Raw genomic sequence first — 576,716 nt, 5'->3', positions numbered from 1 at the left:
TATTACTGCAGTATGGAGCGAATACCTTCACACGTTGATATTTTTGTGTCGCAGCATATGTGCCAATCATTTAAATTTTTTACTCCAACCGTAACATGTAATTTCAAAAATTCATCACAGAAGTTTTCAGCTTTACTAATTATCTTAATTTTCCTTTTTCTAAATTCTATGCTAAATTTCTGAATTTCCTAATTTATTTCTAAATTATTCTGAAATGAAATTGCTTTCCTCCACAAGCAATTCAGGTACCTTAAACGTCTTTGAATTCCGTTGCTCTGTTGAATCAAGTACGCTCAGTTTTTTTTATTTCTTTGAATTCTGACATAATGAATGTTTCCGGGTGCCTTTTTTCTGCAACTATCAACTGGGGATAATTGGATCTCCACGGCCACTTGCAAACTTTGGAAATATATTTCATCGGGGGCATGTTTTGGATGACACAAAAATATCTAGATTCAGAATGCAAAAACGACATTTAAAAATGGCCAATTCTGTTGGAATCGTTGTGTCTTGAATTTGATGTATCTTTCTTCTTTTCCTTTCTTTTTTTTAACGTTATAAGCCGGAAATCATATCTCAGCCCGCAACAAGCATTGCTATATACTCTTGAGTTTCCAATGGATAAAACATATTAGAAGACAAGGAGAAAAATCACCAAAGTCCAAGAACAAACCTCTATCGAAATATTTCCAGTGCAATTTTGACGAAATTTAGGTATTTTTTTCGTGGAAACCAACGTTATATGCCGAAAATCATATCACGACCTACAACCTGCTTTTCACCGTGCTCTTTGGTTCCTAATTGACAAAATATATTAGAATACAAGGGAAAAAATTGCCAAAGTCCAAGGACAGACCTGTGACGAAATATTTTCAGTACAATTTAGATGAAAAATAGGTCTTTTTTTGTGAAAACCAACGTTATAAGCCGAAAATCATAAATAATTCATAGAAATTTAAAGTAAAATCCTATAGTCAACTGAACAGAAATAAGGAACTTTTGGGAAAAAAGACGTGATATCAAACCATAAACTTCCCCTAGGAAAAATAGGTTAGGACAAGTACATTGATGGTCCCTCGTTTGCTGATAATTCCATCCATAAAACAAACTTTAAAATAAATTTTTTATAAAAAATGGACAAAAAAATTCTTTTATAAAAAAATACAGAACAATTCGAAAAAATTTCACAAATCTTGAAAAAACATTATCTTTAAAAACAACTAACCTGTATCTATTGTTTAAAGGGTTAAAAGAATCAAATAACAAGTAAAAAATAAAAACCGAAACATCGCGCTTGAAATTATATGGAAAACCGATGCCTCATTCTTCTTATTTGATTCGAAGGGCTAAATCAATTAAAAAAAATTCCATCTAATTTACGTTCAGCATGAAAATTTATTATATCAATTCGAGGCCAAGTATTTTCTAATAAATTGAAAAAAGTCACCATTTGAGTTACGTGCAGCACTAAAATTTATTATATCAATCGAAGGACAAGTAATTTATGAGTAACTCCAAATTTCAACAATATGGAATTGTTCTAAGAAGCTTTTAAATCCAAAAAAATCACGAGCAAGCTGGTAATTTCTTTTTCTATGGTGGCAGAGACTTATAAGATAATCGATTCTTCTCAGACTTTCAGGAGCTTCTGATATTATTCACAATATTCGACGTCGATTGGATCGATAGAAATTATGTTTAAATATGACTTAAAAGTACTTGTCCGGCCCATCACTTTCTATTCAAATAAAAATCAATCATAAAAAAATGAAACTGTACGGCAAAACCCGGTTAAAAATTTATTGAAATGCGATTTATTATTAGTTTAATGGTTCTTAATAAGAGTATACGTTAGTTATGCCGAATGAAATTCGTTCGCTGGAAGAAGTGAGAAGTAAAAACTGCCGTCATAGCAATACAAACTGGGGAGTTATTTTGGAAGTTTCAACATATTTAATGTGCAAAATGTATTTTATTTATCGATGCACATAAACATCCCTTGTATATGGTAGGACAATTCGTTTCCATTCTCATTATATTAGTGCAATTAAGGGAAAATTACTTGAAGATAAGTTTCTAAATTCCCTCTGCATGAATATTTGTGCTCCATCAGTTCTAAAAAAGCCCTGATTTTTATTTTAATATAATAAGTTTAATGGAAAGTGATGGGCCGGATAAGTACTTTTAACTCATATTTAAACATAATTTCTATCGATCCAATCGACCTCGAATATTGTGAATAATATCAGTAGCTCCTGAAAGTCTGAAAAGAATCGATTGTCTCTGCCACCATAGAGTAAGAAATGACTAGCTTGCATGTGATTTTTTTGGATTTAAAAGCTTCTTAAAACAATTCCATAATGTTGAAATTTGGAGTTACTCATAAATTACTTGTCCTTCGATTGATATCATAAATTTTAGTGCTGCACGTAATTCAAATGGTAACTTTTTTCAATTTATTGGAAAAAACTTGGCCTCGAATTGATATAATAAATTTTAATGCTGCACGTAAACTAGATGGAATTTTTTTTAATTGAATTAGCCCTTCGAATCAAATAAGAAGAATGAGGCATCGGTTTCCAAAATGATTTCAAGCGCGATTTTTCGGTTTTTATTTGTTACTTGTTATTTGATTCTTTTAACACTTTAAAAAATAGGTACAGGTTAGTTTTTTTTTAAGATATTGTTTTTTCAAGATTTGTAAAGATTTTTTCGAATTGCTCTGTATTTTTTTTATAAAATAATTTTTTTGCCCATTTTTTATAAAAAATTTATTTTAAAGTTTGTTTTATGGATGGAATTATCAGCAAACGAGGGACCATCAATGTACTTGTCCCAACCTTTTTTTCCTAGGGGAAGTTTATGGTTTGATATCACGTCTTTTTTCTCAAAAGTTCCTCATTTATGTTCAGTTGACTATAGGATTTTACTTTAAATTTCTATGAATTATTTATGATTTTCGGCTTATAACGTTGGTTTTCACAAAAAAAGACCTATTTTTCGTCAGAATTGTACTGGAAATATTTCGTCACAGGTCTGTTCTTCGACTTTGGCGATTTTTTTCATTGTACTCTAATATGTTTTGTCAATTAGGAACCAAAGAGCACGGTCGATAGCGGATTGGTGGCCGGAATATGATTTTCGGCTTATTACGTTAGAAAAAAGAAAGGAAAAGAGGAAAGATAGATCAAATTCACGTCACAACAAATCCAAGAGAATTGGCCATTTTTAAATGTCGTTTTTGCATTCTGAATCTAGACATTTTCGTGTCATCCAAAACGTGCCCCCGATGAAATATATTTCCAAAGTTTGCAAGTGGCCGCTGAGATCCATTTATGTACAGTTTGATAGCAGAAAAAAGGCACCCGGGAACTTTTATTATGGCAGAACTCAAAGAAGCAAAAAAAACTGAGCGCACTTAATTCAACAGAGCAACGGAATTCAAAGACGTTTAAGGTACCTGCATTGGTTTTAGAGAAAAACAATTCCAGGAGAATTTAGAAATGCATTTAGAAATTTAAAAACTCAGAATAGTATAGAAAAAGGAAAATTTCGGAATTTAGAAAAGCTGAAGACGTTCGTGATGAATTTTTGAGATTACATGTTACGGTTGGAGTAAAAAATTTAAATAACTGGCACACATGCTGCGACACAAAAATATGAAAGTTTGAAGGTATTCGCTCCATACCGCAGTAATACAAATTTCAATACTATTTGGAAAGAAACACTTTAAAACTTGCTGAACTAAGTTCCATTACATATTACCATAATCAAAGATAGGGGGTGATACTAGCACATATACTTACCCACAGAAATTTCAGAGTTCGCAGGTATCTGCTGCTATTCAATGTATCTGCGCAATTAGTTTGGAAGACAGCTATTTCAAATCCATCCATAAATGATCAACTGAAGACTTTTGTAATGAATTTTTCACTTCTTATTTATGTTACGGTGAGAGTCAAAAAGTAAAATGAATGGCACAGTATATAAATTTTATAGTTTGCAGATTTTTACTGTATTTCAATGATCCAAATTTATAGCATTATAGTGAATAGTTGTTAGAAGTCATGATGTTACATTAAAATAACATAGCGCACATAACATTCAGAAATTCTGTAGGTTTCCATGATGTTGGCAGGTATTATACTTAATCGCATCTAAAACTGAGCAACTGTAGACTTATCGTAATGAATGTTTTCAACAATAATTCCATATTTGCAGTTTGCAGAATAGGAATACTCATCATACAGATTATTTCATAAGTATTCTTGACAAAATTTGTGTTTGCCTACTGCATTGCGAAGATTCAACTTTTCATATTATCAGCAAAAAAAGCATCCAAAGACTTTTTGGAACAAGTTTCAAAATTTATTACTTGACAGACCAGGTGGAAAAAGAATAACTACACTTATATCAAGACCAAAAACTGTTTTGAGAATCTGATGTACAAAAGGTGCGATTGATGATCATAGTTGGAAACCTCTTGAATCACGTTACCACAATCAGCATGAAGAAGTAGTAGAAAATCAGAGGACACATCTTAGGCAACGAATTAATAATATGTATCGATGCGCTGCAAACCAATGGAGTCAAAACAAGGATCGGAAAGAGCCGAGCCAAACTCAATAGGAAGCAAAATATGGGAATATTCAAAAATAATGATGACACAAGAAATAAATTAGAAAACATTTATTCCATTGGAGTTTCTCACATTATATACTAACAGTTCCGTGTGTTCTTGTTTTATTAATTATCAACCATAATTCTTCAGATCGGAAAAAGAAAATTTGACGTTATAGGTTGACGAACACTTTTCCTTACAACTTCCAGACCTATTTTTGATAAACTGATTTGCCTTATTTATATTATTATTCACTAACGGGGCGAACGTTTTTGTTACATTTGTCCCGCACTTCGTAACGTCAAACCCCGGCCGGTTCGTTACGACACAGCTATCAAAGGGAACTCGTATATATAACCTACATTATTAGGCCTGCTACACACGGTCAATAATATTGCGCAATGTAGGTGATTGCACAATATTATTGAGCGTGTAGATGTAGTATTGAAACATTGGGCAATCAATCAACAGAAGTTCGAGCTATCTTAAATTTATGGCGCACTACACACCATACAAACTTATTGTGCAATATTACTGTGCAATATTATTGACCGTGTGTAGCGAGCCTAAGAGACGATAACAGACGGTATACAAGAAAATATAGAGGACTATAAGAAATTCTTTCATCGGCGATTGGTCGAGACGGATAGATTCTCAACGGTGATTTGTTGTGATGGGCATCAAGAGGCCCTTGTATGTATCGGTCTAAACCCATATACAGATGCGTCAACTCCGTAAATGTGTTGGTACTTTTGCATAATCTTGAGCCCGTGCAAAGTTTTTTCTCAGTAATTACGCCACCGATCATGCTGATTTTGGGCGTAATCGAAAGAGAATTTATTAATTGACTCAAACTTCAATTTTCAAGTAGCGAAATGACTCCTGAGTTTCATTATTCTACAAAATAACATGTCGATTTTACCCCCACTACCTCGAATCGTTTTATTCAGAGATAATATAGTCTCGGCGAGAGCCTCGGGCCAGCAGACGACAGGGCTGTCAATGTACTTGTCCCGAGACTCTACCGAGTCTCTTGATACCAGTGACTATCCCCCAGATAACGTCTATGGCATACCGCTTGTGAACAAAAAGGTCCCGGGTCTCGTGAAAGATGAGAACAATGGGGCCATAATGACTGAATTCGTGGGACTGAGATCGAAGATGTATGCGACGCGAGTTGAGGGCAAGAGCGATGTTAAGAAAGCTAAAGGAGTCAAGAGTAATGTTGTTGCGAGAACCATAACATTCGACGATTATGTGAAATGCCTCGGTGAGCAGATTGAAATGAAGCGTTGTCAATCTTCAATTCGTGCAACATTACATAATGTCTATACCATTACGGAGACAAAAATCGTCCTAAGTCCACACGATGACAAGCGCTATGTTATACCTGGAACGGTAGACACGTTGCCATGGGGCCATTACAGTATTCCCGAATTTTCAGAAGCTATGGAGGCATTGTGAATGTGTGCTTACGAGTGTTGGAGATTGAGAGTATATTGAAGGCGAAAAAAAAATTGTAAGGGTGAGGACATATATACGAAACCCTAGGGAAAAAAAGGTTGGGACAAGTACATTGATGGTCTCTTGTTTCTGGATGACATAGAAAAAAAACTCAGAACCAGGAAAAAAATTCTATAGAAATAATAAACGAAAAATTGAAAAGTTCAAAAAAATTCAACAAAAATAAAAAATAATCGAAAAAAATTCTGTAAAGAAAAATAAAAAATTTTCAAAAAAATTCATAAATATTGGACAAATTGAAAAATGTACTATCCAAGTTACATGCAGTATAAAAATGTATGATATCAATTGGAGGCCAAGTTTTTATTGATAATTTGGAATATTTATCGAACAAATCGGAATCTTTAATTGAAATTCATGATAATTATTTTCAAGAAAAAAGTTAATGAAAAAAAGTCATAACGGAAGTTACGTGCAGTTCTAAAATGTATTATATCAATTCGAGGTCAAGTATTTATCAGTTATTCGAAATATAATCTCCGGCGACCAATGAGCGTTGAGAATCCTTGTCGGGCTCACAACGTTTTATCAAAATTACTAAAAAAATAATGAAAATAAAATCATTAAAAATTCACATGAAAGTCATTCGTTACTTCAACAAGGTACACACTTTAAAGAATCGATTCCCCTCCGACTTTCACGATCTCCTGGTATTATTCACAACATTCAACTTCGATTGGATCGGTACAAATTATGTTCAAATACGTCTTAAACGTACTTGTCCGGCCCATCACTTTTTATTCAAATTGCTCATTCGAAAACAAATCAGGACTGTTCTATAATGACAAATATAATAAAATGGATAGAAATAAAAATAATATCTCCAAGTAATTTGAACTTGATTGTTCGCAAGTTCGTATAGCAATATCCACTTCTCATTTTCTTCAGTGAACACATACCATTCGGTAAGAACCAATGAAAATGAGAAATAATCAGGCACATTACTAGAAATTTTCGAACCTACTCGGCCATGAAATGTTTTTTTTTCTATAGTCACGTACACATTTTGATAAATATCACTAGTCGAGTACGACACGTAGATTCCTGGAATTTGGAGAAAAATGATTTTGTTGTGAATTATGACTCCATATAATATAAATAGATTAATCAACTTCATCTTTCATTTTCGTTTCATTTTGACAAGAGTGATTCGAAGGAAAATTATTTTCTCGGGAATTACTGTTCGTTAATATTAACACATGCATTAACTTCGTTTTTGATTTGTTTTCGAATGAGCAATTTGAATAAAAAGTGATGGGCCGGACAAGTACGTTTAAGACGTATTTGAACATAATTTGTACCGATCCAATCGAAGTTGAATGTTGTGAATAATACCAGGAGATCGTGAAAGTCGGAGGGGAATCGATTCTTTAAAGTGTGTACCTTGTTGAAGTAACGAATGACTTTCATGTGAATTTTTAATGATTTTATTTTCATTATTTTTTTAGTAATTTTGATAAAACGTTGTGAGCCCGACAAGGATTCTCAACGCTCATTGGTCGCCGGAGATTATATTTCGAATAACTGATAAATACTTGACCTCGAATTGATATAATACATTTTAGAACTGCACGTAACTTCCGTTATGACTTTTTTTCATTAACTTTTTTCTTGAAAATAATTATCATGAATTTCAATTAAAGATTCCGATTTGTTCGATAAATATTCCAAATTATCAATAAAAACTTGGCCTCCAATTGATATCATACATTTTTATACTGCATGTAACTTGGATAGTACATTTTTCAATTTGTCCAATATTTATGAATTTTTTTGAAAATTTTTTATTTTTCTTTACAGAATTTTTTTCGATTATTTTTTATTTTTGTTGAATTTTTTTGAACTTTTCAATTTTTCGTTTATTATTTCTATAGAATTTTTTTCCTGGTTCTGAGTTTTTTTTCTATGTCATCCAGAAACAAGAGACCATCAATGTACTTGTCCCAACCTTTTTTTCCCTAGGGGAAGTTTATGGTTTGATATCACGCCTTTTTTCTCAAAAGTTCCTCATTTATGTTATGACGGTTATAGGATTTTAGTATAAATTTCTATGAATTATTTGCTTAGTATATTTTTATAGATTCCATTCTCATACGAACAATTTTTATGGGATAATCTTTTTCATGAAATTATCAGCAAATAAGGGACCATAAATGTACTTTTCCCAATCTTATTTTCCCTCGGTATGATGTTCGGCTTATAAAGTTGGTTTCCACCATAGAAGACCAATTTTTCGTAAAAATTGTAGTGAAAATATTTCGTCACAAGACTGCCCTTGAACTTTGGCGATTTTTTTCCTTATACTCTAATATGTTATGCCTATTAGGAACTCAACAGCATGGAGGAATCCGGGATGATAGGCCCGGGAAATGAATTTCGGTTTATAATGTTAGTTTCCACGTAAAATACCAATTTTTCTTCAAAATTGTACTGAAAATATTTCGGCACTGGTTTGGTCTTGGACTTTGGTGATTTTTCTCCTTGTCTTCTAATATGTTTTGTCTATTGGGAACCCAAGAGCATGAAGAAATGCGTGTTGTGGGCCGTAATATGATTTTCGGCTTATAACGTTGGTTTCCACGAAATAAGATCTATTTTTCGTCAAAATTGTACTGGAAATATTTCGTCACCGGTCTGTCCTTGGCCTTTGGCGATTTTTTCCAAGTCTTCATACCAAGAAACAACTGACGTAAAGATTTCCTTAATAGAACAGATTTCATTTATCCCTTTTCTTCAAAATTCAAATGAAAGATAGATCAAATTCAAGACACGAAAAATCCAACAGATTTGCCCACTTTGAATGTCGCTTTTGCATTCTGAATCTAGAGATTGCATTTCATCCAAAACGTGCCCCCAATGAAATATATTTCCAAAGTTTGCAAGTGGCCGCTGAGATCCAATTATCCACAGTTTGATAGTTGCTGAAAAAAAGTACCCGAAAACTTCTAACATTTATTATGCCAGAACTCAAAGCAGCAAAAAAAACTAAGCGAACTTAATTCAACAGAGCAACAGAATTCAAAGACGTTTAAGGTACCTGCATTGGTTTTGGAGGAAAACCATTTCAGGACAATTCAGAAATGAATTTAGAAATTCGAAAACTCCCAATGGAGTAGAAAAAGGAAAATTGAAGTATTTAGAAAAGCGGAAGACTTTTGTGATAAATTTTCTAGATTACATGATACGGTTGGAGGAAATGATTTGAATGATTGGCACACATGCTGCAACACAGAAATATCAAAGTTTGGAAATATTCGCTGTATATCAGTCATACAAACTTCAATACTATTTGAAAAGGAACACTTAAAACCTTGCCGAACCAAGTTCCATTACATATTACCATAATCAAAGATAAGGGGTGATCCGTCGCATATATATTTATCCACAGAAATTTCAGAGTCAATGTATTCGCAATGCGCAAAGCACAATGAGCTTCGAAGACAGCAATTTCTAATCTATCCATAAATGAGCAACTGAAGACTTTTATAATCAATTTTTTACTTCATATATATGTTACAGTTAGAGTCAAAATGTAAAATGAATGGCACAGTATTTAAATTGTATAGTTTGCAGATTTTTGCAGTATTTCAATGATCCGAATTTACAGCATTATAATGAAAAGTTGTCAAAAGTCATGATGTTACATTAAAATGACATAGCGCACATTGCATTCAGCAATTCTGTAAGTTTCTGGGGATGTTGGTAGGCATTATATTTGATCGCATCCAAAACTGAGCAACAGTAGACTTATTCGAATGAATTTTTTTTATAATAATTCCATATTTGTAGTTTGCAAAGTGGAAATACTCAACATACATGTCATTCCATAAGTTTTGTTATCAAAATTTGTGTTCGCATACAGCATTCCCAAGATACGACTTTTCATATCATCAGCAAAATAAGCATCCAAAGACTTTTTGGAAGAAGTTTCAAAATTTATTACTCGACAGAACAGGTGGAAAAAGTATAACAACACTTATATCAACACCAGAAACTGTTTTAAGAATCTGATATACAAAATGTGCGATTGATGATCATAGTCGGAAACCACTTGAATCATGTTACCACAATCAGCATGAAGAAATAGTAGAAAATTATAGGACACATATTAGGCAACCAATTAATACTATGTATCGATCCGCTGCAAACCGATGGAGTCAAAACAAGGATCGGAAAGACTCAATAGGAAGCAAAATGTGGGAATATTCAAAAATACCGATGACACAAGAAAGAAATTAAAAAACATTTATTCGATTGGAGTTTCTTACATTATATATACTAACAGTTCCGTGTGTTCTTGTTTTATTAATTATCAACCATAATATTTCAGATCGCAAAAAGAAAATTTGACGTTATAGGTTGACGAACATTTTTTCTTACAACTTCCAGACCTATTTTTGATAAACTGATTTGCCTTATTTATATTATTCACTAACTATGCGAACGTTTGTTACATTTGTCCCACACTTCGTAACGTCAAACCCCGGCCGGTTCGTTACCACACAGCTATCAAAGGGAACTCGTATATATGACCTACATTATTACACATGATATGTAATCACACAACTGATGATATATTTACACTGGACAATATTCCGCGAACTCTGGTTTAATTGAAAGATTATCTCAGTTGACACTTATTTCCAATCGAAGGAAATAATGAAATCTTGAAAAGTTTCGTTGACATATATGAATCGCGCATTTTTTTATATGTTTTATTTGCACACACAGATCACAGTCTACATTTACGCGGCCGCTTTTATACCGGTTTAGTATACCACAAGTTTTAACAAAATATACATTAACCAATTTTCACTAACCATTTTCATTTATTAATTAGAGTCCGCACACAACAGCACTTTGGGGATCATAACCTCACCTGTCAAAATGACGTTCAGTACGAAAACAAGTCTCGGGTGGTTTCGGATGTGCGTATCGATGTATTGATATCATATAACCTATTTACAAATGATATATGATAAACTTATTTTCAGTCAAACGAATTAATGAAATCTTAAAAAGTTTCGTCGACATGCACCGCGTATTTTTTTATTTTATTCTTTTTCACACACAGATCACAGACTACATTTACGCGACTGCTTTTATACCGGTTTAGTTTAGCATTCCACAGGTTTTAGTACTATGCACTTCGTTAGATGACGAAAGTTTTTTTTATTTATCCCACACGCATTTCATAATGTCAAAACTCCGTTTGTTTATACGATGATCGAAAACTGACGCGTGGTTTATATATATATATATATAATATAATATCCATGGAGTCTGAGCGTGGTCGGGGTACGACTCAAAAGTTAGAAGGCCTAAAATGGTGAACAGGCATTCTGTATAACGCATATATAGATATACAGAATGCCTGTTCGCTATTTTAGGCCTTCTAACACTTGAGCCTCACCCGCGGTCGGCCTAGCAGCTGGAGGAGCCGACATCGTTGAGCCAATCAGAATGCGTAGAGGCAACAACTCTACTACCACTGACTACGTCAAAACGCGTATACGTATACGTCGAACTCGTGATGTGTCAGTAACTTTTGCATAATCTTGAGCCCGTGCAAAGTTTTTTCTCAGCAATTACGCCACCGATCGTGTTGATTTTGGGCGCAATCGAAAGAGAATTTCTTAATTAGCTGAAAGTTCAATTTTCAAAGGCTCAGATGACTCATAACTTCGGTAATTCAAAAAAATCACTTGCCAATTTTACCCCCACCACGGCGAATCGTTTTATTCAGAGAAAGTATACTCGGCGAGAGCCTCGGGCCAGCAGACGACAGGGCTGTCAATGTACTTGTCCCGAGACTCTACCGAGTCTCTTGATTCTGTAAGAGAGGAATTTTCCTCAAAAACTTGTACATTTGTAATTGATGTAAAATAAAATTTTTTGTGAATCTCTGTCATTCTTTTTCCTTCGAATCTGCTGTTCGTGGGGGAAAGGTCGTTAAAATAAACCAGACTTTGAATTTTTCATCTTTATTGTTTACAAATCATTTTGACACAAACAACTGACTGCCACGCTTCTTCAACATTTTTTCAATGAGATATATGTCGGGATTTTTTGTTCGAAGCAGCTCATGCTCGTAGAAACCACCTGCGATGGGCTCCTCTTGATAATCTTTTATATTATAAGTAACTGGATTAGTTTTTCTCACTAGATATATTGTAAAAATTTCCGTTGTCCAGTTTGGCGTATAACCTTTCTCAAATACATTCTTAAATTTACTTATGCGTACTTTATCGCCAATTTTGAATTTTGCTGGTTTCTCCCCATCCACAGTTCTATTATATACGTTATGCAATAGTTGCGCCTCATTCGCAGCGTTCACATCTTTCGGTTTCATCTTTATCGTATGATGCTGTGTAGCATTATATTTCTCAATTAAGGTTTCGAGAATATCAATCCATTTCCAGCTTCTGCGAAAACTAAATTGAATCCACATTTTATTCTTGAGTGTACGATTGAAGCGCTCACAAATTGATGCTTTCAAGTTGCTAAATGTTGAATACAAGTGTATATTATATTTTTTCATCAGGGCCTTAAAGTCCGTATTGTAAAATTCATTTCCTCGATCGATGTGCGGCCCAGGCGAATTTGGAGAATATATCGATGACGGTGAGAAGAAATTTATACTTGGAGTTGTGTTGTGCATATGCAGACATATCGACAAGATCAGCTTGCCAAGTCTCATCCAGACCGCGTATATCCACTCGTCGACGTGGATAATTTCGTCGAGCTGGCTTGTGTAGCTTCTCTACCACCGCGGCACGCTCATTCTCTCGCAACTTTTCACTTTTTAAGCTCCGCGATTGCATTTTCCAAATCCTTCATCTCCTTCAACAGGACGGTGAGATCATCTTTTATGTGCTCTGCGATTGTACTTTCCAAATTTTTCATCTCCTTGCGTAGAGTGGCGAGATCATCTTTTACACGCTTCTCTAGAGCAGCCACATTCGATTCGCACCTTTGATTCGTTATATGAGTCACACTATGAGTTATAGAATGAATGTGTTTACTTAATGCACCGAGTGTTACAACATCTCTGGCATTTATTGGGTCGCCAACGTTTTCCAATCGTTTTCGTTCCAAATCGTAATGACCGTCTGATGTAATTTAGAATCCAGCACCTGGTTTACCCGGTGGACCTGCACCACGTCTACTCAATTTTCGTCCAAACACATCGACGCTCATGTTGGGAATGTGGATGAAAGCAAGCCCTCACATGTTAATAAATGATTTCAGCTTCACGCAATTCCTCGATAATCGATATGATTTCATTCGAATGTGATGAGTTTCCAGCAGCTTGCGATCCGAGCAATAAACGAAGACGATCCACTAGTTCATTCGGATCATCCCAATAAACATAGTCGATAGAAGTATGCTTTTGTGCTACCTTGTACTGGGGCAGAGCACCACCCTTCTTATCGTTGCTACGCAGCATGTGGGATATATAATTTTTGAATTTACTATTTTTATCCTGACGTACTGCACCCGTGCGTTTATAAAATTTTTTATGAGCATTCGTTGTAATGACAATTTTCTGATATTTCTCCAAGTCATTTGGAGTTATATATTTGAGTTCAGGCTCTTTTTTAAACAACAGTTCCACCAAGCCAATACTTTTGGGATACTTTTCATCTCCAACCACTATATGATCGAGTTCGAAATGAATCGGTGAATCACCAATCATTAATCTGTTTTGAGCGAGATTTCGTACTCCATACAAGCCATCTAATCTTGTTTTGTTATTACTACGCAGTAGACCCAAATATTCACGTATCAAATTATCAACATCTTCAGATGATTCTAAGTTATCATCGTCCTCATCATCATCATTATTATCTTCATGAATATCATTATCACTATTTTTAGTTAAGGGTACACCGACATTCTCATCAGTCATTGCATCATGCCAAATATCATCTTTGAAAGAAATATCTTGCTTCATGCTATTTTCTCCAAAATTTGGAGACTCTTCCTCCTTCTCCTCCTCCTCCTCCTCTTCCTCCTTTTTAACATTTACATGTTCATTCTTAATTTTAGGTTTTTTCGTATATGAAACTAGTTCTTCTAATGGTTCAACAATCGGTTTAAACACATCTTGCATTTTCTGCTGAGCACTATCACGTTCACTTTTCAACATTCGATGTTTTCGTCTGATTGCATTACTCGCCTTGGCAAGTTCACTCAATACAGCCGTCTCCTTTAAAAGTTCTTTGCGCTTCATGTTGACACGAGTAAGTCAGACTTTAGACTGTCTTGTAAAATCCAGGGGAATAATTATTTATCATCATCATCATCATCGACAGTGAGGAAAGAATCAAATCCCCTTCTATATCTTCCAGCATTCAATTCACTGTCCTTGTCAATCGTGATGAATCCATACTTGTCCGATTTCCAACACTTGGCACACATTTTTTTGAAACTTGCATAAGTCATATCCGTATTGACATGATCATTATATGCATGCTTGAGGTTCATATCATCTTGTTTGAATAGCACTATAAAATTTGCATTGTCTCTCACGAGATGTTTCGGAATACGAGTATACGTCTGACAGAGATAAAAACTATCCACAATCTCGTGTCTTCCCATGGAAAAAAATGCTCTCACGTTGTCCTGTTTCTCACACGCTATATCGTCAAAGATAAATATGGAGTTTGGGCGAGCTTCACTAGGTGCCACAACTTGTTCATGCTCGTTAAATTGAAAAAATTCCACTCTTTCCACAGGTTTAAGCATTTGCTCGAGCAATCGGTATTTTGGCTGCTTCAACGATTTCGAGTATAGATATATATTCTCAAATCTCAAACCATTTGGATGTATTAGGAGCATGAGTAAGGCATTCGTTTTTCCACAATTCGAGGGGCCACAAAATACGGCTCGAATGCTGTTAGGTAGTAAGTTTCCATGACGCTTCTTCACACTACCCGCTCCAACAATAAATTCATCGAAATTTATTTTGGGGATTTGACCGCTCGAAACTTGTTTTTTCGACTTCATCTCGCGTGCGACTGATTGAAAAAATCATATAAATGCAACTTTATAATGTTGGAATAGTCAGTCGAGTTGTAACCACTGCAGAGTGATGATTGTACATGATAAACCTGGTAAAGGTTTGGTAAACAGTATAATCAACAATCTCCCCGTGGAACTACATCTACCGGGCTATCAATATTGTGGACCTGGTACGAAATTGATCAAACGTCTTGCTCGTGGTGATCCTGGTATAAACCCGCTGGACGCTGCATGTAAAGAACACGATATCGCATATTCGAAAAATCGTGAAAACTTGGAAGCACGACATCTGGCGGATAAAATTTTGGCTGAACAAGCCTGGCAACGTGTAACCTCGAAAGACCCAAGTCTTGGTGAAAGAGCAAGTGCTTGGGCCGTGACAAACATTGTGAAGGCGAAAAAGAAATTTGGTCTAGGTATGAAACGACTGACGAAAAAGACCAAAAAAAGTGTTTGCCTGAAAAAGATCATTAGTGCCGCAAAAAAAGCCATGATTCGTAGTGGTGACCCCCGTGAAATCGTCATGTCAGCATTGAAAGGTGCGCGTGCCAGTGTTAAAGGTGTTAAAGTACGCACGCCTCGGGTTCTACCTGTACCTCGCAAAATCGGCCGTTTATTGCCCTTCCTCGTACCCATCTTTGCCGGCCTTAGCGCCGTTGGTGCACTGTCTGGTGGAAGTGCTGCAATCGTCAAAGCTGTAAATGCTGCTCAAGCGGCTAAAAAGGAATTGGAGGAAAGTAAACGTCACAACAGAACACTCAAGGCCATCGCTTTGGGTAGAGGTTTACATCTGAAACCATACAAACAGGGTTTGGGTCTTTACCTCGGGACAAAAAACGTATAATCACGCTACCACATCAACCACTCACCGACATCGATCTGCTAAAGTATGCGAGAGCCATGAAAATTCGTAACTTTCGTGGGGTTTTCATGCGTGACACTTTACCTGAAAATGGACCACTCAAGCAAGAATCAGCAATGGTGAATTTGGATGAAAATGTGGGCCCTGGGATACACTGGGTAGCATATAAAAAGGCTGCGCAACGAATCACATACTTTGATAGATTCGGCAATCTCCCACCTCCACCCGAACTCATGGGTTACTTCAATGTTGGTAGCGTGAAATACAATTATAAAAAGTTCCAGGAATACGATACAATAATATGCGGGCATTTATGTTTGAAATTTTTGTGTGAACAACTAAATCGACGAGACAATTATGCACTATATAAATGAGCACTATGGAGCTGCGTGTTTAGTTCTAAATCTGCGAGCATCATGGATGATAGTTTGACGATCACCATTACTGGATCATCCTCCATACTCGAGGCACAATTTTTTCCACCCATCGAACTATCGCCCGACAAAAATTATACTCTTGGACTCGTCGAGCTGCTCACATTCAATTCGATTCCAAATATCGACATTGGTTGCAATGAATTTCACGTTGGAAATCATGTGGTGACCATTCCAACGGGCAGCTATGAAATTGAAGATATTGAAAAATATTTGAAAACTGAGTTGGCATCTAAAAACATACAAATTCAGCTTAAGCCGAATAATTATACGCTACGCAGTGAAATTGAGTGCTATCAATCGATTGATTTTACATCCAAAAATTCGATTGGACCTTTGCTGGGTTTTACGTCGCGTCGATTGGAGCTCAATAAAAGACATGTGTCTGATCTACCCGTGTCCATTCTCAAAGTGAACGCCATTCGAGTCGAGTGTAACATAACCACTGGTGCATACATCAACGGGCGAAAAGTTCATACAATTCACGAATTTTTCCCATCTGTACCGGCCGGCTGTAAAATCATCGAAGTACCGTCGAGCGTCATTTATCTACCAATCACAACTCCTCGCATTGACAATATACAGCTTCGTATTGTCGATCGAGACGGAGATTTGATCACTTTCCGCGGTGAAGTCATCACCATAAGACTTCATATAAAATCTCAATGGGCATAATTTACAATCATCGTATTGGCAATATTAATAAGCCAACATGGGATCGCGAAAGCAGTCGTCGATCAACGCTCAAAGAGCTAACACCTCAAAACCTTCTACTATTGAAGAGTTTAGGTCTCAAAATTCGTGGAGTTCGCGTGTGAGAAATTATCTGCTTTGCTCGTTGTGCATCTGCTGCCTGCAATGGAGGAAGAAATCGTAAACATGCAGACACCCGTCATGTTTGACGAATCCATCATACATTATGAGGTTCATGCTCATGAACCATACGCGTCGTCAACATACAACAACAGTGATGAAATACGTATTTCAATCCAGCATCAAGATTTATCAATTCTACTGAGTAAAAGTTCAATTCACATTTGCGGCAAACTGACAAAGGCGGATGGTGCAGCGTTAGCTGCAACGAGCCTCGTCAACAATGCCATTTGTCATTTATTCGAGGAGATGCGTTATGAACTTAACGCAGTTGAAATCGATCGTAATAAAAATGTGGGAATCACATCTCTCATCAAAGGATATACATCTCATTCGTCGGCGAGAAGTGCAATGCTTGAGAACACCGGTTGGCTCGATGTTGAGGAGACTAAACAAATTGTAGACGTAGCAGGCAACTTTGACGTATGCATACCACTGAGCATGCTGCTGGGATTTGCTGAAGATTATCGAAAAATGGTGGTGAATGCAAAGCACGAATCGATTTTGACTAGATCACGTTCCGATGATAATGCCATAGTTCAACCAGCCGCTGAAGATTATAAAATTACACTACGGAAAATTGAATGGCTCGTTCCATACGTCACCGTGGCGGATAAACGGAAAATTCAACTGTTGAAATTCATCGCCAAAGATACCCCAATTCCAATGAGTTTTCGTACGTGGGAATTGTATGAATATCCAATGTTACCTGCGACATCGAAACACGTGTGGTCAGTCAAGACATCAACGCAGCTGGAAAAACCTCGATATGTGATCCTGGCATTCCAAACAGAACGAAAGAATAATAAGAGGCAAAATGCGAGTAATTTTGATCATTGCAACGTTACTGATGTAAAATTATACTTGAATTCACAATGTTATCCTTATGGTAATATGAATTTGAATATAGAACAAAATCAGTATGCAGTACTGTACGATATGTATACAAACTTTCAACCGATGTACTACAATAAGGAGGCCGAACCATGGCTTACAAAAGCGGATTTTCTCAAATTTGCACCTCTCATTGTGATTGACTGCTCGAAGCAGAACAATTCTCTCAAGTCTGGACCTGTTGATGTGCGCCTCGAATTTGAAACAAGCACAAATATTCCAGCACAAACATGCGCATACTGCCTCATTCTACACGATCGCATCGTTGAATACAATCCTGTGAGTGGTGGGGTGAGAAAATTGGTATAAAACCGTACCATCAACTTCTTCGGCCAACAGTCATCATGGATTTTGTCATCGATCTACAAGGCTTCAAAGGACCCATCAATGAGTTTATACTCAAAGAAATTTCAATCATTCGTGCGGACGTGAAGAATGCTGAACCTCTCACACTTTTCTTCGCACCACCGTATGCATGGGATTCTCTGCCGAGAAAGTATAAAACGACAAACAAATGGCTGGAGCGTAATTTTCATGGATTGTCATGGGATTTTGGTGTTGTACCATACGATGCAGCAAGAGGAATAATTCAAACTATCTTACGCGGCGCTCATACCATCTTCGTAAAAGGCTGCGAAAAGTCTTTATGGTTGACGAACTTTTTGGATCTGTCAACGGAGATTGTCGATTTGGAGACTTTGGACTGCCCATCGTTGAAAAAACTGCCGAAAAGTCCATCGAATTGCGACCATCACCACCACACCAACGAATCGAAATTTAATTGTGCAACGAAGAATATAAAATCTTTGCAAAGCTGGTTATACGTATATCATGCATTATGTAATAGAGGGATCTTGGAATAAACAAAACAATTTTTTCATAAATGTGTAATTTCTTTTATACAATATTCCTCCTCCTCCTCCTCCTTCAACATACATTTCATCGATGATTCAGATATATAAATTTTTGCGTTGAGAATATTGGAAATCTCTTTGAGAAAATTCAATAGCATTCCAATCACCACCGAGATATTTCATGTATAGTTGTCCACAATGAGCCGTTTCCAGAAGTTTCTCGAATATCGCTGGATTCTGATCGAATGCCTTGACAACTCGCGGTGGCAGGAATACGGTGAATTCATTCCTGATTTCGGCGACGTATCTTTTTCCCCATTTGGTATTTGCTGTCCTCACGTCCGAGACGCGATATTCTTCGTTGACTTGAAGTTCTTTCAGCTTCTTGGTAGGAAGATACTCTGACTTTGCGATGATATTGTTGATGGCGGAAAACTCCATTATGGATATAGTTTTTTGAGATTTTCTTTAAAGAGCAAGTCTTGACTCAACTTTACGAAGACGTGAAGTGATGCTTTTTTCTTCTGGACTCTGCTATTTGTAGTTTTTCCATCTATCCCTACCCCAAAACTGGATTATCCCCTTCCACACGCTTTCAAACAGGTTCAAACGTGATCTATATTGGAATCGATGCAATCTCCTCCGGTGGTCCTTTTTTCTGTTCAGGCTCTTTGATTCCGCCGACTTTATGAACACGTGCATTCTTAACTTGTTCAAACACATTCACAGCATTTCCTACAATTTCGACGTTGCGGAGCCGGACCGTCAATATGATCGTCCATCGATGATACATTCCAATGTTCGACGCAACGACGTAAGTAGTAAGGCTACGCCGGTTCTGGCTCAAATGGCGGCGAGGGGGGAGCGGTGTGCGGGGAAGCGCCAGGGCCAGAGGGGGGCAGCGAAGGGGGAAGCCGCGCGCCGTAGGGCCGTGTGTGTGTGTCGCACACATTCTCGCGGCCCTTGAAAAAGAAGGAGAGATAGAGCCGATGGTGAGTGTGAGAGAGATGGAATGAGAAAAATCGTGTGTGACATTTAATTAATTTATGACCAGTGCGTTACGGATTTGTCTTCGCCTCGGATGCAGATAAGGGAGGGGAGGGGGGGGGCATAACGAAGGGTCTGCCGTTGGAGAGAGAGGTGTTGTGCCCGCGAAAACCGTCTCGGAGGGACGAGTGATCGTGGACGAGGTATTTAAGGTTTATTGCCAATAAATGAGTTGAACTCCAGCTCAATACTTTAAAACAAGTTAACAAAAGGTTTATTAGGTAGAGTTTTACAAAGTCGAGGTTTATTTGCCTCGAGACCAAATGATTGACGTGTTATTGGAATTAGGGCTGACTCTCGCAGACTGCCTGGTTCGGGCAGTGTCAAGTGTTTTTGTACAATCGTAGATTTCCCCTAAAATGGTATCAATTTACCCCTACTATTGATTATTCGTTCTCGATCGTTCTCGAGCGATCGGTGGCGTGATGCTCTGTCAGCATTCTTCGGGTGTGCACTTCTTGAGGTCGATAGACTCCAAGCGTGAGTTTTGAGACTCGCGGATTTGCGGTTCTGCTGAATTAGCTTAGTTGCTGAATCTTTATGTACTGCCAATTTTGGTGTTACCATGGGCACAACAATCCTCCCCCCTTAAAGAGACGAAACTGCGTATTCGGCTATTATAAAAATTGGCTATAGTTTGATATCATAATGGTCTCTTGGCTTACAATTTTGTTTACATGTGTATTTTTATTCCGAGTCCGTGTTCGTTTTCCTGGGTGTAGGTTGGTATTGGATGCTCAGTTCAGGTGTCTTTTCTCTCCGTGAAGGCTTTGGTGCCTCCGAAGGTCGTTCCACGTCATTGACCTGGGTGGTTCGTTGTAGGAGTTGGTTCAGCTTTTTTTTTTATATATGAAGTATGAGATTGTGCATAGCATTATCAGTATAATCAGAGTTATTGAACTTAGAGAGTAGTTTCCGATTATGAGATGCCGGTGAGCCCAGTTCACCTCGTTATTTTTTCCTTCATTCAATTTCTTTTTCAACACGTTTACTCTTTCGCCCAATTTATTTATCTCTAATGGGTCTAGTATCATTTTGTGTGGTATACTGTAATCGAAAGCTGGATGATTTGGTTCTATTTTTCCTAACTCGTTCGTTAGATTATACGACGGGTAGAATTTTGTAAACTTATTTTGAGTTATTTCATTTAATGTTATTAGTTGGTAATCGGCGGTGGTGACGGAACATTTTCCGTCCAAAGCCAGTATTCCGTTATCGTATATAGTTGTATATATGATGTTTTCATTTTCGCATTCTACTCTGATTTTTTCTAGTTTTGGTGCCGTGAATAACCATCTTCCTTCTTGTTCTAAGGCAATGATTAGTGTTTTTTCTAATTTTACTATCCTTTGGGTACATCCTTTTTGTGGTTCGTTTAAATATAGTTTTATTTCGCATGGTGTTGCTTCTGTGACTATCTGAATGGCTTGTTTTGGTTTGTAGTAATAAACAGAATCTACTATTTTGCTTTTGTTCAATTCTTCTTCCGTTAGTGTTAGATAGTTTCTTGTTTTTCCATTCACTATTATAAGTCTGTATTCCGTTTCTATAAATTGAAACTTGCTTGAATCGGTTCTCACAGGAAATGGGTATACTCTGTTTACTTTTAGTAAAATATTCTCGACCAACGGAAATTTGATTACTAACACCACTCGTGCCATGCTTGTATACGTGGTGATTTCCGCTGTCTTCAATAAGTTGGAGATTTCGCCGCTTTTTATGCCTGTGACGAAATTCAATCCCTCTGGTATATAGGGTGTCGCTTTTGTAAGATATTCTGATATTTGCTGTGGTGCTATTACTGTTGGGTTTATTAGTCCCTTTCTAGCCTGTATTAGAAAATTAGCTAGTTGATCTATATCTGTTATGAAATCTTCTATTATTGTGCTTATTGTGTTTATGTTCCCGTCCAAAATTTGTCTCTGTGCAACTTCCGAAAGCTCGTTCTTAAATTCATTTTGGATTTTGTTTATTGCAAATTCTAATTCGTTTATGCTAGATTCTACCTTGTTTGTTGTTTTATTATAGATGCCTATTGAGGACTCTAGAATCTGTAGGTTTTCTTTTAGTACATCTTCATTCGTTTTCTGCTTTTCTATTATTTCGTTAATTCTTTCATCTATTCTTTTTGCATCTTCTTGGTCTAAGTTTCCGGTAATCGATTTTATTATCGTTCCTAATCCGTTTATTAATCCTCGTTTCCCCCTTTTATTGTCTTTTCCTACGAAATCGTAGATTGATTGAATTTTTCCCTGTAATTTTTTCATCATGGGTTCCACAGTGTTTGCTATAGTAGAACATAGAACGTCACTAGATGTATTGTTGCATATTTCCTCTAAAGTGTTCAGGACTTTCCTGAGTGGTTTTTCCTTTTCCCTTATATCGTTGAGGTCCATGTGAATCGCTGTTTTCCAAATTCCTTTTACCAATCTCAATGATCCTATTTCTTCATAGTAGATTCCTGGTGTGTTTTTTAGTGTCTCCACGTGGAATTTTTTGTTTTCTTTTTGGCCATTTCCGTGTGCTGCTCCACCGAGGATAATGCACCTGTAATTTTTCGTCTTCTGGTAAATTTGTTTATTTGTTTGATTTATCGTTTATTCTGTGGGCTTTACTGTATTTTATTCTCGTTTTCATTTTTTTTTTCTTTTTTTTTTTTTCTCACGCGTCGTGGGCGCGTTTCGCTGATGCGTTATTTACCCGGGTGCACGATTTTTATTTTCTTTCTTTATTTTGCTTGCTTCTATTCTATATGCTATATGCTTTTTCGCTTTTGGCTTTTGATTGTTATATGTGGTTCGAGCTGTGTCTGCGCGTCTTTTCCTTTTCTTATCCCCTCTTTTGTCGCTCTATATATTCGCGTGTTCTGTGGCGTTTTTTATCATTCGACGAAAGTTTTCTGTGAAACGACGTTATTATGGCTGGACGAAAACGATCACCAGCGTTTGCTGGGTTATCCGAGGGTCTTCATTATTGGGGCGCCGGCCCTTTTATTTATATGGTAAGTTGGCTAATATACTTATATATATATATGAATAATATTTATTTATATTTTTATTTTATTTTATTTTATTTTAATTTTTTTTTTTTTTTTTTTTTCTAATTCTTTAGGTCTTTGCTTTAAATGTTGTGTCGTTTCTTTTCAGAAATTGCGGAAAGTTTATCACCGTGGACCATTCAACGAGGTCTGGAGGGTGCCTTTCGTAGCTCATGCACAGGCTGTCCGGCAGTCCCGGCAAATTTGTCGGATGGCGAGGGACCGAATGTGGCGGGAAGATCCGCTTTCCATGGAATTTGATGATTGGAGTCCCGAGGACTCTCCTGGCGATATACTAAATCTCCGACGTCTTTTTTGCATGGAGCCGTATCCAGGTCCGGTTCAGGATAAAGTTTGGGATGATATTTGGAAAATGTTCGGTCCTAAGTGGTGGCGAAGTGTCGTTTAGTGGGGATAGACATTTCCCCCTTTTTTTGTAACAATATATGTGAATTTTTGATTTAGACTTTGTTGTTAAAATTTTTTTTTTTTTTTTGTGTAATCTCCTTTCCTTCTTCCTTCGCCTCAGCTGTTCATCGTTTTCCCTTCTGTGGTCGTGGTCGAAGTCGTCGATTCCATTTCGTTTGCCAACGTTGTTTCTTTTCCACTTGTACACTTTGTACACTTTTGTTGTGGGTATTTCGTAGATTCTTTCGGTGGATTTCTTCTGCGTTCATCTAGTGGTGGGTATACTTTATTTATTTACTTCGACGAAACGTCCCTTTTTTTTTTCTTTTTTTTTTTTTTGACGTTTAAAATTTCTTTTTTGATTCTGTTCGATTCTTTTTAAATCTGATTTTATTTTCTTTTATGCCCTTTTTCACTATTAGTTGAAATACTTTTGTTTCGTTTCATATACGATATTCTTATTATTATTATATCATTATAACGATATCATTATTCGATATTCTTGGTTAGTGAGTGACGTAGAGCTTCAGGCGGTCTACGTGTACGCGTATTATGCGTCGTCCACGGCCGATGCTATAGTTCACTATCGAGTCTTGGCTCCGCACCGTGTAGGGCCCTGTCCACTTAGGGGTTAGCTTGGCCGATCTTCCTCGGCGCACGGTGGGGTCGAGCAACAAGACTTGATCACCGATGTCGTATTTAATATGGCTGGCGGCCGTGTCCCTTTCCTCTTTTATTTTTTCTTTTCCTTGGACGAGTTTTTCTCGTGCCACTTGTCGGGTGGCTCTCAATCGCTCCCTTAACTCGGCGACGTAATCGTCATAATTGTATGTTGTACGTGGGGGCTGTTTGAGCGCTGTCGGTAAGTCGGGTTTCTTTCCGTATACCAGTTGGAAAGGGGTATACCCCGTAGCTGAATGTGGGGTGGTGTTGTATGCGAACATTGCATATGGCAACCATTCGTCCCAGTCCTTTTGATCGTCCTGTACATAACTCTTGAGGTATTCGGCTAATGTACGATGTGACCTTTCAAGGGCACCATTTGATTGAGGGTGGTAGGCTGTAGTTTGAATCTTCTTTATTTGCAGTAATTTGCACATTTCTTTGAAAATATTGCTCAAGAAATTAGTTCCTTGGTCTGAAAGAATTATTTGTGGTGTTCCGTATTTGCAGATAATTTCCGTGACCAATCCTTTTGCTACTTCCTTTGCTTCTTGGTTTTTTAATGGTACGGCTGCACTGTATTTTGTTAGAGTGTCCTGGAATGTGAGAATATATTTGTTTCCTTGTTCTGTTTCTGGCAATGGTCCTACTATATCTACTGCGCACTTCTCGAATGCGTTTTCCGGTGTGTCGGTAATTACCATCGGCGCATTTTTTGTTCTCTTGACTTTATTTTTCTGGCATTTGTCGCATGATGCTACGTATTCTTTGATTTCTTTTACCATTCCGGGCCATTCGTATTTTTCTTTTATTCTTTTTGTCATTCTTTTTATGCCTGGGTGTCCGCCGAGAGGTGTGTCATGGTATTCTTTCATTATTATGTTTTTTTCTTTCTCGCTCGGACACGTTAGCTCGGAGGTAGTGTCAAGTGTCTCGTCGTCGCGCTCGCTGGCCTCTACGCTATCTCTCTCGTTTTTGTTTTCATTCTTTCTCTTTCCGACCTCTGTTTCTTTAGTGTTTTTCTTTATTGCTTTATCTTCAGTTGTTCTACTCTGATTTCCTGGTCGGCCATCATGAATGGGGCTGGACCGTTGATCCTGTGAGGCGGGGTCTGTAACGGGCAATGGAGTTTGTCTTGGTGTTGCCTTACGTGGTCTTCCCCGTCCTCCCTTTTTTTTTGAGTCGTTGCTCCTTTTCTGAGTCAGCATGACTGAGTAGATTCTGCTTAATGCGTCCGCATTTGTGTTTTTCTTACCTGCTTTGTACTCTATTTTGTAGGTGTATTCTTCTAACTTTATTCTCCACCTCATTAGTCTTGAGCCTGGGTCTTTGACATTAAAAAGCCAGGTCAGGGGTTTGTGGTCGGTTACGATTATGAATTCCGTACCGTAAATGTATGGTCGAAATTGTGTTACTGCCCACACGATCGCCAACATTTCTCTTTCTGTAGTGGAGTAGTTTGTTTCCGCTTTGTTTAGAGTTCGGCTGGCATAGCAAATAGGCAAGTCTTCGCCTATTTTTCCTTGTGATAGAATAGCTCCAATAGCTTTATCCGATGCGTCAGTCGTTATTATGAATGGCTTCGTGAAATCGGGGTATTGCAAAATTGGTGCCGTACTCAGTGTTTCTTTTAATTTTTCAAAAGCTTGTTGCGTTTGTTTTGTCCACTCGAACTTTTTCTCTTTCTTAATTAGTTCGGACAGGGGTTTAGCGAGTTTCGAAAAATTGTGAATGAACTTCCGATAATATCCGGCTAGTCCTAGAAATGATTGGATTTCTTTAACGTTTTTTGGAACAGGGAAATTTTGGACTGCTTTTATTTTTTCGGGGTCGGGTTTCACACCGATCTCCGTGATGATGTGGCCCAAATATTGGGTTTCCTTCCTAAGGAAATGACATTTTCTTGGTTGTACCTTTAGGTTTGCTTCTCTGAGTCTGTCGAAGACTTCTTTTAATCTTTCATTATGTTCTTTGAAGGATGATCCGTGCACGACGATATCATCTAGATAAACATAGCATTTCAAACCTTGCAACCCTGTTAGCACTGCGTCCATCAATCTTTGGAAGGTTGGTGGTGCGTTTTTCAGTCCGAAGGGCATTCGGTTAAATTCGTAGTGTCCCATTGGAGTTGAGAAGGCTGTTTTTTCCTTATCTTCTTCCACCATCGGAATTTGGTGGAAACCAGAAGCAAGGTCGAGGGTGGTAAAGTATTTGGCTCGTCCCAACTGGTCCAATATCTCGGTAATATTGGGCAGTGGATATGAGTCCCCTTCTGTGACTTCGTTTAATTTACGAAAGTCCACTACTACTCGTTTTCGAACGTTGCCCTCGGCATCCGCCTTTTTTGGAACGACCAGTAGCGGTGCGTTCCATGGACTTCTGCTTGGACGTATGATTCCGTCCCGCAGCATTTCCTTTGCTTGAGTCATCACCTCTGACTTGTGAGTTTCGGGCAATCTGTACGGTCTAATGTTTACCGGTGCTGCTCCTTCTTTCACGTAAATTCGATGCCTTACAAGGTCTGTTGTACCGAGTATTTCTCCCTCGAGATGAAATACGTCCGAGTATTGCTCACTGAATTCCTTAAGGAATTTTTTTTCTTCTTCGTTTAGATGAGATTGGTCTCCCATTTCTTTCCATAATTTTTCCTGTCTTTCTCCCCTTTCGAGAGTCTGTAATTCTTTTGGTATTCCATTTGGATTTTTTTTCCTGATTCGGATTCTGGAATTATTTCTTCTATTTCCACGGTCGGTCTGTTTATTTCGATTTCACTTTCTGATGTGTTTCTCATGAATACAGGACAAGCAAGTCCTTTTGATGCGACCATTCCGCAAATCGTTATTTCTGGCGATATTTTTTCTGTCACTACGCATCCTGTTTTCATTTCCTTGGCTTTCGCGTAGTAGATGCATTCGGAGCGAGGAGGTAGTTTGATTTTCCTCGACCCGTCTATCAATGGTTCAGCGTGTCCATAGATTTTGATGAATTGGCCGCCTAATATGTCGACCTTGTGCTTTTTTATGAAATCCATTCCCAGGATTCCGTCGGTATTTATTGAGATGGAATCATCCACCACGAAAAATCCGTGACGTACATTTACTGCTGGAGTCTCTAGTTCTAATTCAACTTTGCACAGTGCGTGAAAAGTTGTTCCTCCTACTCCTTTCAATTCAATAGTTTCTTCTATTGCTTCGGTATCTGGGAAAATAGCACTTTTCTTTATCAGGCAGCACTGAGCTCCCGTATCGCCTTTCAAGGTCAGGACCTTGTTCTTGGCCTGCCTCACTGTAATATAAAAATCGCATGCCGTGTCTTCGGGGTTGATGGTGTCTATTTTGGCAACATTTTTTGCCTTTTCTGCATTGTGTCTTTCGAGTGGGCCTCTTGTTTTCTTTTCTGCGATCCTACTGACTGTAGTTTTCTCTTCGACGACGATCGTGTTTAGGGTGAATGACCCCACGGTCTTCTTGTTGTCGCCTGCGTTTTTGTTTTCGCCTGTTTGTTCCTGGCTCCCGTTGTTATTATTATTTTGTCCGGTCTTCCCTTTAAAATTTCCTCGGTATCTGCCTCGATTATTATTATTATTATTTTGACGTTGTCCCGTATTGTTTTGACCGTTATTTTGTCGATTCAACCGGTTTCGGCAATCTTTCCATAGGTGCCCAGGTTTTTTGCAATAATTGCAGGTGAATGAACTGATGTTTTTTGATGGCGTCGGCAAGTTATTATGCCCTGGCGATGAGTTCGAGCTTCTACAATCTTTTGTTAAATGTCCCGAATTTTTACACTTGTAGCAATATTCACTACGCTTATCTCCCTGCGTTTGTTTAGCCACTGATTCATAGCCCTGTAAAATCGTTTCTTCGTTTTGAGCATCTTTTATTGCTGCTTTGAGCGAGGTGTACCCTCTGGCTTTCACGAGGACTTGGTACTCCCTTTTCAGTCCTCTTTGGAAATTTGCTAGAGCCATCTTCTTCACGTATCGTTCTACTGTCAATTTTTGTTCGATAGTACTCTCATCCTCCACGCTAACTTCAATTAATTCCATGGTAAGGGCTTGTATCCTTTTTCCAAAGTCCGTTACATTTTCATTATTTCGTTGCTTACACGTGTGCATTTCTACTTGGATTGCTTCTATTGTTCTCCGGATGCCATATTGTTCCATTAGGTGTTCTTTAAATTCTTCGAATGTTTCAATACATTGATATCGGACGCTTTCTCTGGCGTCGTCAGTTAGTTTGGTTGTTAATACTATTTTTAAAAGTTTGGCTTTGTCCGATGGTGGTATCATGCTATTTGCCATTTCGTAGGCATCAAGTAAACTCTTTGCTCTTCTATGATTTTCTCCATCAAAAACAGGTATTAATGTCCGTGCTTCTTTAAGGGACATAGTGTCAACTGGAGTTTGCCTTCCTGCATTTGGGGCTCCCCCATTTTCGCCATTTTCGACATTTCCGGTAGTATTGCCCGTAGTATCTAAATTTACTGTTTCTACCATGGTTGAGACTAGGGAATCAAGGGTGGACTCCGCGGTTGAAAAATCTCTATTTTCGGACGTGGATAAAGCGTCCGCAAAAACGTCGTCTGAACTGACGGTTCGATCTAGTGCATCGGAACCACTTTTCCTCCTAATTCGTGTTGGAATCGATAGTGAGCTTGTACGATTTTTTGAACTAACGTATTTTAGGTTTCTATTAAAGAAAGAATCAAGGGATCGCGAGATCGTGCGAACTCCCGGTAATTTCAAACGGTTCACGAGTTCTTCGTTGGACATAAAATCGTTTCTGGCTTTGGCGGATAAAATAATTTGTTCCGTCACTTACAGTACGATGATCCGTCGATGCATGCTGCTCGTTGCTGCGTTGATTTTCCGTCGGTTGCTTATCCCTGCTTCGTCCTTGAGAGTTGGGAATCTGCGATGCTGTTTTCTGCCCTTCAAGATGTTGTTCTGCTTCGCTTCTCTCCTTTCGGCCTTGTAGACGTGTTTCGGTTCTTGAGATGTGGCAATCCCACCGCTGCCACCAATGTTGTGCCCGCGAAAACCGTCTCGGAGGGACGAGTGATCGTGGACGAGGTATTTAAGGTTTATTGCCAATAAATGAGTTGAACTCCAGCTCAATACTTTAAAACAAGTTAACAATAGGTTTATTAGGTAGAGTTTTACAAAGTCGAGGTTTATTTGCCTCGAGACCAAATGATTGACGTGTTATTGGAATTAGGGCTGACTCTCGCAGACTGCCTGGTTCGGGCAGTGTCAAGTGTTTTTGTACAATCGTAGATTTCCCCTAAAATGGTATCAATTTACCCCTACTATTGATTATTCGTTCTCGATCGTTCTCGAGCGATCGGTGGCGTGATGCTCTGTCAGCATTCTTCGGGTGTGCACTTCTTGGGGTCGATAGACTCCAAGCGTGAGTTTTGAGACTCGCGGATTTGCGGTTCTGCTGAATTAGCTTAGTTGCTGAATCTTTATGTACTGCCAATTTTGGTGTTACCATGGGCACAACAGAGGTGTGAGAGAGATAGAATGACCGTAGAGAGCAAAAGCATGAGAGAGACGGAGTGAACGAGAAAAAATATTCTCTAAGAGTTTTGAACTCTGGGTGTATGTCGAGATGAAAACATTCAGAAGGGTCTGCAGCTCAAGAGCAAAATTATTCTACAATAATTCTATAAGAGGTCTGAAGATTTTTTCGACATTTTTCTATAAGAGGTCTGTCCGCTCAAGATTTTCAAAGTTTAGTTATTTTTTGATATCCGATAGTTGCCGAGTGTAGGAGAGAGATGGGTGGTTTCAATAGGCTGAAATAGACTTTACTCATTTAGATTGAATTTATTGTATATTTTACAGAAAAACAAATTCTATAAAAAAGTTTATGCGTTTTATTCATAATGTCTGCTTTCCGATCGATGCTGGCACTGAAACAGATCAAGGTAAAAGTTTGAATAAGAATTTTCAAATCTATGCAAAAAATTTTGCTCATCAATGATGAGGTACTTACCCCTTATTCAATCTAGATCACAGTCTGGACAGATATTCTGCGTCACCACCTGGTAGAGACGAGTCCTACAGTCCTGACAACTCGATGCAGAGGCAATATTCCAATACTCTGTTCTATGCTTTCGCACCGCTGTGAGCTTCTCGAACATTTCACCTCCAGCCCCGAGAACACAGACACCACACAATTTTTCGCCACGTTCGGTGCGGTAATATACCGAGACAATGCACACTCTCGATTTTTCACTCAAATTCAGTTTTTCTTCTTCAGTGAATGTACACCACACTTTTTCATATACATCATGTGTTGAATCACATTCACTGACTGTAGTAACCACCGATTCGTTTTGCGACATTGTTTTTTTCAAATTACCGAAGGGAGCGGAGTCTCGAACAGAAATGAAAATGTTTTGAAAAACCTCTTGTTCTAAATTTGGTGTTGCATCCCCTCTCTTCAAGTTTTTCCCCAAAAACGCACTTTTCTCAGAGATGACCCTCGAGCAGAAATAGTAAAAAAATTATCTCTACAAGCAACGTTAAAATCTACTCTCACGCTTTCTTGCAGACGAAAAAAAAGATGGCCGCGGGTACAATTTATGATCTGAGATGCTGTAGTGAACTCGAAAATTCTGAGAAATCCTTTTTCCTTCCATCATATCTCGAGGAAAAAGTCTCTCTCTCTCTCTCTCTCTCTCTCTCTCTTTCTCTCTCTCTCTCTCTCTCTCTCATATTTAAATCTAGATGAGCAAAAAACGACGACTCCCAGCGATGCTCCCGAATAGGGCTCAATCTTCAGTTTGACTATTAAGCCCGAAAGAGTAAACACGAGAGGGACTGTGTCGTAAAACTCGACCGCATCATGTCTCTCATCACCGACGTTATTGCTACGCGGAGCAATGGCTGCGTATGCAAGCGACTCTTCTTCGGACGTTGGAGCAATATTTGGTCATGTCTCTCGTCACCGACGTTGCTACGCGAAGCAATGGCTGCGTATGCAAGCGACTCTTCTTCGGACGTTGGAGCGATATTTGGTGTCATGAAAAAAGATGGCCGCGAGTCGAAACAATTTATGATCTGAGATGCTGTAGTGAACTCGAAAACTCTGAGAAATCCTTTTTCTGTCCATCATATCTCTCCCTCCCTTCCATATTTAAATCTAAATGACCAAAAGCGACTTCCGTCGATGCTTCCGAAAAGGGCTGAATCTTTGGCTTGACTAGTTAGTAAGTATCGAACCCCGAAAGAGTCAACACGACGAGATAACTTGAGAATGACTCTATCGTAAAACTCGACATCAACGCATCATGTCTCTGGTCACCGACGTTGCTACAGAGCAATTGCTGCGTATGCAAGCAACGCTTCTTCGGACGTTGGAGCAATATTTGATGTGGGAACACCAGTGTGATACACTTATCGAATCGTTAGAGGCGCAAGTTCGATTGAAGCAATCACGACTGGGATGGCACCACGCAATCACTTCGCAAATCTTACGTCTCGAATGTTTGAAGCAGGTAACACGTCAACGCTTCATACATTGGGGCGGCGGAGTATCGAATGATTGTGGATTAATATGGCGAGAAATCGAGAGCGCATTCGGAAATCGCTTGTCAACCGGGGCTGTAATTAATCGTGATCACATCGACCCACGGAAGTTCTTACTGGATGCATTTGAACTTGTTGAAAAACAAGTGAGTGCTCATATACGCAAGTATAGCAGCATTAAAGTGAACACTTCGTTCAATGGAGAGTTCAGCGTGGGTGATAAGCGGGCGAATAAAAGTATCAACACGGGAAATGTTGAACTTTTTACAACATCGGATCTGAGAGAGTGGTATCAGAAGCGAGTCGTGGAGCCAACTCTGAAATCGCTCGAGGAGTTCCAGGAGAGTGACAGTGGCTGGACCCTAACATCAATAACCAATCTAACAGTGAACATCAACAAGTACAATGCTTTGCGTGCGGGATGTCACATTCCATTGGCGAAACGCATACTCTTGAAGAAAGCAGTCGTTAATGTGAAATCACGAGATAATGCGTGTTTCGGATGGGCAATGACTGCTGCACTTCATCCAGCAGAACAAAACAGTGATCGCATATCTTCATATCCACATTATTCGACGATATTTAATCTCCAAGGCATCAACTTTCCGATGACGTTGGATCAAATTGGGAGATTTGAAAAATTAAATAATCTCTCAATCAATGTGTATAGCGAGAAGAAGGATGTGATTCTGCCAGTGCGGGTGAGCAAGGAGAAGAAAGAGCGACATGTCAACTTGCTTTACGTCGAAGACGTGTCAGAATGTGGAATTGGACACTTTGCTTACATCAAGAATTTATCTCGGCTCGTCAGCTCACAACTCAATACTAATGAGCACCGGAAATACGTTTGCGATCGGTATGTAAATTGTTATACGAGTGTAGTTCTTTTCCCCTTTATAATTGTGACAAAATATTAAAAAGAATTTGAAATTTTACAGATGCCTCCAATACTTCGCAACCATCGAAAAGCTGAAGTCACATGAGGTGGATTGCGGCGTACTCAACGATTGTGCTGTTCGACTACCGGGTGAAAACGACAAATGGCTAGAATTCACGAACGCCAATCGGAAGGAGCGTCTCCCGTTCGTGGTATACGCCGATCTCGAGTGTATCTTGGAGAAGACCAGCGCTGAAGAGAGAGAGAAAAACAAGATCCAACATCATCGCGTCTTCAGCGTTGGATATTACGTAAAGTGCTCTTACGATGATTCATTATCGGGATATCACGAGCGCCGAGGTGAGGACTGTGTGGAATGGTTCGTCGAAGAACTAAAACAATTAGCTTTGCGCGTTGAAAAAATTCTCCTAACGTACATTCCAATGAAACAATTGACTCCGCAAGAGTGGAAAAAATTTCGGGAAGACAAAGAGTGTCATATTTGCGAGAAACCTTTTGTCGAGGGTGATGAGCGTGTTCGCGATCATTGCCACCTGACAGGCCAATTCAGAGGTCCGGCTCATTCAAATTGTAATTTAAACTATCAAAATTCGTTTTTCATGCCAATAATTTTTCATAATTAATCCGGTTATGATGCGCATTTCATCATAAAAGAAGTTGCAACTGCGTTCGCGGGGAAAATCGATTTGCTTCCGATAACAAAAGAAAAGTACATCTCCTTCTCGAAAACGGTTCAAACAGGCAAAGACACGCGGAAAAATATAAAATTACGTTTCATCGACTCTTTCAGATTTCTCAATACGAGTCTCGATAAATTAGCATCTTTTTTAACTGCCGACAAACTCGTAACGTTAAAATCACAATTTCAAGATGTAGACCATTTTCATTTATTAACGCGGAAAGGTGTCTTCCCGTACGAGTATATTGATAGCCTTGAAAAGTTGAATGAAACGGAGCTTCCACCGCGGGAAGCATTTCACAGCTCTTTAACTGATTCAACAGTCTCCGAAAAGGAGTATGCACATGCGAAAAATGTATGGGAACGATTTTCAACGCGAACGCTCGATGAATACAGCGATTTATACTTAAAGACTGACGTATTACTATTAGCCGATATCTTTGAGAATTTCCGCGATACTTGTCTAAAAAGTTATGGTCTTGACCCTGCGTTTTACTACACTCTCCCCGGATATACCTGGGATGCCATGATGAAATATACCAAAGTAAAGTTTGAATTGCTCACAGACATTGATATGGTATTGTTCGTGGAGAGAGGTATTCGAGGTGGTCTTAGTCAATGCTCCAAAAGACATGCCCGTGCCAATAACAAGTACATGAACTCGTATGACCCATCTATTCCATCGTCATACGTGATGTATTTTGATGTGAACAATTTGTATGGATGGGCAATGAGTCAACCACTGCCTTATGCAGATTTCGAATGCATTGAAGACATTGCAAACTTCAACATCGAGTCTCATCCACTTGACTCTGAAATTGGTTATATACTGGAGGTTGATTTGGAATATCCAAAACACTTGCACGATGCACATAGTGATTTGCCATTTTGTCCAACGCATGATAAACCTCCGGGCACGAAGCAAGAGAAGCTTCTTGCAACGGTGAATGCGAAAAAACGATATGTCATACACTATCGTGCATTGCAGCAGTGTTTGAAACATGGTTTGAAAATCACAAAAATACACAGAGTCTTGAAGTTTAAGCAATCTTCCTGGCTCAAAACATACATTGATTTGAATACACAGTTTCGTACACGTGCGAAAAATGATTTTGAAAAAAATCTGTTCAAATTAATGAATAATGCTGTGTTTGGAAAAACCATGGAGGATGTTCGTAGTCACGTTCAAGTTAAACTTTTAACGAAATGGGCACGTCGATACGGAGCAGAAGCTATGATTGCTAAATCTAACTTTCACAGTCGAAGTATTTTTGCGGAAAATTTAATCGCTGTAGAGTTGCGAAATCTCCAAGTCATGTTTAACAAACCGATATATGTTGGCATGTCCATTTTAGATATTTCAAAAACTTGTTTATATGAATTCCATCACGAATTCATGATGCCGACGTATCAGAATAAATGTAAAGTCATGTATACAGATACTGATAGTTTAATTTACCATATTGAGTGTGAAGATGCATATGAGGACATGAAATGTAATCTCGACAAATATGATACCAGTGACTATCCCCCAGACAACGTCTATGGCATACCGCTTGTGAACAAAAAGGTCCCGGGTCTCATGAAGGATGAGAACAATGGGGCCATAATGACTGAATTCGTTGGATTGAGATCGAAAATGTATGCGACGCGAGTTGAGGGCAAGAACGATGTTAAAAAAGCTAAAGGAGTCAAGAGTAATGTTGTTGCGAGAACCATAACATTCGACGATTATGTGAAATGCCTCGGTGAGCAGATTGAAATGAAGAGTTGTCAATCTTCAATTCGCTCAACATTACATAATGTCTATACGATCACGGAGACGAAAATCGCTCTAAGTCCACACGATGACAAGCGCTATGTTATACCTGGAACGGTAGACACGTTGCCATGGGGCCATTACAGTATTCCCGAATTTTCAGAAGCTATGGAGGCATTGTGAATGTGTGCTTACGAGTGTTGGAGATTAAGAGTATATTGAAGGCGAAAAAAAAAAAAAATTGTGAGAGTGAGGACATTTATACGAAATAAGAAAATTCTGTAAGAGAGGAATTTTCCTCAAAAACTTGTACATTTGTAATTGATGTAAAATAAAATTTTTTGTGAATCTCTGTCATTCTTTTTCCTTCGAATCTGCTGTTCGTGGGGGAAAGGTCGTTAAAATAAACTAGACTTTGAATTTTTCATCTTTATTGTTCACAAATCATCCTTACTTATCCAACTATTGTGTGTATTGTCGAAACCTAGCCATTTCACAAACAACTGACTGCCACGCTTCTTCAACACTTTTTCAATTAGATACGTGTCGGGATTTTTTGTTCGAAGCAGCTCATGCTCGTAGAAACCACCTGCGATGGGCTCCTCTTGATAATCTTTTATATTATAAGTAACTGGATTAGTTTTTCTCACTCGATATATTGTAAAAATTTCCGTTGTCCAATTTGGCGTATAACCTTTCTCAAATACATTCTTAAATTTACTTATGCGTACTTTATCGCCAATTTTGAATTTTGCTGGTTTCTCCCCATCCACAGTTCTATTATATACGTTATGCAATAGTTGCGCCTCATTCGCAGCGTTCACATCTTTCGGTTTCATCTTTATCGTATGATGCTGTGTAGCATTATATTTCTCAATTAAGGTTTCGAGAATATCAATCCATTTCCAGCTTCCGCGAAAACTAAATTGCATCCACATTTTATTCTTGAGTGTACGATTGAAGCGCTCACAAATTGATGCTTTCAAGTTGCTAAATGTTGAATACAAATGTATATTATACTTTTTCATCAGGGCCTTAAAGTCCGTATTGTAAAATTCTTTTCCTCGATCGACGTGAAGATTTTTGGGTATGCGTCCTTTGCTGAGAATTGATTCCATTGCAGCGGTGACATCTTTTCCACTCTTACTCTTCAATGGTGCGGCCCAGGCGAATTTGGAGAATATATCGATGACGGTGAGGAGAAATTTATACTTGGAGTTGTGTTGTGCATATGCAGACATATCGACAAGATCAGCTTGCCAAGTCTCATCCAGACCGCGTATATCCACTCGTCGACGTGGGTAATTTCGTCGAGCTTGCTTGTGTAGCTCCTCTACCACCGCGGCACGCTCATTCTCTCGCAACTTTTCACTTTTTAAGCTCCGCGATTGCATTTTCCAAATCTTTCATCTCCTTCAACAGGATGGTAAGATCATCTTTTATTTGCTCCGCGATTGTACTTTCCAAATTTTTCATCTCCTTGCGTAGAGTGGCGAGATCATCTTTTACACGCTTCTCTAGAGCAGCCACATTCGATTCGCACCTTTGATTCGTTATATGAGTCACACTATGAGTTATAGAATGAATGTGTTTACTTAATGCACCGAGTGTTACAACATCTCTGGCATTTATTGGGTCGCTAACGTTTTCCAATCGTTTTCGTTCCAAATCGTAATGACCGTCTGATGTAATTTTGAATCCAGCACCTGGTTTACCCGGAGGACCTGTACCACCACGTCTACTCAACTTTCGTCCAAACACATCGACGCTCATGTTGGGAATGTGGATGAAAGCAAGCCCTCACATGTTAATAAATGATTTCAGCTTCACGCAATTCCTCGATAATCGATATGATTTCATTCGAATGTGATGAGTTTCCAGCAGCTTGCGATCCGAGCAATAAACGAAGACGATCCACTAGTTCATTCGGATCATCCCAATAAACATAGTCGATAGAAGTATGCTTTTGTGCTACCTTGTACTGGGGCAGAGCACCACCCTTCTTATCGTTGCTACGCAGCATGTGGGATATATAATTTTTGAATTTACTATTTTTATCCTGACGTACTGCACCCGTGCGTTTATAAAATTTTTTATGAGCATTCGTTGTAATGACAATTTTCTGATATTTCTCCAAGTCATTTGGAGTTATATATTTGAGTTCAGGCTCTTTTTTAAACAACAGTTCCACCAAGCCAATACTTTTGGGATACTTTTCATCTCCAACCACTATATGATCGAGTTCGAAATGAATCGGTGAATCACCAATCATTAATCTGTTTTGAGCGAGATTTCGTACTCCATACAAGCCATCTAATCTTGTTTTGTTATTACTACGCAGTAGACCCAAATATTCACGTATCAAATTATCAACATCTTCAGATGATTCTAAGTTATCATCGTCCTCATCATCATCATTATTATCTTCATGAATATCATTATCACTATTTTTAGTTAAGGGTACACCGACATTTTCATCAGTAATTGCATCATGCCAAATATCATCTTTGAAAGAAATATCTTGCTTCATGCTATTTTCTCCAAAATTTGGAGACTCTTCCTCCTTCTCCTCCTCCTCCTCCTCTTCCTCCTTTTTAACATTTACACGTTCATTCTTAATTTTAGGTTTTTTCGTATATGAAACTAGTTCTTCTAATGGTTCAACAATCGGTTTAAACACATCTTGCATTTTCTGCTGAGCACTATCACGTCCACTTTTCAACATTCGATGTTTTCGTCTGATTGCATCACTCACCTTGGCAAGTTCACTCAATACAGCCGTCTCCTTTAAAAGTTCTTTGCGCTTCATGTTGACACGAGTAAGTTTCGTACTCCATACACGCCATCTAATCTTGTTTTGTTATTACTACGCAGTAGACCCAAATATTCACGTATCAAATTATCAACATCTTCAGATGATTCCAAATTATCGTCATCATCATCATGATTATCATTATTTATAGTTACGGGTACATCGACATTCTCATCAGTAATTGCATCATGCCACATATCGTCTTTGAAAGGAATATCTTGCTGCATGCTATTTTCTCCGAAATTTGGAGACTCCTCCTTCTCCTCCTCCTCCTCCTCCTCCTCCTCCTCCTCCTCCTTCTTAACATTCATACGTTCACTCTTAATTTTCGGTTTTTTCGTATACGAAACTAGCTCCTCTAATGGTTCGACAATCGGTTTAAACACATCTTGCATTCTCTGCTGAGCACTATCACGTCCACTTTTCAACATTCGATGTTTCCGTCTGATTGCATCACTTGCCTTGGCAAGTTCATTCAATACAGCCTTCTCCCTTAAAAGTTCTTTGCTCTTCATGTTGACGTATGCAAGTCAGACTCTAGACTGTCTTTAAAACTGAAAGAACAATCATTTATCATCGACGGTGAGGAAGGAATCAAATCCTCTTCAATATCTTCCAGCATTCAATTCACTCTCCTTGTCAATCGTGATGAATCCATACTTGTCCGACTTCCAACACTTTATACACATGTTTTTGAAGCACGCATAAGTCATATCAGTATTCACATGGTCATTATACACATGTTTTAGATTCATATCGTCTTGCTTGAATAGTACAACAAAATTTGCATTATCTCTCACAAGATGTTTCGGGATACGGGTATACGTTTGACATAGATAAAAACTGTCCACAATCTCATGTCTCCCCATGGAAAAAAATGCTCTCACATTATCCTGCTTTTCGCATGCTATATCATCAAAGATAAATATTGAGTTTGGTCGAGCTTCACTGGGGGCCACAACTTGTTCATGCTCGTTAAATGGGAAGAATTCCACTCCTTTCACGGGTTTGAGCATTTGCTCGAGAAGTCGATATTTCGGCTGTTTCAACGATTTCGAGTAGAGATAAATGTTCTCGAATCTCAAACCGTTTGGATGTATCAGGAGCGTAAGTAGAGCATTCGTTTTTCCACAATTCGATGGTCCACAAAACACGGCACGAATGCTACTAGGTAGTATGTTCCCATGACGCTTCACTTTCTTTGCATCACCTACGAGTTCATCGAAATTTATTACGGGAAGTTGACCACCTTGTTTCTTCATCTTCATCGCGCATGCTACTGATTGAAAAAATCATATAAATGCGACTTTATAATATAATACTGATCAGTCGTGTTGCGACCACCGCGTGGTAATGATTGTGCATGGCAAAGGTCTTGTCAACAGTCTAATTAACAATCTCCCGGTGGAATTGCATCTACCAGGCTATCAATATTGTGGACCTGGCACAAAATTGGCCAAACGTCTTGCTCGTGGTGATCCAGGTATAAATCCGCTGGACGCAGCTTGCAAACAGCACGATATCGCATATTCGAAAAATCGCGACAATTTGGAAGCAAGACATTTGGCGGATAAAGTTTTGGCTGAACAAGCTTGGAAGCGTGTAACCTCGAAAGACGCGAGTCTCGGTGAAAGAGCAAGTGCTTGGGCTGTGACGAACATTATGAAGACTAAGAGGAAATTTGGATTGGGTATGAAACGCCCGAAAAGTGTTTGCCTGAAAAAGATTATCGGTGCTGCGAAGAAAGCAATTATACGTAGTGATGATTCTCGTAAAGTCGTAATGTCTGCACTGAAAGGTGCGCGAGCTGGTGTAAAGGGCGTTAAAGTACGCACGCCTAGGATTCTACCTGTTCCTCGAAAAACCGGCGGTTTATTACCCTTCCTCGTACCCATCTTTGCCGGTCTTAGCGCTGTTGGAGCATTGTCGGGTGGCAGTGCTGCAATAGTCAAAGCTGTAAATGCTGCTCAAGCGGCTAAAAAGGAATTGGACGGACGTAAGCGTCACAATCGAACACTCGAGGCCATCGCTTTGGGTAAAGGTTTACACTTGAAACCATACAAACAGGGTTTGGGTCTTTACCTCGGATCAAAAAACGTATAATCACGCTACCACATCAACCACTCACCGACATCGATCTGCCAAAGTATGCGGGAGCCATGAAAATTCGTAACTTTCGCGGTGTTTTCATGCGTGACACTTTACCTGCAGACGGACCACTCGAGCAAGAATCAGCAATCGTTAATTTGGATGATAATGTGGGACCTGGTACACACTGGGTTGCTTATAAAAAATCTGGCCGAGGAATCACATACTTTGACAGCTTTGGCAATCTTCCACCTCCACCCGAACTCATGAAATACTTTAATGTTGGTAGCGTGAAATATAATTATAAAAAATATCAAGAATATGACACGATAATATGTGGACATTTATGTTTAAAATTTTTGTGTAATCAACTGAATCGGCGAGACAATTATAAACTATATAAATAAAGATTATGGAGCTATGTGTTTAGTTCTAAAGTTGCGAGCATCATGGATGACAGTTTAACTATTACCATCACTGGCACATCCTCCATACTCGAAGCACAATTTTTTCCACCCATCGAACTATCGCCCGACAAAAATTATACTCTTGGACTCGTCGAGCTGCTCACGTTCAATTCAATTCCAAATATTGACATTGGTTGCAATGAATTTCATGTTGGAACGCAAGTGTTGACCATTCCAACGGGCAGCTATGAAATTGAAGATATTGAAAAATATTTGAAAGCTCAGTTGACAAACATACAAATTCAGCTTAAGCCGAATAATTATACGCTACGTAGTAAAATTGAGTGTAATCAATCGATTGATTTGACATCGAACAATTCTATTGGACCTCTTTTGGGTTTTACATCGCGTCGATTGGAACCCAATAAAAGACACGTGTCTGATTTGCCGGTATCCATTATCAAAGTGAACGCCATCCGAGTCGAGTGTAACATAACAACTGGTGCATACATCAACGGACGAAAAGTTCACACAATTCATGAATTTTTTCCATCTGTACCGGCTGGCTATAAAATCATCGAAGTACCATCGAGTGTCATTTATCTACCAATCACAAATCGGCGAATTGACAATATACAACTTCGTATTGTTGATCAGGACGGAGATTTGATAAATTTTCGCGGCGAAGTAATCACCATAAGACTTCATATAAAATCTCGATGGGGATAATTTACAATCACCGTATTGGCAATATTAATAAGCCAACATGGGATTACGAAACCACCAGTCGTCGAACGACGCTGAAAGCGTTAACACCTCAAAACCTTCTACTATTAAAGAGTTTGGGTCTCAACATTCGTGGAGTTGCCGTGTGAGAAATTATATGTTGTGCATTTGCTGCTTGCGATGGAGGAAGAAATCATAAACATCCAGACACCCGTCATGTTTGACGAATCCATCATACATTATGAGGTTCATGCTCATCAACCATACGCATCGTCAACATACAACAATAGTGATGAAATACGTATTTCAATCCAACATCAAGATTTATCAATTTTACCGCGCAAAAGTTCAATTCACATTTGCGGTAAACTGACAAAGGCGGATGGTACAGCGTTAGCTGCAACGAGCCTCGTCAACAATGCCATTTGTCATTTATTCGAGGAGGTGCGTTATGAACTTAACGCAGTTGAAATCGATCGTAATAAAAATGTGGGAATCACATCTCTCATCAAAGAATATACATCTCATTCGTCGGCGAGAAGTGCAATGCTTGAGAACACCGGTTGGCTCGATGTTGAGGAGACTCAACAAATTGTAGACGTAGCAGGCAACTTTGACGTATGCATACCACTGAGCATGCTGCTGGGATTTGCTGAAGATTATCGAAAAGTGGTGGTGAATGCAAAACACGAATTGATCTTGACTAGATCACGTTCCGATGATAATGCAATAGTTCAAGCAGCCGCTGAAGATTATAAAATTACACTACGAAAAATTGAATGGCTCGTTCCATACGTCACCGTGGCAGATAAACAGAAAATTCAACTGTTGAAATTCATCGCCAAAGATACTCCAATTCCAATGAGTTTTCGTACGTGGGAATTGTATGAATATCCAATGTTACCAGCGACATCGAAACACGTGTGGTCTGTCAAGACATCCACACAGCTGGAAAAACCTCGATATGTGATCCTAGCGTTCCAAACAGGACGAAAGAGCGTTAAAAGGCAAAATGCGAGCAATTTTGATCATTGCAATGTTACCGATGTAAAATTATACTTAAATTCACAATGTTATCCCTATGGTAACATGAATTTGAATATACCGCAAAATCAGTATGCAGTACTATACGATATGTATACAAACTTTCAACCGATGTACTACAATAAGGAGGCCGAACCGTGGCTTACAAAAACGGATTTTCTCAAATATGCTCCTCTCATTGTGGTTGACTGCTCGAAGCAGAACGATTCTCTCAAGTCTGGACCTGTTGATGTACGCCTTGAATTTGAAACAAGCACAAATATTCCTGCTCAAACATGCGCATACTGTCTCATTCTACACGATCGCATCGTTGAATACAATCCTGTGAGTGGTGGGGTGAAAAAATTGGTATAAAGTCATGGTGATGATTTTACTAATCGTCAGTCGAGATGGACTTTATCGTTGATCTCCAGGGTTTTAAGGGCTCACGCAATGAATTTATCCCGAAAGAAATATCAATTATTCGAGCCAACGACAAAATTTATAAACCTCTAACGCTGTTCTTCAAATCACCATTTACTTGGGACGCGCTATCCGGTCGATATAAAATAACAAACAAATGGTTGGAACGAAATGTTCACGGGATTTCATGGGACTATGAGTATCTACCATACAAAACAGCGAAAATAATCATTCAAACAATCTTACAACGAGCTCGTGCTATATACGTGAAAGGGAGCGAAAAGTCTTTGTGGCTGAAGAATTTCTTGGATCTGTCATCGGAAATTATCGATATGGAGACTCTGGACTGCCCATCGTTGCAGAAGTTGCCGAAAAGTCGCCTCGATTGTCCTCACCATCACCATAACAATCCGAAATACAATTGTGCGAATGCGAATGTGAAATCGCTCAGAAGTTGGTTATATGTATATCTAGCATTGTGTGAACGAGGGATTTTCAAATAAACAAAACATTTCTACGATGAGACTTTTTCCATATTTTTATTGCAAGCCCTCCTCCTCCTCCTCCTCCTCCAATTAGTCTACAATATTTCATATTATTATTACTATTATTAGTATGATTTTTCAATAATGATCACAATTATACATTTTTTTCTCTTCACGAAGATTTTGGAATATGTTTGAACAAAATTTTACTCCACTTGTCGGCAAACGTTTCCATGTAGAGTTCTCTCGCTTGAACCGCCTCCAACAGCTTTTTGAATTCATCCTCGTCTTGGTCGAAAGCCTCGGAAAGTCTCCCCGGTAGAAAAACCATGAATTGACCTCCGATGTTGGCGATGTATCGTTTTCCAAATTTCGTTTTCACCGATCGAATATGATGAATTGGATGATCAGTCCCGACCTCAAGTTCAATCAGCTTCTTCGTTGGTATGTTGTTTTCCAGCGTGGCAACTTTGTTCAAAGATGTAAACTCCATTTTTGAAGAGTGATTTTTTTTTTTTTTTCTCGTCTGCTCTCGAACTAATGCAGCAGCTGACTGACGACGACGTTGCTCTCGATTTCTCTTGAATTTTTAGGGTTATTCCCCCTCTACCTCATACATGTCCTCCCTCTCCCGACATTTTCTACAATTTTTCCGTAGAGGGGCCGGAGCATCAATGTGATCTTCCATCGAAGACGTATTCCAATGATCATGGCATCGACGCAACGATTGAATTTCAACGTCGGATTTGTAGTAATATGGAAAACGCTCCCACAAAACATCCGTAAAGTCACTGAAATATTTCTTGAACGTTGATGGCGATATAATGAGGAGTTCTTCCGCCGTCATTTCACGAGGGCTCCGTATACAATAAATTGCATAAATATTCACTAGTTGTTCCATGATCCAACATTTTTCACACTCTCGACGTATTGGTCCTAGAGCATCAATATGAGTCGACATCCACGGTAGATTAAAATGATCGTGACAATATTGATAAGACTGAACTTCACTATCACTCTTCAAATGTTCAGGTAATCGATCCCATAGCGATGGAATGAATTTACCATAATATTTTATGAGCAGAATCTTAGGAATTGATTCGAGTTCATTTTTAGTCAGCATCCAATGTTCTTTCAACGGATGGATCGCATACATACTCGCACATCTATCCATCTTGAGAATACTTTTCATACTGAAGTCTTGAAAAAAAAAAAAATATACAACAAAATGTCGAAAAAAAATCTTGAGACCTCTTATAGAATTATTGTAGAATAATTTTGCTGCAGACCCTTCCCTATCCGGCCCGCACATGAGCGATGACGAATCAGTGGCATTTCAAACTGAATGTTTACATCTTGACATACACCCAGAGTTCAAAACTCTTAGAGAATATTTTTTCTCGTTCACTCCGTCTCTCTCATGCTTTTGCTCTCTACGGTCATTCTATCTCTCTCACACCTCTCTCTCCAACGGCAGACCCTTCGTTATGCCCCCCCTCCCCTCCCTTATCTGCATCCGAGGCGAAGACAAATCCGTAACGCACTGGTCATAAATTAACACGATTTTTCTCATTCCATCTCTCTCACACTCACCATCGGCTCTATCTCTCCTTCTTTTTCAAGGGCCGCGAGAATGTGTGCGACACACACACACGGCCCTACGGCGCGCGGCTTCCCCCTTCGCTGCCCCCCTCTGGCCCTGGCGCTTCCCCGCACACCGCTCCCCCCTCGCCCCCATTTGAGCCAGAACCGGCGTAGCCTTACTACTGACGTAATAATGCAATCTCACTATCGGATTTGTAATATTCGGGTAAACGATCCCACAGAATATCTGTATATTCACTAAAACATTGTTTAAAGACGGTAGGAGATATAATTTGGAGCTCCTCCGATGTCATTTCACAGGGATTTTTTATGCGTAGAGTCGTATAGATATTCACAAGTCGTTCCATTATGTGACACTTTTCACAATCTCGTCGTTTAGGTCTACAAGAATCAATATGCGTATGTAGCCAGGGTTGATTAAAATGATCGTAGCACAATTGATATGATTGCACTTCACTATCACACTGCAAATACTTGGGTAAACGATTCCATAAAACAGGAATGCATGCACTATAATACTTCAAAAGCAAAGCCTTCGGTAATGATTCAAGTTCATTTGCTGTTAATGCCAATGGATGTTTCGCCGGGTGGATAGCATACATACTTGCACATCTTTCCATCTCGACCTCGACTTCAGTAATGATCCAATTTTGAAAAAAGAATTCTCGTCGAAACTTGTACCACCTCAGGAATACAAAAGATGCAACACAGGACACATAAATTTGTCGAGGGAGAGGCATTTTGAAAAAAGAAATCGCCATCTCAGGAATGTAACACAGGACACATAAATCTGTCATTGAGAGCAAATACTTCCAGTCTGATGCAAACTTTCATTTTTTCTGAGAAAAACAATATAATCCTCTAAGCAAAAATTGGGGGAGGGGCATTTTGAAAAAGAAATCTCGTCGGAACTTGCGCTACAATATAAAATACGTAACACCGGACACATAAATTTGTCATTAGTGTGACATGTAAACATCTTTGGTCACGGAGTCCGATAATTAAGATCATCTTCGGCAAGAGCACTTTAAAAAGAAAATTCCGTTCAATCCGATATACCAGAAACATAAATCAGTCATTGGAGGGTATGGTGTAAAAAAATCTTTTGTCTCTTCAAAGTGCCGCCGCACCCCCGCTGTGCGAGAACCTTCTCCTCCACATGCCGTGCAGCCTCGCAACGGTCCCCGCGCTCCCCCGTCCCCGCTCCCCCCTGAGAGCCCCATGGGTTAGAACTGGCATAGCCTTACTACTATTGCGTTCGCCGATTGTGGGAAATTTTGTAGCACTCGCCTTTATGAATTAATTGATTTTTAATTACGCGTTTTTCGCTCGTTTTCAAAATGAAAATCAGAAAAATTTCGATAATTCAAAAGTGTTTCTGAATTTTAGCAGTAAGAAAAATGATTGAATTTAATTGAAACGATATAACCTAAAATTCATACCGAGAGGGCAGGGATCAAAAAGGGAGAGATCGGCGCAATTCCGTACGGATTGCAGATTTCTAGTGTGGGCACCCATTTCTGTTCCATTATTGAGAGAGGGGACCCTGCAATTGCGTAGGGTCTGCAGATTCTCAGTATTGATCATGATATCCTATACTAAAGAGGGAGGGGATTTTGCGATTCTGTAGTATCTGCAAATTCTTGCTGTAGACCCCTGATTCAATCCCCCATAAAAAAAAGTTTCATTTAATTGTTGGAAATGAAAGATTTATTTCAAAGAAAGCCTAAGTTGTCACCGCTCCTCTTTGAAGCGGGAACTGTTTCAACCAATCAATCTGAGTTGAATTATATTGAGCCTGTTCTCGATTGTAACGTCCCTAGCGTTGAAGTGCCGAACGGCAGTAGTAAAAAGCAATATGGCGAATGAGAGAAGACGGGTAAATAAAGTCTCGTATTTTATTAGATCGAAATCCTCTTCTTACATCCCCAAATACAGCCAAAGAATATTAATTTGAAATAGTAAAGAATCACAAAACAAACCAAATTGGTTGAATTTAGAATCAAAGAATTATAAAAATCAGTAATATTTAAGAATATAGAAAAATTTTACACGAGAATAAAAATTGGACAATTTTCTTGACAAAAAGGAAAGAATTTTAAGTTTAACTATGAAAACACCGATGATTTGCGCTTTCTTTGCCTGTACATTGATATGACATCGTGAATAAACATTATAATTAATTTTGTTATATCTAAATCTTGCATTCTCGCTTCTTTTCATACCTGATCCTAAATTCTTAGTTGCTTGAATTCACGCGTAGCGCGGAGACGCCAGGGGCGTACCGTTACGATATATTTATTAAGACATCGGTGAATCAAATTGCTCAAAAACATAATTCTGAGTGCTCGCCAGAAATACTACAATATATTTTTGAAAACTCCGAACAGAATGGGAGAGCTAAAGGGTTAAACTCAGGTTGAATCGGCATGGAAAGCCCCATATAAACCGAATGGAATACTTAAATAACTTTAAAACGATACTGTTCTTGTGAATATTAATTGATGACGGGACAAGTATTTTCCATGCAAACATAAATGAAAAGCTATTGTTTCACCATTCCCATTTGATAAATTTAGTCATATGATATCGATTTCTGACTATGATTCTGGATAGAAATTGCGCTAATCTCTACACTCTAATAACACAGATATGAATTTTCAAATATGAATATCAATTGTACAAATCTATAAAAATCTATAGGAAAATATATAACGCTAAACACTAACTCACTTAATCTAAAATCTATTTCTCAATGAAGATAAGCATCGTAAAACCATTAAAGATGCTAGAATAGAAAAAAGTAAATAATAAAATTGCGTACTCTTCTTCTGGCGAGCTGCTGATCCAGCCGATGCCTGCAGCTGAGCAGGCACTCCCAAAGACCAGCTCCGGATCTTCCATTCTGATAGTGGGTTCCACCGCTTTCATTCTGATTTCGATAATCTTCTTCGGCAAATTCATAAACATCCAGCGGATGGCGGGAGCCATCGGGACTTCCGAGGAGTGCTGTCGCTGACAGCTGATGACTTCCTGAACCTCTGCATACGAAAAAACGATGTATGAATAGAATGGTTTTTGAGTCAATGTACGTTGGTATAATTTTTTATTTTCTTTTTTCATTTAGCAATTATGAATACAGAATGTAACGTAGTAAACATTTTTTGTCTGACATCAACAATTCGAAAGATATTGATTTCTTTCAAATTATAAAAGATTGAAACGAAATAATTGTCCGCCAGCGGCTTCACGGGTTTGGGGAGGCCGACTTTTATTTCTATTTGTTGTGCTGGCCATCTGATTTGGGGTTAATGACCGGCTCAGCTGTGTGGATCTTCGGACAGGCAGATAAGAAGGAGAGAGACCGAGATAGGAACACAACCTCACGAACGCGTTGGCTGCCGTGTTTACATACGGACCGCACTGGCGCACTTTTTCATCATCGGTTAGGACGAGGATGGATGTTTGGTAACCTGGAGGTGGGGGCTTGGGAATTCCCTTTATTGTGTGATAGTCAGGCGCTGTGCTGAGAGACACAACAATAAAGGAATTCTTCGAACGATTTATGTAGAGGAATAATCGAACGCAATGTCGAGAGACTTTTAACACATAATTCGGATTGAGATTTTCTGATCTATCGGGTGGCTTAGGAGTGGCGTTGGGATGATACTTAATTTAGTGTGTTCGAAATGATGAGATAGATAAGAATGGTATGGGCTATGCCGAGGACTTAGTATACTAACGAGGTATGGGCTATACCGAGAATTATAAATTACGTGGCATGAGCTTTGCCGAGAACTTATATCTTAAGAGTGGCCTGGGCTGTGCCAAGGAGTTTAGATTTCTATAGCAAGTGATAGTCGGACGCTATGCCGAGAGACACTTGTCACGGAGATCTTAGGGTGATTTCGTTCCCGAGTGATAGTCGGACGCTATGCCGAGAGACACTCATTGCCGAGATCGAGGAGAATATCGTGATAGCTGGACGCTGTGCCAGGAGACACGATATTTCGACGTAGGATGGGCTTTCCTAAGGAAGCGTGATAGCTGGACGCTATGCCAGGAGACACGCTGAGAGTATATTATAGGGTTGGAGTTTTTGGATAAAATGATAGGTAATTGGCCACTCTTAAGATATAAGTTCTCGGCAAAGCCCATGCCACGTATTATATTTTTTTTTAATTCTATTTCGTACACAAAAATTGAAATGGTTGTTGAGAACAAGAAAAAAGGTCATGTTTTAAAATAGGAGGTCCTACTTTCACTTCGATTAATTTAATTCGATATTTTCAGAAATATATTGTAAGAATGGCCTTTTTGGAAAGATCTAAAGAAAAAAAATCTCCTTTTTAACTCCCGACTGCCCGCAGGGCAAAAAGACGAGAGTTGTATATTTACAGGGTGACGACAATCACACCCTCCCACCTTACTTTCTGACCGCGTGACAACTTCCCGATAGTACATCAATGAGACAAGATAGCTAGTGTTATCCGGAATCGGAAGAAATTAATTCAAGAAAATACGAAGAAACCAGTTTAAAACAGTACTGCAATTTTTTTAGAATTTTTCCGGTGGGTAGTTTCTGAGATATCGATTATTTTCAAATTTCACATTTTTTTATCTACGTAAACCCCTCCGATTTTATTCTAATTTATACATGTTGTAATTCAATGAAATCTAAGAGATACGTATATTTTTATCAACTCATCAACGCTTTAAGGAAGTTGAGGCATTAGAATGAAAATGATGTCACCGCTTTTAAACCGATTGCATCTTATAAAGTGAAGTGTAAAAAAAAAATCAGTTAAATTTTCAGACAATTTAGGAGCGTCGTTGCTGAAAAAAATCAATAACAATTTGGGCCAAATAACATGTAATCTTATGGAAGTCAAGACACATTCAGTGATATCTCCGTTAAAAATGATGCTAAAAATATGAAATTTTTTGGGCAACATGAGCAACGCTTGCTAAATAATGTCAATTTTTTTCAGATTTATTAGGAGATTTGCTGAGATTATATTAATAATAATCTGTTTCCCGTGCAGTTTTTTGAGGCTAGGATCGTCACCGTTCGTGTTTAGGCCAGGAAACGGAGCTCTAAATTCCGCAGACTGTGATTCATTTCTAATCTGAAAGCCGTCAGTGCCATCACACGCGTAATGGTCCCCCAAACTTAACTGAATAATTGAGGACAAAAAATTATGATCCTATTATTTGTTATCAACAAATTAGTGAAAAAAACGCATTTTTTTGGTTTTTCGCTTATAAAACGAAAACCAATGGAGCTATGAGAAAGCAATCAATAGATGAAATGTAGAGAACAAAAATACGAAGAGAATGAGCCCCGAAACGACCCGATCGATTGACAATTAACGGAGAAAATTTTAAAAAACATTAAAAAGTAGCGTTTTTTCAAAAATTTCTATCGTCGCTAATCTTAAAGATGGATCATTTTTTTTGTACGATTGTAGGTTTCGATAGATACTTCCTTTGTGAAAAATCCAGGTCCTGTCGGATAATTAGTTTATTAGTTATAACACTCAGAAGTTGAGAGGGTCATTTTTTTCGGCAAGGCTGATCGCCTGGAGGTCGTCCAATTTCAATTTAGTAAACCGATTTTGAAAGAAGAAGTGTTCAGCTACCTACGTATATCTTCGTTTTTCATCCAAATGGTGAAGAAGTAGGTGAAAAACGGGTGCAAAGAGGAGCGAAAACGACCGAGCGCGTGAAAGTGGTCGAGTGGTGGGGGTTGAACAGCAGTCGCGGGGAGCGCGTATATATAGTAATAGAAGCGCGCTCGGCGCAAGCCATGTAAACTCACATTGGGTTATCTCAGCAACTATATGAGCTATTTCAACATATTTTTTTTTATTCCGGGGTAGCTGGACCTGCGGAAACTGATTCTGCACTCAGAATTCGTAGAAAATGACTGGAACAATGTTAATTTGGTAAATGAGGATAAAATTCTGTGGGAATATTACAAAAGGCAGACTGGAAATAGTATTTATTGAAGTATCTTGTCATCGAACTTTGCAAAGTCCGAGCTCGTTTATTAAGAACACATTTAACAAACTTATTTTACAGTTTTTCTACAGATAAAAGTAATCAAAACGCTCATTATTAATATTACGAAACGCAGATCGGAAACAGTAATTATTGGAGTTTTATTCTTTTAGCGGATTTTGGAACCTCCGATTCGTTGACAAATTCATTCGTACTTCCACCGGGAATGCTAGATTCAATTTCAATCAAATCATCATCCTCCATTTCGCTTTCATTGTCTGACTGTTCTTGCTGATATTGTGCCTCCAAATTGTGACATATGTCAGTCATACAGTGTGCACAGAGATTTGTGCATTGCAGACCATATTCTCTACAGCTACACGAAGCATCTATGCACCCTTTTTTACTGCAGGAACACGAAATGTGATCGAGCAACTGCTTGGGAATAGGAGGATCGGTACTCCCTATCGGTATTAATCGGTTGTCCCTCACTTTCCACCCCCAGTCTGTTGCTATCACATCTGCGTTCCCTAACCACAGCTGAAGTTGATAAAAAACTCTAAAGGCGTGCTGTTTAGCCGCTCCTTCCGTTGGCGGTAAGGTCTCAAGAGCGAATTGTTTCTTCACTCTGACTTTGCTGAAATTCAAATACCGCAAATCGTTTAACGTGAAGGAGTTAGAGTTTTCTATCAATTTCCTTTCACTGATGAATAATGCATCGAATAAAAAGTTTACAGATGTAAAATATAAGAGAAGCGATAAGGTTGTACATTTGGTGACCGCGAATTCTACGATCAAAAATGTCACTCATGAAGACGTCTATGTATCGCCGTTGCTCTTGTTCCAAAAGATATCGTTAACCATTCAAAATCAAAGTGACATGAAAGAATATTGCAGTTCTTACGAACTTTCTCCGATAGCTTTATCATTATTTGATGAAAATGGAATGCGTAAAACTACCAAATCTATATTTTACTCAAATTTCAATTCTTCCCATGAAATCTCGACAAAGGAAAATATAACGCACGTTGTTGATGGCGGATTTTTTTTACACAAAGTCGTGTGGCCAAATAATTTACAAATCGACAGAATAGTTAACGATTACGTTTCATATGCGACAAGGAATTACGCTCCGAACAGTTTTATAATTATCGACGGTTACCCCGATGACGAGGCATTGTCCATTAAATCTGTTGAGCGTTCTTGGAGACTGTCTAAGAACATTGGGCGTGAAATTGCTTTCGATAAAAACACTTTAATTACCATAAGTCAAAAGCAATTTCTCAATAACGAAAGGAACAAATCGAGAATTATAAACATGATTTGTACATGGTTGCAAGCCGCTGGTTTTCAAACGATAATTGCTCCCGAAGACGCGGATAGGCTTATAGTTGTCACTGCAGTAGAAAATGCTCATGTACATCCCGAAAGAACATTCATTATTGTAGGTGAAGATGTCGACTTGCTCGTTATCTTCTCGCAGCTGGCAAAAAATCTTAAAAATATTCATTTTTGCAAAAAAAAAATAAAGGTTCAAAACCTGATGATTTTTATAGTAGTGATAGTTTTAAGGTAAAATCCCAGTCAATGCACTATTGACTGCATAAAAAATTGTAGTCAATAGTTGCTTTTTTACATGCATTCTGCGGATGCGATACTACATCTTGTTTTTTCAAAATGGGAAAAAATAAATTAATCGATTCATTTGATCATGATAAATTAGTATCTTTAGCTGCAATTTTTTATGACAAAAACGCCAACTGCGACATGATAGCTCGCAATGCATCTGAGCTAATCCGAGGAATGTATGCGAACAAAGCTGAAAGGAAATTGATAGAAAACTCTTGTTACATCCCCGTGGAAGATTTTGAATTAGTAGGGGTATATGTAACACGGTATTGACTCTTCTTTCGGGTCAAGACACTCAAGTCCTTTACCCAGGGACGAGAGCCACGTCTATTGAATATGGAGAGTGATTAGAATCATTTCTGCGAGTTCGAATGTTGCAACCCAGATGACATGCAAGCGTACCCTCTGAGGTGTGATGATATATGTCTTTAATATTTATGCAAGTACTCACAAAGTTTCCTTTAATTGTATGCGTAGATTATTTTATTATTCGGGTTTCTTCTAGACCCTTTCTTTTCCTTTACAATGTCCGGTTTCGAAACGTCGTCGTTGGTGGAAACAGTTCGTTGTAGTTCGAGCGATTACAGAAGTTCGTTCGACGATAAGATGTAGTGTCGATTATAATATGTTCGTTTTAAAATTATTTGATTATTTCTTTGAGATTAGAGAAGATTTCGTTGGATTCTGATTTAAGACAATCGTTTTAAATTTCGCGAAAGTACTGGTTTGAGACTGGAGTTTGAATTCGCGATTACTTTTACGAAATTCTTCTAAGTCCCGATTAAGACTGGATTCGGACGAAAATTCTTCTAAGTCCTTTTTCTCAATTATTTAAAATAAACTGACGTAGTGACGGCTTCCCGAGATCGGCGAAAAAATGGCACACCGGGCTCTTTGTGACCTAGTTTAAATAGGCTTTGCCCCCATTCGGCTACTGTCCTATCGATGTATTTTTAATCGACAGTATGCGCATTTGACCTGTCCTTTGGTATTTCCGGTCTTCTCCTAAACGAGGGGGACGATCTGCACGTGCAACCGACAAGGATTTCTTTTTTCTCCTTTACGCTAATACCTATTGAGAACCATACTAATACTGTTAAAGATCTTTGAATATATACGATTGATTCGTTTGCGGCGTAGAAGCTTCGAGAATGTCATATTTCTTCTTTGAGGATTCCGCGCGCGCACACACACGTACTGCTATGTTCCGCGAATAAGATCAATCGGTGCGTTTTTTTCGGCGTGTGACCCACTCTTACTCCTCTTCCTACGTTATGGAATTCGTTATTTCGACTGTCTTACATCATACTTCGCTGAAATCTTTCTTTACAGAATCGTTTCTTATGTTCTACGGAATTCAATAGAGCTTTATTCTGTGTTCATTATTTCCCTTCTATTTCGGCTTAGCTTTCGGGTCAGAGGACATTATCAAGACGTAACACTCTAACTCCTTCACGTTAAACGATTTGCGGTATTTGAATTTCAGCAAAGTCAGAGTGAAGAAACAATTCGCTCTTGAGACCTTACCGCCAACGGAAGGAGCGGCTAAACAGCACGCCTTTAGAGTTTTTTATCAACTTCAGCTGTGGTTAGGGAACGCAGATGTGATAGCAACAGACTGGGGGTGGAAAGTGAGGGATAACCGATTAATACCGATAGGGAGTACCGATCCTCCTATTCCCAAGCAGTTGATCGATCACATTTCGTGTTCCTGCAGTAACAAACGGTGCATAGATGCTTCGTGTAGCTGTAGAAAACATGGTCTGCAATGCACAAATCTCTGTGCACACTGTATGACTGATATATGTCAAATTTGGAGGCACAATATCAGCAAGAACAGTCAGACAATGAAAGCAAAATGGAGGATGATGATTTGATTGAAATTGAATCTAGCATTCCCGGTGGAAGTACGAATGAATTTGTCAACGAATCGGAGGTTCCAAAATCCGCTAAAAGAATAAAACTCCAATAATTACTGTTTCCGATCTGCGTTTCGTAATATTAATAATGAGCGTTTTGATTACTTTTATCTGTAGAAAAACTGTAAAATAAGTTTGTTAAATGTGTTCTTAATAAACGAGCTTGGACTTTGCAAAGTTCGATGACAAGATACTTCAATAAATACTATTTCCAGTCTGCCTTTTGTAATATTTATAATAAGTGTTATTACTATTATATGTATACAAAAACTGAAAAATAAAAATTATTCATGTGTTTCTTAATAGAAAAGCTGTTCGCCTTTTGAAATTACACTTATCCCACAGAATTTTATCCTCATTTACCAAATTAACATTGTTCCAGTCATTTTCTACGAATTCTAAGTGCAGAATCAGTTTCCGCAGGTCCAGATACCCCGGAATAAAAAAAAATATGTTGAAATAGCTCATATAGTTGCTGAGATAACCCAATGTGAGTTTACATGGCTTGCGCCGAGCGCGCTTCTATTACTATATATACGCGCTCCCCGCGACTGCTGTTCAACCCCCACCACTCGACCACTTTCACGCGCTCGGTCGTTTTCACTCCTCTTTGCACCCGTTTTTCACCTACTTCTTCACCATTTGGATGAAAAACGAAGATATACGTAGGTAGCTGAACACTTCTTCTTTCAAAATCGGTTTACTAAATTGAAATTGGACGACCTCCAGGCGATCAGCCTTGCCGAAAAAAATTGACCCTCTCAACTTCTGAGTGTTATAACTAATAAACTAATTATCCGACAGGGCCTGGATTTTTCACAAAGGAAGTATCTATCGAAACCTACAATCGTACAAAAAAAATGATCCATCTTTAAGATTAGCGACGATAGAAATTTTTGAAAAAACGCTACTTTTTATTTTTTTTTTTAATTTTCTCCGTTAATTGTCAATCGATCGGGTCGTTTCGGGGCTCATTCTCTTCGTATTTTTGTTCTCTACATTTCATCTATTGATTGCTTTCTCATAGCTCCATTGGTTTTCGTTTTATAAGCGAAAAACCAAAAAAATGCGTTTTTTTCACTAATTTGTTGATAACAAATAATAGGATCATAATTTTTTGTCCTCAATTATTCAGTTAAGTTTGGGGGACCATTACGCGTGTGATGGCACTGACGGCTTTCAGATTAGAAATGAATCACAGCCAAACCCCCCGTTTCCTGGCCTAAGAGACTCGGTAGAGTCTCGGGACAAGTACATTGACAGCTCTGTCGTCTGCTGGCCTGAGGCTCTCGCCGAGTATACTTTCTCTGAATAAAACGATTCACTGTGGTGGGGGTAAAATTGGCATATCATATTGTTCAAATACGAAACTCATAAGTCATCTGAGGCTTCGAAAATTGAACTGGAGATTAATTAATAAATTCTCTTTCGATTCCGCCCAAAATAAGCATGATCGGTGGCGTAATTGTTGAGAAAAAACTTTGCACGGGCTCAAGATTATGCAAAAGTTACTGACACATTACGAGTTCGACGTATACGTATACGCGTTTTGACGTGAGTTAGTGGTAGTAGAGTTATATCTCAACGCATTCTGATTGGCTCACTCCATCTGACAGACCACGTTTAAACTCCATAAACGTATCCACGGTCACACTCCATGAACGTAACCACGCTCAGACTTCGTCAACGTATATATGTACAACCATCTGTCAGTTTTTGACAGCGTTGCCACGTTGGTACAATTGTACCATTTCTGGTACTTTTTAGGTTAAATTGGTACGCAAATACGACGCTGCAATTATTGGTACTCTTTTAAAGATTGTGGTACTTTTCGATACTCTTGTCTTTCATCTAACTTTGAATGCATTTTCCGTGTCGATAAAAATAAGTGGCTCGATTTTTTTTTGAGAAGATGAAAAATATTTACGAATTTTTGGCGCGATAGCGCTTCGACGGCTTATGCGATTTGGGCGACCTCTCGCAACTCGTAACAAAGATGTTTGGCGACTTGAGCGCCATCTGTTCATGTATATTTGCCCTTATTGCCAGTTCGTGTTCCATAATTCCGTCGCTGGCGTCGCTTCGTGTATGTATACACGAAATCCCGCCTTTTTATATCTTCCTGTCTCAACAACTCAAATCTAGCTCCACGTTATTTTTTCCAGCCTTTTGTAATTACGATTACGCAACTGAGATGAAGAGGTAAGCGATTCTCAGTTTTCAACTAAAAGTTAATTACCCAGACCCAGATACGATGCATTCAATAAAACTGGTTGCGTCAAAACAACGAAATGAAGAACTTAACCTTCATCTTCAAATCTCAATGGCTTTCTCTCATGTCACCGTAGCATTTATCCTTTTTCTTCATCCCGAGCAAATAAATATTTTTCAGTATATTACAGTACACTTCTTAGAACATGCCCCGCGTCAATCCGTCGATAGCCATGAAGGAAAAAAAAGATAGACTGGCAATATTTTCCTAATAGCATAGCAAATAGAGGTAACTAGATTTTTTTGTAGGTTTTTGATACCACAAAAAATCCCAAATATCGAGACCCAAGCTTTCAAGCCGCGTCCGAGTACGTCGGGCACGAGCACGAACGCAAAGCCTCCAGATAAAGATCCGGCAATTAATGAAAATCAGTATCAGTAAGTATATTTCAGCACAGCATGTTGTCGAATCATTTTTCCCATCATTAATATGAATATTTTGGGATTCCTTTCAAGTCGCAAAGTTCGAAAAATCATTTATTTAATGAATCATAAAAAGAAAATATTCACGAATAAATATCGTATATCAATTTAGAAAAAATTCATTCTTTACAAAAAAAAAATATCTGTTCATAACGACAAAAATGGAAACATGGAAGTCGTATTTTCATACTGCGGATATGTTTGGCATTACATCTAGAAGGATAAAAACAATTGAAAAAACAGTCTCAATATTTACATACATATTTATCGAAAAAAATCCCTTCCAGATATGTCAAGCGAAAATTCTCAAGTAGAACATCTGACTGTGTCCAAGAAGATCAAGAAACAGACAGCGAAAAAATCGACGGCGATTTGACGGAAATGTGCGAAGCTGTGTCGAGCACCGATTGTGATTCTTTGGTATCCTCGCCAAAAAAGAAAAAAATAAAAGGAAAAAAAAATACCAAAAATCATGAGAAGAAAAAAGAGAAACAGTTTGGCAACGCGATTTCCCGTGGGTAACGAATCGCAACAACAAGCCGTTCTGCACTACCTGCCAAAAGTCACTCCAAGGAGGGCAGTCACACCTCCAACGACATGAAAAAACGGATTTTCATCGAAAAACTTCTAGTATTTCGTCACACTCAGTAGCTCTCGAATTTGTTGATGAAAGAAAATCCTCGACTGAAAAAAGCAACTGAAGTAAAAAATTCGGCCTTCAAACTGGCAATGCTCGTTGCAGAGCATAATTTACCTTTTAAGCTCTTGGAACATCTAACCAAGCTTTTGCCTGCCCTTTGCCCAGATTCTGAAATTGCCAAAGAAGTATCTTGTAGTCGAACAAAAGGGCGAAAACTCATCGTGGACGTTCTGGGTCCAGAGAGTCTCGAAGAAGCGGCTTTCAAATTACGCACGGCGAAGTTTTTACTCATCATTGATGAGACGACCGATATAAGCACGAACAAATGCCTCGTCATGGTTGCCCGATACTTTGATGATGACACCAACGAAATAAGAGATCGTTGTGTGGGGCTTTTAGAAGTACCATGTTGTACCGCTGCGGCATTACACTCTGCCATAATAGAATTTTTAACTCTACATCAAATTCCTCTCACGAACATGATTGGATTTGCAGCAGATAATGCTTCCGTCACGATGGGAACTTTAAATGGAATTCAAGCGAAATTAAAAGAGGCCCTTCCACATTTGGTCGTGGTGGGTTGTCTCTGTTACTCGTTTCATCTGTGCGCTTCCGCGGCTTGTTTGCAGTTGCCGCGAACAGTTGAGGATTTGGCCCGTGATATATATTCGTACTTTTCACACAGTCCGAAACGTTTGGCACAGTTCGCCGGATGCCAAGAAATTGCTAACCTAGAACCCCATCGATTATTACGACCGAGTCAAACTCGATGGTTGTCTCATCTCCAAGCCGTGATCAATCGCATTCTCGAACAGTGGCCAGCTCTAATCAAATTTTTCGAAATTGCCGCGATCGAAGACAGTCTGCAAGCTGCAAATACGATAATGTACACGCTGAAAAATCCAATGTTCAAGCTATATTTTAGCTTTTTATCGTACGTACTCGGTTTGATAAATCGATTGAATCTCGAGTTTCAAAGTCGAGACTCACTGCTGTACTGTTTATTAGATCGAGTAACGGAGGTATACCGGACCTTGCTAAAAAATTATTTAAAAAATGAATACGTCATGAAGACGTCTACGCAGTCAATTGATCCCGGCAATGTGCGTGAGTATAAACCCATTGGAGAACTTTATCTCGGAGCTCGAGTTGAGGCAATGTTGACTGGTATACAAGGGTATGCTGACGAAATTCGAGATTTCAAGCTACGAACACTTTCATTTTACGTCGAGCTATGTCGACAAATAAAGCGTCGCATCAAATTTAATGATCCGGTCCTCTCAGCTTTATCGATATTGATTCCGAAAGTTGCTACATCTGGGAATATTGCATCGGTTATTCTATTGGCGCTACTCTTTCCAAATCTCGTCAAAGAAGAGGATATGGAGGAATTGAACTCTGAATGGAGATTACTTCCGGAGGTAGAAGAGTTGTCGAGTACGAGTGTAAACTTAAGCCTGGTTCAATTCATCAATAAGATCGGTGTGATAAAAAACCAAGCAGAAACATTAATGTTTCCGCGATTGCACTGCTTTATGAAATCTCTCGCATCTCTGCCTCACAACAGTGCCGCAGCTGAGAGAATTTTCTCACAATTAAATTTAATCAAGACCAAAGCTCGCAATAAACTTAAAGTCAGTACGAGCAATGCCTTGATTTTAACTAAAGAACTGCTCCATAAAAAAGCCTGCTATGAATGGCAACCAAATAGCAAGTTATTTGAACAAGAAAAGAAGACAAAAGAGATCGATATCGAGTCAGACAGTGATGATTCTTGATCGTGTCGGAATTCGAAATTTGGAAAGCAAAATATCGTCTCAGTCTCTACATTCTTTTTGATAATATAAAATAAATGTATGTCATCGTACTATATTGCCTAAGTTGCATATTTTTATATCATTGATTATTGCATATGTTTATATATGTTAAAACTTAATGATTTTATTCGTTGTTCTTTTCACTTTTTTTAAAATAAAATTTATTTCTGGAGAGAATAAGTGTCTTGGTACTCTTGGTGACTATATAAAAACAAGAGGTAAATAATAAAATAATATTGTCTTCAAACTCCAGCAATGTTGGTAATTTCTATGCACCACTGTAGGTAAGGTAGAAAAACTTGCAAGTGAGCAAAAAACAAGAAAGACGAGAAAGATTCCATTGACTGCCATATGAGAGAAAAATCCCGTTAGCATTATAAACAAAAAGGATAGCAAAATTCAGCCGGATAATCGTTCTGTACATTTATTTTGTGTATTTGACCATCAATTTTTTAAATATTCGTGAATATATGCTGCTAACTTCACTTTGGTACAGTTTATTCAAAAGTGGTACGTTTCTCAGAGCATCGACGTACGCTCCGAATTGACTGTGCGGCAACGCTGGTTTTTGATAGCATCATGAACAAACGTAGTTTCGACATAACAAAGTACGGTCTAAATTTAATTTTAAAAAATGTTTGTTGTTTAGTAGAGTGCATAATATTTATTATTTTAGTAAAAATAGTGATGTGGTGTCATAATATTAAGAAAACCGCTCTTTTAGTGAATTAAACCGGTATAAAAGCGGCCGCGTAAATGTAGTCTGTGATCCGTGTGTTTTTGGGTGATGCAGATTTTATCAAGAGACTCGGTAGAGTCTCGGGACAAGTACATTGACAGCCCTGTCGTCTGCTGGCCTGAGGTTCTCGCCGAGACTATCTTTTCTCTGAATAAAACGATTCGCGGTGGTGGGGGTAAAACTGGCATGTCATTTTCTGGCATTGCGGAGCTCAAGAAATGTTTTGTTAAGCGAAAATTAGTTTGGAGACTAAATTTCAAAATCTCTTTCGAATGAGCCCGAAACCAACACGATCAGTAGCGTAATTGCTGAGAAAAAACTTTGCACAGGCTCAAGATTATGCAAAAGTTACTAACACATTTAGAAATTTGACATGTCTGTATATAATACCATCAAAGGCCTCATGTCCCTCGGTCTAACTTCGCGGCGGTGTCGCGGACTGACGTCACATGCCGAGAGCTCGAAAGTCACCAGCCGAAGTTTCACGTCATGTTGACGTTTGGGGTTATGATGTTACGAAGTGCGTGCAGGATAACTAAAAATAATTTTCGTCATCTAACGAAGTGCATATTACTATTTATTTCGTTAAATTTTGTGATATACTAAACCAGTATCAAAGCGGCCGCGTAAATGTAGTCTGTGATATGTGTGCGAAAAAGGATATAAAAAATGCGCGATGCATATGTCAACGAAAACTTCAAGATTTCATGATTTTGTTCGACTGGAAATAAGCGTTAACTAAAATAATCTTTCAATTAAAACAGAGTGCGAGAAATATTGTCCAGTGTAAATATATCGTCAGTAGGCTAGGTTATATATATGAAGGCGTCAGATTATATATATGAATAAATACAACAAAAACACACAGAACTGTTAGAATGATGTTGTAAACTTTAATTGAATAAATGTTTTCTAATTTATTTCTCATGTTTCCCATATTTTGCTTCATATTCAGTTTGGCTCTGCCCTCTCCGATCCTTGTTTTCACTCCATCGGTTTGCAGCGGATCGATACGTATAATTAATTAATTGCTTAATATGTGTCCTATGATTTTCTACTATTTCTTCATGCTGATTGTAGTAACGTGATTCAAGAGGTTTCCAGCTATGATCATCAATCTCACATTTTGTACATCAGATTCTCAAAACAGTTTCTGGTCTTGATATAAGTGTAGTTATTCTTTTTCCACCTGGTCTGTCGAGTAACAAATTTTGAAACTTATTCCAAAAAGTCTTTGGATGCTTTGTTTGCTGATCATATGAAAAGTCGAATCTTTGGAATGCAGTAGGCAAACACAAATTTTGACAACAATACTTATGAAATGACATGTATGTTGAGTATTCCCACTTTGCAAACTACAAATGTGGAATTATTAGTGAAAAGATTCATTACACTAAGTCTACAGTTGCTCCGTTTTGGATGCGATCAAATATAATGCCTGCTAACATCCATGGGAACATACAGAATTTCTGAATACAATGTTCGCTATGTCATTTCAACGTAACATGATGACTTTTGCCAACTTTTCTCTATAATACTATAGATTTGGATTATTGAAATACAGCAAAAATCTGCGAATTATAAAATTGATATACTGTGCCACTCATTTTACTTTTTAAAACTAACTGTAACATATATATGAAGTAAAAAACTCATCACAGAAGTCTTTAGTTGCTCATTTATCGATAGATTTTAAATTGCTGTCTTCAAAATTTATTGCGCAGATACATTGAATCGCAGCGGAACCTGCGAACTCTAAAATTTCTGTGCATAAATATGTGTGTTAAGTATCACCCCCTATCTTTGATTATGAGAATGAGTAATAGAACTTGGTTTAGCAAGTTTTAAAGTATTTCTTTTTGAATAGTACTGAAGTTTGTATTACTGCGGTATGAAGCGAATACCTCCAAACTTTCATATTTTTGTGTCGCAGCATGTGTGCCAATCATTTAAATTTTTTACTCCAACCGTAACATGTAATCTCAAAAATTCATCACAAACGTCTTCAGCTTTTCTAAATTCCTAAATTTTCCGTTTTCTATTTTATTCTGAGTTTTTAAACTTTTAAATTCATTCCTGAATTCTCCTGAAATTGTTTTTCTCCACAACCAATGCAGATACTTTAAACGTCTTTGAATTCCGTTGCTCCTGTTGAATTAAGTACGCTCAGTTTTTTTTGCTTCTTTGAGTTCTGACATAATAAATGTTTCCGGGTGCCTTTTTTCAGCAACTATCAAACTGTAGATAATTGGATCTCAGCGGTCACTTGCAAACTTTGGAAATATATTTCATCGGGGACACGTTTTGAATGACACGAAAATGTCTAGATTCAGAATGCAAAAGCAACATTTAAAAAGGGCCAATTCCGTTGGATTTGTTGTGTCTTGAATTTGATCTATCTTTCCTCTTTTCCTTTATTTTTCCTAACGTTATCAGCCGAAAATCATATCTCGGCCCGCAACACGCATTGCTCCATGCTCTTGAGTTCCCAATGGACGAAACATACTATACTATTATTAAAAACATAAAATTAATAATGAATCGCATTTCAACAAACTTTTAACGAGATTCTGCCGTGCCATTTCGTTTTTTTATGATTGATTCTTTATTGAATGAATAGTGATGGGCCGGACAAGTACTTTTAACACATATTTAAACATAATTTGTATCGATCCAATCGACGTCGAATTTTGTGAATAATACCAGAGGATCCTGAAAGTCTGAGAAGAATCGATTTTCTTATAAGTCTCTGCCACCATAGAGTAAGAAATGACTAGCTTGCATGTGATTCTTTTGGACTTGAAAGCTTCTTAGAACAATTCAATAATGTCAAAATTTGGAGATACTAATAAAATACTTGTCCACCGATTGATATCATAAATTTTAGTGCTGCACGTAATTCAAATGGTAACTTTTTTCAATTCATTAGAAAATACTTGGCCTCGAATTAATATAATAAATTTTAATGCCGCACGTAATTTAGATGGAATTTTTTTCAGTTGATTTAGCTGTTCGAATCTCATAAGAAGAATGAGGCATCGCTTTCCAAAATGATTTCACGCGCGATTTTTCGGTTTATTATTTTTTACTTGTTATTTGATTCTTTTGACACTTTAAAAAATAGATGCAGATTAGTTTTTTTTTAACATAACGTTTTTTCAAGATTTGTAAAATTTTTTTCGAATTGTTCTGTATTTTTTTTTATGAAATAATTTTTTTTTACAATTAAAAAAAAATTTTGTTTAAAGTTTTTTTTATGGGTGGAATTATCAGCAAACGAGGGACCATCAATGTACTTGTCCCAACCTTTTTTTTCCCTAGGTTATTTCGTTCGATTGGAAATAAGTATTAATTCCTTCAATTGAACCAGTGTACGAGGGATATTGTCCAGTGTAAATATATCGTCAGTTATAGCGTGGTTATATGTCATGTGTGTAATTAGATTATGTATACGAGTTCGCTTTGATAGTTGTGTGGTAACGAATGGCGTTTGACGTTACGAAGGCGGAACAAATGTAACGAACGTTCGCATAGTTGGTAAATAATATAAACTTGATAAGTCAAATCAGTTAATCGAAAAGAGTTCTAAAAGTTCAAGGTTGTGAGGAAAAACGTGCGTCAACCTATAACGTCAAATTTTCTTTGCGCGATCTGAAATATTATGGTTGATAATTAATAAATCAAGAACACACTCAACTGGTAGTGTATAATGTGAGAAATTCCAATCGAATAAATGTTTTCTAATTTATTTCTTGTGTCATCATTATTTTTAAATATTCCCATATTTTGCTTCCTATTCAGTTTAGCTCTGCTCTTTCCGATGCTTGTTTTGACTCCATCGGTTTGCAGCGGATCGATACATATTATTAATTGGTTGCTTAATATGTGTCCTATGATTTTCTACTATTTCTTCATGCTGATTGTGGTAACGTGATTCAAGAGGTTTCCAACTATGATCATCAATCGCACATTTTGTACAACAGATTCTCAAAACAGTTTCTGGTCTGGATATAAGTGTAGTTATTCTTTTTCCACCTGGTCTGTCGAGTAATAAATTTTGAAACTTGTTCCAAAAAGTCTTTGAATGCTTTTTTTGCTGATAATATGAAAAGTTGAATCTTCGCAATGCGGTAGACAAACACAAATTTTGACAACAATACTTATGAAATGACTTGTATGTTGAATATTCCTATTCTGCAAACTGCAAATGTGGAATTATTGGTGAAAACATTCATTACGATAAGTGTACAGTTGCTCAGTTTTGGATGCGATTAAGTATAATACCTGCCAACATCATGGAAACCTACAGAATTTCTGAATGTTATATGCGCTATGTCATTTTAATGTAACATCATGACTTTTAACAACTTTTAACTATAATACTATAGATTTGGATCATTGAAATACAGCAAAAATCTGCAAACTATAAAATTTATATACTGTGCTATTCATTTTACTTTTTGACTCTCACTGTAACATAAACATAAAGTGAAAAATTCACTACAAAAGTCTTCAGTTCCTCATTTATATATGGATTTGAAATTGCTGTCTTCCAAACTCATTGCACAGATACATTGAATCACAGCAGATACGTGCGAACTTCGAAATTTCTGTGGATAAATATGTGCTAAGTATCACTCCCTATCTTTGATTATGGTAATATGTAATGGAACTTGGTTGAGCAAGTTTTAAAGTGTTTCTTTTCAAATAGTATTGAAGTTTGTATTACTGCGGTATGGAGCGAATACCTTCAAACTTTCATATTTTTGTGTCGCAGCATTTGTGCCAAACATTCAAATTATTTACTGAAATCGTAGCATGTAATCTGAAAAATTCATCACAAAGTTGTTCAGTTTTTCTGAATTTCTTAATTTTCATTTTTCTATTCTATTCTGAATTTTTACATTTCTGAATTCATTTCTAAATTCTCCTGAAATTGTTTTTCTCCAAAACCAATGAAGGTACCTTAAACGTTTTTGAATTCTGTTGCTCTGTTGAATTAAGTACGCTCAATTTTTTTTGCTTCTTTGAGTTCTGACATAATAAATGTTTCCGGGTGCCTTTTTTTGGCCACTGGCATACTTTGGAAATATATTTCATCGAGGGCACGTTGTGGATGACCCGAAAATATCTAGATTCAGAATGCAAAAGCGACATTTAAAAAAAGACAATTCTGTTGGATTTATTGTGTCTTGAATTTGATCAATCTTTCCACTTTTCTTTTCTTTTTTCTAACTTTCTAACGTTATAAGCCGAAAATCATATCTCAGCCCGCAACACGTATTTCGGCATGCTCTTGGGTTGCCAATAAGCATAACATATTAAAGTATAGGAAAGAAATCGCCAAAGTCCAAGGATAGACCTACGAAATATTTCCAGTACAATTTTGACGAAAAATAGGTCTTTTTTCGTGAAAACCAACGTTATAAGCCGAAAATCATAAATAATTTATAGAAATTGAAACTAAAATCCTATAGTCATCTGAACATAAATAAGGAACTTTCGAGAAAAAAGACGTGATATCAAACCATAAACTTCCCCTAGGAAAAAAAGGTTGGGACAAGTACATTGAAGGTCCCTCGTTTGCTGATAATTCCATCCATAAAAAAAACTTGAAAAAAAATTTTTTTTTTAATAGTAAAAAAAATTATTTTACAAAAAAAAATACAGAACAATTCGAAAAAAAATTTTCAAATCTTGAAAAAACATTGTCTTTGAAAATAATTAATCTATATCTATTATTTAAAGTGTCAAAAGAATCAAATAACAAGTCAAAAATAAAAAACCGAAAAATCATGCTTGAAATCATTTTGGAAACCGATACCTCATTCTTCTTATTTGATTCGAACAACTAAATCAATTGAAAAAATTCCATCTAATTTACGTGCAGCATTAAAATTTATGATATCAATCGGTGGACAAGTATTTTATTAGTAACTTCAAATTGTGACATTATTAAATTGTTCTAAGAAGCTTTTAAATCGAAAAAAATGACATGAAAGCTAGTCATTTGTTACTCTATGGTGACAGAGACTTATAATAAAATCGATTCTTCTCAGACTTTCAGGATCCTCTGGTATTATTCACAAAATTCGACGTCGTTTGGATCGATACAAATTATGTTTAAATATGTGTTAAAAGTACTTGTCCGGCCCATCACTTTCCGTTCAAATTGTTTATCCAAATAAAAATCAGTGCTTGTCTAGAACTGATGAGTCACAAGTATTCATGCAGAGGGAATTGAGAGAATTATCTTCAAGTAATTGTTGCTTAATTGCACTAATTTAATAAAAAACGGAAACAAATTGTTTCGCAATATACAAGGGATATTATTGTGCATCGATAAATGAAAAAAATTGTACATAATACATATGTTTTAGCTTCCAAAATAACTCTCCAGTTTATATTCAATAACGGCGATTTTTACTTTCTACTTATTCTTCCAGCGAACGAATTCCATTCGGAATAAGAACTAACTTATATTATTATTAAGAACATTAAATTAATAATGAATCGCACTTCAACAAATTTTTAACCAGATTATGCCGTACAATTTCGTTTTTGTATGATTGATTTTTTATTGAATGAATAGTGATGGGCCGGACAAGTACTTTTAATACATATTTAAACATAATTTGTATCGATCCAATCGACGTCGAATTTTATGAATAATACCAGAGGATCCTGAAAGTCTGAGAAGAATCGATTTTATTATAAGTCTCTGCCACCATAGAGTAACAAATGAAACCTGCAACACAGCACGAATGCTGTAAAAAAACTAGAGACAAGTACATTTACGCCCTCTGGGAAGTCATCTGTAAAATCATGGAAATCAATGGTCGTAAGACTTTAAATCCAAGAAACAAAACGTTGTTAAATAAATGCAGAAGTTGCCGAGTACATCGCACTACGAACAAAAGAATTACAAAAGAAGAAAAATAGGACACAACAAATTACAACCACAAAGAATACAAAGACAAAACATTACAAAAACAAATTGCGACTAAAATAAATTAAGATCATAAAAATTTTAAATAAATTACCCACGGAAAAAAATTATATACCAAAAAATTGAAACAAAAAAAATTTGGCCGTTGTACTTGGCGTTTTTTTTCTAGCTAATATTATCTAATTTACCTGTATCTTATACTCACAAATTCGAAAGTCGAGTAAAACGCCAAGTACAACGGCCAAATTTTTTTTGTTTCAATTTTTTGGTATATAATTTTTTTCCGTGGGTAATTTATTTGAAATTTTTATGATCTTAATTTATTTTAGTCGCAATTTGTTTTTGTAATGTTTTGTCTTTGTATTCTTTGTGGTTGTAATTTGTTGTGTCCTATTTTTCTTCTTTTGTAATTCTTTTGTTCGTAGTGCGATGTACTCGGCAACTTCTGCATTTATTTAACAACGTTTTGTTTCTTGGATTTAAAGTCTTACGACCATTGATTTCCATGATTTTACAGATGACTTCCCAGAGGGCATAAATGTACTTGTCTCTAGTTTTTTTACAGCATTCGTGCTGTGTTGCAGGTTTATTTGACGACTTTTTGTGTACTCGAAATCTGAAATTTTATGGGATACATTGAAAAATTGAAATAATGATCATAAAATTGAAACATCTGATCACCCAATAAAGCAGTTTATATATTCACCTATACCCATCTCTCTCTATATATTTATTTTGACATGCTGAAGCCGAATTCCAAAATACCGTGAAAATAGGTGAAAATTGCGAAAAATGGTCGTTGAGCAAAATTTTGTTGACCTAAATCTAGAATGTTTCTCGTGTTTTTCGAAAGTTCTGATAAACAAGGTTTCAGACTATATTTCGGATTTTTCGATTCTCACAAGTGACCCATGAATCTCATTGTCAGTATCCACTTATATATTTGAAGCCCCTGGCTCAAGGAATGTCTTGGTATGAATCAGTTGAGATTTCACACAATCTGGACAAGCGATGAGAATATTTATTATGAGGTCCAAAAGCTTGGAATATTTCCATGAGGCACCCGAGACTTTGTAAAACCATGTTGACCAATTGATTTTGTTCTTCCGAACAGATGTACCAATATTGCGATCGTAGAAAATCACTCCGTATCGGTTTGAAGTTAAAAGTATTATTAAGAAATTGTGCACCCTTTCCACTGCAAAATCTATCGACGTCAAAAAATCGAATTGAAACTTGAATATTACTTCAGAAATCAATTGACTGTAGAATTTTAATTAAAATTGAACATGACGCTAAACGAGTTTATCAGTTGTGCAGTTTATATTCTGTTTTAGGATGTTTTATCAAAAGGTAATGATTAAAAATGATGAATACAACGTTTTTATCACTCCTTCTTTCGGATTAACAAAATGTTTGCCGGTTCGTTTGCCTGTTTTGCTTTTGAACCAGGCAAATTTCCGGGTCCCTTCCTATTATTGTACCGCGAAACAAGACTCTGCAAGACCGGAAACGAAAAAAAAAACACGTATTAGTTTTGCTATGGCAGAATTTTCAAAAACCCAAGATTTCGCGGTGTCGAGGACGAAATGAACGGTGGTGTGAAAATAATATGTCAACTCGAGGAAAATACAAGAAATAATTCCCTGTCCGTCGAGTAAAGCTCGAATGACCGAGGAATGACCTTCCACAAGAAAAGCGAGTATAAAGTGTACGTAACAAGTTCTAATACTTTGGGAATCCATGAGCTTGGTTCGTTACGACAAAGTCTCCAAAACTTCTGTGTGAAATGAAAAATACCACCAAGCGGAACCATCTGACATTGCTCTGACTCGATAGCATACCATGAATAAATGACGAATGAGAAATAGTGAAGCTGCGACAAGCCTCTTCCACATTTATCAGCACTGGGGATCAAGGGACGCGGTAGCGGCTCGTATTGTTACAAGATTCTGCAATCGAAAACATGCAATTACTGTTTTACTTTGGAAAAACGTTTATCAGAAAATCTTTTAATCATAAATGACATTTCAAATGATTTGATTCCATCCAATAGTCGTAAGACTTTTAAAAGTTCTCTTTAAATTCAAGTCAATAATGAACATTTTTCTGCTTACTTGACAACCATAAACTACACGGCAGAACACACAGCACAGGCATTATTAACATTTTTTTATAGAAGTATCCAAAAGTCTGAGAATTTCAAAACCATTGTCACCAGCTTGTACGTATGCAATTACAATCGCAAGATCTCTATCATCATTTTCTTTTCAGACCACCAGAAATTTTCTCAATGCGTCGAGCCCTTGACTAGAATTAAACTTTCTTAGTGTTTTTCCATACAATGGGTTTGCTTCTTCGGTAGATATTTTTGTAGTCCTTGATCTTATTCGTCACTCCTATCTTGGGTTATTTTATTTATATTTTTCAATGGAATCTATCCAATTTTTGATAAAATAGCATAATGAAAATGATAATGATCATCTACAAATCTGATAATATTCAATTTTGGAGAGCTGATGAAAATTGTCGCCATGACAAAGATGCAGAGGCATGGATTTATTTATTTATTTAAATCTCCTTTAAAATGTAAAAGGATATTTAAAAACCAATTTCTCGTGAATTATTGAATAAAATGTTTTCCATATGATATAACAAATAAAACGAAAATGGAATGTGTAGGGAATTGAAATCTGAGTATATAATCAAACAAATATCGTAGACGAATATAAATTCTTCATTTGTTATTAAATAAAATGTTTTCCATGAGAATTGAATAAAGAATCAAAAATGTAATGTGTTAAATTGAATTATTGGTAAAATAGATATATTCAACAAATATACCCATCTATAATATTCAATTCAATTCTACACATTTCCGTTTGGATTCAATATTTATATCATACACAATACATTTTATTTGAAAATTTATTCCGAACTAGGGTGCATTCCGTGCGATTAAGCGTGTGAATAGTTTTCTTGTAGCGCTGCAGCGCTACTTTTATTGCAACAGCGTCTTCAAGCCCACCAATCTTGAAGCAGTTCAATAAGAATAAACAGGAGTACAAGGGGATGGCTCCATAGTTTTCGATGTCCAGGTATATTTCTCAAGAGTTTTTGATGTCTAGGTATATTTCTCTACGGCTTTCGATGGCGAGGTCAATGGCTCCATAGTTTTCGATATTTAGGTCGCTGTAGTTTATGGGGTCGAGAACAATCTCTCAATGATTACCATGTTAACACTGTTATTGTCATTGTTTTTCGATGTTTGAGAGGACGTTTCCATGTTTCATTATCTTTTTCATCTCGTATCATGTTTCATTAGGTTCCAGTATCTAGATTGACAGTTTCATGTTTATCAGTGTCCGGTGATATTTATTCACGATATTCTGGGTTCTTGAAATCTCCCCTGTTATTGAAGACCATGGAGTCTTCGATCAGGATATCGATAACCATGATGAAATATATCCAGACATCGCAAACCATTGAGTCATCGACCTCGACATCGAAAGCTACGGGGAAAATACCTAGACATCAAAAACTGTGGAGCTGTCGACCTGGACATCGAAAACTATAGAGCTATCGACCCAAACTTTGAAAACCATGGATCCATCAACCTAGACATCGCAAACCGTAGAGAAACATAGCTAGACATGGAAAATTATGGAACTGTCGACCGGGATAGCGAAAACTATGGAGAACTATACCTGGACATGAAAAACCATGGAGAAATATGCCTAGGCATCGAAAAACATGGAGAAGTATACCTAGACATTAAAAACTATAGTGCCGACGACCTGGATAACGGAAACAGTGGAAAAAAATATACCTAGACATTGAAAACCATGAAGAAATATATCTGGACATCGAAAACTATGGAGGCGCCGACTTAAATCTCGAAAACCTTGCAGTCGTCGACCTAGATATCGAAAACTATGGAGCCGTCGATCTGGACATCAAAAACCATGGAACCGTCGACCTAGACATAAAAAACCATGGAGCCTTCGACCTAGACATCGAAAACCATAGAGCTGTCGACCTAGACATCAAAAGCCGTTAAGAAATATACCTAGGGTCGAAATCTATGAAGCCGTCGATGTGAATGGCAACGACTATCATGAATCATACCTAGACATCGAAAACCATGAAGAAATATACCTAGACATCGAAAACTATGGAGAAATATACGTAGACATCGAAGACTATGGACAAATATACCTGGACATCGAAAACCATGAGGAAATATACCTAGACATCGAAATTCTTGGAGCCGTCGACCTAGACATTGAGAATCGTGGAGAAATATACTTAGACATCGAAAACCATGGAGAAATATACCTAGACTTCGAAAATCTGGGAGAAATCTATCTAGACATCGAAAACCATGGAGCTGTCGACCTAGACTTCGAAAACCTGGGAGAAATCTATCTAGACATCGAAAACCATGGAGCCGTCGACCTAGAAATCGAAAACTATCAAGCCACCTACGAGAGATGGATTTTGCTTGTGCCCTTGGTGAAAAGGGGTCGAGATCGTTTCTCTACTGCGTATGCACCGACACATCATTCTAACCTCGTACGATGACGCGCGTAATTATTTTTTTCCTGCAAGTTTTGCTCATACAAAAAATAAAGAATGTACGAATGTACATTTGGCGCATTCTTCACTTAAATTCACTCCAATGCTTATCATCAACGATAAACACGAGTAAAAAAAAGCCCAATCCAACGATTTACTCGATAGCATCATACCTACTAAAAGAACATTAAACGATAGCATCACACCGACTAAAAGAACATTAAAAAAAAGATTCGGCCACAATACGTGACTCAGATTTCTTGGTAAAACGAACATGTTGTATCCTTTAATCTCTGAATGATTCGATAACATTTCGTGAAATTGACAGCTTAAATTTTTGAATACAACGGGGAACTGTCACTTTCCAAATTTTTGAAGCATGAACAGATTCATGGAAATATATAGGTATACAATTTGTATTATGACACCAGAAAAAAATATATAGATATATAAAATGTATTATGGCACCAGATTTGTCACTAAAGAAAAAACAAATAAACATCAAAAATGTGTGCGAAAAAATGCAACATTTTTTGATGAAATTAAAAAATAAATAATTAATATCTTTTCAATGCGTTAAGCTACAGAGTTCGTAGAGGTCGCGATCGAAAGATAAAAAAAAATAAAAAATACGTCATCTTGCAGGATTCTTTGGAATACTGTAATTATTCAGTTATTAAAGAAATAAATTTTGAGTGTTATCGAAAACAGCTGAAAAACACTCTCGCTCCGGTAAAGACTCTCTGGAAGCGACTCGTCATACATAAATGTACTTGTCTCAGAGTCGCTACCGCGACTCTAGACTAGCTTTCATGTCATTTTTTTCGATTTAAAAGCTTCTTAGAACAATTTAATAATGTCAAAATTTGGAGTTACTAATAAAATACTTGTCCACCGATTGATATCATAAATTTTAATGCTGCACGTAAATTAGATGGAATTTTTTCAATTGATTTAGTTGTTCGAATCAAATAAGAAGAATGAGGCATCGGTTTCCAAAATGATTTCAAGCATGATTTTTCGGTTTTTTATTTTTGACTTGTTATTTGATTCTTTTGACACTTTAAATAATAGATATAGATTAATTATTTTCAAAGATAATGTTTTTTCAAGATTTGAAAATTTTTTTTCGAATTGTTCTGTATTTTTTTTTGTAAAATAATTTTTTTTACAATTAAAAAAAAATTTTTTTTTTCAAGTTTTTTTTTATGGATGGAATTATCAGCAAACGAGGGACCTTTAATGTACTTGTCCCAACCTTTTTTTTCCTAGGGTTGTATGTCATGCAATAATATTGAAAAAAAAAATTCGCGAAATTGGTTGTATATTAATGAAATCATTTAAATTAAAAAAAATGTTGATTACATAAAAGTGTCTAATCTAGTGCATTCTAATATTTTCTTTCATTGAGTTTGGCTGTACTCTCCACTCCCTTTTTTCTACCTTCTTAGCTTACAGAATATTCCTACCAATTTCAATTCATTATTCTCTAGATAATATGTGTGTTGTGGGTATTTCTATTTCCTCGTAATGATTTCAACAACATAATATGAAAAATATAGAACGAAGAGTCTAGTTTATACAATTTGGGCCGAGTAAATGCATAGATATTCCCTTGAGTTGCATGATGAATTTGGAAATTTATATCAAAAAGTTATTGGGTTGCTTTATTTCTCGTGATATCAAAATTTGTATTGTTGAAATGCGACGGACACCTCTAAAGTTGAAGAATGTTATGAAAGGACATATATAGAGAGTATTTCTACTTCATATTTGCAATTGGCATTATGGGTTGAAAAATTCATGTCTGTAAGTCTACGCCTGATCATTTTTGGATATGATCAGATATTTAGTCTGCGAATAGCCATGGAGACATACAAAAGTACACCATTTCGCTTGCCTCAACATGTACCATGTCTTTTACTTTTTCTCTCAAATGTGACATAATAACATTCGAGAATGTGGTTCAGGAAATTCTGAAATGTTTTTCCCCATAGTATCAAAGTTTGTATTACCAGTATGCAGCGAGTACCTGTAAACTTTGATATTTCTGTAAAGCAGCCGGTGTGGAAATCATTTCACTTTTTGGTATCGACTGTAGTATATAAACAGAGAAAGTCATCACTAAAGTCTTCAGTCGCTTATTACTGAATAGGTCTGAAATTGCTGTCTTCGAAAGCCAATGCACAGATACATCAAACAATTTCGAGCTCTGTTGGCTGTTAAGCGTACTGTCTGTATTACTTATTAGTATTGGCATAATTAAGTAACTGAATCTGTGGTCTGTAGGAAAATGAAGATAAATGAACCGCCGCGGATACTTGCAAACTTTGAAAATTCTGTGTATTAACATATGCGCCAGATATTATCGCTTCGCATTTTTGATTTTAGAATATGGACATAAATAAATAATAATAATTACAGAAGAAATATAAAATATGGATATATATAAATAATAAGTAAATAAACATAATAAAAAAATAATCATAAATGTTACAAAAAGTCAGCGGTGGCTCATTTAAGAATGGCATAACATTTTATGGTTTCAGAATGCCATGCGTAAATAAAAAAATAAGCGATTCTGTTGGTCTAGACACACTATATTGTATCTTGCTCCTATTGAAATTCGGTGGGTACATGCAGAATTTGAAAATTTTGTGCATCGACATGTGTGCATTCACTTTGCATCTCTGGATATAGTGATATGAATAAAAGTGAATTCATCGAAAGGTCATTGGAAAGCTCATTTCAAATGCAATAAAAATTTCTATCTTCAGAATGCAATATATATAATATCATAAAACTGCCAATTCTGTTGGATTTTTTTTAAATTTTATCTATCTCTCACTTGAATTTTGGAGAAAAAGGATCGAAAAAATCTGTTTTATGAAAGAAATCTTCACATCCCTCCATTCCTGGTATGAAGACTTGGGAAAAATCGCCAAAGTCTAGGGATAGATCTGTGCCGATAATTTTTTACATCAAATTTTACGAAAAATAAGTCCTTTTTCGTGGAAACCAAAGTGACAAACCGAAAATAATATCTCGGCCTCCAATGTGCATTCCTCGGAGCTCTTGGGTTCCCAATGAGCATAACATAATAGAGTACAAGGGAAAAAATCACCAAAGTCCAAGGACAAATATGTAACAAAATATTTTCAGTACATCTTTGACAAAAAGTTGGTCTTTGTTCGTGGAAACCAAAATTTTTAACCGAAAATCATACCTCGGCACCCATCCCGGATTTCTCCATGTTCTTGGGTTTCTAATGGCCATAATATATTAGAGTAAAGGGAAAAAATCGCTAAAGGCCAAGGACAGACCTGTGACGAAATATTTTCAGTATAGTTTTGACGAAAAATCGGTCTTTTTTTCTCGGAATCCGACGTTAAGAGCCGAAAATCATATTCCTGCCACCAACATGAACTTCCTCATGTTCTTGGGTTCCTAATGGACATAACGTGACGTAAAAAAAACGTAAAAAAAAAATCAGGGCTCTTCTATGATCACAATTATAATAAAATATATAGAAATAAAAATAATATCTCCAAGTAATTTGAACTTGATTGTTCTTCAAAAATTTTCAACGGGAGTTATATGAGAAAAATAAACTTTCGCTCATTATAACCTCTCAAACGATCTTTCCAAACAGAAATTTTATGTTGTGTAATTACATTATAGAAAAAATATGCGTGATTGTATGTAAATAAAAGCAAATAAATGTTGAAAAACTTCGGTCAAGTAAAAGTGTCTAATTCAATGTATTGTTGTCATATTTTCTTTCATTTCGTTTGGCTGTGTTCACCGGGCCCTTTTTCCCACCTCCTTAGCTTACAGTGTATCCATACCAATTTCTATTCATTATCTAGACAATTCGAGTGACATTCGTATTTCTATTTCCTCATATTGATGTCAATAAATTGGAAAATTCATAACAAAAAGTTTTCATGATTTCTTGTTTACAAAAACGAGTTTTAAAAAATCTTTGGGCCGTGTAAATACATAGATATTCACTTGAAGTGTTGCATGATGAATTTGGAAATTCATTTCAATAAGTCATTGGTTGCTTATTTTTCGTGATATTAAAATTTGTATCTTCCAAATGCAATGAACACATCTTAAGCTTGACAACATGATGAAGCGACACGTATATTGAGTATTTCCAGACCTTGTTTACGATTGGCATTATGGATTAAAAAATTCATGTGTGTGAGTCTACGCCTGATCATTTCTGGATGTGATCAAATATTTTGTCTGTGTATAACCATGTAGACATACTAAATTACACTATTTGATTTACTTCAACATGCAGCGTATCTGTCACTTTATTTATTGAATATGCCATAATAAGTTTCAAAAATGTGGTTCGGGTAATTTTAAAGTTTTTTGCCCCATAACACCAAAGTTTGTATTACTGGTACACAGCAAATACCTATGAACTTTGATATTCCTGCGAAGCGGTAGGTGTGCTAATCTTTTCACTTTTGGTTCCAACTGTAATATATGAATGAGATACATGAAACAATTATGCCTTCTGTTCACTTTCAAGTGCGCTGTCTTTTTTCCTTTTAGTTTTGGCATAATAAATTTTATGAATCGGTGGTAATTTTTTCTGTCTGTACCAAAATTTAGATGAATAAATCACAGCGAATACTTGCGCATTTGGAAAATTCTGTGTATTGACATGCATGCCAGGTATTAGTACTTCCTTTTTTTGATTATGGAATATGGATATCTACAAATAATAAAAATTATACATGAATTATAGGATTTGGAAATGGATTATAAATAATAATCAATAATAAAAAATAATGATGAATGATACAAAAAGTCAGCGATGGCCTGTTTATGAATGGCATAAGAAGTTATGTTTTCAAAATGCAATGCTCATATTAAAAAGTAAGCAATTCTGTTGGTCTTGAGGCACTTCATACTTTTTCTTTTGTCCGGTTGAACCTTGATGGCTACATGCAGAGTTTGAAAATTTTGTGCATCGACGTGGGTGCGTCAACTTTCTATCTCTGGGAATGATAATACGAATGGAAAAGATTGCTTCAAAAAGTCCTTGGAAGCGCGTTTTTTAATGAAATAAAAATAATTAGCATTAGAATTCAATAAACATATGTGAAAATTGCGAATTCTGGTGGACTTGGTGAACATTATATATATTTTTTTCTTTCTCCTTCTGTCAAATTTTAAGGAAAATCAATCCAAAAATTCGTTTCATTGAAAAATCTTCATGTTTTCTTTATTCACAATGATTTCATCAAATCAGATGAAAACAAAATTTATAAATGAAGGGGGAAAATTCCACAATGATACAAACATTGAAAAACCTTACGGAATATGATTTTAATCCCACAAAATTATAGACACGTTTGAAATGGTTGAAAAATTGAGGATATCACTTTTTTGACGAAAATAGGTCGTTTTTCGTGGAAATCAACGTTATAAGCAGTAAATCGTAAATAATTCATAGCAATTTAAATTAAAATTTCATATTCATCAAAACATAAATAAGAAACTTTCGAGAAAAAAGACGTGATATCAAACCATAAACTTCCCCTAGGGAAAAAAAGGTTGGGACAAGTACATTGATGGTATCGTGTTTGCTGATAATTCCATCCATAAAAAAAAAAACTTGGAAATCGATGCCTCATTCTTCTTATTTGGTTCGAACAGCTAAATCAACTGAAAAAAATTCCATCTAATTTACGTGCGGCATTAAAATTTATTATATTAATTCGAGGTCAAGTATTTTCTAATGAATTGAAAAAAGTCACCACTTGAGTTACGTGCAGCACTAAAATTTATGATATCAATCAGTGGACAAGTATTTTATTAGTAACTCCAAATTTTGACATTATTAAATTGTTCTAAGATGCTTTTAAATTAAAAAAAAATCACACGAAAGCTAGTCATTCGTTACTCTATGGTGGCAAAGACTTATAAGAAAATCGATTTTTCTCAGACTTTCAGGATCCTTTGGTATTATTCACAAAATTCAACGTCGATTGGATCGATACAAATTATGTTGAAATAAGTGTTAAAAGTACTTGTCCGGCCCATCACTATTCATTCAATAAAAAATCAATCATAAAAAAACGAAATTGTACGGCAGAATCTGGTTAAAAATTTGTTGAAATGCGATTCATTATTTATTTAATGCTTTTAATAATAGTATAGGTTAGTTCTTATTCCGTATGGAATTCGTTCGCTGGAAGAATAAGTAGAAAGTAAAAATTGACATCATTGAATATAAACTGGAGAGTTATTTTGGAAGCTTGAACATATGTATTATGTACAATTTGTTTCATTTATCGATGCAGAATAAAATCCCTTGTATATTGCGGAATAATTTGTTTCCGTTTTTTATTAAATTAGTGCAATTAAGTAAAAATTACTTGAAGATAATTCTCTCAATTCCCTCTGCATGAATACTTGTGACTTGTGAACCATCAGTTCTAGACAAGCCCTGATTTTTATTTGGATAAACAATTTAAACGGAAAGTGATCGGCCGGACAAGTACTTTTAACACTTATTTAAACATAATTTGTATCGATGCAATCGACGTTGAATTTTGTGAATAATACCGAAGGATCCTGAAAGTCTGAGAAAAATCGATTTTCTTATAAGTCTTTGCCACCATAGAGTAACGAATGACTAGCTTTCGTGTGATTTTTTTTTGAATTTTTATATCTGAGGAATTTTTTCATAACGTGAGAACGCAATGCTTAAAGATTTTTGATAAATAATTAGCAATAAGATGCAATTTCTGAACCACTGTGATTCTATCTCGGCATTTCACATGAAATTTATTAAAAAATTATTATTATTTCAGGAGATTGATATTCTGAGATAAAATTTGTAATTAAGGTGGTTCCTCCACGAGACAGTTAAATTAGGAAATTATTTGAATTTGGCATACGTATTGTTTAACATATAAAATTTTAATAAGTTTCACCATCCCGAACCCGAGATATATGTAATTGAAGTTGACTCACAAGGAAACATAGGGAGGTCGACCCCTCCGATTTTGATCTAATTTATATATGTTGTAGCACATCGAAAACTAAGAGACACGTATTTTTTTGTATCGGCCCATAAACGGTTTAACAGGGTGAAAACAACCCCCGAAGATGGGCACCTCACGGGGTGGTTTCTCAGTTTTGCATATAAGCGCTTTATGTATTCGAATGAAACCAACGCTAAAATATTTATATTGATAAATCATCGAAAACGCGCCCAAGACTTTTTAGGTGAAAGGGTTTTTAAGGGGTGAACAACCTCTAATTCGAAAATTTTATTCTGTACCATAAAAACTATTCTTCCGAATCGAACGGTACCAACTGCATTTTGTAGAGGTCGAAAAATTAGTCGATACGTGTTTCGGGGTTTTTCGGAAAAATTCGCTTTTAAGGGGGTAAATCACCCCTTTCGTCGTAATACCTAATATCATTATAAAAACATTTTTATTCTCAATTATATTGTTGTACGGTAGCACAACCACTTATATATATTATTGGAATGTCTTCAAACTCGAAAATAAGTTTACCTTTGACCATATTTCTACGCGAGATCATCCCTGTATCGATAATTTCCACATCGCCCCTTTGTGAGTTACGATTTATTTATTATGAAGAAAATAAAGCATAGATTTAAATGTGATAAGCTATAGACCATAGAATGTTGTACATTCGAAAGGAATTCCTGCCGCAGAGCCCCGTTCAGAAAAATATAGAAAATTAGATTTAATTATAAAGTTGTGACGTTGTGGCAGAGCCGCAACGCCCCGCATCGTGGTGGGATCCACCACATCGCTCACTCACTTTCGGAGCGTCAAAAATCGCTATATTTTTTCTTGTATTTTTAATTATCTGCGAACTGTATAATTTTCTTATGTAATTTCGCCTATTAATTTCCCTGCTTTACTATTGTTATTAGTCATAAGTTTCTTCGGCCGTTTTGGCACTCGCTCGCATCGTCTACAACTGAAACTCAGCGGACTACAATCCTCCTTCCCCCCGAACGAGAGTCCCCGTCGAGTCCTGCCCCCAGTAATTCCCTCCCACTGATAAAAAGCCCCTTCCCCGAATCCCAAAAGGCTAGAACATCGGATAAAGGCTATCGGAACCGAGTCATGGAACCAACCACCATCATCGAACGTATTCTCGAGGAGGAATTGTCTCCAATTCGAGAAAATCATTGAACGAGTTCCCTGGCGTCGAGGTTCCGAGCTAGGACAGAATTAACACCGGCCGCCACGCATCAGCCCAGCTGTTATCACGAGTTCGTCAACCGAAAATTCGCGCGTAAGGCCGATCTTCGTCCAGGCGGCGCCATCGATCGAGTCGACTGATAACAGCGCCGCGCCGTCAAGCCATCAATCGCCAATCGATAGCCCTCGTCGTTAGCCCTTTTCCTTCCTCACCCTCCCTCGTCACCGAATCGCTACTCCTGCGCGAGATAAAGGAGTCCGATTGGACAATCATCGGCGCGCGCAAGGATCCATAATCGATAATGTATGCGCAATGAGGAAGGACGATGAGCGAGCACGGAGATGAATCACTTCCATCACGACCCCGGCGTGCGTGCCACGGCCCAGTTCCCCCAGTTTTCACGAATAGTTTTTCGTTTTCCCCAGTGATCCCGTTTCAACGACCACCGGCTTGGTATTGAGGACCATCGGAGTAAATCTAAGAGCTAGAAATCGTACGACGCATAAAAGCGACGCCAAGTAAGTCGTTTTCACTCTCCAAACGCCGCGACGAAAAACACGTGGTCGTTCCGCCATTTTTCGTCGGGGCTCACGTCTCAATTTCGCCGGTCGATTGAACCATTGCAACTATTGCTATCGAGACTTCTCCGAGCCCTTCTGGCTCGTTATCGATTTTCTCCCTGTGCTCCGAGTAATTATCTTGGCATTATTATTTTTTTTTTGTTTTAAACGCGAGTGAGTGCTGTGGTGATAGGTTTAAGCCCCTTTTTCGCGTGATCTACCCCCCCCCCCCCTCCCTTTCGCCCCTCGCCGTTCGAGTTATTTGCTGATTTGCGCGTCGTAATTCAGTGCATTATTATTATTATTGTGTTCTATTGTAAACTCACGGGTATATGTAAGACGCCTGAGCGACAGGTGCCCGTCGACCCGAAGATAGTGAGTCTCAAAAGCGTTGAGCCATTTTTCCCCGTTTTCTTCTTCTCCCTCCGAGCTAGCCCCGTTTTGTACATTTTCCCCCGCTCTAGACGTAATTGTTGTTAACATTCGAGACCCAACGAGATTTATTTTTGTTAATTTTTATTATAAAAACTAACTGGCGCCCAAGGAGAATATCTTGTGAAATAAAGCCCATTTTCTTTTGTTATTATTTTCTTCTATGAAATTTCGGCTTATTATTTATTTAATTTTTACCCCCCTTTATTTCCAACCGTTTCAGCCACTAGTGACGAAAACCCCGTCACAAATTGGCGCCCAACGCGGGGCCCTGTCAATTCCCTTAAAATCGCGTTCCGAAACCGCACCGGCGGTTTAGTACCATACCGGTGGAAAGTTCTCGCTCTCGGTAAATTTTCTGAGAACTCTCGAGTATTTCCAGAACGCTTCGGTAATAACTCCTAAGATATTCCGGAGGTGTTTGGAAATCGATTGGACGCTTTCGGGAGCGTATTAAATCTTTGTTTTTTTTTCTTTATTGCCCTCCATAAACTAGTGCTCACCCGTGACTCCCGGTTCGACCAGCCCACCACAGCACTCCAGCGCGAAGGATTATCGTGCCTGCCCATTTTTGTTGCGTGCCAACAAAACGATTTTATTGACTCGCGAGCTTTCCTTTTTTTTTGAACTCGTTGAATTTGTTTTGCGATTTTCTTGTGTATTTTTGGAATCTCTGGTGACGCGTGGAGACTTCGCCGTACACCTGCAGTGATCACCCCTCCCGCCATAGTATTGCCCACCGCGCTGCCCTAAAGTATTTTCCGTGCCCAAAATTGTTACTTACCCCCTTTTGCTTCGCCCACCACTTTGCCCTGAATTAGTTCTTTCTCCCCAAAATTTTGATTCTTTCCTGCCCGGCCTACAGCTTGCCCCGAGCTATTTACTTTACCCCGAAATATTCATTTCTTTTGTTGCATTGCCCACTGTCTGATCCGAGTTATTCCTGTTGCCCCGGAATCTCCATTCCGTTTATATGGCCCACCGTTTTCCCTGAATTCCGTATCTTGCCCCGAAATCACTGCTTATTTTTGACCTAGAATATTTATTTCTTTCTGCCCTGAACTACTCAATTCCTTCCAGTAGAACCAAAGGAATATTTCTGGCCCAGCCCCAGTTATTTCCTTTTGTCTTGACATAATTGTTTTTTTTCTCCTGCCCCCTAAATAATTATCTATTTTGAGGCGGAATATTTATTCCTCCTTACCGTGAACTAGCTAACTTTCGTTTTTGTAGACTCGAAAGAATATTTTTGGACCCTGCCCCAGTTGTTTCCCCCTTCCCCTGACGCGATTGTCCATTTGGTCCCCCAAATATCTGCCCCTTTTACCCCCGACTATTTAATTTAACCTGAAACATCCATCCCCTTTTACATCGCCCGCTGTTCTACCCCGGGTTATTTCTCCTATGCCCCGAGATATTTACTTGTTAGTGCCTCGAATTACTCAGTCTTTTTAATAACTGGCCCATTATTTTGCCCAATCGTACTTACTTCTCCTCGCAGAAAACATTTATTGTCCCAGCCACAGTTATTTTGTTACTCAAAATATTTTTCGTCGTTTCCCCCGGATAGCTAACCGCCCCCCCCCCCCTCCCGCCCTCTGTATTATCTCGCCCCCCCTTTTTTTTTCCGGTCCCTTCTTCCCTCCACTCGCCCGCGAATATTTCCCCTCTGCCAGTCCCAAATAATTGGCTTAAGCCCCACCCTCGGATACTCTTGAGATAATTTCGCATTCCTGCAGTTGCCCCGTATGGTTTTTTTTGGGTGTCGTAGACTAAAGTGCCCGAGTCGGGCTAGTAATTTCTTACGCTTTTTTTTGGTGTCCAATAATTTTGGCAGCACCTCAACCCCCGTCCCCACAAAATTGATAGATTCATTGCAAAATCGTTGGCGCGATCGCCGACTCCCTGTTAACCCGCAAATTTTCGAGTTATTCATCCCTAGTACCCTCCTCTGATTTTCTTTTTTTTTTCTTTTTCTCGTTTTGTTGTTTTGTCGCCCCTTTCGCTTTTTACCCCTTTCCCTCCCTCCAAACCCTCCTCGAATCGAAGATACTTTCGATATAACATATTGAAATAGCCCCTGAGTTGCGTGAGTGTTCCTACTCCCAATAATTTTGAAACCCGCCGCCCATTTGAACTGCCCTCCGATACGCTATAGTTTTGGTACGCCACCCCGTGTTTGGAAGTCAGCCCCCCCGTGAAAACCTTGCAAATTATCCCCCCCCCCCCTTGTTGAACGCTGCCCGCAAGATGGCAAGCTCCTGCTGCGATACCCCCTCTCTCGATATAGCCCCCGACAGTACCCCGCACGAGATAGAGGAGAGTGACACTCTCTCCGAGCACAAAACCCCAGATGCATCCCCCAGTGAGTTAAATCTGAGTTCATCCCCCACCAGCGCCCCCCTGGTAAAAGAAAAGTATTATGAAATGCCCGCGAGTACACTCAGATTCCTGGAACGGGAATTTGGGGAGGAATCTGTAGCTGGCTTTAGAGTAAGCAATACAGCTTATAGACTCGGTACCTCGCCCCAAGAGACGCCCGATCGATCGCTTATTGATTTCGAGGACGAAATCTACCTGGACCCCCTCCCCCTTCGAGTTTCGCCCCTATGCCCTGGTTCAAAGTACCACGGTCAAAAAGGGTTTGGCCGTCGGCACCCAGTGGTATCAGAACTGATCGAGCTGAGCGAGTGCATTCTGAAGGAAGGCCCCGATGACGGGATAATCTTCTTGCGGGATGTACTCAGGACTCTGCACGTTTTCCGGAGACGTGGAGTTTCTCCGCTCGCCCCCAGCCCAGCATCAGGTAATGTATCCCCGATAACCCCCGTAGCCACCCCAGTGAATGAATTGGAGCCCCCCGAAATAGACTCCGATGAACCTTCGGAGTACGAAGTATTCGAACGACCCCAGTGCCCCTCTCCCAGTTCAAACCCCAGTTTCACCCCCTCCCCAGCACCAGAGCCGCCCCAGAGTCAAAGCGCCCCAGAATACTTTACCCCCTCAGAGTCGCGTAGAAGGCAAGAGACAAGGAGATATAGACGGAATGATCCGTTCGAGCCACGTCGCCCCCGCTCAGCCCCACCACTGAACGGAATACGTCCGTTAATGGAATATTTGATCCCTCCCCCAGCCCCGAGCCCTGTGATACCCCTGTACCGATCCTTATTCCCCAGTTGCCCTCCTCCCCTGAGCCCATACCCCCCCAGAAGTGTTTTTCCAAGTAGGACCCCCCCTCCAGCCCTGGTGGTTTCCCCCTACCCCTGCCCCTTTCGTGAAGTCACCCCGTTAGCCCCAATGATGTCAGGGCAGTACAGCCCGACGACGGCGAGTCGATGCCGTCCCCCCCCATTCCCAGAGCCTTTTTGGCAATACTATCAGAGTCGCCTGCCCCCCCGATGGAACCCGAATCGTGAGTAGTACACCCCGATGATAGCATTCAAGAGCCCCGAGCCCCTTAGCTAGATAAAGTTCTCCCTTCTCTCCCCAGTATCGTACCAAGCCCCCAGAACCCGTTGAATACAACTAGACCCTCGTGATCACTGCAGCCATCATTCCGACAGTCTCGCAGAACGCACGTCAGTAAAGTCAGAGTTGACCGCATGGCACGATGGTCAGAAATATTAGCTCGCTAGCGAATTTAAGAGCTTATAAATTCTTATACCCACCCGACCAATGGTGCGATTTTGAGACGCTAAAGTGAGTGCAAACGACGGGAACATTCCGATTAATGTGACGAAAAACCGTCCACCCGGTATTTCCGTCAAGCCGGGGGGAGTTGTGACGTTGTGGCAGAGCCGCAACGCCCCGCGTCGTGGTGGGATCCACCACATCGCTCACTCACTTTCGGAGCGTCAAAAATCGCTATATTTTTTCTTGTATTTTTAATTATCTGCGAACTGTATAATTTTCTTATGTAATTTCGCCTATTAATTTCCCTGCTTTACTATTGTTATTAGTCATAAGTTTCTTCGGCCGTTTTGGCACTCGCTCGCATCGTCTACAACTGAAACTCAGCGGACTACAATCCTCCTTCCCCCCGAACGAGAGTCCCCGTCGAGTCCTGCCCCCAGTAATTCCCTCCCACTGATAAAAAGCCCCTTCCCCGAATCCCAAAAGGCTAGAACATCGGATAAAGGCTATCGGAACCGAGTCATGGAACCAACCACCATCATCGAACGTATTCTCGAGGAGGAATTGTCTCCAATTCGAGAAAATCATTGAACGAGTTCCCTGGCGTCGAGGTTCCGAGCTAGGACAGAATTAACACCGGCCGCCACGCATCAGCCCAGCTGTTATCACGAGTTCGTCAACCGAAAATTCGCGCGTAAGGCCGATCTTCGTCCAGGCGGCGCCATCGATCGAGTCGACTGATAACAGCGCCGCGCCGTCAAGCCATCAATCGCCAATCGATAGCCCTCGTCGTTAGCCCTTTTCCTTCCTCACCCTCCCTCGTCACCGAATCGCTACTCCTGCGCGAGATAAAGGAGTCCGATTGGACAATCATCGGCGCGCGCAAGGATCCATAATCGATAATGTATGCGCAATGAGGAAGGACGATGAGCGAGCACGGAGATGAATCACTTCCATCACGACCCCGGCGTGCGTGCCACGGCCCAGTTCCCCCAGTTTTCACGAATAGTTTTTCGTTTTCCCCAGTGATCCCGTTTCAACGACCACCGGCTTGGTATTGAGGACCATCGGAGTAAATCTAAGAGCTAGAAATCGTACGACGCATAAAAGCGATGCCAAGTAAGTCGTTTTCACTCTCCAAACGCCGCGACGAAAAACACGTGGTCGTTCCGCCATTTTTCGTCGGGGCTCACGTCTCAATTTCGCCGGTCGATTGAACCATTGCAACTATTGCTATCGAGACTTCTCCGAGCCCTTCTGGCTCGTTATCGATTTTCTCCCTGTGCTCCGAGTAATTATCTTGGCATTATTATTTTTTTTTTGTTTTAAACGCGAGTGAGTGCTGTGGTGATAGGTTTAAGCCCCTTTTTCGCGTGATCTACCCCCCCCCCCTCCCTTTCGCCCCTCGCCGTTCGAGTTATTTGCTGATTTGCGCGTCGTAATTCAGTGCATTATTATTATTATTGTGTTCTATTGTAAACTCACGGGTATATGTAAGACGCCTGAGCGACAGGTGCCCGTCGACCCGAAGATAGTGAGTCTCAAAAGCGTTGAGCCATTTTTCCCCGTTTTCTTCTTCTCCCTCCGAGCTAGCCCCGTTTTGTACATTTTCCCCCGCTCTAGACGTAATTGTTGTTAACATTCGAGACCCAACGAGATTTATTTTTGTTAATTTTTATTATAAAAACTAACTGGCGCCCAAGGAGAATATCTTGTGAAATAAAGCCCATTTTCTTTTGTTATTATTTTCTTCTATGAAATTTCGGCTTATTATTTATTTAATTTTTACCCCCCTTTATTTCCAACCGTTTCAGCCACTAGTGACGAAAACCCCGTCATAGTATGTATATCCATATTAAATGATGTGAACACTCTATGCTACGCTCTGTAAATTCATATAAAGAGGATGGATCAGTCGGTATATCGCATCCGTGAGTCCGAGAGAGATAGCTGCAAATTTCGAAATCGAAATTCTTTGACCGATTAAAAAAAGGCTCTGTCAGTCGATTTTTGACATCGTTTTGCGTAGGCTGACAGAGCCTTTTTTTAATCGGTCAAACCGTGTCAGAGAATTTCAATTTCAAAAATTCCAAGTGATGTTAGTCGACTGATCCATACCCTTAAATGATACATCAGAGTACAACGGAATAAAAATATCACGGCCTTGATATCCAGCGCCGATTACCAAACTCCAAGGTGTCTTGATCGTGATTTTATCGTGATATGACTATTATTCGGAAGATAGATATGTGCGTAGTTATAGTTGTGCGTAGGTTGTAGCCTTGTGCCATCTGTCTCCTTGTTTATCTTTCTGTCAAGCGTGCTTATCTGGCTTGGGTGTTGCGTATATTTTCATATTCCTCAAAGCAATTTTTGGAGACAAATATCAGTTCGTCACGGGATATTCAAGTGAAATATACACCGCTATTGCACGCGTAATACAAAATGATTGTAAATTCATTAAATGTTATACGACTTTTATTGATCACGTTTGAAGCGATGAACATTGCTAAAAGCCCAATCAATAATGAAGAGCGGGAATTGAAAGAAAATATCGAAAAATTTTTACTGCAAAGTATGCAAGATTTTACCGGAATGGAATATATTGAAGAAAATACTTTAGATTTTCAAGAGCCTAATAAAGAGTGTGAGGCGAATCCTATAGAAAATAATGCGATGGAATGGAGTCGTGGAACACCATACGATACATGTTCGACCGACGAAGAAGATTTGAGCTATAAAAGAAGAGCAGTTGAATTTTGGAGGAGCGGAAAGAAAAAGAACTTGAGCGTAGACACTGTTAAACACCGATTCAAAAAAGTGACATCTAAAAGTTAATTAAAACGTTGGGCTCATCAATTCAACAAAGGTGGAACATACATGGAAAAACTAGCTCGCATTTCTCAATATACATTGGAAAATATGAAGAGTGCTGTTGATGCCGGCTTAATTGTTCATGATGTGGATCTTCGGAGGTGGGCCCTACAAGCAAAAGACATTCGGTTCAAGGCTTCCGATTGGTGGTTGTTGAAATTTAAAAAAGCTCACCGTATAACATCTCGAAAAATTAACAAATTTGTAACCCGAAAAACTGTAAAGGAAGGAGCAGATTTGCAAAAAGATGCAGATAACTTCGTTAATGAAATAAAATCTCTTCTTGAACAATATGGTTTACAAAACATATACAATTCAGACCAAAGTGGGTTTCAATTAGAAATGCATTCAGGACGAACATTGGCAGTAGAAGGCACAAAACAAATCGAATGCCTTGTGCAGTCAGTGTCTTCGACAACTCACAGCTATACTATACAGCCCACAATATCTGCAGAGGGAAAATTACTATCGCCACTTTTCATTGTTTTGAAAGAACCTTCCGGAACATTTGGACCAATAATTATAGAGACGACCTTATGCAAACCAAGTAATATCTTTTTGACTGCTTCCAAGTCAGGAAAATTCACTTCAGGTATTTGTATACCCTACCTTCTTTTGTATTTTCAGGTATAAGAAAAAAAATTGTTTCAAAATCTGTCAATCTTACATATGCAAAGAAAAATTAAAACAAACGTTATCTTGAATTTTGCAGATCTTGATTTAAGATGTGGCTGGAAAAGGTCTTTTTCCCTAACATCGCTTTAAAAAGCGTACTTTTGATAGATTCATGGAGTGAACATTGCACACAAGTAGTCAGGCAGGTTACACCGATTGGAAAAAGCATCAAAACAATGATCATACCAAAAGGTACAACCGGAAGGAGTCAACCACTCGATGTATATGGATTCAGAATATGGAAGAATTTTGTTCCACATTTTTCAGACGCTGTCTTGTTACTTGATTATGATCTCAAACTACCTTTAAGAAATAATATAATCAAATTGCAATCTTTATCTCATAATCAGTTATCTTCTCCAAGGTATCAAAATTTGTTTCGATATGCTTGGTACAAAAGGGGTTTACAAGCGATAAAACTGAAGAATTTGTCAACCCTGTCAAATTTTCTTTCAGACAATCATCGAGACCTCAATGTGATTTTCAAGGTTGTGAGAAATTGGCAATAATAAGATGTTCGTGATGTAAGAAATTATTTTGCTTACAACACTTTTTTGATGAATACCATTACTGCACGGACTATAAAAACTAATAATAATCTGAAAACTATATTAATGTGTTATGATGGTAGTTGAATATGTATTTTTGAGTTTGAACACATTCCAATAATATATATAAGTGGTTGTGCTACCGTACAACAATATAATTGAGAATAAAAATGTTTTTATAATGATATAAGGTATTACGATGAAAGGGGTGATTTACCCCCTTAAAAGCGAATTTTTCCGAAAAACCCCGAAACACGTATCGACTAATTTTTCGACTTCTACAAAATGCAGTTGGTACCGTTCGAATCGGAAGAATAGTTTTTATGGTACAGAATAAAATTTTCGAATTAGAGGTTGTTCACCCCTTAAAAACCCTTTCCCCTAAAAAGTCTTGGGCGCGTTTTCGATGATTTATCAATATAAATATTTTAGCGTTGGTTTCATTCGAATACATAAAGCGCTTATATGCAAAACTGAGAAACCACCCCGTGAGGTGCCCATCTTCGGGGGTTGTTTTCACCCTGTTAAACCGTTTATGGGCCGATACAAAAAAATACGTGTCTCTTAGTTTTCGATGTGCTACAACATATATAAATTAGATCAAAATCGGAGGGGTCGACCTCCCTATGTTTCCTTGTCAATTAACACGTAACATATGGACCATGCATAAGCAAACGGCACATTATTAATTCTACCGCTAGTACTAAAATTAAGAAGTTTATAAAAAACGAGGAGGAGCTAGAGCAGGATATCACAGATATTGTTAAAAAAAAATCAAGGTGATTGACCATCTAGTTTGACAGATATAGCCTCGAGAAGTACGAAGGTTTAGGCTGCATACGATATATTTTGCAAGCGAACAAGCGAATGTCGTCTGTATAGACAACCTTTTCTGTGTGTTGAAGCATAACCTGGATAGTTCCGTCAAAAAATTTACTCACGCTGTCGGATCAAAAATACTTTTAGAATAAATTTTACGAAAGCAAATGATATTTGTACTATATCTGCTGGCACCGAGTACGTATGTAGGGTCTTTACAAAGTTATTGATTACGATCCGAACGAATTATCAAGCCTTTTAATATGCAAACAGTACATAACTTTTGGTTGGGGCTGTCGCAGAGGATCAACCTTAACGTGGCTTAAGTTATGCCGAGGAAACTTATAAAATATCAGGCAGAATTCGTTCTCATCTGGCACTGTGCCAGAAGACACGATATTCGGAACGAGGTGGGCTTTTCCAAGGAAATGTGATAGCTGGACTCTATGCCCCAAAGACTATATTAGGAAGACGGATTTGAATTAAATGATAGGTGACCGGTCCGGTGGTTTTTTTTTTTAGTGTTTTGGAATCGAACCAGGGGAGTGGGGGGGGGGGGGGGGGTTATTTGAAAAAAAATTAACCCTGAATAAGGATTACCCTAATGATTATAAAAAAAAAAAAATTCAATTCTAGTATTGTGCGGTAGCACTCTACCTATCTAAAAAGACTGCAGCATCTTGACGCCAAGTACTAAAAAGAAATAGTTTGACATGGCAAATCAAAACGTGCAGCGTATCTATACTTGAAATTGACCGTTTCCACCTAACTTATAAAATTGGAGTGATCACCATTTATAGAGAATAGGTCTGCAAAAAAAAATAAAACTTTCATAACATAGTGGGATCATAAGCTCCCGATGATAATTTTTCTGTTTATAATTTACCGGACATTCTGTAAACTTGAAAATAAGTTTGGTAAATACTTACAATCGCCATATTTATCATAATATTTTCCACATAAGTCTACCCCTGAACTTGTTTTTAGGTGAGATCATCCCAAACCGATAATTTTCTACCTAGATTTATTATGAGTAACCCTAAATATACAATGATTTCGAATTTTTACATTCTTCGAAAAAAACACCTCTCCCCGAATCATGCCTTGAACACAGTCTTCAAATCCGCTAGAGAGTTTGAGATTTATCAAGAGACTCGGTAGAGTCTCGGGACAAGTACATTGACAGCCCTGTCGTCTGCTGGCCCGAGGCTCTCGCCGAGACTATACTTTCTCTGAATAAAACGATTCGCGGTGGTGGGGGTAAAATTGGCATGTGATTTTCTTTAATTGCGAAGCTCATGAGTTATGTACGGCTTTGAAAATTGAACTTTAAGCTAATTAAGAAGTTCTCTGTCGAATGAGCCCAAAATCAGCATTCTCGGTGGCGTATTTGCTGAGAAAAAACTTTGCACGGGCTCAAGATTATGCAAAAGTTACTGACACATCACGAGTTCGACGTATACGTATACGCGTTTTGACGTAGTTAGTGGTAGTAGAGTTGTGCCTCTACGCATTTTGATTGGCTCAACGATGTCGGCTCCTCCAGCTGCTAGGCCGACCGCGGGTGGGACTCAAGAGTTAGAAGGCCTAAAATAGCGAACAGGCATCAAGAGACTCGGTAGAGTCTCGGGACAAGTACATTGACAGCTCTGTCGTCTGCTGGCCTGAGGCTATCGCCGAGACTATATTTTCTCTGAATAAAACGATTCGCCGTGGTGGGGGTAAAATTGGCATGAGATTTTCTTTAATTACGAAACTCATGAGTTCTGTACGGCTTTGAAAATTGAACTTTCAGCTAATTAAGAAGTTCTCTGTCGAATGAGCCCAAAATCAGCATGATCGGTGTCGTAATTGCTGAGAAAAAACTTTGCACGGGCTTAAGATTATGTAAAAGTTACTAACACATTCGGGATTCGACGTACCTGTATACGCGTACTCTGACCGCTACAAGCATAGGCCTCTTGGCCCCCATGATCACCAATCCCCGGTGAGAATATTCTTGTTCCAACCAATGAGCAATGAAAAAAATCCTAGGCCAATTACATCAAAGTTTGAAATGGCATGCGCAAGCATATAGCATGTGCATTTCAGTACTGACTATAGGTGTGTTCCACTTATCGCCCAAAACGCCCAAAATGCCCCAATATCCTATCCCAGTAGCCGTCGTCTGGGCGTTACGGGCGATAAGTGGAACGCACCTTATGAATGTACAATATATATATGACGTCAACTTTAGAACGTAGCACACGGCGCAGCACAGCTGGTAACAGCAGTCATAAATCAATCGACATACATATATTGAAGCGAAACACCGACTCAAGAACTTTATTTTATTTCAACGACATGGCACGCACGCGTGTTTACACCGGCGGCCATGTTGAAAAACTGTCACTTTGCGAAGCGGCGCTCGGGAAGCGAGGCGCTCAGCGCTGCCAACTCAATTTCCATTCCACGAAATTCCCTAGATTCATGAAATTCTTTATTTTATTCAATTTTAATGAAACAAACCTTTTCTTGTTCGGAAAATTGACGCGGACTATTAATAAAACATATTCTGAATAAACGGGTGAAAATTTCAGAGTAAAATTATTTAAAATTTTAAGAAAACTTTTCGTTACAAGTTTGAGTGTGCACAATGCGCATGCGCGATGACCTACTTTCATAGACACGTGCAAATAGGCGCAGTCACGAGCAAATAATTAATTAAAATGAAATAAAAATGTTATTGTTTAGAAATTTGTTAGAAATCATAACAAAATAATTGAGAAAGATACGAATTGTGCATAAAAACGATAAAAATTGAGTTTATTAAATTTCATTAAATTCTCGCACATGCGCAGTGTGACTGCAGCTCAACTCAGCCAATTGGGACCCACGCGGGGGAGTTAGCGCACCAATCAGAGAATTTAGAGTGGGAGTCCCGGGTTTGAGATTAAGTCGCGCAGCAAATCAGAGAGAGGGACAAAGTCCAAAAGTATTATGATTATTATTTCCTTTGTTTGAAAGGGTATAAAAACCCGAGCACAGAAGCTCCGGTAGCTAGTCTCGTCTCGAATCTCGCCATGCTAAGAGCCAGTCACGTCTCGAATCCCTGAGAGCTCGACTCGCATGCCAAAACAAAAAGCCAGTCTTGCCTCCGGATCTCGCCGCGTGCACTCGCCTTAATTGAAGAGAATAAAGAAACATAAAAATTTTTTTCGCTCATTTAAATAGCTCTCAGAGCAAAGAGCAAGATAACATCGCTCATCACCACTCAGAATTCAAACAGAATAACACCTTTCCTCCTCACGCTAGGAGGGCCGGGTTCATTCGATTTCGTTTGAACTCAAGAATCCTAGGTGAGTTTCCGATCTATCCAGGAGGGCCGGGACAGTTCGATTCCGTTCTGTCTCAAGATTCCTGGTAGATTTCCAATCCTTTTTCTATCCAAGAGGGCCGTGGCCGTTCGATTTCGTTCGGTCACAAGATTCTTGGGTAGGACTCCTACCTTTCCACGCCAGAGGGGCCGGGACAGTTCGGGTTCGTTCTGTCTCAAGATCTCTGGGTGGATTCTTTTCCATCAAAAATCATTGTTCTCTGAGTGGCGATTTAATAGATTAAATTCATTAAAATTAATAAAACCAAGCACGTTTCTTTATTCTCCAAACGAGACATCGATTAATAGAATTTTGCGAGTCAAACAAAATATCATTTTCAAATCAAATTGAGCTTATGAAATTAATCAAAACGAATTAACTCACTGAAAACAATTTAATTGGATTGTATCGAGTCTTTAAGAGTGAAGACAAAACAATAATTCACTCGTCAAAATAAACTTGTATTTTGTATAGAATCAAAAAGTGAGTCTGTAAGAATCATAGCTCAATTGTTCAATTCCTAATTTAAAATAGCGATTGGCAAAATAAATCAGAAATTAATTATTACGAGCGAGACTATTAGTGCGAGCGTAAATTCACTGTCGAGATTATTATTGTTATCATTGCGAAAAGTATTAGAAATTTGACATTAAATAATTGCGAAAATTGTCACAAAGAAAAATACCGGAAATAAAATTTTTCATGCAATTAAAATAAAGCTAAAAACACGATTTCAAATAAAAAGCCTTTATTTTTGTAATTTGGTACAAAACGATTTAAAATTGAATAAAGCATTTGTCATTTCAATCTAATTTCATTTTACTTTTGTTTTTCCTTCATGCCCGCTCTTCTTTATTATCGAATTGCTCGAATCTTGGCGTGACGGTGTGCACAAGCACGAACGTACCGTTACAATATATATATGGGTACAAACCATGTGTCAGTTTTTGACCGTAATAATAGAGTTTCGACATTACGAAGTGCGTGCGGGATAAATAAAAAAATAATTTTTATCATCTAAAGAAGTGCAGATTACTATTTATGTTGTTATTTGTGATATATTAAACAGGTATCAAAGCGGCCGCGTAAATGTAGTCTGTGATGTGTGTGTGAAAAAGAATATAAAAAATGCGCGATGCATATGTCAACGAAACTTTTCAAGATTTCATTATTTCGTTCGATTGGAAATAATTGTTAACTGATATAATCCTTCAATTAAACCAGAGTATGAGAAATATCGTCCAGTGCGAATATATCGTCTGTGGCGTGGTTATATGTCAAGGTTATATATACGAATAAATAGAACTAAAATACACGCAACTGTTAGAATGATATTAGTAACTTTAATTGAATAAATATTTTCTAATTTATATCTTGTGTTATCATTATTTTTAAACATCCCCATATTTTGCTTGATATTCAGTTTGGCTCTGCCCTCTCCGATCCTTGTTTTCACCCCATCAGTTTGCAGCGGATCGATTCATATTATTAATTCGTTCCCTAATATGTGTCCTATGATTTTCTACTCCTTCATGATGATTGTGGTAACATGATTCAAGAGGTTTCTAACCATGATCTTGAATTGCACATTTTATAAATCAGATTTTCAAAAAAAAATCTGGTCTTGGTATAGTGTGTAGTTATTCTAATTAAAAAATTGATTATAAAAGTCTTCAGTTGCTCATTTATGGATAGATTTAAAATTGCTGTCTTCGAAGCTTATTGCGCAGATACATTGAACCGCAGCAGATACCTGCGAACTCTGAAATTTCTGTGGATAAGTATATATGCGACGGATCACCCCTTATCTTTGATTATGGTAATATATAATGGAACTTGGTTCGGCAAGCTTTTAAGTGTTCCTTTTCAAATAGTATTGAAGTTTATATGACTGATATACAGCGAATACTTCCAAACTTTGATATTTCTGCGTTGCAGCATGTGTGCTAATCATTCAAATCATTTACTCCAACCGTATCATGTAATCTAGAAAATTCATCACAAAAGTCTGCCGCTTTCCTAAATACTTCAATTTTCCTTTTTCTACTCTATTCTGAGTTTTTGAATTTCTAAATTGATTTCTGAATTGTCCTGAAATGGTTTTCCTCCAAAACCAATGCAGGTACCTTAAACGTATTTGAATTCTGTTGCTCCGCTGAATTAAGTTCGCTTAGTTTTTTTGCTGCTTTGAGTTCTGGCATAATAAATGTTAGAAGTTTTTGGGTACTTTTTTTCAGCAACTATCAAACTGTGGATAATTGGACTTCAGCGGCCACGTGCAAACTTTGGAAATATATTTCATTGGGAGCACATTTTGGATGAGATGAAATCTCTGGATTCAGAATGCGAAGGCGACATTTAAAGTGGGCAAATCTGTTGGATTTTTCGTGTTCTTTCATTTGAATTCTGAAGAAAAGGGATAAATAAAATCTGTTCTATTAAGGAAATCTCTACGTCAGTTCTTTCTCCGTTCAAAGACTTGGAAACAATTGCCAAAGGCCGAGGACAGACCGGTGACGAAATATTTCCAGTATAATTTTGACGAAAAATAGATCTTTTGTCGCGGAAACCAACGTTATGAGCCGAAAATCATATTACAGCCCACGAGACGCATTTCTTTACTCTTTTGGGTTCCTATTACACAAAACATATGAGAAGATAAGAGGGAAAATCACCAACGTGGAAGAAAAAACCAGTGCCGAAATATTTCCAGTACAATTTTGACGAAACATAAGTCCTTTTTTGTGGAAACCAACGTTATAAGCCGAAAATCATATCTCGGCCCCCAACCCGCTTTCTACCATTCTCTTGGGTTCCCAATAAGCATAGCATATTAGAGTAGAAGAAAAAAAATAGCCCAAGTCCATGGACAGACCTGTGACGGAATATTGTCTGTACAATGTTGACGAGAAATTTGTTGTTTTTCGTGGAAACCAACGTTATAGGCCGAAAATCATATTACGGCCCACAACGCGCATTTCTTCATGCTCTTGGGTTCCCAATAGACAAAACATATTAGAAGACAAGGAGAAAAATCACCAAAGTCCAAGACCAAACCAGTGCCTAAATATTTTCAGTACAATTTTGAAGAAAATATGGTCTTTTACGTGGAAACCAACATTATAAACCGAAATTCATTTCTCGGGCCTCATCCCGGAATCCTCCATGCTGTTGAGTTCCTAATAGGCATAACATATTAGAGTATAAGAGAAAAAATCGCCAAAGTTCAAGGGCAGACTTGTGACGAAATATTTTCACTACAATTTTTACGAAAAATTGGTTTTCTATGGTGGAAACCAACTTTATAAGCCGAACATCATACCCAGGGAAAATAAGGTTGTGAAAAGTACATTGATGGTCCCTTATTTGCTGATAATTTCATGAAAAAGATTATCCCATAAAAATTGTTCGTATGAGAATGGAATCTATAAAAATATACTAAGCAAATAATTCATAGAAATTTATACTAAAATCCTATAACCGTCATAACATAAATGAGGAACTTTTGAGAAAAAAGGCGTGATATCAAACCATAAACTTCCCCTAGGGAAAAAAAGGTTGGGACAAGTACATTGATGGTCTCTTGTTTCTGGATGACATAGAAAAAAGACTCAGAACCAGGAAAAAAATTCTATAGAAATAATAAACGAAAAATTGAAAAGTTCAAAAAAATTCAACAATAAAAAACAATCGAAAAAAATTCTGTAAAGAAAAATAAAATTTTTCAAAAAAATTCATAAATATTGAACAAATTGAAAAATGTACTATCCAAGTTACATGCAGTATAAAAATGTATGATATCAATTGGAGGCCAAGTTTTTATTGATAATTTGGAATATTTATTGAACAAATCGGAAACTTTAATTGAAACTCATGATAATTATTTTCAAGAAAAAAGTTAATGAAAAAAAAGACATAACGGAAGTTACGTGCAGTACTAAAATGTATTATATCAATTCGAGGTCAAGTATTTATCAGTTATTCGAAATATAATCTCCGGCGACAAATGAGCGTTGAGAATCCTTGTCGGGCTCACAACGCTTTATCAAAATTACTAAAAAATTAATGGAAATAAAATCATTAAAAATTCACATGAAAGTCATTCGTTGCTTCAACAAGATACACACTGTAAAGAATCGATTCCCCTCCGACTTTCAGGATCCCCTGGTATTATTCACAACATTCAACTTCGATTGGATCGGTACAAATTATGTTCAAATACGTCTTAAACGTACTTGTCCGGCCCATCACTTTTTATTCAAATTGCTCATTCGAAAACAAATCAAAAACGAAGTTAATGCATGTGTTAATATTAAGGAACAGTAATTCCCGAGAAAATAATTTTCCTTCGAATCGCTCTTGTCAAAATGAAACGAAAATGAAAGATGAAGTTGATTAATCTATTTATATTATATGGAGTCATAATTCACAACAAAATCATTTTTCTCCAAATTCCAGGAATCCACGTGTCGTACTCGACTAGTGGTATTTATCAAAATGTGTACGTGACTATAGAAAAAAAAACATTGCATGGCTGAGTAGGTGCAAAAATTTCTAGTAATGGGCCTGATTATTTCTCATTTTCATTGGTTCTTACCGAATGGTATGTGTTCACTGAAGAAAATGAGAAGTGGATATTGCTATACGAACTTGCGAACAATCAAGTTCAAATTACTTGAAGATATTATTTTTATTTCTATCCATTTTATTATATTTGTCATTATAGAACAGCCCTGATTTGTTTTCGAATGAGCGATTTGAATAAAAAGTGATGGACCGGACAAGTACGTTTAAGACGTATTTGAACATAATTTGTACCGATCCAATCGAAGTTGAATGTTGTGAATAATACCAGGGGATCCTGAAAGTCAGAGGGGAATCGATTCTGTAAAGTGTGTACCTTGTTGAAGTAACGAATGACTTTCATTTGAATTTTTAATGATTTTATTTCCATTAATTTTTTAGTAATTTTGATAAAACTTTGTGAGCCCGACAAGGATTCTCAACGCTCATTTGTCGCCGGAGATTATATTTCGAATAACTGATAAATACTTGACCTCGAATTGATATAATACATTTTAGTACTGCATGTAACTTCCGTTATGACTTTTTTTTCATTAACTTTTTTCGTGAAAATAATTATCATGAATTTCATTAAAGTTTTCAATTTGTTGGATAAATATTCCAAATTATCAATAAAAACTTGGCCTCCAATTGATATACATTTTTATACTACATGTAACTTGGATAGTACATTTTTCAATGTCTTCAATATTTATGAATTTTTTTGAAATTTTTTTATTTTTCTCACACAGAATTTTTTCGATTGTTTTTTATTTTTGTTGAATTTTTTTGAACTTTTCAATTTTTCGTTTATTATTTATATAGAATTTTTTTCCTGGTTCTAAATCTTTTTTCTATGCCATCCAGAAACAAGAGACCATCAATGTACTTGTCCCAACTTTTTTTCCCCTATGGGAAGTTTATGGTTTTTCTGTATATCTATATATGCGTTATACAGAATGCCTGTTTGCCATTTTAGGCCTTCTAACTTTTGAGTCTTACCCCGACCGCGCTCAGACTCCGTGAATATTATATATATATATAAACCATGTGTCAGTTTTCGATCATCGTATAAACAAACGGAGTTATGACACTATGGAATGCGTGTGGGATAAATAAAAAAAACTTTCGTCATCTAACGAAGTGCATAGTACTAAAAACTGTGGAATGCTAAACTAAACCGGTATAAAAGCAGTCGCGTAAATGTAGTCTGTGATCTGTCGTGTGTAAAAAAGAATAAAATAAAAAAATACGGGGTGCATGTCGACGAAACTTTTTAAGATTTCATTAATTCGTTTGACTGAAAATAAATTTATCATTTATATCATTTGTAAATAGGTTATATGATATCAATACATCGATACGCACATCCGAATCCACCCGAGACTTGTTTTCATACTGAACGTCATTTTGACAGGTGAGGTTATGATCCTCAACGTGCTGTTGTGTGCAGACTCTAATTAATAAATGAAAATGGTTAGTGAAAAGTGGTTAATATTTATTTTGTGAAAACTTGTGGTATACTAAACTGGTATAAAAGCGGCCGCGTAAATGTAGACTGTGATCTGTGTGTGCAAATAAAAAATATAAAAAATGCGCGATGCATATGTCAACGAAACTTTTCAAGATTTCATTATTTCATTCGATTGGAAATAAGTGTCAACTGAGATAATCTTTCAATTAAACCACAGAGTGCGCGGAATATTGTTCAGTGTAAATATATTGTCAGTTGCGTGATTATATATCATGTGTAATTATGTAGGTTATATATACGAGTTCCCTTTGATAGCTGTGTGGTAACGAACCGGCCGGGGTTTGACGTTACGAAGTGCGGGACATATGCAACAAACGTTCGCATATTTAGTGAATAATATAAATAAGGCAAATCAGTTTATGAAAAATAGGTCTGAAAGTTGTAAGAAAAAATGTTCGTCAACTTATAACGTCAAATTTTCTTTTTGCGATCTGAAATATTATGGTTGATAATTAATAAAACAAGAACACACGGAACTGTTAGTATATATAATGTGAGAAACTCCAATCGAATAAATGTTTTTTAATTTATTTTTTGTGTCATCATTATTTTTGAATATTCCCATATTTTGCTTCCTATTGAGTGTGGCTCTGCTCTTTCCGATCCTTGTTTTGACTCCATCGGTTTGCAGCGGATCGATACATATTATTAATTGGTTGCCTAATATGTGTCCTATAATTTTCTACCATTTCTTCATGCAGATTGTGGTAACCTGATTCAAGTGGTTTCCAACTATGATCATTATTCGCACATTTTGTATATCAGATTCTCAAAACAGTTTCTGGTGTTGATATACGTGTAGTTATACTTTTTCCACCTGGCCTGTCGAGTAATAAATTTTCAAACTTGTTCCGAAAAGTCTTTGGATGCTTTTTTTGCTGATAATATGAAAAGTTAAATCTTCGGAATGCGGTAGGCAAACACAAATTTTGACAACAATACTTATGAAATAACGTGTATGTTGAGTATTCCTATTCTGCAAACTGCAAATGTGGAATTATTGGTGAAAACATTCATTACGATAAGTCTACAGTTGCTCAGTTTTGGATGCGATTGAGTATAATGCCTGCCAACATCATGGAAACCTACAGAATTTCTAAATGTTATGTGCGCTATGTCATTTTAATGTAACATCATGACTTCTAACACACTTTCACTATAATACTATATATTTGGATCACTGAAATACAGCAAAAATCTGCAAACTATAAAATTTATATACTGTGCCATTCATTTTACTTTTTGACTCTCACCGTAACATAAATATGATGTGAAAAATTCATTAGAAAAGTCTTCAGTTGCTCATTTATGGATGGATTTGAAATTGCTGTCTTCCAAACTAATTGTGCAGATACATTGAATCGCAGCAGATACCTGCGAACTTTGAAATTTCTGTGGATAAGCATATGTGTTAGTATCACTCCCTATCTTTGATTATAGTAATATGGAATGGAACTTTGTTTAGTAAGTTTTAAAGTGTTTCTTTTCAAATAGTATTGAAGTTTGTATTACTGCGGTATGGAGCGAATACCTTCAAACTTTGATATTTTTGTGCCGCAGCATGTGTGCAATCATATCAATTTTTTACTCCAACCGCAATATGTAATTTCAAAAATTCATCACAAAAGTTTTCAGCTTTACTAATTATCTTAATTTTCCTTTTTCTAAATTCTATGCTAAATTTCTGAATTTCCTAATTTATTTCTAAATTATCCTGAAATGAAATTGTTTTCCTCCACAAGCAATGCAGGTACCTTAAACGTCTTTGAATTCCGTTGCTCTGTTGAATCAAGTACGCTCAGTTTTTTTTACTTCTTTGAATTCTGACATAATAAATGTTTCCGGGTGCCTTTTTTCTGTAACTATCAAACTGTAGATAATTGGATCTCCGCGGCCACTTGCAAACTTTGGAAATATATTTCATCGGGGGCATGTTTTGGATGACACGAAAATGTCTAGATTCAGAATGCAAAAACGACATTTAAAAATGGCCAATTCTGTTGTATTCGTTGTGTCTTGAATTTGAACTATCTTTTCTCTTCTCCTTTCTTTTCACTAACGTTATAAGCCGGAAATCACATCTCAGCCCGCAACACGCATTGCTACAAGCTCTTAAGTTTCCAGTGGACAAAACATATTAGAAGACAAGGAGAAAAATCAACAAAGTCCAAGAACAAACCTCTATCGAAATATTTCCAGTACAATTTTGACGAAATTTAGGTCTTTTTTCGTGGAAATCAACGTTATAAGCCGAAAATCATATCACGACCTACAACCTGCTTTTCACCGTGCTCTTTGGTTCCTAATTGACAAAACATATTAGAGTACAAGGAAAAAAATCGCCAAAGTCCAAGGAGAGACCTGTGACGATATATTTTCAGTACAATTTGGATGAAAAATAGGTCTTTTTTTGTAGAAACCAACGTTATAAGCCGAAAATCATATCTCGGCCTCCAACCCGCTTTCCATCGTGCTCTTTGATTCCTAATTGACAAAACATATTAAGGTACAAGGAAAAAAATCGCCAAAGTCCAAGAGCAGACCTGTGACGAAATATTTCCAGTTCAATTTTTACGAAAAATAGGTCTTTTTTCGTGGAAACCTACGCTATATGCCGAAAATCATATCCCGGCCTCCAACCCGCTTGCGGCCGTGCTTTTGGGTTCCTAATTGACAAAACATATTAGAATACAAGGGAAAAAATCGCCAAAGTCCGAGGACAGACCTGTGACGAAATATGTCCAGTACAATTTTGACGAAAAATAGGTCTTTTTTCGTGAAAACCAACGTTATAAGACGAAAATCATAAATAATTCATAGAAATTTAAACTAAAATCCTATAGTCAACTGAACATAAATAAGGAACTTTTGAGAAAAAAGACGTGATATCAAACCATAAACTTCCCCTAGGAAAAAAAAGGTTGGGACAAGTACATTGATGGTCCCTCGTTTGCTGATAATTCCATCCATGAAAAAAACTTTAAAAATATTTTCTTTTTAAATTGTCAAAAAAATGATTTTATAAAAAAAAATACAGAACAATTCGAAAAAATTTTCACAAATCTTGAAAAAACATTATCTGTAAAAAAAACTAATCTGTATCTATTTTTTAAAGTGTCAAAAGAATCAAATAACAAGTAAAAAATAAAAAACCGAAAAATCGCGCTTGAAATCATTTTGGAAACCGATGCCTCATTCTTCTTATTTGATTCGAACAGCTAAATCAATTGAAAAAAATTCCATCTAATTTACGTGCAGCATTAAAATTTATTATATCAATTCGAGGCCAAGTATTTTCTAATGAATTGAAAAAAGTTACCATTTGAGTTACCCGCAGCATTAAAATTTATAATATCCATCGAAGGACAAGTAATTTATGAGTAACTCCAAACTTCAACATTATGGAATTGTTCTAAGAAGCTTTTAAATCCAAAAAAATCACATGCAAGCTAGTCATTTCTTACTCTATGGTGGCAGAGCCTTATAAGACAATCGATTCTTTTCAGACTTTCAGGAGCTTCTGATATTATTCACAATATTCGACGTCGATTGGATCGATACAAATTATGTTTAAATATGAGTTAAAAGTACTTGTCCGGCCCATAACTTTCCGTTCAAATGAAAATCAATCATAAAAAAAACAAAAATGTACGGCAGAATCCAGTTAAAAATTTATTCAAATGCGATTTATTATTCGTTTAATGTTGTTAATAATAGTATAGGTTAGTTATGCCGAATCAAATTCGTTCGCTGGAAGAAGTGAGAAGTAAAAATTACCGTCAAACTGCATGGATACTTGTGATCCATCAGTTCTAGACAAGCACTGATTATTATTGGGATGAACAATTTAAACGGAAAGTGATGGGCCGGACAAGTACTTTTAACACTTATTTAAACATAATTTGTATCGATCCAATCGACGTCGAATTTTGTGAATAATACCAGAGGATCCTGAAAGTCTGAGAAGAATTGATTTTCTTATAAGTCTTTGCCACCATAGAGTAACATATGTCTAGCTTTCATGTGATTTTTTGGATTTAAAAGCTTCTTAGAAGAATTTAATAATGTCAAAATTTGGAGTTACTCATGAAATACTTGTCCACCGATTGATATCATAAATTTTAATGCTGCACGTAAGTCAAGTGGTAACTGTTTTCAATTCATTAGAAAATACTTGGCCTCGAATTAATATAATAAATTTTAATGCCGCACGTAAATTAGATGGAATTTTTTTCAGTTGATTTAGCTGTTCGAATCAAATAAGAAGAATGAGGCATCGGTTTCCAAAATGATTTCAAGATCGATTTTTCGGTTTTTTATTTTTTACTTGTTATTTGATTCTTTTGACACTTTAAAAAATAGATACAGATTAGTTTTTGGTTTAATATAATGTTTTTTCAAGATTTGTGAAATTTTTTTCGAATTGTTCTGTATTTTTTTTAGAAAATATCATATAATTTCTCTCAAAATTCAACCATCCATAGATAATAACATCAAACCCAAATATTTACATGAATAAACGACATATGCACCACACTCGAGTTGTGAATACCCCTTTAGCAAGATGTTCGATAGATAGATGGCGTCAGCCAATAGCCGGGTTCATCAACCACAGGTGAACGGCAGCGGGGGAAAAAGGTTGATCGTTATCTGATATCACGGTTTGAACAAGAGAGTACTCTGAGCCTCGATAACCGATGTGCGTATAAACAAGCGATTACCTTGTTCGTGAAATTATTATCATGAGTTGAATGAAGGAAATTGTTCTATCTTTCGTTAAATTATAAACAAAAATAAGTATCCTCATTTGATTACCCACAGGGTATTCTATCCAATCCATATAATTAATTTTGAAACTATCTTTTTTAAATGCCTTTTCCGATGTAGCGTTGTCCCTGAAATTTGCAAATTGATCGGAATAAAGGTACACCACATTGAGAAACAATTAAAACCGATTTTAAACACTAAAAATCAATGTATTTCAATTTATAAATCATTGAAAATTTTAATGAAGCTTGTTATATGCGTCGTATAAATGAAAGTGATGAATTAGCTGTTCAAGTTGAGAAAAAATTGGAATACTTTTGAATAGCCACTTGAGAGTTGATAAAATTGAACACATCTTCAAAAAAGCTGTTTGAGAAAGAACTTTCTTAACTTAAGAAGATTAAAAAACGCATGTTACAGCCGTAAAATAAGTTGAATGATCAAACACGAATGTGCGTCTGGGAAAGAAAATCTGGATATGTGCATTTGTTGACCTCCGTTTCTGAATTTTTTCTGTTTTAAGCCAACATACACTTCGAAAATCTCTGGAATGGTATATTTGAAAAAAGGAAAATGTAGATAGAATTAATCAAGAGCCTGAAAATAAACGAGGTAACAAAATTAAGGAGTTTCGGTACAGGCGATACAATGTTGCCATGCTAAACCATGCTAAAAACATAAAAAATTTCAAAAAGTTTAGAATTTTATAAAATTTGGTGAACATATTCTTTAGTACCAAATTTGAAAATACAAATTTTTTAAGATTTTTCTTCTACACAGTTATCGAGTAATTGATCACTAAAGTTTACGTGTATAAGCATAGCGTTTCCATATATATATATAGGTATACATTCCGGGCATAAGAAATCTGCTTTAATGCGTAATTACTCGATAACTAAGTGGAAGAAAATTTTGAAAAAATTTGTGTTTTCGCACTTGATGTTGAAGAACATTATCACCAAATTTGATCAATTTCTTAATATTTTGACTTTTGTACCGAAACTCCTTAAAGAATCAGAAAAAGGTTCCTTCGGGATTATCGTTTTTATCTAAAAATATTCATTCACAGATATTAAATGATAATTATGGTGGCTGCTGAAGGGGGTCATCCTTAAGTTTTTTTTATTTTTACATTTTTTAAAAAATCTTTATAATACTTTCTCTAGGGAGTTTTTATCCCATTGACGATCTATTTTATTCGATCATTTTCCACTAAATACATTTAACGCATAAAATAATGTTTTTCTCCTGTAACTAATGTAGGACACAGAGCCTCAGACCTGGAAACGATTGAGCTATCAATGCACTTGTCTCGGTATTCTACCGCCCTGAATGTTTCATTGGCATCGTCGGCTCCAATGTGGTTTACCGGAGCAAGTTATATACCCGGAAAGTAATCGATGAGTTCTACTAAAAAAATCTAGAGACATTGCCTGAGATCGAATACTCATGTCCGCCCATTTTGATGAACGTAATCTTTAATATTTTTCCACTATAGTTTGCTAAAAAAAAATCCATTAAATAGTGCTAAATAGTCCATTAAACTTCGCGCAATGTTGAATTCCCGCTGATTCATTTTTTACAACCCAATAAACAGAAATTAAGAAAAGGGTTAACTTCGTTACGGTGACAATAATTGCTCTGTATTAGTCGCAATGCGGTAAGACAAGAGTGAATCTTAATAAGAAAATTCATTTGTCCAGTGATAGGGTATGTCCACTAGGCATATCAATAAAATGTATACGTCGGAATATATTGTATTCATCTATAAGCGGCTGTGTTTACCAGAAGCCGACACAATTATCTCTCATTTTTCATCTCTTTCGCTAATCACGCCAACTAAATGTATTTTTGTATATTAACATTGTTCGCCCTTCGACAAAATAACGGAGAATTTCTCTATGTCATATAAGCGACTCTAAAACTTAAGCTCCAAAAAACCTTTGCCGAGGAGAAAAAGCAAGATAGGCAAAACTCCATTTACTAGCTCGGTTCTCCACTACGACAAGCCCCATAAAAAAAACAAATAAAATAATCTCCAAAGAATAAAATAAAACAATAAAATAATCGTAACTCCAAAGAATTTTTTTTATTGGAGGTTATGTTTTTATTTTAATTTTATTTAATTAGAGGTTAGTAGTTTTTTCTTTATATGAATGGAGGATTATTGGACTTGTTTCGAATAACAATCCACAATGTGGCTACACCGTTTATTTGGATTCAGGAATGTACTTGATAATGACTAAAAGGTGCGAACAATCTGTACATAGTGCTGGATGATATCGCTGGCTTGTGATAAACCATGACTTTATACAGTTTGGTTCCAGCGAAGAAAACATTTTCCTGTTCCCAAGACTGTGTTGGACTGGAGTCGAAGGTTGTACTAAGCCACGCGGCATTTATGATGGCTACGCTACAACTCGCAACAATGCGACTTTTAACACAGCGACGAGAATGTTTTTAGTAATAATCAGTAAATTTGACTAAATGGCAAGACATAAAAAAAAAGAAAAATATAATAATTACAATCAATTAGGTGAAATGATAATATTTATGAATTTCATGTAGCTCGTAGAATATTTTTTATTATTAACTAAATTCCTTTTTTTAAGTCGATTTTCTAGATGATTCTTTTCTGTTTTTTTTTTTGTAACAATTTTGTATAATATATATTTTCGTCAATGTAACCCAGATACTAATAATAAAAACGACAGAAAACTTTTCTGTCTGAGAGTATTTTTTGTAGATTTTTTTTTAATTCATCACATGTAAACATTCCATATGATCAAACACCACGAAGGAAGAAAAAAATCAAATCTTGAGAGAGTTCCTCGTACCAATTGAATTACTTTCTCTTTTTTCAATATGCTTTTTTGGTGTCACTTTTTTTATTTACTTTTTTCTATTTCTTCAATTGCTTCGGATCTGCGTTTTGTTTTTTTGAATATGTTTTCCAATTTAACATGTTACGCTCGCGCATTTTTTATGTTTTTTTTTTTTAAATGCTTTATTTCAGTATCGGCAAATTTACGAAAGGAGTCAAATTATTTGTCATTAGATAGAAAATCCTTTAGATATTTTTCTGCCCGTTGAATTCGAAAGAATTTCAATAGGCTCAATACCAATACATTTACAGTTTTTTTGTCTCCTATCCCAAGCACTTGTCAAGTCAATAGTGTTTTGTACTAACCCGTTGAGTACATTCGAATTTTTTCTGGTGTATTTTTTTTCAAGTATTTTTTATCGAGCTAGGACTCGCTAATACAGCTATCCATTTAGCTTATATCGGTGATAAGTTGGTCATGTCAATGTTTCAAATGGACTCACTTTAAAATATACTGTTAAACAAGAACATCTTAAGTACGAGAACGGGCCGTCCTAGGACGCTTACGCGTCACCCTACGCAATAGATATTCAATTAAACTAAAATCTCTATACTCTGTGAGCATGGATTTAAGCAGACATTATAATTACATTTTTCGCAATCATTTTGGTATTCCATAGAACTCTGTTCGAATGAAGGCTTCGTATTTTTTCGTTTATTTATGGGGCGTTCCACACCAAATCATACGGTTCAAAAAATCGGTACTTATAGTGATTACAGATTTTGTTTTTTTTTTTCAGATCTTCGAAAATCGAAACCAAAGTTGATGTGGAGGGTCTACGAATGGGACTGCTCTCGAAAGTTGTTAAAAAAATAGTAATTTAAAATAGTAAACTTTTTTTTTTTTAATCGGAAGACACACTCATTTTCAAGAACAGTATTCATTATTTCAAACTTAAAAATCTTAATCAAAAACACTTCGGTTTTCTCTATGTATTGTTTGTATTGATTCAGACTATTATCAGGAACGTTATAAACAAATGACCAATCAAGAAAGATTTTTCAAAAAATTTGATATTCTTTAAAGAAAAACTAAAAAAATTGCATAATTTAACAGAAATGGTCTTTTGAGAGATACTAAGATATATACAAAAATTAAAGAAATTGAAAATCATTTTTTTCCAAACCGTCCGATTTGACGCGAAACGCTGTTCTTAATTACCATCACATTACATAAATGTATTAGATCATCGTTTGACCTAAGTAGTAGTTCAACATGCGACAGTACGTATCATATGAAATTTGTTTATAAATGTATTATATTGATAGTCATACTGATTCATATACTCTTAGAAAAAATAGTATATTATGTTACAAGTGTGAAAAGGGGGAAATATTAATACGAGTAGGGTAATGTTTTTAGCGACATTCGTGGGTCAAGCGTAGCCGAGTGACAGACGAAGCGAGTCAAATTGAGGGAGTACGAGCCGAGCCGAAGGCGAAGCGAGTTATCGTCTTAACTCGTCTCGCGTAGCACGAGACGGAGGGAGACCTACAACTGTCACTAAAAATATTAACACATGAGTTAATATTCCCTCTTTTTTACACGTGTAACGTACATTATTTTTAACATTAATGTGTGGAAAAGTCATCTTCGGGAAAAAATTGAATAAGATACACGGGGTTTACATTCAAATATTGGAAACACATATATGAGAAATGATTATTTATTTTCATCTTACATTTTTTTTCTTTAGTATTTCAAGCGGTACAAAAAAACAAAAACATTTTTCACTAACTCTTTTTCCTCTTGATAGCGCGATGAATGATGATTACATAATGACTAAGTTTACACGCCACTCTTATTCCAGTTAAGTTATATGAATATAGATTTACAAAATACATATCTATTGATATATATTAGGGTGGTCGTGATTTGGGGTCAAAATTTATTTTACCCTTTCCGCCTCCTAAATCGGTTCGAAATGCATAAAAAGTAATGCTGTAATTTTTTCAGGTTTTTAAAACAATGCCTAACTCTCGACCACGGGGGTTGAATTTTTCCATTTGAAATACATAGAGTTTTTCTGTGATTGAGGTCACAATTTTACTATGGGCCTCAAAACGTTTGGAAAATCTTAAAATTTTTAAAAATTACTCTACAAGCATGCTGCTACACGAAAAAAATTTCTAAAACTCCTACCCCCAAAATGTTGTATAGCATCGCCATACTAATCAATTAATGCGCAAAACGACAATTATGGACACTCAATTTCAAGTACCCAGTTGTAAGGAGGGTGGCTACCGACGATACAATGTTGCCATGCTAAATCATGTTAAATACATAAAAAATTTCAAAATTATAAGAATTTAATAAAATTTGTTGAACAAATGTTCTTTAGGGCCAAATTTGACAATACAAGTTTTTAAAAATTTTTCTTTTGTACAGTTATCGAGATTACTAAAGTTCAAGTGTATAAGCATAGCGTTTCCATATATATAGGTATACATTCCGGGCATAAGAAATCTGTTTTAATGCCTAATTACTCGATAACTAAGCAGAAGAAAATTTTGAAAAAAAATGGTGTCTTCGCACTTGATGTTGAAGAACATCACCAAATGTGATCAATTTTTTGTCATTTTGACGAGTGTAGCCACCCTCCTTAACTGAGGAACAAAAGAAAAATTCTTCAAAATCTGGTATGGGAGGTTTTTGAGGGTGCTCTTTCAGAATCTGGAATTTATTTTGTAAAATTAACTCGAAATCTTTATTTTTTTATTTTATTTTTGCATTTTGAATTGAAAAGTCAAATCTTTTTGACGTTTTCTTTCCCTTCAAATCGATTTTTGTTATTGTTGCTGCACTTAAATAACCACGTTATTGCCAGTAAAGATGTTCTCAATGTTTGACCTTTCCAAAACACTGGCTATGAACTCTTCTTTCTCACTCAGTTTTTCCAAGATGGCGATTTTTGCAAAACAGCGTGATGTAAATTTCATGCAAACTCTGTGAAGTTGCATGAAACTTCACAGAGCTGGTATGAAACAGAATTTTTCTTCTTGAACGTTCTACTTAAAAAAAAAAAAGTTTCTCACTCCAAACGTATATCCGATTGAATTAGCACCCTTTTCTTAAATCACTATTATCAAGAAATTTTCCGCATTTTTCAAGTGCAGCTGTAACGATAATTTTTCACGTAGACGACTTTAACACGGCTTCAATTTTTCATCTAGGTATACTATATACAGCTACTTGATTTTTGAAAAAATGCTCTTTTCAAACAGCTGGGAATTTTTCAATTTATCGCGTGAGCAAAATGCATACAAGTATTCACTTTCACGGCGTGTTTTTTTATGGTTCTATTTTAACTTGATACAAAATTAGAGTAAATTTATTATGTGTAATTAAAAAAGTCATTGATAATGCCTTAAACGTAAAAAAAATACGGGAAACTGGAACATTTCAAAAATCCACAGCTCACTAATCAGCTAAAATCCATTGTAAAAATTCCCAGTGTTGTTTGGGTATAGAATGAGGTACATTCTCTGGAAATTTCAAGCCATTCCATTAAGGTAGAAAAAATTCCCAGCTGTTTGAAAACAGCGTTTTTTCAGAAATCAAGTAGGTTTGAGAGACTGTACAAAAAGGAACGTGGTAATATATAAATATTCGTGTATGCAGTTATAGTTATAATATATTTGAATGAAAAATTAAAATCGTATTAAAGCCGTTGACGTGAAAAATTATCGCTACGGCCGCGTTTGAAAAATGCAGAAAATTTTGTAAAAATAGTGATTTAAGAAAAGGGTGCTAATTCAACCGGATCTTCCTTTGAAGTAAAAAACTTTTTTTCTCAAAAGTAGAAGATTCAAGAAGAAAAATGCCGCTTCATACGAGTCTTTAACCCTCTCAGACCGAGACCTATTTCGCGTTGACGGAAAATGATTCCCTTCATAATTTTATCTCAAAATACTTTCTAGTTTCCGAATCCATTGTGACATTTCGGTTTTTTTGTTGGGAAATATGAATTTTTGAATGTTTGCTGCGTGCAGCAGACTTTTTAAGAATTTCAAAAAACTATACAGCGGTCAAAATTTCATGAATGGACTTCAAATTTGGAAGAAGGTCTTGTTTTATAACCTACTTTTTGGACAAAATCAGCAACCAAATCGCTGATCCAAGCGCTCAGGCTGCGGTCGAAAAGTAATGGATCTGTCCATACATCATTGAAAAAGCACCTTTACACGGTGCCTTTTTTTCTATTTATATCAATAAAGATATACAAAATACATATCTATTGATATAAAACATAGAAATAATCGATGTTTTTAGCTAGATAAGTATTGAGGAAAATAACAACATTGAATTGGCCAACACGTAACCAATACGATACTTTCAAACGGTTACGGAGAAACAAACCTCAAAGCGTAACTATAAAGTTAACTGTTGTAGGAGAAAAGAAAAGTCTGTAAACAAAAAAGAACTTTCCGTTTACAATCATAAAAGTTACGAAAACTGCCTCTTTATGCTCAATCATTCGTAACCAAAAAGCGACTTTTCCTAACACAAGTGTCAAAAAAGTTTTGCAATGTATTTGCCTGCCTGTACTGTACATATATTGTTGTAACATATATTGAAATTTTAAATTACACGCACATATAACCTCGAACTGCGACGTTGTAACATCCTTAGTGACAGTGCGAAAAGAAGCCAGTGTCACCCCTTATTTTATTTATTACTCTTTCGACAAATTTCAAGCCAGATAAATGATTGAAAGTATTTCATCTTTTTACTGCAAAATTTTTTTCCAATCTACCCATCAATAACAGAGATATGAGGGAAATGTACAACCACTCTATGATTTTTCAGACCGTGTTAACTTGGCTTGTCGAGATAAAAAATAAATATCAGTTATTTAGCGTTGCAACCCACCTCGGATCTCAAAAATTTGTACGAATGACTTTCACGTCGTAATCTAATATTTGATAAAGTTTTAGATTTTTTTACCCATTCATACTATTTCCCGCAATTGAGAAAACTATTAAATAATTACATCTAATCTCCACATATATTACAAGAGTAGAGATAGCATTTATACTTGCCTGAGGTAGTCTCTGGATGCCATAGACTCCCATGACATGGCTGACGCTCTTCTGTCGCGGTCTTTATTTCTCTCGGCGCTGGCTCGTTGATGATGATCCCCGTTAGGATCTTCGCTATCGTAGTAATCTTGAGTGCTACTGATTCCACGTCTTTCGCGTCGTTCCTCTTTCTTTGCTTCGCGGTTCGCCTCCTCGTCGTCTCCGTCTTCGGGCCTCCAACGCCAATCTCATCTTTCTCCGAATCCAGATGCACCATTATTTCGACCACCTACACCTCCGCACTTGCATACCACGCTTAAGCAGTACATAACAAATCTACGCTTTCACCGTTATCCACTCTCGTGTATCTGTTATTCTAATTTAAGATTTACGACACGAAGGGCGTAACGATTAGAATTTCATGGCTTATTTTCTTTGCTTTATTTTGAATGAGAGTCAGTCTTGATTGTTTATTTTTTTTTTACTTTTACAGCTATTCTTCCAGGGTAAATACGAATTTTCGACGATAGACCTGTATCGTTAGTCAGAAAACTTTTTATTCAATGAAACCTATTTTTCTCGATCACAATAACAACTGGAATTAAGCAATTTGTTCCTGGGTAATTCCATGGCAAATCGACCAATGGTTGGAACCAACCCATTCTGAATTAGTTGATTTTTTGTTAGAAGTTTTCTTTCATTATCAAACAAAGTCCTATCGAAAGCAAATAATTGTTTTCAAAGGTCATGCAAAATTTCGAACTTTACAATTTTTTAAATGTTTCATGATTGTTTTTCAATATCTCGAAAAGTATTTTGGTGACAAAAATAAGTTTGGATCCATTTGAACAGGGTATTTGTGGCTATAAAAAAACATATACTTTGCAAATAATTTTCAATAAATGATTAATTGGCAAAGTTTTGAAAGTTAAAAAATCGAAGTTAGAAATAGAATTTCCAAAAGGGTGTTCTTTTTTTTCAATGCACTACCGGTCAAGAGTTTCCGACCAAAAGTTCAAAAAAGTTCCCGCTCTCTTTTTCGTGCCACAACGCCAATAGTCTAGATATTTGGATGTAATAAAACTCATTTCAAAGGAGAGACATTCAGCTTCATTTTGGTTTTTTAAAAATCTCAACGACTTTTTACGGATACGACGTCATTTTTAAAATGTTCATTTTTTGGCTTTATTTTTTTCGTTTTCAACTGGACAGCGTGTTGCGATAGAATTTGTTGTCCTGAAATCTGCGAACAAATTTTTAAAGGCACAAGTCTCAGCTTTCATTTTGTTTTCGAAAAAGTTAAATACGATGTTTTTTGCACAATTATCTTGTTTTTAGCAAAAAAAGACAAACTTTAAAAATTGTCGTGGACAGCGACAACTATTACATTTCACAGAATACTTCTAAAGTGAAAAAAGTTGCATCTGCGCTTGTATCGGCCGGTGGAATATTTTTAGATTTTTTTCATCAATTTTTCAGGTTCAGTAGAACCTCAAGTACCTCAATTGTCTTAACTTGGAAATGATGAATTTTGTTGATAAATTGATCAGAGTTTTTCAAGAACTTTGAAGTCGCCACGATAAGAAACGATCATTTGAAACTTTTGTCACTCTGGGTATCCCAACACGATTCCAAACAAACTAACAAATAAAAATACATGTATACGAACCTACTAAAATATATATACAAATATACGTATTAGGGTGATGCAAAAAAAATAGATATTTTTTTTCTTGGAGCTCCAACGGAAATTGTTAATACATAAAAAAAATATTCATTTTCTCAAAATTTCAGATTAAAAAAAAATTTAGATAGTGCTCAAGCCACTTTTCGATATTTTTTTGTTTTTTCTCAAAAATCGCGAAGCAAAATTTTTTTTCTGCTCTCATAGCAGAAAGTGTTAGTGCTCCATGGAATTATAAATCTAATAAAATTTTTTCACTCTCCAAAAAAATTAAGAGGCTATCTCGCATAATTTATTTTATATTTTCTGTATGTTTAGCTATAATTTATGTGATTAAAAAACATGTGGCTACAAATACCTATTCTTGTCGTCCGTCCAAAAGAAGGGGTGAAAGTATCTTGCAAAAATATTTTTTCAAAATGTTGTCGAATTGAATTTCTTTATTTTAAAGTCTGGTATTTCACCGCAGAAGACGTTATAATTTGGGATTTTTCTAGATTTTCCATTTGTTATAAAAATTAGTAAAATATTTCGATGAATTCTGATGGAAAATAAATGTGGGTATGTATGAATGCAAAATCGCAAAAATTTTTAGTTCCTAACTGTTTGTTCACAATCAAAAACTATTTGAGTTCGTACAAGAAAGCAACTTTGTACGAAATACCCATTTCTATCTTGTTAATGTAATTTGTTTTTAAATCCGCAAAAATTACGAGACTGATTTTGGAAGTTTGATGAAGAATATTTGCGATTTTGCATACATTAGTCTCCATTTTTTTCTAACACAATTCGGTCGAATATTTTACTGATGTTTATAACGCATGAGAAAACTAGAAAATTCCCAAATTTTAACATTTTCTGTGGTGATATATCAAACTTTGAAATAAAGAATTTGAATTAAGGAAGTTGAAGCGATATATATAGGACATCATACGAAAAATACATTAGATTTTATTATTCCAAATTAATGAATTGAAAATTTACGTGAATCTTCTTGAACAGCGCTTAATTATGTCTGAAAAATTTGAAGAGGTTTCACCGCCTGGTAATCGAGATATTCATTGTTGAAAATGACAAGGTTAAACATGGGCTCTTATGGAAGCTTTCAAAAGATTGCTAACTTCAACAATAAATATCTCAATTTCACGACGGTGAATCATCGGCATATCCCGTCAGAAGCTTAACACTGTCTTAAGCTTTCTGTTTAAAAAGTTTTAATTTGCAAAGTTGGAAAATAATTTTAACATAAGATACGCTTCAACCTCCTTAAGCAAAACATAGCTTTATTTGGCACGTTGTTATTTACGTATGATGCTGTAGCAATTTTTCATGCATAAAAATGTATATCTCTATGAAAAATACTGGAAAATTGAAATCAATCACTTGAGAAAACGCAAAAATCATTGTTATAACATATAATTTTGAAAAATTATGTTTTTGCAAAGTACATTCACCTTTTCCTTTAGAAGGACGACAATACTGCCATTTGTAGACACACGTTTTTTAATCTCATAATTTATAGCTAAATATACAGAAATAAAAGAAATAAACTATGTGAGGTAGCATTAAGATTTTTTTGAGAGTGACAAAATTTTATCAATTTTATGATTCCATGAAGAACTAACACTTTCTGCTATGAGAGCAGAAAAAAAATTTTTGCTTCGCGATTTTTGAGAAAAAAACATGAAAATATCGAAAAGGGCCTTAAGTACTATCTAAAACATTTTTTCAATATGAAATTTTGGGAAAATTACTTTTTTTTTACTTCTACTAACGATTCCCATAAGAGCTCCGAGAAAAAAAAATATCGATTTTTTTTGCATCACCCTTATACATATACATACACGAAGGATAAAAAATTGCAGGATGGATGTTCTCGAGACATCTTGAGAAGTTAAACATGTTAGAAACAGTAAACATCAAATTTATAATCAGGAATTTCGAGTCTAGTAATGAAAATTCCGCACAGAGTTTTATATTTATCGGTAATCAATATTTCTATTATTCTCCATATTCCAGGGATTACAAACTTAAAGGTCATTTTAAATGATGATTATTATTCTCGTGGTTTTTCTGTTCATGGATTATATAGTGCATCGGTTTTTTTTTGTTCATGATTATTTTGTTCGTTAGTTATTATGCAAGGTTATTTTAAGCGAGGTTATTCGGACCGGACACTGTTTTTAAATCAATAATAGGATGTAAAAAAAATGAGGAAACAATTTAATACGAAACTTTGATTGTTACGATTTTCCAACTTTCAAAATTTTGCGAATTTATTATTATTTTTTTTTAACATTTTGCAAAATATATTTTTTCATAACTCCAAATGCCCTCTCCGAAATAGGCTCATACTCATTTTTCTCACTAAAATAGTATTCAAGATATTATATTTTTAAAAAATCTTGAAAAATTCGTAAAATTGTAAGATTTGGAATTTTGCAATAACCTTTGAAAAAAATTTTTCCTTTCGTAAGACTTTGTTTTATACAAAAGGAAACTTTTGAGAAAAAATCATTTAATTCCAACTATTGGTTGATTTGACATGGAATTATCACCCTATAAGAGTTAGATTTTAAATTGCTGTATATATTGACGTTTTTTCTATTTTTCGAATTTTGAAGTAATAAAAAATTACTCATAATTAGTATCGTATGACATAATTTATTCAATTAAACCTGATACACCAAACGATCATTTGGAGTTAGTTTTTTCAGGATGAGATGAATAGAAAATTGTATACACGATTTATTGTTCCGGAATTCAAGACCTTCCAAAAATTGATTTTTTCCTTAAAATATCAATAAAATCACTAATGAATATTGGATTAGACTTTGGAACTAAAGTCCGTAGCTGATCGAAAGTTATAGTTTTAAACGTGACATAACTTTCCAAGTCTCTACGACACCGCATCCATAGTGGTGCGATTCCTTCGGGGCTGCTCAACTTTCATAATCTATTCTTTCTAAACACAATGGTTCGGCTGTTCAAGGGAACAGAAACAGCTTCGATGATGTGAAAAGGCTATATTGGTCAGTTTGTGGTAATAGCGTGCTATCGATTAAAATCTCTAAACAGAATATGGTCCATCAGTGTTATGAACAGCAGACATTTGTAAAGATTGACAAAAAACACCAGTTATTGCGACAAATTTTGACAATTTTGATCAATCTCTCCTTCCGTTTGATTCATTTCTCCATAACCATATTTTCTCGATTTATATACGAGAAACGTTTAGGTATAGGCATATTGGTATATACAAAGTGCCATTAGAAACTATAACATCACGGTTTGAATTCTTACTCCAAAGGACATAAATCCTGTACTGAAATGCCTCTTAAAAAGACTTCATTTAAAACGAAAATATCAACGAAAAATATATATCAGTTTTGAAAATCACGCCCATACTAGATATCATAATGGGATTACAACGCAAAAATTACGCCACTAGATTAGCTTGAAGTATCGACAGCAACAGCGGAGCTTCCTATCACGAAAAGGCACGAAGGATCAGAGATCTGCATGACGGAAACGGTTTGGTATTCGAAGCTAGAATCATTGAAAGGCTGATAAATATTTGTTCCGCAGACTTTTCGTGATGAAACATCGTTCTCAAAACTACATTTTTCAATTTAGCGATTGTCCTTACGTCATAACTATTTGAAGATTCTTGACTAAATTTGAGACAAGAAAGCATGACATCATTAACGTGTTCAAAACCTTATCTGTCTTAAAAATTTTTCCAAACTATTTTTTAATGATATGAGATGAAAAAAAAATATCAGAAATCACAATTTCTGCCTGACAATTTTATAACTCTGGCAATTGATTTGTTCAAAAGTGCAACATATGACAGTTTTGAGAACAGTTCCATCATTTCTTTCGTCATGACGTAACATTCAGACAAAAACTTTAACCAAAAAGCAAATGTATCTCTGAAATTGTCGCGTAGTTAAAGAGTCTGTTCTAGCTTCTAAAAGCATAGATGTTAAACTATGTCAAAATATTGTTTTAAATAAAGTTATTTATATACCACTTGTGGACAGTATGAATGATTATGTTCGAATTTTACGAATTTTACTGCAATTAATTATTCCATTTCAGATATTTTATTAAATCTACATATTATGCACTTATTCGTTTTACTATGCATCACGCGTGATATGATTGAAGCATCGATTTTCTAGCTACTTATCATGAATCTTCTGATTGTGAGTAAATCCTTAGACATTTCCGTTCTATACATCATGTTCAGACCGCATTTAATCATTTCTATCGTTGGTTTTAATACGCGTATAATGTTGACTTTCACAAACCATGTGTTTCTAACCCATTATAAGCATCGTATTATCATAAATCTTCAAATTAAAAACCTCAAAGGATTTAATAACTGTAGTTACGAATGCTAAAAATCATATACAGCAAGCGAAAACACGGTATAAGGAAAATGGAGATTTTTAGGAGGACCAATTTTGCTCACGTATTTTCACATTTTCCTACCAGAAAAAAGGCTTCAAAAAATAATGGTAACATTGTATTGATTTAAGATATAATCTATGTAGTAGCAAAGTTGGGAATCACAAAAAGAAGCATTACTGGAAAAATTAAAGCTGAATTCCACAAAATGATTCCATGCAAAAAAACTTTAGAACTATTATTACTCAAATACGTCGATTGGCGAAGAATCGTTGAATTAAGTCAAAGTAGAGTTACAGTAATACAATTGAAAAAATTCCATGCAAAGGTACATATGACTTCAACTAATCTAGAAGTTTCTCCAGGAACTTATCTGTTCGTACCTTGCCAAGTACAAAAATTTTGTGTTTCATCCCAACATCCAACAATAAGTTGTTAATTGGAGTTTATTATAAAAGGCAATCTTGCAAAAATACTTTTGCTCACAATAAAGCTAGAAAAATTTGAGTTCAGTTGAAGTGAAATCGACAATTAAACCACAATTATTTAAAATTTGATCATCTTAATGATGCCCATCAAACTTAATAAATAATAAATTCTCAACTTTTCCAAAAGTTGTTAAATGGAAAAAACTTAACTTCGAAAGCAATAAAATTTAACGCCGTCAAAATATTTTAATTGCTCATGAAATAATGAATCAAAGTACTGTAGCTCAGCAGTAAGTTCTAGACAATGGGAAAGAGAGTGAAAAATAAAAATTACGCTACAAGAAGAATAATAAAAAATATTGGAAGAAAAAAATTATTTATCCCTCTTAAATATTACTGATAACATCAAATTTGACGACGACGATCTCTCTATATCTTTATATACATTCAGAACTGCTAATTCTAAAATTAGTTTAATATCGCAAAGGTGATGTTCGGAAACTTGTGCAGCAATTGCCAACGCAGTATTTTGGATAAACGTATTTGTAGAAACTCGTCTTTGAATGTCTTTATCTCGAGTCAGTACCACAACCCGAAGTATGCCACAACGGATTTTCATGTTTGGTCATTTTTTCAGTGTCCGATTTGGGACAAGTGATATATGTAGCAAACAAAGTTATTGAATTAAATTTTGTTTACGAATTTATTATTTATCAGCTAATTTTGAAAATATATAGAAATAAAATGAAGACAGATATTTTTTGAATTTTCAATTTATATCACCTGCATACATAAGAACCGACGTATACGATACAGCTCGAAGTGTGAACCTTAGCATTCGTTCATCATTGAGGAAACATTCATATTTTCATAAACATCATAAAGAAAAATATTTTATGTCTACAAATTCTAAAAATAACAATGCACTACTCTAAAAAATTTTTGAAGCGTTAATAAAAAAAAATGTTAAATGTCGGAATGAAGTTTGTTGACGTGGACGAAATATGTTGTTCCGAACGAGTTGAAAATTCGAAAATCATAAAAAATCAAGTCACTTTAGAATAATATACAATTGAGTCCTTCACATTTGAATTAGCAGTTTCTTCTTAATTTGGAAATATGTTATTCATTTGTTCCCAAATTACTACTGAGGCGTGCATTTTAACATCAAATTATACTATTTGATGCGCTTTACTCTGCCTACTTCACGGATAAAAAAAAAAAATTATTTGTACTGTTCGTAGCCTTGAGAATTTTTGTTTAAATTTGTATGAGTCCTGCTGCCTATAGCGCTCATACATTGGGAATTACTATTTCCGAAAGTGTAATCAAGGGGTTTCTGCCTATTTTATATCTGAATGTTTACTAATGATAAGTAATGACAAGTCACTTACTTAGAAGGTTTTCCACGTATTGCTTTTCGCGAATTCCACTTTCTCAAAGCTAAATAAATACGCTTCGAAGTTTCTTCTATCAAATTCGTATTAAGGTTCGATCTCATAGTTTTATCTACTATCATTACAAGATAACAAGCGTAGTTTCAGCCCACGTAGTCGTATCAACAATTGAGAATATGCTTTCGATATCTGCGAGAGGACTCATGAATTATTGAGTCCATTCATTCGTTAATGAGAACGTTGGATAAAGAAACATTCAATTTAATTAATTAAATTTTGGGTAATTATGCAGTTTGGCTACTTTTCCGAAAATCGATGGAATTTTTTTTTTCTTCTCGAAGTTGTTGATTGGACTATAGTAAGTGATATTTCGTCTGGGGAGGCTAACATTTTCCATAAAAACCATGAATTATGGGGTTTTGAAGTTGTTGGAAAAATGCGGAGATTTGGAGTATATCATATATTTAGGAGTTCACATCAGGGCAGGTACACATACACACACACACACACACACGCGCGCGCGCGCGCGCGCGTGCGCATTCAATGAGTAGTTTACACTAAGGTGTTTATAACCCGCCGATAATAGACAGTTATAAGCCTTCCAACAATCAGATACGATGGTAGTTTCCGGCAGAATACGTTCGCTTATCACAGAGACTCTTTATAGGAGCCATCACGTTTCCAATTATTTTGAAAATTTCTTTCTTTGATAAAAAATAATCACAGAAATTCAAAGAATATTGAAAGTTAACATATATTTTTTTTTTTTATATCGATTGCGACTTTTTGGAACTCTATAGCTTAATGCACTGAAATGATAATAATAATTATTCATTTTTCAAATCCATTAAAAACTGTGCATTTTTTCGTATACATTTTTAATGTTTATTTGTTTTATTTTATCTTGTAACATTAGTGATACTCTGGTTCCATACATTTTATTTAGGGTGGTCCTTATTTGAGGTTGAAATTTTTTTTTCAAGTTTTTCCCTTGGTTCGATTCCGAATCACTAAAAAAAGAACGCCGCGAAAAGCTGGGGTCAGTGGGATGATGGGAAATAGTGCCAGCAAGTATGAATGGATGGAAAAAAAGGTATTTTATATTAAAGCGATATTGTTCTGCTGTGGCCGGTCTCCTATTATTTTATTCCAATCCTTCTTTCTATTATATTTCTGCATGTGTTCCTATTATAGTCTCTGCGGCATAGAGTCCAAACTATCACACTTTCTTGGGATAGCTCACCCCGTTCCGAATATTGTCTCCTGGCACAGTATCCAGCTAATATGAAATTCTTCCTGATATTTTAAAAGTTTCCTCGGCATAATTCAAGCCACCTTAATTACAAATTTTACCTCCAAATATTAATCTTCTTAAATAACCATAATTCTTTAATAACTTTCATGTGAAATGTCAACATGGAACACCCAATGGTTCAGGAATTGCATCTTATTACGAATTATTCATCAAAAAACGTTTGGCATTCCGTTCGACTATTTTTTGATAAACAAGTTCTCAAAATAATTCTTTTATTTCGTGTCTCTCAATTAGGATCTGACTTTCACGTTATAAAAGAATTCCTCAGATATAAGAATTCACATGAAAATACCGATAAGTCGATCTCTCTTCAATCGATGGTGACAACAAAGTATGTTCAGCTCCGTATTTAAACAGAGCCAAGACGTGTTCTTGAGGTTGCTTGTTAGATATATCTCTTTCATTATTCTCGACAAGCTGACATAAACCTATATGAAACAAAATTATTTCGTTTTTTCGGCGATGAAAAAAGGCTATTATTGAGCAATGGATACTGGAAACGACAGACATATAAACTCAGTAATGGCATGTAATAGCATCGTTTTTCCTTCACGTCACGAAGAAAATATCGGAGGAAGTAATAATATATAATAAATATAAAAATTTTAGAAAATGTAATCCTCTCCACGAATAGAAAAACGATAGAAAATTTGTCTATTATCGAAATTCCGGAACAAACAATCATTTGATGATTAACTCCTGAGCATTCCAGAAAATAATGAATCACAGACAAAGACAATCATTTGAAACAATTAGAGGTAGGCTCATGATGTGTTCATTTTTTACAACCACGAAGAAAAATAAACATAAAACATTAGGAAAACAAATTGGGACGAAAATTCGGGTCATAAAAATTTGGCCGTTGAATTTATTATAACAAATTTTTAATTCTAAATCTTTAATTCTAATATTACCTTGATTTCATACTCACGAATTCGACAGGTAAAACGGACAAATTTTTATTTTTTTTTTATTTTTGTGATCCCCAACTTTTTTGGGCACAATTGGTTATGACACCGTTTTGTGTTAATATTTTTTGTGATTGTAATTTTTTGCATCCGTACTTTTTTTGAAATTCTTTTTTGTTCATGGTGTGCTTAGCTACTTACACATTTTTTCGACAACGTTTTCTTTCCTTGAATTACTTTTTATTTGTCATTGTGATTTCTGACACGATCTGGTTTTTTGGGTGGCGGATAACGTGAGCAGTTTTTTTTAAGTGTAATGATGAGATGGTTTGTTGGATAGTGTTTGGAAACGTAATTTTTTTCTTAAAATTAGAACGGTTTCTTTCTTACATTGAATCAATTTTTGATAACGACTATTGTGTAGAAAGCTATTGAAGTTGGATTTTACGGGGACGACTGCACAAAGAGCACGAACGTATTTGTCTCTGGCTTTTTTTTCACATTATCTAAACTGTATTTTAGATTTCATATTTCCTCAAATGATCACAATGCGCATGTTCTCCGACGATTCTTTTCCGGTATATCTCAATTGTACTGTGGTTTATTCTTATCGACCATCCTCATCCCAAATTATCACTCTTTATGAATGATCTTCGTGGGTTTTTCATGGTCGGGAAAAAAATCCCGATCATTTGAAAAAAATAAAAATATTTGTGAATTTTCCTGAAAGGCTACGAAATTCCTGTAGAAAAATATGTTAAAAAAATAGCTACGTCCGGCTAAAAAGTGTGGGAGTGTAAGGCAAAGGAAAATCCCCTTCCGAAAATTGAGAACATTCTTTCCCCAATGAAAATCCGCAAAATGTCGTTATTCGGCTGGGAATATGCCTCAAAAACTAAATATTAAAAAAAAGTTTTAATTGAAAATTGAATTATTTTTTTTTCAATCAATAAGTTTACCTATCAACTCAAGATAAGCCGTAAAATAGTTTTTGTCATTCAAAAAATGAATATTTCAAACATATGTGATATTTATACAATTTCATCTTGTTTACGATAACTTCATGGTACGCTTAGGAGAAAGTGGAAACCAAAAGCAATTAAGCTAGATGGATCATTTACATATGTTCTGTTAACTACTGCTATGTTCAAAATTGATTCTTTACACTTACTTCTCATATCCCGTCAAAAAAATTTATCCTCGAAAAAAAAAGTTCTTTTGACGAAATCGACCAATTTTCTTAAATGTGAGATGAAATTCAATAAAATTTGAATTTTATGAAAAAAAAAATGGGGAGAACATTTTTGTGTCTACTTTCCCTCATTTTTTTACTTGTTTTAAATTTTGTTAAAAGTTTTTGGTTTCTTGACGTTCAATTTCAACGAAACTTTATAGAAATTAAAAGAACAAAACTTATTAATTGAAGAAGAACAAACGCATTGTTTTCATCACACTCTATTTTATCTCAATCGAGAAAAATAACAATCTTATGACAAAAATAATTCAGATTCAAGTTTGAGTCAAAAACCGCGGCTGAGATCAAAATGGAACCAATTCATTCGAAAATTAGAGCGGTATTTTTAGTGTCACTAAATGACATTTTACCTATTTCAGTCGTGGGCAATGTTGGGATTCAGAAGCGATAACGTCGGGAAAAAACTGCAATTCTGACGAGTTCGCCATATCCCTATGAGTTTGCAATATATATGTATAATTATCACATATGGTGGAAATATCCACATTTTCAATGAACATAACTATTTTCAATATATACATTTTTTTTAGTATTGAGTTTTTAAATCATGGTCTCAGACGAATAACGAAATTTTTTAGATTGCTGATGGGGAAAAATGTTCTAAATTTGGGGGGGGGGGGGGTCGTTCCGCTTTCGGCTGTTCCATTTTGCTCCACTTTCCCCTGCGTTTTCTCTACAAGATTTTTTTAATCAAATCGCTAGGATAAAGACTTTTTTTATTTTTCTATCAACGCGGAAAAAAAAAATTATTCCAAGTAAACGGTGTTTGAGGTTTGACATGAGTTAAACCAAGAAGATCTTCGTAGTTAAGATCAGTGTATATTGGCTTGATGGCATTTAGTACTACTTTTGATAGTACATCTTTGTGTTCAAAATAAAGTATGACAGGGGTACGAGTTTTTTACCACTGGGCTTTTAGGATAGTTTTCGTGCATCGGTTTTCACGTTTTGTTTGAATACTTAACGTTCGAATTTTCATTACAACTTGAGATGTACATTCTTTAGGGTGTAAGCTGATGATTTTTGGAGAAAATTTTTCGATTTAATTTTACACTGTTAATACCCCTTGAAAATCCTCTATTTGGACTGAAATATTCGCGTATTCTTATACTGTATAACTGGGACAAATTGCAACTTGGAAAGAATCCTGGAACCTGGACTGTGACAGAGATAAAGAAAAGTAAATTGGTATTCTTATTGAATCGGTTTTCAAAATAACTCTTCCAATAATCTTTCATGTCTTTTTCTCAACGTAGACATTCGTTTTGTCACAAAGGCATGTCTCTACATTCTTTCGACCTAGGCTACTATGATGGCTATACATAGATATTTTTCATATATTGTATATTTCTATTGATATGTAAAGATACACACAAATTCGATTAAAACTGTTAATGAATGTCGCCAAAGCTTTTATTTCATTTGCCTCGTATATTCTACGTCAGAGTATCTTAAACGAGTTTTTTTTTTGTATCGGCCCCACCCACATAATTTCCAGCTCTCCGCTTGTACCTCTGGTTCATAAGCTTTATACGTAACACTAATTTCATCCCGATCGAAAAAAAACTGAGATTCTACTAAACCACAAAGTGTCGGTCTTTCAATCCATGTTCTAAAATGACCCCTTACCTTCAAAATGTTCAAATAGGAGTATAAAAAAGTACACACAGTTACACAAACTCTTTTCTGACGACTACGGTATTTCTAAATCGCAAATTTGAACTAGAACGAAGTTGAGATTCATTTTCACTCAATAATTTTTGAACATAAATTACGTGGAGATGAATTATTCTGGGTGCGTCGATTTCCTTTTAAATTTTCGATTAGTAGCACGTTCACTTTAATTCTTCAAGAAACCGTACCCTTATCCGTACCCGTAGCATTGCACCCTTATCGTAACTATATGCCACTATTAATCATATGTGTCCGTCAATATGTGTATATGACACATTGTTATAAGTATAATTACGCGGTATTCAAAGAGTGTCCAGATGAAAACAGCATTGAGTCATGCACATGATAATTTCCTTAGAGAGCACACATAACATTAATAAAAACGTTCCGATGCATCCATGAATTTTCACCACGAAATTGTATTCGTCATATTTTTGAATGTATCTGAAGGTAGCTCCACATTATTCTATGGAATTACAAAAAAATACTTCCCATGCTCATCTAACATAACTGAAGAAAAACTGAATATTTTGCAAAATCTAGCCTGGTTTTGGAGAGGTATTCCGTTTCAAAGTTCCTTCGCTGATCCTCGGTAAGGCAAAATTAGAGAAGGAAATATTAAAAAGAAATACCGCTGTTTCTCTCTCGACAATTTTATCCCTAGGACGGTACTGATTACTCGCCTATACGTACGATATTATATAAACAATATTTTGAATTTTCATAAAAAAAGCGCTCTGATTCCACCCCCTACCATTCACCATACCATCGAAACGAAACTTTTGCTTGCGATACTCTTCGGGTATCCTTTCCAGACACGTTAAAAGCTTTTCATGCCTCGATAGTATGAGAAAATACGCGTATATATAAAACTATTGTGAAGGGTGTAAAATAGAGCCCTACAGAAAGGCGTCAATAATAAATGTACCTTATCATACAACCTGAGCATAATTGACACACCAGTTACGTATAGCACGTTCCAAAATTTTCCAACGTTCGGGGTTTGGCTTGAATATTTCTAGACGCACTTTCATGTATTCGTTTATTTCAAGGCTCGTTCTTTCTTTCCAAATGATTTCTACATGGTTTCTGTGATTAAGCGCCAAACAATTTAAATTCTCCATTTGATATTATTTGGAAACAATCCGGGATCGATCGGAACTTTATTTAACAGGATCAAGCTGCTCGTTTTACTTTTATTCTAGTTTTTGAACGAAGGCTGTTACTATGACTGAAAAAATAAGACGACCCCAATACGTGATTTATCTCTCAACCCTTTCTGAAGGAGGCATTGATATATGAGTATACATCTGAACTCATTGTAGGGGCTGCTTTGGAAGGAGGTCTTCGTTGAGATTCTACATCGTTCACTTGTCCGCCCTTTAAATCAAGCGAAAGGACCGTGTGGCCCACAGCAACTTCCACAGTCTTGTGTATGTATATTTATATTTATATATATTAATAGGAACAGCTTGATTTACCCTTTAATATACTCTTCAGTTTTTTCCTCTCAGTTATTTGTAAGTTTTTTCGATATAAATGTTTCCAAAAAGTTGAGAATTGAACAATATTTGAATGATACGGGCCTAGCGTATTTTGTAATAAAAAACAAGACCCTATTTCGTAATGATGATTTTTACATAACGCTCGTTATTTTCACTGCTTGTTCGAACTAATGAATGTTTTATTCAAGTGTAAAGCCAAACCTGATTTACTATTATTTCATACCTATCATACATAGATATGGATGTTGGAATAAAATCAATGGAATATTCGAATATTATAAGTCACTTCACCTCCGTCGAATGGGGATTACACTGAAACCGAATAAAGCAGTTGATTGTTTTCATAATTTATTGTTTCAATCATAAAAATTGGTATTTTTTTTTGCAAAAATTAATTAAATTTCTCTAATTCTCACTTAGAAATTCTAGAACATCGCACCACATGAATGAATCTATGACGTTTATATTTGATTGTACACATATATTATTCGTGATATAATGAGTCTGCCCTGGGAAGGAATATTGATTCGCCAGAAAGATGTTAATCGGCTTATTTATTACCAAATTTTCGAACGATTCATCATTTTACCTTTTACGACCGATGAAAAATATGTCTTTATTCATTTGTCAACACGAATTAGAAAAAAACTCATAGCATGTTTTTGGAATTTACTATAGTTTTATATTGTTTCTGAAAAATAACTTTTATTTTCGAGTCTTAAGTACATGACCAAAAATTCTGCGAAAGATCAATGGATCTTCATGAATCGCTTTATTATGTGAAACTTAATTACGTTAATTTATTAATCCATGAATGCTCGCAAAAGCTATATATTTCCTCGTTGCACATTCTTATTCATTTAAATCAATTATCTCAATTATTTTGGAGATATACTGGGGAATACGTTGTTTCCAGACGCGAAAGAATTATTAGTGTATTTTCATCCAATCACGGAGAATACAGTTTTTATTCATTTAAAGATAGCGATCATCAAGCTTTTTTATCGACTTTTTTCTTTTCAAAATGCCGATTAAACCTGAATTTACAATCAGTCAATGTTTAAAAACTTTCGTTGGAAACTCGATTGTTTATCAATCAATCAATTCAACGAATTAAGCTCAGATGGAAATAAAAATTCTTGTAATGTCTGGTCCTATTGGCAATAACATCAATCCGATGGATATTTTTTTTTAAGTTTCTTACACATACTTTAATTTATATAACTCAAAATTCTCAACTCGATAAAAATTATTGTATGGGTGTGTGTCACTTTATTCCCATCTGAAATCATTTTACGAGCACCAGATTTTATAGTATGGAAGAAATATCATAAGAACAAGTTCAATTATACATAAATATGCACACATCCTATAATTGTTGTGAATATATATGGATGAGTGTATATTTTAAAATAACGAGTTTTGAGCATTAACATTTGGTAGCACGTTCATTATACGGACTGTATATTTTTAATGATTTTCATAAACTTTGGCTCCTTGTATTTTTTGCACGTTATTTTTCACAGAAATCCATCAATACTTTTTTATATACGCGGAATGTTGGGATTATACGAGATAATCAACGAGACTCAGTGGAGTGAGGAGAGGAAATGAATGTTTTCGTGTTCGCGGAGCCCGAGATTCAACCAACGATGGTCGGAGCAAAACTGTCGCGCCCGAGCCGCAGCAGTCCGCAACACACAGCCCCTTCAGATCCACCCTGTTCTCGCAATCCCTCTTGCTCTTACGCTCTTTCTCTCTATCTCTCTTTCTGTCCCTGTTTCTGCTCCACTACGTGTTAGGGGATGATGTTGGAGGAGCTGCTGCTGCTCCTGCGAACTACCCCTATGTATCCAACTATATAGGAAGAGGTGATGTGGATCTTCGCTGGTAATTTGGCACCCTTCAGTATCTCATCGCTGCGTGCTATATCTGGTTAAAAATTGGATGACGCAAAATTTACCCAGATGAAGGTTTATCAAAACGATAATTGTTTAGTATTACGTCGTTCATTGAATATTTCATGTTCATAAAAGCTCATGAAACTTCACATGAGTTGTTGGATTCTGAATTTTATGGGTTTCTATTGAAAGTAATAGCAATCGCCTACAGGTTCAGTCATGGTACGCTACAGTTCATCAAGATGCTTGCGAAGCGGTTCAGCCTTTTTGTTGTTTCTGCGGAATTATACGCTATCGTTCTATCTAAAGTCCATCTGTTTCATCCATTATTCCAATTTATTTATATATCACGAAAAATGTGAAAAAAATTCCATAAAAAAAATTATAAAACCAAGTGTAAACAATTTCAATAGAACAATTTGAAAAAAATTTCATACCGATGCCCCATTCTTTTTACTTTATTTTAAAAAGTAAATCAATTGACAAAAAATTCCATTTAAGTTACGTACAACATTAAAATTTATGATATCAATTCGAGGCCAAGTATTTAATGGTAATTCGGAATATTCATTCTTATGGGGAACCATCAGGAATTTGAGAGAATTCTAATGAATCAAAAAAGTTACCATTTGAGTTACGTGCAGCACGAAAATTTATGATGTCAATCGGAGGACAAGCGTTATACATTGACAGCCCTGTCGTCTGTCAAGAGACTCGATAGAGTCTCGGGACAAGTACATTGACAGCCCTGTCGTCTGCTGGCCTAAGGCTTTCGCCGAGACTATACTCTCTCTGAATAAAACGATTCGCGGTGGTGGGGGTAAAATTGGCATGTGATTTTCTTTAATTGCAAAGCTCATGAGTTATGTACGGCTTTGAAAATTGAACTTTTAGCTAATTAAGAAGTTCTCTGTCGAATGAGTCCAAAATCAGCACGCTCGGTGTCGTAATTTCTGAGAAAAAACTTTGCACGGGCTTAAGATTATGCAAAACTTACTAACACATTCAGGATTTGACGTATCTGTATACGCGTACTCCAACCGCTACAAACATAGGCCTCTTGGCCCCCATGATCGCCAATCCCTGGTGAGAGAAATTTTGTTGCAACCATTGAAGGGTGAGAGAATTTTTAGGCCAATGACATTAAATCAAAAGAGCAAGGAAGTGTGGCGGAAAGCTAAGGAGCTCGGGAGCTCGGAAGCACTCGAAAGTCATCAGCCGAAGTTTCACGTCATGTTGACGTTTGGGGTTATGATGTTATGAAGTGCGTGCGGGAAAATAAAAATAATTTTCGCGTCATCTAACGAAGTGCATATTAATATTTATTTTGTTAAAACTTGGGGTATACTAAACCGGTATAAAAGCGGCCGCGTAAATGTAGACTGTGATCAGTGAGTAAAAATAAAAAAATATAAAAAAATGCGCGATGCATATGTCAACGAAAATTTTCAAGATTTCATTATTTCGTTCGATTGGAAATAAGTGTCAACTGAGATAATCTTTCAATTAAACCAGAGTGCGCGGAATATTGTGCAGTGTAAATATATCATCAGTTGAGTGATTATATATCATGTGTAATAATGTAGGTTATATATATATACGAGTGCCCTTTGACAGCTGTGTGGTAATAACGAACCGGCCGGGGTTTGATGTTATGAAGTGCGGGACAAATGTAACAAACGTTCGTATAGTTAGTGAATAATATAAATAAGGCAAATCAGTTTATCAAAAATAGGTCTGGAAGTTGTAAGGAAAAATGTTCGTCAACCTATAACGTCAAATTTTCTTTGCACGATCTGAAATATTATGGTTGATAATTAATAAATCAAGAACACACTCAACTGGTAGTGTATAATGTGAGAAATTCCAATCGAATAAATGTTTTCTAATTTATTTCTTGTGTCATCATTATTTTTGAATATTCCCATATTTTGCTTGCTATTGAGTTTGGCTCTGCTCTTTCCGATCCTTGTTTTGACTCCATCGGTTTGCAGCGGATCGATACATATTATTAATTGGTTGCCTAATATGTGTCCTATGATTTTCTACTATTTCTTCATGCTGATTGTGGTAACGTGATTCAAGAGGTTTCCAACTATGATCATCAATCGCACATTTTGTATAACAGATTCTCAAAACAGTTTCTGGTCTGGATATAAGCACAAATTTTGACAACAATACTTATGAAATGATGTGTATGTTGAATATTCCTATTCTGCAAACTGCAAATGTGGAATTATTGGTGAAAACATTCATTACGATAAGTGTACAGTTGCTCAGTTTTGGATGCGATTAAGTATAATACCTGCCAACATCATGGAAACCTACAGAATTTCTGAATGTTATGTGCGCTATGTCATTTTAATGTAACATCATGACTTCTAACACCCTTTCACTATAATACTATATATTTGGATCACTGAAATACAGCAAAAATCTGCAAACTATAAAATTTATATACTGTGCCATTCATTTTACTTTTTGACTCTCACCGTAACATAAATATGAAGTGAAAAATTCATTACAAAAGTCTTCAGTTGCTCATTTATGGATGGGTTTGAAATTGCTGTCTTCCAAACTAATTGCGCAGATACATTGAATCGCAGCAGATACCTGCGAACTTTGAAATTTCTGTGGATAAGTATATGTGCTAGTATCACCACCTATCTTTGATGATGGTAATATGTAATGGAACTTGATTCAGCAAGTTTTAAAGTGTTTCTTTTCAAATAGTATTGAAGTTTGTATTACTGCGGTACGGAGCGAATACCTTCAAACTGTGATATTTTTGTGTCGCAGCATGTGTGCCAATCATTTAAATTTGTTACTCCAACCGTAACATATAATTTCAAAAATTCATCACAAAAGTTTTCAGCTTTACTAATTATCTTAATTATCCTTTTTCTAAATTCTATGCTAAATTTCTGAATTTCCTAATTTATTTCTAAATTATCCTGAAATGAAATTGTTTCCTCCACAACCAATGCAGGTACCTTAAACGTCTTTGAATTCTGTTGCTCTGTTGAATCAAGTACGCTCAGTTTTTTTTACTTCTTTGAATTCTGACATAATAAATGTTTCCGGGTGCCTTTTTTCTGCAACTATCAAACTATAGATAATTGCATATCCACGGCCACTTGCAAACTTTGGAAATATATTTCATAGGGGGCATGTTTTGGATGACACGAAAATGTCTAGATTCAGAATGCAAAAACGACATTTAAAAATGGCCAATTCTTTTGGATTCGTTGTGTCTTGAATTTGAACTATCTTTTCTCTATTCCTTTCTTTTTTCTAACGTTATAAGCCGGAAATCATATCTCAGCCCGCAACAAGCATTGCTACATGTACATGCTCTTGAGTTTCCAATGGACAAAACATATTAGAAGACAAGGAGAAAAATCACCAAAGTCCAAGAACAAACCTCTGTCGAAATATTTCCAGTGCAATTTTAACGAAATTTATGTATTTTTTCGTGGAAACCAACGTTATAAGCCGAAAATCATATCCCGGCCTTCAACCCGCTTTCGACCGTGCACTTGTGTTCCTGATTGATATAACATATTAGAGTACAAGGAAAAAAATCGCCAAAGTCCAAGATCAGACCTGTGACGAAATATTTTCAGTAGAATTTTTACGAAAAATAGATCTTTTTTCGTGAAAACCAACGTTATAATCCGAGAAAAATATCTCGGCTTCCAACCTGCTTTCCACCGTGCTCTTCGGTTCCTAATTGAAAAAACATATTAGAGTACAAGGGAAAAAATCGCCAAAGTTCGAGGACAGACCTCTGACGAAATATGTCCAGTACAATTTTGACGAAAAATAGGTCTTTTTTAATGTTATAAGCCGAAAATCATAAATAATTGAAAGAAATTTAAACTAAAATCCTATAATCAACTGAACATAAATAAGGAACTTTTGAGCAAAAGACGTGATATCAAACCATAAACTTCCCCTAGGAAAAAAAAGGTTGGGACAAGTACATTGATGGTCCCTCGTTTGCTGATAATTCCATCCATGAAAAAAACTTTAAAAATATTTTCTTTTTAAATTGTCAAAAAAATGATTTTATAAAAAAAAATACAGAACAATTCGAAAAAATTTTCACAAATTTTGAAAAAACATTATCTGTAAAAAAAACTAATCTGTATCTATTTTTTAAAGGGTCAAAAGAATCAAATAACAAGTAAAAAATAAAAAACCGAAAAATCGCGCTTGAAATCATTTTGGAAACCGATGCCTCATTCTTCTTATTTGATTCGAACAGCTAAATCAATTGAAAAAAATTCCATCTAATTTACGTGCAGCACTAAAATTTATGATATCAATCGAAGGACAAGTAATTTATGAGTATAACTCCAAATTTCAACATTATCGAATTGTGCTAAGAAGCTTTTAAATCCAAAAAAATCACATGCAAGCTAGTCATTTCTTACTCTATGGTAGTAGAGATTGAGATGATAATCGATTCCCCTCAGACTTTCAGGATCCCCTGGTATTATTGACAATATTCGACGTCTATTTTGGATCGGTACAAATTATGTTTAAATATGTGTTAAAAGTACTTATCCGACCCATCACTTTTCATTTAATTTTTCATTCGAATAAAAATCTATAATAAAATAAGGAAATTGTACGGCAGAATCCGTTTGAAAATTTACTGAAATGCGATTTATTATCCGTTTAATGTTTCCAATAAAAGTATGGCTTAGTTCTTATACAAAATAGAATTATTTCGCTGGAAGAATGGAAAAGTAAAAATTGCCGTCATTGTAATGTAGGGTTTTTATTATGATCGTGCGCATTTATAAATTCTGCATAATGCCGTAGTCGCGCTGTAAATTTTCGCGAAGCTTCTTGAGCGATCGGAGCGCCAAGTTATTAGGGAAACGTGTGGTGGAGTAATAAAAGAGTTCTGTTATAAAAAAAACAAAACGTGTAAGGATGTGCGTGAATGACGAGAAAAATAAAAAAGTTGATTGCATCTTTTCGTTTTGTTAATAAATGTTGAGTTAATCTTTTCATTCGTATCTCTCTCTATGCCTAATAAATTATAACAACATCAATAATATTACACTATAAATTTTGGGGGCTCGTCCGGGATCGAGAGAGTTCGCGAGTAAAAAACGTTAAGACGGAACACGTTGGAAAGAACAAGCGATAAGACAGAATCGTGTGTGATTTTCTTGTGTGTAATTTTGAAGTAAAGATGAATACTACGACGAGCGACTTATTATATTCCTTGACGGCAGCGCAGTTGAAGGACCTTTTGAAAAACAAAGGGCTCAGCCAGTCAGGAAATAAAGCCGAATTGATAAATAGACTCATTAATGCTGATCCGGCTGGTGAATGTCTAGCTGGAATATCCATTTCTGGCAACGACGACGAACGATGTGGAGCTGCAGCGGTGAACAAAACTGCCGAAGAAACGACGAGTGTAGTGTCGCGCGATCGAGACATCGAACGATATAGGCACGAAAAAGAGTTAGCTGAGCGAGAACTCGCTGTATTGCGTCGTGAGCTTGAGTTACTACGCGGGGCGAAAATTGACAATCAAGGTGGCAATCGATTGAGCGAAAATCGAAATAGTGGTTCTCGCGAATCGAGTGTAAACAACAGGCATGGTGGCTATGACGCTGGTGGCGTGGTAACAGCGGCTGAATTACCTTTGGTGTCGCGCCGATGACGAAAATAAACATTACGATGCTTGCTGAACTCCTTAGTGTTTCACTGGTAAAGCTGAGACCTTTGAGACTTGGGAGAGGCAAATAAAGTTTTTGAAAGAAACATATCGACTTGACGACGCGACGGTTAAAATTCTTATCGGAACGCGACTTAAGGGGAAAGCTTTAGAATGGTTTCATTCCAAGCCAGATTATATCGCACTGGACCCTGAGAGTCTTTTAGACGGATTGAAGAAGATGTTCTACCATCGCCCGAATAAAATCGGGATGCGACGAAAATTTGAAGAGCGAGTGTGGAGAAAGACAGAAACTTTCCACGATTACGCACATGAGAAGACGATTCTTGCGAATCACCTGAACATGGAAGACGAAGAAGTACTGGGCTACGTTATCGACGGTATTCCGGATCTTCAGTTACGTGATGTAGCGCGATTACAAGGATTTTCGACAATGGAAACGCTGCTGCGAGCATTTGAAGAAATATCGTTGCAAGATAGGAATTGTCTGTCAAGCGCGAAACAAGACGATAAGGCGAGCGGGGGTAAGCGTAAGGGTGACAGAATGATGAGCGGTAAGAAAGATACAAGTGAGCGAAATTCTAGCGAAAAAGGCGTGTCGAGTGAAACAAAAGGTCAGGTCGCGAAAAAAAATTGTTTTAATTGCGGTCAACGTGATCATATTAGCGCTAATTGTCCGACAAAAGAGAAAGGTACGAAATGTTTCGCGTGCGGTGAGCACGGGCATATTGCGGCGAAATGTGAGAATAGAAAGAAAGAAGTGACGAAAAGTAGTTGTGCCGTAACTCAGACGAAACAAAGCGAATATGATAAAGAAGTTTTAATAGACGGTGTTCCGATTGAAGCTTTGCTTGATAACGGAAGCGACTTGACGATTATGAGGGCAGACGAATACATTAAAATGGGCTCTCCACGTTTTGAAAATAAATCCATTCCGTTTCGCGGTGTCGGAAGAGAAAATAATGCGACGTTAGGAGAATTTCGAGCAATATTGACGGTTGACGGGAATTCTTATCCGATTCTTATTCGCGTAATTTCAGACGATTTACTGAGACACAAATTGTTAATTGGTCGGGACTTTTTGCACACAATTGATTTGACGGTAAAATGCGGTAAAGCGACGATTAGTCCTTCGATCGAAAACTCTTCTGCGTGCGACGAAAAACCTGAAATTTTTCAAGTAAACGTAGTAGAATTTCTCAATGCGAACACGATGGATTTATCTAATATTAAAGATGAAAAAACAAGGAAGCGATTCAAAATCTCGTAGACGATTACAAGCCGAAAAAAAGTCATGATGTTGGCGTGAAAATGACGATTGTATTAAAAGATGATGAACCTGTATACCAAAGAGCAAGACGTTTAGCGCCGCATGAGCGAGATTTGGTCAATTCTCAAATCAATGAGTGGATAAATGACGGGATTGTTCGAAAATCTGTATCGGATTATGCGAGCCCGGTTGTTTTAGTTGGGAAAAAAGATGGTTCAAAAAGACTTTGTGTTGATTTCCGGCTTCTCAATAAAAAAATATATACCCGTTACCGTTGATTGAGGATCAGCTGGACAGGTTGCAAGGCGCAAGGGTGTTTAGCACCTTAGATTTGAAAAATGGATTTTTCCACGTACCGGTCGATGAGTCGAGTTAAAAGTTTACAGCTTTTATAGTTCCCGATGGTCATTTTGAATTTTTGAAAGTACCATTTGGTCTGTGCAACTCGCCAGCTGTTTTTCAAAAATTCATACACGCTGTGTTTCAAGATCTTATTAGTGAAGGTGATGTATTGACGTACATGGACGATTTGATCGTGCCATCAGACGATTTCGAGAGTGGGTTAGAAAAAATCAAACGCGTGTTGAAAACGGCGAGTGAGACTGGTCTAATTATAAATTGGAAGAAATGTGCTTTTCTCCAGACGAAAATTGAGTTTTTAGGTCATGTCATTGAGGATGGCCGTGTCCAACCAAACGAAAAAAAGATCGAAGCAGTTGTGCGATTTCCAAAACCGGAAAACGTTCGACAAATTCAGAGTTTTCTCGGGTTAACCGGATACTTCCGTAAATTCGTGCCCGGATATTCTTTAATAGCGCGACCGCTATCGAATCTTTTAAAATCAAACGTAAAATTCAAGTTTGATGAGGCCGAAAACGACGCTTTCGTGCGTCTTAAAATGATTTTGACGAGTCAACCGGTTTTAAATCTGTATCGAGTAGGCGCAGATACAGAACTGCACACCGATGCGTCGAAGTATGGTTATGGTGCGATATTATTTCAAAGAAATAACGAAGACAAAGCGTTACACCCTGTGTACTACGCTAGTGGTAAAACGACAACGGCAGAAGAAAAGTACCCGAGTTATGAACTCGAGGTACTCGCGATTGTAAAAGCATTAAAGAAGTTTCGAATTTATTTGCTTGCGATACCATTTAAGATTGTAACCGACTGTCGCGCTTTCACCCTTACTATGAATAAGCGAGATCTTTGTGTACGTGTTGCTAGATGGGCGCTTCAATTAGATGAATTTGTGTATAGTATAGAGCACCGACCGGGTAAAAACATGGCACACGTTGACGCTCTTAGCCGAAATCCGTTATCCACGTGTTTACTAGTTGAAGAAGTCAACGAGGGTTTGACGCTGAGATTAAAGAAAGCTCAACAGAAAAATTCAGAGACGCGAAGGATATTCGAGTTGGCTGAAAAAAATGAGGCCCGAGGATATTGCATCCGCGGAGGCGTGTTGTACAGAGACGACGAAGGTGACCTACGATTTGTGGTTCCGAAAGGAATGCAGACACAAGTAATCAGGATGGCTCATGAACGAGGTCATTTCTCTGTGAGCAAAACAGAAGCGCTAGTGAAAAAAGATTATTGGATGCCAAATCTTCGTGCAAAAGTCGAAAAGGTGATCAGAAAATGTGTCGACTGCATTTTAGCAGAAAAGAAGCAAGGACGGCAAGAGGGATACCTAAATCCAATAGACAAGGGCGAAGTGCCCTTGGATACTTTTCATATCGACGAAGTTCACGTGGCTATATGCAACCAAATCGACAACAACGACCGAAGTACTGGATCGACTCCGGAAACAAGCTGTGACGTTCGGGAATCCAAGGAGAATCGTTTCCGATCGAGGTTCTGCCTTTACATCTAAAGATTTCGCGGAATACTGCAACGATGAAAAAATTCAACATGTGCTGATTACAACAGGAGTTCCCAGAGGGAACGGACAAGTAGAGCGGGTGAATCGTACACTTATTCCGCTGGTTACGAAGATGGCTGCGCCAAAAGAAGGAGAATGGTTAAAGTATTTAAATACAGCTCAATTGTACCTAAATACGACGCCTCACAGGAGTATTGGCATGTCGCCATTTCGACTACTTTTCGGAATTCACGCACGTATTCGAGAGGATCCAAACATTCGTGAGCTTGTCGAAAATGAGTGGATTAGTGTTTTTGACGAAAACCGTGACGAATTACGACTTCAAGCTAAAGAAAGCATAATGAAGATCCAAGAAGAAAATCGACGCGTTTTCAATAAGAAAAGGAAGGTTGCCAATGTTTATAGTCAAGGTGACTTAGTCGCAATCCGACGAACACAGCAAGGGGCAGGTCTGAAGTTTGCGTCAAAATATTTTGGACCATATGAAATAACACGAGTTTTGCGAAAAGATAGATATGCCGTTTGCAAGATTGGCGAACACGAAGGGCCTTTGCAAACTTCTACCAGTGCTGATCATATGAAGTTGTGGGCGCAAGGCGAAGACAGCAGTGACTCGGAAGATGAACAGGTTGCTGATGATCCTGAGAATTCAAATGACGAAAAAGACATTCGAGGACGAATGTCATCGCAGGAGGGTCGGATGTAGGGTTTTTATTATGATCGTGCTCATTTATAAATTCTGCATAATGCCGTAGTCGCGCTGTAAAGTTTCGAGAAGCTTCTTGAGCGATCGGAGCGCCAAGTTATTAGGGAAACGTGTGGTGGAGTAATAAAAGAGTTCTGTTATAAAAAAAACAAAACGTGTAAGGATGTGCGTGAATGACGAGAAAAAGAAAAAAGTTGATTGTATCTTTTCGTTTTGTTAATAAATGTTGAGTTAATCTTTTCATTCGTATCTCTCTCTATGCCTAATAAATTATAACATCAATAATATTACACTATAGTAATATAAACTGAGGGGTCATTCTAGAAGCTTAAACATATTTATTGTGCATAATGTTTTTCATTTATCGATGCACAGTAATACCAGAGAACATAGATTTACATGGAACAACAGGGCCCATGTTAGCTTTTGGCATGGAAACTGTAGTTTCACTCATGGGCTGTAGAGCGCGCAGCGACGTATCCATGTGTTTCACACATTCAAAGCGTCAGTTGACCGCCCCCCTCTTATATATCGCTGCTAAGGAAGCCATAGCATCCGAGAGATTACCGGTTCATATACTCATGTTGAAAGAAATTTTTTTTGCCCTAATTTTTTTTTTAATGATATTTATGAATATTTGGAAATTATATTGATAACTATAGCTCTTGCGACCACAGTTACTATTTCATAAAACTTCAACATATTAAGCGGCCCGGATAAGCCAGTAGCATTTTCTGCCGCTTATGGATCAGAAGTTTATATGGTATAGTGGTTCGATGTCGCTCTCATAAGGTTGGAGATAGTAGTTCAAATCCAGAATGGTCGTGTTTTTTTTCCATCAAAGACAGTTTTTTTTTTAATTATAGCCGAAACTAAACAAATTCAATTGATTTTGTTGAATGGTTGAATTATTGTTTTTGATTTTTTATGCAAAAAAATGACTGCAACATGTTAAATGTTTTAACAGCATTGAGACCCCAAGCGTGGGGTCCATAACTTATGGGTGCGAGCAAGAGGGCAATAGTACCCCAAGCATGGCTGAACGCTTGGGTGTGAGAAAGCGCGCGCTATGACCCCAGCGTCAGTGTATGCGTGCTCACGTATATTGAACAGCGCCACGGTGGCCGGGGTCAGTACTAAGCGGACCCCAGCCAAATGCGCCCATATGGCCTGTTGTTCCATGTAAATCTATGTTCTCTGGTAATACGTTCTATTCAGCGAAAATATAGTCTCGGCGAGAGTCTCAGGCCAGCAGACGACAGGGCTGTCAATGTACTTGTCCCGAGATTCTACCGAGTCTCTTGATCCCTTGTATATTACAGTAGAATTCAATAGCATTTATTATTAATTTAATGCAATTAAGTAAAAATTACTTGAAAATAACTTTCTCAATACCCTCTGCATGAATACTTATGGTCCATCAGTTTTAGAAGGGACCTGATTTTTATTTGAATGAAAAATTTAAATGAAAAGTAAAGTAAATGGGCCGGACAAGTACTTTTAACACATATTTAAACATAATATGTACTGATCCAAAATACACGTCGAATATTGTCAATAATACCAGGAGATCCTGAAAGAACAGATCATGAAATTGTCCCCATAGAACAATTTCATTCAAACTCGGAATCGCTAATAAAATGCTTGTCCTCCGATTGATATCATAAATTTTTCGTGCTGCACGTAACTCAAATGGTAACTTTTTTTATTCATTAGAACTCCCTGAAATTCCTGATGATTCCCCCCCATAAGAATGAATATTCCGAAGTGCCATTAAATACTTGGCCTAGAATTGAAACGGCCAAAACTCCCTTAGGGAAAAAAGATTTGGACAAGTACATTAATGTTTCCATGTTTCCTGATCATATCACGAAAAACGTAAAAAAAAAAATCCATAAAAAAAATTATGAAACCAACTGTAAATAATTTCAATAGAACAATTCGAAAAAAATTTCACAAATCCTGAAAAAACATCACGTTGAAAAAAAATACGAATCTGTAATTATTTTGTAAAGTGAAAAAAATTCAAATAAAACATGAGAAATAAAAAACCGAAATATCGCGCTTGAAAACATTTTTAAAAACGATGCCCCATTTTTCTTATCTTGTTCTAACAACTAAATCAATTTAAAAAAAAAATTCCATCTAAGTTACTCACAGCAATGAAATTAATTATATCAATTCGAGGCTAAGTATTTCAAATAAATTGAAAAGAGTTACCACTTGAGTTACGTGGAGCACTAAAATTTATTATATCAATCGGAGGACAAGTGATTTATGAGTAACTCCAAATTTCAACATTATGAAAATGTTCTAAGAAGATTTTAAATCCAAAGAAATGACATGAAAGCTAATCATTTCTTACTCTATGGTGGCAGAGACATAAGAAAATCGATTCTTTTCAGAGGTTCAGGAACTTTTGATATTATTCACAAGATTCAACGTCGATTGGATCGATACAAATTAGGTTTAAATATGAGTTAAATTGAAAAGTTCAAAAAAATTCAACAAAAATAAAAAATAATCGAAAAAAATTCTGTAAAGAAAAATAAAAAATTTTCAAAACATTCATAAATATTGGACAAATGGAAAAATGTACTATCCAAGTTACATGCAGTATAAAAATGTATGATATCAATTGGAGGCCAAGTTTTTATTGATAATTTGGAATATTTATCCAACAAATCGGAAACTTTAATTGAAATTTATGATAATTATTTTCAAGAAAAAAGTTAATGAAAAAAAGTCATAACGGAAGTTACGTGCAGTACTAAAATGTATTATATCAATTCGAGGTCAAGTATTTATCAGTTATTCGAAATATAATCTCCGGCGACAAATGAGCGTTGAGAATCCTTGTCGGGCTCACAACGTTTTATCAAAATTACTAAAAAATGAATGAAAATAAAATCATTAAAAATTCACATGAAAATCATTCGTTACTTCAATAAGGTACACACTTTAAAGAATCGATTCCCCTCCGACTTTCACGATCTCCTGGTATTATTCACAACATTCAACTTCGATTAGATCGGTACAAATTATGTTCAAATACGTCTCAAACGTACTTGTCCGGCCCATCACTTTTTATTCAAATTGCTCATTCGAAAACAATAAGGACTGTTCTATAATGACAAATATAATAAAATCGATAGAAATAAAAATAATATCTCCAAGTAATTTGAACTTGATTGTTCGCAAGTTCGTATAGCAATATCCACTTCTCATTTTCTTCAGTGAACACATACCATTCGGTAAGAACCAATGAAAATGAGAAATAATCAGGCACATTACTAGAAATTTTCGAACCTACTCAGCCATGAAATTTTTTTTTTTCTATAGTCACGTACACATTTTGATAAATATCACTAGTCGAGTACGACACGTGGATTCCTGGAATTTGGAGAAAAATGATTTTGTTGTGAATTATGACTCCATACAATATAAATAGATTAATCAACTTCATCTTTCATTTTCGTTTCATTTTGACAAGAGTGATTCGAAGGAAAATTATTTTCTCGGGAATTACTGTTCCTTAATATTGACACATGCATTAACTTCGTTTTTGATTTGTTTTCGAATGAGCAATTTGAATAAAAAGTGATGGGCCGGACAAGTACGTTTAAGACGTATTTGAACATAATTTGTACCGATCCAATCGAAGTTGAATGTTGTGAATAATACCAGGAGATCCTGAAAGTCGGAGGGGAATCGATTCTTTAAAGTGTGTACCTTATTGAAGTAACGAATGATTTTCATGTGAATTTTTAATGATTTTATTTTCATTCATTTTTTAGTAATTTTGATAAAACGTTGTGAGCCCGACAAGGATTCTCAACGCTCATTTGTCGCCGGAGATTATATTTCGAATAACTGATAAATACTTGACCTCGAATTGATATAATACATTTTAGTACTGCACGTAACTTCCGTTATGACTTTTTTTCATTAACTTTTTTCTTGAAAATAATTATCATAAATTTCAATTAAAGTTTCCGATTTGTTCAATAAATATTCCAACAAATCAATAAAAACTTGGCCTCTAATTGATATCATACATTTTTATACTGCATGTAACTTGGATAGTACATTTTTCAATTTGTTCAATATTTATGAATTTTTTTGAAAAATTTTATTTTTCTTCACAGAATTTTTTTCGATTGTTTTTTATTGTTGAATTTTTTTGAACTTTTCAATTTTTCGTTTATTATTTCTATAGAATTTTTTTCCTGGTTCTGAGTCTTTTTTCTATGTCATCCAGAAACAAGAGACCATCAATGTACTTGTCCCAACCTTTTTTTCCCTAGGGGAAGTTTACGGTTTGATATCACGCCTTTTTTCTCAAAAGTTCCTCATTTATGTTATGACGGTTATAGGATTTTAGTATAAATTTCTATGAATTATTTGCTTAGTATATTTTTATAGATTCCATTCTCATACGAACAATTTTTATGGGATAATCTTTTTCATGAAATTATCAGCAAATAAGGGACCATAAATGTACTTTTCCCAATCTTATTTTCCCTCGGCATGATGTTTGGCTTATAAAGTTGGTTTCCACCATACAAGACCAATTTCTCGTAAAAATTGTAGTGAAGATATTTCGTCACAAGACTGCCCTTGAACTTTGGCGATTTTTTTCCTTATACTCTAATATGTTATGCCTATTAGGAACTCAACAGCATGGAGGAATCCGGGATGATAGGCCCGAGAAATGAATTTCGGTTTATAATGTTGGTTTCCACGTAAAAGACCAATTTTTCTTCAAAATTGTACTGAAAATATTTCGGCACTGGTTTGGTCTTGGACTTTGGTGATTTTTCTCCTTGTCTTCTAATATGTTTTGTCTATTGGGAACCCAAGAGCATGAAGAAATGCGTGTTGTGGGCCGTAATATGATTTTCGGCTTATAACGTTGGTTTCCACGAAATAAGATCTATTTTTCGTCCAAATTGTACTGGAAATATTTCGTCACCGGTCTGTCCTTGGCCTTTGCCGATTTTTTCCAAGTCTTCATACCAAGAAACAACTGACGTAAAGATTTCCTCAATAGAACAGATTTCATTTATCCCTTTTCTTCAAAATTCAAATGAAAGATAGATCAAATTCAAGACACGAAAAATCCAACAGATTTGCCCACTTTGAATGTCGCTTTTGCATTCTGAATCTAGAGATTTCATTTCATCCAAAACGTGCCCCCAATGAAATATATTTCCAAAGTTTGCAAGTGGCCGCTGAGATCCAATTATCCACAGTTTGATAGTTGCTGAAAAAAAGTACCCGAAAACTTCTAACATTTATTATGCCAGAACTCAAAGCAGCAAAAAAAACTAAGCGAACTTAATTCAACAGAGCAACAGAATTCAAAGACGTTTAAGGTACCTGCATTGGTTTTGGAGGAAAACCATTTCAGGACAATTCAGAAATGAATTTAGAAATTCGAAAACTCACAATGGAGTAGGAAAAGGAAAATTGAAGTATTTAGAAAAGCGGAAGACTTTTGTGATAAATTTTCTAGATTACATGATATGGTTGGAGTAAATGATTTGAATGATTGGCACACATGCTGCAACACAGAAATATCAAAGTTTGGAAGTATTCGCTGTGTATCAGTCATACAAACTTCAATACTATTTGAAAAGGAACACTTAAAACCTTGCCGAACCAAGTTCCATTACATATTACCATAATCAAAGATAAGGGGTGATCCGTCGCATATATATTTATCCACAGAAATTTCAGAGTCAATGTATCTGCGCAATGAGCTTCGAAGACAGCAATTTCAAATCTATCCATAAATGAGCAACTGAAGACTTTTATAATCAATTTTTTACTTCATATATATGTTACAGTAAGAGTCAAAATGTAAAATGAATGGCACAGTATTTAAATTGTATAGTTTGCAGATTTTTGCAGTATGTCAATGATCCGAATTTACAGCATTATAATGAAAAGTTGTCAAAAGTCATGATGTTACATTAAAATGACATAGCGCACATTGCATTCAACAATTCTGTAAGTTTCTGGGGATGTTGGTTGGCATTATATTTGATCGCATCCAAAACTGAGCAACAGTAGACTTATCGGAATGAATTTTTTTTATAATAATTCCATATTTGTAGTTTGCAAAGTGGAAATACTCAACATACATGTCATTCTATAAGTTTTGTTATCAAAATTTGTGTTTGCATACAGCATTCCCAAGATACGACTTTTCATATCATCAGGAAAATAAGCTTCCAAACACTTTTCGGAAGAAGTTTCAAAATTTATTACTCGACAGACCAGGTGGAAAAAGTATAACAACACTTATATCAACACCAGAAACTGTTTTAAGAATTTGATATATAAAATGTGCGATTGATGATCATAGTCGGAAACCACATGAATCATGTTACCACAATCAGCATGAAGAAATAGTAGAAAATTATAGGACACATATTAGGCAACCATTTAATACTATGTATCGATCCGCTGCAAACCGATGGAGTCAAAACAAGGATCGGAAAGAGCAGAGCCAAACTCAATAGGAAGCAAAATGTGGGAATATTCAAAAATACCGATGACACAAGAAATAAATTAGAAAACATTTATTCGATTGGAGTTTCTTACATTATATATACTAACAGTTCCGTGTGTTCTTGTTTTATTAATTATCAACCATAATATTTCAGATCGCAAAAAGAAAATTTGACGTTATAGGTTGACGAACATTTTTTCTTACAACTTCCAGACCTATTTTTGATGAACTGATTTGCCTTATTTATATTATTCACTAACTATGCGAACGTTTGCTACATTTGTCCCACACTTCATAACGTCAAACCCCGACCGGTTCGTTACCACACAGCTATCAAAGGGAACTCGTATATATGACCTACATTATTACACATGATATGTAATCACGCAACTGATGATATATTTACACTGGACAATATTCCGCGAACTCTGGTTTAATTGAAAGATTATCTCAGTTGACACTTATTTCCAATCGAACGAAATAATGAAATCTTGAAAAGTTTCGTTGACATATATATGAATCGCGCATTTTTTTATATCTTTTATTTGCACACACAGATCACAGTCTACATTTACGCGGCCGCTTTTATACCGGTTTAGTATACCACAAGTTTTAACAAAATATACATTAACCAATTTTCACTAACCATTTTCATTTATTAATTAGAGTCCGCACACAACAGCACTTTGGGGATCATAACCTCACCTGTCAAAATGACGTTCAGTATGAAAACAAGTCTCGGGTGGTTTCGGATGTGCGTATCGATGTATTGATATCTTATAACCTATATTCACAAATGATATAAATGATAAATTTATTTTCAGTCAAACGAATTAATGAAATCTTAAAAAGTTTCGTCGACATGCACCGCGTATTTTTTTATTTTATTCTTTTTCACACACCAGACTACATTTACGCGACTGCTTTTATACCGGTTTAGTTTAGCATTCCACAGGTTTTAGTACTATGCACTTCGTTAGATGACGAAAGTTTTCTTTATTTATCCCACACGCATTCCATAATGTCAAAACTCCGTTTGTTTATACGATATTCGAAAACTGACACATGGTTTATATATATATATAATATTTACGGAGTCTGAGCGCGGTCGGGGTAAGACTCAAAAGTTAGAAGGCCTAAAATGGTGAACAGGCATTCTGTATAACGCATATATAGATATACAGAATGCCTGTTCGCTATTTTAGGCCTTCTAACACTTGAGCCTCACCCGCGGTCGGCCTAGCAGCTGGAGGAGCCGCCATCGTTGAGCCAATCAGAATGCGTAGAGGCAACAACTCTACTACCACTAACTACGAGAAAACGCGTATACGTATACGTCGAACTCGTGATGTGTCAGTAACTTTTGCATAATCTTGAGCCCGTGCAAAGTTTTTTCTCAGCAATTACGTCACCGATCGTGTTGATTTTGGGCGCAATCGAAAGAGAATTTCTTAATTAGCTGAAAGTTCAATTTTCAAAGCCTCAGATGACTCATAACTTCGGTAATTCAAAAAAATCACTTGCCAATTTTACCCCCACCACGGCGAATCGTTTTATTCAGAGAAAGTATAGCAAGAGCCTTGGGCCAGCAGACGACAGGGCTGTCAATGTACTTGTCCGGAGACTCTACCGAGTCTCTTGAACTCGGCAAGAGCCTCGGGCCAGCAGACGACAGGGCTGTCAATGTACATGTCCGGAGACTCTACCGAGTCTCTTGATACTCGGCAAGAGCCTCGGGCCAGCAGACGACAGGGCTGTCAATGTACTTGTCCGGAGACTCTACCGAGTCTCTTGATAAGTACTTGTTCCGCCCATTACTATTCATTCAAATAACAATCAATCATAAAATAACGAAATTATACGGCAGAACCCGGTTAAAAATTTATTGAAATACGTTTCATTTTTAGTTCAATGTTTTTAATAATAGTATAGGTTAGTATTTATACCGAATGGAATTGGTTCGCTGGAAGAAGTGAGAAGTAAAAATTGCCGTGATTGGATACAAACTGAAGAGTTATTTTGAAAGCTGGAACATATTTATTGTGTTCAATTTTTTCCATTTATCGATGCACAATAATATCCCTCGTATATTACACGACAACACGTTTCCATTCTTAATAAATTAGTGCAATTAAGTGAAAATTATTTGAAGATAACTTTCTAAATTCCCTCTTCATGAATATAAGTGCTCCCTCAGTTCTAAAAAAGTCCTGATTTTTATTTGAATGAATAGTGATGGGCCGGACAAGTACTTTTAACTCATATTTAAACATAATTTGTATCGATCCAATCGACGTCGAATATTGTGAATAATACCAGAAGTTCCTAAAAGTCTGAAAAGAATAGATTTTCTTATGTCTCTGCCACCATAGAGTAAGAAATGATTAACTTTCGTGTGATTTTTTTTTTTATTTAAAAGCTTCTTAGAACAATTCCATAATGTTGAAATTTGGAGTTACTCATAAATCGGGCAAAATAGCGGTCAGCCAATAACAAGGCGCGAAATATGGCAGCGAGCCAATAGAGCGGCCCGTTACAGAGGAATGCGCAGAACACGTCCGAAATAAGGAAATTCGGCGTTTGAGAGATTTTAGAGTGGGGAACGGGGTATAAGAGTCGGTGCACGGCTCATTTGAGAGGCAGTTCACCCTACCTCTAGAACCAACTCGGATCTCCTAGAAGAACTAGACCAGACTCAAATAGAAAAATACACTCTATTCTAGTACAACCTAAAAATCCTTTTTCCTACTATTCCTTCGGATGCCTGGGGTATTGGTGAGACTCGGCGACATATCGATCCCGTAGTCCAGGGTCCACTTTACTTAACCTAAAATTTCCGAATTTTCGTTGCACGGGGCATTGGTGAGACTCGGTGACGTATCGATCCCGTGGTCCGTGGACAAGAATTACCTAACCTAGTGAATGCTCAGGACATTGGCGAGACTCGGCGACGTATCGAGCCCGTGGTCTGGGGTTCACATCCTAACCTGTCTTGTGTCTTTGACCATTGGCGCCATTCGGTGACGTTTGAGGCCCGTGGTCAAGCACAAACTTTCCACCTAGCTTTTTTTTGGGTTTATTGAGAATAGAGGCGATAAATGAATGATTCATGATTTATTATTATTAAATTCAAGATTGTTGTGAAAATTATCCGATTTGGTTGGGTCAAACGAACTAATTAGAATCAGAATCAATTATTAATTGAATAATTCAATAATCAATAAATGTCTATTTGGGCCATTATACAACACCAAAGTCGAAATAAATCATCCGAACAAATTATAATAGATTATAACGAATAAAAACAAATAACAAGCGAATAAAAGCATTAATTCAAGAGGCTGCGGTAACATTAAAGTTTGTATAGCGTCAAAGCAATCATAAATTGAGAAATTATAAAAACAAAAGCGTACACTCTTGAATTACCAGGAAGCGTAAAAATTCAGGCTCAAAATTCAAGCGGTTAGGATTCTAGGACATCGGTTGTCAATCATTAATGTTGCGAATTTCATTTTTTGTCCGAAAAATCTCATGCAAAGCGTGCAGGAAAGGAAAATAGAATAAGCAGGGGGCACGATAAATCATAAAGCGTTCTTTATTGTACGAATAAGAAAAGAAAACAAATTTGAAAATTCGGTCAAAGATTTTCATACAGAAAAACGCTCCGTTTTTCCGGGTCTTTCGAGTTTTCTCTCGCCTGATTCGGTCAAACAAAGCGGATAAATCAACATTAAAATTAGAAACGCGAATCATTCTTGTAAAAACACAAAATTATTGTTTAATAAATTCATTTTGTTATTTTATCAATATAATCCTCGTCTCTCGTCTCGTTCATACCTGCTCCTTTTAAAAATAAGGTAGCTCGTGGCGGCGTTCAGGCCGGGTCGGCAAGAGCGTTACGTTACAATATGTGTAGCTTCATCATGATGTTAAACTTGAGGTGCCCATTGCATTTCCAAGGTACAAATTTTGATATCACGAGGAACAAATCACCTAATGGCTTATTGAAATAAACTTAAAAATTCATCATGTAACAACTCAAGTAAATATCTATGCATTTACTTGGCACAAAGATTTTTTTCAAACTCGGGTGTATAAACAAGCGATCAGATCGATGAACAAGAGTTATTGTCATAAATCTCAATGAGAGGGAATAGAAATACACAACATACATATAGACCAGAGAATGAACAGAAATTGGTATGGATACACTGTAAACTCAATAGGTGGAAAAAAGGGACTAGAAGGCACGGCCAATCTAAATGTAAGAGAATATGACAAAAATACATTAGACGACATTTTTATTTAATAAAAGTTTTAAAAAATTTATTGGAATTCATTTACATTCAACCAATTATTCATTCAAATAAATCTATGTTTAAAAACAATTCACGATAGGAAAGGATGACACAATTAACCGATCACCATGAATTTATTCAGCATACGATACTGTTGTGCCCGTAAATCGCACTCATTAAAACAAATTAAGCACTCTCAGCGCAAACGCAGGAATGGTGAAATATCGATGCTCCCGAACGAGCCCATCGACCCTCGATGTCAACATCGAAACTTCCAGAAGGAAATCTAGGTTATATTCGCACGAGAAGGGGAAAACCCCCAAATCTATAAAATTATCGACTAACCCAAAATTCGACAGTCTGACGAGAATTGTAACGATTGGTCTCGAGGCAATAAAACCTCAAATTTGTAACTTCTTAAATAAACTTATTGTTAACTTGTTGTAAAAGTATCGAGTTGGAGTTCAGCTCTTTTGGCCTAAATCCCTTAAATACTCGTCCTTGATAACTCGTCCCTTCGCGACGGTCTTCGCGGACACAACATTGGTGGCAGCGGTGGGATAGCCACTACTCGAGAAACCCGACACGTCTACGATAGTCAAACGGAAGGAACTCAAATTGCTGAGGAGGACCGATAATTCTAGAAAAGTCGATATATCGAACGGACGTTCGAGCACCGATCATCGCATCCAAGGCAGACCGATCTACGTCAAGATTCAACCCAAAATACGACTGGAGCTGGAGCGGAAGAAATTCAACACGACAACAAATCCGAACATCATGTTAGCGATCATCTTACTGTAAGTGACGGAACATTATTAAATAACATTGTAATCCGCCAAAGCCAGTTCGTATATAAAAATTTATATGTCAGACGACGAGTACGCTGAACGTCTCAAATTACCGGGCGTAAGCACTATTTCGCGTTCGTTCAATTCATTTTTCGACGATAAACTCGACTACAATCGCGAAAGAAAAACGAAATCACCTCGCAAAGTAGAAGGCGACGAAGTAGAGCCCAATCTTTAAATCGATCTCCGACATCGGAAGACGATTATTTAGACGCGGAAAATACGCCGGAAAATTCGGTAGTAGAAACAACAAATCCTTTAGTATCAACAATGGTTGAAACAGTAAATTTAGACACAACGGGAGATAATCAGAATTCCAGAAATCCCGGAAATAGTCGAAATAATAATCCCGGAAATCCTGGAAATAATGGCGAAAATAATAGAGGAAATAATTCTAAAAATTCCCCGCCAAATCACTCGCGAACTAACAGACTTCGAGGCTCAATGTCTCTTAAAGAAGCGCGTAGTTTAATTCCTCGATTCGATGGTTCAAAACCAGAAGAAGCGCGAGAACTTGTAGATTCTTTTGCTCACGTCAACAAACATATTTTAGAGGAGGACCAAGAGATTCTCCTGGAATCAGTGTTAACAACGAAACTAACCGGTAGAGCCCAAGCAGAAGTAAGATATAAAAATATTCCAGATTTTGAAACATTCAAATCCGTTATGTTAGAAAAATTTTGCGGTACGAGAACCGTAGGGGAGCCCTTCAAACAGAGTTGTATTCTTGCCGACAAAGATTTAATGAATCAGTAAAAGAATTCGGAAGAAGAGTAGAAGATACAATGATGGAATTAATTGATGCAAGTATAAAAAAGCACTCGACAATGATCGAACAAATGGCGGTAGAAAAGCACATACGCGAAGTAGCCCTTTCGAGTTTCGCGCAAGGTCTCAAACGCGAATACCAAACCATTATTAAAGCTAGGGCATATCCAACACTTAATGAAGCAATCACAGCCGCGATTGACGAAGAAAAGATACAACAGGGAACTCGTAGAGAACCTGGAAATACGACTATTTGCAGTAAGTGTAATAAGAAGGGTCACATTGCGCGCGACTGTAGAAGCTCAGGGAATAAAAACGGTTATAACGGTAATAATGGTAACTACAATCAGTATAACCAAAATAAAAGCATAAATTCAGTCTTCTGTAATTATTGCAAAAAACCAGGTCATGTCTATGATGACTGCTGGAACAGGAAAAATAAAAACGGCGATCAAAGAGGAAATAATCGGAATAACCAAAATAGAAATCAAGGAAACAGAGGAAATAATAATAATCAAAATAATCGCGAAAATCAAGGAAATAGGGGTAAAAACAGAGGTTATCAAAATAATAGACCAAATAACGGTCCAAATAATAATCCAAATAATCAAAATAATCAAAATCAAAATCAGGTAGGTAACGCGGAAGAAAAGAAAACGATAGGGTCGCTGAACCTCAGTCTCCTTGCACGCACGGCCGAGCGAAAGAACGCGCACGTCAGCTGTTTGGAGGCCGAGCGAGCTACAGGCTCACCCACACCTCAGGCAAACCAAACGCGAATAAAACTCGAAATAAATTCTTTCGGTTCCTGGGGAATAGCTAGCGATTTTTATATCGCGTCACCGCACGCTATAAATTCAGCTCTCCTTTTGAAAGCTGACACGGGAGCCCAATGCAGCATAATTAAAAGGGGCGCCCTAAAAGAAGATACCGAAATAATTAACGAAACCGTCGAACTGACTGGCGTCGGAGGACAAGCCTTCAACGCCCTGTGTAAAGTCATACTCGAGATCGAAACGCCCGCCGTCAACATTCTTCACGGATTTTTCGTCGTCGACAACGACGTTCCAATCAAAACAGACGGAATCCTGGGACTCGATTTCATGAAAAAACACAAGGTCGATATATTGGGTGGCCGCATAATCAAAATATATGGCCACGTCGAGCCTTTGGTGAACGGTTCGGAGAAATTAAAATTACCCCCCCGTTCCGAGAGTATTCACTACGTGAAAGCAAAGAAACTGGCAATCGGATGCGTAGCAGCCAGAGAAATTGAAAAAGGAATAAAAATAGGACAAGGGACGGTTCACGAAAAAAGTATGATTTTCCCCATCTCTTTTCTAAACACGTTAGACCAGGAAGTCTCGATCGAAAGACCGACGGTCGAAATCGAAGAAATAGGAAGCGTCCAAGAACAAAATTAAACGAAAACAGGCGAAACGGCGAGCGGTCCAGCCAAGGAAGAAATCTACGTCACCAACGCCGAAGAAAAAGGTAACAGAGTAAGTCAAATAATGATGCAAATTGGTGAACATTCGCACCTCAACAAAGAGGAAGAAAAATTTCTACAAGAATTTTGCCAGGAATTCGGAGATGTATTCCACCTGGAAGGAGAAACTCTGGGAAATACAAGCCTCGTGGAACATCGTATCTATACAAAAAAGGACACTGTACCAGTCAATATCCGACCGTACAGATTGCCCGAGAATCACAAGCAAGAAGTGACGACCCAGACGCAGGAAATGCTGAAAGCTGGAATTATTAGGCCAAGCCGAAGCCCGTGGAACGCGCCACTATTGGTCGTTCCTAAAAAAGCAGACGCTCAAGGTAACGTCAAGAAGAGAGTCGTCGTCGACTTCAGAAAATTGAACGAGGTCACCGAGGGAGATCCTTACCCTCTGCCCAATATCACAGAAATCCTGGATCAATTGGGAAAAGCAAAATACTTCACCACGCTCGACCTTGCCTCTGGATTTCATCAAATTCCGATGGCGGAAGAAGACAAACAAAAAACTGCCTTTTCAACTCCGTTGGGCCACTACGAATACAATCGAATGCCTTTCGGATTAAAAAACGCACCACCGACCTTCCAAAGATTGATGGATGCCGTTTTAGTAGGTCTTCAAGGTCTCAAATGTTATTTATATCTGGACGACATCGTAATTCATGGATCAAGCTTCAAAGAACACAACGAACGACTACGAGATGTCTTCAAACGGTTGAGAGAAGCTCAATTAAAAGTGCAACCGAAAAAATGCCAATTTCTGAGAAAAGAAACGCAGTATTTGGGTCACATCATCACAGAAGTGGGAGTGAAACCCGATCCGGAGAAAATCAAGGCCGTAAAAAATTTTCCCTCTCCAAAAAATGTTAAAGAAGTCCAATCATTCCTGGGACTCGCAGGATACTACAGAAAATTTCTTCAAGATTTTTCAAAACTCGCAAAACCATTAACAGAGCTGATAAAAAAGGACAGAAAATTCGAGTGGAACGAGCATACGCAGGCAGCGGTAGAGACGTTAAAAGAAACACTCAGCACCGCACCAATACTTCAATATTCCGACTTCACGAAGCCGTTCGTCGTCACCACCGACGCATCGGACAAGGCAATCGGAGTTATCTTATCACAGGGAAAAGTAGGGGAAGATCTACCAATTTGTTATGCGAGCAGAACGTTAAACAAAGCGGAAAGAAACTACTCAGTAACGGAAAAGGAAATGCTGGCAATAGTTTGGGCTGTAAATCAGTTTCGCCCATATATTTACGGTACGAAATTCACTATCGTTACCGACCATCAACCCCTCACCTGGTTATTCAACGTAAAAGATCCAGGCTCCAGATTAATGCGGTGGAGAATAAAATTGGAAGAATATACATACAAAATTGAATATAAAGGAGAAAAAAAGAATACAAATGCTGACGCACTGACTCGCATATACGCAATCACGCGCAGTCAAAACAAAAACACAGATCAGCTGCAAAAAGGAGGGAGATGAAGGCCGCGAAAAATCAGAGCTGACGCGACTCCATCTTCATCAACTACTCCAGCCTCTTCGGACAATCGGTCCAGCCCTAATCATAATGGCCGACTTGATAATCAGCCGAGTGTGGTTGAAGATAAAAATGGGACGCATATAGTGGACAGCGACGAAGGAGATAGCGAGAGTGAAACCGAACACCTCGACTCCGACGCGACGAACCTGTCAGAGAGAGACAGAAAAACAATACTACGAGAGTATCACGACACGCCTCTCGGAGGACACCCCGGAGTAAAAAGAATGACTCAACGAATTCAAGAAAAGTATCGTTGGCCGGGAATGAAAAAGGAAATAAAAGAATACGTAGCAAAATCCGACAAATGCCAAAAGAATAAAGTAACGAAACTAAATCGAGCACCGATGATTATCACCGATACCCCAGAAAGAGCATTTGAAAAATGCGCGATCGATATAGTAGGACCTCTACCCGAAACCGACCGGAAAAATATATATATTCTAACAGCACAATGTTTATTAACAAAATTTTCCGAAGCAATTCCACTGGAAAATCAGGAGGCACAAGAAGTAGCAAGGGCATTGACTACTCGGATCATTTGCCAGCATGGACCCCCTCAAACCATTCTCTCTGATCAGGGAACGAATTTTCTGAGCGACGTTTTTATAAGGAAACGTGCAAATTATTACGCATCAAGAAGATTCAAACAACTGCATATCATCCGCAATCAAACGGAGCATTGGAAAGATCCCATCGCACTCTGGCAGAATACCTAAAACATTTTGTTCAAGAGGATCAAAGGGATTGGGATTTATGGCTACCATACGCTATGTATACATACAATACAACACCTCACTCATCTACAGGATTCACCCCGTACGAGTTGAGGTACGGTCAAAAACCTGTTTTACCGACTGCACTCAAAGAGCCACCGAGAACCACATACTCGTACGACGACTATGCAGCCGAACTTCGAGAACGACTCCGGGTGACTTGGCAAGTCGCGAGAGAAAAATTAATGGAAAAAAAGGAGAAAATAGCGGAAAAACAATGGGAAACTGCAAAAAACACCGAATATCGCGTTGGCGATAAAGTACTGCTGCTCGACTGAACAGTTCGTCGAGGCAGATCAGCGAAATTAACGCCAAAATGGACAGGACCGTTTGAAATAAAAAGCAAGGATTCATCAGCGAACTACAGTATCGGCAGGGGACGCAAAACTGTCCGAGTACACGTGGAGCGAATCAAGCCCTACGTTACCCACTAACCGACAGTAGTAAGCCTCGCCGGTATTACAGCACACGCGAAACATAAAAGAAAAATTTACAAAAAAAAAAAAAACGCAATAAAGAATTTGAAAATCTAAAATGAAGATAAACCCGGAATGATAAAGGGAAGAAAATATAAAGGGACCAACACATCAAATACAAAAACAAACGGGTCGATTTATTAAACAAAAATATACAAAAAAAAAAACACATTTTTTAATACAGTTTAATCCGCATCATATGCGGAGGCGACGCCCAAAGGGTGGGACCAGGTCGGATGATCCCAGTCATCTTCCGGGTGTAGCTGGCCCCACCGCCCTTAAAACATCCAACGGATGAAGCCAGTGTCGAACCCCTCGGTTCCCCGGGGCCGACCGAACTCGTCGTTGGGCTCAGCCCGACAATACCGACGGTATTCGGCAAAATCCTCAATAAATTCCTGCAACAAAAAGGAAGAGGGGATTAAATAAAATAGGAAATTATACAAATAAAAATAAATAAAATAAATGAAAATAACTTACAATAAATTCCTCCCGGAAAACACGTGCCGCAAACTCCAGAGTGGTGCTACGACGCCGTTTCGGCAAAGGGGGCCCATACAAAACGCGCTGAAAAGAAAGAAAAAGAAACATGTTAAAAAAAAAAAAAAAATTAAAAACAAATTCATTATATAGATCCATATCTATACACAAGCACTTTATTCTAAACTCACCGACACTTCCTTACGGCGGGTCTCCGCTACGACGAAAAACATCGCTTCTCTTAAATTAATATGGACAATATTGGCCATTTTTCTCGCAAACGAAACGCACTCAAAGACGATAGTACACTAAGTGAATACGAGAAACATTCGCGGTAAAATGAAAGTTCAAAACGCAGATTCAGCGAATTGACAAGTAGTCGGAAAAGAAACAGAAAATAGGGTCAAAATCCTTTCAAAACAGTAACCACCCGACGCACTTACCGACATCGAGATAAGTTAATTTCTACCGTACCGACCGACTAGCGACTAACTCAAACAACCCATTACAGGTGTGCGAGCGCAATAGCAGTCGTAGGAGGGATCGAGTCATCGGTAATCAATGAATATCGAATAAAAAATTTCCAAACATCGCCAGGAATATACTTCGAGGAAATAGGATCATTATATTTGGTAAAAGGAACATGGAAATTAGTAATCCACATGGATCTACACTATATGGAAAGAAAAGCAGACGTTTTATTCAAAACACTAGAAACTTTGGAAAAATTATGCAACAAAACGACTGACGATTCACTATGTTCCACCGTAGACAGCACATTAAAACCGTTATTGAAGAAAGTCAGTTCCTCAATAACAGCGATATACAACTTCGTAGGCACAGAAGAAAGTAGAAACAAAAGAGGATTAATTAACGGTCTAGGAACAGTAATCAAAGCAATAACTGGGAATCTCGAACAAGATGACGCAGAAAAAATAGATAAAAACATTGACGACATAATAACAAGACAAAAAACTGACGAAGATATGTTAAAAGAAAATGTACAAACAAATTCTACAATCTACACTAAAACTCTACAACGAATCTACTTCCGAAATAATAGACAAAATGGACAATTTAATGCATATGATAGAAAGAATTAAAAACACGGTAGAAGTTCAATTTTCAACAATAAAAAGGAAACAAATGATAGACGAAAATATAAACATATTTACAGCGACAGTCGAAGCTTTTACAAGCGACGTAAATCAACTAGCAAACTTTTTAACAGAAATTTACAAAGGAACAATAAACCCTACGGTAATTTCACCTAAACAATTGGCCGACTATCTAATAGAAGCAACTCCCTACATTCGTAAAGGATTAAACTTTCCAACAAACGTTAAGAGTAGTGAAATGACTAACTTACTGAAAACAGCAGAAATCACTAGCTATACAGCAAAACTACGATTTGTTCTAATCATAAAATTCCCTTTAATCGAAAGTTCAATTTTGAAAGTCAACAAAGTCTACCCACTACCTACGAAAATCAGTTCCAATTCATAGAAACTACATCTAAAATAATAATCGTTGACAACTACAAAAGAATGTATATAACAATGTCTGAAGAAGATTTAAACAAAGCCAGAAAAGTCGACAATATCTATTATTACAAACCTAAACAGTCACTACAAACAATAAACGGCAATACGCCATGCGAAATAGCGATTTATTTAGGAAATAATCCCGAAAGACTATCAATTAATCAATGAATTGTAAAACTCGAGAAAACATTAATAATCGCACTGGAAAAAGAAGGTAGATGGCTATTCGTAGCCCCAAAACCCGAAAGCGTAAGAATAGATTGTAAAAATAAATCTACGACACACGAAATAATCCACAATACAGGATTACTGGCTTTGGACGGAGAATGTTCCGCCACATCGATAAATTTTCAATTGTTATCTTTAAACGAACTACGACAACACGAATTTATAACATTTATACCACTATATAATCTAACAAATGCGATTGGAATGGTAAAAGCTAATCACCCAATTTTCAATTACAGCGTACCATCAAAAATAATTACTAATCCACTGGAAACGAATAAATTAGGTGAACGAATTGAAATTCTTATGCAAAAACTAGAAGAAGAACCGAATATTTGGGCACATCCTTATCACATAATTGGAAATTACTCTCTAAGTGCCATCAGCATGACTCTGATCATCATAATAATTATCATTTTAACAATTTTTAAAGCTAACCATTGTCAAAGAGTTCGACTAATACAACAAACTAATGATATCGAACTAGCCCCGACTTTCGTGGCAAGACCAAAAATCATAGAAGAACTTGCATCTAGATCTACTGATGATAAAATTTACATAACTAAGGCACGCCCAAAAAACAAAAATAATGCCACACAAAACGCTTCATTATAACCTAAACATAATCCTACTAAAAGTGGAAAAGGAATTAAAAAAAAAAAAAAAGGAAAAACATATTTAAGCTTCACACAAATTTGTTTATTTTAATTCCGTGCGAAAAATAGCCGAAATAAATTTCGTCTCCCAAAGGGGGTAGGGATGTTGTGCCCGTACATTGCACTCATTAAAACAAATTAAGCACCCTCAGCGCAAACGCAGGAATGGTGAAATATCGATGCTCCCGAACGAGCGCATCGACCCTCGATGTCAACATCGAAACTTCCAGAAGGAAATTTAGGTTATATTCATGTTGGTTTCGGGCTCATTCGAAAGAGATTTTGAAAATTGGTCTCCAAACTACTTTTCGCTTTCCAAAACATCCTCTGAGCTCCGCAATTTTAGAAAATGACATGCCAGCTTTACCCCCACCACCGCGAATCGTTTTGTTCAAAGAAAGATAGTCTCAGCGAGAGCCTCAGGCCAGTAGACGACACGGCTGCGAATGTACTTGTCTCGAGACTCTGCCGAGTCTCTTGATGCAAAGTGGATGGTCATATGTCGATGCACAAAATTTTCAAAGTTTGCCTGTAGCCACAAAGATTCAACCGGAGAAAGAAAAAGTATAAAACGTGTCAAGACGAACATAATTGCATATTTTTCAATATATGCATTGCATTCTGAAACCATAAATTCTTATACTACTCATAAATGAACCATCGATGACATTTTGTAGCATTTTAAATTACTTTTATTATTTATTTTAATATTATTATTGGGGTGGTTCAAAAAAATCGACTATTTTTATTTCTTCAAAGCCCGGGTTTCAATTATTGCAGTGAGGTGAAAAAAGATGCCTGACAAAATTTGAGCCCTTAAAAAAATTTTTTAGAGGTCGCTCATCGCGATTTTCTATTGTCCATTTAAATAACACGGGAAAGACGTTACTAGCTGCTTTTGAATTTTATTCCTCGGCAACGGGTGAGGGTACGACAACGCCCAAGGTGGTTTTTTGTAGGGATTTGAACGCTCTATAAAAAAAAGTCTCATGGCGTTTTACGCTAAATCTACTCCTACGAAAATGATTCAACGTCAAAATTGGCTTTGAAGAAAATTTTGACATTTTTTCACTTTTCCGGCGAAACTATCGACCCTGTCACAAAACGCTGTGGAAACTTTTTCGGAAATCATGTGATTTAGTATAATATCGTGATCTTAGATTATTATAAAATTGAATAATTTATAATAATACTACATTACGAGGTTATTCTTAGAGAAAAACTGCAATTTCCGCCGAGTGAATCGTTATATTAACAAAAAAAGTTCCAAGTTCATGGAGTTAGGTAATGCTTATTGTTGATGAAAATTCCAAAATGCATCGGATTATTCCACCTTCCATTTATAATTTCTTTTGGGGCATTAATTTTTTTTTTTTAGGAATGCAATATGAATACAGATTCAAAGTTATTCGAATTAAGTATATATTGAAACGTCTAATGTAATTGCGTTGCAAAAATTGAGTGGAAATGATGTTTGGAATAATGGATCATAGCCCTACAGTAAGGGTAACCTCCTTTTCCGTTTTGCCGATATTATAGGATGTTACCCTTACTGTAGAGCTATCCATTATTCCAAACATCATTTCCACTCAATTATATTAGACGTTTCAATTTATACTTAATTCAAATAACACTAAATCTGAATTTATATTGCATTCCTCAGGAAAAAAAAAATTAATGCCCCAAAAGAAATTATAAATGGAAGGTGGAAAAATGCGATGCATTTTGGAATTTTCACTAACAATTTCTTTCTAAGGCATTATCTAATGACACAATGAAACTTGGAACTTTTTTGTTAATATAACGATTCACTCGACGGAAATTGCAGTTTCCTCTAAGAATAACGTCGTAATGTAGTATTATTATAAATTATTCAATTTTTTAATAAACTAAGAACACGATATTATACTAAATCACATGATTTCCGAACAAGTTTCCACAGCGTTTTGTGACAAGGTCAACAGTTTCGCCGGAAAAGTGAAAAAATGTCAAAATTTTCTTCAAAGCCAATTTTGACGTTGAATAACTTTCGTAGGAGTAGGTTTAGCGTAAAACGCCAAGAGACTTTTTTTATAGAGCGTTCAAATCCCTACAAAATACCACCTTGGGCGTTGTCGTACCCTCACCCGTTGCCGAGGAATAAAATTCAAAAGCAGCTAGTAACGTCTTCCCCGTGTTATTTAAATGGACAATAGGAAATCGCGATGAGCGACCTCTAAAAAATTTTTTTAAGGGCTCAAATTTTGTCTGGCATCTTTGTTCACCTCACTGCAATAGTTGAAACCCGGGCTTTGAAGAAATAAAAATAGTCGATTTTTTTTAACCACCCTAATATCCATATCCATGATCAGAAATAGGAAATGATTATATTTGACGCACATGTCAAAACGCAGGATATTCAAAGTTTGAAAGTATCCGCTGTGATTTATTCATCTTTATTTTCCTACCGCAGATTCATTAAATTAATTATGCCAAAACTTAAAGTAAAAAAAACTGCATGCTTAAAAGCAAACAAAACTCAAAATTGTTTGATGTATAGGTGCATTGGCTTTCGAAGACATCAATTTCAGACCTATCCAGAAGTAAGTAGCTGAAGACTTTAGTAATGAATTTCTCTTTTCGACACTACAGTCGAAACCAAAAAATGAAATGATCAGCATACCTGCCGCTTTAAAGAAATATCACAGTTTACAGATACTCACTGCATACCAGTAATACAAACTTTGGTTCTATAGGGAAAAACATTTCAGAATTTGGTGTAATTTTGTATGTCCCCATGGCTATACGCAGATTAAATATCTGATCACACCCAAAGATGATCAGGCGTAGACTTATAGACATGAATTTTTCAACCCATAATGCCAATTGCAAACATGAAGTAGAAATACTCACTATATATGTCCTTTCATAACGTTCTTAAACTTTAGGGGTGACCATCGCATTTTAAAAAAACAAATTTTGATATCACGAGAAAGCAACCAATGACTTTTTGATCGAAATTTCCAAATTCGTCATGCAACTCAAAGGAATATCTATGTATAAACTAGACTCTTCTATGTCGCGCCATTGTGGTATTTATTAGTTGAATGTTAAAACCTCGAAAAAAATACAGAACTTGATTCAAACTGAAGCCACGAGTTGTCAGAACGATTTCAATTTTGTCAAGAGTAAGAATATTGAATCAATTTTATGTTATAACATAAAATTAAATAAAAATACACAGGGAAGAATACAGAAAACAGCGATTTAATTTTATGTTACAACTTAATTTTAATTCATTTCTATTATGTTATAACCAAATTTGAATGCATTTTCCTTCAACTTGATAGTCATGAGTATTGAAAGACCAAAATTAAATGAGCTACATAAAAATTCAAGAAATAAATACTGTGGCACGACACTACACGCAATAACAATTCAAATATTTAGTGACTTCAAATGAAAATTAGCTAAATAAAAATTAAACTCTAGGAGCATGAATATGGAAGCGACATTGAAATCCAACTCATATTCTAATTCACTGCATTAAACAAAAATTTTAATTCCGTGGAACTTCTATTATGTCTAGAAAAAATTTTAATTCACAATTTTTATTTAGTGCATAATTTTAATTCCCGAATTAAAATTTGGAACATAATTTTAATGACCCCAAATTTTGATTCGAGAATTTAAATTTTGTACATAATTTTAATTCTCAAATGGAAATTGCGGAGAATTTAAATTTGAACGAATGAAAATTTGAACGAATTGAAAGTTGAAACATAATTTCAATCAAGTCAAATATTTATTCATGCATTAAAATATAAAAATAATTTGGATAACCCCAAATTTTAAATGCATTAAAATTTGGGGTAATTAAAATTTGGTACATAATTTTATTTCATTCACATATTAATTTCTGAAATAAAATTTGAAGTATTTAAAATTATGTACCAAATTTAAATTAGTCCAAATTTTAATTCGGGAATTAAAATTTTAATTCGGGAATTAAAATTTGACCGAATTAAAATTTGGGGTTTTAAAATTATGTACCAAATTTTAATTCCGAATTAAAATTTGGGGTCATTAAAATTATGTACCAAATTTGAATTCCCGAATTAAAATTTGGGGTCATTAAAATTATGTACCACATTTTAATTCCGAATTAAAATTTGGGGTCATTAAAATTATGTACCAAATTTTAATTTCCAGTTAAAATTTGAGGTCATTAAAATTATGTACTAAATTTTAATTCTTGAATAAAAATTTAGGGTCATTAAAATTATGTACCAAATTTTAATTCCTGAATTAAAATTTGGGGTCATTAAAATTATGTACTAAATTTCAATTCCCGAATTAAAATTTGGGGTTTTAAAATTATGTACCAAATTTTAATTCCCAAATTAAAATTTGGGATTTTAAAATTATTTACCAAATTTTAATTCTTTAGTAAAAATTTGGGGTATTAATATTATGTACCAAATTTTAATTCCGAATTAAAATTTGGGGTCATTAAAATTATGTACCAAATTTTAATTCTAAAATGGAAACCAGCACCCTAAATCCAAATTTTTGAATAAAAATTTAAGTTCATTAAAATTACACAAATTAAAATTTGGCATATAATTTCTGTTTTTCCGAAGTTTAATTCTCGAATTAAAATTCAATAATTAATTTCATTACACCAAACTTTATTTCTGAAATTAAAATTTGGTATATTATTTTAATGATCCCAAATTCTATTTCTTTCAATATTAATTCATTCGAATTTGAATTTAAGAAATTTTGTCTCGCGTACTCGTCTGATTTAAAATTATGTACATAATTTTAATGACCTCAAATTGAAATTCAAGCAGATGAAAAAATTAACTTTCGTGCGGATTTTGTATTCAATAATTTTTGGGAATTTAGAAGACTTGAAGGAAAATCGATTCTTCTCAGACTTTCAGGATTCCCTGGTATTATTCACAAGATTCGACGTAGATTTTAGATTGGTACAAATTATGTTTAAATATGTGTTAAAAGTACTTGTCCGGCCCATAGTCTCTGCCAACATAATGTAACAAATTACTATACGTTTGATGTGATTTTTTTTGGATTTAAACGCTTCTTAGAGCAATTTCATAATGTTAAAACTCGGAATTACTAATAAAACACTTGTCGTCCGATTGATATCATAAATTTAAGTGCTGCACGTAACTCAAATGGTAACTTTTTTGATTCATAAAAACTTTCTCAAGTTCCTGATGGTACCCGTAGGAATGAATATTCTGAATTATCATTAAATACTTGGCCTCGAATTGATATCATAAGTTTTAATGCTGGACGTAACTTAGATGGAAATTTTTTTCCATTTTTTTTTTTTTAATATTTTAATTTGATTTTTCGTTTTTTTATTTCTTACGTTTCATTTGATTTTTTTGACACTTAAAAAATAATTGCAGATTTGTAATTTTGTTAATGTAATGTTTTTTCAGGATTTGTGAATTTTTTTTTAATTGTTCTTTTGAAATTCTGTACAGTTGGTTTGATCATTTTTTTTATGGAATTTTTTTTCACATTTTTCGTGATATGATCAGGAAACAAGGGACCATCAATGTACTTCTCATATATAGCCTTTATTTTTCCCTTCCGGGTTACAGCTCGACTTCCTTAACATTCCATTTTTACACCTTTTTATATTTCTCGATATACATAATTTACACACAATTTACACATTTCCTTATTCTACACCCTTCTTCTCTTTAGCCTATTTGCCTTCTCGCCCTTAACCTATACACGCTCCAATTCGAGAGAGAGAGATATCATTCACACCCACACACATTCCTCACTCCTCTTACACCATTGCACGCCGCGCGCGACCTCCGTTTCCGCTGCACCTTTTTACTCCCTCCCTTCTACCCTCTCCACTCCTCAATCTTCTTCATCCACTCCTCCCCTTCACCCTCCCCTCCCAACACCTCTTCCCTCATACTTTGCCAACCCTCCTCCGCCCCCCATCCCGTACATTCCTCCATCACGTGCTCCCACGTCTCCCTACTACTCATGCACATCCTACACTCCCTCCCTTCCCTCTGCTCCCAGTACCTCCCCCCTCTCATCTCGTCCCCTAGCCTGAACCTGGCTACCCTCCCCCATCTCTCCTCCTTCCACCCCTTTTTCAAATATCCCGGGATCCCTCTCTCCTTCACAAACTTGTAATCCCTGTTACTCCTTGATTTAATTATCCTCTCCCATCTCCCCTCCTCCTGCCTTACTCTCTCCTCCCTCACTATATTCTCCCCCTTCATATCCCCACTCTCCCATCTCCTCTCCACCTCCTCCAGATCCCATCCCATCCTTAAGTAAAACTCCTTCCTTTCACTCTCCCATCCTCTTGCTTCCTGCCTTCTTCCTGCCCTTCTCTTCATCTCACCCCTACATCTTCTCGCCAATTCTCCCCCCTTCCCCGTCTCCAATCTCTTCTCGTATCCCCATGCTCTCATCCCCGCTCGCACCTCCAGCTTATCCCTTTGCAGTTCCTCCCTCACCATATACCCCGTCACCCCTCTCGACACCCCCAGCACCCATCTTAAATACCTTTCCTGCAGCCTCTCTACTATCTCCCTTCCCTTCCACCCCCAAATCTCCACTCCATATCCCACTACTGGCCACACCAACTTATCGAAAAGCCACACTCTCCTTCCCCAATCGCTACCAAACTTATTTTTTCCTATCCCCCATACCTTCCCCATTATCTTCGCCGCCTTCATCACCCTCTCCTCCACATGCTCCTCCTGACTTCCATTCGCTCTCACCACATAACCCAAGTACGTATACCTATTCACCTCTTCTATCCTTACTCCTCCCCATTGCCATACCACCTTTCTTTTTCTTCCCCCTCCCACCCTACACCTCATCACCTTCGTCTTTCCCGTATTCACCTCCAGCCCTTTCCCCTCTATGTACCTCTCCAACGTCCTCATCATCCCCTTCATCTCGTCCTCATCCTTCGCCAACAACACCACATCATCCGCATACGCCAGCGAATATACCTTCCCCCCACCCCCCAGCTTCACCCCTCCTCACCGCCCTTTTTCCAGCTCTTCATCCATGTCCGCCAGCATCAACGTGAATAGCTGCGGGCTCAGCGGACACCCCTGCCTAACCCCTTTCTCTGTCCAAAACTTCTCCCCTTTTTCCCCACCCACCTTCACCCTCGCATAAGTCTCCTTCATCACCTCCTCGCACCTCTCAATTAACCCCTCCTTTACCCCTCTCTTCCTCATACTCTCCACCAGCTTCGCCCTATCCACCGAGTCGAAGGCCGCCTTCAAATCAACAAACAACAGCACCACCTTTCCCCTCCTTTCCGTTATTTCCCTATTTATCAAATAGTTCAGTACGTATACGTTATCTATTGTTCCCATCCCTTCCCTGAATCCTGCCTGACTCCTTGGCATCATCCCCTTCCCCTCCACCTCCATCCTCAATCTTTCCGCCAATATCCCTACGTACACCTTATACGCCGTTTGCGTTAGAGTCACCCCTCTATATTCCTCTACCCTTTTCCCCTCCCCCTTCTTCACTACTGGCACCACTATCCCTTCCTTCCAACCTTCCGGCCACCCTTCCCCCTTCCACACCTTCGCGCACATCCTCTTCAGGCTATTCACTACCCTCTCCCCTCCGTACTTCCACACTTCGTTCGGAATTCCATCCTCCCCCATCGCTTTTCTGTCCTTTAACTTCCTTATAGCCTTCTTCACCTCTTCCGTTGTTATCACCGTTTCTTCTTCGTCCTCCCCTTCCCTCCTCCTTTCCCCTAGTCGCACCCTTCTTTCTGTTACCCCCCCCCCCCCCCCCCCAGCCCCTCTCTAAAGTACCTATCCCATTCTTCTCTTCTTATCTTTTTATTCACCCCCTTTCTCCTCCTCCTCCCCCTATTGACTACCTCCCATACCTGACCCTCCGTCCTTATCTCCTCTATCTCTCTTTCCCACCTTTCCCTCTCCTTCATTTTCTTTTCTTCACATATTCTCCTGAAATTCCTCTTCTCTCTCCTGTACCTTTCCTCTTCTTTTCCCTCTCTCTTCCACCTCTCCAGCTCCCTTCTCGCCTCTTCCTTTGCCCTTCTACATTCCTCATCCCACCATCCCCCACTCTGCCCCTCCGCCCGCTCTTCCTCAGTCTTTCTCATTGCCCTCTTTATTCTCCCCCTCATTTCCTCCCATCTTTCTTCTACCCCCTCTGTATCCCATTCCCATCTCCCAAATTCCTCTCGAAACTTCTCCACTCCCTTCTCTGTCCACACTCCTCTTCCCTCCTTCCTCTTCCCCACTCCCTTCTTACTCGCCCCTCTTCTTCCCCCCCTTCCCTTGAGCCACACTACCACCGGCATGTGGTCGGAGTCCACCCTACTCACCACTTCCAATTTCCTCACTCTTTCCCACACTTTCTCCCCCACTACCACGTAATCAATTACCGACTTACCCCTTCCCCCCACAAACGTCCACTCCCCCTCTCTATCCCCCTCCACACTTCCATTCACTATCCTCCATCCTCTCTCATTCACGAACTTGCACCATTCTTTTCCTTCCTTCGTCACTATCTCGTCCCTTGAACTCCTCACCGCTTCCCTCTCCCCTACCCGCCATCCATCAATGTACTTGTCCTAACCTTTTTTCCCCTAGGGGAATTTTTGAGATTTTATATCACGTCTTTTTTCTCAAAAGCTCTGCAATCTTGTTTTTCGGGTTACATCAAGCTGAGCTAACCATGCACAATCACGCTGAGTTCAAGAAGAAATGAAAACTATATACTCTATGATCAGAAAATTTAAAATTTGATTGAAGCAATCTTTTAACTTTTCACTTACATTGGCTTTTAAATGTTCACATACGAGACAAAAGTACTCGTCACATCGATATATTCATGTACCTTCTCACCTATTTGTTTTGCAAAATTGAGAAAAAAATTGGCTATTAGTAGGCAAGAGAAAGGAGTAATATTAAAAAAATTCTCTTTTATCACATGTAACTTGCTGTTGATGAACTCAAGAACAAAAATCAACAGAGTGTTGAATGCGAAATTCAAATATTGATCGATCTATCGAGTAATACTCTGTCCTATATATGCGGAAATAAATTAAATTTTCGTAAATAATCTTTTATTCATTTTTTTCAAATTATAAATCAAACGCCGTATTATGACAAATAATTATAGTCAACAATTTAAACCCTAGATGTTTGTTTTGTGTATCCAATACTTGAAATTCAATTCAAAACTCTCATTAACGTTGAAAACACCCCCATAATCGGTATATTAGTGGATTCATTCACTAATACTGCAGGGCTGTAATGTATTTGAATATTTTTCACGGTTTAAAATAATTTTCATTGCAAGATTTGAGAATTTTTGTTTACATTTTTCGAGATATAATTCGAAAACGGGCGATCATCAATGTACTTGTCCAAATTTTTTTTCTCCGAGAGAAGATTTTTGCGGCTTGATATCAAATCTTTTTTCTGCGATAGTTCTAAATTTTTAAATAAGGTTTTCGGAAGTTTTTCAATGTTTCTTTTATGACGTTTAAAAATAATTTATCCAATGATTTTCGTTAAGTTTTGTGCAATTTATAACAGTTTAATATTCTTCGAATAAAATTGACGTGATCCTCCCAATTTTTCAACGATTCCGAATGTGTCCACAAATTCGTGGGATTAAAATCATTTTCCGTAACGTTTATGAATATTTTGTATTATTGTGGAATTTTCCCCCGTCATTTATAAATTTTATTTTCAATTTTTTTGATAAAATCGTTGTGAATAAAAAAAAAAACGAAGATTTTTCAATGAAACGAATTTATTGATTGATTTTCCTTAAAATTTGACAGGAGGAAGCAGAAAAAAATATAATAATGCTCACCAAATCCACCAGAATTCGCAATTTTTAGATATGTGTATTGAATTCTAATGTCAGAAATGTTTATTTCATTAATAAATGTGCTTCCAATGACTTTTTGAAGCATTCTTTTCAATTCATATTACCATACCCAGATATATCAAGTTGATGTACACATGTCGATGTACAAAATTTTTGAACTCTGCATGTAGCCGCTGAGTTCCAATCAGAGAAAGAAAAAGTATGAAGTTTGTCTGGACCAACAGATTTGCTTGTTTTTTAATATGTATGCATTGCATTTTGAAAACATAAATTCTTATGCCAATCATAAGGAATTAGAATAAAGTCATTTTTTATAGGAGGTAGGAGTAATTGGAAACTTACAATGTCTTTGTATTCTTTATCTGGTATGTTTTCAAAAGCGGTCACTTCCTCGGGGCTTGATAACGGCAGCTAGTTGGGCTTAATCGGGAAATCCGTCATTAATTCGCGTTCGTACAAGTTTCGCATTTTTCTATAAAACGCAATGAAAAAATAACACTGCAAAAAAAATGCAATTGTAGAAAGAAATTTTTATGGAACATTTTCTGCGTACCGCATTTCAGTTTGAAAAAGATTCCGGAGCGATCTGAATAACAAAAGAAAATAAGAATGAGAATTATTTCCGTGATGAAAGACGTACAAAACCAGTCGTTAATAATAATGCAAACGTACCGTAATTCGCTGATCACGAAATCCACTGACTCTTGTGATGCATAAACAATTGGTTCATTACGATGCGGCCATGGTTCGTTTTGCCATTGTTGTTGATAAAAGCCAGGTTGCATCTGATGCTGTCCTTCGTTTTCATGCCTGTTTTCTCTAAAGACGTTCGGCGTTCTCGTAGTTTCTTGGTGATTAGGAAAATTTGGACGGTTATCCGTCTCCGAAGATGTTCGTGTCGCGGATAGGTTGCAATTGTCCTGTGGTGTTGCATTACGTTGCGATGGAATGCGATTTTGATGCCGTGTTTCGTTGTAATAAGGTGATTGATTTCGTCGTGATTCAACGTTACCTTGCATCAACGGGTTTCTATTTACTTGTGCTACATTACCTTGTATTAACGAGTTTCTATTTAATGGTGCTACGTCACCTTGCATTGACGGGTCCGCGGTATGCAGTGGAGCTATATTATCTCGCATTGTGAGGTCTCTAGTATGCAGTGATGCTACATAATCATGAACTGACGGATATCTAGTGCATGGTGGTTCTACGTTACCTTGCAATGTCGGGTTTTTGGTATACAACGGTGCTACGTAATCATGCATCGACGGGTCTTTTCTAGTGTTTAGTGGTGCTAGATTATATTGCATTGATCACTCTTCAGTATGCAATGGTGCTACGTTATCTTGTATGAACGGGTCTGGGGTATGTTGTGGTTCTGTGTTACCTAGCGCTGTCGGGTCTCTTTGCGGCGTCGTTACGTTACCTTGCATTGACGAGTCTATCAGTGATGGTGTTCCGTTACCTTGCAATGGCAAAATATGTCCTGTGCGCGATTCGCTGCGTTCCATTAATGATTCAACGCCGCGTTGCGAAATATCATTTTGTTGCGAAGACCCTGTTAGTTGTTCGTATCGTTTTGACGAAAACTACATGCGTCGGGAAAACGAATCAATTAATTTGTTCGGCTTAAACGAATAAAGCGTTCACCCATTAATAACCGTTTGATTCAGGACTTACATCAATTCGCTGATAATTTTTCACGCTATTAGGCTCACAGTTGGCTGGCAGCTCATTGAAACCTTCTAAAGTACGCCGGATTTCATCTATACCATTTAGCTGCGGATTTGAATTGGTACGACCACAATCTCTCGAAGGCTCATTGGAGTTGACGTTATTTTCATCTGACGAAGTAGTTGCAAAAGTGGAAACGTAGTCAATGAGATGAGAAGGCGGGCGAGTGGTCCGCACGGGGCGTTCTCGCTCCATAATCTGTATAAATTGAAGGAAAAAACGCGAGAACATGTACTTGGGGCTGGGGATGTTGAATCATCGATCATGAAATAATCGGAAATAAGCGAACTTGTGGCATACATTCAAAACTGTATTATTTGTGCACTTCATCCATCTCCTCGAGTAAAGACTTGCTGTTGCGATTAATTTAGCGTATAATAGCCTCCACGTCAAAAGTGGCAACAGATTTAATAAAAACTTATTGGAAGTATCGAATGGGTATGAAAAGTGGTGAAAATTAAGCACTTCACGACCGGTATGCGGAATAGATTTGGTACACCAAAAAAGGTATCCTACCCGCTTCGGGAGGAAAGGGTCGACAGTGGAAACTCAAATAAACGTTTTTCCCGGACAGGCCTGACATTTTGAAAAGATGAGGAGTTACACGTTCTTCTCCGATGATCAGAGAAAAACGTGTATCTCTTCATTTTATAGAAATACCAAGCGTGTCTAAAGAAAACGTGTATTCATTTTTCGATTATCGACCACCCCCCCCCTTCCCTCACGACTTTTGCAAACAATACATCAATTTCAGGGTTAATGTAGAATCGATAAATTTAAAGGCCATCGTTGACCAAATCGTTGGACTTTTTCTCTTAGCGACCTCTCTTCATCCTTCAATAACTCTATTTTTATCTCAGTAAGTTGAAACAACGTTCATAGCAGCCACTATGAATGTACCATCAACCAGCAATTCCCTACCATATTCGTCCACGCAACGCGGCGCCCACAAGGGCATCGCGTAACATTTTGCGAGAATATCGTTAAAAGTCACTGTGATTTTCACTTTAGAAAGCGTTTTGCACTTGAAGAATCCAATGTCGTTTGACGGAACCCCTACGTCGAAGAATGATTCTACGGATTCGAATATTCTTGCCACTAAGCAAATATTATTATTTTGATATCTTATGATATTTTCTACTCTGCAAATTCTAGAATCTTTGAGTACACAATAACGATTACGTTTTTTGATACTCAAGGAAATTTGTTTACTTTTTAACCGGCGGAATTGGACAACATCGTCCTCAATAGCATCGCGCGACAGTGGCCCGTCATGATGTCGATCGAGTGTAATCGGAGCTCCATCACAACTTCTATGAGGACGGGAACCAATTAATCTTGCACGTTCTGACCTTCTATTGGCTATTTGTTGAAGAGACAAATGTGGCTTTCTGATACATCGACGAAAATACTGCATGGCGATCTCGTACGGGTAGGCGGAGTATCCGTCTGCCGGACCAAAAATTTCAACATCGTCGACGAGATGCAATAAGCCATGAACGTTATAACTGGCAAAATTGTGGCCGTAAAGACGCACGCTTTCAGCGACAAAAAGTTTTAAAGCCATTCTTGCGTAAGTCAATTGTTGGCGTGAAGGATTGGAGGAAACTAAAATACGCGCGGCGCTGCTTAAAAGAAGAACATGATTGTACAAGTCTGTTGGCAAAATACCATAGAGTACAACCGGACCGGAATACAATAAAAATTGCCGAAACTCGGTAGCCTTCCACCGTCCATAGCGTTCCCACGAACGAGGAAAACGCACGAACTCGCTGGGACACCAATCGTACAAATATTTGAGCCTTTCAGAAATTAAAATAATGTCCCTACCGCACAGCTTGGCCGCTCTCGGAAACTTCCCCTCAATCCAAGCTATGAATAGCCGCTTCATCAAACCGAGATCTAAAAGATGCATAACATCGAACGGAACCTGCGATACGGGGCCTATTGGAAGGTGGGAAATAGGGCTCTCTGCGACATGATGATGATCATCATCATCCAATTCCAAGAAATATTCTTGACCGGTTCTGGATATATTTTCAATTTGCACATAGGAAATACGGTCGCATGAACCAGCAATTTTGCACTTAGAACAAGGATACATTGAAGTGTGACTTTTGTGACACAATATAAAAGCACGAGCAGGTGCATCAGCGATGAACGCTCGGATGACCAGAATATACTTCGACCCCTTGTAAAAAATGCCCCCTTCTGCTACAAGTCGATTCACGTCTTCAGTAAAAAGCCTGAAAAACTCCATGGCGTTTGCAGGTTTCTTGGTTCCTTTGTAAATGCCTATGAGCCCTATCGACGAGTTTTGGATGTTCGCGATCCTGCATTGAATAGGCCATATTTCGTTGTTACCCGAATTATCGAGACTGGCTCCGTCCGTGTTAAAATCTACCTCCAAGTATGAAGGAATCTCATCCCCCTCCATCGAATCAAGAATTTCAAAAAGCGCGGATTCGAATCCCAAATGAAGATATTGCCCTGGGTATACGTTTACCAAATCGACCGACCTGCGCGGAGTAGCCAAAAGTGTTTTTGTAGATTCAGGAAGCGTTGAGAAACAGGGATGTCTCCTCAGTTGTTTCAGAAGATCATCTCCAGCACGGTGGCTGATGCGGTTCTCGACTAGCCACGAGGCTAACACATTACGAAAGCTATCCCCGGGCTTCGATACCGATATTTCTGAAAATTCGGATTCTTCATTAGATTCTGTATCGAGATTCGACCACGTTTCAGGAGTTCTACTGCCATCATGTTCTTCTTTGATGGGGGACTCAGATCGTGACAAAGGCGACGCCAACGCATGGGATAAGCTGAAATTATCATTTGATACATCGAAAAAATTTTCCCTAGTCTGCTCGACTTCTAACGGAGAATTATTAACAGCTTCGATTCTCAACTGGCGGAGCCTATTGTTCCGAATTTCTCGTTGAATTGCTCGTTGCTGTCGTATCGACAGGGTTTTGAATGACTTTCGCCCACGAGACCGCTTTATGATCCGTGGCATTTTTTAAATTTCTGATGCCCAAATGAAAAAATAACTCTATGAGCAGATAAATGTACATGAAAATTAAAAGTATTACTCCCTTTCGTTCGGTGAAAGCATCGGCACGCAATAATAATTACTGCACCATGAAACTCTTTGGACTGTAGAGCACGTAATAACTGGGAGCAGTATGAGCCTTAAAGCCTCAAATGATTTGAAATCCTGAAAAAACCCTAATTCAAATTCGCCGGAAAATTCAAAGCATTACTTGAAATAAAAGAGAAATTCATTTGAACTTGATGATAAATATAAACGATAGGAAACTTTCGATCAATGAGAAAACATAGTTATTCCTCTTGTAGTCCAGTAGCAGTTTCAATATAAGTGAGAAAAATTTGTCAGGTAAATAATTAGCAAACAGTTTTAAGTCGTCTGAAAGTTGTCGTTAAGACGACTGTTTATATTTAGGGCAATCCACGAGAAATCAACGAGAAACTTTTTCATCTTCTTCTACTTGGCCAAAGAAGCTTTCAGATTTGATTAAAGGTTTTTTTGCCGGGACCCAAAAAAGTTATAAATTTTTCCAAAAAAAAAATGATTTTTTTCTCACTTTTTCGGAAAATGACTGATTGGGACGATTTAAAAAAAAATGTTTGTCTTCGAATGTACTTTCCAGAAAAGAATATCAAAAGGTTATACCAATTCATCTTTCAAAAGTTGTGTCACTGGGCAAATAAAATAACATCGTTATTTTGAAAAATTTATAAATCACTTTGGATCTCGGCTTAAAAAATTTGGAAAATTCTGAAAAAGGACTTTGGCACAGTAAAAAGGATGTAAAGTTTCTGCCAAATCAGAACGGATCGTGCTCAAAAGTAGCCAATTTTAAGTGGAATGCCCGATTTATATTTCAAATCAAAACTTAGCGGACCTTTTCAATTTATTTTGTTGTACACCTCGCATGCACCTTCGAAGATTTAAAAAAGGTCTGATTGTTTATCGATATCCGTTACGATTTTTCAGCGAACGTTGATATACAAGTTACGAAGCAGCAACAACAAATAAAGGGATAACCAACCATATTGAAAACAAATCCGATGGTATCATTATATTCGAAGATCAGCAATATTAGGTCCATTCGGTTGAAGTGCAGGGAGAGAGACGAATTACTCATCGATACTTGAATAAACATGGATGACGCGGAACTTGATCAAAATACATTTCATGTACGTTTAACTGAAAGGGTGACTATTAGAATTGGGTCGAGATAGTGCTAGATTTTCGTAATATCGTCGATGAATGAGGTTTTTTTTTAAATATACTCGATCAATAGTTCAAATATTGGCAAAAAAAAGTATATCGCGTGTATTTTAAAAATGAAGTAGAAATAACATCTTGATCATTATCGCAGGGACGTTCGTCAAATGATTTTCTTTGGCGGTCGATTTTTTGTATATTCAAGCTGTGCAAAACAATTCAGGCGCGCCATCGGCAGCGACGAGAACTGTTCTACGATGCTACCGACAGTTGAAACGTTAACGGTGAAATCATGTTTTCATTTCTTGTTGTTATTTGAATTCAGACAACCCCTCAATCAGTTGAAGTGCAAAAAAAGAGAGAATTTACGAAAAGATATCTGTTTGAATCTGAATCATGCGTAATTTGATCAAAATGTTGAAGAAATAATTTAAAAGCAAGGAGAACTGTTGGAATGAGTCGAGAAAGTTCATCGTCGAAAAGTGAGAATTAAAAAAAATATATATATTCGATAAAAAATAAAAATATTGACAGAAAACTAGTTATTTTCGAAGTATTTTCGTCGTTTCTTTTTTAAATACTCGATGGAACGTTCAAATATTGGCAGAAATCTAGTTATTTTCGAAGGATTTCAAGAAAAAAAAGTGTACTGCGCGTATTTTGAGAATGAATTTGGGAAATCGTTTTAATCATCGCGGGAACCTACATCACAAAGTTTGAACTATTCATATTCACAGGCCAACTCTTCGTAACTGTTCCTCGCGCCTCCTTGTACTTTAGTTACGTAAAAAAAAAAATGACAAGTCAAACTTTCAATTTTTCATAAAGAATAATAATTATATTAATATTAACGACCGATTAATAATATCGACATATCAAAAAAATGAGATCGAATGAAGAAGGCGCCCCCCCCCCCCCCCCACCCTTCGACGGTCACCTTTTTATCTCGAGCGAAGCCCCGCACGTGCAGGAAAACAAATTCGACCTCCATCGCATGTTACAACGTTTTACGGAATTATTGAAAACCATGCGCGCTGCGCGCTGAGCTACGAGTTTTGATCGATAATTGTTGAATTCGATCGACCACTCGTAAATGTTTTACATTTTCCGTTCGTAACTGAAAAGTTTGCCGAGAAAATTTCCTTTTCGAAACACTTAGTTGACATTTGATCTGCCTCGTTTAGCGCTTCGGTATATAACTTTTTATTTGTACAACATACAACGCTTTTACCCTGCTGCCCATTTCAACAATCTTCCAAAAAATTTTGCATTAATTGAAATATTTTTTACAGGTCTCGAAGGTAAGCAACGCTACAGGTTGCGACAATATTTCATTATTCAACCGATTAAAACTCCCCGTTATTATCGCATAAAAATCAAAGGAAAAACGAACGGAGCGTGAATTACATTGCAGCCGTAATTCGGAAAAAATCCACGGATCATCAAGAACATCTTTAACGTAAGTAGAGCAAATTTACACCTTCTTCATTCGACCTCATTTTTTTGATATGTCGATATTATTAATCGGTCGTTAATATTAATATAATTATTATTCTTTATAAAAAATTGAAAGTTTGACTTGTCATTTTTTTTTTTACGTAACTAAAGTACAAGGAGGCGCGAGGAACAGTTACGAAGAGTTGGCCGACAAAGAGAATAGTTCAAACTTTGTGATGTAGGTTCCCGCGATGATTAAAACGATTTCCCAAATTCATTCTCAAAATACGCGCAGTACACTTTTTTTTCTTGAAATCCTTCGAAAATAACTAGATTTCTGCCAATATTTGAACGTTCCATCGAGTATTTAAAAAAGAAACCACGAAAATACTTCGAAAATAACTAGTTTTCTGTCAATATTTTTATTTTTTATCGAATATATATATTTTTTTTAATTCTCACTTTTCGACGATGAACTTTCTCGACTCATTCCAACAGTTCTCCTTGCTTTTAAATTATTTCTTCAACATTTTGATCAAATTACGCATGATTCAGATTCAAACAGATATCTTTTCGTAAATTCTCTCTTTTTTTGCACTTCAACTGATTGAGGGGTTGTCTGAATTCAAATAACAACAAGAAATGAAAACATGATTTCACCGTTAACGATTCAACTGTCGGTAGCATCTTAGAACAGTTCTCGTCGCTGCCGATGGCGCGCCTGAATTGTTTTGCACAGCTTGAATTTACAAAAAATCGACCGCCAAAGAAAATCATTTGACGAACGTCCCTGCCATAATGATCAAGATGTTATTTCTACTTCATTTTTAAAATACACGCGATATACTTTTTTTTGCCAATATTTGAACTATTGATCGAGTATATTTAAAAAAAAAACCTCATTCATCGACGATATTACGAAAATCTAGCACTATCTCGACCCAATTCTAATAGTCACCCTTTCAGTTAAACGTACATGAAATGTATTTTGATCAAGTTCCGCGTCATCCATGTTTATTCAAGTATCGATGAGTAATTCGTCTCTCTCCCTGCACTTCAACCGAATGGACCTAATATTGCTGATCTTCGAATATAATGATACCATCGGATTTGTTTTCAATATGGTTGGTTATCCCTTATAGGGGCTATTTTATTATTATTATTATATTATATATATTATTATTATTATAATATTATTATCCCTAGTATTGGGGCTAGGCCGGTTCTAAGCCTTGGATCTCAGGGGGGTGCGGGAACGGGGGAGCGCGGGGTCTGCAGCGGGGGGTAGGGTCTGCAGCGGGCGAGGGGTCTGTAGAGGGGACCGTCAGGAGAGAGATGGAAGATGAATGTGAGAGAGATGGGAAAAATGATCCGCAGTGGTGGTGGCAGGGTCTGTAGTGGGGAAGTTTGTAGAGGGATCACCAAGCGGGGGTGGAGAAGAGAGATGAATGAATGGGTGTAAAAGAGAAGGAAAATGGGAGTTGGGGAAATATTGTTTTTAATATTGCATACGCTTGACAAAATTTATCAAAAACTAGAATTTTATTACAATAAATTTCCATGGAATGAACGTATGCATTAGTAAATTAATTAAATATATAGATTGAAAATATTATTTACTCTATTTTAACATTATAATACAATTTACAGATAAACATATATTTTTTTTTTTAACTCTATGTCGCTCCATTTCCTGGAACACAAAGAAAAAAACCCAAATTCTTAATTTTCTGTTTTTTTTTTCATTGCGAAAAAAAAGGGTAATGATCAAAACTACTCACCATTATTTTTTACACACTCCGCATGTATTATACGCGATGAAGAGTGTGTGCGGCCGATCACAGTTGTAACACCAGAGGTCTCCCAAGACCTCGTAGGGCCCGACGTGGTGTTCAAAGTGGGCCACAGCACGCCCATAGGTTTCCGGGTCCCGTATGAAACAATCGACACAAATGCGATTCTGCATACGGTCTGCATAATAAGATTTTATTCTGCAGACCCGGTCTGACGGTACTATGGCCAACGCCGTCGGTCGTGACAGCAGCCGTTGAGTCGATTCCCCTTTATCGACGGAGGAATCTGACTCGAAACCGTCGTCAGGTGGATTACCCTCCGCCGGCTCGATCTCGTGGAACTCCACGTCCTGACCGTAATACTGAAAGTCGCGCTCCATTTCATCGAGCATGTCGAGGACTTCATCGTCCTCAACATTGTCCTCGAGTTCAATATCATCACCACCACCACCACCATGATATGCGAAATCGTCATCCTCATCCGGCATATCGTTTATGTCGTTATTGGCAATTCCGACATCGTCGTCGTCATCGTTGGAGATGTCAATAACCATCACATCGTGTCCTTCATCACGCACATGATAATTTACAGGATTGTTGTCCTCACAAACTTCGACACTGTCTTCCGAAATGTCAACAACCATCACATCATCTACTTCACGCACTGCACTATCGTTATCCATGAGATCAACGATCTCCACAGCACTTTCGAATGATTTTGCGCTCTGAGACATTTTTTTTTCTCATGGAAAAAAAAAATGATAATTTGTAGCAATGAGACGGGTGAAGTCTTCGAAGGTTTTTCGCGGAGTGATTATTTTGCCATAAGGGAAATGCCCTTTTTAAAACGTTTACAGGAGAAAAAGGTGGGGGGGAATATTGACACAATAGGGTGAAATTTTCAAGCCTTGCCACTTCCGTAGGCTACATCTTCTAGGAGACGTGGAGCGACTTTTCCCATTGTAAAATCGTATTCGATTACGATTGAGAAAGCATTTGAAAAAAAAAAAAAAATGTCCAACTAGAAATTTTTACTCAATGAGAAGGTGCTCACCCACATCCTTTCCCTTGACCTATTATTCACGTAGACTGATGTGGCAAAAGTAAAGGCAAACTAATTTCCATTTTCACGAAATTTTCATTCTTATGCTACCATAATATGAGAATAGGTGACTACGTGAAAAGAGCGGCCACAACATTTCTTCGCAGTAACATGAAAGAAAAAAATTTGAATCAGATAATCTCAATGTCTTCTAGGAGACGTGGAGCGACTTTTCACATTGTAAAATCGTATTCGAACACAATTTGAAACATAGTGTTTGGAAAAAAGTCCAGCTAGAAATTTTTACTCAACGGGAGGGTGCTCACCCACATCCTTCCCCTTTGACTTATTGTTCATGTAGACTGGTGTAACGAAAGTATAAACCTGCTAATTTCCATTTCCATTAAATTTTCTATCTTACACTCCCACAATGCTGACTATATGAAAAAAAAGCTGTCACATTTTTTTTTCAAAACATTTTTTTTTTTCACAGTGACATAAAAGAAAAAAAATCAACAGACTTGCATTTCTAGCACCACATTTTTCTCCCCTCCGCCTTGTTAACCAAAAAAAAGAAAAAATTGTTGACTTCACGGGGGAAAAAAGCAGCAACATTTCTTCGTGATAACAAAGGAAGAAAAAAAAATTTGAAACTAATAGATTTACATCGCTATGTCTGCATCTTCCCATTCATATTTTAAACTCTCACCTTATTAAGAAAAAATGGCTTCGTGGAAAAAAAATAAAGTAGCAACATTTTCAATGTTTTTCATGCTAACATAGAAAGAAAATATTCAAATAAGTTGAAACGTGTTTTTCTTTCTCGTTCTTAAATTAATTGATTCGGGACACGATAGAGGGTGTAAATTAATGGAGACCTTGTTTGAATGTTCTGTCATGAAATCACAAGCGTTTTATTTAGATTTAATCGGCGACGTTGATTGTACAATAAAGAATTTGCCAACAAATTGTGTGTGTTGTTTTATTTAAAGGGAAGTTGAGATTTCGTATTTGTTCGTGGTATGGATTACCGGGGCTCGTTTTTACCGACACTCCGTGTATGATTCTTGGTGTTCCAACGGTTCCACAATGGATCGCGTCGATCGTCAGATTCATCGATATTGACGTGTGCTAGTTTGTGTTTCGCTCGCCTGTTTCCAGTGGCCTACCATTCGCGAGATTTCGTGACGGCTGGTCGAAGTGGGTATTTGACAATATGGCGACTTGTTGTGGTGTCACGTACATGAATATGTTCGCGTTCGATTTATCGAAATTATAAAATTTGTGATCGCGACTTTTGCAATGCTGTTTTCATTCGCGAGTGTCTTTTACACAATTATCGGTTGTGTTTTGTGTTGCTCTCTGTTTGTGTATCGTGACAGTGAGCTGTGATACCTGTACCAAATGGTTCCGTGTATACTCCCTGTGTTTTATTCCCTTGTGACTTTGATCTTCGTGAGTTTCGTGTCTGTTGATCCAGAAACTCCTTCCTAAGAATTCTGTGCGAGCGTTCGTCAGAGTTTCCTTTCCTTTTCTCCTAAACTCTTGAATTTCCTTTGAGGTTATGTGGCGCTGCCCGGTTCCCTACTTTTGAGCCAGGTCCGGGGCAGTGCTCTTGCCTCTGATTGTTAATTATTTCTCAATTTCTTAGACTAATTATTTTTGAAATCCCCTGGCAGGTATCAAGGGACTGCGGTGATTTGAGTGTCCGAGTTCTGGAGCGGTAGGCTTTCCACGAGGCTTGAGATTGTGTAAGTATCCCTGCTCACTTTTTATAAAGTAGTTGTTCTGAATGGGTGAATCGAACTCAGTCTCAGTGCAGGAGCTTCTTCGCTCTGTTCCCTAAGGATTTGGAACAGTCGTACTCTTGCAGGGCTGGCTCCGATTAACCCTTCGCTGGGTCGATCCTGGTCAGGAAACTCCGGACTCGGCCTCTTCGCTGAAGCTTTTCGCTCAGTCTCGGAGAGATCCTTGACTGTCGTGCTTCGGCGTGACCACGTCTGGTTTTTTTTTACCCTGGCTCTTGCCCTGGTGGTGAGGGGTATATTACTTGTCGACGTGACAAGTCCAGCTACTGATTTGCCTCTCGCTGTATCTTATATTTCCTTTGACAGCTTGCTCTTCTTGTGAGCAAGATTTGTTTAAATTGGCCCGCTTACAACTAATTTATTAACTAGATAAATTATTAATATCATTATTATTATTAATATTGTCTATTTTGTTCCCAGTTTTACTGGTAGATGGCGCCGGTTGGACCGATTTGGGGCTTCGGCGCTGGGTGTGCCGTTACAAAGTTTACATCAATACTCTCAGATTTTTTTCCTCCACATTCATGCACCCCACCTACCATCAAAATGTGCGTAAATATATAAGAGAGATGATCATGATTTTGTTAGCAACATTTTCAAAGTTTTCACACTTTGCGACGGATCGTCTTCGAGTCAACAACGTAGTTTATACTTTTTCGTTTTCAACAACCATGGCTCAAACCAACGGTATCGATATTGAAAGACTGTTCCATAAAGTCGGTGGAAGAATATAATTATTGGGAAAAACAATGTCTCGAATTTATTGAATCGTTGGAAGAGCAAGTTTCACCGAATAAACGCCCTCGATTGAGCACGGGACATCAGCACTCTGTAACTGCGAGAATAATACGCTTGCAAGGGTTACTGGAAGTCACACGTTCACAGTTTCAACATACCGGCGCAGGACTAAACGATCGAGGATTAGTCTGGAAAGAAATTGATTCGGCGTTCGCAAATCGCGTAGTGACTGGCGCCGTAATCAATCGAAATTACATTGTACCACACCAGTTCTTGAAGGATGCATACGAATTGGTTGAAAAGCGAGTGAAAGACTGTATAGTAAAATTTAATAGCATTAAAGTTAATACGGAGTTCAATGCCGAGTTTGCTACGGGTGATCAGCGTGCTCATAAAAGTATCAATATGGCTAATGTGGAACTTTTTCAAACGTCGAATGTAAAAGAGTGGTATGAAGAGCGAGTGATGGAGCCCACTTTGGCATCACTCGATGAGTTTCAAGAATGTGATAGTGGATGGACATTGGTTTCAATCACCAATCTCACTGTAAATATTAATAAATATAATCCAATGTGTGCGGGATGTCACATTCGATTGCCGCGAAAAATAATGTTGAAGAGAGCCGTTGTCAACGTTAAATCAAATGACAACGCATGTTTTGCATGGGCTGTGGTTGCCGCTCTCCACCCAGCTGAACAGCATGCTGATCGTCAAAGTTCGTATCCCCACTACTCGACGATTCTGAATCTTCAGGACATTGACTTTCCGATGACACTGAATCAAATTAAAAGATTTGAACAATTGAACGATGTCTCGATAAATGTGTATGGTATAACGAAAAGTGGTATTGCACCTCTTTACATTACCAAGTGGAAAAGAGGGAGACACGTCAATTTGTTGTACATTGAAAACGAGGAAGGGGACAGAATTGGCCACTTTACACTGATTAAAGATCTATCCCGCTTAGTGAACAGCCAACTGAGCAGCAAGAATCATAAAAAATATATTTGTGATCCTGTAAGTAAATTTCTATACTCATATGTGCAACATTCCCCCCCCACCCTCAAAAATATATTCATGATCATTTTACAGGTGTTTGCAGTATTTTTCAATGGAGAGCAAGCTACGAGCTCATGAGGTGGATTGTGGCAAGATGAATGATTGTGCTATACGATTACCGGCGGAAAACGATAAATGGTTGGAATTCACAAACCATAATCGGAAGGAGCGCCTACCATTCATCGTTTATGCTGACCTGGAGTGCGTATTAGAGAAGACTGGTGAGAGAGAAAGAGAGATAAATAGGCAGCACCATCATAAAGTTTTTAGTATAGGCTTTTACGTTAGCTGTTCATACGACTCATCATTATCGGGATATTATTCACGTCGTAGTGAAGATTGTATTGGGTGGTTCGTTGAACAGTTGAAAGAATTGGCACTCCGCGTGGAAAAAATTTTACTAACGAATGTCCCGATGAAGGAATTATCGCCAGCGGAATGGAAAAAATTTCAAGAGGACGTAAATTGTCATATTTGTGAAAAACCCTTTGTTGAGAAAGAACAACGTGTACGCGATCATTGCCATCTAACGGGGCAGTTTCGAGGTCCGGCTCATGGCAATTGCAATTTAAATTACAAAAATTCATTTTTCATTCCAATTGTTTTTCACAATCTATCGGGCTACGACGCGCATTTCATAATAAAGGAGGTGGCCACAGCGTTTGAGGGGAAAATCGATTTACTCCCTTTAACAAAAGGAAAATACATTTCTTTTTCAAAAACAGTTAAATAATCGTTACATGACTATAGGAAACAGATAAGACTCCGTTTCATTGATTCATTCAAATTTATGAGTTCGAGTCTTGATAAATTAGCATCGCTCCTATTGATTGACCAACTTAAAGTTTTAAAATCGCAATTTTCAAATATTTCACACGATGATTTCACTCTTTTGACGAGAAAAGGAGTCTTCCCGTATGAATACATCGACTGTTTTGAAAAATTAAATGATACAGAGCTTCCACCTCGGGATGCTTTTTACAGTTCTTTAGCAGACACAACAATTTCTGAAAGTGAATATCAACATGCACAAACAGTTTGGGAGCGATTTTCAATTCAAACGCTGGGGGAATATAGCGATCTTTATTTGAAAACCGATGTCCTTTTACTGGCAGACATTTTTGAAAATTTCCGAGTTAGATCTCAACAAAGTTATGGGCTTGACCCAGCATATTATTTCACTCTCCCGGGGTACACCTGGGATGCTATGCTTAAATTTACTGGAATAAAATTTGAACTACTCACCGACACTGATATGGTATTGTTTATTGAGAGAGGTATACGCGGGGGTTTAAGTCAATGTTCGAGGAGATATGCACGTGCAAATAACAAGTACATGGAATCTTTCGATCCATCACAAGCTTCCACATACCTTATGTACTATGATGTAAATAATCTGTATGGAAGTGCAATGAAAACGCCATTACTGTATCGAGATTTTGAGTTTCTCGAAGACATCTCGAACTTTGATATAAACTCTCCAGATCCGACAAAAGGTTATATACTTGAAGTTGATTTGGAGTATCCGGCGCACTTGCATGACAAACACAAAGACTTGCCTTTTTGTCCTGAACATGGAAAACCACCGGGTAAGAAACAAGAAAAGTTACTTGCAACCGTTTTCGATAAAGAGCGCTATGTTATCCATTACCGAACTCTACAACACTGTCTAAGTCATGGGCTCATACTCAAGAAAATACATAGGATATTGCAATTTGCTGAAGCTCCATGGCTGGCAGGCTACATTGATCTGAACACACAATTGCGAACGCGTGCAACGAATGATTTTGACAAAAATATGTATAAACTAATGAATAATGCAGTTTTCGGTAAAACGATGGAAGATGTGCGCGAACGTAAAAATGTTTCATTGTTAACAGAGTGGGATGGTAGATATGGAGCGGAAGCGATGATTGCAAAACCGAATTTCCACAGTCGCAGTATCTTTGCTGAAGACTTGATAGCCGTTGAATTGCGTAAGCTTGAGATGAAATTTGACAAACCAATATACGTAGGCATGTCAATTCTCGATATATCGAAAACATGGCTGTATACGTTTCATCATGAGTTTACGACTCCAAAGTATGGAGATAAATGTTCAGTAATGTATACAGATACAGATAGTTTGATATATGAAATTGAGTGTGATGACGTTTATCGAGATATGCAAGAAAATATCTCCAAATTTGATACGAGTGACTATCCCATTGACAATGCTTACCATATTCCGCTTGTCAATAAAAAGGTTCCGGGTCTCATGAAGGACGAGAATAATGGATCCATTATGACGGAGTTTGTGGGGCTCAGGTCAAAAATGTATGCCACGCGTGTCGAGGGTAAAAAAGATGTAAAGAAGGTTAAGGATGTGAAGAGCAATGTTGTTGCGAAAACAATAAACTTTGACGATTTTGTAAAATGTTTAAACGAAGAGACTGAAGTGACACGTTGCCAATCAGCAATTCGTTCAACATTACATCAGGTATATACCATCTCAGAAACAAAAATTGCCCTGAGCCCACATGATGACAAGCGTTATATTATACCGGGGACGGTGGAGACATTGCCGTGGGGTCACTACGAGATCCCCATGTACTCAAACATTTCCGAAGAAGAGATGCAAATTTAAGATCTGTTAAAAATTTGATATAGTTGAAATGTAAATATGTATGTAAGCGTGAGAGAGAGAGAGAGAATATTTTTGTTCAATATTGTACATTTTTGTGTCGAATAAAAAGAACCAGGTCTACAAGCCCCTTTTTTCATTCTACCTGCTTTTCTAAACTCAGACCTCTATAATATAAGGCTTGACCATACGAGTCTCGAGAATTGGAGGGGTATGCTATAGAAAGAAAAAAAAATCAGCAAGTCCTTTTTTCACATTTTTTTTATTTTTTCATTTTTACAAATCATCCTTATTTATACAACTATTGTGCGCGTCATCAAAACCTAACCATTTAAAAAGCAACTGACTACCACGTTTTTTCAATACTATTTCTACAAGATATATATAAACCATAAACTTCCCCTTGGGAAAAAAAGGTTGGGACAAGTACATTGATGGTCCCTTATTTCTGGATGACATAGAAAAAAGATTCAGAACCAGGAAAAAAATTCTATAGAAATAATAAACAAAAAATTGAAAAGTTCAAAAAAATTCAACAATAAAAAACAATCGAAAAAAATTCTGTAAAGAAAAATAAAAATTTTCAAAAAAATTCATAAATATTGAACCAATTTAAAAATGTACTATCCAAGTTACATGCAGTATAAAAATGTATGATATCAATTAGAGGCCAAGTTTTTATTGATAATTTGAAATATTTATTGAACAAATCGGAAACTTTAATTGAAGCTCATGATAATTATTTTCAAGAAAAAAGTTAATGAAAAAAAAGTCATAACGGAAGTTACGTGGAGTACTAAAATGTATTATATCAATTCGAGGTCAAGTATTTATCAGTTATTCGAAATATAATCTCCGGCGACAAATGAGCGTTGAGAATCCTCGTCGGGCTCAGAACGCTTTATCAAAATTACTAAAAAATTAATGGAAATAAAAAATTGCAGAATCTTTCTTTCGAATAATAAGAACGATCTCAAACCATTTCTTTTTAACTAGACCATATAAAAATCGTTAAAAATTCACATGAAAGTCATTCGTTACTTCAACAAGGTACAGACTTTAAAGAATCGATTCCCCTCCGACTTTCAGGATCCTCTGGTATTATTCACAACATTCAACTTCGATTGGATCGGTACAAATTATGTTCAAATACGTCTTAAACGTACTTGTCCGGACCATCACTTTTTATTCAAATTGCTCATTCGAAAACAAATCAGGGCTGCTCTAAAATGACAAATATAATAAAATCGATAGAAATCAAAATAATATCTCCAAGTAATTTGAACTTGATTGTTCGCAAGTTCGTATAGCAATATCCACTTCTCATTTTCTTCAGTGAATACATACCATTCGGTAAGAACCAATGAAAATGAGAAATAATCAGGCACATTACAAGAAATTTTCGAACCTACTCAGCCATGCAATGTTTTTTTTTCTATAGTCACGTACACATTTTGATAAATACTACTAGTCGAGTACGACACGTGGATTCCTGGAATTTGGAGAAAAATTATTTTGTTGTGAATTCTGACTTCATATGATATAAATAGATTAATCAACTTTATCTTTCATTTTCGTTTCATTTTGACAAGAGCGATTCGAAGGAAAATTATTTTCTCGGGAATTACTGTTCCTTGATATTAACACATGCATTAACTTTGTTTTTGATTTGTTTTCGAATGAGCAATTTGAATAAAAAATGATGGGCCGGACAAGTACGTTTAAGACGTATTTGAACATAATTTTTACCGATCCAATCGAAGTTGAATGTTGTGAATAATACCAGAGGATCCTGAAAGTCGGAGGGGAATCGATTCTTTAAAGTCTGTACCTTGTTGAAGTAACGAATGACTTTCATGTGAATTTTTAACGATTTTCATATGGTCTGGTTAAAAAGAAATGGTTTGACATCGTTCTTATTATTCGAAAGAAAGATTCTGCAATTTTTTATTTCCATTAATTTTTTAGTAATTTTGATAAAACGTTCTGAGCCCGACGAGGATTCTCAACGCTCATTTGTCGCCGGAGATTATATTTCAAATAACTGATAAATACTTGACCTCGAATTGATATAATACATTTTAGTACTCCACGTAACTTCCGTTATGACTTTTTTTTCATTAACTTTTTTCTTGAAAATAATTATCATGAGTTTCAATTAAAGTTTCCGATTTGTTCAATAAATATTTTAAATTATCAATAAAAACTTGGCCTCTAATTGATATCATACATTTTTATACTGCATGTAACTTGGATATTAAAACTTCAAAAAGTAAAAAAGGCACGCCAAGTATTAAAAGGTCGTGACCGTCGTTTTAAATGATTTTCTATATTCGCATTGTCAATAAATAAATTTAAAAAAATGTTTAACTGTGAAAAAATATGAGATCTATTGTAACATATACAGTGAATGAATTACGTTTCCTGTAGGAATTCTGAATTTTGGAAATAAAAAAAAATGAGATCATTTTCTAACGTAGCCAAGTACAGTGAATGAATTAAGGTTCTTGTGGAATTCATTCGTGTACACTTTTAGCCCTAATCCCTCACTTATTCAGAAAAATTTTCCAGCAAACGTCACAGAGCAACAAAGGTTTCTCGAATGATTCTGCAATTATTAAGAGATTATCATCTGTTTTTATGCTAGCTCGGGTTATAAACTTAAAACAGTTTACGCGTACAAGTGCATGCATTGTATCTATACGATGAACTGCACAAATTCATTTTCAACATTACACACAAGCTTGGCGTGCATGGTTTTCAATCGGAAGCTCGGGAAGAGACAATTGTTCAAATTTACTATGAAAACAATAATTAATTAGAATTGTATGAACGAGTGTGAAAAAAACCGATCCCCCAATAAAATAAGAGGGGCCCTGTTATATAATGATTTGGTAAACAATACAGATGGGTGAAATTTGTGGATAAAATTGAACGATTAAACGAACGGATAAAGAAATGAAATCAATCAATCCCTTTATATGCCTTTATCTTGTACGGATACATACGGCCATTCTTTCATGCCCATACGCATTTTAATTTATCCACGCGTCACTTTCACTCGTTTGTCCGTACACTCTTTTTTTTACCAAATGGGCAGATGATTGGATGAATTACACAAGTATTGAAATGGATGAACAAAGAAGTAAGCTGTGTAAACATTGATTTGAGAAAAGAAAACGCGTTGAATACGAAACATTTGGAGTAATGAATTTATCAGTCAAACTAGTCAAGAATAGATATTTTTCTTTGTGTACACAGCGTGGGATCTCACGTCGGACTACTCAATAAAATAGTTGGATGGAAAAGGGATGGCAAATTAAAAAACAATTACATGAGAGGATCATCAAGTTTTCTTCAAATATATGGACGGATGAGGCATTCCTTCGCCGAGCTTCCGATTGAAAACCATGCACGCCAAGCTTGTGTGTAATGTTGAAAATGAATTTGTGCAGTTCATCGTATAGATACAATGCATGCACTTGTACGCGTAAACTGTTTTAAGTTTATAACCCGAGCTAGCATAAAAACAGATGATAATCTCTTAATAATTGCAGAATCATTCGAGAAACCTTTGTTGCTCTGTGACGTTTGCTGGAAAATTTTTATGAATAAGTGAGGGATTAGGGCTAAAAGTGTACACGAATGAATTCCACAAGAACCTTAATTCATTCACTGTACTTGGCTACGTTAGAAAATGATCTCATTTTTTTTTATTTCCAAAATTCAGAATTCCTACAGGAAACGTAATTCATTCACTGTATATGTTACAATAGATCTCATATTTTTTCACAGTTAAACATTTTTTTAAATTTATTTATTGACAATGCGAATATAAAAATTCATTTAAAACGACGGTCACGACCTTTTAATACTTGGCGTGCCTTTTTTACTTTTTGAAGTTTTAATATTTACTGATTTCACTTCTTTTTGCGAGACGTGACAACTATATAGGAATCGTATTTCATTCACTATATTTGTCAACTTCAGAAAACGATCTCATTTTTTTTTTATATTTTGAAGTTTTTTATTGATAATGCAAATATAGAAAATTATTGGAAACTACGGTCGCGACCTTTTAATAATTGGCGTTCTTTTTTTACTTTGTCAATTATTTTTTTTTCTAACTTAGCTTATTTTTTAGAGGCGTGACAATATTTACTTAAGAAAAAAAATACATTCCTCGTCTTCGACGAAAATTTTTAAAACGATTTGTTTCAAGTTGAGTGCTTTTCTCTATGTGCCAAAAGCAATCGACACAGCCAATTTTTCTATGTAGACGGACGAAAACTGTGCAGTTATGTTCATGTGAGTTGAAACCTTTTACAAGCAATAATGGTGACGATTTTGATTATGCATTCAGCAAATCGAATTTTCCAATGAAAGATTGGGAAATTCCTATGCAATGGGATGAAATTTTCATTTTCTATTCCTTTTTTTGAAAAGCTTCACTTGTTTACTTGGAAAAATGATTTTTGAAACCATCTTCTTCTCATTCATGGATTCCATGTTGACATGGATACTGTCAATGGTTTGCAGTGTCCAAGGAGATGTTTCCATGGTATTCAATGTCTAAGACCACAGCTTTATGGTTATTGGTGTCCAGTGATATTTTTTCATGTAATCATTCTTCTGTAACGTCTGAACCTGCCTCGTCAATGTAAACTATTAAATCGCAGATCTAGATATCGATAACTATGAGGAAATATATCGTAAACCATTGCACCGTTTACCTAAATATCGGGAAATATAAAATTGTCGAATATATATTGAAAAATACGAAGGCATCCACCTAGACATCGAAAACCCTATAGTCGCCAAACTAGACATCGAAAACTATAGAGCCGACGACCTAGATATCGACAACCTTAGAAAAACTCACCACACTATCGGAAACTATGGAGCCGTTGACTTTCATATCGGGAACCATGGACAAATTCACCTTAACATCGGAAACTATGGAGCTATCGACCGGGATAGTGAAAACTATGAAGTCGTCAACCTAATCCACGAAAACAATGGGAAAACATACCTGGACATTGAAAACTACGGAGCCGTTGATCTAGACCTCGAAAAGCATGAAAAAACATACCAGGACGACGAAAGCCATGGAGAAATATACCTAGCCATCGAAAACCATGGAGCTGTCGACGTAGACATCAAAAACAATGGAACCGTCGACCTAGACCATGAAAACCATGGAGAACCATAACCAAACATCGAAAACTATGGAATTGTTGACCTAGCATCAAAAGCCATGACGGAATATACCTGGACCACGAAAACTATGAAGGAACATACGTAGACATTTAAAACTATGAAGAAATATACCTGGACATCCAAAACCATGGAGGAATATACCTAGACACTGAAAAATATGTAGACACATACCTAGACATCGAAAAGTATGAAGTCATCGACCTAGATCACGGAAATGATGAAGAAATATACCTAGAGAACAAAAACTATGGAAACTCAGACCTAGCCATCGAAAACTGTGGAACCATCAACTTAGACCACGAAAACCATGGAGAAACATACCCAGACATCGAAAACCATGGAGGAATATACCTGAACCACGAAAACCATGATGAAACATGCCTAGACATTGAAAACCATGGAGAAATATACCTGGACGACGAAAAACATGGAGGAATATACCTGGACCACGAAAACCATGTAGGAACATATCCAGAGATCGAAAACCATGAAGGAATATACCTAGACATCAAAACTCATGGAGGACTTATCCTAGACCACGAAAACCATGAAGAAACATGCCTAGACATTGAAAACCATGGAGGAACATATCCATACATCGAAAACCATGGAGGAATATACCTGGACCACGAAAACCATGAAGGAACATGTCCAGACATTCAAAAGCAAGAAGGAATATACCTAGACATCAAAACCCATGGAGGAATTATCCTAGACCACGAAAACCATGCAGAAGCATACTTGGACATCGAAAACTGTGGCGCCGTCGACCTTGACCGCGAAAACCATGATTACACATGCCTAGACATAGAAAACCATGGAGGAATATACCTAGACATCGAAACCCATGGAGGAATTATCCTCGACCATGAAAACCCGAGAGAAACATACCTGGACTTCGAAAACTGTGGAGCCGTCGACCTCGATTGCGAAAACCATGAAGAAACATATCCAGACCACGAAAGCCATAGAGGAATATACCTAGACATCGAAACCCATGGAGAAATTATCCTCGACCACGAAAACCCGAGAGAAACATACCTGGACATCGAACACTGTGGAGCCGTCGACCTCGACTGCGAAAACCATGAAGAAACATAACTAGACCACGAAAACCATGGAGAAACATATCCATACATCGAAAACCATGAAGGAATATACCTAGACATCAAAACCCATGGAGGAATTATCCTAGACCACGAAAACCATGGAGAAGCATACTTGGACATCGAAAACTATGGAGCCGTCGACCTCGACCGCGAAAACCATGAAGAAACATGCCTAGACATTGAAAACTATGGAGGAATATACCTAGACATCGAAACCCATGGAGCAATTATCCTAGACCACCAAAACCCGAGAGAAATATACCTGGACATCGAAAACTCTGGAGCCGTCGACCTCGACTGCGAAAGCCATGAAGAAACATACCTAGACCACGAAAACCATGGAGGAATCTACCTAGACCACGAAAACTATGGAGGAATGTACCTAGACCACGAAAACCATGGAGAAACATATCCATACATCGAAAACCATGGAGGAATATACCTGGACCACGAAAACCATGAAGGAACATGTCCAGACATTCAAAAGCAAGAAGGAATATACCTAGACATCAAAACCCATGGAGGAATTATCCTAGACCACGAAAACCATGCAGAAGCATACTTGGACATCGAAAACTGTGGCGCCGTCGACCTTGACCGCGAAAACCATGATTACACATGCCTAGACATAGAAAACCATGGAGGAATATACCTAGACATCGAAACCCATGGAGGAATTATCCTCGACCATGAAAACCCGAGAGAAACATACCTGGACTTCGAAAACTGTGGAGCCGTCGACCTCGATTGCGAAAACCATGAAGAAACATATCCAGACCACGAAAGCCATAGAGGAATATACCTAGACATCGAAACCCATGGAGAAATTATCCTCGACCACGAAAACCCGAGAGAAACATACCTGGACATCGAACACTGTGGAGCCGTCGACCTCGACTGCGAAAACCATGAAGAAACATAACGAGACCACGAAAACCATGGAGAAACATATCCATACATCGAAAACCATGAAGGAATATACCTAGACATCAAAACCCATGGAGGAATTATCCTAGACCACGAAAACCATGGAGAAGCATACTTGGACATCGAAAACTATGGAGCCGTCGACCTCGACCGCGAAAACCATGAAGAAACATGCCTAGACATTGAAAACTATGGAGGAATATACCTAGACATCGAAACCCATGGAGGAATTATCCTCGACCACGAAAACCCGAGAGAAACATACCTGGACATCGAAAACTGTGGAGCCGTCGACCTCGATTGCGAAAACCATGAAGAAACATATCCAGACCACGAAAGCCATAGAGGAATATACCTAGACATCGAAACCCATGGAGAAATTATCCTCGACCACGAAAACCCGAGAGAAACATACCTGGACATCGAACACTGTGGAGCCGTCGACCTCGACTGCGAAAACCATGAAGAAACATAACTAGACCACGAAAACCATGGAGAAACATATCCATACATCGAAAACCATGAAGGAATATACCTAGACATCAAAACCCATGGAGGAATTATCCTAGACCACGAAAACCATGCAGAAGCATACTTGTACATCGAAAACTGTGGCGCCGTCGACCTTGACCGCGAAAACCATGATTACACATGCCTAGACATAGAAAACCATGGAGGAATATACCTAGACATCGAAACCCATGGAGGCATTATCCTCGACCATGAAAACCCGAGAGAAACATACCTGGACTTCGAAAACTGTGGAGCCGTCGACCTCGATTGCGAAAACCATGAAGAAACATATCCAGACCACGAAAGCCATAGAGGAATATACCTAGACATCGAAACCCATGGAGAAATTATCCTCGACCACGAAAACCCGAGAGAAACATACCTGGACATCGAACACTGTGGAGCCGTCGACCTCGACTGCGAAAACCATGAAGAAACATTACTAGACCACGAAAACCATGGAGAAACATATCCATACATCGAAAACCATGAAGGAATATACCTAGACATCAAAACCCATGGAGGAATTATCCTAGACCACGAAAACCATGGAGAAGCATACTTGGACATCGACAACTATGGAGCCGTCGACCTCGACCGCGAAAACCATGAAGAAACATGCCTAGACATTGAAAACTATGGAGGAATATACCTAGACATCGAAACCCATGGAGGAATTATCCTCGACCACGAAAACCCGAGAGAAACATACCTGGACATCGAAAACTGTGGAGCCGTCGACCTCGACCGCGAAAACCATGAAGAAACATGCCTAGACATTGAAAACTATGGAGGAATATACCTAGACATCGAAACCCATGGAGGAATTATCCTCGACCACGAAAACCCGAGAGAAACATACCTGGACATCGAAAACTGTGGATCCGTCGACCTCGACTACGAACACCATGAAGAAACATACCTAGACCACGAAAACCATGGAGGAATCTACTTACACCGAGACAACCATGGAGGAATATACCTGGATGACGAAAACCATGAAGAAACATGCCTAGACATTGAAAACCATGAAGAAACGTACCTAGACCACGAAAACCATGGAGGATTGTACCTAGACCACGAAAACCATGGAGAAAAATATCCATACATCGAAAACCATGGAGGAATATACCTGGACCACGAAAACCATGAAGGAACACGTCTAGACATTGAAAACCATGAAGGAATATACCTAGACATCAAAATCCATGGAGAAATTATCCTAGACCACGAAAATCATGGAGAAACATACCTAGACATCGAAAACTGTGGAACCGTCGACCTCGACCGCGAAAACCATGAAGAGACATACTTAGACCACGAAAACCATGGCGAAATATACCTTAGACATCAAGAACTATGGAGAAATACACCTGGACATTAAAAACTATGGAGAAATACACCTGCACATCAGAAACCATAGAGGAATATACCTAGACACCGAAACCCATAGAGGAATTATCCGAGACCACGAAAACCATGGAGAAACATACCTGGACATCGAAACCTGTGGAGCCGTCAACCTCGATCGCGAAAACCATGGAGGAATATACCTAGACATCAAGAACTATAGAGAAATACACGTGGCCATGAAAAACTATGGAGAAATACACTCGCACATCAGAAACCATGGAGGAATATACCTAGACATCGAAATCCATGGAGGAATTATCCGAAACCATGAAAACCATGGAGAAACATACCTGAACATCGAAAACTAAGGAGCTGTCGACCCAGACCTCGAAAACCATGAAAAAACATACCTTGACGACGAAAGCCATGGAGGAATATATCTGGACATAAAAAACTATGGGGTCGTCCACCTAGAAATCGAAAATCGCGATAGAACGTACCTAAACCTAGTCCTCCAAAACCCATGAGCTATCGCCCTAGACATCCTCGAATAATCCAGCGGCGTCGACCAGAATTTTATATTTTTTTAGTTTTATTATTTATTATTTAATGTTATTCGTATTATTCAATTTTTTCATTTTATTGTATTATTATCATTTTATATTATAGTATAATATAATATATATATTATATTATATATTAATTATAATAAAATATTTATTATAATAATATTTTATTATTAATTAATATTAATAAATAAAATATATATTATATAATTATATACATATTTTATGCGCAAACCAGGAGCTGGTATTGCCCCCGCTGTGCGCCCATTCTCTGTCTCTCTCGCTCGGCGACGCAGAAGGTGAGGGGGTAGCCGCGTTCAGCGTAGTGCGTGACGTAGAGTGTGACAAAAGTAAGAAATCGTGCAAAGGACGTAAGTCCAAATGTAAACAAGCGTAACTTACGCCCCTCTGTCTCTAAGAAAATGAAAATCCCGAAATGATGGATTTTAAATCACTAACGTTACATATCTCAGGATCTACTGGACGGATTTACTTGCAACAAAGACCAATGGAAAGAGAAAAATCGAAAAAAAATCGTCACAAATTTTCAAGTTCTTTTATGAAATGGTTTTTTTGTGAGAGCCATTTGAAAATTCTGTGACGTCATAAAACCGGCATATTCGCGTATATAAGAGTAGCGGCAGGGCTCGCGCTGGCTTTTCTTTTGCGCTGCAGTTTTTCCTTTTAATACTTGGCGTCGAGCCGCTACCGCGTCTCTTGATAGTACATTTTTCAATTTGTTCAATATTTATGAATTTTTTTGAAAATTTTTATGTTTCTTTACAGAATTTTTTTCGATTGTTTTTTATTGTTGAATTTTTTTGAACTTTTCAATTTTTTGTTTATTATTTCTATAGAATTTTTTTCCTGGTTCTGAATCTTTTTTCTATGTCATCCAGAAACAAGGGACCATCAATGTACTTGTCCCAACCTTTTTTTCCCAAGGGGAAGTTTATGGTTTGATATCACGCCTTTTTTCTCAAAAGTTCCTCATTTATGTTATGACGGTTATAGGATTTTAGTTTAAATTTCTATGAATTATTTGCTTAGTACATTTTTATAGATTCCATTCTCATACGAACATTTTTTTATGGGATAATCTTTTTCATGAAATTATCAGCAAATAAGGGACCATCAATATACTTTTCACAACCTTATTTTCCCTAGGTATGATGTTCGGCTTATAAAGTTGGTTTCCACCATAGAAAACCAATTTTTCGTAAAAATTGTAGTGAAAATATTTCGTCACAAGTCTGCCCTTGAACTTTGGCGATTTTTTCTCTTATACTCTAATATGTTATGCCTATTAGGAACTCAACAGCATAGAGGAATCCGGGATGAGGCCCGAGAAATTAATTTCGGTTTATAATGTTGGTTTCCATGTAAAAGACCAATTTTTCTTCAAAATTGTACTGAAAATATTTAGGCACTGGTTTGGTCTTGGACTTTGGTGATTTTTCTCCTTGTCTTCTAATATGTTTTGTTTATTGGGAACCCAAGAGCATGAAGAAATGCGTGTTGTGGGCCGTAATATGATTTTCGGCCTATAACGTTGGTTTCCACGAAAAACAACAAATTTCTCGTCAACATTGTACAGAAAATATTCCGTCACAGGTCTGTCCATGGACTTGGGCTATTTTTTTTCTTCTACTCTAATATGCTATGCTTATTGGGAACCCAAGAGAATGGTAGAAAGCGGGTTGGGGGCCGAGATATGATTTTCGGCTTATAACGTTGGTTTCCACAAAAAAGGACCTATTTTTCGTCAAAATTGTACTGGAAATATTTCGGCACTGGTTTTTTCTTCCACGTTGGTGATTTTCCCCCTTATCTTCTCATATGTTTTGTGTAATAGGAACCCAAAAGAGTGAAGAAATGCGTCTCCGTGGGCTGTAATATGATTTTCGGCTCATAACGTTGGTTTCCACGAGAAAAGATCTATTTTTCGTCAAAATTGTACTGGAAATATTTCGTCACCGGTCTGTCCTTGGCCTTTGGCAATTTTTTCCAAGTCTTTGAACGAAGAAAGAACTGACGTAAAGATTTCCTTAATAGAACAGATTTTATTTATCCCTTTTCTTCAAAATTCAAATGAAAGAACACGAAAAATCCAACAGATTTGCCCCACTTTAAATGTCGCTTTTGCATTCTGAATCTAGAGATTTCATTTCATCCAAAACGTGCCCCCAATGAAATATATTTCCAAATTTTGCAAGTGGCCGCTGAGGTCCAATTATCCACAGCTTGATAGTTGCTGAAAAAAAGTACCCGAAAACTTCTAACATTTATTATGCCAGAACTCAAAGCAGCAAAAAAACTAAGCGAACTTAATTCAACGGAGCAACAGAATTCAAAGACGTTTAAGGTACCTGCATTGGTTTTGGAGGAAAACCATTTCAGGACAATTCAGAAATGAATTTAGAAATTCAAAAACTCAGAATAGAGTAGAAAAAGGAAAATTGAAGTATTTAGGAAAGCGGCAGACTTTTGTGATGAATTTTCTAGATTACATGATACGGTTGGAGTAAATGATTTGAATGATTAGCACACATGCTGCAACACAGAAATATCAAAGTTTGGAAGTATTCGCTGTATATCAGTCATATAAACTTCAATACTATTTGAAAAGGAACACTTAAAAGCTTGCCGAACCAAGTTCCATTATATATTACTATAATCAAAGATAAGGGGTGATCCGTCGCATATCAAGAGACTCGGCAGAGTCTCGGGACAAGTACATTGACAGCCCTGTCGTCCGCTGGCCCGAGGCTCTCGCCGAGACTATATTATCTCTGAATAAAACGATTCGCGGTGGTGGGGGTAAAATCGACATGTCATTTTCTTGAATTGCGAAGCTCAGGAGTTATGTCGCAATTTGAAAATTGAACTTTCAGCTAATTAAGAAATTCTCTTCCGATTGCGCCCAAAATCAGCATGATCGGTGGCGTAATTGCTGAAAAAAAACTTTGCACGGGCTCAAGATTATGCAAAAAGTACCAACACATTAACGCAGCTGACGTATCCGTATATGGGTTCAGACCGATACATACAAGGGCTTCTTGATGCCCATCATAACCAATCACCGGTGAGAATCTATCCGTCTCGACCAATCGCCGATGAGAAAGTTTCTGATAGTCCTCAATGTTTTCTTGTATACCGTCTGTTATCGTCTGTTATGTTATTATAAAGTGATTGCGATCGTAGCCCCGTGGATCAACGGTGCAAGATTTGCAAATTTCGTTTAAATAAATAAAACATTATTGGAAATAGCAGTGGATATAATCAATTTTATTTTTTTCATAAAAGAAGTTTCAATAAGTTTCGAGCCCAATTCACGACAATAATATCTATAATAAATAAAACCTCAAAAGTGGATTAATTGATCTCATACAGTGTACTGAAAGTGAGTAAAATATTGAGAAGTGAAAACGTGAATAATGTGTATCGTGAAAATTAAGAATTATCTGTTCTACTTCGATATCGTAATATATACATAGATAGCAAATTTGCGAGATTTCGCGTCATGTTGACGTTTGAGGTTATGACCGCCGGAGTGCTGTTGCGTGCAGAGTGTAGAAAAATAAAAGTGGTTATTGAAAAGTGGAAGGAATCGATATTATTAATGACGTGACTAATTAGTGTTGAATAATAATCAAGAGACGCGGTAGCGGCTCGACGCCAAGTATTAAAAGGAAAAACTGCAGGGCAAAAGAAAAGCCAGCGCGAGCCCTGCCGCTACTCTTATATACGCGAATATGCCGGTTTTATGACGTCACAGAATTTTCAAATGGCTCTCACAAATAAACCATTTCATAAAAGAACTTGAAAATTTGTGACGATTTTTTTTCGATTTTTCTCTTTCCATTGGTCTTTGTTGCAAGTAAATCCGTCCAGTAGATCCTGAGATATGTAACGTTAGTGATTTAAAATCCATCATTTCCGGATTTTCATTTTCTTAGAGACAGAGGGGCGTAAGTTACGCTTGTTTACATTTGGACTTACGTCCTTTGCACGATTTCTTACTTTTGTCACACTCTACGTCACGCACTACGCTGAACGCGGCTACCCCCTCTCCTTCTGCATCGCCGAGCGAGAGAGACAGAGAATGGGCGCACAGCGGGGGCAATACCAGCTCCTGGTTTGCGCATAAAATATGTATATAATTGTATAATATATATTTTATTTATTAATATTAATTAATAATAAAATATTATTATAATAAATATTTTATTATAATTAATATATAATATAATATATATATATTATATTATACAATATATAATATAAAATGATAATAATATAATAAAACAAAAAAATTGAATAATACGAATAACATTAAATAATAAATAATAAAAATAAAAAAATATAAAATTCTGGTCGACGCCGCTGGATTTTTCGAGGATGTCTAGAGCGATAGATCATGGGTTTTGGAGGACTAGGTTTAGGTACATTCTATCGCGAATTTCGATTTCTAGGTGGACGACCCCATAGTTTTTTATGTCCAGATATATCACTCCATGGTTATCGCGATCGAGGTTGACGGCTCCACAGGTTTTGATGTCTAGGTATATTCCTCCATGGTTTTCAATGTCTAGTCATGTTTCTTCATGGTTTTCGTGGTCCAGGTATATTCCTCCGTGGTTTTCGTGGTCCAGGTATATTCCTCCGTGGTTTTCGATGTATGGATATGTTTTTCCATGGTTTTCGTGGTCTAAGTAGATTCCTTCATGGTTTTCGCAGTCGAGGTCGACGGCTCTACAGTTTTCGATGTCCAGGTAGTTTCTCTCGGGTTTTCGTGGTCTAAGATAATTCCTCTGTGGGTTTCGATGTCTAGGTATATTTCTCTATGGTTTCTGATGTGCAGGTGTATTTCTCCATAGTTTTTAATGTCCAGGTGTATTTCTCCATAGTTCTTGATGTCTAAGGTATATTTCTCCATGGTTTTCGTGGTCTAAGTATGTCTCTTCATGGTTTTCGTGGTCTAGGTACGTTTTTTCATGGTTTTCACTGTCTAGGCATGTTCCTTCATGGTTTTCGTCATTCAGGTATATTCCTCCATGGTTGTCTCGGTGTAGGTAGATTCCTCCATGGTTTTCGTGGTCTAGGTATGTTTCTTCATGGTGTTCGTAGTCGAGGTCGACGGCTCCACAGTTTTCGATGTCCAGGTATCTTTCTGCATGGTTTTCGTGGTCTAGGATAATTCCTCCATGGGTTTTGATGTCTAGGTATATTCCTTCATGGTTTTGAATGTCTGGACATGTTCCTTCATGGTTTTCGTGGTCCAGGTATATTCCTCCATGGTTTTCGATGTATGGATATGTTTTTCTATAGTTTTCGTGGTCTACGTAGATTCTTCCATGGTTTTCGTGGTCTAGGTATGTTTCTTCATGGTTTTCGCAGTCGAGGTCGACGGCTCCACAGTTTTCAATGTCTAGGCATGTTTCATTATGGTTTTCGTGGTTCAGGTATATTCCTCCATGGTTTTCGATGTCTGGGTATGTTTCTCCATGGTTTTCGTGGTCTAAGTTGATGGTTCCACAGTTTTCGATGGCTAGGTCTGAGTTTCCATGGTTTTTGTTCTCTAGGTATATTTCTTCATCATTTCCGTGATCTAGGTCGATGACTCCATACTTTTCGATGTCTAGGTATGTGTCTACATATTTTTCAATGTCTAGGTATATTCCTCCATGGTTTTGGATGTCCAGGTATATTTCTTCATAGTTTTAAATGTCTACGTATGTTCCTTCATGGTTTTCGTGGTCCAGGTATATTCCGTCATGGCGTTTGATGCTAGGTCAACAATTCCATAGTTTTCGATGTTTGGTTATGGTTCTCCATGGTTTTCATGGTCTAGGTCGACGGTTCCATTGTTTTCGATGTCTACGTCGACAGCTCCATGGTTTTCGATGGCTAGGTATATTTATCCATGGCTTTCGTCGCCCTGGTATGTTTCTTCATGCTTTTCGAGGTCTAGATCAACGGCTCCGTAGTTTTCAATGTCCAGGTATGTTTTCCCATTATTTTCGTGGACAAGATTGACAACTTCATATTTTTCACTATCCCGGTCGATAGCTCCATAGTTTCCGATGTTAAGGTGAATTTGTCCATGGTTCCTGATATGAAAGTCAATGGCTCCATAGTTTCCGAAAACAGCATGAGTGCTGTAAAAAAATTGGAGACAAGTACATTTATGTTTTATGTAACCTCGACTGATGAGTGAAACCCGACGTGTTACTCGTGTATTCCAAAAAATAAATGCTCGATGATTTATAAGAAGTTGTTCGATCTATTCTCTGGAAACTTGCTTCAATAATGAGCAATTCATTACTAAAGGTTATAAAAAAAAACTATTTCAAACGTAATGAATAAAAAAAATGAATCTGTTAAATCTTGGTAATGTATGAAAAACATTTGGTTCAAAGGAACAAAAGGTTGTCAAATAAATGCAAAAGGGACGAGTACATCGGATGACGAATAAAGAAAATTTTTAACATAATGGTATGTAAAAAAAATTACGAAACCAACTGTGTTTGAATAAAACAATTAAGAAAAGCTTTCACAAATCATGAAAAAACATTATATTAAAAAAAAATAAAAATCTGGAATTATTTTGTAAAGGAAAAAAAAATCAAATAGAACGTGAAAAATTCATTCTTACGGGAAGTATCCGGAACTTGAGAAAGTTCTAAAACTTGCTTCAAATGAGCAATTCATTACCAAAGGTTATAAAAAAAACCATTTCAAACGTAATGAATAAAAAAAATGAATCTGCTAAATCCTGGTAATGTATGAAAAACGTTTGGTGTTCAAATGAACAAAACGTTGTCAAATAAATGCAAGTGACGAGTACATCGGATGGCGAATGAAAAAAATTAAAAACATAATGATATGTAAAAAAAATTATGAAACCAACTGTAAATAATTTCAACAACACAATTAAGAAAAGCTTTCACAAATCGTGAAAAAATATTATATTTAGAAGAAATACAAATCCGTAATTATATTGTGAAGGAAAAAAAAATTTAAATAGAACGTGAGAAATTCATTCCTACGGGAAGCATCCGGAACTTGAAAAAGTTCTAGTGAATCAAAAAGTTACCAAAAAATCGCATCAAAGGTAAAAGTCATTTGTTACTCTATGGTGACAGATACTTATTAGAAGAAAATCGATTCTTCTCAGACTTTCAGGATCCCTTGGTATTCACAATATTCGATGTCGATTTCGTGTCGGTACAAATTATGTTTAAATATGTGCTAAAAGTACTTGTCCGGCCCATCACTTTTCATTCAAATTGCTCATTCAAATAAAAATCAGGGCTCTTTTAGATCTGATGGATCATATGTATGCCTACAGAGGGAATTGAGAAAATTATCTCCAAGAGATTTTAACTTAATTGCATTCAATTTTTCTGTAATATACAATAGAACATAGAAAAAAGATTCAGAACCAGGAAAAAAATTCTATAGAAATAATAAACGAAAAATTGAAAACTTCAAAAAAATTCAACAAAAATAAAAAACAATCGAAAAAATTCTGTAAAGAAAAATAAAAAATTTTCAAAAAAATTCATAAATATTGGACAAATTGAAAAATAAACTATCCAAGTTACATGCAGTATAAAAATGTATGATATCAATTGGAGGCCAAGTTTTTATTGATAATTTGAAATATTTATCGAACAAATCGCAAACTTTAATTGAAATTCTTGATAATTATTTTCAAGAAAAAAGTTAATGAAAAAAAAGTCATAACGGAAGTTACGTGCAGTACTAAAATGAATTATATCAATTCGAGATCAAGTATTTATCAGTTATTCGAAATATAATCTCCGGCGACAAATGAGCGTTGAGAATCCTTGTCGGGCTCACAACGTTTTATCAAAATTACTAAAAAATTAATGGAAATAAAATCATTAAAAATTCACATGAAAGTCATTCGTTACTTCAACAAGATACACACTGTAAAGAATCGATTCCCCTCCGACTTTCAGGATCCCCTGGTATTATTCACAACATTCAACTTCGATTGGATCGGTACAAATTATGTTCAAATACGTCTTAAACGTACTTGTCCGGCCCATCACTTTTTATTCAAATTGCTCATTCGAAAACAAATTAGGGCTGTTCTATAATGACTAATATAATAAAATGGATAGAAATAAAAATAATATCTCCAAGTAATTTGAACTTGATTGTTCGCAAGTTCGTATAGCAATATCCACTTCTCATTTTCTTCAGTGAACACATACCATTCGGTAAGAACCAATGAAAATGAGAAATAATCAGGCGCATTACTAGAAATTTTCGAATCTACTCAGCCATGCAATGTTTTTTTTTCTATAGTCACGTACACATTTTGATAAATATCACTAGTCGAGTACGACACGTGGATTCCTGGAATTTGAAGAAAAATGATTTTGTTGTGAATTATGACTCCATATAATATAAATAGATTAATCAACTTCATCTTTCATTTTCGTTTCATTTTGACAAGAGCGATTCGAAGGAAAATTATTTTCTCGGGAATTACTGTTCCTTAATATTAACACATGCATTAACTTCGTTTTTGATTTGTTTTCGAATGAGCAATTTGAATAAAAAGTGATGGGCCGGACAAGTACGTTTAAGACGTATTTGAACATAATTTGTACCGATCCAATCGAAGTTGAATGTTGTGAATAATACCAGGGGATCCTGAAAGTCGGAGGGGAATCGATTCTTTACAGTGTGTATCTTGTTGAAGTAACGAATGACTTTCATGTGAATTTTTAATGATTTTATTTCCATTAATTTTTTAGTAATTTTGATAAAACGTTGTGAGCCCGACAAGGATTCTCAACGCTCATTTGTCGTCGGAGATTATATTTCGAATAACTGATAAATACTTGATCTCGAATTGATATAATTCATTTTAGTACTGCACGTAACTTCCGTTATGACTTTTTTTTCATTAACTTTTTTCTTGAAAATAATTATCAAGAATTTCAATTAAAGTTTGCGATTTGTTCGATAAATATTTCAAATTATCAATAAAAACTTGGCCTCCAATTGATATCATACATTTTTATACTGCATGTAACTTGGATAGTTTATTTTTCAATTTGTCCAATATTTATGAATTTTTTTGAAAATTTTTTATTTTTCTTTACAGAATTTTTTCGATTGTTTTTTATTTTTGTTGAATTTTTTTGAAGTTTTCAATTTTTCGTTTATTATTTCTATAGAATTTTTTTCCTGGTTCTGAATCTTTTTTCTATGTTCTATTGTATATTACAGAAAAATTGAATGCAATTAAGTTAAAATCTCTTGGAGATAATTTTCTCAATTCCCTCTGTAGGCATACATATGATCCATCAGATCTAAAAGAGCCCTGATTTTTATTTGAATGAGCAATTTGAATGAAAAGTGATGGGCCGGACAAGTACTTTTAGCACATATTTAAACATAATTTGTACCGACACGAAATCGACATCGAATATTGTGAATACCAAGGGATCCTGAAAGTCTGAGAAGAATCGATTTTCTTCTAATAAGTATCTGTCACCATAGAGTAACAAATGACTTTTACCTTTGATGCGATTTTTTGGTAACTTTTTGATTCACTAGAACTTTTTCAAGTTCCGGATGCTTCCCGTAGGAATGAATTTCTCACGTTCTATTTAAATTTTTTTTTCCTTCACAATATAATTACGGATTTGTATTTCTTCTAAATATAATATTTTTTCACGATTTGTGAAAGCTTTTCTTAATTGTGTTGTTGAAATTATTTACAGTTGGTTTCATAATTTTTTTTACATATCATTATGTTTTTAATTTTTTTCATTCGCCATCCGATGTACTCGTCACTTGCATTTATTTGACAACGTTTTGTTCATTTGAACACCAAACGTTTTTCATACATTACCAGGATTTAGCAGATTCATTTTTTTTATTCATTACGTTTGAAATGGTTTTTTTTATAACCTTTGGTAATGAATTGCTCATTTGAAGCAAGTTTTAGAACTTTCTCAAGTTCCGGATACTTCCCGTAAGAATGAATTTTTCACGTTCTATTTGATTTTTTTTTTCCTTTACAAAATAATTCCAGATTTTTATTTTTTTTTAATATAATGTTTTTTCATGATTTGTGAAAGCTTTTCTTAATTGTTTTATTCAAACACAGTTGGTTTCGTAATTTTTTTTACATACCATTATGTTAAAAATTTTCTTTATTCGTCATCCGATGTACTCGTCCCTTTTGCATTTATTTGACAACCTTTTGTTCCTTTGAACCAAATGTTTTTCATACATTACCAAGATTTAACAGATTCATTTTTTTTATTCATTACGTTTGAAATAGTTTTTTTTTATAATCTTTAGTAATGAATTGCTCATTATTGAAGCAAGTTTCCAGAGAATAGATCGAACAACTTCTTATAAATCATCGAGCATTTATTTTTTGGAATACACGAGTAACACGTCGGGTTTCACTCATCAGTCGAGGTTACATAAAACATAAATGTACTTGTCTCCAATTTTTTTACAGCACTCATGCTGTTTTCACGGTTTGATTTGACTACTTTTTGTGCACTGTGAACTTGAAAAAAATTCACAGGACATGTTACGACACAACTATTATCGTTAATTCATTTTTTTGTTCGTTCCAAGAAATACACATAACTATTCTTGGCGTTTCTCGGCCAACTTCTTTTTTCGACTTTAGCATCATCAGCAAAAACCCATGACGTACCAGATCTTAACATGTTCGTATAATGCCCTTCAAATACTGTTCGATCATGATGGAAAATAGCACTATTGACTTTATATTTTTCCCCGCAAACAGTAACTACAGCGGATGGAATACCTTTAATACTAAAATCAATCTTTGAAGGTTTCATAGTTTTTTCATCTATAGATAATATTAAAAGTTGAAGAATCAAAACGCCTTGAACAGTTGATAGCGAAGTTTTTGTTAAGAGTGTTCCCATTCCGCCACAAGCATTGCACTGATGACCTTCAATCGGATTCCACTGAGACAAACTATGTTCGATTAATTCCTGTAAAGTAAAAGCTTTTTTAACACGCGGAAAGCTCACAACTAGTATATTATTTGCTTGTTCATCTGTGGTCGTATATTGACAAGCTTTACATCGAACTTTAATAATCAATTTATGTTCTACAGCATTTCGAAGTAAATCAGATTTTTTGCAGATTCCCATGAAAAATTCAGAAACGTCGTGCTGTTTTTTTTGAACTCTTACAACGCATGAACTCACTGATTTATTTCTTTCCTCATAAGACCGAAGTAAAAGAGGTATAGGATTTTCTTTCTCCTCCGAAGTTCTGAAAAATTCTTCCCTAAGAGGTTTGCAATTGAAAATACATTGTATAATAGAATTAGCATAACACGAAACACCATCCGTATTGGTTAATCCGTTAATAGACCAGGAGCTCATATTTTTCCATTCACTTGCCGCTGATTGATACTCCATAACATTTTTGGATATAGCCCAAACAAAATCTGGAATTTTGGGAGCCCATTATTTGGCAAACTTTATGAGGACAAGATCTGTACGAAACTTCTGTCTGAGACGATTGTATTCCCTTATAGCTAACTCATCTGCTTTTACAGAATGGGGATCGAAATTGATTAAATGTAGTCCGTCTAAGGTAGTAACACGAGAAAGACCGACATAAGTCTGTCCACAAGTGAATATAGAATTTCCTGCATTATAATTATTACATATCAGTGTATTCGGAAAAATTTTTAATTAATAAAATAGATTTTTAGTTTCCCTACCTTGGAAATTTTTAAAAAAATTCCCTGCCTCATTGAAAGAGAAAAATATATCAAATTACGGCTAATAAAAATTCCAGATAACGCGATATTGAAAATCCAATTTACGCAGAATTAGTTTTTTTGAAAAATCATTTTATTATACATTAAAGTTGTTTTAAGTACTATACAGCCAAACAAACATGCGCGCGCATATTTTATTTCCAACTTAAATTTTACTTTGTTCGATTAAAAATCATCAATACTTTCGAATAGTCTGTTATGCGGTTACAAATTCAGCGCCATTTTCTAAATTATCAAGAATTCCATCAACGCCCTCATAAATTTCTTCTCCAACCCCATTGACTCCTGAATTAACGAGTCAGAGCAAATTTTAAAATGGACCATATTTTTTACCAAAATACATTAAGCAAACTCGTTTCTGAAAAACATGATGAACCAAGCCACAAGTCCGTAACTTCTTATCAGCAACAACGAGGAAAACTGCAAAAAACGTAAATATATATATATATATATAAGTGTTTCAAACCATGATTGCAATAATTTCCATCATCGACTAATTCGTAGCGTTAAGCTTGGATACTGACTTACCTTGAGAAACACTTGAATCAATGGTTGTGTCTTGGCAAGAGCAACACGAAAAATGACCAAGCAGTTTGGACGGAATTCTCACAGCGAAAATCCAGAAATATTTTTTTTTTTAACTGAAATAGAATACAATTAATCACATAATGATGACTTCGTTTCTCATTCAATTTGATAGAAAACTACAAAAAAATGCATATAAATATACCTGAATCGAAATTTCATTCTCTGTAGTATCGCACCTTCCAGAACTGAAAAGTTCTAACATATTCCCAACGAGTCTGAGCCAAGAATCTCATTCCCAGTATCCACTCATTTGAAGCCCTTGGCTCAAGGAATACCTCCATAACAATCACTTGAGATCACGAAATCTGGACAATCAAGACTTTGAGCCATATATTTTCATGGAACGCTTGAGACTGTAAAACCGTGTTGACCAACCAAACTGAGGTCATGGAAAAATCACACCGTGTCCATTTGAATCAAAAGAGTTTTATCAGGAAACACCGCTTCCACTGTAATAAAAAAAAATTTTTATTGCAATTTCATCTTCATGTATACTATTAAACTGAACGAGTTTATAGGGCTTGTGGTTTATATTCTGATTGAGGATCAAATTTTGATACCTTTATCTCAGATTTGCTGGTCCGTAACAAGTTCTGACACTTTAGGAACCTGTACGCTTGGACCATTGCGACAATCTTCAAAACCAAAAATGAAAAGGAACAGCAACAGACCGCTTCCACATTTCGTTAGCACTGGAGATAAAAGATTCTGTAATCAGAAAATTACTATTATATTGAAAAATTATTCTACTTACTCAAAAGCATTGTCACCGGAGCCTGCAAGTATACTCACCCGCACTTGATCTTTCTTCATTTTCTTTGCAGATCAACGTTGATCCAAACCTCAAGAAATCTCTATCCGAAAAGAACCAAAATTTTATCTCGGTCTTCTGACTGGCAGTCTTCTAGTATGAAACTTTAACGCTGTTGATTGCAATTTCATCTTCATCTCTACTATTAACTTGTGGTTTAAATTCTGATTGAGGATCAAATTTTGATACCTTTATCTCAGACAACAAAATTTTTGCTGGTCCATAACAAATTCTGACACTTTAGGAACCCGTGGACTTGGACCATTGCGACAGTCTTCACAACCAAAAATGAAAAGGAACAGCAACAGACCGCTTCTACATTTCATTAGCACTGGAGATAAAAGATTCTGTAATCAGAAAATTACTATTATATTGAAAAATTATTCTACTTACTTAAAAGCATTGTCACCAGAGCCTGCAAGTATACTCACCCGCACTCTATCTTTCTTCATTTTCTTTGCGGATCCAAAAATTTTTGTTGATCCAAAAATTCAGAATACGGACCAACTCAAGAAATCTCTATCCGGAAGGAACCAAAATTTTATTTCGGTCTTCTGACTGGCAGTCTTCTGTGTATGAAACTTTAACTGTTGAAAACACAATCTTGGATTTCGACCTCTATTTCGCTTTTTCTCATCTTTACTTTTTTCACCATTTTCACTAAACATTGTCCTGCTTTTAAATAGTCGGTGAATAGTCGGTGAAAACTGTTACATTCGGGATCTTTCTTTTACATCACGGAAATATATAGATATATACTTGTACTACGGAGAACTGTCAAACGCGATCTTTATAACCTCATTCATTTAACAACACACCATACGTCATATCACGTAATATATATAAGTATATACTTGTATTATGGCACCAGAAAAAAAATATATAGGTATATAAAATGTATTATGGCACCAGATTTGTCACTAAAAAAAAACAAATAAACATCAAAAATGTGTGCGAAAATCCGACCCATTTTTTGATGCTATTAAAAAATAAATAATTAATATCTCTTCAACGCGTTAAGCTACAGAGTTCGAAGAGGTCGCGATCGAAAGAAAAAAAAAAATAAAAAATACGTTAACTTATAATATTCTCTGGAATACTATAGTTAATTAATTATTAAAGAAACAAATTTTGAAAATTTTCGAAAACAATTGGAAACGCTATCGCTCCGGTAAAGAGTCTCTGGCAGCAACTCGTCATGTCATGTTGTTGTTATAAATGTACTTGTCTCAGAGTCGCTGCCGCGACTCTAGATACGATTCCTATATAGTTGTCACGCTTCGCAAAAAGAAGTGAAATCAGTAAATATTAAAACTTCAAAAAGTAAAAAAGGCACGCCAAGTATTAAAAGGTCGTGACCGTTGTTTTAAATGATTTTCTATATTCGCATTTTCAATAAATAAATTTAAAAAAATGTTTAACTGTGAAAAAATATGAGATCTATTGTAACATATACAGTGTATGAATTACGTTTCCTGTAGGAATTTTGAATTTTGGAAATAAAAAAAAATGAGATCATTTTTTAACGTAGCCAAGTACAGTGAATGAATTAAGGTTCTTGTGGAATTCATTCGTGTACACTTTTAGCCCTAATCCCTCACTTATTCAGAAAAATTTTCCAGCAAACGTCACAGAGCAACAAAGGTTTCTCGAATGATTCTGCAATTATTAAGAGATTATCATCTGTTTTTATGCTAGCTCGGGTTATAAACTTAAAACAGTTTACGCGTACAAGTGCATGCATTGTATCTATACGATGTACTGCACAAATTCATTTTCAACATTACACACAAGCTTGGCGTGCATGGTTTTCAATCGAAAGCTCGGCGAAGGAATGCCTCATCCATCCATATATTTGAAGAAACCTTGATGATCCTCTCATGTACTTGTTTTTTAATTTGCCATCCCTTTTCCATCCAACTATTTAATTGAGTAGTTCGACGTGAGATCCCGCGTTGTGTACACAAAGAAAAATATCCATTCTTGACTAGTTTGACTGATAAATTCATTACTCCAAATGTTTCGTATTCAACGCGTTTTCTTTTCTCAAATCAATGTTTACACAACTTACTTCTTTGTTCATCCATTTCAGTAATTGTGTAATTCATCCAATCATCCGCCCATTTGGTAAAAAAATGAGTTTACGGACAAACGAGTGAAAGTGACGCGTGGATAAATTAGAATGCGTATGGGCATGAAAGAATGGCCGTATGTATCCGTACAAGATGAAGGCATATAAAGGGATTGATTGATTTCATTTCTTTATCCGTTCGTTTAATTGTTCAATTTTATCTACAAATTTCACCCATCTGTATTGTTTACCAAATCATTATATAACACGGCCTCTCATATTTTATTGGGGGATCGGTTTTTTTCACAATCGTTCATACAATACTAATTAATTATTGTTTTCATAGTAAATTTGAACAATTGTCTCTTCCCGAGCTTCCGATTGAAAACCATGCACGCCAAGCTTGTGTGTAATGTTGAAAATGAATTTGTGCAGTACATCGTATAGATAAAATGCATGCACTTGTACGCGTAAACTGTTTTAAGTTTATAACCCGAGCTAGCATAAAAACAGATGATAATCTCTTAATAATTGCAGAATCATTCGAGAAACCTTTGTTGCTCTGTGACGTTTGCTGGAAAATTTTTCTGAATAAGTGAGGGATTAGGGCTAAAAGTGTACACGAATGAATTCCACAAGAACCTTAATTCATTCACTGTACTTGGCTACGTTAAAAAATGATCTCATTTTTTTTTATTTCCAAAATTCAAAATTCCTACAGGAAACGTAATTCATACACTGTATATGTTACACTAGATCTCATATTTTTTCACAGTTAAACATTTTTTTAAATTTATTTATTGAAAATGCGAATATAGAAAATCATTTAAAACAACGGTCACGACCTTTTAATACTTGGCGTGCCTTTTTTACTTTTTGAAGTTTTAATATTTTAATAATAACAATGAGAAAAAAAACGTTCGTTCATTATAACCTCTAAAATGTTCTTTCCAAACAGAAATTCTATATTGTGTAATTACATTAAAGAAAGAGGTGGATGGTTGTATGTAAACGAATTCAAATAAATTTTAAAAAACTTTGGTCAAGTAATTCAATGTATTGTTGTCATAATTTCTTTCATTTAGTTTGGCTGTGTTCACCGGTCCCTTTTTTCCACCTCCTTAGCTTACAGTGTATTGTCATACCAATTTCTATTTGTTCTCCAGACAATACGAGAGATATTCGTATTTCTATTTTTCTATATTCATTTCAACAAGATAATTTGAAATATTTATAGCAAAAAGCCTTCATGATTGCTTGTTCATACATCCAAGTTTTAAAAAATCTTTGGGCCATGTAAATGCATAGATATATTCACTTGAGTTGTTACATGATAAATTTGGAAATTTATTTCAATAAGTCATTGGGTGCTTAATTTTCATGATATCAAAATTTGTATCTTCAAAATGCAATGAACACCTCTAAAGTTCGACAAAGTGATGAAGTGACATGTATATTGAATATGTCCAGACCATGTTTGCGATTAGCATTGTGGGTTGAAAAATTCATATCTGCAAGTCTACACCTGATCATTTTTGGATGTGATCAAATATTTTGTCTGCGGATAACCAAGGAGACATACAAAATTACAGCATTTTGCTTGCTTCAACATGCATCGTATCTGTCACTTTTTTTTTGAATATGTCATAATAAGATTCAAAAATGTGGTTCATGTAATTTTGAAGTGTTTTTCCCTATAGCACCAAAGTCTGTATAACTGGTACGTAGCAAGTACCTATGAACTTTGATATTTCTGTGAAATAGCAGGTATGCCAATCTTTTAACTTTTTGGTTCCGACTGGAATATATTAACGAAGATATTCATTACTAAAGTCTTCACCTACTTATTTCTGAATAGATCTGAAATTACTGTCATCAGAAACTAATGCACAGATACATGAAACAATTTTGATTTCTGTTCTCTTTCAATTGCGCTGTCTTTTTTTTTTTAACTATGGCTCTGCTCTTTCCGATCCTTGTTTTGACTCCATCGGTTTGCAGTGGATCGATGCATATTATTAATTGGTTGCCTAATATGTGTCCTATGATTTTCTACTATTTCTTCATGCTGATTGTGGTAACGTGATTCAAGAGGTTTCCAATTATGATCATCAATCGCACATTTTGTACAACAGATTCTCAAAACAGTTTCTGGTCTTGATATAAGTGTAGTTATTCTTTTTCCACCTGGTCTGTCGAGTAATAAATTGTGAAACTTGTTCCAAAAAGTCTTTGCATGCTTTTTTTGCTGATAATATGAAAAGTTGAATCTTCGGAATGCGGTAGGCAAACACAAATATTGACAACAATACTTATGAAATGACGTGTATGTTGAGTATTCCTATTCTGCAAACTGCAAATGTGGAATTATTGGTGAAAACATTCATTACGATAAGTGTACAGTTGCTCAGTTTTCGATGCGATTAAGTATAATACCTGCCAACATCATGGAAACCTACAGAATTTCTGAATGTTATGTGCGCTATGTCATTTTAATGTAACATCATGACTTCTAACAACTTTGCACTCTAATACTATAGATTTGGATCATTGAAACACAGCAAAAATCTGCAAACTATAAAATTTATATACTGTGCCATTCATTTTATTTTTTGACTCGCACCGTAACATAAATATCAAGTGAAAAATTCATTACAAAAGTCTTCAGTTGCTCATTTATCGATGGATTTGAAATTGCTGTCTTCCAAACTCATTGCGCAGATACATTGAATCGCAGCAGATACCTGCGAATTTGGAAATTTCTGTGGATAAGTATACGTGCTAAGTATCACCCCCTATCTTTATGGTAATATGTAATGGAACTTTGTTTAGCAAGTTTTGAAGTATTTCTTTTCAAATAGTATTAAAGTTTGTATTACTGCGGTATGGAGCGAATACCTTCAAGCTTTGATATTTTTGTGTCGCAGCATGTGCGCCAATTATTTAAATTTTTTACTCCAACTGTAACATGTAATTTCAAAAATTCATCACAAAAGTTTTCTGCTTTACTAATTATCTTAATTTTCCTTTTTCTAAATTCTATGCTAAATTTCTGAATTTCCTAAATTATTTCTAAATTATCCTGAAATGAAATTGTTTTCCTCCACAACCAATGCAGGTACCTTGAACGTCTTTGAATTCCGTTGCTCTGTCGAATCAAGTACGCTCAGTTTTTTTTACTTCTTTGAATTCTGACATAATAAATGTTTCCGGGTGCCTTTTTTCTGCAACTATCAAACTGTAGATAATTGGATCTCCGCGGCCACTTGCAAACTTTGGAAATATATTTCATCGGGGGCATGTTTTGGATGACACGAAAATGTCTAGATTCAGAATGAAAAAACGACATTTAAAAATGGCCAATTCTGTTGGATTCGATGTGTCTTGAATTTGATCTATCTTTTCTCTTTTCCTTTCTTTTCACTAACGTTATAAGCCGGAAATCATATCTCAGCCCGCAACAAGCATTGCTACATGCTCTTGAGTTTCCAATGGACAAAACATATTAGAAGACAAGGAGAAAAATCACCAAAGTCCAAGGAGAGACCTGTGACGAAATATTTTCAGTACAATTTGGATGAAAAATAGGTCTTTTTTCGTAGAAACCAACGTTATAAGCCGAAAATCATATCTCGGCCTCCAACCCGCTTTCCATCGTGCTCTTTGGTTCCTAATTGACAAAACATATTAAGGTACAAGGAAAAAAATCGCCAAAGTCCAAGGAGAGACCTGTGACGAAATATTTTCAGTACAATTTGGATGAAAAATAGGTCTTTTTTCGTAGAAACCAACGTTATAAGCCGAAAATCATATCTCGGCCTCCAACCCGCTTTCCATCGTGCTCTTTGGTTCTTAATTGACAAAACATATTAAGGTACAAGGAAAAAAATCGCCAAAGTCCAAGAACAAACCTGTGACGAAATATTTCCAGTTCAATTTTTACGAAAAATAAGTGTTTTTTAGTGGAACCCAACGTTATAAGCCGAAAATCATATCCCGGCCTCCAACCCGCTTTCGACCGTGCTCTTGTGTTCCTGATTGACAAAACATATTAGAGTACAAGGAAAAAAATCGCCAAAGTCCAAGAACAGACCTGTAACGAAATATTTCCAGTTCAATTTTTACGAAAAATAGGTCTTTTTCCGTGGAAACCTACGCTATAAGCCGAAAATCATATCCCGGCCTCCAACTCGCTTGCGGCCGTGCTCTTGGGTTCCTAATTGACAAAACATATTAGAGTACAAGGGAAAAAATCGCCAAAGTCCGAGGACAGACCTGTGACGAAATATGTCCAGTACAATTTTGACGAAAAATAGGTCTTTTTTCGTGAAAACCAACGTTATAAGACGAAAATCAGAAATAATTCATAGAAATTTAAACTAAAATCCTATAGTCAACTGAACATAAATAAGGAACTTTTGAGAAAAAAGACGTGATATCAAACCATAAACTTCCCCTAGGAAAAAAAAGGTTGGGACAAGTACATTGATGGTCCCTCGTTTGCTGATAATTCCATCCATAAAAAAAACTTTAAAAATATTTTCTTTTTAAATTGTCAAAAAAATGATTTTATAAAAAAAATACAGAACAATTCGAAAAAATTTTCACAAATCTTGAAAAAACATTATCTGTAAAAAAAACTAATCTGTATCTATTTTTTAAAGTGTCAAAAAAATGAAATAACAAGTAAAAAATAAAAAACCGAAAAATCGCGCTTGAAATCATTTTGGAAACCGATGCCTCATTCTTCTTATTTGATTCGAACAGCCAAGTCAATTGAAAAAAATTCCATCTAATTTACGTGCACCATTAAAATTTATTATATCAATTCGAGGCCAAGTATTTTCTAATGAATTGAAAAAAGTTACCACTTGAGTTACGTGCAGCACTAAAATTTATGATATCAATCGAAGGACAAGTAATTTATGAGTAACTCCAAATTTCAACATTATGGAATTGTTCTAAGAAGCTTTTAAATCCAAAAAAAAATCACATGCAAGCTAGTCATTTCTTACTCTATGGTGGCAAAGACTTATAAGAAAATCGATTCTTTTCAGACTTTCAGGAGTTTCTGATATTATTCACAATATTCGACGTCGATTGGATCGATACAAATTATGTTTAAATATGAGTTAAAAGTACTTGTCCGGCCCATCACTATTCATTCAAATAAAAATCAGGTCTTCTCTAGAACTGATCGAGCACAAATATTCATGCAGAGCGAATTTAGAGAGATATCTTCAAGTAATATTCCCTTAATTGCACTAATTGACTAAGAATGGAAACGAATTGTCCTGTACTATACAAGGGATGTTATTGTGCATCGATAAATAAAAAACATTTTGCACATTAAATATGTTCAAGCTTCCAAAAATAACTCCCCAGTTGGTATTGGAATGACGGCAATTTTTACTTCTCACTTTTTCCAGCGAAAGAATTTCATTCGGTATAACTAACCTATACTATTATTAAGAACATTAAACTAATAATAAATCGCATGTCAATAAATTTTTAACCGGATTCTGCCGTACAATTTCGTTTTTTCATGATTGATTTTTATTTGAATGAATAGTGATGGGCCGGACAAGTACTTTTAACTCATATTTAAACATAATTTGTATCGATCCAATCGACGTCGAATATTGTGAATAATATCAGAAACTCCTGAAAGTCTGAAAAGAATCGATTTTCTTATAAGTCTTTGCCACCATAGAGTAAGAAATGACTAGCTTGCATGTGATTTTTTTTGGATTTAAAAGTTTCTTAGAACAATTCCATAATGTTGAAATTTGGAGTTACTCATAAATTACTTGTCCTTCGATTGATATCATAAATTTTCGTGCTGCACGTAACTCAAGTGGTAACTTTTTTCAATTCATTAGAAAATACTTGACCTCAAATTGATATAATAAATTTTAATGATGCACGTAAATTAGATGGAATTTTTTTCAATTGACTTAGCTGTTCGAATCAAATAAGAAGAATGAGGCATCGGTTTCCAAAATGATTTCAAGCGCGATTTTTCGGTTTTTTATTTTTTACTTGTTATTTCATTCTTTTGACACTTTAAAAAATAGATACAGATTAGTTTTTTTTACAGATAATGTTTTTTCAAGATTTGTGAAAATTTTTTCGAATTGTTCTGTATTTTTTTTATAAAATCATTTTTTTGACAATTTAAAAAGAAAATATTTTTAAAGTTTTTTATATTTATTCACAAAAATTTCAGAGTTCGCAGGTATCTGCTGTGGTTCAATGTATCTGCGCAATGAGCTTCGAAGACAGCAATTTCAAATCTATCCATAAATGAGCAACTGAAGGCTTTTATAATCAATTTTTTAATTAGAACTAGGGTATATTAGCGCGCGCTTAAGCGCGCGTATAGGGGTTTATTAGCGCTGCTGCGCCCAAGGAAAGCTTATAACCACTCGCGTATACACCACTGCCAAATTGATAGTAAACATGAAACTGACAGCAAGACTCCGAATTTGAAAGCCCCAGCGACCAATCACAGTACGAATAAAGTGACAACAATGCCCCTCGTTGGTGACCAACTTCGGACGTTACTCACCAACTTTTTAGAAGTGGAACTCGTGGACCGGTCAATGTAAGATAATTCCCACAACAGGTTTTTGTAGAAAATCGAGTGCTCTATAAAAAAGGTCTCTTGCCACTTTTTCAGCGAAACTGTTAGATTTATCACGATACGTTATAGGAACTTTTTTGAAGATCACGTCATTCTTACAAAAATTATCTCATAAAAAAATTCAGATTGTCATAAATTAATAATTTACTATTCATTGTTTGGAGGGGAATGACTTTTTTCATTGAGTGGGGTCATCTTGACAGCATGCATTATTGAAAATCTGCAAGCGTACATATAGAAATGAATAAACATAACAAACGCCCATATGAAAAAAAGAATGTTCATTTCAGATTTTTTTTTAACAATCTGGGAAACGTTGGCGGTGTTCTTGAACAACCTTCATAAAATGCTGCAATTGTTCCTCATGATTCATTAAACAATGATTATATCGTTCTATTGACGCAATACTACACTCTGCAACACCGTTCACCACCCTCAGATTTGTAAAAAAATTCCACATTCTCTTTATATCTTTGTGGTTAGACCACAGTGAAATATCGACTCCCAGGAAGTCGTGGGGTACATGAAAGTTTTGAAAAATGTCAGCGAATCTTTAGATACAAACTCACTTAAATCCTTCCTTAAACTTTTTTCTAATAAATCAGAACAAAGCAAAGTCAACCGAAGCGAACGCGTAAAGTGAAGTGGAGTGAAGTAAGCAATAAGTCTTTCCGTTCCGCCGATAACATAGGACCTACATTTACGGTGTAGCTCCAGGCGATTTTTTTAATAATAAAAAAATTATTTGACAGAGAATTAAAAAAATTCTAACGTCTTTTAGAATCTCCATCCATAGTAAACATTACAAAGTATTTCCAAATAATAAACGCCATTCGCCTTCAAACAATGAGTTCGGAAAGCAGAAAATTATTAATTTCTGACAATCTGAATTTTTTTTGAGATAATTTCGATGAGAATGACGTGATTCTTAAAAAAGTTCTTGCAATGTATTCTGATGAAACTAACAGCTTGGCTGGAAAAGTAGCAAAAGTTAAAAATCTACTATCGGTTCAACTTTGACAGTGAATAACTGTTGAAAGAGAATATTTATTACCAAATGATAAGAGATCTTTTTTATAGAGCGTTCGATTTCCTACAAAAACCTGTTTTGGGAATGATCAGACATGGACCAGTCTGCAGGTTACAAAATTCCAAAGTCGCCAGCGATGTGCTCCCCGGGTTATTTACATGGGAAACAGAGAGAATCGGGATGAGCGACCTCTAAAAAATATTTTAAAGGGCTGAAATTTGGACAGGCATCATATTTTATGACACTGGAACAATTGAAGGATGTTCTTTGAAGACAAAAAACAATTTTTTTATTGACACACCCTAATGTCTGTAAATCGACAAATATGGGGCCGTCGATCTAGACATCGAAAACCGTACAGAAATATACCTGGACATAAAAAACTATGGGGCTGCCGACCTAGACATTGAAAACCGTAGAGTTTATCTGGACATCAAAAGCTCTGGAGCCGTCAACCTAGATAGCGAAAACAATGAAGAAATATACCTGGACATCGAAAACCATAGAAAAATATTCGTACAATGGAGTTGTCGGCCTAGAGATCGAAAACCGTACAGAAATATACCTAGACATCAAAAACTATGGAGCCGTCGACCTAGACGTCGAAAACCATGAAGAAATATACCTAGACATTGAGAACTATCAAGCTGTCGACCTAGACGTCCAGAACTGTAGAGAAATGTATCTAGACATCGAGAACTATCAAGCCGTCGACCTATACCAAGAAAACCATGGAGCCATCGACCTAGACATCAAAAACTTTGCAGCCGTCGACCTGGATAACGAAAACTATGGGGAAATATACCTGGTCATCGAAAACTATGAAACCGTCGTCCTGGATAGCAGAAACTATAAACAAATATACCTCGACATCGAAACCTACGGAGCCCTTAACCTAGATAGCAAAAGATATGAAAAAATATACCTAGGCATCGAAAACTATGAAGCTGTCCACCTAGACATCGGAAACTGTAGAGAAATATACCTAGACATCGAAAGTTATGGAGCCGTTAACCTAGATAGCGAAAACTATGGGGAAATATACCTAGACATCAAAAACTATGGAGCCGTCGATCTAGACATCAAAAACTATGGAGCCGTCGACCTAGACCTCGAAAACCATGGAGCCGTCGACCTAGACATCAAAAACTTTGCCGCCGTCGACCTCGATAGCAAAAACTATGAAGAAATATATCTAGACATCAAAAACTATGAAGCCGTCGGCCTAGACATCGAAAACTATGGAAAATTATACCTGGACATCGAAAACTGTGGAGCCATCAATCTAGATAGCGAAAACTATGGGGAAATATACCTAGACATTAAAAGCTATGGAGCCGTCGACCTACACTTCGAAAACCATGGAGCCGTCGACCTAGACATCAAAAACTTTGCCGCCGTCGACCTCGATAGCAAAAACTATGAAGAAATATATCTAGACATCAAAAACTATGAAGCCGTCGGCCTAGACATCGAAATCTATGGAACCGTCGACCTCCTAGACCTCGAAAACCATGGAGCCGTCGACCTAGATATCAAAAACTTGGCCGCCGTCGACCTAGACATCGAAAACCATGAAGAAATATACCTAGGCATCGAAAACTGTGTGAAAACTGTATGAAAACATACCTAAACATCGAAAACTGTGGAGAAGTATACCTGGACATCTGAAACCATGGAGAAATACACCTAGATATCGGAAACTATGGAGTTGTCGACCTAGACATCAAAAACCTTGGAGGAATATACCTAGGCATCAAATAACATTGAGAAATACACCTGGACATCGAAAACTATGAAGCCGTCGACCTAGACATCGAAAACCGTTGAGAAATATACCTAGACATCAAAAGTTATGGAGCCGTCAACCTCGATAGCGGAAACTATGAAAAAATATACCTAGACATAAAAAACCAAGGAGAAATATACCTAGACATCGAGAACTATGGAGAAATGTACCTAGATATCGAGACCTATCAAACCTAGGCATTGATAACTATGGAGAAATATACGCAGACATTAAAAACTATGGAGCCGTCGACCTAGAGGTCGTAAATCACGTACAAATATACCTAGACATTGAAAACTATGGAGCCATCGACCTAGACTTCAAAAACCTTGGAGAAATATACCTAGACATCGAAAACTATGGAGCCGTTGACCTAGACGTCGTAAACCACGTAAAAATATACCTAGACATAAAAAACTATGGAGTCGTCGACCTGGATGTTAAAAACTATGGAGAAATGTACCTAGACATCGAAAACCAAAGAAAAATATACCTAGACATTTAAAACTATGGAGCCGTCGACCTAGACATCAAAAACCTTGGAGAAATATACCTAGACATCGAAAACTATGGAACCGTCGACCTAGACATCAAAAACCTTGGGGAAATATACCTAGACATCGAAAACTATGGAGCCGTTGACCTAGACATCGAAAACCAAGGAAAAATATACCTAGACATTGAAAACTATGGAGCCGTCGACCTAGATAGTGGAATCTGGAGCCGTCGACGTAGACAGGAAGTAGAAACGTCATCCTGGGCATCGAAAAACATGAAGTCGTCAACCTAGACAACAGAAGCCATGTAGTTGTTGTCGATCTGGGCATAAAAAATCACTATTAAGTCGACCTGGATTTTGACTACCACAAACCGTCGACCTCGTCACTGAAATTTGTAAAATTAACACGAAATTTCGGACCTTGAGAAAATTCGTATATTTTCATAATCATCCTACGATAAATCTATTACCATTCGAAGTACGAAATAAAAAGCAATTCGCATTTCAATTCAATGTAAATATTATTTCCTATTTTCGTGCTGAAAAAAACTGGAGCCTGAAAAACATGGGTTATGTTATTTTACACTCGAATACGAATACTTTTTTATTTGAATGTGCTGTTTCTCTGTGGGCCATGTAATTAAACGCTGTTGATTGATATAATCAACTGCGCATACACGAACTGTCAATCTGACAGTTGAAACTATCAAACTAAGAGCAGGACTTTAAATTCGAGATTTCAAAGCGACCAATCACAGCACGAATAAAACGACAACAATGCTCCCCGTTGGTGACCAACTTCGGGCGTTACTCACCAACTTTTTAGAAGAGGATAACTACACACTATATCAAGACCAGATTTTTTTTTGAAAATCTGATTTATAAAATATGCAATTCAAGATCATGATTAGAAACCTCTTGAATCATGTTACCACAATCATATATCATGAAGGAGTACAAAATCATAGGACACATATTAGGGAACGAATTAATAATATGAATCGATCCGCTGCAAACTGATGGGGTGAAAACAAGGATCGGAGAGGGCAGAGCCAAACTGAATATCAAGCAAAATATGGGGATGTTTAAAAATAATGACAACACAAGATATAAATTAGAAAACATTTATTCAATTGAAGTTACTGATATCATTCTAACAGTTGCGTGTATTTGAGTTCTATTTATTCGTATATATAACCTTGACATATAACCACGCCACTGACGATATATTCGCACTGGACAATATTTCTCGTACTCTGGTTTAATTGAAGGATTTTATCAGTTAACACTTATTTCCAATGGAACGAAATAATGAAATCTTGAAAAGTTTCGTTGACATATGCATCGCGCATTTTTTATATTCTTTTTCACACACACATCACAGACTACATTTACGCGGCCGCTTTGATACCGATTTAATATATCACAAATAACAACATAAATAGTAATCTGCACTTCTTACGATGATGAAAATTATTTTTTTTATTTATCCCGCACGCACTTCGTAATGTCGAAACTCTATTCTTAAGGTGCCTGTCCACGTGAGAGTAAATTCTGAAAGTTGCTCTCGAGAGTACTCTCACAACTGAGAGTAACACGCCTGCAGTTACTCTCAGCAGCGTGTCCACTGGCGAGTACTACTCTCGAGAGCGACTTTACTCTCACGTGGACAGGCACCTTTACGATCAAAAACTGACACATGGTTTGTACCCATATATAAATGTATATCGATTGATTTATTACTGCTCTGTTACCAGCTGTGCTGCGCCGTGTGCTACGTTCTGAAGTTGACATCATATATATTGTACATTCATAGTCAGGACTGAAATGCACATGCTATATATGCTTGCGCATGCCATTTCAAACTTTGATGTAATTGGCCTAGGATTTTTTTCATTGCTCATTGGTTGGAACAAGAATATTCTCACCGGGGATTGGTGATCATGGGGGCCAAGGAGCCTATGCTTGTAGCGGTCAGAGTACGCGTATACAGATACGTCGAATCCCGAATGTGTTAGTAACTTTTGCATAACTTAAGCCCGTGCAAAGTTTTTTCTCAGCAATTACGACACCGATCATGCTGATTTTGGGCTCATTCGACAGAGAACTTCTTAATTAGCTGCAAGTTCAATTTTCAAAGCCGAACAGAACTCATGAGTTTCGTAATTAAAGAAAATCGCATGCCAATTTTACCCCCACCACGGCGATCGTTTTATTCAGAGAAAATATAGTCTCGGCGAGAGCCTCAGGCCAGCAGACGACAGAGCTGTCAATGTACTTGTCCCGAGACTCTACCGAGTCTCTTGATCGGGATATTTAACAGGAAGTAGCTCTTGTTCGTAGAAACTGCCTGCAATAGGCTCCTCTTGATAATCTTTTATATTATATGTGACTGGATTGGTTTTTCTCACTTGAAATATTGTGAAAATTTCCATTGTCCTTTATTATCCTTTATTTAATTTTTAATTTAGCTCGCTTCTTTCCCATTGCAGTTTGATTGAAAACATTACGCAATAGTTGTTTCTCATTCGTTGCGTCAACATCTTTCGATTTCATTCTAATCGTATGATGTATAGTATTATTATATTTTGTAATTAACATATCAAGAATATCGATCCATTTCCAGTTTCCGCGAAAACTAAATTGAATCCACATTTTATTCTTAAGTGTACGATTGAAGCGCTCACAAATTGATGCTTTCAAGTTGCTAAATGTAGAATACAAGTATATATTATACTTTTTCATCAGAGCCTTAAAGTTCGTATTATGAAATTCTTTTCCTCGATCGACGTGAAGATTTTTTGGTATGCGTCCTTTGCTGAGAATCGTCTCCATTGCAGCACTCACATCTTTTCCACTTTTACTCTTCAACGGTGCAGCCCAGGCGAATTTGGAGAATATATCGATGTTTTAAATGATTTTCTATATTCGCATTTTCAATAAATAAATTTAAAAAAATGTTTAACTGTAAAAAAATATGAGATCTATTGTAACATATACAGTGTATGAATTACGTTTCCTGTAGGAATTTTGAATTTTGGAAATAAAAAAAAATGAGATCATTTTCTAACGTAGCCAAGTACAGTGAATGAATTAAGGTTCTTGTGGAATTCATTCGTGTACACTTTTAGCCCTAATCCCTCACTTATTCAGAAAAATTTTCCAGCAAACGTCACAGAGCAACAAAGGTTTCTCGAATGATTCTGCAATTATTAAGAGATTATCATCTGTTTTTATGCTAGCTCGGGTTATAAACTTAAAACAGTTTACGCGTACAAGTGCATGCATTGTATCTATACGATGTACTGCACAAATTCATTTTCAACATTACACACAAGCTTGGCGTGCATGGTTTTCAATCAGAAGCTCGGGAAGAGACAATTGTTCAAATCTACTATGAAAACAATAATTAATTAGTATTGTATGAACGATTGTGAAAAAAACCGATCCCCCAATAAAATATGAGAGGCCCTGTTATATAATGATTTGGTAAACAATACAGATGGGTGAAATTTGTGGATAAAATTGAACAATTAAACGAACGGATAAAGAAATGAAATCAATCAATCCCTTTATATGCCTTTATCTTGTACGGATACATACGGCCATTCTTTCATGCCCATACGCATTCTAATTTATCCACGCGTCACTTTCACTCGTTTGTCCGTAAACTCATTTTTTTACCAAATGGGCAGATGATTGGATGAATTACACAAGTACTGAAATGGATGAACAAAAAAGTAAGTTGTGTAAACATTGATTTGAGAAAAGAAAACGCGTTGAATACGAAACATTTGGAGTAATGAATTTATCAGTCAAACTAGTCAAGAATGGATATTTTTCTTTGTGTACACAACGCGGAATCTCACGTCGAACTACTCAATAAAATAAATGGATGGAAAAGGGATGGCAAATTAAAAAACAATCACATGAAAGGATCATCAAGATTTCTTCAAATATATGGATGGATGAGGCATTTCTTCGCCGAGCTTCCGATTGAAAACCATGCACGCCAAGCTTGTGTGTAATGTTGAAAATGAATTTGTGCAGTACATGGTATAGATACAATGCATGCACTTGTACGCGTAAACTGTTTTAAGTTTATAACCCGAGCTAGCATAAAAACAGATGATAATCTCTTAATAATTGCAGAATCATTCGAGAGACCTTTGTTGCTCTGTGACGTTTGCTGGAAAATTTTTCTGAATAAGTGAGGGATTAGGGCTAAAAGTGTACACGAATGAATTCCACAAGAACCTTAATTCATTCACTGTACTTGGCTACGTTAGAAAATGATCTCATTTTTTTTTATTTCCAAAATTCAAAATTCCTACAGGAAATATAATTCATACACTGTATATGTTACAATAGATCTCATATTTTTTCACAGTTAAACATTTTTTTAAATTTATTTATTGAAAATGCGAATATAGAAAATCATTTAAAACAACGGTCGCGACCTTTTAATACTTGGCGTGCATTTTTTACTATTTGAAGTTCTAATTTTACTGATTTCACTTCTTTTTGCGAAGCGTGACAACTATATAGGAATCGTATTTCATTCACTGTATTTGTCAACTTCAGAAAACGATCTCATTTTTTTTTATATTTTGAAGTTTTTTTTTGATAATGCAAATATAGAAAATGATTAGAAACTACGGTCGCGACCTTTTAATAATTGGCGTTCTTTTTTTACTTTGTCAATTATTTTTTTTTTCTGATTTCACTTATTTTTTAGAGGCGTGACAATATTTACTTAAGAAAAAAAATACATTCCTCGTCTTCGACGAAAATTTTTAAAACGATTTGTTTCAAGTTGAGTACTTTTCTCTATGTGGCAAAAGCAATCGACACAGCCAATTTTTCTATGTAGATGGACGAAAACTGTGCGGTTATGTTCATGTGAGTTGAAACCTTTTACAAGCAATAATGGTGACGATTTTGATTATCCATTCAGCATATCGAATTTTCTAATGAAAGATTGGGAAATTCCTATGCAATGGGATGATATTTTCATTTTCTATTCCTTTTTTTGGAAAGCTCCGTTTGTTTATTTGGAAAATTGATTTATGAAACTATCTTCTTCTACTTCTTCTCTTTCAATGGATTCCATGTTGACATGGATACTGTCAATGGTTTGCAATGTCCAAAGAAACGTTTCCATGCTATTTAATATCTAAGACGACAGCTTTATAGTTATTTGTGTCCAGTGATATTTTTTCATGGTCTTCTATAACGTCAGAACATGCTTTCTCAATGCAGACTGTTAAATCGCCGATCTAGATATCGATAACTATGAGGAAATATATTGCAAGCCATTGCACCGTCTACCTAAATATCGGAAAATATAAAATTGTCGAATATATATTGAAAAATATGAAGGCATCCACCTAGACGTCGAAAACCCTATAGTCGCTAACCTAGACATCGAAAACAATAGAGCCATCGACCAAGATGTCGAAAACCATGCAGTCATCAATCTAGACATCGAAAACCATGCGGTCGTCAACGTAGTCATCCTTAGAAAAACTGACTGCACCATCGGAAACTATGGAGCCGTTGACCTTCATTCCGGAAACCATAGACAAATTCACCTCAACATCGGAAACTATGAAGTTATCGACCGGGATAGTGAAAACTATGAAGTCGTCGATCTAGTCCACGAAAACAATGGGAAAACATACCTGGACATTGAAAACTGCCGAGCCGTTGATCTAGACCTCGAAAAGCATGGAAAAACATACCGAGACGGCGAAAGCCATGAAGAAATATTCCTAGCCATCGAAAACCATAAAGCTGTCGACGTAGCCATCGAAAACAATGGAGCCGACGACCTAGACCATGAAAACCATGGAGAAACATATCCAGACATCAAAAAGTATGGAATTGTTGACTTAGCATCAAAAACCATGGCGGAATATACCTGGACCACGAAAATCATGAAGGAACATACCTAGACATTGAAAACTATGGAGAAATATACCTGGACATCCGAAACCATGGAGGAATATACCTAGACATTGAAAACTATGTAAACACATACCTAGACATCGAAAGTTATAGAGCCATCGATCTAGATCACGGAAATGATGGAACAATATACCTAGAGAACAAAAACTATGTAAATACAGACCTAGCCATCGAAAACTGTTGAGCCGTCAACCTAGACCACGAAAAATATCGAGAAACATACCTAGACATCGATAACTATGAAGCCGGCGACCTCGCGCACTAAAACCATGAAAAAAAAACGAAAACCATGGAGGGACATACCTAGACATAAAAAAAATGATGGAATAATACACCTGGACATCGAAAACTATGTAGAAACATACTTAGCCGACGAAAGCCAAGGAGAAGCATACCCCGCAAACGAACAGTATGGAGCTGTCCACGTAGACATCGAAAACCATGGAGGAATCTACCTAGACCACGAAAACCATAGAGAAACATATCCAAACATCGATAACCATGGAGAAATATACCTGAACCACGGAAACCATGATGGAACACGCCTAGATATTGAAAACCATGGAGGAATATACCTAGACATCGAAACCTATAGAGGAATTATCCTAGACCACGAAAACCCGAGAGACACATACCTGGACATCAAAAACTGTGGAGTCGTCGTCCTCGACTGCGAAAACCATGAAGAAACATACCTAGACCACGAAAACCATGAAGGAATCTATCTAGATCACCAAAACCATGGAGAAACATATGCATACATTGAAAACCATGGAGAAACATATGCATACATTGAAAACCATGGAGGAACATACCTAGACCACGAAAACCCGAGAGAAACATACCTGGACATCAAAAACTGTGGAGCCGTTGACCTCGACTGCGAAAACTATGAAGAAACATACCTAGACCATGAAAACCTTGGAGGAATCTATCTAGATCACCAAAACCATGGAGAAACATATGCATACATTGAAAACCATGGAGGAACATACCTAGACATCGAAAACCATGGAGGAATTATTTTAGACCACGAAAACCCGAGAGAAACATACCTGGACATGGAAAACTGTAGAGCCGTCGACCTCAACTGCGAAAACCATGAAGAAACATACCTAGACCACGAAACCATAGAGGAATCTACCTAGACCACGAAAACCATGGAGGAATCCACCTAGACCACGAAAACCATGGAGAAACATATCCATACATCGAAAACCACGGAGGTCTATACCTGGACCACGAAAACCATGAAGAAACATGTCTAGACATTGAAAACCATGGAGGAATATACCTAGACATCGAAACCTATGGAGGAATTATCCTAGACCACGAAAACCCGAGAGAAACATATCTGGACCTCAAAAACTGTGGAGTCGTCGACCTCGACAGCGAAAATCATGAAGAAACATACCTAGACCACGAAAACCATGAAGGAATCTACCTAGACCACGAAAACCATGGAGAAATATATCTTTACATCGAAAATCATGGAGGAATATACCTGGACCACGAAAACCATGGAGAAACATGTCTAGACATAGAAAACCATGGAGGAACAGACCTAGACTACGAAATCCATGGAGGAACATACCTAGACATCGAAATCCATGGAGGAATTATCCTAGACCACGAAAACCCGAGAGAAACATACCTGGACACCGAAAACTGTAGAGCCGTCGACCTCGACTGCGAAAACCATGAAGGAATCTACTTAGACCACGAAAACCATGGAGAAATATATCTTTGCATCGAAAATCATGGAGGAATATACCTGGACCACGAAAACCATGGAGAAACATGTCTAGACATAGAAAACCATGAAGGAACATACCTAGACATCGAAATCCATGGAGGAATTATCCTAGACCACGAAAACCCGAGAGAAACATACCTGGACATCAAAAACTGTGGAGCCGTTGACCTCGACTGCGAAAACTATAAAGAAACATACCTAGACCACGAAAACCTTGGAGAAACATATCCATACATCGAAAACCATGAAGGAACATGTCTAGACATTGAAAACCATGGAGGAACATACCTGGACATCGAAACCCATGGAGGAATTATCTTAGACCACGAAAACCCGAGAGAAACTACCTTGACATCGAAAACTGTAGAGCCGTCGACCTCGACTGCGAAAACCATGAAGGAATCTACTTAGACCACGAAAACCATGGAAAAACATATCCATACTGAAACGGCACTCCCTTTTATTTTAAAGAAATATCACATTTGAATCCCGCGCCACGCGAGCTCGTACTTAGCCGCTCGACGCGACTCTCCGTGGCTCGGCGTAAAGGCTATTGTCTTATTGAACAAACTCTTTTCTCTCACAATTACTCTTATTTTATGTCTCAAAGACACTATTAATTTCATTTTCAGAAAAGGCAAGGTTCAATTGAATAAAACGAATTAAAAATCCAGTCGAAAAGACAATTAAGAAAGTTCAGGTAAAACTTGTCCAGAAAACTCCAATTGCGTGCTGGCTCCAACGGAAATGACCAGTCACGAGCGAGCACTTGGTTCTAGGAGAAATAATGCTCCGAAATGATGACAATTTATTAATTTCACGTTTATTAAAGACAAACTTGATCCATTGAAACTTAAAAAAGTAGAATACAAATTTTGTTCGTTAAAAACATTTATTTTCACACAGAAATCATTTATTTTACAAAAGCGAGGGAAAACAGCCTCTAGTTTGTCCAATTACAGTTCGGGAGGGAATTGGGGAACCAATCCCCGAATTTAGAGATCGAACTATGGTTGGAGATTATTTTTCTAAGCGAATCAGAGTCCATGTTATTTTTAAACGGAATTATTATCATTATTCCTTTGTTCAAACGAGTATAAAAGGCCGTGCGGAGCAACCACGGCAGCTCATTTCTGAATCAGCTCTCGCTTCTAGTACAGAGGTAGTGACTCTGGAAAACAGTGACTCTCGAGGATAAGCTCCAACGAACCAATAACCTTAAAAAAGTCCAAATTTCACGCCGAGAGGGAGGGGACTGTGCGATTCCGTGCAGGCCAAAGATTCGAGGGTGAAATTCCTTTCCGATCACGCCGAGAGGGAGGGGACTGAGCGATTCCGTTCAGGCCAAAGATTCAAGGGTGATTTCCTATCCATTCAGTTTGAGAGGGAGGGGCCTTGCGATTCCGTGGGGTCTGAAGATTCTCAAACTTGATCCATCTTTCCTATGCTAAAGAGGGAGGGGACGGTGCGATTCCGCACGGTCTGCAGATTCTTGGCATAGGCCCCTTTTCCTCCACCCATTTTTGATTTTATTTTGTTGGAAGCAGAAGATTAGTTTAATTTGAAAATAAAAAAATTTATTTTTGTTTGTCCAAAAATTAATCAATCTCAGTTTAATTGTATCGAGCCAAACCGCAAGTTTGTTTAAAAATTGTATAGAGCCACTTAACAGATCGGATTGATTGGACAAAATTATTAACAAATTGAATGAGTTAGTGAATAACAGGAAGAACTATCAGATTGTAGAATTTATCGAAGTGGACAAAGTTTATTGAAATAAAAGAGCTATTTTGTCAAATTGGACAAGTTAGTTGAAACAAGCGAGCGAGTCCGTAAAATTGGATAAGTTAATTGACACAAGAGAGCGATTCCGTAAAATTGGACAAGTTTATTGAAATAAAAGAACAGAATTGCGAAACTGGACAAATTAGAGAAAGAATTCAAATCTATCACAAAAACACCAACGATTTGCATCACAATTTCTTTTTGAATACTAAACCCGTTGTGAATAAACACGATCATTATAATTTTTACCACAAATTTTCACTCTTTCGTTCATTTCATGCCTGCTCCTAAATTTTAGTAGCTTGAAAACACGCGTAGCGGGTGACGTCATAAAAGCGTACCGTTACAATACATCGAAAACTACGGAGGAATATACCTGGACCACGAAAACCACGGAGGAATATACCTGGACCACGAAAACCATGAAGAAACATGACTAGACATTGAAAACCATGGAGGAATATACCTAGACAGCAAAACCCATGGAGGAATTATCCTAGACCACGAAAACCATGGAGAAACATACTCGGACATCGAAAACTGTGGAGCCGTCGCCCTCGACCGCGAAAACCATGAAGAAATATGCCTAGTCCACGAAAACCATGGAGGAATATATCTAGATATCAAGAAATATGGAGAAATTCACGTGGACATTCAAAACCATGGAGGAATATACCTAGGCGTTAAAAACTATGGAGAAATATACCTGGATATCCGAAACTATGGAGAAATACACCTGGACATCAGAAACCATGGAGGAATATACCTAGACATCGAAACCCATGGAGAAATTATCCTAGACCACGAAAACCATGGAGAAACATACCTTAGACATCGAAAACTGTGGAGCCGTCGACCTCAACCGCGAAAACCATGAAGAAACATACTTAGACCACGAAAACCATGGAGAAACATACCTGGACATCGAAAACTAAGGAGCCGTCGACCCAGACCTCGAAAACCATGAAAAAACATACCTAGACGACGAAAGCCATGGAGGAATATATCCGGACATAAAATACTATAGGGTCGTCGACCTAGACATACTCGAAAAATCCAGCGGCGTCGACCAGGATTTTATATTTTTTTATTTTTATTATTTATTATTTAATTTTATTTTTATTATTATATTTTTTCATTGTATTATACTATTATTATATTTGTAAGAATGGGTTTTCTTTGGATGAAAAGAAGGAGTTGAGCCGTTCGATGCCTAAAAACAGGTTTTTATTTTGTTATTAACAAAGTGTACTGAAAACAAATGGAGAGAATACTCCGATTCTAACCTAAAAACAGGAATCGAAAGCGATGTCACTTCTCCCACGTTTTCTCTGACTCTGCCTACCGTCCTGCTGTATCGAGGTCTAGCGGTGTAGCAGTCGGTATGGCAGTCTCGGCTCTTCTGCCGTGAGATAAAAGGTTTTGCTTTTACATCCCCCCCCTTCCAGATGGGAAGAACACCGGCAGTGTGTGCGAGTTCAGCGAATATCGTCTGGTCCGTTGTATGGAAGGAGTTTGGAGATGTGGTAATAGTTTGATTCCTGTTTTTTATGTCCAGAATCTACTTCGTAAATAGTGTTTGAGATCTTGCGAATTATCGGGTACGGGCCAAGCCTAATCTCGTCTAATTTTCTCCTGTTTAGTTTTGCTCCATTTTCCACATAAACCAAATCCATGATGTTTAGATCGAGGTTTTTTCGGTTTTTATCGTACCTTGATTTATTGTATTCGTGGTTTCTCAAAGAATTTTTATATGCTGCTTCTTTATCGTTGTTTAAGTTTCTTTTTTTTGATAATTCCTCTGGGACTATCAGATCTGTTTTCCCGAATAGTAAATATTCTGGACTGAATCCCGTTACTGAATGTTCCGTCCGATTATATTGGTCTGTGCATTCTTCTGCAATTTTTGACCATGCTCGAGATTTTGTTTCATTTATTTTACATCGAATTCGGTTTACGAGAGTCTGATTAAGTCGTTCATTAAGCCCGTTGGAAAATGGGCAATTTATTGCTGTAAAAATTAGATTTATATTTTGGTTCTTTAAATAGTTTTTAAATGCGTTCGAGTTTATGCCACTGTATTGGTCTGTAAGTAGTGTTCTTATTTGATATTTGTCTTGAACTTTCTTTAGTAATTGTATGAAGTCTTCGGATGTCTGATTCTTCGATGTGAGTATGAACGCGTATCTGGTGAAGTGGTCTATCAAAAGATGTAGGTATCTTTTTGTAGATCTATTTCCTGCGAATCCTCCGATCGTATCCAGAGAAACGATCTCAAATGGTTCCTTCGGCGGGCCGAGTTTAGATAGGAGGCCATAGTGTTTACTTCGAGTCTTATTTTTGGTGCAAATTTCGCATTGATCGTAAATCCGTTTTGTTATTTTCTCTATATTCGGTAGATAATACGAGTGCCTTAATTTGTCCATAATTTTGTTTTTACAGATGTGTCCGTAATCTTTGTGAATTTTTGATATCAGTTTTATCCCGAATTCATCTGAAATTATAATTCGTTTTTGGTTTCCTTTTTGTTTGTACAATATTCCGTTTTCAACTACAATCTTCTTCGGATTTTCCCGTAAGGCTCTATTTGTATTTTGGTCTTGTTTTATATTTTCGATCGTAATGAAGTTTACCGTCTTTAGCTGCATTTCTACATTATCTACATTTGAGAGAACTGGGTTTCGTGAAAGACAGTCTGCTTCCACGTTGTCTTTTCCCGGTTCATATCTGATTTGAAAGTCGAATTGTGATAGAAAATGCATCATATCCCCTAATTCTTCGTCAGTTCTTGCTCGAATCTTCTGACCATCCAACGGTTTATGGTCAGTTATGACTAAAAATTTTCTTCCGATAAGCCAATATTGCCAATATTTAATCGCTTCTTTTATAGCTAGGCACTCCAAAAATATGGCTTTCTTTTCTTTTTGGTGTCTATTTAGCTTCTTTGAAAAAAAAAGCGATCGGTTTTAATTCGCCATCCTGTTGTCGTTGTTTTAATACTGCTCCAATCCCGTCAATGCTGGCGTCTGTATAAATAACCGTCGGTGCATTCACGTCGTAAATTGCTAGTATCGGTTGTGAGCACAATAATTCCTTTGCTTTTCTAAATGCGCTCTGACAATCTTCTGACCATAAAAATTCGGTGTTTTTCCGGAGTAAGTTATGTAGTGGTTCTAGGAGCCGCGCGGAGTTTTCGATATATTTATGGTAGAAGTTTATCTTTCCAAGGAATTGTCGTATTTTCTTTCGTGAGTCCGGTATTGGGAATTCTTGAATCGATTTTAAATTGTCTTTCAGTGGGCGTACTGTATTTTTTGATATTACATGGCCCAGGTATTTTGCTTCGTTCTTCGCAAAGTTGCATTTAATGAATTTTAATCGAAATCCTTCTTTGCAGATGGCCTTCAGCAATTTTTCCAGATGTTCCATATGTTCTTTAAAACATCGAGAGAAAATAAGAATGTCGTCAATGTAGTTTATGCAGAATGAGTTCAAATTATTTCTTCGGATTATATTGCTCAGAATTCGTTGAAATATTGCTGGAGATGTCTTCAGGCCGAATGGTAAATTTTTCCACTGCCAGTGACCATCTTGTGTAACAAATGCCAATATTATATATTGTATAATATAATAATATATTGTATTATACATTAATTATAATAAAATATTTATTATAATATATTTATTATTTATTAATAAATAAAATATATATTATATAATAATACGAGTTATGCGTAAGCCAGGAGCTGGTATTGCCCCCGCTGTCCGCACATTCTCTGTCTCTCTCGCTCGGCGACGCGCAAGAGAGGGGGTAGCCGCGTTCAGCGTACTGTGTGACAGGAGAGCCGAGAAATGTATACCAGGCCTGCAAAGGCCGTAAGTCCGAACGTAAACATGCTCAACTTACGCCTCTCTGTCTCTAAGAAATGAAATTTATCGTAAAGCGTTCGGTCTCAATTCTTTAAAGAGACATATCTCAGGAATGGCTGAATGGATTTACTTCCAACAAAGACCAATGGAAAGGGAAAAATCGAAAAAAAATTCTCACCAATTTTTAGATTTTTCAATAATATGGTTTGTCTGCAAGCGCCGTTTGAAAACTGTGTGACGTCAAAAATCGGCATATTCGCGTATATAAGAGTGCGGCAGGGCTCGCGCTGGCTTTTTCTTTACGCGCTGCTGATTTTCCTTTTAATACTTGGCGTCGAGCCGCTACCGCGTCTCTTGATGACGGTGAGGAGAAATTTATACTTGGAGTTGTGTTGTGCATATGCAGACATATCTACAAGATCAGCTTGCCAAGTCTCATCCAGGCCACGTATATCCACATGTCGACGTGGATAATTCCGCCGAGCTGGCTTATGCAGTTCTTCAACCACCGCAAACTTCTTTTCACTCATTTTTTTTCTTCTCCCCCACGGTCCTCATCAATTGCAGAAGATAAGAGTCTGGAGGATTTTTCACTGACTTATCATTAGATGATCTCGTAAAAACTTCATATCATCATGAAGTTCTGAGATTTCTCTCTTTATATTATCAATTTTTTCATGGAGATGGGCGAGCTCGGTTCTCACACGCTTTTCTGCAGCCGCCACATTCGATTCGCACTTTTGATTCGTTGTATGAGTCACACTATCAGTTATAGAATGAATGTGTTTACTGAATGCTTCGAGTGTTACAACATCTCGAGCATTTATTGGCTCGCCAACGTTGCTCAATCGTTTTCGGTCCAAGTCGTAATGACCGTCTGATGTAATTTTGAATCCAGCACCTGGTTTACCCGGAGGACCTGCACCACGTCTACTCAACTTTCGACCAAACGCATCGATGCTCATGTTGGGAATGTGGATGAAAGCAAGCCGTCACGCGTTAATAAATGATTTCAGCTTCACGCAACTCCTCGATAATCGATATAATTTCATTAGAATGTGATGAATTTCCAGCAGCTTGCGATGCGAGCAATAAGCGAAGACGATCCACCGGTTCATTCGGATCATCTCAATGAACATAGTCGACAGAGGTATGCTTTCGTGCTACCTTATACTGAGGCACAACTTCGTTGTGATGACAATTTTCTGATATTTCTCCAATTCATTTGGTGTTACATATTTGAGTTCAGGCTCTTTTTTAAACAACAGTTCCACCAAGCCAATACTTTTGGGATACTTTTCATCTCCAACCACTATATGATCGAGTTCGAAATGAATTGGCGAATCACCAATCATTAATCTGTTTTGAGCGAGATTTCGTACTCCATACGCGCCATGCAATCTTGTTTTGTTATTACTACGCAGTAAGCCCAGATATTCACGTATCAAATTATCAACATCACCAGATGATTCTAAATTATCATCGTCATCATCATTATTATCTTCATGAATATCACTATCACTATTTTTAGTTAAGGGTATACCAACATTCTCATCAGTAATTGCATCATGCCAAATATCGTCTTTAAAAGAAATATCTTGCTGCATGCTATTTTCACCAAAATTTGGAGCCTCCTCTTCCTCCTCCTCCTCCCTTTTAACATTTACACGTTCATTCTTAATTTTAGGTTTTTTCGTATATGAAACTAGTACTTCTAACGGTTCAACAATCGGTTTAAACACATCTTGCATTTTCTGCTGAGCACTATCACGTCCACTTTTCAACATTCGATGTTTTCGTCTGATTGCATCACTCGCCTTGGCAAGTTCACTCAATACAGCCGTCTCCTTTAAAAGTTCTTTGCGCTTCATGTTGACAAGAGTAAGTCAGACTTTAGACTGTCTTGTAAAATCCAGGGGAACAATTATTTATCATCATCATCATCATCATCATCATCATCATCATCATCATCATCATCATCATCATCATCATCATCATCATCATCATCATCGACAGTGAGGAAAGAATCAAATCCCCTTCTATATCTTCCAGTATTCAACTCACTGTCCTTGTCAATCGTGATGAATCCATACTTGTCCGATTTCCATCACTTGACACACATTTTTTTGAAACTTGCATAAGTCATATCCGTATTGACATGATCATTATATACATGTTTGAGGTTCATATCATCTTGCTTGAATAGCACTATAAAATTTGCATTGTCTCTCACGAGATGTTTCGGAATACGAGTATACGTCTGACAGAGATAAAAACTATCCACAATCTCGTGTCTTCCCATGGAAAAAAATGCTCTCACATTGTCCTGTTTCTCACACGCTATATCGTCAAAGATGAATATGGAGTTTGGGCGAGCTTCACTAGGTGCCACAACTTGTTCATGCTCGTTAAATTGAAAAAATTCCACTCCTTCCACAGGTTTAAGCATTTTCTCGAGCAATCGGTATTTTGGCTGCTTCAACGATTTCGAGTATAGATATTGAGACGATCCAGACGGGTCGATAAGATAGTTATCGGTCGTACCGATAAAGTAGAGAGCGGTACGACAATCAATCAATCGAGGCGCCAGCGCCTGGGCTCGCGTATCGACCCACCTCGCATCGATCATACACGTTAACAACTTCTTTAAGAAATTTTACTTCTATAAACTCCAATCCGTTAGCATAAAATCTCTAAACCTGACAAAACAATTAAGGAGAATTAGGTTGGTGGAAATCTCACACTCAAATCACTGATAAATCAAAGAAAATTTACGACATAATATAACTCAGGCTAATTCAAATTCAAAGGTATTTCGCGCGCGCCGAAGAACAAGCGCACATTCGCCAATCAAAAAATCCGACCAATAAGATAAACTTCAAGGACAACGAATAAAGAGACCATTCATCATCGATTGGCTCAATGAAGTGTCGCGGCTGCGTAGAACTAGAAAATCCAAAATTAATCATTGGTCAACCAATCACAAAAAGCAAACCCGCAAAGATTAACCAATCGGGAATTTCCAACAAAATAATAAGGTTCGAGATCAATTTCATTAGCGAATGGGCGAAAAGTGTCGCAATGCGACAAAAATTATTATGATGATTTGTAGTTGTTTCGAGCGAGTATAAGAAGGTAATGAGAACTGGCCTTAGCAGCCAGTCTAGCCCTCATCATGCTAGGCCCGCTTTCACTAAGCCGATCTCGAGACTCGCAACTCGGATCCGCATTACGCAAACTCGCCGACTCTGGCCTAGGAAACCAGAGTCCGCATTACGCAAATTAATTCAAAAAACGAGCTCAGGAAGCATTTTTATAAACCACTGACTCATACTGACAGGGCGGGCCCCTTTCGATTTCGTTTGGGTTCAGGATTGTCAGTGTGAGGCACCGATCTAGTCAGGAGGGCGGGGACGGTTCGATTTCGTTCCCTCTGAAGATTTCTGGCTAGATTACCTGTTCCTTGTCTGCCAAGAGGGCGGTGATCGTTCGGCTTCGTTCGATCATAAGATTCTTGGTGGATTCCTCTCACTCATGCCAGGAGGGCGGGGACAGTTCGATTTCGTTCTGTCTTAAGATTCCTGGGTGGGTTCTAGTCCATCTTTCTCAAAAATCTTGGCTTCCTGAGTTTAGAATCATTTTCTATCAAAAACCTCTAAAATATCGCGGAACGTTATCAAAAATTTCTAAACATTGTGAAAGATTTATCAAAAATTTCTAAAAACATTGCGAGCGTTATTAAATTGAAACTCTCTAAATATTGCGAGAGAGTTATCAAAGATTTCTAAAACATTGCGAGCGTTACCAAACCCAAAATATCTTAACATTGCGAAACTTATCAAAACGTAAAATTCTGCGAAACTTTCTAAACTTTGCGAAACGTGATTAAATTGCGAAAATTATTGTTTACGAATTTGCGAGCTTTATCATTTACGAACTTTATTTTTTATTCCGTGCGGACTTTATTAATTGCGAAACTCTATTCTTTACGAGCTTTATTGTTTACGAACCTTAATTTGCGAAACTTAATTCTTTGCGAACTCTTGCACTCATGCGAGACCTTATTCATTGCGGACTTTATTCATGAGCTTTATTTTGTGAAATACAATTCTTTGCGAACTTCATTATCTGTAACTTAATTATTTCGCGAACGATATTATTTGCGAACTACTCAAAAAGAAAAGTGCTTGAAAAAAAAAAAAAAAGAAAATAAAAACTCACTTTCATATTCATTGTTACAACCAAGAAACAAAACACGTCAATTTGAATAAAACATTTCTTTTGTTAAATTTCTATATAAATCTGCATTGGCTCTTGTTTTTCTTTCATACCTGCTCCTTTTATTTATAAGAAGTTCAAATTCACGCGTAACGGGGTGTTCTGCCACCATCGTACCGTTACAATATATATTCTCAAATCTCAAACCATTTGGATGTATTAGGAGCATGAGTAAGGCATTCGTTTTTCCACAATTCGAGGGGCCACAAAATACGGCTCGAATGCTGTTAGGTAGTAAGTTTCCATGACGCTTCTTCACACTACCCGCTCCAACAATAAATTCATCGATATTTATTATGGGGAGTTGACCGCTCGAAACTTGTTTCTTCGACTTCATCTCGCATGCGACTGATTGAAAGAATCATATAAATGCAACTTTATAATGTTGGAATAGTCAGTCGAGTTGTGACCACTGCAGAGTGATGATTGTACATGATAAACCTGGTAAAGGTTTGGTAAACAGTATAATCAACAATCTCCCCGTGGAACTACATCTACCGGGCTATCAATATTGTGGACCTGGTACGAAATTGATCAAACGTCTTGCTCGTGGTGATCCTGGTATAAACGCGCTGGACGCTGCTTGTAAAGAACACGATATCGCATATTCGAAAAATCGTGAAAACTTGGAAGCACGACATCTGGCGGATAAAATTTTGGCTGAACAAGCCTGGCAACGTGTAACCTCGAAAGACGCAAGTCTTCGTGAAAGAGCAAGTGCTTGGGCCGTGACAAACATTATGAAGGCGAAAAAGAAATTTGGTCTAGGTATGAAAGGAGTGACGAAAAAGACCAAAAAAAGTGTTTGCCTGAAAAAGATCATCAGTGCTGCAAAGAAAGCCATAGTTCGTAGTGGTGACCCCCGTGAAATCGTCATGTCAGCATTGAAAGGTGCGCGTGCCAGTGTTAAAGGTGTTAAAGTACGCACGCCTCGGGTTCTACCTGTACCTCGCAAAATCGGCGGTTTATTGCCCTTCCTCGTACCCATCTTTGCCGGCCTTAGCGCCGTTGGTGCACTGTCTGGTGGACGTGCTGCAATAGTCAAAGCTGTAAATGCTGCTCAAGCGGCTAAAAAGGAATTGGAGGAAAGTAAACGTCACAACCGAACACTCGAGGCCATCGCTTTGGGTAAAGGTTTACATCTGAAACCATACAAACAGGGTTTGGGTCTTTACCTCGGGACAAAAAACGTATAATCACGCTACCACATCAACCACTCACCGACATCGATCTGCTAAAGTATGCGAGAGCCATGAAAATTCGTAACTTTCGTGGTGTTTTCATGCGTGATACTTTGCCTGAAAATGGACCACTCAAGCAAGAATCAGTAATCGTGAATTTGGATGAAAATGTGGGCCCTGGGACACACTGGGTTGCATATAAAAAGAATGGTCAATGAGTCACATACTTTGACAGCTTCGGTAATCTCCCACCTCCACCCGAACTCATGAGATACTTCAATGTTGGTAGCGTGAAATACAATTATAAAAAGTATCAGGAATACGATACAATAATATGCGGGCATTTATGCTTGAAATTTTTGTGTGGACAACTAAATCGACGAGACAATTATGCACTATATAAATGAGGACTATGGAACTGCGTGTTTAGTTCTAAATCTGTGAGCATCATGGATGATAGTTTGACGATCACCATTACTGGATCATCCTCCATACTCGAGGCACAATTTTTTCCACCCATCGAACTATCGCCCGACAAAAATTATACTCTTGGACTCGTCGAGCTGCTCACATTCAATTCGATTCCAAATATCGACATTGGTTGCAATGAATTTCACGTTGGAAATCATGTGGTGACCATTCCAACGGGCAGCTGTGAAATTGAAGATATTGAAAAATATTTGAAAACTGAGTTGGCATCTAAAAACATACAAATTCAGCTTAAGCCGAATAATTATACGCTACGCAGTGAAATTGAGTGTAATCAATCGATTGATTTTACATCCAAAAATTCGATTGGACCTTTGCTGGGTTTTACGTCGCGTCGATTGGAGCCCAATAAAAGACATGTGTCCGATCTACCCGTATCCATTCTCAAAGTGAACGCCATTCGAGTCGAGTGTAACATAACCACTGGTGCATACATCAACGGGCGAAAAGTTCATACAATTCACGAATTTTTCCCATCTGTACCGGCCGGCTATAAAATCATCGAAGTACCATCGAGTGTCATTTATCTACCAATCACGACTCGTCGCATTGACAATATACAGCTTCGTATTGTCGATCAAGACGGAGATTTGATCAATTTCCGCGGTGAAGTCATCACCATAAGACTTCATATAAAATCTCAATGGGCATAATTTACAATCATCGTATTGGCAATATTAATAAGCCAACATGGGATCGCGAAAGCAGTCGTCGATCAACGCTCAAAGAGCTAACACCTCAAAACCTTCTGCTATTGAAGAGTTTGGGTCTCAAAATTCGTGGAGTTCGCGTGTGAGAAATTATCTGCTTTGCTCGTTGTGCATCTGCTGCCTGCAATGGAGGAAGAAATCGTAAACATCCAGACACCCGTTATGTTTGACGAATCCATCATACATTATGAGGTTCATGCTCATCAACCATACGCGTCGTCAACATACAACAACAGTGATGAAATACGTATTTCAATCCAGCATCAAGATTTATCAATTCTACCGAGTAAAAGTTCAATTCACATTTGCGGCAAACTGACAAAGGCGGATGGTGCAGCGTTAGCGTGATATTGTGATCGATGCAGTCTCCTCCAGTGGTTCTTTTTTCTGTATCGGCTCAGACGGGTCATCTCTTTGATTCCGCCGACGTCATGAACACGTGCATTCTAAACTTGATCGAACACGTTTTGAACACCTGCATTCTAAACTTGTTCAAACACGTTCGGGCCTTCGCAACATTTCCAACAATGTCGTCGTTGAGGAGCAGGACCGTCAATATGATCATCCATCGACGATACGTTCCAATGTTCAACGCAACGACGTAACAATGCAATCTCTCTATCACATTTGTAATATTCTGGTAAACAATCCCACAGGATATCTGTATATTCACTAAAACATTGTTTAAAGACGGTAGGAGATATAATTTGGAGCTCCTCCGATGTCATTTCACAGGGATTTTTTATGCGTAGATAATCGTATAGATATTCACAAGTCGTTCCATTATGTGACACTTTTCACAATCTCGACGTTTAGGTCTACAAGAATCAATATGCGTATGTAGCCAGGGTTGATTAAAATGATCGTTGCACAATTGATATGATTGCACTTCACTATCACACTGCAAATACTTGGGTAAACGATTCCATAAAACAGGAATGAATGCACTATAATACTTCAAAAGCAAAGCCTTCGGTAATGATTCAAGTTCATTTGCTGTTAATGCCAATGGATGTTTCGCCGGGTGGATAGCATACATACTTGCACACCTCTCCATCTCGACCTCGACTTCAGAAATGATCCCATTTTTTTTATTCCAATGTCTTTTAAATATTTCCCTCCCCACTTTCATCACTAGAATTTCCGTTCTACTACCCCAAATCATTTCATGATATATTTTTTTAATACTCCGTCCCCCTAAAAACTCATTAAGTGATCAAGATAAATCTGGTTTGAGAAAAGTTGCGTGGGTGGGCATTTCCGTAGAAAGTTTTCGAAACACTTTTTTTCAGTGTCAGTAAATCTTAGTTAGTTACACCATGGCGGATATTCGACATACTTCGAATGTCATAAATTTGATTATGAATTTCATGGGTAGTTTGAAATGGTTGAAAAAAACTTCCGCTCCTTTTCGTTCCTCACTCGCAGGTCATTGCGGGTCCTTAGATTTTTTTCCCAGCAGTAGAAGTTTTTTTTTTGCTGGAAAAGTTCAGTTGTACATTTTCTAATTTTGGTGGAAAGTCGTTGGAGGGGATTCAATGCTTGCTATTTGTTAAAGTGTTGATAGTATGCAGAATCCTCCCTCTTTTTCTTTCTTTCTACGAAGAGTTAAAAGGACATTTTTCTCACGAGGAAAATCACTCTGCTCTCTACGTCTCTTCTGACTCATCGAAGTTTTGTTTCGAAGTTCGCGAAAATAAAAAAAATAGAAAAAATGTTTGCATTTGATGTTATCGACCTCACGAATGAGGATGTTTACGAGCGCGAAATTGAAGTCATCGATCTTGAACCTAATGAAAGTACGAGTGCAGCTTCAGTTAGTGACGGCGATTGTGTTCACAACGAAATTCATATTGTGGATGAAGAAAGGGACGCGAATTGTGTAATGAGTGATGAAACGGAGGACCATTTATCGCTTTATGAAGGGCCTTTCGAGTTCCCCGATAGTGAACGGGTTGCATCACCCAATTATGAAATTGGTGTGGATGAATGTAATTCGCATCTAGCGATGATGCGGCAGCTAGAGTCGGTAGCAACCATTACACCGATGTCTCAAAGCTGTCGTATTCAATCGTATTACCCGGATGAACGGGACTACTTCGTGTGCGCGGGCTGTTTTATCCGCGACCCTGAAGTCTACAGGGTGGTGACTGCGCACTTCACGCACCTGCGAGGGGTTTATGACAGCCTCGATGACCGGTGGTGTAGTAACTGTGGGAGGCCGCTCTCCTTATTCATCGCTGATAGGATGTGCAGGATATGCATGAATTGATGGTGAGTGATTTTCATTCTTTAACGTTTTCTTTTTTGCTGAATAAATTGAATAAAAAATTAAGAATTTTCGATTTTTTTTTTGTTGCAGGAGGCTCTTTATAATATGAATGTATATTATAAGAATACGTATAACTATAAGATTTATAAAAATCAAAATAAGAATATAATATTGATAAGAATAATAATAATAATAAGAATAATAGTAATAATAAGCATATTGGTAATAATAAGAATAATAGAAAATGTAAGTAGTAATAGTGTTCAGGATTAAGCGAGGCCTCGACGGTAGCGCGAGAGAATTCGGGCCGGGCTCTCGCGCTCCGCCGCTGGCGTCGCCAGTTCGCGGGTTCGGACATTTTGGGCGCGTGCAATTAGAGCAGCCGGGTGCTCGTTTCACGCGCTCACGGGGGGCGTCGCCACCTCCTGGGCAGTAATTAGCACGGGACCGGGGAAGCACACCGCGCATGTGCGCGGGGCTTCATCATCGATCTCCATGATTGATGCCTTAGTCTTGATCCGGTCGCTGAAGCGTGCAATACGGCTAATCACTGCATCTCACCTTCTCACCAGTTTTCGGTATCAAATTCGGGTTCTCTTATTCATTTTCGGTTCAAATCATTACACGGACTCTGCGCATTTAACGGAACATTCTCTCGGACTCATTTTAACGGTATATCTCTAAAAGTCATCGGGTTCTTTCTCACGAGCACGCTTCGGTCGTCCATCTTGTTCGTCTCGCACGTGCTCGACGAACACCGGGTCCACTCGCTATTTTCATCATCGGGCTTAATCGCATTAATTGTCGGGCAAATACTGTACTTTAACATAGAACAGCGGAACAATAAATTCCTCACTATTTTTCTCGCACCACCGGCGTACTTATTATTCGTTTACCACCTACACCAGACTCCTTGCAAAAACAAATAGGAATAAATTAACAATTTGATCTAATGATGGATATTTAAAAAGTCTGCCCTGAATCCTCCAAAACGGTGACATTCACCCCCATCTTTCCATCTCTCTCTCTCTCTCTCCACTTAACCATCCACTCTCACACACGCCCGCAACACATACCCACCAGACTGCTCAGACCCTGCCCCGCAACATATCCCCTCCACACTCCTCGAACCCTGCCCCGCAGCAGTCGCCGCGCCGGTCCCCGCGCTCCCCCGTCCCCGCTCCCCCCTGAGATCCCGTGGGTTAGATCTCCCCTAGTTACTCTACTCATCACGTTCGATGATCACGTGAAAAACCTCGCGACTCAATTACAGGAAGTACGAAAATTAGCCCGAAACAATTTAGAAGCCGCAAAACAAAAATCGAAAACCTATTACGATAGAAATATCCATCAAGTAAAATTTAATGTCGGCGAAAAAATTTATTTAGTAAAGAATCCAAAGATCGGAAAATTCGATGACAATTACAAAGGTCCTTACCTAATAACACGCACCTTCCCAGAACAAAATAATATTGAAATCGAGCTCGAAAACAAAAAGAGGAAAATCATTCATTGTGACAGAGCAAAAATAGCACATTAAGTATCATTTAAAACTTCTCGAGACTCATAAAATCGGAAGCTTTTCAGGATCATGGGGAAAATTACTCGAACCACACTAAATAAGCACGAACAAGTACACCCACCTTTAGACATATAACTATCGCCATCGCTTATTGGTCAAGACACCAAAAAACGTAGTCGTACCCCTGTCCCCACGATCACTAAAGACAAACCCTTAGTCCCACATCCCACTCCTACGCTGAAATGAAGCAAAAAGCAACCCCACCTCGAATACCCCCATCGAACTCTGAAACTCAGAAAATTATACCAATGTTAAACTAGAATATATATATATATATATATACATTTCATATAAGAACAATAAAAATAATTAACAATAATCTTGAAGACACAAAATCTATGTAATAATAAACAATACCTCAAAATTATTGATTAAAATATTGTAACATATATTGTAACACAATACATACCTTAATTCGTTATTTTACAACACATCAAATAAAAACTAGCCAGAACAACTGGTCGAAACTCAACGAATATCTTAATCACTACATATAGGAAATAAATAATAACGAACAAATATTCTTCAAACGCCTATTAGTAAGAACGTAAAACGACAATAAAATAAATGTCACAACAACATTGTAATCTTAAGATTTAAGAATTTAGCTCAATAAATCTAACTCCAGTGTAAATCGACAAACGATGATTACCAATCCTTCATAAACTCTCACGATTAAATTTTGATTAATCTAATTGAGCGAGACGCTCAATCTAAAGGAGGGAGATGTTACGTCCTAGCATTACGCTAAACGCCCCTCACTTTTTCTCTTCAACTCAAACGCTATCACGAGTATATTTCTAACCTTTATCATCATTTGTCGATACATAGTTCTTATCTAAGAATATATATTGTAACGGTACGTTTGTGCTTGTGCACACCGTCACGCTAAGATTCGAGCAATTCGATAATAAAGAAGAGCGGGCATGAAGGAAAAACAAAAGTAAAATGAAATTAGATTGAAATGACAAATGTTTTATTCAATTTTTAATTGTTTTAAACCAAATTACAAAAATAAAGGCTTTTTATTTGAAATCGAGTTTTTCCGCTTTATTTTAATCGCATGTAAAATTTTATTTCCGGTATTTTTCTCCACACAAAAAGAAAATAATTTTCGCAGAATTAATTATGATGAATTTCGCAATGAATTTAAGCTCGCTTTTATTTGAATAATGATAGTTTCGCTTGCAATAATAATAATTCAATGTAACAATCATTCTCTCGCCAACGCTTGCTTGATAAATTTTCAATTAACTTATTTGATAATTTGATAATTGAGCTCTAATTCTCACTTTTTGACTCTATACAATACAAATTAATTGTTCGAGTGGATTTTTGTGGTTGATCTCACTCTTTTGACTCGATATAATTCAAATTATGATTTTTTTAGTGAGAGATTTCGCTTTTGGAATGATTTAATTAGCTCAGAATAATAAATGACTCGAAATTGTTTCGTTTTGAATAATTTTGTTAGTTCAATTTGAAAAATAATAGCTGATTTGAAACTGTCCCGCTTGAGAATAAAGAAACTTGCTTGGTTTTAATAATTTTTAATGAATTTAATCACCACTCAGAAAGCAATGGTTTGTAGATGGAAAAGAATCCACCCAGAGATCTTGAGACAGAACGAAACCGAACTGTCCCGGCCCTTCTGGCGTGGAAAGGTAGGAGTCCTACCCAAGAATCTTGTGACCGAACGAAATCGAACGGCCACGGCCCTCTTGGATAGAAAAAGGATTGGAAATCTGCCTGGATTCTTGAGACAGAACGGAATCGAACTGTTCCGGCTCTCCCGGATAGATCGGAAACTCACCTAGGAATCTTGAATTCAAACGAAATCGAATGAACCCGGCCCTCCTAGCGTGAGGAGGAACGGCGTTATTCTGTTTGAATTCTGAGTGGGATAATAGCGATGTTATTTTGCTCTTTGTTTTTAGAGCTATTTTTGAAATGAGTGAAAATTCTATGTTTCTTTATTCTCGTTTTATTGGCGAGTACACGCGGCGAAATCCGGAGGCAAGACTGGCTTTTGGTTATGGCATGCGAGTCGAGCTCTCAGGGATTCGAGACGTGACTGGCTCCTAGCTCCTAGCGTGGCGAGATTCGATATGAGACAAGCCCCTAGCGGGGCGAGATTCGATATGAGACAAGCTACTGGAGCTTCTGCGCTCGGGTTTTTATACTCTCCCGAACAAAGGAAATAATAATAATAACGCGCTTGGACTTTGTCCCTTACTCCAATTCGCTGCGCGACTTAATCTTGAACCAGGGACTCCCACTCTAAATTCTCTGATTGGTGCGCTAACTCCCCCGCGTGGGTCCCAATTGGCCGAGTCGAGCTGCAGTCACACTGCGCATGTGCGAGAATTTAATGAAATTTAATAAACTCAATTTTTATTGTTTTTATGCACAATTCGTATCTTTTTCAATTATTTTGCTATGATTTCTAACAAATTTCTAAACAATAACATTTTTATTTCATTTTAATTAATTATTTGCTCGTGACTGCGTCTATTGCACGTGCCTGTGAAAGTAGATCATCGCGCATACGCATTGTGCACGCTCGATCTTTCAAAGAAAAGTTTTCTTAAGTTTTTAAATAATTTTAATCTGAAATTTTCACCAAATTGTCCACAATACGTTTCTTTAACAATCCGCATCATTATTCTCAATAAGAAAGAGTTTATTTAATTGAAATTGAATAAAATCAAGAACTTTGAGAATCTAGGGAGTTTTGGTAAAATGAAATTGAGTTGGCAGCGCTGAGCGCCTCACTTCCCGAGCGCCGCTTCGCGAAGTGACAATTTTTCAACATGACCGCCGGTGTAAACACTCGTGCGTGCCATGTCGTCGAAATAAGTGTTTCAGAGTGTGTTTCGCTTCAATATAAATACAGAGCATATCCAGACCATCCATAACAAATACATCCTGCGAGACACTCGGCGCTCGCACATATTTTTTTCCTCAACTGTCCATTCTTTAAACACTCACAACGCGTGCCCTAGACTCTCCCCGACGTTCCAGCGCCATAAATAATCCTACAAGACGAGCACGGAAAACCAGAAATAAACATTCCAAGACCGATTTCCTATCCTTGAATTTATTATCAATGCAGCATTTCCTAAATCCACACAAAATTCCAGAGATGCGTTCCGAAACTCGCGTTTCCCACGAGTCCCGAAAACAGATGCTCTTATCTCAAGTGCAACACGTGCACATCTCAGAACTCCGCTCAACACACTTTCCCTAATTCTAAGAAATCTCGAGCGACTTTTCCTCCAATCATATCTCCGGAAAAGTCTCCCCCATATTCAAATCCAATCATCAAATCAGACGATACTTTTTACCCAATCCAAACTAAAAAACCACAGAGAACAAACCCCCTCTACAGCATCCTACCCCCAAAAAACACATCCTCCTCTCGAACTCTAACTAGGCTAAGAATCTTAGTTGTTAGTCAGTTAGCATCGAACTATAAAGACATTAACCATCGGAGAACTCTCCTTTCTCTAAATCCTAATTCATCTTAGAGAGCTCCGAATAATAGCTAACTCTTTGTTTAACAGTTTAATTTCTTAATTTGTAAAGTAAATAAGTGCATAAGTGTCTCAATAAACACATCAGAATATTTTGTAATAAACAAAATATCATCGAGTCTACTTATTTCATCAAGCCTTCGACACCGCTCAACAATTGGAAAATCCCTCCAATTCGCGGGCACAACCTCAATAAAAGGTCACGTATACCTGAAAATATAGTATATGTTCTCGGGCCTCGCACAAGATCCAAAGAAGACTCACTGGCAGAGGTACTCAGCGTACACTCTGCTTCTCTAAATCGGCGACTGTGCGCCCCCAACTAATCCGCCCTCCTGGGACGTAACAAGCCGTTGGCGTTGGTCGTATTCCCCGCATGAATTCGCGGAATTTCTCGACGAATATTTGGGGGTCTGCCGGAAGGTCTTGGCTGATGAAAAACTCACCCGGTACTCGGAGCGTTGTCCCGTAGAGCATTTCTGCGCAGGATGCGCCCAAGTCTTCTTTGAAAGCCGTCCTCAGGCCGAGTAGTACCAGCCTCCCGATGTTTTCGGTTGTAGATGCACCGGACTGGCCCATGGACTACTTGATGGTCGAATCATATTTTGGTCGAGCAAGAATTTGATTTCGTCTTTGAGAGCCTTCAGTTTCTCGCCGACAATTCTCCCCGGGCGCTGTGCAACCGGAGGGCCCGTCGTTTGGATGAAGTGTTGAACTGGGCTGTCGTTTGCGTCGTGACTACGTTTTTTTATTGACTGATTTCCGTCAAAGTATTTTTTTAATAAGCCGGTAAACTCACCCTCGTTGCTGACAGTCGAAATGTTGTAGATCGACGTCCGAACCACAGAACCTGGTGCGGTAAGCGATGTTTTGGGGTCCAGCAATCTCTTGTTTTTCAGATCGATAAGAATCCCAAAGTGCGCGATGAGATCAGCTCCAATCAACGCAGATTGCACCTCGGCGATGACGAATGGCCATCGGAATTCTCTTCTCAGACCTAGGTTGACTGTGATTACTTGCTCGCCGTAGGTCTTGATCGGTGTATTATTCGCAGCGTACAAGTCGCTGCCTTATTTCTTCGGTTTTTCTCTCAGGACTTTTGCCGGAATCACTGAGACGGAGGATCCAGAGTCGATGAGGAAAGAAAGGTGAGTAAGGCTGTCGTAGATTGTCAAGCGGAGTTCAGGCGGTGGACCAGTGTCGCAGTTGTTGTTGTTGCTGTCACCGAGGGCCTGCACTGGTGACAGCTGCGCTAGTTTCCCTGGTTCGTCTGGGGTATGTATGCGCATGGCGCGGTGCACTTAAATGCTGCGTCGCCAAACCTTTTATGGTAGAAGCAAATACCTGGTCGATTCTGTGATGTTGATCTTGATCGAGAGCGTCTCCTTGAGCTATCGTAGTTGTTGTTTTTCTCACTTGCCTCGGTTCGTTTGAGGAACTGAGCGAACATGTTCCGCAGCTCTTTTACCTCTTCGGAGAGTTTGGTGCAGTCGCCGCAGCTGGGCTCAGCTCGCTGCGGAATTGTGCTTGTGGCCATGACTTGTGAGTATCGCAGCGAATCCATGACTCGATCAGCCATTTCTGCTAGTCCGTCGAGGTCGATATTCCCCGACATCATGAGGATCGGCTGCATATATGGCGGCATTCTCATTATCCACATCGAATATAGCACTTCATCGCTGAGACCTCCTCCGGCGAGGTCCTTCATCTCTCGGAGAAGCTGCGACGGCTTCTTGTCCTCGAGCGAAAGGTCATTCAGGAGCTTTGACAGCTGGCGTTCCTTTGATTTTGAGAAACGCTGAATTATTATTTTTTTTAGATGTGCGTACCTGCCTGTGTCCGGAGGATGGAGAATGACGTCGGAGATCTCGTCGAGTGTGCGTGCATCTAGTGCTTTGAGCACAGCGATGTACTTGGTCTTGTCGCAAGTGATCCTCGACGCTGCGAAGTCTGACTCGGCGATTAAGAACCAAAGGTCCGGCCTCTCCGGTCGAAATGGTGCGAGTTGTGTTTTGGTAACAACTGAAATGACGTTTCAATTGAGAATGCCTTCGGCTTCGTTGAACGAGTTTCGCTCTGGCCCGCCGGTTGCCGTGTGAGGGTCGGCTGGTCCCGTTCGGCAATCCTTGAATTCTTCCTGTTCGGCGTCGTCTCCGTCTGTCGTTCTTCTCTCATCTTCTCCACCCGTTGACCACTGGCCGTTCTTGGGCGGCGTGTGCAACACCATTTTTGTTGAATGCATTTTTCTTTGTTAGGTTATGTCGTTCGCCACGTTTGATCAGATCACGTCGGGGTCACCAATTTGTGGGGCCGGGGATCCTTTTGAGGTAAAATCACTCCTGACACCACAAGAAAGATTAATATTATTGTTTTTATTTAAGGCCAACGTTATTATAAAAAATATCGATGAAAGTTTTGACGACACGTTTTTGTGTGAGGGAACAATCGCGCGCTACCGAAGTAGTGAGGTTCTAGAATCTTCTTTGTTAAGCCTCGTGGTGAAAATCTCTCGCGGCTTGAGCTGCTGTTTTCTCTCTCGCCGCTTGTCGCTGCTGTTCGTCGCTGGTGTCGGTGGTGTCGGTAAGGGTAGCGAGAGCGCCACATGTGCAAGACTGGTAGCGCTCTCTAGTGACTCAATAGCCGAAGTTTTTCTGGTTGATTTCCATATCCCAACAATGTAAAAATTTCCAATTTTGAATTATTTTGAAATAATTCGTTAGGATGTAAGAACTTTGTGTTCGCTATTAGTTTCTGGACCGATCAAATTTTTTTTCTGTCAAAAAAAGGTAAGTGAATAACAAGAAAATAGGTGTGTTTATACGAAAGTTCATCACATTTGGAGGTTATATGCATATGAAATTGTGTATTTTGTATATCATAAAGTAATGTTTTTTGGGTTTTTTTAGATACTTCATTTTTGTCATGAGTGTCATCTTGTACACTGGATTTGAGAAAATATCTCATAACATAAACTTTCAACCTGAAACGCCAGGAAAAGTAAAGATTTAGTAAATGCCGGACATGTCATAAATGTCGAAGAGCACAGAGAGTCAGGCGTTGGGATTTTTATCAAAGCTGCTGTCATTAGACAAACTTCTGTTACTAAAAAAGAATATCTTGTGGAATGGCATGTAAGATTAAAATGTTATTGAAATTCATTTGTTATTGGTAACAATAAAAATAATTAAATGTTTCCTTATATTATTTCAGATTAATGCAGCTCGGCAAATTCTATCAGTTTCTTGTAACTGCGTGTATGGAAATAGTTCTAAATGCTGTTGAATGGGTGAGAGAGAGTTTAGCGCATTCGTAGTTCGCGCCTCTTTGGGGTGCTGCCGCAAACGAGTGTGAGAGCGTGACGCCAGGGGCGTGAGTGTGTCAGAGAGGGGAGAGAATGAGTGAGAAGGTTTCAGTTTCCGGTTTTTGTTAAACGAAGAAAGACACGTTTTTCATGTTAAAAAATAAAGAAAAATTTATCAGAACTTATCCTACCAATCCGAGTATAATTTTTATTTCATATAACCTCTTTGAGATCCTGGAAATTCCCAACAGGTTATGGGCCCAGGCGTTTTTTTGAAAAAGAGGAGTTGAAACGTAAAAATTCGGGAGTTTGTGTGCGGCAACAGGTCGGTCGTATCGCGAGTCACGTGGCAGCCATAGTTTTTTTTTGGTTTTTTCGTTCGAGGAACAGCGTCGTGTTGAGGCAGTTGATCGAATAAAGTGTGCGCGGTCGAGACAGTTGTGAAACATGTCAGACTTATCAGTTCGAAATATTGAAAAACTGGACGGAACGAATTTCGTAACGTGGAAATTCGAGATGATGGCGGTGTTCCGCTCACAAAAAGTGCACGAGGTTGTAAGCGGCACGGATGCGTTAGCGCCGGACGCAACGGTGGCGGTCAGGAACACATGGGAGGAAAAAGACGCAACAGCGAGAGTGTTAATCTCAACGACAATTGAGAGGTCTCAGAAAATTTCGTTGGTAACGTGTCAAACCGCGAAAGAAATGTGGGACTCGCTGTGTAGCCAATACGAGCAAAAATCAGCCTCGAGCAAGTTGCTTCTTCTGAAGCGTTTTCAGTCGTTCAAAATGGAACCGGGAGACACGGTGGTGCAGTATGTGTCGAAAATAAAAAATTTGGCGTTACAGCTGAAGGAAGTTGGTAGAGAAATGCCTGACGATATTGTCATGGCGGCGATACTCTCCGGGTTACCGGCGAGCTACAGCAGTTTCTTATCATCGTGGAACAATGTCGACGAGGAAAAACAAACCGTGGAGAGACTGAGAGAGCGACTGGTGAATGAGGAAGCGAGACAACAATCGGGCGGTGAAGCGATCGAAGTGTTAGCTACTATAAAAAAGGCTGGTATCAAGAAGAAAACAGAAAACAATGATCAGAAAAAGAAAAAGGATCTAAAAAACACAAAGTGTTTCAAGTGTCACGCAAAAGGACATTACGCGTACGATTGTCCTCAGAAAAAAATGAACAGTCAGAAAGACGAAAGTAGTGCGTCGACAGTTGTGCTTGTGGCCGAGGTAAACGAGGCTCGGATGATGACGTCGGAAAAATGCGCCGGTATCTCGGCAGAACAAGTGAGACGTATACTTGAGGTCGATAAGGCAGACGCCTGGATTGGCGACAGTGGGGCCTCTTGTCACGTGACTCATCGGCGTGAGTGGTTCGAGACGTTGCACACGGGTGACTACGGTACAGTGGTGCTGGGAAACAATCTCGAGTGTAAAATCGAGGGTGAAGGAAGCATCAATATCGAAACGTGTATCGACGGACGGTGGAAGAAAGTACAACTCAAACGCGTGTTACTTGTGCCCGAAATAAAAAAGAATCTACTGTCGCTGGGCGAGTGTGCGGAAAAAGGGTGTCAAGTCACGATCGACAGAGAGAGTGTAAAAGTGTCGAAAAAAAATGAAGTCGTGATGGTAGGGGTAAACCGAGGTAACGCGATTTACCAGATGCTCGTTCGTGTGTCAATTCCAAGTGCAACGACGGAAATAAACGCGGTAACGGCGGATTTGAAAACGTGGCACGAGCGCTTAGGTCATGTCGGGGCGCGTGCGCTCGAGGACATGGTGAAAAACAATCTGGTGACCGGCGTGAAGCTAAAAAATGTGAAAAAATTTTTCTGTGAGCCATGCCAGCTCGGCAAGGCCCATAAACTGCCGTTCAAAGAAAACAAATCGAGTTTGCGAGAAATGAAAACCGGTGAGTGCGTACACTCTGACGTTTGCGGGCCAATCCAGGTAAAATCGCAAGGGGGCGCGAGTTACTTCGTAACGTTCATTGATGAAGCTTCGAGTTTCTGCGTTGTTTATTTCCTCAAACAGAAAAATGAAGTACTCGAGAAGTTCAAGATATATGACCGGCTCGTCGAAAACAAGTTCGGGACGAGGCTGAAGGTCGTGATATCGGACAACGGAGGCGAGTACAAGAACAAAAAGTTCGCAGCGTATCTCGAGAGCCGAGGCATATCGATGGAAAATTCCGCACCGTACTCTCCGCAACAGAACGGAAAAGCAGAAAGAGCGAATCGCACAATCTTCGAGAGTGCTCGAACCATGCTACGAGCGAAAGAACTACCGAAGACGTTGTGGGCTGAGGCGGTCAACACAGCGGTGTACGTGATTAACCGAACAACGCACTCAAGCAGAAAGGACCAGAAGACAGCGTATGAGACATGGACCGGGAGGCGACCAAAGCTGGACCATGTGCGAGTTTTTGGATCGGTGGCGTATGTACATGTTCCTCGGCAACTCCGACGAAAACTCGATGACAAGGCGAAGAAAATGATACTCGTAGGGTATCAAGACGAGTCAGCCAATTATCGTTTGTATGACGCGGAAAAGCGAGCAATCGTCGTGTCTCGTGATGTCGTGTTTAACGAGGAAGTAGCTGATGAGGGTATGCGTCTGAGTGACTCCGACGAAGGGGGTTTAACAATGAAACGAGAGCCCGAAGTGGTCGAGGTTCAGGACGACTCACTGGAAGAAGACGAGGAAGAAGAAGCAAGCGCGATACCAAATGCTCAACAACCGCCACCGGAAGAAGACGTCGAGCAACGCCAGGGAGTAGGTGAGCGGGCACTCAGAGATCGAAATCGAATTCAGAGACCGAGAAGGTACCAGTATGAAATAGATTTCGTAGAATTCCATGCACCTGAGACTTTCCAAGAAGCGATCACGGGTCCCGAGAAGGAGAAGTGGTCGGAGGCTATCGACCAAGAGCTTCGAGCCCATGAGGAAAACAGCACCTGGACGGTGGTCAGCAAGAGACCGGGGGACAAAATAATAGACTCGAAATGGGTCTTTAAGGTCGTACGGGGGACAAAAACGGGTGAGTGTCGTTTCAAGGCACGTCTGTGTGCGCGGGGGTTTTTGCAGCGGCCGGGGGTGGACTACAACGAAACATTCGCTCCGGTCATACGTTATGACTCACTCCGCGTGTTTCTGGCCAAGACTACACAAGAGAACTACGATCTAACGCAATTCGACGTGTGCACGGCTTTCCTGTATGGAGATCTCGAAGAGGAGATACTCATGAAAGCCCCTGAAGGTCTCTCGGTGAAACAGGACGACGTGTGCAAACTAAACAAGTCCTTGTATGGTTTGAAACAGTCGCCCAGATGCTGGAACTTGAAGTTCAGTGAGTTCCTGCGCAAGTTCAAGTTCGCACAGGGCGAGGCGGATCAATGCATCTTCAAAGGGTGCGTCGACGGAGAGGAGGTCTACCTGGTGCTATTTGTCGATGACGGCCTTGTGGCTGCAAAGTCGAGCAAAGTGCTAGCCGCGGTGATTGAACATTTAAAAAGTGCGTTCAAAATTACAATTGGGGACGCGTCGCGGTTCGTAGGGCTACAAATTGAACGGGATCGTGTCAAGAAAACAATGTTCGTGCATCAAACCGAGTACACCAAGAAAATTCTGGAAAAATTCGGGATGTCGGATGCAAAATCGGTGACCGTGCCCGCTGACCCGAACGCGGTGCTGACTCCTGTCGACGATGAAGAAATATGTTTGGACGTTCCGTATCGTGAGGCTGTAGGGTCGCTGATGTTTCTCGCTATCGTGACACGACCTGATATCGCGTTCGCGGTAAATCGTGTGTCAAAATTCTTAAACAAGCATGGCCGCGCGCACTGGTTGGCGGTGAAACGAATATTCTCCTATTTAGTCGGGAAGCAAAATCACGGGATTCTCTACAAAAGTAAAGAAATTGAATCGGAGCTTATTGGCTACTGTGATGCAGATTTCGCAGGGGACGTGGAGACGCGTCGATCAACAACGGGCTACGCGTTCATGTATGTCGGTGGAATTGTGTCGTGGGCGAGTCAGAGGCAGAAGCTCGTTACGCTTAGTACGACAGAGGCGGAGTATGTAGCCGCTACTGCAGCAGTGCGCGAAGCAGTGTGGTTGAGAAGACTACTTACGGAAATAGGAGTGTGTAGTGACAAACCGACTGTGATTTGGGTTGACAACCAAAGTGCAATCAAACTCGCAAAAAACCCCGAGTTTCATAAGCGCACAAAACATATTGATGTAAAGTTTCACTTCGTGAGAGAAAAGGTTGCTAGTCGCGTTGTAGAGGTAAAATATGTGTCTACGGAAAACCAAAAAGCCGATATGTTTACGAAGGCTCTGCCGAGAGTACAGTTTGGCCGGCTGTGTGATATGTTAGCAATAACGAATGCTCAAACGGTGAGTGTGTTGAATGGGTGAGAGAGAGTTTAGCGCATTCGTAGTTCGCGCCTCTTTGGGGTGCTGCCGCAAACGAGTGTGAGAGCGTGACGCCAGGGGCGTGAGTGTGTCAGAGAGGGGAGAGAATGAGTGAGAAGGTTTCAGTTTCCGGTTTTTGTTAAACGAAGAAAGACACGTTTTTCATGTTAAAAAATAAAGAAAAATTTATCAGAACTTATCCTACCAATCCGAGTATAATTTTTATTTCATATAACCTCTTTGAGATCCTGGAAATTCCCAACAAATGCAAGCATATTGCAGCTCTTATTGAGTATGTCAACAATGATAAAAGTGAATCGAAAACAAATTATGAACAGATATGGGGTAAACCTAGCGAAAAAAAGCTTAAACTCGAAAAGTATGCCAAAGGAAAATTATTTTCAGAAATGTATCCTCCACAAGGTGATTTAGAAATTGAGCAATTTGAAGTTCAGTTGTCAGAATTGAAAAATCGATCAGCTTTAAAAATAATAATTTTTGAAAGCGATAAAGATGAAGTGGAAGAGTCAGTTAAAGATTTCATGAATTCTATGCTTGGTAAAATAGAATTGGAAAGCAAAAAAGAGGATTGTAAAGCATGTATTGAAACCTTTTTGGGTAAATGTATCGTAAAAAAAGTGTATTCCAAAGCGGCAGTTATTCGTAGCGAATTGAAAGATTTCTACGAGAAAAATATTAAGCTATCAAGATACCAAATTGTGAAATTAGCCTGTGATACGTTGGAACAATCAGAATGCGATGAATGGTTTAACAGTCGATATTTCAGGACATCTGCAAGTAAAAAAGCTCATTGCATTAAAAGTAGAATAAAAAAAACTATCGAGTCACTAATCGGTGAAATGTTATTCCCAAAGATGCTCGATCTTCGTGCTACTAGATATGGAAAAGAACACGAGTCGGAAGCTCGAGAAAAGTATAAATCGTTGTTTAATGTTAACGTGATAAATGTGGGTGTCATAGTCAGCGAAAAACAACCATGGCTGTGTGCCAGTCTCGACGGAGTAGTAGTAGAAGATTCAAAAATTACCAAAATTGTTGAGATAAAATGCCCTAGTCAGTGCGAAACAAAAGTTATAGTTGACTTTAGTACAAAAACGTGCAATGTGCCTTATTTGAAATTTAATGGAAACGCAGTTGAACTTCGAGAAAGCACAGTTTACCATACACAATGCCAAATACAATTGTACATTTCTGGTTTAGATCTGTGCGATCTGTTTATCTACACACCTATTCAAAATGGAAGTGTTTGCATACCTGTTAAACGTAATGAAAATTTTTTAAGTAACACTGTGATAAAATGTGAAGAATTTTATTTCAAAAATTTTCTTCCTGCCTTGCTAAAAAAGGAGCAAATGTGCAACAATATGAAACAGTCTATTTCAACTCGTTGCTTCAACGGTAAAAACGTCATCAACGAAATTTTATAGCTGTAATATTGTGCCATTCTTCAAAGGTTTATATTTCCCATGAGAAATTAATATATTAAATGTTAACTTTTTAATATAAAAAAATGTAAAATAAAAAAAATGAAATTCACAAGATAATATGTTTTGATTATTTATTTTTGTATAATTAAATAATGATACAAAATACTACTGCATAGATGATAATAAGTGTTATTAAATTTTACGTGCTGTCGATTTCACTAAAGATAGGTTAATTCGTTAATACACAACATATGTGTACAATATTATCAATGTTATCGAAAAGATATTCTGGTATTTTATCTAAAATTTTATACACTCTCAATCTTTGCATAACCCTCTCAACGTGGATTCGAACTCTTGCTATGCTATACGTTGCCTCAGTTTCTTCTTTACTGAATTCTGATTTCTTTTCCAAAAAAGGAGGCATTACAACTGTCACTTTTTTACCTTTTGCATCCACTATTTCTTTAATTTGCGGAAACCCTTTGTCTGCCAAAACAACATCACCTTCTTCTAGTAAATTTATTAAACCAGATTCTACTGTCAACTGTGAATCGCTTTTTCTTCCGCCAGCAACTTTGGATTTGAAACTAATGAAGCCAGATGGAGTGATTCCAATGAGCACCTTAGCTGTGAAATTTTTCTAGTAATGTGAATAACAGAATATCCTGTTATCTATTTTTGAGGGACACTGAATTCTGAATTCTGTACAGTCTATGATCACTCGAGTGTTTGCATAATTTGGCTTAAAACATTCTGGCATAGATCGCATTACTACACTTTTCTTTGGCCAGAAAACTAAGTTTGGTGTGGCAGCAGATAAGTATTTCAAAACAGCAAAAAACACTCTTGGCACGGTTGTTCTATGTACGTCAAACAATACGGCGATCGCTGAAAATGTCAGGTCAGTTTTAATATTCATTAAGAAAATTAGAAGTCGATTTTCTTTGGAGATTTTACTATGATCTGAGCCGTCGTCTAATCGCGTTTTTAATAAATTAAAATTCTCAAATGTCACTCCTGTAAAGTCTAACAGTTGTTCCTCTTTTTTTATTGACAAATATCCAGCGAATCCTGAAAATTTTGGAGTGTTCAAGTTTTCAATTTGTACATTGGGTCCGACACATGCATTTACATAATTCTTTGATGCTGTACCACACAGCTTATCTTTCATTTCTTTCCTGTTTGGAGTGATTACTGCACTTAAATTGTCATTTATATTAGTTTGAATTTCCACATCCCACACAGATTTGCCATCGAATCCAATTCTATTACAAATAAACGTTCTGTCAAATTTATCATTAAAAAACGATGTAACTTGGCATCCTCGGTCAATAGTTTTCTGGATGTTACACTCCATTTTAACATCCTCCAATGTGCCTCGAATTCCTTCATTCAACTTGAACGATTGTTCATGAACTTTTTTTCTGCGTGACACAATTGTAGATTTTAAGTCGTTTATTCTCCGCTTCATAAAACGAGCATGCCTGCAATAAAAACATATCATCCTTTATAGAAAATTCTGTGAATTTAATGAGTTAATATATTTATTAAAGCCTACCTATTCACAGCCGTAATTTCATTTACGCTTCTTTTCGGATATAACGAAGGAAATATTGTCGGTACATAATTTGGGCTATTTTCTTCTTCGCCTTTTTTCTTCCCAATAAAATGATCACTGCATATATAATTACTCGGTTTTGGCACCCAGGGTGAACCATCAGCGCTGTGGAAAAACCATTTTGTTCATTACGTTATGGATAATTATCACTTCTACTTTCAAAGTTTACGGTATATACGACAAAGAGGTTATGCTACTTACTTTTTTCTTTTGACAGCTGCTATCCATTTTTTTCTTTGCTCCAACTTATGTAATGCCTTTGGAAACGCATAAAATTCACACGTACTATTTTTGGTACTGTTTTTACACTGAACAACACTACAATAACGAGGACTCATTATTACATTATTCCACAAGACCGTGCTTTATACTCTATAAAGCTTATTGTAACTCTAGTCAATGCTACTACGATACCAGAATTATTGCCTGCTCTGGCCACCACGGGCACTGCGATAGTTTCGACTATTCCCTCCAGCGTAATGCACACAGCGAATAGTCTCCTTGGCCGCGAAGTTAGACCGAGGGACATGAGGCCTTTGATGGTATTATTTACAGACATGTTAAATTTTTAAATGTGTAGTAACTTTGGATAATCTTGAGCCTGTGCAAAGTTTTTTCTCAGCAATTATGCTACTGATCGTGTTGGTTTCGGGCTCATTCGAAAGAGATTTTGAAAGTTAGTCTCCAAACTAATTTTCGCTCAACGACAAAACACCTCTTGAGCTCCGCAATTCAAGAAAATGATATGCCAGTTTTACCCCCACCACCGCGAATCGTTTTATTCAGAGAAAAGATAGTCTCGGCGAGAGCCTCAGGCCAGCTGACGACAGGGCTGTCAATGTACTTGTCCCGAGACTCTACCGAGTCTCTTGATATACTAACAGTTCCGTGTGTTCTTGTTTTATTAATTATCAACCATAATATTTCAGATCGCAAAAAGAAAATTTGACATTATAGGTTGACGAACATTTTTTCTTACAACTTCCAGACCTATTTTTCATAAACTGATTTGCCTTATTTATATTATTCACTAACTATGCGAACGTTTGTTACATTTGTCCCGCACTTCGTAACATCAAACCCTGGCCGGTTCGTTACCACACAGCTATCAAAGGGAACTCGTATATATGACCTACATTATTACACATGATATATAATCACGCAACTGACGATATATTTACACTGAACATTATTCCGCGCACTCTGGTTTAATTGAAAGATCATCTCAGTTGACAATTATTTCCAATAGAATGAAGTAATGAAATCTTGAAAAGTTTCGTTGACATATGCATCGCGCATTTTTTATATTTTTTATTTGCACATACAGATCACAGTCTACATTTACGCGGCCGCTTTTATACCGGTTTAGTATACCACAAGTTTTAACAAAATATACATCAACCACTTTTCACTAACCATTTTCATTTATTAATTAGAGTCCGCACACAACAGCACTTTGGGGATCATAACCTCACCTGTCAAAAATGACGTTCAGTATGAAAACAAGTCTCGGGTGGTTTCGGATGTGCGTATCGATGTATTGATATCATCTAACCTATTTACAAATGATATATGATAAACTTATTTTCAGTCAAACGAATTAATGAAATCTTAAAAAGTTTCGTCGACATGCATCGCGTATTTTTTTATATTATTCTTTTTCACACACAGATCACAGACTACATTTACGCGACTGCTTTTATACCAGTTTAGTTTAGCATTCCACAGGTTTTAAAAAAACTCCGTTTGTTTATATGATGATCGAAAACTGACACATGGTTTATATGTATATATATATATATATATATATATATATATAATATTCACGGAGTCTGTGCGCGGTCGGAGTAAGACTCAAATGTTAGAAGGCCTAAAATGGCGAACAGGCATCACACAGGCATTCTGTATAACGCATATATAGATATACAGAATGTCTGTTCGCTATTTTAGGCCTTCTAACTCTTGACCCCACCCGCGGTCGGCCTATCAGCTGGAGGAGCCGACATCGTTGAGCCAATCAGAATGCGTAGAGGCACAACCCTACTACCACTAACTACGTCAAAACGCGTATACGTATACGTCGAACTCGTGATGTGTCAGTAACTTTTGCATAATCTTGAGCCCGTGCAAAGTTTTTTCTCAGCAAATACGCCCTCGAGAATGCTGATTTTGGGCTCATTCGACAGAGAACTTCTTAATTAGCTTAAAGTTCAATTTTCAAAGCCGTACATAACTCATGAGCTTCGCAATTAAAGAAAATCACATGCCAATTTTACCCCCACCACCGCGAATCGTTTTATTCAGAGAAAGTATAATCTCGGCGAGAGCCTCGGGCCAGCAGACGACAGGGCTGTCAATGTACTTGTCCCGAGACTCTACCGAGTCTCTTGATAATAAAAAATAATGATGAATGATACAAAAAGTCAGCGATGGCCTGTTTATGAATGGCATAAGAAGTTATGTTTCCAAAATGCAATGCTCATATTAAAAAGTAAGCAATTCTGTTGGTCTTGACGCACTTCATACTTTTTCTTTTGTCCGGTTGAACCTTGGTGGCTACATGCAGAGTTTGAAAATTTTGTGCATCGACGTGGGTGCGTCAACTTTCTATCTCTGGGAATGATAATACGAATGGAAAAGATTGCTTCAAAAAGTCCTTGGAAGTACGTTTTTTAATGAAATAAAAATAACTAATATTAGAATTCAATAAACATATGTGAAAATTGCGAATTCTGGTGGACTTGGTGAACATTATATATATATTTTTCTTTCTCCTTCTGTCAAATTTTAAGGAAAATCAATCCAAAAATTCGTTTCATTGAAAAATCTTCATGTTTTCTTTATTCACAATGATTTCATCAAAACAGATGAAAACAAAATTTATAAATGAAGGGGGAAAATTCCACAATGATACAAAATATTGAAAAACCTTACGGAATATGATTTTAATTCCACAAAATTATAGACACGTTCGAAATGGTTGAAAAATTAAGGATATCACTTCAAACATTCGAAGAATATCAAACTGTTATAAATTGTACTGTAACAATTTCTTTTTTTGTATATTTATATGTATTGATTTAGTTCGGGAAATAAAACCAAGTAAAAAATAATAAACCGAAAAATCGCGCTTGAAATCATTTTGGAAAGCGATGCCTCATTCTTCTTATGAGATTCGAACAGCTAAATCAACTGAAAAAAATTCCATCTAATTTACGTGCGGCATTAAAATTTATTATATTAATTCGAGGCCAAGTATTTTCTAATGAATTGAAAAAAGTTACCATTTGAATTACGTGCAGCACTAAAATTTATGATATCAATCGGTGGACAAGTATTTTATTAGTAACTCCAAATTTTGACATTATTGAATTGTTCTAAGAAGCTTTCAAATCCAAAAGAATCACATGCAAGCTAGTCATTTCTTACTCTATGGTGGCAGAGACTTATAAGAAAATCGATTCTTCTCAGACTTTCAGGATCCTCTGGTATTATTCACAAAATTCGACGTCGATTGGATCGATACAAATTATGTTTAAATATGTGTTAAAAGTACTTGTCCGGCCCATCACTATTCATTCAATAAAGAATCAATCATAAAAAAACGAAATGGCACGGCAGAATCTCGTTAAAAGTTTGTTGAAATGCGATTCATTATTAATTTTATGTTTTTAATAATAGTATAGGTTAGTTCTTATTCCGAATGGAACTCGTTCGCTGGAAGAATAAGTGGGAAGTAAAAATTGCCCGCATCGATTGTAAACTGCAGAGTTATTTTGGAAGCTTGAACATATACATTATGTACAATTTTTTTCATTTATCGATGCACAATAATATCCCTTCTATATTGCGGAATAATTTTTTTTCGTTTTTTATTAAATTAGTGCAATTAAGTAAAAATTACTTGAAGATAATTCTCTCAATTCCCTCTGCATGAATGCTTGTGATCCATCAGTTCTAGACAAGCTCTGACTTTTATTTGGATAAACAATTTAAACGGAAAGTGATGGGCCGGACAAGTACTTTTAACACATATTTAAACATAATTTGTATCGATCCAATCGACGTCGAATTTTGTGAATAATACCAGAGGATCCTGAAAGTCTGAGAAGAATCGATTTTCTTATAAGTCTCTGCCACCATAGAGTAAGAAATGACTAGCTTGCATGTGATTCTTTTGGATTTGAAAGCTTCTTAGAACAATTCAATAATGTCAAAATTTGGAGTTACTAATAAAATACTTGTCCACCGATTGATATCATAAATTTTAGTGCTGCACGTAATTCAAATGGTAACTTTTTTCAATTCATTAGAAAATACTTGGCCTCGAATTAATATAATAAATTTTAATGCCGCACGTAAATTAGATGGAATTTTTTTCAGTTGATTTAGCTGTTCGAATCTCATAAGAAGAATGAGGCATCGCTTTCCAAAATGATTTCAAGCGCGATTTTTCGGTTTATTATTTTTTACTTGGTATTTGATTCTTTTGACACTTTAAAAAATAGATGCAGATTAGTTTTTTTTTAACATAACGTTTTTTCAAGATTTGTAAAATTTTTTTCGAATTGTTCTGTATTTTTTTTATGAAATAATTTTTTTTTACAATTAAAAAAAAAATTTGTTTAAAGTTTTTTTTATGGGTGGAATTATCAGCAAACGAGGGACCATCAATGTACTTGTCCCAACCTTTTTTTTCCCTAGGGGAAGTTTATGGTTTGATATCACGTCTTTTTTCTCAAAAGATCCTTATTTATGTTCAGATGACTATAAGATTTTAGTTTAAATATCTATGAATTGTTTATAATTTTCGGCGTATAACGTTGGTTTTCACGAAAAAAGACCTATTTTTCGTCGACATTATACTGAAAATATTTCGATAGAGGTTTATTCTTGGACTTTGGTGATTTTTCTCCTTGTCTTCTAATATGTTTCATCCATTGGGAACTCAAGAGCATGGAGCAATGCGTGTTGCGGGCCGAGATATGATTTTCGGCTGATAACGTTAGGAAAAATAAAGGAAAAGAGGAAAGATAGATCAAATTCAAGACACAACAAATCCAACGGAATTGGCCCTTTTTAAATGTTGCTTTTGCATTCTGAATCTAGACATTTTCGTGTCATTCAAAACGTGTCCCCGCTGAAATATATTTCCAAAGTTTGCAAGTGACCGCTGAGACCCAATTATCTACAGTTTGATAGTTGCTGAAAAAAGGCACCCGGAAACATTTATTATGTCAGAATTCAAAGAAGCAAAAAAAACTGAGCGTACTTAATTCAACAGGAGCAACGGAATTCAAAGACGTTTAAGGTATCTGCATTGGTTTTGGAGAAAAACAATTTCAGGAGAATTCAGGAATGCATTTAAAAGTTTAAAAACTCAGAATAAAATAGAAAACGGAAAATTTAGGAATTTAGAAAAGCTGAAGACGTTTGTGATGAATTTTTGAGATTACATGTAACGGTTGGAGTAAAAAATTTAAATGATTGGCACACATGCTGCGACACAAAAATATGAAAGTTTGGAGGTATTCGCTTCATACCGCAGTAATACAAACTTCAATAGTATTTAAAAAGAAATACTTTAAAACTTGCTAAACCAAGTTCTATTACTCATTCTCATAATCAAAGATAGGGGGTGATACTTAACACACATATTTATGCACAGAAATTTCAGAGTTCGCAGGTATCTGCTGCGATTCAATATATCTGCGCAATAAATTTTGAAGACAGCAATTTAAAATCTATCGATAAATGAGCAACTGAAGACTTCTGTGATGAGTTTTTTACTTCATATATATGTTACAGTTAGTTTTAAAAAGTAAAATGAGTGGCACAGTATATGAATTTTATAATTCGCAGATTTTTGCTGTATTTCAATAATCCAAATCTATAGTATTATAGAGAAGTTGGCAAAAGTCATGATGTTACGTTGAAATGACATAGCGAACATTGTATTCAGAAATTCTGTACGTTCTCATGGATGTTAGCAGGCATTATATTTGATCGCATCCAAAACGGAGCAACTGTAGACTTAGCGTAATGAATCTTTTCACTAATAATTCCACATTTGTAGTTTGCAAAGTGGGAATACTCAACATACATGTCATTTCATAAGTATTGTTGTCAAAATTTGTGTTTGCCTACTGCATTCCAAAGATTCGACTTTTCATATGATCAGCAAACAAAGCATCCAAAGACTTTTTGTAATAAGTTTCAAAATTTGTTACTCGACAGACCAGGTGAAAAAAGAATAACTACACTTATATCAAGACCAGAAACTGTTTTGAGAATCTGATGTACAAAATGTGAGATTGATGATCATAGCTGGAAACCTCTTGAATCACGTTACTACAATCAGCATGAAGAAATAGTAGAAAATCATAGGACACATATTAAGCAATTAATTAATGATATGTATCGATCCGCTGCAAACCGATGGAGTGAAAACAAGGATCGGAGAGGGCAGAGCCAAACTGAATATGAAGCAAAATATGGGAAACATGAGAAATAAATTAGAAAACATTTATTCAATTAAAGTTTACAACATCATTCTAACAGTTCTGTGTGTTTTTGTTGTATTTATTCATATATATAATCTGACGCCTTCATATATATAACCTAGCCTACTGACGATATATTTACACTGGACAATATTTCTCGCACTCTGTTTTAATTGAAAGATTATTTTAGTTAACGCTTATTTCCAGTCGAACAAAATCATGAAATTTTGAAGTTTTCGTTGACATATGCATCGCGCATTTTTTATATCCTTTTTCGCACACATATCACAGACTACATTTACGCGGCCGCTTTGATACTGGTTTAGTATATCACAAAATTTAACGAAATAAATAGTAATATGCACTTCGTTAGATGACGAAAATTATTTTTAGTTATCCCGCACGCACTTCGTAACATCATAACCCTAAACGTCAACATGACGTGAAACTTCGGCTGGTGACTTTCGAGCTCTCGGCATGTGACGTCAGTCCGCGACACCGCCGCGAAGTTAGACCGAGGGACATGAGGCCTTTGATGGTATTATATACAGACATGTCAAATTTCTAAATGTGTTAGTAACTTTTGCATAATCTTGAGCCTGTGCAAAGTTTTTTCTCAGCAATTACGCTACTGATCGTGTTGGTTTCGGGCTCATTCGAAAGATATTTTGAAATTTAGTCTCCAAACTAATTTTCGCTTAACAAAACATCTCTTGAGCTCCGCAATGCCAGAAAATGACATGCCAGTTTTACCCCCACCACCGCGAATCGTTTTATTTAGAGAAAAGATAGTCTCGGCGAGAGCCTCAGGCCAGCAGACGACAGGGCTGTCAATGTACTTGTCCCGAGACTCTACCGAGTCTCTTGATGAGCCTTCATCTATTGCCATGTATACAGATATATATAGATGGATATATTTGTGCGAAATTGGCAGTTGTTCTCAAAAATTTCACATTCAATGAGCAAACTATTCAGAATGAATCACACAAAAAAAAGAAAACATAGTTATACATTTTTTATAATACAGGGTGTTAATTATTATGATCAAGCAACCAATATCACATGAAACTCCGAATACAAACAGAAGAACAAAAAAAAAGGAGACATTAATTTTCATTTACAGTTATGAAGGATTTTCGAAATTGATGCATCCTTACACTATTCATCTCCTCTCACTCTCAGACATAATACATTTGATTATCGAAACTCTCACTCTCCATTGAGCGAATATGCACAGATGAGTTAAATTCGAAAGTATATTATAATGTCACTTATCAATGGTCGCTCCTTTGATCCGTCGTTGAAGAAGTTCAGGTCCGCGATGGTCGATGAGGATGAAATTGTTCTGTTTTGTTGACGAACTGCAAGGTTCTCGTTCCACTTCGATGACGCTGAGGTGATTTCACACTCCGACAATGGAGGTAGAGATCGACGACGATAGACAGATGAATTTTCCTTCTTGGCTGAACTTCTCGGTGATGAGATTGTTTGTTCTTTTTTTGTTAAATAGTTATAGATCGGACGAGTTTACACCCGATTACTTTTTTGCGGGTATTTAATATATGTACATTTCGAAGTGACTCGACGTTTTATGAAGCTATAATATTTTATGAAGCAATAGCAAAATACCAGTAATTACGACGTATGATATTAATTCATGAGGGATATATAGATTATCTCTGATTGCTGGGCGATCTAAATTCTTACCGTCTCGGAGAGCCAGAGACCATTCTCCCCAAATTGGAATATTCAGCCAATGTGGCAGGGAGGGGAGAATCGACTACCTTGACGGCATGGTCTTACATACAGGTCTTGAAACTCAGGTGGTGGGGGTCGACTCGTGATACGTCGGAAAAAAGTGGCCGCTAGGGCGGCACTACGTCCGATTCATAGAATTCTAGACCGGATGCGGGGGAATCATAACCTGTCTTTTGATATGTATTATGAATGTTTACAGTGAATAAAATATACTACGAATAAAAATAGACGAAAGTCAGCAAAATGATTGCATCGTCTATTGAATAATAACTGTTTATTTGTCAAACATAGAAAGATAACAGTTTCAATGCCTTATTTTTAATCTCTCAACCTCTAAATCTTAAGCATCCTTGATAAACAGGTATCATTTCTTGTCATATCTTCGTCGAAGCTGGTTTGGTAGATTGGTGAAGCGTCAAGCTCACGTGGCAGAGATCCCGAGATCGTACCAATTTGTTCATAATTTTTTTTTCAATCTCTATCAAAACTAAAAATGTAGGTTAAGGTAGGTATATTTATTTTTATTAGTGGTACTAATTAATTCGATTATTTAATCATTTAAAAATTTTGTTTAGAAATTTTCTTAATATATCTGTATTGTACATTCATTTTATATTAATTTCTTGAAAGTTATCATCTGTATATAGCTTACCTTTTCGATTTTCGCGCGTTTCAAGACTCTTCATGCCCTTCATCGTAATAAGCATCGCAATATTATTCTTACTTGTATAACTGTATGATTTTTTTAAATCCTAATGGTTAGGAAGGGATAAAAAAGTAAATATATAGCGCACATTGTGTAAACTGATTCTTTGGTCCTTTTATTCATTAGTTAGTTTAGACAGCTTTTTCTTAATAACAAATTTTTTTTTCATTTTCAGGTTTCCCTGATGGGCGTTTTGCCTCATTCGTAGTCGAATATAATATACGATAGAATATGAAAGGATTTCTGAGGCGTGTTCTGAACAGGGAAAATTAAATTTGTATGTAGACAGAACTTCATCGACTATACAATCAAACACATCAGCACGTGATGCGTATTTAGCGAAAGAAGATTCTATGCTAGAGATCAAATGGAAAAATCGCAAGTTAGCGTGGATCAATCCTCCTCGAGATTTCAGGTCGACCAATTGCGACACTGAAGACTTAGTTGAAGAGTCTGATCTGATCGCTTCCTGGCAACTTCTACATTTCTTGTAAATTTTGAGCACCTGCTTGCACAAATAACCTGTAGGATCCATAAAAACATGTCAAAAAAAAAAGACTCACAAATTTAGTGATAACTATTGAGATCAAATGTTGTACCCAAAACGATATCTACAAATCTAACACATAAATCTGCAAAAGCGTTTTGTGAGAGGAAATGATGGGAAGGAATGTTAGTAAGACGCCACAGAAATGGGAAAGAGCGAAATCTCAAGTACAGATATGCGCCACGACTTACCTTTGCCATTTGAAAATTATCTTTCAATACTTGGCGTCAAGACGCGGCCGCTTCTCTACATACAGGTACCTACAGAAAGTTAGTGAAGTTTTGCTAATCCAGCTTCATAATTAACCACCTGTGACGTAGTAAATAATGCAGTCAAGGATAGAAGACAGGGGATAATCGTGATCAGGATACTCGATGACGTCGTCAGCTTCCCAGTCGCCATTCTCCAAAATTTTGTCCAACCTAGCCTGAATTTCCCGCCGAGACTGTAGACTTTTTCCTTCGGACTTGTGGCCCCAGGTTGTCTTCAAATCATGGAGTGATATCAAAAGCTGAGGCGAATGTTGTTCCGACACAGTACAGTTTCCGAATTTTGGAGGCTTCAACATATTGTACAACGATAGCATCTTGTATAGTTGCAGAAATGTTGGGCAGTTTGGGTGGTCATTACAACCAGCAGCTTGACGGATCGTTCCGAAAAATTTCTGGAAATATAGGAAAAAAAATGTATACACTTCAATATTTTACTGTCGGTAACTGTTTGATCTGAAAATTATAAAAAGTAAATATACCTCCAAATTATCTTGATTGACTTTTCCGGTTAGGAGATATTGAAATCAAACTTTTCGACCAGGTAGCAGCACATCTCCAAAGTTGATACAAGAGATATTCTCAATCCAGTTGATGTTTCCTTTGTTAAATATTCGTCAGCTGCTATTTCACCCCTCTTTGCTGCCATTTCCCAGTCATTAAGCCACTGAAGACATTCTTGTAAAATCTGCCAATGAAATTCGAAGAGTTTGAGAAAAAAAATTTTTAGAAATGAAAGTAAAATACGTTAAACGGTCATACAATTCTTACCTTGAAATCCTTATTACCGGGAGTGAGTCCTTCATTTGGGGTTTTTCGATTTAATGCGTCGAACATATCATTCATGCGCTTACAGAAGTCCATCGTTTCTTCGCATCCTTTAAGCGGACCGTTAGCATCGTGGGACAAATAAAAACGGAGTCCTTGCACAACGGAGTTACTAAACACCTGTTAAAGTTTCAAGAAAAAGTAATTGAATTAATTTTGAACAATACATTATCAGCAAAGTGAGCAATAAATGTTGTAACGTAACGCTCTTGCCGACCTGGCCTGAACGTCGCCACGCATCGGTTCGAGCTACCTTAATTTTAAAAGGAGCAGGTATGAAAGAAACGTGAGAACGCGGAATTTTGATTTTGAAAAATTTAACAATTCCGATTTATTCAATTTTGATTGATTTCACAGGATAAATTCGTTTTTGATTTGTTGTCGTGAAATATTCGCGATCGCGCTCGCTGATTGGGAGAAATGTTGTTTCACTCGCCGTTTCGAATTTGAACAATTTTTAATTTACGCATTTTTCGCTTATAAAAAAGAAGAAAGTTTCGAAAATTCAAAAGCGTTTTGATTTTATACAATAAAAGAAATTATTATAGGTTTGACGCGATATAACCTCTAATTCGTACCGCGGCCTTTTTAATTATTTAAAATTTACAAGATTTAGAAACTTTACAGAAATTTCGGGTTTGTTTGACTCGGACTCGATTTATTTCAACCTTGAATTTAAAAAGAGAATTTTACAGAATTTACAAATTTACAAGAATAATCATCCCTGATTATAGCAAGCAAAAAGAAATAAAAATTGGTTAAGTTAAGGAACAAACCCCAGGCTCTGGGATTGAAACGTCACCGAATCGCTCCGAGATCCTGAGCATCTGCAAGGTTAGGTTATTTACCGTCCACGGGCTCTGGGATTGAAACGTCACCGAATCGCTCCGAGATCCCGTGCAACGGAAATTTGGAAAGTTTAGAGGTTAGGTGCGGACCCTGGATTCTGGGATTGAAACGTCGCCGAATCGCTCCGAGATTCCAGGCATCCAGGAAAAATTTAGGATAATAGGTTAGGTTGCTTGCCAAAATCAGAATGTTTGAGGTCAGCCTTTTTGTTCCGAGTCAGAATTTTGAGGAAGGACTGCCTACCGAATGAGTCGCGCAGCGCTTCTTATACCCGTGTCCCCACCATAAAATTATCAAACGCCGAATTTTCGGTTTTCGGATCGGTTCTGCGCATCCATTTCTAACGCCTTCTCTGATTGGCCCGTTGCCATGATTCACGCTCGCCCGTTGGTCGAGCGGGCTAACATACGATGCGCGGACTACCGCTTTTTATGAATTTCAGCTTATTGCGATTTTCAACAACAAAAACTTCAATTTGATCCGTTATTATTTAATTTTCTTCATTTTTTAACATTGTTAGTTGTTTTAATATGATTCGAATAATTACAATTGCTAAAAGTCACGTACGCGTCCTATAGCCCATCAACGCTCCACCCGCGCATGCGTCATAAACACGCGTCTTGTTTTATTTGAATTGATACCAATTTTTTAAAAGAAATTATCTTTTTATTATTTTCCTTCGATCCGTTATAATTTTCCGCTTCATTTGAGTCTAGTTACAATATTTTATGAAATCGCGTTGAATTTTAATTAACAAAACAAAAAAATATAATAGTTCAAGTTTTTAATATGCGGCGCCGCTAGTGTCGCGCTCCGCCGCTTGTATCGGGCCTTTGTATTGCCCTCCAGTACGGCCGCCGCCGGCCAGCAGTGACGCGGCTCCCCGGTCGTTGTACGCGCTCGGTCAAAACATCGCGCCGCGTCGCGATGTTTTTGGAGGTTAGGTTGGGGTTGGAGTGTTACGTCACAATGTATACAAAATACAAAATTAGTGAAGAGAAAATTACTTGAGTCGCGAGCCGTACGCGCATTTTCGACGTGTTGTCCAACAAAATGTGCTGTTCTGTTAATCTCGGACAGACTCTTGCATTCCCAGCATGTTGAGTATCAAGGTGAAACAAATTGCTGATGTAATCCCAGCGTATGTGATCTCTCGACGAACTGATCTACAAAATCAGTGATATAAACATTTAGTGTGCATGAACTCGTACGGTTATTTTAGATCTTGATATCAAGTGTTAAATCATTGAAGTGAAATAATATAAACTGTTTAAAACTTACCCGCATCTTTTTTTTATTATAAAGTCTGTTCCGAACATTTTTTATGAGGTGAGGCACGTCAGAAAAAACGTAGACTTTCCGTTCCTCATCTGCGGGGTGAGCAAACCAAGTTTTTGTATCGTTTATCGAGCCTGAAACTCCCAATAAGGACCACATTTTTGCATTACTTGCTGCGCCGTCGGCGATGACTCCATCAATTCTCGCGCCAGCTTCTTCCATATACACGATTGCTTTTATCAGCAACTTCGCGAGTTCTTCACCCTTTACAGGGTTCTTTGACGCGAAAACTGCGATCGGTTGCGAATGTGAATCAGCGAGAGGCTGAAACATGAGTACAAGCCTGTGTGTTGCCTGATCTTCAATGTTTATTGATTGGGAACCGTCATTGCCAAAATCTGTCAATCCTGTGTACGTTAAATTTTTTGAACATACAGCTATAGATTTTCGGAGATTGATTTCATCCAGCAAAAGTAACCCACGTCGTTGCATTGGTGTTTTTTTCTCAAAATGTTTTTTGAGCAATATGGCGAAATTTGCATCGAAACCACAATTCATGCCGATCATTGAAAAATAATGGCGGATGGTTCGAGAGCAAGGCAGTGGCAGAACGTTATTGTTACGAAGGAATTCGTAGGTGCTTTTTGACCGTATATTCAATTTTATAAAAAAAATACAGAACAATTCGAAAAAAATTTCACAAATCTTGGAAAAGCATTATCTTTAAAAAAAACTAAACTGTATCTATTTTTTAAAGTGTTCAAAGAATCAAATAACAAGTAAAAAATAAAAACCGAAAAATCGCGCTTGAAATCATTTTGGAACCCGATGCCTCATTCTTCTTATTTGATTCGAAGGGCTAAATCAATTAAAAAAAATTCCATCTAATTTACGTGCAGCATTAAAATTTATTATATCAATTCGAGGCCAAGTATTTTCTAATAAATTGAAAAAAGTTACCATTTGAGTTACGTGCAGCACTAAAATTTATGATATCAATCGAAGGACAAGTAATTTATAAGTAACTCCAAATTTCAACATTATGGAACTTTTTTAAGAAGCTTTTAAATCCAAAAAAATCACATGCAAGCTCGTCATTTCTTACTCTATGGTGGCAGAGATAATCGATTTTTTTCAGACTTTCAGGAGCTACTAATATTATTCACAATATTCGACGTCGATTGGATCGATAGAAATTATGTTTAAATATGAGTTAAAAGTACTTGTCCGGCCGATCACTTTCCATTAAACTTATTATATTTAAATAAAAATCAGGGCTTTTTTAGAACTGTTGGAGCACAAATATTCATGCAGAGGGGATTTAAAGAGTTATCTTCAAGTAATTTTCTCTTAATTGCACTAATTTAATAAGAATGGAAACAAATTGTCCTGTAATATACAAAAGATGTTATTGTGCATCGATAAATAAAAAACATTTTGCACATTAAATATGTTGAAGCTTCCAAAATAACTCCCCAGTTTGTATTGCTATGACGACAGTGTTTACTTCTCACTTCTTCCAGCGAACGAATTTCATTCGGCATAACTAACCTAAATCGCATTTCAATAAATTTTTAACCGGATTCTCCCGTACAGTTTCGTTTTTTTATGATTGATTTTTATTTGATTTAAATGAAAAGTGATGGGCCGGACAAGTACTTTTAACTCATATTTAAACATAATTTCTATCGATCCAATCGACGTCGAATATTGTAAATAATATCAGTAGCTCCTGAAAGTCTGAAAAAAATCGATTATCTCTGCCACCATAGAGTAAGAAATGACGAGCTTGCATGTGATTTTTTTGGATTTAAAAGCTTCTTAAAAAAGTTCCATAATGTTGAAATTTGGAGTTACTTATAAATTACTTGTCCTTCGATTGATATCATAAATTTTAGTGCTGCACGTAACTCAAATGGTAACTTTTTTCAATTTATTAGAAAATACTTGGCCTCGAATTGATATAATAAATTTTAATGCTGCACGTAAATTAGATGGAATTTTTTTTAATTGATTTAGCCCTTCGAATCAAATAAGAAGAATGAGGCATCGGGTTCCAAAATGATTTCAAGCGCGATTTTTCGTTTTTTATTTTTTACTTGTTATTTGATTCTTTGAACACTTTAAAAAATAGATACAGTTTAGTTTTTTTTAAAGATAATGCTTTTTCAAGATTTGTGAAATTTTTTTCGAATTGTTCTGTATTTTTTTTATAAAATAATTTTTTTGCCCATTTTTTATAAAAATTTTGTTTTAAAGTTTTTTTCATGGATGGAATTATCAGCAAACGAGGGACCATCAATGTACTTGTCCCAACCTTTTTTTTCCTAGGGGAAGTTTATGGTTTGATATCACGTGTTTTTTCTCAAAAGTTCCTTATTTATGTTCAGTTGACTATGGGATTTTAGTTTCAATTTCTATTAATTATTTATGATTTTCGTCTTCTAACGTTGGTTTTCACGAAAAAAGACCTATTTTTTGTCAAAATTGTACTGGACATATTTCGTCACAGGTCTGTCCTCGGACTTTGGCGATTTTTTCCCTTGTACTCTAATATGTTTTGTCAATTAGGAACCCAAGAGCACGGCCGCAAGCGGGTTGGAGGCCGGGATATGATTTTCGGCGTATAGCGTAGGTTTCCACGAAAAAAGACCTATTTTTCGTAAAAAATGAACTGGAAATATTTCGTCACAGGTCTGTTCTTGGACTTTGGCGATTTTTTTCCTTGTACTCTAATATGTTTTGTCAATCAGGAACACAAGAGCACGGTCGAAAGCGGGTTGGAGGCCGGGATATGATTTTCGGCTTATAACGTTGGGGTCCACTAAAAAAGACTTATTTTTCGTAAAAATTGAACTGGAAATATTTCGTCACAGGTTTGTTCTTGGACTTTGGCGATTTTTTTCCTTGTACCTTAATATGTTTTGTCAATTAGGCACCAAAGAGCATGATGGAAAGCGGGTTGGAGGCCGAGATATGATTTTCGGTTTATAACGTTGGTTTCTACGAAAAAAGACCTATTTTTCATCCAAATTGTACTGAAAATATTTCGTCACAGGTCTCTCCTTGGACTTTGGCGATTTTTTTCCTTGTACTCTAATATGTTTTGTCAATTAGGAACCAAAGAGCACGGTGAAAAGCAGGTTCTAGGTCGTGATATGATTTTCGGCTTATAACGTTGGTTTCCACGAAAAAAGACCTAAATTTCGTCAAAATTGTATTGGAAATATTTCGATAAAGGTTTGTTCTTGGACTTTGGTGATTTTTCTCCTTGTCTTCTAATATGTTTTGTCCATTGGAAACTCAAGAGCATGTAGCAATGCGTGTTGCGGGCTGAGATATGATTTCCGGCTTATAACGTTAGTGAAAAGAAAGGAAAAGAGAAAAGATAGATCAAATTCAAGACACAGCGAATACAACAGAATTGGCCATTTTTAAATGTCGTTTTTGCATTCTGAATCTAGACATTTTCGTTGCATCCAAAACATGCCCCCTATGAAATATATTTCCAAAGTTTGCAAGTGGCCGTGGAGATCCAATTATCTACAGTTTAATAGTTGCAGAAAAAAGGCACCCGGAAACATTTATTATGTCAGAATTCAAAGAAGTAAAAAAAACTGAGCGTACTTGATTCAACATAGCAACGGAATTCAAAGACGTTTAAGGTAATACCTGCATTGCTTGTGGAGGAAAACAATTTCATTTCAGGATAATTTAGAAATAAATTAGGAAATTCAGAAATTTAGCATAGAATTTAGAAAAAAGAAAATTATGATAATTAGTAAAGCTGAAAACTTTTGTAATGAATTTTTGAAATTACATGTTACGGTTGGAGTAAAAAATTTAAATAATTGGCACAGATGCTGCGACACAAAAATATCAAAGTTTGAAGGTATTCGCTCCATACCGCAGTAATACAAACTTTAATACTATTTGAAAAGAAATACTTTAAAACTTGCTGAACAAAGTTCCATTACATATTACCATAAAGATAGGGGGTGATACTTAGCACATATACTTATCCACAGAAATTTCCGAGTTCGCAGGTATCTGCTGCAATTCAATGTATCTGCGCAATGAGTTTGGAAGACAGCAATTTCAAATCCATCCATAAATGAGCAACTGAAGACTTTTGTAATGAATTTTTCACTTCATATTTATGTTACGGTGCGAGTCAAAAAATAAAATGAATGGCACAGTATATAAATTTTATAGTTTGCAGATTTTTGCAGTATTTCAATGATCCAAATCTATAGTATTAGAGTGAAAAGTTGTTAGAAGTCTTGATGTTACATTAAAATGACATAGCGCACATAACATTCAGAAATTCTGTAGATTTCCATGATGTTGGCAGGTATTATACTTAATCGCATCGAAAACTGAGCAACTGTACACTTATCGTAATGAATGTTTTCACCAATAATTCCACATTTGCAGTTTGCAGAATAGGAATACTCAACATACACGTCATTTCATAAGTATTGTTGTCAATATTTGTGTTTGCCTACCGCATTCTGAAGATTCAACTTTTCATATTATCAGCAAAAAAAGCATCCAAAGACTTTTTGGAACAAGTTTCAAAATTTATTACTCGACAGACCAGGTGGAAAAAGAATAACTACACTTATATCAAGACCAGAAACTGTTTTGAGAATCTGTTGTACAAAATGTGCGATTGATGATCATAATTGGAAACCTCTTGAATCACGTTACCACAATCAGCATGAAGAAATAGTAGAAAATCATAGGACACATATTAGGCAACCAATTAATAATATGCATCGATCCGCTGCAAACCGATGGAGTCAAAACAAGGATCGGAAAGAGCAGAGCCATAGTTAAAAAGAAAAAAGACAGCGCAATTGAAAGAGAACAGAAATCAAAATTGTTTCATGTATCTGTGCATTAGTTTCTGAAGACAGTAATTTAAGATCTATTCAGAAATAAGTAGGTGAAGACTTTAGTAATGAATATCTTCGTTAATATATTCCAGTCGGAACCAAAAAGTTAAAAGATTGGCATACCTGCTATTTCACAGAAATATCAAAGTTCATAGGTACTTGCTACGTACCAGTTATACAGACTTTGGTGCTATAGGGAAAAACACTTCAAAATTATATGAACCACATTTTTGAAACTTATTATGACACATTCAAAAAAGAAGTGACAGATACGATGCATGTTGAAGCAAGCAAAATGCTGTAATTTAGTATGTCTCCATGGTTATCCGCAGACATAATATTTGATCACATCCGAAAATGATCAGGTGTAGACTTACAGACATGAATTTTTCAACCCACAATGCCAATCGCAAACATGGTCTGGAAATATTCAATATACATGTCGCTTCATCACTTTGTCGAACTTTAGAGGTGTTCATTGCATTTCGAAGATACAAATTTTGATATCATGAAAATTAAGCACCCAATGACTTATTGAAATAAATTTCCAAATTTATCATGTAACAACTCAAGTGAATATATCTATGCATTTACATGGCCCAAAGATTTTTCAAAACTTGGGTGTATGAACAAGCAATCATGAAGGCTTTTTGTTATAAATATTTCAAATTATCTTGTTGAAATTAATATAAAAAAATAGAAATACGAATATCTCTCGTATTGTCTGGAGAACAAATAGAAATTGGTATGACAATACACTGTAAGCTAAGGAGGTGGAAAAAAGGGACCGGTGAACACAGCCAAACTAAATGAAAGAAATTATGACAACAATACATTGAATTACTTGACCAAAGTTTTTTAAAATTTATTTGAATTCGTTTACACACAACCATCCACCTCTTTCTTTAATGTAATTACACAACATAGAATTTCTGTTTGGAAAGAACGTTTTAGAGGTTATAATGAACGAACGTTTTTTTTCTCATTGTTATTATTATTATTATTATTATTCAACACTAATTAGTCACGTCATTAATAATATCGATTCCTTCCACTTTTCAATAACCACTTTTATTTTTCTACACTCTGCACGCAACAGCACTCCGGCGGTCATAACCCCAAACGTCAGCATGACGCGAAATCTCGCAAATTTGCTATCTATGTATATATTACGATATCGAAGTAGAACAGATAATTCTTAATTTTCACGACACACATTATTCACGTTTTCACTTCTCAATATTTTACTCACTCTCAGTACACTGTATGAGATCAAACTTTTGAGGTTTTATTTATTATAGATATTATTGTCGTGAATTGGGCTCGAAACTTATTGAAACTTCTTTTATGAAAAAAATAAAATTGATTATATCCACTGTTATTTCCAATAATGTTTTATTTATTTAAACGAAATTTGCAAATCTTTCACCGTTGATCCACGAGGCTACGATCGCAATCACTTTATAATAACATAACAGACGATAACAGACGGTATACAAGAAAACATTAAGGACTATCAGAAACTTTCTCATCGGCGATTGGTCGAGACGGATAGATTCTCACCGGTGATTGGTTATGATGGGCATCAAGAAGCCCTTGTATGTATCGGTCTGAACCCATATACGGATACGTCAGCTGCGTAAATGTGTTGGTACTTTTTGCATAATCTTGAGCCTGTGCAAAGTTTTTTCTCAGCAATTACGCCACCGATCATGCTGATTTTGGGCGCAATCGAAAGAGAATTTCTTAATTAGCTGAAAGTTCAATTTTCAAATTGCGACATAACTCCTGAGCTTCGCAATTAAAGAAAATCACATGCCAATTTTACCCCCACCACCGCGAATCGTTTTATTCAGAGAAAGTATAGTCTCGGCGAGAGCCTCGGGCCAGCAGACGACAGGGCTGTCAATGTACTTGTCCCGAGACTCTACCGAGTCTCTTGATAACATACACAGCATAATCCACTCTTCCTGATATCGCCGACCCCGGTCATTCTTTTTTCCTGCAGCCGTAATTATTTTTTTGAGTGCAGTAGTAAGTCTATGCGGGTTCTGGCTCAAATGGTGGCGAGGGGTAAGCGGTGCGAGGGGGGAAGCCCCGCTACGTCATCCCCCGCGCCGTAGTCCAGAACCTATATAGCTATACTACTGTAGGCCCTATATCGGCGGAGGGGGGGGGGGAAGGACCCATGACGAAGGGTCTGCAGGTCCGGAGGAGGAGAGAGAGGGAGATAGCTAGATGGGGTAAATGGTGAGAATGAGAGAGATGAATGTTTTCGAAAGGAAATAGCATGCAAGTGAGAGAGAGAGAGAGAGAGAGACGAGTGTTGAATGAAATAAACTTACACGTTTAGGTTAAATTTATCATATATTATACGAAAGAAATATACAAATTTAAAATAAAATGTGTGTGTGTGTGTGTGTGTGTGTGTGTGTGTGTGTGTGTGTGTGTGTGTGTGTGTGTGTGTGTGTGTGTGTGTGTGTGTGTGTGTGTGTGTGTGTGTGCGCGCGCGTGCGTGCGTGCGTGCGTGCGTGCGTGCGTGCGTGCGTGCGTGCGTGCGTGCGTGTGTGTGTGTGTGTGTGTGTGTGTGTGTGTGTGTGTGTGTGTGTGTGTGTGTGTGCGTGTGTGTGTATTAATATGTGTTTATTTTTCTTGAATCATCTTTCATATTTATGCTGTTTCTGAAACAGATAGAAGTAAAATTTTCAAATTAATTTTCAATTCTTTGTGACATGATTCCATTCAAATTAATAATAAAATAAGGTACTTACTCTTTTTAAAATGGATCACAGTCCGGACAGATATTTGCTGTTACGACGTGATATAAGCGAGTCCTACAATCCTGACAACTCGCTGTAGACACAGTTTTCCATGACTCCGTTTCATGTATGCGCACAGCGGTCAGTTTTTCAAACATTTCACCACCCGCTCCAAGAACGCACACACCGCACAATTTTTCACCTCTTTCGGTGCGATAATACACTGAGACTATGCACACCTTAGAGTCTTCGTTTAACATGTTTTTCTCCTCTTCGGTAAATTTACTTCGCACTTTGAGATATCCATGATTTGTCGAATCACATTCACAGGATTGAACGATGTTTTCGTTGCTTGACATTGTGTTGCTTTTTAATATAAAAAACGAAGAAACCGAAGGGAATCGACTCTCGAACAAAAATAAAAATGACTGTGCTTTGAGAAAACTTTGCAGAGTTGTGAGCTCCTGACAAATTTGCTATTCCCTTTTGCACTCACCCCACCCTGCAAGCTTTTCCCACTTTTCTCAAAAACAAAAAAAAACAGCTCACTTATCTCATCATATTTGAAGATATTCAGTGTAATAAAAGGTAAAAAAATTTTTACCTAATCATCCAAAAATGAATGCTAAAGTTTATAGAATGGATGAAAAAAAAAAACTCTCAAACTTCCACCTACTATCTACATCCAATCCTGCATTATCTCTGGGATAGTAAAAATACACGTCTAACTGAAAAGAATGCGAATTTTTCTTCTAGCGGTTCTGCAGTACCTTTTTCTCACACTATTTCTCAGATAGCATGTGTGATAAATTGTTGACCATTTTGAAACGTGTCCACGCTGGAACCCTTATGTGATTAGCGGTCTGAAAGATATTCCTTTAGATTTTTTTTTTTTTCAGAATTTGTCCTCACTCCGAAAAATGTGCTTGTGTTGGTGATAGCCTTCGGTGACCATATCTCTAATCAATACGGAAACCTGAGTTTGCCCAACAGATTGTCCAATGTTATATTTGAGAAAAATAGAACAGAAAGAATTTAAATGTGAATTTTTCTTCTAGCGGTTCTGCAGTACCTTTTTCTCACACTATTTTCTCAGATAGCATGTGAGATAAATTGTTGACCATTTTGAAACGTGTCTACGCTGGAACCCTTATGTGATTAGCGGTCTGAAAGATATTCCTTTAGATTTTTTTTTTTTCAGAATTTGTCCTCACTCCGAAAAATGTGCATGTTTTTGCGATAGCCTTCGGTGACCATATCTTCAATCAATAAGGAAACCTGAGTTTTCGCAACAGATTTGTTCCATCGTTATGTTTGAGAAAAAAAGAACAGAAAGAATTGTTTTTTTTTTACCTGTGAGTTAAAGGTTTTTATTCAAAAGGCAAGCAAAAGTGACACAGTTTTGGTTGAGTTGTCACGCAGTCCACATCCTCTATCACCTCCTCAACGTCTCTATCCACCATGGATTTCGCAGATGTTGAGAAGAAACTTTGTGAACAAGCTGCACTCTGCACTTCCATCATAGAGTATAATGAGTGGGAAAAAAAGTGCAACGAACTTATTGATGAGTTAAAAGCGGAATCACAAGTGAAGCGCATTCGCTTGAGCCTAGGTTTCTACCATCGACTTGCTGCTCAAATTCTACGGCTAGAAGGATTGAAACATCAAACGAGTCAAAAATTTGTTCACATTGGTGCAGGAAGTGATAGTGGTCTAATCTGGCGAGAGATCGAAAGTGCATTTAAGAATCGAGTGACAACCGGTGCGGTGATCAACCATAATCATATTGATCCGCGTCTATTCCTTACAGATGCTAAGACAATAGTATTGGAAAAAGTGCGTGAGTCAATTATAATACATAATTGTGTAAAAGTGAACACCGTTTTCAATGGGGAGTTCACAGCGGGCGATAAGCATGCATATAAAAGTATAAATGTGCGAAACACCGAACTTTTTGAATCGACGGACTTGAGTGCATGGTATGAGCAGCGAATTGTTGAGCCCACACTGACGTCACTTGAAGAATTTCGAGAACGAGATAGTGGGTGGGCATTAGCTCGAATTATGAATTTAAGTTTAAACATCAATAAATATAAACCATTAAGTGCGGGGTGTCACATTAGACTTCCGAAAAATGTGAGTGTGAAGAAAGCGGTCATAAATGTAAAATCACGAGACAATGCGTGTTTTACGTGAGCGGTAGTGGCTGCTCTATATCCCACGGAGAATAATAGTGATCGCGTTTCCTCTTACCCGCATTACTCCACAGTGGTGAACTTCACAGGAATCTCTTTCCCCGTAACAGTTAACAGTGTGCGAAAGTTTGAAGCATTGAATAAAATTTCAATCAATGTTTATGGGATGAGGAAGGATCGTATAGTGCCGATCCATGTGACACGCAACAAAATGGACAGACACGTAAATTTATTATACGTGGAAAATTCTTGCGAGGGGCAAATTGGTCACTTCGTATGGATAAAAAATTTATCTCGTCTCGTGGGATCCAATTTGAGCAAACATAAATCGGAGCTGTTCATCTGCGATCGGTAAGTTTTTCAAGAAAAATAAACTACATATATATATATTAAAATTTTTGTTTCTATTGTAATGCTTGAATTTATTTTCTTTTTAAATTATAGTTGTTTGCATTATTTTCCAACGCGGGAAAGATTGCAAACACATGATGTGGATTGCGGGGAGATGAATGAATGTGCTGTCCGGCTACCAAGCAACAAGGACAAGTGGCTACATTTCAATCACCCCGATCGAAAAGAGCGTCATCCATTCATCGTATATGCAGATTTGGAATGTGTCCTGGAGGATACCGATGATCTTCAAAAGAAAAACAATCAACATCAGCATCATCGGGCCTTCAGTACAGGTTTCTACGTGAAATGTTCGTACGATGAATCATTGTCCGGATATCATTCTCATCGAGGTAATGATTGTATAGAATGGTTTGTAAATTGTTTAAAAGAGCTAGCGTTAAAAATAGAAAAAGTTTTACTGCATACGGTCCCCATGATAGAGCTCACACCAGTTGAATGGAAACAATTTCGCGAAAATAAATATTGTCACATTTGTGAAGAACCATTTGAGGAAAATGAACAGCGGGTGCGCGATCATTGCCATCTGACGGGACGATTCCGAGGGCCGGCCCATTCGAATTGTAATTTGAACTATAAGAATCCTTTTTTCATTCCGATTGTATTTCATAATTTATCGGGTTACGATGCACACTTCATTATCAAGGAAGTAGCCACCGCGTTCGAGGGGAGAACCAACGTCCTCCCACTGACAAAGGAAAAATATATTTCATTTTCGAAAACAGTGCAAACATCAAGAGACAGTCGAAAAAACATTAAATTACGATTCATTGATTCGTACAAATTCCTCCCGGAAAGTTTAGATAAACTTTCGTCATTACTAATATTAGATCAACTAAAAATTTTAAAGTCGCAATTTCCACATGTAACAGCTGATGATTTCATACTATTAACTCGTAAAGGTGTATTCCCATACGAGTATATAGATAGTATGAAAAAATTGGATGAGACATGCTTACCATCACGCGAAGCATTCTACAGTTCATTAACGAACGAGAATATTAGCAACGCGGAGTATGAACATGCGGAAAAAGTGTGGGAACGGTTTTCAATTCGAACGCTCGGTGAATATAGTGATTTATACCTGAAAACTGATGTTCTTTTATTAGCAGATGTATTTGAAAACTTCCGTGAAATGTGCTTACAAAGATATACCCTCGACCCCGCACACTATTACACTCTCCCCGGATACTCCTGGGAAGCAATGTTAAAATCTACAAAAATCAAGTTTGAATTATTAACAGACATCGATCAGGTGTTATTCGTGGAGAGAGGTATCCGTGGTGGATTGAGCCAATGTTCTTGTAGATACGCTAAGGCTAATAACAAGTACATGAAGTCATTTAATCCATCCGAACCATCGTCATACCTCATGTATTTCGATGTAAATAATCTGTACGGATGGGCAATGACTGAATGTTTGCCCGAATCAGATATCAGATGGGTTAAAGACATTACCAACTTCAATGTAGAATCAATCGCGATAGATTCACCGATCGGCTACATCCTTGAAGTTGATTTAGAATATCCTGAAAGTTTGCATGATGCGCACATCGACTTACCGTTTTGCCCGATACATGAAAAACCTCCAGGTAAGAAACAAGAGAAGTTGCTTGCAACGGTTCGTGATAAGAAGCGATATGTAATTCACTATCGTGCTTTACAACAATGCTTGCGTCATGGACTGAAAATTTCGAAAATACATCGAATACTGCAATTTAAGCAATCTCCGTGGCTTCGATCCTACATTGAGTTGAACACTCACTTTTGAACTCATGCAAAAAATGATTCCGAAAAAACGATGTTCAAATTAATGAATAACGCGGTGTTTGGCAAGACGTTGGAAGATGTACGCACCCATGTACAAGTTAAGATACTTACAAAATGGGGAGGTCGTTATGGGGCAGAAGCAATGATCGCGAAACCCAATTTCCATAGTCGCAGCATATTCGCTGAAAACCTCATTGCTGTGGAATTGCGTAATCTCGAAGTAAAGTTCAATAAGCCTATTTATGTTGGCATGTCTATTCTAGGCATTTCAAAAACATGCTTATATGAATTTCATCATGATTTTATGGCTCCATTATATCGTGATAAATGCAATGTTATGTATACAGACACAGATCAAGAGACGCGGTAGCGGCTCGACGCCAAGTATTAAAAGGAAAAACTGCAGCGCAAAAGAAAAGCCAGCGCGAGCCCTGCCGCTACTCTTATATACGCGAATATGCCGGTTTTATGACGTCACAGAATTTTCAAATGACTCTCACAAAAAAACCATTTCATAAAAGAACTTGAAAATTTGTGACGATTTTTTTTCGATTTTTCTCTTTCCATTGGTCTTTGTTGCAAGTAAATCCGTCCAGTAGATCCTGAGATATGTAACGTTAGTGATTTAAAATCCATCATTTCGGGATTTTCATTTTCTTAGAGACAGAGGGGCGTAAGTTACGCTTGTTTACATTTGGACTTACGTCCTTTGCACGATTTCTTACTTTTGTCACACTCTACGTCACGCACTACGCTGAACGCGGCTACCCCCTCTCCTTCTGCGTCGCCGAGCGAGAGAGACAGAGAATGGGCGCACAGCGGGGGCAACACCAGCTCCTGGTTTGCGCATAAAATATGTTTATAATTATATAATATATATTTTATTTATTAATATTAATTAATAATAAAATATTATTATAATAAATATTTTATTATAATTAATATATAATATAATATATATATTATATTATACTATAATATAAAATGATAATAATACAATAAAATGAAAAAATTGAATAATACGAATAACATTAAATAATAAATAATAAAACTAAAAAAATATAAAATTCTGGTCGACGCCGCTGGATTAATCGAGGATGTCTAGGGCGATAGCTCATTGGTTTTGGAGGACTAGGTTTAGGTACATTCTATCGCGATTTTCGATTTCTAGGTGGGCGACCCCATAGTTTTTTATGTCCAGATATATTCCTCCATGGCTTTCGTCGTCAAGGTATGTTTTTTCATGGTTTTCGAGGTCTGGGTCGACGGCTCCTTAGTTTTCGATGTTCAGGTATGTTTCTCCATGGTTTTTATGGTTTCGGATAATTCCTCCATGGATTTCGATGTCTAGGTATATTCCTCCATGGTTTCTGATGTGCGAGTGTATTTCTCCATAGTTTTTCATGGCCACGTGTATTTCTCTATAGTTCTTGATGTCTAGGTATATTCCTCCATGGTTTTCGCGATCGAGGTTGACGGCTCCACAGGTTTCGATGTCCAGGTATGTTTCTCCATGGTTTTCGTGGTCTCGGATAATTCCTCTATGGGTTTCGATGTCTAGGTATATTCCTCTATGGTTTCTGATGTGCAGGTGTATTTCTCCATAGTTTTTAATGTCCAGGTGTATTTCTCCATAATTCTTGATGTCTAAGGTATATTTCTCCATGGTTTTCGTGGTCTAAGTATGTCTCTTCATGGTTTTCGCGGTCGAGGTCGACGGTTCCACAGTTTTCGATGTCTAGGTATGTTTCTCCATGATTTTCGTGGTCTAGGATAATTTCTCCATGGGTTTTGATGTCTAGGTATATTCCTTCATGGTTTTCAATGTCTAGACGTGTTCCTTCATGGTTTTCGTGGTCCAGGTATATTCCTCCATGGTTTTCGATGTATGGATATTTTTCTCCATGGTTTTCGTGGTCTAGGTACAATCCTCCATGGTTTTCGTGGTCTAGGTACGTTTCTTCATGGTTTTCAATGTCTAGGCATGTTTCTTCATGGTTTTCGTCATCCAGGTATATTCCTCCATGGTTGTCTCGGTGTAAGTAGATTCCTCCATGGTTTTCGTGGTCTAGGTATGTTTCTTCATGGTGTTCGTAGTCGAGGTCGACGGATCCACAGTTTTCGATGTCCAGGTATGTTTCTCTCGGGTTTTCGTGGTCGAGGATAATTCCTCCATGGGTTTCGATGTCTAGGTATATTCCTCCATAGTTTTCAATGTCTAGGCATGTTTCTTCATGGTTTTCGCGGTCGAGGTCGACGGCTCCACAGTTTTCGATGTCCAGGTATGTTTCTCTCGGGTTTTCGTGGTCTAGGATAATTCCTCCATGGGTTTTGATGTCTAGGTATATTCCTTCATGGTTTTCGATGTATGGATATGTTTCTCCATGGTTTTCGTGGTCTAGTTATGTTTCTTCATGGTTTTCGCAGTCGAGGTCGACGGCTCCACAGTGTTCGATGTCCAGGTATGTTTCTCTCGGGTTTTCGTGGTCGAGGATAATTTCTCCATGGGTTTCGATGTCTAGGTATATTCCTCTATGGCTTTCGTGGTCTGGATATGTTTCTTCATGGTTCTCGCAATCGAGGTCGACGGCTCCACAGTTTTCGAAGTCCAGGTATGTTTCTCTCGGGTTTTCATGGTCGAGGATAATTCCTCCATGGGTTTCGATGTCTAGGTATATTCCTCCATGGTTTTCTATGTCTAGGCATGTTTAATCATGGTTTTCGCGGTCAAGGTCGACGGCGCCACAGTTTTCGATGTCCAAGTATGCTTCTGCATGGTTTTCGTGGTCTAGGATAATTCCTCCATGGGTTTTGATGTCTAGGTATATTCCTTCTTGCTTTTGAATGTCTGGACATGTTCCTTCATGGTTTTCGTGGTCCAGGTATATTCCTCCATGGTTTTCGATGTATGGATATGTTTCTCCATGGTTTTCGTGGTCTAGGTACATTCCTCCATAGTTTTCGTGGTCTAGGTAGATTCCTCCATGGTTTTCGTGGTCTAGGTATGTTTCTTCATGGCTTTCGCAGTCGAGGTCGACGGCTCCAGAGTTTTCGATGTCCAGGTATATTTCTCTCGGGTTTTGGTGGTCTAGGATAATTGCTCCATGGGTTTCGATGTCTAGGTATATTCCTCCATGGTTTTCAATGTCTAGGCATGTTTCTTCATGGTTTTCGTGGTCTAGGATAATTCCTCCATGAGTTTTGATGTCTAGGTATATTCCTTCATGGTTTTCGATCTCTGGATATGTTCCTACATGGTTTTCGTGGTCCAGGTATATTCCTCCATGGTTTTCGATGTATGGATATGTTTCTCTATGGTTTTTGTGGTCTACGTAGATTCTTCCATGGTTTTCGTGGTCTAAGTATGTCTCTTCATGGTTTTCGCGGTCGAGGTCGACGGTTCCACAGTTTTCGATGTCTAGGTATGTTTCTCCATGATTTTCGTGGTCTAGGATAATTTCTCCATGGGTTTTGATGTCTAGGTATATTCCTTCATGGTTTTCAATGTCTAGACGTGTTCCTTCATGGTTTTCGTGGTCCAGGTATATTCCTCCATGGTTTTCGATGTATGGATATTTTTCTCCATGGTTTTCGTGGTCTAGGTACAATCCTCCATGGGTTTCGTGGTCTAGGTACGTTTCTTCATGGTTTTCAATGTCTAGGCATGTTTCTTCATGGTTTTCGTCATCCAGGTATATTCCTCCATGGTTGTCTCGGTGTAAGTAGATTCCTCCATGGTTTTCGTGGTCTAGGTATGTTTCTTCATGGTGTTCGTAGTCGAGGTCGACGGATCCACAGTTTTCGATGTCCAGGTATGTTTCTCTCGGGTTTTCGTGGTCGAGGATAATTCCTCCATGGGTTTCGATGTCTAGGTATATTCCTCCATAGTTTTCAATGTCTAGGCATGTTTCTTCATGGTTTTCGCGGTCGAGGTCGACGGCTCCACAGTTTTCGATGTCCAGGTATGTTTCTCTCGGGTTTTCGTGGTCTAGGATAATTCCTCCATGGGTTTTGATGTCTAGGTATATTCCTTCATGGTTTTCGATGTATGGATATGTTTCTCCATGGTTTTCGTGGTCTAGTTATGTTTCTTCATGGTTTTCGCAGTCGAGGTCGACGGCTCCACAGTGTTCGATGTCCAGGTATGTTTCTCTCGGGTTTTCGTGGTCGAGGATAATTTCTCCATGGGTTTCGATGTCTAGGTATATTCCTCTATGGCTTTCGTGGTCTGGATATGTTTCTTCATGGTTCTCGCAATCGAGGTCGACGGCTCCACAGTTTTCGAAGTCCAGGTATGTTTCTCTCGGGTTTTCATGGTCGAGGATAATTCCTCCATGGGTTTCGATGTCTAGGTATATTCCTCCATGGTTTTCTATGTCTAGGCATGTTTAATCATGGTTTTCGCGGTCAAGGTCGACGGCGCCACAGTTTTCGATGTCCAAGTATGCTTCTGCATGGTTTTCGTGGTCTAGGATAATTCCTCCATGGGTTTTGATGTCTAGGTATATTCCTTCTTGCTTTTGAATGTCTGGACATGTTCCTTCATGGTTTTCGTGGTCCAGGTATATTCCTCCATGGTTTTCGATGTATGGATATGTTTCTCCATGGTTTTCGTGGTCTAGGTACATTCCTCCATAGTTTTCGTGGTCTAGGTAGATTCCTCCATGGTTTTCGTGGTCTAGGTATGTTTCTTCATGGCTTTCGCAGTCGAGGTCGACGGCTCCAGAGTTTTCGATGTCCAGGTATATTTCTCTCGGGTTTTGGTGGTCTAGGATAATTGCTCCATGGGTTTCGATGTCTAGGTATATTCCTCCATGGTTTTCAATGTCTAGGCATGTTTCTTCATGGTTTTCGTGGTCTAGGATAATTCCTCCATGAGTTTTGATGTCTAGGTATATTCCTTCATGGTTTTCGATCTCTGGATATGTTCCTACATGGTTTTCGTGGTCCAGGTATATTCCTCCATGGTTTTCGATGTATGGATATGTTTCTCTATGGTTTTTGTGGTCTACGTAGATTCTTCCATGGTTTTCGTGGTCTAGGTATGTTTCTTCATGGTTTTCGCAGTCGAGGTCGACGGCTCCACAGTTTTCAATGACCAAATATGAAGGACCACGAAAACCATGTTCCTTCATGGTTTTCGTGGTCCAGGTATATTCCTCCATGTTTTTCGTCGTCCAGGTATATTCCTCCATGGTTTTCAATGTCTAGGCATGTTTCATCATGGTTTTCGTGGTTCAGGTATATTCCTCCATGGTTTTCGATGTCTGGGTATGTTTCTCCATGGTTTTCGTGGTCTAAGTTGATGATTCCACAGTTTTCGATGGCTAGGTCTGAGTTTCCATAGTTTTTGTTCTCTAGGTATATTTCTTCATCATTTCCGTGATCTAGGTCGATGACTTCATACTTTTCGATGTCTAGGTATGTGTCTACATATTTTTCAGTGTCTAGGTATATTCCTCCATGGTTTTGGATGTCCAGGTATATTTCTTCATAGTTTTAAATGTCTACGTATGTTCCTTCATAGTTTTCGTGGTCCAGGTATATTCCGTCATGGCTTTTGATGCTAGGTCAACAATTCCATAGTTTTCGATGTTTGGTTATGGTTCTCCATGGTTTTCATGGTCTAGGTCGACGGTTCCATTGTTTTTGATGTCTACGTCGACAGCTCCATGGTTTTCGATGGCTAGGTATATTTCTCCATGGCTTTCGTCGTCCTGGTATGTTTTTTCATGCTTTTCGAGGTCTAGATCAACGGCTCCGTAGTTTTCAATGTCCAGGTATGTTTTCCCATTGTTTTCGTGGATTAGGTTGACGACTTCATAGTTTTCACTATCCCGGTCGATAGCTCCATAGTTTCCGATGTTAAGGTGAATTTGTCCATGGTTCCCGATATGAAAGTCAACGGCTCCATAGTTTCCGATAGTGTGGTGAGTTTTTCTAAGGTTGTCGATATCTAGGTCGTCGGCTCTATAGTTTTCGATGTCTAGTTTGGCGACTATAGGGTTTTCGATGTCTAGGTGGATGCCTTCGTATTTTTCAATATATATTCGACAATTTTATATTTCCCGATATTTAGGTAAACGGTGCAATGGTTTACGATATATTTCCTCATAGTTATCGATATCTAGATCTGCGATTTAATAGTTTACATTGACGAGGCAGGTTCAGACGTTACAGAAGAATGATTACATGAAAAAATATCACTGGACACCAATAACCATAAAGCTGTGGTCTTAGACATTGAATACCATGGAAACATCTCCTTGGACACTGCAAACCATTGACAGTATCCATGTCAACATGGAATCCATGAATGAGAAGAAGATAGTTTCAAAAATCATTTTTCCAAGTAAACAAGTGGAGCTTTTCAAAAAAAGGAGTAGAAAATGAAAATATCATCCCATTGCATAGGAATTTCCCAATCTTTCATTGGAAAATTCGATTTGCTGAATGCATAATCAAAATCGTCACCATTATTGCTTGTAAAAGGTTTCAACTCACATGAACATAACCGCACAGTTTTCGTCCGTCTACATAGAAAAATTGGCTGTGTCGATTGCTTTTGGCACATAGAGAAAAGCACTCAACTTGAAACAAATCGTTTTAAAAATTTTCGTCGAAGACGAGGAATGTATTTTTTTTCTTAAGTAAATATTGTCACGACTCTAAAAAATAAGCTAAATCAGAAAAAAAATAATTGACAAAGTAAAAAAAGAACGCCAATTATTAAAAGGTCGCGACCGTAGTTTCCAATAATTTTCTATATTTGCATTATCAATAAAAAATTTCAAAATATAAAAAAAAATGAGATCGTTTTCTGAAGTTGACAAATATAGTGAATGAAATACGATTCCTATATAGTTGTCACGTCTCGCAAAAAGAAGTGAAATCAGTAAATATTAAAACTTCAAAAAGTAAAAAAGGCACGCCAAGTATTAAAAGGTCGTGACCGTCGTTTTAAATGATAATATTCGCATTGTCAATAAATAAATTTAAAAAAATGTTTAACTGTGAAAAAATATGAGATCTATTGTAACATATACAGTGAATGAATTACGTTTCCTGTAGGAATTCTGAATTTTGGAAATAAAAAAAAATGAGATCATTTTCTAACGTAGCCAAGTACAGTGAATGAATTAAGGTTCTTGTGGAATTCATTCGTGTACACTTTTAGCCCTAATCCCTCACTTATTCAGAAAAATTTTCCAGCAAACGTCACAGAGCAACAAAGGTTTCTCGAATGATTCTGCAATTATTAAGAGATTATCATCTGTTTTTATGCTAGCTCGGGTTATAAACTTAAAACAGTTTACGCGTACAAGTGCATGCATTGTATCTATACGATGAACTGCACAAATTCATTTTCAACATTACATGATGCATTACTTATTGCCGTTGATCAATAAGAAGGTTCCTGGTCTCATGAAAGATGAGAACAATGGAGCCATCATGACGGAATTTGTGGGGCTTAGGTCAAAAATGTATGCCACTCGTGTTGAGGGTAAAAAGGAGATTAAAAAAGTTAAGGGTGTTAAAAGTAATGTCGTGGCAAGGACTATAACCTTCGATGACTATACAAAATGTTTGAGAGAAGACATTGAAATGACTCGTAGTCAATCATGCATTCGATCAACATTGCATCAAGTATACACAATTTCCGAGACAAAAGTTGCCCTAAGCCCTCACGACGACAAGCGATATGTCATCCCCGAAACCGTGCAATCTCTACCATGGGGACACTATAAAGTACCATTGTAAATATGTATATGTAAATGTATATGTAATAGAGTGAAAATTGGTTGTACATTTATATGGATAAAAATGCAAAAACGCCCAATGTGTGTGTGTGTGTGTGTGTGTGTGTGTGTGTGTGTGTGTGTGTGTGTAGACGTAGAGAAAGAAACTAATGTTGTACATGATGATGTGAAAAAAAAAGTGGAATAATACAGAAATTATTTTTTCCTGAAAACCCATTGTGTTGTTGTCCTTTTTTTTCCTTATAATTTGGGACCTATACAGTCGCATTTTTCTATAGTAACTAATGACATATTATAAAACATCTGACGACGAAGTACTTCACTGAAAGTCAAGAAGAAAAAAAAGGAAAGTCATTTTTTTTTTATCCTTATTTTTCATTTTATTGTTTACAAATCATCTTTGCTTATCCAAGTATTATGCGTATTGTCAAAACCGAGCCATTTCACGAGCAGCTGATTACCACGCTTTTTCACTACTTTCTCAACAAGGTATATATCAGGATACTTAACATTGAGCAATTCATGTTCGTAGAACCCTCCGGCAATGGGTTCCTCTCGATAATCTTTCAAATAATATGTTACGGGGTTGGTTTTTCTCACTCGAACTATTGTAAATATTTCAGTCGTCCAATTCGGCGTGTAACCTTTCTCAAATACATTTTTGAACTTACTAATGCGCACTTTATCACCTATTTTAAATTTCAATCGTTTATTACCATCAACAAAAGTTTTGCTAAAAATATTATGCAGTATTTGTTTTTCATTCATCATATTTACATTTTTCGGTTTCATTTTAATGGTATGATGAACAGTATTATTATATTCTGTAATCAACTTATCAAGAATGTCAGTCCATTTCCAGCTTCCACGCAGACTGAATTGTATCCACATTTTGTGCTTAAGTGTACGGTTAAAGCGTTCACAAATCGATGCTTTTAAGTTACTATACGTTGAATACATATGAATATTAAACTTTCCAATCAGTGTCTTAAATTCAAAATTATAAAATTCTTTTCCTCGATCGACGTGAAGATTTTTCGGTATGCGTCCTTTGCTGAGAATCGACTTCATCGCAGCGCTCACATCTTTTCCACTTTTACTCTTCAACGGTGCGGCCCAGGCGAATTTGGAGAATATATCGATGACGGTGAGGAGGAATTTATGCTTGGAGTTGTGTCGTGCATATGCAGACATATCTAACAGATCAGCTTGCCAAGTCTCATCCAGGCCACATATATCCACATGTCGACGTTGATAATTACGCCGAGCTGGCTTATGCAGTTCTTCAACCACCGCAAGCTTTTTTTCACTCATTTCTTCTTCTTCTCCTCCACAGTGCTCATAAATTGAAGAATATAAGAGTCTGGAGGACTTTTCACTGACTTATCATTAGGCATATGATCTCGTAAAAGCTTCATATCATTACGGAGTTCTGAGATTTCTCTCTTTATATTATCAATTTTTTCACGGAGATAGGCGAGCTCGGTTCTTACACGCTTTTCTGCAGCATCCACATTCGATCCGCACCTTAGATTCGTTGTATGAGTCACACTACGAGTTGAAGAATTAATGCGACTGATCAATACACCGAGAGTAACAACATCTCCAGCATTTACTGGCTCTCCAACGTTTCCCAATCGTTTTCGTTCCAAATTATAATGGCCGTCGGGCGTTGTATTAAATCCAACACCTGGTTTACCCGGAGGACCTGCACCACGTCTACTCAACTTTCGTCCAAACACATCGACGGTCATGTTTGGAATGTGGATGAAAGCAAGCCATCACATGTTAATAAATGATTTCAGCTTCACGCAACTCCTCGATAATCGATATAATTTCATTCGAATGTGATGAATTTCCAGCAGCTTGCGATGCGAGCAATAAGCGAAGACGATCCACTAGTTCATTCGGATCATCCCAATGAACATAGTCGATAGAGGTATGCTTTCGTGCTACCTTATACTTGGGCAGAGCACCACCCTTCTTATCGTTGCTACCGAGCATTTGGGATATATAATTTTTAAATTTACTATTTTTATCCTGACGTACTGCACCCGTGCGTTTATAAAATTTTTTATGAGCATTCGTTGTGATGACAATTTTCTGATATTTCTCCAAGTCATTTGGTGTTACATATTTAAGTTCGGGCTCTTTTTTAAACAACAGTTCCACCAAGCCAATACTCTTAGGATACTTTTCATCTCCTACCACTATATGATCGAGTTCGAAATGAATTGGTGAATCACCAATCATTAATCTATTTTGAGCGAGATTTCGTACTCCATACACGCCATCTAATCTTGTTTTGTTATTACTACGCAGTAAACCCAAATATTCACGTATCAAATTATCAACATCCTCAGATGATTCCAAATTATCGTCATCATCATCATCATCATCATCATCATCATCATCATCATCGTCGTAGTCGTCGTGTTCTTCATGAACATCATTAATATTATCATTATTTTTAGTTAAGGGTACACCGACATTCTCATCAGTAATTGCATCATGCCAAATATCATCTTTGAAAGAAATATCTTGCCGCATGCTATTTTCTCCAAAATTTGGAGACTCCTCCTCCCCCGCCTCCTCCTCCTTCTCCTTCTTAACATTCACACGTTCATTCTTAATTTTCGGTTTTTTCGTATATGAAACTAACTCCTCTAATGGTTCAACAATCGGTTTAAACACATCTTGCATTTTCTGCTGAGCACTATCACGTCCACTTTTCAACATTCGATGTTTTCGTCTGATTGCATCACTCGCCTTGGCAAGTTCACTCAATACAGCCGTCTCCTTTAAAATTTCTTTGTGCTTCATGTTGACACGAGTAAGTCAGACTTTAGACTGTCTTGTAAAATCCAGGGGAACAATTATTTATCATCATCATCTTCATCATCGACAGTGAAGAAAGAATCAAATCCCCTTCTATATCTTCCAGCATTTAATTCATTGTCCTTGTCAATCGTGATGAACCCATACTTGTCTGATTTCCAACACTTGACACACATTTTTTTGAAACTTGCATAAGTCATATCCGTATTAACATGATCATTATACACATGCTTGAGGTTCATATCATCTTGTTTGAATAGTACTACAAAATTTGCATTGTCTCTCACGAGATGTTTCGGAATACGAGTATATGTCTGACAAAGATAAAAACTATCCACAATCTCGTGTCTTCCCATGGAAAAAAATGCTCTCACATTGTCCTGTTTCTCACATGCTATATCGTCAAAGATGAATATGGAGTTTGGGCGAGCTTCACTAGGTGCCACAACTTGTTCATGCTCGTTAAATTGGAAAAATTCCACTCCTTCCACAGGTTTAAGCATTTGCTCGAGCAATCGGTATTTTGGCTGCTTCAAAGATTTCGAGTATAGATAAATGTTTTCGAATCTTAAACCATTTGGATGTATTAGGAGCGTGAGTAAGACATTCGTTTTTCCACAATTCGAGGGGCCACAAAACACGGCTCGAATGCTGTTAGGTAGTAAATTTCCCTTCACACTACCCGCTCCAACAATAAATTCATCGAAATTTATTATGGGGAGTTGCCCGCTCGAAACTTGTTTCTTCGACTTCATCTCGCATGCGACTGATTGAAAAAAACATATAAATGCAACTTTATAATGTTGGAATAGTCAGTCGAGTTGTGACCACTGCAGAGTGATGATTGTACATGATAAACCTGGTAAAGGTTTGATAAACAGTCTAATCAATAATCTCCCCGTGGAACTACATCTACCGGGCTATCAGTATTGTGGGCCTGGTACGAAATTGATCAAACGTCTTGCTCGTGGTGATCCTGGTATAAACCCGCTGGACACTGCTTGTAAAGAGCACGATATCGCATATTCGAAAAATCGTGAAAACTTGGAAGCACGACATCAGGCGGATAAAATTTTGGCTGAACAAGCCTGGCGACGTGTAACCTCGAAAGACGCAAGTCTTGGTGAAAGAGCAAGTGCTTGGGCTGTGACTAACATTATGAAGGCGAAAAAGAAATTTGGTCTAGGCATGAAACGAGTGGACAAACGAACCAAACCACAAAAAAGTGTTTGCCTGAAAAAGATCATCAGTGCTGCAAAGAAAGCCATGATTCGTAGTGGTGACCCCCGTGAAATTGTCATGTCAGCATTGAAAGGTGCGCGTGCCAGTGTTAAAGGTGTTAAAGTACGCACACCTCGGGTTCTACCTGTTCCTCAAAAAACCGGCGGTTTATTGCCCTTCCTTTTACCCATCTTTGCCGGCCTTAGCGCCGTTGGTGCATTATCCGGTGGAAGTGCTGCAATAGTCAAAGCTGTAAATGCTGCTCAAGCAGCTAAAAAGGAATTGGAGGAAAGTAAGCGTCACAACAGAACACTCGAGGCTATCGCTTTGGGTAAAGGTTTACATCTGAAACCATACAAACAGGGTTTGGGTCTTTACCTCGGGACAAAAAACGTATAATCACGCTACCACATCAACCACTCACCGACATCGATCTGCTAAAGTATGCGAGAGCCATGAAAATTCGTAACTTTCGTGGCGTTTTCATGCGTGATACTTTACCTGAAAATGGACCACTCAAACAAGAATCGGCAATCGTGAATTTGGATGAAAATGTGGGCCCTGGGACACACTGGGTTGCATATAAAAAGACTGGTCAGCGAGTCACATACTTTGACAGCTTCGGCAATCTCCCACCTCCACCCGAACTCATGACATACTTCAATGTTGGTAGCGTGAAATACAATTATAAAAAGTATCAAGAATACGATACAATAATATGCGGGCATTTATACTTGAAATTTTTGTGGGGGCAACTAAATCGGCGAGACAATTATGCACTATATAAATGAGAACTATGGAGCTGCGTGTTTAGTTCTAAATCTGCGAGCATCATGGATGATAGTTTGACGATCACCATTACTGGATCATCCTCCATACTCGAGGCACAATTTTTTCCACCCATCGAACTATCGCCCGACAAAAATTATACTCATGGACTTGTCGAACTGCTCACATTCAATTCGATTCCAAATATCGACATTGGTTGCAACGAATTCCACGTTGGAACCCATGTGGTGATCATTCCAACGGGCAGCTATGAAATTGAAGATATTGAAAAATATTTGAAAACTGAGTTGGCATCTAAAAACATACAAATTCAGCTTAAGCCGAATAATTATACACTACGCAGTGAAATTGAGTGCAATCAATCGATTGATTTTACATCCAAAAATTCGATCGGACCTCTGCTGGGTTTTACATCACGTTGATTGGAGCTCAATAAAAGACATGTGTCTGATCTACCCGTGTCCATTCTCAAAGTGAACGCCATGCGAGTCGAGTGTAACATAACCACTGGTGCATATATCAACGGGCGAAAAGTGCATACAATTCACGAATTTTTCCCATCTGTACCGGCCGGCTATAAAATCATCGAAGTACCATCGAGCGTAATTTATCTACCAATCACAACGCGTCACATTGACAATATACAGCTTCGTATTGTCGATCAAGACGGAGATTTAATCAATTTTCGCGGTGAAGTCATCACCATACGACTTCATATAAAATCTCAATGGGCATAATTTACAATCATCGTATTGGCAATATTAATAAGCCGACATGGGAGCGCGAAAGCAGTCGTCGATCAACGCTCAAAGAGCTAACACCACAAAACCTTCTACTATTGAAGAGTTTGGGTCTCAAAATTCGTGGAGTTCGCGTGTAAGAAATTATCTGCTTTGCTCGTTGTGCATCTGCTGCCTGCAATGGAGGAAGAAATCGTAAACATCCAGACACCCGTCATGTTTGATGAAACCATCATACATTATGAGGTTCATGCTCATCAACCATACGCATCATCAACATACAACAATAGTGATGAAATACGTATTTCAATCCAGCATCAAGATTTATCAATTCTACCGAGTAAAAGTTCAATTCACATTTGCGGTAAACTGACAAAGGCGGATGGTACAGTGTTAGCTGCAACGATTTTCGTTAACAATGCCATTTGTCATTTATTCGAGGAAGTGCGTTATGAACTTAACGCCGTTGAAATCGATCGTAATAAGAATGTGGGAATCACATCTCTTATGAAAGGATATACATCTCATTCGTCGGCGAGAAGTTCAATGCTTGAGAATACTGGTTGGGTCGATGTCGATGAGACGAAACCGATTGTGGACGCAGCAGGCAACTTTGACGTATGCATACCACTAAGCATGCTACTGGGATTTGCTGAAGATTATCGAAAAATGGTGGTGAATGCAAAGCACGAATTTATTTTGACTAGATCACGTTCCGATGATAATGCAATAATAGCTCAAGTAGCCACTGAAGATTATAAAATTACACTACGAAAAATTGAATGGCTCGTTCCATACGTCACCGTGGCAGATAAACGGAAAATTCAATTACTGAAATGTTACCAGCGACATCGAAACACGTGTGGTCAGTCAAGACATCAACGCAGCTGGAAAAACCTCGATATGTGATCTTGGCATTCCAAACAGGACGAAAGAATAATAAGAGGCAAAATGCGAGTAATTTTGATCATTGCAACGTTACTGATGTAAAATTATACTTGAATTCACAATGCTATCCTTATGGTAATATGAATTTGAATATAGAACAAAATCAGTATGCAGTACTGTATGATATGTATACAAACTTTCAACCGTTGTACTACAATAAGGAGGCCGAACCATGGCTTACAAAAGCGGATTTTCTCAAATTTGCACCTCTCATTGTGATTGACTGCTCGAAGCAGAACGATTCTCTCAAGTCTGGACCTGTTGATGTGCGCCTCGAATTTGAAACAAGCACAAATATTCCGGCACAAACATGCGCATACTGCCTCATTCTACACGACCGCATCGTTGAATACAATCCTGTGAGTGGTGGGGTGAGAAAATTGGTATAAAACCGTACCATCAACTTCTTCAGTCAACAGTCAACATGGATTTTGTCATCGATCTACAAGGCTTCAAAGGACCCATCATTGAGTTCATTCTCAAAGAAATTTCAATCATTCGTGCAGACGTGAAGAATGCAGAACCTCTGACGCTGTTTTTCGAGTCACCATATAATTGGGACGCTCTACCCTGTCAATACAAAATGACAAACAAATGGTTGGAACGAAATTTCCATGGATTGACATGGGACTATGGAAGTATACCATACGATACGGCGAAAGTGATAATTCAATCGATCTTACAACAAGCTCGTGCAATATACGTGAAAGGGAGCGAAAAGTCTTCGTGGCTGAGAAGTTTCTTGGATCTATCAATAGAAATTATCGATATGGAGACTCTGGACTGTCCATCGTTGCAGAAGTTGCCGAAAAGTCGCCACGACTGTCCACACCACCGACACAATAATCGGAATTCGAAATATAATTGTGCGAAAGCGAATGTGAAATCGCTTCGAAGTTGGTTACATGTATATTTAGCTTTGCGTGAACGAGGGATTTTTGAATAAACAAAACATTTTATAATATATAACTTTTGTTTTTCATATTTTTATTTTATATCTCACCTCCTCTTCCTTCTCCAATCAGCCTACAATATTTCATATTATTATAATTATTAATATGATTTTTCAATAATGATCACAATTATACATTTTTTTTTCTTTTCACGAAGATTTTGGAATATGTTTGAACACAATTTTACTCCACTTGTCGGCAAACGTTTCCATGTAAAGTTCCCTCGCTTGAGCCGCCTCCAACAGCTTTTTAAATTCGCCCTCGTCTTGGTCGAAAGCCTCGGCAAGTCTCCCCGGTAGAAAGACCGTGAATTGGTCTCCGATGTTCGCGATGTATCGTTTTCCAAATTTGGTTTTCACCGATCGAATATGATGAATTGGGTGATCAGTCTTGACTTCAAGTTCAATCAGCTTCTTCGTCGGTATGTTGTTTTCCAAGGTAGCAACTTTGTTCAATGATGAGAAATCCATTTTGAAGAGTGATTTTTGTCTTTTTTTTTTGGGTGGTCAAGAAAAGAAACTCGTCTGTTTTCGGGCTGATGCGGTAGCTGAATGACGATGTTCCTGTCGATTCTTCCTCTAGAACTTTGACGGCTATTCCCCCTCTACCTTTTTTTTCTATCGCAACATGCAGCTGCAACTCTGAACAAGTTCAAACACGATGAAAACCTCCCCCATGTCCTTCACTATGCATCCTAGGATCAGGTTGAAACGTGATACTGTTACTCCCCCCCCGCCTCTTACAGCGCTCACGTGCATGGCTAGAGACAGGTTCATGCAAGTTTTCCACTCTCTTGACATTTTCTACAATTTTTTCGTAGAGGCGCAGGAGCATCAATATGATCTTCCATCGAAGATGTATTCCAGTGATCATGACATCGACGGAACGAATGAATTGCAACGTCAGATTTGTAATAATATGGTAAACGCTCCCACAGAATATCCGTAAAGTCACTGAAATATTTCTTGAACGTAGATGGTGATATAATCATGAGTTCTTCTGTCGTCATTTCACGCGGGGTTCTTATACGATAAATTGCGTAAATATTCACTAGTTGCTCCATGATCAAACATTTTTCACAGTCTCGACGTAGTGGTCCTAGATTATCAACATGAGAGCGCACCCACGGTGGATTAAAATGATCATGACAATATTGATATGACTGCACTTCACTATCACTTTGCAAATGTTCAGGTAATCGATCCCATAATGAAGGAATGTATCTGCTATAATATTTTATAAGCAGAACCTTAGGAATCGATTCGAGCTCATTTTTAGTCAATGTCCAAGGTTCTTTCGATGGATGGACTGCATATATACTCGCGCATCTATCCATCTTGAGATCAACTTTGAAAATGAAGTTTTGAAAAACAGTTCAGTTTAATAAAAGTCCATCATTTAAGTTTTTCATTTATCTCTCTCTCTCTCTCTCACTTGCATGCTATTTCCTTTCGGAAACATTCATCTCTCTCATTCTCACCATTTACCCCATCTAGCTATCTCCCTCTCTCTCCTCCTCCGGACCTGCAGACCCTTCGTCATCGTCATGGGTCCTTCCCCCCTCCCCTCCACCGATATAGGGCCTACAGTAGTATAGCTATATAGGTTCTGGACTACGGCGCGGGGGATGACGTAGCGGGGCTTCCCCCCTCACACCGCTTACCCCTCGCCCCCATTTGAGCCAGAACCCGCATAGACTTACTACTGAGTGCAGCGTGTTGAAATGCCGGGATGTTCAATTTCGAGCATTTATCGGCCAACGTTTCCTCGAGAATCGAAGCAATTTCGTCTGCTTTATTCTGTAGGCTTTGTTTTAGTATGCTGACACGTCTTCGGATTCGTTGGTTTTTTCGTCTAATGCATTCATTTTTTTCGCAAAGCTATTAGTTTTCTTTGATCGATGGGATTTGAAGCTCGAGAAATACGTATTAGCGATTGTTCTTTTTTCGACCTCGCTTCTCTTTTGAGGGTTACGTCTCTCATTTTTATACAGTGAGCACACCTCTTCCATTTTGAGATCAAAGTGCAATTTTTGTCGCGCCATTGGTCTACACCATCTTTGAAGACTGCATTTGAGGGCAAATGACAATTGTTAACATTGCCTACACCTTTACACAAATTTAATTCCTTGAACTTTTCCAAAATTTGCGGTAGTGTACTCATGTCACTCAAGACTTCAGGGAGGTTACATCCGTATACTTCAACCACGCGCCCATGCACGAAATATCGCAGTTGTTTATTGGAAGTGAGTTTCACATTTCTTTCTGTGACCGGTACATTTTCACCGTTGACTATTTTGGATATAGTGTATGAGAAGATAACACTCCCGCCGTCTGTGTTCAGTTCACCCACGGTCCACGGTTTGGGTATAGAGATGGATTTTGTCGTTCCTTCCGTAGTACCTGCAAAAATGGAAATAAATTGAAATTCTGTAAAACATGTCAACGCGTAATCATTTTCGTATAGCTGATTGCCGTATACTCTTGGTCAATAAAGCATACATTTTTTCATTTCTAAGTTCAGTTGAAGGAAGGCACTTACAGCTCAATGCAACTTCTGCAACGTTAAATGAACAGCTTTGCATTTCGGATGTGCAATGGTAAGGAACTGGCTCAACTTCTATCAAATCAGTCGACTCAAAAATGGGAGTATTTTTTGAGAAGATTTCTTTGGTTACTGCGTCTGTAGAAATAAATCAAATTTATAAGCTTATATAAGTTATAACTCCATTGAGAATGTCAATCATATGATTGCATGTGTATATGCATATGAAAAATATTTTTTATCGTGAGGATTTCATGTAATCTCAGAGAAGTTTTTACATGGTTAATAATGCATGCGATACTTAATTTTTCTTGTTGGATTTTTGTTCGAGAGTTCGTGACAGAAAAATCAGGCCGAATGAAAAAAATATACAAGTTAGTATACAATGATCAGGGCAAAGTGACTTTCTCCATGGATGATATTTTTAATAATTATGTTCCCTTATTTAATTTATGTTCCATGGTTCATGAAAAATGAAGTTGGAGGAAACGGAAAACGAGTGAGCGTACAACAATTGGAGAAAAAGGTAAGTGTTTCAGTTCTTTATAATATATCTTAATAATATGTGTTGTTTAATTTATTCTAGGTTCTATGTAACCAATTTTTCTTTTACAGGTCAAAATAGAGTAATTTTGATAAAAAGGTTCTGCAGAAAATTGTTTAATAGTATTCCTGGGCTCACTGGTTTTTTTCAAAATATTTTCTGACAAAAATGCAATTTGTAACAAAATAAATATTGAAAAAAAAGAATTCTTTTTCTTATAATAGGGTTAAAAATGTTTTTTCCTTTCCTTTCTTTCAGTTTTGTAGACGTGAAAATTTTAAACACTTTCCTCCAATACCCTCAAATATCTTATTGTATAATACAAAATTTAAATAACAGAAATTATAAGATTTTCTATGATTTTGATTTAGGTTACGTATTCCGAAGGTTTCCGTGCCACATTATTGACATTACTTTATAAATTCCAAGGGTCAATCTTCTGAGTTATATTGAGTGTCAAGTCAGTGAATAAAACCTGTGAAACATACCTGGTGTGGGAGATCTCTCAGTACAGTTATTCATAACATCTGGTGAACCAGCCATGGTCGAGACGTCTGCAGATACAGGAAAACATATTGACGATGCATGAGTTGTGGGTATCTCATAATCCAAAGATGTATTCACTGGAGGATATTTTGAAGTTTCCGTTACAGTGTCAATCACTGTAACTGACAGTGAACCCTTTGCGCCAATCTTGGGAAATTCTCTCGCAGTACAATAATTGTGCTCCACTTTTAAATATTTTTCAATGGAGTCAGCATTATTATTACTATCATTATCAGCAATGAGAAATTCTGAAGGTACTGCCATTGGATCAAGCCGAACCCGAGCATATTGCGCCTAAACCAACAATTCAACAAAAATTACCAAAAATACTGAAATTTCTTAATTTTAGTTGGTGACAGCTGCAACTAATAAAGTACCGGCCTCTGTACTCATTCAATAATCAAATTTTTATGAATCAAAATGAAAAAAAAAAAAAAAACAAAACAACGAGTAAATTTACTTCAGCAATAATCCGACCATTGGAGTCATATTTTATCCATTTTCTCCGAAAGTATCGTTCGAGAAAATGTTTTTCACATACGAATTGCGACGGCTTCAAGTCGAAAATACCAGGAATCGCAGCTATCCATTTTTCACGGAGCTGAAGATTTGCAGGAACTTTAAACACTGAACGTTTTTCTTTTACTAATTTACGACCCGTGTTACAGGACGGAACCGCACATGAATTAGTAGTCATTATTTTATCCACGATAAGCACAATATCACAATTTCACATAAATTACTCAAAATCACAAATATATCGCAAATTTTGTTTATTTTCAAGAGTAATAAGGTTATGGCTACGTTACGGCACAATGTTTGCAGCACGTTTTCCGGTTTCACTCATATGAAACGCCGACAGCGACGTATAGCGGTGAAAAAAATCCGACACTAAGGCGATCACCCTCACCACTCAAAATAGGTCGAGTTGCAAGACCTGTATGTAAGACCGTGTTGACGGGAAACATCGGTTTAAATCTATACGTACTATTCCATCGGAATATATCTTACATTTATCCCCCTTATTTAACCGAGAATGATACAATTACATTGTTGTTGTGAGATTCGGCGTTAAATAATTTGACATGAAAATCGAAACGCAGTTAAAATATACGTGTATATAATTGAAGCGAGTGACAGATATCCGTGTATGACAGGGTATATCGAATCAATCTACGAGAAAACTTATTATCTATTTCATTCGCAAAAACCACACGCATTCTTCCATACCACGATGTCGAGAACGCGTGAGCTAACTCGGGCTTGTATATTTTTTTAAATGACAACGATTGTACACATTTTTTATTTCTTTTGAGTCCTCGGGATTAGTTAAAAGAAATGCATTCGGTCCAATACATTTGACAATACGATACGGACCTTGGAAAAGGTGGAAAAATTTTGCCGTTACCCGTTCAGGGGCACGCGACTGATACGGCACTCGTACGAGTACAAGATCCCCCACTTCCAGTTTAATACTCGAAACGCTTCGTTGATATTTTTTTCGATGCTCAAATTGTAGTTTCATACGAGATTTAGCCAACGAGATTTTTTCATTATGTGGAATTTCGATTCCAGACGGGTAAGATATGAGCTCACTGATTTTTTCCGTCGGACACTTCCCGAAGTGCAGTTCGTACGGAGTAAATCCCGTGCTAGAATGCGTAGTTACATTCATAAATTTCTCGATCGACGAAATATATTGTGCCCATTTGGTATGTGTTTCTGAGCAGAGAGTGCGGAAAAATCGTCCGAGTTCTTCCATGACCCGTTCAGTTGGATTACTTTGGGGATGTCTAATCGATGAAAAAATCGTCTTTATCCCTTCTTGTTTAAGGCGCATTTTCCACACGGGGGAAGTGAATTGGGTCCCATTGTCGCTCAATATCGTTTTCGGTTTTCTCATTTCTGGAATATAACTATCAATCATTTTTCGCAAAGCCGTTTTTGTAGTAGCTTTTTTTATCGGATACAGTTTCACGTATTTGGATAGATTATCCAGCACCACGAAAAGGTATTCCACACCTCCGACCGATTTCGGCAGTGGCCCGTAAAAATCAACCGTTACTAAGTCATTCGGTTCGTTCGCGGGAACCATGTTAAATTCACCCTGCATCGAATAATTCACACACTTGACTCGATGACACAAATCACAGCTGCGGACATAGTTTTTTACTTCCTTGGCCATGCCACTCCAATAAAAGTGGCGTCGTAAATAGGCTAGCGTTTTTGATACTGCGGGATGGCCCAACTTCTCGTGTGTAAATTGAGTTAATTCACGGGATAATGAGGTAGGCGTAATGACTTGCCATGTTGTTTCGGACGGAGACGTTCGAAATATAATATCTTTATGAATCTGATGATAGGGAATTATGTCACCTCTTTCTATAATTTCAATGAGTTTAGATATTGCCGAATCGTTCCGTTGTAATTGTTGCATGTTTCTCAAACTTTTTTTAATATTCACCGGAACCTCATCGAACGATTATGAAAGTTTGTGAATTACACCATATTGTTGGGTTTTAGCGCTGAAAATTAGATTATGGGTAAGTGCAGCGATTTTATACTCATTTTGATTGCTCGGTGGTTCAAATTTACCCGATGGATTCCGACTGAAAAAATCCGCAACGAGATTGTCTTTACCTGCACAGTGGGAGACGCGAAAGGTGTACTGCTGTAGATACAAGCTCCATCGAATCAAACGAGGAGTATGGTAACTGGTCGTGTTTAAAAATTTTAAAGCCTCGTGATCCGTAATAATATCGAAGGGATTCCCTACAAGATACATTCGACACTTACTGATCGAATAAACGATTGCCAACAATTCCTTTTCCGTTGTATTATAATTCAATTCTGCAACGTTTAAACAGCGACTCACTAAAGAAATAATATTGTTTTCTCCATTTTGATCACATTGATAAAGAACACCGCTTATGCCTTTATCTGATGCGTCTGGCTTCGGACTCATGCTGTTGCGTGTCATCCGCTGTTTCTTCTGACCCTCGTTCATTTATATTACTATGATTTTCTTCAGTCCCCTCGAACGCTTTTGTGTTCGTATCACATATTTGAGATGTACCAACGTGGATCGACTGAATATCCGTATTCAATATTTGAATATAAGTGATATCCCGATCTTCCGAAACGCTTAGTTTTTCAACGGACGAACGTCCAAATGAAACCAATTCCGGGGAAATATTTATTCCATTCACCGTGATTGACCGATTACAAAAATCTACGATTCTTCCCGTTCTCGACATCCAATCACTACCGATAATCATGTTATTTGTTAAATAAGGTACAACCAGAAAGACTGTTGCGATCGATACTTCTCCTATGCTGATTCGAAAACGGACCTGGCGTTTCACGGCGGTTGGTTTCTTGCCTATAGCCGACAACACTACGATATTTGATACAGGGAGTTCTAGCAATGGATGCGTTTTTTTTTTTAGATATAAATAGAAATTTCGGAGATGCACGTAATTTGGCTTCCAGTATCAAGAAGTGTACGAATTGGAAAATCAAATTGAAATACCAACACGTGAGGGCAAGTTGAACTCGGTACATCATTTTTTTCCTTATTTTTATCAGTTTCCTGTGTTACGTCCTGGAGATTCGTTTTGATTTTTGCCCAACAGAATCTATAGAAATATAATAAATAATTAACGTAGTAAATTACGTTAATAGAATAATTATTCGAAGAGGCGAACCGCTCGCGGTCCGTCTCACCTAGCGATAAGAAAACGCAAATCAGCAGCGATGAACGCCGTGAGACGGTTTGCCATGAGAAAATGCTGAAGCATCAATCCAAGATCATGGGAACCTCGGCCTAAGCATTTTCGACTGACTCGGACAAGATAGCCGGAGTCAGAGGGAAAAATGAAAAAGGGCAGTTAGTCTTGATTCGCGAACTAAACCGATCGGTTCTCCTCCGGCTTTGGTCGCTCTGATAAAATATTAAAACGCATTCAAAATTGTATCGCATCATCGACTCATTATTTTGAATATAATTTTATTGTTTTAAATACTTGACTTCCGTTTTTATTGCACCCGCGCGAATATATCCGCGAACAACAGATACGCCTGATATCCTCTACTCATCTCTCTCTAATCACCGTCGGCTATATACCGGGCGACCCGAGAACAAGGGATCGGACCGTCTTGCAGACGTCCAGCACAATCCACGTAAACCCTAAGCATCAGCGTAAAGGTAAGTGGGTTTTACTCAAAATATAACCAAAAAGGATCCGCTTGTCAAGCGACATCGCTTCAATCCCCGGTCTCTCTCAGCTGACCGAAACTGAAGCATCGTTTACGACCACGGTAATAACAATTTATACCGGGACGTAACATTTTAGGTGACAGCGGTGGGATTTGATGTCAATTGACTGGCGAAATCCTTAAGCGATAAACCGTCCAAGTGGAAACGTGATAAAATAAATAAAATGAGTGAAAATAACGGAAACAGTGGCCGTGGCTCGAACGCGCTTACGGAGGAAGAACTGAACGAATTGCAAAACCAATTGCTAAATAAACAACGCGAATTAATTGAAATCGAAAAAATTAATAAAGCTCGCGAAGTAGAGTACGAAGAAAGACTCATCGAAATTCAAGAGAGAGAATTTGCCGTTCTCGGCGCAGAGAAAAAATCGAATCCCGCGATCGTCAAACGCGAAAACGAGGATGAACCCAGTGATTCGCGAAAGATCTCCACTCGGCGATCTGCGACGGCGAAACAGAATCATCCGGTCGACTATCGCGAATGCAAAGGCTGGAACTCGAAGAAGAAACGATGGAATCCTTCATCGCTGGGCTCCCACCTGATTTTCGTTTACGGCTAAAATTCGAAGGGTGCAGTAGTCTAGCCGCGGCCTACCAAACCGCGATAAAAATCGAAAAAGAAATGGACCGCGATAAAACGCGTTTTCAAGAGGTTGTTAAAGGCGCGAAAGGTTATGCCAACGCGGCGGGCCAGGGCGAATCGAGCTCGTCTAAATACGGGCATTGCAAAAAATCCGGGCACGTCGACGCCGACTGCTGGATTAAACACCCCGATAAAAAACCGCGAAAACCCGAAAACGTGGGGGGACGCGATTCAAGTAAACAAGATAATAACCAGCCCAAGGGCAACGGGAAAAATCGACCGACCTGTACGTATTGCAAACGTACAGGATACACCGAAAACGTTTGCTACAAACGCCTTCGCGAAACCGAGGAATCGGAAAACGCGAAGCAACCTTCGGCTCCCCAGGGTGCGAGCCGCAAGGACAACGCGAAGCAGCGCCCTGTAAACCCGGTTCAGGCGAACGACGAGTGCGAACCGTCAACATCCGCTTAAATCGAAGTACCTTCGTTCCAGTCGTAGAGCTTGAGGGTCCACAATTAAATCAAAAGACCGAGTTCCTAGTAGATTCTGGGTCGGACCCCAATTTGATAAAGACTTAGGCGCTAATGAACGAAATAAAAATAAATACGAACAATATCCTAAAACTGCAGGGAATTACTAACGAACCCGTATACACTATCGGATCGACGATGTTAGATATACTGGGAACCCCGTCGGAGTTTCACGTAGTAGAAAATTCATTCGGAATAAATCAAGACGCGATCTTGGGGGCAGAATTTTACGGATTAAATCGAGGTGCAATAGATTGGGACGCGGAAGCCGTAAAATGGAATGACCGCGTATTACCCTTCAAAAACCGCGAAACCGTAAAAATTCCAAGCCGATCAAGTTGCGTGTATTACGTGCGCGTTAAAAATACCGAAATTAATCAAGGCTACGTTCCGCGTTTAAAAAGTAAAAACGGGATCTATATAGGCGAAAGCTGCTGTGTCCAATATAAAGGGCGTAGCGTATATGAGAGCGTTCAACACGACCGAAGAAGACGTGGAGCTCGCCGTACCAACGGTGACCTTAGAGGCATTTGAGCTCCTCGACGAAAAATCGGGAAAAGACAAGAATCCACGCGAACCGCCAGGCCACGAAGAAAATTCGCAAGACCTGAGCGAAAATTCGCGGGATCAGTCTAGTGACGAACGTCGTACGCACGATCCTAGAGTCCAGACAGTAAAGTCAAGTACAGCCGACAAAAATTTCGTATTATCAAAAATAAAATCGCTGCTACGACTCGACCATCTTAACGATGAGGAGCGAGCAAGCGTTGAAAAATCAATTCTGGACGCGCACGATCTTTTTCAAATTCCCGGAGAATTTTTAAATTCAACAAATGCCATCGAGCATAAAATAATAACGACCGATGACCAGCCCGTCTTTACGCGACAATACCGCTTTCCGCCAGCGCATAAAGACGAAATCACAAAACAAATCGGCGATTTGATTGACGGGAAAATAATCGAGACCTCAGATTCCCCATATAGCTCACCGTTGTAGATCGTCCCGAAAAAGGCCGATTCACAGGGGAACCCTAGATGGCGGATGGTGATCGATTATCGTAAATTAAACCAAAAAACAATCGGCGACGCCTATCCTCTTCCTAACATAACGGATATCCTCGACCAATTGGGAAGCGCGAAATACTTCTCTGTATTTGATTTGGCGAGTGGATTTCACCAAATTCCACTTCACAGGGAACACGCGCAGAAAACGGCATTCTCAACACCGTTCGGGCATTACTAATTTTCACGAATGCCCTTCGGGCTCAAAAACGCCCCAGCCACGTTCCAACGTCTGATGGATCGTGTGCTGTGTGGATTACAAGGAATCAAACTTTTTGTATACCTCGAGGACATTGTATTGTACGCGAGTTCTTTGCAAGAACACGAATCAAAATTCAAAAGACTTACCGACCGATTACGGAAAGCATGCTTAAAACTTCAGCCAGACAAATGCGAATTTCTGCGTAAAGAGGTTGTGTACTCAGGTCACGTTATAAGCGAAGATGGTGTCCGACCGGATCCCAAAAAATTAGTAGCGTTAAAAGATTATCCAAGGCCGACCAATCCTACAAAAATCCTACAAAAATAAAACAGTTTCTTGGCTTGGCTGGATACTACCGCCGATTTATAAACAATTTTTCTGGTATCTCGAGACCACTCACTCAACTTTTGAAAAAGGAGACGGTTTTTAAATGGACCAATGTCCAAGAAGAAGCGTTTACCATTTTGAGGGATTCACTTTGTAAAGAACCCGTGTTACAACACCCCGATTTTACAGCACCATTTATCATTACAACGGACGCATCAGCGTCCGCGATCGGAGGTGTTCTCAGCCAAGGTAAGATAGGCAGCGACCGACCGATAGCGTATGCATCGCGAACTCTGAATAAAGCAGAGGAAAAATACCCTGTAATCGAAAAGGAATGTTTAGCGATTGTGTATTGCGTAAATTATTTCAGACCGTACATTTACGGTAGGGAGTTTTCACTGGTGACAAACCACAAACCATTGGTTTGGCTGCACTCAGTGAAGGATCCCGCTAATCAACTGGTCGCTTGGCGTTTCAAATTGGCAAATTATCAATACAAAATTATTTACAAGCCGGGGAGGGCAAACAGTAACGCCGATGCATTGTCACGTAACCCCCCCGAGCGCGATAAATCAGTTTTCCTTGTAACACCGGTACGAACGAGAGCACATCCCGATGTATCCGACAGTGAAGACGAAATCGTCTTTCACAGCGCGAAAAAACGAAAAGTCGCACAAGAAGAATCGGTTGCCGTAAGACAAGGCGATGGTTCGCAAAGCCATGCGGCCGAACCGCCGTCGACAAATCCTGTTAACGACAACGATTCCGTGATCGACGAAACATCCAGCGACGAAGATTCAATCGCGCCCGATAATATCTCAGTCAGTTCAACCGATTCTTCTGCCGACTCGAGTAGATCAGGTTCACCGGAACCCACCGAAAATTTCAGAATAATCGAAACTAGGGATACACTCTCAATGCGAAAAGATAATCTCGTATTTTTCGTAACAACAAAAAACCAACCGGTAGACGATGGAGCCAAGGATTTGGCATCCGCATTGATCTTACCGATATATCGAGATCTCAATCTCTCACGAGCGGGAGTAGAACGCGTCGGCAACCGCGTATTAATCGGATTGCCAATAAAAAACGATTTGAGAGCTAATGTCGCGAGGGAAGATCTGAATGATTCCACGGAATCCCTTCGCGATGTCATGGTTGAATTAATGTTAAAATCAGTAAGCATCGCGAAAACAAAGGACTTGGACAATATTCCCTGGGCAGACATGCTGTCAATGATAGAAAGTCATGTGAACGATTTGCCAATACAACTCACGGTTTGCGATCAACTTGTACGCGTCCCTCCCCCGGAAGAAAGAAGAGACATCATTGAAGAATGCCACGATTCAATGGTTGGTGGGTACAAGGGTGTCACCAAAACCTTCAAACGAATTCGGGAAAATTACTTCTGGACAAACATGAAAGCTCAAATCCAGGAGTACATTCAACAATGCCGTAGTTGCCAATTGAAAAAACTCGTGCGAGTCAAAACCAAGCAACCGATACGGATAACGGACACCCCGGGCAGTGCCTTCGACAAAATAGCGATGGACATCTTGGGCCCGTTCCCCGCTACTCGTAAAGGCAACACGAACATCCTAACGATACAAGATCTTTTGACAAAGTATTCGTTAGCAATCGCGTTACAACACACGAAGGCCTCGGACATCGCAGACGCCTTCATTAAAAACTTCGTTACTCGTTTCGGTCCTCCGAAGGCAATCCTGACGGACCAAGGTACGAATTTCTGCAGTGGTCTCATGAGGGGTTTGGCCAGGAAATTCCGGATCAAACAATACAGGACCACGTCATTTCATCCGCAGTTGAACGGATCCATCGAACGCTCGCACCACGTTCTCGTCGAGTACCTCAAGCATTATGTCGGCAAAGAAAGCGATTGGGACGAATTATTGGAAATGGCCATGTTTTCGTACAACACCAGCCAGCACGAGGGTACGGGTTTCACACCGCACGAGCTCGTGTTTGGAAAACTAGCGAGACAACCAGCCAAAAGCGACAGAATTGAAGAGCAAGAACCAACGTACGCAGAGTACCTACGGGGACTGTTCACAAAAATCCATGGTCTCCAGGAACTCGCTGCCGAAAAACTACGAGTCGCGAAAGAAAGATCGAAAACGTACTACGATCGAAAACAAAACGTTCAAAATTTCCAATTTGGGGACATGGTCCTCCTTCTGAAGGAACCAAAAATCGGGAAATTCTGCGATCAATACACCGATCCTTGCGAAGTTCTCGAAATCCTTACCGATTCCAATGTAAAAATTAAACATAGAGGCAAACCTAAAATAGTTCACGCAAACAAATTGAGGAAGACGAAATTACCTGAATGATATTTTTGCAGAACGTGGGGAAAATGGGAAAAGCCGACCAGAGGTTCAGCAACGTGTTCGTCCTTATCGCAACGCTCGCACTGATCGGAGAGCCGCACGAAATTGAGGGCCTCGTTGGTTACGATTGTGGGGGATCAACGCTGAACGTCACGACTTTATCCCTAAACGACGTTAAAGAATGCGACATCCCGTTAAAAGAACCGGAACCAACGCAGACGTACATTCAGCTGCTCCAATTATCAGAATTTTCGGACACCGCAGTGGTACAATGTCGAGTCGAAATATCTCGCCTCGTTCATTATTGCAGAATGTCATCTTACAATTCATTGGTCGTCAACGGTTTTCAAGAATACCTACACGAACTGGACGAGACATCTTGCCGTCGCGTGCACGAAACCGGAGTTATCCGACTCGGTTATTCAGCCGAAATCCACGGACCCCGCCGCAACGACACCACAACAAGGAGCATCACGTTAGCGGGGTCGACGTCAGCGAACGGAAGATGCGAAGGAACCCAGTACAGCGACCCGTTCGGAACATGGAGCGGGGTCTTCGTACAAGCATCGGTCAAGATATCACTGTTTAATTACCAGGCGGTGGTCAATCTGCAAGGCGGGAGGATAACACTCCAATCTGGAACGCATTGCCAATTAGCAGATGGCAACTGTATTGACATCGATGGAAACAACGTATTTTGGAAAACTACACACGCTCGTGACCGAACAAACTACGTTCGCGCTAGCTAAAACGTCCGAGTACCTCGTCTGCGGGTATAGGCTCATAAAAACCGAACACCCAAAATTATTCATCCTGGAAACAGAAAAGGGACAGTCATTCGCCATCAAAAGGAAAATCTCGGTGAACAATCTCGACATGTTTTCCTATATCAACTCGAAATTCATTTACGTCGAAAAACACGTCCGCAAACAAATGAAAAGCCTCTACAGGGACGTAGTCACGCAGAGGTGCAACCTCGAAAGGCAAATACTTCAAGGCGCATTGTCAATTGCTGCGCTATTGCCCGAGAGATTTGCTCGAACGGTCATGAAGGGCCCCGGTTACATGTCGGTCATCGCGGGAGAAGTCGCGCACATTATCAAGTGCGTACCCGTCGAGTGCAAAATAAGACGAACCGAGGAGTGTTATCAGGAACTCCCAGTCACCTACAGGAATCAATCGTTCTACCTTTCAGCAACATCGCGAATGCTTGTAAAATCAGCAACGCAAATAAATTGCGATCCCGTAGTTCCTGCACAGTACCAAATCGAAGGGACCTGGTACCGACTCTCGCCAAATTCGATAGAAGTTCTGCCACCACAATCTCTGGCACCACTATCGGAACCAAAATGGAAATACGCATCACCTGGAAATCTTGCCAGTAGTGGCATATATTCCGAAACAGACATCAACAAACTCCGAGAACGAATCATGTTCCCGGCCGAAAAACCGGCCTTGCTTAACAACATCGCTCGGGGAACCATCGGATACCAAGTACCAGCCGGTAGCATATCCATTCGCGAATTTCTCGACGAAGAAACGTTCAACCACATCGCCCAGAACGCAGCAGCTAAATTTTGGAACGGCTTCATGAAGTTCGGCTCAGCTAGCGAAGGCGTCGTCGGTGTGCTCTTGGTGCTCGCAGCAATTAAGTTCGTAACCGATACATGCATCCAGGGATACGCCCTCCACGCATTATATGGATGGAGCATACACCTCCTCGGAGCAATATGGAGCTCAGTTACCGGACTGCTCGTCACCCTAGCGCATCGCAAAAATACCCGACGCAACGGAGACATCGAAGCTGGACATGAACTGGAAGAAAACCAAATCGAAATGACTCAGCCGCCCGAACCATCAAAACGGACGCCATACCCGGAACTACCAACAGCCACGTCAACAACGAGCTTGGCCGGCGTCAACCCCGAACTCTCAGCGCGGCTATTCGCTTCTCGCACGCAAGGCTGCAGCATTGCATCCGACTTGAATAAATAAAAAATAATAAAAAAAAGAATAAAATAAAATAAAACAAAATAAATAAATAAATAAAAATAAAAATAAGAAATATATTAAGAAAATTAGGAAAATATATTTTATTTTTATAACTAGATAATAAAATTCTTTCCCGAATTAAAAAAAAAAAAAAAAAGAGAGAGAGAGAGAGGAAAAAACAGAAAAAGAAACAGATGTTTTTTCTCTCCCCACTCGAATCGAACCTTTCGTATGCAGCAACGAAGAGCCATCGTATACGCGACGCCTCGAAATAAAAGAAAAATTATAAGCGTATTAAAATAAGAAAGCAAAATCTCAAAACAGAACTCAACGAACGCTTCTCTCATCGAACGCTAAGCCCAAGCATAGCCTTCTTCTTAAAGGGGGAGGTGTTACGTCCTGGAGATTCGTTTTGATTTTTGCCTAACAGAATCTATAGAAATATAATAAATAATTAACGTAGTAAATTACGTTAATAGAATAATTATTCGAAGAGGCGAACCGCTCGCGGTCCGTCTCACCTAGCGATAAGAAAACGCAAATCAGCAGCGACGAACGCCGTGAGACGGTTTGCCATGAGAAAATGCTGAAGCATCAATCCAAGATCATGGGAACCTCGGCCTAAGCATTTTCGACTGACTCGGACAAGATAGCCGGAGTCAGTGGGAAAAATGAAAAAGGGCAGTTAGTCTTGATTCGCGAACTAAACCGATCGGTTCTCCTCCGGCTTTGGTCGCTCTGACAAAATATTAAAACGCATTCAAAATTGTATCGCATCATCAACTCATTATTTTGAATATAATTTTATTGTTTTAAATACTTAACTTCCGTTTTTATTGCACCCGCGCGAATATATCCGCGAACAACGGATACGCCTGTTATCCTCTACTCATCGCTCTCTAATCACCGTCGACCTACATACCGGGCGACCCGAGAACAAGGGATCGGGCCGTCTTGCAGACGTCCAGCACAATCCACGTAAACCCTAAGCATCAGCGTAAAGGTAAGTGGGTTTTACTCAAAATATAACCAAAAAGGATCCGCTTGTCAAGCGACATCGCTTCAATCCCCGGTCTCTCCCAGCTGACCGAAACTGAAGCATCGTTTACGACCACGGTAATAACAATTTATACCGGGACGTAACACCTGCGAAATAGTAGCCGTGAGATCCTCAAACAAATCGTATGGGCTGCGACGTAAATACGAGTCTCTTATCATCACGTCGTTTTTTAGTTTAAATCCTCCTCTACTGGTTCAGGCATTGTAATATGCGCGACATCTACATTATTCGCGCCGACAGGAGGGGGTGGTATTGAAAAATCTGGTATCGGATACCATGGTTGAGCATTGACGTCAATTCCTCTCGATCGATATGAAGCCGATTGAGGATAATTTAAATAAGCGTGATTTGCCGACACTTTATGATCGTCTCGAGCATTATTATTAGTTTTATTACTGTTCAGCGAAACATTAGGCGTCGAGTTATTATTGATCGCGGAACGACGTATCTCACGATTTCGAGTTTCTTCATATGACGTATCAAGTTGCGCCAAAGCTCTCGCGACCTTATTTATATCCGCGTAATCTATTGTAACAAGGGCATCACGGGCTCTCATTGGCAATTGTTGGACCACGCTATAATTGATCTCGTATTGGTCCATTTTTGGAGTGAAATACTGAGCCGCACTCGCTTGCTGGTGAAAGTACGATTGCATAGAACCATCAGACGAAGTGTACCGACGTGAGGACCATTGAGCCTTTAATCTAACCTGTGTGGGTATCGAATAGAATTCTTGTAAAAACGCGGCTTTAAATGTGTTGTACGTCATCGTGCTCGTTTGTTGAGCTCGGTACCAATCTCGAGCACGGCCATCTAATAGCGTCTCGAGTACCAACAATTGACAATCAACAGGGACTTTCTTTATTTTGAAATATTTCTCCACATTTTCCAAGAACTCGTGAGGGTTGACCTTGAGGTCACTTCCAAAACGCGGGGCGCGTATGTTTAAATTCATCGAATGGATACCGCGAACAAGCCCATTTAGCATACCTGTTCTGTTATCGTTTCCTTCTTCACTCGACATTGAGGCGTTTCTCAATCGCTCGTTCTCCGCACGTAATAGTCTCACTTGCTCCGTCATTTGGACCATATCATCTCGCATTTGGTCCAATTCTCTTACAAGTTTTATTCTCACACTCTCCCATTCCATACGTTGACGGTTAATCCGCTCTCGATCCAATAACAACTGCTCGACTCGAGGATCATTATTATCGACAGCGCCTATTGAAGTATTTTCATGCGGGTTATTAAGTGGCATACTTGTAAATATCGGATTAACGCTCTCGCTTCGAGCCTCGTTAATCTGCTTGTTTGCTTTCGAACGAGTATTCATTAAATCATCAATATTGCGAATTTGAGTGTTTCGAATAAATCTTAAGAATTATCCAGTGAGAAATGAAATCGTATAGATTTTCGGCAAACTTCGATTCACATATGAAATTTCCAATTACTAGAACAGACTTTTATTCTGTCCCTGTTCGGGCGCCAAATTGTAACAATTTCTTTTTTTGTATATTTATATGTATTGATTTAGTTCGGGAAATAAAATGAGCCTTCATCTACTGCCATGTATACAGATATATATAGATGGATATATTTGTTCGAAATTGGCAGTTGTTCTTAAAAATTTCACATTCAATGAGCAAACTATTCAGAATGAATCACACAAAAAAAAAAGAAAACATAGTTATACATTTTTTATAATACAGGGTGTTAATTATGATGATCAAGTAACCAATATCACATGAAACTCCGAATACAAACAGAAGAACAAAAAAAAAAGGAGACATTAATTTTCATTTACAGTTATGAAGGATTTTCGAAATTGATGCATCCTTACACTATTCATCTCCTCTCACTCTCAGACATAATACATTTGATTATCGAAACTCTCACTCTCCATTGAGCGAATATGCACAGATGAGTTAAATTCGAAAGTACATTATAATGTCACTTATCAATGTTCGCTCCTTTGATCCGTCGTTGAAGAAGTTCAGGTCCGCGATGGTCGATGAGGATGAAATTGTTCTGTTTTGTTGACGAACTGCAAGGTTCTCGTTCCACTTCGATAACGCTGAGGTGATTTCACACTCCGACAATGGAGGTAGAGATCGACGACGATAGACAGATGAATTTTCCTTCTTGGCTGAACTTCTCGGTAATGAGATTGTTTGTTCTTTTTTTGTTAAATAGTTATAGATCGGAGGAGTTTACACCCGATTACTTTTTTGCGGGTATTTAATATATGTACATTTCGAAGTGACTCGACGTTTTATGAAGCTATATATATATATATATATATATATATATGCAATAGCAAAATACCAGTAATTACGACGTATGACATTAATTCATGAGGGATATATAGATTATCTCTGATTGCTGAGCGATCTAAATTCTTACGGTCTCGGAGAGCCAGAGTACAAAACATAAAGAAAATCATTGGAGAAAGGAGAATTATTTTTAAATATCACAATAGGAACATTGGAGAACTTGAGAAAATCTTATTTAAGAATATTTTTTGTGGTTTAGCACTACCACAGAAAAAAGATTTGATATCAAGCCGTAAAAATCCTCTCTCGGAGAAAAAAAATTTGGACAATTACATTGATGATCGCGCGTTTTCGCATTATACCACAAAAAATGTAAACAAAACTTCTTAAATCACACAACAAAAATGATTTCGAACCGTAAGAAAATATCAAATATATTACAATCCTACAGCATTAGTGTATAATGTTCTTCACTAGTATACTGATTGTGCGGTATCAGTCTTTTTTCGACGAATCAGATGTTACAAACCAAAATCATATTTCGGCCTCCAACCTGCTTTCCACTATACTCTTGGGTTCCTAATTGACAAAACCTATTAGAGTACAAGGAAAAAAATCGCTGAAGTCCAACAACAGACCTGTGACGAAATATTTCCAGTACAATTTTGACGAAAAATAGGTCTTTTTTCGTGAAAACCAACGTTATAAGCCGAAAATTATATCTCGGCCTCCAACCCGCTTTCCACCATGCTCTTTGGTTCTTAATTGACAAAACATATTAGAATACAAGGAAAAAAATCGCCAAAGTCCAAGGACAGACTTGTGACGAAATATTTCTAGCACAATTTTGACGAAAAATAGGTCGTTTTTCGTGGAAACCAACGTTATAAGCAGTAAATCGTAAATAATTCATAGCAATTTAAATTAAAATTATACATTCATCAAAACATAAATAAGGAACTTTCGTGAAAAAAGACGTGATATCAAACCATAAACTTCCCCTAGGGAAAAAAAGGTTAGGACAAGTACATTGATGATATCGTGTTTGCTGATAATTCCATCCATAAAAAAAACTTGGAAATCGATGCCTCATTCTTCTTATTTGATTCGAACAGCTAAATCAATTGAAAAAAATTCCATCTAATTTACTTGCAGCATTAAAATTTATTATATCAATTCGAGGCCAAGTATTTTCTAATGAATTGAAAAAAGTTACCACTTGAGTTGCGTGCAGCACTAAAATTTATGATATCAATCGGTGGACAAGTTTTTTATTAGTAAATCCAAATTTTGACACTATTAAATTCTTCTAAGAAGCTTTTAAATCCAAAAAAATCACATGCAAGCTAGTCATTTCTTACTCTATGGTGGCAAAGACTTATAAGAAAATCGATTCTTTTCAGACTTTCAGGAGCTTCTGATATTATTCACAATATTCGACGTCGATTGGATCGATACAAATTATGTTTAAATATGAGTTAAAAGTACTTGTCCGGCCCACGAAACGTTAGGAAAAAGAAAGGAAAAGAGGAAAGATACATCAAATTCAAGACACAACATATCCAACAGAATTGGCCCTTTTTAAATGTTGCTTTTGCATTCTGAATCTAGACATTTTCGTGTCATTCAAAACGTGTCCCCGATGAAATATATTTCCAAAGTTTGCAAGTGGCCGCTGAGATCCAATTATCCAGTTTGATAGTTGCAGAAAAAAGGCACCCGGAAACATCTATTGTGTCAGAACTCAAAGAAGCAAAAAAAACTGAGCGTACTTAATTCTACAGAGCAACGGAAATCAAAGACGTTTAAGGTACCTGCGCATTGGTTTTGGAGAAAAACAATTTCAGGAGAATTTAAAAATGAATTTAGAAATATAAAAACTCAGAATAAAATAGAAAACGGAAAATTTAGGAATTTAGAGAAGCTGAAGACGTTTGTGATGAATTTTTGAGATTACATGTTACGGTTGGAGTAAAGAATTTAAATGATTGGCACACATGCTGCGACACAAAAATATGAAAGTTTGGAGGTATTCGCTTCATACCGCAGTAATACAAACTTCAATAGTATTTAAAAAGAAACACTTTAAAACTTACTAAACCAAGTTCTATTACTCATTCTCATAATCAAAGATAGGGGGTGATACTTAACACACATATTTATGCACAGAAATTTCAAAGTTCGCAGGTATCTGCTGCGATTCAATGTATCTGCGCAATAAATTTTGAAGACAGCAATTTAAAATCTATCCATAAATGAGCAACTGAAGACTTCTGTGATGAGTGTTTACTTCATATATATGTTACAGTTAGTTTTAAAAAGTAAAATGAGTGACACAGTATATCAATTTTATAATTCGCGGATTTTTGCTGTATTTCAATAATCCAAATCTATAGTATTATAGAGAAAAGTTGGCAAAAGTCATGATGTTACGTTGAAATTACATAGCGAACATTGTATTCAGAAATTCTGTATGTTCCCATGGATGTTAGCAGGCATTATATTTGATCGCATCCAAAACTGAGCAACTGTAGACTTAGCGTAATGAATCTTTTCACTAATAATTCCACATTTGTAGTTTGCAAAGTGAGAATACTCAATATTACCATAATTAAAGATAGGAGGTGATACTTAGCACATATATTTATCCACAGAAATTTTAAAGTTCGCAGCTATCTGCTGCAATTCAATGTATCTGCGCAATGAGTTTGGAAAACAGCAATTTCAAATCAAATTTCAAAGCATAAATGAGCAACTGAAGACTTTTCTAATGAATTTTTCACTTCATATTTATGTTGCAGCGAGAGTCAAAAAGTAAAATGAATGGCAAAGTATATAAATTTTATAGTTTGCAGATTTTTGCTGTATTTCAATGATCCAAATCTATATAGTATTATAGTGAAAAGTTGTTCAAAGTCATGATGTTACATTAAAATGACATAGCGCACATAACATTTAGAAATTCTGTAGGTTTCCATGATGTTGGCAGGCATTATACTCAATCGCATCCAAAACTGAGCAACTGTAGACATATCGTAATGAATGTTTTCACCAATAATTTCACATTTGCAGTTTGCGGAGTAGGAATACTCAACATACACGTTATTTCATAAGTATTGTTGTCAAAATTTGTGTTTGCCTACCGCATTCCGAAGATTCAACTTTTCATACTATCAGCAAAAAAAACATCCAAAGACTTTTTGGAACAAGTTTCAAAATTTATTACTCGACAGACCAGGTGGAAAAAGTATAACTACACTTATATCAACACCAGAAACTGTTTTGAGAATCAGATATACAAAATGTGCGATTGATGATCATAGTCGGAAACCACTTGAATTACGTTACCACAATCAGCATGAAGAAATATTAGAAAATCATAGGACACATATTAGGAAACCAATTAATAATATGTATCCATCCGCTGCAAACCGATGGAGTCAAAACAAGGATCGGATAGAGCAGAGCCAAACTCAATAGGAAGCAAAATATGGGAATATTCAAAAATAATGATGACACAAGAAATAAATTAGAAAACATTTATTCGATTGGAGTTTCTCACATTATATATACTAACAGTTCTGTATGTTCTTGTTTTATAAATATCAACCGTAATATTTCAGATCGCAAAAAGAAAATTTGACGTTATAGGTTGACGAACATTTTTTCTTACAACTTCCAGACCTATTTTTGATGAACTGATTTGCCTTATTTATATCTAGAGTCGCGGTAGTGACTCTGAGACAAGTACATTTATGTATGACGAGTCGCTTCCAGAGAGTCTTTACCGGAGCGAGAGTGTTTTTCAGCTGTTTTCGATAATTTTTCTTTAATAACTGAATAATTACAGTATTCCAAAGAATCCTGCAAGATGACGTATTTTTTATTTTTTTTTATCTTTCGATCGCGACCTCTACGAACTCTGTAGCTTAACGCATTGAAAAGATATTAATTATTTATTTTTTAATTTCATCAAAAAATTTTGCATTTTTTCGCACACATTTTTGATGTTTATTTGTTTTTTCTTTAGTGACAAATCTGGTGCCATAATACATTTTATATATCTATATATTTTTTTCTGGTGCCATAATACAAATTGTATACCTATATATTTCCATGAATCTGTTCATGCTTCAAAAATTTGGAAAGTGACAGTTCCCCGTTGTATTCAAAATTTAAGCTGTCAATTTCATGAAATGTTATCGAATCATTCAGGGATTAAAGGATACCACATGTTCGTTTTACCAAAAAATCTGAGTCACGGATTGTGGCCGAATCTTTTTTTTTAATGTTCTTTTAGTAGGTGTGATGCTATCGTTTAATGTTCTTTTAGTAGGTATGATGCTATCGAGTAAATCGTTGGATAAGGCTTTTTTTTTACTCGTGCTTTTTTTGTAGCGCTGCAGCGCTACAAAAAAACTATTCACACGCTTAATCGCAGGGAATGCACCCTAGTTCGGAATAAATTTTCAAATAAAATGTATTGTGTATGATATAAATATTGAATCCAAACGGAAATGTGTAGAATTGAATTGAATATTATAGATGGGTATATTTGTTGAATATATCTATTTTTACAATAATTCAATTTAACACATTACATTTTTGATTCTTTATTCAATTCTCATGGAAAACATTTTATTTAATAACAAATGAAGAATTTATATTCGTCTATGATATTTGTTTGATTATATTCTCAGATTTCAATTCCCGACACATTCCATTTTCGTTTCATTTGTTATATCATATGGAAAACATTTTATTCAATAATTCACGAGAAATTGGTTTTTAAATATCCTTTTACATTTTAAAGGAGATTTAAATAAATAAATAAATCCATGCCTCTGCATCTTTGTCGTGGCGACCATTTTCATCAGCTCTCCAAAATTGAATATTATCAGATTTGTAGATGATCATTATCATTGTCATTATGCTATTTTATCAAAAATTGGATAGATTCCATTGAAAAATATAAATAAAATAACCCAAGATAGGAGTGACGAATAAGATCAAGGACTACAAAAATATCTACCGAAGAAGCAAACGCATTGTATGGAAAAACACTAAGAAGAAAGTTTAATTCTAGTCAAGGGCTCGACGCATTGAGAAAATTTCTGGTGGTCTGAAAAGAAAATGATGATAGAGATCTTGCGATTGTAATTGCATACGTACAGGCTGGTGACAATGGTTTTGAAATTCTCAGACTTTTGGATACTTCTATAAAAAAAATGTTAATAATGCCTGTGCTGCGTGTTCTGCCATGTAGTTTATAGTTGTCAAGTAAGCAGAAAAATCTTCATTATTGACTTGAATTTAAAGAGAACTTTTAAAAGTCTTGCGACTATTGGATGGAATGAAATCATTTGAAATGTCATTTATGATTAAAAGATTTTCTGATAAACGTTTTTCCAAAGTAAAACAGTAATTGCATGTTTTCGATTGCAGAATCTTGTAACAATACGAGCCGCTACCGCGTCCCTTGATCCCCAGTGCTGATAAATGTGAAAGAGGCTTGTCGCAGCTTCACTATTTCTCATTCGTCATTTATTCATGGTATGCTATCGAGTCAGAGCAATGTCAGATGGTTCCGCTTGGTGGTATTTTTCATTTCACACAGAAGTTTTGGAGACTTTGTCGTAACGAACCAAGCTCATGGGTTCCCAAAGTATTAGAACTTGTTACATACACTTTATACTCGCTTTTCTTGTGGAAGGTCATTCCTCGGTCATTCGAGCTTTACTCGACGGACAGGGAATTATTTCTTGTATTTTCCTCGAGTTGACATATTATTTTCACACCACCGTTCATGTCGTCCTCGACACCGCGAAATCTTGGGTTTTTGAAAATTCAGCCATAGCAAAACTAATGCGTGTTTTTTTTTTCGTTTCCGGTCTTGCAGAGTCTTGTTTCGCGGTACAATAATAGGAAGGGACCCGGAAATTTGCCTGGTTCAAAAGCAAAACAGGCAAACGAACCGGCAAAGATTTTGTTGATCCGAAAGAAGGAGTGATAAAAACGTTGTATTCATCATTTTTAATCATTACCTTTTGATAAAACATCCTAAAACAGAATATAAACTGCACAACTGATAAACTCGTTTAGCGTTATGTTCAATTTTAATTAAAATTCTACAGTCAATTGATTTCTGAAGTAATATTCAAGTTTCAATTCGATTTTTTGACGTCGATAGATTTTGCAGTGGAAAGGGTGCACAATTTCCTAATAATACTTTTGACTTCAAACCGATACGGAGTGATTTTCTACGATCGCAATATTGGTACATCTGTTCGGAAGAACAAAATCAATTGGTCAACACGGCTTTACAAAGTCTCGGGCGCCTCATGGAAATATTCCAAGCTTTTGGACCTCATAATAAAAATTCTCATCGCTTGTCCAGATTGTGTGAAATCTCAACTGATTCATACCAAGACATTCCTTGAGCCAGGGGCTTCAAATATATAAGTGGATACTGACAATGAGATTCATGGGTCACTTGTGAGAATCGAAAAATCCGGAATATTGTCTGAAACTTTGTTTATCAGAACTTTCGAAAAACACGAGAAACATTCTAGATTTAGGTCAACAAAATTTTGCTCAACGACCATTTTTCGCAATTTTCATTTATTTTCATGGTATTTTGGAATTCGGCTTCAGCATGTCAAAATAAATATATAGAGAGAGATGGGTGTAGGTGAATATATAAACTGCTTTATTGGGTGATCAGATGTTTCAATTTTATGATAATTATTTCAATTTTTCAATATATCCCATAAAATTTCAGATTTCGAGTACACAAAAAGTCGTCAAATAAACCTGAAACACAGCACGAATGCTGTAAAAAAACTAGAGACAAGTACATTTATGCCCTGTGGGAAGTCATCTGTAAAATCATCGAAATCAATGGTCGTAAGACTTTAAATCCAAGAAACAAAACGTTGTTAAATAAATGCAGAAGTTGCCAAGCACATCGCACTACGAACAAAAGAATTACAAAAGAAGAAAAATAGGACACAACAAATTACAACCACAAAGAATACAAAGACAAAACATTACAAAAACAAATTGCGACTAAAAAAAAATTAAGATCATAAAAATTAAAAAAAAATTACCCACGGAAAAAAATTATATACCAAAAAATTGAAACAAAAAATTTGGCCGTTGTACTTGGCGTTTTTTTTCTAGCTAATATTATCTAATTTACCTGTATCTTATACTCACAAATTCGAAAGTCGAGTAAAACGCCAAGTACAACGGCCAAATTTTTTTTGTTTCAATTTTTTGGTATATAATTTTTTTCCGTGGATAATTTTTTTTTAATTTTTATGATCTTAATTTTTTTAGTTGCAATTTGTTTTTGTAATGTTTTGTCTTTGTATTCTTTGTGGTTGTAATTTGTTGTGTCCTATTTTTCTTCTTTTGTAATTCTTTTGTTCCTAGTGCGATGTGCTTGGCAACTTCTGCATTTATTTAACAACGTTTTGTTTCTTGGATTTAAAGTCTTACGACCATTGATTTCCATGATTTTACAGATGACTTCCCACAGGGCATAAATGTACTTGTCTCTAGTTTTTTTACAGCATTCGTGCTGTGTTTCAGGTTTTATTCACTAACTATGCGAACGTTTGTTACATTTGTCCCGCACTTCGTAACGTCAAACCCCGGCCGGTTCGTTACCACACAGCTATCAAAGGGAACTCGTATATATGACCTACATTATTACATATGATATGATATCACGCAACTGATGATATATTTACACTGGACAATATTCCGCGAACTCTGGTTTAATTGAAAGATTATCTCAGTTGACACTTATTTCCAATCGAACGAAATAATGAAATCTTGAAAAGTTTCGTTGACATATGCATCGCGCATTTTTTTATATTTTTTAGCACACACAGATCATAGTCTACATTTACGCGGCCGCTTTTATACTGGTTTAGTATACCACAATTTTTAACAAAATAAATATTAACCACTTTTCACTAACCATTTTCATTTATTAATTAGTCTGCACACAACAGCACTTTGGGGATTATAACCTCACCTGTCAAAATGACGTTCAGTATGAAAACAAGTTTCAGGTGGTTTCGGATGTGCGTATCGATGTATTGATATCATATAACCTATTTACAAATGATATAAATGATAAACTTATTTTCAGTCAAACGAATTAATGAAATCTTAAAAAGTTTCGTCGACATGCATTTCATTTTTATTTTATTCTTTTTCACACACAGATCACAGACTACATTTACGCGACTGCTTTTATACCGGTTTAGTTTAGCATTCCACAGGTTTTAATACTATGCACTTCGTTAGATGACGAAAGTTTTTTTTATTTATCCGGCCCACACGCATTCCATAGTGTCAAAACTCTGTTTATACGATGATCGAAAACTGACACATGGTTTATCAAGAGACTCGGTAGAGTCTCGGGACAAGTACATTGACAGCCCTGTCGTCTGCTGGCCCGAGGCTCTCGCCGAGACTATATCAGTGCTTTTCAATTACATCTGAGTTGGACACAGAGTTTAATACTGTGTAACACAGTGTTGGACACAGAGTGGGTGCTTGTTGAAACACTTCAATTCTTCTAGAGACCACCAGAGGGGATAGCCGTCATCTTTTTCCCTAGCCTCATAAGCGCGGTGGTAGGGAGTGGTGTCGTTCGACAAAAATATTCTCAAATAAATACAATTTGAAAAGAGATTATGTTCATGTTGTGAATTATGTAGAGAATTACACAAACTTTTTTTCACTATTTTCTATTTAAACTTAAAATTTTTGAAAGGCATTCGGTCCAGTCTGAAAAATAAGTTCTGATAAGTGTCAGAGACCTGGACTCCTCCATAAGTCCTCATCAGCAACCATGGTAAAGTATCTATCTGGAGTTCATAAAACACAATTATGGTATTACAGAAAAAACATGCTCTCATAATATTACAAAAAACTATCAATTAATGAAAAAAAAAATTGAACTTGAAATACAGAACATTATCTAGACACCATACTTTTATCCTTCCTTAAAACAGCAAAGAAGAGAGTTGCTCGGAACTTATTCCTTGGTGGAAATTATTCCTCTTAGCAGTAGTAGCAGTTCGACTACCAGCAGTAGTAGTGGTTTCGATGATGATTTGATAGAAAATAATGAGGCAGACTTGCTATTCTTCCCACTGATGCACTACTTATTGAGTGGAGAACATCGACCTCGAGTTGAAAATTATGAACAGATTGTTGATGCATGGTCCGATAAAGAATTCCAAACAAATTTTCGGTTGTCAAGATATACTGCAATTCAATTAATCGGTAAACGGATAATAAATGATTCTATATAATTTTATCATGCTATGAGAATGATTTTATGGCAAGTGACACAAAATGAAAAATTAAATAATAATTTAATTGCAGATGAACTACAGCAATCGGTATTCATTCCTCAGCATCCTTTTGGCATGAAACCAATTCCGGCAAAAATATGCTTCCTCATATTCTTGTGGTTTATAGTAAATACTGAACCTCTAAGAACGATTGCAGATCGATTTGGTGTTTCAATAGCTTCCATATTCCGGATTGTACGTAGAGTTATTTCTTGGCTTCTGACGAAATTGGACGATACAATTAGATGGCCTCAAGACAATGAAGTACTGGCAGTTTGTGAGGGATTTTTAGCCCAACGAAATATCCCAAGGGTCATCGGTGCCATCGATTCTACTCACATACACATTGAAAAACCTCTACAAAATAGTAGAGATTACTTTAATCGTAAAAAATTCTTTTCATTGAACTTACAAGCCGTTGTAGACTCGAAAATGCGATTTACAAGTGTTTATTGTGGTGAGCCAGGTTCTCTACACGATGCTCGTGTACTCAGAAGATCTCCACTGTACCAAACTGCAACCGTTCAGCCAGAAGTTCTATTTCCTCACAGAACATTCATACTTGGTGATTCAGCATTTCCTTCATTATCGTGGCTTGTTCCGCCATTTCGGGATAATGGTTATTTGACGCAACAGCAAAAAGAATTCAACTTCTTGCATTCCTCCACGCGTATGGTTGTCGAGAGAAGCTTTGGTTTATTAAAAGGCAGATTCCGCCGTATCAAGTTTTTTTCGGAATACAAACACATCAATTTCGTGAACGACACCGTAATTGCAGCGTGCATTCTCCATAATTTATGTATCAACGCGAACGAAGATACTGTAGTTGAAAATATGGACAACTTACTTCAGGTGGAGAACCATATCGAAAACCAAATAAGAGGGGACCGTCGGATGCAGTTGTTTCGAGAATTATTCCCGGTAATTTAAATCAGGAGGCGAAAATGGGTTTCATTCGAAAATGTACAAATACATCATTCTAGTATCGATATATATTGGTTTATTTTATAACACAAAACAGCCATTTTTTTAAGATACAGGTATCGGTGGATACGGGACGAACGAAATGTATCAAGGTAATTAAAAATATAATCAGATAAAACTCAAGTTACTCAAGTTACTACATGCTTCCACTTGAACACAACTTGATATTACAATGCGGAGCTTGCAAAATTTGCACGATTTGCGATATTGCTTCGTTGTCAATTTCGCATTACTTTTGGGCACTTAGTACCCTTTACTTATAGCTAGAAAAAAATACTCTTGATGGACTTGTCGATACTTTTTTCAATTAGAGTCGCTGCTTTCTGATATATTCTCTTTATTATGAACTATCTTTTCTAATAGTTTAATCTTCAGTTTTTCAGTCTTCATAATCTCCTTGTGCCTACGCTCTTTGGATTCGATTTTCTTTTCAGTCAAGGCTTTTTTTAATTCTAGCCGTTGTTCTTGTATTTGACGCTGTCTTTCAAAACTCAGCAAACGTTCTTCGTCACGTTTTTTTATGCCCTCGAGATACTCTAACCACTGTGCTTGCAGTTGCGCTTTACCACGTGCAATGTTCGAACCGGTGCCATGCTTTACTTGCAGTCGTTTGCTGGCGAAGAAATTATTCTTTGCAACTCCTGGAGAGCCAAGTTCAATCTCATTATCAACATTGGCCGGTAGTTTTTCGTCAGCGGGGAAAGTACTTTTTGATTTTTCTGGAAGGCTACATTCTACTTCATTTTCAACATTAGGCTTACACCCCAATCGCATTCTTTTGCCAAGGATAAAAGTATTTTTCGAGGTTCCTGTAAAGTCAAGTTCAATCTCATTTTCAACATTGGAGTTACGTCGTGGTGAAAGACTTTCCTTAGGATGTTGCTTTTTTGCAATGCTATCGACTGCTGTTGGAAGTTTCGATGCCGTAGTGTGGGCACCCACTGCTGATTTGTTTTGACCTAAGATCGCTTCAAGATGTTCATAAAACTCGAAGGTCATGGGAGCTGTTCCAGATTTTGCATTGTTATCCACACATTCTTTATATTTTTTAAATAAGCTGTTCATTTTCCATCGCACTTGGTCACTGTTCACCTACAAAAGTTAAATACTTTAAATCAGCAAAATATCAATTCCTTCAAATAAAAAAGATTAACATATGTCTTCTTAAATAATAGGTGTGATGCCTTATTATAAAAACTTATGGATAGTTACCTCTATACCATACCGTTGAAGACCTGTTGATATGGCTTCCCAAACTTTTTTTTTTCTATATGGAGTATCAGCCAGTGGTATATTGGCTTCATACAAACTTATCAGGGCCAAGGTTGATTGTTTAGTCCATACTTTAACTGTAAAATTATTTGTTATTCAGATAAAGAAATCACAGATGTATCATCGTCATATTTACAAAGTTTAAATAATGTCATATAAAAATAAATATTCGGCAACACTTATTAAGGCATCGCAGTTGGTACAGTTACAAAGTTTGTACCTTGCTTGTTTTCAATGGATTGGTTTTTCACATTTTCTGTTCCATTGGAGTCAGTGGGAATTATTCCTTAAAAATAAATATAACATTCATCAAATACGCGATACAAACAAGAATTTACCGCTATAGTAAAAAAAATCTTTTTACTGCTTTCGGATGTGGCCGAAAAACTTGGTGTAAACAAGAATCGATTTTTTTCCATGAATACTTCCTTGCCAATAAAGCATGTATGTTTGGGAACTGCCTCCAGAGAGGGGACCACGTCTCCACAATGTTTGCACTCTAAACAACCTGTTATAGTTGAACAATAAGATGTTACAGCAAATCCATAGATTTTCAGGTTATAATCATGATTTCTCAAATAAATAAAATAAAAAACATACCACTCAATACATCATTCATTTCTGTCATCATGATCGAAATTAGAGTTCAATAATGTCTAGAAATGTTTATTTGTTCAATTATCTTTAGAATATCAAGTTTTTTTCAACGACAAAAATATCCGGAGAGATCGCGATAGGTAGGAGATTGACTGAATAATAAACAAATTGGAAATTTTAAATCCCACATCACGTTTTAAACATGAAAATACAAAATTACTGAAAATATTGGCAGCACTGGGGAACTCAGTTTGTCTCAGTGTGTTGCAGCGTGTCATAGCGTGTCGTAATTGAAACGCTCTGTGTTGGACACAGTGTCGCTCTGTGTCCGACACAGCTGTAATTGAAAAGCACTGTATATTATCTCTGAATAAAACGATTCGCGGTGGTGGGGGTAAAATCGACATGACATTTTCTTGAATTGCGAAGCTCAGGAGTTATGTCGCAATTTGAAAAAAATTGAACTTTCAGCTAATTAAGCAATTCTCTTTCGATTGCGCCCAAAATCAGCATGATCGGTGGCGTAATTGCTGAGAAAAAACTTTGCACGGGCTCAAGATTATGCAAAAAGTACCAACACATTTACGTAGCTGACGTATCCGTATATGGGTTCAGACCGATACATACAAGGGCTTCTTGATGCCCATCATAACCAATCAGCGGTGAGAATCTATCCGTCTCGACCAATCGCAGATGAGAAAGTTTCTGATAGTCCTCAATGTTTTCTTGTATACCGTCTGTTATCGTCTGTTCTGTTATTATAAAGTGATTGCGATCGTAGCCCCGTGGATCAACGGTGCAAGATTTGCAAATTTCGTTTAAATAAATAAAACATTATTGGAAATAGCAGTGGATATAATCAATTTTATTTTTTTCATAAAAGAAGTTTCAATAAGTTTCGAGCCCAATTCACGACAATAATATCTATAATAAATAAAACCTCAAAAGTGGATTAATTGATCTCATACAGTGTACTGAGAGTGAGTAAAATATTGAGAAGTGAAAACGTGAATAATGTGTGTCGTGAAAATTAAGAATTATCTGTTCTACTTCGATATCGTAATATATACATAGATAGCAAATTTGCGAGATTTCGCGTCATGTTGACGTTTGAGGTTATGACCGCCGGAGTGCTGTTGCGTGCAGAGTGTAGAAAAATAAAAGTGGTTATTGAAAAGTGGAAGGAATCGATATTATTAATGACGTGACTAATTAGTGTTGAATAATAATAATAATAACAATGAGAAAAAAAACGTTCGTTCATTATAACCTCTAAAACGTTCTTTCCAAACAAAAATTCTATGTTGTGTAATTACATTAATGAAAGAGGTTGATGGTTGTGTGTAAACGAATTCAAATAAATTTTAAAAAACTTTGGTCAAGTAAGTCAATGTATTGTTGTCATAATTTCTTTCATTTAGTTTGGCTGTGTTCACCGGTCCCTTTTTTCCACCTCCTTAGCTTACAGTGTATTGTCATACCAATTTCTATTTGTTCTCCAGACAATACGAGAGATATTCGTATTTCTATTTTTTTATATTAATTTCAACAAGATAATTTGAAATATTTATCACAAAAAGTATGATAAATTTGGAAATTTATTTCAATAAGTCATTGGGTGCTTAATTTTCATGATATCAAAATTTGTATCTTCGAAATGCAATAAACACCTCTAAAGTTTGACAAAGTGATGAAGCGACATGTATATTGAATATTTCCAGACCATGTTTGCGATTGGCATTGTGGGTTGAAAAATTCATGTCTGTAAGTCTACACCTGATCATTTTTGGATGAGATCAAATATTTTGTCTGCGGATAACCACGGAGACATACAAAATTACAGCATTTTGCTTGCTTCAACATGCATCGTATCTGTCGCTTTTTTTTTGAATGTGTCATAATAAGTTTCAAAAATGTGGTTCATGTAATTTTGAAGTGTTTTTCCCTATAGCACCAAAGTCTGTATAACAGGTACATAGCAAGTACCTATGAACTTTGATATTTCTGTGAAATAGCAGGTATGCCAATCTTTTAACTTTTTGGTTCCGACTGGAATATATTAACGAAGATATTCATTACTAAAGTCTTCACCTACTTATTTCTGAATAGATCTGAAATTATTGTTTTCAGAAACTAATGCACAGATACATGAAACAATTTTGATTTCTGTTCTCTTTCAATTGCGCTGGCTTTTTTCTTTTTAACTATGGCTCTGCTCTTTCCGATCCTTGTTTTGACTCCATCGGTTTGCAGCGGATCGATGCATATTATTAATTGGTTGCCTAATATGTGTCCTATGATTTTCTACTATTTCTTCATGCTGATTGTGGTAACGTGATTCAAGAGGTTTCCAATTATGATCATCAATCGCACATTTTGTACAACAGATTCTCAAAACAGTTTCTGGTCTTGATATAAGTGCAGTTATTCTTTTTCCACCTGGTCTGTCGAGTAATAAATTTTGAAACTTGTTCCAAAAAGTCTTTGGATGCTTTTTTTGCTGATAATATGAAAAGTTGAATCTTCGGAATGCGGTAGGCAAACACAAATATTGACAACAGTACTTATGAATTGACGTGTATGTTGAGTATTCCTATTCTGCAAACTGCAAATGTGGAATTATTGGTGAAAACATTCATTACGATAAGTGTACAGTTGCTCAGTTTTCGATGCGATTAAGTATAATACCTGCCAACATCATGGAAACCTACAGAATTTCTGAATGTTATGTGCGCTATGTCATTTTAATGTAACATCATGACTTCTAACAACTTTCCACTCTAATACTATAGATTTGGATCATTGAAATACAGCAAAAATCTGCAAACTATAAAATTTATGTACTGTGCCATTCATTTTATTTTTTGACTCGCACCGTAACATAAATATGAAGTGAAAAATTCATTACAAAAGTCTTCAGTTGATCATTTATGGATGGGTTTGAAGTTGCTGTCTTCCAAACTAATTGCGCAGATACATTGAATCGCAGCAGATACCTGCGAACTTTGAAATTTCTGTGGATAAGTATATGTGCTAGTATCACCCCCTATCTTTGATTATGGTAATATGTAATGGAACTTTGTTCAGCAAGTTTTAAAGTATTTCTTTTCAAATAGTATTGAAGTTTGTATTACTGCGGTATGGAGCGAATACCTTCAAACTTTGATATTTTTGTGTCGCAGCATGTGTGCCAATCATTTTAATTTTTTACTCCAACCGTAACATGTAATTTCAAAAATTCATCACAAAAGTTTTCAGCTTTACTAATTATCTTAATTTTCCTTTTTCTAAATTCTAGGCTAAATTTCTGCATTTCCTAATTTATTTCTAAATTATCCTGAAATGAAATTGTTTTCCTCCACAAGCAATGCAGGTACCTTAAACGTCTTTGAATTCCGTTGCTCTGTTGAATCAAGTACGCTCAGTTTTTTTTACTTCTTGGAATTCTGACATAATAAATGTTTCCGGGTGCCTTTTTTCTGCAACTATCAAACTGTAGATAATTGGATCTCCGCGGCCACTTGCAAACTTTGGAAATATATTTCATTGGGGGCATGTTTTGGATGACACGAAAATGTCTAGATTCAGAATGCAAAAACGACATTTAAAAATGCCAATTCTGTTGTATCCGTTGTGTCTTGAATTTGATCTATCTTTTCTCTTTTCCTTTCTTTTCTCTAACGTTATAAGCCGGAAATCATATCTCAGCCCGCAACACGCATTGCTACATGCTCTTGAGTTTCCAATGGACAAAACATATTAGAAGACAAGGAGAAAAATCACCAAAGTCCAAGAACAAACCTCTATCGAAATATTTCCAGTTCAAATTTGACGAAATTTAGGTCTTTTTTCGTGGAAACCAACGTTATAAGCCGAAAATCATATCACGACCGACAACCTGCTTTTCACCGTGCTCTTTGGTTCCTAATTGACAAAACATATTAGAGTACAAGGGAAAAAATCGCCGAAGTCCGAGGACAGACCTGTGACGAAATATGTCCAGTACAATTTTGACGAAAAATAGGTCTTTTTTCGTGAAAACCAACGTTATAAGACGAAAATCATAAATAATTCATAGAAATTTAAACTACTATCCTATAGTCAACTGAACATAAATAAGGAACTTTTGAGAAAAAAGACGTGATATCAAACCATAAACTTCCCCTAGGAAAAAAAAGGTTGGGACAAGTACATTGATGGTCCCTCGTTTGTTGATAATTCCATCCATGAAAAAAACTTTAAAACAAAATTTTTATAAAAAATGGGCACAAACATTATTTTATAAAAAAAATACAGAACAATTCGAAAAAAATTTCACAAATCTTGAAAAAGCATTATCTTTAAAAAAAACTAAACTGTATCTATTTTTTAAAGTGATAAAAGAATCAAATAACAAGTAAAAAATAAAAACCGAAAAATCGCGCTTGAAATCATTTTGGAAACCGATGCCTCATTCTTCTTATTTGATTCGAAGGGCTAAATCAACTAAAAAAAATTCCATCTAATTTACGTGCAGCATTAAAATTTATTATATCAATTCGAGGCCAAGTATTTTCTAATAAATTGAAAAAAGTTACCATTTGAGTTACGTGCAGCACTAAAATTTATGATATTAATCGAAGGACAAGTAATTTATGAGTAACTCCAAATTTCAACATTATGGAACTGTTTTAAGAAGCTTTTAAATCCAAAAAAATCTTATGCAAGCTAGTCATTTCTTACTCTATGATGGCAGAGACAATCGATTTTTTCAGACTTTCAGAAGCTACTGATATTATTCACAATATTCGACGTCGATTGGATCGATAGAAATTATGTTTAAATATGAGTTAAAAGTACTTGTCCGGCCCATCACTTTTCATTTAAATCAAATAAAAATCAATCATAAAAAAACGAAACTGTACGGGAGAATCCGGTTAAAAATTTATTGAAATGCGATTTAGGTTAATTATGCCGAATGAAATTCGTTCGCTGGAAGAAGTGAGAAGTAAACACTGCCGTCTTAGCAATACAAACTGGGGAGTTATTTTGGAAGCTTCAACATATTTAATGTGCAAAATGTTTTTTATTTATCGATGCACAATAACATCATTTGTATATTACAGGACAATTTGTTTCCATTCTTATTAAATTAGTGCAATTAAGAGAAAATTACTTGAAGATAACTCTCTAAATTCCCTCTGCATGAATATTTGTGCTCCAACAGTTCTAAAAAAGCCCTGATTTTTATTTAAATATAATAAGTTTAATGGAAAGTGATGGGCCGGACAAGTACTTTTAACTCATATTTAAACATAATTTCTATCGATCCAATCGACTTCGAATATTGTGAATAATATCAGTAGCTTCTGAAAGTCTGAAAAAATCGATTGTCTCTGCCATCATAGAGTAAGAAATGACTAGCTTGCATAAGATTTTTTTGGATTTAAAAGCTTCTTAAAACAGTTCCATAATGTTGAAATTTGGAGTTACTCATAAATTACTTGTCCTTCGATTAATATCATAAATTTTAGTGCTGCACGTAACTCAAATGGTAACTTTTTTCAATTTATTAGAAAATACTTGGCCTCGAATTGATATAATAAATTTTAATGCTGCACGTAAATTAGATGGAATTTTTTTTAGTTGATTTAGCCCTTCGAATCAAATAAGAAGAATGAGGCATCGGTTTCCAAAATGATTTCAAGCGCGATTTTTCGGTTTTTATTTTTTACTTGTTATTTGATTCTTTTATCACTTTAAAAAATAGATACAGTTTAGTTTTTTTTAAAGATAATGCTTTTTCAAGATTTGTGAAATTTTTTTCGAATTGTTCTGTATTTTTTTTATAAAATAATTTTTGTGCCCATTTTTTATAAAAATTTTGTTTTAAAGTTTTTTTCATGGATGGAATTATCAACAAACGAGGGACCATCAATGTACTTGTCCCAACCTTTTTTTTCCTAGGGGTATATATTGTAACGTAGATTTTCCCCGCAAGGGTACGATCCAGTCCCTTCTCGGCTCACCCGCTCCATCCCGTATGACTCACCGGCTACGAGAATGAACTGGGCGCCAGGTACAAAGTACCGTCGAATTAATCGACTTTATTTTCGTCGATTCTCGCGATCGTAACGCAACGCAAAACTAGAATTTAGAGTACGCGAGGGGAACGAATGACCGAGGACGGTCCGACTACTCAGCTCATCTGAGATACAAAAGGTAGAGGGGGGGATCCTTGAGGAAAAGTAGCAATTCACAACGCAAAGCAAATAATCGACACAGACAGAAGATTCAGAAAAGATTCACAATTTATTCAAATAAACAAAAGTACAAGAAAAGATGAATCCTCGCGAGATTGGATTCTACATAAAATAAGAGTGGAAAAGGAAATTCAATTTACGGCTCGCTAGAATCGCATGGCCAATACGTATCGGACGACAACGCGGTTTCGGCGCGTGGCTTATTCGAATTCATCAGGCAATTCAGGTAATAGGTAATCGCATCGCAATTTCGCGGGTGTCGTAGGTAATCGACGACCGACGCTCTGGCATTGTAGGTAAAAGATAATCAGCGATCTGACGAGCAGATGCCTTAGGTAACAGGTAAAAGGTAACCAACGCCAGAACAAACGGTGTCTTAGGTAAATTTAGGTAAAAGGTAATCGACACCAGGTAACCCTAAAGTAATTCGCGACGAAAGGTAATCGAAGGTAATAGTGAAGCGACTTCGGCTAAACGCGAGGTAACACCGAAATTCCCGAACGATCATTACAATAATACGAAGATAGCGGCGTTATACGATAAAATAAATCACAGAAACTAATAGCAAGATAATCTTTGAAACGGTTACAGAGGTAACGGAAGAGTGCCGTAAAATAATTCGCCATAGAGAAGCACAAAATAATACGATCGTCACGAAATAGAGAAAAAGAAATAACTGCGAACGCAAAAGGAACGGCTGAAAAATACGCAATACAAAAGACAGAATAAATCGCCGTATAGACGACGCGCGACAATAAGTGCGAGAGAGACAGGGCGAAAACATCGCGCGAACGACCGTGCTCGCTAGAGCCTCAACGCGTGCAGGGAGAGAGAGAAACGTAGCTGCGTGGAATATTCCAGCGCGTACTACCAAAATTCGACATTACAAAACTCAAACTTAATTAATTAATGCGCAACAAGATTACGTCAAATAAACTATACTGAATGGACCCAAATTAATATCGAATCGATTAGTGGAGCTGAGCCGCAAAACTATAAAATTTGGGAACACGGGAAGTATCGGCCGCAATCTCGCTCGAAACTTCGACACACATGTTCCCCGAAACGCCAAATAAACCGGAACTAAATTCCGAAACTCAAAATGCTCAACTCCATTAATCATTCCGGGAGAAAGAGAAAGGGCTTACCGAGGAACCCGCTCGTCGCACGCCGAAAGACAAAAGGAACCTCGATAATCGGGAGGTATTGATGACTCGCCGGTGAGGTGATCGGAAGAAGACTAATAGTGCGTACGAGCGGTCCTCCAGATTCGGCGTTCTCCCCACCACTAGGCCCATGCACAACGGCGCTCACGCGCTAGGCACGAACTAGAGTACAGAGTCTTTGCTCGCGCTTTCGCGGGAAACTCAAAACAAGGGAGCGTGTACGGAGGATATTTCCCGTTACGCTTCTTTACCCAATATCGCAATAATTACCCTTCTGCGGCTCTCACCTCTCCCGCTCACTCGAAACACTCCTCTCGACTAGATGACCGTGATCCGGGTGTCTCTCCTCTTGAGGATCCGGCGGGCAGCTCTGAAAGGACGAGGGGAGGCCTCCCTCACGACTCCGGATGTCGCGGTGGGCCCACAAGATAAGCCACCAGGCAAGAACAGCACCTCGCCTCCAGAAAACTCCCCCAGACCCCACCTGACGAGGCGCCGGTTCACACGGACTTTGACACCCGAATTCACGGTATTGCGGGCGGTGCAACTCTGGGTTGCTACGGCGGGAAAGACACGGGCGGCGTTCAATAAATGGCCTATGCCAGCGTGCTCTTTCAACCGCCCGCAGGTCGAGAATGTTCTTCGGTACTCGAAGACGGCGTGAGAGGGATGATTCTTGCGAGCGAGATCGGCTCGAACAGCAGGAAAGTATCGTCAAATACTAATGCTCGCTGGGACCAATGTGGTGACGTTAACACCAAATCTCTCAAAAAAACAAACGGAGTAGTCAAAAGGAAACTTCGTCAAACTCAATATTAAACAATCAAGAATTTCTCTCTCTTCCTTGCACCGAGGTAAAAGGTAACGGTTATTAGACTTACTTAGTAAATTGTCGCTCGAAAGGTACTATACGCGATTCTTAAAAATAAATCTTATAATTACGTGACGATGAGTCTCGTTCCGACCAACACCCGACGAGTCGAACGGCGTCAAAATGGGCCGTAAACCCGGTCTACTGGTCGACACGATTCGTACGAGTGGCGGGGCAAAAATGTCACGTCACAATATATATATATAATATAATATTCACGGAGTCTGAGCGCGGTCGGGGTAAGACTCAATAGTTAGAAGGCCTAAAATGGCGAACAGGCATTCTGTATAACGCATATATAGATATACAGAATGCCTGTTCGCTATTTTAGGCCTTCTAACACTTGAGCCTCACCCGCGGTCGGCCTAGCAGCTGGAGGAGCCGACATCGTTGAGCCAATCAGAATGCGTAGAGGCAACAACTCTACTACTACGAACTACGTCAAAACGCGTATACGTATACGTCGAACTTGTGATGTGTCAGTAACTTTTGCATAATCTTGAGCCCGTGCAAAGTTTTTTCTCAGCAATTACGCCACCGATTGTGTTGATTTTGGGCGCAATCTAAAGAGAATTTCTTAATTAGCTGAAAGTTCAATTTTCAAAGCCTTAGATGACTCATAACTTCGGTAATTCAAAAAAATCACTTGCCAATTTTACCCCCACCACGGCGAATCGTTTTATTCAGAGAAAGTATACTCGGCGTGAGCCTCGGGCCAGCAGACGACAGGGCTGTCAATGTACTTGTCCCGAGACTCTACCGAGTCTCTTGATAACTTCAAGATAATTCTCTCAATTCCCTCTGCATGAATACTTGTGATTCATCAGTTCTAGACAATCCCTGATTTTTATTCGGATAAACAATTTTAACGGAAACTGATGGGCCGGACAATAAGTACTTTATCAAGAGACTCGGTAGAGTCTCGGGACAAGTACATTGACAGCCCTGTCGTCTGCTGGCCCGAGGCTCTCGCTGAGACTATACTTTCTCTGAATAAAACGATTCGCGGTGGTGGGGGTAAAATTGGCATGTGATTTTCTTTAATTGCGAAGCCTATGAGTTATGTACGACTTTGAAAATTGAACTTTCAGCTAATTGAGAAATTCTCTATCGAATGAGCCCAAAATCAGCATCATTGGTGGCGTAATTGCTGAGAAAAAACTTTGCACGGGCTCAAGATTATGCAAAAGTTACCAACACATTCAAAAATTTATGTGTCTGTATATTAAATTATAACACCATCAAAGGCACTTTGATGCTATCGAGTTTCTGATTGGTTGGATCTGACGACATCCATTTTTAGACGTTGTGATGGGTTGTTGAAATTAGTTGTTGATGATTGGAAATCTGACGTCAACTTCATAACGTAGCACACGGCGCAGCACAGCTGGTAACAGCAGTCATAAATTCGATCGATATACATATATATATGTACAAACCTCGTGTCAGTTTTTGATCGCATGAACAGAGTTTCTCCATTACGAAGTGCGTGCGGGATAAATAAAAAAATAATTTTCGTCATCTACAGAAGTGCATATTACTATTTATTTTGTTAAAAATTGTGATATATTAAACCGGTATCAAAGCAGCCGCGTAAATGTAGTCTGTGATGTGTGTGTGAAAAAGAATATAAAAAATGCGCGATGCAATGTCAACGAAACTTTTCAAGATTTCATTATTTCGTTCGATTGGAAATAAGTGTTGACTGAAATAATCCTTCAATTAAATCAGATTACGAGAAATATTGTCTAGTGCGAATATATCGTCACTGGCGTGGCTATATATCATGTGTAAATAGGTTATACATACGAATAAATAGAACAAAAACATACGAAACTGTTAGAATGATATTAGAAACTTTACTTGAATAAATGTTTTCTAATTTATTTCTTGTGTCATCATTATTTTTAAACATCCCCATATTTTGCTTGATATTCAGTTTGGCTCTGCCCTCTCCGATCCTTGTTTTCACCCCATCAGTTTGCAGCGGACCGATACATATTATTAATTCGTTCCCTAATATGTGTCCTATGATTTTCCACTCCTTCTTCATGATGATTGTGGTAACATGATTCGAGAGGTTTCTAACCATAATCTTGAATTGCACATTTTGTAAATCAGATTTTCAAAAAAATTTCTGGTCTTGGTATATTGGGTAGTTATCCTTTTCCCATTAGGTCTGTCGAGTGATAAATTTGAAAACTTGTTCCAGAAAGCTTTTGGATGCTTTTTTTGCTAATGATATGAAAAGTCGTATCTTCGGAATGCGGTGTGCAAACACAAATTTTAATAACAAAACTTATGGAATGACATGTATGTTGAGTATTTCCACTTTGCAAACTACAGATATGGAATTATTATAAAAAAAATTCATTCCGATACAGTTGCTCAGTTTTGGATGTGATGAAATATAATGCCTACCAACATCGCCAGAAACTTACAGAATTTCTGAATGCAATGTGCGCTATGTCATTTTAATGCAACATCATGACTTTTGACAACTTTTCATTATAATGCTGTAGATTCGGATCATTGAAATACAGCAAAAATCTGCAAACTATGAAATTTATATACTACGTCATTTATTTTACTTTTTGACTCTCAGCGTAACATAAATATGAAGTAAAAAATTGATTATAAAAGTCTTCAGTTGCTCATTTATGGATAGATTTAAAATTGCTGTCTTCGAAGCTCATTGCGCAGATACATTGAACCGCAGCAGATACCTGCGAACTCTGAAATTTCTGTGGATAAATATATATGCTACGGATCACCCCTTATCTTTGATTATGGTAATATGTAATGGAACTTGGTTCAGCAAGCTTTTAAGTGTTTCTTTTCAAATAGTATTGAAGTTTGTATGACTGATATACAGCGAATACTTCTAAACTTTGATATTTCTGTGTTGCAGCATGTGTGCCAATCATTCAAATCATTTACTCCTACCGTATCATGTAATCTAGAAAATTCATTACAAAAGTCTTCAGCTTTTCTGAATACTTCAATGTTCCTTTTTCTATTCCTTTCTGAGTTTTCGAATTTCTAAATTCATTTCTAAATTGTCCTGAAATGGTTTTCCTTCAAAACCAATGCAGGTACGTTAAACGTCTTTGAATTCTGTTGCTCTGTTGAATAAAGTTCGCTTAGTTTTTTTTGCTGCTTTGAGTTCTGGCATAATAAATGTTAGAAGTTTACGGGTACTTTTTTTCAGCAACTATCAAACTGTGGATAATTGAACCTCAGCGGCCGCTTGCAAACTTTGGAAATATATTTCATTGGGGGCACTTTTTGCATGAGACGAAATCTCTAGATTTAGAATGCAAAAGCGACATTTAAAGTAGGCAAATCTGTTGGATTTTTCGTGTCTTGAATTTGATCTATCTTTCATTTGAATTTTGAAGAAAAGGGATAAATAAAATCTGTTCTATTAAGGAAATCTTTACGTCAGTTTTTTCTTGGTATGAAGACTTTGAAAAAATCGCCAAAGGCCACGGACAGACCGGTGACGAAATATTTCCAGTACAATTTTGACGAAAAATAGATCTTTTTTCACGGAAACCAACGTTATAAGCCGAAAATCATATTACAGCCCACGAAACGCATTTCTTCACATTTTTGGGTTCCTAATACACAAAACATATTAGAAAATAAGGGGGAATATTACCGACGTGCAAGAACAAACCAGTGCCGAAACATTTCCAGTATAATTTTGACGAAAAATCGGTCTTTTTTCGGGGAAGCCAACGTTATAAGCCGAAAATCATATCTCGGCCTCCAACCCACTTTCCACCGTGCTCTTGGGTTCCTAATAGACAAAACATATTAGGAGACAAGGGGAAAAATCACCGAAGTCCAAGAACAAACCTGTGCCGAAATATTTTCAGTAAAATTTTGACGAAAAATAGGTCCTTTTTCGTGGAAACCAACGTTATAAGCCGAAAATCATATCTCGGCCCTCAACCCGCTTTCTACCGTTCTCTTGGGTTCCCAATAAGCATAGCATATTAGAGTAGAAGAAAAAAAATCGCCCAAATCCATGGACAGACCTGTGACGGAATATTTGCTGTACAATGTTGACGAGAAATTTGTTGTTTTTCGTGGTAACCAACGTTATTAATTGAGCTAACGTTATTATAGCTCAATTATCAAATTATCAAATAAAATTAATAAAAAATTTATCAAAACCAGCGTTGGCGAGATTATTATTGTTATCATTGCGAAAAATATTAGAAATTTGACATTAAAAAACAAATTCCTTCGTGCGAGATAATAATTAGTATCATTTCGAAAAATTAGATTATCGCGAAATTTCAATAAAAATTAAGTATTATCAAGAAAAATACCGGAAATAAAATTATTCATGCGAAATAAAATCTAATTAAACACAATTCTCAGGCAAAACAAAATTCATTTATTTTTGTAATTTGATCCGTGAATATTCAAAATTTAATAAATAATTTGTTATTTTCAATTAAATTTCATTGCACTTTTGTTTTTCTTTCATGCCCGCTCTTCTTTATCATAGAATTGCTCGAATCCACGCGTGACGGTGTGCACGAGCACAGACGTACCGTTACATTATATATAATTTGTATCGATCCAATCGACGTCGAGTTTTGTGAATAATACGAGAGGATCCTGAACGTCTGAGAAGAATCGACTTTCTTATAAATCTCTGCCACCATAGAGTAACAAATGACTAGCTTTCATGTGATTTTTTTTAATTTAAAAGTTTCTTAGAACAATTTAATAATATCAAAATTTGGAGTTACTCATTCACTTTTTTCAATTTATTAGAAATACTCGGCCTCGATTTGATATCATTTATTTTATTGCTGTGTATAACTTAGATGGAGTTTTTTTTTTAAATTGATTTAGTTGTTAGAATAAGATAAGAAAAATGGGGCATCGTTTTTCAAAATGTTTTCAAGCGTGATATTGCGGTTTTTTATTTCTCATGTTTTATGTGAATTTTTTTCACTTTACAAAATAATTACGGATTTGTATTTTTATAATGTAATGTATTTTTCAAAATTTGTGAAATTTTTTCCAATTGTTCTGTTGAAATTATTTACAGTTGGCTTCATTTTTTTTTTTCATTAAATTTTTATCAAGAGACTCGGCAGAGTCTCGGGACAAGTACATTGACAGCCCTGTCGTCTGCTGGCCCGAGGCTCTTGCCGAGACTATTATATTATTTTTATTATTATCTCTGAATAAAACGATTCGCGGTGGTGGGGGTAAAATTGGCATGTGATTTTCTTTAATAGCAAAGCTCATGAGTTATGTACGGCTTTGAAAATTGAACTTTAAGCTAATTAAGAAGTTCTCTGTGGAATGAGCCCAAAATCAGCATTCTCGGTGGCGTATTTGCTGAGAAAAAACTTTGCACGGGCTCAAGATTATGCAAAAAGTACCAACACATTTACGCAGCTGACGTATCCGTATATGGGTTCAGACCGATACATACAAGGGCTTCTTGATGCCCATCATAACCAATCACCGGTGAGAATCTATCCGTCTCGACCAATCGCCGATGAGAAAGTTTCTGATAGTCCTCAATGTTTTCTTGTATACCGTCTGTTATCGTCTGTTATGTTATTATAAAGTGATTGCGATCGTAGCCCCGTGGATCAACGGTGCAAGATTTGCAAATTTCGTTTAAATAAATAAAACATTATTGGAAATAGCAGTGGATATAATCAATTTTATTTTTTTCATAAAAGAAGTTTCAATAAGTTTCGAGCCCAATTCACGACAATAATATCTATAATAAATAAAACCTCAAAAGTGGATTAATTGATCTCATATAGTGTACTGAGAGTGAGTAAAATATTGAGAAGTGAAAACGTGAATAATGTGTGTCGTGAAAATTAAGAATTATCTGTTCTACTTCGATATCGTAATATATACATAGATAGCAAATTTGCGAGATTTCGCGTCATGCTGACGTTTGGGGTTATGACCGCCGGAGTGCTGTTGGGTGCAGAGTGTAGAAAAATAAAAGTGGTTATTGAAAAGTGGAAGGAATCGATATTATTAATGACGTGACTAATTAGTGTTGAATAATAATAATAATAACAATGAGAAAAAAAACGTTCGTTCATTATAACCTCTAAAACGTTCTTTCCAAACAGAAATTCTATGTTGTGTAATTACATTAAAGAAAGAGGTGGATGGTTGTGTGTAAACGAATTCAAATAAATTTTAAAAAACTTTGGTCAAGTAATTCAATGTATTGTTGTCATAATTTCTTTCATTTAGTTTGGCTGTGTTCACCGGTCCCTTTTTTCCACCTCCTCAGCTTACAGTGTATTGTCATACCAATTTCTATTTGTTCTCCAGACAATACGAGAGATATTCATATTTCTATTTTCTTATATTAATTTCAACAAGATAATTTGAAATATTTATAACAAAGAGCCTTCATGATTGCTTGTTCATACACCCAAGTTTTGAAAAATCTTTGGGCCATGTAAATGCATAGATATATTCACTTGAGTTGTTACATGATAAATTTGGAAATTTATTTCAATAAGTCATTGGGTGCTTAATTTTCATGATATCAAAATTTGTATCTTCGAAATGCAATGAACACCTCTAAAGTTCGACAAAGTGATGAAGTGACATGTATATTGAATATTCCCAGACCATGTTTGCGATTGGCATTGTGGGTTGAAAAATTCATGTCTGTAAGTCTACACCTGATCATTTTTGGATGTGATCAAATATTTTGTCTGCGGATAACCATGGAGACATACAAAATTACAGCATTTTGCTTGCTTCAACATGCATCGTATCTGTCGCTTTTTTTTTGAATGTGTCATAATAAGTTTCAAAAATGTGGTTCATGTAATTTTGAAGTGTTTTTCCCTATAGCACCAAAGTCTGTATAACTGGTACGTAGCAAGTACCTATGAACTTTGATATTTCTGTGAAATAGCAGGTATGCCAATCTTTTAACTTTTTGGTTCCCACTGGAATATTTTTTTTTTTTTTTTTTAATTTGTATTGTCCCCCCGCGTAGAGGCTTTCGCCTATTGCAGGGTCGGCCCGGGTCAGTAGCCAGTCCCCCCTGGGGGTCTGGTCCGGATCAGTAACCAGTCCCCCATGCGGCCGCACCCGACTTCCCCCTCTGTAGCGCATTTGCCATGGCACTCGATTCCATGGGCTCAGGGAAATTGCGGAAAACCTGTGCCACTACAGCCCGGCCCTGAGCTTGCCTCACGGTATCGGAGCTACGTCGCGCCTTTTCACGGGAATGTAAACATGAACTACAGTCATATGCATGTGTCGCACAGGTACAAGTACCTGAGTGTGACCCATACATACGCCTGGAGCTACGTCACGCTCATATTTCAATTAACGCGAAAAGGCTACGAGACCGGGAATCGAACCCAGGACCTTCCCGGCGCTCTAGTTTAGAGGCAAGCACGCTAACCACTAGACCAGAGCGCCAGTCCGACTGGAATATATTAACGAAGATATTCATTACTAAAGTCTTCACCTACTTATTTCTGAATAGATCTGAAATTACTGTCTTCAGAAACTAATGCATAGATACATGAAACAATTTTGATTTCTGTTCTCTTTCAATTGCACTGTCTTTTTTCTTTTTAACTATGGCTCTGCTCTTTCCGATCCTTGTTTTGACTCCATCGGTTTGCTGCGGATCGATGCATATTATTAATTGATTGCCTAATATGTGTCCTATGATTTTCTACTATTTCTTCATGCTGATTGTGGTAACGTGATTCAAGAGGTTTCCTATTATGATCATCAATCGCACATTTTGTACAACAGATTCTCAAAACAGTTTCTGGTCTTGATATAAGTGTAGTTATTCTTTTTCCACCTGGTCTGTCGAGTAATAAATTTTGAAACTAGTTCCAAAAAATCTTTGGATGCTTTTTTTACTGATAATATGAAGAGTTGAATCTTCGGAATGCGGTAGGCAAACACAAATATTGACAACACAATACTTATGAAATGACGTGTATGTTGAGTATTCCTATTCTGCAAACTGCAAATGTGGAATTATTGGTGAAAACATTCATTACGATAAGTGTACAATTGCTCAGTTTTCGATGCGATTAAGTATAATACCTGCCAACATCATGGAAACCTACAGAATTTCTGAATGTTATGTGCGCTATGTCATTTTAATGTAACATCAAGACTTCTAACAACTTTTCACTCTAATACTATAGATTTGGATCATTAAAATACAGCATAAATCTGCAAACTATCAAATTTATATACTGTGCCATTCAATTTATTTTTTGACTCGCACCGTAACATAAATATGAAGTGAAAAATTCATTACAAAAGTCTTCAGTTGCTCATTTATGGATGGATTTGAAATTGCTGTTTTCCAAACTCATTGCGCAGATACATTGAATTGCAGCAGATACCTGCGAACTTGGAAATTTCTGTGGATAAGTATATGTGCTAAGTATCACCCCCTATCTTTATGGTAATATGTAATGGAACTTTGTTCAGCAAGTTTTAAAGTATTTCTTTTCAAATAGTATTAAAGTTTGAATTACTGCGGTATGGAGCGAATACCTTCAAACTTTGATATTTTTGTGTCGCAGCATGTGTGCCAATTATTTAAATTTCTTACTCCAACCGTAACATGTAATTTCAAAAATTCATCACAAAAGTTTTCAGCTTTACTAATTATCTTAATTTTCCTTTTTCTAAATTCTATGCTAAATTTCTGAATTTCCTAATTTATTTCTAAATTATCCTGAAATGAAATTGTTTTCCTCCACAAGCAATGCAGGTACCTTAAACGTCTTTGAATTCCGTTGCTCTGTTGAATCAAGTACGCTCAGTTTTTTTTACTTCTTTGAATTCTGACATAATAAATGTTTCCGGGTGCCTTTTTTCTGCAACTATCAAACTGTAGATAATTGGATCTCCGCGGCCACTTGCAAACTTTGAAAATATATTTCATCGGGGGCATGTTTTGGATGACATGAAAATGTCTAGATTCAGAATGCAAAAGCGACATTTAAAAATGGCCAATTCTGTTGGATTCGTTGTGTCTTGAATTTGATCTATCTTTTCTCTTTTCCTTTCTTTTCAATAACGTTATAAGCCGGAAATCATATCTCAGCCCGCAACACGCATTGCTACATGCTCTTGAGTTTCCAATGGACAAAACATATTAGAAGACAAGGAGAAAAATCACCAAAGTCCAAGGAGAGACCTGTGACGAAATATTTTCAGTACAATTTGGATGAAAAATAGGTCTTTTTTCGTAGAAACCAACGTTATAAGCCGAAAATCATATCTCGGCCTCCAACCCGCTTTCCATCGTGCTCTTTGGTTCCTAATTGACAAAACATATTAGAGTACAAGGAAAAAAATCGCCAAAGTCCATGGAGAGACCTGTAACGAAATATTTTCAGTACAATTTGGATGAAAAATAGGTCTTTTTTCGTAGAAACCAACGTTATAAGCCGAAAATCATATCCCGGCCTCCAACCCGCTTTCGACCGTCCTCTTGTATTCCTGATTGACAAAACATATTAGAGTACAAGGAAAAAAATCGCCAAAGTCCAAGAACAGACCTGTGACGAAATATTTCCAGTTCAATTTTTACGAAAAATAGGTCTTTTTTCGTGGAAACCTACGTTATAAGCCGAAAATCATATCCCGGCCTCCAACCCGCTTGCGGCCGTGCTCTTGGGTTCCTAATTGACAAAACATATTAGAGTACAAGGGAAAAAATCGCCAAAGTCCGAGGACAGATCTGTGACGAAATATGTCCAGTACAATTTTCACGAAAAATAGGTCTTTTTTCGTGAAAACCAACGTTATAAGACGAAAATCATAAATAATTCATAGAAATTTAAACTAAAATCCTATAGTCAACTGAACATAAATAAGGAACTTTTGAGAAAAAAGATGTGATATCAAACCATAAACTTCCCCTAGGAAAAAAAAGGTTGGGACAAGTACATTGATGGTCCCTCGTTTGCTGATAATTCCATCCATGAAAAAAACTTTAAAAATATTTGCTTTTTAAATTGTCAAAAAAATAATTTTATAAAAAAAAATACAGAACAATTCGAAACAATTTTCACAAATCTTGAAAAAACATTATCTGTAAAAAAAACTAATCTGTATCTATTTTTTAAAGTGTCAAAAGAATCAAATAACAAGTAATAAATAAAAAACCGAAAAATCGGTCTTGAAATCATTTTGGAAACCGATGCCTCATTCTTCTTATTTGATTCGAACAGCTAAATCAATTGAAAAAAATTCCATCTAATTTACGTGCAGCATTAAAATTTATATCAATTCGAGGCCAAGTATTTTCTAATGAATTGAAAAAGTTACCACTTGAGTTACGTGCAGCACTAAAATTTATGATATCAATCGAAGGACAAGTAATTTATGAGTAACTCCAAATTTCAACATTATGGAATTGTTCTAAGAAGCTTTTAAATCCAAAAAAATCACATGCAAGCTAGTCATTTATTACTTTATGGTGGCAAAGACTTATAAGAATATCGATTCTTTTCAGTCTTTCAGGAGCTTCTGATATTATTCACAAAATTCAACGTCGATTGGATCGATACAAATTATGTTTAAATAAGTGTTAAAAGTACTTGTTTGGCCCATCACTATTCATTCAAATAAAAATCAATCATAAAAAAACGAAATTGTACGGCAGAATCCGGTTAAAAATTTATTGAAATGCGATTTATTATAAGTTTAATGTTCTTAATAATAGTATAGGTTAGTTATACCAGAAAAATGTAACGAATCGATTAAAAAAAAAAGTAGTTCTACCCTTTAGTTTTTCAGATATTACAAGTTAAAGTTCTGTGGTTTCCCCATCTGAACACATGGTAATCGTAAAACAAAAAATGAAAACCGAAATAATTCAAAAACGGTTTTGACGATTTTGATTTAAAAAAATACAGTGTTAGAGAATCTTTTGAAGAAAAAATTAAAAAAAAAAACATGATTTACCATCTAGTTTTTAAGAAAAAAATTATTATAGTAAAAATCGTATGAGAATTTGAGTGGGGACATTTCAAGGTTCGCGACAAACAGTTGCCTGTGTACAATGTTGTCACGATTGACGCGCTTCTGAGCGTTCATTGTATGCTCGTAAATGTGCATACGGCACGAAGGTGTATTCTAGCAGTGGCGTACGCCAAAGACAAAATGTAAAAATTCCAAAATCACGAGCAATTATGAAATTATAGTAAAATATCGTAAGCATTTATTTTTTTACTAATAATTAACTATATTTTGAAGGATTTTTGGGACATGTTTCACAACGAATAATGTTCACACAGAAAGGGGGCTGCATCTTATTTTTTATGTAGCACTTAGCTATCGAACTACGTTAAGAGAGAGACGTGCCTGTAAGCATGAACTTAGGTTCAAATATCAATTTTTCTGCATGATTCTAGAAATTTGGATTATTTAAATCTGGTTTATGAGTTAATTTTTTTTTCCTCCTTGCCGAAACAATTGTATAATAGTATTCAATATGCAGATCAAATAATAAGGTCTTCCATACTACACTAACGAAAAAAATTGAAGAGTCAAAAAATTTTTTGCGAATTTTCAGTGATTTTTCAAAATGTTGTATTTCAGTGAAAAATGGTCGTATCGACGTCTAAAAAAACGCATTTTGAAGCTTCAAGTTTCTAATTTCAAGATCTTATGGCAAAAAAAAAATGCAGAGCTACATGTTCTGCGCAATTTTGAGTAAAAGTGTGAGGAAAAAAATTTACAAATTTTTATGGTGTTTTTTTTAACTCCACAAGTTTAGAAATGTTTTTTTCAACTATCTTTTTTTTTACATATATGCGAATTTGTACATCGGCGAAATAACGTATCTCAGGAAAAATGTTGTGTAAAAAGATATGATCTAATAAGATTTGGATAGATGTATGTAAAAAAACAGAAGAAGTGTTATTTTTAGTTTTGAGGCTTGTATTTATATGCTTGTCTACTGGAACGAGAGCGAAGAGGATCTTTCCCAGAATCAGGTATCAGTATATAATTTACAACGCTTGGGTAAGTAACTTTCTTCAACTTATGAGTATTTTAGAAAAAAAATGTGTTTAATTATAATGTTTCTTTTCTTTACCGGTTTGCAGAGCCAGCGGAGACAACGGAGTCATCGGAGACAGCGCAGTCCACTATTCAACCAGACGCAGTGAAGGTAAGTGTGTGTAAGTTAAGTTTAGTTACTTTAGCTTGTGGGATTAATAATAATTAAATGTTAAGTATTCTTAAGAATTAAGATTTAATAATATTAAAGGATGTTTACTTTATTTACAGGTCAACGCAGCCAGTGGAGAGGAAATTTCAGCCATGGGGGATTGCGAAGTAGGTTTTTTCCCACCAGCGAGGTCTGCAGAGGACATTTTTTCAGCCTGCGGAGGCTTTCAACAGTAAGCGCTTTATATTCTAGTCCCTATCTCTAATTGTTATCTATTCATTTAGTTTATTTACATTTAGCAGTACTATTCATTAATAATAAAAATGTTTATGTTCCAGATAAAAAAAAATGATCGACGAAAAAGAAAGTTGTAGTCACAGAGTGACGTACAACAAGTTTTACTCTCAACTTTTGATTTTCACCCCTTTTAAGGGTAGTAAGATTAAAATAAAGTTCAGAAATGGAATCAGCGACCCAAAAAACGGTTGTGTACCAATTTATGTTGAAACCAGTTGAAAATTAAAAAAGTTATTTAAAAATTTATACATATGATACAATACCAGAGTAAGCCCGACTTTTTTTGTACTTATATGATACAATACTGAAAAAAAATCAGTGGGCCAACTACTACTCTTGAATTTTTGCTTATCGGGAAAGAATTTGAGCGATTTCAATTATCAAAAATTGTTTACGCTGCCCAAAAAAAATCAATAAGATCACTGAGTGAGTGAGCAAATCATTGTCATCTATATACATATTTCTGTTGCGTGACTGACTGACTGACTGACAGACAGCGCACAGCCTAAACCACTGAAGTTAGGATCGTGAAATTTGTCACGGTTACTCCTCTCCCATCGTAGACGCTCACTAAGAACGGATTTTGTTCGTTCTCTACCAAAAAAAAATTATCGCAATTTTTTTTTCAATTTCACACACACACACACACACACGCGCGCGCGCGCACATTTGGATATTTTTATCGATATGAATTTTTGACGTTTTGGGACATTGCTATTGAAAACTGGAAAAATAAAAATTTCACCATCACATAGCTTCCTGTATGAGGAAGCAAAAGTAACGACTCCGCGTAGGCGCCGAATTGGAAATTCAGAAATAAATACACGTTTCATGTATGATGGATCTGTAATTATCGACGTATCTCAGGATTTTTTGAATATTCACACTGAATAGGGTTTTCGAATGTGAATTTTTTGAAGTTTTTCCATAGCCAACTCGGTACAGATCTTTTTTTGTCAATCGAAGTCTGTAGATGTTTTTTGACATAGCAAATTTTGACAGATCGTTTTCTGACGCTACCATGTTTAAACGTGTCGAAACGTAACAAAAAAAAAAGAAAGGACATGTACGAAAATATAAAAGACGAATAATAATCTTGAATTTACAACACAAGTTTATACGGATATAAAAATGGTTGAAGAAAGTTTGTATATCGACGGAGAAAATATTCCCCAAACTGTTGTTTCCATTAAAGGAGACGGAGCCTGCTTATTTAGAGCTTTATCTTTTTTGAAAATTGTTACACATGCAGAGACCCCCATGTGTAACATATGCAAATAAATCAATCTTGCAGAAGTATTAAAAAATGCAAAATCATTCGTTTGGGATGAAATTACAATGACACACAAGGGCGCCGTTGAGGCTGTAAATAGGACCCTACAAGACATTCGTAATAACAAAAATCTAATGGGTGGTGTAACAGTGCTATTAGCAGGAGATTTTCGATAAACTTTACCTGTGGTATCTAGAGGAACACGTGCTGATAAAATTAAAGCCTGTCTAAAAAGATCTATTTTGTGGCCCGCAATAGAAATTCTTAAACTTACAAAAAATATGGGAGTATATCTAAATAATGATGTATCAGCCGGACAATTTTTAGATACTTTAATGAAAATGGGAAATGGTGATTATCCATCAACAGATGATATGCTTATGGTCCCGGACGAATTGTGCACATTAGTGAGTACCGTGCAGGAATTAATAGATCACATTTATCCGGGAATTTCACAAATCCACAATAAACCGATTAAATGGTTTTGTGAACGGGCCATTTTGACTCCAAAAAACGATCAAGCTGCATTTATTAACGATATGTTGCTAAAATCATTTGATGGAGAAGAAATGATTTACAAGTCGATAGACACTGTATGTAATGCAGATGAAGCCTTGAATTATCCGGTAGAGTTTTTAAATTCGAACGAAAGGGCTCACCCGTAATGCTACTTCGAAATCCACCGAAACTGTGCAATGGCACAAGTCTGCAAGTCAGAGCCATGCATAAAAATTTAATTGAAGCTACGATTTTAAGTGGATGTGCTCAAGGAGACACAGTTTTTGTGCCGCGTATTCTTCTAATACCCAATAACCTCTCCTATGAATTTAAAAGATTACAATTTCCTCTAAAAGTATGCTTCGCAATGATAATAAACAAATCTCAGGGTCAGACTTTAAAATATGCTGATGTCGATTTAAGAGAAGATTGTTTCTTTCAGGGGCAATTTTACGTAGCTTGCTCACGCGTCAGTTCGCCAAAAAGCCTCGTGATATTGGTGCCGTCAGAAAAAATAACAAAAAATATTGTTTATAAAGAAATTCTCTGAGAAGCCATCAAATGTTCACATTCACAATGCGGAATACACTACAAATTATTCCCTCTACACGTTCGATTCCTGGCAATAGCTACTCTGGAAGGCAAATTTGAGAGCATAACTCACGATAAAATTGTATGGGTTATGCTTTTGAACGATAAGGCCAAAGCGGGACTAGCTATCTACGTAAACGTGTGTTACGTAGAGAAAGGGGAGTTTTAGTCGGTAGGGTCGCAAGACGAGTCCGACACTTGAGGGACTAGCTAGGACCCCAGTAGTGCGTAACTGGGCATTTCCCCTCTATAAAGAAAAAAAAATTATTAACTACAATTTTTTTCGCTCTGTATCAGATTTCGTAGAGAGTTCTCTACGAATCTCTCTTTCGTAAATAGATTCGTAGAGAGTTCTTTACGAATCTATCTTTCGTAGAGAGTTAACTTAAAAGGAAATGAATGATAGATTACATTTTATATTGTAAAAACGCGCGCGAAAGCTATGTAAAGAAATGTAAACGCATACCTGTACACAGTATCACATAGGTCATATGGAAAACTGTGTTAGATACTATTGTGTGCCCAGCAAAGCGGGCATACCTTGGCTATATCACTATAAAAGTGATATAAATATAAATCATATCAATATAAAAAATGTTTGAATGTGGAAAAATATTCATATTTTTGATTGATAAACTCTTGAAAATAGATTTCAATAGAGTCCCATCGACAATTTTTTATGGAAATTTATTCGCTACGGCGAACTAGGCCCAATCATGGCACAGCAATGGATCATAGTAAAGAAAATGTGAATCAGTTGGTAAATAAAAAAATGTCTTGGTAGTTAACTTGAAGCATCACTTGCGGAACGGGGTCCAGCGAAGGTGGTGATAGCCTTTTCTACAATTGATTTTTTTTTAAATTCTGGTCCAGTAACGTTAAAAGATGATATAACAACCCTGTTCCATTAGATTTATGAAATGAATTCATTTACTGTCGAAAAAAACATTGAAAATACTCATATTTTCGCGCCTCTAACTACCCCTTAAAGAATTTCAAACTATGAAGATATTTGTTTCAATATAACACTAGATTTCTAACATTTAAGAATGAATATTGTTATTATTAATATTAACCTAGCTAAACCCTCCCCGGAAAGAACGAATCGAGAAACAGAGAAATGCAGGTAGAAAATTGATAAACTTTCAGGGCATGAAGATATGGATGCAGATTATATACGAGGGATTTTTTTATAAAAAATAATAAATAATTGATATCGTATTGGTACGTAATCATAGAAAATGCAGACGCATTCCAAAAATATCGAATTCACTTTCTAGTTTTTTTTTTTAAATTGATAAAATTAATGGCATAAAAGTATACTAACAAATGAAAACGCGGTATCGAAATTATTTCTCGGAACAACATACGTCTATTCCCTTATTTGGTTGATTGATTTTGTTTTCCTTCGTGCTTCATCTTCAAGTATTTCGGTTTTGATCCGTCTATCTATCGTCACTGGCATCCTCTGTTATTACTCTACCTTCCTCTTTCTCCGCCTCTCTTACACTTTCTGTCTCCTTCTGGATTATTGCCAGGGGTAATTTTAGCTTTTATTCGACGCTCGATAGATTATCCTAATTCCTCGAACGTGTATAAGTCACTTGGTACAGCTTGCCCCTTGTCACCGAGGGAGAGAGAATTATTCGGGTACATAAAAATCGGGTATGTCTTAGAATTTTGAAAGAAAGCTTACTGAAGGCTATTTTTCAGAGTTTTTATACAGATTGGAATATGGTTTGTGTCAATAATCATTAACACAAATATTAATTATGGCTGTTGTTTAACGTATGGTATATTGAGGGAAATTAATATCATGAATTTAGAGTATATGCATGTAAGTGTTTAGAAATGAAAGCTCATTGCACAGGAAATATTGAATTTGTATTCACAATGTAACAGAGTGTAATAAATAATTAGTCATCCACCCGTGATAATGTATAAATTCACTATTTATATATTTTTTTATCAGCAATTCAATGTTATATGAATAACAAAATTGATAGTATAAGGTTTGCAAACGTAGAAACATTCTCTGATTTTAATAACCGATAAAAAATACTCAAACGAATGTTAAGTTAATGATGTGGTTAGATGAATCTTTCAAAATGTAAATTTTTCGATATTTATCCTCAGCTGAAAGAGCAGGGAGTCATGTCGATCGGTCAAAGGATCCGTATATTATAAATGTCCCTATATACGTGCTACATCGTTGAATTTGAAAAAAGCTGAAAGAGTGGGGGAAGGGTCGGGCTAATTAATGATCAAGACCCCACCCAGTGATGGAATATGATGCCAAAACTAATACATCTATGACAGAAATAGTGGGTGGAGCTTTTGCGAGATTCGAAACAATTCTGGAGTTCTCCAATTGGCGGACCATTTCAAAAATAGTCATTTGGGGGTTGGTCGTTTCGTAGTTCTTTCTCTTTTTCTCTCACTTTGTCTATCTCTCGTTCTGGCGCGGTGACACATGTAAAACGTAAATATCCACGCTGTCACGAGCGGCGAGAGACACACACGACGAGGAGGCTTGCACCAAGACATAGAAAAAGATACATTCGGGAGCGACGTAGAGCCCCCAGAAGTTCGTAAAGTCATTCACAGTCTGTGAACTCAAACTTATAACTATATATTAGTATGCATATGTGATAGAATGTCACAAATGTACAAATACATGGACGAGAAAACGTCTTGAGGCAGACGATGCCATGTGGCAAAGACGAGGGACATTGCTAAGAGAGAATAAGCCAGTGGACCAAGTACACACGTTTTCACTCTGATCTCCGACTTGGTAGATTTCAGACGTTTGTGAAAATCTCCAAGAGCTTTTGACAAGACAAAACAAAAATAAGTGAACGGCTAGAGAGGAAAACGCGAGATATGTCCTCAAGAATCGAATCAGCAACACGAATAAAATATATAAACTGCTTATTTTATCAATGACCCAGTGAAAAGTGTGTGAAAATATCTTCAATGAAACCGATAGACTTTTGATATAATATTCCGATAGACTTATATATAATATTTCGTGTAAAAAAAACCAAAAAATCTGTCTTATTTCGTTGCATCAAAATTCTTATTACTGTTGATTGCGGTTTTGGTAGTGCGGGTCAGACTATTTATCGAAGGAAAACGATGATTGGTCAGATTGTATCGAGATCGTTTCAGCTATGATAAATTTGTGATCGATTGCAGTTGAAAATTTAGTTTTAGCCTATGCTTGCAAAGCAAGTTACACGAGAAAAAAAAGGATAATCGTTTTATTTCTAGGAGTGTTTTAGTGTTAGTGTACGTGTTGACTATTTTGTAGTAGCTCCATAATCCTGTGTATAATTCATTCTGTACGAAACCATTAATAGAAATACTATCGCTCTTCAATCTATAGCAATTTTTTCGATCGAAATCGCACATGGTACAACGATCGATATTGAATCATGAAAAAATAACGGAATGACGGAAAAAATTATTTGTATTGTTACAGAGAATTGTGTTAGTGTAATTGTTGCAAAGAAGTGTTAAATAAGATTAGAAAAAAAATCAATTAACAACGACAAAATAAAGGCTTGTGAAATGATGACCCTCATGACGGACATTGGACCTTATCCTTACGAGGCAAGGGCCTCATACGATTCTTATCATCACCATCATCACCATCACCATCATAATCATCATCGTCACCGACATTTTTATGCGACAAACCTGGAAAATGAGTACATACAAAATTATGCCAATGAGCGTGATGCAAATAGAGACGAACAAACTATGCAGAGAACTGCGAGCACCGATAGCAATAGCTTGGCGTCAGTTGGAAGTTCAATCCATTATCGACATGATCATCTAAGCAGGTACGAACTGTATGAGAAATTCCTCTTATATTTTGATAAGTCCAACGGGTCGCAATTAGAGTTGCAGAGCTTGAATTTGTATATTTCAAATATCAATCATTTCGTCAAATGTCTGTTGAAATTTGAATTGTCGATATCAGCTAACAGCCATTCCTAACTATAAATTTACTATAAGTATAATTCATTTTGAAAATATACAAAAATTCAGAAATAAAATCCAGTCAAATGTGGAGTAGGTTTGAAAGAGAACTCTTACTTCAGTATAAAACTGACATGAGTTTCGAAAATTTCAATTACAGACAAAACCTATAATACAAAAAGATTTTATCTAATTTAAGTCAAACGTATGTTTTATATACCTCGAATTAATAATTTATTATGTCTTCATCACCCAATGACAATGCTGATGAATGTTCGAGATTGATATTATGTGACCTTTTAGGTCATCATGATTTACATCAAACCAGTATGTTCATTATTAGACAGAGAATCCGAACTGATTACTTAACCTACTGATTTACACAATGTGACAATAACTCCGTGATTGAAAATATCTATTAAGAATGGATAAATTGATAAAGACGAGAAAAGTTTAAACTTGATGGTTTACTGCAGTGAATTTTTACAGTACTTTCCAGAATATTATGTCTGTACAAACGATTTCAGTGGAACCGTGTCACAATTTCGATGATTTTTTTCGTGTTTTTTCTCAATACCGAATAAGCATTCTTTTATCATTGCAAATGTTCCACGCTAGCATGTTTAGTTTCTGTGATTTTACTCACCATAAAATGAAAAAAATTTATGTCATAAATTCATAAATCTTATTAATTTATTTTTCATTATCTATGTATACCTATATCAGAGAATCTCGTTATCTATTATTCCAATGCCTAAAAAGATTGCGTTATTGAAATATATATTCAACGAAAACCACGATTTTCGGAAGGTAGCATTGATATTCACGGAAAGCTTATCAAAAAGTTCCGCATAAAGATTTTGTCACATAGTTATCCGCATATTAGTAATACAAACACATAGCTAATCATTAGGAGATAACTTCTTTTGTATTCCGATCAATCCATTAAAACTTTGAGATTTCAATGCATTTATACAGTAAAATGATAAGTGGATTGACAGATTTCTAATGAATAAAATTGTTGAAAAAGTAACGTCATTGTTAATTTTTTTTTTCAATAATTACATTCTCTTAATTTACTCGCTATTCGTTCCAATAAATCTTGGAACTCGTCCGTTCTCAATTTTGGATTAGTTTTATATTTTATACAAACTTGAACCGATCATACATGTAGTACTTCTTGTAAAGGTACAAATATCGTGATTTATTTTATGACAGAGTTGCCCCACTTGTCTCGAGGCTCTACCGACTCTTTTGATCTCCGGAAGATCTATTAAATTTTTAATTATTAATATTCCAGAAATATCAGCCCCATATCGTGTATAACCATCAAACTCCAGTTTGAAATTGCGCCTATTACACATAGAATTCAAACTTGGAACCTGCGGGGTTTAACATGTGAAAAAGTGCATTCAAAAGTTTTAAAACATATTATCAAGAGGGTTTCTATTCTTTTTTTTACCATGCTCTTTATTTTTCTATTCAAATAGTGCAAAACAATCCGTTTTACTCGGTGAACACAAATAAATCGAACGTCACGATTCCGCTCTGTATCATTTTTTCAATCTTTCCTTTCTCAAATATTTTTCGAAATATTTTTTCTACTATCATTCTAATGTCTCTCTCTCTCTCTCTCTCTCTCTCTCTCTCTCTCTCTCTCTCTCTCTCTCTCTCTTCTCTTCATCGCTAACTTTTTCAATCACCATGTTCAAGAGATCAGTCCAAGAGACGAGGGGCGATTCACGCATTCCGTGCTTCTCGTCTCTCGTACAGTTGACACGTTTAGTATCGAAGCGTATCTACTGCAAACTTTTATTTTTTGCCCGCAGAAGTGTCGAATATTTGCTATGCCTCCTTCCTTTTTCGCCAATGAAATGGAGAGAAAGAGACAGAAATTGAATAGGGTTGGAGACATGAAACTTAGGAGCTGAAAAGTGAAAGCTCATGATCCCCTGTAGCTCGGAGAGTGATATTAGAGACCGAGAATGAAAGAGATGAGAAGCTGAGAGTTGATTTCTCAGAGTTTGTGATGCGACGACGGGTTTATCGGCCTTTAAACTGTTTTCACTTTATCCACGACGCCTTCGTACATATATATATATATGTATGTATGTATATATGTATATATGTATGTATGTATGTATGTATGTGTGTGTGTATGTATGTATGTAAATACACCCACTATTCAAGCTCAGACCACCTGGAAGCATCAGGTCATTACGTCATAATAACTTCCAATCGTCTAAGAAAATTTATTCCATTAGATACTCAGCTAATCTTTATTCGTCGAGATTATTATCTCTACTTCTATTTGATCTTATCACTGAGAATCGTTCCAAAACTTCTTTGCAAACACTGATCTACCGGTGTTTTGTCGTTCCATCTTCTCATGGTTTTATGAATGACATCGCTACGACCTCTGTGTAATCGGGGATCCATATTTTGAAATTATTATCATTTGCTAGGACCTAGATGATCACTATATTTATACTCCAACAAGTTCTCGGGCTGCAGATAAATATGTTCAGGATTTTTTTAAATACGCTATTAAAGAATTTCTTACTACCAGAGCTGTTCCATCTTTTGAAATGCTTTATTCGTGATTTTTATTCTTTCGGCACCAATTTAATACATAGGTGATGCAAATACGGAGCGTTAATTGGGATTGAATACATTTATGAAATAAGGGTTGTTTAAGACAAACGTAGGTATATAGATTGGGTTGTAGCTTATCTTATTTTTATTATATATTTCTTTCTGTCTTGGATTTTTCTGCAGCAGCAGTTCACAGTCTCAATATATACCAGACTCGGACGATACATCATCCATCATATCCGCCGATGCATCTGCGGATCCGGAGTCCGCATCGGCTGATGGGGATGAAACGAATGAGAGCGAGACGATCGAACATGTGCCACATCCTCACGTACTCGATGCTGGCTCTCCTCATGGTCCACGTAGATGTCTACTATGGGCGTGCAAAGCATGTAAAAAAAAAACTGTCACGGTTGATCGTAGGAAAGCTGCTACATTACGTGAAAGACGACGTCTGAGGAAGGTAAGATTGTTTCCTTCTGATTTCCCCTCAAAAGTGTGTATCTATCATCTGACACATCTCAAATTTTCGAAATTCATATTTTCCAACATGTTTCGACGGAATTCAATCAAAATTCCAATCCACGTAGGATGAACTGAAAACTGAAAATGAGTTGTTGTGGGGAAAGTGGGGAAGTTTCATTTTTTTCAACGAGTCAAATGATTTTCCAATAGCACCGACTTGAAATTCCAAATTAAGAGAAAATTACGCAATGCCGAGTATAGATATGATGAACATTTTGAGTTTGCCGTTTGAGCATTTTCTATATATGTGGTCAGATAGGAAGGTTTTTATTGTGTTTTATAAAATCGTCAAACGGTCAAACGATATTGAATGCTATTATAAAAAATAATTTAGCAAGAAAAATACACTTATTCTATTAACCAGAATAAAAATCGAAACTCCAAATAAAAATGAGTTTGATGCGAAAAAAGTTTCCAAGTGCCTACATGATCCCGTCAATGAATAAGCGTTTAAATGAAAAGGAAAAATTGTTTAAATTATTATAAATAACGATAAATTTTTTTTTCGCAGTGAAAATTGTGTCGTTTTTTCATACATAATCGCTACCAAGGTGCTGATTTAGTTTTCTATGCTGAAATTTTGAAGATCATAGTAGATTATCAAAGCACAGATTTTGGAAATTTGTCATTAAGTTAAAAAATTAACTATTTACAAAAGCATTTACTATGAAGGTTTTTATACGCTTATTGTGAAGGTTTTTATAAGGAAAAGATAATTATCTTTTCTTAGTTAATTTGTTATGTAGTTAGTTAACTAGTTAGTTAGATAGATAATGAAGTTAATTATAATTAACTCCATATAAGAATTTTATTCAAAATGTCCCGAGGGACGGTTTGAAGTTGAACCAATCTTTCTCGTTTTTTCGCTGACAGGATAACATACCTTTTCTGTATATCATTGTATAGACTCTATTTCGCTTCGTAACGATATCATGCCTCGAGCTTACCAACTCTGATAAGTTTATAGTTGTGACTAAACGAGAGCGTTAAACGGATTTTCTCCTTCAGTCGTTTGAATCGTTTTTATTCCTTTTAGTCTACTATGAAATCGGAAACTCAGAAGAAAAAGCGAGAGAGAATTAGAGAGAGAGAGAGAGAGAGAGAGAGAGAAAGAGAGAGGGAAAGAGAGAGAGAGAGAGAGGACTTGTGACAGAGCAAAGCCTTCATGTGAGATCTATGGCTCTAAGTCCTTTAAAGTTTGCCACCGGCAGAGTATATGCATGAAATGAGAGAGCAGTTGCAGCAACAACATAGCCAAAAATGCCATAGATTTTCTCCCGAGCCCAAAAAACGTTTATTTGCCTTTCCGAAAACGGCGAGGAATTTTATTACCCTCTCTCTCTCTCTCTCTCTTCCTTATGCTCGCCCTTTCTCTCTTACTGCATGTATTTGCAAGCCTGAAAGCACAAACAGTGACAGAAATGCCCCTGATGCATATCTCATTTCACTCATCCTTCATACGATTCATTATCTTTGTTTCTGTAGTGATCAAACGAAATTCCATAAACGTACATGACCAAGGTCCAACATCGAGACAAAAACAATAAACCCTGGTGGGACATTTGCATACCAATCACATCAATGTAATAGCTATGAAGGAGATTCTATTTTGTCAAAGAATTTATTACATTGATGATACCTTGAAATTTAGAATACCTCTGACTCCTGGGGTCCTACAGAAAATTCTACCTTAAAGGCCCTCTGGATTCGAGCTTTTAGAATTCATTTACATTTTCAACACATATAATAATGGTCCTGGCATCGCAGAACAAGCTTAAATAATTACAAATTGTTTCAACTCTACTTCTCAAGAACGAAAACTTTTAATCACGTTTTTTCCGCACTATCTAATATGACTTGAGAAGTAATTCATGTTTACTTCGAATTTTGCACTGATATTCTTTAATGTATTGGGCATTGGATAAATATAAAAGTTTATATCAATGATTACTAAAAATAGTGTTTTCAACAATTTGTCTAGAAAAACATGGTAATGTGAAAAAACTTATTTGAATGATAAACTTTTGATCGGTTTATTTCAACTCACTACGAGGGACTGCTGGGCATTCCACAGGACATATTGATAAAGCCAAGTTTGAGCAGCTGTAGCGTCGCAATTTTTTTTTTAATAGAAAAATTCGTGTTTATACATTTGGGCATCAATTTGGCAGAAAGACATCTCTACTCTTTATTTATTTCTATACTCTTAAGAGTATGGATCAGTCGACTAACCTCACTTGGAATTTTTGAAATTGAAATTCTCTGACATGGTTTGACCGATTAAAAAAAGGCTCTGTCAGCCTACGCAGAACGATGGCAAAAATCGGCTGACAGATCCTTTTTTTAATCTGTCAAACAGTATCAAAGAATTTCGATTTCGAAATTTGCAGCTATCTCTCTCGTACTCACGGTTGCGATATACCGACTGATCCATCCTCTTAAATAACTTTCCGTCAAATATTTGTACTCCAAACCGTGTGTTCTTTTTAATATCTCTACTCAATATAACTGTACAGAAAAATAACTCTATTCGTGAATAACTCTACTCTCAAATATCTTCACTCCAAAACATCAGTACCCGAAAATAACTTCATGATTTAATAACTGTATTCCAAAATATTTCTATTGTCAAATATCTGTACTCTTAAGATTGTTGCTAAATCTTTTGAGAGGGTGGGGGTAAGGGACGGAACTCCTATGTTTATGCATTGAGTGACGTCAGCAATGCCAACTTATAGATAATGAATGATTACTTTTAATTCAGATGGACAATGCGAAAATTTTCAACTCTGTGAATGATAATATTGATTATAATTTAGAAATACGTTCATTTTAATCATCCAAAGTTGATAGAAAATTTATTCTCGATGATTGAAAATTGCGTTGAAATACCAACAAAGTTTGGCAACGTTGTGTGATTTCTTCATATGCAGCTGTTGGATTGGATGCAGTGAGATCTATATGCCTCTGAGTTTTCGTGTCATTTTTTTTTCGCCCGGCGTTTTTGGAGGTTATCATGTCAACGACTGCGGTAAACGAAAATGATGGAGAATAAATTCAAAAAAACCTCAAACTCATCAATGGAATGGTCGATTTGTCAGTTCTCGCGTCTATAAGCTCATTATGCTCATTAAAGTTGGAAAAAAAACGAAAAGTGATTTGTGACGAGAATGGCAAAAATTTCAAATCAATTGATGTCGAGGGCCGTCGCATTGTAAAAGTGTGAATCATGAATCTGTCACGGAGTTGCTCCCGTTAATGTCGTAGTTGCAATGTTGCCGCATTTCTACACGGCAGTCTCAGTTAACCCGATATGATCGTGATGCAGTCACATATTTTCGGCGATTTTTTGTTATTTTAGTCGGTAAACTATCTGTTCTTTTCAATAAAATCATTCTACATATCGTCCTGATGTGAACTGTCGTTTTTCAAATGAATTTCTTCATTAATAAGAGTGATATAAGCAAAAAAGTGTGAAGGCAACAACTCTGTCCCATTCAACAGATGTAATGAAATTACATTTTTGCTCAACTTCGACGTTTAATCTCTCCGAAATTAGTTCGGTAACCTCAGTTTTCCTTGAAACAGTGTATTCAGAAAATATGTATCAACAAATGGGAAAACTTTCATCAATATCTATTAAATCTCAAAAATTTTAAGCAACAACCTTAAATATCTGCACTCTTGAATATTGGGCAAAATATCTCTACTCTCAAACAACTGTACTCTTGCTACCTAACTTCATTATATTAGAAGTCTGTAAACTAAATGGCAATCAAGCTGTTCTATTATGCCAATTTATAATCTGCTACAGAACTGTCGATACACTAGCGTAAATGGAATTTTTACTTGTAGTTTAGAAAATTTAACGATATAATCCTTGGAACATGGTGAATTTTTGGTTCAGTAATTTTCATTATTCTATAAATCCGAATGAAAATGAATGCAAGATGTTTTTCTTTTATTGATGCACAGTAATATACCTTGTATATTACAGGAGAATTCATTTGCATTGTTTTATTAATTTAACGCAATTGAGTAAAAAATACTTGAAAATAACTTTCTCAATCCCCTCTGTATGCATACTTACGATCCATCAGTCCTAGAACAGCCCTGATTGTTATGTGAATGAAAAATTTCAATGAAAAATGATGGGCCGGACAAGTCCTTTTTACACATATTTAAACATAATTTGTAGCGATCCAAAATCGACGTCGAATATTGTGAATAATACTAGGAGTATTAATAGTAGTAGTATATAAGCAGAAACAGTTTCAGTATACAAACAACAATGACAACTTTTTTCTCTTTCGCTACTTTTCCAAAATCTCATATATTTCGAGGTACGCCAACCAAATATTTTAACGATTATTTCCACTGTAAATATACTTTTAGTTAGGAGTGTACAACTTTGCCAAAACTTTACGATAGTAGTATTTTTCGACGAAACCCGAAAGGCTCGCGCCCCCCCCCCCCCCCATGCCCCCCGTGCAAAACCTCCACGATCCAGGTTAATACGAGTTGTATACGTTCCTAAAATTATTAAATTCGTAATTACGATGCCGGGCAATAAAATTGAACGAAATGCGGAGAGAAATTTTTAAATAGCGAATAAAGAGGAAAATCAAGTGCAGATTCACCCTTTCGGAGTCTTGTATTGGCTTTAATATGCCAGAAAATCTTGACTCGAAACTATTATAATATTTTGAATTAGATAACAGGTTGTTCAATAAGTTTTGTCGTTCGATCAGAAAAACACGATTGTATGGTTTCAAAGAGTTTTTATTATTCTATATACTCTCCCTGAACTTCAATACACTTGCTCCAATAATCTTCTAATTTATCAAGAGACTCGGTAGAATTTTGGGACAAGTTCATTGACAGCCCTGTCGTCTGTTGGCCCAAGGTTCTCGCCGAGACTTATTATCTCTGAATAAAACGATTCGTGGTAGTGGGGGTAAAATCGACATGTTATTTTGTAGAATAATGAAACTCAGGAGTCATTTCGCAACTTGAAAATTGAAGTTTGAGCCAATTAATAAATTCTCTTTCGATTACGCCCAAAATCAGCATGATCGGTGGCGTAATTACTGAGAAAAAACTTTGCACGGGCTCAAGATTATGCAAAAGTACCAACACATTTACGGAGTTGACGCATCTGTATATGGGTTTAGACCAATACATACAAGGGCCTCTTGATGCCCATCACAAAAAATCACCGGTGAGAATCTATCCGTCTCGACCAATCGCCGATGAAAGAATTTCCGATAGTCCCTCAATATTTTCTTGTATACCGACTGTCTTGGTCTGTTATGCCCGCTACACACAGTCAATAATATTGTACAGTAATATTGCACAATAAGTTTGTATGGTGTGTAGTGCGCCATAAATTTAAGATAGCTCGAACTTCTGTTCAATGATTGCACAATGTTTCAATACTACATCTATAAGTAAAATAATATTGTGCAAACACCTAGATTGCGCAATAATATTGATCATATGTAGCAGGCCTAATAATGTAGGTTATATATACGAGTTCCCTGTGTGGTAAAACGAACTGACCGGGGTTTGACGTTACGAAGTGCGGAACAAATGTAACAAACGTTCGCATAGTTAGTGAATAATATAAATAAGGCAAATCAGTTTATCAAAATAAAGTCTGGAAGTTGTAAGGAAAAATGTTCGTCAACCTATAACGTAAAATTTTCTTTTTCCGATCTGAAATATTATGGTTGATAATTAATAAAACAAGAACACACTCAACTGTTAGAGTATAATGTGAGAAACTCCAATCGAATAAATGTTTTCTAATTTATTTCTTGTATCATCATTATTTTTGAATATTCCCATATTTTGCTTTCTATTGAGTTTGGCTCTGCTCTTTCCGATCCTTGTTTTGACTCCATCGGTTTGCAGCGGATGGATACATATTATTATACAATTGGTTGCCTAATATGTGTCTTATGATTTTCTACTATTTCTTCATGCTGATTGTGGTAACGTGATTCAAGAGGTTTCCAACTATGATAGTCAATAACACATTTTGTACATCAGATTCTCAAAACATTTTCTGGTCTTGATATAAGTGTAGTTATTCTTTTTCCACCCGGTCTGTCGAGTAATAAATTTTGAAACTTGGTCCAAAAAATCTTTGGATGCTTTTTTTGCTGATAATATGAAAAGATGAATCTTCGGAATGCGGTAGGCAAACACAAATTTTGACAACAATACTTATGAAATGATGTGTATGATGAGTATTCCTATTCTGAAAACTGCAAATGGGGAATTATTGGTGAAAAGATTCATTACGATAAGTCTACAGTTGCTCAGTTTTGGATGCGATTGAGTATAATGCCTGCCAACATCATAGGAACCTACAGAATTTCTGAATGTTATGTGCGCTATGTCATTTTAATGTAACATCATGACTTTGAACAACTTTTCACTATAATACTATATAGATTTGGACCATTGAAATACAGCAAAAATCTGCAAACTATAAAATTTATATACTTTGCCATTCATTTTACTTTTTGACTCTCACTGCAACATAAATATGAAGGGAAAAATTCATTAGAAAAGTCTTCAGTTGCTCATTAATGGATGGGTTTGAAATTGCTGTCTTCCAAACTAATATTGCGCAGATACATTGAATCGCAGCAGATACCTGCGAACTTTGAAATTTCTGTGGATAAGTATATGTTCTAGTATCACCCCCTATCTTTGATTATAGTAATATGGAATGGAACTTTGTTCAGCAAGTTTTAAAGTATTTCTTTTCAAATAGTATTGAAGCTTGTATTATTGCGGTATGGAGCGAATACCTTCAAACTTTCATATCTTTGTGTCGCAGCATGTGTGCCAATCATTTAAATTTTTTACTCCAACCGTAACATGTAATCTCAAAAATTCATCACAAAAGTTTTCAGCTTTACGATGTAACTTAATTTTCCTTTTTCTAAATTCTATGCTAAATTTCTGAATTTAACAATTTATTTCTAAATTATCCTGAGATGAAATGGATTTCCTCCACAACCAATGCAGGTACCTTAAATGTAAAGACGTTTGAATTGAATTCCGTTGCTCTGTTGATTTAAGTACGCTCAGTTTTTTTGCTTCGTTGAGTTCTGACATAATAAATGTTTCCGGGTGCCTTTTTTCGCCAACTATCAAACTGTAAATGATTGGATCTCAGCGGCCACTTGTAAACTTTGGAAATATATTTAATCGGGGGTACGTTTCAGATGACACGAAAATGTCTAGATTCAGAATGCAAAAACGACATTTAAAAATGGCCAATTCTGTTGGATTTGTTGTGACTTGAATTTGATCTATCTTTCCTCTTTTCCTTTCTTTTTTCTAACGTTATAAGCTGAAAATCATATCTCAGCCTCCAACCCGCTTTCCACCGTGCTCTTCGGTTCCTAATTGACAAAGTATATTAGAGTACAAGGAAAAAAATCGTCAAACTCCAAGAACAGACCTGTGACGAAATATTTTCAGTACAATTTTGACGAAAAATAGGTCTTTTTTCGTGGAAATCAACGTTATAAACCGAAAAAGATAGCTCGGCCTCCAACCTCCTTTCCACCGTGCTCTTCGGTTTCTAATTGACAAAACATATTAGAGTACAGGGGAAAGCATCGCTAAAGTCCAAGGGCAGACTTGTGACGAAATATTTCTAGCACAATTTTGACGAAAAATAGGTCGTTTTTCGTGGAAACCAACGTTATAAACAGTAAATCGTAAATAATTCATAGAAATTTAAACTAAAATGATATAGTTATCTGAACATAAATAAGGAAATTCTGAAAAAAAAGACGTGATATCAAACCATCAACTTCCCCTAGGAAAAAAAAGTTTGGGACAAATACATTGATGGTCCCTCGTTTGCTGTTAATTCCATCCATAAAACAAACTTTGAATAAAAATTTGTATAAAAAATTTTATAAAGTGTCAAAAGAATCAAATAATAAGTAAAAAATAAAAACCGAAAAATCGCGCTTGAAATTATTTGGGAAACCGATGCCTCATTCTTCTTATTTGATTGGAACAGCTAAATCAATTGAAAAAAATTCCATCTCATTTACGTGCAGCATTAAAATTTATTATATCAATTCGAGGCCAAGTATTTTCTAATGAATTGAAAAAAGTTACCATCTAGAGTCGCGGTAGTGACTCAAAGACAAGTACATTTATGACGTCGCTGCCAGAGACTCTTTACAGGAGCCATCGCTTTTCTACTTGTTTCGAAAATTTCTTTCTTCAATAAAATAATAATTACAGAATTTCATAGGATATTTCAACTTGACGTATTTTTTATTTATTTTTTTCTATCGATTGCGACCTCTTGCAACTCTGTAGCTTAACGCATTCGAAAGATATTAATTATTATTTTTTTAATTTCATCAGAAAATTGTGCATTTTTTCGCACACATTTTTGATGTTTATTTGTTTCAAGAACTAGGGATATCTGGTTCCAAACATATTTTGTATACCTATATATTTCCGTGTCTGACATTTCTATTATGTGCATGAAATAATGAGGTTGGAACGCCGTCAGTGTCCAAGTTGACCTAACATCGTGACCATGGATGACACCTATATATATTGTGATCGTGATCGTGATGTGAAAGCTCACTGATTTTAGTGCGCAGTTACTGTGTTAGTGGTATTTTAATTCAATAATCATTTAATAATCATACATTTTTTATATACTAAAGATATCATGAGCATGATATTGTGTTAGTGGTGTTTTGAACTCAAAATCGAATTCTATTTTTTTGAGAAGTGCTGGTGAGAATGCGGATGTGAAATTGTACTTAGGTCGACGGCTCCATGGTTTTCGATGTCTAGGACGACGGATCCATGGTTTTCGATGTCTAGGTATATTTTTCCATAGTTTTCGATGTCTCGGTATATTTCTCCATGGTTTTTGATGTCTCGGTATATTTCTCCATGGTTTTCGATGTCTAGGTATATTTCTCCATGGTTTTCGACGTCTAAGTATATTTCTCCATGGTTTTTGATGTCTAGGTATATTTCTCCATGGTTTCCGATGTCTAGGTCAACGGGTCCATGGTTCCCGATGTCTAGGTCGACGGGTCCATGGTTTCCGATGTCTATGTCGACGGCTTCATGGTTTTCGATGTCTAGGTATATTTCTCCATGGTTTTTGATGTCTCGGTATATTTCTCCATGGTTCTCCATGTCTAGGTCGACGGGTTCATCGTTTCCGATGTCTAGGTAGACGGCTTCATGGTTTTCGATGTCTAGGTATATTTCTCCATGGTCTTCGATATCTAGGCATATTTCTCCATGGTTTCCGATGTCTAGGTAGACGGCTTCATGGTTTTCGATGTCTAGGTATATTTCTCCATGGTTTTCGATATCTAGGCATATTTCTAAATGGTTTCCGATGTCTAGGTCGACAGGTCCATGGTTTCCGATGTCTATGTCGACGGCTTCATGGTTTTCGATGTCTCGGTATATTTCTCCATGGTTTTTGATGTCTCGGTATATTTCTCCATGGTTTTCGATGTCTAGGTATATTTCTCCATGGTTTTCGACGTCTAAGTATATTTCTCCATGGTTTTTGATGTCTAGGTATATTTATCCATGGTTTTCGATGTCTAGGTATATTTCTCCATGGTTTTCAATGTCTAGGTCGACGAGTCCATGGTTTCCGATGTCTAGGTCGACGGATTCATGGTTTTCCAGGTCTAGGTCCGTGGCTCCATTGTTTTCGATGTCAAAGCAGATATCAGCCCCAATAATTTTTTTGCCACGAATTTTGATAGTTATTATTCATTCTCCGAAAATTAGAATCACGAAGAACACTATTGTTATTTTCTTGAAAAAGTAGTAATTGGACAGGGGGTATTGCAAAATGCTTGAGAATTTGGAAGTTACTGTTAGTCGATTCTCAATTGATTGAACAGTTTAAATTTGTAGAAATGAAATGATCAATTATGGAAATTATTGGCAACTAATGAAAAATGTATTGCCAATTAACGGAAATTTTCCAATTGATGGAGAATGTTTTGCCAAATGCCGTAAATTTGTCCATTAAATAAAAAGTTTTTGGTCAATCGATGAAGACCAGATCGTTCTTCGTCAATTCGCCCACAATGTTGTTAAATGATTATATATTTATCGATAATGAGCGATACAATTTAGACATGGAATACGATAGATTGATGGAGATCGGGGGTTTTTGGGGCTGCTGAGCGCAATTCCAGTATCAGATTTCCTAGATTTCGAAAATTCAAAATGGCGGATCTTATATTCCAAACCACTTTTTGAAAAATTGATCCAACTGGCCTGAAACTTGTTATTCAGAGGTGTCGCTGAACATGAATCTGCCGCCGACTTTTCAAAATTTCAAAAATTCGAAGTGATGAATCTGATATTTCGAATGATTTCTTGAACAACAATGCAATTGGCCCGAAACTTGTTACTGAAAGGTTTTCGGGATCGCTGAGCAGAAATCTGATGTCAAATATTTAAAATTTCAAAAATTTAAAGTGTCAAATATAATATCTTGAAGGACTTTCTTAAAATCAATCCCATTAACCTGAAATTATTTCTCGAGAGTTTTTGTGACTGCTGAGCACAATTCCGATGTCAGATTTTCATAATTTCGAAAATCAGAAGAGTCGACCTAGCCATCGAAAGCTATAGAGCTGTCGACCTGTCAATATCGAAAACCATGGATCCGTCGAACTAGACATCGGAAACCATGGATCCGTCAACCTAGACATCGGAAACCATGGACCCGTCGACCTAGACATCGAAAACCATGGAGGAATATGCCTTGACATCGAAAACCATGGATAAATATTCCTCGACATAGAAAACCATGAAGAAGTATACCTAGATATCGAAAACCATGTTGCAATATGCCTGGACATCCAAAACCATGGAGTAATATACCTAGACATCGAAAACCATAGAGGAATATGCCTTGACATCGAAAACCATGGAGAAGTATACCTAGACACCGAAAACCATGGAGCAATATGCCTGGACATCGAAAACCATGGAACCGTCGACCTAGACATCGGAAACCATGGAGAAAAATAACTAGACATCGAAAATCATGGAGCCGGTAGACCTAAGCGTCGAAGATCTTCACGGACGTATCGCATACTATGTATGCGTAAACCAGACAATGTATGATCTACCAATTGGTTGAAAATGTCTCTAGAATTGAATTTTATATGATCACTTGACAGAATATTTTGGATCAATTGAAAAATTATCGTCAATTGGCAATATCACCTTTATTAATTAGAAATTGGTTGGTCAATTTCTAATATCTCCTCCATCAATTGGAAATTGGTTGCTCAACTGACAATATCTTCTCCATCAATTGGAATTTTTTTGTCAATTGGTAATATCTCCTTCATCAATTAGAAATTGGTTTTTCAATTGACAATGTAATTTGAAATAATGACTGATTTAAATTTTTAATCAACTGATAATCATTATTTTCCCAATGTGCATTTTTGATCAATGTAAAAATTAAAAATGAAAAAATTTTTTTTGACGATCTCTGGATGATACTAAGTTCGAGAAAAGAAGTTGGCCGAGAAACGCCAAAAATAGTTATGTAAAATACGGGGAAATTCGATTAGATTTTTTTCACAATTTATTCAATTACCTAAAGATATTTTTGTCAACTGTCTCCGAATTCATACTTGTGGTTCATCAATTTTAGGAGAGCCCTGATTTTTTTATGAATGAGCAATTTGAATAGAAAGTGATGGGCCGGACAAGTACTTTTAACACGTATTTAAAAATAACTTGTACCGATCCAATCGACGTCGAATATGTAGTGAATCATACCAGGGGATCCTGAAAGTCGGAGAAGAATCGATTTTCTTATAAATCTCTACTATCATAAAGTGAAAAATGACTTCACCTTTGATATGATATTTTGAATCAGCCATTTTCTCAAAAAGTCATGGGCAGGAAGATTTCGGTTTCCTTATAAGTTTCTACTGTCGAATAGTAACTCAGTCAGGACTCCTTGGGCTGGAAGAGTATTCTCAACTCGAAATTAACCACAGTTTTATATGTGCTGGTTATAAAAAAAATGGGTGGCATTGTTCTTCTATATAATTGCTTAAAAGCAAGATTTTGTAACTTTTATGGTTGTCGATCTTTTAGTAATTTAGCTAAAACGTTCTGAGGCAGACGAGTATTCTCAAAGCCCATTAGAACATGATTTCACAACGGCTAAAATTCAATAATTTAGTTGACTATTCACTAAGTTAAAATCTTCGTAATTTTTTGTTATTATAACTTTTTGTGTGTGCGATTTTTTTGTGTTTTTGTTTTTCTTTTGTTTATCATTTGATTATTTGTATTTTTTAATCTTCTTTAAATATACTACATTTGTATTTTTTCGGTTCTCAATGCAATGTACTTTTCACTTTTGCACTTATTTGACAACATTCAGTTCCTTTGAGCGGAACGTCTTGAGATTACGTATTTCCATATCACAGGTTCGAGGTTATTCATTAATGCATTTGAGATGGTCATTTGATACGTCATTTTTGTGAATTATTTTGTAATAATTATTTGGAAGGAAGCGTGTTTTTACGAGGTTCGATATTCTTTTGAATGATAACGAAGAAGGTTTTTCATAAAGTGTATGATGAGTTTGGTTTTTGGATAGTTTTTTTAGAAGCAGACTTTTACTCGGACAATTTTCAATTTCCTTTTTCAATTTCAAGAAACAATGTATGATTTTATTTTTTGAGGGTTCAATCATGTTTTCTTGAGCTGCTATGACGAGCTTGTAGTTTTTTATAGGTGTTGAATTTTTTTTGATCATAGTTTTTCATACTTTGAATTACGTGCAGCACTAAAATTTATGATATCAATCGGTGGACAAGTATTTTATTAGTAACTCCAAATTATGACATTATTGAATTGTTCTAAGAAGCTTTTAAATCTAAAAAAAACCACATGAAAGCTAGTCATTTGTTACTCTATGGTGGCAGAAACTTATAAGAAAATCGATTTTTCTGAGACTTTCACGATCCTTTGGTATTTTTCACAAAATTCAACGTCGATTGGATCGATACAAATTATGTTTAAATAAGTGTTAAAAGTACTTGTTTGGCCCATCACTATTCATTCAATAAAAAATCAATCATAAAAAAACGAAATTGTACGGCAGAATTCTGGTTAAAAATTTGGTGAAATGCGATTCATTATTAGTTTAATGCTTTTAATAATAGTATAGGTTAGTTCTTATTCCGTATGGAATTCGTTCGCTGGAAGAATAAGTAGGAAGTAAAAATTGACATCATTGAATATAAACTGGAGAGTTATTTTGGAAGCTTGAACATATATATTATGTACAATTTGTTTCATTTATCGATGCAGAATAAAATCCCTTGTATATTGCGGAATAATTTGTTTCCGTTTTTTATTAAATTAGTGCAACTAAGTAAAAATTACTTGAAGATAATTCTCTCAATTCCCTCTGCATGAATACTTGTGACTTGTGAACCATCAGTTCTAGACAAGCCCTGATTTTTATTTGGATAAACAGTTTAAACGGAAAGTGATGGGCCGGACAAGTACTTTTAACACTTATTTAAACATAATTTGTATCGATCCAATCGACATTGAATTTTGTGAATAATACCAAAGGATCCTGAAAGTCTGAGAAAAATCGATTTCCTTATAAGTCTTTGCCACCATAAAGTAACGAATGACTAGCTTTCATGTGATTTTTTTTGGATTTAAAAGCTTCTTAGAACTATTTAATAATGTCAAAATTTGGAGTTACTAATAAAATACTTGTCCACTGATTGATATCATAAATTTTAGTGCTGCACGTAACTCAAGTGGTAACTTTTTTCAATTCATTAGAAAATACTTGGCCTCGAATTGATATAATAAATTTTAATGCTGCACGTAAATTAGATGGAATTTTTTTCAATTGATTTAGCTGTTCGAAACAAATAAGAAGAATGAGGCATCGATTTCCAAGTTTTTTTTTTTATGGATGGAATTATCAGCAAACACGATACCATCAATGTACTTGTCCCAACATTTTTTTCCCTAGGGGAAGTTTATGGTTTGATATCACGTCTTTTTTCTCGAAGGTTCCTTATTTATGTTTTGATGAATATATAATTTGCATTTAAATTGCTATGAATTATTTACGATTTACTGCTTATAACGTTGGTTTCTACGAAAAATGACCTGTTTTTCGTAAAAAGTGTATTAGAAATATTTCGTCACACGTCTATCCTTGGACTTTTGCAATATTTCCCCTTGTTTTGTCCATTATATGTTTTGTCCATTAGGAACCCAACAGTATGGAAAAATACGTGGTTGCGGGCCGAGATATGATTTTCCGCTTATAACGTTGGTTTCCACGAAAAAAAACCTATTTTTCGTCAAAATTATACAGGAAATATTTCGTCACAGGTCTGTCCTTGGACTTTGGCGATTTTTTCCCTTGTACTCTAATATGTTTTGTCAATTAAGAACCCAAGAGCACGGCGGAAAGCGGGTTGGAGGCCGAGATATGATTTTCGGCTTATAACCTTGGTTTCCACAAAAAAAGACCTATTTTTCGTCAAAATTGTACTGGAAATATTTCGTCACTGGTCTGTCCTTGGATTTTGGCGATTTTTTTACTTGTACTCTAATATGTTTTGTCAATTGGGAACCCAAGAGCATGGTGGCAAGCGGGTTGGAGGCCGAGATATGATTTTGGCTTGTAACATATCTGATTCGTCGAAAAAAGACTGATACCGCACAATCAGTATTCTAGAGAAGAATATTATACACGAATGCTGTAGGATAGTAATATATTTTATATTTCCTTTCGGTTCGAAATCATTTTCGTTGTGTGATTTAAGAAGTTTTGTTTACATTTTTTGTGGTATAATGCAAAAACGGGCGATCATCAATGTAAATGTCCAAATTTTTTTTCTCCAAGAGAGGATTTTTACGGCTCGATATCAAATCTTTTTTCTGGGTAGTTCTAAACGACAAAAAATATTCTTAAATAAGATTTTCTAAAGTTCTCCATCGTTTCTTTTGTGATATTAAAAAATAATTTCTCCAATGATTTTCTTTAAGTTTTGTACAATTTATAACAGTTTGATATTCTTCGAATGTTTAATGTGATACACTCAATTTTTCAACCACTTCGAACGTGTTCATAATTTTGTGAGATTAAAATCATATTCCGTAAGGTTTTTCAATATTTCGTATCATTCTGAAATTTTCCCCCTTCATTTATAAATTTTGTTTTCATCTGTTTTGATGAAATCATTGTAAATAAGGAAAATATGAAGATTTTTCAATGAAACGAATTTTTTAATTGATTTTCCTTAAAATTTGACAGAAGGAGAAAGAAAAAAAATATACAGGGTGTCCCATTTTAATCTTACACCTGACTTTTCTCGGAAAATATTGCTCGGATCAAATATTGTGTCGAACAAAACTTTTAGGGGTTGAAGGGGGACGTATGATAAAAATTGGTTTGTGGATCAGAAATTCAAAATGGCGGCGTTAGAATGGCCGACATGTTTTTTTCGAATGGAAACATAACTTTTTTTCATCACCAAAAAATTTTTCATCGCAAAACCAAAAACTTTTGTTGAAAAATTTTTTTGATTAAGTTCATATTTTTCAAGTAAGAACATCATTTTCAACTATTTTAGAGGTATCCAGGATGTACCGCGAAGAGATCTTTAACGTACCAAGTGCAAGTGAATTTGCGTGTGCGTCTACATATGCGTGCATACGTGGAGGGGCATGTGTGTGTGTTTTTTATTTTCATTTTATTTTTCAACTTTTTTTAAAAAGAGGGGCATGCAGTGCCTTTATGCCCATAGGTACGAGCTCACAAGGATTAGGTCTCTGCGGTTCGTCACTACCGCAGTATTTTCGGACTCCAAACCCTCCTTGTGTGTGTACTCTGATCCCTCCCTAGAGGTGTTCAAAGATCCCTCCATTCATGTTTAAACATGCCTGAACTCTTCTCTCAAAACCATCAACTGTGCGTAGGAGAACATCTCTCGGGATCGCACGGCAGGCAGCTCTTATCCGCTCCTTCATGTTCTCTCGTGTTGTTGGAGCTTGACGGTAGACAGCGTCTTTTAAGTACCCCCACAAAAAGAAATCAGGAGACGTAAGATCTGGTGACCTTGGAGGCCAATTTACAGGACCGTCTCAACCAATCCACCGTTGACCAAATGTTGTATCCAGATGATTTCGAACAACATGAGCCCAGTGAGCGGGTGCATCGTCTTGCTGAAACCACATCTGTTGACGTGTTTCCAAATCCAGATCTTCTAGCAAAAGAGGCAGTTCTTTTTGTAGAAAATCAAGGTAACGGACAGAGTTCACAATTCCCTCGAAAAAATGGGGACCTATTAATTGCCCGTTCACAATACCACACCATACGTTCAAACTCCATCGATGCTGGTGATCGATCTGTCTCAACCAATGTGGATTCTGATCAGACCAATAACAAAAGTTCCATCGGTTCACTTGACCACGGTTGTTGAAAATGGATTCATCACTGAACATAACGTATCGAAAAAAGTCCCTGGATCGCTCGATTTGTCCCAACGCCCACCGACAAAACGCCACCCTTCGCAACGGATCTGGATTAGGAGTGCCTTGGTGGAATTGTAGTCGGTACGGGTGAAGTTTCGCACCTCTCAATACACGGTGCACTGTCGATTTGGGAAACCCGAGTCGTTCCGAGATCCCTTTGGCACTCAAATGAGGATCAATTGCTATCATGGCTAAAATAGCCATGTTTCGGGCTTCATGCAATACACCAAAATTATTGACTTTTGGGAAACGTCAATAATTAAAATTTTTTAATGTCAATAAGAAGAATTCTTTATTTTAGAAGTCATTGTGATCGCCCACGGATGAAAAATTGATTGAAATGTTTATCTTCTGACTCCGCAGCCATTAGCATGAGACGAAATCGAAAATTTGCAAAGGTTCTGAAATCAGAGAAAAATTCTTGATTCTCGAAATTTTTAAAAGTTCTTAAATTAGAGGAAATTCTGAAAATTAGCAACAATGGCTGATTTCAGTCCCAACGAAATCGTTGATATGCTCCTTACACGCAAATTCACTTGCACTTGGTACGTTAAAGATCTCTTCGCGGTACATCCTGGATACCTCTAAAATAGTTGAAAATGATGTTCTTACTTGAAAAATATGAACTTAATCAAAAAAATTTTTCAACAAAAGTTTTTGGTTTTGCGATGAAAAATTTGTTGGTGATGAAAAAAAGTTATGTTTCCATTCGAAAAAAACATGTCGGCCATTCTAACGCCGCCATTTTGAATTTTTGATCCACAAACCAATTTTTATCATACGTCCCCCTTCAACCCCTAAAAGTTTTGTTCGACACAATATTTGATCCGAGCAATATTTTCCGAGAAAAGTCAGGTGTAAGATTAAAATGGGACACCCTGTATATTGTTTACCAACTCCACCAGAATCCGCATATGTTTATTGAATTCTAATGCTGGCAATTTTTATTTCATGAAAAAACAACGTGCCTCCAAGGATTTTTTGCAGCAATCTTCTTCATTCATATTATCATACCCAGAGATAGAAAGTTGACGCAACGCACGTTGTTGCACAAAAATTTCAAACACTGCATGTAGCCACCAAGATTCAACCGGACAAAAGAAAAAGTATGAAGTGCGTCAAGACCAACAGAATTGCTTACTTTTTAATATGAGCATTGCATTTTGAAAACATGACTTCTTATGCCATTCATAAACAGGCCATTGCTGAATTTTTGTTACATTCATCATTATTTTTTATTATTGATTACTATTTATAATCTATATCCAAATCCTATAATTCATGTATAATTTTTATTATTTGTAGATATCCATATTCCATAATAAAAAATAGGAAGTACTAAGTACCTAGCATGCATGTCAATACACAGAATTTTCCAAGTTTGCAAGTTTCCAAGGTTGCAAGTTTGCAAGGAAAAATCCGCTGCGATTTATTCATCTAAATTTTGATACAGACAGAAAAAATTACTACCGACTCATAAAATTTATTATGCCAATACTAAAAGGATAAAAGACAGCGCACTTGAAAGTGAACAGAACTCATCATTGTTTCATGTATCTTCATTCATATATTTCAGATGGAACCAAAAAGTGAAAAGATTGGCACACCACTTTGCAGGAATATCAAAGTTCATAGGTACTCGCTGCGTACCAGTAATACAAACTTTGTTGCGATGGGGCAAATAACTTTAAAATTACCCGAACCACATTTTTGAAACTTATTATGGCATATTCAAGAAATAAAGTGACAGATACGCTGCATCTTGACGTAAATCAAATAGTGTAATTTAGTATGTCTCCATAGTTATACATCGACAAAATATTTAATCACATCCAACAATGACTCACACACACATGATTTTTTTAATCCATAATGCCAATCCTAAACATGGTGTGAAAATACTCGATATCCATGTCGCTTCATCATGTTGTTACACTTAAGAGGTGTTCATTGCATTTGAAAGATACAAATTTTGATATTACGAAAAATAAGCAACCAATGACTTATTGAAATAAATTTCCAAATTCATCATGGAACAATTCAAGTCAATATCTATGTATTTATATGGCCCAAAGATTTTTTCAAACTCGAGTTTATAAACAAGCAATCATGAAAACTTTCTGTTATGAATTTTCCAATTTATTGAAATCAATATAACGTAATAGAAATACGAATGTTACTCGAATTGTCTAGAGAATGAATAGAAATTGATATGGATACACTGTAAAAGCTAAGGATTTGGGAAAAAGGGCCCGGTGAATACAACCAAACTAAATGAAAGAAAATATTACAACAATACATTGGATTAGACACTTTTTCTTGACCAAATATTTTCAAAATTTATTTAAATTCATTTACATACAACCACGCATATTTTTTCTTTAATATAATTACACAACATAATATTCCTGTGTGGAAAGAACGTTTGAAAGGTTATAATGAACGAACGCTTTTTTTCTCATTAATATTATTATTATTTAACACTATATAATTAGTCACGTCATTAATAATATCGATTCCTTCCACTTAACAATAACCATTATTTTTTTACACTCCGCACGCCACAGCATTCGGGGGATCATAACCTCAAACGTCAACATGAAGTGAAATCTCGCAAATGTGCCATCTTCGTATATATTACGATTCTTGCACAAAATAACTGTAATTTGTGAGAAACGTCTGTTTTTTTCTTTTATTCACTCAGTTATTAACTGTACTTTTTTTTACAATCACAGCTAGTTGTACACTGACACTCGCCTTTCGATCATTATTCCTCCATGGTTTTCATGGTCCAGGTATATTCCTTCAAGGTTTTCAATGTCTATGCATGTTTCATGATGGTTTTCGTGGTCTAAGTTGATGGTTCCACAGTTTTCGATGGCTAGGTCTGAGTTTACATAGTTTATGTTCTCTAGGTATATTTCTCCATCATTTCCGTGATCTAGGTCGATGACTCCATACTTTTCGATGTCTAGGTATGTGTCTACATATTTTTCAATGTCTAGGTATATTCTTCCAAGGTTTCGGATGTCCAGGTATATTTCTTCCTAGTTTTCTTCTAGGTATGTTCCTTCATGGTTCTCGTGGTCCAGGTATATTCAGTCATGGCTTTTGATGCTAGGTCAACAATTCCATAGTTTTCGACGTTTGGTTATGGTTTTCCATGGTTTTCATGGTCTAGGTCGACGGCTCCATTGTTTTCGATGTATGCGTCGACAGCTCCATGGTTTCCGATGGCTAGGTATATTTCTCCATGGCTTTCGTCGTCCTGGTATGTTTTTTCATGCTTTTCGAGGTCTAGATCAACGGCTCCGTAGTTTTCAATGTTCAGGTATGTTTTCCCATTGTTTTCGTGGACTAGGTTGACGTCTTCATAGTTTTCAGTATCCCGGTCGATAGCTCCATAGTTTCCGATGTTGAGGCGAATTTGTCCGTGGTTCCCGATATGAAAGTCAACGGCTCCATAGTTTCCGATAGTGTGGTGAGTTTTTCTAAGGTTTTTGATATCTAGGTCGACGGCTCTATAGTTTTCGATGTCTAGTTTGGCGACTATAGGGTTTTCGACGCCTAGGTGGATGTCTTCGTATTTTTCAATATATATTCGATAATTTTATATTTCCCGATATTTAGGTAAACGGTGTAATGGTTTACGATATATTTCCGCATAGGTCTCGATATCTAGATCTGCGATTTAATAGTTTACATTGACGAGGCAGGTTCAGACGTTACAGAAAACCATGAAAAAATATCACTGGACACCAATAACTATAACGCTGTGGTCTTAGACATTGCATACCATGGAAACATCTCCTTGGACATTGCAAGCCATTGACAGTATCCATGTCAACATGGAATCCATGAAGGAGAAGAAGATAGTTTCAAAAATCATTTTTCCAAATAAACAAATGGAGCTTTTCAAAAACAGGAATAGAAAATTAAAATATCATCTCATTGCATAGGAATTTCCCACTCTTTCATTGGAAAATTTGATTTGTTGAATGGATAATCAAAATCGTCGCCATTATTGCTTGTAAAAGATTTCAACTCACATGAACATAACCGCACATTTTTCGTCCGTCTACATAGAAAAACTGGCTGTACAATAATATAGTGTTGATTGTTTTTGTCACATAGAAAAAAGCACTCAACTTGAAACAAATCGTTTTAAAAATTTTTGTTGAAAACGAGGAATGTATTTTTTTCCTAAATAAATATTGTCCCGCCTCTTAAAAATAAGTGAATTCAGAAAAAAATAATTGAAAAAGTATAAAAGGAACGCCAAGTATTAAAAGGTCGCGACCGTAGTTTCCAATGATTTTATATATTTGCATTATCAATAAAAAACTTGAAAATATAAAAAAAATGAGATCGTTTTCTGAAGTTGCCAAATACAGTGAATAAAATATGGTTCCTATATAGTCGTCACGTCTCTCAAAAAGCAGTGAAATCAGTAAATATTAAAACTTCAAAAAGTAAAAAAGGCACGCCAAGTATTAAAAGGCCGCGACCATAGTTCTAAAAATGATTTCCTATTTTTGCATTGTCAATAAAAAAATATGAAAAAATTATTAACTATGCAAAAATATGAGATCTATTGTAACATATACAGTGAATGAATTACGTTTCCTGTAAGAATTCAGAATTTTGGAAATAAAAAAAAAATGAGATCATTTTCTAACGTAGCCAAGTAAAGTGAATGAATTTAGGTTCCTGTGGAATTCATTCGTGTACAGTTTTAGCCCTAATCACTCACTTCTACAGGAAAATTTTCCAGCAAGCGTCACAGAGCAACAAAGGTTAAGAATGATTCTGCAATTATTAAGAAATTATCATCTGCTTTTATGCTAGCTTAGGTTATAAACTTCAAACAATATGATACAAGAACCTTTTATAAAGAAAAGCGCAAATACGTGTACAAGTGCATGCGTTGTATCTGTGCGATGTACTGCACAAATTCATTGTCAATATTACACACAAACCTGGCGTGCATGCTTTTCAATCGGAAGCTCCGCTAAGGAATGCCTCATCCGACCATATATTTGGAGAAACCTTGAATATCCACTAATGTAACTGTTTTTTAATTTGCCATCCCTTTTCCATCCAACTATTTTATTAAGTAGTTCGACGTGAGATCCCGCGCTGTGTACATAAAGAAAAATATCCATTCTCGACTAGTTCGACTGATAAATTCATTACTCCAAGTGCTTCCTACTCAACGCGTTTACTTTTCTCAAATCAATTTTTACACAGCTTACTCCTTTGTTCATCCATTTCAGTACTTGTGTAATTCACCCAATCATCTGCCCATTTGGTAAAAAAATGAGTGTACGGACAAACGAGTGAAAGTGACGCGTGGATAAATTAGAATGCGTATGCGCATGAAAGAATGGCCGTATCTATCCGTACAAGATTAAGGTATATAAAGGGATTAATTCGTTTCATTTCTTTATCGATTCGTTTGATTGTTCAATTTTATCCATAAATTTCACCCATTTATATTATTTACCAAATCATTATATAACAGGGCCTCTCTTATTTTATTGGGGGATTTGACGTTCATACAATACTAATTAATTGTTGTTTTCATAGTAAATTTGAACAATTGTCTCTTCCCGAGCTTCCGATTGAAAACCGTGCACGCCAAGTTTGTGTGTAATATTGACAATGAATTTGTGCAGTACATCGCATAGATACAACGCATGCACTTGTACACGTATTTGCGCTTTTCTTTATAAAAGGTTCTTGTATCATATTGTGTAAAATGTTTGAAGTTTATAACCTGAGCTAGCATAAAAGCAGATGATAATTTCTTAATAATTGCAGAATCAATCTAGAAACCTTTGTTGCTCTGTGACGCTTGCTGGAAAATTTTCCTGTAGAAGTGAGTGATTAGGGCTAAAACTGTACACGAATGAATTCCACAGGAACCTTAATTCATTCACTTTACTTGGCTACGTTAGAAAATGATCTCATTTTTTTTTATTTCCAAAATTCTGAATTCTTACAGGAAACGTAATTCATTCACTGTATATGTTACAATAGATCTCATACTTTTTCATAGTTAATAATTTTTTCATATTTTTTTATTGACAATGCAAAAATAGAAAATCATTTTTAAAACTATGGTCGCGACCTTTTAATGAGATCATGGGCACTATTTAAAAATCTGCAGAAAAATCTGATTTTTTTACACAGCATAGAAAAATGTTCGAAAATTACGGTAAAAAAAATTGAGGGGAGGTTACCGAACATTTAAGCAAGAAAATAAGTATTAAAAATTGAACATCGTAGTGGCAGTAAATGGATCGTGATTTTTCATTCAAATTTAAGGGATCGTAAATGCTGGAAAAAAAAAATTAAATCATATACGTATTCGTTGAACATTTATCTTGTTAATGGCGTTATAAAAATATCAGGTCACCGAAACTTTAAGAATGAAATCATAAATTAACTACGATTATCGCTCACGATGAATCGTTGAATACTAGGTTCGGTACGACATCGGCAACACCGCTCTATCAGCTGTTTATATATATGTATATCGACGTATATCGTGTTTAGTTGTGACGTGCTTACATTAGTGTATCGGTACTGTACAGGCGTGTATACTTTCTCGGTATAATTAATAGAAAAATGTTTTTTGTTCATATTTATACAAATATTGTGATAACAAAAATATTTGTAATCACAAATAATGACGTAACCTCAAATTCAAATAAATTGTTGATTATGTGTATCAAGTCATATGTGAGTGACAAGCTATCAGTTTACCGTTGGCAAGATAGATATATCTCTCCACCAACAACAAAGTTGCCAAATCAAAAAGTTAACTGGTCAAATTTTTACTAATAATGATATTTTTTTTATATAATTGATAATTACAACGGACCAATTGATTAGTTATGTTAATTTTTAAATCTATAAATTTTGAGAGAATATAATAGCACCAATCCCTTATCATGACAAAAAATTCAGTTGTTCAACGCTCGTGTGGTGGGCATGATCTCATTAATACTTGGCGTGCCTTTTTTACTTTTTAAATATATTACAGAGTTGGCATATTTGGCCACTTGGCCACTATGGAGTTGAGACTCTACCTTGAAAACAACTCGAAGTGAAAGTAGCAACGTAGAACTGTGTAAAGTTGTCGATAATAGAGCACTACCTTATGTGGTCATCAATCCGATATGACAAAATAAGTCTGAACATAAATTATATACTAGTTTTCTCTATGAGTTCTCCATAGATTTTGACAATCTGTATCTAAAAACACTGTCAGTCACATATAGAAAGCACGAGCAAAAATTGGTCGAGACAAGTGTGACCGTTCCAGAGAAAAGTTGCTGCAAAGAAATTCCCCTAGAGAGGGCAAAATTCGTAGAAAGTTTCTCCATTTTTTTTACCGATAGTTTCCTGGAAAATCGAATTGATCTTCAAATCGAATGGAGTTGGGGCTTCTGGAAGAATACCTTGTTTGTGTCTCGTGCAAACTGACATATACATGCGAGCTCATATCGATCGATCACTTTCACAAATCAATCTTTCGAGCGAAATTTATTTCAGTACTCAATATCAATCTTCGTAGCAGAATAATAAAAAATAGATTTTTTTTCATGTGATTCAGGTCAATGAAGCTTTTGAGGTGCTTAAGAGAAGAACAAGCAACAATCCAAACCAGCGTCTGCCCAAAGTCGAAATACTTCGAAATGCAATTGAATACATCGAAAGCTTGGAAGCCCTTCTTGACGGCGACAGAACAGCGGGATCTCAAGGTCACGTCTCACAGGATAATTTGGTGAGCCATTTTTTAAACTAACGGTTATACGATATTCAAAATCATGGTAACCTTTCGTATTTCGTTGAAAAATCTTCCAATCATCTACACAGATGTTATTATTCATTCGGCTTTACAGTATTTATAAGAACTTGGAAAAATTGTTAACTAACCGAACGAAGTTCACCGACTTGCCGAGATACAGCATATCATCTGCTCGTTATTCACAAATTAATGTGTCACAAGTTATGCACATGGGTAGTTCCATGTCAAATCGACCAATGGTTGGAATCGACCCCTTCCGTATTCCATGATTTTTTGTCAGAAGTTGCTTTTTATTATAAAACAAACTCCTGCAAAAGGGAAAAAATTGGAAATTTTTTTTCAAAGGTTATACAAAATTCCAAACCTTACAATTTTACGAATTTTTCAAAATTGGGTTTAAATATCTTGAAAACCATTTTACTGAAAAAAATGGGTTTGGGTCTGTTTCAAAGGGGGCATGAAAAAATATAGATTTTGCAAAAAATGATAAACTGACAAAATTTCGAAAGGTGGACAATCGGAATGAATTGAAAAATTAAAGATCCGTATTAAATTTCCTGTTCTTTTTTTTACTGCCTTTTATTGATTTGAAAATATCCTGAAATTTTCAAGAGGGTATTTTTTTTTTAAATACATTAAGGAGTTTCGGTACAGACGATACAATGTTGCCATGCTAAACCATGCTAAAAGCATAAAAAATTTCAAAAAGTTCAGAATTTTATAAAATTTGGTGAACATATTCTTTAGTGCCAAATTTGACAATACAAAGTTTTTAAGATTTTTCTTCTACACAGTTATCGAGTAATTGATCACTAAAGTTGACATGTATAAGCATAGCGTTTCCATATATATAGGTATACATTCCGGGCATAAGAAATCTGCTTTAATGCATAATTACTCGATAATTAAGTAGAAGAAAATTTTGAAAAAATTTGTGTTTTCGCACTTGGTGTTGAAGAACATTATCACCAAATTTCATCAATTTCTTAATATTTAGACTTTTGTACCGAAACTCCTTAATGGTCAAAAGTTTCCTGAAAAAAATCTAAAAATCCATAAAAAAAAACTTGGAAATCGATGCCTCATTCTTCTTATTTGTTTCGAACAGCTAAATCAATTGAAAAAAATTCCATCTAATTTACGTGCAGCATTAAAATTTATTATATCAATTCGAGGCCAAGTATTTTCTAATGAATTGAAAAAAGTTACCACTTGAGTTACGTGCAGCACTAAAATTTATGATATCAATCAGTGGACAAGTATTTTATTAGTAACTCCAAATTTTGACATTATTAAATAGTTCTAAGAAGCTTTTAAATCCAAAAAAAATCACATGAAAGCTAGTCATTCGTTACTCTATGGTGGCAAAGACTTATAAGGAAATCGATTTTTCTCAGACTTTCAGGATCCTTTGGTATTATTCACAAAATTCAATGTCGATTGGATCGATACAAATTATGTTTAAATAAGTGTTAAAAGTACTTGTCCGGCCCATCACTTTCCGTTTAAACTGTTTATCGAAATAAAAATCAGGGCTTGTCTAGAACTGATGGTTCACAAGTCACAAGTATTCATGCAGAGGGAATTGAGAGAATTATCTTCAAGTAATTTTTACTTAGTTGCACTAATTTAATAAAAAACGGAAACAAATTATTCCGCAATATACAAGGGATTTTATTCTGCATCGATAAATGAAACAAATTGTACATAATATATATGTTCAAGCTGCCAAAATAACTCTCCAGTTTATATTCAATGATGTCAATTTTTACTTCCTATTTATTCTTCCAGCGAACGAATTCCATACGGAATAAGAACTAACCTATACTATTATTAAAAGCATTAAACTAATAATGAATCGCATTTCACCAAATTTTTAACCAGAATTCTGCCGTACAATTTCGTTTTTTTATGATTGATTTTTTATTGAAGGAATAGTGATGGGCCAAACAAGTACTTTTAACACTTATTTAAACATAATTTGTATCGATCCAATCGACGTTGAATTTTGTGAATAATACCAAGGATCCTGAAAGTCTGAGAAAAATCGATTTTTTTATAAGTCTTTGCCACCATAGAGTAACGAATGACTAGCTTTCATGTGATTTTTTTTGGATTTAAAAGCTTCTTAGAACAATTTAATAATGTCAAAATTTGGAGTTACTAATAAAATACTTGTCCACTGATTGATATCATAAATTTTAGTGCTGCACGTAACTCAAGTGGTAACTTTTTTCAATTCATTAGAAAATACTTGGCCTCGAATTGATATAATAAATTTTAATGCTGCACGTAAATTAGATGGAATTTTTTTCAATTGATTTAGCTGTTCGAATCAAATAAGAAGAATCAGGCATCGATTTCCAAGTTTTTTTTTTTTATGGATGAAATTATCAGCAAACACGATACCATCAATGTACTTGTCCCAACCTTTTTTTCCCTAGGGGAAGTTTATGGTTTGATATCACGTCTTTTTTTTCGAAAATTCCTTATTTATGTTTTGATGAATATATAATTTTTCTGCCCTCCGGGCCGAAGTTGCCGCATTCCGCCTACGTCGGACAGAAAAATCGTATACACACCTCGGGCAGGAAAAAGTAAAGCCTCAGACCACATGTTTGTCAGCCTCGGCTTCGCCTCGGCCGACAATTACATGTGATCTGAGACTTTCCTTATTTTCCTGCCCTAGGTGTGTAATATACTATTAATTTAAATTGCTATGAATTATTTACGATTTACTGCTTATAACGTTGGTTTCCACGAAAAACGACCTATTTTTCGTCAAAATTGTGCTAAAAATATTTCGTCACAAGTCTGTCCTTGGACTTTGGCGATTTTTTTCCTTGTACTCTAATATGTTTTGTCAATTAGGAACCCAAGAGCACGGTGGAAAGCGGGTTGAAGGCCGAGATATGATTTTGGCTTGTAACATCTGATTCGTCGAAAAAAGACTGATACCGCACAATCAGTATACTAGTGAAGAACATTATACACTAATGCTGTAGGATTGTAATATATTTGATATTTTCTTACGGTTCGAAATCATTTTTGTTGTGTGATTTAAGAAGTTTTGTTTACATTTTTTGTGGTATAATGCGAAAACGAGCGATCATCAATGTAATTGTCCAAATTTTTTTTCTCCGAGAGAGGATTTTTACGGCTTGATATCAAATCTTTTTTCTGTGGTAGTTCTAAACCACAAAAAATATTCTTAAATAAGATTTTCTCAAGTTCTCCAATTTTTCTATTGTGATATTTAAAAATAATTCTCCTTTCTCCAATGATTTTCTTTAAGTTTTGTACAATTTATAACAGTTTGATATTCTTCGAATGTTTGAAGTGATATCCTCAATTTTTCAACCATTTCGAAGGTGTCTATAATTTTGTGGAATTAAAATCATATTCCGTAAGGTTTTTCAATATTTTGTACCATTGTGGAATTTTCCCCCTTCATTTATAAATTTTGTTTTCATCTGTTTTGATGAAATCATTATGAATAAAGAAAACATGAAGATTTTTCAATGGAACGAATTTTTGGATGGATTTTCCTTAAAATTTGACAGAAGGAGAAAGAAAAATATATATATAATGTTCACCAAGCCCACCAGAATTCGCAATTTTCACATATGTTTATTGAATTCTAATGCTAGTTATTTTTATTTCATTAAAAAACGTGCTTCCAAGGACTTTTTGAAGCAATCTTTTCCATTCGTATTATCATTCCCAGAGATAGAAAGTTGACGCACCCACGTCGATGCACAAAATTTTCAAACTCTGCATGTAGCCACCAAGGTTCAACCGGACAAAAGAAAAAGAATGAAGTGCGTCAAGACCAACAGAATTGCTTACTTTTTAATATGAGCATTGCATTTTGAAAACATAACTTCTTATGCTATTCATAAACAGGCCATCGCTGACTTTTTGTATCATTCATCATTATTTTTTATTATTGATTATTATTTATAATCCATTTCCAAATGCTATAATTCATGTATAATTTTTATTATTTGTAGATATCCATATTCCATAATCAAAAAAAGGAAGTACTAATACCTGGCATGCATGTCAATACACAGAATTTTCCAAATTTGCAAGTATTCGCTGCGATTTATTCATCTAAATTTTGGTACAGACAGAAAAAATTACCACCGATTCATAAAATTTACTATGCCAAAACTAAAAGGAAAAAAGACAGCGCACTTGAAAGTGAACAGAACGCATAATTGTTTCATGTATCTCATTCTAGGGTGCTTTTTTTCAGCAACATTTTTTTTTTTCACTCCCATCTCGCCTTTTTGTAGGGAATACCTTAAAAAAAAATCCCTGAAAATTTGAGCCCTTAATATTAATTTTAAGTACTCGCCCAAGGCGTACAAAGATTTCCCCTTTAAAATACACGTAAAGTTCGATTTTTCTTCTTAAAAGTTCTACAGCTCAGAGGCATTTAATGGTACAACCTTGGTCGATGAGCGGATTTATTCAGAATTAAATGCTCTACAAAAGTGTCCATTGTGGCGTAATTGTAACTCGAACTGGCGAGGTCGTAGAGGTCACTCAACCCAATTTTTTCATGAAATTCTCGTTTTTTTGCCTCTATCTCGTAAATGACAAGAGTTACAGAAAAAATGGGAATGACAAACTTGGAGGAAATTCAATTTCCTACAAAAAAGTATTGAAGCACCAAATCGCTAACATCGATATTTCTTAAGATATTGGGCTTTTAAGTTGAGGTAGTATGGAATTTTCATGAATTATTGAGCTAAATTGTATAAGTTGTTGATTTATTATTCTTTATTGTCACTTAAATCATTAAATATTTATTTGTTAAGTTGCAAATGATTGAAAAGTTGAATAACTGAACGTTTTGAAACTGAAATTCGAAAAAAAAAACATTTTCAAAGTGCTTAGATTTTTTTTTTTACTTTTCACGAATTTTTCAATTGATTTTCCCCTGATTCTTCGAATTTATTTACCAGTCATTGAATACCGATAAAGTTCTAGTTGAAAATATGTTATATATAAGCAAGACAAGATATATAGATATAAAATAATATTGAAATATTTTGCGTATATACAACATATTTTCAACTAGAACTTTATAGGTATTCAATTACTGGTAAATAAATTAGAAGAATCAGGGGAAAATCAATTGAAAAATTCGTGAAAAGTGAAAAAAAAATTTTTAAGCACTTTGAAAATGTTTTTTTTTCCGAATTTCCGTTTCAAAACGTTCAGTTATTCAACTTTTCAATCATTTGCAACTTAACAAATAAATATTTAATGATTTAAGTGACAATTAAGAATAATAAATTAACAACTTATACAATCCAGCTCAATAATTCATGAAAATTCCATACTACCTCAACTTAAAAGCCCAATATCTTAAGAAATATCGATGGTAGCGATTTGGTGCTTGAATACTTTTTTTGTAGGAAATTGAATTTCCACCAAGTTTGTCATTCCTATTTTTTCTGTAGCTCTCGTCATTTACGAGATAGAGGCAAAAAAACGAGAATTTCATGAAAAAATTGGGTTAAGTGACCCGTACGACCTTGCCAGTTCGAGTTACAATTACGCCACAATGGACACTTTTGTAGAGCATTTAATTCTGAATAAATCCGCTCATCAACCAAGGTTGTACCATTAAATGCCTCTGAGCTGTAGAACTTTTAAGAAGAAAAAACGAACTTTACGTGTATTTTAAAGGGGAAATCTTTGTACGCGTTGGGCGAGCACTTAAAATTAATATTAAGGGCTCAAATTTTCAGGGATTTTTTTTTAAGGTATTCCCTACAAAAAGGCGAGATGGGAGTGAAAAAAAAAAATGTCGCTGAAAAAAAAAGCACCCTATTATCATAGTATCTAGAGTCGCGGCAGCGACTCTGAGACAAGTACATTTATAAGATATGACGAGTTGCTGCCAGAGACTCTTTACCGGAGCGATAGCGTTTCCAATTGTTTTCGAAAATTTTCAAAATTTGTTTCTTCAATAATTAATTAACTATATCATTTCGGAGAATATTATACGTTGACATATTTATTATTATTTTTTTTCTTTCGATTGCGACCTCTTCGAACTCTGTAGCTTGACGCGTTGAAGAGATATTAATTATTTATTTTTTAATTGCATCAAAAAATGGGTCGGATTTTCGCACACATTTTTGATGTTTATTTGTTTTATATCTAGTGACAAATCGGGTGCCATAATACATTTTATATACCGATATATTTTTTTTCTGGTGCCATAATACCAATATATACCTATATATATTCGTGTCGTATGACGTATGGTGTGTTGTTTATGCTGATAGATGATGAGGTTATAAAGATCGCGAATGTTACAATTCACCGAAACTGTTCCAATTTTTTCCGGTTCTGTAGAAAATAAATAAAAGCAGTACAATGTTTTAGTGAAAGTGGTGAGAAAAAAGTGAAGAAGAAAGAGATACAGACCGAGGAATCCAAGAGTGTTGTGTAATGGAAAAAAAAACGAAAATTGTCAACAACATACGAATTGATGGTATAAAATATTTAGAAAGGTTAGAGATTTTTTCTATATATATCTTGAGATGTAATCCGAATTCTGAAACATTAGAAAAAAAATCCTTGCCTCCGCTCTCTCTCTCTCTCTCTCTCTCTCTCTCTCTCTCTCTCTCTCTCTCTCTCTCTCTCTCTCTCATTTTCTCATTCATTCATCATCAAATGAGAAACTCATTTTCTCTAGAACCTATGATTATGCTATCCACAACAATCTATTCGATCCATTGCAATCGGGTTATAGACGCTCTTTTAGTACACAAACTGCTCTCCTGAAAGTTATTGAAGACACTCGATATGCATCTGATAAGGGCAATCTAACAGTTTTAGTCTTGTTCGATTTTAGCAAGGCTTTTGATACGATACCGCATCTTAATTTATTAGCCAAATTACTAAGACTTGGTTTTAATGAGAAAACTCTGAAATGGTTTTTGTCATATCTTTTAAATAGATCTCAGGCAGTTGTCGACGAAAATGGCAAACACTCAAAATGGCTAAATATCACAGCAGGGGTACCGCAAGGTTCCGTTCTTGGGCCTCTCCTTTTCATGTTGTACATTCATGATATAGGTAAAAATATTCGTTACTGTAAAAGGATGCTCTTCGCCGACGACACTCAAATCTATATTCACTGCAAACCCTCAGAACTAAAGCCATAGCTAAAGTTACTTATGATTCGAATGTCATTGCCGATTTTGCTCACTTAAATGGGTTGTCTTCAAATGTCGGTAAATCAAAGGCTTTGATTATTGGTAGCAATTCTTATATCCGTAAAATCGATTTAACAGTTCTTCCTCAAATACAAGTTAATGGATCTCTGTTACACTTCACAGATGAAGCTAAAAATTTAGGTGTCTTTTTACGATCTGATTTGTCGTGGAAAAAACACATCTTATTTATTTCTAAGAAGGTAAATAGTATTTTACACAAACTCAAATACCACAAAAACTCTCTATCCGTGCTGCTTCGAACGAGGCTGGTTACTGCTCTTGTTCTACCTCATATTGACTATTGTTGTCTAGTATACCATGGTCTCACTGATGAGCTTAATACTCGATTGCAAAGATTAATAAATTCTAGTATTCGGTTCATATTTAACCTTAAACGTGATGAACACATTACCCCGTACCGTAAGCAACTGAGATGGTTGTCTGTCGAAAATAGAAGATTGTATTTTCTTGGAATCATTATATATCAAAGATTATTCCTAACGGTACCCGAATATATTAAAGATCTACTTCTTCTTGTTACTCAGTTAGATCGAAGATCCTCTCGTCTTGTGAGGACAGAAATTTTTACATATTCCAACACATAGAACTACTAGATACCATAACGGGTTTAGACTATCTGCGGCTTATTTTTTGCATTCTTTACCTCGTGAGATTATTAATGCGCCGTCTCTAAATAATTTTAAACGTAAGCTTTTCCTGTATCTACTAAATTCGGAGGTGTAATTGTTTTTCAAATTCTATGTATTACTGATGATTATTACTATTGAAAATGTTCTCTAACCACCATTGTAATAATTCACTTATGTTGTAAACACTACTGTATATTGATTTTGCCCCATAGCGTTGCTAGGGCATAATAAACTATCTATCTATCTATCTATCTCTCTGATTGTATCATCAAACTTGTCAACGCATTTGAATGAAAAGTGATGGGCCGGACAAGTACTTTTAGCACATATTTAAACATCATTTGTACCGATACGAAATCGACGTCGAATATTGTGAATACCAGGGGATCCTCATTTTTTTTGGATTTAAACGCTTCTCAGAACAATTTCATATTGTGAAAAATTATGGATTATATACTAATAAAATACTCATTCTCCGATTGATATTATAAATTTTAGTGCTGCACATAACTCAGATGGTAACTTTTTTGATTAACTAGAACTTTCTCAAGTTCCGGATGCTTCCCGTAGGAATGAATTTCTCACATTCTATTTGAATTTTTTTTCCTTTACAATATATTTACGGATTTGTATTTTTTTTAATATAATGTTTTTTCATGATTTGTGAAAGCTTTTCTTAATTGTTTTGTTGAAATTATTTACAGTTGGTTTCGTAATTTTTTTTTACATACCATTATGTTTTGAATTTTTTTCATTCGTCATCCGATGTACTCGTCACTTTTGCATTTATTTGACAACGTTTTGTTCCTTTGAATCAAACATTATTCATACATTACTATTAACAGTTTTTCATACATTGCCAAGATTTAGAAGATTCATTTTTTTATTCATTACGTTTGATATGGTTTTTTTTTGTAACCTTCAGTAATGAATTGCCCATTTGAAGCAAGTTTCGAGAGAATAGACCGAACAACTTCCTATAAATCATCGCGCATTTGTGTTTTGAACTACACGAGTGTCACATGGGGTTTCACTGAGACTACTGTCCAGATGGCATAAAACATAAATGTACTTGTCTCCAATAATATTGAAAACGCACATAGCACGCGCACAGGCCTCTGCCATCAGAATATTTTCATTTCAATATTTATATTTTTTCATTTTTTAACTCCTGACTGCCTATTGGGCACAAAGACGGGGATTATGCGTTCCATTGTTAACAGTAGGTTGGGGGACATTCCTTTGTCGCCAGTTTTCTAAGAAATGGTGATAATTGTCTTGACCAATTTTTTACACAATTTTTTATTTACGCAGGTTCTTATGTATAGTATTTTGAGATACATCGCGTACTCTCTCGTTTATTTAAGGATGAACAGGGCTGAAGGCTGTTTTTAGATAACACTCTAATTTTTTTATATCTTGCGATACCAGATTTCTTTGCTATGTCTGTAAAATTTCAAGACCCTTTATCGACTGTTTGCTTGAAATATTAATATTCGAAAAGTACAGAAATTAACATGTCACGAGAAGTAACAGGAGTTAACACCCCGACAGTTTTTCTCATAAAAAAATGATAAACTTTAAACAGTGAGAAATAAAAACATATTGAAAAAAAAACAAAAACTCCCGATTGAAAAACCCCTTCACTTAAGAAAATAGTAGTAAACTTTAAAAAGTCTGAAATAAAATAGATGTCAGGATTTTCATCGGGAGATGTCTCTAATCAAATCATTGAATAAGAAGTAAATACATCTCCTGATGAAAATCTCGACATCTATCTCATTTCAGACTTTTTAAAGTTTATTTGAACTTTCAAAGACTTTTTAAAGTTTTAAAATTTGATTACTTCAAATTAGCGTTTCAAACAGCAGAAAAAATCTCGGTGGTATTACAAAGATTTTTTCTAATCTTGTTTTTTTATAAAAAAGTCTTTTCCACATAAAATCAATCCAGCGTTCACTGTAATATAAAAGGTTTTTATCAGAATAAATCGTTTCGCTTCTTACGGATCTACTTTCAACGAAAAAAAAAAAAACAATGAAAATTTTAACATAATCAGAAAAAGTTACAATTTTTGTTAAAACAATATTTTTAGTAATAACTATCACAAACATTAAGGTATATCCAAACGTTATAGTATCTCTAAATTGTAAAGTAGAGTTATAAAAGCAATTTTTTGTTACCCAATTTTAATTTGCGATGTCAGAATAAACCGATGTTGTAAATGAATTTTTGGAGAAAAAAAATTCAAAAGTTGTAAGTTCTGGAGGGTTTTCCCTCCGTAAACGAGAAGATTAAAAATGTTTTCGTTGTGCATGAAACTATCGAAAAATTTTATTTATTTCATGCAGTACATGACGGAGTCAAAACATATTGGAATGCGGACCCTGTAATGTCGGTAGGAGTCGTTTGAAATCCACCAAAAGTGTTCACATCCGGTACAACATCGATACAGTAGTGGCGTTGACATTCTATTCGTAGGGTGCTGACACCCGAAGACGAAGCAACCTTTCAGACCTCGTGTTGACATTCGAACCAGACGGTGTTCCTGATCTTAGTACATGCAACTTGCTCATTGGGATGGCTTTAAAATGATCTTTCTTTTTATTTGCCGCGTCTTGAACGTTGATTAATAGTTAAAAAATGTCTCCCGAGCCCAACATCAAAAGTTTCTGACAATTAAATGAAAATGAATCAAGTTATTTCTGTGGAAAATTAATAATAACGTAAAGTGTGCATTATGATTGAAAAATAACTGGATTTTATATCCAATAATGCATGAACGTACGAAAACCGTTGGAGGCGAAAGCCATTGAACTTTAACCCAATGAATTCGATCAGATGAAATGATTTTGCTGAAATAAATCGATGATCCGGGCCGTTGTACATTTTAACTAAAACATCTTGGTAAGAAGGTCATTAGACTTTATTGATACTAAGAGAATTTCAATTCTATAATGTTTGTAAATAAAGAATTATTACTTTTCAACAATTGAATTTATTCATCTATATTGATTCTTGACAGTCATAAAACCTTAATATAAATATTTTATTTTTAGTTAATCCGTTTTCCTTATGACTTTTTTCAAGACGACTAAACTCAGAACTTTTCTATCAATGTCAACTTGAAGCTGAACAATAATTTATTTATTTCGAATAATTTAAAAATAACTGTTGTATTTTGTATCCCTCTAATATAATATCAAAATGATGGTCCACATATGTACTTATTCAATAATTTACATCAGGACATTTTTTTTCGTTATATAATTTCTCCACTGATATACGTATGAAAGATACGGAAAAACATATTTTTATTTACAAATGGATACAACCAAACTTGACTTTTTTTGCCTGATTATTAATTAAAATATATCAACGGGGAACAGCAACTTTTTAAAATCAAGTATAAGACTACGAAGCAGTATGAAGTGTCTTCAAGATATTTGCTTCATCTTTCATGTAATATTGCATCCCTGTCTCTTCCATGCATCAAGAAATTCAGATTTAATGATAAAAAATGTAATTTTTGCATGTAATTTTGATTTACAAAAGGTTTCCGGTTCGGTTATACATGTCTTTGTTTAATTTTTTCTTCCCCGTCTTGTATTATATAAAAGGATATGTATGAAGCTTTAACCATGTACAAAAAGACCGAGACAAAGAAAATATCGGTTCTCGATATTCTGTCTCTGATATAGTGAGGTGTATAGAACGGAGAGTAGAAAATGTCGTTACTTGTGTCTCGATATGTATAACTATTGTACTTTTACACATTTATCCGTCCGTCTATTCATCGATGTTCAATAAAAAAAAAGAGCGTTCATGATTACCTATATGATATTTGCGTATAACTGGATGGATAGCTCGACCAAAAATTATATCTGATTGGAATTTCCGTACTTCGTGATGCAATAAAAATCTGAAAAAATTCAACAACATTTGGAAAGCTATGAACAACAATTATCAATAATAATATTGCCCAAAAGTTAATAACGAATTGTTTAAACAATTAATTATTCAATAATTTTGCGGTGATCTATTGTTTTTTTTTACGAATCAAATGTGTGTATTTTTCCGAGTGCTCATGAATTTTTTCAGAATTTTCGTGGATTTTTGAAATTCCCTTTTTTAAATTTTTTAAGTGGCTCTATTTGTACATTTTTCGTGGAAAAAAACAGGAAAATATCGAAAAGAGGCTTAAGTACTATCTAAAAATTTTTCTAAAAATCTGAAATTTTGGGAAAATGTTATTTTTTTACATACTAACAATTTCCGTTGGAGCTCCAAAAAAAAATATCGATTTTTTTGCATCACCCTAATATATATAAGTTATTTAATTTGTTTCTAAAATAAATGACGGGGTGTCGCCGCCGTTCGGAAATATCGTATTTTTTACTCGTTCAATTTTGCCCGATTTGCTGTACACTTTAAAGAAAATTTAGTGAAACTATCAAGAAAATCTAAGTTAAATCAATTTAGCGGAAGTGAAATGTAAGCTTCGGTAGAAAATTCTCGCTATTCTTGTGTCGAAAATGACGATTCATTTAATTTTTTTGTTATGTATAGAGTATTACTAACCGCCATACTTATGATTTTTTTCTTAAAAACAAACTGACATTGTCAAAGAAAAAAACGTGGGAGCCTCATCGAAAAGTAAGGTAATTCGAATGACCAACTTCAATCAATTGATTTTAATTATAGCCAAATTTGGAAAGAGATTGAAAATTGTAAAAGATTGAGAAAAAATGTTTAGAAAAGTGCGCCGAAGGGTTTTTAGTCATTCCAACGTACTCGTGGGTCTGTCTTTTTCATATTTGAATAATAGAATTTTTTAAGGTATTCACACTTCTTCCTTCCTCTGCATACGGATTGTTTTAAAAATATCTAATTCCCCCAATTATGTTTTATACTGATACAAAAAAACCACATGATTTTTCAAGGTTTTTTCTTTTTTTTGCTTCAAATTCACCTTATTAATCACCTTATTCAGTTCAACTTATTCGGTTCACCTTATTCAGCTATTCATATTTTTTTATGATTTGGGAATTCATTTCTCTATATGAATATATACACGGGTCAACCACGTGTACTAAATTCACTGAAGTACCCATAGATACATCTTTATCATAAACCGAACTATTTTAATAGCTCGTATAGCCATCTTGAATCTCGGTTCCATACACTCATAGCTATTCTTTACTCTGAATATGTATAATTTTCAATACCCATTAGTTTAGTTTTTAATCGATTTCACAAAGACAGGAATAGAAGGATGTGGTTTTCTGAGCCTTTCTCTTCGAGATTCTCTCTAATTGTCCAAAGTTTCTCGATACACAAACATATAAGTATATGAAAAAAATCGTATTGACTCTGCATTTATCTTTTTTCATGCACCGGTCTTATTTATTCTTGTTTTCTTTAATATATTTAAAAAATGTTCTATTTTTGTATATCACACCGAAAAAATACCCAGATCAAGGTAACCGGAAGCCATTTGCTAATGGTGCTCCGGAAATCGCAGTCATATGTCATGAGCATGTACAGCGTAATAATTTTTCGACAGCAACATGAGAACGTTTGTTGGAAAGGCTAAAAGCGTACGCTCACGATGTAGTGCCGATTAGCGAATGCTGTGCAGAAATCACACGTTATTATGATATGCATTTTGACATACGGATGTTCGAAAAAGAAAAGAAAGAAAAATAGAATTTTTACTGTCAGCGATTACACCTGTGTAGCTGTCACTCAACGAAGTATTGGTCTCACCCGTGATCAGTTGTTAATTTGAGAAATCGCCAAATCAACCGCGTACCTATCTAGAGTCGCGGTAGCGACTCGAGTCGCTACTAGAGTCTTTACCGCAAGCAGAGTGGTTTCGAACGATTTACGAAAATTGTTTCACCGATATTTAATAAATTACAGCGTTTTCAAAGATGTTATTAGTACACATATTTTTTATTTATTTTTTCTCTTTCGATCGTGACTAATCAAAACTCTGTAGCTTAATGCATATAAGAAATATATCAATTTCATTTTTGAATATCGTCGAAAAAAGATGGCATTTTTCGCACACATTTTCTGACGTTCAGCAGTTGCTGTCTAGTGATACTAGTTGTATCTAGAAATTCTGGTAATATATGAGACTGTGCTCATTGATGTGATAGCCTTACCATACTTCATACTGTGACGATTTTTTATTTCTGATAACTAAAAAGAACGAGTAAGTAAAGGAGCTGTCACAGATGTTCTCCCGTCCGTTTCGTTCGACGCTCCAGCCACGCAACAATTCCGCAAATATTTCTGTAGGGCCCTGTTTAAAGAAAAGCAATATTTAATTTATTCGTAAAATTTATTATTTCATGTAATTTCGGAGCTTCAATTTCGAATTGGAGGGAACACCCAACGTCGGCGTACTTCGAGCAGGGCTCGTACGCAGGAATACAGTCACGTCCCGAACCACACACACACAATTATACGATATACGCTGGGTTATATTCTCGAAAGTTCGAGAAGATCGACATTCTTAATCCTGTGAGGAGTCATCGACATTGCTGTACTGAAATCTCAGGAGAGTCCCGTCTAGAGGGACGTCGAACCCTTTCGGAGTTTCAGGATCTTCAATCAAGAATCGAGGATTTAACGTTGGAATACTTCTCCTTCCTGTTAGCATTCGCGATAACGAACCTAAAGTTTGGGCTAGGAGTTGTTATTAGCATCGAAAATTAAATAATTAGTCCCGCGATAATTCGGGGCCCCGTCTAACGCCTATCGGAGAAATTTCCAGTGACATACCTGTCATATAACGAGCGAAGAGGGAAAGGAGGGGTAGTAACGCACTGTATAACGAGAATCGATATCGTCAGATTTTCATGGTGTATCGAGCGAACTGGACGTGCGATCTCGGGAATCAATCTCACACGCCGTAAGTTCAACCTTTCGTTGTTCGTTTCGGTCGATGGACTCTTTAAATAATTATTCCCGTGGATTAATATTTCGTAATTCATTTCATGGTATTGTGAAATTTCGCTCGGTCTAATCAGTTGGAACATCGAGAAAATGTGTCACGGGGCGGCTCTGCCCCGTAGAAAGTCGGCTTTCGATTTCCTTGTTGCTCGCGTTCCGTAAGTTCGGGGTAGGAAAGTAAAGTCGGATAAATTTTCAGTTGCGTGGCCGACACGAAAATCTCAAATTTGGTTTAGTAATCGTTCGTTCCGTGTAAAGTTGAGAGAAAAGGTCGAGAATATGAGTGAGAGAGTCTGAGCGAGAAATCGTGCGTGGATCGGGATTGGGAACGCGCGTAGCGGGTAATACCTCGGCTGAGTAACCAAATATCGGGGGCTCAGTAATTTTATTCATCCCGTAATTATTTGTCATCGTATTCCATCTTTAACGAATTTCTGACCACGAGTAGAACCGTGACAGAAAATATACGAGCTCGTGATAGAGTATAGCGAGTGTAGGCTCCCGATCGAATGTGTGTGAAGATTGTAGCGCGAGTTCTCCCGTCTTTATTTCGCGGTTCTCCCAGTAGAATTCTCATCGTGATTTAAGTATTATAAAATTTTGGAAAAGTGATTGTTAATTAGTAATTAAAATATCATCCATTTAATTTTTGTTTTGCCAGTTATTCTCGAGTTCACCCCGCCCATCCCGCTGCAAGCCAAGCCGGCAAATCATCATTTTCCTCCCATCATACTGTGTCACTTCGGTGACTGGCGCCCACGAGAATAAGATCGTTTCTCGAAAATATAAAATAGTATGAGCGGATGAATTTAATTTTGTGGCACTTGAAAAATCGGTCACAATACATATACAAAACAGTGACAGCTGTGCTTGAATATATAAGGTTATAAAGATCGCGGGTGATTAATTTGTTTTCGGTTTGTGTTCGTTAGTATATGGATATATTCATTTAAGAAAGATCGGGATTTCTTATTATGTTTTTTGAGTTAATATTGACGGTTTTGAGATTATTAGGCATCGAGATTTTTTTGAAACTTCAGAATTTGGAACGGCTGTGTAAGTGCGAATATTAAAGAAAAATTTAACTTCCAAAGATGTTAATGAAGTGCACGATTAACTACCATCTGCTAGCTTATTGGACAATTTCTTGGATTGATTGACTACTATCCGCTAAATAAGTTTGGACTTTTGTCCAAACTTCGAAATGCCCAAGTAGAACTTGTCCAGTTTGAAATTTTTTCGAACTGTCCCCAATTTTACTCAATGGACCAGTCTTCAAGTAAAGTTATAAAAAATCACGGTCACACCATTTTCGAAGGTCATTATACAAGGATGTTGAGAACAGGTACTTCTTCATGGATTTTGGCAGATGATGTTAAAATTGAGAAAAGAAGTTGGCTGAGGAATGGTAAAAATAGTTACGTGTTTTTTAATGGAACAAACTAAAAATAAGATTTTTTACCAAGCAACTATTCCATGAGCAAATTATTTTAGACTACATATTGCCATGCTTTGCTATAATACGGGGAAAAATGCCGATCGTTTTGTATCATCCGAGTACTTACATAATAAATTGACATGTTTAATATACGAGCTATGAATTCCATACAAAAAATTGACAAATTCCCGCCAAAAAAACAGCAAAAATGCTGTAAAAAAAGTGAGACAAGTACATTTACTTCCCCCGAAAGTAGCCTCACAAAAAGTTGTTAAATGAATGAAACCGATGAATAAAAAGCATCAATAATCAAATACATTAAACTTATTAACCTTGAATGAATATTTTTTAAATTAATTGAAAGTACATTTTTTTGTGATTTACTTCCCCCGAAAGTAGCCTCACAAAAAGTTGTTAAATGAATGAAATCGATGACTAAAAAGCATCAATAATCAAATACATTAAATTTATTAACCTTGAATGAATATTTTTTAAATTAATTGAAAGTACATTGTTTTGTGTTTTTTTGTGATTTTTTTGTGTTTTACACAAAAAATCCGATAAAAATAAAAGTTAAAAACAATTATAAAAAAAATTTTGATTGAAAAATAACAATTTGATCGAAGGAAAAAAAAATAATTGAAACAAAAAATTGAATTGAAAAAGAATTTGACTGAGAAAAAATTGAAAAGACAAAAATTGACCGAAGTACTTGGCGAGTGTTTGTTCACACAATTCTTATTATAATGTATTGATCATTACCACAAACTCACCAAGTACGTCGGTCAATTTTTTTTCTTTTCAATTTTTTCTCAGTCAAATTTTATTTCAATTTAATTTTTTGTTTCAATTATTTTTTTCTTTCGATCAAATTGTTATTTTTCAATTAAATTTTTTTTTATAATTGTTTTTAACTTTTATTTTTATCGGATTTTTTGTGTAGAACACAAAAAAATCACAAAAAAATGTACTTTCAATTAATTTAAAAAATATTCATTCAAGGTTAATAAGTTTAATGTATTTGATTATTGATGCTTTTTATTCATCGGTTTCATTCATTTAACAACTTTTTGTGGGGCTACTTTCGGGAATGTATTTGACCATTGATGCTTTTCATAGGTTTCATTCATTTAACAACTTTTTGTGAGGCTACTTTCGGGGGAAGTAAATGTACTTGTCTCACTTTTTTTACAGCATTTTTGCTGTTTTTTGGCGGGGTCAGTATCAACCGAAGTTCATAATATTGAAAACCATTTTGCGTTCTAATGAACTTGGGTTCTGATGATGTATTTTTATAGTAAACAGTTTCTGAATGAAAAAGAAATAGACTTTTTCTCATTTGACTTAAGTTTACAGAATATTTGCAAGCTTCATGTGTATCTGATTTACTAGCAATGAATATAATCACCTCGACACGCTGAATTTTCATACTGGGCGGTCCTCGTCGCATTTCATCCCCTCGTGCTTATCTTCGTTCGCATATGTGCTTGGGGCAGCGAGTCACATACTTATATCTTAGGGATTACACAACGAAATATATTTTCCTCTACGGCTTACACTTTCTTGATCTCCGTTCATTATTCTCCTTTTTTATCTCTCCCTCTCTGTTCTTCAAACCCATAGTTGGCGCATTCAGATCTCTCTAGGCATGCTAAATATAAAATGTGTAAGAGACGAAGAGAAAACGGCGGGCGATTCCACAGATCCCAGTGAAGCGATAAATCACAATGCTCGCCACAGCAAGAGACCACTCGAGAGAATAGGACCCGAATTTTTTTTTCTGCTTCTTTTATTTACTCTTATTCTAAACTCGGAAATTCAACAAAAAAGTTCTCTAATTTGTACTTCAGAGCTCTCAACAATCGTGGGTCGATAGTCGAAAAAATTTATTGCGAAAAATATAACAAGAACAAAAATGAAACGAGAATCATGTGACATAAGTAACCATTGCTATCAAGAAGGGGAAAGAAAGGGGGGGGGGGAGAGAGAGAGTATTGGGTGATGGTCATTTCAATTTTATGCCATTGTTCATTAAAATTGAATTAAAGTTAATTTATTAGTTTGGAATACATTTTGTGCGTTAAAATATACATTCATTTTAGCTGGAAAATAAACTTGAATTCTGTAAATATTTTCTATCAATCTGATAGAGATCATTGAAAAATTTCTTCTCTTAAACATGCCTTTCGTATTAAAGAGAGATAAGTGGAAAAAAATGTTGCCACTGTGCTCGCTATGACTTAGTTTTTTCAAAATCTAGAATAGCCTTGTTACAGGAAACAGTCCGAATATACTTTCGAGCACTAACCCCTCATAACCATAGGGGCATAATATCGAATTGTTCTTCGTGGACGATAACCTACATCAGGCCGTTTGCACTTTTACTGGTTAATTGTACATGTATACATAGACACAACTACCAAAGCCGAGGGGAAAATGAGTTTTCCTCGATTCTTGACTCGTCGGTATGCGACGTTTTTTTTCTTTGTTCCATTGATGGGAAAAAATTCGCGTGGCGAGATAGAGTTTCAATGGTTTTTCGCTGGTGAGTCTTTTCTTTTTCCGCTTTTCCCCTGGTTCCGTTCTCTTCTGACTACGAGGAAGTTTTTCTTCCTCATACTTTATTCTCAAATAATAGTGAGAAGCCTTTCATACAGCAATAACGATATGTAGGATGCGAGGTTTGCTATGATCCAATCATTTCATTTGTGCTTAGTTTATTTTATAGTAATTTATTACACACTTGCATATATTATTTATTTTTAGAAGGGCCCGCTTGTATCTTCATTTCTATATTTATTACTTTTCTAATTTGTCATTGCTCCAAGTTCTAAATTATTGATAAATTTTCTTCTCTCAAACATTTTTTGTTTTCTGAATATTATGTTCTTAATTCGAGGAATACCAGCTTTGCTAGTAAGCCCGGTCTATCAATTCGTGATCGAATATTTCTCTTTGCTCGGGTCACGCTCACCAAATTTCTTCTTTCGACATATTCCTATAGTGTCTGGTTTTGAATACTATTTACCCGGCTGGTAGAGCCCGATTTCTCTTCCAAAAGGAAGTTTTTTACATGCATAATTTTAATCATTAATCAATATAAAATAATTTTAATCAATAATAAAAATAACAAATATGACGTAATTTATCACACTAGCTCGAAATTCAAATGCACAGAATGATGAGTGGGTTTTATAAGTCGTGAACTCTGATTCAAAAGCTGCGGAAAAGAAAGTGAGACGAAGAATATAAATTCTGGACGAGGAAAGAGCGAAAGCGAGAGCAAAACTCCAGTGTATCGGTGCTAAGTTTTGCTGTCTTTTCCTGCTATAATTATTTTTATTCCTTCGTTTCTCTGTATAATTGGAGACGAGAAAGTGTTATGGAAGCTTTCCTTTCGTACAACATCATATATCACTGGGACCTCAAAAGAGTGTCGACCTCCAGCACCACTACCGTGATCCTCATGCTATCTGCAAACACAAACATTGTGCTTATTTAAAGCTCCTATACTGTGGTATGTTCTTGTTTTCTCGCGGCCTCTTTCTCTCTTTAAATGATTCTTCCTATCCTGTTATCTTACCGAACTAATTTTTGTCTGTTATATTGTAGTTTGTATTTCTGGTTTTTTCCTCATTGCTTTTACACCCCCCCCCCCGTCTCTCTCTCTCTCTCTCTCTCTCTCTCTCTCTCTCTCTCTCTCTGATTTGATCACTGAACTACGTATTTACGAGTAATTTGGACTCACGATAAAACACTACTCTTTTTCTCATTCTAAGTATTTTGCGTGCCGAGTGTATGTCTGGGCTCCGTGTATATTCTTGTCTGTTTACGTACGTGGGTGTTATTAAATCAAGAAATTTTACGATAAAAGCTCTCTACTCATGTCTATTCTATCCCGTGTCTCAAGATCTCAGATTTCTCTTCAAAAAACCCTTGTAATGATTCCTTCAAGCTGTCGTATGGACTTTTATTCGCTCTTCAGTTCCTATCGTCGGCGTCGTCGTAGCCATCGTCATGGAAAAGTTTATGAGTTCAATGCCCGGAATCCATTTCTCATCGGGAAATTTTATGTAGTAGTGGAAATTTTTGAGGTATATTAACGGGTATAAACTGAGCCGAATCATCAAGATTTTTGAGAATCTTAGATTTTGACTGTGCATAAATAGACAAGATTTCGGTAGAAAATCAAACTTGAAAAATTTTCAATCGCATTCATGGGCCAGACCACTCAAAGAAAAGTTCGAAGAATGCTATGTATAAATAAATATAGCTGATTTTTTTCCGCGAAAAAATGAGTTTTCATATTTCTCCGAAATTTGAAGAAAGTGATTTTATCTTTTCTTGGGTTTACGCTGTTTTAAATAATATAAAATAAACATAGAAAGAGGACTCAGTTTCAATATATTCGTGAAATTAATTTCATTTGTTTCCAATGTTCATATAATAAGAATATTATGGCCGAACACCGACATGCGTCGGTTCGAGCTACCTTAATAAAAAAGAATCAGATATGAAAGATACGTGAGAAAGATAAATTTGGTTCAAAAAATATCCTGTAATTTTCAAGAAGATATTCTTTTTTTTTAAATACACTACAGGTCAAGAGTTTCCGGACAAAAGTCGTAAAGGCATATCGAAAACTGTGGAGTCGTGTTGGGATATCCAGAGTGAAAAAAGTTTTATTATTACAATTGAATTTTTCATAGATGAATTTCTGTATTCACTTTTGCTTAAAAAAATCAAATTCTCGTGTTTTATCTTGGCAACTCCACTGTTTTCGGAAAATCTGAATCAATTTATCAATGTTGAGAATAAAACTTTTTGGAGAAAAAAAAATTGCAAAAAAATTTGACAAAAATTCCAATGAGCTGGAAATGAAACATTCAAACTTCATTTTCTCTTGCAGTTTCATTAAGAACTCCATCGTTATTGGACAATGTACTGGAAGATTCACTGAAAAATTTATAAAAACAAATAGTGGGAAAAAAACCTAAAAAAATTCCACCCACTAAAACAATCGCAGATACAACTTTTTCACTGCAAAAATGTCCTGTGAAGTCTAATAGGTGTCGCAATATACGGAAATTTAAAAAATTTGACTTTTTTTTGCTGAATATGAGATAATTATGGGAAAAAAAATTGTATGAAAGTTTTTCAAATAGTATATTACACTACAAGGGCAGAAAGTTTGAAATTCCTGCACTGCGCGTCATAATGCCCGAGGCGAAGCCGAGGGCATTTGAAGCGCAGTTCAGGGCTTTCAAACGTCTGCCCGTGTGGTGTATACTATTTTTCTTTACAGCCGGTCGAAAGTACGTTTCTTCTGAAATGTTCATCTATCGATAGATGTTTTGATGCCTGCCCCGACATTTGTGGCACGAGCGAAGCGAGTGCCAGCTGGTCGGGGGCAGGCATCAATACAAAAAACAGCAAATATAATTAAATAAAAAGTTCAAACTTATGCCATTTTTATATTTTAGGTTATAAATAACGGAACAAGTATAAATAATCGAACGATACAATTATTATAGTTTAAAGAAGACGTACTATGTCTAGTCGTCTGGAAATCGTATGAATAATAAGGTTATGTTATGAAAACAGCGCTAAACTGCTACAAGTCCGCATGGTCCGGACTACGGATTACGAAAGTACACACGACAAAAGTTCTCAGCAGCAATATATAATCCGGACGAATAGGCTAATGCTAAATATACGGTAACCGGACGATCAGACAATGCGTTTAAAGAAAAGTGTGTACTTTCATAATGTGTCACTGCTTTTGTTAAATTTATTCTACGCATTTTCATTTTTCGCTACATGCAGTTAACAATTTCTCTATGAATATTTCCCGCTACTATACTTGATTCGATTACATTATTTTTTGTCGTCGCATCGATTTCATCTGGGAGAATAAATGCATATTATTCGCCCGGACATGTAGCAGTTTAGCGCTGTTTTGGTAACATAACCTTATTCATACGGTTTCCAGACGACTAGACATGGTCTTTCTCAAAAACTGTGTAGGCAATATTGATTTAAACGTCAAACGTTAAAAAAATCACGTCAATAAAACTATGTCAAACCTTTCGGAATGCAGACAAAATTGTTTGCTCCCGCTGAGACAAATGACGCGCGTGCAGTTTTGACAGTGCAGAAATGTTGTACTTTCGGTACTAAAATTGGTGCAAAAACTGCGTACTTTCGACCGAGGTGTAAAGAAAAACAAAATTGATGATAAAACTTGTGCCTTTGAAAACTTGTCCGCAGATCTCAGGATAACAAAGTTTATCGCAAAATGCGGTTCAGCTCAAAACGAACAAAAGTCAAAAAATGAACGTCTTTGAAATGACATAGTACCCACAAAAAAGTTGTAGAGACTTTAAAAAAAACCAAAATGAAGTTAACTGTTGCTTCTTTAAAATGCGCTTTATTATATACTCTTGGTTACCCTCTTGAAAATTTCTAGATACTTTTTGATCAATAAAAAGAAGAAAAAAAATGTTGCAAATTAAAATTTGCAAATCGCTTCCTCAAGATGGTCAAGATGCACGGTGCTCAAGATGCACATTGCTCAAAATTTACTCTATGAGGTGCTATATTTTTCTTCATTTTGGCTTCCTCATAGAGGAAGCTTTGAGCATCGTGCATCTTGAGCACCGTGTATCTTGACCATCTTGAGGAAGCAATTAACAAATTTTTATTTGCAGTATTTTTATTGTAGACAGGGAAATCATATATTTCCTTGACCTTCTTTTACGAACTTTAATTTATCTCTTTGATTAAATTTATAAAAAAAAAAACTAAATGACGAACCATCAGAAAAGACAGTTTGCAACATTCAATTTTCATCGTTTTTCTATTTACATTGAAATTAAATAATTCCGACAACTTTGTTGGGAAGTATAGAGGAAGTGCAGACTTATATACAATATCTTACAAAATTTCCAAAAATTGAAGCGCTTAGACGATTTTTTGAAAAATTCATATTTTCGTAAAATTCAAAAAATCATAAAATTTAAACCGCTCAACCGATATTCCCTAAATTCAATACCAACCTTCCTATTATGATAGTTTATTTATAAAAAAAAAAAAATTATTAATAAATCTTAAAATTTTCAAGAGTCAGAGCGTCGACACCCTTTTTATGAAAATTTCAAAACGTCGTAGGATTCGTAATTTTTCACAAATTATCAGAGAATTAAGAACTTGCATAGATTAATATCTGTGCAAAACGGTAGCCCTGTATCTCAAACCGTTTCCGAGTTATAAGCGTTTTAATTTTGCAGTGCCACAACACACACACACACACGCGCGCGCACGCGCGCGCATCCGGACATTTTTTCTAGATATGATTTTTCGATTCGATGTTTTGGGCCATTTTGAGCACATTGACATTGAAAACTGGAAAAACAAAATTTTCATAGCTTCCTCTATGAAGAAGCAAAAATGATCAAAAAATTTAATACGGGACTTCGAGTTTTACGATTTTCCAACTTTCAAAATTTTGCCAATTCATTATTTGTTGGAAATTTTTCGCAAAATGAACCTATCTTTTTCATTAAAATAGTTTTCGAAATATTGAAAAAACAATTTTGAGAAATCTGTAATTTGGCATAGCCATTGAAAAAAATTTTTTGCAATTTTTTCCCTTCAGCAGGACTTTGTTATATAATGAAAGGAAATATCTGATAAAAAATCATTCAACTCGAAAGGCGTCGATTCCAACCATTGGTCGATTTGACACGGAATTACCCATATATTATATAATAAATGTAGTGACAAGATAACAAACCTAATACGAATTCAGCTTGCGGGTTCTCCAGTCATTCAAAAATAGTTCAAGAAATTTTTAAATAACAAACAGTACTGGATATAAAAACATTTATAAAATGATCGAATGATATAATCATCATCTAATAAAGGTAAAGACCAATCAGATGATTTTCAGTAAATCACGAATAACAACAAATTGATTTATGTTTTACAATTGGTCATTAATACTTACTGTATTCTCTCCAGAAGATTTCCCGATGAACTAATAAAACCGGAAATCTGTTACAGAATGGCCTGTACATATGTGAATTTAACGTTCTCTCTTCTTCCCCTCTTCCCCCCCCCCCCCTTTCCGTTCGACTCTCTCCCACTCTGTCTCTTTCTGCCGTCTATCCCTCGCTTCCTCCCTGTTTCTATTTCTTTTCTTGTAATATATTTTGGTCGATATTGTTGGACGAAAAATGAAGCCGTGCAGTCCCTAGCATTCTATCTTTTTCTCGACCGCAAAGCTACTTGGGATGAGATCTGAGAGCGTGTGGTCAATAGAATTTCGAAGATGGAAGTGGAAATAAGAGTCAAGTTTCCGGGGTAACCAGTTACAGTAACCAAGAAGCTCGTAGGAAATTCAATTTTCAATAGGGAATGCCACAAACATAAACGATAAACGTGGTACTCATTCGATACATACATTCGATATCGAAAATCTTTGATTATTTTTTTTATAATGGGTCAATGTGGCTTTCAACATTAGAGTGTCTAAAATTTTTTTTTTCTTTTCTCATCAAAGAACATCCCTCAATAGTTCCAGTATCATAAAATATGACGCCAAAAAATATGACGTCCAAACGGGTCAATTTAGAATGATTCCCAAAGCAGGATTTTTAGAAAATCGAATGCTCTATAAAAAATTTCTCCTGTCATTTTTTGATAAATCTGCTCTTTCGACCGTTATTCACTGTCAAAGTTGAAACTATAGTAGATTTTCGATTTTTAGCACTTTTTAAGCGAAACTGCTAGATTTATCATAATACATTGCAGGAGATTTTTTGAAGACCACGTCATTCTCATAGAAATTATCTTATAAAAAAATTCAGAATATGTCATAAATTGATAATTTACCGCCTTCCGATCTTATTACTTGAAGGAAAGTGGCTATCCTTTCTGAAAAAAGACACTTTGATATATGAAAAGTGAAGCCTCTATTGGTCGCCATAGAGGCATGTTTATTTGTCACAAAGGATCATTGTAAGCATCATTATAAGTTAGTTTTTCGTCGCTAACGTGGGTGCATAGTGTATAAAACACAGACGATTGATATGTATAAAAACTTGCTCTGGACGGATGAGTCCAAGTTTATAATTTTTGGAAACGGTCAACGAGTGTTTGCAAGCAGAAACACCTTACTTGGGAAATATTGGCAATAAAGTGCTCATTACCTCATCAATTTGGGGTAACAAAAAACAATGGTTGAGAAATGTTGTAAATAGAATTGGAAATAATTTTAGTTTATAAATGCAACTTTTCCCTTATTGTTTGGGTGATTTTTCGAACTTCGATTTTCGAAAAAATTTTGAAAAAATTCTCATCGATCGAAAACTCCAAAAAAAAGAAGATTCCCTCTCTTAATATTTTTGCCCAAACCCCATGATTTTCGAATTAAGCCACTGCAGTTGGCGAAGTTCTGCTGACTGGAAATGACGAAAGAAAAAAATATTGGACAGAAATTCTAATAAAATTTTAATCGATTCAGAATAATATTCCACAGTTTTTTCCTTTCTAGACAATTTCATTTTAGTTAAGAAATCTTCGAGTTTAACCGTATTTTCTAAAAGCACAAGAAATGCGCCCAGTTTTAAATAGACAAAAAAACACTGGAAAACAAGCATTTTCAAGACAACGTACCCAATCCAGAAAAAGGCATAATCAAAATTTGCAAATTGGGATTTGAAGGAAAAGTTGTTCTCTTTAAAACGCCTTTTGCTAAATTAAGGCCTTAGGCCACTCTAGAGGCCGAAAAAATAGGCTTTTTGGGATTTTTTTTTCAGAAATACTACAAATTAAATCGAGATAACAGAAACGTGATTTTATTATTCATATCAGTGACTGCTTACAATAATTTTTTTGAAACGATTTAGTGCAAAATGGCGGCTGTGCAGCGTTTTTGCGATGGCTCAACTTTTCAAGTTGGCCTGACTCATAACTCAGGCAATTTTCAACCGATTAACTTGAAATTTTGAAAATATCTTGAAAAATACATTGGAGGAAACATAGGGAGATCGACCCCTCCGATTTTGATCTAATTTATATATGTTGCAGTACATCGAAAACTAAGAGACACGTATTTTTTCTTATCGGCCCATAAACGGTTTAACGGGGTGAAAACAACCCCCGAAGATAGGCACCTCACGGGGTGGTTTCTCAGTTTTGCATATAAGCGCTTTATGTATTCGAATGAAACCGACGCTAAAATATTTATATTGATAAATCATCGAAAATGCGCCCAAGACTTTTTAGGGGAAAGGGTTTTTAAGGGGTGAACAACCTCTAATTCGAAAATTTTATTCTGTACCATAAAAACTATTCTTCCGATTCGAACGGTACCAACTGCATTTTGTAGAGGTCGAAAAATTAGTCGATACGTGTTTCGGGGTTTTTCCGAAAAATTCACTTTTAAGGGGGTAAATCACCCCTTTCGTCGTAATACCTTATATCATTATAAAAACATTTTTATTCTCAATTATATTATTGTACGGTAGCACAACCACTTATATATATTATTGGAATGTGTTCAAACTCAAAAATACATATTCAACTACCATCATAACACGTTAATATAGTTTTCAGATTATTATTAGTTTTTATAGTCCGTGCAGTAATGATATTCATCAAAAAAGTGTTGTAAGCAAAGTAATTTCTTACACCACGAACATCTTATTATTGCCAATTTCTCACAACCTTGAACATCACATTGAGGTCTCGATGATTGTCCGAAAGAAAATTTGACAGGGTTAACAAATTCTTCAGTTTTATCGCTTGTAAACCCCTTTTGTACCAAGCATATCGAAACAAATTTTGATACCTTGGAGAAGATAACTGATTATGAGAGAAAGATTGCAATTTGATTATATTATTTCTTAAAGGTAGTTTGAGATCATAATCGAGTAACAAGACAGCGTCTGAAAAATGTCGAACAAAATTCTTCCATATTCTGAATCCATATACATCGAGTGGTTGACTCCTTCCGGTTGTACCTTTTGGTATGATCATTGTTTTGATGCTTTTTCCAATCGGTGTGACCTGCCTGACTACTTGTGTGCAATGTCCACTCCATGAATCTATCAAAAGTACGCTTTTTGAAGCGATGTTAGGGAAAAAGACCTTTTCCAGCCACATCTTAAATCAAGATCTGCAAAATTCAAGATAACGTTTGTTTTAATTTTTCTTTGCATATGTAGGATTGACAGATTTTGAAACAATTTTTTTTCTTATACCTGAAAATACAAAAGAAGGTAGGGTATACAAATACCTGAAGTGAATTTTCCTGACTTGGAAGCAGTCAAAAAGATATTACTTGGTTTGAATAAGGTCAAAACAATGAAAAGTGGCGATAGTAATTTTCCCTCTGCAGATATTGTGGGCTGTATAGTGTAGCTGTGAGTTGTCGAAGACACTGACTGCACAAGGCATTCGATTTGTTTTGTGCCTTCTACTGCCAATGTTCGTCCCGAATGCATTTCTAATTGAAACCCACTTTGGTTTGAATTGTATATGTTTTGTAAACTTTACAGTTTTTCGGGTTATAAATTTGTTAATTTTTCGAGATGTTATACGGTGAGCTTTCTTAAATTTCAACAACCACCAATCGGAAGCCTTGAACCGAATGTCTTCTGCTTGTAGGGCCCACCTCCGAAGATCCACATCATGAACAATTAAGCCGGCATCAACAGCACTCTTCATATTTTCCAATGTATATTGAGAAATGCGAGCTAGTTTTTCCATGTATGTTCCACCTTTGTTGAATTGATGAGCCCAACGTTTTAATTAACTTTTAGATGTCACTTTTTTGAATCGGTGTTTAACAGTGTCTACGCTCAAGTTCTTTTTCTTTCCGCTCCTCCAAAATTCAACTGCTCTTCTTTTATAGCTCAAATCTTCTTCGTCGGTCGAACATGTATCGTATGGTGTTCCACGACTCCATTCCGTCGCATTATCTTCTATAGGATTCGCCTCACACTCTTTATTAGGCTTTTGAAAATCTAAAGTATTTTCTTCAATATATTCCATTCCGGTAAAATCTTGCATACTTTGCAGTAAAAATTTTTCGATATTTTCTTTCAATTCCCGCTCGTCATTATTGATTGGGCTTTCAGCAATGTTCATCGCTTCAAACGTGATCAATAAAAGTCGTATAACATTTAATGAATTTACAATCATTTTGTATTACGCGTACAATAGCGGTGTATATTTCACTTGAATATCCCGTGACGAACTGATATTTGTCTCCAAAAATTGCTTTGAGGAATATGAAAATATACGCAACACCCAAGCCAGATAAGCACGCTTGGCGGAACGATAAACAAGGAGACAGATGGCACAAGGCTACAACCTTTGCACAACTATAACTACGCATATATCTATCTTCCGAATAATAGTCATATCACGATAAAATCACGATCAAGACACTTTGGAGTTTGGTAATCGGCGCTGGATATCAAGGCCGTGATATTTTTATTCCGTTGTACTCTGATGTATCATTTAAGAGTATGGATCAGTCGACTAACCTCACTTGGAATTTTTGAAATTGAAATTCTCTGACACGGTTTGACCGATTAAAAAAAGGCTCTGTCAGCCTACGCAAAACGATGGCAAAAATCGACTGACAGAGCCTTTTTTTAATCGGTCAAACTGTGTCAAAGAATTTCGATTTCGAAATTTGCAGCTATCTCTCTCGCACTCACGGATGCGATATACCGACTGATCCATCCTCTTTATATAAATTTACAGAGCGTAGCATGGAGTGTTCACATCATTTAATATGGATATACATACTATACTTTATAATTAAATCTAATTTTCTATATTTTTCTGAACGGGGCTCTGTGGCAGGAAGTCCTTTCGAATGTACAACATTCTATGGTCTATATCTTATCACATTTAAATCTGTGCTTTATTTTCTTCATAATAAATAAATCGTAACTCACAAAGGGGCGATGTGGAAATTATCGATACGGGGATGATCTCGCGTAGAAATATGGTCAAAGGTAAACTTATTTTCGAGTTTGAAGACATTCCAATAATATATATATATAAGTGGTCTTTCCCCTAAAAAGTCTTGGGCGCGTTTTCGATGATTTATCAATATAAATATTTTAGCGTTGGTTTCATTCGAATACATAAAGCGCTTATATTATTATATATTTATATATGGGCCGATAAGAAAAAATACGTGTCTCTTAGTTTTCGATGTACTACAACATATATAAATTAGATCAAAATCGGAGGGGTCGACCTCCCTATGTTTCCTTGTCAGGCAATTTTCAACCGATTAACTTGAAATTTTCGAAATATCTTGAAAAATACATTGTCTATGGAAGTACGTAGGATTTTTTTTTTATATTGCGTAGTTCATTCGTTATTAACAATTATCTGACAATTCTTCAGTTCTCAAGATTCTCAAGATGTTCACTTTCCACTTTAGAAGGTCGCCATTTGGCCAAAAATTAATATATCGCAAAAATCCTACGTACTTCCATAGACAATGTATTTTTCAAGATATTTTCAAAATTTCAAGTTAATCGGTTGAAAATTGCCTGAGTTATGAGTCCGGCCAACTTGAAAAGTTGAGCCATCGCAAAAACGCTGCACAGCCGCCATTTTGCACTAAATCGTTTCAAAAAAATTATTGTAAGCAGTCACTGATATGAATAATAAAATCACGTTTCTGTTATCTCGATTTAATTTGTAGTATTTCTGAAGAAAAATTCCCAAAAAGCCTATTTTTTTCGGCCTCTAGAGTGGCCTAAGGCCTTAAGGTATCTTGATTCTTTGAAACGCCATCAAATTTTTAGTGCGGCTCGAATTTTTGTCTGGTTATTCCATCGGCAGTGTATATAGAGCACCAATTCGTTTTTAAGAAATATCTGAAGCATTACAGAGGAGAACATGAGGAAAACTGCATAAAAATGTTTTAAAAAAACTGTAAAACTTTGATCACCTTGAGCAAAAAAAGAACAATAAAAAAATTGAGAATTTCGTCAAATTTTGAGTCGATCAGAAAATGTCGTAAAATGACATTCGACTTAGGATGCAGGTAAATGGAAATAGACATATTCCAGATTAGCTTCACTACATATTGATTAGAAAATTATCACAGCATCCTTCATATTTTATTAAAGGACACTATCGGATAAAAATCTGGAAAAGTTCCCGTGCTCTTTTTTGTGCCACGACGCCGGTAGTGAATATATCTGGATGCAACGAGACGCATTTCAAAGAGGAGACATTAGGCTTCAATTTTTTTTTCAATTCCTACGACTTTTTTTTTACGGAAACTACGTCATTTTGAAAGCGTTCGTTTTTCGACATTATTTTTTTCGTTTTCAACTGGACTGCGTTTAGAGATTAAATTCTTGTTCCTCAATTCTGCGTGTGAGCCTCAGCTTTAATTTTATTTTTCAAAAAGTTTAATACGTTTTTTTTTCGCAGAGTTATCTTGTTTTGAGCAAAAACAAACAAATTTCAGAAATTGCCGTGTACCGCGAGAACTATTAGATTGAAAAGGATGTTTTAAGAGTGAAAAAAGTTGCGTCTGGGATTGTGATAGTCGCTGAAATTTTTTTGTTGGATTTATATTCAAAAGCGTTTATTTCATTACTTTTTCAGTGTAACCTCAAGTCCATAAATCGAAAAAGATGGGGTTTTTGATACAACTTTAAGAGATAAAGCAGTTTCACTTTATCATTTCGAGGTTATTAATATTTTGTCGGATTATTTCGCCAATTTTTCTAGCCCGCAAATTTTTACGTTTTTTATCTATATTGCAGTTCGTTACCCTAGAACGTTCTATAGCATCTTCAATCGCTAGTTACGAAGTGCAAGAATCTTTTTTAATATGACATTACAAAAATAATATTAGGATATTTATAAATTTATGCAATCTCCGATTTCATCAAAATGATAAAAATTCTCGTCTATTATTATGTTAAAAAATTGGAATTTTTCTTCCGACGAAAATGCTTCGTTGCCTTCGCGAATCTTTTTCCAGTAAGACTCGCAAAGATCCTTGCTCATAACGAGCGATTGGAGACGCTATGGAACGTTCTAAAGAAACGAACTCCAATAAAGATGAAAAACGTAAAAATCTGTGGACCAAAAAAATTTGCCAACGAATCCGAAAAAATTTTAACAAACTCGAAATGATAAAATGAAACTGCTTTCTCTCTTAAAGTTGTATCAAAAACCCCATCGTTTTAGATTTATGACAATCAATGCACTGAAGGTTCCACTAAATGAATAATTGATAAAAAAAAAATTGAATAGAAATCTAAAAAAATTCCAGTGACTGAAACAATCCCAGACGCAACTTTTTTCACCCTTGAAACATCCTTTGAAATCTAATAGTTCTCGCGGTACACGGCAATTTCTGAAATTTATCTTTTTTTTGCTAAAAACGAGATAACTCTGCAAAAAAAATCGTATTAAATTTTTTGAAAAATAAAATTGAAGCTAGGCTTGTATCTTGAAGGACTCACTCGTAGAATTGCGAACCAAAAATTTAATCTCAAAACGCGGTCCAGTTGAAAACGAAACAATAATGTCGAAAAATGAACGTTTTCAAAATGACGTAGTGTACGTAAAAAAAGTCGTAGAAACTTTTTAAAAATATAATATTGAAGCCTAATGTCTTCTCTTTAAAATGCGTTTTGTTACATTCAGATATATTTACTATCGGCGTCGTGGCACAAAAAGGCGATCCTCTTTCAGTTTATGTCATAGCTCCAACTTTTTTTTTTATTTACGATTAATGACTTTCGGAATCTTATTTTGAACAATGAAAAACTCACTTTCATCTATGTTGCATATACGCGTAGCCGAAAAATGATTTTCGGATAAAATTTTCTCAAGGTCATCATAAAATTTGTCCATTTTCAAAAAAAGAAAGTTTTACCAAAAGGTAAAACCATTGGCTCTTGCTTGTGAGGTTCCTGTCAGCTATTTTGCAGATAAGATTTATTTCCTGTGTTTCAAAAATCCTTTCAACTAATATCCGACAGTGAATCAATTTATGAAATCACTTTCACTGTTATGTTTCATGATTAACTGGTACCAATTTTCGCAGATCCATTCGGATTAAACCGTAAAATGTATTCTCCATCGCCTAAACATATTTTACAAACTTATTCTCAATGTTTTTGTGAAATATGAGCTTCCGATTAATCACTCTATTCGTAAACTTTGCAATAGAAGGAGCTGATTCCTCATTCGTTAATCGAAACAGCGTCGACCTTGATACGCTTAAGGAGGGTGGCTACCGACGATACAATGTTGCCATGCTAAACCATGTTAAATACATTAAAAATTTCAAAATGATAAGAATTTAATCAAATTTGGTGAACATATTCTTTAGAGTAAAATTTGACAATATAAATTTTTTAAGATTTTTCTTCTGTACAGTTATCGAGTAATTGATCACTAAAGTTCACGTGTATAAGCATAGCGTTTCCATATATATAAGTATACATTCCGGGCATAAGAAATCTGCTTTAATGCGTAATTACTCGATAACTAAGCAGAAGAAAATTTTGAAAAAAATTGTATCTTCGCACTTGATGTTGAAGAACACTATCACCAAATTTGATCAATTTCTTATCATTTTGACGAGTGTGGCCACCCTCCTTAAGATCTTAGCCGCTTTTAAATAACCCATTTTTTTTTGCAAATAGCATCAATTGCAGTTGACATATTTGCGGTAGTTCATTTTGAAACAAAAGCGAAAAAATATCGTATAATTCGAAATTTTCGAAATCGTATTCATCATCCATATTCCAGAAAGGAATAACATAGTATCCTAACCTTAATTATAAAAAAGCACCTTTTATTTTTGAACTGACTAATAAATTAATATGGAATCATAAAGTGATAAACACTATTGAATATTTTAAACGATTTGCATATAAATTTAGTACAATAGTTTGAGTGGTAGAACTTGATAGAATTCTTACTGAGAAATGATACACATCAACGATGTTTCCTTCTACCCGTCACGATGTAAATAACAACAAAGCGGCTCTTTCCAACACCTTTCACTGTTCAATAACTATATTAAAATTAAGTTTCAGCCATTAAGCCGGAGATGGAGTCAGTAGTTACTGAGAAATTTCGTTATTCCAAATTACCTTCAGTATTCCTTATATGCTGCACTTTCTCTACATAAAAATTCCAGGGAGAGCGGTTGTTCCAGATGGACAAAGACCTAGCCTTGCAATCTACGGGTGCCGGGTTTGAATCACGGCCAAGACATCAACGAGAAATGGAAAAACTTTACAAGTGTTTCTTCTGTAATCCCGTATGGTTCGGACCTCACCTTCATAAATCCACGGGCAAAAACACCTTTCTGTGATACGTGTGCGGTGTACTCGCCCTGAAACTCTCCTGATTATAACTTGAAAAAGATTGAGACACACTATTACGATTGTAAGGTTTTTTTAAACAACGAACTTATCTTAAATATTCTAACAATGCAACGAAAGTTCAGTAACATACTTTTTGTTAGTTTACTCCGAAAAGAAATGAAATTTCTAAATAAATAGAGAGGTTTAATTTCCATAAATAGATAGGAAAACTCTCGAATCAAGTTTGTGATATGCATTAAGGTAAATTCAAAGCACCGGTTATTGAAAGGCGAACGAGGTTGAAAAGCTATACATGTCACTTCTTCCTATCATCATACAGTCTCCACACGGGTGAATCCCGTTGGATTGAGCGTGAAAACTTTCAGACCTACTTCCTGCTCTACTAGATTCACGATGAGCGAAAGCTCCATTCAGGTTAATTTGAAAAGTTTTTCTGCATCCCTCGCAGTTGTTCGTGTGTACTTATAGGAGGGGGATGATCGACAACAGGGACGCTCCAATATCGTAAACGCTCCCCTGAAGAGTCAAGTTTTACTCAAAATAGAAAACCCCTAGATCATTTAAATGCCTATTGTCACGACATGCATTTTCCATTAGAGAGAGTTATTCGATGTGAAAAGGCAAAAAGAAACATTAATGAACGGAGTCTGAGAGATAGAATAAAACGATAAACTTCCCCTAGGAAAAAAAAGGTTGGGACAAGTACATTGATGGTCCCTCATTTGCTGATAATTCCATCTATAAAAAAAAACTTAAAAAAAAATGTTTTAAAAAAATTAAAAAAAAATTATTTTATAAAAAAAAATACAGAACAATTCGAAAAAAATTTCACAAATCTTGAAAAAACATTATATTTGAAAAAAAAACTAATCTGTATCTATTTTTTAAAGTGTCAAAAGAATCAAATAGCCAGTAAAAAATGAAAAACCGAAAAATCGCGGTTGAAATCATTTTAGAAATCGATGCCTCATTCTTCTTATTTGATTCGAACAGCTAATTCAATTGAAAAAAATTCCATCTAATTTACGTGCAGCACTAAAATTTATGATATCAATCGGTGGACAAGTATTTTATTAGTAACTCCAAATTTCAACATTGTAAAATTGTTCAAAGAAGCTTTTAAATAAAAAGAAATCACATGAAAGCTAGTCATTTGTTACTCTATGGTGGCAGAGACTTATAAGAAAATCGATTCTTCTCAGACTTTCAGGATCCTCTGGTATTATTCACAAAATTCGACGTCGATTTGGATCGATACAAATTACGTTTAAATATGAGTTAAAAGTACTTGTCCGGCCCATCACTATTCATTCAATAAAAAATCAATCATACAAAAACGAAATTGTACTGCAGAATCTCATTAAAAATTTTTTGAAATGCGATTCATTATTAATTGAATGTTTTTAATAATAGTATCGGTTAGTTCTTATTCCGAATGGAATTCGTTCGCCGGAAGAATAAGTGGGAAGTAAAAATTGCCATCATTGAATATAAACGGGAAAGTTAGTTTGGAAGCTAGAACATATATATTATGTATAATTTTTTTCATTTATCGATGCACAATACTATCGCTAGTATATCGCAGAACAATTTGTTTCCGTTTTTTAATAAATTAGTGCAATTAAAGGAAAATTACTTGAAGATAACTCTCTAAATTCCCTCTGCATGAATACTTGTGATCCATCAGTTCTAAACAAGTCCTGATTTTTATTTGGATAAACAATTTAAACGGAAAGTGATGAGTCGGACAAGTACTTTTAACACATATTTAAACGTAATTTGTATCGATCCAAATCGACGTCGAATTTTGTGAATAATACCAAAGGATCCTGAAAGTCTGAGAAGAATCGATTTTCTTATAAGTCTCTGCTACCACAGAGTAACAAATGACTAGCTTTCATGTGATTTTTTTTTTATTTAAAAGCTTCTTAGAACAATTTCACAATGTTAAAATTTGGAGTTACTAATAAAATACTTGTCCACCGATTGATATCATAAATTTTTAGTGCTGCACGTAAATTAGATGGAATTATTTTCAATTGATTTAGCTGTTCGAATCAAATAAGAAGAATGAGGCAACCTTCAGGATCCCCTGGTATTATTCACAACATTCAACTTCGATTGGATCGGTACAAATTATTTTCAAATACGTCTTAAACGTACTTGTCCGGCCCATCACTTTTTATTCAAATTGCCGCTGCGCGGGCCGAAGTTGCCACATTCCGCCTGCGTTGGACAGAAAAATCGTATACACACCTCGGGCAGGAAAAAGTAAAGCCTTAGACCACATGTTTGTCGTTCAGGTTGAAAAAAATGGGTCGATATCGTTCTTATTTATCGAAAGAAAGGTTCTACGATTTTTTATTTCCATTAATTTTTCCATTAATTTCGATGAAACGTTCTGAGCCCGACGAAGATTCTCAACACTCATTTGTCGCCGGAGATTATATTTCAAATTATTGATAAATACTTGGCCTCGAATAGATATAATTAATTTTAGTACTGCACGTAACTTCCGTTATGATTTTTTTTTCACGAACTTCTTTTTTCTCGAAAATAATTATTATGAATGATTAGTGAGTCCTATGCATAAAACGTCAATTTTTCAATTAAAGTTTCCAACAATTTGTTCGATAAATATTCCAAATTATCAATAAAAACTTGGCCTCCGAATGATATCATACATTTTTATACTGCATGAAACTTGGATAGTACATTTTTCAATATTTATGAATTTTTTTGAAAATTTTTTATTTTCCTTTATAGAATTTTTTTCGATTATTTCTTATTTCTGTTGAATTTTTTTGAACTTTTAAATTTTTCCTTTTTTACATCTATAGAATTTTTTTTCTGGTTTTGAATATTTTTTCTGTCATCCAGAAACAAGGGACCATCAATGTACTTGTCCCAACCTTTTTTCCCTAGGGGAATTTTGGGGTTTGATATCACGTTTTATTACTCGACTTCCTCGATTTCATTTTGATGGCTATAGAATTTAAATTTCAATTTTCATGTGTTATTTTGTTAGTATGTTTTTTAAGAATATTATTTTGTTAGTGCATTTTCAAAGATTTTAAACACGCACGATGATGATATGATACTGTGATCTCTTTTCCGTACCATCGCAGGGGTAGAGTTCCAGGCACGTTTTTTTTTTTACGTCACGTTATGTCCATTAGGTACCCAAAAACATGAGGAAGTTCATGTTGGTGGCAGGAATATGATTTTCGGCTCTTAACGTCGGATTCCGAGAAAAAATGACCGATTTTTCGTCAAAATTATACTGAAAATATTTCGTCACAGGTCTGTCCTTGGCCTTTAGCGATTTTTTTCCCTTTACTCCAATATATTATGGCCATTAGAAACCCAAGAGCATGGAGAAATCCGGGATGGGTGCCGAGGTATGATTTTCGGTTAAAAATTTTGGTTTCCACGAAAAAAGACCAAATTTTCGTCAAAATTGTACAGAAAAAATATCGTCATAAGTCTGTCCTTGGACAAAGGCGATTTTTTTTCTTGTACGATAATATGTTATGCCCACTGGGAACCCAAGAGCACGGAGAAATGCGCGTTGGAGGCCGAGATATGATTTTCGTCTTGTAACTTTGGTTTCCACGAAAAAAGACAAACTTTTCGACACAATTGAACTAAAAATATTTTATCACAGGTCTGTTCTTGGACTTTGTCGATTTTTCCCTTCTACTCTAATATGCTATGCTTATTAGGAGCCCAAGAGCACGGAGGAATGCGCATTGGAGGCCGAGATATGATTTTCAGCTTGTAACTTTGATTTCCACGAACAAAGACCAACTTTTTGTCAAAGATGTACTGAAAATATTTTGTTACATATTTGTCCTTGAACTTTGGTGATTTTTTCCCTTGTACTCTAATATTTTATACTCATTGGGAACCCAAGAGCACCGAGGAATGCACATTGGAGGCCGAGATATTATTTTCGGTTTGTCACTTTGGTTTCCACGAAAAAGGACTTATTTTTCGTAAAATTTGATGTAAAAAATTATCGGCACAGATCTATCCCTAGACTTTGTCGATTTTTGCCAAGTCTTCATACCAGGAATGAAGGGATGTGAAGACTTCTTTCATAAAACAGATTTTTTCGATCCTTTTTCTCCAAAATTCAAGTGAGAGATAGATAAAATTCAAAAAAAATACAACAGAATTGGCAGTTTTAAGACATCATATACATTGCATTCTGAAGATAGAAATTTTTATTGCATTTGAAATGAGCTTTCCAATGACTTTTCGATGAATTCACTTTTATTCATATCACTATATCCAGAGATGTAAAGTGAATGCACACATGTCGATGCACAAAATTTTCAAATTCTGCATGTACCCACCGAGTTTCAATAGGAGCAAGAAACAATATAGTGTGTCTCGACCAACAGAATCGCTTATTTTTTTATGTATGCATGGCATTCTGAAACCATAAACATAAACGTAACATTTATGATTATTTTTTTATTATGTTTATTTACTTATTATTTATACATATCCATATTATTGAATTTCTAATTGATGAAGGAGATATTACCAATTGACAAAAAATTTCCAATTGATGGAGAAGATATTGTCAATTGACCAACCAATTTCCAATTGATGGAGGAGATATTACCAATTGACCAACCAATTTCTAATTAATAAAGGTGATATTGCCAATTGACGATAATTTTTCAATTGATCCAAAATATTCTGTCAATTGATCATATAAAATTCAATTCTAGAGACATTTTTGACCTATTGGTAGATCATACATTGTCTGGTTTACGCATACATAGTATGCGATACGTCCGTGAAGATCTTCGACGCTTAGGTCTACCGGCACCATGATTTTCGATGTCTAGTTATTTTTCTCCATGGTTTACGATGTCTAGGTCGACGGTTCCATGGTTTTCGATGTCCAGGCATATTGCTCCATGGTTTTCGGTGTCTAGGTATACTTCTCCATGGTTTCCGATGTCTAGGTTGACGGATCCATGGTTTCCGATGTCTAGGTTGACGGATCCATGGTTTCCGATGTCTAGTTCAACGGATCCATGGTTTTCGATATTGACAGGTCGACAGCTCTATAGCTTTCGATGGCTAGGTCGACTCTTCTGATTTTCGAAATTATGAAAATCTGACATCGGAATTGTGCTCAGCAGTCACAAAAACTCTCGAGAAATAATTTCAGGTTAATGGGATTGATTTTAAGAATGTCCTTCAAGATATTATATTTCACACTTTAAATTTTTGAAATTTTAAACATTCGACATCAGATTTCTGCCCAGCGATCCCGGAAACCTTTCAGTAACAAGTTTCGGGCCAATTGCATTGTTGTTCAAGAAATCATTCGAAATATCAGATTCATCACTTCGAATTTTTGAAATTTAGAAAAGTCGGCGGCAGATTCGTGTTCAGCGACACCTCTGAATAACAAGTTTCAGGCCAGTTGGATCAATTTTTCAAAAAGTGGTTTGGAATATAAGATCCGCCATTTTGAATTTTCGAAATCTAGGAAATTTGATACTGGAATTGCGCTCAGCAGCCCCAAAAACCCCCGATCTCCATCAATCTATCGTATTCCATGTCTAAATTGTATCGCTCATTATCGATAAATATATAATCATTTAACAACATTGTGGGCGAATTGACGAAGAACGATCCGGTCTTCATCGATTGACCAAAAACTTTTTATTTAATGGACAAATTTACGGCATTTGGCAGAACATTCTCCATCAATTGGAAAATTTCCGTCAATTGGCAATACATTTTTCATTAGTTGCCAATAATTTCCATAATTGATCATTTCATTTCCACAAATTTAAACTGTTCAATCAATTGAGAATCGACTAACGGTAACTTCCAAATTCTCAAGCATTTTGCAATACCCCCTGTCCAATTACTACTATTTCAAGAAAATAACAATAGTGTTCTTCGTGATTCTAATTTTCGGACAATTAATAATAACTATCAAAATTCGTGGCAAAAAAATTATTGGGGCTGATATCTGCTTTGACATCGAAAACAATGGAGCCACGGACCTAGACCTGGAAAACCATGAATCCGTCGAACTAGACATCGGAAACCATGGACACGTCGACCTAGACATTGAAAACCATGGAGAAATATACCTAGACATTGAAAACCATGGAGAAATATACCTAGACATCAAAAACCATGGAGAAATATACTTAGACGTCGAAAACCATGGAGAAATATACCCAGACATCGAAAACCATGGAGAAATATACCGAGACATCAAAAACCATGGATAAATATACCGAGACATCGAAAACCATGAAGCCGTCGACATAGACATCGGAAACCGTGGACCTGTCGACCTAGACATCGGAAACCATTTAGAAATATGCCTAGATATCGAAAACCATGGAGAAATATACCTAGACATCGAAAACCATGAAGCCGTCTACCTAGACCTCGGAAACCATGAACCCGTCGACCTAGACATGGAGAACCATGGAGAAATATACCGAGACATCAAAAACCATGGAGAAATATACCTAGACATCGAAAACCATGAAGCCGTCGACATAGACATCGGAAACCATGGACCCGTCGACCTAGACATCGGAAACCATGGAGAAATATGCCTAGATATCGAAGACCATGGAGAAATATACCTAGACATCGAAAACCATGAAGCCGTCTACCTAGTCATGGGAAACCATGAACCCGTCGACCTAGACATGGAGAACCATGGAGAAATATACCGAGACATCACAAACCATGGAGAAATATACCTAGACATCGAAAACCATGAAGCCGTCGACATAGACATCGGAAACCATGGACCCGTCGACCTAGACATCGAAAACCATGGATCCGTCGTCCTAGACATCGAAAACCATGGAGCCGTCGACCTAAGTACAATTTCACATCCGCATTCTCACCAGCACTTCTCAAAAAAATAGAATTCGAATTTGAGTTTAAAACACCACTAACACAACATCATGCTCACGATATCTTTAGTATATAAAAAATGTATGATTACTAAATGATTATTGAATTAAAATACCACTAACACAGTAACTGCGCACTAAAATCAGTGAGCTTTCACATCACGATCACGATCACAATATATATAGGTGTCATCCATGGTCACGATGTTAGGTCAACTTGGACACTGACGGCGTTCCAACCTCATTATTTCATGCACATAATAGAAATGACAGACACGGAAATATATAGGTATACAAAATATGTTTGGAACCAGATATCCCTAGTTCTTGAAACAAATAAACATCAAAAAAGTGTGCGAAAAAATGCACAATTTTCTGATGAAATTAAAAAAATAATAATTAATATATTTCGAATGCGTTAAGCTACAGAGTTGCAAGAGGTCGCAATCGATAGAAAAAAATAAATAAAAAATACATCAAGTTGAAATATCCTATGAAATTCTGTGATTATTATTTCATTGAAGAAAGAAATTTTCGAAACAAGTAGAAAAGCGATAGCCCCTGTAAAGAGTCTCTGGCAGCGACATCATAAATGTACTTGTCTTTGAGTCACTACCGCGACTCTAGATATTATAATGCACTAGATTAGACCCTTTAATCAACATTTTTTTTAATTTAAATGATTTCATTTATATACAACCAATTTCGCGAGTTTTTTTTTCAATATAATTGCAAAAAAATCGAAAAATCGCGCTTCCAATCATTTTGGAAACCGATGCCTCATTCTTCTTATTTGATTCGAACAGCTAAATCAATTGAAAAAAATTCCATCTAATTTACGTGTAACATTAAAATTTATTATATCAATTCGAGGCCAAGTATTTTCTAATGAATTGAAAAAAGTTACTACTTGAGTTACGTGCAGCACTAAAATTTATGATATCAATCGAAGGACAAGTAATTTATGAGTAACTCCAAATTTCAACATTATGGAATTGTTCTAAGAAGCTTTTAAATGCAAAAAAATCACATGCAAGCTAGTCATTTCTTACTCTATGATGGCAAAGACTTATACGAAAATCGATTCTTTTCAGACTTTCAGGAGCTTCTGATATTATTCACAATATTCGACGTCGATTGGATCGATACAAATTATGTTTAAATATGAGTTAAAAGTACTTGTCCGACCAGAAACTGTTTTGAGAATCTGTTGTACAAAATGTGCGATTGATGATCATAATTGGAAACCTCTTGAATCACGTTACCACAATCAGCATGAAGAAATAGTAGAAAATCATAGGACACATATTAGGCAACCAATTAATAATATGTATCGATCCGCTGCAAACCGATGGAGTCAAAACAAGGATCAGATGGAGCAGAGCCAAACTCAATAGGAAACAAAATATGGAAATATTCAAAAATAATGTTGACACAAGAAATAAATTAGAAAACATTTTTTCGATTGGAGCTTCTCACATTATACACTAACAGTTCCGTGTGTTCTTGATTTATTAATTATCAACCATAATATTTCATATTGCAAAAACAAAATTTGACGTTTTAGGTTGACGAACATTTTTCCTTACAACTTTCAGACCTATTTTTGATAAACTGATTTGCCTTATTTATATTATTCACTAACTATGCGAACGTTTGTTACATTTATCCCGCACTTCGTAACATCAAACCCCGGCCGGTTCGTTATTACCACACAGCTATCAAAGGGCACTCGTATTTATAACCTACATTATTACACATGATATATAACCTAGGGAAAAAAGGTTGGGACAAGTACATTGATGGTCTCTTGTTTCTGCATGACATAGAATAGTATATTACACTACAAGGGCAGTAAGTTTGACGCGCAATTCAGGGCTATCAAATGTCTGCCCGTGTGGTGTATACTATTTTTCTTTCTGGCCGGTTGAAAGTACGGAGAAAAAATATTAAATGCATTGCATCGAAAACAAATTCATGCCTGCCCCCGACATTTGCGGCACGAGCGAAGCGAGTGCTGCTGGTCGGGGGGGGGGGGGGCAGGCATCAAATTTAAAAAAAACTATGTAAACAATTGAACATTTTATTTAAAATTTTTTTTTATTCAACAAACATGAAATTTTTTCAAATTTAACAAGTATAACATTTTTTTAAATTAAACTAACGTAAAATGCACATTAACAGTAATATTAACATACATTATTTTTTTTCATTTTTACCATGATCACATGCATAATAATAATTGTTGATTATATTACCATGAAATACGCAGTTCTCAAATAAATGAAGTGGATTTTCATTTACAGAAAGATATTTTGATTTTTGTCCATTTATATTATGCTGAATTCCACCTTCAATAGCTTTGGTTTCATTTCCTGACGGCGTATTCTCTGATTTTTTTGCAAAAACTGTAACTGGTGGTTTTTTTAAAAAGTGCATCGGTTTTGTAAATTGATTATTGCGAGTTACAAGTATTTTTTTGTTGTTAGCCGTTGTAAAACCCGGTGTTGGTGATTTGCAATTAAATTTAGGATGTTCCAGCTCATCAATTTTAAGTAAATCCTCCTCGTTTATCTCAAATCCATCAGAGAAGTAATCGCAATCCATTTTACCATCTGGAGATGTGTCGTCATTCGTTCTGATTATGACTTCAGCTTCAATGGTGTTTATCGATGATCTCGTTAACGTATGTGGTTTAGTTGGTTGTGGATCAGATGATGTTGTTAGTTGTGGATCAGTTGATGTTGTTGGTTGTGGATCAGTTGATGTCGGTGGTTGTGGCTGAGGTGATGTCGATGCTTGATAATTAGTTCGAGCAGAGAATTCTGATGCATGGGTTATGCTCTCATATATTCTTTCCCGATTCTTCATTGAATTTTCCACATACTCTGTAAATAAACAAATTATTCATAAACAAAATTTATATTAAAATATATTATTTAGATATTTAAATTAAATTTTGTAATTAAATAAATAACAAAGTAACCTTGAGCGATTGCTGTTGACTTCCAGCCTCCTAATTGTTTCAACATCGTCTCATTTGCACCCGAGTTAGACAACAGAGTTGCTCCAGTTCTTCGGAAACAATGCCCGGTATATGATTTGGAATTAGGGAGCTTCAAATATGAAGCTATAGCGCTTGGTGTTTCTCCAATCTTGTTTCTGCCGATCACTTGTTGATAAAATGTCCCGTTCTGATGTTTAATGAAAAATCTATCGGTGAATGATTCCTCGGCTCTCATTGAAGTGTAATGCTTCACTTTATCGTAAAAGGGTTCTCCGATGATAAACTGGCGAGGAACATCATTCTTGGTATCATCGATAGAAACCAGGAACTTCTTACCGAGATCTTCGACGTCTTGCACTTTAAGTTTACTGAGCTCGTCGCATCTTAGAGCCCCACAAATTCCAAATACCAGTATAACCTTGAATTATTAAAGAAAATAACACGTAATTAATTGATAGAATTTTAATTGATAGAAAGTAATGTAAATACTAACCTTTGAAACGAAATATTTGTTATCTGGTGCTGTTTTCAGAAATTTTGAAATTTCATCCCACTTGAAGATTAAAGATTTTTTCGGTCTATAACCTTTAGCATTATTTTTTACTAGACTCTTTAAATTATAAAATTTAGTGATGTCAAGATTTTCTCGTGTATACAACGTTTTTTTAAGCATTGACCACATACTCCACAAAGTTGAAGGTTTTAGACTTTTACTCAATTTTTTAAAATATACAATTAAATTTGTTTCCTCTGAATTTGTTAAAGAGGCTCGATTAGTTATTTGCCAATCTTTATAATTTTCGTAAACTAGTTTATATCGATCAGCTGACTTTTTTGGCAATGTATCTGATTGTATAATTAGCTCCGCTTATTCATCGAAATTTCTCAACATTTCTTCCTCGTCTGCAGATTCGTCAGTTGAGCTCATTTTATTCACTGATTTCTTAATTCAAAAAATTGATAAATTTCACACACGTCACTCTCACATTGTATCTTGGGACTATAAATTGTGATATAACCAGCGAAAACAAAACGCAGTTAGTAACAAAACACAGTCAGTAACAAATGACTAAAGTCAATCGGGGTAATGGAAGCAGCTTCACGTATCGAATATACTTTATGCATATACATTTCTATTTTATAGAAATACGTGTGAAAAATCAATTTTTTAATACAGAAATAGTTGACATAACGTGAGTGAACCGATACTAGTTTAACTGTTTATGGTGTCCACTTGCCCCACGTTCCTCTAAGAGTACCATGAAGTTATCGTAAATGAGATAAAATTGTATAAGGGCGGGTTGTTCCAACTTCTAGGTAGCTTATCTGGCGGGTAAAAGCATTGACTTGTAGACCTTTAACTGTCAGATTGGCTTACCTAGAAGTTGAAACAACCCGCCCTAAATGTCACATATATTAGAAATATCCATATTTTTAATGATAATAACTATTTCACGGCTTATCTTGAGCTGATAATTAAATTTATTGATCGAAAAAAAAATTCAATTTTCAATTAAAAAAAAAAAATTCCCTCCAATTTTAAGTTTTTGAAGGATATTTTCAACCGAATAACGAAATTTTGCAGATTTCCAATGGAGAAAAAAATGTTCTAAATTTTCGGGGGAGTGTTTCGCTTTGCCCTACTTGCCTCTGTATGTGTTGTCCCGTGCTAAGTTAAGGAAAGGAAGGAAAAAAATCATACGGTAAACAAGAACCTTGCACTTTTCAATTGTCTTCCTTCGATTTTTGTTTCCATTTTTCCTGCTATTCTATCTTGATAAATTTCGTTAAAAATTGAAACCGCCTTGTGGTGCTCTCTCGTTGACTGGAAGTTCAATGCGTTCACGTTTGCAGACACCACTCCTGCATTACCGTTAATCTGAGAAATTCAAAAAAATTGTAAACTCTCACAACCTCTCGTCACACAAATTTTTCATTTATTAAAACTGTTTTCGTTTTAATTACTTCATAGACTTTATCTAGTTGCATCATGAAATGATCTTTATTCGCTGCTCAATTTCACTGGAACTTCGTTCTTTTAAAATTCCTTATTTATTTTTCGCAAACCTCTAGAAATTCGAATGCTGTAAACTGAAAAAAACATATGAAACTCTATTCCTTCGCATAAACATGACGTACAAATTTAAAGGATATTTTCATTTTCATTCGTTCACAAGTTTCTGTGCGCGTAAGAATTATACTGCCCATGATTCAAATCTATCACAGAGTTGTGCGTAATACTGTGCAAACACGCGCAGAACGTAAAACTTTTTTTCATAACTACGACAATAGTGATGATAGTGCATTTCAGCATTGTAGGTGACGTTGAAAATTTTTTTCACTACATCGGTGCAGGGTAAATATTATACATGTCACATAGTAACGCGAAACTAATTACGGTCTATCATGACTGTGAAGTGAGCTTCCTCATCCGCGATCCTTATAACCACATTGGCATAAAGCACCTTAAACGTAGGACTAAAAATTAGTTAACGAACCGAAGAGCGTTGACAGTGATCATCTTCCTTTAAATACGATCTCGTATACACGACAAACTATATTGCAATGTTGCCAGACAGCCCACACAGCCTTCCCCTGGGGTCTCCTGGGTTCTCACTAAAAGTTCCCTAAATAGCCCCACTCGACCACTACTATTATGGCGCGAAATTCGAAACGACTAATTATTTGTAAATAATAAATAATTAACTTTAAACGAATAAATTTCCGGTAGAGCTATACGTAACGAAGAATATTCCTTATATCTATAAGCAATACGAAACTATAGATTGTTTATTGCTTGCGTAGAATACATTGACTAGAATGACTAGCTCATTCGAACAATATAAACATATATGTTATATAGACTGGGCCAAAAAAAATAAATATTTTTTTTTCAAAAAAATAAATATTTTTTTTTCAAAAAAATATATCGAGAACATTATTCAGAATGACGAATAAAAAATTTGATCGAAGTTAGAGCCCTTAATATTTATTTTAAGAGGTCTATCATTGCCGTTTTTGATTTTTATGCGTGATTCAAACTGCTAGGAGATTGGAGTGAAAAAAATTTATTTCTACTTATTTTTATATAAAATTGAATTCACTACAAAAAAGGTCTGATTGAAAATTTTCTTCAGACGAAATGTTTCCGAGTTATTAAGCTTTTTAAATCGATATGTTTTTTCGATTTGATTGTTTTACTTTGGAATTTTCTACCTAACAAATTAATGAATATAAAAATGAAACCAAGACAAATTTTTGAAGCAAATTTGATGCTCTACAAAAAAGGTCTCTTAGTCATTTTCCCTAAATTTACTTCTTCAGGAGTTATTCACGATTGAAATTGAAAAAAAATTTGAAACCTTAAGTTGTTTGTCCTTTACTCAATTTTTTTTACTTCACGGACCATATTGACTTTTTCGATCAACATTTATCATTTTTTATCAAAAATCTCTCAGTATTTATCCTTATTCTAACAATATTATCTGTTATGCCCGTACATCACACTCATTAAAACAAATGAAGCACTCTCAGCGCAAACGCAGCAATGGTGAAATATCGATGCTCCTGAACGAGCGCATCGACCCTCGATGTCAACATCGAAACTTCCAGAAGGAAATCTAGGTTATATTCGCACGAGAAGGGGAAAACCTCCAAATCTATAAAATTATCGACTAACCCAAAATTCGACAGTCTTTGATGAGAATTGTTACGATTGATCTCGAGGCAATAAAACCTCGAATTTGCAACTTCTTAAATAAACTTATTGTTAACTTGTTGTAAAAGTATCGAGTTGGAGTTCAGCTCTTTTGGCCTAAATCCCTTAAATATTCGTCCTAGATAACTCGTCCCTTCGCGACGGTCTTTGCGGACACAACATATCACAAAAGTATCTAATTTTAAAAATAAATATAAATTTATTCTTGCTTGATTGATATTTTCTCAACAAAAAACGTAATTTTATTTTCTCAGAGTAATATTTCAGTAATAAATTATTTAGTTTCACTATTAAAAATTATTTATTTTTAATATTTTATATATTTATAAGTTACTATATTTACTAATACTTACGATTTGGCATCAATAAATAATTTTTTTCCCCTTAACCATCAATTTCTTTTTTTTAAAATAATTTTATAATATTTTTATAAATCAATTTTATATAGAAAAATAAAACAATTTTATAATCTGTTACTTAAATTACCATAATCTAGTTTTTCATTCATATCCATATATAAAAAATTTAAAATATATAATTTTTAATAGTGAAACTAAATAATTTTTTACTGAAATATTACTCTGAGAAAATGAAATTACGTTTTTTGTTAAGAAAATATCAATTCAGCAAGAAAAAAAATATATTTATTTTAAAAATTTGATACTTTTGTGATAATATTGTTAGAATAAGGATAAATATTGAGAGATTTTTGATGAAAAATGATAAATGTTGATCGAAAAAGTTAATTTGGTCCATGAAGTGAAAAAATTGAGTAAAGGACAAACAACTTAAAATTTCAATTTTTTTTTCAATTTCAATTGTGAATAACCCTTGAAGAAGTAAATTTAGGGAAAAATACTAAGAGACCTTTTTTGTAGAGCATAAAATTTGTTTCAAAAGTTTGTCTTGGTTTCATTTTCATATTCATTGATTCGTTCGATAGAAAATTGCAAAGTAAAACAGTCAAATCGAAAAAACATATCGATTTGAAAAGCTTAATAACACGGAAACATTTCGTCTGAAGAAAATTTTCAATCAGACCTTTTTGTAGGGAATTCAATTGTATATAAAAATAAGGGATAAACTTCCGAAAAGCGGAAATCGAATTTTGAGCTGAAATTTTGCATACTGCTTCTTTATAACAATATAAGACTTCCCCTAAAAGGATTTTTAGCGACTAGCAATATTTATTGAGAAATTGAATTTTTAAGTTGCTATTTTAGCCCGAGCGAGTATATCTATATCGCTTATCTCGCTCGATCGGTATCCTCATTTCGCTAGTGCCTCTAAGAGCATGGATCAGTCGACTAACCTCACCTCGAATTTTCGAAATGAAAATTCTCCGCTGTCGTTTGACTAATCAAAAAAAGGCTCTGTCAGCGGACGCGGAAAGATGGCAAAAATACGCTGATAGGGGCTTTTTTTTATTGATCAAACCGTGTCAAACGTATTCAATTTCGAAAATTGCAGCTATCTCTCTCGCACTCTTGGTGGCGAGATAGCGACTGCTCCATCACCTTAAAGGCTCCATGGATGGCAAACGTTGCGCTCCTTGGCTGGGCTACTCCGGGGATTTTTTCCTTAAAATTTCGTCTCCCATTTACTTTTCAAGAATTTTTTTCTTTTATTTTTTTAATTTGAACAAAGAAAAAAGAAAATTCTTGAAAAGTAAATGGGTGGGTCTCCCCGGCGCTTGGAGCGCAACGTTTGCCATCCATGTAGCCTTTAAAGGCACGAGCGAAGTGAGGATACCGGCCGAGCGAGATAAATGATATAGATATACTCGCTCGGGCTAAAATAGCAACTTAAAAATTCAATTTCTCAATAAATATTGCTAGTCGCCAAAAATCCTTTTAGGGGAAGTCTTATATTGTTATAAAGAAGCAGTATGCAAAATTTCAGCTCAAAATTCGGTTTCCTCTTTTCGGAAGTACAACCAAAATAAGTAGAAATAAATTCTTTTCACTCCAATTTCCTAGCAGTTTTGACGTAAAACATCGAATCACGCATAAAAATCAAAAAACGGCAATGATAGACCTCTTAAAATAAATATTAAGGGCTCTAACTTTCACCAAATTTTTTTTTCGTCATTCTGAATAATGTTCTCGATATATTATTTAGAAAAAAAATATTGATTTTTTTTGGCCCAGTCTAATGTAATACCATAACTTTAATTTTAACTCTCGCTGCTCGAAAAAATATCAAGGGTTCCGATGTCGCTGTTATTGGTGTTGTTATCAAGAGACTCGGTACAGTCTCAGGACAAGTACATTGACAGCCCTGTCGTCTGCTGGCCTGAGGCTCTCGCCGAGACTATCTTTTCTCTGAATAAAACGATTCGCGGTGGTGGGGGTAAAACTGGCATGTCATTTTCTAGAATTGCGGAGCTCAAGAGATGTTTTGTTAAGCGAAAATTAGTTTGGAGACGAAATTTCAAAATCTCTTTCGAATGAGCCCGAAACCAACACGATCAGTAGCGTAATTGCTGAGAAAAAACTTTGCACAGGCTTAAGATTATGCAAAAGTTACTAACACATTTAGAAATTTGACATGTCTGTTCCCTCGGTCTAACTTCGCGGCGATGTCGCGGACTGACGTCACATGCCGAGAGCTCGAAAGTCACCAGCCGAAGTTTCACCGTTTCACGTCATGTTGACGTTTGGGATTATGATGTTATGAAGTGCGTGCGGGATAACTAAAAATAATTTTCGTCATCTAACGAAGTGCATATTACTATTTATTTCGTTAAATTTTGTGATATACTAAACCAGTATCAAAGCGGCCGCGTAAATGTAGTCTGTGATATGTGTGCGAAAAAGGATATAAAAACTGCGCGATGCATATGTCAACGAAAACTTTTCAAGATTTCATTATTTTTTTCGACTGGAAATAAGCGTTAACTAAAATAATCTTTCAATTAAATCAGAGTGCGAGAAATATTGTCCAGTGTAAATATATTGTCAGTAGGCTAGGTTATATATATGAAGGCGTCAGATTATATATATGAATAAATACAACAAAAACACACAGAACTGTTAGAATGATGTTGTAAACTTTAATTGAATAAATGTTTTCTAATTTATTTCTCATGTTTCCCATATTTTGCTTCATATTCAGTTTGGCTCTGCCCTCTCCGATCCTTGTTTTCACTCCATCGGTTTGCAGCGGATCGATACATATCATTAATTAATTGCCTAATATGTGTCCTATGATTTTCTACTATTTCTTCATGCTGATTGTGGTAACGTGATTCAAGAGGTTTCCAGCTATGATCATCAATCTCACATTTTGTACATCAGATTCTCAAAACAGTTTCTGGTCTTGATATAAGTGTAGTTATTCTTTTTCCACCTGGTCTGTCGAGTAACAAATTTTGAAACTTATTCCAATAAGTCTTTGGATGCTTTGTTTGCTGATCATATGAAAAGTCGATTCTTTGGAATGCAGTAGGCAAACACAAATTTTGACAACAATACTTATGAAATGACAGGTATGTTGAGTATTCCCACTTTGCAAACTACAAATGTGGAATTATTAGTGAAAAGATTCATTACGCTAAGTCTACAGTTGCTCAGTTTTGGATGAGATCAAATATAATGCCTGCTAACATCCATGGGAACATACAGAACTTCTGAATACAATGTTCGCTATGTCATTTCAACGTAACATCATGACTTTTGCCAACTTTTCTCTATAATACTATAGATTTGGATAAACATAATTTGTATCGATCCAATCGACGTCGAATTTTGTGAATAATACCAGAGGATCCTGAAAGTCTGAGAAGAATCGATTTTCTTATAAGTCTCTGCAACCATAGCGTAAGAAATGACTAGCTTGCATGTGATTCTTTTGGATTTGAAAGCTTCTTAGAACAATTCAATAATTTCAAAATTTGGAGTTACTAATAAAATACTTGTCCACCGATTGATATCATAAATTTTAGTGCTGCACGTAATTCAAATGGTAACTTTTTTTCAATTCATTAGAAAATACTTGGCCTCGAATTGATATAATAAATTTTAATGTTGCACGTAAATTAGATGAATTTTTTTTCAATTGATTTAGCTGTTCGAATCAAATAAGAAGAATGAAGCATCGGTTTCCAAAATGATTTCAAGGACGATTTTTCGGTTTATTATTTTTTACTTGTTATTTGATTCTTTTGACACTTTAAAAAATAGATGCCGATTAGTTTTTTTTTAATATAACGTTTTTTCAAGATTTGTAAAATTTTTTTCGAATTGTTCTGTATTTTTTTTTATGAAATAATTTTTTTTACAATTAAAAAAAAATTTGTTTAAAGTTTTTTTCATGGGTGGTAAATATTTTCGGAAGTAAACCGTTTGAGCATAAGGGCTATTTCAGACCTGATGGAGCGCAGCGGCGCGCATAGGAGCGCACCTGGTCGCGAGCATCCGCGCGTACTCCAGCGCACCCGCGAGCATCCGCGCGCATTCCAGCGCACCCGCGAGCTTTGCTCGAACACTGAAGTCGAAGGGATAACCTGCAAACACGCACGGACGCGTCCAGATACGTGCGAGCACGTGAAGAGAAGCGTGAAGGTTTGCGCGGATGTCCGCAGATGCGCTGGAATACGCGCGGATGTTCGCGGGTGCGCTGGAATGCGCGCGGACGCTCGCGACCAAGTGCGCTCCGTCAAGTCTGAAATAGCCCTAAGAGCCGTGAGTTGAAAATTAGAACAATCAACAACTAGCGTGAGACGAACGTACCTCAACCATAGAGACGGAAAGCTTATTGCCGAGTTTATCGTTAACAATATTTCAATATTGAAAAAGATCGTTCGATAAAAGCATTAGAAAACGGTAAGAATAACAGAGCAAGTGCGAGCTCTGAAATATTCCCAAGTCGTTTTGTTTCACCAGCGCTTTTCATGTTAAAAATCTTGGCCCAATAACCTTCAGTGTTTTTTAGATTCGAAACGTTGGCAGTGTGAAGGAGATTCTATTCTTTGACTGTACGGTCGATATCAGAACACTACTTTTAGACCGAACCAACGATATTTCTCCACTTTCTCTCTGTTTTTTCCCCACCCGTACGATTTCGTTCATCATTTTTTATTCTACAATTGACGATGTAGCGACCTTGGATAGACCGCAAAACGAAAATGCATAATCGCACAAATTCCTTGTTCGATGCACGTAAAACTAGTTCATGCAAAATTAATATATATATATTGTGTTTATTTATTATTGTGTATTGTATTTCTATGTGTAATATTATATATAAATACACTACACAGTATATATATACAATAAATAATAATAAGTATGTGTAATTAATATATATTACGTATATAAAACCAAAATCAATGGTTTTACTTATTTCTGACTCAGGAAAAGTTATTTGAAGAAGTATTCCACTGGTATGAAGAACATGAAGCATCGATCAACTCAAAATAACCACAAGGAGCAAACCAGAGTACAATATGATATGATCATAAATATGACCATAAAAAAATACAATATTTGAATAATCACAATAAATGACGATATAAAGAAATGGAGAATAAATTAAAAAATGAATATAACGGTATTGAATAGATTCTCAGTCAATTGTAATTTTTAAACTGATTTAATGAACAGAATTAAAAAAAAAATTCAAATAAGTACAATAGATCGAGTTGATATTCCCAAAACTATAAGGAATGTGAAAGTGGGAAGTCTAATGCTCAGAATAAATAATAAAATTTTGCAGTGTCGTAAATGACACTGAAATAAGCGATAAAATCGGAAATGATAAATATGGATGGAGCCATTTTGGTTTGGAGTGCCCTGATCATCAAAGATTTCGATGCACACTCGGTCGGTGGATTATACAGTTACAAAGTCGAAAGGTTTATTACCGTGACATAAAGTCGTGGAGAGACATCGTTCCGATTCTGGTTGCGTCTCGGTCTATTTTTTATCGCGAGTATATTCTTCAGCCTAGCATACATGATATTTTGTACACCTGCAAACCCAGAAATGAAATACACATATATTATCACTCAAAGTGGAAAATCTACAATATAGACTAGAATACATGGAGTAAATGTCACAGGCAGAAATGAATTGTCCATGATTGTGAGTTTCTGCTTTTCGCTTGTGGATGCAAGGGTGCATATGGAGCATTCCATCCCAAGTTAATCAGCCATGACCCTTCTACTGTTTTATAATATGGTGTGAATATAATTATTTTTTGAAAACTACTGAACGATGTTTCTCGAATTTTTTTAGATTCCCATTTCAGCCGATCTGAAATAATCAATTTTAATAAATTTCGTTCAACATTTTTCCAAACGTTCGTGGCTTTTTCAAGCATATAATAATTGAAATGAAAGATTACAGCATATATTTTGACTTGATTTAGTTTCATAAAAAAGTATCTGAGAAATATCGAAACCCAGTGTCAGGTTTTTCAGTTTCAAACAACAAATATTTACACGGTTTGTCAGAGATGGACCGTTTCGATTGTTTCACCAAAAAATTCACCAATTTTCTAAAAACGCTTGAACATGTTTGAGAAATTCACAGCAAGCTCATGTATACCCATTTTAATTTTTTAATTGCAAGGGAGAGGAGTAACATGCAAACCAATAATATTCCTGAGTTATCTCTTCTTCATAAGTTTTTGTTTTATCTTCGATTGGATTTTCATTATTCTATGAGTAGAAAATCAATGAAAATATGCTCAAACTTTTTTCTGGTTTTTTCAGTTTTCATCAAAATTTTTTTCTTTTGTTGCTAAACTGAACTTTTTTCTTTTTTGTTTCCATTTATCAAACTCAAAATATCTCCGGTGGTATACAGCAAAACATAGATGATAAAGGTTGAACGTAATAAAAATTATTCAATTCTGCGTAATAAAGATACGCGATAAACCGATACGTTCATGAGTATTACACGCTGTGAATTTTGAGACGTATTTAGAAAAACGATAAATCCCTTCCAAACATCAAAACGGTCAAATTTGATGAAAATATATGTATTTTTTTGCTTACAATTGGAAAAAAAGGCATGGCATGGAGTTCTTACACATTTGTTTGGCACGATACGATACGATACGTAGAAAGGAAGTCCTCTATTATTATTTATATATCTGTTATTGAAAAATCTATCAGTCTCATTTTTTTAAATTAATTTAAGATGAAATTTTTCAAACGAGTTGAAATAAAAATTTATAATAATTTCTAAAAATTTGATCCTGTAGTTGTGTAATGTTGAAAAAAGTTTTACGATAACAAAAATACTTTGGGTGATGGACTGATCAATTCAGCATGGAATGCCACGTATATATGCGTGTGTGTTTTGCAAGAAATGAAGACAGACAGACTTTGAGCTTTTAGTGCCGTATTCAGAAACGTTTGAATGCACAATATAAGAGGATAGACATTGAGAGAAGGAATTTTCAATGTGACCAGAGAATAAACTCCCAAAATGAAGTTTCCTCGTAATTCTATCTGAACATTCTGTACATTGCATTGCTTGCGCTATACTCGGTTCATACTACTTCACGTGGAATTCATGTGGAATGTAGTGGGCTTATATGTTCGCTATTTCAACCCTATATTGGGGAACATTGGAAATATAACACTATCATTTGAATTACAATGATTCAATGTTTATATGTTAGTACAACCTTAAACGATAAAAATTCCCTTGCGGGGAAAAAATGGGACAAAAGATTATTCTCAGAGGTTAGGAATCAGTCCAAATTTCGAGTGTCCCATACTTATGCGCTCAAAAAATACGGCCATGCGAAAGGAATGCCTCAATAAAAAGAATAAAAAATCATATCGCAAGCACTTGAATTTATTGCAATACTAAAATGTTTTTAATTTATATTGATATTTGGCGCTACTATTGTATTTAGATTATTTTCTCTGTATATTTCGATTTTTCCTGACGAATTTTGGTAAAATTCGTAAGGAAATAAAATTCTAATTATACTTATTGATGATGTATCTTAATGAGTAAAAAAAAAACAGCTGAAAAATTGAATTATTCAACGGGTTTTCGGAACGATACATCTAGTTTGAAACGTGAAAATCACAATTCGTAATAATTTTAAAAATAAATAAAATTATGATTATGATCATGATAAATTGATAAGAAAATTCATTTAAATAAACACATCCGCTTGTATCGTTCGCTATGCGCTAACACTCAAAATAACAGAGGCTAATTGAAGTAATTGGAATCACGTTTATATGTTCACTCGTACGCTGTGGGATCGTTTACTCTTGTGCCGAAGTGCACTTCGAGAGGAGCGAGGGAGCGGGTACTTTATGTAGCAGCATGAGAGTCCCTATGGAACGGGGCGTATACGAATTTTCGCCTACTTCGTCTCTGCCTTTCCGTTCTATTTTGACCTGGATTCCTGACCTACGATTTCGGAACTTTGGTCTAGAGCAACGTTCGAACTCTCCACTCAACGTTCAACGTAAATCCTTCCCCTTTCCACCTCTCAGCTCCTCTCCCTTCTTCCAACTACTTCTCCTCCTCCTCTCTACCCCAAAATATAGGATAACCCGTTCGGAGCGCACTTCGAGTGGAATTCCGATTGCAAATACCGATCATAACTTATCCATTCTGTGCGTACCTCTCTTCTACAACTTTACGTACAATAAACACTCTGATCTTTCAACCAGTTTATTATTCAAGCAGAATGATCAAGATTGAAAAAATGGATTTAATTTTATTTGTATTACCAAATGACTAAAACGGAAAGACGGAAGAACACAAAAATCATTCATTTCACTGATATTAACAACAATCAGAAAAATAAACGGTAAACATTCGGAAGTGCGGCTTTTCTGAAAATCGGAGTTAGATTTTTTTTTACATGTAGCGCTTCAATTAGTCACCACTAACGATATTCCGTCGGGGGAGGCTGACATTTGATATAAAAACCATAAGTTATGGGGTTTTGAAGTTGTTGGAAAAATATGATGAAATATGGTATATTTGAATATTTTAAAGTGTACAATAGGACAGGCACACGCACGCACGCACGCATTGAAGGTGTTCTAAACCCGCCGAGTGATACCCGCCACTCCATGTGTGTGTGTGTGTGTGTGTGTGTGTGTGTGTGTGTGTGTGTGTCGACCTGCTTTAATATGAACTCTTAAATAGTCTGATATACTCTAAATCCCCGCATTTTTCTAACAACTACAAAACCCCATAACTCATGGTTTTTATGGAAAATGTTAACCTCCCCCGACGGAATATCATTAGTGGTGACCAATTGAAGCAGTCCAGATGAAAAAAAAAATTTATCCCCATTTTTGGGAAAAGCCGCACTTCCGAATATTTACCGTCGTTGTTTACCATCGTGGTACTACATCAATTTTTTAATAATATTTTTATTGAGCATACTTTAACTCGTTATAAAACATTTGCAAAAAATTTTCTAAAACGGTTAACATCATTTAACTTATAAATGAACGAGATTTGAAAAAAATATTTTATTTACGTTGTTTCAGCAATAACACAATCGATGCACAATTTTTAGGTCGAATTTGATCAAATATTCGTCATACAATCTGCGAAAAAAATGTGCTCCAATCTACGATCTGTGAAGCACCGTCTGGGACAAATGGAATTGGATTTGCCGAATATTTGGAATATTTACTCGAATATTGAATAATCATGAGCGAAATTTCATGCGCTGGCAAAACTTTGTTTGTTTGCCTCACTCAGAAGTCAGTCAACAATCAGGATGATGGCTCATTCATGCCCGTCGGAACGAGACGCCTATTAGAAAAGTTTGTTTCTTAACCATCCGCTGCTACATTCCGATGTTGTCTCTATTCAAAGCATCATTTCCAGAACTCAATTGGACGTTTACGTTGATTGAGGAACCAATTTTGTGAAAATTCATTTTTTTTTAGGTTTCACAAGTGGAAAAGGGGCTAAATTTTTTATTTTTTATTCAAACCACCATCATTTTGTCAAATAAAAAACTCCTACTTAGGGTCACAGCGACTTTCCCATAGATGATAATCAATTTAATATTTTTTCGATGCAAACTGCGGCCGCAATCGTGCGAACCAATTGCCCCCATTTTTGGACACACGTTTTTTAATGAACAATAACAACGAGAAAAAAATGAAAATGAAAAAAATCATTTATATTTTTGTATCGTTCATTAGTGGCCTTATTCGTAAAAAAAAAATCATCCCGATCCCCACATTCTATCCAACCGAAAAAAATCGCGAAAATTGACTGTTTTTCGGGCGGTCACACTGTGATGGTTCCTTATTCCTTGAAGAGTTGGTTTACAATAAAACAACTTCCAAGAGTTCTGAAGAGATTTCAGAGCAAAATTTCCCCGCGTTGACACTCATCGATCCACTAATTTCTTACTACCGTGGCAGACAAAGCTCTCATTAAATGGTTATTATTATATACGTTACTCAACAGAACAGGCGCATTCAAAGAGATCAATTTTCTGATAATATAATTTTAAAGGCCAATCCTCCGATTGAATCGTCCATTTAGAAATATGAAGAATGAATTTCATCCAATCATACTATATCTAACTTCTTGGAAAGAGGCTCAACTCATGTAAATGAAAGCAATTCATTATATGTAGGACTGCATCGAACTGCTTTATTGATATGCAACCATCATTGGCATTTCAGAGGATCGATTCCTGTTTCGATGATGTGCTAAATTGCAAAAAGAATTTTGAATAGAGAAGTATGTATTTTGGAGCGCGGAAGCCCGTTATTTAAAAAAAACTGAAGTTTTTAAGTAAGTTAAATTTTACATTCGATCGATCGATGATATGCCTGTATTCAAATATGATTTTTAAGAAATGACAAGGGAACATTTTCACTATAAATAATTAATGGGAGAAGACATAACAAACATATAAATGGTACCAATTCTATATTACAATGAAAATACTTCAAAAAAGTAAAAAAAGAACGCCAAGTATTAAAAAACCGCCCCTCTAGTTTCGAATGATCTTTACTATATTTTCAGTAAATGAAAAATTTCCTTACCCATTATTTATTGCTAAAATGACATAGTAGGATGATCAAGATAAGAAAAAAAATATGAGATCATTTTAGCATAGCCAAGGATTTTGAATAAATTTCGATTTCTGCAAAGAATCATGTTACACCTCCAACTGTACTGGCTAAAGAGTTTTGTGACTTCAAGCGTTCCCAGAATGATTTTGCGATTAAGATATTGTTATTCTAATTTAATGCACAAATTCACTGTCAAAATTACACATAAACTTGGCGTGGATGGTTTTCAAATGGAAGCTCGGGAAGACACGATTGATCAAATATACTATTCAAAATTAATGGTTTGATGAATCAAATAGATTCCTGAGATAGTGTATAGATGAAAGAGATTAATGAAGAAAATAAAATAATTAGCAAATATGAATGATTTAATGAATTATTACACACTAAATATCCAGGCGAATGGATTAAATTATTGAATCAACAAACGAATAGAATGTGGAGAAAGTATGGTTTTAGGAATAAAAGAAATAGACAATCTGGTGAATGAATCAGAGAATGGGATACAGAATACTTGTGATGAACCAGTATATGGATAGGTAGACAAGTAAAAAATTCATACGTGGCTGGATGAAGGATAACGAAATAAGAAACAAATGATTTAGTGGGCATTGAAATTCGCTCTAGATGCAGACAGATGGAGCATTAGCATTCCTTCGCCGAGCTTCCATTTGAAAACCATCCACGCCAAGTTTATGTGTAATTTTGACAGTGAATTTGTGCATTAAATTAGAATAACAATATCTTAATCGCAAAATCATTCTGGGAACGCTTGAAGTCACAAAACTCTTTAGCCAGTACAGTTGGAGGTGTAACATGATTCTTTGCAGAAATCGAAATTTATTCAAAACCTTGGCTATGCTAAAATGATCTCATATTTTTTTTCTTATCTTGATCATCCTACTATGTCATTTTAGCAATAAATAATGGGTAAGGAAATTTTTCATTTACTGAAAATATAGTAAAGATCATTCGAAACTAGAGGGGCGGTTTTTTAATACTTGGCGTTCGTTTTTTACTTTTTTGAAGTATTTTTATAGTGATTTCGCTTTTTTTTTAGAAGAGTGACAATTAGTAAATATTTTGGAAAATTATACATTTTTTCTTATCTCCAAAAAATTTTTTACAAATGATTTGTTTAAAGTTGAGTAACTACCTTCAGATGGCGAAAGCAATCAACGTTACTAAATATTTATTTTTTCTATGTTGACGGACAAAAACTGTTTAGTCAATTTCAAATGATGTAAATCTTGTCTATATTAGAATGGTCTTATATTTTTTTCCGTAACAAATAATAAGGAAGAAAATTTCAAATTAACAATGATAATATGTGAAGTTCATTCAAAACTAAGGTTGCGGTCTTTCAATATTTGTCGCGCTTTTTTTTACTTTTTTTCAAGTGTTTTCACTACCGAGGAAAAATTTCCGAATAAAAGACCAAAAATTTTCCGCGCTCTTTTTTTTTCTACTAGGCCACTGGTTTAGATCTCGGATGCAAGAAGGAGCATTTTAAAGGGAAGAGCTCACTTTGGTTTATTTTGGTTTACTTTGGTTTATTCGAAAAGTCATTACGACCCTTTTTACGGGTGCTACGTCATTTCGAAAGACGTTGATTTTTGGTTTGTTGGATTCCCCTTTCAATTGGACCGCGTTTTCACATGAAATTTTTTCTCCTCAATTCTACGAGCGAATCCTCAAAAGTTGAGGTTTTAGATTCAATTTTTTTATTGGAAACGATTTTTTCGCTCAATCATCGCGTTTTTAGCAAAAGAAAAATTTTGAAAATTCCCACGTATCGCGAGAAATATTAAATTTCACACGATATTTCAAACGTAAAAAGAGTCGCGTCAGCGATTGTTTATTCACTAAATTTTTTTTAACATTTTCCGCCATGCAATTTTCAGTGAAACTTCAAGTACCTCGATTGTCGTAACTCTGAAACAATGAGGTTTTTTAATGAAATTTGAAGGAAAAGTTTTACCTTTTATTCAATTTCAGCTCATGGGAATGATATCAGATTTTTTTAATTTTTTACTTCAAACAGTTATGGATTGATCTAGGTTTTTCGAGAATCATGAAGTCGTATTAGAATATTCAACGTAGAAAAAGTGTCATTTTTGCTTTTGAATTTTTTATTGATCGATTTCTTTATAATAAGACATGGCACGAAACACTGAAATGCATTCTTGAGAAACTCATAGAAAAAATACTGTGAATTGTGTAAAAAGTACTCATAAAATGTTTGTCTCATATCAAAGAAACTACCTTTGGTGTACAGCACTTTTTTTCACAATTCACGAAATTCACAAGTTTTTAAAAAACGAGCATTGGCATCTCATACCACGTATTCGCTCTGTGTACGTGGGCGAAGCCAAAAATCTAATACTACTGCACTAGTGTATTCTGCACACTGCAGTATTAGTGTATTCATGCATACTGCCAGCACCACCGTAAATGGAACTCCGGCGTTTTTGGGGGAACACGTATACACGACACACGCTCACTTTCAAAGTAGTGCGAGCGCACTACTTTACGCGCACGGAGCGAATAACCTGTTGACTGGTAAATACAAAAAAAGTTGGGTCAGTTCTGGTAATAATGTATGATATGCGTACATATTGAAATCTTGTTTTAAATTTTCAACCGATTGGTATGAAAAAGGGTTTACAAGGATTTTTTGTGTTGCCGAATCGACTTCTGGGCATAATTTTCACCTTGAAAGAGGTGAAAATCGAGCGTTAAGGCTAACATTGTTAGATTTTTCAATGGAAAGTTATTATGCGATATTACCCGAAAATTCCAAGTTCCACACTAGACTCTTTTGTCGAAATAGAACTAAATTCACTATCCCCGAAGAAATTAAAAATAAGGGTTGGGGTGAAATTTTCAGATTTTTCAATGGGAAGTTTTTATGCTATATTACATAAAAAGTATTCGTTTTTGAGGATACCAGATTCTTTTATCGAAATAAAATAAAATTCACCACCCGCGAAAGGATGAAAAAAAAAGAGTTGGGGGTGAAATTTTCAGATATTTCAATGTGAAAGTTTTTTACATTACATGAAAATTGCAAGTTTTTTAGGACACGAAACTCTTTTATTGAAATGAAAAAAAAATCATCATTTCCTAAGGGGTGAAAAATAAGGTTTGAGGGTGAAATTTCCAGATTTTTCCACGAGAAATTTTATGCTTTTCCACATAGAAACTGTATGTTTTTTGTAGAGCATGAAAGTCCTTTATCGAAATAAACCAAAACTCCCGATCTGCCAAGGGGTGAAAAATGAGGGTTGGGGGTGCATTTCCATAGAAGAGTCTAGTGTTCTAAAAAACTCAGAATTTTCATGTAATATAGCATAAAAACTCCCTATTAAGAAATCTAAAAATTTCATCCCCAAACCTTATTTTTCACTCTTTCGCAGGTAGCGAATTTTATTTTACTTCGATGAAAGAATCTGGTACCCTCAAAAACGAACATTTTTTATGTAATATAACGCAAAAATTTCCCATTGAAAAATCTGAAAATTTTACCTCTAACCCTCATTTTTCACCCCCTCGGGGATAGTGAATTTTATTCATTTTCATCCTAAAAAATTTGGATTTTCCATGTAATATAACATAAAAACATACCGCTAGCAAAACAGAAATATTCACTTTCAATCCTTATTTTCATCCTTTTCGAAGGTAGCTACATGAAAATTAAGATTGGGAATGAAATCAGCAACCTCGAAAATCCCAAGAAACAAATTTTCATGTATTTCGGTAATTTATTGACTCGTGCCAGTTTTGGCACGAAAACCAGAAAAAAAAGCTTACTAGTCAACCGGTTAATAATAAAAAATCAAATGTAAAAATGAAATTTTTTTCACTCTGTATATTCTAATACGGCTCCATAGTTCTCGAAAATTCCAGATCAATTTATTAACGTACCATGTAGAAATTTTTGGTTGACAAAAATTAGCAAAAAAATCTGATAAAATTTGAATGTGTTGGAATTGAAGAAGTAAAATTTTTTCTCTCCGAATTTTCCAAAAAACCCCATTGTTTTACTACAGTTACCACAATCAATGTACTCGAGGTTCCGCTGAAAAATAAAAAAAAAAAATATATCGAAAATTGAGGAGACAAATTGTTTTATCTGAACTTGCGGCCCAGTTGAAAAAGAAATTAAACGAACGAAAATATCAATGTTTGTTGAAACGATGTAGTACCCGGAATGAAAGTCGTAGAGACTTTTCGAATACACCAAAGTAAAGCTAAATGTCTTCTCTTCAAAATGCGCCTTGCTGCATCCAAATATCTAAACCAGCGGTGCAGTAGCATTAAAAAGAACGTGAGAACATTTTTGGATATGCGTATAGATGTCTCGCCACGCTACGACGAGTGGGAGAGAGAGGGAACGGTCTTCGCGCGCTGTCTCTCGCGCTCGATCGGGCGCGAGTAGAGGGGATATCGCGTTCAGTGGACTGGGCGAAACGAACCGGGACAAAAGTAACGTTTCGTGCAAAGGACGTGTGTCCAAAGGTAAACGAACGCTACTGAAGTCTTTCTGACTCCAAGCGACTAGAGCGTACCGAAACATTCGATTTTAATTGCTTAAATCATCATATCTCGGGATTAAGTAAACGGATTTACTTGCAATAAGGATCAATTGAAAGAGAAAAATCGAAAAAAAATTATCACTAATTTTCAGATTTTTAACTACAATGGTTTATCCGTAAGAACGGTTTGAAAAACGTTATGACGTCATAAATCGACATATTCGCGTATATAAGAGTGCGGCAGGGCTCGCGCTGACTTTTCTTTTACACTTTCGTTTTTTTTTTAATACCGGGCGTCGAGCCGCTACCGCGTCTCTTGATAATACAAGATGAGTAAAGGCAACCATACGCTGATAAGATCCTCGGTCTCGGAGTGGGGCTATAAAAATGATGTTGCATTATTTTCGAACTGTATAAAAAATATTTAAAATAATATGATGGTATGAAGATCGTGAACGAGGATCAAACACTTACCTTGTCAAGATTTTTTTGTAGGAATCACGAGTTGTTCCGATTTGCGCATTCGTGATTTTATTACCAAAGTTGAATTGGTTGAGTCTCTTATAAAACAAAATTTTTATGAGACGAATTCTTCGGAAATAAGTTTTTTTTTTATTGTTTTATTAAAGCCAGTTATCAGCCACCGAGAAAAGTTTTTATGTGACTGAATTATTATTATTATCCTGAATAATACAGCTAATATTGGTAATGATAACAGTTATTATTATTGTGAATCTTATCATTACTATTGCTGTTATTGTTATTTCAGTCTTGTGACGTTGACATATTACTGATTCCGATGTCGTTGAGGCTGCGATGCTCGTGAAACTCAAGGACCGCGGTCTAACGTTGTTCGATGGAATAAACGAAGAGATAATTATTTGCCTTATTTTTTTAGTTCTTTTTTATTATTATAGATTATTAAAAGGACATTTTAATGAGCCTGATTTTTTTTTTATAGAACGGAGAATCACCCCAATACGTAACAGACAAACTGCGCCAATTTTCCGACCCGCTTTCGAGGTTTCAGCCAATTAATGGTGAGTTTTATTGATTATGATATAAATGATTATTGTTCAAATAATTATCCAAAGATTATACACGTAGAAAAAATATGAGATAGTCCAGATTTATTGAATTTTCATAGTGAAAGAAAAATGAAAAAAAAAATCCCTACAGTGACATTTTGAAAAAGTATATTAAAAAGAGAGAAAATAATTCAATTGGTACGAGCAACTCCCACAAAAAAAAATCTAGAAAATCGACTTGAAAATTTTTTTAATAATATTACAATAATTATTGTAATATTATTAAATTTTCCAGATATTTTTTTAAGGAAATTGCTCGTATCAGTTGAATTACTTTCTCTCTTTTTATTGATATTCTTTTTCAGCAGGTCACAGTCGGGAGTTTTTTGTTTTTTCAAAACATGTTTTATTTTAATCTTTTTTGTTTTTTAAAATATACTTTTGAATTCAAGTTCTGAAACTTTCTCATAATATAAAAAGAACGGTTTTCTAAATACTTTTTTTACTGCATTCCTTTCCATCCTTCAACTTGTTTTTTCCTAATTTTTTTCATTTTAATTTCGTCGAATAATTTTATGGGAATAACTGAATGTAACATGTTACGTACGTGGATCAAATAAGCTTCATGACTCGTCGAGGTTTTGCCTTTAATGCTAATTAGACCATAAAAAGCGAGATACTAGACCTGAAGGAACCACATTGGCCAGATTAAAGTGCCTAGAAGTATTTGGACCTCTCGATGTTGAATTAATAAAAAATAATTAAATTTACAAATTAACTTTCTTATGTATCGAAATTTAGTCAAATTTATTGATCATTGCTGAAAAAAACTTTAGTCGCTATGTAATAAGTCACATTGTTGTAAATTGTAACCCAGCCACCCTAAATACCAGGGCAGCATAATACACCCTTCGACTTCAGTCCAGCGCAGTCTTGGCAGGAAAATGTTTTCTGCGCTAAATCCAAACTGTATGACATCATGGTTCATCGAAAGCCAATGAGATCATCCAGCATTATGTGCAGGATATTTACAGCCTTCGGTCATTATCGCACGAAGTATGCTACTCAACGTGATATGGCGGCATCGCCATTCGACTGTTCTATTGGTTGAATCAATGCGACTCAACAGTTTTTTTATGCATATTATTTTAGAAATGTAAATATGATCGTATTGAATCGTTGCTAAGAACCATGCCCATCGATAATATGACATGTATTTGAAAAATATGGTCAAGTAATTTTTCGCCGCTTGGACAAACATTGTGCATGAAAATTTTTTGAAAATCAGCTGATCGCGGTCAAATGCATAACTCCTGATTTTTGTCCGTGCGGGCAGTCGAGAATTATAAATGCTTCTTTTTTTTTTTATAAAACTACGTTGTTTTTGGAGCTACCAGTAAGAAAATTCTTGTAATCAATGTATCAAGGAGGACTCTATCGCTCTTGCCATGTCGAATCTTTTTTCGTTACGTGCCGATGTAAAAAAATGAGCGTCGCCATATTTTTCTCGTTCATGAAAGAGATCTACATCGTTCTCACGACTCGATGAAACACGTGCCTTAACTCGGAGTGATCCTTAGATGCGACTCATTGCTTGTTTGACAGATATTAATGACTGGAGAAGACGTTGATCTCTTTTCAACGTTTATACTGTTCCAAAACTCGAGGATTGTCATTAGAGGGATGTTTCCACCCTCTATATTTTTGAGGGACAGTCAGAGAGGCCAAGGTACAGGAAGGAGGTTTGGGAAAAGCCGGAGCAAGATTAAGGAAAAAAGAGAGGGGAGAAGGGAAAGAGAGCACTTAATGAGTTTCTTAGTCACGAAACTACAACGCCCTTCTTCGAAGAAAAAGTGGGCGAAGAAGAAATATTCGGAAGAGTATCGAGAAGATGGAGATTCACAGTTCCAACAGTTTTTTAATTAAAATAGATAAATCGAATGATTTATACATTCAGCAAGGAATCCCAGGATACTTATATCCTGGGACAAGAGATTCAAATCATTTAGGGAAAAGCAAAGGTACAAGTCACATAGTCACAAGATATATAGCGAGAAAAGTCTATCGATGAGACAAGCTGATAAATTACGCAAGAAAAGCTTCGATGATTACTACTTTCGCGGAAATACATTTTGTTATAATTTTTACTTGATCTGTTCTAATTAATACCGTATAATTTTTTTGTTTTCAGAAACTTTGGTTAATTATAAATTTTTGGATTTTTGTCTGGTCATTTTTGAAGCCCTTTCAGGATTTAGATGGTAATTCGGTTTTGCAGTAGCGATATATAAAAATTTTGTTACAATTCCATAGATGTTGATTTACAATAATACTCTAATTATGAATCCTTTGTTAAGGGAGGGGGGAGGGGGGATAATGTCAATTTGGTGAAAAAGCCCAATTTCAAAAATTTTTTAGACGCTCAGATAATAAAAATTTATTTTATTGATTGTGACATCGTGATACAATATATGAACAACATTTCCTGAATTTTTTAAACTTAAATATCAGCACTTCACAAAAAAATTGTCTACTGGTGAACAGTATTAATCGAAATATACTGTATCGATTCTTTTTGAAACTTGGCATACTAATTCCTTATACAATTGACAGGTATGTACGAAAATTTTTTTTTAATTTTTCATCATTAATAATTTTACAATAACGAATAGGATAATTTTTAGGCGATAAATCAGTATTTTCACTTCTAAGTGTCAGAAAAAATTTTTAAATCTAAAAAAAATCCTCCCCTAGATACCTGGTCAATTATATGTAAGGAAGTAGTATGCCAAATTTCAAAAAAATCGGTCAAGTATAAATTTAGATTTATATTGTTCACCGGTGGGCATTTTTTTTCCGAAGTGCCCCTGCTGCCATCGAACTAATTATTTATATTTGAGTTTCAAAAATTCAGGAAATATTGTTCACATATTGTATCATGATGTCACAATCAATTAAATAAATTTCTATTATCTGAACCGTCGAAAAAAATCTTGTAAAATTATGAAATACAAACTTTATATTTTCAATAGCCTTCGAATCTTTCATAAGTGCACATTTTTGCATCTTCTCGATTGATTATATATTTTATTGCCATACGACAATTCATAATAATTAATGTCGTTTGAATATTGCAGTGTAAATTTGCACCAGCGAAAACATTGTCTTTATTGTTGTTCCAGTTAAACGCGTATCAGTATCGTTTAGTAAGCTATACAGCTTAACGATCAGTTTGATTCATTTTCATTCCGGGTTCCACTCATCAGGATCCATAATAAGTTAATAAAAATCAGATTGCAAAATAATAAATTTCGATACTGAAAAAAAAAATTCCACTATTATACCTTAGAATCAAGCGAGTATGAAGCTGGCGATAGACATTCATCTGAATTATTTCTTCAAAGGAGAATCGTGCTTGCTTCTATGTATAAATATGAATTGTATGCATGTATCTTTTTATTGATATAACACATTGCATTTTTCATCCGATGAAAGGAATAAAAATTATTTACAAATAGACAAAAAGTTTCCTCACCGTCTGAGTTTTTTTTATTTCCCTTTCGCACATGCTCTTTTTCTCATTTTCCGTTATTTCTGTACCTCTATCTTCGTCGTGTGTGGATGGGAAGAGATGCATGTACACGTTACAGACTTTCATGAAGTGTATCTCTTTTAAACCCTCTTTTCTCTCCGAAATGATACTTCCTAGGTCGCATATATCTGTATTAAATGCACCAAGAGTAAAATTATATAGTGCGTCAGTTCGTTCATGTCTACTGGCATGGTGCAAAAAATTGTCAACATCTGGTCAACATAAGGCACGATGTACATTTGTGTGCTCCTGTACCATCTCTCTTACCGATCTCTGGCATTAACGCTTTTTTTCTTTCTTTTCTTTACATTCCCCAAAGAGGAAAATAAAGAAGGTACAATAAATTAAAAAATAATCTGAAAATAAAAGTAAAAAGAAAACGAAAGGTATGAAGGTGACTGAACGCTTGTGTTCATTTTTTTTCTCTCTCATTTTTCCTTTCTGTGAATGCTATAAAGCTCATTTATGTGGTTGACGGAAGGGGTAAACGAAAGCTCACTCGAGAATGCCAAGAGCGTGGTTCTACCGCATGCTCGTTAACCCTTGACGTGAATTCTACACGAAGTCTTTGCGTTAATAATTTCTATTTTACGGGTAAGCTTCCCTCGAGAGCTCATCACGCTGCTTCGTTTTTTTGCTATCTACTATCTCTCTTTCTCATTAGTATTCCCCATTCTCTGTTCCGTTCCACGGTTTTCGCTCGTTTCTTCCTCCTCTCGTTTTTCTTCTGAGTGTATTTAAACGTACGGGGCGTCCGATAAGTGTTACCTGGTTATTGCAACGTATTTGAATTGCAAATTTATGAGAAGAAAAACGATTGAAAATTTTTTTCGATGCCACGTTATGTACTTAAATTGATTGAGAAAAAACAATTTTAAAACATGGTAAAAAGATTTAGATGTCGAGCAAAGCGCAGATTTAAGTGTCGAGATTCGCATTATTCCAGATATTTCAAAACTTATAACATAATATTTCAATGCGTCGATAGATGAGATTTAACAAAATAACGAAGAATCCATCGGTTCAGAAATATATGGTATGCGCAACTTATGAACCACTCTGTAAATACTCTATAATACGTGTTGTCGGTGTGTATGCACAGACGAACCAAGAAACCAGGTCACGTTTCCATAAAGTATATAAAGGGCTACGTGAAAGATCATGGAGAGGAAGAGTCAGAGAATGAAAGCGACTACGACCTAGTCCCAGCCATTCGGAGTTTCCAGATCAAAAACCGCTGGACTTCTGGTTTGCCTCATGTAAATTTCATCTTCTTGCTCTTGGCATATATCGGGCGTTCATACTTCTATAGAAAATTCGTTTCCCCATGGGACATCTTCTTAAAAAACGAACCGGAAACACTTCAAGCAATTAGCGATGAGGCTCAATGGTCTATAACGAGAGCACCTATAAAATATAAGAAATGGCAAAATTCGTGACAACAAAAATACAAAAATGAAAGGAGCCTGTAATAAGTGGTGCGAATCGGATAAGAGTCAGATTATTCAGTGCAAACTGTCTGTTAGATTTAGAAGAACAAGGAAGGTTTTAACTGCCTCCATTGCGCAGTTTTTTTCTCTATTATTTTCTCATCATGATGCGGGCACTATGAGTGGGTGAAAAATAGGACAAATGCTCTCCAGCGGGAAAAAAGTAGGACAAGTACTAGGTGGTCTCCGGTTTCCATATGACATCGCAAAAAATCCAAAACGACCGTCTGATTTTTTTTATATTTAGCAATTGGATTAATATCCCGCAGGAAACCAACTATATAAAATACGGAATATTCGGTAAAAAAACCGATTACACAATTAATATTAACCCTCTCGGACCGTATGTTGCTTCTACGCAACACGCGCTTCCAGGCCCAATAAAACTGCATCGGTCAGTAAGGTCGAGGTTCTAACTGCCTCTTTCCATGAAGCAAGGTTAGATTGCACCTTAGATACTCCTAAACCAAGAGATAAACTGCTTTAACTCATCGAAATATCAATATGAAGTCGGCGTTTCATATTGAGCTGGCGTTGTGTAAAAAGGTGCTTTAGTTATCGCAAAAGAAAAGTGGGTATATATATTTTTTTCGTACTCCAAACGTTATTTCCTTTCAAAGGGAAGCTAATATGATGTATTTAAGGTATTCGGTGCTAGATTCATTCGTAAATTTTCCTGATTTTGCTCCCCAAGAACCTGGTGCTGCGCGCAGCGAACATTCCAAAATTCATATTTCCCAACAAAAAAACCGAAATGTCACAATGAATTCGGAAACTAGAAAGTATTTTGAGATAAAATTATGAAGGGAATCATTTTCCGTCAACGCGAAATAGGTCTCGGTCTGAGAGGGTTAATTTGGGACTCATAGAAGAAAATAGAAATTTAAAAATTGAAAAATTAGCGTATTTTTATAACAAGTTCTGTCAACAGTTGGTGTGGTTGGAAGTTAGTAGTTTGACTGCAATTCGAACTATGTATTAGATCACAATAAAATGCAGTTTAAACATCATAAAATTCGTTCTGTGTTTATGATATCGTTTACACAAAGAATAGTATGATTGAAAATGATGAAAATCTAAATTCATTGCCATCTTTCGATATGTCGGTTTCTTTCAGAGTTACGACGAACGTTATAACATTTCCAACGATTTTTCTAACGGATTTTTCGAAAAATTCAAAGTTTCGAAAGACGTCGGACTCAGGGCTGAGTAAATTGCATGGAAGACTTCAAATATGTTTGCCACACTTTATTGTATGAACATTACACAAATCGTACGCATTTTGTTATTCGTCTAGACTATTAGCGGTTAATGTTTTCTTTTTCACAGCTAATACCAGAAAAATATGCATCATTGCAGTAATAACCGTTTTTGAAGATTAAAACTTAATCGATTCTGGAAGTAAAAAAGCTGATTAAATATTATTCAACATAGAAATTGCCTTCAAAGACTTCTCTCATATTTTAAACAACATTTTGTGTTTATTGAGTATGTTCAACTCTTTTTTCTGACACAAAGAAAATTATTCATATTCTCACAATTTGGGAAATTAAAATAACACCGGATAGTCCATCTGATTCCATTTTACCATACATAGAACCAAAATAATACATCACATATTATTAATTAATTTTGAAGAACAGAGTTCCTCTAAAGGCATATATGCTTGATGAATGATTTTCTTATGTTAGTATAAAAAATATAACTCTGTAAATTTCAAAAATATATGATCGTGTCGAAAACCTAACTGAAATAACAATGTTTATTTGCGTTTTAGAAGATGAAAAGATAAAGGGGCTGAACAAAAAACAACTTTTGACATATTACATCTAGGAACCGTATCCGATGGCAAAAGCTCGTGCTTGCGAGGCTCACCCACTGTTACCTGTGCAACCTGAGCACTTACGAAAGTGAATTGACTTTTGTGTATGAGGCATTTCACGCCGATCCAACTTCAATTTGATCGAACTCTTCGACTTTGTTCTCATTTTTCATATAGCGTTATTACACCTCTGAAAAAAGCCCTGTCATTTCTTTTCATTTTCGATAAAGATCAGTAAAGTAAAATTCTAGCCCGAGTTTAAAAATCTAACAAAATCGATAGTAGTTACCCTTTTTTATAAAATAAGGTCGTGACACGATGAAGAATTAGCTGTTCATTGTCATCGCTTTTCCGCGATTCCGATTGGTTCGTGAAACACGACCATTGTGGGGCTAAATTCATTCGGAAAATAAACAACGTTCGTTCGTCCCGTTAAAATGATAACTTGTAATTCAAACCATCTCTGACATTTTGTCGATATCGTTTTGCTCGACTCGATTTCTCGAAATTTTTTTGAATTTTGTTGAATGATGATTGTTTGATTTAATAGTTATTGATGAGTTGAATTATTAAATGTAAATGAATCTTGGTAAAAATAAATAAAAAGTTACGCTATGCAAGAAGATGACGCGCGCGGAGCATGCATCTGTGACTCACCTAGTGATTGAAAAAAATTGAGTGTTCTTCTAAAATGAGCACGGGCTTCTTTACGTCCATGAAGAGAACTTTTTCAGAAAAAAAATGAAAAGATCTTTCAAACACCTTTAAATTTTCTTTCACCGTACTTCACCACTAATTTAATACTATCTCAAATGATAAGATTGTACTATACAACGGAAAAGTAGTAATATGGAACACGATATTTAGATAATACCTAAAGCAGATGACGAATGCACATGTGTGTGCTATTACCACTCCCATATTTGGTGGAGCATTATATAAAAAGAAGCGATATAAAACAATTTGGAACATAAGCCAGACAATAAAGAGATTGATTTTGACAAAAGTACTAACAAGTAACGGCAAGTACCAGCACTCGTGCAAATGCCCCTTGATGTTCAGTTTATAGATTCTGAGTACATGAGATTCTGAGTACCTTGTTTATCATTAACAAATTAGTGAAAAAACGCACTTTTTTTAGTTTTTTGTTTATAAAACGAAAACCAATGGAGCCATGGAAAAAGAACCCATAGAAGAAATGTAGAGAATAAAAATGCAAAGAACATGATTTCTGTAATGATCCGATTGATTAATAATTAACGGACATAACTGGGATTCACATTCAAAAATGGCATTTTTTCAAATTTTATCATCATTGCTATTTTTGAAGTTGGATCTTTTATTTCTGCACGATTATAGGTATTGATAGATACCTCCTCTGTGGAAAATTCAGGTGCTATCAGATTATTAGTTTTTGAGTTATTGCATTCACAATCAAAAACTGAAAGGGCCATTTTTTCAGCAAGGCTGGATGTTCTGGAAGTGGTCCAATTTCAATTTATTAATTAAACTGATTTTTAGAGTTCAGCTACGAAACGTCAATCTTCATTTTTCGTCCAAATGATGAAAAATGGGTGAAAATCATGCGCAAACATGAGCAAAAACGGCCGAAGGCGTGGAAGTGATCGAGTGGTGGGAGTCAAACAGCAACCGCGGGAACGTGAATATACAATATAGTAATACGAGCGTGCTAAGCACCTTCCTCATGGCTGCTATTCAACCCTCACCACTCGACCACTTTCACGCGCTCGACTGTTTTTTAACTCCCGACTGCCTGCAGGGCCAAAAAGACGAGAGTTATATTTTACTCATGTTTGCGCTTAATTTTCACCTGTTTTCTCCCTTTGCTACTATTAGGAACAATAGTCATTTGAGTTTTTTTCTTATTTTTCGTTTCTAAAATGAACCTGACTTGATTTGAAAAATTGTTTTAGGATTTTCTCAAATAATTTTTTTTTCCTAAAAATACCTCATTCTCAAAGTTCTTCAATGGTTATTGGAAGAAGATATAAGTTCTATGTTAAAAGTGTTGTTGAAAAGGCGTGGAAGAAAGTCCACACGAACAATTTTATGTTCAATATCATGTTCTACGTTCACTATCGATATACATTTACAGAGCCTACAATTACTGTATCATCATCAACACATGATATTCCAGAAGCTGTGTATATAGGCTGTCCATCCAAATAATTCACTGGGAATAAGATTTCCAACACCTTACCGTTGAATAAAAAAACGAAAATATTCTGCGATCTCGATACAATCGAGCCAAATTAATGACTAGAGGTTTCAATACTGCTTTACAAATTTCGGAAGAAAAAGCTAATCAATCTCACTCGAAAAATTTTCAACGGCCAATTGAGGGAAACAACGTAAACTGAATGCACGAGCTAATAAAAAGATATTTAACTAGAAATTACAAAAAAATTCTAAGAGAAAGAGAGAGAGAGAGAGAGAGGGGGGATCCTGTATTGTACGCACAAAGTGTTACATTTAGGTATTTTTAAGTAGATTAATGCTGGACACGAGACGGAGCATTAAGCAGATCGGTATTAATGAGTTTTGTCACCCCTGAGTGACACTCGGTTTCTATTTGGTTACACGCTAGCTTACGTCTATACATAGCCCACCCATGAGCTCCTCTTCTGCAATGCGGTTTCTCGTCTCTCTCTCTCTCTCTCTTTCTCTCTCTCTCTCTCTCTCTCTCTCTGACTTTCCCAGAGTTCCAAACTTCGTGACAGTCACGTCGGCATACGTGCAGCATCACCGTATAGTACATTAGAGTTGAACAACATTGGAGGAAGTGAAATGAAGAAGAATTCATCCGAAACGAGAGAAAAGAGATCTGGAAAGGGCGTTAAATAAAAGCATAGCAAAAAGAGACAACAGAATATGAAAGGAGAAATCCGATCCACCTTTTCAATATTTTACAGACTAGAAAATTTCGTTATTTATATGTCATTTGGAAAAAACTAGTTGACGAAAACATTCCCGAATTATGGACTTCGTGGCGACGAGTAAATAAAATGTAACGAGGAAGACTCATACAAATTTGACCTAAAAATTCAGAGTTTTACCTCATCCCGTTTTTTCGTAAGAACGGTTAGAAAAAATTGAAACCCCTGGGAACCATTATGTTCGAGGACAGAAGAGTGTAATAAGACTGGCGCAAAATATTTCTTTCAATACTTGTCGTCGGCCCGCTCCCACGTCTCTTGATGCAAACGGTCGAAAAATACTCGAAAAATACGTTTGAAAAAATGGGAGATATATACAAAGATTTTCTCATAATTCATAATTCTAATGGGTAAAGCGTTATCAGACTTTGAATACGAGCAACTAACTAACTAAGTTAAATCTAATCATATGTATATAATTCAATAACGCATTTTATATTCCACTGGACTATATCATATAATTGACACATTGCTTTTATCCTACAAATAATTAGCCAGTGGATAATAAGAGAAACGGGAGTGCAAAAATAAAATAAATTATGCACAAGGATTGAGAATTGAATCAATAAAAAAATTAGCTTTATTCTACAGTTTGGCCGCCAGTTAAATTTCGAACAGAAAAATAACAATAAAAGAAAATAAATAAATCTGAGAATTTCTGATTTCACGATAACAACAAAATGATTTGCTTTAATCACTGCTAATGATACGGGAGAAATGTACAAAACGGGGGCTAACTCAAGAAAAAAAAGAAATAGACTCAATAGTTTTGAGACTCAAGATTTTCGGATTAACGGGCACCTGTCACTCAGGCATCTTATATATACCCGTGAAATTATAGGTGAACAAAATAAAGGTAATAACTTGCTGAATTACATGATGCGAATCAAAGGAAAGGATTGATGGGCGAGAGGCAATGGGGAGGGGGGGGGGGGGGATCACACCAAAAAGGGGCTTAAAACTAACGCCATAGCACTCACTCGCGTTTTAAAATTTCACAAAAAATAACAATTGCAATTACGGGGGGATGGTTGATCGCGAGCCGGAGGGGCTCGGAGAAATTCGCAAAATAAAATACTCGACCGGCCAAATTGAGGCACAAACGACGACAAAAAGTTGTGAGGCAACCATATGTTTTCATCGTGTTATGGAAGGAGTAACAACGACTTACTTGGCGTTGAAATAATTCTTCGTACTTTTTATAAGTGGGAGAGAATTTCTTGGGGCAGGGCTTGACGGAGACTCTCGTTCGGGGAAAAGCGGGATTGTAGTTCCGTGAATTTTTCGGCTCTCGATGACAACGAACACCGAAAAGGCCGAAAGAAACTTACGACTACTAACAATAATAATGAAAACCAAATGAGGGCAAATTATAGAAAAATAGTGTTGTCCGCAAGAATATAGAAAAAGAGAGAAAAAGATAGGGATTCTGACGCTACGAAAAGTGAGTGAGCGATGTCATGCGATTATTTGGCATTTTAGAGTCTAAACGATCGCCAGTATCGTAGAGAGTATGCACCACTTTAGGAGTGCTTTGAATAGAAATGAAAATGGGTTGAAGTTAAAGAAAAAGTAACTTTGTTCAAAGTTCTGTCCGATAAGGATTCCACGTCTTGCAGACTCGCGAGCTACACCTGAACTGATGACGTTTGGTCTCTGGACATACTTATATTCGACGCTGCTTACGAAAAGTAGCATGTTTCAAATTTCTAACGAAAACAACCATGTTCCATATTACTACGAAAACTAGCATGTTTCGATTTTTACCACGAAAACTACCATATTTCATCTCTAACGATTGCCGTTGTTGAAAATTTCGATTTATAATCGAATTCTCCAGCGGTATAAAAATCGCTGGGCTCTCGCTTCGGTAAGCGGTCGAAATGAACAAACAATTTTCTCTATTTGTAAGAAAAACGATCGTTTTTTTATTTATTTACAACAATTTTCATTATGGACCATTTTGATTTGAACTCAAACTCTCCAGCGATAAAAAAAAACCATCGCTGGGTTCACACTCCAAAAAGCGATTCCAATATGATACCAATTTTTATTGTTTTTCATATACAAGAATCATGCCCATTGTCAGTCACTTCAATTGGAGCTGAACTGTAACATTGAAATCGATTGAATCGAATCGGTCGATTTTTTTCAGATTTTTACCTCACTACGAAAGATTTCAAATGGGTACCAAAACTTTTCTTGGCTGATAATGAGATTGTACGGGCAATACATCCTTAAAACTTTCCATTTGTTCTTTATAAAACTTCCAAAGAGATTATTATAACATCTCTAAATATCAGATCGATAATTTTTTCGTAGTGAAAGCCGTAACATGCTACTTTTCGTGGTGAAATTGAAAACGTACTAATTTTCGCTGTGAAATTGAAAACGTGTTAGTTTTCGTGGCGAAAACCTGAACATTATAGTTTCCGTAAGAAATTTGAATCGTGCTAGTTTTCGTAAGCAGCATCGTATTGAAAGGGTAATTATAAGGGCAGCGTCCTACCATAAGAGAGTTTCGGGGGTAGAAGACTAGGGGTAGGTCGGCAAATTGCTTCGAGGTTGTGATTTGAGGTGAGTAATAAGTTATCCTAGGGAAAAAAAGATTGAGACAAGTACATTGATGGTGTCGTGTTTGCTGATAATTCCATCCATAAAAAAAAACTTGGAAACCGATGCCTCATTCTTCTAATTTGATTCGAACAGCTAAATCAATTGAAAAAAATTTCACCTAATTTACGTGCAGCATTAAAATTTATTATATCAATTCGAGGCCAAGTATTTTCTAATGAATTAAAAAAGTTACCCCTTGAATTACGTGCAGCACTAAAATTTATGATATCAATCGGTGGACAAGTATTTTATTAGTAACTCCAAATTTTGACATTATTAAATTGTTCTAAGAAGCTTTTAAATTAAAAAAAAATCACATGAAAGTGAATCATTTGTTACTGTATGGTGACAGAGATTTATAAGAAAATCGATTTTTCTCAGACTTTCAGGATCCTTTGGTATTATTCACAAAATTCAACGTCGATTGGATCGATACAAATTATGTTTAAATATGTGTTAAAAGTACCGGCCCATCACTATTCATTCAATAAAAAATCAATCATAAAAAAAACGAATTTGTACGGCAACATCCGGTTAAAAATTTGTTGAAATGCGATTCATTATTCGTTAAATGTTCTTAAGAGGATGGATCAGTTGGTATATCGCAACCGTGAGTGCGAGAGAGATAGCTGCAAATTTCGAAATCGAAATTCTTTGACACAGTTTGACCGATTAAAAAAAGGCTCTGTCAGTCGATTTTTGCCATCGTCCTGCGTAGGCTGACAGAGCCTTTTTTCAATCAGTCAAACTGTGTCAAAGAATTTCGATTTCGAAAATTTCAAGTGAGGTTAGTCGACTGATCCATACTCTTAATAATAGTACAGGTTAGTTCTTATTCCGAATGGAATTCGTTCGCTGGAAGAATAAGTGGGAAGTAAAAATTGCCATCATTGAATATAAACTAGAGAGTTATTTTGGAAGCTCGAACATATACAGGGTGTCCCATTTTAATCTTACACCTGACTTTTCTCGGAAAATATTGCTCGGATCAAATATTGTGTGGAACAAAACTTTTAGGGTTTGAAGGGGGACGTTTGATAAAAATTGGTTTGTGGATCCAAAATTTAAAATGGCGGCGTTAGAGTGGCCGACATATTTTTTTCGAATGGAAACATAACTTTTTTTCATCACCAAAAAATTTTTCAGCGCAAAACCAACAACTTTTGTTGGAAAAATTTTTTGATTAAGTTCATATTTTTTAAGTGAGAACATCATTTTCAACTATTTTAGAGGTATCCAGGATGCACCGTGAAGAGATCTTTAACGTACCAAGTGCAAGTGCGTTTGCGTGTAAGGAGCAGAAAAATTGGCATGTCATTTTCTAGAATTGCAGAGTTTAGGAGATGTTTTGTAAAGCGAAAATTGGTTTGGAGACTAATTTTCAAAATCCCTTTTGAATGAGCCCGAAACCAACACGATCAGTAGCGTAATTGCGGAGAAAAAACTTTGCACAGGCTCAAGATTATGCAAAAGTTACTAACACATTTAGAAATTTAACGTGTCTGTATATAATACCATCAAAGGCCTCATGTCCCTGGGGCTAACTTCGCGGCGGTTTCGTGGACTGACGTCACATGCCAGCACCTCCACCTCGTTGCTATATAGATAACCGAGATATTATGAAAAAGGGTTATGTTGTTTTGACAATGATAAGTTCGGGTTGTGCGTATCGTATGCTGGATAAATTCGTGGTGATCGGTTAATTGTGTCATCCTTTCCTATCGTGAATTGTTTCTAAACATAGATTTATTTGAATGAATAATTGGTTGAATGTAAAAATTTTTTAAAACTTTTATTAAATAAAAATGTCGTCTAATAATCCAATGTATTTTTGTCATATTCTCTTACATTTAGTTTGGCCGTGCCCTCCAGTCCCTTATTTCCACCTATTTAGCTTACAGTTTATCCATACCAATTTCTGTTCATTCTCTGGACTATATGTATGTTGTGTATATTTCTATTTCCTCTCATTGAGTTCATCAACATAGTTTGAAGATTTATGACAATAACTCTTGTTCGATCTGATCGCTTGTTTATACACCCGAGTTTGAAAAAAATCTTTGTGCCAAGTAAATGCATAGATATTTACTTGAGTTGTTACATGATGCATTTTGAAGTTTATTTCAATAAGCCATTGGGTGATTTGTTCCTCGTGATATCAAAATTTGTATCTTGGAAATGCAATGGGCACCTCAAGTTTAACAACATGATGAAGCTACACATATATACGACGCCGAAGTTTGCAACGTTGGAGTCCAACGAAATGAAGGAAAAAACATTTGTAATTCACCAATTATTTTTTATTTCACGAAATATCGGTGCAACTTAAAAAACTACGAATTTCAAATTCGGTAGCTAACAAAATTGAAAAAGTACTGGAATCATTAGGATTTTTTTTCGATGGGCTCCAACGTTGCAAACTTCAGCGTCATACATATATTGATTATTTCCACACCATGTTTGCGATTGGCATTATGGGTTAAAAAATTCATGTTCGCAAGTCTACACTTGATCATTTTTGGATGCGATCAAATATTTTATCTGCTTATAACCATGGAGACATACAAAATTACTCCATTTTGCTTACTGCTTCAATATGCACCATGTCTTTCACTTTTTTTTCTTAAATATGTAATAATAACTTTCAAAAATGTGGCTCAGGAAATTCTGAAAAGTTTTTCCCTATAGTATCGAAGTTTGTATTACTGGTATGCAGCGAGTACCTGTAAACTTTGATATTTCTGTAAAGCGGCCGGTGTGCAAATCATTTCATTTTTTGGTTTCACCTGTAGTATATAAACAAAGAAATGCATTACTAAAGTCTTCAGCCGCTTACTACTTCAGCGAATAGGGCTGTAATTGTTGTCGTCGAAAGCCAATGCAGATATACATCAAGTAATTTGAAGTTCTATTCACTTTTCAGTACGCTGTCTTTTTACTTTCAGTTTTGGCATGATTAATTTAATGAATTTGTGGTAAGAAAATTTAGCTGAATAAACCACAGCGGATACTTGCAAACTATGAAAATTCTGTGTATTGACATGTGCAGCAAGTATAATCACTTTCTATTATTTGATTTGGAATGTGAATAGAAAAAATAGATAATAAAAATAATTCAAAATTTACAAAAAGTCATCGATGGCTCATTTATGAATGGCATAAAAATTTATGGTTTCAGAATGCAATGCATATATAGAAAAAATAAGCAACTCTGTTAGTTTTGACACGTTTTATACTTTTTCTTTCTAAGCTTGAACCTTGGTGTCTACATGGAGACTGAAAATTTTATGCATCGACATGTGTGCATCAACTTTCTATCTTTGGGTATTCTAATGTGAATAGAAAAGAATCTTCAAAAAGTTATTGAAAGCTCATTTTTTAATGAAATAAAAATTTATAGCTTCGGAATGCAATATATTTTTCTTAAAATGGCCAATTCTGGTGGACTTGGTGGGTATTATATGTTTTTTTCTCTCTCTCTCTCTTTCCGGCAAATTGTGGGGAAAATCAACGAATACATTTGTTTCATTAAAAATCCTTCATATCTTTTTTATTCAAAATGATTTCATCAAAAAAATTCAAAGCAATATTTATAAATGAGGCGAAAGAACTTCAAGAAGATGGAAAAAATTCGTAAACTTTACGAAAAATGATTTAAAACTCACAAAATGGTGGAAACATTCAAAATCGTTGAAAATTTACGGAGATCACTACGAACATTTGAATAATATAAAAATTGTTATGAAATGGATAGAACTTGACTAAAATCATTGGAGAATTTAATTTTAAACATCACAATAAAAACATTTAAAAACTATAAAACACCTTATTGAACATTTTTTATATCGTTTAGAACTATTACAGAAAAACGATTGTATATAAAACCGAAAAAATTCTCTCTTGGGGAAAAAAATTTGGACTAGTACATCAATGATCGCTCGTTTTCGCATTACACCACAAAAAATGTAAACAAAAATGCTCAAACCTCATAATGAAAATGATTTCAAACCGTGAAAAAATATTCGAATCCACTACAATTCTACAGCATTAGTATGAGTATTTAAGAGATTTAGGCCAAAAGAGCTGAACTCCAACTCGATACTTTTACAACAGTTAACAATAAGTTTATTTAAGAAGTTACAAATTCGAGGTTTTATTGCCTCGAGACCAATCGTTACAATTGTCGTCAAAGACTGTCGAATTTTGGGTTAGTCGATAATTTTATAGATTTGGGGGTTTTCCCCTTCTCGTGCGAATATAACCTAGATTTCCTTCTGGAAGTTTCGATGTTGACATCGAGGGTCGATGCGCTCGTTCGGGAGCATCCATATTTCACCATTGCTGCGTTTGCGCTGAGAGTGCTTAATTTGTTTTAATGAGTGCGATGTACGGGCACAATATTAATGAGAGTTTTGAATCGAATTTCAAACATTGGACACATAAAACAAACGTCCATGGTTTGAATTATTGACTATAATTATTGTGGTTATACGGCGTTCAGATTTATTGGTTTAGAAAAATGAGAAAATCATTATTTACGAAAATTTTATTTATTTCAGCATATATGGCAGAGTATTCCTCGATAGATCAACCAATGTTTCAATTTCGCATTTCACACTCTATTGATTTTTGTTCTTGAGCTCATTAATTGCAAGTTACATGAGATTTCAATGAGAATTTTTTAGTATTACGACTATACTGAAAATATTGAAATTCTTGCCTACTAATAGTCAATTAATTTTTTTGATTTTGCAAAATAAATGAGCAGGGAGGTACAAGAATATATCGATGTGATGAGCACTTTTGTCGCGTATGAGAATATTTTTTAAGAAATAGCTTTAATTGAATTTTCAATTTTCTGATCGCAGGATATATAGTTCTTATTTTTATTTTTCAAACTTAGCGTGCTTGTGGTTAGTTTAGTTTAATTTGATTCGCAAAACAAGATTACAGAACTTTCGAGAAAAAAGACGTGATATAAAACCTCCAAAATTCCCCTAGGGAAAAAAAAGTTGGGACAAGTACATTGATGGTTCCTTGTTTCCTGACCATATCACGAAAAATGTAAAAAAAATCCTTAAAAAAATTATGAAACCAACTGTAAATAATTTCAACAGAACAATTCGAAAAAAATTTCACAAACCCTGAAAAACATTGCATTTTTTTTTCAATGTGATGTTTTTTCAGGGTTTGTGAATTTTTTTTCGAATTGTTCTGTTGAAATTATTTACAGTTGGTTTCATAATTTTTTTAAGGATTTTTTTTACATTTTTCGTGATATGGTCAGGAAACAAGGAACCATCAATGTACTTGTCCCAACTTTTTTTTCCCTAGGAGAATTTTGGAGGTTAGGTATTGTGACGGATTTTTCCAAGCCCCGAAAAATGCCACAAAAGTCTGGCTCTCTTTCCCGTCGATTTTAAACAAAATCTAAGATGGAAATTTTAAGGTTGGGCGCCAGTCGCAAAGCGACTCGACGGCAAAGAGAGAGAGACGTAAAGTTGACCAGCTTGCGATCAGGGGGATGGGCGGGGTGACCTCGAGAATAATTAAAACACAAAAATTACGTTTGGAAATAATAATAACAAATTTAATCTTAAAGTCGGAAAATATAAGAAAAATGACAACAGAAATACGCACGCTCAGGATAAGTTCCAGTCGCAAACAAATTTACATTATTTCGCTCAAGAAAAGAGTTTATCCAAATTTAATTTATCGCAAGATTTAACACGGGAGAACGAAAATATAACGATCAGGCGTCTCTACTGAACCACGGGGGAAGAATCGCGAACTCACACACTCAAAATTCTCGCACGCTCACACACAAAATTGGTCGGGATCCTACATCCTCTACAATCTAAACCGAGCTCGAATTTATCCTCTCCGTGGATCTACTCACGGTCGAGAAAATACATTTTAAGATGAAAACGAAATTGTCGATGTTTTATTCGCAATACCGAGCCCCCGATATTCGGTTACTCGGTCGAGCTATCGAACTTTGTTCGCGTCAAATCATCCCGACCCAGTCACTCACACACGCACGCAATTACACCATTTCGCGACCCTTCAGCCCGGGAAACAACTTACGCCAATCGGGAACAATTATTTACCAAACGCGAAACTTGGAAACACGAAATACGAAAATTGGAGATCTCGAGTACGGCCACGATTACTCTTCGACACAAAATTTTACTTTAACTAACACGAAACGCTAAACGGGCGACCGCGGGAACAAAAATCGAAAGAGCCGACAAAGAAACGCGTGACAGAGTCGTCATCGTGACCAAATTTCTCTCAACACAAGAGAAGGACGGTAATTCTTTTAATTATGCACGATCACGAAAAATATGACCCGGGAAAGATGTTCGAGGGCCCACCAACCAAACCAGAAAGTGAAAAGGAAGGAACTCACGGTGTTTCTTCCCATTTTCGCGACACGTCCTCTCTGAGAACCTCCTCGAGAACCAGAACGTTACGCGTAACGAGGATTTTGTCTCCCGCCCCTCTCCTAATTTCGAATACTCCCGAAAATTATTGACAGGTCCGGCGCAATTACAAAATTGGTCCGAGCGTTAGACAGGGCCCCAGAATGAGTTTGAAAATCGGGAAATGCTACACACGATGTCAATGCATTTTACCCCTGGCTCGACCATTATATTTTTACGCAAGAAAACGGACCGTGGAGTTCGCATAATTTACGGGACCTCGCGAGAATGATGCGATGATCGCCGTTCGATGATTGTCGACGGGAGAATCCGGCGGGTACGACGGCCCTGGCGTAACGATGGAAAAACAACCAAGTCCTCGATGCCAAACGAATATTTTCCAACTCGAATATTCTCGAGCCTTCCGTGAGATTTCCGTTGCCTCGTCCTTGTATCAACAACAGAATGCGAAGTCCTTTCTCTCTCTCTCTCTATCTTTCCCGGGATCACTCACATGAAAAAAATATATTCCAAGACGCAAATTAATAAAATATTAACAAAACTATCGCCCTAAGCAAGCCCTGTGAGATAATCGTGTGGCCGAAGTATCGAGCAGGAGCTATGGGAGCGCTCTCCTTCCGATACTCTATGCTTTAGTGACGGTCAAAAATAAAAAACCGTCACAGTATATATTCATAAACTTTATTCCGCTGGAACGGTACAGCGAGTGTCTTGACCAATCACAACTCATTATTTCTGTAGCCGGGATCCCGGGACCCGAGCTTCCATAGAAATGGGTTATAGCTGGCATCAAGAGGCCTTTGATGGTGTTCTGTACAGACACGGTAAATCCATAAATGTGTTAGTAACTTTTGCATAATCTTGAGCCTGTGCAAAGTTTTTTCTCAGCATTTACGCTACTGATCGTGTTGGTTTCGTGCTCATTCGAAAGGGATTTTGAAAATTAGTCTCCAAACCAATTTTCGCTTTATAAAACATCTCCTGAGCTCTGCAATTTTAGAAAATGACATGCCAGTTTTACCCCCACCACCGTGAATCGCTTTATTCAGAGAAAGTATACTCGGCGAGCCTCGGGCCAGCAGACGACAGGGCTGTCAATGTACTTGTCTCGAGATTCTACCGAGTCTCTTGATAAATCGTTCTAAGAAAAAAATGCGAAATGCGAATAGCGGGATGAGTAATGTTAACTTTTAGAATAAGAACGGTCATTCGGTTGGGATGGTTAAGGGAAAGGTATGTCATAAAAGTTAGGTAGAGACTATGACAGCGTCGCGGCTCTGTCACAACATCACAATATATATTTTTCGAGTTTTTGCAGCCCGAACACATATCTTTTCCACAAATCAAGGCCGAATATTTCTGGAGTACGTAGATATCGAAATATCAATCGTATTTGTGGCAGTTTTATTAACTCTATACGTTCTTTAGTTATGAATCTCATATAATAAAGAGAGTAACAGAACGATTGAAAAAGAAACAAAAAAACAAACAGTACAGTGGTATTTCAGCTAATATCAAGAACGAGGAAGCTATTTTTAACGAAGTAAGGAGCATTTTTTTCAACAAGTTTGTCCTCGTACAAAGTACACAGAGCGAGTTCAATAGTGTGTAAAATTTAAGCCCTGTATGAATCTGGACCTAAGAAGATTTTGACTTTTTTTCCACTTTACATTTAGGCGACGGAGAAGAAAGACCACATTCAGGAAGTAGTACTTCCACTTATGTTTACCCGACGTTATTTCGTCGTTCTTGTTTAGTTCCCAGAAAATTTGACGTGACAGTCATATCACATGCGCTAATTAGTCCTTCATTTTTTTCATCAGTGCGAAAACTTGCTCGAAACGCTAGTGTCAGTTTTGTTTGCTGGACGTTTTTTCGCTGTATGGCAACTGACGCGCAGCAGCGATTTCGAAACGCGTTATTAGGCGATGTCGTTACACTATATTTATGTAAATTGTACGATGCATAGGAGGATGAAACAGTCAGAGACTTCTTCTCTTGAAATTCTCATCGTATATACAACTTATGAGAGTGAGGCAAAATTTCAAGAGTTTACTACGGTAACTTTTATTTTAAGATGCATTCACAAGATGCAAGGAGACTTATTTATTCCTGTCTTGGTCGTTTATTTTGGATGTACTCCAGAAAGTGAGAGCAAATCCTCTCGTTATATATATTTGTGGCGTAGCGCGTATAGATACTTGGATGCAGCAAAGTTGGAGACATGTGCTCACCTACACACACGCATATAGGTTTATACATAAGAAAATATGAATACATTAGGGGCTGGTCCATAAGAGATTTTACAGCATGAATTTCGGCCATTCGCGAATAACTTAGATGAGCCGAGGTGTAACGGGCGGGCATTAATTAAAATAATCAGGATCCACACCGGTGTTCCACGCTTCGGTAAATTGCTTGGCACCACCAACCAACACTCGTCGTATATGCGCCGGCGATTCAACTACTCCGGTACTAGAATACCTTTTACATATATATATAACCACTATTCTGTGCTCCTCTTACTTGGCTCTGTGTGTCCCCATATTTTTCGCCTCGAACCGCCTTCAATCCGTTCTCATATGTATTATTGATGCACTTAGACAATCTGTATTTTGAAATAGAGATACAAAAAGAACACGGACATTACTTGATTAATAGCACCTTTTTATTAATCACTCGTCATGAGAGGTCCGTCGAATGAGTTGCTTGATTTATATATAAGGAACTTATTTTTCACTTCGTCGGAAGGATCGATATTTCAGCGTCAAGTCACTGTTTCCTTTCGCGACTTTACAATTTACTGCCTGGAGGAACGCAATTTTAAGAGCAACGCCTATCAATTGCAGTGACCAATCAACGGATACATTTGGACGAATGAACTTTATCTTATCTCTTCGGATATTGTTGATTTATTTTTTACGTTGAATAGGAAGTATTCGGTTGACAACCAAATTTTGACTCACTTAAATGATCTCTAAAGCAGTTTGCCTCACACTGTTTGCTTTTGTTCATTCAGTTTGCTTTTGTTTTAATGTGGATAAATAATTGACGCGTTCAGTGAATATTATTATACTTCACTATCTTTAATATAATAATATAATAATAATAAGCCAAATAAACGTAAAGGATAACTACCGAACTATTTGCAAAATCTACGTAACGAAAATGCTTATTCAAAAATATCAATCCCAATAGCTATAAAATAATGATACTAAAAAATGAAGAAAGAGAAAAAGAGTACTTAATGAACTTTCACGGGTATATCACCATTTGCGTGGATGCATGTTCGGGGCAAATTGGACACAGCAGAGTAGCACAAAGTGAAGCTTGTCTTTCTCGCTTTCCACTTGATATTATTTCTATCTCTTTTTCCTGACGTTCTATGCAGCAACCCCTCGCGACTCTTGAAGTATGTTTCACGCTTGGCAATAGCCAGGTATTCATTAACGCTAATTAATCCTATGGAGTATAAATAGATAAACGTATACGGAATGTGTCTGAAAACCCCTCGAGAAAAACAGAGCTCGATCCTATGGCAGTTTATCGATGGTGTGGTGTCAGAAAGACATCGAAGCTACTGCTATGCTGTGCTACTTCAGCCCACTCGAGTACTAACCTTTAACTATTACTCTTTCTTCTTGTACGACTAGCTCCCAATGACTTTTGTGTCCGGCAAAGCGCTCAACCGTTACAACTCGTTCATTTTCTATTGCCTTGATTTCGATGAGAGATACATCTTCATGATTAGACCCAGTGCATCGTATGAGTCGTATACATTGTATATAGAATATTATCACACGTCTCCAATCTCATCTATACAGGTTTATTTACTCATGTATATTATTGTATATCCATTAAAAAGTTGAGATATTAATATTGTCGGCCACAGTCACGTAGCAATAGTAAAAGTAAAGCAAAATAAAAAATACTTTCACTACCCGATTAGTAATCACTAATTTTATATTTTTCTTTGCAGAAAATATTCTTTATAGGTCAATTATTTCTTGCAAATAAAGATTTGTTCGATTGATTGGAAAACTAGATTTTTAACGAAGTTTTGATTTTATTTTTTTCTGTTTTATTCTGTTTCAAAAAACCAATAAGAAAAAAACATGTTTCATGAATCGTGGAATTGGCATCATTTCATGTGATTGAAATATGATTCATACTGAAAATTTTCATTTTTTTATCCAGAAAGAATAGGATAAAAAGTCTCTCAAGGTAAAAAGTCAAGTTCTGAAATTGGTCATACCATGTTAGAAAAGTTTATGGAAAAAAAAATAAAATAGTAATCATTTTTTAATGAAACATTGAGTTTCAATGTATTCGGAACATTGAAAACGCCGGTTCATCACATTTTTTTGTTCTTTGTTTCTCTGGAAATATAAACAGGAATCAATATTTTTCGATCTGTTAATTCGTTTCCGAGATTTGGGCGTCAGAACGTTCCTGTACTTCGTAAAGTATGGATTTTTAAAGAATTCTTTAATTAATTTCAAATACTAATTAGAATTAAAATTTATTAATATTTGTACTTATGATTGAGATTTCGTCGTAATGATGGTTTTTTTTTACTAAAAATAACGGTTTTGATAATACTGTTAGGTAAACCTAGGTAAATCTAGTAAACATTATTTGACCCATATTTTGATGTTCCTAGTTGCCAAACTTTTTTACGGTAATATTGTAAACATTTATAAATTTACATTGGTATAGGAAACTCAGTACATAAAGCAGTTGAAACAGTATATTAGACGGTCGTGCATACGAAGTTTGTCAGTCGGTTAAGAGTATGGATCAGTTGACTAACCTCACTTGAAATTTTCGAAATCGAAATTCTTTGACACAATTTGACCGATTGAAAAAAGGCTTTGTCAACCTACGCAGGACGATGGCAAAAATCGACTGACAGAGCCTTTTTTCAGTCGAACTGTGTCAAAGAATTTCGATTTCGAAATTTGCAACTATCTCTCTCGCACTCACCGTTGCGATATACCAACTGATCCATCCTCTTAAAACTTGATACCAAAATATATGCATGAAGCAATATAGCCCACGGTACATGCACACTAGGGTGTGTCGAAAAAAATCAATATTTTTTTTTTCGGGCTCCACCAGCATTTTTCTTCTTGTTATGCCAAACGATGAAGCTAGCCAAAAGGACATCTCAAAATAAAATTATTTCGGCCGGCCCACCGCATACTTCAATTTTCCATAAGAATAACACGTGAAAAAAAAACTTCGGTGAACATTGTTCCATATCATCTGTATAAAAAATTGCACATATATTCTACTGATGTATTTTTGTAGAAAATTGAATTCCCTACAAAAAAAGTCCTTAGAGTCATTGGCCTAGAACCAATCGTTCAACGATTACAGCAGTTTGAAGTTTCTAACGTCACTTAGCCAGATTTCGCATGTATCATTCCCTATTTTCGAGGTCGCTTCTTTTAATGGTACTGTGTAAATTGGACTGAAAACTATTTTTAAGTATAATTTTTCAAAAATAGCTTCTAGGATCGTTATCTAGGCAAAAATATCGGGTACATACTGTTCTCATTTGTTTGAACGAACGACATAAATTTTTTGTCTTTCCACTATTTGTTTGAATAAATTATGATATTCAATTAACTAACCAAACCAAATGCACAGATACAAATATAAATAGGAAAAGAGAGAGAGAGAGAGAGAAAACAGTTCAATTTATTTCCCGTGCTTACAATTGAATTGATTAACTTATTATAATTACATGTTGGCGTATAATCGAACCGTTTGAGCGCTGTAAGCGCACACGTTGGCGTAATGCCGAACTGATTCAGTCTTAATTTTTTTTAAATACAGGGTGTCCCATTTTAATCTTACACCTGACTTTTCTCGGAAAATATTGCTCGGATCAAATATTGTGTCGAACAAAACTTTTAGGGGTTGAAGGGGGACGTATGATAAAAATTGGTTTGTGGATCAAAAATTCAAAATGGCGGCGTTAGAATGGCCGACATGTTTTTTTCGAATGGAAACATAACTTTTTTTCATCACCAAAAAATTTTTCATCGCAAAACCAAAAACTTTTGTTGAAAAATTTTTTTGATTAAGTTCATATTTTTCAAGTAAGAACATCATTTTCAACTATTTTAGAGGTATCCAGGATGTACCGCGAAGAGATCTTTAACGTACCAAATGCAAGTGCGTTTGCGTGTAAGGAGCATATCAACGATTTCGTTGGGACTGAAATCAGCCATTGTTGCTAATTTTCAGAATTTTCCTCTAATTTGAGAACTTTTAAAAATTTCGAGAATCAAGAATTTTTTTCTGATTTCAGAACCTTTACAAATTTTCGATTTCGTCTCTTGCTAATGGCTGCGGAGTCAGAAGATAAACGTTTCAATCAATTTTTCATCCGTGGGCGATCACAATGACTTCTAAAATAAAAAATTCTTCTCTGATTTAAAACTCTAAAGTAAGAGAACTACGCAAAGTCAGACTACGTCAGTACTACGAATGATGTTTTCTTTAATCTCTTACAAAGTGAACTTCCCTTTAATCGTAAGCGAGGCTTACGCTTAAAGATAAGTACACGCAAGCGAAGCTTACGCTTAAAGATAAGTTCATGTAAGCGAGACTTACGCCTACTTTTGAGTTGTAAATCAGAGAAGAATTTTTTATTTTAGAAGTCATTGTGATCGCCCACGGATGAAAAATTGATTGAAACGTTTATCTTCTGACTCCGCAGCCATTAGCAAGAGACGAAATCGAAAATTTGTAAAGGTTCTGTAAACATTGTCGATGAACTTTTTTACTTAAGAAAGACAAGCATAGAAGAGAGATATGCATAAAAGACTATAGCATCATGTATATGTGGAATGGTGTGTGCAAGTGTGTTGATTTTGGCTCAACTTCAGGAAAGTTATTATATTATCGGAGTTGCTGGTATACAGAAACAAATACAAAATATACTTTTCTGTATTGCAAAACTTAGATTGTATTTATATATTTGTTTGCTTAGAATAATTTAAATATTATGAGTTTTTGCGGATTCGGACTCATTCATAACCAATAGTTTTGTGACAAAGTATCGGATGCCCTGCGGCTGTTTCGTCTGTGGTAAAAATTTAAGATCTCTATGAAGAAAAAAGTCATTGATCAAAATGAAGGGACGTAGTTTTGCAGCGGGCTGATCAAGATTTTCTTACGATTTTTGGAAGAATTTATTTTGCGATATTTTACAGACCAAGAACGTCTCTTTAAATGAGAATATTCTCCGTAACTTTTTAAGGTTTCTAAAACGTACTATAAACTACTATATGAAAGTAAGTGGACTTAGTTTTAGTATCAATATAAAGATTAAAAAAGTCTTATTGCTGCAATTTAATTTTTGGCAATATAAAATCAGTTTTCCTCCATACCATTATTTTTCAAGAGACTCGGTAGAGTCTCGGGACAAGTACATTGACAGCCCTGTCGTCTGCTGGTCTGAGGCTCTCGCCGAGACTATCTTTTCTCTGAATAAAACGATTCGCGGTGGTGGGGGTAAAACTGGCATGTCATTTTCTAGAATTGCGGAGCTCAAGAGTTATTTTGTTAAGCGAAAATTAGTTTGGAGACTAAATTTCAAAATCTCTTTCGAATGAGCCCGAAACCAACACGATCAGTAGCGTAATTGCTGAGAAAAAACTTTGCACAGGCTCAAGATTATGCAAAAGTTACTAACACATTTAGAAATTTGACATGTCTGTATATAATCCCATTAAAGGCCTCATGTCCCTCGGTCTAATTTCGCGGCGGTGTCGCGGACTGACGTCACATGCCGAGAGCTCGAAAGTCACCAGCCGAAGTTTCACGTCATGTTGACGTTTGGGGTTATGATGTTATGAAGTGCGTGCGGGATAACTAAAAATATAATTTTCGTCATCTAGCGAAGTGCATATTACTATTTATTTCGTTAAATTTTGTGATATACTAAACCAGTATCAAAGCGACCGCGTAAATGTAGCCTGTGATATGTGTGCGAAAAAGGATATAAAAAATGCGCGATGCATATGTCAACGAAAACTTTTCAAGATTTCATTATTTTGTTCGACTGGAAATAAGCGTTAACTAAAATAATCTTTCAATTAAATCAGAGTTCGAGAAATATTGTCCAGTGTAAATATATCGTCAGTAGGCTAGGTTATATATATGAAGGCGTCAGATTATATATATGAATAAATACAACAAAAACACACAGAACTGTTAGAATGATGTTGTAAACTTTAATTGAATAAATGTTTTCGGGGAGATTACGGTATCTTTGGCGCCTGCATTTAATGATTGGGTTATAAAAAATGGGCCAAAAAAATACGAAAAAGAAGAATAACTTTTTTCATTTTGAGCCTTAATTTCGGATTTAGAGCGCTTCGAAGAATAAAAAAATGTACTTTTTCGATTTTTGACGTACATCAAATTTGCCCTGCGTTTCACATTGTTTTGTGGTGATTTTTTGTTCACTCTTCTGGAATTCGGTTCTTTTAACGCAAAAACGGTAGTTCACAGACTATTTGCGTTACCCAGAATTCACCGCGTGGAGGTTGCCTGCAAAAATTCCTGGCCCTAATGAGGGCCGTTTTGTGTGTGTGTGTGTGTGTGTGTGTGTGTGCGTGTGTGCGTGCGTGCGTGCGTGCGTGCGTGCGTGCGTGCGTGTGTGTGCGTGTGTGTGTGTTTATGTGCTGTCTCCATCTGTATCCATTTCGTCGTCGGTTGCGTTGTCGATCAGCTCCTCAATCGTCGCTGTACGTGATCTTTTTTCTGGGATCAGATGTTCAATCTCCTCAGATTCTGTTGTGGGTACTTCGATATCTTTCAAAAATATTCCTTCTTTCAATTCCCCATCAACGTATCCAGGATACACTTTCGTGATATCTTCGAGGAAGGTCATTATCTGAGACCCAAGATCATCGGGGTATTTCTTTTCGAGGATATTTTTCCTGTAAAAAAACAGAGCCATATATTGATGAAGGAGCTTTTGCGATCGTCGGCAGACAATATTTCTTTTCAGCAATTTATTCTGATTCTCGAGGTTGTTGATCGTATTTTTCGGGTTTGCCTTCTCAACGTACTCACCCTTGCTGTGATTTGTACTGAAATGCACACACCCAGCAGCGAACAATTTTTCAATACCGTGGTATTGTTTTGCCGAATCAGTGCAAACGGTTGTGGTCGCGGGATCTACGTGCTTCTTAATTAGAGGCCACAGATCAGCCTTACTTTTACCGTCGACCTTGAAGAACAGCCCCGTTTTGTCCTCCTTACAATAAATGCCCAGAACCACGATCGTCATCTGCTCTGTAATACGACCACGATGATACTTCCTTTTAGTTAGGAAAGTTTCGTCTATTTGAACGGTCTTCTCAGCACCACCTAGCCGTATTTCGCAATTGCTGCTGATGACTTCAGCAATCTCACGACAATATGAGTAGTAATCAGATACCGTAGTATTGCTCACTTTCTCATCATCCTTGCTCTGACGCCAATTCGTTAGATGCTTAATAACGTCAGTCACCTTCATTTGCATTACAAAGCAAAGAATTATGGCCAGAATATCATTGAGAGCGACCCGACATGCCGTCCTCTCGAAAAAAGTATTCATGCTCGGATTGATCGATTTACGACAGGCTGTTTGATTCTTCTTTAATTTCTTTTTTGAGCTGTAAGAAGCGCATCTCCATATCCAGCCAAGCTTTGCACTTTTCATTTCTTCTACTCGTATTGGCCGATCGCAGCATTTCGGAGGTTGGCTAGTCCTCGATGGAATGCAATGCCCCTCTTCTAAAAAACATTGTGCTGCATCGGGGCTTTTAATAAGAGGCTCAAAGGAATGAAAAATCGAGAAAAATTTCAGTTTCGCATGAATGTTCGGATGCTCCGCTGACATTTTGGTAGTCAGTATTTTAAGTATAGCGCTAATAGGAATATATCCGTATGACCGGATGCGTGACTGACCGACGATCAGATCCTCATATGCGTGTTTGTGGCGTGTGTTTAATAATTTCAACAAAACTATATGAAGCATGTATGAATGGTAACAGATTTGAATGAATGTATGTTACGATACTTCGAGCTATCAATTTTTTGTATACACAGTCACAAATTGACTTCTGAATTACGAAATCAATAATTTTTAATCAATAATTAATAATAACTGAACTTGTTAATTCATATCTTAACCCATCTCTTTACTCCTACAAATTCAATGATTTCATGCTGATATTCGCAAGTGCCACTATTCCCCTCTATTAACCCTTTTCGGACCAAAACGCCACTTTCCATACACCGTTGTTTAGCGGCCTATAACTCATACTATTCGCGTCTGAAAAAAATCGGGAAGTACATATTTTTGTAGTTTGTAATATGCCCTTTCGAATGGTGTATATTAAATTTTTCCAAAAAAATTTTTATTATGAAAAAAAGCCGTCTAACGCTAAAAAAACACCAATTTGTCGCACCTTTTTTTTTTAAATCGAATTTTGAGCAGGTTCCTGGTCTGCAATGGTCCTGGAACCTCTCTAACCGATGGAATAAATGTCTGAACTAAAATAAATGGAGGTTTTAAAGTCGATTTGAACCCTTATTGGGTTCAAAATGGCGCCTAGACCGTAAAATGTTCACGAACACGTTCATGAATTGTTTATGGAAAAATAATGCACTTTTTCGAAAAGTTGTCGAGAACAAAAAGTTTTTAAAATCTCTCAAAAAATGCACCCGATTTTTTTCAAAATATTTTGAGCATGTTTTTCATTTTGAGAATGGTCAATTTTAACAAAATTTAAAAAAATGCTCAAAAAATTCTGAAAAAATTAGAGTACATTTTTTAAGCGATTTCAAAAACTTTCTATTCCTGACAATTTTCCAAAAAAGTGCATTATTTTCAAGAAAAAAAATTCCAAAGCTCAAAGTGCTATCGTATTGATATCGGTCGAATATATTCACACGTTTATCGTCTGTTCGCCGCAAAAAAAGTTTACGTTGCCCAACTATCACCAACGTGGAGGTCGACGAATGTTAATAGTCTTTTTTTTTAATTTTTTTTTTTTACATTTGTCTTTTTCATTTTTATAAATATAAACATGTGAATATATTCGACCGATATCAATACGATAGCACTTTGAGCTTTGGAATTTTTTTTCTTGAAAATAATGCACTTTTTTAGAAAATTGTCAGGAATAGAAAGTTTTTGAAATCGCTTAAAAAATGTACTCTAATTTTTTCAGAATTTTTTGAACATTTTTTTAAATTTTGGCAAAATTGACCATTCTCAAAATGAAAAAAATGCTCAAAATATTTTGAAAAAAATCGGGTGCATTTTTTGAGTGATTTGAAAAACTTTTTGTTCTCGACAACTTTTCGAAAAAGTGCATTATTTTTCCATAAAAAATTCATGAACGTGTTCATGAACATTTTACGGTCTAGGCGCCATTTTGAACCCAATAAGGGTTCAAATCGACTTTAAAACCCCCATTCATTTTAGTTCAGACATTTATTCCATCGGTTAGAGAGGTTCCAGGACCATTGCAGACCAGGAACCTGCTCAAAATTCGATTTAAAAAAAAAGGTGCGAAAAATTGGTGTTTTTTTAGCGTTAAACGGCTTTTTTTCATAATAAAATTTTTTTTGGAAAAATTTAATATATACCATTCGAAAGGGCACATTTCAAACTACAAAAATATGTACTTCCCGATTTTTTTCAGATGCGAATAGTATGAGTTATAGGCCGCTAAACAACGGTGTATGGAAAGTGGCGTTTTGGTCCGAAAAGGGTTAATTTGCACGTTCAACGTTAACGGTACGCAATTCCTGTGGCCCCCAAATCTGTTTCTGTGCTACATACGTGTCCCGGGTCAGCAAAACTGCAACCGGGGTCCAGGGGGCGTAGCCCCCGGTGGGGTGGAGGGGCGGAGCTCCCCCGGGGGGTTGGGGGGCGGAGCCCCCCCAGAGCACATCCTTATGAATTTTTAAAGTAATTTTTTCCATAAAGAATATAAAAAATACAACAATCAAATAATCATGATCAAATATATTTTTGCCAAATTTAAACGCCCCCCCCCCTTTTGCCACTTGAAGCAGCATTTTTGATTTCCATCACACTTCAATGAAGTTTCATTTTCAATCAAATATCGATGCTGCATGGTCAGGATTAGGGGCCACAAACATGATTCGTTAACTTTCAACCCCCTGTTTCACCCCCTTAAACACCGAATTTCGATTTTTGTCATTCTTCAAAATAGTCTTATTTTGGACCAAATATTAATAATCCACTGTTAAATTATGGCGCCAAAGATATCGTAATCGTGCCCTCCATCGGTTTGCAGCAGATCGATACATATCTTTAATTAATTGCCTAATATGTGTCCTATGATTTTCTACTATTTCTTCATGCTGATTGTGGTAACGTGATTCAAGAGGTTTCCAGCTATGATCATCAATCTCACATTTTGTACATCAGATTCTCAAAACATTTTCTGGTCTTGATATAAGTGTAGTTATTCTTTTTCCATTTGGTCTGTCGAGTAACAAATTTTGAAACTTATTTCAAAAAGTCATTGGATGCTTTGTTTGCTGATCATATGAAAAGTCGAATCTTTGGAATGCAGTAGGCAAACACAAATTTTGACAACAATACTTATGAAATGACATGTATGTTGAGTATTCCCACTTTGCAAACTACAAATGTGGAATTATTAGTGAAAAGATTCATTACGCTAAGTCTACAGTTGCTCAGTTTTGGATGCGATCAAATATAATGCCTGCTAACATCCATGGGAACATACAGAATTTCTGAATACAATGTTCGCTATGTAATTTCAACGTAACATCATGACTTTTGCCAACTTTTCTCTATAATACTATAGATTTGGATTATTGAAATACAGCAAAAATCTGCGAATTATAAAATTGATATACTGTGCCACTCATTTTACTTTTTAAAACTAACTGTAATATATATATGAAGTAAACACTCATCACAGAAGTCTTCAGTTGCTCATTTATGGATAGATTTTAAATTGCTGTCTTCAAAATTTATTGCGCAGATACATTGAATCGCAGCAGATACCTGCGAACTCTGAAATTTCTGTGCATAAATATGTGTGTTAAGTATCACCCCCTATCTTTGATTATGAGAATGAGTAATAGAACTTGGTTTAGTAAGTTTTAAAGTATTTCTTTTTAAATACTATTGAAGTTTGTATTAGTGCGGTATGAAGCGAATACCTCCAAACTTTCATATTTTTGTGTCGCAGCATGTGTGCCAATCATTTGAATTTTTTACTCCAACCGTAACATGTAATCTCAAAAATTCATCACAAACGTCTTCAGCTTTTCTAAATTCCTAAATTTTCCGTTTTCTATTTTATTCTGAGTTTTTAAACTTTTAAATTCATTCCTGAATTCTCCTGAAATTGTTTTTCTCCAAAACCAATGCAGATAACTTAATCGTCTTTGAATTCCATTGCTCTGTTGAATTAAGTACGCTCAGTTTTTTTTGCTTCTTTGAGTTCTGACATAATAAATGTTTCCGGGTGCCTTTTTTCAGCAACTATCAAACTGTAGATAATTGGATCTCAGCGGCCACTTGCAAACTTTGGAAATATATTTCATCGGGGACACGTTTTGAATGACACGAAAATGTCTAGATTCAAAATGCAAAAGCAACATTTAAAAAGGGCCAATTCTGTTGGATTTGTTGTGTCTTGAATTTGATCTATCTTTCCTCTTTTCCTTTCTTTTTCCTAACGTTATCAGCCGAAAATCATATCTCGGCCCGCAACACGCATTGCTCCATGCTCTTGAGTTCCCAATGGACGAAACATATTAGAAGACAAGGAGAAAAATCACCAAAGTCCAAGAATAAACCTCTATCGAAATATTTTCAGTACAATTTCGACGAAAAATAGGTCTTTTTTCGTGAAAACCAACGTTATACGCCGAAAATTATAAACAATTCATAGAAATTTAAACTAAAATCTTATAGTCATCTGAACATAAATAAGGATCTTTTGAGAAAAAAGACGTGATATCAAACCATAAACTTCCCCTAGTGAAAAAAAAGGTTGGGACAAGTACATTGATGGTCCCTCGTTTGCTGATAATTCCACCCATAAAAAAAACTTTAAATAAAATTTTTTTTTAATTGTAAAAAAAAATATTTCATAAAAAAAAATACAGAACAATTCGAAAAAAAATTTACAAATCTTGAAAAAACGTTATATTAAAAAAAACTAATCTGCATTTATTTTTTAAAGTGTCAAAAGAATCAAATAACAAGTAAAAAATAATAAACCGAAAAATCACCCTTGAAATCATTTTGGAAACCGATGCCTCATTCTTCTTATTTGATTCGAACAGCTAAATCAATTGAAAAAAATTCCATCTAATTTACGTGCAACATTAAAATTCATTATATCAATTCGAGGCCAAGTATTTTCTAATGAATTGAAAAAAGTTACCATTTGAATTACGTGCAGCACTAAAATTTATGATATCAATCGGTGGACAAGTATTTTATTAGTAACTCCAAATTTTGACATTATTGAATTGTTCTAAGAAGCTTTCAAATCCAAAAGAATCACATGCAAGCTAGTCATTCCTTACTCTATGGTGGCAGAGACTTATAAGAAAATAGATTCTTCTCAGACTTTCAGGATCCTCTGGTATTATTCACAAAATTCGACGTCGATTGGATCGATACAAATTATGTTTAAATATGTGTTAAAAGTACTTGTCCGGCCCATCACTATTCATTCAATAAAGAATCAATCATAAAAAAACGAAATGGCACGACATAATCTCGTTAAAAATTTGTTGAAATGCGATTCATTATTAATTTAATGTTCTTAATAATAGTATAGGTTAGTTCTTATTCCGAATGGAACTCGTTCGCTGGAAGAATTAGTGGGAAGTAAAAATTGCCGTCATCGAATGTAAACTGCAGAGTTATTTTGGAAACTTGAACATATACATTATGTACAATTTTTTTCATTTATCGATGCACAATAATATCCCTTCTATATTGCGCAATAATTTGTTTCCGTTTTTTATTAAATTAGTGCAATTAAGTAAAAATTACTTGAAGATAATTCTCTCAATTCCCTCTGCATGAATACTTGTGATCCATCAGTCCTAGACAAGCCCTGACTTTTATTTGGATAAACAATTTAAACGGAAAGTGATGGGCTGGACAAGTACTTTTAACACATATTTAAAAATAATTTGTATCGATCCAATCGACGTCGAATTTTGTGAATAATACCAGAGGATCCTGAAAGTCTGAGAAGAATCGATTTTCTTATAAGTTTCTGCCACCATAGAGTACGAAATGACTAGCTTGCATGTGATTCTTTTGGATTTGAAAGCTTCTTAGAACAATTCAATAATGTCAAAATTTGGAGTTACTAATAAAATACTTGTCCACCGATTGATATCATAAATTTTAGTGCTGCACGTAATTCAAATGGTAACTTTTTTCAATTCATTAGAAAATACTTGGCCTCGAATTGATATAATAAATTTTAATGTTGCACGTAAATTAGATGGAATTTTTTTCAATTGATTTAGCTGTTCGAATCAAATAAGAAGAATGAGGCATCGGTTTCCAAAATGATTTCAAGGGCGATTTTTCGGTTTATTATTTTTTACTTGTTATTTGATTCTTTTGACACTTTAAAAAAAATGCAAATTAGTTTTTTTTAATATAACGTTTTTTCAAGATTTGTATTATTTTTTTCGAATTGTTCTGTATTTTTTTTTATGAAATAATTTTTTTTACAATTTTAAATTAATTTATTAACAAAAAAAAACGAATTGCAGAAAATGTGACGTACCTCGGAAAGTCTGGAATTTGTAATATTTTGAGAAGGGATGAAAAGTTCCATTTTTTTTATTGTTGGTTCACTAAAATTTTCTCACATATTTTTTTCAACATTTCTTTATATCATTTCGTGGAATTTTTGAGTAATTATCGTTTAACTAGTACTGTAAGAGGAAAAGTCTTGACAATCGCAACGGATGAACCATTAAATTTAACATTTTTTCTCAGTCTATTCGAAGATTTGACATTGCAACTTGGTGATGTAAATGTTCAATCATTTGTATTAGAATGAAAGGGTATTACATTTGAAGCAAATTTTATTAAAAAATTGTCTTACACATGCTGTAAAACCTTTGTCTAATACGAATTGTTGAAGATGTTATTTTTATTTTTACCACTTTTGTGAAAATTTTTGTTTTGTGTTGAATATAAAGGCTGCCATTGGCTGCGAATCATAAAATCAGCAAAAGCAAATTTTTCATAGACAAATTTCCCCGACAAATTTTTCGTGTACCCATTTTTTATATACCATTACTGGTGGACTCGAATTATAGATTCAATTGATCTGGAGAACGTCCAGAATAACACATTAAAGAAATGGCAAGAACGGAGTGAGGCTATATTTATCTGCATAGTTATCGTATTTGTACGATAGTGTGTTTCGAGCTTTTTTCATTTCTGAACCACCATTTTCAATTAAAATTTATTCTCAACGTTTATTAGAACATAATTTTACCGCATTGAACTTGCAACTTACTATCAAAAAACTTGTTCTCCAATTGATATCATAAATTGTAGTACTGCACATAACTCAAATGGTAACTTTTTTTTATTCATTAGAACTTTCTCAAGTTCCTAATGGTTCCCGTAGGAATAAATATTTCGAATTACCATTGAATACTTGGTCTCGAATTAACAACATTTAATGGTGCACGTGACTTAGATGAATTTTTTTTTTTCAATTGATTTAATTGTTAGAATAAGATGAGAAGAATGAGGTATCGGTTTCCAAAATGTTTTCAAGTTTAATTTTTCGGTTTTTTATTTCTCACGTTTTATTCGATTTTTTTTTTTAGTTTACAAAATAATTACAGATTTGTATTTTTTCAAATATAATATTTTTTCATGACTTGTGAAATTTTTTCTGAATTGTTGTGTTGAAATTGTATTTGTATTGTAGTTGGTTTCATAATTTTTTTTCTACGGAATTTTTCTTCCAATTTTTGTGTGATATGATCAGGGAACAAGGGACCACCAACATACTTGTCCCAACCTTTTTTCTCTGGGGGAATTTTTGAGGTTTTTGAAATATATGGGTCATTCCATGTTAATTCAACGACGTTGTGACGGTGACCCTCTTTGATTTTTTTTTTTATTTTTTTATATGTTTTTATATATGTTAAATGAAGTCTTCAGCTAAATTTTTAGCTCGTTATCTCCACCTATTCCGGAGTCATCGATTTTTGTTTAAAAAATTTATATCTCACACCATAATATCATTATGTCATTTAAAACAGGTCATTTTTTTTTCAACTCTCTTTGAAATAAAAATTGGAAAACGGAAAAATAATTTTATTTTTTAATGGTTTTTCGGCTATTTTTAGTCAAAAAATCGGTTTTTCGTTCAATGCGACACTTGCGATTTTTTTCAAAAAAATTCACAGAACTCTGTGTTAAAAAACAAAATTTTTGAGCCTTTTTACAAAATGGGCTTCAAATAATTTTTAGTAAAAAAAATTTAAAAACTCATTTTTTTCTGTCATTTCGATTTATTTTTCTTCCAAGAACACGTTATTTCTTCAATCAGTTTCAAAATATGAAAGGAATTAAGTGATCTTCGAAGAGAAATAAATCCAAATGACAGAAAAAAATAAGTTTTTCAATTTTTTTTACTAGAAATTTTTTGAAGCCTATCTTGTAATAAGGCTCACAAATTTTGTTTTTTAACACAGAATTTTGGGAACTTTTTGATAAAAATCGAAAGTGTCGCATTGAACGAAAAACCGATTTTTTGACTAAAAATAGCTAAAAATAGCCGAAAAAGCATTAAAAAAAAAATTATTTTTCCGTTTTTCAATTTTTATTTCAAACAAGGTTGAAAATAAAAAAAATGACCCGTTTTTAGTGACATAATGATATAGTGCGAGATATATATTTTTTAAGCAAAAATCGATGACTGCGGAATGGGTGGAGATAACGAGCTAAAAATTTAGCTGAAGACTTCGTTTAACATGTATAAAAACATATTAAAAAATTTTTTAAATCAAAGAGGGTCACCGTCACAACGTCGTTGAATTGACACGGAATGACCCATATATGATATTACCGATCGGTATAGTTCTTAGCAATGTTTTGATACGATCGTATCTAAGTTCATAAAATAATTAGCATAATAATCAAAAACTGTTGAATGGCATTGATTCAACGAATAGAACAAGAGGCGATGCCACCATTTTATGTTTAGTAACACACTTCATGCGGTTGCTATTTACTTTTAACTCCAAATATATTTTTTCTATTGGAGATTATATATATATATATTTTAAAATTTTATTTAATTACATGTTGTGTTGTTTTTTATTCGTATAAATGAAGAATTTTATTGGACTCTTTTCGTTACAGGTTATGTTGTTTTTTTCTTCATGTAAATGAAGAATTATTAGACTTATTTCTCATAACAAAACCGACAATATCACTACACAGTTAATTTGGACAGAGGAATGTACTTGATAATTACCGAAGGCTGTGAACATTTTCCTTCCAAGACACAGGCTGTATTAAGCCACGCCAGCATTTAGGGTGACTGGGTTACAATTTGCAACAATGAGACTTATAACACAGCGACTAAAGTTTTTTTTTAGCAATGAAATAAATTCGGCTAGATGTCAACACATATTGAAGTTAATTCGTAAATTCAATTATTTTTTATTAATTCAACATCGAGAAGGCCCACTATTTAGCCACTCTAATCTAGCCAATGTGGTTCCTTTGTGTTCAGTACCTCGCTTTCTATCGTCTAATTAGACGATACCATAAACAGTCATGAAGCTTATTTGATTCTCGTACCACTAGGATGGTCTTTATTTGGGGTGTTTTCGAAATTTCAACGTAGCCTGTAGGTTAATGAGAAGTACTCCCGCCAGGACAATGAATTTTCCCATCCAATTTCAACGGGAATTCAGACCTACTTGGCTGTTTTTTTTCGCCAAAATAATACGTCGAATAATTTGAAATTTGGTACATGTCTTCCCTATAGTTATACGTATTTCACGAAAAATTGAGCAATTCACAACGGTAAAGCTTCCAAATTACCAATACGTCAAAGTTGTGTGTTTGGAGTCGAAAATGCGATTTAGCAAGATGATCATGGATGAATAAATTACTTTAGCTAATTCGATATATTTTGTGCATTATAGATCGGCAAAATTGAGTCCGATATAAAATCGATTTAGCACCGAAAATACGATGTAGCAAAATGATAATGGATGAATAAATTAATTTAGCTAATTCGATATATTTTATGCACCATAGATCGGAAAAATTGAGTCCGATATAAAATATCACATTGAATAACAATAAGAACATTTTGATCGATATTGTGTGTCGCGTTTTGACTCATTAAAATATCGATATAATATTAAATTTATAATATTTCAAATGTTAGGGGAATATGGGGCAAAACGGACTATGTATCCGTTTTCTACAATAAAGTTGAAATCCGAGGTAAAACGGACTTTTCCAAGTTTGAAATATTCCAAAATTCATCAATTTTTTTTTTCGAGCACAAACTACTTTTTTGCTCAAAATTAGCCTGAATTAATAAATTTTGGAAAATTGGAGACATGAGGAACAAAATGAATACACATGAAGGTGTCAGAATAAGAAAAGAAGACAAAAAAAGAAAAGAAAAAGAGCAGATTTTTTTTTCTTCAAGTCAATTTTCCAGATATTTTTTTGAGGGAGTCGCTCGGATCAATTGAATTATATGATCCTTTTTTAACATGCTTTTTCCATATTTCACCGTCGGAAGTTTTTAAATGTTTTTCATTTTCTCCGAGAAATTTTTTATTTTCCATATACATGATCCTTAAACGAGACTAATTCATGAATTTTTTAGAGTTACGAAATTAAAAAAATTTTTTTTTTAGATAATTTTTTTATGACATTAACTAATTTATCTAATATTTTGATGTAGTAAAAATTTTGGTAATTATGCAGTTTGATTACTTTTCCGAAAATCGACGCTACAAATATTTTTACACGCGCGTGCACACATATCTGGTTCGCACACACATCGAAAATGCTCTAAACCCTCTTAACGATTCCACACATATATCAAAAGTGTTCTGCACCCACCCGACGATTCCGCACACACATCGAAAGTACTCTGAACCCACCCAACGATTCCGCGCACATATCAAAAGATGTTCAAGACCCATCCGACGATTTCGCACACATAACCGAAAGTATTCTAAACCCACCCAACGATCCCGCACATACATCGAAAGATGTTCCTGACACACAATCGCGATGTGTGTGCGAAATCGTCGGGTGATCTTAGAATACTTTCGATGTATGTTCAGTTGACATTAGGTTATTTGGTTATCAGCTTTCGGAAGTACACCTCCGACGTAATATCACTTATTTTAATCCGATCAACAACTCCGAAGAGAAAAAAAATTCTTCCATCGATTTTCCGAAAAGTAACCAAACTGTATAATTACCAAAATATTTTCTAACTTCAGCAAAAATTGACGATAAGTTTTAATCGGTAAAAAGACATGAAAGTTGATCTGCCTGACTTAAAGTTTTGAGCAATCCATGATGAAAACGCAAGTATGCATTTTCTGAGAGCGCTGACTTTGGATTCTGACATATAAAAAATATAAAAAACCTAACACGTACAACGGAAAATCCTACGATCGAATAATGTCGATAATTGACGAAAGAGAACTAAAAACAAGAAATGATGAGGAGATATGGGATTGAGTATTTCATATGCAAATCGTCGAAAAAAAAGAGAAGGGAAGGGGAATCGAGAAAGGGAGAAAGGTGCCTCAGTAAAGTTGCCAATGTATATTAAAGTTTGTTGGCCCGAAGTACCAATGGGTTTCTCTTGCTAATGAGGTGGAATCAGCGCTTTCGTTGTATTATATATTCTTGTAGTGCTGAATATTTGCTTCGCGTATTTCTATAGCCATACCAGCCCAACGTTCAAATTCACTTTGGGCTAGCTTTTAAACCGCACAGTGTGTGGAATACTTGTCCTCTTTTCGGACACCACGCGCACACTGCACTCACAAATTAGCGGAGGAAACTCTCCCTCTCTTTCTCTCTTCCTCCTTTTCTCTTTGAAGATGTAAATGCAATTAACTCGTTCTAATTCATACACACGTATGTCTAATAGAGAAAGAGAGAGAGGAGGATGTCGACGGAGATGAGAACTCTTCCGTTTGAGCAGTCTTTAAGTAGATCATAGTCTAGCCTTCACTCAGTAGTGAATGCACTTTATTGTTGCACATTCGTCAAAATGCACACGTGTGCATATACGAAAATTTAATCTCAGCCAGTCGCCCAGAAGAAGAGGGATAGAAAGAGACAAACAGACAGAAAGAGAATTAAGGGGAGAAGAGGGAGCAAGCGAAATCTCTATTCTGATTTGCTGGCTTTCCTTTTATTCGTATCTTCTTAAGTGAGACTTCTAATTGATACGTCCCCAGAAAGATGCAATGGTGCATAAGTTTCGTTGGTTTATCTTGGTGGTATATTCATTAAATGTAATACACTCGTTGTGGGCGTTAAAATAACGTTAAAATATCATGTGGACAACCAGTGTACGCCGAGAGTGGGCTTTAATGCGTTATTCAAGACTCTAGTACATTTACTTTTATACACCAAAGCGAAAGGAGTAAAAGATTTGTCATTTGTGTACGATTTATAATGGCTTCGTGACTGTACATACATCTCATTAATGTACACGTGTGTGGACGTACCCGGAGGATGCAGGGTACTCCACGTGTTTCTCGGGGTTACAGCAAAATTCGGTATATAGTAATTTGATCAAATAGATCAATAAGCTCAATAATTTATTGCTTAATTGATAGTTTTTCATTTACAATGAGTACATTATCGAATTTCCAGCTACTACGATATGAATTCTACTGAGGGACTTGTAATGGGTTGTGAGATCTGAACTCAATCTTCAAAATTAATTTATCAAATTATAACATGACACATCGATTAACTAGTAAAATACCATCAATTAATGAGAAGAATTCAATTTGTCAATTTCTTTCTCTAATTTATTCCGGTAGCGAGTCGTTAAAAATGAGTCTAGTATAGAGTTATTTAGTAAATCATAAAAAACAGCACAAATGATATTGAAAAATTGGAGACAAATACATTTATGTTTTATGTTACCTGGACAGAAGTCTCAGTGAAACCCTATGTGATACTCATGTAGTCCAAAAAACAAATGCACGATGATTTATAAGAAGTTGTTCGATCTATTTTTTCGAAACTTGCTTCAAATGAGCAATTCATTACCTAAGGTTATAAAAAAAAACCATTTCAAACGTAATGAATAAAATAAAATAATCTGCTAAATCATGGTGATATATGAAAGACGTTCGGTTCAAAGGAACAAAACGTTGTCAAATAAATGCAAAAGTGACGAGTACATCGGATGACAAATGAAAAAAATTCGAAACATAATGGTATGAAAAAAAAATTACGAAACTAACTGTAAATAATTTCAACAAAACAATTAAGAAAAACTTTCACAAATCATAAAAAAATCATTTCAATTTCAAATCAGAACTTTAAAAATCAGAAGATCTTGAAAGTCTGAGAAGAATCGATTTTCTTATAAGTCTCTGCCACCATAGAGTAACAAATTACTTTAGCTTTCATGTGATTTTTTTTGGATTTAAAAGCTTCTTAGAACAATTTCATAATCCTAAAATTTGAAGTTACTCATAAATTAATTGTCCTCCGATTGATATCATAAATTTTCATGCTGTAAGTAACTTAGATGGAATTTTTTGTTAAATTCATTTAATTGTCAGAATAAGATAAAAAGAACGTGTTTTTCAAAATATTTTCAAGCTCAATACTTCGGTTGTTTGTTTTCTTTGAATTTTTTTCGCTTTACAAAAAAATTACAGATTTTTATTTTTTATATGATGTTTTTTTCAGGATTTGTGAATTTTTTTCGAATTGTTCTGTTGAAATTATTTACAGTTGGTTTCATAATTTTTTTATGAAATTTTTTTTACATTTTTCGTGATATGGTCAGGAAACAAGGGACCATCAATGAGCTTGTCCCAACTTTTTTCCCCTAAGGGAATATTGAAAGTTTTATATCACGCCCTTTTCTTCAAAAGTTCTGCAGTCTTGTTTTTCAGGTTAAATTAAGCTAAGCTAATCCCAATCATACTAAGTTCATAAAAAAAAAATTATATATTCTGCGATTAGAAAATTGAAAATTCGATTGAAGCAATATTTTAAAAAATGTTCATATATGAGACAAAAGTGCTCGTCACATCGATATATTCTTGTACCTCCTTACCTGATTCTTTTGCAAAATCAAGAAAATCAATCTAGAGTCGCGGTAGCGACTCTGAGACAAGTACATTTATGTATGACGAGTCGCTTCCAGAGAGTCTTTACCGGAGCGAGAGTGTTTTTCAGCTGTTTTCGATAACACTCAAAATTTATTTCTTTAATAACTGAATAATTACAGTATTCCAAAGAATCCTGCAAGATGACGTATTTTTTATTTTTTTTTTATCTTTCGATCGCGACCTTTACGAACTCTGTAGCTTAACGCATTGAAAAGATATTAATTATTTATTTTTTAATTTCATCAAAAAATGTTGCATTTTTTCGCACACATTTTTGATGTTTATTTGTTTTTTCTTTAGTGACAAATCTGGTGCCATAATACATTTTATATATCTATATATTTTTTTCTGGTGTCATAATACAAATTGTATACCTATATATTTCCATGAATCTGTTCATGCTTCAAAAATTTGGAAAGTGACAGTTTCCCGTTGTATTCAAAATTTAAGCTGTCAATTTCACGAAATGTTATCGAATCATTCAGAGATTAAAGGATACCACATGTTCGTTTTACCAAGAAATCTGAGTCACGTATTGTGGCCGAATCTTTTTTTTAATGTTCTTTTAGTCGGTGTGATGCTATCGTTTAATGTTCTTTTAGTAGGTATGATGCTATCGAGTAAATCGTTGGATTGGGCTTTTTTTTACTCGTGTTTATCGTTGATGATAAGCATTGGAGTGAATTTAAGTGAAGAATGCGCCAAATGTACATTCGTACATTCTTTATTTTTTGTATGAGCAAAACTTGCAGGAAAAAAATAATTACGCGCGTCATCGTACGAGGTTAGAATGATGTGTCGGTGCATACGCAGTAGAGAAACGATCTCGACCCCTTTTCACCAAGGGCACAAGCAAAATCCATCTCTCGTAGGTGGCTTGATAGTTTTCGATTTCTAGGTCGACGGCTCCATGGTTTTCGATGTCTAGGTCGAAGGCTCCATGGTTTTTTATGTCTAGGTCGACGGTTCCATGGTTTTTGATGTCCAGATCGACGGCTCCATAGTTTTCGATATCTAGGTCGACGACTGCAAGGTTTTCGAGATTTAAGTCGGCGCCTCCATAGTTTTCGATGTCCAGATATATTTCTTCATGGTTTTCAATGTCTAGGTATATTTTTTTCCACTGTTTCCGTTATCCAGGTCGTCGGCGCTATAGTTTTTAATGTCTAGGTATACTTCTCCATGTTTTTCGATGCCTAGGCATATTTCTCCATGGTTTTTCATGTCCAGGTATAGTTCTCCATAGTTTTCGCTATCCCGGTCGACAGTTCCATAATTTTCCATGTCTAGCTATGTTTCTCTACGGTTTGCGATGTCTAGGTTGATGGATCCATGGTTTTCAAAGTTTGGGTCGATAGCTCTATAGTTTTCGATGTCCAGGTCGACGGCTCCACAGTTTTTGATGTCTAGGTATTTTCCCCGTAGCTTTCGATGTCGAGGTCGATGACTCAATGGTTTGCGATGTCTGGATATATTTCATCATGGTTATCGATATCCTGATCGAAGACTCCATGGTCTTCAATAACAGGGGAGATTTCAAGAACCCAGAATATCGTGAATAAATATCACCGGACACTGATAAACATGAAACTGTCAATCTAGATACTGGAACCTAATGAAACATGATACGAGATGAAAAAGATAATGAAACATGGAAACGTCCTCTCAAACATCAAAAAACAATGACAATAACAGTGTTAACATGGTAATCATTGAGAGATTGTTCTCGACCCCATAAACTACAGCGACCTAAATATCGAAAACTATGGAGCCGTTGACCTCGCCATCGAAAGCCGTAGAGAAATATACCTAGACATCAAAAACTCTTGAGAAATATACCTGGACATCGAAAACTATGGAGCCATCCCCCTGTACTCCTGTTTATTCTTATTGAACTGCTTCAAGATTGGTGGGCTTGAAGACGCTGTTGCAATAAAAGTAGCGCTGCAGCGCTACAAGAAAACTATTCACACGCTTAATCGCACGGAATGCACCCTAGTTCGGAATAAATTTTCAAATAAAATGTATTGTGTATGATATAAATATTGAATCCAAACGGAAATGTGTAGAATTGAATTGAATATTATAGATGGGTATATTTGTTGAATATATCTATTTTTACAATAATTCAATTTAACACATTACATTTTTGATTCTTTATTCAATTCTCATGGAAAACATTTTATTTAATAACAAATGAAGAATTTATATTCGTCTACGATATTTGTTTGATTATATACTCAGATTTCAATTCCCTACACATTCCATTTTCGTTTCATTTGTTATATCATATGGAAAACATTTTATTCAATAATTCACGAGAAATTGGTTTTTAAATATCCTTTTACATTTTAAAGGAGATTTAAATAAATAAATAAATCCATGCCTCTGCATCTTTGTCATGGCGACAATTTTCATCAGCTCTCCAAAATTGAATATTATCAGATTTGTAGATGATCATTATCATTTTCATTATGCTATTTTATCAAAAATTGGATAGATTCCATTGAAAAATATAAATAAAATAACCCAAGATAGGAGTGACGAATAAGATCAAGGACTACAAAAATATCTACCGAAGAAGCAAACCCATTGTATGGAAAAACACTAAGAAAGTTTAATTCTAGTCAAGGGCTCGACGCATTGAGAAAATTTCTGGTGGTCTGAAAAGAAAATGATGATAGAGATCTTGCGATTGTAATTGCATACGTACAAGCTGGTGACATTGGTTTTGAAATTCTCAGACTTTTGGATACTTCTATAAAAAAATGTTAATAATGCCTGTGCTGTGTGTTCTGCCGTGTAGTTTATGGTTGTCAAGTAAGCAGAAAAATGTTCATTATTGACTTGAATTTAAAGAGAACTTTTAAAAGTCTTACGACTATTGGATGGAATCAAATCATTTGAAATGTCATTTATGATTAAAAGATTTTCTGATAAACGTTTTTCCAAAGTAAAACAGTAAAACCTGCAACACAGCACGAATGCTGTAAAAAAACTAGAGACAAGTACATTTATGCCCTCTGGGAAGTCATCTGTAAAATCATGGAAATCAATGGTCGTAAGACTTTAAATCCAAGAAACAAAACGTTGTTAAATAAATGCAGAAGTTGCCGAGTACATCGCACTACGAACAAAAGAATTACAAAAGAAGAAAAATAGGACACAACAAATTACAACCACAAAGAATACAAAGACAAAACATTACAAAAACAAATTGCGACTAAAATAAATTAAGATCATAAAAATTTTAAATAAATTACCCACGGAAAAAAATTATATACCAAAAAATTGAAACAAAAAAAATTTGGCCGTTGTACTTGGCGTTTTTTTTCTAGCTAATATTATCTAATTTACCTGTATCTTATACTCACAAATTCGAAAGTCGAGTAAAACGCCAAGTACAACGGCCAAATTTTTTTTGTTTCAATTTTTTGGTATATAATTTTTTTCCGTGGGTAATTTATTTAAAATTTTTATGATCTTAATTTATTTTAGTCGCAATTTGTTTTTGTAATGTTTTGTCTTTGTATTCTTTGTGGTTGTAATTTGTTGTGTCCTATTTTTCTTCTTTTGTAATTCTTTTGTTCGTAGTGCGATGTACTCGGCAACTTCTGCATTTATTTAACAACGTTTTGTTTCTTGGATTTAAAGTCTTACGACCATTGATTTCCATGATTTTACAGATGACTTCCCAGAGGGCATAAATGTACTTGTCTCTAGTTTTTTTACAGCATTCGTGCTGTGTTGCAGGTTTATTTGACGACTTTTTGTGTACTCGAAATCTGAAATTTTATGGGATACATTGAAAAATTGAAATAATGATCATAAAATTGAAACATCTGATCACCCAATAAAGCAGTTTATATATTCACCTACACCCATCTCTCTCTATATATTTATTTTGACATGCTGAAGCCGAATTCCAAAATACCGTGAAAATAGGTGAAAATTGCGAAAAATGGTCGTTGAGCAAAATTTTGTTGACCTAAATCTAGAATGTTTCTCGTGTTTTTCGAAAGTTCTGATAAACAAGGTTTCAGACAATATTTCGGATTTTTCGATTCTCACAAGTGACCCATGAATCTCATTGTCAGTATCCACTTATATATTTGAAGCCCCTGGCTCAAGGAATGTCTTGGTATGAATCAGTTGAGATTTCACACAATCTGGACAAGCGATGAGAATTTTTATTATGAGGTCCAAAAGCTTGGAATATTTCCATGAGGCACCCGAGACTTTGTAAAACCATGTTGACCAATTGATTTTGTTCTTCCGAACAGATGTACCAATATTGCGATCGTAGAAAATCACTCCGTATCGGTTTGAAGTTAAAAGTATTATTAGGAAATTGTACACCCTTTCCACTGCAAAATCTATCGACGTCAAAAAATCGAATTGAAACTTGAATATTACTTCAGAAATCAATTGACTGTAGAATTTTAATTAAAATTGAACATGACGCTAAACGAGTTTATCAGTTGTGCAGTTTATATTCTGTTTTAGGATGTTTTATCAAAAGGTAATGATTAAAAATGATGAATACAACGTTTTTATCACTCCTTCTTTCGGATTAACAAAATGTTTGCCGGTTCGTTTGCCTGTTTTGCTTTTGAACCAGGCAAATTTCCGGGTCCCTTCCTATTATTGTACCGCGAAACAAGACTCTGCAAGACCGGAAACGAAAAAAAAAACACGCATTAGTTTTGCTATGGCTGAATTTTCAAAAACCCAAGATTTCGCGGTGTCGAGGACGAAATGAACGGTGGTGTGAAAATAATATGTCAACTCGAGGAAAATACAAGAAATAATTCCCTGTCCGTCGAGTAAAGCTCGAATGACCGAGGAATGACCTTCCACAAGAAAAGCGAGTATAAAGTGTACGTAACAAGTTCTAATACTTTGGGAATCCATGAGCTTGGTTCGTTACGACAAAGTCTCCAAAACTTCTGTGTGAAATGAAAAATACCACCAAGCGGAACCATCTGCCATTGCTCTGACTCGATAGCATACCATGAATAAATGACGAATGAGAAATAGTGAAGCTGCGACAAGCCTCTTCCACCTTTATCAGCACTGGGGATCAAGGGACGCGGTAGCGGCTCGTATTGTTACAAGATTCTGCAATCGAAAACATGCAATTACTGTTTTACTTTGGAAAAACGTTTATCAGAAAATCTTTTAATCATAAATGACATTTCAAATGATTTGATTCCATCCAATAGTCGTAAGACTTTTAAAAGTTCTCTTTAAATTTAAGTCAATAATGAACATTTTTCTGCTTACTTGACAACCATAAACTACACGGCAGAACACACAGCACAGGCATTATTAACATTTTTTTATAGAAGTATCCAAAAGTCTGAGAATTTCAAAACCAATGTCACCAGCTTGTACGTATGCAATTACAATCGCAAGATCTCTATCATCATTTTCTTTTCAGACCACCAGAAATTTTCTCAATGCGTCGAGCCCTTGACTAGAATTAAACTTTCTTAGTGTTTTTCCATACAATGGGTTTGCTTCTTCGGTAGATATTTTTGTAGTCCTTGATCTTATTCGTCACTCCTATCTTGGGTTATTTTATTTATATTTTTCAATGGAATCTATCCAATTTTTGATAAAATAGCATAATGAAAATGATAATGATCATCTACAAATCTGATAATATTCAATTTTGGAGAGCTGATGAAAATTGTCGCCATGACAAAGATGCAGAGGCATGGATTTATTTATTTATTTAAATCTCCTTTAAAATGTAAAAGGATATTTAAAAACCAATTTCTCGTGAATTATTGAATAAAATGTTTTCCATATGATATAACAAATGAAACGAAAATGGAATGTGTAGGGAATTGAAATCTGAGTATATAATCAAACAAATATCGTAGACGAATATAAATTCTTCATTTGTTATTAAATAAAATGTTTTCCATGAGAATTGAATAAAGAATCAAAAATGTAATGTGTTAAATTGAATTATTGTAAAAATAGATATATTCAACAAATATACCCATCTATAATATTCAATTCAATTCTACACATTTCCGTTTGGATTCAATATTTATATCATACACAATACATTTTATTTGAAAATTTATTCCGAACTAGGGTGCATTCCGTGCGATTAAGCGTGTGAATAGTTTTCTTGTAGCGCTGCAGCGCTACTTTTATTGCAACAGCGTCTTCAAGCCCACCAATCTTGAAGCAGTTCAATAAGAATAAACAGGAGTACAGGGGGATGGCTCCATAGTTTTCGATGTCCAGGTATATTTCTCAAGAGTTTTTGATGTCTAGGTATATTTCTCTACGGCTTTCGATGGCGAGGTCAACGGCTCCATAGTTTTCGATATTTAGGTCGCTGTAGTTTATGGGGTCGAGAACAATCTCTCAATGATTACCATGTTAACACTGTTATTGTCATTGTTTTTTGATGTTTGAGAGGACGTTTCCATGTTTCATTATCTTTTTCATCTCGTATCATGTTTCATTAGGTTCCAGTATCTAGATTGACAGTTTCATGTTTATCAGTGTCCGGTGATATTTATTCACGATATTCTGGGTTCTTGAAATCTCCCCTGTTATTGAAGACCATGGAGTCTTCGATCAGGATATCGATAACCATGATGAAATATATCCAGACATCGCAAACCATTGAGTCATCGACCTCGACATCGAAAGCTACGGGGAAAATACCTAGACATCAAAAACTGTGGAGCCGTCGACCTGGACATCGAAAACTATAGAGCTATCGACCCAAACTTTGAAAACCATGGATCCATCAACCTAGACATCGCAAACCGTAGAGAAACATAGCTAGACATGGAAAATTATGGAACTGTCGACCGGGATAGCGAAAACTATGGAGAACTATACCTGGACATGAAAAACCATGGAGAAATATGCCTAGGCATCGAAAAACATGGAGATGTATACCTAGACATTAAAAACTATAGCGCCGACGACCTGGATAACGGAAACAGTGGAAAAAAATATACCTAGACATTGAAAACCATGAAGAAATATATCTGGACATCGAAAACTATGGAGGCGCCGACTTAAATCTCGAAAACCTTGCAGTCGTCGACCTAGATATCGAAAACTATGGAGCCGTCGATCTGGACATCAAAAACCATGGAACCGTCGACCTAGACATAAAAAACCATGGAGCCTTCGACCTAGACATCGAAAACCATGGAGCCGTCGACCTAGAAATCGAAAACTATCAAGCCACCTACGAGAGATGGATTTTGCTTGTGCCCTTGGTGAAAAGGGGTCGAGATCGTTTCTCTACTGCGTATGCACCGACACATCATTCTAACCTCGTACGATGACGCGCGTAATTATTTTTTTCCTGCAAGTTTTGCTCATACAAAAAATAAAGAATGTACGAATGTACATTTGGCGCATTCTTCACTTAAATTCACTCCAATGCTTATCATCAACGATAAACACGAGTAAAAAAAAGCCCAATCCAACGATTTACTCGATAGCATCATACCTACTAAAAGAACATTAAACGATAGCATCACACCGACTAAAAGAACATTAAAAAAAAGATTCGGCCACAATACGTGACTCAGATTTCTTGGTAAAACGAACATGTGGTATCCTTTAATCTCTGAATGATTCGATAACATTTCGTGAAATTGACAGCTTAAATTTTGAATACAACGGGAAACTGTCACTTTCCAAATTTTTGAAGCATGAACAGATTCATGGAAATATATAGGTATACAATTTGTATTATGACACCAGAAAAAAATATATAGATATATAAAATGTATTATGGCACCAGATTTGTCACTAAAGAAAAAACAAATAAACATCAAAAATGTGTGCGAAAAAATGCAACATTTTTTGATGAAATTAAAAAATAAATAATTAATATCTTTTCAATGCGTTAAGCTACAGAGTTCGTAAAGGTCGCGATCGAAAGATAAAAAAAAATAAAAAATACGTCATCTTGCAGGATTCTTTGGAATACTGTAATTATTCAGTTATTAAAGAAATAAATTTTGAGTGTTATCGAAAACAGCTGAAAAACACTCTCGCTCCGGTAAAGACTCTCTGGAAGCGACTCGTCATACATAAATGTACTTGTCTCAGAGTCGCTACCGCGACTCTAGATTGCATGTTTTCGATTGCAGAATCTTGTAACAATACGAGCCGCTACCGCGTCCCTTGATCCCCAGTGCTGATAAAGGTGGAAGAGGCTTGTCGCAGCTTCACTATTTCTCATTCGTCATTTATTCATGGTATGCTATCGAGTCAGAGCAATGGCAGATGGTTCCGCTTGGTGGTATTTTTCATTTCACACAGAAGTTTTGGAGACTTTGTCGTAACGAACCAAGCTCATGGATTCCCAAAGTATTAGAACTTGTTACGTACACTTTATACTCGCTTTTCTTGTGGAAGGTCATTCCTCGGTCATTCGAGCTTTACTCGACGGACAGGGAATTATTTCTTGTATTTTCCTCGAGTTGACATATTATTTTCACACCACCGTTCATTTCGTCCTCGACACCGCGAAATCTTGGGTTTTTGAAAATTCAGCCATAGCAAAACTAATGCGTGTTTTTTTTTTCGTTTCCGGTCTTGCAGAGTCTTGTTTCGCGGTACAATAATAGGAAGGGACCCGGAAATTTGCCTGGTTCAAAAGCAAAACAGGCAAACGAACCGGCAAACATTTTGTTAATCCGAAAGAAGGAGTGATAAAAACGTTGTATTCATCATTTTTAATCATTACCTTTTGATAAAACATCCTAAAACAGAATATAAACTGCACAACTGATAAACTCGTTTAGCGTCATGTTCAATTTTAATTAAAATTCTACAGTCAATTGATTTCTGAAGTAATATTCAAGTTTCAATTCGATTTTTTGACGTCGATAGATTTTGCAGTGGAAAGGGTGCACAATTTCCTAATAATACTTTTAACTTCAAACCGATACGGAGTGATTTTCTACGATCGCAATATTGGTACATCTGTTCGGAAGAACAAAATCAATTGGTCAACATGGTTTTACAAAGTCTCGGGTGCCTCATGGAAATATTCCAAGCTTTTGGACCTCATAATAAAAATTCTCATCGCTTGTCCAGATTGTGTGAAATCTCAACTGATTCATACCAAGACATTCCTTGAGCCAGGGGCTTCAAATATATAAGTGGATACTGACAATGAGATTCATGGGTCACTTGTGAGAATCGAAAAATCCGAAATATTGTCTGAAACCTTGTTTATCAGAACTTTCGAAAAACACGAGAAACATTCTAGATTTAGGTCAACAAAATTTTGCTCAACGACCATTTTTCGCAATTTTCACCTATTTTCACGGTATTTTGGAATTCGGCTTCAGCATGTCAAAATAAATATATAGAGAGAGATGGGTGTAGGTGAATATATAAACTGCTTTATTGGGTGATCAGATGTTTCAATTTTATGATCATTATTTCAATTTTTCAATGTATCCCATAAAATTTCAGATTTCGAGTACACAAAAAGTCGTCAAATAAACCTGCAACACAGCACGAATGCTGTAAAAAAACTAGAGACAAGTACATTTATGCCCTCTGGGAAGTCATCTGTAAAATCATGGAAATCAATGGTCGTAAGACTTTAAATCCAAGAAACAAAACGTTGTTAAATAAATGCAGAAGTTGCCGAGTACATCGCACTACGAACAAAAGAATTACAAAAGAAGAAAAATAGGACACAACAAATTACAACCACAAAGAATACAAAGACAAAACATTACAAAAACAAATTGCGACTAAAATAAATTAAGATCATAAAAATTTTAAATAAATTACCCACGGAAAAAAATTATATACCAAAAAATTGAAACAAAAAAAATTTGGCCGTTGTACTTGGCGTTTTACTCGACTTTCGAATTTGTGAGTATAAGATACAGGTAAATTAGATAATATTAGCTAGAAAAAAAACGCCAAGTACAACGGCCAAATTTTTTTTGTTTCAATTTTTTGGTATATAATTTTTTTCCGTGGGTAATTTATTTAAAATTTTTATGATCTTAATTTATTTTAGTCGCAATTTGTTTTTGTAATGTTTTGTCTTTGTATTCTTTGTGGTTGTAATTTGTTGTGTCCTATTTTTCTTCTTTTGTAATTCTTTTGTTCGTAGTGCGATGTACTCGGCAACTTCTGCATTTATTTAACAACGTTTTGTTTCTTGGATTTAATTGACTACACCGGCACACAAAAAAAAAGTTGTAAGTACCTAGAACCGGACCCATCAATCTCTACGTATTTTGGCCCGCTGAATCCAAATCCGGGGTCAGATTGGCCAATATACCTCCAAAATTTTGAGTAAATTCCAAAAAACTGCTAAAATAGCGGAAAATTGCTGTTAAAAGCATGATAAAAGTTGTCTTCGACCTTACGCGGGGCTGTTTCTCATGTAATTTGATACGCTGAATATGAATCGAAGGTTAGATTGACTGATACATCTCCAAAATTTTTAGTAAATTTCAAAAAACCGCAAAAATGACGGAAAATTGCTGTTTAAAGCATGATAAAAGTTGTCTTCGACCTTAATCGGGGGTGTTTTTTTATGTAATTTGATGCGCTGAATCTGAATCTGGAGTCAGATCGGCTGATATACCCGAAAAATTTTGAGTAACTGCAAAAATCTCTAAAAATGGGTCAAAATCGCTAGCATGGGTAGAAGAAGAGTTTTATTGATCTAGATCGAGTACGCTCTTTTTGTATTTTGATGCGCTGAAATAGAAACCGGGCGTTTATTAAACTCGTACGTCTCCAATATTTTGCTTCCATGGAAAAAACCGGCTAAAATTGTTCTTTATGAATTTCGAGCAACTCAATCCGAATCCAGTAGCTAGTAGTCGCGATCATACATACTTCGGTCGAAGATCGTTAAAAATAACAAAAAATAGCTATAAAAACGTAAAAAAAATAGTTTTTTGAATGTTTTACACATGGATGATTCATCTTAAACTGTACATAAAAAAAAGATCTGTATATTCTGTATGAAATAAACTAGAAACTGGGGAAAATTGTATAAAAAACTTGAATATAGTACTATCGCAGGCATGATTAAAATTCTTTTATGAGGTTTACTTCGGTATTAAAATAGTAGACTGGAGTGCGAATTGAATACCACATACAGTTTGTGGTCGGTGTAAGATAATGTTGATACGATGGAATAAGTCCAGAAAGCAAGAGTCCTTGCAATTCACAAAACCTATGATACTATCTGCACTGATAGGTCAAGGGAATTGCTATGTTTGTATGACCGACATCACTGGTTTCATGAAAAATTCCAGAAGTAAAATTGTGTATGCCAATGTTTCATCATTGCAGAAACCAACAAAAATAGTGGGCATGGATGAAATCAGAACTACCGAACCGATGGATGTGGAGCTTTCTGATGAAGAGATAGTCATGGATATTGCCGAGATCTATCAAGCAGAAAGTTCCGAAGATGACGATTACCTCCCAGATGATGAAAGAAAAGCTCCCCAAACCTTCAACCAATAAAAATTGAATGATCTCATACGAGATTTAGGACTGTCGAAGGACGGAGCTGAATACTTGGCGGCAGCATTGAAAAAGAAAAACTTGCTATCGAAAGGAATATCGGCTTATTTTTATCGTGACAGGGAGAAAGAGTTTCGGCAATTCTTCACAAACGACGAAGAGGATTCATTGGTGTTCTGTGTTCTGTTCAGATGTGAAAGACTTAATGGATACATTCAAATCTGACATGTACAAAAACGTCAAGTGGAGACTCTTCATTGATTCGTCAAAAAGAAGTCTCAAAGCCGCTCTGCTCCACAATGGAAACACATATGCTCCTATTCCAATAGCTCACTCGACCAAGCTGAAAGAAAATTACGAAAATTTACAATTGGTATTGGAGAAAATAAAGTATTCGGAACATCAATTGCAAATTTGTGGTGATCTCAAAATTGCAACACTGCTTTTAGGTCGACAATCGGGGTTCACAAAAATCCCTGCTTTTTATGTTTATGGGCCAGTAGAGACAGAAAAAAACACTATGTTCAGAAAGGGTGGTCAACAAGAACAAACTTCGATCTAGTCCGTAACACCATCATAAGAGCATCATTGATCGATCCTTCGAAATATCTGCTACCACCACTCCACAGTAAGCTTGGTCTTATAAAGCAGTATGTCAAAGCTCTGGACAAAGATGGCGATTGTTTCCAGTATCTGGGAGAAAAGCTTCCCGCGATGAGTGATGCGAAATTAAAGGAGGGTATATTTAATGGACCACAAATTCGTAGTTTATTTGGCGACGAAAATTTCATTAAAAAAATGGACGATACTGAAAAGGCAGCATGGCAAAGTTTCGAAAACGTTTCTCAGAACTTTTTGGGAAATGAGAAAATTGACAATTACCAGAATTTAGTTGAAGAGTTGTTGGAAAATTTTAGAAACTTGGGTTGCTTGATGAATCTCAAACTGCACTTTCTACACTCCCACCTCGACTACTTTCCTGAAAACCTTGGAGATCTAAGTGAAGAACAAGGAGAAAGATTTCATCAAGACATCAGCGAAATGGAAAATCGATATCAGGGAAGGTGGAATATCGATATGATGGCAGATTTTTGCTGGACGCTAAAGAAAGAAAGAGGAAGAGAAACCCACTGCATAGGTCGTTCGAAGAGAAAAGAATCCGTTACAAGAGAAGGACGGTTTAAGATAGATGAAGATTTTTCTCTTCTCATATTATTGTGGAAAGTGAAAAAAAAAATCAATTAAGCAGAATTGAAAGAGCAATCATGACTGCGATAGTTTTATATTCAAGTTTTTTATACAATTTTCCCCAGTTTCTAGTTTATTGCATACAGAATATACAGATCTTTTTTTTTATGTACAGTTTAAGATGAATCATGCATGTGTAAAACATTCAAAAAACTATTTTTTTACGTTTTTATAGCTATTTTTTGTTATTTTTAACGATCTTTGACCGAAATATGTATGATCGCGACTACTAGCTACTGGATTCGGATTGAGCTGCTCGAAATTCATAAAGAACAATTTTAGCCGGTTTTTTCCATGGAAGCAAAATTTTGGAGACGTACGAGTTTAATTGACGCCCCGTTTCGATTTCAGCGCATCAAAATACAAAAAGAGCGTACTCGATCTAGATCAATAAAACTCTTCTTCTACCCATGCTAGCGATTTTGACCCATTTTTAGAGATTTTTGCAGTTACTCAAAATTTTTCGGGTATATCAGCCGATCTGACTCCAGATTCAGATTCAGCGCATCAAATTAAATAAAAAAACACCCCCGATTAAGGTCGAAGACAGCTTTTATCATGCTTTAAACAGCAATTTTCCGTCATTTTTGCGGTTTTTTGAAATTTACTAAAAATTTTGGAGATGTATCAGTCAATCTAACCTTCGATTCATATTCAGCGTATCAAATTACATGAGAAACAGCCCCGCGTAAGGTCGAAGACAACTTTTATCATGCTTTTAACAGCAATTTTCCGCAATTTTAGCAGTTTTTTGGAATTTCCTCAAAATTTTGGTGATGCATCATTCAATCTAACCCTCGATTCAGATTCAGCGCGTCAAATTACCTGAAAAACACCCCCGCGTAAGGCGAAGAGAACTTTTATTATGCTCTTAACAGCGATTTTCCGCAATTTTTGCGGTTTTTTGGAATTTACTCAAAATTTTGGAGGTATATTGCCCAATCTGACCCCGGATTCGGATTCAGCGGGCCAAAATACGTAGAGATTGATGGGTCCGGTTCTAGGTACTTACCACTTTTTTTTTGTGTGCCGGTGCTATTAATAGGCAAGAATTTCAATATTTCCAATATGTCGTAATAGTAAAAAATTCTCTTTTAAATCGCATGCAACTTGCAATTAATGAACTCAAGAACAAAAATCAATAGAGTGTGGAATGTGAAATTGAAACATTGGTTGATCTATCGAGGAATACTCTGCCATATATGCTAGAATAAATGAAATTTTCGTAAATAATGTTTTTCTCATTTTTTTAAACCAATAAATCCGGACGCCGCATAATGACAAATAATTATAGTCAACAATTTAAACCATGGACGTTTGTTTTATGTATCCAATGTTTGAAATTCGACTCTAAACTCTCATTAACCTTGAAAATACCGCATAATCCTGAACCGAGGTTTGAGAATTTTTGTTTACATTTTTTGTCGTATAATGCGAAAACGGGCGATCATCGATGTACTAGTCCAAATTTTTTCACCCGAAAGAGAATTTTCGTGGTTTGATGTCAAATCTTGTTTCTGTCAAAGTTCTAAACGATATAAATAGTTTTCTGATAATGTTTTAAAGTTTTTCAATGTTTTTATTGTGATGTTTAAAAATAAGTTCACCAATGATTTTAGTCAAGTTCTGTCCATTTCATAAAGTTTTTGATATTATTCGAATGTTTGTAGTTATCCCCTTAATTTTTCAATGATTTTGAATGTTTCCACCATTTTGTGAAATTTAAATCATTTTTTGTAAAGTTTACGAATTTTTTCCATCATCGTGAAAATTTTTCGTCTTATTTATAAATATTGCTTTGAATTTTTTTATATGAAATCATTGTGAATAAAAAAAATGTGAAGGATTTTTTAATGTAACAAAAATATTCGTTGATTTTCCCCAAAATTTGAGAGAAAGAGAGGGAAAGACAAAAAAACATATAATGTTTACCAAGTCCACTAGAATTGGCCATTTTTAGAAAAAAGTATTGCATTCCGAAGCTAGAAATTTTTATTTCATTAAAAAATGGGCTTTCAATGACTTTTTGAAGCATTCTTTTCTATTCATATTACCATACCCAGAGATAGAAAGTTGATGCATAAAATTTTCAAAGTCTGCATGTAGCCACCAAGGTTCAACCGGAGAAAGAAATATAAATATGTGCTTTCCTATGAACCTGGAATCTGGAAATACAACATTATTCCGGACGACCATATTCTATTCTATTCTATTTTATTAGTCCGGTTACATTATTTTATGTTTTCGCATCTGGACGAACAAATGTATGTTATCCGTCTGGGTTCATGGTAGTATAGCGCATAACATGAATGATGAAAGCTACGCTATAGGCGCCCGCTTGAATCAAATAATGATGTTTGGCAACGAATAAACAAAATCATGGAAACGAATGCAGGCTTCCCATTCATATATCGAAATGTCTTTTTCTAAGAAAAGGATCACCGGCCCCAAAAATATCGTCAGAGCGCACTGAAGTTAGCCGAGTTAGCCGGCCACGAAAAATGCTCTTTCCGGCCTGAAATGCGGCCGGAAAGTGCGTACTTTCGGCTAGGGGAGCAAGAAATAGTATATTACATACCTAGGGCAGGAAAATAAGGAAAGTCTCAGATCACATGTAATTGTCGGCCGAGGCGAAGCCGAGGCTGACAAACATGTGGTCTGAGGCTTTACTTTTTCCTGCCCGAAGTGTGTATGAGATTTTTCTGTCCGACGCAGGCGGAATGCCCTTTCGGCCCGGAGGACAGAAAAAATATAAAACGTGTCAAGACCAACATAATTGCTTATTTTTCAATATATGCATTGTATTCTGAAACCATGAATTATATTCCGAGCCTCGTTCTCGAGATTACGAAAGTAATCGAGTATCAATAACCATGTTGTTACCCTCGTAGTACGCTAGATGTCACAACGTTTAGAGTTTATAAAAAATAAATGAAGGAGAAACCTTCCAATTTCCCCTCTCTCTCTATCTTTTGCATACTTCATATCTTTTCGTTGTGTGCTAGAATAAAGACGTATAAGGGCTATTTCAGACCTGATGGAGCGCAGCGGCGCGCGTAGGAGCGCACTTGGTCGTGAGCATCCGCGTTCATTCCAGCGCACCTGCGAGCATCCGCACGTATTCCAGCGCATCCGCGCGCATTCTAGCGCACCCGCGAGCATTCCAGCGCACCCGCGAGCATCCGCGCGTATTCCAGCGCGGACATCCGCGCAAACCTTCACGTGCTCGCACGTATCTGGACACGTCCGTGCGTGTTTGCACGCGTCCTTCGACTTCAGTGTTCGAGCAAAGCTCGCGGGTGCGCTGGAATACGCGCGGATGCGCTGGAATGCGCGCGGATACCCGCGACCAAGTGCGCTCCTATGCGCGCCGCTGCGCTCCGTCAGGTCTGAAATAGCCCTAAGAGTCGGCTGTATTTCGAAGAAGATTCCGAAAAGGAGAAGTAAGGAAACAATAGTTTCCTCTTTAGAGAAGCAATTGAAGAAAATTCGGGAATAGCTTGAGACGTATCAAACGGAAAACGATCGATCAAATCAGAAGGAATCCGAAGCCGAATCGGAAATTTCAGGAGACGGTGGTCCAGAAATAGATTTATTATGATTTAATCAAGGTAAGGATTTATCAAGCTGAGGTTGAGATTAAGATAGAAATATTCGGTTTCATTGGTTCTGTCTACGATTCTTGAGAATTGGCTAACGAGCCTGCACGAGAGGCAGTACATGTTAGACTATTGACCTGAGGAGCTTGTACGAGAGACAAGACATCCCAGAGTTTTATGCTAATGAATTTGCACGAGAGGCAAAGCATATTAAACATATATAGATATTAATTGGCTCCGTTTTTATTCTCTTGTCATAAAATGACGGAATAGATGAAGATACAGATGTAGACGAAGAAAAGACATAAAATATGAACCAAGCCGAGGATGATAAAACAAAAGAATTGACAGAAACAATTGCTAGTGTTGGTAAAGAGTTGAGCGAGGATATTTTGAAAGTATTGGGTGAAGATCCTTTAGCCTCAAAAGCAATAGATATTTCATTACATCTGTCATTATTGTCAAGATGGAAATTTTGGGCTATGAACGGGGTAGCGAAAGCAGAAATGGATGAAGTTTTGGGCAAATATGCTATTCAAGATGGACTCGGGACACCGAAACTCAATTTGGAAATTTCATCCAATTTGGGTGAATCTGCAATAAAAAGAGATAATTTTATTTCAGAAAATCAAAAGTCGGTTGGTTCGGCTTTAACTGCGGTGGTTCAGCTTTGTCAATGCTTTTGGAAGAAGATGAAAGTATTGATAAATTATGCTTTATTGAAAGGCTCAGCGATTCAGCAAAAATTCTGACGGATTTACAATTCAAATTGTCAGAATCTAGAAAAGCTTTCATTCTACCAGGCTTATCAAAACAAAGTAAAGATGTTTTAGTGGCCACTAAGGCAGATGAATGTTTGTTTGGAAAAAATTTAGCAGAAAGACTGAAAGATGCTCGAGCTTTGGACAAATTAAGTCAGAATGTGAGACAGCAATTCAAAACGCCTTTGTACAACAAGAACCATTTAAACGGGAAGGGCCTGCCGGGGAGAAAAATTTTTTACAACCAGGCAGGCTCTGCGGGTCCATCGAACCAAAGGAGACCTCGGTTATTTTTCAAGTTCAAACAACAATACTTCAACCCCAGAGCTCAGACTCACAATCAGAAGAATACCAAGTTCAGGGGCAAGGGCAAATAAACGAAAATGTAAGTCGCAAAGCAGGAAGATCGAAAAATTATCTAGTTAACTGGAAAAAAATTACAAAATCAAATTTGTTTTAAGTTGCATTAAAGGTTATAAAATAGAATTGTTTACGGAAATCAAACAATTTACATTACCAAAAACAAACATTTCAGTTAACGAGATGATGAGGTACAAAGAGGCTATTGCAAAATTACTGAACAAAGGTACAATAGAAAAGTGTTTTCCAGAACCAGATCAGTTTATTTCACCTTTTTTCTTAGTACCAAAAACTGATAGATCATATCGGTTTATTCTCAATTTTAAAAACCTGAATAATTTTATAAATCCAGACAGGGTTGTAAGTAATGCATTACCATTTTCATTACTCATTACATTGAATTTTGTAATGGAAAAAAATTCCATCACTCATTACTTTGAATTTTGTAATGGAAAAAAAATCCATCACTCATTACTTTGAATTTTGTAATGGAAAAAAAATCTATCATTCATTACTTTGAATTTTGTTATGAAAAAAAATTCCATTACTCATTACATTGAATTTTGTAATGTAGAAAATTTTTCTTTCTCATCACATTGCATTTTGAAATGGTATCAAATTTGCTTCACACATTGCATTACATTTTTTAAGTAAGGATAATCATTTTTACCGTGGGTCAAACTGACCCAATGGTCGTAATGACGTGTTGCTCGGCTACCATTCGGTATAAAGCTGTTTGCACCGGGTCAAAATGGCCCGATAGCAGTTACAACGTGTTACTGGACTGCCTGTACGTGTAATGCAGTGACTCCTGGGTCAAAATAACCCAATGGTAGTAACGACGTGTAACTCGGTTATCAGTAGGTCTAACGCTATCTGCCAAGGGTCAGAATGACCCATTGGCGCTATCCACGTTTTACTAGGCTACCAGTCGGTGTAACGTTGTTCGCACCGGGTCAAAATGACCCGATGGAGTTACAACGTGTTACTGGACTACCTGCACGTGTAATGCAGTGGTCCCTGGGTTTAAATGACCCAATGGTAGAAACGACGTGTTTCCGGGCCACCAGTGCGTATGGCGCTGTTTACGCCGGGTCAAATCGACCCAATGCTAGTAAAAACTTGTATCAATACGTGTAACGCTGTTCGCACCGGATCAAAATGGTGTACATGTACGTGTAGTTCATCTTTTCCGACATCAAAAAAATTAATGAAAATATATACGAATTCAGCACATCAAATTACATAAAAATTACATGATAAAGGTAAAAACAAATTTTTAGTGGTTAAAAATGCGTTTTTTTACTTACTCAATATTGTTAAGGTGTATATGCTAAAATAACTCTGCATTTAAATTCACCGCATCAAATTACATAAAAATCATTCATGATATAGGTCAAAAAAAATTTGTTTGACTCAAAAATGCGATTATTTTACCATTTTAGCGGTTTTTCACAATTTACTCCAAATTGGTGGGTGTAGGTGCTGAACTGGCCCCAAATTCTGATTCAGCGCGTCAAAATACATAGAATTACATGGGTCTAGTCAAAAGTACTGACAACTTTTTTTGTGTGCCGGTGTTATCATTGGTAACCATCAAAATTCAACGTTATTTAGAAATGTTCATTGAATCGAATACGAAAGTCTGCCAATTTCATGAATTTCTTACAATAGCCACGACATCATATATTTTGAACAATTGAATTGCTTTATGAATTCCTCGAAGCTCGCCCCATTCGAGATTCCATTATGTAATGAATCGGAAAATAGTCAATATTACGAGCTATTTATTTTTAATTTGAAACGCTTAGAGTGGCGGAAAATATAAAAAAAATTCATCGACGTAACATTGAGATTCTACAGGTTTGCTTTGCTGCTACGCTATGATTCGCGGATAAGGAACCAGAACCAATTCGACAGAGATTTTTCTCTTGCTTCAGATAATGTCAGTGATAATGGATTATCGTCTTTTTCCAGCGCCGTACAATTCTTCGAAAAGCCAAAACATCTACCGAAAAATGTTGAAGCTTGGTCAGGTTTATCGTTATTATACAATAGAGAAGAAAAAATAAAGTTGGCAAAAAATCACGAGTGGAATACGTTTCGACGAATTTTTACATATTCTAGTTGAAAATAATAATAATAATAATAATAATCGCATTCAAGACGCGTACTTGTCACTCCTAAGTTGTTTTATTAATGAATAGAGAACAGTTGATATTCTTCACAAGTTCATCAACTACGCATGTTAATAAATTTTAGTTACAAAAATCGATAATGCTCAAATCGGTAATGTTGAAAATAAGACTACTTTAAGATAAAATCTTAAGCTTTCCAATGATATATGAAAAGTTGGATTTGATCAGGGTTTTTTTTGGATAAATATAATTAGAAGGTGATAGTGCATATAAGTTACGGAAAGAACATGGCTGTAGTCTGCTCCAGCGAACATGAGACCGGGGTCTGACTCGGCGTCGACAACTGACCATGCTGCGTGTGTTGGCCGATGTTTGCATCAAGTGGTATTCTCATAAATTATTATTTACAAAAAATTATGCATAAAATATTTCCATAAACTAGTTAAAATTCATAACAGTAATTTAGATACGGTTCTTATAAAAATTATAATATATTTCATAAATTTTTGTCTAGTCGTAATTTTGACTAATACTGTCACTGAGAACTACTTCAACTTCTTTTTTTTCAAAAATTTTTCAAAATCAATATGATCGTCACTATGTTTGACTATAATTATTCACGTTAAATTATGAATTTCGTTTGAGAATAGTTATAAAAGAGCGTTCATTACCTTATGGTCCCAAATTGCATGTAGTTGGAAAAAATTTTCAAGGTAATTTCATTTGAAAACATCTCTGGTATATTCACGGGCACGTACCTGTGACTATAATGGAATATTATATTATTACTGATATAGTGCCACAAGTTTGCGTGGGGCGGATAGCGTTACACCTACCGTCGTCGAGTCAGCCATTGGGTCATTTCGATCCAGTTTATATAGCGTTACACCCACTGGTACCGAAGAACACGTCGTTACTACCTTTGAGCCATTTTGACTCAGGGGCCACTGCGTTACACGTACAGGTAGCCCAGTAACACGTTGTTACAGCCTTTGGATCATTTTAACTTGGTACAAATAGTGTTAGACCGACTGGTAGCCGAGTAAAATGTAGATACTGCCAATGGCTTATTTTAACCTGACGCGAACAGCGTTATACGCTCTGGTTGCCAAGTAGCACGTTAACTTCCGTTGGATCATTTTGACTCAGTGCGAAAACGTACTGGTGGCCCAGTAACATGTTATAACCATTGGGTCATTTTGACCCAGGGGTCACTGCATTACACGTACAGGTAGCCCAGGAACACCTTGCCATTGGGTCATTTTGACCCTTGGCAGATAGCGTTAGACCTACTGATAGCCGAGTTACACGTCGTTACTACCATTGGGTCATTTTGACCCAGGGATGCATTACACGCACAGGTAGTTCAGTAACACGTTGCAACTGCCATCGGGTCATTTTTTCCTGGTACGAACAGCGTTACACCGACTGGTAGCCGAGTAACACGTCATTACGACCATTGGGTCAGTTTGATCCACGGTAAAAACCCTTACTTAAAAAATGTTCTGCAATGTCTGAAACAAATTTGATACCATTGCTAAATGCAATGTGATGAGTAAGAAAAATTTTTCACTTTACAAAATTTATAGTAATGAGTGATGGAATTTTTTAACATTACAAAATTCAAAGTAATGAGTGATGGAATTTTTTTCCATTACAAAATTCAAAGTAATGAGTGAAGGAATTTTTTTCCATTATAAAATTTAAAGTAATGAGTGATGGAATTTTTTTCCATTACAAAATTCAAAGTAATGAGTGATGGATTTCATTTCCATTACAAATTCAAAAAGTAATGAGTGATGCATTACTTTTTCATTACAAATTTTGCAACCCTGAATCCAGACCATTTTAAAATGGAGGATCTAAGAACAGTTTCAAGATTGGTATTCCCAAATTTTTTTATGGCCAGTTTAGACTTTTAGAAGATGCTTATTACTTAGTACCGATTCATAAAGCGAGTTGAAAACTTTTAAGATTTTATTTTGAAGGAATCTTGTATCAGTTCAATTGTCCTGTTTTCGGTTTATGCACTAGTCCTTATGTGTTTACGAAAATTTTGAAACCGGTGATGAAAATTTTATGGTCCAAAGGTTTCTCATCAGTAATATACTTAGACGATATTATGTGTATAGAAGAAAACTTTATGAAATGTCAAACAAGTTTTCTAGAAACAATTAGTTTATTAGAGTCATTGGGTTTTATCATTAACAAGAAAAAATGTAATCTCACACCGAGTAATAGATGCAAGTTCTTGGGATTTATGGTTGATTCTCAACGGTTTACGATTGAATTAACAGAGGAAAAGAGAGAAAGGCTTGGAAAATTAATAGATGAGTTTAGTCATGAAGAAAATTGTACGATTTTGGAGTATTCGCAGTTAATTGGCAAACTAGTAGCTGCTTGTCCGGCTTTAGATTACAGTTGGTTGTATACTAAACTTTTAGAAAGGGAGAAACAATTGGCTTTGATACGAAATAATCAAAATTATAACAGTATAATGAAAATTTCAAAAACTAGTTTGCAGGATTTGAGTTGGTGGAACAACAGTTTGAAAAAAGGAGTGAGTTTAATCAAAACGGGATACTTTAAAATGACTATTTTTATAGATACTTCTAATTCAGGCTGGGAGGCAACAAATAAGATCAATAATACACATGGTTTTTGGAATAGTATACATAGAAATTGGCATATTAATTATAAAGGGGTATTTGCAATAAAATTAGCATTGGAATCGTTAGCAAATAATTTGAGTGATACTCAAATTTTATTGAGAGTAGACAACACTACTGCAATTTCATATATCAACAACATGGGTGGAAGGAGATTTCCGAAGTATAATTTATTAGCGAGAGATATTTGGCAATGGGCGGAAGAACGGAAAATTTTCCTGTTTGCTTCTTATATAACCTCAAAGGATAATAAAGAAGCTGACACGTTGTCTCGGATAAAAAATGAAGACAGAGAGTGGGAGTTAGCGGATTTTGCATTTACAGAAATTACAAACAAATTGGGAAAAGTAGATATAGATTTGTTTGCTTCCAGCCAAAATTCAAAAGGTAAAAGATTTATTTATTTCTTGGCTTCCATGCGTTGGAGCAGAAGAAATTGATGCATTCACTATTAATTGGTCTGGCTTCAATTTTTATGCTTTTCCGCCTTTCTCTCTCATCCTTAGAGTATTGGCAAAAATTAAATCAGACAGAGCATCTGGAGTTATTGTAGTACCAGACTGGCCCAATCAACCATGGTATCCGCTGTTTCAAGCTTTGTTGGTTAGTGAACAAATAAAATTTAAACCAAATCCCAATTTATTGCTATCTTCATATAGGAGAAAACAACATCCCAGAGCAAACCATTTGTTTTTGACGGCGGGCAGAGTATCCGCGAAGCATATCTGAGGAAAGGTGTACCAATAGAAGCGACGGAAATTGTAATGGCGTCTCTGTCAGATGCCACTACAAAACAATATAAAACAGCGTTCAAACAATGGGCGCGTTTTTGCGATGAAGTAAACACAGATTTATATGAGTCTAAGCAAGATCAATTATTACAATTCTTAACAAAAAAGTTTAAGGAAGGAGCGACTTATGGGACATTAAATACATTCAAATCGACAATATCTCTAATCTCAAATGACAAAATTGGAGAAAGCCCGATGATATATGTCGATTTATGAGAGGAGTGTTTAAGATGAGACCGACAAGGCCGAAATATTCACAAACTTGGGATGTTGCAATTGTACTGAAGAATTTAGAAAAATATTTTCCTTTAGATAAGCTTTCGTTAACAGATTTAACCAAGAAAACTGTAATGTAATTGGCTTTATGTACAGCTCATAGAGCTCAAACACTGGCGAGTATTCGAACAGAGTCTATTGTAATAAGCCACAATGGAATAGAAATAAGAATAATAGATTTAATTAAAACATCGGGTTCAGGACGTTAACAACCATTACTTATTATACCAAAGTTTATAGAAAAACCAGAGTTATGTGTAGTAACAACGCTAATAGAATATCTCAAGGTTACGACGAAGATTAGAAATAATGAGAAAAAATTATTTTTAGCAATTAAGAAACCTCATAAAGAAGTGGGAAGTCAAACGATAGGTAGATGGGTAAAATCGGTATTACAAGAAAGTGAATATGATACCAAAATTTTTTCGGCTCATTCTACGAGACATGCTACTACGTCAGTAGCGTTCTTAAAAGGAGTTGATTTAAATGTAATAAGAAAGACTGCGGGATGGTCTATTAATTCCCGGATGTTTGCGAAAGTATATTATAGACCGTTAGTGAAAGATAATCAAGTGTTTGCGAGAGCTATATTACAAAGTTAGCATTAGTTCTTGTCATGTCCGATAAATAAATGAATTTTAAAAAAAATGTGATTGTTACATCTAAACAACTACATGGTTATTGATACTCGATTATTTTCGTAATCTCGGCGGGCTCGTTTGACCATTCAATTATTATGCCATTCATAAATGAACCATCGATGACTTTTTTTAGCATTTTAAAGTATTTTTATTATTTATTTTTTATATCCATATTCCATAATCAAAAAATAGAAAGTGATTATACTTCGTGCACATGTTAATACTAGGGTGGTTCAAAAAAATCGACTATTTTTATTTCCTCAAAGCCCGCGTTTCTATTGTTGCAGTGAGGTGAAAAAAGATGCCTGACAAAATTTGAGCCCTTAAAAAAATTTTTTAGAGGTCGCTCATCGCGATTTTCTATTATTCATTTAAATAACACTGTTACAAAACGCTGTGGAAACTTTTTCGGAAATCATGTGATTTAGTATAATATCGTGATCTTAGATTATTATAAAATTGAATAATTTATAATAATATTACATTACGAGGTTATTCTTAGAGAAAAACTGCAATTTCCGTCAAGTGAATCGTTATATTAACAAAAAAATGTAATGTTAAATATATCTATATATATAAGGTTTCAAATGAAGGGACACGAGATAGCCGTGTAGAATCTATTTATTTATGTCGTGTCACAACGAGGCCTCACGTCGAACTGCTCTTGATTTGAGCGTCTTGATCTCCCAACAATACGGGAGTAAAGTCAATACATTTCAAGGAATGCTTTAGTCAGTATAAATTCTTACAGTTCGGCCGCTCCTGACAATAGTCCGTCCCGGACGTTCTCGGTTTCCAGCATCCCAAAGGATCAGTTACACGTTAATTCGCACTCTTCAGGCATACATTTATCGATACGGCCTACTTTCCATTTCGTCTCATCAATAGTATTGAAACGTACCAACGGATTTTTTTTCTTTTTGCCTTCGCATTACACAATTCACTTTTTTTTTTTTTATTCGACTGGACGGATATATAAATATCCGAGTCGTGCGTCAAATATATATATATACATAGAGTTTACAAAAGAAATCTGAAGTCATTCGAGGCGTCGTCTTAAAATTAAACATTTGAAAGCCCGTCATTTTTTTCTTTTTATTCTTTCATTTTGTCAGGAACTTCAAGAGTACCCCAGGGTCTCATATTCATTGCTTCCCAAGTTCCGCAATAAGGTCTTTGTGTTACCTGGTGATTTTCCACATCCGCGATTACGTATCGATCGTTCCTAAGTACTTTAATTACGCGGTAAGGACCCTTAAATCGTCGGATTATTTTGTGTGGTGCACCCGCTGTACTCTCGAAATTCTTGACCATGACGTAATCGTCGACTTTGTATTTATGAGCTTCTTTGTGTTTCTTGTTATAATATTGTTCGTTGTACGTTTGAGATTTTTCGATTTTTTTCGCAGCGCTTGCGCGTAATGCCTCAAGATTCCGAGTTTCGGGCCTAACTACATCGTCGACATAATCTTTTATTTCGTCCGCGATTTTTCTGCGTTGATTCGTACCGTACAGGAGCCTCGCTGGCGTCTCTCCCGTGGATTTACTAACAGAATTATTCAAAGCGTATTCGACATCATTCAAGACTTCGTAGCAGTATTCGCCAGATGTGTTATCATGCAATTTACCTAGCATTGGCCCTAACACACGATTCACACGCTCGACCTGCCCGTTGGATTTCGGAGACCCTGTCGCAATTTGTACATGTTTCACGTTATTGTTTTGGAGGAAATCCTCGAATTCTTGTGACGTGAAGCTGGTGCCCCGATCGGATACAATGCATTTAGGGCGGCTATAGTCTCTGAAGTATCGTGTCAAGCACTCTATCGTTTCTTTCGTCGAAGTAGTTTTCGTCGCGTACAGTTTAGTGAACTTTGTAAATGAATCGATCACCACAAGAATGTATTTCTTTATCAATCGCTCCTTTTCGATGGGACCGTAATGATCAATGTGTATAGTTACAAAGGGGGCATTCCTTTTGGTAAGCTGTGAAGCAATCCTTCAGTTTTTCCCGTTGGTGGATTGAAGGCTATGCATTTCAAACAGTCTTGTATATAAGACTTGACCAGTTCTTTCATTTTCGGGAACCAATATGACGACTTTATTGCCCCACAAGCTTTTTCAACTGACAAATGCCCCATTTCATCGTGACATTTTTTTATTACGTGAATAATCATATTGCGCGGTACATAAAACAATAGTCCCGAATTTTCTTTTCTGTATACCAGATCGTTCCGCATCTCAAAGAATCGGTGTTCCGCTTTTTCCAAGTGGTCTCTCAACTCTCTAATCGCGGGATCGCGGCTTTGACTTACAGATAAGTTAACTTAAAACAGGTTATCCTCGATTATTAAGATCATCGCGCGGCTGAGCGCATCAACGTGCTGCATTCTGCTTCCGGAGCGATGGTCGACTTCATACTCAAAATTCGCAAGCTCCAATGCCCATCTCGCGATTCGTGGATTAATCTCCTTTTTATTTAGTGTCATTTTCAAGGAATTACAGTTCGTTATAATTTTGAACTTAATTCCGTGCAAATAAACACGAAGTCTCCGCAAAGAGTATATAATAGCTAACGTCTCAAGTTCAAAACTATGATATTTACTCTCAGCTTCACTGGCCAATTTAGAGAAGTAAAATACAGGGTGGAGCTTCTGATCAGATTTGCATTGGAGCAGAACGCTGCCGTATCCACGCGAACTACCGTTGCAGTGCAATTCCGTATCATCACGCGGATCGTAAATCGCCAAAATAGGAGCTTCGACAAGCCTTTCTTTTAATGAATTAAACGCTTCTAATTCAGCTTCACCAAACCGAAAAGGCGAGTTCTTTTTACAGAGATCATACAAAAGTTTGGCCATTACAGAAAAACCTTGAATGAATTTTCGGAAATAAGAGGTCATCCCGAGGAAACATCGGACACCTTGCACATCTTGCGGGGGAGGATATCTCTTTATTGCTATAACGCCGTCATCTGTTGGGCTGATCCCTTCCTTCGATACGCGATATCCCAAATAATCAATCGAGGTGAATAGAAATTTGCATTTGTCGATACGTAATTCCAGTTAATTCGCAACCAATGTTTCAAAGACGAACTCGAGGATTTGTAAATTTTGTTCGATGGTTTCTGAAGCTACCATAAAACCATCGAGGTATGCCACGACATCGCCTCGATCAATAAACTCTTTCAAAACGTCGTTGATCCATCTTGGAAACTTGGTTGGGACACCTTTGAGCCCAAATGGGATTCGACGATTCTCGTATTGTCCAATCGGTGTAACGAACGCGGTATACTTGATTGAATCTCCGGCGACACGCGAGAGATGCTTTAAGTCAGGCAAGGAATGCTTTAGTCAGTATAAATTCTTACAAAAGTTCCAAGTTTCATTGACTCATTAGGTAATGCTTATTGTTGATGAAAATTCTAAAATGCATCGGATTTTTCCACCTTCCATTTATAATTTCTTTTGGGGCATTAATTTTTTTTTTTTTGGGAATGCAATATAAATACAGATTCAAAGTTATTCCAATTAAGTATAAATTGAAACGTCTAATGTAATTGAGTTGCAACAGTTCAGTGGAAATGATGTTTGGAATAATGGATCATAGCCCTACAGTAAGGGTAACCTCCTTTTCTGTTCTGCCGGTATCATAGGATGTTACCCTTACTGTAGAGCTATCCATTATTCCAAACATCATTTCCACTCAATTATATTAGACGTTTCAATTTATACTTAATTCAAATAACATTAAATCTGAATTTATATTGCATTCCTCAGGAAAAAATAAATTAATGCCCCAAAAGAAATTATAAATGGAAGGTGGAGAAATGCGATGCATTTTGGAATTTTCACCAACAATTTCTTTCTGAGGCATTATCTAATGACACAATGAAACTTGGAACTTTTTTTGTTAATATAACGATTCACTGGACGGAAATTGCAGTTTCCTCTAAGAATAACCTCGTAATGTAGTATTATTATAAATTATTCAATTTTTTAATAAACTAAGAACACGATATTATATTAAATCACATGATTTCCGAAAAAGTTTCCACAGCGTTTTGTGACAAGGTCAATAGTTTCGCCGGAAAAGTGAAAAAATGTCAAAATTTTCTTCAAAGCCAATTTTGACGTTGAATAACTTTCGTAGGAGTAGGTTTAGCGTAAAACCCCAAGAGACTTTTTTTATAGAGCGTTCAAATCCCTACAAAAAACCATCTTGGGCGTTGTCGTACCCTCATCCGTTGCCGAGGAATAAAATTCAAAAGCAGCTAGTAACGTCTTCCCCGTGTTATTTAAATGGACAATAGAAAATCGCGATGAATAGAAACCTCTAAAAAATTTTTTTAAGGGCTCAAATTTTGTCAGGCATCTTTTTTCACCTCACTGCAATAATTGAAACCCGGGCTTTGAAGAAATAAAAATAGTCGGTTTTTTTGAACCACCCTAATATATATTGTAACGTAACCTCCTCCTGAGCGACCGAATCGACTCGAACCCGAACATAACCTCAAAAAGGGGCATCGCGACGCGGCGCGATGTTTTGACCGAGCGCGTACAACGACTGGTGAGACGCGTCACTGTTGGCCGGCGGCGGCCGTACTGGAGGGCAATACAAAGGCCCGATACAAGCGGCGGAGCGCGACACTAGCGGCGCCGCGTATTAAAAATTCGAACTATTATATTTTTTTGTTTTGTTAATTAAAATTCAACGCAATTTCGTAAAATATTGTAACTAGGCTCAAATGAAGCGGAAAATTATAACGAATCGAAGAAAAATAAGGAAAAGATTATTTCTTTTAGAAAATTGGTGTAAATTCAAATAAAACAAAACGCGTGTTTATGACGCATGCGCGGATAGAGCGTTAATGGGCTATAGGACGCGTACGTGACTTTTAGCAATTGTAATTATTCGAATCATATTAAAACAACTAACAATGTTAAAAAATGAAGAAAATTAAATAATAACGGATCAAATCGAAGTTTTTGTTATTGAAAATCGGAATAAGCAGAAAAACATAAAAAGCGGTAGTCCGCGCATCGTATGTTAGCCCGCGCAACCAACGGGCGAGCGTGAATCATGGCAACGGGCCAATAAGAGAAGGCATTAGAAATAGATGCGCAGAACCGATCCCAAAATCGAAAATTCGGCGTTTGATAATTTTATGGTGGGGACACGGGTATAAGAAGTGCTGCGCGACTCATTCGGGAGGCAGTCCTTCCTCAAAATTCTGACTCGGAACAAAAAGGCTGACCTCAAACATTCTTCTTGATTTTGGCAAGCAACCTAACCTATTATCCTAATTTTTCCTGGATGTCTGGAATCTCGGAGCGATTCGGCGACGTTTCAATCCCAGAGTCCAGGGTCTGCACCTAACCTCTAAACTTTCCAAATTTCCGTTGCACGGGATCTCGGAGCGATTCGGTGACGTTTCAATCCCAGAGCCCGTGGACGGTAAATAACCTAACCTTGCAGATGCTCAGGATCTCGGAGCGATTCGGTGATGTTTCAATCCCAGAGCCTGGGGTTTGTTCCTTAACTTAACCAATTTTTATTTCTTTTTGCTTGCTAGAATCAGGGATGATTTTTCTTGTAAATTGATTTGTAAATTTGTAAATTCTCTTTTTAAATTCAAAATTGAAACTAATCGAGTCCGAGTCAAACAAAACCAAGATTTCTGTAAAGTTTGTAAATCTTGTAAATTTCAAATAATTAAAAAGGCCGCGGTACGAATTTAAGGTTATATCGCGTCAAACCTATAATAATTTCTTTTAATGTATAAAATCGAAACATTTTTGAATTATTGAAACTACTATTTTGAAAAGCGAGCGAAAAAACGTGTAAATTAAAAATTTGATCAATTCGAAAACGGCGAGCGCAAGCGAAATTTCCCCAATTGTCGAACGCAATCAAAATAATAAATAAAAAAATCAATGATCCTGTAAAATCGATAAAAGTTGAATAAATCCGAATTGTTAAAATTGTCAAAATCTAAATTCCGCGTTCTCACGTTTCTTTCATACCTGCTCCTTTTAAAATTAAGGTAGCTCGAACCGACGCGTGGCGGCGTTCAGGCCAGGTCGGCAAGAGCGTTACGTTACAATATATATATAACCGAGTCTCTCGATTATACGATTATTAATAGAGCCTCCTGTTTTTACTATCTCATGCATACAACAAAAACTTGACTAGTTATATATTTCTGAAACTTTCTATCTCCTTCGTTCTACCTATCTCAAACCACTTTCTTCATTTTTCTTATAGCTTCCAAGTAATCGAGCCATATCTCATTCGCTCCCCATATTTTTTTCATGGACATTTTACGAGTCATAGAGATAAAGCAAAGAAAGGAAAAGTCGAAGTTATGGGAGAGGCTGTCTGGAACTTATCCACCGAACTTAAGCTAACCACCAGAAAGTAATAGAATGAGAGAACTTATTAAGTTTTCCTAAGATTCTTAAATTTCTTGAACAATTGAAGAGGATCAAAGTGAAAACATATTAAGGAGATCGTTTTAAGGAGGGTGGCTACATTCGTCAAAATGATAAGAAATTGATCAAATTTGGTGATAATGTTCTTCATCATCAAGTGCGAAGACACAATTTTTTTCAAAATTCTCTTCTACGTAGTTATCGAGTAATTACGCATAAAAACAGATTTCTTATGCCCAGCAGAATGTATACCTATATATATGGAAACGCTATTCTTATACACGTGAACTTTAGTGATCAATTACTCGATAACTGTATAGAAGAAAAATCTTTATAAATTTGTATTGTCAAATTTGGAACTAAAAAATATGGTATTCACCAAATTTTATCAAATTCTTATCATTTTGAAATTTTTAATGTATTTAACATGGTTTAGCATGGCAACATTGTATCATCGCTAGCCATTGTCCTTAAATGTTACTTGTTTCAGTAGAAAACGGGATTAACAATTTTCAATTTGATTACGGAACATCCTTTTCAAGAGATGCTGATAAATACATCGCTATGGTTGCACTAAAAGATTAAACAATTTGCTCGTATGCTTGCGTTCGCATTTTTAGTAGAATTTCAATTTCACGAATCATAAGCATTCTAAAATAATAACTTTTCAGCAGCGTGTTAATATACATTAGAAGTACAAAGTCGTTGTTATCAAGCCTATATGTATTATGTATGTATGCTGTTTTACGCATTTACACATTTCAATAGATTTTTAACCGGATTCTGCCAAAGTTTCGTTTTTTATGATTGATTTTTATTTGAATGAATAGTGATGGGCCGGATAAGTACTTTTAACTCATATTTAAACATAATTTGTATCGATCCAATCGACGTCGAATATTGTGAATAATATCAGAAGCTCCTGAAAGTCTGAAAAGAATCAATTTCCTTATAAGTCTCTGCCACCATAGAGGAAGAAATGACTAGCTTGCATGTGATTTTTTTGGATTTAAAAGCTTCTTAGAACAATTCCATAATGTTGAAATTTGGAGTTACTCATAAATTACTTGTCCTTCGATTGATATCATAAATTTTAGTGCTGCACGTAACTCGAATGGTAACTTTTTCATTTTATTAGAAAATACTTGGCCTCGAATTGATACAATAAATTTTAATGCTGCACGTAAATTAGATGGAATTTTTTTCAATTGATTTAGCCCTTCGAATTAAATAAGAAGAATGAGGCATCGGTTTCCCAAATAATTTCAAGCGCGATTTTTCGGTTTTTATTTTTTACTTGTTATTTGATTCTTTTGACACTTTAAAAAATAGATACAGGTTAGTTTTTTTTTAAAGATAATGCTTTTTCAAGATTTGTGAAATTTTTTTCGAATTGTTCTGTATTTTTTTTATAAAATAATTTTTTTGGCAATTTTTTATAAAATTTTTTTTTAAAGTTTGTTTTATGGATGGAATTAACAGCAAACGAGGGACCATCAATGTACTTGTCCCAACCTTTGTTTTCCCCAGGGGAAATTTATGGTTTGATATCACGTCTTTTTTCTCAAAATTTCCTTATTTATGTTCAATTGACTATAGGATTTTAGTTTAAATTTCTATGAATTGTTTATAATTTTCGGCGTATAACGTTGGTTTTCACGAAAAAAGACCTATTTTTCGTCAAAATAGTATTGAAAATATTTTGTCACAGGTCTGTCCTTGCACTTTGGCAATTTTTTTCTTCGTACTCTAATATGTTTTATCAATTAGAAATTCAAGAGCACGGTCGGAAGCGGGTTGGAGGCCGGGAAATGATTTTCGGCTTATAACGTTGGTTTCCACGAAAAAAAAACCTATTTTCCGTCAAAATTGTACTGGAAATATTTCGTCATAGGTCTGTTCATGGAGTTTGGCGATTTTTTTCCTTGTACTCTAATATGCTTTGTCAATTAGGAACCAAAGAGCACGGTGGAAAGCGGGTTGGAGGCCGAGATATGATTTTCGGCTTATAACGTTAGAAAAAAGAAAGGAAAAGAGGAAAGATAGATCAAATTCAAGTCACAACAAATCCAACAGAATTGGGCATGTTTAAATGTCGTTTTGCATTCTGAATCTAGACATTTTCGTGTCATCTGAAACGTGCCCCCGATTAAATATATTTCCAAAGTTTACAAGTGGCCGCTGAGATCTAATTATTTACAGTTTGGTAGTTGGCGAAAAAAGGCACCCGGAAACATTTATTATGTCAGAACTCAACGAAGCAAAAAAACTGAGCGTACTTAATTCAACAGAGCAACGGAATTCAATTCAAACATCTTTACATTTAAGGTACCTGCATTGGTTGTGGAGGAAAACAATTTCATTTCAGGATAATTTAGAAATAAATTGATAAATTCAGCTATTCAGCATAGAATTTAGAAAAAGGAAAATTAAGTTAATTTGTAAAGCTGAAGACTTTTGTGACGAATTTTTGAGATTACATGTTACGGTTGGAGTAAAAAATTAAAATGATTGGCACACATGCTGCGACACAAAGATATGAAAGTTTAAAGGTATTCGCTCCATACTGCAGTAATACAAACTTCAATACTATTTGAAAAGAAACACTTTAAAACTTGCTGAACAAAGTTCCATTACATATTATCATAATCAAAGATAGGGGGTGATACTAGCACATATATCACATATATAAAACTTATATCAAGACCACAAACTGTTTTGAGAATCTGATGTACAAAATGTGCGATTGATAATTATCAATCGCTATTTTGACAACTATGATTACAATCATAGTTGTCAAAATCCGCTGCAAACCGATGGAGTCAAAAGAAGAATCGGAAAGAGCAGAGCCAAACTTAATAGAAAGTAAAATATGGGAATATTCAAAAATAATGATGACACAAGAAATAAATTAGAAAATATTTATTCGATTGGATTTTCTCACATTATACACAAACAGTTGAGTGTATTCTTGTTTTATTAATTTTCAACCATAATATTTCAGATCGGAAAAAGAAAATTTGACGTTATAGGTTGACAAATATTTTTCCTTACAACTTCGTAGACCTATTTTTGATAAACCGATTTGCCTTATTTATATTATTCACTAACTATGCGAACGTTTGTTACATTTGTCCCGCACTTATAGGTGATTGCACAATATTATTGAACGTGTAGATGTAGTATTGAAACATTGCGCAATCGTTGAACAGAATTTAAGTTTGAGCTATATCTTAAATTTATGGCACACTACACACCATACAAACTTATTGTGCAATATTACTGTGCAATATTATTGACCGTGTGTAGCGGGCCTAACAGACGATAACAGACGGTATACAAGAAAATATTGAGGACTATCAGAAATTCTTTTATCGGCGATTGGTCAAGACGGATAGATTATCACCGGTGATTTGTTGTAATGGGCATCAAGAGGCCCTTGTATGTATCGGTCTAAACCCATATACAGATGCGTCAACTCCGTAAATGTATTGGTACTTTTGCATAATCTTGAGCCCGTGCAAAGTTTTTTCTCAGTAATTACGCCACCGATCATGCTGATTTTGGGCGTAATCGAAAGGGTGGAGTTTAATATGTCGAATAACTGAAAAGTAGAACGGTCGATATTTCGAAATTTTTAAAGTTGTGATATCAGTTTAAAGAAAAATAAGTAATTCGAAATTCTTATTCCCGATCGACTATTCAGCAGATTGCGTGTTTAATTAAAAATTCCTTCTTTGAATTCGTATTTACCCGAAAATATATATTTCAATAGTTTTCATTTCAAATGCAATTATAACAGACCATCTGAATGTCAAAAGTTCATATTTTTGAATTCAAAATGGAGAGTAATTGTTTTGCAGACAGACCAGAATATAAAGTAGCAAAAAATCGAAAGTGAATTTTTCGAGCCTATAAAACTTAGATATGCAGAATAGCGATAGCTCGAAAAGGCGAAAGTCAAAATGGCGATGTTTAAAATTGGAGATCACCGGTCTGAGTAAGTGAATGAGTGAGACGCGTGTATTTGGAGCTCCACTATATTGTCTTTATTTTGATCGAACGACTTTCTAACGTTTCGCTATTTTGACTGCTCGACTTTTTGGTGTTTCAGTATTTCAACCTCAGTAATACTTAGAATTCCGTTATTATATTTTCAAAATTGTGAATTTTCACAGTATCGCTGACTATAGTAATTTATGAATCCAAAGAATGATAGTCGACTTTTTGGAAAAATCGATATTTTAGTCATCGTCCTATGGGCGATTGTTACATTCTATTTTCGATGTAAACGGGCTTCGAACCTTGCAGTTTTTTTGCTTCATTTATTTTCGGCATTCAAAGCTCTAGTCGAATCTATCTGTCTCGATATTATCGTTCGAAGTTTATAAACTCGAGATTTTACCTGTTCGAAATTTTAGTCATTCCAACATTTGATCCCCACCCTACAGTTTTTATGTGGAAACGCATAAAATGTCTCGTTGAAAAATCTGGAAATTTCACCCTCAAATCTTATTTTTCACCCCTTAGGGAATAATGATTTTTTTTTCATTTCAACAAAAGAGTTTAGTGTCCTAAAAAACTTGCAATTTTCATGTAATATAAAAAACTTTCACATTGAAAAATCTAAAAATTTCACCCCCAATTCTTTTTTTCATCCTTTCTCAGGTGGTGAGTTTTATTTTATTTCCATAAAAAAATCTGGTATCCTCAAAAATGAACGTTTTTTATGCAATATAGCATAAATACTTCTCATTGTATTCACAAATTCTCATTGTATTTCACAAAAAACCCTTGTAAACCATTTTTCGTCCCAATCGGTTGAAAATTAAAAACGAGATTTCAATATGTACGATAATGTACATATTGAATGTACATATAATGTAAATCGATCAATAAAAAATTCAAAAAAAAATGATACTTTTTCTACGTTGAATATTCTAATACGACTTCATGATTATCGAAAAACCTAGATCAATCCATAACTATTTGAAGTAAAAAATTAAAAAAATCTGATATCATTCTCATGAGCTGAAATTGAATGAAAGGTGTAACTTTTTTCTTCCTTCAAATTTCATAAAAAAACCTCATTGTTTCAGAGTTACGACAATCGAGGTACTTGAAGTTCCACTGGAAATTGCATGGAGGAAAATGTAAAAAAAATTCAGATAATAAATAATCGCGGACGCGACTCTTCTTACGCTTAAAATATTTAATAAATATATTAACACACTAAACTACACAAAGATTTAATGAATGATTACACAATAAATATCCAGGCAAATGCATTAAATTATTGAATCAACAAACGAATAGGATGTGGAGAAAATATGGTTTTAGAAATAAAAGAAATGGACAATCTGGTGCATGAATCAACGAATGGGATATAGGATACTTGTGATGAACCAGTATATGGATAGGTAGACAAGTAAAAATTCATACGTGGCTGGATGAAGGATAACGAAATAAAAAACAAATGAATTAGTGGGCATTGAAAAAATTCGCTCTAGATGCAGGCGGATGGAGCCATCTAGAGTCGCGGCAGCGACTCTGAGACAAGTACATTTATGTTATGACGGGTCGCTGCCAGAGAGTCTTTACAGGAGCGATAGCGTTTCCAATTGTTTTCGAAAATTTTCAAAATTTGTTTCTTTAATAATTAAATAATTACAGTACTTCAGAGAATACTATAAGTTGTCGTATTTTTTATTTTATTTGTCTTTCGTTTGCGACCTCTTCGAGCTCTGTAGCTTAAGGCATTGAAGAGATATTAATTATTTATTTTTTAATAGCATCAAATAATGGGTCAGATTTTCGCACACATATTTGATGTTTATTTGTTTTTTATTTAGTGACAAATCTGGTGCTATAATACAAGTAAACCTGAAACACAGCACGAATGCTGTAAAAAAACTAGAGACAAGTACATTTATGCCCTCTGGGAAGTCATCTGTAAAATCATGGAAATCAATGGTCGTAAGACTTTAAATCCAAGAAACAAAACGTTGTCAAATAAATGCAGAAGTTGCCGAGCACATCGCACTACGAACAAAAGAATTACAAAAGAAGAAAATAGGACAAAAAAAATTACAACCACAAAAAATACAAAGACAAAACATTACTAAAACAAATTGCGACTAAAAAAAATTGACATCATAAAAATTTAAAAAAAATTACCCACGAAAAAAAATTATATACCAAAAAATTGAAACAAAAAAAATGTGGCCGTTGTACTTGGCGTTTTTTTTCTAGCTAATATTATCTAATTTACCTGTATCTTATACTCACAAATTCGAAAGTCGAGTAAAACCCCAAGTACAACGGCCAAATTTTTTTTGTTTCAATTTTATTGTCTCAGAGTCACGGTAGCGACTCTGAGACAAGTACATTTATGAATGACGAGTCGCTTCCAGAGAGTCTTTACAGGAGTGAGGATGTTTTTCAGCTGTTTTCGATAACTTTCGAAATTTATTTCTTTAATGATTTAATAATTATAGTGTTTCAGTGAATCCTGCAAGTTGACATTTTTTACTTTATTTTTATCTTTCGATCGCGACCTCTACGAGCTCTGTAGCTTAACGCATTGAAAAGATATTAATTATTTATTTTTTAATTTCATCAAAAAATGTTGCATTTTTTCACACACATTTTTGATGTTTATTTGTTTTTTCTTTAGTGACAAATCTGGTGCCATAATACATTTTATATATCTATATATTTTTTTCTGGTGCCATAATACATAATACAAATTGTATATCTATATATTTCCATGAATCTGTTCATGCTTCAAAAATTTGGAAAGTGACAGTTCCCCGTTGTATTCAAAATTTAAGCTGTCAATTTCACAAAATGTTATCGAATCATTCGGGGATTAAAGGATATGTGACATACCACATTTTCGTTTTTCCAAGAAATCTGTGTCACGTATTGTGGCCGAATCTTTTTTTTAATGTTCTTTTAGTAGGTGTGATGCTATCGTTTAATGTTCTTTTAGTAGGTATGATGCTATCGAGTAAATCGTTGGATCGGGCTTTTTTTTACTCGTGCTTATCGTTGGTGATAAGTATTGGAGTGAATTTAAGTGAAGAATGCGCCAAATGTACATTCGTACATTCTTTATTTTTTGTATGAGCAAAGCTTGCAGGAAAAAAATAATTACGCGCGTCATCGTACGAGGTTAGAATGATGTGTCGGTGCATACATAGTAGAGAAACGATCTCGACCCCTATTCACCAAGGGCACAAGCAAAATCCATCTCTCGTCGGTGGCTTTATAGTTTTCGATTTCTAGGTCGACGGCTCCGAAGTTTTTGAAGTCCAGGTCGATGGCTCCATGGTTTTCGATGTCTAGATAGATTTCTCCCAGATTTTCGATGTCTAAGTATATTTCACCACGATTCTCAATGTCTAGGTCGATGGGTCCATAGTTTCCAATGTCTAGGTATATTTCTTCATGGTTTTCGATGTCCAGGTATATTTATCCATAGTCTTCGATGTCTACGTATATTTCTCCATAGTTTTCGATTTCTAGATATATTTCTTCATGGTTTTCGATGTCCAGATATATTTCTTCATGGTTTTCGATGTCTAGTGAAACGTTTCGATATTCGGGAGGTTGTCAAATCCCAAATATCGGAACTTAGGATTTTTTAGATCATCTTCTCTCATGTAGGAGAGGTGTCATTGTGCAGGTTCGTGCACTGACCGGCGGATTTTTGCCAGGAGCGGGTAAAGCCTTCCGATTTCCCCATCTTGCAATTCGAGGAGCTTGGCTCGAACTCGACCTTCAAGAACGGATACTTTTGTCTGGTATGGGAGCATCTAGTGCTCTGTATTGCTTCCTCGCTACGCAATCGGGCTTAGCCTCGCTAAAGCGTACTGCGAGAAGCAATCTTCTCGTTATCGAGGAATGATAGGCTCCGTTATTGCTTTGTTTTTATACAATTTTGGTAGGAATAAGGAGGAGGATGAAGGAAAGGTTGGGAGCCTTATTGTCGTACGGGCGGTGCTCCGCTGACGCGAGAGCGCTGCGTCCGTAGCTCTCTGACAGACTTCTGTCAAACCAGAAATCGTGCCAGGGGGTAAGGCTGACCCGTTACACTAGGTATATTTTTTTCCACTGTTTCCGTTATCCAGGTCGACGGCTCTATAGTTTTTAACGTCTAGGTATACTTCTCCATGTTTTTCGATGTCTAGGTATATTTCTCCATGGTTTTTCATGTCCAGGTATAGTTCGCCATAGTTTTCGCTATCCCGGTCGATGGTTCCATAATTTTCCATATCTAGCTATGTTTCTCCACGGTTTGCGATGTCTAGGTTGACGGATCCATGGTTTTCGAAGTTTGGGTCGATAGCTCTATAGTTTTCGATGTCCAGGTCGACGGCTCCACAGTTTTTGATGTCTAGGTATTTTCCCCATAGCTTTCGATGTCGAGGTCGATGACTCAGTGGTTTTCGATGTCTGGATATATTTCATCATAGTTATCGATATCCTGATCAAAGACTCCATGGTCTTCAATAACAGGGGAGATTTCAAGAACCCAGAATATCGTGAATAAATATCATCGGACACTGATAACCATGAAACTGTCAATCTAGATACTGGAACCTAATAAAACATGATACGAGATGACAAAGATAATGAAACATGGAAACGTCCTCTCAAACATCGAAAAACAATGACAATAACAGTGTTAACATGGTAATCATTGAGAGATTGTTATTGATCCCATAAACTATGGCGACCTAAATATCAAAAACTATGGAGCCGTTGACCTCGACATCGAAAGCCGTAGAGAAATATACCTAGACATCAAAAACTCTTGAGAAATATACCTGGATATCGAAAACTATGGAGCCATCCCCCTGTACTCCTGTTTATTCTTATTGAACTGCTTGAAGATTGGTGGGCTTGAAGACGCTGTTGCAATAAAAGTAGCGCTGCAGCGCTACAAGAAAACTGTTCACACGCTTGATCGCACGGAATACACCCTAGTTCGGAAGAAAATTTCAAATAAAATGTATTGTGTATGATATAAATATTGAATCGAAACGGAAATGTATAGAATTGATTTGAATATTGTAGATGGGTATATTTGTTGAGTATATCTATTTTTACAGTAATTCAATTTAACACATTACATTTTTGATTCTTTATTCAATTCTCATGGAAAACATTTTATTTAATAACAAATGAAGAATTTATATTCGTCTACGATATTTGTTTGATTATATTTTCAGATTTCAATTCCTGACACATTTCATTTTCGTTTCAATTGTTATATCATATGGAAAACATTTTATTCAAAAATTCACGAGAAATTGGTTTTTAAATATCCTTTAAAATTTAAAAGGATATTTATAAACCAATTTCTCTAAATAAATAAATCCATGCCTCTGCATCTTTGTCATGGCTACAATTTTCATCAGCTCTCCAAAATTGAATATTATCAGACTTGTAGATGATCATTATCATTGTCATTATGCTATTTTATCAAAAATTGGATAGTTTCCATTGAAAAATATAAATAAAATAACCTAAGATAGGAGTGACGAATAAGATCGAGGACTACAAAAATATCTACCGAAGAAGCAAACCCATTGTATGGAAAAACAGTAAGAAGAAAGTTTAATTCTAGTCAAGGGCTCGACGCATTGAGAAAATTTCTGGTGGTCTGAAAAGAAAATCATGATAGAGATCTTGCAATTGTAATTGCATACGTACAGGCTGGTGACAATGGTTTTGAAATTCTCAGACTTTTAGATACTTCTATAAAAAAAATGCTGTGTGTTCTGCCATGTAGTTTATAGTTGTCAAGTAAGCAGAAAAATGTTCATTATTGACTTGAATTTAAAGAAAACTTTTAAAAGTCTTACGACTATTTGATGGAATCAAATCATTTGAAATGTCATTTATGATTAAAAGATTTTCTGATAACGTTTTTCCAAAGTAAAACAGTAATTGCATGTTTTCGATTGCAGAATCTTGTAACAATACGAGCCGCTACCGCGTCCCTCGATCCCCAGTGCTGATAAATGTGGAAGAGGCTTGTCGCAGCTTCACTATTTCTTATTCGTCATTTATTCATGGTACTTGAGGCATTGCTGAAAAAAGATCTAGGACCTCTAGAGAGGATATATAACGTATGGTTTTGCATTTTCATTTTAAGATTTTGGAGGTGTTGGCTGCAAAAAACTCCTCATTATTCAATGACAGACAATTTTATGTCTCTAAACACGTACGTTTGCATGGAAATAAATGCTCGTAATTTGATCAATTGTATTTTGAAACTGAAAATGTTTTCCAACAAGGGGCTTTGCTCTTCATATCAACTTGTGACTTGGATTTTTGGGAGTCAAGCATGCGAGAGTTTTTTTCGTAGATTACGTTCAATGAGTAGTACTTTTTCCACTATTGTCAACTGCTCACTTCTCAACGCGATCCACCGGTTGGAGAGAATTCAGTTACAAGAGGATATTTCATCCGGAAATTTGAATGGAACAACTAATAAGTTTGATTATCCACGATTAGCCGGAACAAAATTGAGAGCAGTGCAAGACTTTGAACTCCCAAACATCCATGAAATGATAGAAAAGATCGAAATTGCTAAAAAAAATGCTTTCGATGCTGTTAAGAAGATGGGCATGGAATTGGAGATTGCCGATTGTTTAAATGTTAATATAAAATCGTTGAAAACTGATGAATTATTTGTTAAAGATTTGGATGAAAATGAGTGTGTTGATTTTGAAATAGTTTAAGAGATGCAAAATGCCGAAAATGCTTCTAACTTAATGGAGGAGTGTACAGAATTAATACGAGATTTGACTGTTCTTTCCAGTATTGAAGGACCCCTAGAATTAAAAAGTGTAAATAAAGACAAAACTAGTCTGTCCCCTGAAAGCCCATTCATTGTCGTTACACATCAATCAGGCACAACGTCTGTGATACATAAGTCTTCCCTGTGCTGGCTTTTTGAGAAAGGCCATTCTCGATTGAGCGCAGATAGGCTAGAAAAAGTTGAAGAAGCAGAATTGATGAAGTATATTGAGAAAAAAAAGGATTTAAAGTCAAAGGAAGAAATAAGTGCCTTTATTAAAGTATGTGAAGAAATACATATAGGCGATTGGTGTCTATTTAAGGAGAAAAATTATAAAACTTGTTTGCTAGGGTTAGTATTGAGTTTTGTTTATTTGGAGGGAAAAACCTTGAAAACTCGAGAATTTTCGGGATAATACGCTCGTGTGAAAAACAATTTGAAAGAAATAGGTGTACTTTGTACCTGGTACATTTTAAACAAGAAAACAAAGATTCTCGAGTTGCAGCCGATGACTTTTCATGGCTATATATCGATTGGTCAATATCGTCAAACAGTTTCCTCTCCAATCATTTCCCAAGAGGGTTTGCAAGTTGACGAAAAAATATATGATCAAATCAAAAAGTATTTCTAATTTTTAAGTATACGTCCAACATACGCTCTGTTTTGTACTTTTTTGAATAAATATATTATTTTGACCGATAATACTTGTGAAAAATTACATGATCTGTTTTGTGGCATTTTAAAGAGAGTGGTGACCGAAATGAAAATGCACAGAAATTCATAAAAATATGTGATATCGTTATTCAATTCCTTGAAAGCTGTGTAGAAGAAAAATCTAAAAAATGTGTATTTTCATAATCAGTACGAAAAAATATTCTCACTACATTTCATTAAATTCCCTACTTAGGTTTTAACACGGGTACACTCTAAATCCAAGTGTGTTATTGCTAACACACATTAAGTGTGTTCTGTACTTAGCGCCATAAGGAAACTATAGATTTTTAACACACCATAAAACGTGTAAAAAGTGACCACAAGAAATCTACAATTTGCTTACGGCATTAAGTACAGAACACACTTTACGTGTGTTGGCAATAACACACTGGGATTTACAGTGTAGTAACTCGGGTAATAATCATTTTCGGTTCTCATCTTGCTTAAGTGGTATCAAGATTTAATTAAGTTCAATTTTTCCCTACCCTATTGCATGAATAAGTGAAATAACCTGAAATCACTAAATTAAATGAAATGGCGAATTCATCAAAAAATTTTCATGAAATCATTTGAAATTAACGATTTCAAGAAATTATTAAAAATCGTCCTGAAATCATGTGAAATCAGCAATCACTGTGTCACGAATTTTGCTAGTGAATAGCCCCTCGGAGTTATCATCAAGTATTGGAGACAAGTACATTTATGTTTTATGCCACCTGGACAGTCTCAGTGAAACCCCTTATGACACTCGTGTAGTTCAAAACACAAATGCACGATGATTTATAAGAAGTTGTTCACTTTAATAATGTTATAAAAATACATTATTCTACAATTTGGGGGCTCAGCCGGGATATAACATATAGATAGAAACAGATCGCGGTAAAGTTGAAGTTTCGTGAAGTGCGAGAAAAATTGTCACGATATCGATCGAAATATCGCGTTCGTGTGTGTCATAGAAGACGAAGTTTTGTCGAATAGACGACGGTGCTCAGACGGGGCATCTTCGACAAAATTTACGACCAAAGACGAAGATCCACCGACATTCAGACGGAACGTTCGACATAAGTGCCATGCCACAGATAGGAGATTTTTCAGTCGCTGAACTGCGAGAAAAGGCGCGAGTGCGTGGATTACCAATAGGCGGTACGAAAGCAGAGATTATCGCGCGACTTATGGAATATGACCCAGAAGAATTGTGGATGGAAAAATCCAACAGTGAAAATGATGAAGGTGCTGTCGGTAGTGTTGGACATGGTATCGAAATTGTGACACAACAAGAGAATAATGACGAATCACAACATGTGAGAGAACTTGCTGAGCGCGAACGAGATCTGGAGCTTTTGAGGCGAGAACGTGAGATCGAATTCGTACAGCGTGAAAAAGAGTTGATGCAACGTGAGCTCGAGATAGCGCAACGGGAAATTGCAATTTTACGACGACGCGAAAGCATACACGGGATAGAAGATGTACCAAGAATGCAAGGAACCGGAGAACAAAGTACTATTGAAACAGTGTCGAATCGTTCCTCGCATATGAATTTGAAAACGATCGCTGAACTAGTGAGTGAATTTGACGGTACACCCGAGAGTTTTGGTGTATGGGAAAGACAGGTTAAATTTATGAAAACGACGTACCGACTTGCGGACGACGCTGCGAAAACACTTATCGGTATGAAGTTACGGAAAAAAGCATTCGAGTGGTTACATTCGAAAGCCGAGCATCTTGCAATGACGTTTGACGAATTAATGAATGAAATAGGACGAATGTATCGTCCGAAACAAAATAAAATTGATTTACGTAAGAAATTTGAAGCGCGCATATGGAAACGAGGCGAAACGTTCCGAGAATATGCACATGATAAGATCATCATTGGTAATCGTGTACCGATCGATGACGATGATATGTTAGATTATTTAATCGATGGGATTCCTGATAGATTACTATGTAATCAGGCTCGTATGCAATGTTTGACGATGAAAGAGGCATTGCTTGAGGCGTTTGACAAAATTATGCTGCGAGAACAATCATCAATAAGTTTAAGCCAACAGGAGAAAAAGAATGGCATACCCGTGAAGATGGTACGGAATGCCAATAATACCAAGAGGAAGACATTTGATGAAAAACGAAAAACAGGTAATAAAAAAAAGCTGTTTTAATTGTGGTCAATCAGATTACTTGAGTTCTTCTTGTCCTGCGAAAGAGATGGGTCCGAAGTGTTTTCAATGTGGAAAACATGGACACATCGCATCGAAGTGTCAAGAAAAAAAAGACGAAGTAACGAATGAAGTGAGAGCAGTAGTATGTAATTCTCACAAGAAATTCACAAACACGGTGAGTATCATGGGAAGAGAAATTGAGGCTCTGTTAGACACCGGAAGTGATCTGACTTTGATGTGTAACGATAAATATGAAAAAATTGATTCACCTCGTCTCAATTCATCAGAGGTTCGTTTTTCGGGAGTAGGTTCCGCATCTCACAGGACGAAAGGAGAGTCCCGGACAGAAATCACGATAGACGGACATGGATTTTCGATTCTCGTGCGTGTTGTGGCGGATCACCTTTCTCAACAGAAATTATTGATTGGAGCTGATTTTTTGACATCAAGAATCTTCACCTCAAGAAAAGGACAGTTATATATTGATAAAGACGAAAATGACGAAAATTTTCCGGAGGTATTACAGATTGATCTACATGATGACACCTTGACGAAAAGTGATCTCTCTCATATCGATGATGTTGACATAAAAAAACAGATTGTCACGTGGGTTGACGAATATAAACCAAACAAAGTAGTAGAAACAACGGTGAATATGAAACTGGTGTTAAAAGACAATGAACCAGTGTATCAAAAGGCACGACGTTTAGCAATAAACGAAAGAAAAATAGTTAACATGCAGATTGAACAGTGGATAGAGCAGAGTGTTGTCAGACCTTCATCGTCGGGTTATGCAAGTCCAATCGTATTAGTGGGCAAGAAGGACGGTTCGCATCGATTATGCGTTGACTAACGCCTCCTCAACAAGAAGATTGTTCGAGATCGGTACCCGTTACCACTAATAGAGGATCAATTAGATCGTTTACAAGGATCAAAGATTTACAGTACTCTTGATCTGAAGAATGGATTTTTCCATGTTCCGGTGGATCCGTCGAGTATCAAGTACACTGCATTCATCGTCCCCGATGGACAGTTTGAATTCTTGCGTGTGCCATTTGGACTGTGCAATTCACCGTTGGTTTTTCAACGCTATATCAACGCGATATTCCGTGAAGCGATTAGAATCGGTAAAGTGCTGACGTACATGGACGATTTAATTGTTTTTTCTGATAATTATAAAGATGGGCTGAAAAAACTGAAAGATGTGCTTGAGATCGCAAATAAAGCTGGTCTGGAAAAATCTAAATTGGAAAAAATTTTGCTTTTTGACAAGACGTGTTGAATTTTTGGGTCATGTTATCGAAGATGGAACTGTTAAACCTTCAGAACGAAAGACCGAAGCAGTTCAACGATTTAATGAGCCTACGAATATTCGACAAGTACAAGCTTTCTTAGGTTTAACTGGCTACTTTAGAAAATTTATCGCTAATTATTCTAGGATTGCACGGCCATTATCAAATCTTTTGAGAGCAGATGTAAAGTTCAATTTTGGTAAGGATGAACGTGAAGCTTTTAATTCATTGAAAGGATGTTTGAGTCGACAACCGATTTTAAATCTGTATCGAACGGGAGCTGAGACGGAACTCCATACAGATGCTTCAAAATTTGGATATGGAGCGATTTTGATGCAGTGAAATGGTGGTGATGGACAAATGCATCCGGTATATTTCGCAAGCGGAAAGACAACACCGGCGGAAGAAAAATATTTCAGCTATGAACTAGAAGTGCTTGCAATAATAAAAGCACTCCGAAGATTCTGTGTGTATCTGTTGGGTATCCCATTCAAAATCGTCACAGATTGTAAAGCGTTTACAATGACAATGAACAAAAAATACCTTTGTGTTCGTGTAGCAAGATGGGTCTTACTTTTAGAAGAATTCAAGTATTCAATTGATCATCGAGCTGGACAAAATATGAAACATGTTGATGCCCTAAGTCAAAATCCACTCCCGACGTGTTTGACTGTTGATGAAAGCAATGAGAGTTGACAGCACGGCTCCGAAAAGCTCAGCGAGACGATGTCGATCTTGCAGAGAAGATTAAACGAGCAGAAAAGAGCGATCTTGTTGGCTATAGTATACACGGAGGTTTGCTCTATAAAGATATCGGTGACGAGTCATTGCTAATCATTCCAAAGGCAATGCAGCTACAAATAATTCGACGAGCATATGAACGAGGACATTTTGGAATAAACAAGACAAAAACTCTCTCGTGCAAAATGAATATTGGATACCTGATTTGAGAGCTAAAACAGAGAAAGTCATCCGCAATTGTATCTCATGTATTTTGGCTGAACGACAGAGAGGGAAACGAGAAGGATTCCTTAACTCGATTGAAAAAGGAAGTGATCCTTCTGATACATTTCATGTAGATCATTTAGGCCCTCTACCGTCAACAAAGAAATCCTATGCACATATTTTTGTTGTAGTTGATGCATTCACAAAATTTGTATGGCTATATACGACGAAATCAACAACGTCGGCAGAAGTAATTGACAGGTTGCGAAAACAATCGTTCATTTTCGCTAATCCAAAAAGATTAATCTCGGATAGAGGTACTGCATTTACTTCAAAGGAGTTTGAAAATTATTGCCGAGAAGAAAATATTGAACATACGCTAATTACGACGGGAACACCACGATCAAATGGTCAGGTAGAATGAATTAATCGTACACTGATACCACTGTTAACAAAGCTATCCGCTCCAAAACCAGGCGAATGGTACAAGTATTTGACAATCGTACAGAGACGTTTGAATGTTACACCGCATCGAAGTACAGGAACAACACCTTTTCGACTAATGTTTGGTGTTGATGCACGTCTACCAGACGAAATTAAGGAGCTACTAGAAGAAGAGCTTGTTAATTCATTTGACGAAGGACGAGAATAAATGCGGCAACATGCGAAAGAAAATATACAACTCATTCAGATTGCGAATAAGCGAAAATTCGATGAATCTAGAAAGAAACCTCATCGTTATCGAGAAGGAGATCTCGTCGCAATACGTCGAACATAATAAAGTTCTGGCTCGAAGTTTATGCATAAGTTTTTTGGGCCTTATGAGATCATCAAAATGTAAAATTACGTAATGATCGTTACGTTGTACGGCGTATTGGAGAAACCGAAGGGCCGAAACAAACTTCGACTGCTGTGGAATTTATGAAACTTTGGACGAGTGATGACGCCGAAGATCAACTATTAAACGACAATGAAGATCAACATATGAAAGACAAGTAGTATTGGCGGACACTCGGGACGAATGTCCAATCAGGACGGCCGAGTGTAGTATGTGAAATGAGATACAAGTATGAAGTAAGGGTTAGATAATTTAATTTGCGTTGTCATGGAAACGGGGATAAACAAGAGGTAGCAGTTTTGTTCCGAAATGGAGACGATCAATAAAGATTTTTACCGCAATTCATTCGTGTCACTTTAATAATGTTATAAAAATACATTATTCTACACAACTGTAAATAATTTCAATAAAACAATTAGAAAAAGCTTTCACAAATCATGAAAAAACATTATATTTAAAAAAATACAAATCCGTAAATATATTGTAAAGAAAAAAAAATTCAAATAGAACGTGAGAAATTCATTCTTACGGGAAGCATCCGGAACTTGAGAAAGTTCTAGTTAATCAAAAAAGTTACCATCTGAGTTATGTGCAGCACTAAAATTTATAACATCAATCGGAGAATGAGTATTTTATTAGTATATAATCCACAATTTTTCACAATATGAAATGTTCTGAGAAGCGTTCAAATCCAAAAAAAAATCAGGATCCCCTGGTATTCATAATATTCGACGTCGATTTCGTATCGGTACAAATGATGTTTAAATATGTGCTAAAAGTACTTGTCCGGCCCATCACTTTTCATTAGGTGGGAAAATTAAAGGGCCCGGTGGACACAGCCAAACTAAATGAAAGAAAATATGACAACAATACATTAGACATACAACCACGCATATTTTTTCTTTAATATGTAATTACACAACATTAAATTTCTGTTTGGAAAGAACATTTGAGGGGTTATAATGAACGAACGTTTTTTTTCTCATTATTATTGTTATTACTCCTCAACACTAATTAGTCATGTCATTAATACTATCGATTCCTTCTACTTTTTAATAACTGTTTTCATTTTTTTACACTCCGCACGCAACAGCACTCTAGGGATCATAACCTCAAACGTCAACATGACGCGAAATTTCGCAAATTTGCTATCTATGTATAATATATTACGATAACTGCATAAAACAACTGTAATTGCTGAGAAACGTCTGTTTTTTTTTTTTTAATTCACTCAGTTATTAACTGTACTTTTTTTACAATCACAACTATATAGTTATACACTGATACTCGTCTTTCGATCGAAATTATGTCTAGTGTTACCTTGCTACGTCTTTTTTAAATGTCTGCTGTGCTGCCGTGTTACGTTCTGAAGTTGTTGTCAGATTTTCAAACATCAACAACCAATTTCAATAACCAATCATAACATCTAGAAATGGATGTCGTCAGATCCAACCAATCAGAAACTCGAGAGCATCAAAGTGCCTTTGATGGTGTTATAATATACAGACACACAAATTCTTGAATGTATTGGTAACTTTTGTATAATCTTGAGCCCGTGCAAAGTTTTTTCTCAGCAATTACACCATCGGTCATGCTGATTTAGGGCGGAATTGAAAGAGAATTTATTAATTAGTCCCCAGTTCAATTTTCGAAGTCTCAGATCATTCAGAAGTTTCGTAATTCAAAAAAATCACTTACCAATTTCACCCCCACCGCCGTGAATCGTTTTATTCAGAGAAAGTATACTCGGCGAGAGCCTCGGGCCAGTAGCAGACGACAGGGCTGTCAATGTACTTGTCCCGAGACTCTACCTTGATATGAATTTCAAACCGATAACTCTACAAACAAACGATTGTAGCAGTAAAAACAAACTTGTGATTTTTTGTCTTTATTTGCAATTAACTGCTTAATTAAGAATGATAGCGCATTTTTGTATAAGACCTTTTTTATAGAGGACGTTATGCCGAACAACTTTCATACGTTAAGTTTTTCGATCAGATGCGTTCCCTGAGCACCAACTCAAAAAAATCGATTTTTTTTTCAATAATTTTTTATTGCAAAAGTGCAAGTCGGATTTGTTGGAAAACTCAGGGCTATATTCCTATAGGTCCAAACAACCTATAAAAAATTGGCTAACCTCTCAGGTCTCTTGAATAGAACTTATGCCAAGGTGACTGGACTATTAGAATGAAATAAGAAGAATGGGGCATCGGTTTTTAAAATCTTTTCGAGCAAGATTTTTCGACTTTTTACGTTTGCGATTTTCTCGAGTGGTGTATTCAAATGTTTCTCACGTTTTATTTATATTTTTCTTCACTACACAAAATAGTTGCACATTTATAATCTTTTTTAAATATAATGTTCTTTTTCGATTTGCATATTTTTTTTCAATCGGTATGTTTAAATCATTTTCTACTTGAGCTGATTTAAGCACTAAAAATTTAAAAAAAAATTAATAATTGAAATTATTAATAAAAGAAAAGATTCATATTTTTTTTTTATGAAATTATTTGTTACGCTTCTTATAATACAATGTGACAACGGGGGATCATCAATGTACTTGCCCTAACTTTTTCCCTGAGACGGGATTTTTATGGTTTTTACATTAAATCTTAAAACATTATGTACTATTGATTTAAATTACCTACTTAACTCAATGTAATTAAAAAATTTACATAATAGGAACGAAAAATTAGCATGAGAGAGGAAATTTTTAAATAAAAAAATTTCATCATAAAAACTTGGGCGGAAAAATAAAAATTTAGGCGAAAGTATTCGGCGATTTTTTTCTTTGCTTCATTCACAAAGGATGAAGGATACATGGTGAAGGCCTTTTTACTGTTCAGCGGTGAATAAAAAAAGTGAACTGTGTCTATTGAAATAAAAATACAATAACCCGTAAATCTTTCGCTTCACTGCAATTATTTATTTCCTTGTGAACGCCTCATCCATGAAAATCTTGATACCACCGCAATGTCCTTTGGCCATTACGGCTTTAATAACGTCACAACGACTTTTCATAAATCTTTGCATATATAGCTGGAAAAATACTGTGTTGGTACATAGTCGAACGTTGATTGAACATTCGGAGAGCGTATACCACATCGCTGATTATTATTTATTCATAGGGTTGTTGCATACGCTTTCAACGACTTTAACAATCAAAACGTCCATGCATGAGGTCATGCAAACCCGTAAATGGAAGGTACTAGCTATATTCGTTTATGTATTCTGCGCAATATCTGATGAAAATATGTGCGTGGGTACTTGGGTGTACGGGTATAAGTGTGTCTATATTCATAGGGATACACGTCTGGGAGTGGTGCTCGTCTTTCGCGCTAGAAACTACCGACCACGCGATTTACGTGGGACGGACGACCCTCGTGTAACTCAGCACAATTTTATTTATAACTCTCGCAATACAATTGGAATTTTAGTTGCCAGAGTCTCCACTCGAGTTTTCTTCTTCTCTTTCTCACTCCCTCTCCATAGATCCATCTATGTCATATTAGGATGTGCCAAAAAATCTCAATTTTTTTGCCATTTATCGTCTTTCAACAGCTCATACAAAGTGACGAGTACATCGGATGACGAATGAAAAAAATTCAAAACATAATGGTATGTAAAAAAAATTACGAAATCAATTGTAAATAATTTCAACAAAACAATTAAGAAAAGCTTTCACAAATCATGAAAAAACATTATATTGAAAAAAATTGAAATCCGCAAATATATTGTAAAGGAAAAAAAAATTCAAATAGAACGTGAGAAATTCATTCCTACCGGAAGCATCCGAAACTTGAGAAAGTCTAGTGAATCAAAAAAGTTACCATCTGAGTTATGTGTAGCACTAAAATTTATAACATCAATTGGCGAATGAGTATTTTATTAGTTTATAATACAGAATTTTTCACAATATGAAATTGTTCTGAGAAGCTTTCAAATCCAAAAAAAAATCAGGATCCCCTGGTATTCACAATATTCGACGTCGATATCATATCGGTGCAAATTATGTTTAAATATGTAACATTTAATTTTTTTTTCTGTGGTATATAGATGAATAATTCAAAAAATGATACACTCAAACAAGGTTAATTTTGAATTTTCCAGAGTACAACGAATTTATTAGAAATTGAAAAAATTGTGGAGCCGAACTCCGAGATTCGTCACAAATATAAATGGTTAAACAATGATAAATTTTTATTTTAGCACAAAATTTCTCCCGCACACATTACGCGCTCCCACTCAGACACACACACACACACATTCACTTATACAAGAGACCTGAAGACGGTCGCCGTTGACACGACGAGCGACGATGATGATACTCGGAGAAAAAGAAATGGGATTCGTGAACTTATCTCGTTAGTCGTTTGATCCCTCGTTGGCTCTATACTCCGGGAACTGGGGAAATGTTGGCGGGCACTCGTAGAACGATTGAAAATGCCTTCGGGATGATATTTCTTGAAATCGGGGCGGCCGCACCCAATTGATAGCGGATCCAGGTAATTAGTTGACCCAACAATCTTTCCTTCGCCACGAAGCTTCCCGTTCGACGGTCCCGGAGCAAGAGAGCGAGAATTTTGGCAATAGCGAGCTCGCGAAAATCCGAAAATGCGTGAGGAGGGAGAAACGCGCTCCCAACATCTAAGCGTCTCGATCATTGGATCGATGGACGGTAACTCGTGCGAAGTACCAATCGAAAAGTTGGTCTCACAACACTCCCCCTTTTATGGAATTCCTCTGATAGACGAGGAAAGCACATAAAATCGACGAAAATCCAGTGATGCGTTCCTGGCTCCAGGTAGAACGGTTGCATGACGATAAGCGGCGACTCATAGTCCCCTCCAAAAAGCGAGAGCCGTGACCTTCGGTTCCAAAATTCCCTTGAATTACCATATCCGTAGATTCTTGGGTAACGATGACATACTGGAGTGAGAATCTTGCCGAAAATCAGAGCTCGGAAGGTTCCATGAGCGATGTCAAGTTTTAGAAGGACATCCGAAAATCGTTGGTAACGCGTGGAACTCATGCCCCCCAGAACTCCATCAAATAGACGCGACAAGACTGGATATAAAAACAGTTTTCTATTCTTCAACGCAGAAACACTCATACTCACACATATCACTAATAAAATAAAAAAAAAATAAAATAAAATAATACAATTTTTCTTTCTGGTTATCGTCACTCAAACTTATGTAAAGAAGTTAGTCCTTTTCGTTTGTGCTCTGCGAGAGCTTGCGGAGACCAATCAACCATGAGAGACTGAAACCAAGCAGAGGAAATTATTTACCAGCATGAATATATATATACAGAGGAACATCATAAGGAACGCACATGATATTTTCTCAGATTCCATCTATTATAAGTCCCAATTTCTCTCGAGTCATTATTCGCTTCGCACAATACGAACGCGTTGTCACCTATTCGCTTCAGAACCCTGTAAGGACCCTCAAACAGATGGAAAAATTTCTTTGTTACCCTGTCAAAAGCATTCGACAAGTGGCGAACTCTCAATAGAACGAGATCCCCAACGTTCAATTCAACTTTTGAGATCGTTCGTTGTTGCTTTTTTCGACGATTAAAACTATACAACATATTCTCTTTAGCCAGTGTAATAACGTATTCGTGGGACAGCTCCCGAGAGTCTGGAAAGCTCAATAATTTCTTGATTTTGTCTTGTACCGGTTTACCAAAATGTACTTCGTAAGGAGAAAATCCTGTGCTCTGATGCACGGTAACATTGAGGATTTCTTCAATTTTTGAGACATATTGTACCCACTTGGTATGCCTGTCGGAACATAAAGTGCGAAATAATCGACCCAACTCTCTCATTACGCGCTCGGTGGGATTGGATTGTGGGTGTCGGATGGAACTAAATAGGGGTCGAATCCCGATTTTTTCCAACCCACTCCCCCAAGCCCCCGAGGTAAATTGCGTACCATGATCCGACAGGATACGCTGAGGCAGGCCAATCTTAGGAACAAAATCTCGGAGAATTCTGCCCAAACATGCCTGGGTTGTCGCTTTCTTCAAAGGATAAAGTGCTACGTATTTGGAGAAAACATCAAGCAGGACAAAAATGTATTGACATCCTCCTCTTCCCACGGGGAGAGGACCATAAAGATCCACACTAATCAAATCCAACACACCTTTTGACGCGATAAATTTATGCTCCCCCTCCATGGAAATATTGAGGTATTTTACTCGCTGACACAAGTCGCATTCTAAAATAAATCGCTTTACTTGGGCTTGCATCTTTCGCCAGTAATAACATTTCTTCAGATACGTGACTGTTTTAAAAACTCCCGGATGACCCAATTTAGCATGAATTTCTCCAATCAATTCTTGCTGAAGTTCCAGGGGAATGACAATTTTCCAATCCCGATCATTATTCTCGCTGTGAAACAATATATCGTTATGGATTACGAAATTATTAGGCGGAAACTCCGAGCGACAGCTTTCCATCAGTTCTTTCACAACCTTATCTTTGAGTTGCCATTCACTCAACTTTTTCAGTTTTCGAGTCAGAGTCGCGTCGTAATCCAACATGGCAATTGTGATTAGCGACGAGGGCTCTGTCCTTTCGGATGGTAGAAAATACTGATGAAGCGTCGATATCACGAGACTTTTCTCATTTTCCTCGTGAAATCGACGATCAGGATTTCGACTAAAGAAATCGGCAACGGAATTGTCAACTCCTCGGCAATGCGTAATACGAAAAGAAAATTCTTGGAGCAACAAACACCATCGCGCGATTCGAGAATTACTCACTGTAGTAGAATTCAAGAAAGTTAAACATTGATGGTCAGTAATAATTTCAAAAGAGGACCCAATCAAATATGGGCGAAATTTATTCACTGAATAAACGATGGCGAGAAGTTCCTTCTCTGTCGTAGTATAATTTACCTCGCATTTCGTTAGACAGCGTGAAACAATACTAACAACATTGTGATTACTCTCATCGTCTATTTGGTAAAGAATCCCGCTAACGCCTTGGTCACTGGCATCCGTTTGCAACCGGAATGAGCGACCAGGTATTATGTGCTTTAAACATACGCATTGGGCGAAATCTTCTTTCAAATTTCGAAAGGCAACAGAATGCACTGAATTCTACTGCCACAAAGTCTCCTTCTTTAGTGCCACCGATTCACTTTGTCGAGGATTGAATTGTCGATAGTAGTTGCACACCCCTAAGAACTGTTGCAACTGTTTTTTATCCTTTGGTTCGGAAAATTGCATAATAACGGCTAATCTCGATGGTTCGGGCACTACTCCTTCACTAGATAAAATAAACCCTAAAAACGGTACTGATTTTCGAAAAAATGCACATTTCGACAGTTTCAAGGTGAAATTGTATTCCAGCAAACGTTTGAAGACTTCATTCAAAATCTCCCTGTGTTTATCAATTGTTTGAGTTCCAATAACAATATCGTCTATATAACATGAGATATAATCATTCAGGTCCTTTCCTAACGCAAAACTGAGCGACCTAATGAATCCGCTTCCTGCAGTCTTTAAGCCGAAAGGAATGCGACAAAATTGATACAAATTCGATTCGAAGAGAAAGGATGTATACGGGCGCGAATCTGTGTGAAGGGGAATCTGCCAATAGCCGTGAGTCAAATCTATTTTCGAGAAATAACGAGCTCCATAATATTTTTGTAGTAACTCCGAGACGAGCGGTGGAGATTCCTGATCATCATCAATGACTTTATTTAAATGCCGCGCATCGAGACAAATTCTCACCGCTCCATTTTCCTTTTTTACGATTCGCAGGGGATTACAAAATTTACTTATCGATCTTTCAATGACTCGATTTTTCATCATCTCGTCTATTTCTTTGGCAACTGAATCTCTCAAATGCTGCGGAACTGGGTAGTTGAATCGAATACGCGGATTCGATGTGTTCAAGCGAATCTGGTGTTCATAACCGCGCGCACATCCCGGCTTGTCCGAAAAAAGCATTTGATATTTATCTAACAATAGAGCAATTTCTCTTTCGTTTTCGTCTCTCGGCGAGACAGAACTCCCCCGCGATTCTTGTACGATATCCGCTGCCGAACACATGCGTGCTCTATCATTCGTATTCCGAGTTTCATTTGCGATTATTTTCACGGAGTGAGCCATATTTTCACGATCATTACTTGCGTTTTCATTTTCCGGATCACTCTCCACGTTCGTCTCTCGCCGTGTATCACCCGACACTATTTCAAGTTCTGAACAAATTTCTTTATTTAACTCATCAACATTAATTATATAAATTCTCATCCCTTCCTTATCCTGGGAACACACCCGTGAAAAAATTGCCGATGCTTACCATATGGCCGATGCTTGGCTCGATACTGGGTAAACGACCGTTGGGACTCAGCGTTGGGCCCGAGTACGGGCCAGCATGTTTGCCCACGTTTAGTCAATGCTAAACTTGGGCATTGGGACCCGACAACCAGCCAACCCTCGGCCGGTGTCGGTTTATAACTGGCAGCCAACCGTTGGGACTCGACGTTGGGCCCGAGCATGGGCCAGCATATTTGCCCACGCTTATAGCCAATGAAGAATTTGAGCATTGGCACCCGACAATCGCCCACGCTTGGGCCGGTGTCGGTTCATGACTGGCAGCCAACCGTTGGAGGCCATCATTGTCCCATACCTCGGGTTAATACTGCTCGCCTTATTTTTTAAAATCTGTACCTGCTATATTGCTAGATATACAATCGGTATCCGCTCATCAGCCTAGGCTCAGCCAGCACTGTCTTGCAACGGCAGCAATTGATGATCAACTTCTGGTCATCCATTAGTTGTTCATCAACCAATTTGTTGTTATTAATCCAAGAATATTTTGTTGCTCGCACTCACCAAATAATAATCGACTCTTTGAAGCAATTTTTTTTTTCAGTATATATAATATTTAGTGGATACATGTTGTGTTATCTTCATTTTTTTGATATTGCAAATGAATTAAGATTTCTTGTATAACAATAATAATAACGACAATAATATCAATAATAATAACAATAATAATCTAGAGACGCGGCAGCGTCTTGACGCTAAGTATTGAGGTAAAGTGTAGGCAGAAAGATTCAAGACGGGCCGTGTATCTTTTAATAATATACAGATTAGTCATTTAATTTTTTCGACTTTATTAATTATTAATATAGTCATTAATTTATAGTCATATTAATATATATTGACTATATATATTAATATAATTGACTATATTAATATATAGTCATAATTATAAATATAGTCATATTAATTATTAATATTATTAATCGGCTGAAGGATAAACTTTTTTCAATTTTCTTATCAAAACTCGTACGAGCTAATAAGTTATCGAATTACATGAAAATTTGTTTCCGGGTATTTTACAGTTGTGTACCAAATTTGGTCTAAATCGGTTGAGAATTAAAAAAGTGATTTCAATATGTACACATATGATACAATACCAGAATGGGCCCAATATTTTATTTTGAGAATGTTGATACAAAAATAGGAAGTAGTCGATAGTGTAGTGGTTAGCGTCTCGGACAAACTAGGTAGGCATTAGGTAGGAAAGTTGTAGGTAGGCAGTTCAAATCCCCTCTGAAAAATTTCAACTCTAAAGAAAATATAAAGAACTGTTTTTTTTTTAACTAATTAAAATTTCCACAATGACGGATAATTGTATAGGGTGATAAAATAAGCATGATTGAAAATAAATATTATTTAATTAAATAATCGATAACAGGCATTCGCTGGGGAATGACGCTGAGTGAATGTGGGGCTAGCATTGGGCAAACACCGGCCCAGCGTTGGGCCGTTGTCCAAACTAACGCTGGGCCGATACTGGTCCCAAGCGCTAGCCTACCGTAGGACCGTAGCTATCACTCCAACCGTGGTGCTACGGTTGGCCGAGTTATATTGCCAACGGTCGTCCAACCATCGCGTATAGTTGGCGCGGTACTGCACCAAGCTTGGGCCAATGGTGCCGTTTTTCACGGGCACTAACGCTTCCGCGGATCCCCGCTCGAATAATGCGGTTCCAGTCGATAAACAATATTCCTTTACTTCGATTCGCATTTTTTTATAATCCATAACCACTTCATTTTTTGACATCCAATCGTTTCCCAGTATCATGTCGGATGTTAAAAACGGAATCACTAAAAATACCGTGCCGATACATAATTTTTCAATGAATATGTTAGAATAGCTTTGCCACTTGATTGCCGTAGTCTTTTTCTGTATTGCCGTCGACACCACTATGTTTGATACGGGCAAAGTTTCAAGTTTTTGACGCATTTTTATTTCTTTATACAGATTTTCCGAAATGGCCGTCACCTGACTTCCCGTATCCAGGAGAGCCATTACTTCCATTCCAGCAATTTTTACTTTAATATGCGAACATTTTGTAATTTTTATTTTTTCGTCAGATAAGGATTCCGTTCCTTTTTCTAAGTTGGCACTCAATTCTTCTGCAAAATCAAAATATCTCTGACACGATGTCGGAACGGAGTACAACGCGCCACCTCTCAGTTTAAATCATTTCTACTATTGGATCGATAATCATAATTTACATTGTTTTGATACGCGCCTGATTGTAACGGCGGGGGAAAACGAGTATCGGGAAGAGCGAAATTGGGATTTTGATAGCTCTGTTGACTTTGTCCGTCTGTTTTTGCGTATGGCGGATTATGACGGCTCCGATTTCTTTTATACGACCTACCCGCGTTCCAACCTCTAGCATTATATGTATTGTCATCCTTAATATTTTCTCCTATATTCGCTCTCATTTCATTTACTTTTATATTTTGATTTCGCGATTGAAAATTATTTCCCATTTTATTTCTGTCGTCTCTATGTTTCTCAGCGCGAATTGTGTCTAAATTTCCTAATGCTTGAACGATCAGATTCGTGTCCCCAAAGTTTATAGTCGATAACGTTTCTCTTATCCATGGAGGGTATTGTTGTACGATGTTGTAATTAACCTCAAACTCCGACAGCTTGGGAATAAAAAATCGCGCTTGAGCTACTTGATCATAGAAATAATTTTGCAAGGCTTCCGAATTAATATTACAACGTTTTTCCATCCACTGTTTTTTAAAACGCACTTGAGTGGGAATGGAATAGAACTCCTGGAGAAATTGTTCCTTGAAACTATTAAAATTATCAATGTTTTCTTTTAAATTAAACCAAGAACTCGCTTTCCCCTCAAGAGCATGCTCCACAATCGCCATTTTTCTTTCTTCTCGGACATTTTTTAATTTTAGAAATTTTTCCAACTGATCCAAGAATTCTACAGGGTTTTTCTCTATTTCGTTTCGAAAAGTGGGGACTTTGATATCAATCTGAATACCATGGGCATTACTCACGATTGTAGTTAAATCCTCTGTCAAATTTCGTGTTGTTTCGCGAGCTTGGTTCTCATCTCCGTTCCGAGCTGTTTGTTGACGTTTAGTTTGAGCCTCGAGATTAGCCTTCAATTGCTCTAATTTCGCTCTCTCTTGATTGATTTTCTCCCACTCCAAATCGATCGCGCTTCGTTGAGACGCTCCGCTGTCTCTCTCGTCATCTCTGATGATTGGCATTCTATTTCTGTTTTTGAAATTTAGACTGTTAAATTTTTGTTTAGAGGAACGTCCTGAAAATGTCACGTATACGTTCTGTTTTTCCTCTGCCATACACAGACAGAAATCTATTTTATTTTGTGTGGGTTTCGGCCACGTTGTTGGGCGCCAATTGTAACATTTAATTTTTTTTCTGTGGTATATAGATGAATAATTCAAAAAATGATACACTCAAACAAGGTTAATTTTGAATTTTCCAGAGTACAACGAATTTATTAGAAATTGAAAAAATTGTGGAGCCGAACTCCGAGATTCGTCACAAATATAAATGGTTAAACAATGATAAATTTTTATTTTAGCACAAAATTTCTCCCGCACACATTACGCGCTCCCACTCAGACACACACACACACATTCACTTATACAAGAGGCCTGAAGACGGTCGCCGTTGACACGACGAGCGACGACGATGATACTCGGAGAAAAAGAAATGGGATTCGTGAACTTATCTCGTTAGTCGTTTGATCCCTCGTTGGCTCTATACTCCGGGAACTGGGGAAATGCTGGCGGGCACTCGTAGAACGATTGAAAATGCCTTCGGGATGATATTTCTTGAAATCGGGGCGGCCGCACCCAATTGATAGCGGATCCAGGTAATTAGTTGACCCAACAATCTTTCCTTCGCCACGAAGCTTCCCGTTCGACGGTCCCGGAGCAAGAGAGCGAGAATTTTGGCAATAGCGAGCTCGCGAAAATCCGAAAATGCGTGAGGAGGGAGAAACGCGCTCCCAACATCTAAGCGTCTCGATCATTGGATCGATGGACGGTAACTCGTGCGAAGTACCAATCGAAAAGTTAGTCTCACAAATATGTGCTAAAAGTACTTGTCCGTCCCATCACTTTTCATTGAAATAAAAATCAGGGCTCTTCTCGATCTGATGCATCACATATATGCATACAGAAGGAATTGAGAAAATTATCTCCTAAAGATTTTAATTTAATTGCATTCATTATAAAAAAGTGCAAACAGGATTACAGAATCCCTCTTGTTAAGACACCTGTTCAGAATTGTATTACAAAAGAAAAAAATTTTTCAAAAAACGAAGGGAGGAAAATCGATAACGAAATTAAAGAATTATTAAGAAAAGGTGCTATTGAGGAATGTTCTCACTGTGATGGAGAATTTATATCTTATTTCTTTGTTCCGAAACCTGATGGCTCATTTCGATTTATTTTTAATTTAGCAAAATTGAATAAATTTATCCAAACTCAATACTTTAAATAAATTAGAAGACATGAGAACTGTTCTGGGGTTATTATCCAAAAATGATTTTATGGGTTCTATAGATTTGAAGGATGCGTACTTCATGAAAGAAGTGAAACGAAAAAGAACGAAACGAAAGAAACGGATGTTAGAAAGAGCATAAGTAAATTTTTTCCTTTACTCAAATGTAATTGAAAATGAAAGAAGGTATGATTTTTTGTGTAAACAGCACGAATATATTTTTTATAATAGCTCCTTTCAATTTTTTCTCCAAGGTAATCCATTTGACTGAGTGAGTACCCTATGACTATAAACCATAAATTAAAAAAAATAATTCCATAAAAAAAACTATTAAAAATTTTTTTTTTTAATTATAAAAAAAATGATAAACCCTCCTGAAAATTATTTCAACATAACAATTGAGAAAAAAATTTACAAATCAGGAAATTACATTGAAAGAAAAATCTAATTCGATAAAAAAAAAAAATTAGGAAAAAACATTGTATTAAAATAAAAATCTAAATAAGGAAAAAACATTATATACAAAAAAATTTCAAATGAAACGTTACCAAAGTCAAAGACACCACTCAAAAACATTGTAAATGTAACAAACAAAAAAATCTCGCTTGAAAACGTTTCAAACACCAATAGTATAGGTTAGTTCTTATACCGAATAGAATGCCTTCGCTAATAGACATGAGAAGTAAAAATTGTTGTTATTGCAATATGAACTGGGGGATTATCTTAAATGTTCGAAAACTTTTATTGTACAAAGTGTATTTTTTTATTGATGAGCAATAAATTCCTTTGTGTATTACAGGAAATGAGAACGGTTTCGGATTCCATATAAGTTTATGCTATCGGAAAGTAACTCCTGACTTCACCGTTGCTTGGATTGGAAGAGTATTCTCAACTCTCATCCAAATACAAATTTCTATCTTCTGATTATTATTTAAAAAATTGGGTTGGCATCGTTCTTATTGTTAGAAAGCAAGATTTTGAGATTTTTTATAGTAGCTGATTTTCTACTAATAAATCAAGAGACTCGGTAGAGTCTCGGGACAAGTACATTGACAGCCCTGTCGTCTGCTGGCCTGAGGCTCTCGCCGAGACTATACTTTCTCTGAATAAAACGATTCGCGGTGGTGGGGGTAAAATTCGCTTGTGATTTTCTTAAATTACAAAACTCATGAGTTATGTACGGGTTTGAAAATTGAACTTTCAGCTAATTAAGGAGTTCTCTGTCGAATGAGCCCAAAATCAGCATGATCAGTGTCATAATTTCTGAGAAAAAACTTTGCACGGGCTTAAGATTATGCAAAAGTTACTAACACATTCAGGATTTGACGCATCTGTATACGCGTACTCCAACCGCTACAAACATAGGCCCCTTGGCCCCCATGATCACCAATCCCTGGTGAGAGAAATTTTGCTGCAACCAATGAAAGGTGAGAGAACTTTTGGACCAATGAAATTCAATAAAAAGAGCAAGGAAGTTGGGCGGAAAGCTGAGGAGCTCGAGAACTCGAAATCACTCGAAAGTCACCAGCCGAAGTTTCACGTCGTGTTGACGTTTGGGGTTATGATGTTAGGAAGTGCGTACGGGAAAATAAAAATAATTTTCGCGTCATCTAACAAAGTGTATACTAATATTTATTTTGTTAAAACTTGTGGTATACTGAACCGGTATAAAAGCGGCAGCGTAAATGTAGACTGTGATCTGTGTGTGAAAATGAAAAATATAAAAAAATGCGCGGTGCCTATGTCAACGAAACTTTTCAATATTTCATTATTTCGTTCGATTGGAAATAAGTGTCAACTGAGATAATCTTTCAATTAAACCAGAGTGCGCGGAATATTGTCAAGTGTGCATATATCGTCGGTTGCGTGATTATATATCATGTGTAGTAATGTAGGTTATATATGCGAGTTCCCTTTGATAGCTGTGTCGTAACGAACCGGTCGGGGTTTGACGTTACGAAGTGCGGGACAAATGTAACAAACGTTCGCATAGTTAGTGAATAATATAAATAAGGCAAATCAGTTTATCAAAAATAGGTCTGGAAGTTGTAAGGAAAAATGTTCGTCAACCTAAAACGTCAAATTTTCTTTTTGCGATATGAAATATTATGGTTGATAATTAATAAATCAAGAACACACGGAACTGTTAGTATATAATGTGAGAAACTCCAATCGAATAAATGTTTTCTAATTGATTTCTTGTGTCATCATTATTTTTCAATATTCCCATATCATGCTTCCTATTGAGTTTGGCTCTGCTCTTTCCGATCCTTGTTTTGACTCCATTGGTTTGCAGCGCATCGATACATATTATTAATTCGTTGCCTGAGATGTGTCCTCTGATTTTCTACTACTTCTTCATGCTGACTGTGGTAACGTGATTCAAGAGGTTTCCAACTATGATCATCAATCGCACATTTTGTACATCAGATTCTAAATACAATTTCTGGTCTTGATATAAGTGTAGTTATTCTTTTTCCACCTGGTCTGTCGAGTAATAAATTTTGAAACTTGTTCCAAAAAATCTTTGGATGCTTTTTTTGCTGATAATATGAAAAGTTGAATCTTCGGAATGCGGTAGACAAACACAAATGTAGACAACAATACTTATGAAATGACGTGTATGTTGAGTATTCCTATTCTGCAAACTGCAAATGTGGAATTATTGGTGAAAACATTCATTACGATAAGTCTACAGGTGCTAAGTTTTGGATGCGATTAAGTATAATACCTGCCAACATCATGGGAACCTACAGAATTTCTGAATGTTATGTGCACTATGTCATTTTAATGTAGCATCATGACTTATTCTAACAACTTTTCACTTGAATACTACAGATTTGAATCATTGAAATACAGCAAAAATCTGCAAACTATAAAATTTATATATTGTATCATTCATTTTACTTTTTGACTCTCACTATAACATAAATATAAAGTGAAAAATTCATTAGAAAAATCTTCAGTTGCTCATTTATGAATGGATTTGAAATCTCTGTGCTCCAAGCTCATTGCGCACATACATTGAATCGCAGCAGATATCTGTGAACTTTAAAATTTCTGTCGATAAGTATATGTGCTAAGTATCACCCCCTATCTTTGATTATGGTAATATGTAATGGAACTTGATTCAGCAACTTTTGAGTGTTTTTTTTTAATAGTATTGAAGCTTGTATTACTGCGGTATGGAGCGAATACCTTCAAACTTTCATATTTTTGTGTCGCAGCATATGTGCCAATCATTTCAATTTTTTACTCCAACCGTAACATGTAATCTCAAAAATTTATCACAAACGTCTTCAGCTTTTCTAAATTTTCCTTTTTCTATTCTATTCTGAGTTTTTAAATTTCTAAATTCATTTTTAAATTCTGCTGAAATTGTTTTTTTCCAAAACCAGTGCGCAGGTACCTTAAACATCTTTGAATTCTGTTGGTCTGTTGAATTAAGTACGCTCAGTTTTTTTGCTTCATTGAGTTCTCACATGATAAATGTTTCCGGGTGCCTTTTTTCTGCAACTATCAAACTGAATATAATTGAATCTCAGCGGCCACTTGCAAACTTTGGAAATATATTTCATTGGGGCACGTTTTGGATGACACAAAAATGCAATTCAGAATGCAAAAATGATTCAGAATGCAAAAACGACATTCAAAAATGGCCAATTCTGTTGGATTTGTTGTGTCTTTAATTTGATCTATCTTTCCTCTTTTCCTTTCTTTTTCTAACGTTATAAGCCGAAAATCATATCTCGGCCCGCAACACGCATTGCTCCATGGTCTTGAGTTCCCAATGGACAAAACATATTAGAAGACAAGGGGAAAAATCACCACGGTCCAAGAACAGACCTGTGACGAAATATTTTTGGTACAATTTTGACAAAAAATAGGTCTTTTTTCGTGCAAACCAAAATTATAAGCCGAAAAGCATATCACGGCCTACAACCCGCTTTCCACCGTGCTCTTGCATTCCCAATAAGCATAACATATTGGAGTTCTAGGAAAAAAATCCCCAAAGTCCAAGAACGGACGTGTGACGAAATATTTCCAGAAGAATTTTGATGAAAAATAGGTCTTTTTTCGTGAAAACCAACCTTGTAATCCGAAAATCATGAATAATTCATAGAAATTTAAACTAAAATGATATAGTCATCTGAATATAAATAAGGAACTTTTAAGAAAAAAGACTTGATATCAAACCATAAACTTCCCCTAGGAAAAAAAAGGTTGGGACAAGTACATTGATGATCCCTAGTTTGCTGATAATTACATCCATAAAAAAAATCTGAAATTTTTTTTTTTAATTGTCAAAAAAATTATTTTATAAAAAAAAATATAAAACAATTCGAAAAAAATGTCACAAAATTTGAATAAACATTATCTGTAAAAAAAACTAATCTGTATCTATTTTTTAAAGTGTCAAAAGAATCAAATAACAAGTGAAAAATAAAAAACCGAAAAATCGCGCTTGAAATCATTTTGGAAACCGATGCCTCATTCTTCTCATTTGATTCAAACAGCTAAATCAATTGAAAAAAATTCCATCCAATTTACGTGCAGTATTAAAATTTATTATATCAATTCGAGGTCAAGTATTTTCTAATGAATTGAAAAAAGTTACTACTTGAGTTACGTGCAGCACTAAAATTTATGATATCAATCGAAGGACAAGTAATTTATGAGTAACTCCAAATTTCAACATTATGGAATTGTTCTGAAAAGCTTTTAAATCCAAAAAAATCACATGCAAGCCAGTCATTTCTTACTCTATGGTGGCAAAGACTTATAAGAAAATCGATTCTTTTCAGACTTTCAGGAGCTTCTGATATTATTCACAATATTCGACGTCGATTGGATCGATACAAATTATGTTTAAATATTCGCAGTTCGAAAAATTTAATAGAGAAGGTAGTCATAAGCCATTAATGAGAGGGGAACTATCGGTGGGACAGTTCCGATTTGGCGAGATTATTGTTGCAATCCCTTTGGATTGCAGAGGCACTACAAAATAAACGATTTACATTCGGCATCCGAGGATACTTAAAAAAAATTTGGTTTAAGTAAGACGCATCAACGGTGCTCTATTTTTTGGCATAGAATATCTCTAATGATCATTGATAACGGGTTAATACTATGATGATAGTGACAACGCTAAGATTGAAATATCATTAGGTAAGCAATCTTTACTTGAACACATTTTTTTTAGCATCCTCGGATGCCGATCGTAAATCGTTTATTTTGTAGTGCCTCTTCAACCCAAAAGGATTGCAACAACGATCTCGCCAGATCGAAACTGTCCCACCGATAGTTTCCATCTCATCAATGGCTTATGACGACCTTCGCTGTCAAGAGACTCGGTAGAAGCTCGGGACAAGTGCATTGACAGCCCTGTCGTCTGCTGGCCCGAGGCTCTCGCCGAGACTATATTATCTCTGAATAAATGGAAAGTGATGGGCCGGACAAGTACTTTTAACTCATATTTAAATATAATTTGTATCGATCCAATCGACGTCGAATATTGTGAATAATATCAGAAGCTCCAGAAAGTCTGAAAAGGATCAATTTTCTTATAAGTCTCTGCCACCATAGAGTAAGAAATAACTAGCTTGCATGTGATTTTTTTGGATTTAAAAGCTTCTTAGAACAATTCCATAATGTTGAAATTTGGAGTTACTCATAAATTACTTGTCCTTCGATTGATATCATAAATTTTAGTGCTGCACGTAACTCAAATGGTAACTTTTTTCACTTTATTAGAAAATACTTGGCCTCAAATTGATATAATAAATTTTAATGCTGCACGTAAATTAGATGGATTTTTTTTTAATTGATTTAGCTGTTCGAATCAAATAAGAAGAATGAGGCATCGGTTTCCAAAATGATTTCAAGCACGATTTTTCGGTTTTTATTTTTTACTTGTTATTTGATTCTTTTAACACTTTGAAAAATAGATACAGGTTAGTTTGTTTTTAAAGATAATGTTTTTTCAAGATTTGTGAATTTTTTTTCGAATTGTTCTCTATTTTTTTTTATAAAATAATTTTTTTGGCAATTTTTTATAAAAATTTTTTTTAAAGTTTGTTTTATGGATTGAATTATCAGCGAACGAGGGACCATCAATGTACTTGTCCGTACCTTTTTTTTCCTAGGGGTTAAACTTTTTGAACTGCTATTCGACACTTCGTTTGTTAGGATCGATAATTCAAAATGGTATTGCACGTATGAAACATCACTTTTGGTTGAATGTCCAGGCCTAAAACTAAGATTTTATTGGTGAATTTTTGTTTCAACATTACGAAAAAAATATAACCAAACGAGATCCCATAACGCAACTGGTCTTAAAAATCGTTGGATTAGTGAAGTTTTTTTAAGAATTTTTTCGAAAAAAATTGAAAGTGTCTTATTGCCTGAAATTCATGGTTTTTTGCTTAAAACTGCGAAAAATTGATTAAAATCTACACCAATAATTTTTTTAAAAATATCTTCGAAAAGAACAGAAAAAAACACTCAAGTTAAAAAAAAAACTTCAATTCGGCCCATTTTTCGGAAAGTTATAAGGAAAAGAAAAAAAAATCTCTATTTTTTTCCAAAAATTATAACTTATTATCCAATTGACTAAAAATTCTAAAAAACATCAAGAGAGCTCCTTTCAATGGTTATAACAACGTGAAAATTTTTGAATCAAATCAAAAATCCAAATGTTTTGAAGTGGCTGATTTGACATGGAATGCCCCATATATATATATACACTACCGGTCAAAAGTTTCCGGACAAAAGTCCGGAAAAGTTCTTGCACTCTTTTTTGTGCCACGACGCTGCAAGTCAATATATCGGAATGCAACAAGACGCATTTTAAAGCAGAGATACTGGGCTTCAATTTGGTTTTTTTGAAAAGTTTCTACGACTTTTTTTACGTGTGCTACATCGCATTGAAACGGTTCGTTTTTTGGCGTTATTTTTATCGTTTTCAACTGGACCGCGTTTGGAGATAAAAATTTTTGTCCTTAGTTTTGCGAGCGCGTCTTCAAAGGCACAAGCCTCAGCTTCAATTTTATTTTTTAGAAAGTTTGATACGATTTTTTTTCGCAGCATTATCTCGTTTTTAGTAAAAAAAGACTAATTTTAGAAATTGACGTCTACCGCGAGAACTATTAGATTTGGAGGGATGTTGCAAGAATACAAAAAGTTGCGTTTGGGATTGTTTTAGTCGCTCGAATTTTTTTAGATTTTTTTTCGAACATTTTTTTTTATCAATTTTTCAGTGGAACCTCAAGTGCATTGATTGTCATAAATCGAAAACAATGGGGGTTTTGATACAACATTAAGACAGAAAACAGTTTCACTTTTTTATTTCTAGTTCACTAAAATGTGTTCGGATCTTTTGGGAAATTTTTTTGTCTGAAAATTTTTAGGTTTTTCGTCTTTATTGCAGTTCGTTTCTCTAGAGCGTTCCATAGCATCTCAAATCGCTTGTTATGAAGTGCAAGTATCTTACCGGAGTTAAATGGGGGCAGTAAAGCATTTTAGTTGCAACAGAAATTTTAATTTTTAAACATGATAAAAGACGAGCATTTTTATTATGTTAACGAAATAAGGAGTTGCATACATTTACCATTCAATTGTGATATCATTGATCAAACACGAAATAATGCCGAGTATCAAATTTCGATTCATAATAACACGACGATCTGCAATTTCACAACCCGGATCAAATAATTTACGTGCAAAAAAAAATTTTCGAACAAAAAAATTTCCAAAAAATTTCGAAAAAATTTTAATGAACTGGAAATTAAAAAGTGGAACTGTTTTCTATCTTAATATTGTATCAAAACTCCCATTGTTTTCGATTTATGAAAATCAATGCACTTGAGGTTCCACTGAAAAATTGATAAAAAAAAATGTTCGAAAAAAAAATCTAAAAAAATTCCAGCGACTAAAACAATCCCAGATGCAACTTTTTGTATTCTTGCAACATCCCTCGAAATCTAATAGTTCTCGCGGTACACGTCAATTTATAAAATTTGTCTTTTTTTACTAAAAACAAGATAATGCTGCGAAAAAAAAATCATATCAAACTCATAAATCGTATCAAATCGTAAAAAACAAAATTGACGCTGAGGCTTGTGCCTTTGAAGACGCGCTCGCAAAACTAAGAACAAAAATTTTTATCTCCAAACGTGGTCCAGTTGAAAACGATAAAAATAACGCCAAAAAACGAACCGTTTCAATGCGATGTAGCACCCGTAAAAAAAGTCGTAGAAACTTTTCAAAAAAACCCAAATTGAAGCCAAGTATCTCTGCTTTAAAATGCGTCATGTTGCATTCCGATATATTGACTAGCGGCGTCGTGGCACAAAAAAGAGTGCGAGAACTTTTCCGGACTTTTGGCCGGAAACTTTTGACCGGTAGTGTATATCGATTGAATTTATGATTCCTGTTACCGTGCTACGTTTTTTAATTATCTGTTGTGCTACCGTGTGCTACGTTCTGAATTTGACGTCAGATTTCCAATCATCAACAACCAATCATAACGTCTAAAAATGGATGTCGTCAGATCCAACGAATCAGAAACTCGAGAGCATCAAAGTGCCTTTGATGGTGTTTATAAATACGGACACATAAATTCTTGAATGTGTTGGTAACTTTTGCATCATCCTGAGTCCGTGCAAAGTTTTTTCTCAGTAATTACGCCACCGATCATACTGATTTTGGGTGGAATCGAAAGAGAATTTATTAATTCATCTCCGGTTCAATTTTCAAAGCCTCAGATGACTCAGAAGTTTCGTAAGTCAAAAAAATCACTTGTCAATTTTACCCCCACCACGGCGAATCGTTTTATTCAGAAAAAGTATAACTCAGCGAGAGTCTCGGGCCAGCAGACGGGTCAATGTACTTGTCCCGAGACTCTACCAAGTCTCTTGATACAATGGAAAATTTCGGGAAATAATGATTGCCTCATAAAAATAACAGAAAAATAGCAATACATAATGAAATATTAAAAATTATCTCAAAAAAGGTTAGCAGAGTTTCCATCATAAAATGCAGCAATGAAAATGGGACCATTAAACGAAAAACTTATCATGATGCGCTTGTGACGGACAAAAATAAACAGCAAGATATCCAAAGTTAAACGTCATGCTACACGAACGTTCATAGATAGCAATGGGTTCTCGCTGTAATAAAAAACGGCATTTGAGGATGTCACGTAGCTTAATCTTCACCACGAAGGGGGATTTGAAAAGACGTAAATTTAATGAAGATCGACGATAAATTCTTACTAAATACACTCAAGTGTGATACCTAGGGTTTAACCTCAAAAGAAAAAGTAACTTCGGAGGCTGTCTGTAAATTCAAGTGGAAGAAAGATTTTTATTCTGAGATGTTTTTGTCATGTTGATGTAATAGTCGCTACCATTATTTAATTTTGTTCTCCCTTTGTACCACGTACTTCTTGTTTGTTTAAAATCTTTCGCAGTGACTTTCATCGTTCTCTACAATAGGCTAGGAAACGAAGGGTTAATCAGTTTTGACATAAAGAACTATCCGGTAATCGTCATCCCCTGAAGTTAATTAAATAGTTTTGTACACAAGATTACGATTTTCTCTTTTACTATGGAAAAGCCACTGGAAAAGAAATGTACAGAATAAAAATGCGAGGAGAATGAGCCCTGGAACGATCTTATCGATCAATGATTAACAAAGAAAACTGGAAAAAAACTTGAAAAATGGCCTTTTCTCAAAAATTTGTATCGTCACAATTTATGAAGTTGGATCTTTCGCTATGTGATCTTTCAGTCGGAATTTTTTTTTAATGTTTTTTTGAAACATTTTTTTTCTTAAGTTTATTTCTATTTTCTTAAGCAAGAAAGAGTTTAAAGATAAATCATTTGCTGAAACCACACATCTCTTTTACAATGTTGTTTTTTTTAACATTCATTTTTTTTATTAATAAAAAATGATAAAATTAAAAATGAATTAAAAAATATATTTATTTTGTTTCCAGCATTTTTTTATTTCCGTAATAGTTTCATTTTTTTTATTTCATAAAAACCCTCTCTTATTGTTAGTTGTTGGACGTTTTTTATATTTGAAAACGGTAAGGTCTTAACTCGACAGCGGCCAAGTGACCAAGTATTTAAACTTTATATTACATATAAATATTCTTCACCGTTGTGCAATTGCGAATGATATATCTGTATACAATGTAGAGTTTACTCACTTGGCCACTTGGCCGCCACTGTCGAGTTGGGGCCTTACCTTGAAAAAAAAACAGCTCAAAATGAAAGTCTAGCAACGTACAATTGTGTGAAGTTGTCGATAATCGAGCAATTTGGTTGTTCGACGTGGGTAAATAAGTTTGAACGTAAATATTAGTTTTCTAAGTGAGTTTGCCATAGATTTTAACAAGCTATGTCTAAGAATACTGTCCGTCACATGTAGAAAACACGAGCAAAAATTGGTCAAGATACGTGTAACCGTTCCAGAGAACAGTTGCTTCAAAGAAATCTCCCCTATCAGCTGATCGCAGTGAAACGCATAACTCCCGTCATTTTGTCCTGCGATGATCAAGAAACGACGAAAAATGTTCAATAGGTACAAGCACAATATCCAACCGATATATCAGAAGCGTTGCCCCTTCAGATTCTGCTATGTGTTAAGACACTACGATCAGAAATTGAGAACATAAACGCGAACGAAGTCGCAACTGCAAGTTATATAAAGAGGGACCGATCTATTTTTTTTTGCATTGCGACCCGAAAAAGCAGGTTACGCCACTGACCGTGACATTAGTTTCGAATGATCTTGACTGTATTTTCAGTCAATTAAAAATTTCCTTCTCCATTATTTCTTGCTACGATGACATAACAGAATGATCATGATAGGAAAAAAATATGAGATCATTCTAGCATAGCCAACAATAGTGAATGCATTTCGATTTTTGCAAAGAATCGTGTTACACCCCCCTATCAGCAAAAGAATTTTGTCACCTCAAGCATTCTCAGAATGATTTTACGATTAAGAGATTTTTATTCTAATTTTATAGACAAATTCACTATCAACATTACACACAAACTTGGCGTGGATGGTTTTCGAATGAAAGCTCGGGAAAACACGATTGATCGAATATACTACCTTCTACCTTCGAGGATTCGCTCGCGAATTGAGGACAAATTGAAAAAAAAATCAAATTTTTAAATGACGCATTACCCGTAAAAAAATTAGTAGAGACTTTTTGAATGCACCAAAATAAAGTTAAATATTTTCACTTCAAAATGTGCTTTGTTGCATCCAAATATCTAAATCAGCGGCTCAGTAGCTCAAAAAAGAGCGTGGGAACATTTTCGGAAACTCCAAAATAAAGTTAAATATTTTCACTTCAAAATGTGCTTTGTTGCATCCAAATATTTAAATCAGCGGCTCAGTAGCTCAAAAAAGAGCGTGGGAACATTTTTGGAAACTTTTCCCCGGTAGTACATGGGTCTACTAATTATGGAATTAATTTGTGCCGGAGGCTCTGAATTATGAGTTATGGTCCATTGCTTCTCAAAAGTACGGGCCATTGTGAGCTTTCATGATTTTTTTCGAATTTTTCTGTCGAGTCGTTTTGAAGTTATAGAGGTTTCAAAATTTGAAAATTTACGATTGTTGACTTTTTGTGTTGGAAATATCGAATCTCTGAATTATTTTTTGAAACATAACATTAAACGTAGTGATTTTTATGTAAAAAAATCTCAGCTTTTCGATAAAAATATTTTCAATATTTTCCGGCACCAGGAAAATTCCGAAAAAAGCGATTATGATTCTATAATCGCTTTCTCTACTAATGTATTTTTAAAAAATTTTCAAATATTTTTTTTTAAAAGTTCAGACTTTTTTTTTATAAAGGAATAATGCTATTTTATTTTGGGATTCTTCAAAAATCAACCATAAAACAATTAAGTTGAAAGTTATGCATTATCGGTGTGTGCCGTGCTGCCGCAACGGACATCGCGTCATTTATAGGTTGAAATCCCTTGTTGAAAGTGTTTCTATGTCAAATAGTGTCGAAATGAGTAAAGGTAATATAGACATAATGCATCTTTTTCTACAATATCTATATATTTTTTCGCACCTGTCATGTTTTTTATATACATATTCAAGTACGTAGCCACTGAATACAATGTTAAATGTATATTGAGATCGTTGAATTACAACCTATAAATGATGGCTTCTGAGGGATTCATGGCAAAACTTTCAACATAATGGTTTCGTGGTTTATTTTTTAAGAATCCCAAAATAAATTTGCACTGTTACTTTATAAAAATGTCTCAACTTTTCGAAAAAAAATATTTAAAAAAATTTTTTTAGTTATATATTAGAGGGAAAAAAATTTTCAAGTTATAATCGATATTCGGGATCTTCTTGATACCGGAGAAAATATTGAAAATATTTTTATCGAAAAGCTAAGATTTTTTTACATAAAAATCACTACGTTTGATGTTGCGAAAAATAATTCAGAGGTTCGATATTTCCAACACAAAAAGTCAAAAATTGCAAATTTTCAAATTCTGAAACGTCTATAACTTCGAAATCATGAAAGCTCATGGTAGCACGTACTTTTGCAAAGCTATGAGCATTACTCGTAATTCAGACACTCCGGCACAAATTAGTTCCATAATTTGTGAAATGACCCATATATAAATATCTTGCCAGGCACGCTACTACGAGTGGTAGAGAAAGGGAACGAGTCTTCGCGCGCTGGCTTTCCCGCTCGATCGGGCATGAATAGAGGGGGTCGTCGCATTTAGTGAACTGGGTGGAACGAAATGGGACAAAAGTCACGTTTCGTGCAAAGGACATATGTCCAAATGTAAGAAAACCCTATTCAAGTCTTTGTAACTCCAAGCGATTGAAGCATTCCGAAACACTCGATTTTAATCGTCTAAATTCTCATATTTTGGGATTGAGTAAATAGATTTACTTACAACATAGACTAATAGAAAGAGAAAAATCGAAAAAAAATCGTCGCCAACCCTACCCTTTCGGTCAAAACGACCGAAATCGGTAGTTTTTGGTCGTTTTTGTAATCGTTTCGACCGAAATCCTGGTCGTACAATCCGCTAAGGAATTTTCAGATTTTTAACTGCAAAGTTTATGTGTGGAAACGATTTGAAAAACACTATGACATATTCGCGTATATACGAGTGCGGCAAGACTTGCGCGGGCTTTTATTTTTCACTATCGTTTTTTCTTTTAAGATAGTTCTGTACTTTTGTTGAAATCTTAAGAATCAACTGAAATTAAAAAATTTTGTAAAGATAGTCTTCTCGGACCGACTGTCAAAATTTCAAATCGATTTACCATGTAGTTTTCGAGATATTAGAGATTAAAAATGAGTCATTTTGTACGCGATACCTATACTTAACACGTCACTGGATAACACTTTATTTACATCTAGTTTCGAAGAATCAACTGAAATTAAAAAATTTTGTAAAGATAGTCTTCTCGGACCGACTGTCAAAATTTCAAATCGATTTACCATGTAGTTTTCGAGATATTAGAGATTAAAAATGAGTCATTTTGTACGCGATACCTATACTTAACACGTCACTGGATAACACTTTATTTACATCTAGTTTCGAAGACATCAACTGATGAACTGTGTTAATTTTACGTGACGCGTAACGGGCGCATGACCAGCCACGACAACGTGGCAATAGTGTACGGTGGGCGAACTGATAGGCGCAATACAAAACAATATGAAAACTTTTATCTCAAATGTTCGACCACGTTTCTCGATTAAATTGCCATTTGAACCCTTTTTAACTTTTCTTCCGAGAGGCAGAGTGTACAAGCTTTGACAAAACCGTGTAGCCGAGAGCACCGTATGTTCATTGGACTTCATTGTACGCCGCGGCTCAAACTTTAAGTTCGTACGTGTAAGTGCAGCGCTACCTTAATACTTGGCGTCGAGCAGCTACCGCATCTTTTGATATGCTCTCTGGATATCTGCATAAATTGGAATTTGAAAAAACTTGTTTTATATTGGTTCATTTTCAGAAGCCGGGTATCACTAAATGAAGACTATAAGTATCAATCTGTTTACCAGAAACGAAGACTACTTGGGCGACTTATTACTGATTATTAGTCAAACATCATTTAGAGAATTCAAAACCAGCTTCGATAGCTTAGACTGCTGTAACTCTATATTACCTTCGAGAAGATGAAATTGAAAGACAGAGCACTCCAAAGTAGACAAATTTCTAAACAATAGCAATGTGCTTGGACGCATAAAGTGATTCGTATTGTTTCGATAAATAGTATGCCTATGTAATTATCGAATCACTCCTTTTTACATTATGACGGCAAGAACGTAAATATGCTACAAAAATAAGCTAATTTTTTTCTCGGTAACGATTGAGTATAGCACAAACTATCTAGGAACAAGAATATCTTAGAATTGGTTAAAGAATACCCTCAAATTTTTGAAGAAAAAAAAAATTGGCAATTTTAATTTTTTTGATATTTTGGAAAACCAAAAATCATCTCAAAAATTTTTAAAAAATTTGAGGATATTCTTTGATCAATTCTAAGATATTTTTGTACTTACATAATTTGTGCTAAGCTCAATAGTTTCCGAGTAAAAAATTAGCTTATGTTTTTGTAGAATATTTACATTTTCGCCGCCATATTGTAAAAAGGAATGGTTCAATAATTACATAAAAATTCCCTGTTGAACATCAACTATTGCGAACACCCCTGATCATGATTACAGTATGAATTCTTCGCGGTAACATTGTAAAAAAAATTCAAAAAAAGTTTTTTTTCAAAAATGTTCACGTTTTTCACGTTTCAATCGGCCATATTTTTTTTCCTTTATGTCTAATCGGATTTTTGTACCAATATTCTGAAAAAGCATAAAATTCTGCGTCGATATATGTGAAAATAAATTTTTTTCAACGCCAATAACATGAAAAATAATCACGTTGAAAGTTTGGTAAAAAATTGGGACGCTTGGACGTTAATGGAATATTGAATCCGCCCTATTGAATTTTGAAAAACCGATTCCAGATTCGAATTCAGCAGCCCCGAAAACCACTTTCGTCTAAATCAATCCATTTTTCGAATTTGCAGCTGCCATATTGGATCCGCTAATTTAAATTTTAAAAATCTGATGTCGAATTCAAATTCAGTGACCCCAAAAACCATGAGGTACTCACTTTTGTCGAAATCAAAGCATTTTTCACATTTGCGTCCGCCATATTGGATCCGCCCTTTTGAATTTTGAAAATCTGATGCCGAATTCGTAATCAGCGACCCCAAAAACCATGGTGTACCAAATTTCAATAGAATCGGTGCAGTAGAAATATATATATTTTTTTAAATGCCCCTATATGTGTCATGACACAAAAATGGCACGACTTTTTTTTGCCCTTATGTGTGTCACTCACAGTGAAGGGGTTGAGGCAGCGTTCCAAACTAAATCAGACGGTTATTACAAAATTTTCATGGTAATTATTTACAAGTGAGGCTCAACTTTGACACGACTCCATTTTTTTGTTTTAACCTCCAACACCATGAAAAAAATTTTAAAGTTATAATGTTGAATTACAGCAATTTGTGGCAGGAAGGGTTGCGATTGGAAGGCAAGGATTTGTATCTTTGAAATGCAATGGACATCTCTAAAGTTTGATGAAGCGATATGTATATTGAGTATATCCACGCCATGTTTGTGATTTGCATTATGAGTTGAAAAATACATGTTTGCAAGTCTACACTTGATCATTTTTGGATGGGATCAAATATTTTATCTGCGTATAACCATGGAGATATAAAAAATTAATCCATTTTGCTTGCTTTAACATGCACCATATGTCTTTTACTTTTTTTTTCTTGAAAGTGACATAATAACTTTCAAAAATGTAATTCAAGAAATTCTGAAATGTTTTTCTCTATAGAATCAAAGTTTGTATTTCTGGTATGCAGAGAGCACCTGTGAACTATGATATTTCTTTAAAGCGGCAGGAATGCCGATCATTTCATTTTTTGGTTTCGACTGTAGTGCGTATAGAGAAATTCATTACTAAAGTCATCAACTACTTACTCCTGGATAGGTCTGAAATTGCTGTCTTCTAAAGCCAATGCACCTATACATCAAACAATTTCGAGTTCTGTTTGCTTTTAAGTACGCTGTCTTTTTTACTTGTAGTTTTGGCATAATTAATTTAATGACTCTGTGGTAGAAAAATAAAGATGAATAAATCACAGCGGATACTTTCAAACTTTGAAAATCCTGCGTATTGACATGTGCGTCAAGTATAATCATTATTTCCTATTTCTGATCATGGAATATGGATATTTATTAAAATAAATAATAAAAATAATTCAAAATGCTACAAAAAGTCATCGATGGCTCATTTATGAATGGTATAAGAATTTATGGTTTCAGAATGCAATGCATATATTGAAAAATATGCAATTATGTTGGTCTTGACACGTTTTATACTTTTTCTTTCTCCGGTTTAACCTTGGTGACTACAGGCAGACTGAAAATGTTGTGCATCGACATATGTGCATCCACTTTGCATCTCTGAGTATGGTAATATGAACAGTGAAACCCTATGTGACACTCATGTAGTTCAAAACACGAATGCACGATGATTTATAAGAAGTTGTTCGATCTGTTCTCTCGAAACTTGCTTCAAATGAGCAATTCATTACTAAAGGTTATAAAAAAAAACCATTTCAAACGCAATGAATAAAAAAATGAATCTGTTAAATCATGGTAATGCGTGAAAAACGTTTGGTTCAAAGGAACAAAACGTGGTCAAATAAATGCAAAAGTGACGAGTACATCGGATGACGAGTGAAAAAAATTCAAAACATAATGGTATGTAAAAAAAATTACGAAACCAACTGTAAATAATTTCAACAAAACAATTAAGAAAAGCTTTCACAAATCATGAAAAAATATTATATTAAAAAAAATACAAATCTGTAATTATATTGTAAAGGAAAAAAAAAATTCAAATAGTACGTGAGAAATTCATTCTTACGGGAAGCACCCGGAACTTGAGAAAGTTCCAGTGAATCAAAAAAGTTACCATCTGAGTTATGTGCAGCACTACAATTTATGGCATCAATCGGAGGATAAGTATTTTATTAGTATATAATACATAATTTTTCACAATATGAAATTGTTCTGAGAAACGTTCAAATCCAAAAAAAAATCGCATCGAAGGTAAAAGTCATTTGTTACTCTATGGTGGCAGAGACTTACTTAGAAGAAAATCGATTCTTCTCAGACTTTCAGGATCCCCTGGTATTCACAATATTCGACGTCGATTTCGTATACGTATCGGTACAAATTATGTTTAAATATGTGCTAAAAGTACTTGTCCGGCCCATCACTTTTCATTCAAATTGCTCATTCAAATAAAAATCAAACTAGACGTTAATTTCTGCGTTATTTTTATGGAACTAGCATTAACGCCGGCGTTACACGCCCACTTGAATTTGGACATCATTCCACATATGCTCGACGGCAACTATCTCTTCGCAACAATTCATGGCATCGCGTAAACGAAACCATTGCAACGGATAGAGGCTTTACATTCCGATATATCGAAAATTTTTTTTTAAGAAAGGGTATATAGTAATACACTAGGGAATCACTTTTCATCGAATTTCAAGAAATGCCCGTGTCGCACTCATTTTTTAATTTTGATTTCAACAAAGTGCAATTATGTACGTGACCATAAAAAAACGAAATTGTACAGACGAATCTGCTCGAAAATTTATTGAATTGCGATTTATTATCAGCTGAATATCTTCAGTAATAGAATAGATTAGTTACTATAACGAATAAAATTCGTTTGAAGAAGAAAACGTGTAGTAAAAATTGCCGTCATTTCAATATAAACTGGGGAGTTAATTTGGAAGCCGGACAATGCTTATCGTGCGAAGGATACTTTTTCATAAATACGCAATAATATCTCTTGGATATTACAGAAAAATTTGTTTGCATTTTTTTATAATGAATGCAATTAAGTTAAAATCTCTTGGAGGTAATTTTTTAAATTCCCTCTGTTTCCCTCTGTACGCATAGATGTGATCCATCAGATCTAGAAGAGCCCTGATTTTTATTTGAATGAGCAATTTGAATGAAAAGTGATGGGCCGGACAAGTACTTTTAGCACATATTTAAACATAATTTGTACCGATACGTATACGAAATCGACGTCGAATATTGTGAATACCAGGGGATCCTGAAAGTCTGAGAAGAATCGATTTTCTTCTAAGTAAGTCTCTGCCACCATAGAGTAACAAATGACTTTTACCTTCGATGCTATTTTTTTTTGGATTTGAACGTTTCTCAGAACAATTTCATATTGTGAAAAATTATGTATTATATACTAATAAAATACTTATCCTCCGATTGATGCCATAAATTGTAGTGCTGCACATAACTCAGATGGTAACTTTTTTGATTCACTGGAACTTTCTCAAGTTCCGGGTGCTTCCCGTAAGAATGAATTTCTCACGTCCTATTTGAATTTTTTTTCCTTTACAATATAATTACAGATTTGTATTTTATTTAATATAATATTTTTTCATGATTTGTGAAAGCTTTTCTTAATTGTTTTGTTGAAATTATTTACAGTTGGTTTCGTAATTTTTTTTACATACCATTATGTTTTGAATTTTTTTCACTCGTCATCCGATGTACTCGTCACTTTTGCATTTATTTGACCACGTTTTGTTCCTTTGAACCAAACGTTTTTCACGCATTACCATGATTTAACAGATTCATTTTTTTATTCATTGCGTTTGAAATGGTTTTTTTTTATAACCTTTAGTAATGAATTGCTCATTTGAAGCAAGTTTCGAGAGAACAGATCGAACAACTTCTTATAAATCATCGTGCATTCGTGTTTTGAACTACATGAGTTTCACATAGGGTTTCACTGAGACTACTGTCCAGGTGACATCAAACATAAATGTACTTGTCTCCAATTTTTTAACAGCATTACTTAAGGTTTGATTTGACTACTTTTTGTGCACTGTGAACTTGAAAAAGTTTTACAGGATATTGGAAAATCAAATTCTTCATGTTAGGGCACAATATAGATGACATTCTGTTATTGTTATTTCATTTTTTGTTCGTACCAAGAAATGCACACTACATGTATGAGTAACATATATGTAGGGTTTATTCACTGAGACTACCGTTCAGATGTAATGATCATATTATCACCCATCAGAGTGTACTTGCGAAAAGACATTTATTGAAAAATTTTTTAATTAAAATTATTCCCTGTCTCATTGAAAGAGATATCAAAAAAAAGGAAACAAAAATTTTTTAATCAAATTACGACTAATTTATTTAAAAACTCAATAAATTAAAACGAATAATAAATTTCAATGTCGTTAAATAACGACAGGATTTCAATGACTAAGGCACTCGAATCTTTTTTCAAGATAACGCGATATTGATCGATTGGAGAAATTAAATCCAACATATATTTCACATAGTTTTTTCACAATTTTCTTGCGGCAAAGAAAAAAAACATAGACTTTTGAAATTTAAAGGGTTTATTCAATGGTATTTCAACTCGATGGTAGAATTTTTTAACTCCGATATCTCTGGTAGATTCGGTGTAAAGCTACTCCACAGGAACGTATATGTTTCTTCATAGTCTCCACGATTCCAGGGGATCGGTTTATCTGAAATCAAAAAACCAAGGAGCGTTTGGATTAGTAAAGCAGTGGTTATCACCTGAATTAAAATTATACAGAAATATTAAACATTGAAGGATTTTTCCGTTTAGAAAAACCTTATTTCAATTTTTCAAAATGTTGCATAGCTCAATAATCCTTCAATTTCGATATTTCTGTATGATTTTAGTTCAGGCAATAGCCCACTGCTTTACAAATCAAAACGCTCCTCGGTTTTTTGATCGCAGATAAACGGGACCCCCGGGAATCGTGGACACCATGGAGAAGCATATGGGATCCTGTGGATTAATTTTACACGGAATTAACTCGAGACATCAGAGTTAAAAAATTCTATCCTAAAGTTGAAATACCAATGAATAAACTCTTTAAATTTTAAGTCTGTGTTTTTTTCTCGTCGCAAAAAATTGAGGAAACCCCAAAAAATGCGGTTGCCATGGGGGGTGACCCCCTCAAGCCGAATCAGTTTTTTTGAAAGTAAAAATCGTTGTATTATGCATGCAAGTTGTTTTAGGTATTTTAATACCCACTAGGGTGGTAGTTATTTGGGATCAAATTTATTTTACCCTTTTCACCCCCTAAATTGGTTCGAAATACATAAAAAGTAATGCTGTAATTTTGTCAGATTTGTAGAACAATGCTCAACCCTCGACCATGGGGGTTGAAGTTTTCTGTTCATAATACATGGAATTTTTCTGCGTTTGTGGTCACGATTATACTGTGGGCCTCAATACATTTGGAAAATCTTGAAATTTCCATAAATTGTTTTACAAGCATGTTGCTACACGAAAAAAATTTTCAAAACTCCTACCCTTAAAATGTTGTATAGCATCACTATAAGAACCCATTAATGCGCAAAACGACAATTTTGGACACACAATTTCAAGTACGCAGTTTTAACTAAAGAACAAAATCTGATATAGGGGGTTTTTGAGAGTGCTCTTTCAGAATCTTGCATTTATTTTGTAAAATTAAATCAAAATCTTCATTATTTATTCGTTTTTAATTGAAAAGTCAAGATTTTCTAACATTTTTTTTTTTCAAAGCGATTTCCCTTACTGTTGCTGCTCTCAAATAACCATATTATCGCCAGCAAAGATGTTCTTAAGGTCTGACGAGTCCAGAACACTGGTTATAAACATTTTTTCTTACTCAGTTTTTGCATAATGGCGGCTTTTGCAAAACAGCATGATGAAAATCTGTATGATTTTTTTTCTCGAAAGTCTTGACATAACGAAGAAATGTTCCAGAACAAAAAGTATTGAGAATCTTCTAAAGAATACGTGTGATTTTTTTCAAAAATTTTCTAGCTATTTTTGTATTTTTCAATTTCGATAAATTTTTAAAATCTTTGAAAAGATTCACATTCTTTGGATGATTCTAAACAATTTTTGTTATATAATTTTTTTTTTTAAGTTGAAACTTTTTAAGAAGAAAATTATGAACCTATTTATTATTCGATGGAAAATAATTTTTTTTCAAAAAGTTTCAACTTTACAAAAAAATTATATAACAAAAATTGTTTAGAATCATCCGAAGAATGCGTGTGAATCTTTTCAGAACTTCAAAAATTTTACAAAATTAGTCGAAATTGAAAAATACAAAACTAGCTAGAAAATTTTTGAAAAAAATCAGGCGTATTCTTTAGATGATTCTCAACACTTTTTGTTCTGTTACATTTCTTTGTTGAGTCTTTCGAGAAAAATACTGGTTATAACCAATGTTCCGGAAAGGTCAGACATTGAAAACACTTTTGCTGGCCTTAATATGGTTATTTGAGTGCAGCAACAGTAACGGAAATCGATTTGAGGGAAAAAAACGTTCAAAATTTTTGACTTTCCAATTCAAAACGCAAAAATAATGAAGATTTTGATTTAATTTAAAAAAATAAACGCCAGGTTCTGAAAGAGCACCCTCAAAAACCCCCTATATCAGATTTTGGAGAATTTTTCTTTTGTTTTTCAGTCAAAACTGCGTACTTGAAATTGTGTGTCCAAAAATATCGTTTTGCGCATTAATGGGTTAGTATGATGATGCTATAGAACATTTTAAGGATAGGAGCTTTGAAAATTTTTTCCGCGTAGCAACATGCTTGTAAAATAATTTCTGAAAATTTCAAGATTTTCCAAACGTATTGAGGCCCACAGTAAAATCGTGACCACAGACGCAGAAAAATTCCATGTATTTTAAACGGAAAACTTCAACCCGCATGGTCGAGGGTTAAGCATTGTTTTAAAAGACCCCAAATAACGACTACCCTAATACACACATATACACACACGCGGACATATTTTATTTCGAACTTAAATTTTACTTTGTTGGAATTGAAGTGAAAACTCTCCGTGATTATCAATTTAGTCTTTTTGATGAAAAAATTTCCACCAATGCAAACTGAAAAAAATACTGATTGCCTCAGTTTCGATTTGCCAATAGAAATTTTGTAATCAAGCACTTTCGAATAGTCTGTTATACGTTTGATCATCCCTTCTCGATGAAAAAAAAAGTTCTCAAACTTCGCAATGAAAATTATTTAAAACGTTGAAAAAATATCAAATATATTACTCTTCTATAGCACCCGAAGACCTTACTTAAAAAAAATACAAATCTGTAATTATTTTGTAAAGTGAAAAACCTTAAATAAAACATGAGAAATTAAAATCGAAATATCGCGCTTGAAAACATTTTGAAAAACGATGCCCCATTTTTCTTATTTTCACTTAATTGCCCTAATTTAATAAGAATGAAAACGAGTTGTCCTGTAATATACAAGGGATATTATTGTGCATCGATAAATGGAAAAAATTTGACACAATAAATATGTTCAAGCTTTCAAAATAATAACTCTCCAGTTTGCATTCAATCACGGCAATTTTTACTTTTTACTTCTTCCAGCGAATCAATTCCATTCGGTGTAAGTACTAACCTATACTATTATTAAGAACATTGAACTAAAAATGCAACACATTTCAATACATTTTTAACCAGGTTCTGCCGTACAATTTCGTCTTTTTATGATTTTTATTTGAATGAATAGTGATGGGCCTGACAAGTACTTCTAACTCATACTTAAACATAATTTGTATCGATCCAATCGACGTCGAATATTGTGAATAATATCAGAAGCTCCTGAAAGTCTGAAAAGAATCGATTTTCTTATAAATCTCTGCCACCATAGAGTAACAAATGATTAGCATTCGTGTGATTTTTTTTTGGATTTAAAAGCTTCCTAGAACAATTCCATAATCTTGAAATTTGGAGTTAATCATAAATCACTTGTCCTCCGATTGCTATCATAAATTACGACGCTGAAGTTTCCAACGTTGGAGTCCAACGAAATGAACGAAAAAAACGTTTTTAATTCACCAGTTTTTTATTTCACGAATCGTTGGTGCAGCTTGAAAAACTACGAATCGCAAATTTGGCAGGAAACAAAATAGGAGAATTACTGAAATTATTGAAGAGTTTTTTTTCGATCATTTCGTTGGACTCCAACGTTGGAAACTTCAGCGTCATTCATAAATTTTAGTGCTGCACGTAACTCAAGTGGTAAATTTTTTCCATTTATTAGAAATACTTGGCTTCAAATTGATATCATTAATTTTATTGCTGTAAGTAACTTAGATGGATTTTTTTAAATTGATTTAGTTGTTAGAATAAAATAAGAAAAATGGAGCATCGTTTTTCAAAATGTTTTCAAGCGCGATATATCGATTTTAATTTCTCATGCTTTATTTGAAGTTTTTTCACTTTACTTTTTCACTTGGAAAAAATAATTACAGATTTGTATTTTTTTTAATGTAATGTTTTTTTTTCAAAATTTGTGAAATTTTTTCCAATTATTCCGTTGAAATTATTTGCAGTTGGCTTCATAATTTTTTTTATGAAATTTTTATCACATTTTTCGTGATATGATCAGGAAACACAGAAACATCAATGCACTTGTCCAAACCTTTTTTTCCCTAAGGGAATTTTGACGGTTTATATACACCCGGTGAAATCTTCGGATTGTAGGGATGTTTGGGTGGGTCCGCTACATCTTTGGAGGCTGTGCAGAATCGTTGGGTGGGTTCACAACGTTTTTGGATGTGTGTACGGAATTGTCGGACTCATAGAAATTGTTGGTTTGGTCCAGAACATCTTTGGATGTGTGTGCGAAATCGTTGGACACGTCTGAGTGGTTAGAATGACCTGGAACATCTTTGGATGCGTTTACGGAATCATTGGCCGAGTAGAAATGGACACACACACACACACACACACACACACACACACACACACACACACACACACACACACACACACACACACACACACACACACACACACACACATGCGCGCGCGAAGATGGAGATTCCACAAAGTATGCAATGACATTTTTAAAAAAAATTTAGTGTTGGGTCTTCTCCGCCGCCACAATATTGCATGTTTTATCATTACTAATTATCACGATGCAATATGACAAATTTTGAGCAATTTAAAGTGGAGCCCCAGTTATAAATAATTATCCTTTCGTTTCCAAATTGAAGACTTTTTAAGCCGAGGATTAGACTTCGTTATAAGAATTGAATATTCAGTTCCAAATGAGGACTCACAAAACTAACTGACTTGACATTTACTTATTGACGATTTTAAATACCTATTAACAATTCAAATGTATTGAAAATCACTGAAAATAAGTGAAGAATGAGTATACGGTGATAGAAATCGGTACTCGCAACGATTTAAAAAAAAAAAAATTTTTTAGACTTTGCAAAATCGAAATAAAAAATTACTACAGGGGACCCATGACCGGACCGATCTTAAAGATTGTTAAATGAATAGTAGCTTGAAATGGAACATTTTCAATCAGATGGAAAGATACACATCTGAAAAACAGTATTAAATATTTTAAAGTTAAAAATCTTAATCAAAAACACTTCGACAATTTTTTTCTGTTAAGGTCATTAAGAACGCAATTTTGAAAAAAAAAGTCTCAATTTCGATCATTATGGAGGAATTTATGAATAAAAAATATAAAAAAAAGTAATTTTGCAGAAACTTTTTTTTTTTTGCGGAACTCAAAAATAAACATTTTTCAAGCTATCGGATACGACGTGAAACGCCCCTTATGAACATTAAAATGCAACTAACGGTAACTACCAAAAGTAATGTTCACAATCTGACCAAGAAGCTATATTAACCTTTAGATGCCTGGGATTTCAGAGTTGAAATCGTCCTCGAAAAGTGCCCAAAGTAGTGTCTGGTATCACGTATCAACTATATACAAAGTTTATATCACAGGGTGAGCCGATGTATATCGGTTTTCTGATCCTCTAGAGGTTTATTTTCTTTGACAGCAAGTATATATCGATATAGAGTACTCAGTTTGGAGGAATGCTAAATAAAATGCTAACGCAAAAGTCAAGTTCACGCGTTCCAAACCAATGAATTCTTTACCATTTCCGCTGCGAATAACATTCCCCGCAGTTAAAGTATTGTATCAACATGATTATTTTGAAGTCAAAAGGTCAGAGATTCCAGGGTAGAAGTTATTCATTTGACACGCTTTTGTGAATGCGGGACTAATCCATGGTGCTTCTATACTCCTCTGGCTTAGTACAAGCCTGGCTCCAGCAGGGGTTCCGTGGTTTTAAGTGCTCGTGACATATACATATAGAGTATGTTACCTTCACGGATACGAACAAACTTTCGAGATATTCGTATTACCGCTTTTGAAAGCGTGAGCACTGCGAAAGACGTTGGCCGTCTAAATCAGGATGTTAAAAGTTCCCAGCATAGTGAAGTTGACGGTCCACAGCGACATAGGAAAAGCATATCGACCTGGACAGCGCGAAAAATGGAGGGTGATGAGATATCTTGCTGAAGAATCTGGGTCTACTATATATCAAGCGAGAAATGCATTTATATATTGAATCTTCCAAAAATCGTGTTCATTCTGTAGATAATATAATCCAATTGCGCTAATCTGATAAAGATAATTCGATTCTTTTTTTTTCAAACGCTATCAAAGCGATTCATCACCTTATGAGAATTTCTAGGAATACACAGTTGTCTCTTGATTAACTTGTTGTCGAATACTGTAATATTATATATCATAATTAAACTGAAATTAATATAGTAATTGAACAGAAAATTATTTTATAAAATTATCAACTCTTAGACGAACAAAAAGATTTACTCAAGAATTCAAACGAAAATATTCAATCCTGGTGTTGATGTTAAAAAATAAAGAGATGATTATTCGTTCCAACGCTCCAACAAAGTTAAAGCTGACAAAAAACGCTCCTTTGCTTCTCCGCGATTTCATATCTCGATGGTGAAAAAATCATGCAACCACTTTTTCAAACGCCCTGTATATGAAGCATTGGCTCTTTTTTGTTTTCCTCCCAAGTTTGTTTCAATTCATCTCACCCACCCTTACTACGACCACATCAGACTCTCAATAATTGAACGAGGATGATCATGGTTGATGACAAGAAACTCACCTTCTATCTATATTTTGTGAGAAGTGCGGAGAATAACTGACATGAGAGGAAGAGAAAGAGACACAGAGCGAGGGAAAATTGAGAGATTTTAACTGACAGAATTTGTCAAAAAAGTCAGTAGCAACGCCTCATGACGTTTCGTGACTCGCACTCACAGAAGATTTCCAGTGAAGTTCTTCCGTCGCTTTTGCCACATCGCCGGTCAGAGAGAACAAACTATACCTGTCTTTCTCTTTCTATCTGTCAATCAGATAAAACTTGTATCTTTTTCTTGTTTTAGTGTCAGGCAAATACAAGTCACTTGATTTTTCATAACTTTCTTGTAATAATCGAGCCTGAGATATGATCTCTTTATATGCCTATTTTTGTTCTATCAATCGTCTTTCTTTCGTCTTCATTTTCTTCTTCTCCACTTTTCTCACCACGGAATAACGTTCATCTCCAACAAATTTACCTGTAGTATAGCGTCATGTGACAAGGGTTTATCCAGTCGTTTGGATTTTAATCTGACAATATTGCAATTTGCAACAGCCTTCAAGGAACCAACGCGAGACGCCGCAGTTCTTTAAAAAACTATGCAAGTGAATTAACGAAATTAAAATGATCTCGTAGAAGCATTGCAAACGAATTAAAAACTTTCTCGAGCGTCCATATTATTGGATGGTTTGATATGAACTGGCGTCATCTCGACGAAGAGTTAAGATTTTATATTGCGAACACGCTAAGGCGGAATAAGATGAATATCGGGAAGCTATTGCCACAACCTTTTGGAAGTATAGGTTTTTTTTATACTTTACATAAAATTTTAATCCCATCTAGTATCACATATTTTCGTGTCGGGATATCAGGCCACCGAACTTTGTGTGCTCTGGAATTATACTTTTTAAGGTTGAGCCTGCGCAAAACGATATATTCTTTGAATATATTATGACCTAGATAAAATAATAATAACCATAAATAAAATAATAATAATAAAATAGCAAAAATCTAATCTAATGGAAAAATTAATGGATGTTTTTTTACTTAATTTTGCAGGTTTCGAACAATCTGAAACAACGAGTTCTCAAAATACTGGAAGTAGCCTTGACTGCCTCAATATGATAGTCCAAAGTATAAGCGGCTCTACTTCGAATGAGAGCCATTACTAGCCGCTGGTTGGACCTATCGATCACCAACCACGAAGAAAAATACGGAGACATAATTTTAACACGCATAGTTTTAATAATTTAAGAAAAAGGAAGAAAAGAGAAACAGAGGGAGAGAGACAGACAGAAAGAAAAAGAGATGGCAAAAGTATGGATTGAATAAATCAATATGTACGCAAATTGAAATCATATCCGTGTATAAAGCACGTGTATTTTATGTAATTGCTCAAAAAAAAAATGTATTGTAAATACTTATTACACGGAACAACAAGTGACAATATCGATAATAAATAATGGGGGCGAAGTATGTTTGAAACGGTACATTATTCATCATCTCTCGCGGATCATGTTAGTTAATCCAAACTTAGATATCATAAATCTAGTCCTTCACCATTCATTCATCCCAATATATACAGAAATATGAACGTGAATCCTCGTTTTAGAACGTACGTTTTCGGTGCTATTAATGTATTTTCAAGAGCGTGTTTTTCAAATAAAAAGTAATATGGAATAGTGTAAAAGAGTACCGCCAATCTTGAAAAAAGGATTAAATTCAAACTGAATACTTTTTTATTACTTTTTTTACGCTTTACAATTTAGATCTCATACATTTTTCACCTATCGTTCATGGTTATTGAGATATCGTACGATCTATAGCACGTTGCAAAGCTGACCGCAGCGTCGCTCGACACTGCATTAACCCATCGCAAAACAACAATTTTGGACATGCAATTTCAAGTACACAGTTTTAACTGCTAAGGAACAAAAAAAAATTTTTCAAAATCTTTTATAAAAAAGTGGGTTTCTGAGGGGGCTCTTTTAAAATTTACTATTTATTTTGTAAAGCTAAATTATGAGATCTTCATTATTTTTGCGTTTTGAATGAAAAAGTCAAGAATTTTTAACATTTTTTTTCCTTCAAATCGATTTTCGTTATTGTAGCTGAACTTGGTAA

The 576,716-nt window shown here is 36.1% G+C and overlaps 3 protein-coding genes and 1 pseudogene across 14 annotated transcripts in view; 2 read left to right on the top strand and 2 right to left on the bottom strand.

Moving 5' to 3' along the window:
• Positions 1–127,806, bottom strand: part of LOC122417385 (43 kDa receptor-associated protein of the synapse homolog) — a 429,136-nt gene extending 301,330 nt beyond the window's left edge. Inside the window, exons 1-5 of one of the 4 annotated variants that reach the window (XM_043430858.1) lie at positions 127,561–127,806; positions 126,716–127,408; positions 125,550–126,438; positions 111,566–112,076; positions 47,514–47,730 (exon numbers count right to left, since the gene is read on the bottom strand). In XM_043430858.1, coding sequence (XP_043286793.1) covers positions 47,514–47,730; positions 111,566–111,603 — 255 coding nt within the window. In that variant the 5' untranslated portion in view covers positions 111,604–112,076; positions 125,550–126,438; positions 126,716–127,408; positions 127,561–127,806. Of the gene's footprint in view, positions 1–47,513; positions 47,731–111,565; positions 112,077–124,576; positions 125,054–125,549; positions 126,439–126,715; positions 127,409–127,560 lie in introns of those variants that run through there. The other 3 variants (XM_043430859.1, XM_043430860.1, XM_043430861.1) reach the window with 3 other exon arrangements.
• Positions 127,807–314,957: 187,151 nt separating this feature from the next.
• Positions 314,958–325,129, top strand: LOC122417465 (protein ANTAGONIST OF LIKE HETEROCHROMATIN PROTEIN 1-like; annotated as a pseudogene).
• Positions 325,130–325,766: 637 nt separating this feature from the next.
• Positions 325,767–327,396, bottom strand: LOC122417464 (uncharacterized). The gene is made up of 5 exons (XM_043430980.1): positions 327,369–327,396; positions 327,133–327,276; positions 326,989–327,054; positions 326,709–326,845; positions 325,767–326,588 (listed from the first exon to the last, which is right to left on the bottom strand). The coding sequence occupies exons 1-5, from the start codon at positions 327,394–327,396 to the stop codon at positions 325,800–325,802; spliced, it is 1,164 nt and encodes a 387-aa protein (XP_043286915.1). The 3' UTR covers positions 325,767–325,799.
• A 25,743-nt stretch (positions 327,397–353,139) lies between these two features.
• On the top strand, positions 353,140–576,077 carry nau (nautilus). 9 transcript variants are annotated; one of them, XM_043430487.1, is made up of 6 exons: positions 353,185–353,658; positions 353,990–354,353; positions 357,271–357,550; positions 381,842–382,012; positions 445,937–446,015; positions 575,652–576,077. In XM_043430487.1, exons 2-6 carry the CDS (start codon positions 354,079–354,081, stop codon positions 575,762–575,764), a joined length of 918 nt encoding a protein of 305 aa, XP_043286422.1. In that variant the 5' UTR covers positions 353,185–353,658; positions 353,990–354,078; the 3' UTR covers positions 575,765–576,077. The 9 variants fall into 9 exon arrangements, with proteins under 9 accessions (XP_043286426.1, XP_043286425.1, XP_043286424.1 ...); XM_043430485.1 differs by having other exon boundaries at positions 353,185–353,796; XM_043430484.1 differs by having other exon boundaries at positions 353,185–353,849.
• Positions 576,078–576,716: the final 639 nt, after the last annotated feature.

This window comes from Venturia canescens, chromosome 10 (assembly GCF_019457755.1).
Source record: "Venturia canescens isolate UGA chromosome 10, ASM1945775v1, whole genome shotgun sequence".
Classification (NCBI taxonomy): Eukaryota; Metazoa; Arthropoda; class Insecta; order Hymenoptera; family Ichneumonidae; genus Venturia; species Venturia canescens.
The sequence above is the reverse complement of the archived record's forward strand: the minus strand, read 5'-3'. Positions and strand labels throughout refer to the sequence as shown.

What these genes read in the sequence shown, in the direction of transcription:
- LOC122417464 (XM_043430980.1), bottom strand. Translation starts at nt 327,396, where the DNA reads ATGACAGAAATGAATGATGTATTGAGTG. An exon ending in AATGAATGATGTATTGAGTG is followed by an intron (nt 327,277 to 327,368) that starts GTATGTTTTTTA and finishes CAACTATAACAG; the next exon opens with GTTGTTTAGAGTGCAAACAT. An exon ending in ATCCATTGAAAACAAGCAAG is followed by an intron (nt 326,846 to 326,988) that starts GTACAAACTTTG and finishes ATAATTTTACAG; the next exon opens with TTAAAGTATGGACTAAACAA.
- nau (XM_043430487.1), top strand. Translation starts at nt 354,079, where the DNA reads ATGATGACCCTCATGACGGACATTGGACCTTATCCTTACGAGGCAAGG. An exon ending in CGACATGATCATCTAAGCAG is followed by an intron (nt 354,354 to 357,270) that starts GTACGAACTGTA and finishes ATTTTTCTGCAG; the next exon opens with CAGCAGTTCACAGTCTCAAT. An exon ending in AAAGACGACGTCTGAGGAAG is followed by an intron (nt 357,551 to 381,841) that starts GTAAGATTGTTT and finishes CATGTGATTCAG; the next exon opens with GTCAATGAAGCTTTTGAGGT.